At 41.6% G+C, this 550,000-nt stretch overlaps 1 protein-coding gene across 2 annotated transcripts; it reads left to right on the top strand.

Annotated features, from left to right (window-relative positions):
• The first annotated feature begins 216,299 nt into the window (after positions 1–216,299).
• SETBP1 (SET binding protein 1) lies at positions 216,300–485,382 on the top strand. Of its 2 annotated transcripts, XM_005528094.3 has the most exons (7): positions 216,300–216,413; positions 232,527–233,187; positions 267,173–267,256; positions 339,678–339,749; positions 401,691–405,192; positions 474,070–474,237; positions 479,690–485,382. In XM_005528094.3, the coding sequence occupies exons 2-7, from the start codon at positions 232,696–232,698 to the stop codon at positions 480,244–480,246; spliced, it is 4,875 nt and encodes a 1,624-aa protein (XP_005528151.2). In that variant the 5' UTR covers positions 216,300–216,413; positions 232,527–232,695; the 3' UTR covers positions 480,247–485,382. The 2 variants fall into 2 exon arrangements, with proteins under 2 accessions (XP_005528151.2, XP_014112519.2); XM_014257044.2 differs by lacking the exon at positions 267,173–267,256.
• Positions 485,383–550,000: the final 64,618 nt, after the last annotated feature.

Below are 550,000 nucleotides of genomic sequence, written 5' to 3' on the forward strand. Positions count from 1 at the left end.
AGTCATGCTGCTCAACAGTTAAAGGAAATAGCTTAGGTAACTTCTCAATCTTAACTGCTAGAGAGAATAAAATGAGCAGAATTCAACCTTTCACACTGGGATCAGTAAAGAAAGCAATGAAAACGTCTATTCTGCAATGAAAATGTCCACCTGCAAGCTATTCTTTGTGTTGGTTTTTATGTTTAAAACAGTTTGTATGGAAATCCCAAGCTTTCATGAGTGGTTATTGCTAAATGAACAAATCGGAAAATTTCAAGAAAAGGAAGAAGGTCTGTCTGACTATCAAACATGATCTGAAACTTAACAACGTGTGCAAAAGTACTTCAAGGGAAACATTGTCTTCAAGTACAAGCTTCTCAATAGGCCAGATGCCCTCACAGACTTGATTTCTGGAGAAGCTGGGCAGCTCACCTCTATCTTTAAGAAAATCTTCAGAGAATAATATCTGGTCAGCACTTTAAAAATCAGGCCCTGAAAACTGACCTAAAAATTATCATGCCAAATGATGTAGAAGTTTACTTTTTATTTAAGGAATGTCCCTTCACATTGCAGTTATATTTTTCCCTTATGGTTGGCAAAACAGACAAGACAGGATTGTCTCTGCTGATCACACATAGCTCAAGGTGGTGTGGAGCTGAGCTCAACACAAATGTCTGAGGAGTATAATACTATGGAGAGGGGACTTCTTTCTCTTTTATACTTCAGAGATTGCCCTACAGAGTCCTTTCAGATTGCCTTAACAGCTTTGCCACTGTACACCTCATTAGTTCTTGCTCTTTCTTAACGGAACAGCTGGGTAAAACATGTTTAATTTATACTCAGCTTAGGACTGAAATATATTCTCCATAAAACTTTAAAAAAGGAGAAAAATGATATAAAAAATGTTCCTTCCAGCATAACCATCACTAACAAATAATGAGCTTGTTTATCATTGCTTTTTTATGTCTGATACTTCAGGCATTTGAGAGCCCTTTCCAGACTATTATCTACTGCCCTTCAAACCCTTCATGTTGTTATCCTGTCTTTTATATCAGTAATAGGTTTTAAGACTCATAGTAATGAATGCAAATATATGACTGTTTTAGGGCAATAAAATTGTTCTATAGCTGTTAACTACGCTCTTTGCAACAGTGAAAAGCATTTTAAATTAGCAGCTGGAGAAAACTAGGACATTGGAACACAGAGACAATATAAGAGAGCAGCAATCTATTGGCTGTTACCTAATGGAAAAGTTAGTTCACTAATGCTCAAGTCAGTTGTTGATCACTAAGGGCTGCAATGTAAAGTTTGACTCCTGTCTAATGTGTTGTTGGTAGCTGAAATGGTTTTCTAGAGTTTGTGTCTAGACTTTATCACAAGTTTTAAAAAAGGAGAAGAGAAAATGTGGTAGTTGGTTGTTGCAGTTGTTTGGGTTTTTTTTTGGTTTTGTTTTGTGTCATTGAATTTTCTTCATTTCTAGAAGTTCAGCAATTTTTTCTTCTGTTTTTCTCCAGTTTTTCTTCAGTTTCCCAGGAATCCCTACCTGTAGTAACAACTTGGTGATCCATGTGGGTCCTTTCCAGCTCAGGATATTCCATGATTCCATGTCCTGGCCCCAGTTACAGCAAGAAGCTGGAAACATGCATCTCTAAACATAGATATGGGCAAGCAAGTTGAAACCAGAGGTACTCTCTATCCACCTCCTTGGAGACAAGAATCCACCCATTAGGATAATAGTGTTGAAGTCATAATGATGCCTGAACATTTTTACTGTCTTTTCATGTATTTGTTGCTTTGTAAACTGTTAATACATGGCTATACAGCTCCTGGTATTTTTCTACCCTTTCTCTTAGATTTTAGAATAGCAAGCTAACCACCTAACACATTCCTGAAATACTGTTTAGTCTTATTTTCAAGAGGACCTCCACAAAGAATTCTTTTTTCTTTTCCAAACAGAATCTGAGAGGACATAAGAAGAAATGGGACAAAGAAGCCCCTGGACCAATTCCAGTGGGGCAGTAGCTGGGCAAAATTACCAAACCGACATCTTCTCTGAGTGGACAAAATTTGTTACATTTGTGCTAAGTTGTTAAAGTTATAAAAAATGTAGAAATCCAATGTCATGTGGTCCCATAACCATAACAGAGTCACCTGGAGGTTCCAAATAAAGACCTTCTAATCTTACTATTTTAACAGTCACAAGAATTTTGTATTTTGACATTAGACAACGATAAAGCCAGTTTCAGTCTTGCTGCATTCTGGAGGACTGATGGGTGACCAGTGCAAAGATACATAAATCTACACTGTGGATACCACTGCTCCCCTAGCTCAAACCATCCTGTAGGGTGTCCATGAGAAAAAGGACCCCACAGTTCTCCACAATGTTCTGTTTCAGGGCTGGCAGCATCACACAGCACGAGGATGCTGCTGCTCCCACACTCACAAGCCCTGCTCATAAGCTGTCTGAGCTGGCTGAACCTGAGTGGTTCAGGTCTCTGTGCCATGCTTCACTTGTGTCTTATGTCCAGATCTATAGCCCCAGATCCTTGAAAGAAAAGTACTAGAAACCTACTCTAAATGTATTTAAGCTCCCTCCTGTAAATCAGGGATAATGGATGGATGACACTGTCAACTGCACAATAGAGAGGGTTAATATATTAAAACTTCAGAGCTACTAAGTTACACTGAGATTATTTAGTTCTGTTTCTCTGATAGATGGATGAACTTTAGCACATTTTTTAATTCTTTCCTTGACCATAGTCAGTGCTGTGGGAAACTCTCTCGAAACTGATCTGTCAGCCAGTGATCTGTTTCCTGGGTTATAATGATCTATAATTTTGTTAGTGGCAAGATGCACATGAAGCAGCTTTTGCTTCATTTCCTTATGAAGACACCACACTGATGGATGGCTTAATTCAAAAGCCAATGTGTTCTTGCAGAAGAACTCCACATTCAGAGTCCAAATCCTGTCATTTATGTCTGTTTAATATCTCCTAAATGTGTCTTTGTTTTTGCCTCTACCTCTACTGCTAGAACGAAATAAGACTGGTTTAGTCATCACTTCCATCGATTACTATTCTGCTCTCCTCGTTGGTTCTTCCCATCACCCTACACAAGCAATCATTCATCTTACCCATCTTACCCTGTGCTCAGACTTTGTGTAACAACACATTTATTCTGTGTGCATTTTCACTGGAAATGCTGCCTTGGGTGAAAAATGTGTTTAACCGAAGACAGAGTTGTCTATAGAAATAAAATATTTATTCTCATAATTTTATTGTAAACATAAATTGATTCCTGTTTTGTCCACAAGCTACACAAATAAGGGGTGGAGAAGAGAAGATGTAGCTTGGCTGACCAATCCCCTCTAAGTTTGCTTAGCAGTTAAATACCCAAGAAAATTAAACTTTGTAAGTTTAGGGTTTTCAATGATTGACACATACAAAAATGTCAGCAAAAGTGAAACATTATTCATGCTTTTTTTTTTTTTTTTTTTGTAAATTTCCTGACACGCTTATGGTGCAACTAACATTTTCCAGAACAAGATACACAAAGAAGATTTTAGTTCTACCACCTATTCAGAATTCAGTGTTCAGTCTTGGGCAAGTTATATGTGTGGGCAGTATCATTGTTCAAAAGTATGGAAGTAAACAGCCTCCAAAAGGTCATTCTTAAAAATGGCATTTACTGTTACTGAGATAAAGGGTATTTGCTGTGAACTGGATTTTTTTATTTATTCTTTTTTTTAATATCTGGTGTTGTTTTTCTTTTTTCTTATAAATTTAATCTGTGGATTTTTCGGTTCCCTCAAATGCTTGATTAAGATGAGGTGTAATGGCAGAGAGAGTTTCTGGAACCAGATATATTCTCTAGAAATGGAGGTAGTATTTGCATTCAGACTGTTCAGTGATGTTCTGGCATCCCTGAGAGTTCAGCTTGCACATTTTCAGCACTAAGTCATGTACAGGTAAGCCGGAAAAGTCATTATCCCAGTAAATACACAATTAGGAAAACTGGGCTGTGGTCATTTCCATCATGTTTCACAAGCCTTCAGTCCAGCTAATGAGTTTGTGGACCCTAAGAAGTGATTAGATGTGACTGTTTCTCATTCATTACACAATCTCAGTCATTTTATTCCAGACCCAAGTGATCTACTTTTTTTCTTGAGTTTCATGTAGAAAATAACATGCTAGTTATGGCTAGCTGAACTAACCATGGTATTTCTTTCTATGCAGTGAAATGGTTACAAAACTGGACCATTCAGCCCATTCAGACCTGTGTTTTATATAATAAGGACTGTCATAATATAAATAAATAACAGAGAAAATGGGGCATTAAAACATTAATGCCTCCAGATTTCAGCATATTGTCACAAAACCTGCTTCCATTAATTTTCTACAGATTCAAGAAGCAAGTGTGACTTTTCAGATGATTTGCTGTGGAAATGCATTGAGAATTACTGCTGCTTTAAAACATGGAAAGACACCCACAAGGATCTCTGCATGGAGCTAGCTCAAGCACAGCAAGGTCAGTGCTATGGTTGAGCACAAAAATGATGTTAAACCCGAGTTACTATGCTTTGTCCCTGTACCAAGCTCCCCAGGACTACTTAATTCAAGAGAAAGATGCAGAGATGCCCTGGTTCTGCATGGGGCTGGCTTGTGTCCTCCGTGCTAATTAACTTGGGCTGTGAACACCATGAGAAGAAGGCTATCTGGTCTTGAAATAGCCTTGGAAGCAGTTTTCTTTCACGTAGTGCTGTGCCAGAGCCAAAGCTCTGGTGGACCCAGCTGGCTGTCACCAGTTCTGTCAGACATGAGCTGGCTCTGAGAGTGGCATTCATCTCATTTAATGTTGGATGTCTGCACTACAGACATCTACATCTCGATTAGTCACCCTTGTCTCCCTTTATAGTCAATGGAGAGAAACAAGCATGAGTCACCCCATCCTAAAACAGACATCTCAAATGTGGATGAATCATGCCTCAACAGTGTCTGTTTTGTGCAGGCAGTGAGAGGAAATGATGGAAACACAGGAATGATGTCAGGAAGGAAATCAGAGCTTGGAATTTACTGAGTAGCAGCACTGCAGGAGTATTTGTGGGACATACAGGTAAGCAGAGACAGAAAAACCCACATAAACTACTTATTTATGGTCACATGGCAACTACTTTGAAAACCCGGGAGCCAGAGCATCATCTCTGAGTCAGGATGGTCATTTTGGTGTTGGTTTCAGATTAATAATAAAAACCACTGGGTTTCATCAATGACCTATATGCATTTGCCTCCTCTAAGGCAGATGATTATGTATGATACACCTCTCCAGTATTTGAAAACATTATTTGAAATAACAGCATTATTTGAAATAAGTGAGATACAGAGAACTTCACTGGGTTTGGTGATGAATTTTAATACCATTTGTTGTTCATTTTTTCTTTTCTTTCTGGTGATTTATCATAAAGAGTGAAGCCAAGCTGAAGCAGTGTCCCATGGCTCCTATAATCCAGGCAGGTTACTTCATCTCTTCACTTACTGCATTTACTGCCTCAAAAGGTACAATAACAATTTTTTCATTTCTGCCCAGTAACTTCCCCTTAAAAAGAAAATTTAGTATTATGTAATGCTATATCACAGCTGGACTGTCTCCCCTCTAATAGTGACAGAATGAAGTTTTTCTTCCAAACAAATGAGAAAGCTTATGCAATAAAATTTGGATGTTCACAGAATTCATAGTTTTGGACAGCCTTTGCTTCTGACTTTTTTTTGCATCGGCAAGAAGCTTGGGGGGTCCTGTGGTCTAAAATAACAAAAATCAGTGTGAAATAAAAAAAAACATCTAAACGTGACATTCTTCCACAGCTTGAAGCACGAGCAGTTAGTCAGGGGTACACAATGTGATGCCCTCATTTTCTCAAAGTGGAGCTCTTTAAAGCTTTCATCCCATGCCTTTCCTTTTGACATTCAAATTGACTTTCTGCATTTCATAATGGTAGTTCCTGACTCGCTTTTCACTTTATCTGCCAAACCCAGTGCTGGGTCTTTCTCAGACGCACAAGAGTCAGGGATAAAGCTGACAGAAAATGCATCACTTATTGCAGTCATTTCGCTAAAGTACACCCCAATACCAACAAGGTAAGACAGGAAATTATTAGAATTGGACTGCTGTCATCAACTGCTATTTCATCAATTGCTCAGTTTTCTGACAAGCCCAAACTCCTCTTAGCTTTAAGCCATTAAAAGAGTAATAATAATAATAACAATCATAATGCATCCAGAGAAAAACAAGGCAGCACTTTAGAGATAAAAGTACCGTGTTCTTGTCAGTGAAAGCTATCATCTCCATGTGAGCTACCACAGAAATGTCTCCAACCCACTCTTCCCAAGCTACTGCACTGCCAGGGTGCCTGGTCTCTAGGATTCTTGTTTCTGCAGGAGTGAAAGGACTTATCACAGGGTCTGCTCTCATAATTCCCTCCTGTCTGTTGGAGAAGGAATGAGACACTGAACAACATTTTACTTGAAATGCAGGTGATGGGGAAGAAAGTACCCTCTCAGTACTGAAGGAGCTAATTTCTGCTTTGCAGCATCTAGGAATGTTATTGCTCTGTAGAAACACTTGCTGGCAATCCAGGCCCATGCTCTGCACATCTACCAGAGAGCCCTACCACATGAGTTCTTTGGGCATGAAATATTCCCCACTGTGTAACTGGACAATGTCTAGCCTACAGTGCCCATGGCTTTACAGCAAAGAATAATTAGGCAGATTTTGGGGCAGAAACCACACATATTCTATTTTTACAGATGAACCAGGCCAAATTATCCTGTTAGCACCACCAGCCTGTACCCAAACAATCCCACTGACCTCAGCTGAGTGTAGCTGAGAGGAGAGTTCAACCTCGGCGCGTGTCTCCTACGGCTGTACCACAGTGTGTAATTATTGCTGTTTGTTATTTCTATTGCTGCAGAGCCCACAGGATCAAATAAAGATCAGGATACCAACTGTGCTGGGTGCAGTGTAAACATATAAGCAGTCATGGTGCCTGCACTGAAGAGTTTACAGCTGTGTCTCTTAGGAGAACATTTCTTCGTCTAATAGACTTCTCTATTAAGAACTGTTAATTGCTTCACTCAGCCTAATTTTTTTTTTGTGTGAGTGTGCCTAGTTTCTTCTATTTTTCCTGCCTGGCCCCCCTAGACCATCCTTAATAATTCTCCTTCCTTCACAGTATCAACAGCTTTCCACGTTGTGCTGACAATTATTATTCCCCTCTTGCTTCTTGACTTTCAGATGAGACACGTCTCCCCCAGTCACTTTCTGCTTTTCTTTTTTTTTTTTTCTTTAAAACAACTATTTGTCCTCATTCTTTTTATTGTAACAATGCTTTTGGATCATTATAATTCCAACATGGCTGAGTGACACTACCTGTGCCTTCTCTCTGAGCCATGATGTCATGTTCCCTTGAAGGACTCCCCAAAAGCACATTCACACTCTGCTATTCCCTTTTCCTGTGTTTTACTACCAGAGAAATGGCTCATTGTCACCCCACAGGTTTCCTTCACTGTTGCTACCTAAATATCACATCTTCCATTTGCCAAATGTCTGCTTCAGATTACCTCTTTACACACCTCTCTCCAGAGGCATTAGATGATTGTTTTTTTTCCACTCTTCCAGGCTGAGTCTCTTTTCACTGTTTCCTGCTCATATTTCTAAGGTCTCTTGGTCCCTTTGTATAACTTTTGCACTTTAATTCACACACAGCAATCTCAGCAGACCTTTCCTAGGGGGGGCTCTCTGTGACTTTCAGAGGCAAAGTGTTCCCACTGCAGTGCCGTTACACCTTAAAAAGATCACGGGCTTGCAGTAGAAGCTCTGACTCCCATCACTGCAACTGTGATGCTCCATGGCCAGCACTGGTTTCTACTCCACTACTGGAACAGCAAAACTCCACTTCCGAGAGGGATTTTTCAGAAATATAATGATCATGTTGCTTGTTTCTTATAAAACACATACAGTGTTGAAATAGTGGTCACATTAGTCCATGAACAATTTAACATTCTGTTAAAGTTCCCCATAAAAGTTCCTTACAAGAAAGAATATTCCTCAAATGAAACTGTGATCTGGTCTGACATTGGCTGCCAGACTAGAGCAGGGCATGGCAGAAATGGTGGGTGGTTCTCCTTATTTCTATGCATTTTTAAAGGTTGAAAATCCATCAGACAACTTTAAACTTGTCACTAATCATATCTTGTTGGACATTTCTTGCCAATTAAATTTTCAAGAGGGATACCTAAAAAAAGACCGTCACATCTGGCAATAGGTAGTTAGACACCCCAAAGGAAATCTCTTGAACCACTTTCAAGAGGAGAAAATTTTCTTGTTCTTTCACTACAAGCACTATCTCTCATCAAAAGTAATTTTCTTAACATTATATAAGATGCAGTCCCTATCTCATTTCTGTTTGAAAAGCAATCATGTAAGGATTAGGTAGACACCCTGTTTAGTCTAGAAAACTGTACTAGCTTTCAGAGATTATAGTGCCCTGACAATTTTCCCTAATGAGAAAAAAGTAGGTGACCATGTTCCCTTTGATGGTATCTGAATTTAATACAAAGGCATGTCACATCAATGATGTCATTAAGTGGGAGTTATTTTGACTAACCACTAATACCAAACCACTTTTATTACCAAAATTAATTTGCTAATTGGTCTACTGTTATCTTTTAGCTGTTTCCTTGGAACAATCAAAAACGGTGGGGAAGAATTACTTCAGGAAATGGAATCTTCAATCTCAGACTTTTGACAAAGTTGCTTCAGTTTAAGGGACCCTCATTCTGTAATTTAAACTTGTTGTCTATACCTTATATGCATGCTTTAGCATCAGTAAATTTAAAGTTCTTTAGCTGGGATTAACTCCTTCTCATACATGGTAAATCAATTTGCCACTTATTTGCTGCAGTTAAGAGTATCATCATATTCACAGAATCGCAGAATGGCTTGGGTTAGAAGGGACATTAAAGATCACCTCTTTCCAACTCCCCTGTCATGAGCAGGGACATATTCCACTAGACCAACTTGCTCAGACAATGGATTGTGGCTCAGAGGATATGTGGTAATAATTAAGATATAGTACCTTAAATATGAGTTTTGTCTCTTGGAGCTCCTTGCAAAAATATCAGAGAAAACCAAATGATGGGGAATAAGGAAGAAAATTTGTTTTGGTACATGGAAACGTCCAGATATTTTCTACTGCTCTGCAACACCACTGAAAAAACATAGAAACAGTGGCTAAATGTAAATCTCACTTTACATCTGTTCAAACATTTAAAAGTTGGCTATCTAGGTCCACTGCATTCTTCATACTCTCACTAGGGGCAATTTGCCAATTTACTCTGAGGTTACACCATTTAAAACTTTAAGCAGGTTTGAAGAAATACTTTAGTGCATGGACTTGATTTTTTTTTACTTCAAGTTAAACTAATTTCTGCTGTTGAAAGAAATGATTCCTTGGTTTTGGGGCAGGAGAAAGAAACTTCTCTGCAGAAGATTAACTAATTATGTCATAAGGCTACTTTGTAATGATCAAAATTAAACCATATTAATATTGATAGGATATCTTCTATTATCTGCAGGTTCTTGAGCAGTTTTGAACATATCACTTCAAGAAAAGAATGGCCTGGGTATTCAGAAAACGTAATTAGGGAGGGAGGGAGGTCAGAGGGGGTCTGGAAAAATGACCTAAGCATAGGTATTGAAGGGATTCAGGTTTTTTAGTCTAGAGAAGATATCCTGGGGGTGCTGCTGATAGCAGTCACACATTCTTCCTCAGTCTTCCTGAGACCACTGCTGAGGAAGAAGAAATGATGTATACATGCCATCTCTGGCAGGTAGCTCAACACATAATTTCAGCAAAAAAAAATTAAAATGAGAGTTGTATCAGTGAAGATAAAAATGCCATGGAAGAGAACAGCTTGGAAATTTTTGAGTTTCCTGTGTTAAAATCTTGGACCAGGGTAAGAAGGGCTCCAGACTGCTAAAGCCAGTGGTCTGCTCAGACCACAGGGGTGATATATGAATATCCCTACTTTTGCCAGGATGGAAGGAGACACCTGAAGTACTCAGAAGTCCTATATACACAAACTCATAAAAATCTCATTAAATCAAGACAATGCACACAGCAGTATACTGTATTGTAAAAAAAGCCTCAACTTCTGTTGCAGGGTTAACTGAACTTACCTCTAGCTTTGTGCATTGTTTCATAATCATAAATGTATTTGTCTTAATCGCTTATTCATTTAAATGCATGCGTGATAGGCCTGACCACCTTTTGCCAATGCATTTCTTTTGAGATTTCTTTTTATCTTCCTTTTCAGGTTTTGCATATCTTTTGTTTCAGTAGCTGTCACTAGATTTTGCATAAAAGGTAATGCAAAAATTAAAGCAAATACTGTGAATACATTTTTCTCCTGTCTGAATATGAAGTCCTTCTCACCCTGGCCCAGTGCTATCACACTTCCACCAGCCTGGGGGCTTTTTAGATGGAATCTGAAAGGAAGAAACAGCTAGCTGAGGAGCTGACAGAGAGCAATTGAAGCAACACATCCCCTGACAAGTTGTTTCAGCTTCAAGGTCAATTAGATATTTTTCAGTCAAATAAGATTCTGAGCCCCCGTGTATGGCCGATCAAATTGCCCAGCTTTCTTATCTTGCCTCTGCTTTAAACAGCTTGTCTATGGCTACTGCAGTGATCCTTTCTGGATGAAAACTCTGGGGAAGAGTGTCCTTCATCACTGTGTCTCAGGCTCATTTGTTTTGTCAACAAACCGCAGTGTTTTTGAAGCTGCTGTGGGAACCACAGGGAAGATGTTACAAACACAAAAATGTATTGTCTGAGGAAGCATTTACAGGTAGCAAAAGGAGTCAGATGTCACTGGAACATGTTGCTTCTTATTTCTGTGGTGAAGCTGAGCAAAAGGAAGTAATCCATGAAAGACACCCAGGTACACTCACGCTTTCACTTCCATTATTCTATTCACTGGTTGCAGCGAGAAGGGATTTAAAATAATTGTTTAAACTGTGCAAGTTCTAAAATGGCTTCCTGCTGACAGAGAGTGTCGTATTCTTGCTGTCTGTCTGCCTGCACTTCTAAAGCTTATATTTGCGTAATATCTATTTTGGCACCTGCATATTGACAGTAATGGAGAGTGATGATTATCTGCAGAGGATGTGGAGGCAGTGAAATATTCCCCATTGTCTTGCAAGCCCAGCTGGGTCAGACTTCAAACAGACTAGCCACCTCTGGGTGAAGGAAGAGAGGATACCTTTCTTTTCACTGCCTTTTCATATTTGGGCTTTTCTCTGTTCCTCCTGATTTTTAAGAAGTTGTATCTCATTAATGGGCACAGTCAGCAAAAGAATGTAGTACAAAATGCAGTTCTTTTGTGCCTTTTAGTATCTACCTGGTGTAAAATGTAGATTTTTTCAAGCAATGATGATGCTTTCTGATTTCTCCTGGGCTCTGAAAGACCTTTGTCACTTTGCTGTTGTAAAAAATTTGGAATAATGCTTCATAAAATCAGAGAAAGGCTTGGGTTGGAAGGTACCTTTGAAGCCATCTAATTCCACCCCTCTGCCATGCTTAGGGACACCTTCCACTATCCCAGGTTGCTCCAAGTCCTGCTCAACCTGGCCTGGAACACTTCCAGGGATGGGACAGCTTCTGTGGGAAACCAGAGCCAGGGCCTTACCACACTCACAGGGAAGAATTTCTTCCTGATATCCAGTCTAACCCTGCTGTCAGTTTGAAGCCATTTCCCCATTGTCCAATCACTTCATACCTCTTGTAAATTCATTCTAAGATGAAATAAGTTATTGCACTGAGTCCAGTTGTCTCAAGTTTTTTGAGTTATTCCATTTAGATCAGAACTCTCGGTGTGGGCTTGTCACAAAATATACTTGCAGTTCAATGCTCTGATCTTTACTTTCCGGATCTCTCAAGGTTTGTCCCATGTTATGGAAGAGCAGTGGTCACAACCTCTTTCCTCAATTAAATAAATAGTTAAAATAAAAATACTGACCTGAGAAAAAACAGTACCAATCAACTTTTTCTTCAAGTGTAAAGACTGCTTCTCGGATTTTTAACTAACTCTGCTCTGAAAAGGGACATGGGAATAGGCATACTTTTATGAAACAGAAATTAACAAAAAAACTACCAGATTTTTTTACCTGACATGGTGTGGATAAAACTCAGAAAAATACATAAAGTCAGTTGATGCAGGTATTACATGATGAATCAGAATAAGGTAAGACAGGACAAGACAGAACAAAAATTAGATGAATGCCCAGAAGTTTGTTTGCTTCCCACCAGCACAACCATTTCCATCTCACATTCATTAATCCTTCATGAGCCTCAAAAAACTGAGTTTATTAAACCAGATTGAAATCAAACCACCCATGGATTTTCAGCATGATTGTGATTCAGTTCCCCCTTTTCACACAGCTACGAAAAATGTAAATACCTTGCCATGTCCGTGTAGAAAATTTGTGAAGAAATAAAATTTGCCAGTGTCTGGAAAACAGAGAATTAATTTCACACAAATCAAAGGTTAGTGTTTATTTCCACCCAGGGTAATAGAAAAGATGCACTTCTATATTTTTAAAAAACAATTTAAATTAAGTTGTCTGTTTGGCCTGCAAGGGACAGAGGTGGAATTTTTATTGTTTTAATACTAAATATTAATTTGAACAAAAATTACCATTGGATTGATACTAGGTTATTGATACAATCTTTATCAATGTTAGGACACTGCAGGAGTTAGCTTTTCCTGACTTATTTATGCACTCTAAATATAGCAGTCATGCATCAAATAAGAAACACATTTATAAATAATTTATGGAAGATGAATAATGGATTGTTAGATGTCTTAATAAATGACTAATCAATCGTTATAGAATCCACAGGTCAGAGGTTACTTTTAAACATGGCTAATAAACTACATGAATAATAAGCTGTCCAGAAAGCATCATCCTTGCAACTGCATAGAAAGCCATTCATATCCATAATATGCATATAACAAGGCCTGATGAATAATACAATAAGAAACAAAATGTAAAACACACACATTTGTTGAGTATACTCCTGAAAATCATTCATCCTTCTGGTCTAGGGGTTCTAAAGTTGGTAAAAAACAATGGGAGCTTGAAAATTGTCCACGAAGATAGGTGTACCTCCTCAAAAGCATATTCTTGGTTTTCAACTGGTTTAGGGAAGGTGCAGGTATTGTGCAAATCTTTTATAAGATCAGGACGTGATTAGCATGGTGAGGGATATAGGTTATTTCTGTACTGTTGCTACTCAAGATTCTTTCAGAGATCTATCTATATTTGTAAACAGGAAGACAAGTTTCCTCATCAGCAGTTCCTTATGCTACAAAGAACTTATTCTGTAGCATATTTAGCTGGTGGATGCACAGACCTGTTACTAACGGCAAACAAGACAGACTGCAGAAAATCTAAAATTGGTAGGATACTAAAAGTTGTAGGACTGCAGCCTGACCCCAGGAGGGTCTGAGCAGTACCTTACATGTCCATCCTGTAGAACCATGTGATCTTCACTGTGCTCCTGCCCAGCACAGGAGAGGACCAATGGAACACTCTCTGGTGACCTCCAAAGCCTTGTCCCTGCGTGGCAGGTCATACATATTGCATAGCTTTGATTAACTACTCTTGAAGGCCTCAAAAGAACCCAATAATGAAAAGAAAAGCCAGATATAGGCAGCAAGCAATACAGCATTTGGGAAAATGGAAACTCAGTCTGTGGGCAGTTGATCATTTTTCCTCCTGAAAGAGTAAGAATATATACAAGAAAAAACTGCTCTCATCACATTTTTAATAAGATGGCAGAATTAATTCATGGTACAGTCATATTTTTGTTTTTCTTAAACCCTGAGCTGTTTCTGAGAGCCTTTAAAAGTCAAGAAGTCTATAAGACTGTTTCAGCATGTTAAATAATCCAAAGGAAAAACCTGAAAGACAACTGAATGTGTCAGCTAAACAGTTTAAGCTCTCCAGCTTTAGTCTCTATAGGCAGCAATTACATTTCGAAGGAAAATGTTTTACAATTGTAATTACACATAATAGGAGGAATGTATTTTTTCCCTTTATCCTACTCCCATGGTGAGTCAATTTAATTTTTAAATACAAGAGACATAATTGATTTTAGCCCTAGATTAGTACTGAAAATGATCTATATGTGCTCTCACTAATGGAACAAGAGAATTGGCATTCCTTGGGGACCTTAACCCAACCCCGTTCATGGTAACAATTATTAGACCCTGACAGGTTAGCTACTGGGAAGAGGGGGGCATAGAATACCCTGCTGATTAACAATCTAGTGAAATAATTAATGTTATGCTCTTCTCATTTAATTACGGATTATTCACAAATATATTATTATTAGAGACCACAAAGGGAAGTGGCTGTGCGGAGTTTTGACTTCATCTGTGCTGCTTTTAAGGCCTTTTGTAAAGGGTTTAGGGAAGCCTCTTGCTTTGATTTGCTTCTGAGCATATCTTAAACAAATGGGGAGCTTTTACAATTTCATTAAGGTCTGATCCAACAGCCATGGAAATAAAAAAATTCACACGGATATCAGCAGAATTATATCAGGCTTAAAAGTATTGTATCAAGAAGACGTGCTTGCTTGATATATTAGAGTAATTGGTGAACAATCAGCAACACTGCACCTTGTTCAATTTCTAATACCTTGTTTTTCCTGTGTGTCATAATAGTTTATATCAATCAGAACACGTCCTTTTACAGGCTAATACAAATAGCAAGAGTAGGCACAAGACTTTACATCTGAGTGTATATTTTTTTTCATCTGCAATAATCTCAGTAATTTTAAATGTCAAGTAGTTTTTTTTTTTAAATAAAATGAAAGTGAAGTGAATACAAAAATGTTCATGGCATCTGGTCCCTGTGGTTCACTGACCAGACAGATAATTTATGGGTAATTTGGCTCACCTATAATTTCAAGTGACATACACACACGGGCATATAGACTAAACTACCTTGCTTTGATAGGAAAAATGTGCTTTGTTCTGCTGAATATTTGTCTGTTTCCTGGAAAATAGGATCTCCCAAATCTCACATGAGTTGCAGTTCTTCTAGTTTCCAGTTGGATGAATCCTGGGTTTCAAATGTATTTTATGTTCTTCACCAAATTTGAACAAGGACATAGATATGTCAAAGATAGGGAGAAAAAAAATAAAAAACAAAAACCACAAAAAAACCCACCAAAAAAACCCAAAAAACACCCAAACAAACAAAAACAAAACAAAAGAGCTCAGACTTTCAAACATGAGTGTTGAGTTAGACTCATAGCTAATAACACTTGGTATTTGTAGTGACAACACGCTTGTGTTGTAGATCTTCAATCCTTTCCACCATCCAGAAAATAAGAACAGAAAAAGAGACTCTAAAGAAAGTGCATTGCAGATTTTTTAACTAAGCCATATGGTCAGGATGTTCTTGTCATTCTTGTTTCTTGCCACACAGAATTTTGTGTGAGGAAAGTCTTGCTGTTTCCCACTGAGTCCAGGCTAGGCAGGGCACCAACACATTCTCAGCACTAAACTTGTAAACTCTGTCCTGGCTCCTTTCTCTGGGTACTCTTTTTGTCCTTGACTTTCAGCTACTGATTGGGTTTTTTAAAATATATTGCCACTCTTATGAACATTTATTGAACAACTCAGGTAATATTACAAATCTTCACTCCTTCAGAGGGATGAGACTCATCTGGGAAGGATCACGAGAGAAAAAACTGATCAGAGCCTGGAGATGACACATGAGAACCAATGTTGAAGATGTCCCTGCTCAGTGGAGGATGGAGTAGATAACCTTTAGAGGAGCCTTCCAACCCAAACCTTTCTATGATTGCGTAATTTTATGAATGTGTCAGCAAGTGATATCAATGCCTCACTTCAGAAGCATTCTGGAATCATCAGTAAGAACATACATGCAAAGGAAGTGTGTTATACTGTTAAAGGAATAAATAAAACTGCTTTACACCAATGGCCACACTTAAGAATCCCCTAGACTTGTCCTCAAGTGAAAACTCTACAAGCACAGGACTATGTCTGTGTACAGCAAGCATCTCTTGAGGTGTATGGCAGCCCAAAGGGTTACACATGGCACTTGCATTTAGCAATATTTTGCATGTCTCCTATGACTTTACAGTTACAGCTTTGTGCTCTGTCTCATAAAGACCATTCTCAGTGTTAGCAAAACAGACATGAACAATAACATCATCTGGTCTGGCCTGGAATGGGAAAAACACTGTTTCTAGATAAAAAGAGAAAAAATACTATTCTGAAGTGTGTGCAGCAGAACTTTGGGAATGGAAATACGAACACAAAGCTAGTCCCTAGATAATGATGTAAGATATCCGCAATCAACTGTCCTTGTTGTCTCTCTAGCTTTTTTCATCACTTCAGTTTTACTGCAGGACTAGTGCAGCCTTGCTCTTGTTTTGGACTGGACCAGGATGACATCTGACCTTCTCAGAGCACAGGAAGAACACACAGATGAAAAATCCCCCCTTTAGAAAAGCCAGCAATGTAGACAGTGGACCACAGCTGTTTACCATCACTGTGTAAGGCGACACAATATTGACAAGGGATAATTCAGTGGTACAGCTTTAAATATGCTCAGCATTTTGAAGTCTGTTGAGGAAAACCAACTGCTGACCCATTATGCTCAAACTTTTTTCTCTCAACACACATTCTAACTGGAGACAAGCAGCTCCATGACAAACATAGCAGCCAACATGTTAAATTCAGCAGGAGCATATAGACACAGTAAATATTAACTGTAGTATTGTGTCAGCCATTGGTAAAATTCTGCATCATTCAGGTGTATCTTTGCCACAAAAAAAAAAGAAAAAAAAAAAAAAAAGCACAATGATGTGTGTGCAACTGGTACTTCCTGGCTTCATCTGTAATGTAAGAGAGAGGACATGGATTCAGCTAAGAGCAGAATTTTCCAAACACCCAAATATTTCCTGAAGAAATGTGGGGGTGTCCATTGTGGGAAATGTTAAGCTAGAATTTATTCTGGTAAAAGAAAAGAGAGGTTGAATGCTGGGTTTTGTTCCCTGTTTTCTCCTTTTACAGGGTTTCTCTCTTTTCTGATACATAAACAGGGAGGCAGTTTCTCCTGTGATATCATTCTGCTGACTTCCCTTCTCCGTGGTGCCCAGCAATAGGAGAGGAGGCAATGGTGGAAAATTATGTCCAGGAAGTTCCCCCTGAACATGAAGAACAACTTCTGTCCTGGAAAATGGCTGAGAACAGAACAGATTGTCCAGACAGGCTGCGGAGTCTCCCTCACTGAGGATATTCCAGACCTTTCTGGACACAGTCTTGTGCCCTGTGCTCTGGGATGATCCTGCTGGATCAGATGATTCACTGATATCCCTTCCATTCTGTGATTTCGTGATCAGCTACCCCAAATGGTCATGTTTTGAGTACTCCTCTCCTGACACTGCTTGTGATTTCATCTTGAATGGATACAAGTGGGATGCTCTGTCTGAAGCACTGCTTACTGGGGCCCCCCTTCTATCCCCATGGGACAGGAAGTATAAGCCTTACCAGATGCACTCACAGATTCAGCCCCACACCCTCACAAGCAAATTTTCACTTGAAACTGAATGTTTCATGATCATATATTTAGGGAAGAACGGGTGCTGTTTATTCCTACCTTTGCATTTGCACACAAATCCTTATTGCCTTACTTTCCAAATAAACACAAGTTTTCTGTGGCACATCAAGGACGACCAGCAGAGTGCAGCAACCATTTGAGAAGCAGGTTTTGCACGTTTCTCTTTTTAGCATGTGCCAGGACAAAGAAGAGTGCCCTGAAGGCAGATTTCAAGCCCAGATGTGCACACACACCAGTAACCAGGACTAGAAATTCCTCAGTGAAGCACTTCCAGAAGGCTGCTGTAGAAAAGAGAAAAATTGTTCTTCGTACCTAATTCTGTGTTAATCAGTCTAAGCCAGGGGGAAAAAAAAAAAAAAAAGTGAGCAGATGATCATGCAGAAACTGAGAAAAGAGACACTAAATGCACTTTTTTATATACAAGTAGCAATTAAAAGGTCTAAGTATCCTGCTGTGAGGTCCATTACATGGACATTTTTCATCCATTTATTGATGATCAGGATAATGATGGAGAGTAAGCTTTCACAGTTTGACCACATAGAGGCTCCTAGAAGGTCAGGGAGCCTCTGCTGGTGAGATGATGGCACAGGATGGCTCCTGGCTGTGGCACTCCACATTGGACAAACCAAAGCTAGAAATAAAAAAGGATGTTGAAAATGTTATCAAGCCACTGATTCCAGGCAATGCATAGTAAGCAGAAAGGTTAAAGTAGGTTAAAATTAAGTGGGCTACTGACTTCTTTTAATGTGCCTGAAAAAAGTGTGTAAATAATTCATGCAAGCTCAAAAAAGGATATATGAAGACTGACAGCGGATCACGTATATTTAATTTCTTCACAATAAAAGGTAACTGTCCTACCTTTCAAGAAAACATCTTGTTCAGTTTTTAAGATGAAGCACAAAGCAGACCCACGGCAAAGTGACTGGTTTGAAGAGTAATTCACATAAAGGCACCCAACATGATTTCTCAGAGGGGTTGGAAATATTGTGAGGAAGATGGGATTTCCTCAGCCCCATTCCACAGATTTACCTAGAGCATCCTCTGTGCTGGAGAGGACAGAAAGTACCATAGTCAGGCCATAAAATTAAAAGCATTATCTTCCCTCATGTTTGTTTAACGAACTTGATGCAAGTTTAACAACTGGAAGGAATTACAGGTGACATTTTTGGTATATTATGACAAAGCTGAAGACGTTCAGCAATTCCAAGTTCACCTTATGAATCAGTTTGTATGGAATGCTGGATAGAAGGGAGGACAACTCTTAGGGCTTCCAGCTCTTAAAATGCAGCCCTTGAAATATAGGTAAGAAAAATAACTTTTTTGTGTAAAAGATCTAGTACACATTGTGATACTCAGGATTTAACTTTCAGATGTGTGTACTTATGGAAAATGGTAATGGGTAGAGAAAAAAGATCATAAAGCAGCAGGTGTGAAAGAGTTCAAGTCTCTAGATTATTTACCTACTCCTTCTCATTAAACTAGATTGCTTCCATATACTTAGTGGTGTAAATATCAGTTTAACAACTAAATTTGTAGCTGAATTTGGTCAGAACCTTTCTGAGGTGTTTATGTTCCAAATCCAAGTACTTGAACTGATGCTTATTCTTGTCTTCCCTATCCAACCACAGGCTTGTAAGTTTTCTTCCTGGTTTCCCCTTACTAGATCCTAGCTCCACAGGAGAATGTCATAACAGATAATTCACTTTGCCCCTTCCTGAAAAGAGCTCCTGCTTCTGTAATATGCAACTGGGTACAGATAATAACTGAATGCTGGGCTGCCCTCAAGGTCAGGCCTCCAAAAGCATGCACACACTGCCAGGAGCATCCAAAGGAGATTCGCTCCCTGATTTCAGTGCTTTATATCCTTTCCTCTCACATTAAGAGATTTAGTCTTGCACTTTTTTACCAAATGCTGGAGGAGTATAATGCCACCCTCAAGCCAAAAATCTCAAAACTTGGTCCACCATGATAGCAGTTTATTGAGCACAGTCCTACAGAGGAAAACTTGTGGATAATGGGTGATGAAAAACCCACGAGCCAGCTGTGTGCACTCGGAGCCCAGAAAGCCAAATGTGTCCTGGGCTGCATCCAAAGGAGTGTGGACAGCTGGTACAAGATGATTTTCCCACTTTGCTCCTCTGACACCCCACCTGGAATATCATTTTCAGACCTGGTGCCCCCAACAGAATGGAATTGTTGGAGAAAGCCCTGCTGAGGCGGTGGAGAATTTGATAAGAGGGTGGGAGCACCTCCTCTGTGAAGACAGGATGAGGAAACTGGGGCTGTTCAGCCTGGAAAAGAGAAGGAACGTGGAGACCTCACAGCACCTTCTAGTATCTGAAGGGGGCCTACAGGGAAGCTGGACAGGGATTCTTCATCAGGAGCTGCAGTGACAGGACAAGGACTAAAGGGATTAAACTGAATGAGGAGAAATATAGCTTAAATTTTAGGAAAAAAAAATCTTTACTCTGAGGGTTCTGGCACAGGTTCCCCAGAGCTGCTGTGGCTGCTCCGTACCTAAAATTGTCCAAGGCCAGGCTGGACAGGGTTTGGAGCAGCCTGGGATAGTGGAAGGTGATCCTGCCCATGGCAGGGGGTGGGATGGGATGAGTTTTAAGGTACCTTTTAACCCAAACCATTCTGTGATTTTACCAGTCAAGACCTCCTGCTGTGAGAGAGTTTGATTTAGAGCTACCTGTTTATTTAGGATACATACCTATTTAACACTTTATATTTACTTAGGATACAAAAGCCTTTATCTGAGATTCAGTGAAGCCCTACTGAATTGTGACCCATCAAGTGACTTTCAATTATTCTCTACCTGGATCTATTGGAAATATTTTGTGGTCACATCACCCTACCTAGTGATTATCTGTTCTGTTGACTGCTAAGTAGAACTGCATTCTGTTTGCTCATTGATGATTTTTAATTATAATCTGAACTCTGTCATGGGCTCTAATCAATAACGTGCCAGGAAACCTCAGAAGCTGAAAGAGGGAGAAATAATCATTAGATGTTATTAAAGTGATGGCCAATAGAAGCACAATTCTTTGTATAATGGCCAATGTTTTAAGTGCTTATTGATTTGCTTTTATAACAATTATACTGCACTCAGGGAAGCTGGGAAGTTAGAGGAGGAAGGAGAAAAGTCAAGGAAAAAGAAAAAAAAAAGAAAAACACAAATCTGCAGCAGTTATTCATGCCTCAGAAGGCACAAGTTGGAATATGCCCACTTAGAAGATAGCCTGTTCTCCTAAAGCTTTATAAAGAAGCCATGCTTTCTGAATGTGTTTTCTTTAATTTTTCATGTCATATATTTTAATACTGCTGTTGCCTACCATGGGCCTACAAAACACAGTGCTAGCCTTACTGTAATATCCCCATTCCATGCAATGTGATAATTCTTCGGACAGCTTTAATATGAAAAAAGTGTTCCCCATGCATGATTTATAACAGCTTTATAAGGTGAAGTAATTACATTATCAGATATCCCTGATGTGTTTGAGCAATAAGGCACCTTCATAATAACAGACGACATCTTATAATTACCACAAGGCAATTGCACTCCTGGGGAAAGGAGGAGGTCAAAATACATGTCTTGCCTATACAATGCCCCCAAGGAAGTTATTATCAAGATATAAATAAATAAATACAAGGAAAAGAAGAACAAGGAGGAAGAAGCTGATACTGAATAATGTTTAGCTGTCTTATAATGTAATTCATGATTTATGGGAAAGGGCAAAAGTGTATTTTCATGCTAGGATGCAATGTGACAGTTCAGAATATCTAAATAGCAATTTTGAATGAGCAGAGCTAATCACAGAAGTTGACCCATCTCCTCGAAAATCTCCTTGGCCAATCAAAGCCATTTGGTAGATAATCAGATGGGACTCAGAAATACATGAAACATGCAACATGCTTTTACTGGTCACAAAACTCTTGCATATGTGTTTCCAGGTGATTTAGCGCAATCCTGATTCTTACATCAAGGTTTCTGCCTCCTCCCAAATGTACTTATGGGTGTGTTAATGGAATCCTAGAAACCAACCATGTCCTGAGCTGCACCCACAGGAGTGTGGGAAGCAGTTAAAGGGAGAGGATTCTGCTCCTCTGTTCCATTCTTGTGAGACTCCCATCTGAAGAGCTGCTTCCAGTACTGGGGCCCCCATAAACAGAAGGATGTGGAGCTGGTGGAGCAAGTCCAGAGGAAATCAAAAAGTTGTTCTGAGGGCTGGAGCCCCTCTGCTCTGGAGCCAGCCTGGGAGAGCTGGGGCTGCTCCCCTGCACAAGAGAAGGCTCCAGGGAGAGCTGAGAGCCCCTGGCAGGGCCTAAAGGGGCTCCAGAAGAGCTGCCCTGGGATTCTTCCCACAGCAAGGTGTTGGAATGAAATGAACTTTAAGGTCCCTTCCAGCTCAAACTTGTGATTCTGTGATCCAATAAAACTAAGTTTTATTTTCTTTTTTTTCACAGAATGCAAGAGGAGACAAAAAAAACCTTTCTGTCAGCAGAATTTTGTTTATTATTTTTAAGCTAATTGTGCTTACTTTTGTGCAAATTCTAATTAGCCAGATCTCTGGTGTGTGTTATACTCAGAGGTCCATTCCATTATTCTCCATTCACTGCTTTTAAGACATTGTTAATTTCATGGAAAGCCAAAAAAAAAAAAAAAAAATTAAGCTTGTGACTAATCTGATGGGCAACAAGATAGGCAACTTCTACATATGTTGAGAGAGGATCCAACATCTGTTGGTGGGAATTAACAAGATGATGCTCCCAAACTCTTTCCAGGAGGAGCAGATCAGAAGATAAATAGAGACTGTGGTGTGGGAAGGCAGTGCAGCACTGCAAGAGGTTACACAGACCAACTTAAATACTCAAAGGACTCGATTTATTTTCCTTTCCTCTACCATCCCACATGCTTCTAGTTGAACACAGGACATGGAAATAAATTTATGTGCCCTTTCCCACCCAAAAGTTACTTGGTGCTTTTTTTTTGGCTCAAAGGGATTACATGTCTTATGTTGATGTTTCCATTTTACAATTAAACTGAAGTGCTTAATCAAATAAAATCATGTCTCAGCAGGAAGCCAGAAGTCGGTAAATAGGCTGTAGGGGGCAGGGAGAATGCATAGTGTTACCTAGCAGTGCATGTGACTCAAACATTACCCAAATAATCAGTAAATCAAAGAAGCTTTGTCTCCTATACTGCATAGGGCAGAGCAGGCCATTAACTTACTCACAGTGACAAATGGGGATAGATGGATTTTAGTTTCAGGTTTCATTCCTGAGGTGCATTTCACGGTACTCTCCACAGCTTCACAATGTGCTTTGTTTCCCATCAGAACTCCCCTGACAACTGCTACTAAAGCTATTTATGCTTTGGGAGCTTTAAGGTGGAGGCAGTTTTGCCTGGTTCCTGCTAGCCTTAAGACCTAGCTATTGCTAGCACAATGCACAACCAACTAGAGATGTCACAGCAAATTCTTGGGAATTTGTCTGAGAATACATGAAACCTGTTTTGTACAGACAGGATGGCAATTGTAGACTTAATCCAGCCCTCATTCCTTCTATCTTCTTTTCTTTATTCTTCTGTCTCCAGTTTTTCTTTGTTCCTTTTTTTATGCCCCTTCTTTTCTTCCCCAGGTCTCCTAACTTTTTCCTTTTTTTTTTTTTTTTTTTTTAAATTTGTCCTTGTCAGAAAACATCCCTACACTTTAGCATAAACAAACACATTTCCCAAAACAAAATTCTTTCTGGAGCACATAGAGTACTCTCTAATCTGATTCTAATGACCATGTTCAGCTAGTGGTATGATTCAACCTGTTGGTTAAAATACATAAATTTAGAGACTGGCATGTAGATAACTACGTGTGGCCTCAGTGTGTGCATTGTCATTGCAGACAGGGACATGAGTCAGCAGCTTTGGCACAAAAACTGAACACTCTTTGAGATTCCTAAGGCATCTTGAATAATCTCCAGATGACCAGAAGTACCCTGTAGATCCTGAGTGATGTGTGCCATGGGCAGCTTGGAGCCCAGCACGTTTTCAGTGGCAGTCAGTGCTATGTGTAGGACAGAATCAAGCCCCAAGATGTTCAGTGGGTGCAGAGATTTAGTCATCCTGATGTAAAGAAGACAATCACCTTCATTTAGTGAGCTGAGTGTCTCCATTGACTGTACTGAAGATCTACAATGGTTACAGTGGGAGTGATGCCAGAAGCAAGTTTGTGAAAACCTATATTCACCCTTTTTGCATCCTAGTCTTTCAGTTGAATCCCAACTTGTTCACCTCCTAAAACCAGGGTTGAACTTCATGAGTTTACATGCCACAAAGAAAGATGAATGAAGTAAAGGACTTCTGCTGCTTTTGCCTGACTTTTCCAGCAAACTGGCAGATATGTACGAGCAGTAGGGATGTGCACAAGTGAAAATAGGAAATCTGGATTTGTTTCCCACCACTGATACACTTCCAGGCCTCTGTTAAGCATTTATAAATGTTTATAAAATATCTCTCAGTATTATTTTTTTATTTTTTCCTTCTTTCTTTTAACTATAACAGGGATATATGTTCTTTCTTCAAAAACAGTATCTGCTTTTCCAGCTTTCCTGGGAGGTATTGGTCTTTCATGTACACTTATATGTTATGTCCTAATTAGAAATAGAACCTTTAGAAATACATTAAGTATTTTTATTAGTTTGAGATATACTCAGCATATATTATGTTCTGGTTTAGGTTATTTTTGTTGTTGTTGTTGTTGTTGTTGTTTTGGGTTTTTTTTCCCATTTTTTTCTGTTTCCTTTGTCTTTTGCATTCTTGAAATAATGGAATCTCTGTGCCAATTCAGTAAAAAAAAAAAATCATATTTTCCTTCAGCTACCTGAAAGTTACAGCAAGAACACACATCCACAAAGAGTATAATTCAAACACTAAGCTGACTGTATCTATATTAATAGGTTTATGTGAGAAAGTATTTAGTTCTTTCAGCTGACAAACGTTGAGGGACATGGAAATAGTTGTCAAAAAACGCTGGTGGTATAACAGAAGGAAATCTGTAAGCAAGCTCATAAGAATTAAAATGTTCCATCATTAAAGAAAACAAATAAGAATTCTCACAGTACACTCACAGAGGACAGATGCTGGATTCCATATCTGGTCAAAAAGTTATTTATCAAATCAAAGCCAACATCTTAATGGGTAGAATGTTCTCATTAAACTCTAATAAAAGTCTCAACCATGAGATAAAATCCATAAGACTTTATTTTAATCCTACTAAATCCTGTCAGGAACTTTTGTTATCAGTATCACACATACTATTCCCATACTATTCCAAAAAGAGTCTGAAGTTTCTATGCTCTGCATCATTTTTTTTTCCATTAAAATTTATTCTTACTCTTATATTAGAAAAGTACTATACAAATAAAACATCCAATAAAAATCCCTTTTAAGAATGTTATGTTACTATTAAACATTGCATACATTTAATATGAATTAGATTCTATTAAATTTAATAGGTTTTGAGTTATTGAGTTTAATTCATTTTCAATAAATTTCAATTAAGCCTAATTTGTTTCAATTTTTTATTAATTCCAGTCATTATCAATTACCTTCAATTAATTTCATCTTGAGCTACATTTTCAGGTAATTCTCCATTACTTTCAATTAGGTTCTATTAATTTCAAGTGGGTTTTGTGTCTGTTAACTGATTTCATAAGAAACAAACGTCCTTCTTTAATGTGGGTCTGCACTATTACTGCTTGTCCTTGTGTCATAAATGGGTAATTCAGGGCCAAACCCTCATGTGAGGATTCTGGCATAGTCCCAGCAGTGTCAGTGTAGCATTGTTAAGCAAGAACAGTCAGAAAGTTGATGCTTCCCGAGAAATAAAGAGTGTCTGGGAGCTAAAATCGGCATGAATTTCACCTGAATCTTCCATGAGGTCTGGATTTCACCCTAATCTTTCCAATCAAGTATACGAGTTGTCCTGCTTTGCTTGTCTCATTTCCCAGTAGCACTGTGAAACAGAAACTTCATGGTCAAGAAAATGTGACTCCTTCTCATCCGAAAAGAAGATAAAATCACCTGCACTGAGGGAAGTCCTGTGATTCTGCATCTGTAAGCCATATTATCCATACTGACTGCCTGCCCTGATTACAGTAAGAATTTAAGATTTTATTTATATATTATATAATATATATATATATATATATATATATAAAATGTCTTTAATTAAGACATTTAAGTTTAGATGCAGACATTGTCAGAGCAGAAATGTGAAAGTAGGTTAGATGATCATCAATTCAAACACATATGGTTTGGTAACTGGCCTGGTTTTCATGAGGAGCTGATGAAAGATAAAGGAGTGACCTTCTGCGCTGTTTCCAGTTCAGTGCTCAGTTTAAGCTTGTGATGGCTGTAACTAAAGCTCTCAGTACCCTAAGTATATAGTTGTTTTGGGTAAAAACAATTGTTGAGATGGGAAAATTCATGTGGTAGAACAGCATATAAACATCCTTTAAGAATATGGATGAAGAGATTGATGATGGAGTTCCATAGAATAATGGAATCACAGGTGAGATTGAAAGGGGCTTTAAAGATCATTTAGTCCCCCTACAATGAACAGGGACATTTTTAACAAGATCAGGTTGTTCAGAGCCCTGTCCAAAATGGCATTCCATGTTTCTGGGGATGAGACATCCACTACCGCTCTGGGCAACCTCTGCCAGTGTTTAATCACCCTCATTGTAAAAATCTGACCTAACTCTACCCTCCTTTGGGTTGAAATCATTACCCCTTGTCCTGTTGCAACAGTCTGTCTCCACCTTTCTGTTTGTATAATTGTACTGATTTATTTACTGTCAAAGCAGAAGTTAACTCCAAACAAGCTCTGCAAAGTGAGGCAATAATCTTGCAACTGCACCAACATCACCCACAACAAACTTTTCGTTTTATTATGTCAAAATGAAGTTAAATATCCTCTTCAAAATTTCTGAGCAGCAAAATTAATGAGAGATACCAGCAGGTTTTACATGCTAGAAATGAAATTAAATCTTCACACCATTCAAAAGTGAGGGAAAACTGTAATGTAGTTTAGCTGGCATACATTTCTGGCTGCTCAGCTTAGTTGGGTCTCTTCTATCCATGAGCCACTTCTGCTGTAACATGTGCCAGACATCAAAATCTGAGGGGGAAGAGCCAAGGCTGGTTGAGATAATTAGGGGGTTCACATTTTCCTCCACTGAACTTTTGGGTAATGTCTTGAAGCACAAGCAGCCCAGAGTTTTGGTGGTGAACCCTTTGTGTTTATTTTAGTCTGATATTATACGTCCAGAAACCTGAAACTCAAAAGGTCTGCTGAAGCACAGTGTGTCTGACCAGGTTTTCCAGACTCAGTATGCAGGGAGGGCTGCCTGCTTATTCTTACCAGGAGTGCAAGTGAAACACACCTGGAGCTAGGAAGCAATTTCACTATGCAGCCACACAATTATGCAGTTTATTATAACTGACTTTATTTCTCACCTCCTCCAAAATTAGTGTGAGCTACAGATTTCTGGTGCTGGTGAACCACACCAAAACAGTTCAATTTTTTTCATTTAGCAGTAGAACCTGCAAGGGATGCAAGAATACACTCTCTTTTCAGAGGCTGAAAATGTGAGTGACAGAGCACTTTTCTGGATTAGTATATTCAACCAATATAATAACAGTTTTGCTCGTGCAGATCGGTGCTCAAAATAAGTTACTAAATTCAGACCAACCAGGTAGAAATATCTCAGCACCTCTTTTCTAAAAGCTTTTTCCTTTGGGTGGCTCCATTCCATGACTATTTCAGAATACACAGATGTCAAGGACGGAGAGAACTGAAAAATAACTACAGGTATATATTGGAAAGTTGCCTTCCCTTCCAGATTAATTTATAACATTGGACTGCTACTGAGAAATTGTAGAATGAACCTGGAATCACAGGCAAGAATTCTGCTTTTGAAAGTGTTTCTGTCAGAAACAAAATAAATCACACTAAACAAATATAGAAAGATGTTCAATAAAGATGAAATTGAAAAGAAGAAAGATAGCATGTTATCCACTGCTGTGTCAGCTGACATTCAGGAAGCTGGTGGTTTTTATTGAATATACACTGCTTTGGAAAAATATATATCCATTTGCATTATAAAAGCTCATCTACAAATGTACTTTGGGTTTAAAATCCCATATGTTGGCTGCCTTACTAATATTGGTTCAAGCAAATTATGACTTGGCTTTACTAAATGCACATATCTATTTCAGTTAGAGTGTTCTAATTTGGTAACAAATGCTGTATGATTTATTCTGTGGCACAGATCAGGTTATATAAAATTAATGGCTGAACTTCATTCATATGGACTGAATTAAAATGCGTTGGTCAGAATGGAAATGAAGGGGAGAGAGAAAAAGAAACCTGAATTTGATTATATTTATGTCTGTTCCAGTATCAGCACAGAACAATGATGAACCAGTGCTGGCTGCACTTAATACATACTAAATAAAAAAAAAAAAACAAAAAAGCACTGGCATAGGTTTTGCTTATAGAGGTTTTAATTTGCAGCATATTGGGTTTTGTAGGTACCAATGTAATTTGAATTTGTTTTAGAATGCCCAAAAATATTTATTAATGTCAAGTATCTCTAGTTTGCTTTAGTTTTTATGTATACAAGTTTCAGGCAAATGCATTCTGGATGCCCTGAATGCTGCTTCTTTCTACAAAAAAATTCTTGTGTTACCTTGTCCACATACATAGCTGAGAACCCTCCTGCAATGCTATACTAACCAGCTTTGCCCAGTAGTGACAATCCTTCCCTACAGATTCCTCATCCTGTCCCGTCCTTACCAGCATGGCAGAGAGGTAGATCCAGTCAGGACTCTGGGGGTTCTGAGGCAGATAAGAATGGCTGCAGAAACTAGTTGTGTTATGGATAAATATCTCCCTTTCCTATGGCACATCAAGGACAGAGATCCCTTATTGCAGAGCCAGGCAAGGTCTGGATTTCACTGCAGATTTTTGGAGTTAAAGATTTGCAACAGTGTTGAAAAGCATCAGACTTGACATCCATCCATCCATCCATCCATCCATCCATCCATCCATCCATCCATCCATCCATCCATCCATCCATCCATAATAATTCCATTGTCTGCCCCCCTACATGGCACAGTAGAGCTGAGGTTCTGCTGCCTTCCCTCAGATGGTGTAACACCACAACTTGCCCATGTCTCACACCTTCCTCTAACTACTCTTTGCCCTTTTCATTTGAGACTACTTCTGTGTACACTTCCCTCTGGGACCTGGTTTGAGCCTCATTCTGTCCAACTTCCCCATGAAGAGTGAAAATTCTGACATATCATGGACAAGAACTCTAGAAACAAACAAGAAGGTTTTAGCCCTGGATCACCTCATTCAAATATTGCCATTCCCAAGATATACACCAGTTTTTTTTTAGTCTTTTTTCTTCATGGTTAAAGAACAACTCAACCATTGAAGAACAACTATTTTATTTTATTTTTTTTTTGTTAGAGCTCAGTAAAGCAGGTGCAATGCTTTCTTTCATTCAAGCTTTCTGCTGTTATTCACATGTCTAAAGAGAAGGTGCTTCCACCTACTTCCTGCATGCTCTGTGGGCACCCAAAATGTCATGTCTCAGGCTCAGCCACAGTACTACTGCCCTTCATTTGGTGAGCTCTGGATGCATCTTCAAATAGTGACACACCTCCCTACCCAGCCCCACACCTCCTGCCTTTGTGGCTGCATCAGACTGAAATAGACAAGTGTCTCTTAAGCTTAAAAAAAAGATTTTTTTTTTTTTTTAAAAAATATATGTGTATATGTGCATGTGTATGTGTATATGTATATGTATATGTATATGTATATGTATATGTATATGTATATGTAATACATTCTGATAGAAAACACAGCAATCCACCTCCTGAACAAGCAACAGCTGGAAGTAAACATGTATTTGAGCTGGCACTGAAAACTTAATACAAGAAACCAAGTATTTTCTCCTCAGTTTCCAAAAATGTCGTAGTGCTTTATCCATGTTATCAGAGAGATGGCAGAGGGAAGCTTCACTCCTCACAAAATTCCAGAAGGAAACTCACAAAAGAAGGAGACAAAGGTGTTTTGGCTACTGGTGCACATTTTGAGATTTGCTTCTGGAACACATCAGTGGCTGTAAACCTCAGCAGTTTCAGAACAAAATGTAAAACATTCTTCCATTGACCTCGCTTTCCCACAAAAACACCACATAAAATAACAGAGAAAGGGAAAAAAAAATAGAGAGTGCTTTATGAGTGCACTTTAATAAATCAATAGGGGGCTTAGATACCACAGTGGTAGCTGCAGTATAAATACCCAGACAGGAAGATCCTGTCCTGGAAAATTAGAATAGGCAGTTCCTGAACCTGTTATTGTCCAGTTTTGCTTGAAGTAGGAGAAAGTGTTATTTTTTCCCCGCTGTCAGAGAAAACTCTGTTATAAATAAATATATCTCCGTGTCACTGTTGCTGGGTATAGCACCCAAGATGTTTTCTGTGTGATCCAGTCAAGGGAAAAACTATAACTTTTTTGTATATCTGGGTATAAAGAGATACAGAAAAAGCACAGCAGAGATGAAATTAGCTTTCATGTCTGCATGTAAATAATAAAAACAGAAGAAAAAAAGCAAATGGTGTGCAAGATAGCCGTGTATTATTTCTGCGTTTCAGAAAAACACTCAGAGATATTTTACACTCTTGATGATTTCCCTTGTTTTACTGATGCTTTCAACATGTTGCATTATCCTCTTCTGAGACAATACTGTGTATTAAGCTAAATTAACTGGTTTTAGTCTGAGACCTAAGGACTGACTATCACACAAATTTTCCAAAATGCAGCACAGCGAACACACTGCATTTCATTACAGTAAAATGTTCTCTTTTAGCTTTGAAAAGAAGACGTGGAATGGATGCCATCTATGGAGACAAAGAAAAAAATAGCCTTGATTAAGCTGAAAAGCAGGAATTCCAAGAAGGCAATATTTTAAGGAAAACAGCTGAAGAGAAGGAAATGCAGAACATGAAAGCTGGAGGAGATCAGGCTTAGAAACAGGCAGGGCAGAGTGTTATGGGAAGGTCAAAAGCCAATTAAGAGCATGATGGAGCAAGGGCCATGCTTCTTGCAACAAAGTGGGTGATAATGTCAGGAAGGTGCAAGGAGGATCCCAGCAGACAGCAGAAGAGCAATAATAGTATATTGCTGTGAAAGGAAGCTGTGAAGAATTGAATGTAATTGGGAGTAGAAATAAGGCTGCAATGGATGAAAGGAGGAAAGAGAAATGAAAATTAGATAGAAGATCCCTAGGAATGGATTAGCCAAGGTCCATCTTTGCAGGCTGAAAGATGAAAGAACAGGAAAAGCTAGTCTGGGGCTTAATTGCTGCTGTCATAGCTAATGAATTATTAACAAGTAAATGATGAAATTGAATAAATTCTTCCTCTGTCTCAGCCAGCTTGCACTTCTGACAGTCACCAGTGAAATGCAAAGCTCTTTTTACAATTCCTTTCCGTTCTCTCATGCTATGGATGACAGCACAGTCATTGGATGGTTTCCTTCAGAGCTGTTGGAGCCTCTCCCTTGGCTCTTTTGAGTGGAATTCTCCCACCACAGGCCTCCACAACACGATGAGTTCTTGATAAAACTCTGTTAATGACATCTCTACAGAAGTTGCTCCATTACTTCTATGGGTTATCCCAGACTTAAAGGCCATCATCATTACCATGAATTTATTTGAAATCAGTGCAGTAAGCCAAGCTTAGTGAAGTAAAGAAATGTGTAAAACCACAGACCACAATGCTAGATTTAGTTTTCTTGGTCAGAGAACTTCCTGTCCAGAATATACTGGAACAAGCAAGGGACAGGTAGTTAGGAGCCCTCTTTTAAAATGTCCACCATGATTTAATTTATAATTGACAAAGAAAAAATTAAGAGATAAGTTATTACAATATCATTGAAACAAAACTAGCCACAGCAGTTTTCTAATCTTGGGTACAGGCATCATACAGGTCTCTGTCTTTTGGGTGATGCTTCTGCATCCTTTTCCAACTAGAGGAGGCAACCAGAATTTTGTCATGCCTCAAAAAAGGGATATAAATAGCTACCTGCCAGGGTTTGAGGACAGAAGAGGTGAGGTGACAACAGCTTCATCCTCCACCAGTTCTAATGAAGTTATAAGTCCTAAACCTTAGAAATCCTGTTCCATCCTCTATATCTCCAGACAAAATTTAGCTATTTGTGCTTAAGGACTTAAGGAAATATATAATTATTTTTATTTTCCTAAACAGAGGAGAAATAAAAAGAGGGAAATGACACAATCTCCCAACCATGATTTTTCAGAAATTTCAAAGAAGGTAGCTGTTTAACCTAAACACAGAAAATGCTCAACCAAAGCTTACATCTTCTGTCTACAGTAGATTCTGCTAATTTTAGTCAAAACAACTTTTCATTGGTGAGTTTTTTTGCAACTAACATTTACTGACTATTTTTGGCTTAGCTGTAGGGTTGTACGTGCCTGCTGCCATAAGCCTGGTGTAGACATTAAACGTGCTTGCAAAATGAGAAAATGCACAAATGTCACTTAACTGGTCCTTGAGGTGATGCAGGCAGAGAAGAGAATTCTGCAGCACCTTCTATGCAAAGGCAACCAGAACAGGCCAAGGAAAATAAGCACAGCCAGATTTAGAGAAGACATTAAACATGAGGAGCTTCTGGTAGATACAAAAATATGGGCATCATTAACCCAGAGTAAGATCTGCACTTGTGGATCAGCAGCCACCAAAGGGAGGGATCAGAACATCTTCTGCTGTTCTGTTTAGCTTGCTGGGATGTGTTGCAGCTCACAAATTCTCTGTTTCCTTCAAAAAGGGACAACACAGCATGAAGCAGTCACTATCTGGTGATGCTGACCAGAAACAAAGCCTTGCTGTTTTCAGCTCCAACAGTTTTGTATTTTATTTTTCTCCTTGCCAGCTCAGTGAGCAGCTGTTTGCTCTCCTCCCTGGTGCAAACCACGAGTAGCTTCAGCCAACATGGTGCTGTTTCTCTGTTCATCATGTGGTAAAGATCTAATACATTCTTCCTTCTGGAAGAGCAAAATGCTGCTAAAGATCTGTGTTGTCCTTCTTTGCCTTGCTCTTACATCAGCATGCAACTGTTACCATAAGAGACTGGGTTTGTTTGTTTTGGGGTTTGTTTTTTTGGGGGGAGGGAGGGTGTTGGTTTGGTTTGGTTTGGTTTGGTTTGGTTTGGTTTTTTTTAATGAGAAACAATATCCATCTAGATGAAAATCAGGAGGAATCAGCCCTATGTGGTCCACCTTTTTTAAGTACAATAACATGAAAGCAGTGCAAGGAATAGAGTGGGGAGTTGTATTGAGGTGAAGACATCTGTGCCCAAAGCCAGGCAGAGCTGATCATGTTCTCAAGTACTCCTGCAAATGGGATAATCAGTGGGATCTCCCCACAGCCAACTCAAATTCCCACATCCTTCAGCACAGTTTCAGCTTTCTCAGAAAACTGCTAGTAGCCTGAAGATCTGGTACAAAAGGAGTACCATATTAAACACTTCTACTTACTGCCACAATGTGTGAAGATGTGTTTTCTGGCTTGTAAGACTTGAGAAATTTGAGGCTTGAAAGTGGTCCTCACATAAGTTGATTTCATGCCAAGGTGTCAAATCCACCCTGACCTTTATCAGTTGAAAACCAGCACAACTTCAGAAACTTAACAGGGGCAACAAACTTCTGTCCAGTGTCAATACCCAGTTACATTTGGGTTTGAGAGGGATTCTCTCATGCATTAGCAAGTCCATGTAAATAAACAAGTGGTAAGGCCATGGGATGAAAAGGCAGCTGTTGACAAACTTGGCTAACCTCAGCTGAGGGCAGCAGAAGTCATGGAATGATAGGATCACAGAATCATTTGGGTTGGAAAAGATCTCTAAGGTTGTCCAGCCCACCCATTCCTCAGCACTGCTGAGTCTGCCACTAAACCATGCCCCCAAATGTAAGACTGACACATTTTTGAAATCCCTCTAGGAGAGGTTTAGAGTGGAAATTAGGAAAAATGTCTGCAACAGGAAGATTTTCCAGCCCTGGCACAGTCTGTGCAGGGCAGTGGTGGAGTACATTATAATAGGCTGAAAATTTCTCCTCTTAGGAGTGTCTAAGAGATAAGGAAAAAAAGTAGTGGGAGCACATAATTTAGTTTTCCAGTGGGGAGAATTTAGCAGATGGTATCCCCATGAGCCACACACTGTGCCCACTGCTCTTCACAGTATCCACATGTAATCTGAGAAAGGAACAGCACTTGCAGGTGTTAAAAGTTATACAGGGCAGTCAAATCTAATACAGACTGCAAAGAGTCACAGAATTATCTTGAGGTACAGTCTAACTGGGTAATAAAATGGTAGAGTAAATTTAATTTCTACAAATGCAAAGTAACGTGCATGTGGAAAAATAACCCTAACTATACATATTCACTGATGGCTCCAAATAAGATTTGTATTGCTGCATTTAATTTATGTATTCTGAATGGGATATGCTATCACATTGTCTTGCAAAGGATATAGTAGAACTGGAAGACATAGAGAGAAGGTGACAAAGACAATTAAAGGCATAAAACACCCACTACAAAATTAAAATAAACTGTTATGGTGGATATAACAGAGATCTGTAGAATGAGGAATGGTGTGAAGAAAGTAAGGAGGGGAAATAATTCACTTTTTCACATTACAATATCTTCAACACTCCAAAGGAAATGGTTAGACAGAAAATTTAAAAAGTGGGCTTTCTTTTTGTTTCTTTTGGTTTGCTTTTGTTTTTCTTTCTTTTTTTTTTTTTTTTGGTTGTTTGTTTTTCTTGTTTTGGTTTTGGTTTCATTTGGGGTTTTTTTCCCAAGCTGCACATTGAATTGTGAAGCTTTGCCACAGAATTTTCCAGAAAATAAAGAATTATCCAGAGGTTCAAAGAGGAGAATTGACATCTATGGAAGTCCACATATCAAGCTGCTATTAAACACAGCAGCCCATCTGTGGCCTCCAGTTCAGCACTCCCTGTAATACTTTCTGCTGGAAAGTTGTCCCAGGGGGATCACAATGCCCTTTTCACACACCCCAGGCTTTTTTTTTACACTCTTCTGGGCATCTGTTGTAGCTACTATGGAAACAACATCCTAATAAATATCTGTCCAGATCCAGTATCTTACATCTCTCCATTGTGAGGGGAAAAACCCATGAAAACCCTGACTAGATTAGTAAGATTAGTGTATTAATTTAACCTGCATCCTGCTGTTTTGCTTCTCACAGAAATCATCTGAGCCCACAAAAATTCTGTGACCAATTGTAAATACAATTTGCATAAATGATCATGCTCATTTGCATATAGTTGCTTCCTTTGCTTCCTTCCCTCAGGGACTGACAATCTGTTCCCTCTTCAGTGAGTTTGGGATTGCCTTGCACCTCTGAATTATATAATTTTACTTCCTTTTCTTTCCCTCTTATTCCTTACATTATATCATACTTCTTTTCAGTCTCAGCTGAGTCCTCAGCTTACCATAGCTCTGCATTGCCTTGTGACTTTTCACTCTTTTCCAAGAAAATTCACTGTTCTTTTTGGTGGTATATGAACAGTCCCGACAATGTGTAAATAAATCAAAAGAAAATATTACGAACTTTTTATCTTTTTGATGTACATTCAGCTGGCTCTAATTCAAAACTGCAAAATACGTACAGACAATGTGCAAAACTGTTTGGTATAAGGCAAATATACTCTTATTTACTGCACCCCTCCATTTCCTAAATTGTGCTAAAATGGCCCAAATTGTAACTTTCAGGAGAATGAGATTGACAGGCACTTCAGGCAATTTAAGTCACCTTTCTCCCTAGAAAATCAAACCTCCTAATTCAAGCAGAAAAATGTTCAAAGCAGGTCCTATTTTCTTTCCTTTTAGTGAGAAAATTTTAAAAATAAAGGGTCTTTCTGAACAACTTAGCCCCTTTATTCCAGTTTTTAATCCAACTCTCACATACAGCAAGATGAAGAATATTTTTATTATGAATAAACAGACCTTTACTGCTCTGCTGCTCACTGCCCATAGATGACTGAGGAGGCTCAGAGTTCAAACCTGTCCTTTTTCCATCAAGGTGTGCCTGGTCTTTCCTCTATGACTGCTTTTGTCTTCTGCTCAGCATTATTTTAGATCTGCAATAATAAGACCATACAAGTTGTCCCAAAAATCTCATAAAATACCATAAAAAGCTGAGTTTCAGACTGGAAAGTTTTAAAATTAAAGCCGCCAATGTTTTCTTGCTCCACAGCACTCTTAAGAAGAATTCACAAGGTTATAGGGACACAAAACCACCTGAAGATTAAAACCTCCTGTCAGACAAGACTGCTCTGGATCATTGCAGCTGTTTTCCGGTCATCAAACACCCATCATAGAGGAGATAAAATAATTTATAGGGTGAATACAGTTAAGGGACACTTCAACCATCGGAACACAACTTTCCCAGCCTCTTTGCTAATGAGAAATTACACCATTCTTGTGATTTTCATACACTGCTAAAATTTGAGGGATACTATGTGAGGCTGTAATTGAGGGAGGGACTTGTATTAAAGGATTGTTCTGGTGTTCCCATTCCAGGGGTACCAGATGTGGGGCTGTTGGGCTGAGTTTTCATTGTTTCACAGGATGTGCAGATGTCTCCTGTGGGGCAATGAATGAGCACCTCATGGAGTACCCACCCAGAATTTCCCTGCCACAAGCAGGTGTTCAAATATCAGTACTGGGATGTGTGCTGGGGTCCCTGGTAAAACACAAGCAACAGAATAAGATGGGATCCACTTCACAGGCAGCACATGTGAGGCATGGAGCCACTGGTCCCACAAGTCTATGCAAATGTGTGGAGCAAATCCGATTTGGCTAATAGCCAGCTGTATATTTTAACCACCAGGCAGCCCTTTCTCTCCCATTAGAGGCTACAGTCATCACCTCTGCAAAGCTAGAGTATCACTAAGAAGAGACCAGCTGAGCTTCCCTTCTGTTTCCTCGAGATGTGTGATGCTGTGAAAATACTACAGGCAGTGAGAGCTGGTACATGAACAGTGCCGTGGATTAAAGTGCAGCATTCTTTTCAGCTCTTGTGCTGGGAGCCATTGCACAGAGAGGAAACCAACAATGATAAATGGGCTCACTCTGCATAAATCACTGCAGTAGAGGGAGGGAATATTAAAATGTGGTGGCACTTTGGGACAGCATGGTCCAAATGGGACAATCTCTGGTCAGGTATGGTACCAGCAGTGTGAACCGCTGTCTCATTTCCAGGCCATCTCCAAGCTGTGCTGCATATCTTCTATGGGCTGTTATTAGTTCATGATAATCACACTCTCTGCAGTTCTTTTACTGCTATTATAAAAATGCTTTTATGTTGGGTAGATGTGTTATTTATTACGTGCTAGGAGGAAATGAAGTTGGTAGTTCTGAATGTTGAACAGCAGTTGGAGCTGAGCTGCACAGTTCCCGGTCCCAAAGAACCCTGTCTCCCATTTCATAATAATAATAGTGATTTATCCCCTGTGTTATTAAGCCATTTGAATGACTCCATGCAGATCTCGAGGCCAGCATTTTATTTTTGTCATCTAAGATGAAGCTGTAATAGCAAGGACTAACTTTTCTTTTTCTTTCTTTCTTTCTTTTTCCTTTTTTCTTTTTTCTTTCTTTCTTTTTTCTTTCTTTTCTTTTTTATTTTTTCTCTTTTATCTTTTTTTTTTCTTTTATCTTTTTCTCTTATCCTTCCTTACTTCCTCCCTTCCCTCCTTCCACACTTCCTTCCCACTGTCCCTCTCACATTCCTCTCATAAAACTTCCTTCAGGGAAATGTCCATAGCTGGGCAGATGATACAGTTCAACTTTTTTTTGGCTCATACCTCTGTCATTAGGACTGTTTTGAAATTGGTATTATTACCCACTAAATGAAAATTTGTTTTAAACTTCATTTAAAATTCTATTTTAAATTAGGAAAAAAAAAAGATGTAAATTTATGCTTTTTTTTTGGCAGGACACTGATGCAACTCCAGTGAAATGGGACATCCTTCTCAATGACAAAGAATTTTTTTAGACCAAGCTTTTTGAACACCTATTGCCCCATATGTTGTCTGAGTATTGAAAGCTTTGGATGAGGTCAATGGGTTTACAAAAAAAATCCAAGCAAAGAAAAATCTCAAAATAAAACAAAAGATTGCTTTTCTCTTGCTCCATGATATAAACTACCTGTAAAAAACAATGATCAATCCCTTGTGCACTGTGCAGGCTTCAGCCCACCTAAATTTTACTTTTAAATTTTAATTTAAGAAGTAGGACTCAGTTCACTGATTTAAAGATCTAAGCAAATCAGTATCTATGTACATAAATAAGTTCATTTTCCAGCTAGCACAGGTTTCATTTGGTTCCCCAGACTCCATGAGAAGGATCCCACAGTGATGTCTGGAGATGGAGGTGGGACAGTTTCCCCTTTTGTAAAGATTATTTTCTCCATAGCAGAGGAATAGAGATTACTTCATTCTTTCAATGTATATGCCACCAACTGTGCAATGAAATTCCTTAAATTATGATGAAATTGCTCATTTCCTGAAGTGAACACAACAAACTAACAGGCACAGTAATTTTTAGTAGATTTGGATTCAATTCAATTTTCCAGATGTTCGCCTGCAATCAGCCTAGGAACTAAAATCTCAGAACGGTGCTATTCACACAACAGCTGTTGCAAATTTTTCTTTTGAATCACACCAATCTAAGTGTGGATTTGTTTACAGGCAGCCTCAGTCTTACATGAGGAACTGACTGATTACATAAAAAAAAAAATTTCAAAGATTTCTTCTGAACGTTTACGCAGTTTCACTATTATTACATTACGGTTCCTTTTTAAAGTAATTTTTCTCGTGAATTAGTAAATTTAGTTTTCTTCATCAGTCAGTGAATTTTGTTGGTGACTTTGGTTTTTTTTGAAAAATACTTTTTTTTTTTTATTAGAGTCAGCTTCCTATCAGGAATGTGTTAGAAGGAAATAGCAGGTTAGAAGGAAATAGCAGTCACTGAAGACTTATTTGGAGTCCATTGTCATCAGTATTTGCACAAGCTAACCTGCTCCAAGGAGTGTAATTAACAGATGCTCAGTCTGCAAAGATTAACAGTACCTTTAGTCAGACCTTGAATAGTTCACACCTTAAAATATCACCCTCTACAGAACTCAGCGTCCTTTTTATGATTTACAGGGGGAAAAAAATTTATCCAGCACTTCTCTTGATGATTTATTCTGATGGTCAGCTATTTTAACAGTGTCCACCTTTGTATTTGACTTCTGGCATACTGTAAACACAGGTTTTTTTATTATGCCTGGAATTGTTTTATTGAAGCAGCCATTTAACCTTTTCTAGCTCATCCACTTGTAGCTGGAGAGCAAAATGATTCATGCATGATTACTATTGTGCACACAATTTATGCCCAACTTTTGCTGCCTAAGTGTGGTTCATCTGGACCTACAGTCAATGTAGGCAAAAATGAGATGACATTTCTCATATTTAAATCTGCCCCTTGGTTCCTTTGGATCCGTCTGCCCGTGTCCCCTGGCCACAAGAGACAAAAATCAGACAACCACATATGGATGATGTTATTTTTCGCTTGGTTTTGTATGACAAGAACTTGAATCTTCTGCCTCTCCAATTCCTGCCCCAGCCAGAAAAGAGCACCCCCAGATTTCCAAATCCAGTCTTTATTTTATGGGGGGAGGTAGATCCTGGATGCAGCATATAGGAATGCTGCCATGCTGCACAAATACTTGACAGAGGCTGTTTGAAGGTGGCTTGTAAAAAACAGGGAGAAAAACATTTACATAGGCAGATGGTGATAGAACTGGAGGAAGTGGTTTTAAAACAAAACATATCTTTTTACTAAGAGGGTCATGGGGCCCTGGCACAGGGTGCCCAGAGCAGCTGTGGCCGCCTCTGGATCCCTGGAAGTGTCCAAGGCCAGGGTGGATGGAGTTTATGGGGTTTGGAGCACCCTGGGACAGTGGAAGTTGTCCCTGCCCATGGCAAGGAGTTAAAAAAGGATGAACTTTAAGGTACCTTCCATCCCAAACCATTCTGTCATTGTTTGAAATATCATGGATGGAAACCTGGAGATGGCTGTACTTGAGGGATTGATGTATTTGTGACCAAGCTCTCATTAACAGGCATCTCACCAATGAGGATTTACAATTAAAAAGCTAACTAAATGGCTAGCTAAATTATGGTAAGCTCTTTTATTTTTTATTTTTATTTTTATTTTTTTTTATGTAAGGGAGAGCAATGTTAAGTTTTTTGTATTTGCAAGGAAATTGTCACTGTTAGTCATGTAATCCAAGCAATTAACACTGCAAATTGTTAGGGACTAACAATGTTATGGATGTTATGGACTAGGTAATAAAGGAGATTTAGTGTCAAGAGTTCTTATAAGAAATTAATGAACCTGGGGTACCTTTTTTCAAGCTGCCTACAAAGTTGGTGTTTGACAACACGGTGTGTCTGGTGATATTCTAGGGCAAGTGTCATACTGATTGATAGACAAAAGTAATTTGACCAGGGGGTTTATTGTACAGGGTTACCTACAGAGAGAAAAGCTCAAGTTACATGAGTTACACAGTATCTTTAATTCATAGCTCTACTGAGCCAAAGGTGTAGGGAATATGGTATTCACATTTTATTCACATTTTCTGAAGTCCTTAATGTTTATACTGCTATACTTCCTTATTAAGACTCTGCAGTGTCTTAATAAGGAAGATGAAATCTGAGGGTTTTTTCCTTTTTCGTTGTTGCTTCTTCTAGTATCTTTCCAAATTTTTGTGTGACTGTTTAGAAGTGTGAATTAAACAGTGGGTATTTAATTGACTCGTTCCATCTACTTATACAAGACCACTCTTTTCTGCATTTTAAGGCAATGGATACTGTGCTCTTCTAATACATCTAAAGAGAATAACACATTTTCTTTAAAGTCAGTGGAATGATTTATTTTTTTCAGAATATTTCCCTGTTTGACAATCTGTATTATGAAAGAATTTATCTGTTACACACTTCCTTCTGCTATGTGGAACTACCTAGACTTTTCTATACCTTTTATAATGTTCTTTCCTTCAGATCTGCTATGGATTTAGACAACAATGTTCTGTTCTGTAATATCAGAGACCCAGAAATCTGCTAAAGTAAAAAGACCTGCTTTTTGAGTGGATGCTCCTGAATGCTTCTTCCAAATAGGATGATGTATACAAATATGAATGCTTATGTGAGAAAACTTTACAGAATAAATCTGCAGCAGTTAACATTCCCCAGTTTCCTCACAAGGGAATTGAGACTAGAGAAGAAATACATGGCAATGAAATAAACCAGATTAATTTTCACATGAAGAAGTTTTCACCACTGAGGATTTTGGTTTCTGTTGTTATTGTTTTAATTTTTAACACATGTATGTGCATAGAAATAGCTAGAGCCTGCTTTTAAAACCACTGGGGTAATTAAATGAAATTAACTTGATGAATGCTATCGTGTGCATCCTGATTGCTGAGTACTGAAGTTCTGTCTGCCTTTAATAACTTGGTGAGATAAAGTGATTTTAAACTGAATGTGATGTATTCAATTCAGCAGGCAGCAACTGGAGAAATCCAGACTCATCCAACAGATAAAGAAAGCTGTGTGGCTTGTGAAATACACATGTTGAATCACATCACACTCTCTTCGTTCAAAAAAAGTTGTCTGAGACACCATCAGTGAAATGACTTTGTTTCATTCAGATGTGATGTAGATGACACACATACCCAGTTGTGGTTACTGGAGAAGACTAATTGCAGCTGCTAGGATGGACAAAAGCCTCTCAAGAAGAGGAAAGATTTCTATTTTCTACTCTTTTTCCTTTTTCTCCCCTTCTTCTTTTAACTCTTGTTTTCTTCCTCTTGTCTAAATGTCTTCCTACACTTCTATCAATTTTCCTCACTTTTTCTTACCCTTTAAATGAATCAGTTTCTCTTTTCCTCCCATGTATTATCTCAGACTAACACCCTTCCTAGAGAAGGTTCCCACATTTTCATTCTTTCCTTGCAACCCAAGCCTTTGGGTTCTCTTCCCATATCCTGACATTGTTCATGTCCCCTCTGTGTTTTATATTTCCTTTTTTTTTGCTGCAGAATGACCATTCCAGTAAAACAGAGTATTATTTTCTCAAATGATATGTTTCTTAGGTAATTAATATAGCTAAGTACCTCACATTGTTATTAGAGTCAGTGTCTCCCCTTCTCCTGACTGATGGTTGAAAATCAGTGGAGCTTCCAAAGCATCCAAAAACATGTAAATGTGGCAACCGGGGACATGGTTTAGTGGTGAACTTGACAGAGCTGAGCTAATGACTGGACTCAATAAACTTGGAGGGCTTTTCTAATCTAAAGGATCTTATGATTTTATAATTTTTTGCCTAAATATAGCTTTATTAAAGCCACTGTGATTCAAGCTGCTTTGGCTCGAAGATTTTGGGTTTGGCAGACTTTTTCTGTATCCCACATACTGCTCTAGGCAAACTCCTTGTGGAGAAAAACAAAAACAGGAATCCTGAGTCCTGGTACACTTTATCCTCTGACTGATCTGCTGAACATGGCCTGAAACCCTGAAGGGTCTTCAGCTGTAAGTTTCTAATTATGAGATTGAGTCATCAATTAAGTAGGAAGAAATACTTCTCTCTGGAGGTGGTGAGGCCCTAGCACAGAGAAGCTGTGACCACCACCCCTGGAAGTGTCCAAGACCAGGCTGGACAGGGCTTGGAGCAACCTGGGATAGTGGAAGATGTCCCTACCCATGGCAGAGCGTTGGGCTTGATGATACCAAATGTCCTTTTTAGCTAAAACTCTGATTCTATTCTAAAGGTTCTATTCTAAGGCTGCAAGCCCTGGACAGTTCCCTTAAAGGCACATCAACATCTAAAACTCACTTTGGGCCATGTTCAAAATCCAAATCGCCAAAATTTACCTCAGCATGGAAACCTTGCTAGTTCAGGTGTACCCACTTTTAATTTGATTTGTACTACGTGCACAAAATGATTATTTTGTCCATATGGTTGATGTTGGCAGTTACCATTAGCAGCAGCCACTGAATGGCTAGTGGGTGTAATTTAAGGGCTGAACTGAAAAATCTTAGACATGAATGAAAAACAAACTCTGTTATATGTCAGCAGGTTTGAGGTTTTTTTTAAATCAAATTAATATCCTGTTCATTCATTAAAAAAGGCGGTAATATTTTCAGGGTTCCTCAGTGCAGAAGTTCACTTGAAAATCAGACAGGGTGGAGGTGTTTAATGAGAAGTTGAAAATTTCAGTCTCCCTCTCATCTTTGAATAACCATTAAATAATTCAATGTCTGACTCTCCCCTTATGAAACAGGGATAACTGCACTTCCCTTACTAGTAGGGAGAATGGAAGTTCATAGAATAAATAATATTTCTTGCATGTTATGCAGGCATTTTGAGCCAGCCAAAACTCTGTCATCAACTGTGAGGTCTAACCCTTCCTTGTTAAGTGTTACCAACCTTTTATTCAGGGATTTTTATTTTTTTTTCAAATGGGACACTATTCCTTTGCACAAAATGACCATCACAAAAACCTTAGCAAATTATGATTTTCAAAACTAGTAGTAAAAATTAGAAATTAACCATAATGGTGTTCCAGAATATCCTATTTTGTTTTTATAGGCGTATCTTCCAGGAGAAGTCAGAGCAGAAGGGAGACATGCATAATATATTTCTCAGTATTAATAAGTTCTTCTGCTTGCACATAACAAAAGAGATTTTAATCACCATGGTTATCTCTCTCTTTGAAGTGAATATCACATATTAATCTTTAGACAAAATTGGAGCAAATGAAGGTAAAAATCTAGAATATAAAAGGACCCTTGGAATTCTTATCGAAAACAACAACGACCCTTATTGAAACCATCATATTAAAGTATCCAGTTGTTTATTATTTTTTTCATTTTTTTTTCCACAGGAGCACCTTATTTTCTGCTCTTGAATAGTATTTCCCTAAATAAAACTGCACCACACAAAGTGCCATTATGATTTCCAGCATTCATTTCCAGAGGGGCTCCTGTAGTCCGTAGCTATAACTATGATGAAAAGGGGCTGTGGACAGCCTGTTGCAGTAATGCTAACTCCCCATCTATCAACCCAGCAGATTATATGAGTAGCATGTCCTTAGAATAGAAACTAGGAGATGTAATAATCAATGAGATCTGGCATGCTGAGTGCCTACACGAATCCATTGCTATAAAGGATGCCAAATTATTAGTGCTTCACAAAAATCTATGGAATTGTAGTCAGCGGGGCTGAAACCAGGAATAAAAGCTTTCGGGATTGATTGAATATTTCAGTGATGGTCTCTGTTTTTACAGTATTATATGCCATTATAGTGTATGTTTTGGAAATTCTGCTTTTTCATGTTGTGATTTCAGGATGCAGGAGCCTTAGTGGCCAAAACAGGGTCAGAAGTGACTGTGTCCTTTCCACATTACTTTCTCCTCCCCTGGCATAACCTGGTTATGGACAGCATCTGTGTGTGAGATGGATCAGGAAGCTGACCTTTCTCCCTCTGGTTCTGAAGGCAAATATCTTGCTTTTGTGTTATTGTAGTTCAAAGTATTGAAGATTTTAACACAGACATGTTTCTTCCTGCAATGCGAATGTAGGAAGAAGCAATCAAAGGCAGAAAGGAGCAGCTGTAACTCCTTAGTCTGATATTCCCTCCAGATATCTCTGATCAAAACCTTACAGAATGCAGAATCTGGTCATCAACCCAAGGTCTGATTTGCACTCTGTAGGCTCATTCACTCTTCAGTGACACCACAAGACCAAAGACAAGCAGTAGCTTAATTTAGAAATAGCTGCTGAGGGCCTCAGTGGAGTGAGATGAGAAAAATCTTACCATTAATGGCTTATATTAGAGCTTTTCTAGCTTTTCCAGCTGCCCAGATTCTGGAAACAGGATCATGAGGATTGGACAGATCCAGGTTAATCAGCAGTATAAGAAAGATAAGAACTTTCACACACCTGAAATTTGTATTCTCTTCAACTGATGACATTGCTTCATGGACAGTTACCTGCATAGTATGTAAGTTATAATTATCAAATTACTACAAGTACAAGCTCAGGTCTTCATACTCCTGTGGCATGCTCACTGTTAGAGGTATTTTGTCCCCAGTGTTCCTGAAATATAGAGATCTTCATGAGCTATCTAGACAGAGTGAGAGATTACACAGCTGTACCCAAGAGAAATAAGTTCTGCTTTACCAGTTCTCTTACAGATGAACTGCACTGTTGACCTTTCTTGTATTTGAAACTATACACAAAAAACACCTTCAAGCACATGAAATATTAACATTATAACATTAGAAGCAAATTGGGCAGTGATCCAAGATTCAGCCCTACCCCAACACTTTAATTTGCCTTAAGATGCTATTGGTGTTTACTAGAGAAGGGGGGACTGAGGAAACACCTCATTGTGGTCTACAGCTTTGTCATGATGGGAAAGGGAGAGGCAGGCACGTGTCCCTCCTCTCTGAGGAGTAATGACGGGGGGCAATGGCCTGAAGCTGTGTCAGGGGAGGTTTATCTTGGCTATCAGGAAAAGGTTCTTCACCCAGAGGGGTGACTGGGCACTGGAACAGTGTCCCCAGAGAATGGTCACAGCACCCAGCCTCACAGAATCCAAGGAGAGGTTTGCCTGCGCTCTCAGGCACATGGTGTGACTTGGAGTGCCCTGTGCAGGTTCAGGGGATGTACTAAATGATTCTCATGGGTTCCTTACAGCTCAGGACAGGACACTCTATGATTTTATAAAATTTTCTGAATGGATTGAGCCAGCCCTCTGTTTCAGCAGGACCTGCAGCAAACATCCCACTGTGCTGCCCACCACTGCTGAGGGTTGTAGCAATTGGCATAAGCGTGGCACCCACTGCCCTCAGAGGCTGAGCACGACCTGCAGTGCATTGTCTGCAAAGCTCTTTTCAGACCAATAGCTCCTTCACTGACCCACATTGCCTTTCATAAGGAGCAAAATATTAGGAGGTGTCTCATTCCAACAATTTAACATTAGATGAGAATATTTAAAATTCCTAGGAAAGGCTTTTGTTCGTAGTCTGAGGCTGGGTTTTGAAGTCTTTACAGACTCTCTCTCCAGGGAGGCTGTGTGGAGAAAGCCATCCTTTCAGCTCACCCTTGAATGCACTTTGAACAAGCAGCTGCTCTTACTGTAAGCATGTTATTAATGGTCTCTTCTCAAAAGCAGATATAGTACCCTGGAAAACGTTCTATTGATTTTTTCCCTTTCCCTGTCCCTGTTTCAATCACACTCGTTTGAATGGTTTTCATTTTTAGCAACAACAAGCGATTTCTTCGAAGAAAAGTGGTGTCTAGGTGTAGGCTTAAATAAAATCACTGCTCAATTTAAGCTCTGAAAAATTCTATTGATATTTTAATAGAAGATTGGAGAACCAATTGCTGGTTCAATACAAGCTACAAGGAGTTTATACATAGAAAACATGCACGAGGATGATTTTATTTATTTTGCTCTACGTGTTAACAGAAAACAGCAGCCTAAATCTTGACTCACTGGATTATTACATGTCAAGGATCTCAGGAACATGGAAATATTTCATTCCAATTTTCTAAAGTGGAAGTGTGCACTGAGATATCTGTGTGCAGAGTGCAGAAGACAGGAATGCAAATAATATTGCACCATATATTTCTACATAATATATAACAAATATAATAAAGATAAATATATATATATCAATATAATATATATAATATATAATACATATTATATATTTAATACGTATTTAAAATATAATAAAACTCATGCAGAGGAATATTATGTAATAAATTGTGCACAACTGGAGACATGATTTTGCTTTTGGCTTTGATTAACATTATTAATTGCTTATATTGCATAGAGTCAAACAAATTTTTTCTTAACTTTTTTTTGCTGGGGACCAGAGGATAAATCACAACAACTGTTTTGGAAACCTCTAAACTGAGGACATGAAACCCACATGGAATTCTGTGCTACATTAACACCTAGGGAGAGACTGGTGATGCCAATTGCCATGAGTACATCTCAGAGTGGCTGATATTTATTCCTCATCCCTGGAAGTGTCGAAGGCCAGGCTGGATGGGGCTTGGAGCAACCTGGTCTAATAGAAGGTGTCCCTGCCCATGGCAGGGGGTTAAAAACAGATGAGCTCTAAGATCCAAACCACTCTATGATTCTGTAACTGAGCTCCTGGAAATATGAGATGATGTGAGTGGTCCTGCAGGAAGGACAGGAATGGGGCCATGGGTAGAAAGACAAGGCAAGGCAAGATAATCTTGCTTTTGGGGAAAGAATCTTGAGGATATATCATAAATGAACTTATTCTTTAATTCCAAAATCTATATAAAATAATATGTTTATATAAATAAACAGATAATATATATAAACACAATTTGAATATATAAAAAATAAAGATGTATCATCAAAGAAAGAATCCATATAGAAGCCACCCATATGAGGACCAGCAGAGGGAGATGGGATTGTTTAGCCTTGAGAAAAGAAGGCTCAGGAGTGACCTTATTACTCTCTTACTCCCTGACTGGAGGGTGGGGCCAGGTGGGGGTCAGTCCCTTTTCACAGGCAACAAGTGATGGGAAAAGGGGAAAGTCCCTCAGGCTGTGCCAGGGGAGGTCCAGCTTGGACATCAGGAAGAATTTATTCATGGAAAGGGTGGTTAAACATTAGAATGGGCTGCCCAGGGAGCTTTGGAGTGCCCATCCCTGGAGGGATGTTCAAGGAAGGCCTGGAAGTGGCACTCAGAGCCCTGGGCTGGGGACAAGGGGGGCATCAGGAACAGGGTGCACTCCATGGTCTTGGAGGTCTTTTCCAACCCAAATGATTCTACCATTCTAAGACCAGATATTTTCATCAGACTCCAGTCTTCCAAGGACTTTTATAATGCTGGTAACTGAAAAATTCTACCTTTATGTACCTTTTCAGACACAGTGAGTAGAGAAAATAACTCTCATGAATATTAGAAGCTGTTGGGTATGAGCCAGTAGTCTAACTTCTACTTACCGATCAAGATGCACAATTATGTTGTGCATAAAATTTACTCAACTTTGCTCATAAATCCATTTGACAATTATTTTTGTTTCCTGAGATCAGTTGTGTTTTTCACTTAACACTGAAAATTAAAGTTCTTCTTTAAAACCAAGACACACATTTGAGTATGGGTAATTGCTTTAAAATTCAGGCTTGACTATCTAAACTGTTTTCAACCAAGATTATTGATTTGTCCTTCCACATGTAGAAAAAGCAGCAACCAACTGAAAAAAAAAATAAACCCTCCATGAAGGGCTGTCTTTGTACTCTCAACCCTTTGCCCATAAAGACTTAGATGTTTATCTGATGGCTGCTTGCCTTCTTTAACAGACTGTGGTTACCAGTGTGAGCTTCCACAGGAGAGCTGTTACATTTTTATTTTAACACTATGTCCTACATAAATTTGGCAATAAGAGAAAGTACTCTATAGGATATGACTCCCCCACGGACTCTTCCTTCACAGGCTGACATTTTTTACATGTCAACAATGCTTGAGTGAAGATATCTTATTTAAAAAAAGACAAAGAGGAAGGGAAAAGAGGGTGGGTGAAGAAAAATAAAATAAGCTCAGGGATCTTCTGGTCATGAAAATAATCCAGATGTTTCTTTTTAGTTAAAACTAACAGATGAGTTCATGAGAAATTGATACAGATGTAGAAGAGTGTGTGAATTAGGCAGCCTGATGCAGATATGAAAATTTGGTTCCTCAGCAACATTAACTGTTCAGATCTCCTTTCCTTTGCCTTGACTGCGTTCTTTCCAATGGAACCACACCTCAAATTTGGTCTCTGGCTCCACTCACTCTCACATGAATGTTTATATATGTAGCTGTGGACAGCCTCTGCTCTCTCCTGCTTGCTGTCTTTTACAAACTTGGTGTTAAAGTCCATAGTTTATGTTATCAGCTTTTAATTAGATGTGTTTTCTGTTGGAATATGATCTTGATCAGGTCTTCACAAATATTCCCTTTAGGTTCTGCTTCTATCTTGCAATATAGTGTTGGTAAATCCAAGAAGTTGTATTCTTTGTTCCTTACCTTAATACAATGATTGTTCTCCAAAACAATGCAAAATCATTATATTATATTTAGCTTGTGGTCCTTAATGCTGTCCTACAGAGCGTCTATCAAGCCTATGATTTCCATCTTAAACCTGATTATGCCTCCCAAAATATGTTGCCAGTAATTTTCTTCACTGAATTTCAATCTAGATAAGTTTTAAAACATTTTCCTAATAAATATGAGTCAATTTGAATAAAATTTCTTACCATCAAAATTCATCAAAATTTTCCCACCTGTCTTCAGATCCAAGAAGAAGTGGATATTTCACCATATCATCACATCACTGATAACAGGAATTTAAAGGTAAAATTGAACATTCCATTCCCTTCCATTGACTGAGAACTGTTGATAAATCCTATACATGATTCTTTTAAATTTTGTTTCTATTAACTAACTTCTATTGTAAAAAAATGCTCATTTAGGTTTCTTAGCAGAGATGGATATGTGATGTAGTTATAAATCTTGCTTATTTTCTGTCATGTTTTCAGTTGATTAGCTAAAATCCAAATAAGCAGAGCAATTATTTTCTCATTCTGCAAATGAGAATATTTTGCATTAGATCACAATAAGTAGCACCACTGAATCAACATGGTGTAAGCTGATTTAAACTACAGTACAAAATTTTGTCATTGCTGTACTCCCTCAATTTTCCCTAGTTTATTACCTTATAGTATGTTAACTGCTCTGATGACTCTTTCATGTGCTCTTTGTTTTTTAACTATCCTTCCTATTAATACAAATTAAAAAAAAAAAAAGTCTCTTTAATTTCCTCCTCTGCTTGTACACTGTTCTTGGTATTATTTTTTGCTCTATTTTACCATTTGTGTTCTTCTTTATCCTGGGTGCTATACTAAACACTGCTTAGTTATGAATAAAATTGCTGCATTTTTGATCATGTGGTCCATAAATTCCACCATGGGAGGCTCATCACATTTGTATCTTAAGATTTCCTTTCATCTGATTAGTTCACCAAGTGGCTTCTTGAGATCTATTGTTCTCTCTGGTCTGAAAAATACCCAACTCAACAAAACAACAAAAAACACCACTGAAAAAATAACTTTCAGAAAGTGTCAAAAATTTCTATTAAAAGTAATTACATGATCAGTTATAGAATAATCCATGAACTATGAATGGAGAAGCCATTCAACCCTACCTGGAGACAAAGGAAAAACAGCTTTTTTTACACATACAGGAGCTGTTCACATTTCTTTCTGCTTCCCTGAAGAGGTTGTCTCTCTGATAATTTGCAGTTCATTATTCTCTTCCCCACTGAATTAAAAGATTCACTATTTCCTAAAGTTAAAAAGATAGAAAGAAGGAAAGTGTCATCTATTAGTAGAGTCCATATGCTGAAAAAAAAAAAAAAATTGTTAACATCTGTGAACACACTGTAAGTAACAGTTTTTACATTATGAGCTAGATAAGGGAATGGAAGATTTAAACTGAAAAAGGAGATTTAGGTCAGATGTTAGGAGAAAATTCTTTATGCAAAATGGTAGCAAGTCACTGGCACAAGTTTCCCAGAGCAGCTGTGACTGTCCCATTCCTGGCAGTGCCCAAGGCCAGGCTGGACAGGACTTGAACCAACCTGGGACAGTGGAAGCTGTCCCTGCCCATGGCAGGGGGTGGGACTGAATGAGCTTTAAGGGTCCCTTCCAAAGTAAACCTTTCTGTGATTCTTTCTTCATTAATTATATTATCAGCACTAATCTCTCAATAAGGCCAACAAGTCAGCATTATGAAACAGTCATGGAGAGGGTGAATATTGGAGTTTTTGGGAATGGCCTGATGAGGTTGTAATGTCTTGAGTGAAATCCCAGACCAGAGATAATGTTCTGGTAGAAAGGCTTCTTTCACTTTTTTTAATCTCGTTGCCAATTTAATAATCCAAAGCCAAATTCTGGGCTATACAGATTACTTAATTTCCTGTACTATACTGCACTTCATTTCCTCTGTTCTTTAAATCATGTTTAGTTGTTTCAAGAAGATATGACAGGAACTGTCCTGTCTCCTGAGAAAGCAGTGAATCAACACACAGCACAGAGACACCCGCTGAACCATTCAGAACATATTTTTAAACTCTCAAGTAAGGATGGCAAGTCACAGCTGCAAGGATCAACTTGAGAACTGGTGTCACCAAGTGCCAAGTCTGTAGAGAGCTGGTGTCACTCTCTGTAGAACTCAAGACTACTATTTAGACAGTATTTTACAGTATAATAACTTCTTCCATGCTTCTGCCCAGACCCCTTTTTTCCTGCTTTCGAATGGCAAGTCTTGTTTACCAGGACTATTCCCTTCACCCTGCAATTTCTTCCATTTCATACGGTCTGTCTGCTGAAAACAGTGCCCAACTCTTCAGAAAACCAGGCTTTTTTTTTCTTTTCATGTTTTTCTGCATCTTCTAAGAGAAACCTTTGATTGATTTGTTCCTGCTTAGATTTCATTCACCTACATTTTACAGGTGATATGACTGACCATCAAATGATCAGTATAAATGTATAGTCAGTGAACAGACTAATCTGAACTTGAGTGGCTATATTGACAATCCTTTTTTGCTTCACCTGAGCATCCACCTGAATATCTCAAGTCAATAGTGTTACAATGATTTTTATTTTTTTTTAGCTGTGGTATGTATCACCCGAGCACAATATTCCACAGCTGTCTCAAATTCATGATTACACACCTTCTTTAGCATGAATTCCCTCTGTTCTCCAAGTTCCTTAAGTTGGCTCATATCTGTTCTCTTGTATTTTTCAAACACTAAAACATGAATTCTCATTCAAGCTGGCAAAAAAGGTAGTGGAATCCCTTTGAATAAAGACTTTTTTTAATTCCAGTAATTAGCATGGCACTTTTGAACCTGTGTACTATTCTTTTTCACTCCATATTCTTTGTAAACTCCCTTCATGTGTCTAAAAATACATAAATGAGATACCAGTTTTCTAATGATAGGCACTGTTAGTGTGTGCTGCTGAACTCCTTCAAGTGTGATAACCTAGGAATGGTGGGCTGCTGAACATGTGATGATTCTTGGTTGGAGTTACACAACACTAACAGTGAGTCCACAAATATCAGGGAAATAGAATCACAGGCTTAGAGAATGGTTGGTTTGAAAAGAGCCTTAAAGTTCATCTCATTCCAACCCCCTGCCATGGGCAGGGACCACCTTCCACTAGACCAGAGCTCTGAGCCTCACTCAAGCTGGCTTTGAAAATTTCCAGGCTTGTGGCAGCCCATCTTCTCTGTGCTTGGCCTTGCAGCCAAGAATTTATCTCTAATATCTAATCTAACCCTTCCCCTGTCCTATCATTTCATCCCCATGTGAAAAGTCCTTCTACAGCCACTGGTATCCACTCTTTCAGCCAATTCCTTATTCCCCACGTGGTCCATCTGCCAAATCTTGTCTCTACAATGACTGTGGTGTGGGACAATGTCAAATGCTTTGTACAGATCCAACTAGATGGCATCAGGTACTCTTCAATCCTGTAATTTTGTGACTGCTTTTTGCTGCAAGTTGCCAGGGACCTAAGGGCAATAAGAGGCCTTAATTCCTCTGACCAGGCTCCCAGGGTCCCTCATGTGCCCTGGGCCTTCAATCATTCCTTCTCAGTAGATCTCAGAACTTCACTGCTCTTAGCTCCTCTCCTGTATGAGCCTACAAGAGATACACTCTGGCTTGCTCCAGCCTTCTCCTCTGTGCTGTTAAAACATTGAAAATTCTTCAGGTCAAACAGAAATCCTAAACCTTGTAATTTCCATTGACCTCAAGAAATTCCTCCACATCTTTGCACAAAAAGGCTATCACCCAGTGAAAGGTGTCTTGTAGTCCCAAAATGTAAAATCTACCCCCTTGAAAATATTTAAAGGTTTTTTTTGGGTTTTGTTTTGTTTTGTTTTGTTTTGTTTTTCTCCAGAGGCTGGAAAACTAGCTCAGTCCATCTACAATACAAGAGCCACTGTCCCCAGGGGGAAGCACCTCACTGCCAGATGAGGGGAGGTTGCAGGAATGGCTCCTGAAGGCAGACCTTGTTTTTTTTAACTATGCAAGGAGTTGGAATAAAGGACAAAACCACTCTTTAGAGAGATGTGGCAATTTCTGATCTCTGAGAAACATCTAATACTCTGCCGATTGGAAAGTTACAGCTATGTCAAAGGGGTGAAATGAGAAGTCACAGGAGCTGCTGAGGACCTGACACTGCACAAATAATGAAAAAAGAGTAGGAAAGAATATGAAAGAATATATTGCTCACTTTGTAAGTCTCTAGTGAAAGATCTTTCATGTCAAAAGCAAATAGCATCAGTCACCACTGATAGTGATATGTCTTTTCATGTGTTTGGCATATTTAATTGCTGATGGATGGTCAGGCTCACAGCCATTGGGACAAAACTTTCCCTCATTTACGTCAGCTGAAAACTGAAGAAAGCCCACCAGAGTCAATTTAAATTCCTTCAAGTTTACAAGAAATATCTGTGAGGCATGTTTGGCTCACAAACACAGTAACGGGGGAGGACCAGAATCGCTTTGTTTTCACATGTGTTTGCATCCTGAATGAATAAAGAAATGAAACCTTAAAATGTTTCATGGAATGAAAATTTATTAAAAATTATATAGGTAGTGAAATCATTAATTCCTGGTAGTTTTGATATTTGCTTTCATCTCTCCAAGCAGTTCTGTGCTTCATGGGAATTGTACACCAACAGCTGAACATCTCGAACACTTGACTATGGGATCCTTACCTGCACTGTGCCTTCTTTAGGTAGGCTCCCATTTGTACACACAATTAAAGCTGAACAAGAGCAGGTCTGAGGATAAAAACCAATAGTAACCACAATTACTTACCTTCACTGGACTTTTATTCTATTTATGCTGAATTACATTGTGGCTGGAGGAATTTGTCAATGGGGAAGAAGTTTTCTCTGGAGTAGGAGTAATACCAGTTGGGATCAAAAGTCAGCTTTATTCCCTTTCTCCTTTCTCTTTTAACCCCTGTGAAGGGTGCATTAATCACTCTGTGGTTAAATAGGATAGATAATAACAAGGACAGCTGGTAGGATGAAACTGAAGAGCTACAATATGGACAAATGACACCCCAAAACTGCAGTCTGAGTGGAGCTTATCAGCTCATTCTAGAGAAAATTTCATTTAATTGGGTGGGTGAGAGCAGTCTCAAAGTATTATACATTTAATACTGGATGAAGGAAAAGCCTTTAATAATGGAAATTACAGCACTTACTAGCTTAGCACATTACATGAAGAGCAAGCTGAGTGGTAATTCCTACCCATCATTTTACACTGTTTAATCCTCCCATGTGCAACCCAGAAATGCTGAGCTGAGATCAGGCTGGTTTCCAGGATGTCTGGTCCATTAAAGATCACCTTTGGAAGGATATTTCAAGCCTATCAAGGAAAAAGAGTGGTCAACTACTTTTGTGGGAAAAATTCTATGTCTCCAGTTGGTAACAAAACACACTGTAATTTCAGCCAAGGCAGGATTCCACCTGCTAGTTTTTAAATCTTTAGACATCAATTTTGTTTCTGTACCTACATGCCCTATCAACACCAACAGTGAGCCTAGCTTTTGGCAACCAGGGAGCTGTTCATTTCCTTCAGCCACTCCTACCTGTTGCCAATGCTTTCCAGAATGACAAAAAAACAGGGAACTTGTATTTTGCTTCTTTCCTGTCTCAATGGGAAAAAAAAAATTAAAAAATTGATCTTATAATTTTCTGTTTTTATATTCATGTGCAACAATATCGAGTTTGATTTGTTTTGCTCACTGACACATGTTACTGCCTTGGAAGTAACTCCTCTCTCTGCCTTTTGCACATTCTCCAGGTATAAGATCCAAGGAACATCTTATCTACATGGCACCACACCACTTTGACTTACACCTCTGAAATGACTTCTGCATTTGTGAGAAGAAAATGCACAGGCAAATACTCTTCTCCAAAGCCCATGTAAATAAACACCTTCTAACTGCACTAAGGCAAACAAAAATTTAGGATCTAAGCTGTTAGAAGCCTGAAAACGAACAGTGTTATTGATTCAGACTCTGTGACAGCTTCATGGGATGTATAGGTAAATCTGGTTCCCCAAAACAACAATTAAAAGAAAGCTAATTTGTGCTATCTGGCATTTTGATTTCAGTGATAATGGTAATATATGTATTTCTTCAGCTCAATTTCTTCAGTGTCAGTAGAAGGTGGTAAAGAAAAAAGCAAAGCATCTAAAGGTGATTTTTTTTTTTCCTTTCAAGAGTCATTCATTTAGGCAGCACAGATTGGTTGGCCTTGGAGACAATAAATTACTACACATCATTTTATAAATCAAGGTCAAGAGCAGATTTCTTAAAACAAGGGAAAAAATTACTTTAAGCCAGAATTTTGCCTGAACAACAGAAAACCCTGATCCATGGTCATCATTAGACAGGGAAAGAAAAAATACAGAAACCTGTGATCTCTTGGCAAATGTTGCTCACTTTTTTTTAGCTGCATTTCCCTTAAGGGAAAAATTTCCCTTAAGTCAATGTAACTCTGGGAAATTATATATATTATATGTGAATGAAATTATCAACTCTATTAGTGAGAGTATCCAAGACTAACTGCTGAGGTAAAGCAGAAAATGAAAAATTGTGCATGTGGAAGATACATTTTTTACAATAGAGATCATTGTGGGTTTAGTACAGCCAAAAACTTATCCCTTCCCAATAAGAATAACCAATGTGGCAATCATTTGGTCCCTCCAGATTTTAGAAAGGTGAGAAACTGTATTGGTGAAACATCAATTTTTTTTCCCCAAAAGGAGGACCTGGACTGCAGCTGACCATGAATGCGTGGGACTAATCTTCTCTTATACTGAAAGCCTGAAACCAAGGTTTGTGGGAAGACCAAGGAATTTCATATATGAAAGTTGTCCTCAGTATATACTCATATATTCATATATATATCTATATATCTATATCTCTATCTATCTATCTATCTATCTATATCTATATCTATATCTATATCTATATCTATATCTATATCTATATCTATATCTATATCTATATCTATATCTATATCTATATCTATATCTATATCTATCTATCTCTCTATCTATCTATCTGTCTATCTATATATGAAATATATATGAAAGTAGTCCTCAGTAGAGTACCCATACTACCGGAGCAACATCAAAAAGCCTGAAGCATAGCCCAATTAAAATTATTTATCTTCATTCAAGTCTGTCCTACAAATGTATTACTTGAATGCAGAAATACTGTTTAACATCACAGGAACTTGCTTTGGATCAAAAGCAAAAGTGGTCAGTTCCCATTTCACCACTGCAAAACTTCAAATTAAAAAAAAAAAAAAAACAAAAAATACAAAAAAAACCAAAAAAAACCCCAAAAAAACCAAGCAAACAAAAAATAAACCAGATTTAACTTTAATAATGGTGCTATTACTTAGGGGATTTCTCTTGCTGTATTGGAGGTGTTTAATAGGGAACTAACTGTATATATATATGTGTGTGTGTGTGTGTGTGTGTATGTGTGTGTATACATATATATGTATGTGTATATATATATATGTATGTGTGTACATAGTTATATATGTATTTATGTATATGTATAATGGTTTTGAGGTACTCTACCTTAACATTTTTTTGAGTACTCTACATCTGAAGCATCCAGTTTGGCCTCAGTTCAGTGCTGCCATATGCACATATACTTTCCTAGAAGTTTTTTTATTTCACAGCTTGTCTACATGAAGAAGTTAGATTAGAGTATGAATTTACAACACTCTAGATACTGCATATGGTTGAAGCACAAGCTACCCTGAACCACATGAACTCCAAGTTTCTTTTCACCTTTGTGGAGGCCAGGAGAAGCTAAAAAGTAACAAATACAAGAAAACCACCCCGTTTTATGTTTGGTCTTGCTCAAGACTAATCTATTAAGTGGGTATGGAAGACAGCTTGAGTTCATATTGAGATGAGAGAACTTAAGTTGCAATTACCAATTTCTGCCAAGGATTTAAGATTTTCAGATGATGTTGAGGAGAGTGAAGAAAGCAGAGGCTCTTCCCATTTTTCATTCATGGAAAAGGTGATGATGGTTGCATTGTTCTGGGGACTGTGCTGCCTACATGAAAACTACATGTGGAAACTACATGGGAATTGCTGCAAAGGTTCAGCAGTGGCATTTACAGAAAGGATGATGTGCCAGGATTATGCATTGGCACCACTGTATCTTCCACCAACACACGTGGAGATACATCTGAATTTAGTGTTGCTAACATCAGCAAAAGGGCCAGTAGGCAGACCACACATACCTAGATAAAACATTTTTTAATTTCCAGTCATTCTTCTACATATATGGAAATGACTATATGGCCCACACAATAATTGTGAAAATTACCAAACACCCAGTACCTGAAAGGAACCCAGAAATGAAAAGGGGAGAGGCTGTGGTAGTGATAGGACAAGAGGGGACTGAAAGAGAATAGATTTATATTTTATATTAGAATTAAACTCTTTACTGTGAAGGTATTGAGGCCCTGGCACAGATTGCCCAGAGAAGCTGTGGCTGCCCCATTTCTGGAATTGTTATTCAAGGCCAGGTTGGATGGGGCTTGCAGCAAACCTGGGACAGTGGAAGGTGTCCCTGCCCATGGCAGGGGATGGAATGAGATGAGCTTTCAGGTCCATTTCAACCCAAGTTTTTCTGTGATTCTGTGAAGAATCAGACGTTCATTTAAGAGACTAAAATAATGAAAACATAAATTTAATAATTTTTAGCAGATTTCCATTTTCCCAGATAATTCAAAAGCCTTTTTTAATCCTATTTATTCTACAGCCACCTATAAAATCTAAGTAACCATGATTGCAAAATTAGGACAATGAGACAATGAGTCTATAATTGTGCTCTGGTTCCATTTCCTAACCGTGGTAAAACCATGGAAATGAGAAGATTCAAGCCTCTCTTTGGTACAAATGACAGAAAAAGAACATTTCTGAAAAATCTTATTCTACAAAGTTCCAGGCTAGATGCATAGAGGTAACTTGAGTAAAGTTAAATTAATTTAAAAAAAAAAAAAAAAAAATCTATGTAAATGGTCTTGCTACATGCAAACTTCTCAATTTTGCATTTCAGTTATCACAAGCTGTCTGCCTGTTGAACTAGTGGTGTGATTTCAAGCAGTCATTGGTTTTCAGGCAAGGATTGAAAACAGATGGTCTCTGTACCTTTTTCATTATAACTTCCCTAAGTTTTCAGAAATTTGTAGCTTTGTCTCCAGGTCTTTCACCTCTTCAGCCTTTGACTTCCAATCACTAATGAAAAAAAATGTCAATATCCCTTAAAACAGCTGGGGTGCCTTATATATTCCAGGAACTGGCAAACCTTCTTATGCTTCGGAGGTGAAGTAATCGACAGCTAGAAGAAACTAAATGGTTTCTGACAAGGAAAAAAAAAAAAAAAAAAAAAAAAAAAAAGTAAGTACGTCTGTACCAGAAAATGTTTATTAAGAAAAAAGAAAAGAACTCCCAAGGTGGGTTCTGTAAAACACACAATACCATGTCTGTGGTTTAGTGGCTTCAGGCCAGGCAAAGAAAATAGATGAGGGATGGGTTAACTTTGCTGCTGCAGATGGTAAAGCAGTGGGATGTGTATTGTCTGCCCCAGTAGTGAAGTCTCCCAGACACTCAATTCCTAGAGAAATATCAGTGATAGCCACTGAAAAGTTTACTGTATCAAATCTGTTCAGACTCCAGAGCCCTCGCCAGCAGCTGAAGGACATTACAGCCAATTGATTTCTCCAGTGTAGACAACACTTGAAAATAACCTTGGCTGTCTGGAGTGAGTGGTTCTGTGTTTGTTAGTTTTGTCTTTAGTTACTGCCTCTTTTATATGCCTTTTGTGGATTGTTCACCTGGAAGTTGAGTACTTTCTTGCTTACTCTGTCAGCTTTTGTTTTTTCAACGCATTACAGGGTCACCTAAGAAAAACTTTGAAGGTTTGACTCACAGTCATGCAACAAAATTTGTTTCAGGTGGTAATGTTTCCCAGTAGGGAAGTGTTTGGATTGTTGGAAAAGTAGTTTTTTATGAGAATATAAAACCATTTTCCAGGATGAACATGTGAAATTTTTTGTTCCTTTGCAGTGCAGAGTTAGCAAGCAATAGCCTGAGGGAGTCAACTCTAAATCAGGCTGGATAATTCCTTGCTTTTATTTTGATATTGTTTTGCCTCCATCCAGCCCTGGTCTTCAAAATTATTTTCTTTTTTGTATGTCTAGCTGGGGTTTGGTAAAATTATGATCAATATTGCAAGTGTGTGGGTAACCAAGTGATATGGACTCAATTCCCATGGCTGTGTGTGATAAATATGATATCTAGGCTGCCTCCTTTATACTGGGCACCATGACACCTTTAGAGATACGGGTTCTGTGAGAAGCATTTGCCAACCTGTGCAAAAGGCTAATGTTAATATTTTGTTATATTTAATGTTAATGTTATATATGTTATATATAATTTTAATGTTAATGTTCTGTTTTTACAGGTACATAGTGAAACTGGAGCCATGCAGAGGTAACTGTTAGTTTATTCTCTTCTTCTTTGGAATTTCACTTGCTTTATTCTTTCACTTGCTTTATTCTTTCACCCTTGCCTGAAATGGTAACTCAGTGAGCCTCTTTATCTTTGAAACTTACCAACATCTAGCTCTGCTTGTCAGGGGAGATTGAGCACAGCTCAGATCAAACATATGCTGTAATAATAGTTACTACATCTCTGTGGGCAAACAATACACTGAGAGGCACCTGTGCACATTCACTCATAACACACTTGCCTTCAAAGGTCAGGATTTAATCTCTTCAAGCCCTTGGGATTAAGTGACTGTGCAACTAGGCAAAAATTTATTTAAAATCAATAGAATTTATTTTAGAATTGATACATTCAATGAGCTAGCCTGTGTCTCTGGAACTGGTGCCTGAAATAGACTAATTGCATCACTAACTTGAATCTTTAGGATGGATTTCTTCAGTGGTTGCAAACCCAGTGAAAGACTCCAATTCCAGTTCAACCAAAGTGTAAATGTCTGAAAAAGACACTGTTGAGAGAAGCATCACGAGCAGGATGGATCAGGACATGGATTTCAATGACATATAGCACAGTGCATTATCAACTAATAACTCTCAGCAAGAAGTTGGTGTTGTGTCTGCCTGCATATAGCCTTAAAACAAATCTACATGTGTTACTGTAAGCAAATTACATCTGAATATAAAACGATTGGATGGAAGGAATCTTACTGAATTTAAAACACATAAAATCTAGGAATATGGCATTAGCAAGTTTACTTGGTTCCTTTTATCACTGGAAGGTGTGCTGAGTGCTCCCTCAGAGAATCTAAATGGAGGAAGAAAACACCTCTGTAGTACCATGTCAAAAGATGAAACACTGAAGCTGGGCACAGATTTAGTGTCCATGAGACTGCACAGAGAGATGTGTTATGGGCCAACACAGAGGATTGAAGAAAGGAAGGCCATGGGATCCCAAAATCTTTTTTTTTTTGAAGCTTCTTCTGTCAGGCCCCATTCTTTAGTGAAAGAAGACTGATTCCTGTTATAATGGGCAATTTAGAAGGAGGGTGAAGCACCTTACTTGTATTCATTTTTGATCTCTTCCTGGCATGCTAGGAGAATATAGTTGGCCTCATTCCTGTTTAAACCCATTAAGTATACCAAAAAAACAGAGCACTTTCAAAGATAATTTTATAGTATATACTTCACACTTCTCACCTCAACTGAAAATGGAAATTATGGTAAAGAGCGCAAAATCCAGATTGTTACTATCAGATCACCTGCTATGTGTATGAGCATAATAAGGATACATTTTAAAGATACACACATATAAAGTATAAATTGACATAATCTCTTGGCATCAGTTCTGCTCCTGAACTAACCTATGAAGGGTACTGGTGCTAACCTCATAATTCATTATAGTTCTGTGCCACAGCATGTGGACTACCAGTTCTGGTGGATGCTAATACAGACTTTAGTAATCTCTACTGTACCATTTAGACTTGACATTTTGAAGTGTGTGCACCAGCAGATTCATTAGAGGCCAAGCCTGTGTTTGTTGGTACTCTGGGGAGATGCAGCTGTAATATCTTTTGTGGAACATCATTGGATTTCTAGTGTAATATCTCTAGAACATGATCCATCTAAAACTTCTTGAGCTTTGCTCATCATTTCAAGGGGGAAATACTAATTAAATCTGTCAGCATTTGCATATAGAGTCTAGCAATTAGATGAAAGATTTAGCTCTGTAATTCTAGAGGGCAATAGCACAAATTATTAAAGAAATTTGAGAGCTACCTGGAGAAAACAGTCATCAGGATAAACAGCATCACTAGCACTCACAATTTTAATTTGCATACATAGACGGCTATAAAGTAACTTCTCATGAAAATCGGAGATCTAAATTAGGAAGCCTTTTATTCTGGTCCTGAGCCAAATTTTATGGTAATTAGTGCATTTTTTATATTGACTACAATGAGGTCTGAATCAGGTTATAATAAAAATTTTCTCTGTAAGTGAATATAGTGAATGAAAATGGTGAGGGCCCATCAAAATCCAGAACCAGAAGGGCTTCAATATTCACACATCTGACAGCCAAAGAGAATTTTTCACTACTGCTTTTCCTCTAAACATTTTGTCAGGAGGTGATTAAAGAAAGGCTGACAACCAATTTCTGACAAAATCATTTCACAGTTTCATGCTGGCTTGGGACCCTACTCCTTACAAATAAGCTTACTGATGACAAACCTGAAGAATCAGTGTATGGATCTCTGCTGTCCTCTGTGGAAGAAGAATAATACAACTACAGAGAGACTACATGTCTACAATTTTTACTTTGAAATCCCCAAAGGCATTAGGAATTCTCTAAAGATCTAGGACTGTCCAATCAGCAACTCTATTTAGCAAAGAATTTACCAAACTATTGTCTTTCCTCTTCATAAACAGTTTGATTAAATGTTCAGTATCCTGCAAGTGCCTTTCCAGAACTGGTCTTAAAAATTATAGAATCTAAATCATGGAAAATATACAGAATGTGAACAACAAAAGATCCCGGTCTGACCAGTTTAAGATGTTGCTTAGGCAGAAACCAGTTGCAACAGGAGACAGTAATAAATGCAGAAACAAAATGCCTAGAAAGACGGTAATGAACTATCTTCCATTAGGGGGAAGTTCTGTTTAGGAGTTCCTTAGTTGGGTAAATAATCCCCACCATGATTTTATTGTGAATTCTTGGCCTGTTTTCCAAAAATTTGTCTGTTCTGATTTTGTCCCTCACAACATCCTACCTTACTCAATTGCTAAGCACATTTGCATCCTGTATGAAAAACCAAGCATCCCCAAACATCCCCAAAACAAAACCAAACCAGCAACAAAGCAGCAACAAAAAAATATTTTTTTTTCCTTGCTTTACACTTACTGGTATTTCAACATGTTTTTATCCTATAATAAACAACAGAAACTCATCCAGTTGATGGCTTTGCTCCATTTGACAACAGTAAATGCTGTTTAAGATTTTTTTTGAGATCCCCTCATATATCTCCTTTTGAAGAAAATTCCTGACCTATTTATTCTCTCATTTAGAAGCTGTCACAATCATCCACATTACCCTTCTTGACAAAGACAGTGCAGTTGTGTGTTTATGAGCATTTAGAGATTTTTCATTCAGGCTAAGGTCTTTTTACCCCCAACGTGACATTTTGCTTCCTCTTTTTGTAATAAAGCATTCTTTGGTTTATTCCTCATCCAAATGGTTACAAGTGAAAGTATGAACTGCTGCAGGTACCCATTATTAGTTATTTAGTTTATACAGGTTTTCAAGACATGGGCAGTCCAGTGATGTTCATTACTTTCTGGAGATAGTTCTTGCTGCTACTATAAACCTTCCCTGCAGGCAAAGTAGTGGAGGTTGTCTTGAGAATGACTGTTCAGTGAAAAGCAATGAGCACTGAAGGATGAAAAAATGAAAGTTAGTATACCTTTGTTCACTGTGATTCATCATATTAGGTGAATGGTCAACAATATCATCAGTTACTACACAGAATATGTACTGTAGTCTTCCAAAGATGTATGTACAGCATCTTCCTTTAGAGAATAAGAGATACTAGGTATTCATTAACTCATGGACTCCCTCCACCTGACAATGCAGAATTATTCTCTCAAGTAAATTTCTGAGAGACCTGCTATGTACCTGCACAGACATGACATTCTGGTCAAAACTCAGGCATAATTTTATATGATATGTGGTTAGTTTTACAAGGCCTGGAAATTTAAAATGTCGTTACTTTCTCTTGAATTTTTGGCCAGTAATTTTCCTGATTATTTTGCATTACTTTGAAAATGTAAGTTTGCACTGTTCAGTCTGTACAAGACACTGGCCTGAGTTTTTGTGGTTATAAATGAAAATGACTGCACAAGTGTAGAATAATAAAAATAACAATATTTTCTATATTTTCATAAATAATGATGACAATATATTTTGAAAGACCATCACTTCAGGCTGTAAAGATACCCTACTGCTGCTCTAGGAATGCAAGTTGAAATCAATCTTATAAAAGATAAATATGGCCCACCATGTCAGTTTCTAGCTAGACAATATTGCAGACTCAATGAGATGAAGTCCTTGTATCAGAGATAAAATTCATGGGAACATGTGGAAATTTAGTTGTGAAGAGACCTGTGTTATTCACTTTGTACAATCCTGCCTAAATCCAGGCTAAATTCAATAAAAGACCTGGTTACTCATCCAGTCAAGAGTGTTGCAAATGCCTTTGTGGACAGGATCTCAAATTTCTCCCTGGGCTTCTGTCCCTGTTGTGAACCACTGTGTTGGGAAGCATTTTTTAATACTCAGTGGAAATGTCCTCTGTTGCAACTGGAATTTGGTGTTCCTCTCTTTCACTGTGTGTGAATCTCTGGCAGGATCTTTTCTACAGCTCTTCTTGTCAGAGGATGAAGGACTTTGAAAAGGTTTTTCCAGAGGTACAATCAATCTTAAAATGAATCTTTTGCATATGTTCAAGTTTCTTGATCTTCACTGTCATTTGTTGTAAGGTAAGCACAGACTAACTGTATCAGTGGTGGACAGATGCACTGCAGGTATCTTAAACTGCACAAAATTTGCCTCTGCCAAAGATGATTTGGCTAATGTATCCTTAAGTTCTCACTGTGTGACAAAATGCTGTGAAAATTTACTTTGATTGCTGTTTTTATTTATTCACTGAATAGAATCTCCCCCAAAAAAACATGAAGTTCCTGGAATCAACAAAACTTTTCAGGCCAAATTTCTTTTAGCTGATGGGCAGAGCTGCATGGCACTTGAGCAGATTGCACAAGTGATGATAGTGAATTTAGGAAAAGAAAGAAAAAGCCAACCAAAAAACCAAAACCCTACACTTCATAGTTTTATAGAACTGCCCTTTACTAAATTAATTGTGATCCCTGAAACCACTAGACTGATAATAGTCTGTGCATTGAAGTAAAGTACCTAGAAAATGTACAGCTCTCTGCCAAATAAGTATCCTGGAATTACTGGGATAATCAGCATGGCTAGCTTTTTCCAGGAGCAGTTGGATGGATGTTTTCCTTGGAATTAATCTTGGAAAATGGGCTACCAAGAAGGGTGTATCTTTAATGCTTATGGTAACTCTGTCACCAATGTATAAGTGTTAGAGATGCTCTGAGCTGTCAGTGCCCGGTCATGCAAGGATGGGATAAGCAGTTCAGATGCCCTAAGAACAAGATTTTTTTGACAGTGGATCTAAAGAATCCTTTTTTTTCCTATTTGACCCTGCTGTGGAAGCACGATTGGCTGCTGAAATACTAAAAGTTTTGCTCTTGATTTTTGCTTCACTTTTTTTATCTCCATAACAATATATGCCACTACAACAATCACACCATGAGTTACACAGCCAGGGAACAGGGAAATGAGCATTTTTGAGTGTGCTAGTACTGGAGTGAAAAAAAAATATCAAACTCTTTTAAATGAACCCAAATGTTTTGGAATTCATATACTTGCTGTAGTGTTAATCATGCAAATTTTAGGATCAGTGCTCTAGTGTAAGTTATCTACATGTTAATCACCCTCTGCCATCAAGGAACAGACACACCCAGAGATGAACTCATCATGCTACATTGGTCTCAGAGGTCTGTATCTACACTGTCTCTTCACCAGTGATGAAGAGGAGCTTATACCACGTACTTAACATTTAAATGGCACACTGAAGAATCTTTTAAAAAAAATATATATAATTGAGTTTTACTCCCCATTATTGTGATTTTTTTTTCCTTATTTCTCAACTGCAGTTTCATCAATTATCTCATAATCCTGCAATTAACTGGAACACAAAGCAAAATACTTAGTTTCCTTGTGTCAAAAGAGTAATTAAAATATGACAAATTTCCATTTGTCTTTACTGCTTTTTAGGTGACTACTTTCTTTACTTTTAGCTAAACAGTTAGACAGAGCCTTTCTTAAAATAAGTATTATCACCAAACCTGTTTCCCTGGCAGTGCCTGTATGATGCTCCTCCTGGTGTCCAGGGTTGTCTGAAGCTTCAGAAGAAGCTTTGTGTTGTCATAGGCACATGGCAACCACGTACAAGAGCCACCTCATCAACAGAATTTAGAAAAATCTGATTATTGTCCCACCTTGGATTCACCTTTTATGACAATTTTGCTGGACACGTTGAAGAACTTTTATTTCACCTCCAGCTTTAATTGCATGGAGAAAAGTTTCTTTCGTCAAGGTTATTGCTCACCATGCTCCTGTAGAACCATAACAAAACACTACTCTGCCACAAATTTCTCAAAGGACAGGAATATATCTATGGTTAGCAGTGAGTACAGATGATGTTTAACTTGTTATAAATTAACACTGAACCTCTCATGCTCCATATTGAAAGGCATATTCCAGAGGCTGCCTCACTTCCACTTCCAGTGGAAGATGTCCCTGACTATGGCAGGAGGGTCGGAATGATCTTGAAAGTTCCTTCCAGCACAAACCATTCCATGATTCTAATACAGCTGGTAAAAAATTTGGAATAAATATTTCACAGGACACTCAAAGACTGGTTTTATCCTAGGTCATGATGGAACCTCACAGGGACTGATCATGGGTGCAATTTTCCTAATCTTTTCCTTTGTTCCCTGACAGTCAGTTTAGCAGCAGTGCATTAGTGGAGCCTCATAACAGAACATAGGAGATTCCATCTAATTTTGCTGCTAAACTCACTTTGGAAAAATGCCTGGGCTATACTGAACAAAGGGGAATGGCTTCAACAGACAGATGTCAGGGTTAGAGGTGACATTGGGAAGAAATTCTTCTCTGTGAGGGTGATGAGGCCCTGGCACAAGTTTCCCAGAGAAGCTGTGGCTGCCCCATCCCTGGAAGTGTCCAAGGCCAGGCTGGGCAAAGCTTGGAATAATGATGGTGAAGGTGTCCCTACCCATGGCAAGGGATTGGAAAGAGATGAGGTTTAAGGTCCCTTCCAACCCAAATCATCCCTTGATTTTATAGTTCTACAAATAAAAATGTATGAAATTAATAGAAAAAGAAAAAATTCTGTCACATTCCATAGGGAATATTTACTGAGAGCTTTGGCAAAATCAAATTCCTCATAAAAATTACACCAGACCTGCATAAATTTAGGAAAGTAAGACTGAGAAATAAAAACAGAAAAATCCTATTACAGCTGTCAATACAGGAAGCAAGACTGCTCACGTCTATCACCTGTAGACACAGCAAGGCTTTGGCAGGGCTGAGGAGAGGTAGCCTGTGCTGCTCATCACCTTCTCAAACTCAAAGATAATAGGCACGATTTGTCTGCTTTTACTTAAGCTGCTACAAGTTAAGTGTTTAGAGTCAGTGAGTAGATCCCTCAGGTCCATTTACATTCAGTGGAGGAAAATAGTCATGTTCAGAAAGTGATTCATTGCATCTTAGGAGATGAAGCATGAATCACCTGCTGGGTATGCCAATTTCTCTCTATTCACTTCAAACCCAGCCTGGGGCATCTGGCTCAGGCTTGTATTTCTAATATTCAGACAATCAAATTGAGGTGAGGAGAACCCTACCAAGACACCAACAGTGTCTGAGTTAAGCACCCTCAGCAAACAGCATGGATTGAGCCTACATTCCCTAAAAATGTTGCCCATATCTGAGAATTTTTTTGATGTGCCTCAACATCTTAAGTTATTAACAGTCACAGATTTTGAAAAAATCAGAGTACCTTAAACATAAATTTTTACTTCAACACTGTTTGGTTCTAGGTTTTTTTGCAGGTTTTATTTTCACATTCCACAGTTAACACATGAATCTCTGTAGGTTTCCTAAGTTTATTTTAAGAGTACTTTCCTGAAGGTGGATTCCTAAAAAGAACCCTCAAAAAAAAAACCAAAAAAAACCCCCAAAAAAAACCAAAAAAAAAACCAAAAACAAAAAACCCCTTGCATTTCATATGGAATTTCATATTGAATAGTACAAATCAGCAACAAAAAAACCCTCTACTTTTAATATGCATGAAAATTTCTGTTTCCTAATCACTTGTTTTATGTGTATGTGTCACTATATAAATCATCAAAGAATCGAGAATTTCATATTCAAAGGGGGATTTTTCAGGAAAAATATGAGCTTAAGGAAAACAAACAAACAAATGAAAGCAGTTGGGTTTTGGTAAGGGTTATTTCTTTTGTCTGTAGACCTTAACGATTAATGAAGATCGAGTCAATGTTTACTTAGACACTCCAGTTACTAGAATGTATCTAATATCTGCAAATTTTGCTTTTAGAATATGATTACTGTGTTTTAATGTAATTATGAGTGTTTTAGAAGCAGAGCATTTTCACTGCCTCTTCATCTCTCTGATCACATAAGTGTATTTTGGGATGCCTGTCAAGAAAATTTGAGCAATGCATTTTAACAGCAATAACCTTTTGAGCAAAAAAGCACTTATGAAAAGGCCCATAAAACCCTGAGTTTTTAGGTACTCAAAGATGATTAAAGAATTATGCTGAAGGAGCCTGACTTGAGAGTTTGAATAAAGCCTGCTATTTCGAGGAACCTTTTATTTCTCAGAATTTTTTCTATAGGAGTAAAATCTTGGATTAAAATTTTACATAATGAGAGAAGAATTGCAATTATTCTTAAGAGATGTTCAAACAAGATGCTGCCTGTTTCAGTTTTCAGAGCATTCATTCTGAAGATCAGGCATTATCTTGGTGGCTGCTTAAATTTATCTCATGGCCTTGGTGTGAAGAGGTAAATGTATCCATTTGTGGTATGTACCTGGTAAATGTATGTAGAGGTGTGATGGGACTCAAGTGGAAAGGGCACAAATATTGCATCGGAAAGCAGCTAATAAACAATCCTCAAGAGCTCCACCTTGACTTCTTATCATCTGTAGAACTCATATTGATAATTTTTTTCATTTGTTTGTTGATTTCACCATATCTGATTTCTGCTTCCATGCAAGTTTAGCTCAGTTTGACAGGATTTATTGGCTGTGTTGGTGCCATCCTTCTGTCCCTGGATAAACTCTTTCATAAGAAGTGGAATTCAGGTACAGAATCAGAAAACAAAGTTCTGGTGTCTAGCTATAAAAATAGCTACATCTCACTTACGCATTGTACTCCTAAGTAAGAAGTGATTCAATTGATTAAATCCAGGTCCTAATTACTTTTTTAGATGTCTTATTGTGTGCTAGATATCTGCAAGACATTGCTCTATATTTCAAATGACATTCATACACCCAGGGCCTCCTAGAATGCTGTTTGGTGGTGGTGCAGGACATCCTAGAGCTTCTGAAAGAGCTTCTGAAAGTTGCATAAGCAACTCACATGGTCTCTGGAGATCTGTGGGGCCAATGGACTAATGACCAGCCTGCTAGGGACAAGAATAATGCCCAAGCATTTGTGTCCAGTGTCATCTGAATCATTCTCTCATTTAACTGACTTTATTGGATAGGTCTCCAGCAGCTCTGGTTGTTCAGGGCGGATATTTGCAGCCTTTCAGTATCTGAAGGGAGCCTGCAAGGGAGATGGAGAGGGACAATTTACAAGAGCAGTGACAGGACAAGGGGGAATGGCTTCACATTGAGAGAGAAGAGGTTTAAACTGGATATAAAGAAAAAATTCTTCCCTCTGAGAGCGGTGAGGCACAGGTTGCCCAAAGAAGCTGTGGCTGGCCCATCCCTGGGGGTATTTCAGACCAGGCTGGATGGGGCTTGGAGCAACCTGAGACAGTGTAAGGTGTCCCTGTCCATGGCAGGGTGATTAGAATGAATTTCCCTTCCAAAACAAGCTTTTCCATGATTCTATGAACTCTAAGTGATCAGGCCCACTAACCATATGTCACACAAGTTTTAATCACCTAAATTTACCTAAATCTGGTGTGGAAACCTGCTCCATGAGTCTCTCCTGTTCCTCCTGGATTGCTCACCCAATGCAGTCATGGGTTTGTCCTCCTGTGTGCAGCTCATCCCTGTGAAAGCAGCTGGGCACCTTCTGAATCTGGGAAAGCTGGAAAGCAAGACAAGAGTCTTCACACAGCCGTGTACCTCAGCAAAAATCCCCAGTCCTACCCTGTGGGGACTGACAAAAAAGAGATTTTTAGGCTTCAGGCACTAGCTTGAACCTGTGGGAAAGTCAAGTACACAGCTTCCTCACTCTGGCCTGGGAAATCATAAGGAGGAATCCAAGCAGTCCTTAGAAAAGGAAAACAACCTTTGCAGGAGTTGTTTGTCACCTTGTTTTTTTGCAAGAAATGGTCAAGGGGTGTTTTTCCCAACTGTCCAATGATGGTGATGTGCTGGTTTCATGACCAATGAGAGTTTTGCCTTTTTGGACCTGCTCAGAACTGTCTGAAAAAGAAGATATAGAAGAATAAAACTTGCTCTCTTTTGCAACTAAAGCTAGAGAGTCTGTATCATCACTTCTCCGTTCCTAACAGAGTGCAACATTACCCCATCTTCCCAAAGCCATCTCAGTTCCTGCTGTTATGGTCTGACAAAACCAACCAGGAGGTTCTTTTGAGGCTTTTAAAAGGTGGGTGTAGGAGTGTCAGACGTAATGGCCCTTCATACTGGAGTTTCTGTACCCATGTTTCTCTCTAACCCCTGCCCTGTACATGCATTTTTCCTTACCTGCTTGTATGAGTCTGGATGGATGGCTCAAGTACCAGTAGCAGGGTCATATTATTAATGAGAAGAAAGAAAACAGAGGACAGGAGTGACAAAAGGAGACAGATGGAGACTCAGAAAACTGTTTATAAAAGCTAGCAATTTTATTTTTTTTCCCCCCAGAAATGTAGGCCCAGGAACAAACATCAATTTTCTTTTATATTGCATTTATTTATTTTTTTTCTGGAAGTACCTGGAAATAAAATCGTGTATATATACATTTTTCCTAAAATAAGATTAGAATCGTTGTTTTTAAAGAATGTTTTATACCTTCCAACACTAGGCAAGTAAGAGCCATGCTTCCCTCCATGATTCACAGTTAATAGCATACTTCCCTTAGACACCTTTATTTATCCTACAATAACATGAAAAATATGCCTGAACTGGCTTTATTTTTAGCCAGTTTTATGTTGGCATTCCTTTAATGGCACATAGAGGGAGGGGTGCAGGGGGAGTCAATAAAGAAGAATGTGAAAATGTGTCCTTCTGTAAAAACCAAGCCCGAAGTAGCAGTTGGACTTTGGCATATGTGTGGCCTATTGGTGCCTTCTGTCGTAATAAGCCTTCTGGCAGAGCAATAACACCAAGGTGTTGTTTATACACTATAAAATGTTAAAATGGCATTGTAAAGATTAGCTGGATGGTGAGGATTGTTTCGAGGGCTTGGTTGTTTTGTTTTTGTTTTCCTTTTATTTTCTGTTCTTGAGACCAAGAAACACGCCCCACAAAAACAGCCTTCTTCAATAGTTTCAACGACTTCTTTAATGGGAAAAAATGCTACCTGCAGAGAGGCAGTATGGCCCATGGCTTAAAGGGACCAAGAAGAAAAAGACTTTGTTTGAATCCTCAGTTCTGCCACAAATATACTCTGTGACCCAGGTTCACATCCCCTCAGTGTGCCTCTTACCTCAACCAACATTTGATGCAGCTGATGGCTCAGGCACTGAGAGTCCCAAGAGAATTATTAAATCCCTGAACCACAAAACAGTTAAAGGAAAGGAAAGTATCTAAATTATGGGTTTTCCATTCTGACATGTTTTTACTTAAGTTTCAGAAACATAGGCCATCAAGTAGCATCATCAGAATAATCAGTTTAAATTTCTTAAACAGAATGAGTTCAGTGCTTTTGAGTAGCTCTTCCCGTTTTGTATGTGAGCTTTCCAGAAGGGATTCCTTACAACAAATCTGAGAGGGATTCCTTACAGCAAATTATCATAAAGAGAACTACCATGAGAGCTTCCCTGTACTAACAGACGTCCTCATGATTACAGGGACAAGAAAATCATTAGACAGGAACATGGAAGAGATATTTACCCTGGGCTCAGGCCAGCTGTCCACTGAACAAGTGATTCTACAATACCACGTGAAATAATTTAGGGAGAACAACAGTGTAGAGCCCACAGACATGGTGCAGAAACAATCACCCTCTTAATGTGACAGCTGGAGGACAACCAGAATACAGACACAAAATAATATAAAGTTAAGCCTCTATGAGTGAAGTTTCATGTTTCTAGACCAGCATTTCACACACAAATGTAGCTGTCACTGCCATCAAAAAGATTTTCTGGGATGAAGAGATTGAGCCCATTTCAAACCCAGTTTTAAAGGCTTTAAATTGATGGGTTGGAGGGGTTGAAGTACATCTTCCAGGATGCTTTCTCAAAATCCAGAACTCTGTGGAAGAAATAGAATTGAAAATCATAATTTTCAATTTTTAAACATTGAGTACCATTTTCCCAGCTCTCCTCAATATTTTGACTCCTCTGTAAAAAAAATTCCTGTTACCCAGCTGGTTTCTGAAGAGTGGAAGAGGGAATGGGAATGTATTTAAAATCTTGATGTCAAAATGAAAACCTTTCCTGAAGAAGAAATCAGGGGGATAATCAGGGATAACTATATAAGCTCATGGGAACACAACCTCCCCACCCCCCACCATTTTATTTATTCATATTAATTGTTGCTATTGCATTATTTTGTGTAGGACATATCAGATGTTATTTAGCACTGATTCCAAACTCTGTGGGCTTCCCCTGTCTCTAAAAGTCCCTAAGCAGCAACCTGCTGAGAGCTGGGAAGATATGCCAGTCAAGCAACCACTCAGCACTTGTTGTGTTTCTTATATTCTCTCCCAAAACATCTGTTACTGGTCACTGTCAGATGCAGGATACTGCACTAAAACGAGGGTTTTTTTCTGCCCCAGAGATTATGTCATTGTGTAACAAATATTTCCATGACAAAAAGTGCATGTTTTGGTTCCTACCACCTTCTGATGATGAAGTTTGGAATTTGGGTGGATCCAGGGGAAAGTCATGGGTTGGAAGAAGTCTACAGGAGTTATAGAGTTTGGTCCAATTATTTCCATACCAGCTTGGCAGCTATTTTGCTAATCAGTTTGCAACAGTCCTGAGCAAAGAAGACCCACAGATTCCATGGAGTTCATTGCCTTAACTGGAAATGCTTTCCTCATGTCCAAATTATATCCCCTTTCCTACAAATAAAGATAAATCTGATTCTCATCCTCATTAAACACGGGAAATAGCTTATTCTTACTTTATTTTCAATTTTTTTTTCCACACATTTTAAGGGTTTTACAATTCTTTCCTGCAATTTCCTTTCAGTGCCAGCATCCTCATCTGCATGGTTGTTGCATAATCGTAAAATCTCTTACAACTAAATCTATTCCATGATTCTATGATTAATCTTTTCTGAGAGCTCATGGTTTTTGTCTGAGAACATTCCTATAGCACTCTTCTTCATTTTTTCCTGTTTTACTCCTTATTCGAAATCTAAGACCCCAAACTGGTGACAATATAATGGCTAAAGGTTTATGGCATTTAAAATTGGCAGGGGAAGAGATCACTCTTTGTGTCAAGAAATCACTCTTCCTCCTCTCGGGTAGGTCTGACTACGTCACTAATTCCCTATGGACTCTTTCCTTCAGCAAAATCAACCCAAAGTAAGATTTCAGGTCCCAAATAAACAAAAAAGAAAAAATAACTAGATCAAAGAAATAGATTCTAAAACAAAACATCAAAGAAATTATCAGACATCGTTTGCTTTATTATCACCATCAAAACAAGGCAACAGATTTCACTTCACACTTCCTTCTTGCAAAAGGTGAATTATGTTTTGTAGTTTACAAGTAGTCCAACCAGCAAGCACCAAGAGAGACGGCAGCATTTTAATTAAAATTGATAAAGGCTCTCTGAAAATTAGTCTGGGGAAAACACATCTTGTAGAATACAGAGCTGCCAAGTTTTGGCTGGAGGCTGAAGCAGGGTTTGCAGGAACTGGAAAGAACCTGTACTGGGCCAGTGGGAGACTAAGAACAAAATCACACTGGTACAATCACTTCTGCTGAATTAAAAAGTGCTCAAGGAAAGAAAACAACTTTAATTACCAAAATGCCATCATGTGCAAACAAAAAGGAATTGAGAGCTGATCTCCCCTGTCATCTCCAGAATGTTCAAAAATCCCCAGCTCATTTTGCATACAGTTGATGATGGAAGATACCTTGGCTTCCTGTGCCTTCTCACTTCTGAATTCTGAATAGTATCTTCTCTAGAGAAGGAAGAATTCCCTAACAATTATTTTCCCCTAATTCTGTAGTACTCCCTATGTAATATTAATGTGGCCTAAACTCTAACCTCTATGTACCTACCCAGTGTTCTAATACCAACCCATGAGGTTTGAAACTAGTGGAGAGTAATGAGGGGGAGACATGTGCCTGCTACTGCAAGATAATTTTGGGCTAGGGTTTTAATACAAAAGTTATATAGGAAGGTTTATGCCATGGGTTAATTCACCCAGTCCTGCACATGTCACCATAGCCTAGAGTTTTTTCCAGCCCTGTGACTGTCTTTTCTCACCCTCAATATCAGCTGTCCTGAAGATATTCCTCTGTCCTAAACAGCCCCTAAATTTACATCTGACCGGTGGGAAATGACACTTTTGTTATCTCATGGATGTGGAATGCCAAAAGGCAGGAAGGGATCTGTAGCTCTATATGTAGTTCCACCTGATGATGTTCATCAAAGCTGGTTGTGGTATGCAGCAGGAGATGTGCAGGGGCTGGGGAGAGAAGCAAGAGGAGAATTGTTTTGCCATCCCTACTGCATCTCTACATCCACTTATGTCAAACATCCCCTTGGCAGAAGCTCACCATCGCTGTGCAGGAGCATAAAGCAGGAGCTGTGTGCAGGAGGCAGAAGATTGGCAGGCCAGAAGCATCAGCTGTGCTATAAAAATTATGCTAATGTGCTAAAATGGAGTTTATTTGGAAATAACCACTTTGTGTTATGGAGGACTGGGTTTCTTGGATTCTTAGGGGGTTTTTTCTGTGTGCCTCTTTCTCCTGCTCACCTTCATCTGGACTTGGTTCCTCCAGCCTTCTTCCACAGAAATGTGGGACAAAGTGTAGAAGGTGGGTTTTGTGTTAGCAGCAGCCACCAGTTGGCAGGAATAAACCACCTACACAATTAAAAGCCTGTCACCTCTGCTGTCAGCTTTACAGAAACTTTAAATCCCAGTAAAATGAAACACTAACAGCTGCCCGTTATTACATATTGTGTCCTGTATTATTCCGTCTGTGGTGCAGTGAAGTTTAGTGGGGGAAGGATAAATATATATATGTATATGTATATGTATATCACACTTTCCCCCTTGCCAGAAGCAACATGTGCATCTGGAGAAATGCTTCCAGTGAGCAAAAATTGGATACAAAACCATATTTTGAGGAGACTGCATTTTATCTTGTGTTTCCCATTCTGCATGAGCAGTTATTTGTGTGGATATATGATTTCTTCAGCCTGTGTGTGCCCATGTCTTTGACTGTTGGCGACTTCAGAGCAGTGTTAATTTTGTTCAGAATTTAACTGTTGACAGAGACTCCACATAAATAAATAAAAAATAAATAAATAAAAATACATTCACCCAGAAAAACTACACCATCACCGAGCAAAAAGCCCCTTTTTTCATTGCATATGCAGTAGCTCTGCAGAGAATAGCCTGTTCTTTGTTTCCATCCAAAGAGACATTATTTTATTTGACACCCATGGAGCTGCACAAATGAGAGTCAGCAGGCATCAAGCCGTCCTCTTGGAAAAAGAGTTGGCATCTCCCTCCCTGGCACATCTGGTGAGTTTGAATGGTATTCACTGGCATGGCTTTGCAAAATTAATTACATTCCAAAGCCTTGTCACAAACAATAAACCCTTGTGCCAAACGCTGATCTTTTGTTTTCTGCCAGATGTAATGCATCTGCTTCTCTTTATCAGGTTTAATCCTATTTGGCTTTTGCTGTGCAGTAAACAAGGCTGTGGAAGCTGAAAATGAAAAGTGGAAGAATGTGGAAAGGCACTGAGCAGAAGAAGAGACAGAGATGTCACGTGGCTAAAACACTTGATGTGGAACAGCTGGATAATGTGTTGTCATGAGGCACAGCCATGGTGAGAAGAGCCTTTCCTCCTTAGTGAGATTGCATCGAGCAGCAGTGTGAGGATAGATCCTCAGTGAGCTGTCAGAAATCCTACTGAATGGGCTTGGTGCTGTGTGTCTTATTTTGCATGTCTAATTTTTCTCAGTGATTGCACCATATAATCTGGTGCAGGAAGATCTTTCTCAATGCTGTCTCTGAAACTCAAGGAAAGCTCCATCCAAAAGGATAAATAAGGTACAATTAAACACAATTAAAAAAAAACCAAAAACAATTAAAATCTTTATTTTTCACTGCATCAGAGCTTAATTATTTGTTAATCATAAGAGAGAACTGCATGGGTTCAAAACAAAATTTAATCTGCCTGCTGCTACCACCAGGCATGGTCTTGAAAAGATCTGTGATTCTACAATGTAGAAGGCCTTGGTTTTGTTATTCCTTCCTGCTCAGCCAGCCTCATGTTCTTCATTATATAGAAATACCCATGTCCTTCTGCTGCTGTGCTAAATATATTTTCAGTGGTGCATGTAGCTGGAAGCCTGTGACCCCCTTCAGTCCTTACACTCCATCTCCTGCTGTCTTTAATTTTGCTGACGTACAACAGGGATCTGAATTGTACAGCTCAGTTTCTCTTAAATTACTTAAATTAAACAAGCAGTGGTATGGTTGCCACTACTGGGAGCTCCAACCTTGTCTGGGTTGTGACAGAGGACCAAAACGAAGCAGCCTGAAGTCACCTCTTGGTGAGATTGGTCATCTCTAGGGATGCCTTTGTCACACAGACTTTTCCTTTTTAAATGCCTTTTTCAAGAGGAATAATTTCTAACTAGTTCAAGGTTAGGAGTTTCTGACATGTGAATTGGAAATAAACCAGAACAGTTTCAGTCACAGATGAGCTGGAACTGAAGTAAAATTTACTGGTTCAATGGTCTTCCCTCCAGGTGTATTGAAATCAAACCTGTATGACTGAAAAAAGCAGAAAGGACAATGAATGAGGGAGCAGGAGACTGGATTTCAATTTGACTGCCTAGTTTGTAATGTTTCCTCTATTTCACTTCAAGAGCATTAATAGTCTTAACTGCCTGATGTATTTAGAGCTCTTTCCTGTCTGGCTCAAAACTTTCTGTAGAATTTTAAAGTAGAGACATCAGTTTGGACTCATAACTTCTATTCATCACCAAAACTTTAAGTTTTACCAATAGTGGGGGATTTAGGAATGAGATCTCATTCCCTGACATCTTTCTCTCTTCCTCTGTGTGAGTTTCAGGCATCAGCCACACCTTGGGTGTTTACAATAGTTATTGTTGGTGAAACAATCCAGATCTCACACCGGAAACAGCCAAAGGGAAGAAATAGGGCTGAATGAAACATCACTGAGAGATGATGAGATGATGAGTCCTCCATTGGACTGGGCAAGTTTGACATCAAGTCAAGAGAGAGTAGGAATTTGAAAGCCAGGTTCCAAGAAGCTATCAAGAGGACTTCACTGGAAACAGGATTGGAACCTGTTGGCTAGGGAAGTGATGGATTCATCATGGCTGAAAATGTTAAAAAAAAAAATTCAATGTGGCTCTTGTGAATAGGATGCAGTGGTCAACATAGTGTTCCCAGGATATCAGATGGATTCTAGGATTTTAGTGATCTTTTCCACCTTAAAGATTCTATAATTCTAAGTCTCCAAAAGTTGCAAAAAACAATTTGTTTTGTTCTAAGCATTTTTTAAAAGAACATGAAATGGACTTTCACTTTTCAAAAGTTAATTTTGGACGATAGCTGAAAGCTTGTCAGTGTTTTTTGCAATTTAACTTCTGTCCTTGTTGTACACAATTCAGTGCCACCTGAGTTCCCTTGAGAAGTTCATTTCGGAATTAGAGAGGTGGTAGTCATCTGTGGGACACAGTTTGACTACAGGGTCAGCCAGACTTCACCCTTAGCAAGCTGAGACACCTTCAAGGCCTGGAAAACATTGTTTATATTCAGGGGAAGCCTGAAAACTCCTCCCAGGAGCCTTTTGGAGCTGTTATGTTAATTAGCCCAAGTTCTACTCCCCTGCTGGTTACTTGTGTTCCATATATTGTGTTGTTTCTAGAATGTTCCACCCACAAGACTATATACTTCTCCCTTGTTTCTGGTCCTTGGACCTTGTCCCTGTACTGCACTTGGTTTCTGGGCATTGTCCTAATTTTCATTTCTCATTAAAGTAATTTTCTTTTTCGGGCACTCCATCATTCCAGCTCCTTTTTTCTTACTTTGTGCTGCATTCACCCTGAAGTCAAGGGACCCAAAGTTTTGTCACAGCCAGCCTCACTGTGACAGTCACCATGGCTCATCCTGAGGCTCCCGAGATCTGATCACAGCTACCACCACTGTGACAGAGTCAGCCAGGACAAGTCATTTCATTCCTGTTTTCGTGTCAGTTTTTCCCCGTCTGAAACATGTGAATTGTAATAATGGGCTCACCAGCAAATTGCTCTGAGATCTACAGCTGAGAATGTGTCATGTGGCAGTGGCAATGTATGGAAAACTTGCTTGTGGCACCTACAGCAGTCATGGTCATGACCTCTGAGGGTTATCCATCTGTGGGTGTGTGAAAACTCTACAACACATACAGAAATCACAGAGCCCAGATGTCTCAGAATTCCTTTATTACAAATCACTACAAAACAATATCAATAAAACCATATATACATATATATATATATATATATATATATATATATATATATATACACTCACAAAAACATATAAAATTGTAGCCTCATAGAACTCTTAAGCTTGAAAAGGACATCTAAAAGCACCATGTACAACCATCAATCCACCATCACCACCATGCTCACCATGAGACTCTGTCCTGAAGTGCAGTATCCATATATTTTTTTAACACATGGACAGTGACTCCAAAACTTACCTGGGCATCCTGTGCCAATGCTGCACAACCCTTCCCGTGGAAATAATTTTCCTAATATCTAATCTAAACCTCCCCTGGTGCAACTTGAGACTATTTTATCTCATTCTGTCACTTATTACCTGGGAGGAGAGACTGATATCCACCTCCATACAAGCTCCCTTCTGGTAAATGTAGAGAGCAAGAAGGACCCCCCTTCAATATATAGGATATATATTGCAAGATATTACAGAATTTCAACCAGTGAAGTAAATATATGCTTACAAACCTTTGTCCATGTCAGGGCTAAAAATATATATATGTGAAGTGTTGCAGGCACAGATTGCACCATACCATTCCCAGAATTTGGAATTTAAAAATAAAAAATTTTAACTTCAAAAATGACCTGCCTTGTGGGGTCTGGAGTAAGCCAGGTGTCCCCATCGAGGGTCTAGTCTGTCTGGGACATCTTATACGGGGAAGATCTTGCAGAGAAGTTAATTTTGTGTAGGTGTTAAGTAACTTTTCATACTTTTTTTGGGTTAGGCACACATGAAGATGAAGTTGTGTCAAGGGATGTTTGGGTTGAATATTGGGAAAAAAATTTTCACCCAGAGAGTGGCTGGGCACTAAAACAGGATGCCCAGGGAACAGGTCACAGCACCAAGCCTGACAGAGCTCAAGGAGTGTTTGGGCAATGCTCCCAGGTACGTGGTGTAAGGTGCATGGTGTTTTCCCATCAGAGCTGGACTTCCATGATCCTTTCAACTCAAAAGGGATTATTCTATTCTATTCTATTCTATTCTATTCTATTCTATTCTATTCTATTCTATTCTATTCTATTCTATTCTATTCTATTCTATTCTATTCTATTCTATTCTATTCTATTCTATTCTATTCTAGTCTAGTCTAGTCTAGTCTAGTCTAGTCTGGTCTAGTCTAGTCTAGTCTAGTCTATTACATTCTATTCTAATCTATATTCTATTCTATTTTATATCACTGAAGCTGATAAACTCTATGGTAATATCCATAATAATAACAATAAAGAGTACAACTTCAAACTGAATTCCCCACCATCTTAAATTCTACTAACGATGTTATTAAGCAGGCATATGAGGAAGATGCAGCCTACCTGATTTGTGGTAACATCTGTATGCAATTGCCATCATCAGTTTTAACGTGTGGAGTAACTCACAGCAGGTCATCCTAGAACTTTGGGGTCATATCAGACCCAGAGACACACATCTGCTTCCAGAGGGAGAAAGTGAAACATCTTCTGCATTGCTGGAGGCATTGTAATCCCAGTTCTTCACATTTCAACTTTTCTTTGCAGAATCTGTTCCTCTTAAAGATTTTTAAATAATTGCATCTGTACCCAACTCAACTGTGGTGTTTTCCTCCACATTAAATATTCTCTGGAACTGTCCAGCATGAGATAACTAAGAAAGTCAACAGAATATAATTAAAAGTAACTAATATATTCTGTTAGTGACTTCATTCTCCCTTTCATTCCTTTCATAGCCTCAGTTTACTGTCTATTTCTCTTTTTTTATCTATCTGCATATCTAGAAGGTATTCTCCTGGAAAGCCTTGTTACAATTGTTAGCTTTACAAGTTAGTGAAGAACAAAATATTCTTTCTCTTTTCCAATTTTGTTACCTTTCAATTATATCAAAGATACATTCCTTTTGCATTAGAAAGGGTTTTGATTCATTCTAGATACGTATATCCAAATTACTCCCTTTCCATCATTTAGGTTTTGATTCAAAATCCATTGAAGAGCACGGTGATTTACTAATCACCGATTTAGTAAATAAAAGGCCAGCCATTCATGCTCTGTAAGCTGCAGTTTGCAGTGACCTGTACAGCTCAGTGTATCAGTACTTGATTTCCCTGTTGTCACTTCCAGACCTCCGTATTTCACTCAGCATTGTAGGCTACACAATTTTCTTGCAATAACTGAATACCTTCAGGAGTTCCATGGCATGCCGCTTACAAAGTTTAAATATTTCCTCTTCCACTGCAGAAAAGTTAATTGCACTGGGGCTGTGCTTTGCCAGCACCAATTAACACAGAAGCTGAAATTGCACTTTAACATTCTGGTCATGTGCACGGGTCTGATCTGTGACACCTCAAGTACCTGCCCTCCCACACCCTTTGTTCCTTTCTGAGGCCTTGTAGGGGTTCTTGCCATAATTTTCAAAGATCAGAGTTCTGTTTAATTGGTATGAAGTAAAAGCATTGCAAGTAGAAGAAGGTTTTTAGAGTTTTCATAGACGTTTAGAGTTGAAGAATGTCCACCTAGTTCAATTATGCTTGAGCAGCATAATAGCCCAACCCCAATTTCCCAGCCTCCATGATCCTGCAGGTATCCATTGCTCTGCCTTGCTGAAAACAAGTCAGAATTTTGGCATTTGCATCTATATAATTAAAAAAAGATTAAAGAAAATCTTACATTTTTCTATTATTTTAGGAAAGTTTCTAAACCAGAGCCTGAAGTAAGTGACAGAAAGGATAATGGAAGAGCGTGTAGATCTCTTAGGTTTGGCAGGTAAAGTGGAATTATTGGGTATTCAGCTCTGAAACAAAGAATTCCTTGAAACAAAGAGCATGAAAAAACCCAACACCATCATAGTTGACTTGGGCCCATATCAGAATCCCATGTTAGTGGCATGGCCTGACTAGGAGAAGAAATGGACAATGAAATAGGATACCTGTGTCTCTATTTGTTTACCAGAACATACCTTCTGCTTTTTCTGAGTACAGTTGAAATCATTTGAGCATTTTTGTACCCAGAGAATGAAGTTAATTTCAGTCAACACCTGTATCTTTGCCTTCAAAACACCTTGGAGAGACTTCAACAATATTTGCCCTACACTAGGTGCAGGGAACTGTTATGTAAAGAAAACTAGGTTTAGATTTACAAGGAAGGCTTAGGTTTCATCACTGTAATAACTAATTTTAAGCCACCCTTAAGCTGTTTTTTCCATCTGCAGGAACAGAAGTTCACTGAATTAATCTAGCTCAACATTTTATCGAGGTAGGATGCTAGGCAGCTACATACAGGAACTGTACTCTCCTACACTCCATGCTGGTATATTAGCCCTTATGCCTTGATCCTTCTGTGTTTTCACTTCTTCTGGAAAATACAAAAAACGTGCCTGGGTTTTTAAAAAGAATCTACATTATCTGACAAAAATAAAGACTTGTGTGTTTATGTTCTTACTACTCTTATTACTGTTACTTATGCACTAACTGTACCTAGCAATCACAGCAGCTATAGTCCCAGCCCCAAAAACAAATATTAGCACTATCACACTACTTGCCTTTGTGGGAGTTTCACAGATTTAAGCCTTTCAACCTTTTCTTATTTTTTAACTCACATATTCCAAAGTCCAATATTTATTAAATACTCTCCACAGTCATCTTTGGTTATACTGGTTTAACTCCTAAAATGTCTAACTCCTTAACTTCTTTAACTCCTTATGTTCCCATTTTTATATATCTCATTTTCTTTGTATTCATCATACAAAATTGCAACCAGCTGTACCTCATCTCACCAGTAAACTAAGAAAGTGTCATATTTTTCTGAGGAATAGGCTAATGATGTACCCTGCTTCCTGGAGAAAATTAAGATGGCATGAAAAAGAAGGAAATTTGACTACAAATTACAAAACTTTGCTTAACCCATGAGACCATTCTTTGGGAAAACGTGTGCAAAGAGAATCACCTCTGTGAAATAAAAGCTTAACCTAAAATGACTGTAGTTGATAAGTAATTAGGAAAATGCAGGACATTTAAAGGACAACTCAACACCCAACTGTTAGTAGAATTCAATGGAATAAAGTGCCTAACTCTCCCTAAATATTAAGAACATATTCCCCAAAACTGCTGTCTAAACAGCAGCATGTTGGGGTAGCTTGGACACACAGGGAATTTCAGGATAATGTCAAATGGGCAGTGGCAGAGCTTCAGGGGCATAAACCTGAGGCAAAATATAGAACCAGATCTTCTGAGCTCATGACAAGATGCAGTATCACTGTTTCCACTGAAAAAGTCATAGTGTCTCCATTCACATCTAAAAAGGTTAAAGAAGAAAAAAAGAAGGCTGTAGAAATAAAATAATTCTGTGGACAGAGGAGGCATATGGGCTATTGAGAGCTCCTTCATAATGAACAACTACTTTGGACACAGCCAGAACCTGAAATGACCAGACTGACCAGCGTCCAGTGACAGACCATATAATTATACTGAGCTACAGAGCATAAAAACAACTGACTGCTTCCAATTATGATGTGAAAGGGCAACTTCACAGTTGTGCCACTTCGTAGTGCTGGGGAAAGGCAAAGGAAAATGTGTTAAAGGCCTAATGAGGTGTGTGGGTGGAAGTTACTGCCACAGTTTACGGCGGCTCAAGATGTTAGTTCCTACCATGTGTCACTATCCAAGGGAAAGAGGGAATGTGAGGGAGGAAGAGATGGGAGCAGAGTGTGGGAAGGCATTTTCTCAGTGGGATAACTACAAGCAAAGCTTTCCTTTCTCTTACTTCTTCCTGAACAGATCAGACATTACATTTTAAAAGTGCCATTTTAAGATTCCCAGACAGTTTCAGTAATTGATTCAGCATTTTTGCAATCCAGGAGACACATTTGCTTATTTTAGACAGTCTGGGGATTTGTTCCCTCAAATTCCTTGAAAACCACAGCAGGGAAGAAAGAGGTAGGGGTCTTTGTACAGGAACAGAGCACAGGGGGACCACCATGTAAAATGCTAGGTGAAACAATAACCCAAGTGAGAACCTCTAAGGATACTCTCAGCCCACATAAACTTCTCTTGAAAAGCCCACTGCATCCTCCACTACCTCACACCATCTTGTCACTTAGAGCTGGCACAGGCAACTGAGATGGCAGAGAGTCAACCACAGTATCTAACTCATCTGACAGTCTTTAATTTAAAAGATAAATCACTTCTGAGTAAATTAAGTGAGTTTTCCAAGGGGTATCTACAGCCTATCCTTTTGGCAATGGCATTTTCAGCACTGCCTTTCCACCTTCCCTCAAGGGGTAAAGAGGTCAGCAGACTTGCTTTGTGCAAAGGGGCTGCATAATCTGTAGAGAAATACATATAAATAGTTATTTGGTAGTTTGTGGTGACACCACAGGATTAGCTCTTTGAGATAATCATTTAGGCTGTTGATCCCTACATGGTCCTTCGAGGCCTGACAAACTGGGGAGATTAATAACTGAATTCTTAATAACTGAATTATTAAGAAGTGAGTGAGGCATTAAGAAACTGAAAAATGAATGAGGCATTAAAGGGAACAGCAGAAAGAAAAGGGCACAAAGAGACATTGTTGTTATTTTCCTACTTTTCCAAAAATTAGGAGTCCTGAAACACCCTGGAAACCCATAACTGTATGTTGGATGAGAAACTGTGTCTTGATATTATTGTTGGGCAAGATCATTCCAGAATTTCTACCTTGACCTAATACTTTGGGTTGCTTCTGGTTTGAACTCAAATTTTTGGAGTTTCTGCAAGATGAGCCAAGAAAAGAAGTAATCAGCCTGCAAAGAATTTAGGTGACATTTAAACAAAATAACAATTCAAATATTCCTCTCACAGCTGATCAACTCCTTGTCCTATCAATCATTACAACCCCTGCTGACCACAAAGGAATCACTCACAGGGTTTTTTAAGGGAAATTCAGGTGTTGGACTTTCCCTTCTCCCATACCACCAAACAGGATCCAGAGGCATTTTTTAGGCGTTTTTTAATCAGCACAATGTAGGTGAGAACAGCAGTATTGTCACTCCAGCTCCCCCAGCAGACCCAGGCATACTTCCACCACTTTACACCCAAGTTTCTCCAAAACATGGTTACAGTGGGAAAACTCTGGGTCTCCTGCTCCTCACAACACAGAGAAAGTCACAAAACTCTCTGGGTCCCAGGTGACTTAAAGAGGTGTCATTCAGGGAGTCTCCAGGGCCAGCACCTGCTTCAAGAATACACATTTCATTTTATTATGGGAATATTAAAATTACAAAGCATTAAAAATTACAAAATACAAAAAGCCTGTTTAATCAACCAACTCCAAATCCTTGCCTTGAGCTGTAGCAGGAATTGTTGTATAATAGAGGGTTCAGGGGTCCACCAAAGATGCTCAGCCAGGATCTGCCAGGTCCTCTGCTGTGCCTCCTCATCAGTCAGTTACTTTTATTTTCCTTCAACACAATAAACAGACATTTCCCTAACTAGTACACAAGCTATGTATTATTTTTCTTGTTCAGGGTGTCACTGTTTAATTCCTACGCAAATGGGATTTTTTTTTTTATCTTGAAAAATGAGATTTTTCAGTCAACAACAAGCATGTTAGCACAAGTCTTTCCCGCTTCTATTAGTACACGTCATGCCATAGCACATCATTTTGCACACTACTGCTATCAGCAGTGACACCATGAGCAGCACTGGAGCTGTTGTTTATCTACCAAGAAATTATGTCAAAACAAACCAAAACAACAAACAAGCCAACAAAATTCAAGTGAAAAAGCAAATTACAGTGAATTTTAAAAGTTCTTCCTCTAGAAAAAAGTTTTTCCTCATGGAAAACTCTTTTTCCATGGGGACTAGGTGAAATATTTTTGTTCTTATTTGATAAAATAACTGTGTTTGACAGAAAGCTGACAGGAAAAGAATGATCTGAGTTTCTCTTAGCATAAAAACTGCATCTCAGCAGAAAGGGGGAATTAGTCCTGGGCAAGGAGCAGAAACCTCTGTAATCTCTGGGAGTTAGCTTACAGCTGAAAAGAGCAAGAATAAGGATTCATCAACAGTTTCTAAGTATAATCCAGAGAAGCAAATGATCTTAGGGAAATATTTCTTCACAGAGTAAATTTTTCATATAAAAGTAAACATGGGTTGTTTGTAGACCCCGATGAAAAGTAGTCTGAGACATTTGTTTCTCTTGGCTCTGGTGGCAGGGGTTAGCTACACACTTCCGCTTGTCGTGACAAGAGTCTGGGAAATATTAGCTTCTTCTCCTGATGAGAAGGTGCTTTGGAAACAATGGTAAATCTCAGTTTAAATTAAAGCAACCATGTAAATATTTCTTTTTCTTTTTCTTTTTTCTTTTTCCATTTTCTTTTTCTTTCTTTTTTCTTTTATCTTTTCCATTTTCTTTTTATTTTTCTTTAGTTTTTTCTTTTTCTTTTTTCTCTTTCTCTTTTTCTTTTTCAATTTTTTCTTTTTCTTTTTTCTTTTCTTCTTTTTCCTTTTTCTTTTTCTGGTTTGACTGACCTCCACAAAGTGGATGCATTGTGACATGGCATTGTGGTTCCTCACACGGCAGCTGGAGAAATTCTGCCATGCCACACACTTGTGGAAATAATGTTCAAATTACCTGCACATACTTTCTGAGATGAGACAGGGGCTTCTCAGTTGTCTGAAAGTCCTGAAGAAGCACGTGTCCTATTTTGCAAAGTTTTGTATGCAGGCAAGAGTTTTGAGATAAAGCACTGTAAAGGCAAAAATCCATTACAGCTGCAAAGGAATTATTTTGTCAGAGACTCAAATCACACAGAGATGCTGTGTAAGTCAATCTTTCCTCAGTCTATTTTCTTTTTAAGTGTTGTAATCCCAGAAGTGGGCTAGTACAGGAATTGGAGGTGGCTCTGCTGTCATGAAAACTGTTTTACTGGATAAAGGAAACTTTTCATAAAGTGTCTTCAAGAGAAATTCTTCAGACCCTTTGAATTACACCAAGCCACTATATTTTATTTTTCCACAGGGAAAGAAAGCAGCTGAATGTAGGACTATGTCTGGAGTGACTTTTGCTTCCACAGGAAGCTCTCCTGTTGAATGCTTGAAAGGTCTTGTACGTGGCAGTTCTCCACACCAGTACTTCACAAAAGAATAAAAATACTTTCCAAAAATCAAGCTTAAAGATGGCCAGCCATTTTTTTCCCCTTTTTTGTACTCTCTTAAAAAAAAAATTTCTGAAAGCTCACTCTTACCACCCAGGAATTTACCACAATTTACAAATACTAGCTAGTTTTTTTTCCTTTCATTAGCTACTATAGTAATCTTTGACATTTCCACATGAACAAAACACTCACCACAGCTTTCATGGGCTAATAAAATGGCATCATACTGAAATTGAATTTATGCCATAGTTATGGATGTGGAGCACAGACTGTCCTCGACCATGAGTCAGAACAGGAACTGTGGCTTGAAATTTAAATCAAGTCCTGAGTGTCAAGTTAGGGAAAATATTGCATATTTAAGTCTGTTTATCTTCCTCTTGCAGATTAAAATTGTATGGGTGCCTTAGAGACAGGCTATTATCTTATCTGCTTTAAGCCACAGAAAATAATTTTGTCTAAAATGTACATGTACAAACTCTGCTCTAGTATTAATTCTTTTTAACTCAGAGATATGGCACATTCTTCCCAAAAACAAAAGGCATTTTCTTCGTGAGGTATCCACACATCTCTTGCCTTCAACACATATTGCAGCAAGAATCAGATATTTTGGCCCCAGTGTGCCAGGGAAATCTCTGCCAGTCTTGCAGAATAGATAAATTAACTTTGCCACTTTCTACATATTCCTGTATCTAAGATGAAGCAAAAGACTCCCAAGTGTTTTTTGAGAAATATTTTTTTCTAACATAGACTAAAGTGAATTTGTACCTATTTTCTGTTTGTCTTTGGCACAAGGACTTGAATATTTCTTTCTTGATCTGTGTAAAGCACTGGGCAATCTCAGCCACAGATTATGAGCTCTTTAGCTTATTCCCCTTTAATAAATAAATCTAAGCACTGGCTTCTTATCAATCCTGTGTGCGCAGGGGAAGTGGTAGATTCTGTTCATAATGTATACTTAGACAGGAGGGATTGTAATGTCACCTTTTCCTCTTATATGCAATGTCTCCTAATGGCTGTCAGGAAGCCTTGGTCTAAAAAATGTGTGTATCTGGGCTTATTACTACTTAGAAATGAAGCATTGACTAGTTAACATTTAATTATTTTGGTGAGCTGCACTTTTAATTTCATATATGACATAAATTTGAGACCAGGAAAAGCTTCACTGGACTATTCAGGCACCCTTTTATTGCAAGAAGGAAAAGAAAGGAACCTAAACAAACTACGTGAAGTTTCCACGGGAAGAAAAGAACAATCCAAAAGGCAGCAAGCCAGACAGAAAACACTCAAAACATTTGAAACAAAACAAAGATAAAACAAAAGGCAAAAATTCCTTTAAAGACAAGTGCACCAATTAATGTCTGAGCTGTTTTGCATTCTCCTGAAGCACACCAGCAACTTGATTGAAAGGAATGGCAAACACAAACCTCTGCACTGTAGGTGGTCTTAGACAAAATTTACAGAAGTACTGCTTATGTCAAATAATATGGAAAACAGACCCAAACCCATGCATTTATTTTTAATAATAAGCTTAGAAATGAACACATAGGGAAAACAAAGGAGGATAGTCTTGAATGTATTAGGTTTAGACTTGGGAAAACTATCCTGTTCCCATCTCTGTCAAATAGTCTCGAGCTTGTGGATGAAGAAATAACCCTCACTATGCCTCAGTTTTCCATTTTGCAAGCAGATATTATTTGTTTTGACATCTTTTTTAAAAATTTTTATTTTTTTTTAAATATGATCACTGAGATATTTGGAGTGATGTTTTTTTATGTGGCAGCTGTAAAGTGCCACAGACACCATGGAATTTGATCATCATTACTGCATGTATACACCACAAAAATAAAAACAAAATGTATGTTCAAATTTTTTCTGTCCAAATCTCCACTATCAATACAGACCTTTCTGCTCCCCAAGGCAGTGTATCACTTTTACAGTTATCAAGACATTGCACATGAGCTATCACCTGCAGGAGAAAATAGGGCCTCTGCAGAGTATTAGACTTGCCAGCAATTTTTTAATTTTTTTTTTCAGATTTCAACTGAGATCAGGAGTACTATCAGCAATTCTGCAAAGCTTCAGCAAGTCTGAAAAAGAACAGTTAAAATAAAACTGTTAAAACTTCTGAAGCTGATTAATTTAAAGTAACGACATCACATACTTGTTCTAAATAGACTTTGTTTCCCACAGCTCTTCAACAATTAGCATTATGCAAGGTGTCTGCATGTTTGCATAGATGATAATTCCCAACATTTCCTAATAAGAGACACCAATAAGCACTTACCTGATCCTCTGGCAAGGTGCAGTTTCTAATGGATACACACATTCTGCTTCCAGTTTCAGGCACAAATCTATCTCCTTCTAAACACTGGGCTCCTTTTTTCAGGGGTGTTTGTTTTTTGTTTTTTTTTTTTTGTTTTCCATGCGTTCTCCTTTCCAAGAGCATATTAGAAAATTAGAAAATATTAACAGGAAACACAGCAAATTTGTGCATGCACTCACTTGTTTTTGAGTTCCTCCTCTCCTTCCAGGTCATCAATTTCTAGTATCATAGAACCACAGAACCACAGAATCATAGAGTCATTGAGTCATAAAACAATGGGATTATGGAATGGTTTGGGTTGGAAAGAATCAAAAAGATCATTTTGCTGCAACTCTCCTGCCATGGGCAAGGATCCTACTCACTATCCTGGGTTGCTTAGGGCCCATCCAGCCTGGCCTTGGACACTCCAGGGATGGGGCAACCACAACTTCTCTGGGCAGCCTGTGCCAGGGCCTGCCCACCCTCACAGTAACCAATTTCTTCATAACCTAAACCTGCCCTCTTTCAGTTCAAAAGTGTTGTCTTGTCCCATCATGATCTGCCCATGTAAAAAGTCCCTCTCTGTCCTTCTCACAAGCCCCCTTTAGAGGAGGGGGTCTCCTCAGAGCATTGTCTCCTCCAGGCTGAACCATGCTAACTCTCAGCCTGTCTCCATAGCAGATGTGCTCCAGCCCTCACAGAATCTTCATGGTCCTTCATGTCCTTCCTTGCAGTTTCAGCAAGGTGTCAGTGTCTGCCTCCTGCCCCCTCAGACAGCACCACAAGCCTTATAGCTCATTCTCTTGAGGTAAAGAGCTGACAGCCTCTCTCTCTGAGTACACAGATATAAAATTGTGATGTTTTCCTGTCTTGGTGACCTTTGACATCAATATCCAAGAGAGCAGTTTGCATTACTTTCTCTAGGAGTCCTGTTTTAAAATCACAGAATCACATAAGGGTGATGATGATGATGATGATGATGATGATGATGATGATGATGATGATGATGATGATGATGATGATATGGGACATTTTCCACTAGACTAGCTTGCTTCCAAGCCTGTCCAATCTGGCCTTGAACAAAGAGAATCCTCATCTTCACTCAGGTGAAGACATATAAATGCCCACCCTTGAGAAATGAGCTCTGAAAACAGAGCAGAGGGACAGGTCACCTGCCAGCTGGAATCTGGCACCTGTGACCTGCTCCTGGCCCAGTACTGGCACCAAGGGGAGCCTGCTTCTCTTTTCCTACGTGCAGCCACTGTACTGAAGGACCTAATTCTACCATGAACTCTGTGGGTGACTCTTGGCTGTGATACAAATGCTCTGTGTGACAACCATCAGGCTGCACAATGCAGATCACATTAGCTTAAAATCCGTATATTGGACCTCTCCTTCAGTGAATCTGTACAGTAGCTACACTGGTCAAATTGCAGATTTTGAACATTTCTCCAGGTGTCCAGGGGATAAAACCTGAGCTTTGAGCATCATCAAGTGTCTAATTCCACAAAATGGGAATTTGCCACCTAAAATGCTGCAACTTTTTTTTTAAAGTGTTCATTTTGCCTTTTGGTTTATACACAAGATCTCTTTACAAATCCTGGCAAGGTACTTGCACTTGAATTATGTTCTGCTTCACGGGTTGTGTCATTTGAGTTGCCTAAGCTGTGCGGCTTTTGAAAAAAATAAATCTTTTTTATTGAAATGAAGATAACAACCAGATCATGAAATAGGAAGAGAGACTCTAACGATGCTTAAAATGTGATCTATTGCTAATGGTATGAGCTGCATAAACTTTTACAGAAGTGCTTTCACTCAGACCTGAATTATTGATACCTACTCTGTGCTAGGTTAAAAAACCAGATGCGGTAAACAAAGGAACAACTGTGACAAAGAAGCGTTTTATTGTTTGCTATTTTATTATTATTTTCCCATTTATAAAGATGAGGGAGACAGAGCAATCCTTGTCACTGAACTTCAGTAGAAATCAATCTAAGAAATAATTAAAAGAATTTAATCTTTGCAATGTTTACTGAAGCAATCTGAAGGAAATTGAGCTGAAACTGGGCCTCTGCAACCTATATATCTCCATGCACTTCTTTTCTAAATTGAATAGATATCCTTTGGGCATGAATCAGGAGGATGAAGTGATAATTAAAATGTAGAAACCTGAATTAGGACCAAGGCTGTATTTTTTCTGAACATTCTGCAAAAATGTAAGATAGAATTTAGGTCTTTGCCTTTGCCTGCCTATTCACTCGACTTCCTTCTTTAATATGAGAACAAGGGAATATCCACCATAGGCGTAATTAGAACCTAAAATATGTTAAAGAATGTGTATTGCCATATCATGCTCTGAAATTAGTGGCAATAATTCCCTACTCTGTTATTAAAACCAAGACTTTCAGAGGATTACAAAGGGTCTGGCACATACTTAGATAAAATAGTCAGAGTTCTGGAAGGGTCAAAGCTCTTGTGCTTCTTGGTGTGTACTAACTTTTAGCTACTGTGACTCAAAAAAGAAACTTTTCTGCCCTTCTGAGCAGACTTTGCCTTAAATGCAAGGTCTCTGGCCTTTCAGAACAGGTGGCTCTAGCCCTCTCTGGATGATCATACAGCTGCTGCTTCTGCTGTTCCATAGTTTTATTGTCCTTGGAGAAGAAATTGTTTCTTGATGAGATTCAGCCTTTTAGAGTTGTGCATATAAAAATGCTTGGCTATAATATGTTCTTCTTTACTGCAGGAATTACACAGGCAAATAGTCAGCTGGAGCTGAGGTATTTGCATGCATAATTAGATCACTTGTATGCACAGTTCTACATGCTATGAAGCTGAGGCTATGAAGAGCCAGGTAATATCCTTTTGGTTGAGTTCCCCAGGACTGGTATCAGCCCATCCCTGTTTCTGTAGATAAGGTCAGTACCTCCACATTTCCTAATATGTAAAGATCAATAAAAGCACGAAAACATATCCAAGCTGACTTCCAGCTACAGCCCTGTATCTGTCTGATGGGGAAACTCTTAAATGAGAGACATTAATTAAACCTTTGAATTCTTAGATGTGCCCCTATTCTCCTCTGGCTAAGCCCGAGGGTTACAGTGGACTTTAAACGGCCTGACCATGACCCTTTAAAGTATAACCTTTAGTGTAACACTCTGGTACAGACTGAACATATCTAGTGGACACACACAATCCCCAGAAAAGATTTGCTGAGCATAGGGAAGCTTGCACTTTGCTGCAGTGTTGGGTTTTTCCAGTCTGTCCCACAGGGAACGGGCCCTTTACATTTGGAAACAGACTTTTAGCTGCTGCCTTGCAAACAGCTACAGTGTCTGCCCTGTTTATTTATTCTAGTCTCTCCTTATATTTGCTTCCCATCATTTTCTCCTTCTGATTTCTTAAGAAATGGCACACGTTTTCTGGGGGAAGCAGCACAGCCTACACGATTGGACACTGGCTGGATGAAAAGGAAATCTTGATTTTCTTCCAGGGCTTCTGTGCTTTGTGAGTCACTTCACTTCCCCGTGCCTCTATTTCTAGCAGAGGAACAGATGATGTTATATCATTTTTAAAGCCCTTTTGAGATATCTTGATGAAAAGTGCTCTGTCAAAATTAGGCAATACCTTGCATCTGCAAGTCCTTAGTGTTGTGGGATGCAAGAACTGTGTGCTGTGTTGGGCAAAAGCCAATCTCAGCAGTTCTCTCTCCTTTTGCATTAGGAAAACAATTAAAACTATTAACCTCCCTTCCTGATCTGAACTATCCTAATATCTAATTTCTTTTTAAATGGACACCGTACTCATAGGTCTAAGAATTAGTTTTGAAACTTTAGAGACCTGATGCCAAATTGCCAAATATGTTGAGACTAGCAAAAAGATTCCAAAGATTTCAGTAGGGTGTGGACAAACCCCTCTTTTCCCTTCCTTCCTTCCTTCCCCCACTTCCTTCCTTCCTTCCGCCACTTCCTTCCTTCCACCACTTCCTTCCTTCCTTCCTTCCGCCACTTCCTTCCTTCCTTCCCTTATTTGAAAACATTTTAAGAGATTTATGTATCTCCTCTTATAGTTTAACAGACTGCAAAGGAGGAAATAAGAAAAGTCTCTTTCTGTATATAACATGGGATGCCTATCAGGAAAATTGTATAAATAGCACACAGTATATCTTTTCCTAAAAAAAAAAAGTGTTCAAAGTAATTTAAAATGTTTAAATTTCTTCTCTTTTCTTAATTTTGAATTTTCTTTAAAATAATTAATCCAGTCACCTCACACCCAAGTGTCTCCAAATATTCCCTAAAATTAACAATTTCTTTGCAGTTTAGCTACAAATGTAATTTAATTGAAGTCAAAACTAAATTTTCATTTGCAGTGAAAAAAGTTTTATTTTTTTTAATAAAATTTATTAATGTATTGGGGGATTAAGTCACATCAATTTATTTTTTTTCCCCAATATCCCAAACTAATATCCCAGAGCCATGGTGGCTGAAACATACATAACTATATGTGTGAGAATAAAAACATCAGTAACTTATTCTTTCTCCTTAGCTTTTTCCATAAAAAACTTGTCCATTGTTCTCCTCATTGGAATTTGGCTTACTGACTTGTTTAATCTGTATTAAATTTAGTATTGTTTCTAATTTACATTCCTCTCTGTGTGTCTTATCTTGATTATAGTTTGGTTCTACCTGAACATTCATCACATCAGATGCTCACATGCAAATAATGTTTTATATGTGTTGATATTTTTTTTTAATGCCTGTTCAGTATCATCAGGTCTTTCATCGGTGAACAAACTGTAAAAAATCAAGTAAGCTTGGCCACATCATTATGATTTGTGTGCAAATTCCTTCAAGTCACACAATATCCATCAGTGGGAGTGTTCTGGGTGTAGCTGTTTTGAAGAGCAGACATGGTGTAACATCTTCTGGGAACTCAGCTGATCTTCTCAACTCCTTCATGCATTGCTCCTGAAATCTTTATTTCTCAACATGCACGTGTGTGTCTGTGTGTGTGCACACTCTCTTTGGCCATTTTGTAAACTGAATTTGTTTTATAAATAAGTGAAACTATGTCTAAAAAAATATTCACTACTTTAAAATATTTGCTACCACATCATATTTGATATTTCACAACGTTTGAATTTTACTTGCATTTGAGAATGTTTATCTTTGAATATTTTGCATTTGTTTGGCCTCCATGTTTCTCTTTGAAAAATTGTATTTGTTCTGACTATACTATACATTTGTTAAAATAGATTTTTTTAGAATTTTAATCAAAAAGAGAAGATAAATGTATAAACATACATATATATACATACACACATATCTATACATACATACATACATATACATACATATATACACACATATATATATATTTTCCACTTGGGGGAATCTGATCTAAAATCTGATCTTTGAGATTAGGGATTTCACACTCTGAATAGTTGCATGGTCCATTTAACTATTCTGAACACAATACAAATCTCAAAAGTTTCTTTGCTTTTAACATTCTCATGAGAATCTGACACTTCCTAATTTCAAATATTTTCAAGGAGTGCAGTACTGTTTAAATATGTTTGAGACGCATAGCATTTTACACTTCCTCATGTAGTTATTGGTTACTAAATGCATCCAGTCCTTTAGCCCAGGGACAGCAAAAAATGAATTTGGAACCTTAAGCCAGACTTTATAGCTATCAATATTAACAATCAACTGAGCTAACCAGTTCAGGATGGGAAAGCTATGACAAAAATAGGAAGATGTTTTTGAAAGAAGATATTTCCCTGAACACTACTGCTTTACATGGACTTACTTTTGATGCAATTTTTCTGCAGAAAACTGGGATTTCATCAGGTCTGTATGGAGCATTTGCATGCTATATTTGTAGAGTCAAAGCCTCTTGAACCACTGAAACTCTGCAAACACTTCAGACTGCTGTCTGAGGGGTTTGTCTTTCATGCAGAAATCCTTTTAGGTAAGCAAAACACCCTACAAGATGCAGAGGCTCTCCTCAGCATGGAAAATAAAGATGCCTTTGCTACAACTCCTAAAGAATTTACTGAGAGTTCGTAAATAGATCCACAAGTAGATCTGGAGATAAAGACACTCCATTCTATTGCCACTGAAGGGTTGTTTGGAATATTTTTTTCTATCAGTAAAATCACCAGCCTACAAAACAAAGCTTTGATCCCTTGTTCTTCTGACAGACTGTAGAGTTTGTTTGTTTAGACTTCATTCATTCATTCTTGTGAATTTTGCAAGCTTAAAATCACAGTTTTATGCAGGAAAAAAAAAAAAAAAAAGGTTTTCCTTGATATTTACAAATGAGCTGCTGTTCAGCTAGAAATAACATACCTCTTGTCATTATTTTGGTTTCATAGATAAAACCTTATCAATTTATATAATTGGTCTTTTTACACCAATACCAATATTGGTGTATTTTACACCAATACCAATACCAATACCAATCTCTTCTTAGTAAAAGTACCAGATATGTATCCCATTCCAGGTTCTGGTATGAAATCCCTCCATTAACTTGGATAATCCTGAATCTATAATATTTTTTTCTTCTGAGAAGTCTTTTGCAAACCTACAATCATTAATGTCTGTTTTGTGTCTAGGTAATGCAAGAATTAGAACAGCATAATACTAATGGAGACATTAGCCTTCTTAAAAAATTTCAAAGCTTTCTAGAAAATGTATGTTTACCTTGGATTAAAATAAACTCTTCTCTTCCTCTCCTGTTGGAAGGCCTATGTTTTAGAGAAATAAATAATACTTGTTGATCCAAAATGTTTCTGCAGTCAGGAGGAATTCCCTGGCAAAAGGGAAAGCAGGAACCTGGGTTTCCTGCACCATGACAAACTTCTGACCATTTTGCAGGGTGCTTAATCCACCTTTACAATCAGGTTAATCAGGACATGTAGACTTTGAGCTGAGAACTCTGTAGGGCTCCACTGAGCACTGAAATTTGGTCCCATGCCAGCCTACATGAACTTGAAGATAGCCTTCAGGTGATAAGTTGCTAGAGGCAACTAATTCCCATGGCACAGGGAGTCCTGACCATTAGCAGAAAATTTAATGCTATTGACTGGTATTGTATTTCCAAAATTATATTTGCATTACAAGATTAGTTATTGTAAATCATTTGAAACAGACATATAAATACAACTGGAGTGGTATGCTCTGGAAATCTAATCAATATGGTGTCACATGAAACAGCGAGGAACAGAGGAGTAAAGCAAAAGATAAATAATTCCATGTAACCATTGGGATCATGGGGTGGATGTCAGATAAAACAAAAGAAAAAGTATGATTTTTTTATTTGTTTTTCTTGGCTGTCAAGAGGCTGGGCTGGTCACGTACCTGACCTTATTTTCAACCTTATGTTTGGCTGCCAACTTGTTGGCTGTGTAGCCTACCACTGGTCCTTTTCTACAAACTTTTTTAGATTTATCAGGGGACATGTATGAGGCCTGTGACTATTTTAGCTGCCTTTCATCCTGCATCTCACTACAAGCTGCAAGTTCTCTAAATGTTGGTTTGTCCTGTACAACCATTGACTCCAGAAAGAATCAGTTTGTGGTTAGTAAAATCTAGCAGGGGTTTAAGTCAGCTGAACTCGGGTTGTGCTCAACTGTTGTGTAAGTTTACAATGTGGATCTTTTTGGGGAGTGTGGAGGGGAACTAATCAGAGACACTGCTGCACTTCTGTCCCTCCAGGGGGTACTTACAAAACCATGTTATGGAAGTGTAGCAAAAAGGAAGCCCTGAATCCCCTTTGGTCATAGAATCATAGAACTATTTAGTTTGGAAAAGCCCTCCAAGACAATCAAGTCCTACCATTAACCTACCACTGCCCAGCCCATCTCTAACTCTGGTCCCCAAGTGCCACATCCACACGGTTTTTAAATTCCCCCAGCAATGGGGACTTCACCAGTGCCTGGGCAGCTGTGCCAAGGCTGGACAACCTTTTCCATGAAGAAATTTTCCCTGATATCCAGTCCAAACTTCACTTGACACAACCTGAAGTCATTCCCTCTCCTCCTGTCCCTGTTCCCTGGCAGCACAGCCCGACCCCCCCGGCTGTCCCCTCCTGCCAGGGACTTGTGCAGAGCCACAAGGGCCCCCTGAGCCTCCTTTTCTCCAGGCTGAGCCCCTTTCCCAGCTCCCTCAGCCGCTCCTGGGGCTCCAGTCCCTTCCCCAGCTCCGTTCCATGCCACACATTTCCTGACCTCCACAACTACTAATCTATCAGATGAAATATTTCTTGATAGTTTAATTCTTCCCACCTACACATTAATTCCCCAGCAGTGTAATTTTAATGAGCTCCACAGCTTTTAAACACTAATTTGGTAGGGTCTGTTTATCTGATTACCATGGAATCATGGTTAGGACCATGGTCTCCCCCCTGCCATGGATGAGATAGAATGAGTGACAGCCCATCAGGAATCTGGAGCCCTAAACTTATAGAAGAACCAGACAGTTCCATATGAGTTTAATATGAGTTTAACATGAATCCATTACCTCACATACCCATTTGCTTGCTTCTTGGACCTGTGCTTCCACCAGGATCTTCACCTTCTTTCTGAAGCTCATTTTTCCTTTTTTTTTTTTCTTTTTTTTAACTATATTTTTCTTTATTTCTCTTTTAATTTTTGGTGCCACCTGTTCTACCCAAATACACAGTCCCCAGTTTTCCAGTCTGTGTGGAGAAGCACATCACATGAACAGGGATCTGCCTCTTGTCTCCTTATACATTGGAGTATTCAAGAAGTGCCGCTTCTGTTTTGTCTAGGAGTTATCAAAATTTACAACCAGCCTGTACCAGGCACAGCTAGAAACTGCCTGTGAATTCAAAAGCTGATTTTGGGTATTAATGCCCAGATATGCATGAATGTGTGTGTTTATGTGTGTATATATACTCATTTTTTGATCACCTGTATTCACAGTGCAAGACCCTGATTTTTCACCTATAAAAACTGCCAAGAGAAAATTATCAGAATTTCATATCACAGAGGAAAAAGTGGACTTCCAAAGAACATTGGAAGTTTATCCCTTTAAGAAAGATTGAAAGTATAGATATAAACATAAAGCAAGATTAGTAGAAATTTGAGATTACAAAGGTTTAGTTTTCCACTCTGGACCAAATAATGAAGACAAGGTACAAACATTATTCATTATAAGGTACAAACAGAACATTGCAAGAAACAAATGGGCCATTTTAAATACCTTTAAAGAAAAACAACAAAGAGACATGATTTGTTAGCTCATACAGATGGCTCCTAGGCTCTGGCTTGAGCCATATCATCCATAGCATAACATTGCAAGCTAGACCCAGATCTGCAAAGGTGCTGTGTCACCAGCAGCATCCTTGGGTGCTAATAAGACCATGTGCTAGTGCAGAGACAGGAATATGTGCATACTCACAGATTTGGAGCCATATGCTCAAGTTCTTTTTGTTTTGTTCTGTTTTCCCCAAAAGAGCACAATTTTCCCCTCTCTTCTACTTAGCCATTTTTACTGACATAAGTGGCTTATTGTCTGTTCTGATCTCTCCTTCCAGTTTCAGAGCCTTTCTTCTTGAGATGTCACAGAAATGCAAAGGTTAAGTACCCTCCCTGAGCAGAGAGGCACTAGAGGTACTTCAAAACTGTCAGCAATTTCAATAGGAATCTTCTTTTCACAGTGAAGGACCCTGCATGTCAAAGCAAGCTGTTCAGCAGCTTGGATTCAGCCTACTTGATCCAGTCTATTTACCTCTTAGGATCCTTTGCAGGGCAGCTGTTTGCTCTGCACTTAGTGTTGACCTGCACTTAAAATGCTTCCAGGTAGTGCAGGTGTGCAATTCACCCCATTGTTACACTAATGATCACACCAAAATGCTCACTGAAAGTGTGATTCTCTCAGATGAAAAAGCCCTGCTTCTCAACATGGATTATTTTGATTTCCATACCAGCAAAAATATTTCCACTCCCACTAAGTGGTAGTACAGTTATTATGGAAAACACTGCACTGTCTAGCATAAAGATGATAGACTTTTCCTTTTTTTTACTCTCATATTCTATTCAAAGGGTTTTAGACCCTGATCTGCCACAAGAATATTACTCAAATGTATGAATTTCTGTGTTCCATTTTGGGAACTCAAAGCATAAATATTTTCTTGGGTAATAATCCCCAAGAAGATGCACACCACAGTCTGTTCCATTATAAGATTTTTTTTAATCAGGTATTATTTCTCCAACAATAAGAAATTACTTACAAAAGTAGCCTAACACGATAAATTAATTCTTCCATTTAAGTATTGCATTTTGAGTTTCTACAAAACAATATTCCTTAAATTTTAATTATGTTATCCACCATGCCTTGTCATTGTTATATTAGCATTTTAACTACCTTATTTATTATGATCTTAAGATAAAATTGTAAAATCATAGAATGATTTGGGTTGGAAGGGACCTTTAAAGGCCATCTACACCAAACTGCTGCCATGAAAATGGACACCCTCAAGTGGATCAGTTTGCTCAGAGCCCAATCCAAACCAACCTTGAATGTTTCAAGGGGTGGATGGATCATCCACCACCTCTCTGAGCAACCTGTGCCAATGCTTCCCCACCTTCACCAAAGGAAAATGTCTTATGCCTGCTCTGATAACATCAGCCAATTAAACAGTATGAGTTTTAATTAACTCATTTTTGCAACAGGTGGTGGCAAGGCAGGAACCTTCCTTTCTAATGCTTTACATCACTTGTGAATGCAGTTTAGCTCCTGTCGGGCCACATGCTTTCCCTGTTTCTTGGTCAAGTCAGCTGAGTTTGCATTTAGATCCATATTAAACATCAAATATAATATCTAACACATTTGCCACATGTGACCTAGGAAATGGACGCCATTACTGTCAGCATAGATGACCTGAAACTCAACTCATTTGCCTGCTTTGTCCAGAACCATTTTAGATAACTTAAAAGTATCTGCCTGAGATGTTTTCATGGATTTGGTAGATGTTGCACAGGTCCTAGGGGACTAAGCTTTCCTGCAATCATTCCTTAGCAACAACACAGAAGTTGTGATCCTCTCCTCATCTCCACCCATAATCCCATCCCTGGAAGAGTTCAAGTCCTGGCTGGGCAGGACTTGGAGCAACCTGGTCTAGTGGAAGGGGATTGGAACTAGATTGTCTTGGAGGTCCACCCCTCCCACCCAAGCCATTCTAGGATTCCAGTAATGTATTTCATCTGTGCTCTTAAAGTAAAACCTCTTTAATAATTGTGGGTAATTACATGGTTACTATTAGTATAATACAATACTTGTTTCTCTTCATCACAGCACCAGGAGATAATATTAGAAGGGAACAATGAAAGGCAAATTGCCCTTCCATTGCCTCTTGTCCTCCTCCTGCCTCTGAATATTACAGTGTCTGATTTAATTTTCTGCAGACCAAGATTTATATCATCAAATAAGGTCCCAGCGTTCAATGCACTGGGAAGAAGGAGAGGTAAGACACTTTAGAAAGAGATTTTAAGTCAGACAGCAAGATGAACAAAGAGTAGCCAAGAATTTCCCGATGGTGTTTGTACACATTGAGCAGGCAACACATCTCAATCTCTCTCAGACGTTTTCCTCTGTATTTGAAGAGACACTTCTGCTCACAGGGAAGCTGCAGTTCACAGTGTTCTTCTGCAGGGAGATGCCTGTGATCTCTCCTTCAAGCATTTGAACAAGATATGTGTCTCCCCTTTCAAAGCAGGTAGGGGAGAAGGGAACAGAACAGCTCTTGAGTTAGAGACTCTCAAAGTGAGCAGGGGGAAATCCCAGACCCCGTCCCCCTTCTGCCCACATCCAGCCTGCTCTTGGAAATTGATATTGATGTCCCTGCCATCCACTCTCTGTTCTGGGCAGAGGTGTATTTCCACCCAAGAAAATAGAAACTCTTGACCCAGAAGAAGCCTAAAGGTTAAGGCATTCTCCTTTGAGAGAAGAGAAGATTTTCTGTCTTATTAAAAAAAAAAAAACAAACCAAAAAAAAAAAAAAAAAAACCCAAAAACACCAACCTATAATGGTCATGGAATAAAGAAACACATTTAAGACGTTAGTGCTACAAGGAGATTGTCAGATTTATCAACCCATAAAACACTTTAGAATGGGAAGTATCCTTGCTGGGATTAAAGAATTGTCTACCTAGAAGAGCTCTAGATTAATAATTAAGAGACTTGGATCTCTCTCTAGCTCAGGAGCCTTGGTAAAATGAGTTGATGGTGATTTTGCTGCTTCAACATTGTTCTGAAGAGAACCACAAACTTAAACCAAGCCACAGTGAGTAAAAAATCATAAATTCACATACTCAGTCCAGTGTTCTGACTGAGAAATTGCTAGAATAGAGCACAAGGAAGGCTCAATTCTCTATGCAAGCAGTCTCAGTATCATTTCAGACTGCTCTACTTCCTAGAAATGTATTTTCTGAAGAGGAATGAGAGATGACTCAAGGCACACTCCTAACCTCATACCAGAGCTACCTCAAACAGAATATTTAGAATATTAAGTATATTCAGTCCCAGTGAGTATAGTGATTTTTTTATTGCAGTACATAGCACCCTTCCTTCTGCCTAGAAACAGAATTCCTTGCTTGTGTTATATGCTCTATACTGATAACAGATGGTGGTAATTTTTTCTGTTGAATAGTCTCATTTTTTTGGAGAAAAAGTTTTGTAGTGTTATTTCTGCAAACCACAAAGTTGTGAAGTTTTGTTGGTTCTTTTCTTTTTTCTTTTTCTTTTTTTTTTTTTTTTTGTTTTCCCAAGATGAAAGTAAGATGTAATTTTTCTGCCTAGGAAATTCTACACTATTTTAATGCAGAACTCAAGAAACCATTACTGACAGCTATAATGATTATTTTTTAACTTAAGCCATCATTTATTAACTGAATATATCTGGCCAGCTTAAATGGCATTCTTTAGATATTTTTACATGTATTCCAGTCTCTTTTTTAATATGCATTCTAGGAGATAATGGAAATCTGTAAGATTTTTCAAAAGTCAAATCACGTTGAACATCACATGGGATACGTTTGTGGTGGATGGCATGACAGAAAATGAACCTTGTTAGAGCATCCAGTCACTACAGTTTGAAAGATGTAGGGTACTATTTCTCATAGATGATTAACCCACCTTTAAGGGGTGATAGGTGTTATTAATTGACCTATTCACTGAACTCTAGGTTTTTGGGAATGTGCATATACCACAAATTATGATGCCACATTGTTAATCATCCATGTCTCCTTTATGACTCAGTAGAAATAGAAATCAAAAGGCAAAAGCCTAGATGACTTATTTTTTTTACAGACCCCCAGATATACTACAATAATTATGTTTTTTCAGGGTGCAGTTAGAAAAAGAAGTGACCTCTCTCTGTCTCTCCTGTTAGATTTAACCATTTCTGCCTTCCCACCTCTGTTTTCTCCCCTGGAGCTGCAGTCTCACACATTGTTTGCTCTCTTCACCAACATCCTGTCTCTCCATTTCAGGTCTCCCATTCCTTTAACCCTTTTAACCCTTTTTTTGTATTAAGTTTTGCTTTCCTTCCACCCTTAGCATACACCACACAAAGCTCTTTGTGTGGACAGTTCTTGGAGTGAAAAGCAGGATGGGGAAAGGGCAGAAGAGCCAAGAGAGTACATGCACAGAGAGGTGGGCAGAAGTCTCCCTCAGCTCAAGAAGCTTGGTTAAGCTTGCCCATGTGCTCTCCCGTGCACCTTCACCTTGTTAATGCAAATCTTTCCATGTGCACTTCCAGAAGCAAAGTGTAACTGCTCAAATGTATAATAGATAAGGGAAAGACAGCAGACTGAGACTAATTGAGCTATTCCTCCAACAGAAATGCAAGAGAAGGAGCTATTAATATTCTTCCTAGAGGCTTTGGATGTGCTCCAGTATGTGATGAGAGATCTGAACCTGTATCCTTTATGAATATTTAAGGATACCTTATTGTGGTGTCAGGACACAGACTTTTGTACTGTTTGTTCTGCTAATGGGATTTATCTTCATCAAGTAATGTTCAGCATGAGTTCTCCTAAAAGATGCCTGTATGGTTAAACTATGGTAACTCAAATGATGAGTTAAAGACTTGACTGAACACCGAGTCTTGCTTATGAAATAATCATGACTTTGAGATGATGGATAGACTTGATTCCCTGAATTTCCAGCTGAGATTTTCAGCAGGAGCTTCATTAGACAGACATGAGTTGAGACTGTTGTAATCCAAATACAAATGAATTTGAAAAACAGTTCTAACTTAAAACTTTCAGATCTGAATAATTTAGATTGCCTGATTGCTCCCCAAACTAACATCTTCATTCCTGTTTTGAAGGCAGAAAGGAGTGGAAGAGTCATATTGTTGTACTGAGTTTAAATAATTTCAAGAAACTTTCCCATCTAAGGAAGGAAAATCAAATTCAGATGTTTTGAAGATGAACAAAACTCAGTAATTGTGCTTGGGGAAAATGAGCTAGTCTGAAGACTGATTCTTTTCTCCAAACATAGCACAGGGGACTGATTTATGTAGACAGAATGTAAAAGAAGAAAAGATTTCTGAATCATCTGAATTTTTACAATACACTGAAAGCATGCAGAGGAGCCTAACATCATTTTCCTGGCTTTAGATGATAATTCTGAATGTAGGGGAACACAAATGAAAGAACCTCTGAAGGATCTGAATCTCAAATATTTTTTAGAATATTGATAGTGCTTAAGGTAGTATTCTGCATATCCTGAATCCTATTAGCCTTGTCCCCAAAGACCTCAGAATTTAGAAGGCAGCATTTAGATGGTGCACAGCCTTGCCAGCTCCTCTCCCCTTCACACACCACTGAGACAAATGATAAAGATTTACAGGTCTCTTAACTAGCAGAGGCTAGCATTTCACCATTTACAGCTTAAAGATTCTGCTCCCTGTCCCCCCTGCATCCTCCTTACTTAAAATAATTGGAAATTTCTTATTCTTTGACCTACTCACAACAGCCCAGAAAAGCTAATTTAAAAACCCAGGGAGTGGGGAAGGGTTTAGAGAGTAAGTCTGATGAGGAGTGGCTGAGGGAGCTGGGAAAGGGGCTCAGCCTGGAGAAAAGGAGGCTCAGGGGGAATTTGTGGCTCTGCACAACTCCCTGCCAGGAGGGGACAGCTGGGGAGGGTTCAGGTTCTCCTGACAGTGAACAAGGGACAGGAAGAGAGGACACACTCTGAAGCTATGGCAGGGGAGGTTCAAGATGGATATCAGGATAAACACGCTGACAGAAATGGTTGCTAAGGATTGGAATGGGCTTCCCAGGGAGGTGGTGGAACCACCATCCCTGAAGGTGCTCAAGAAACAGCTGGATCTAGCATTCAGTGTCATAGTCTGGTTGGTCAAAAGTGGCACTCAGTGGTCTTGGAGATCTTTTCCAACCCTAAGGATTCTATGGTTCCATGATTAGAGCTGGAAGACAGATTTTCTAAAATTCTCAGGGCTCTTCTCAGTAATAAAAAAGGATTTAAAAGTCATTCTGGGGCCTCCTCAGGCAATGTACTCCTCATCCTCAGCACAGGGAAGAGCTCAGGCATGATGCAAACCCTGTTGAGTTTCAGCATTTCAAGCTGAAAACCCAAGGGAGGAAACCTCCAAATTTTCCTTAGCCCAGCTCCAGTGCCACTGCAGTGACTGCCTCACTGCCTGGGCTAAAACCATTGTTTAACTCTCCCTGAGCCTGCTCTGGGTCAGCCATAGAACCCTGGAGCCCAGGAGAGTAAATCCTGCTGAAATATGGTCCAACTCCACAAGATTTTCACTAGAGTAATTAATATAATCAAGAAAAAATGAGTTTGTAGGCACACAGATCTTCTTTCAGAGCTTTCCAGAGCCCTCTTCAGGGTCAGTGATTACTCTTGTTAATTCCTAGGCTATCTGTCTGAATTCATTCCTAAAACTCAAAATCCTAAAATGGAATCTTTCTGAACTAGTGTGGTTTCATCTCAATATGTTCTCACAGCCCAGCATATCACAATTCCTTGCTTATTTCAGCACAGATAATACTATGTATTTTGAAACTAATCTCTTTGGTTTGAATCTAAACAAATTATCTTCAAAAGGAAAAAAAAAAAAAAGGTATGTTATGAGTAGTAGCTGAAATTATGAGTGTCTTATACAGGTCAAAAAAATTTGAGCAAAGGCAATGAAATTTTGTTTGTTCTGCTACTCACAAAGTATTATGTTTACTACTAATTTGAGCTGCCTCATTTAAAAAAAAAATACTTTCAGGTGAGCAAAAAAAAGAAGCAGTTGGTAATTCTATATAAACACTGAAGTTCTTGTGCATTTTTTATGCATAAACAGCTGTAAAATATAGGTGTTAACACATAATTTAGAAAGAAAAGCAGAATCTACTATTACAGGAGACTTGTGTGGTGCATTTAAATGATTAGTACCAAAACAGACTTCTCAGAGCAATTAAGCAGAAGAATATTTAAGAGCTGTCAGTGCATAAAATGCCAGTGAAATCCATATACTTGAATGAGGGGATCCCTTTGTTAAACCAGAGCTAGAAACAACCCAGCTCTTGCACCTGGGATATTCAGATGTGTTGTGATCTTGCAAGTCACTGGAGATGTCTGTCATTTCTCCTGGTGATGCACCAAAATGCCTTGCCTTGATTTTTCCTTGGGCAAAATCTAAAGAAAGAGGAATATGTTTGTATTATACCAAAAGAAGTGGCAAATCAGGAGACTAAATGAATGAAAGTAGTAAAGCAGAAAAACCCCCAAACCCTTTTAGCTATGATACAGATTATTAACTCCCTTACTTAATAGCAGAGCATAATTAGGATTGGTAGCACAGACATCAGGGAAGTTTTGTTTCCAGGCTTCCATGTGCCACACATTATTACACTGCTCTTTACTACTCCTTAAAACTCAGGCCATAAATCTTAAGTAAACCACTGCTCTCCTCTGACTCTGGAACTTGTTCTGCCCCAGGACATTGGGTTGTGTTGCAAATGTCATCTCATATTGTTAAACTCTGCTGAGCATACTGAAAAACACCAACCAGAACAGTCTAATAAATCCTGAGTCTGTGTCCTCACATCTTAGGTGGAGTAGTGGGTCCTTCACATGCACCTGACAGTGTCAGGGTGACAAGTACAGAGATATAAGTATCTCTGCAAGAAAAGAAGTAAAAGCAATTCCAGTTAAGGATATCATAGGAAAAGAAAGGAAGAATGGACTTTCCTGCCATCACAATTAGATTTCCAAAATGTAGCTTTACCATTCTAAGAGGATTAATGACATAAATATGCTCCCCAAAAACCAAACTTCAAGATATGCTCTAAAAAGCAACAGCATACTGCCTGCTGAAAATGTTTTTCTGAGTAAATGCAACAATTTTTGCAAATTTATGATGATTTCATTTACATTCCTATTGAAGTATATTTTATTATGTTTTGATTGGATTTTGGTGACAACAATTAAAATAAATATTTACATCTGACAGGAAGAAGGGTTAGGGTGGAAGATACTACATGAACAAAATGTTCCTTTTCAGTAGTCTTGATTTTTGTTTTGCTCAGAATTCTCAGGGCTTCCCATGAGATAACAGTTTGGTTTATTGAAATTGTGCAGTGGGGTAAAAATATGAAAATTGTATTTTATTGAGCTATCTCAATACAAAATATAGTGCTTGATATCTAAATATGGACCATTACTGCACTCTGAAAGGTATTGATCAGTGTTAGACACTAAACAAGGCTAAGAGGGATTAAAGAAGACATATCCTTCCCATTTTGAAAGACTCTAATTTCTTTTCTAAGTGCTGCATGGCCTTGTACCGAACCTATATTTATTCTCATTATAAACCAATGCTGATATCTCTACAACAGGATTCAAAATACTTGGTATCAGAAGCACGTTTATCATAGAAACCAACAGCCATGGCCATTTCTAATAAGATATAAAATACTTTGCTTTTCAGGAAAGGGACACACTCAAATGCACATTCATATACATGTTCTCCATATTAAATGCATGGGCCTTTGAAGTGAAAGAATGATTAAAAATTGAGTGTTCAGATACCCAGCCTGCAAATTATTTTCTCAGCTAGCTTGTTCTCCCTTTTTAACATATCCCCTGAACAGCAAGATTTTAGGAGTGATGCATAAGAGGAAAGGGAGGAAATAGAATAAAGCAGTATTTTCTGTGCTGAAACAGCTGACTTTTTGGAGGATTTGCTTTTGTTTAGGGATTTTGTGCACTCAGCTGTGTCCAGCCCTCTCCCTGGATCACCCTGTTCTGCACTCCCACATTCCAATCCATGTGTTTGTGGTGGACATAATCAATCTGTCTGAAGATTTTGCTAATTTACTGTGTGCTTGTGCATGTCTGGATCTGAGGAAGCTTTTGTGCTGGAGACAATTCCCCACCCATCAGTTGTGCTGTGGTGTGTTGAGAGATACCCAGAAGGTGATGCAGTACCCATCCCAAAACTGTGGAGCAATCATTTTCCCTTGAGTGGGGACCCTCACCTCGTTTCCACCCAGCCTGTGAAAGGAGGAAGGGCAGTGTCTGATGCCAAGACCTGCTTACACAGAACTGGCACCACCAAAATCACTGCCAAATTTCTCAATAATTTGTTGTTACAAATTATCTCCAAGTGCAACAGAAGTCTGTTCACATTGCTAATCAATCTTAAAAGATAAGAGGCTTCAATAAATAAAAAGAGACTATAAGAACCTCCTTATAGAGACCTTATCATTTCCTAATTTTGATGTCCTTGGCACTTGTTCTGCTCTGCCACTAATCAATGATTAAAATGGAGGTGTGTGGAGGCCCCAGTAACCATTTGACCTCTTCTTATCAACTTTCCCCCCTCATGCAACTGCTCACTTCCCTGTGATTTGTGTGGGTCAATACAGCAGAAAGGTCACAAAAGCACTAAACAGAGATGCCAATCAGAAAGATGTCAAAAGAAAAAGAAAGTTTGACAACATCAGGATCAATCACGGGCTGCTCAGGAGAACTTGTCAGCAGTGATTAATGGCACACTGTGCAGTTGCTGTCATTTGGAAAATGCTTTAGAAGTTTTGAGATCGCTGTGTGGAGAAACTGAGTTGAAGCTCTTTTGTCATATTGAAATTTAGGAGTTACAGGGTCCTGACTGAGACAGGCAAACTTTTTCTTTGCAAACAAAAGGCTGGTGGTGTCATGGACGAGTAAAACTCCCCTGTGTTTGGGTAATGATGGGATCCACTTCACACAGCTCTGAGGGAACTCTGCTCTTCTCCTCTCTCATGCTACACTTAGCTGGGTGACCAAAAAAAGTGACAATTACAAAGGAATTCTCTGAAACACTGTGAAATGGGGATGTGGCACTTCACAAGAAGTCCAACAGCTGCTCCCTTCCTTCACTGGGTATTTCCAAAGCCCAAAACCCACAGAAGATTTTGGAGCTGTGACAGGGCCCCCTGCAACTTCCAATACCCTCAGAGGAGCTCCTCAAGCACAGGTGAGGGTCATGGGAAGAGCTGAATGACTGTAAGTTGGACTGTCCATAAATCATATGGTGTGTCACAGGACAGGCAGTTTTTACCCCTGGTAACATCTCTCAAACTGGAAGGTGGTTCTGTTGTAAAAGTCAAGGAGAGATGTATTGCCAAGCAGAGAGAGAGAATGAGAAGAACTGTGTCACATTATCAAAGCTTTTTCTGTGCTTCTCTAGTCTTCTAACTTTTTATTTTGGTCTAGGGAAGGAAGTACCTGGATTTTGTGCATGGAGAGTCTATGCTATGGTTGTCAGTAGAGACAGACTGAAACTATCCACTGGCACCATCCCAGTGAACATGTCTCCCCACTACTTATTCAGCAGTCATGATTCATATCCCATTGCAACTGTAAAAAAAAAATGCCAGGAAAACTCAGATCAACTTCTCAGGCTGCAGTAAATTATGGGTTTTAACTGAAAGAATTAAAAGCTGAATTTTCTATATCAATCTGGAAAAACACTTCTGCAATGCTCTCTAACCTATGCATGGGGGTAAAACAATGTTAGGTAAGTGGTGTTTGTAACCAGACATTCCTACTCTCATGTCTTCCAGTAGTTTTCCTGGTGCTGAGACATGTAGGTAGGTTTTATGGGTCCCAAGACAATCTGATCTAGAGGAAGCTGTCCCTGACTATGGCAGAGAGGTTGGACCGAGATGTTCTTTAAGGTCCTTTTCAACTGAAACCCTTCTATGACTTCTTTGTTAGTGTAGTGACACTGAATTTCTACCTGATACAGAGTAGACAGAGAAATCCTGAAGAGATGCTGAAGTTTACAGAGTGATCTATATCCAGATGGTATTCACATGATCTGTAGTCCATAACAGCTGTAGTAACTCTCATCCAAGATTTTTTCCAGCATATTTCAAAAGTTTATTTCAAGGTGACTTACAGCAAGTGATAACATAATCATCCTTAAGTAGGGAAAAAAAAAATCATGTTAACCCTACAGGATAATTGCATTAAAAGTAACCCGTTCTTTCCCTTAGGCCACATCCCTCATCAGCTAAAGGTCTTTCCAAACTGTATCTCAATGTCCAGCACTACCTGCCTAATGCTTCAATATGGTTCTCTAAAACTCAATTTTTTCACAGCACAAATCAGACTAATCCAGTTATAGAAATTAGTTCTTTTTTGGCTTGTGGTTGTCAGTTTATTTTAGTGCTACTTTGAATAACTTCCATGATGGCTTAAATTTCCATTAATTAAGCCATATAATTTGGCAAGTGTAGTTGTATACAGCGAAATCTCTTTGCTGCATTGCACAGAAACACTTCAGGCAACCTGCTGTAGACTCAGATCTCCAGAGGTGGAGTTTTCCATAGCTGTGCCCTTCCTTCTCAATAAATCTGTGCTTTGAGGCTGGAGTATGTAGCCTCAGATCCAAGCAGAAAATGTCAAAGACCCACAGCAGATCCACATCAGAATCCCTCAGCTGATCATCCTGAATACAACCACAGCACCCAAATCCATGCCTGTGTGTGTAGAGTGTAAGAATTCTGATAACGCCTTGTCTAAAATACACATTGTTTCCTGCACTTCAAGTATAACAAAATTGAGATTCTGGTGAAGATGTGGGTGGCAGTATATCAGGTGCATGAGATAAATGTCAGATTAGCTGACAGTTGCATGCAGTTAAACACATTTAATACACTAATTTGGATTTAATGTGCATATCAGAGCACTCTATAATATTGGCACAGGAAATTGTCAGAAGAAGATGTACAGGACTAACTAGCCACTGATTAAAGAGGCATCAAAGGGTTGTTTTGAAAAAGAAAGGATTACTGATGGTTTGATATTTTGTCTGACATTAACTTTTCCATTTTTGGCTAATATTTTATTTTTTTTCACTGGTGCTGTACAGTTGTAAAGCAAAACAAAAAGACCAAAAGTGCCTCACAGGTTTGTGAATTACATCCTTGCTGGTAGGTGAGTTCAAGCTGTGCCACATTAGTGCACTCCACTTGAGAAAACTGTGATGGGACCTTTGCCTCATCCTCCTGTCAGCAGTTACTTGTCAGCAATTAGCAGTTATTTGTCAGAAAATAATCTAAGGCTGGTAGTTTCAGCAGAAATCTGAAAGTAGAATCTGTGAGAAAGAAATAAAATGGTGATTGTATTATTATTATTATTACTATTATTATTTTATTTTCTGTTATTTGTCAATTTCCTTTGACATCTTAGTACCTTTCCCCATTCTCCATCTCATCAAACTCTCCTAGCTGTTGCACACAAGCTGTTCCTCCCTTTTTGACCATGCAGAACTAGATGATCTTTAATCTCCCTTTAAACCCAAACCATTCTGTGATTCTACAATACTATCCTCTGGTCAACACAATTTAATGATGCTCATCTTTACATCATCTCATGACGCTTGCTGCTGGGCCTGATCTCCAGTATTTCAATGAAGAGAACAATGGGACTTGACAGGAAAATGGATGTTTCAGGGGGTGTCAAAATTGGCATCCTACAATGGAACAGAAGTGCCTTTGCCTGCTGCAACTTCTGTTCCCAGATGTCCTCCAAAAATCTTCCTTGCTCAAGTGTCCTCACCTTCCAAGAGGAGGTCTCAAGTCCCCACAGGGGAACTGTTAAAAGCTCCACCACGGAATACTGACCACCAGTTCTTATCAGCCTCCTGATTTCAGCTGTCAGTCAACGTTGGGGTTACGATTCTCTCCTGTGAGTCCCAAGGAAGGTGTGCTGCAGGCAGTTGTCCCAGTAGGCTATCATCATCTTTTGAGATGAGTCACTGAACATTTACATTTTCTTGTGCCCAGAACAGGAAAATTAACCTTGAGTTTGTCATAACATTTCAGACGCTGACTGTTGTTTTGGGCATGGACATCCTTTGTTTACAGATTACCCAAATATCTCCTGTAAGACTTTGCCTTTGGGAAAAAACGTTTCTTGAACAAAACTCCTCAAACAAAGTACCACTAAACAGATAATTTGAAGTATAGTTGTAAAGCTATCTCAGGATCACACAGCAGAGCTGTACTAGGACTTGTAAAAATCCAGCGGACTCAAATGTTCTATCCTTTATTAGGCTGTTCTGACTCAAAAATTTCCCCCTTCATCAGGCTCCTTAATTGTCACTTCTAACCTAGGGGCTTAGTCAAAATCAGCTTCCAAAGTCATTTTGATTTAATGAAAAGCTGATAGGAACATCATCAGCCTTCTAATTGAGTGAAACCTCTCCATTAAATAGCAGAGGGATTTGTGCTGAGTTCTGAAAGTGACAATAAAACACAAAAAACCACCATTAAAACATCAACTCCTTTTTCACATCTTCTTCCCAGCTTTGGCAGTTTCTCAGCTTTCTTCATCAGCATTGCTCTGTCAAACCTACTCTACTTTCCTCTGAGGGGAAACTCATATTTCTTCACTCTGTAAGAGCACATGTGCACTCCCTGGGACAGGGGCTGCATTATTTTGCCCCTTTCTCTACTTTAGTGTAAGGTTTCATAGGTTTCTGCTCGTTGAGTTGGATCCACAGCAGGTGTAAACTCGATTCATGTTACTGAATCCGTGATGGCTTGTGCCAAGTGGAGATAAGGTTTCAGTCAGATTGGTGAGTGGATTTTTCCAAGTAGGGAAAGAAATGTTGAAAATAAAATGAGCAAAACACTGCTTGTCTTTTTTTTTTTTTTGGCATTGGCCGTGCTTGGTTTTGTTTCATTTTATAAAGTCTTTCAGACCTAAATGTCATCAGCTGTAGTGAAAATGTCCTCCAGAAAACACGATGACAAATTGTTAAAACAGAGCTAAGAGCCATCTCTGCAACTGTGGCTACTCTTGAATTTAACTCAATTTCAACCCGACTAACAGATATACAAATTAGAACAATGCAGATACAGAAAGGAAAATGTGACAAATTGATTAGTCTGTGCACTTTTCTTGGTGATGTGTAACTCTGGGAAGTTAGAGCACTTGTGCATGGAGACTTCAGTGGTCAAATCAGTGATTTGTCATGTAAGTAGGACACTGTACTCCCAAAATTGAATTTTCATCCCATGTCGGGCTTCAGGCTGTTCTGTCACCTAAACAGTGAAAAATCACAAATGTCTTTGCTCCTTGGGTTTTTCCTGTCCACTTCCTTCTGTTTTGTATGTTTAGACTGGAAAATGAGGAATTCTTTCTTGCAAGGTATATCTGATGCTCTAATATTATTTCAGGGTCAGAAAAGAAAATGGTTCCTAAATAAAATTTCCTAAATCCACTGTGACTCTTCTAATCTGCCTTTATTTCTTTTTCCCTACATGCTGGTATAGTTATTTCTTTTGCTGCTCACTGCTTTGCCTACACATCTCAGAGCAGCTCTGCTGATGCCTTTCCTGACTGACTTAATCTTTGGTCCCACTTCTCTGCAGCTTTCTTCTATTTTAAGTCAGGGAATGGAGGCGAAGTGGGGGAGGGACAGGAAAATCATACAGTCTAACTTCTATAATTTTATGTTTTTACTGCTTGGAATGTATGATTCATGCACTTCCACATTTTGTTTTTTTTTTTTTTTTCTTTTTTTTTTTTTTTTTTTTCCTAGAGGGACTGGCTTTAATGATCATAAATGACTGCAGCTAGGGAGGGAACACAGCCTTGCCAGCTCTCAGCATTCCCAGCCAAGCCTCCCTGCAATTGTTTAGATTTCTTTTTAACTGCATGAAGTTCCTAGGTAGGGTGGAGAGAGGAAAACAGAGGCCCTCTGGCCCAGGTTCCTACAGCAGTCTGAGGGAAGCTTTTTTCTTAGGTAAAATTGCCTTTCCAACAGTTTGCCTTGCCACCATCTATCATTAGACTGGTTTTATAGAACAGGAGAGTAAAACTGTATTCCAACCATCTACAAAAACTCCTGTCTGGACCAACTGAGCTTTGCTCGAAATGAAGTAAATTCTGTGAGTGACAGCTGCTTTTTGGGGGATCTCCAACTTTGGCAATTCACAAAAAAATAGGGAGTTCCAAACCATCCTGAGATTTCAATGAATCTCACTTTAGGATTCAGCTTTCTTCATTTATCAAAGAGGAAGCTTCATCCTGGACGTTCAAGCACCTTGTTACCCAGGTTATGGACTTAATGAGACCCAAATGTCTCCACAGTCATTTTAAACAGCCTGAACTGACCTGATACATGAACAGAAATGCTTGTTGGTACCTCTTTTCAGAAGGGATACTCGTGGTGACCCCTCTCTGCTTGTCTTTTGTTTGGAATTGCTCTTTTGTGGGGACCGAAGAGTCAATACGGTGCCTCTGGATTCAATAAGGACAGAATCTCATCTATTCCTCTGAGTCTGCTGTTTCCTGGAAATTCTTCTAAATATGTCTTAGAAACTCCCATGAACAATTCCAGTTACCTGCAATTCTTCTTTGTGCCCTTCCTCAAAAGGACAGGAGTCTTGCAAGGGTTCTGACATGCAACACAAAAAAAAAAACCAAAACAACCCAATAAAACAGAGGAAGAAAAGACTGAGTGCCCTTTCTCTCTGAACTTCTTTTATCCTCCTGCACCCACTTTCCAAAGGGACATATGCTTTTATTTTCCTCAGGAAATGTAGTTTATAATCACTTGCTAAGATTCATTCTTCCTACGTTCCTTAAGATGTATTTTGCACTAAAATAATTAGAATTTGACTCTGTGGAGTTCTTGCTTAATATTAACTGTGAAATATTTGTTACCCAAAAAAAGTCACCTGGTTTTAAATTCTCTCTCTCCTGCCCTTCATGCCCATGAAAATTCTTTCTCCTTCTATAGCTGCTCTGTGGACCCCCAGCCTGAAGGGGGATGGACCTGCAGTGCATCTGGGTACACATTGTATGGTGTTTTGACCTAATTCCACTTGGGTCTTGCCAGGTGCATTCCCCTACTTTCCACTCTAGCTGACCCTTTAAATTCCTCCAGTGTGCCAGATGTTCCCAAAATTGTGTTCTCCCTGGGTGGATTTTGAGGCAGAGCTCTCCTTCCTCCCAGCCTCAGCCACAGCTGTGAGCTGATGGAGCTGCCTCTCCCCACTGCTGTGAACTTTAATCGGGTTCTAAAGTTTCATTATCACAGTGATCCATTCTGGAAGATATTTCACATTCCCCAAGCCCCAGGCAAGTCCTAACAATCTTGTTTAATATTCCTTTAGTTTTTTCTTTCCTCTTTTTTTCTGCCTTTCTCTTTGATGCTGTTCTGCAGGTGCTGGAGAAATACAAGGCTCCAAGGTCTGCCTCTCCCAAGACTGCTGCAGTTTTTAGCTCTCAGCCACCATTCCAGGAGCCACTCTCCTCTTCATGGCCGACAGCTGGTCTTTTTCAGGAATCACTGGCTCACAGTCAGGGAACTCTGATCATATGCCTTGTAAGATTCTTAGTGGCTGACATAATTTGCCAAATGCCAGCTTTCCTTCACAGATTTTTCTGGTCTTTCCAGCTCCACAGCTACTTGGCTGCCAGGTATAACTCCCCATCATTAAAATATAATTTTGGCCTCCCTCATCACACAAGTGGGTGCATGAGGATGTAGATGGAGAGTGAAAAATATTTTAATTTTTGTTTCTGTGCAGGATTTGTGTGCTGGTCATCCTCCTGAGATCTCCAGTTCATCATATGTGTTATGCCAGTGGCTGGGAACATTAATGAATGCATGCTAGCTAGTGAAAATGCAGTGATGAGAACTGTAACTGACCCTATCACTGCAATTATTGTCCATAATAATTAGTTTACTGTTACAGTAATACATTAGGAAGAGCGACTGCTATTACATTTGTTTCAGAGCATGGAAGAGCACCATAATACTGTATGGATTCTAAGAACATTACCAAAGGACACAAGTCAATGGTTATTTCCTAAATAACTCTGATGACCCTGTATTAGGCAAGAAGTTAAGGTCCCTGTCCTTCCCCTTTGAATCAGTACTCTTTTAGGTAGAAACAGAGGCCATTTAGCGTAGGCAGTGAAGAGTCATTACTTCAAAGATATCCTAAATTTAGTCCTTGCTGCTGTGATGACTCACCCAGGCATATTGCACTGCAGGAAGTAATGAGAAAGCATCAGAATAATGCAAAGTAATTCACTGCTCCCGTAACATCTCTCTGATTATGTTTTCCCTAGCTCCTTGGCCTAGAGACTCCAACCTTGGTTTCCTTATGTTTTTGTTGGGTTTTTTACTTGTACCAAAATATTCAAGATGGTCTTAGTACCTTCCAAATGAATCATCGTGGTCTAAGCACACAGTGAAGCACAAGAATTCAGTATACACAACACACTGCACAAGAGGTGGGAAAGGGTTCATGCTCACTCTGAGGGGCTTAAAGTCTAAAAAGGGGACATCATCTTGTCATGGTTGAATCCAAATCAGCACTGACCAGAGGAGGGGGCTTTCCATGGCTTCAGATGAGCAGCTGCTTCTTTGCACAGTTTGCTGTGAACAAAATCCATCTGAAGTAAACACAGTGAACAAAATTCCTCTGATGATCTTAAGAATGTTTAAGTCATTAATCATTTCAGTCTCTCACAGCAAGGAATTCATTCTATAAAACTAAAATTTTGGTATTTTGTTTGGTGAAATCAAAGTGCTGAAAATCTTGTAATTTTCCAAATCATTGTGTTAGAGCTAAAGGAGGAAGAAACCTTCAGGATGTAATTTGCCTCATGTAACTGGGCCAGTCCAGGACCTGCTGGTACCACTCAAGATTCAGCTGAGGGGAAACCTGAGGCCTCCACTCTCACATGCTTTGGCTGGGGAATGTCCTTTATCAAATGTTTATTATGTAACTTCATTTCCTGACTTGGTAACCAGAGTTGCCCATGTAAACAGTGACCATTCTGAAAGTCCATTTAGAACCATGGAATCTAAGAGAATCATAGAATCATGGAATCTAGAGAGTCATAGAATGGCTTGGGCTGGAAGGCACCTCTCATTCCAAATCCCTGCCATGGCCAGGGACACCTTCCACTGTCCCAGGTTGCTCCAAGCCCCATCCAGCCTGGCCTTGGACACTACAAGGGATCCAGGGGCAGCCACAGCTCCTATGTGCCAGGGCCTCTCTCCTCTTCAACTTAAGGATTTCTTCAAAACATATAAGTACTGGAAGACCATAATGAGGTCTCCCTTGAGCCGTCTCTTCTCCAGGCTGAACTCCACTTCTGTTCAGTAAAACACAAAAATATGCACCAATTTATTTTAGTAACAATCTGTGAAGGATGAACAATGGCTCAGAAAATGTTCTTCACAATAATTACAAATGTAATTGCAACAAGTACAGGAATAATTGTTCTTGAGAACAAAAGAGTGACTCTTTAGAGCGAATCTTTAACCATACACAAGAAAGGACTATTCACTGTTAAAGCTTCAGAATATTCCATTCAAATATCTAAAAATAACATCCCTTTCCTGAAAGAGAACTATGAACCCTGTGCATACGAGACCAGTTCTCACCTAAATATTGCTGAAGACCCCTTAAAACGAGACTTCTGTAACAAAAGGAAAATTAAGAGTAGCAAATTCAATCCTAACAATTCTGACATTAAATCTTCTGCTCTGTTGTCACTAGCAGTCAAACTCATTACAATGTCCCTTGTTACACTTTGAGCTGAAGTAGCTGACCAGCTTTAAATGGTATGTTATTGGCTAGGAAATGTTTATTTCCTGAACAAGACAGATTGGTGTTAGTCAAAATTACTTGTTTTTTCCCAATGAAAAAATTCATAAGATATTTTAGGTTATACAGAACTTCATGAGACATCTAGTCCAACTTCAAGGTAGGGTCAACATTTAAATCAACCCAGCTCCTTGGGGCTTATTCCAGTTTGATGTTAAAAAATTTCCAAGGACCAAGATTTCACAAACACTTTGAGGCACTTCCAATGTTTCCCTGTCCTTTTATGAAAAGTATTTTATTTCTTTCAAGTCAGAACTTTGCCTGCTTAGCTTATGGTCATTGCCTGAAATGCACACACCATGGATCTTCAGGAAGAATACCATCCTGGTAAATTCCTATATGGTTTTGGAGCAGAGAGCTCAGTGTGGAAAATGGTACACTTCCACATAAAGTGTTTCAAAACAAAATGTTTTCATACTTAAAAATGGCATATTGTCACTAAAGAGATGGGGGAAAAAATGGAAATTATACAGTTTGGGTCATGTGAAACATTTAATTTAGACCAAAACCGAGTGCTTTGTTTTGCTGTTTTTCTCTTGGGCACTAAATTGAAAAAGTAGGTACTCACAAACCTCTGGATAAGCTCTCTGTTTATGCTGATTTATGAACTGCTGGTGGAAAATCGGTTGAAGTTATTTTCTGTTAGCTAAATAGAAAAATACAACCTTCAATCTAAAACTATGAAGAGCTGTAATTTGGAAAACACAACATGTGATAGAAATGGATTATGGTGCTATTCCATTCAGATGCATGACTTCACTGTTTCTCTAAGCTGTGTCTTTTTAATGTGGATTTAACAACATCAGGCACCAGAAGGAACCAGGTCCTTTCCAAATTGAAGAATACATGATGTTTCCATAACTGAGCCTCTTAATTGCTGAACAAGGAGCAAAGCCCTTTTCTGCTTGGGATTGGAAAGTGTTTTCATTTTATGTGTGAAATGACAGAATGTATAGACTTTGTGTCTGGGTGTAGGGATGGAAAGTAAATTCTGACAAACTTTGAAGTTTATTATAGTGGCACTGCTGAGGTTCTTCCTGTAACACTGCAAAACTGCTTCCATTTCCTCATGCTCCTTCCAGGATAAAGAGATAATAGCTCTTTTCCTACAAATACATGTTTGGATTATAAAGTGGTTCATAAATGGCTTATTTTTCAAAACTGGGATTCTTTACCTTAGAAAATCTGAGAGCAATGACGTCCTGGCAAGTTCCACAGTCATACAGACAATAATGTCATAGGGAACACAGCAGCCATTGACTGGAAAGGGGTGAAGCAAATGATAATGTCTGTGTTTTCAGGAAGTTCTTAGAAAGTACAAATGTTTGCCCCACTTTGCATGTTTCACTCAGGGTTAATACTGGTGGGACCCACAGACAACAAAGTGGAAGAAACAAAGTGTCTAAATTGATTGAACTCAAAACAGCAGCAGCTGCTGAACAACATCAACAAATGATCTTCAGTCTGGATGTACTCACTCACACAGAGGAGCAGTGGAAGGAAAAGACATTGTTTCCAAAATGGTGTGGTGCCATGGACAGACAGACATTTGGATAAGTGGGAATCACATGTGTTGTGGATTCAGAATAGTTTTCCAGCAATATTTTTTACCCAGTTCCTACTATGGTTGTTGGAGCCTAAGACTGATTTATAGTAGTCCAAAATTAGATCTCAGATGACACAAGGAAAGATCACTGTAGAAAGTCTCTGGGGGGCACACTGCTTTTTATTCTTTTACTTATCATTTACCACCACCAAGTGTTACAGTAAGGGGACCAGTAACAAGAGACCTTTGACTTAACTCAGTGTGACCATTATGATTTGCTTCCTCTTTATTCCCTCTTGTCTCAAAAGTGCCACACCATTCTTGTGTGCTGTGCAGTTTACAGGCTGTGTGACTGCTCTGTTGGTTAGCAGGAAAGAAGAAGGGGTATGTTTGACAACTTACATCATTGGGGCACAACCCCACCCTGCAAAATCAGTAGAATAAAGTGGATTTACATGTAATGTTCAAGCTCTGGAGTCCTAAGTGGGTGTTATTTAAGTAGCACAGAAAACAGGGTGTTTCCAAATACAGAAAGTGCCCAAAACATCACTGTGTGGGGGCAGCTGGCAGGACTATTATCCTGGCCAGATTTCTGTCTCCACTGACACTGCTCCAGCAGGGGAGATTCTGAGGCAGATCAGTACCTTCTGCACAGCTGCTCTACAGGACTAGCATTTCCTCCTGCCTACTGCCTGCAGCAGCCTGAAGTGACTCAGAAACTCCGGAAAAGGGAGCATTTTAATTGCTGTTGCAAAGTTCAAGGGGACATGAGCATTTTACCCCATGTTTGGGTAAGAGGGAAAAATTCTACTCAAGTGTTTCTCACACTTGCAAGATTTCCAACGACTCAGCTCAGCAACACAGATTTTCTTCCGCGTTCAGTCAGCTCTCTAATACTTCTCCAGAATTTTAGAAGTCAGTGCTCCACATAGAACTCAGAAGCTGGTTTCTTCACTCACTGTGAAGAGATTTGAAGTGCCCTTTAACTCTCCCATCACCCTTTAGTGTGGTATGTAGCTGTGTGCTACAAAAGCTACTCTCTTTCTTTGTCTCCAGCCCATCACCTCATCAGCTTCCAACCCACGAAACACTTAGGCACATCCTCCCTCTATAAAAAAGAACTTTGGTTCCAGACAACTACAAAAATAAAAAATAAACAAACAAACCAAACAGCCAAACACCAATCCCTTTACCAGATCTGAGCTGTTCACTTTGGGTAAATGAAGTTTTTATTGAACAGCAGAGGGCCTGTGGCACTGATTCCACAGGGGGGGTTAGTCTTGGTGAGATGAAGGTGATATATCCATCAGACCAGTGCAGCAGAATAAGCAGGAAAAGGTGGAGGAAGGATGTATGAATATCAGGAGTACTGCTAGGATAATGTTGCAGACAAAATCTAGTTCATAGATTTTTCCTTCTTTCCATGGCCAGCTGATGGAGTGAGGCATTCCATTCACCCTCTTGAATTTTGGCACTTCTGTTGTGGTTATTTAATCACGTAGGTTTTCCCTTTGTGCAATAAGGAGACAAGAGGATGCAGAGAATAAGCTATCCTATGCATAATAAATAAATAAGTACATTAGATCAGCTCATGGAGATTTCCTGATTCCACTGGCCACAGAAGATCAGTGATGGTTTAGTCAGTTCAACTCACTTTTGGGTGGACGAAATTAAAACCAGCAGGTATTCCCATCATCCTCTTGCCAACTGCTCAGAAAGTGAGATTATCACAGAGTAGAAGTGAAGGAATAAGCATTAAAAATTAAGATAGGTGTGTAGGTAAGGTCTTACTGATGTGGAAAAAACCCACCATACCTCACCAAGGCTGGTCTGTGGAGCAGGATACAGCACAAATACTGCTACTCACACTTGCTCTTTAGGCTAAGTGTACTGCTTGGTCTTTCTTGTTTAAACGTTACAAGCCACAAAACTAGCTAATAAATTTCTGTCTGACAAGCCTGACAGAGCAATAAGTAAAAACAGGAAGGCATCTATTACATATTACCCTGAATTTATCAGCTTTGCCTTCGAAAGGGGAAATAACACAAAGCAAATTGTGGGAAGTTTTTTTATCTGCTAGAAAAATATGCCCTGTGCCCCAGTCAAAAAACAAGCTGTTGTGAAGTAACCATATTATTTAAAGATACAAGTCAAACAGGAAGAGGAAAACCAAACAAGCATGGCTTGAAAATTTCCCACCAGTGAGTTCTTACAGTCAGAATGCAGTGATGGAATTGCTGACAGATCCTGAGCTGCAGGGTAACCATCAGGTTTTCCAGGGCCAGAAGGCTAGAAAAGGAGTATGGAAGGGATTCTCTTCTCATTTGAATATTTGTCTCTGGCTATACATTTGTGATACTTGCCTTATTACTGTTTTTAAACCCAAATCAATCTCAGCAACTGAGATTTAATCTTTTTGTTCAAGGTGAGGTCACTTCTAAACACCAAGATGTGTCTGAAATACCACAAGTTACTGATGCAAGAAATCACAGGCATGGAACCATGGATATTTAGCTACATTCCTTTGAAGCACTTCAGTTCATGCATAAATTTAGGCAAACAGGAATTGAAAATGAAGACTGTGTGGAACTAATGGATATTTAAGGTTGGATGGATATTTTGGGTTTAGGATTGCTGTGAGCCTGAGATCTGGTGAAATGAGTTATATGGAAAACCTGTTGGCTGGAGCCATCAAGGCACATAATATGAACCTGCTGTCTGAGAAATAACAGTGGTGGAAAAGGTGTCTGTGTAGCTCAGCCTGCCCCACCTTTCACTTCACAGTCTGTTTTCAACCTGACAACAGAGCTCATGCTTGAAGTCACACTCCTTATTGCAGTGCCAAGGGGATTTTTTTGGGTTTTGGTTTTGTGTTTTTTTGTTTGGTTTTGTTGGTTTTTTTTTCTTTTCATCTTCAAAACCCAGTCCTCAGAATAGAAACATTTATAAGCAGCAAGCACTAGCACTCTGGATTATTGTTTGCTTTATCTTACCCACACCACTTCACAAATCCCCAAGATTTGCAAACGGTCCCTGATGAATCATCTCTATTCAAAAGAATGAGATGTTAAAAGCATTTTCCTCAGCAGCAGAGTTGCCAGTTCACTTGCTACATATTTTCCTATATACAGAAGCCTGTTCAAGGCATATATTCCAGCACATCTTATGTAAAGTAAATTAAAACAATAACACTGAATTTATAAATTACTATTTTAGGCTAAAAAGGCTATTGTAATCATCAGGATAAACCTATGGCATACACTTACCCAACTATGTAGTTTTCTATAACATTCAAATGTACTCTATAACATCCTATTCTATAATATTCTATACTATATTATATTCTATAATATTGTAATACACATAATATTATAGAACATATAATATTCTATAATATTACCCAGAGATTCCTGGATTAGACAAAATAATTTCTTCTCAGGTGTTTTGGAAAAAACAAAAAAAATTGGTAATTTGTCAGTACGGTATATCTTACATAAAAGAACCAGTTTGATTTTATAGAGTGAAGTGGAAGGACATGAACTAATCTTTGGCAAATGACACTGGTTCAATAATTTAGACTAATCTCAATTCCAAACTAAATGTCAGATTCCAGTCCAAATTCTATTTCTTATTCACACATGATATTATCATAATTTCAATTTCCAGTGTACTGTGCCTTTCTGTGCTGTCCTAGGCTATCACAACATCTATATATTAATTTTAAAAGTATTTTCAAATTACTAAGAGGAACACATTCCCCCAAAGTACACATCCCAGCTCTGTCATACAATGAATCTATGTCAAAAATGTGAACAGGTATTTGGCCCAGGAATCAAAGTCTATGCATTAATATGAGTACTAGATTATATTTTGTAAAGGCCGCTGGAAACCTGAGTTTATTTTAGAGCTGACATTGCCAAGAAGTTATTTTATAAATGTAATCCTTTCTAGAGAGCCTTCCCATGCTCCTAAACAGAAGTAAAGCCATGCAACACAGAACAAAAGGTCATAAATAACATTACTGACAATTTTCTTAGTCTATGTTTTCACATTTGTAGGGATGCTCTGACAAGATGTATAGTCATGTAGAACCAAATTAATACACAGGGAGGTTTTGTCATTAAAGAAATGCAAGCTGATTTCTTTCATTATGACCATCAGGAGAGCTGCATTTGCTGTGCAAACAGCTACAGTGTTCTCTGAGCTAATATTGCTGTGGCACATGGCAAACCCATAGCAACCTGAATCCTGAAACTGGGGCAAAGCCTTCGTTGAAATCCTCAGGGAAGAAACTGCTTCAGATCCAGGTGCTTAATGGCAGAACCATGTGTAAACTGAAATGCATAACACACATCCATCCTGCTATTAACGCAGTACATTAAAAGGAAAAGAATGAGGAAAGAAAGTCATAAGAAACCTCAAGAATTTTCATCTTACTAACAATTCAAATATTGTGCCTGATGTTACATGTGACCAGATTTTTACCCTCGAATCAAAGCTGACATAAAAACATTTATTGGAGAAGAAACTAAAGTCAGATCCTGATGTTAAGGAGTCAGTATAAAACAAACAATTTGGTCCAGTACCTCTGCTCTGACCCTGGCTCAGGAAGAGATGTAAACACATGCCTGGGTACAGGAAGTGCCCTTGCTGCATATTTTCCTGCCAGCTGCTGTACAGAAACACACAGGCAGAAAGTCAGAAACCACAGAATAATATGCCCAGAGCAGGGCTAGATTCCCTGAAATCCCATGGGAAGAAAGTTGGTGAATTCACAACTAAACCCTGTAAAACTGCAAGGTACATGAGAAAGACCCGAACCAAGGAGTGCTGGAATTCTGATTAATCCCAGCCTTCTGAGACTTGCCAAATTTTTCAGCAGCAGTGGAGAAGCGCACAAGAATTTATAGAGTTGTTAATGCAGTTTGAATCCCAGTCTCAGTGATTCAGATGGGATGAGCTCCTTTATTTAGAGGGTATCTTTGGTACAGAAACTTGGGAGAAAAACCACAGAGACAGATTTGATAACTAGAGTTTAGCTTAAATAAAGCCTCTGCAGATTCTGATTAGTGGTGAAGAAGTGTTCAGATGAAGAACATCTCTAGTTACTTTTTCACTGATTTAATTCCTTCCTCCTTCTGAGGGAGAAAAAACAAGACAAAAATATTTTTTTCATGGTATTTTGGCACTTCTGTTTCCTGTTGTGGACAGAACCTAGAAGCCAAGAAACCTCTGACTGAAACAATTGAAGTAGTACTGGAAAATTCAAACAGGAAGAAAGATGTAATTTTTTTTTAACAGTGAGGGTAATTAATCACAGGAACAGCTTTGCCAATGGATGTGGTGGATTTACCACTCATGCCAGTCCTTAAATCGAGTCTGTCTTTCCTTCTAAGTGTGATTACTCTAATTTAGGGCATTGGTTTTAACACAGGAAATGCTGGGTAAAATATTCTGCTTTAACAAGGTTAAACCAGACTGTAACAAGGTTGTTACAAAGATCCCCCTGGTCTTAAGACTAAGAAAACATTTACAAGACAGATTTTTGAACACATTCTTTCACAGACAGCATGAATTCGGAGGACAGGGAGAAGAGATGGATACATCCCAGACTTGGACTATCTTCATAAATAGGACACTTCACTGAGAGAAAGACCAAAAGATTCCAGGCTTTGTTTCAGGTCAGGTACAGGCAGGGACTGAAACAAATTCAATTTCTAAAGGAGCTTCCTCGTCTATGCTTAATTTACTAGGCTTAAGGGCAGTCCAGGTGTGCAGTGTGGCACTTTGACTTTCGGAGAGGCTCATGTTAGAAAAAGCTGAATAAACTTTATTTTCAGCTCCACAGTTAGAAGCCTGGCTAGTTACCTGTCCTTAAGTGCAGTTTTAACTCATCTCCTGCATTCATTGTGGCTATTTTAGGAATCTCATTGCTAGTGGCCACAGAAACTTACAATTAACCATCATAGAGCAGATTGGGTTGGAAGGGACCTTAATGACCACCTACATCCACCCCTCTGCCACGAGCAGGGACTCTTTCCACTAGACCAGGTTGCTTCAAGTTCCATCCAACCTGGCCTTGAACACTTCTAGGGACGGGAAATCTTTCTTCAGAACCTTTTTGCAGAGTCCTGAGTTTCCAAGTCATGGCTGGATGTTTCACAAAGCACAGAGCCTTGGATAACTGTTGTTCTTTTGAACTCCTAAGTCAAAAAATCACTAAAAATACCCTTTTGCAGGTATTTAAAAGCCAGTTACTTTAATAGAAGTTAGGTCTAGACACCTTTAACACTCTGACTTAGAAACCATAAAAATGCACCTGTTGGCCTACAAAACACTGAGTTTTTTATCTTGTGATAATCTGGTATTTGTGGGGAGCAATCTGTTCAAGCTAAATATCTTCAAATGCACATAAGAGTTTGCATGAACTGAATAACTGGTTCATTGTGAATCAAAGCTATGTTTGGACAGAAATCCTTCCCACATCATAAAGATAGTTCCAGTAAAGAAATGTTCATCTGTGTAAAAGCACCCTCAAACAGAGTAATAGAGGAAGTAAAGACTTTCAGTTTCACTAGAAACAGATTTGCCTGTTTCTCCTGTCAGAGTGAGGGGAAAAAAAATAAAAAAATAAAATTGATCTACTTTATGGAAACATCTGGATAAAAGAGAACAGGAGGTGTCAACAGAAGTCTAAATAACAACTCGTATCACATGGTTTGATGTGAATGTTTTTGACACACTTATAGTTGCCATTCTGGAGGAGGAGGGTTAGATGCATGCCAGGTAAAAAAAGAAACAGTGAGAGACCTCTCTTTTTAGAAGGAGACAGCCTCACTTAAGGAATCTAAATTGCATTTCTGAGCATTACAAATCCGCTGTAAATGCAATTTTACGGTTGTTCTAGGGAGAAAATGTGGGTGGAGCAGACAGTAAGAAGAGAGAAAATAGGCAAATTGAGAAATAAAGACACAGACTAGTTGTAACAAGCTCTGGAGTACTCTAAAGTAAAAGTTTCCTCTGATCTCATTAATCTTGTATAAAAGGCACAGCATTTATTTTCCACCAAGACTGTGTGGCTGAATACATTTTTTTCTTCTACCATCTTTGAAGCCAAACATTTTTGTGAGCACTCAAACCAAAAAAAAAAAATGAGCCAAATACTTGCACAAGCTCAGTTGTTTTTTTTTAAAGTCTTTGCATACAAGGCTACATAGCACTTATATCCACAGTACCTAAACAGCTGCCTAAAAGCAGAAATAACTTTATGTTGGTGATATATGGGGAAGGAGGTGTTTTCCCACTTATGATGATGACCAGTGAAGAGTATTGTAACCAAGTGACGTTCATCTGTACAATCTGTATTTTAAAATCCATTATATTCACTCTAGAATGACCCTGCTTGTGCAAGGAGGTTGAGGAGGTTGAACCAGAAAATGTTCCTTCTAAACTTACCCATTCTGTGATTCTCCATCCTTAACATCCGACTTGAATAAAAGCCACAGGGCCCACCTTTGAAGTGAAATAAATCAAAAAGAGAGTGTAAGAACTAAAGCCATCAAATTGGTAACTCTGTTTTGACTCAGCCTTGGACCATGGTGATGAACTAACTCCAAGACAATTTTGCAAGTTTGATCTCTCCAAGCAGCAGTGGATGTGAGCCACTGTCATAAGTGCTGGGCCAGGAACTGATCCTTGACTTCTTCTGTTCTGAGGTACAGAAGAATCAATGACTCACTCAGGTGTGAATGGCCCTCAGCCATCTCTTCCTTAATTTTCTCACACACTTTTCTTCTATTTAGAAAAAACAGAAAAACGTCTTTACATTAGAAGGAAGGAAAATTAATTTCTGTGAGAAATGTCTGAGCAAACTAAAGGTTACCACAATATAAAGGCTTTGGCAGGAGACTCCCTGAAAGGGAGGCACAACAGTACAAGGCAGAGGGCTGAGTGGAGGAGTGCAGTGTAAGAGACGGAGATGAGGACAGAGGGTTACATAAAAGAACATAGCAGAAAAAAGAATCACACCTCTGACTCTGGAAACTATTTATCAATGGGTTTTTCTTGGGAGTGTAACAAGGCCAGCATTTCATTCAGCATGTCTATATATTTTCCATCGGGGTGCCATTCTACAAAGAGTGGGATTTATTATAATTTCACTTCTTTAGAGTTCATTTACTTCATTACTACAGTAACCAATGAAGAGCTATATTTTCCTTCTGATCAAAGAAGAGGTTTGACTCTTGTTTCTTTCAAGTCCTTCCGTAAAAATATACTTCCCTTTTACCGTAAGTTCTCTGTTTTGGTTCATTCTACTAAAACAAAACAAAACAAAAAAAACCCAAACAAATAAAAAAACCAAAAAAGAAAAAACCAATAAAATTTGGAAGCAGAATTTATTTGTTTTCCTTTGTTGCTATTTTAAGTTTTATTTAAAAGCATGTAGTTTAAATAAAAATCATGACAAAGAGTTCTACTTAGCAAAAAATTAATTTGGGATCTCTTTGCCAAATTCCTCTCTCAGTTGTCTACACTGTAGGTGTTCACATCTCCATCAGTCACCCCAGAGATGTGGATCATGCAGTCCATTGGGCTCACCATGTCTTTCATGTGACAAATAATTACTTCATTGACCATAATAACAAATCTTCTTCTAAGAATCTATGCAACCTATGTAGGGTTAAACCCAAGTGCAAAAAAATACCTAAAGTTGGCTTAGGCATCTGTACTAAACCAGTCTGACCTCTCTTTTTCAAAGGCTTCCCTCACTGGTGTAGGGGGAATTTGGATATTTGGAGTCCTCTAATTTGATTTGAAGTTGCCTGTCTCTTTTACTCTATGTTTGGAGGTCCTGCAGTGACTATTCTAAGGGCTTTGGAGCTATAAATGGTTCCACTTTCCACAGTGGTAGAAAGCATTTCTGGGAGGAAATCTGCAGTAGCTGCAGAATCATGGAGTCATGGAATCATTAAGCATGGAAAGGCCCTCTAACATCACCGAGTCCAACAACTAACCCAGCACTGCCAACACATCTCCAAACTATGTCCCCAAGTGTCACATCTACTGGTGTTTTCAATACTTCCAGCGGACAGTGATTCTTCCACTGCCATGAACAGCCTGTTCCAGGACTTAACAACCTTTTCCATAAAGAAAGTTACCCTAACTTTTTTTTTTTAGTCAAATCTAAACTTTCTGTGGTGGAACAAGGATGTTTCCTCTTGTCCCATATCTTCTTACTTGGGAAAAAAGCCTGACTCCCACCTGGCTGTACCATCCTGCTGGAGATTTGTAGGGAACAATTGTTCAGAGTGGGACTAAGAGCATATTTATTCCTTTGACAAGTGCAGATCAAGAGCCTTGATTCACTTTGTTAAAGCATATTAGACATCCTAGCAGAGAGAAACATGTGTTTTTGAAATAGGCATGGTGTAAGCATTTGAGGGCCTAAGGAATCGTGCACACCAGAGAAAAATGTGTCCACCAGTGTTTGAAATGCTCTCCTGAAGCCCACGTACAGGATTGTCACATGAAGACTACAGCTTGTGTAGCATGTTATAGAAAAACACCCCATACAGAAAAAAAAAAAATAACTGCAGAAATAAGAAATAAAACTCTCAGACAACCCCATCTTCATAAAAGATAAGGAAACAAAGAGTCATATTTCAACTTTCTGACTTCCGGAGTGATGGTGCCTCTGTGTATCTGAGATGTAATCCAGCAAAAAACAGAAGGAAAAAAAATGCTGTAAAACAATAAAAAAGGTGTCTTAGAAGTATTATTCATTAAGTAAACAGCAGCAAGAATTGCATTTTGCTAGAGAAGGAAATGAAGTCCCACCAGTAGTTACTTAGTTCCCAAGGTCACCATTTGTTCTGTAAGAAGTGTCCATGCCTGGTTCTATATGTGTGTGCATATAAATAACATGTTTATTAAATTAAATTAAAAGGCTATATGAACACATACTGTGCATATAATGACAAAATATAAATACAGTATTATCATATGATTGCTATACAATCAAAACCAGGTGGAATGGGGCCCTCATGGTCTAGTGGGAGGTGTTCCCGTCCATGGAAGACTTTGGAACCAGTTGATCCTTAGGGTCCCTTTCAACCCAAAACAATCTAAGATTTTATGTTCAGTATATAATATTAATAGTATATTAATATATTTCAAAATATATTAAAATATTTTAGCAATAAGCACCTATTTTAAAGTCAAGGTTGTATTACCAAAAGAAAATGGACAAACAAGGCCAAACACAACTAAAAGTACTGAAAGACATAACATTCCTTCTCCTTATGATATTTGGGATGCTTTTGACCTTGCTTGCAATCAAGAGAGCAGAAAAGAAACAGTCTCCTGACATTTGTTTGCAAAAGAAGTCAAGGTTGTGTTTGCCAGTGAAAGAAATGTAGAATAAAATACAAATTGAATTTATAAATTAACAAGAGGTCACAGAACTGGAGTCTAGAGATACCTATTGCATCTCACAATGCAATGCAAGTCTATTTTCTGTGCCCATTCCTCTGTCAATTGAATCTTTGTATTGCTGTGGCCACCCTCCCTAAACTCAGGGCGGTATCTGCACTTTATCTCAAAAACTTCCTTAGCTCTCAACAGAACAGAGCAGACAACAGACTTTAGGCAGACATAAGACTTACTTATTTAATAAAAATCTACTTATTTACTGAATTCAACACTTAAAAGTGTTATTCAATGAATTATATATAACTAAGTCAACCCAAGAGAAGAAGATATGCCCAAATGGAATAGTGTCTGTGAGATCAGTACTTCTGCAATTCAACACCCAAATCTCTTAAGTGTTTAAGTTGGGTATTAGGGAAAATTTCTTCACTGAAAGGGTTGTTAAGGCCTGGAACAACTGCCCAGGGCAGTGGTGGAGTCTCCATCCCTGAAGGGATTTAAAATCTGTGAGGATGTGGCACCTGGGAACACGGGTTAGTGGTAGCCTTGGCAGTACTGTGGAAATGGTTGGACTGGATCATAGAATCATGGAATTTTTAAGGTTTAAAAAAGACCAAGTCCAACCATGATTCTAAGATTCTTGCTTAAAATAATTACATATAGGTCAGCTTTATCTTTTCAAAGTGTAGGTGCCAAGCAAATCAGCTTCCAGCTGGCTTTCTAAGATATTCAAACCATTTTAAACAGGACTACACACTGCTGTGTACATGACCTTCCTGGGCCTAAATTACTGAGGAAAATTATTTAATGCTAGGGAATTTTGTGGAATGTTTTTGTTCATGACAGCTTGATCTATTCCCCTCTGTAATGTTAAGTTGTAACCCCCCTGAGCAGTTCCTCTTTCCTAAGACCTACCCCTTGTGGGTTCCAGAATGGTTTGTTCTTTTCTCCCCCCATGCTCTTGGTTTAGTCCGAATTGCAGCTATCCCCTAAGCTGTCAATCTCTCTCTGTCCCTGCCTTTAGTTCTTGAACCTTCCGTGTCATTTTTGTATTCCTCGAGGCTCCATTGGATGATGTTCACTGTTCCCTCCCCCTCTATTTTCCCATTGGTTTCTGTACTGTGACCCTTGTCTTAAGTTCCTCCCCTGTATTCTCCTGATTGGTTGAAGTTCTGTGCCCTCCCCCTGAGCTGCCCTCATATATAAAAAAACCTCGTAGAGTGGGTTTATCTGTGTTTTGTTCCTGGGCTTATCCTCAGGATGCGGTGTTTGGAAGTCTGTACAGAAGGCTTGTCTGATCTGTGTTGATCTGTAGTGACTGGTTTGGGATTCCAGGGCCCTGCGGGAGTGTCGCCCCTCATTAGTGAGCATGGTAGAGAGTGCTGCGCTGTGACAAGCGAATAAAGGTAAACATAAATTCCTTTCAAGAAAAATAAGAGCTGTTTTCATGCTACAAGTATTAGCTTTGTGGCAACGGATGAGGAAGAATGTTGACTAAGAAAGAAACGGAGTGGGATACTATATAGTTAGAGAGCAAAATACATTTATTTTTTTTTTTAACTTCCAAAATTCGTAGATGCACCAATGAAAGTCCTTTCTAAGGAGACACCCAGACATGCAGGGATTAACGTCCCTTCTGCCCACCTGACTTTACAGCTGAAAACTTAGGAATTCGTACATATTTTATGCATGCAACAAAGACAAAGCTTGCACTGTAATCTCCTCAGAGACAGCCAAGTGGGAAAGACAAATTTAGCAGTGTACTTCTAGCTTTTTTACATAGCATAATGCCATTAAACTCGGCATCATGTCGACAGCGGATGTTACAACAAAATACTGGTGCTGTTCATTAGCTGTTTATTTTTTTTTTTTTTAATTTTTTTTTTTTTTAAGAGGAAGCACATGTCACATTTGTTTCAGACAACCGCATTGGGGTCTCACAGTTCTGATTAAATATGTATCATTTGTTCAGCTGCATGAGAGTCAGTTTTGGTCTACATAGACATTTCGTTAATATTTTAAATAGGGAAAAACAACAAAGAGAGGAGAAATTAACAGTTGCTGAACTTCTCCAATTACCACTAATCACATTTACACCCTGGGGTTTGCAGAATTAGAAATCAATTGGTGGCTTCCTCTTCCTACAGCAGGCAGTAAATGTGACAATTTAGGGAAAGGACTAGAAGACAACTCAATAACCTGAATACCCTTGTAAGTGCCACCCAATTCATTTATTGCTTTGTTGTTTGATGTGACACAAAGATTATTTGGCATCATATGCTAAAATGATAAATCATTGTGTGTGATTGATACTGAAAAAATGTGGCACCATTCCTTTTTATACAATTTTCTTTTTTACCTTTCAAATATTTTGAAATTGCATCCCAAGCAAAACTCTTTGGTGAAGTCTTCCTGGACCGTTTGATGGTAGTTCACTTTTTCAAGACTGTGAAAAATTACTTCTGAAAAAGAGCTGCTCCAAATGTGGTTCTTTCTGGGATTGTTTTTTTTTTTCCCCTTTTATGAAGAGGACATTTCCCAGCATCTAGTGTTGATTTAGCTGCACCATATTGGTTAGAGGGTTACTGTCACTGTCACTTAGTGTGATCTTTAATCGAAGAGCTTCTTCTTAAGTGTTCAGATAAAGTCAAATTGGCCATGTACGTGTTTTTGAACATCATAAACGATGAGCCAGCAGAGTCAAGTGGTCCAAAGCTGCTTATGATTCCTTAATCTGGGAAAAGCCTTAGCGGCTGGCTGTCAAGGCACATTTTGCAGTGAACGTGTGTAAATGCACATGTGCTCATAAAGACATTGCTGCAGAGCTAAACTCATATCCGCTATTCATAACTAGAGATGGAAAGAGAGGAGATTATCTGGGCAAAAATCAGTATCTGGGGGGAAGAAAACAACCCTGTGGATAGTTCCTTCTACAGACAAGCCCAAGGTAGAATAATAAGTCTGGCAAAAGACACTGATACGGAGCAAAATCCTCATCTAGCTGAGCTTCTTTGATTTTTCAAAATAGGGATGAAAATCTTGTTTTCTAAGAGAATATGCAGCCTGAAAAGCTTTTAGAGTATTTGCCTATACATGTGTTTATATTCTTTCCTGCAACATAGCAGCAGAGTGAAATGAAAAATAATGGTGAGGTGAGGAGGAAGGATGAGTCAACCAAATCTTTTAAAACTTGAAATTCACTCCGTGGACCTCTTTTGATAAACAAAACAAACACAACACCATGCATCACCCCCCACTGCCCCCCAAAACCAAACAAAGCCAAGCCAAAAATCAGACAAGTTCTCTGTTCATTTGAACTATTTTGAACTATTTAACCTACTGTTCTAAAAAGCACTTTGATATAGAGCTTTACTTAAGCTATTCCATGAATAAACCCACTGATGAAATTCAAGAGATTTGATCTAAAAATTATGCCATTAAATGTTTAGCCAGTTAAATAATCCTCATTATATTTGTCAAAAAGTCACTCAAGAAGCAATAATGATGTCTCCAGTAAAGTCAGTTGTACAACAGATACTGCTCTGCAGTTCAAGCAGTACTTAACAAGATTGTTGTTATTTGAAAGGCTAATATTTCATGTGATTAGTTTAAAAAATACACAACTGACCTTTGGAAATGCAGAGAATCTGAGTGCCAATTTCAGATAAGCAAAATTTTTATCATCAGACCTATTTCTTTGAATCAGTCAACGCTTTTTTCCTTAGATATTACACAAACTGTTAGAAATGGCCAGGAGACAGACTCCTGTTCGACACCTTTATTAGGACAGCTTTAGGCAGGGAACCCGAGGGGCCATGCACACCAGCAATGCTTCTGGGAATGACGCATAGGAGGAGGTGAGCAGCTTTGCTGTATTGCAGAGCTGGGGCTTCTACCCTTGCAAGAGTCTGCAGGAAAGCCTGTTTAGCTGGTGTCATTCTGCTTCAGTTCTGTTCAGATTATGGTGACACTATTTATAGGTCATGGTTCAGGAGGTGTAGGAAGCTGGTCTTCCTTCTTGACCTACTGGGATATGTCTTTTTGGTCTCCTATATCCATGTTGGCTCGTTGTCCTTAGGGATTTTTATCTCTTAGCAGTACTCAATGCCTCTTCATTTGCATATTAGTCTTTCACCCATTCTCATGAGCCATTTTGGGGAGCAGTGGAGGCGATACCCAACACGAAGGGGATACAATATAGGGAGAAAGTGACCAAGGGTAAAGACAAAAAGAACTTTGACAACCAAACAACAGCAACAACAAACAAATATCGACTCTGAGCAACAGTGAACAACTTCAGTTAAACAACAAACTATATGTAAGTATTTTTCATACAAACTAGCACTTTCTTGAGCCTCTGGACCAGGATAAGATGAAAAAGAATTTGTCACTTCTACTTTCTAGTAACAACTCATTAAACTGTCATTGAGTGCTCTGAGTACTCCTTATTTTTAAGACTATATTCTGGATCCAGGATAACATCTTAATAGTATACACAGTTACATGAATTTTTTAATCATGTGCGAAGGATAAAATACATGTCAGAGAAACTGCTGAATGATTTAAAGTTAATTATGTGATTGAAAGTTCAGAGGTTTACTCATATCTAAGACAGATCTTATTTTCCCTTCTTAAAAAGTCATTTCTGTATGTCTCTTTCCATATTGTCTGTGAGTTAGATGCACCATCTAAAATTAAGGTGTGAAGCAAGCTAAAGATACCAGAATTAGAACAACCAAAAAGAATAGTTGTAACTTACTTCTGTAACAAAATGATGAGAAAATATGGATGCTTTGCAAAGCAAATTTGTAAGTCATCCCACACTAGCTGTATCCATTACTTTTGTTCTCAAAAGAGGTGGCATATTCTACCTAAAAATTTGAGCTGAGCTCTGCAAATGTTTTCCCTTATATTTATCAAAATGTTCATGAACATTTTTTAATCTCTCAGCCTAATCTTACCACAGAGCTTACTGTCTGGGATTGGACAGGGGGTGGGGGCATGATTGTGCAGACCAAGTTTTTTGACATTTTTTCATGCTTAGATAGAGTTCTGGTTCCATGATACGATACAACACACCTAGGATGATCATCAAGAGCCTTTCTCTTGCTATTTCAAGTAACAGCTAGACACCTAAATTGAGTGCTTTGGAAAAGAAATATATATGGAAGATCAGGACGTGTAGGGCAAACTTCTGATTGCATCCCAGTAGCTATGTAACATATTCTTTAGAGATCAGGATTCATCTCGCCAAACTTTGGAGTCAGTATCTATTTGTCTAATCCAGAGTTTGACATCTCAGCTTCCTGTGCTGTCACGGAGGAAAAACATCAAAACTCACTCTGGCATATCTTCCTGGGGTGTAATAAACTGCTTTATAAATGTCTCATTTTTATATAGGATTTTTTTTCCCCCTTTTTTTTTTTTTTTCTGCTATTAGTATTGTGCCTGGAAGCATATCCTGCATCATGCCTAACAGCAGTGAGATTTTTGGCCTTTCTTACCTAGGAAGTGAAGCACTGGAACCAGCAGCCAATTGTCTAGGCGAGTCCTTTGAACTCATGGGTTTGATCCTGGAAACTGGCAGAAATCTGAATGAGCTCACAACCCCTGTGGGAGGAACACTCTTTTACAAAGCTTGGGCTGATGCCATTGAGGACCATAGATGTGATGACTGTGCTTTGTTAATGACCCTACTATTCTCTTAGGAGCAATATTACTGAGTATTATGAGTCAATGCTTTCTAGTAGTAGTCTTAATATTTATATTTGGAATTATAGAAATTAAATGGTAAAAACTTTAAAATCCAGCTAAGAAAATAGAAAGCTGGGAGGAAAAGTTTTTAACCTAAAGTAAACTTTTCTTCTAATATTGTTTGTTTCAATACAAGGTGATGAGTTATTCACAATGTGTGTGTCTCCAATACTCTGTTTTCAGTTTATGATGTTGTGTCCCTGACTAGAGGTGACGCTTTGGCAGGATTCTTGTGATTTTTTTTGCAGTAAGTTACAGAATGGCCAATAAAAAAAAAAAAAAAAAAAAAAAAAACAAAAAAAAAACTCAAGAGGTATTAAACTGGCAGGTTTTACAGGCAGTAACTTCACAGACAAGCAGGACTAGGTCAGTGCATGGAGTAACAGGAACCCCTCTTTTCAAATAATTTCAGCCAAGTTTCCATGACCGTGGTATATAGAAACCTCTCTTGTCACGTTTTCAGTTTTTCTGGTACAACCTACCTTGAGAGAGTGGATGGAGATACAGAGGGCATATGCACACAATTCTCCGGAATAAAATTCAGATACCTTCACACCAATGCCAACCTCAGAAATCACATACTTGGTGGTAAATAACTCTAGTTGTCCCAGGACTGTGTAACTGAGTGATTACAGGTATGTTTTAGAATTTTCAATATAAACACAGACAATTTCTGTGTTGGCTCTGCTCTGAATTAGTTGGCACGTTTAAAGGTACAATCCATATCCTAGTAATCTCATAGTACAAACAGACAGGTTAGACACAGGATACAGTACCTTGCCCTCTTCATCCAGTCAACCTCCATTCCCCTGGAATGAAACTGAAAACAGGTTTCTTACCTAATTAGCTCTTAACTGCCTTCTACCATCACTTCAAGCTTACCCCTTAAATATTTTAAGCATGTTTGTGAGATAATGAGTACAGATTTCAGATTCTCTGTGTTTTCCAGGTGTAAGAACTGAGACAGAGAAATATTGTGGTTATGCCTTATCTTGTTCTAAAAGTCTCAGAGTTGGACCCTCCTGGGTAATTTCAGACCACCTTTACAGTCATAAAGCTGCTGCAGAAAGCAATTATTCAACCCACCTTACGGTGACATGCATTGTACCCTCACTTTTATTAATTATAAAATCTATTTTCATTAGATTGTAAACACACCTGTACTGTAGGTAAATAAAAGTGTCATCAAAACAAGTGTGTGACTGAAGTGATAGCTTATATTCATGGACAATATTTCAAAGTAGGCAGTTCATCATCCAAAGTCTTTCTGTTAAGTTCTATCTATCGTTGTTGTTTGGGTACAAAAATGTACTCCTGAAATACATCTTGAAGTGGGTGTATCTGCCTGGATTAAGCCAAGTCAAGTTATAAAGTAGGTGGGATAGCTTTAGAAGTTGTTGGTTGACACAGTTCACCAGAAAACACCGGCACCGAGCTAGGTGTGGGGAACTGCCTTGGGGAATCAGCAAAAGCAGAACCTTTTGAGCCACTTGCTCAACGGCACAGGATGATACCAACGTCAGGAATCGGGTGAAGGAGAGGAAGGAGGCTGTCTGAGGTTCCAGCAGGGAAGCGTTCGTTGACACTGCAGGGGTCAGGGGCAGAAGAGCCCTGAGCACTTCCGTGCATGGGATTAAATACAGGGAGGTTTCAGGGGATGAATACAAACAGTCAAGCGATAGGGGAAAGGCTGGGGAGGAGCACAAGGCAGGACTACATAATATATAAACCAATGGGGAGGACAAGGGGAGGAGAGTGGGCCACATGGGCCAATGGGGCCTTGAGGGTTAAGGGATTTGCAAAGGGGAGATATGGCAAGGGGCTGGGCTAAAAGGGGATAGACAGGGAAGGGTCCAGGGCAAGGGGCAAGTCTTCAAATGATGGAGGGCAAGTATCCAAATGATGGATAACATTAGGGGAGGGTACGGTACATCTTAGGGGTAAACCAACTTCAGGGGGAAACATAGGGGAACATAGAATGAACCATACAAACATGGATCAACAAACTATAAAAATAAGCCCGTGCCACAGCAGTTGGTTTTTTGTTATTAGCCATTGGAAAGGACCATTAGAAAGGAATTGTTGGCAGTTGCCTTGTAGAAGACATGGGAAAAGCCAAGTGCTTCTGTGGAGACATTGCACTATAAATAACAACACAATAAATATCACACAGAATCACCACATTGGAAGAGACCTGCAAGATCATTGAGTCCACCCCATGCCCTAACGCCTGATCTAAACCATGGCACTGATTGCCACATCCAGTAATTTTTTAAACACATCGAGGTGTGGAGGCTCAGTAGCCAAGGGCAGTGATGGTGTGGAAAGAAGTCTCCGACGTGTAAAGTGGAAGTATAAAAGAAAAGGCTTTCCCACCTTTTTCCCACATGTGAAAATATAAGGAAAAAGTCTTCCCCTATAGTTCTTTGCACAGCCATTTTAATGTGCCCTGGTTCTATACACCCTGTTGGCCTGTTAGGCATCCCTCCTTTTTTTACCTTTTATGTCTTATTCCTAGAAAGTTCTCCCTTCCCTGTTCCCCCATTGGCTCCAGTTTTGCGCAGTGTTCTCCCCCTGTTACCCCACTGGTTCTCCCTCTCCCTAACCCCTCCTATGCACCACTTTACCCTATCCCTGTTGGACCCTGACCCTCTGATCCACTCCCTGGGACCAAGGTATAACCCTGGATCCTAGTTTTTTCCCTGGATTTGGTCACTGGTTTCCCCTGGAGTGGTGGTGAATAAACCCGCTCTGGACAACCAGTTTTACTGCTGTGAGCTCATTGTGCTGGTTCTTGTGTGAGTGTCTCCTGCCTGGCTGAGCAGCTCCTTGCTGGAGACGCCTTTCACAAGGTAGCACCATCTCCATTCACAACGCTACAAGTGCTGCCCAAACAGGGACCTCTGCCAAGAGATTCTTGAAAGTGTCTCCAGCGATCAGCTGTCAGTGGACACAAGCCACTTCAGAGTGACCACTTCTCCAAGGGAGACTCCTGAGATTTTGCAGGATGATCCTGAGGCAACCCTCCTGGGACAGAGGATCAATCATGGCAGCAGACCTGCTGCTGGAGAATGAGATTGTGGTAGTATGGGTCTTCCGTTCCGCTTTCAAGTTTTGGGGTTCCATGGATGGAAAATACTGCAGGATGGGAGCAAAATTCATCATCCTGCAGCAGGAGGTTTATGTCCAAGTTCTGAACACCCTTGTCGCTGGGAGAAAAATTTTCAAGGGGACATCTTAAACATTTTTTTCCTTGGTTGTTTCAGTGTTTTCCTGATACTACTTGCAATTTTATTATGTCACTTTCATTTTGGAATTCTGTGGGGAAAAAGTCCTTTGTTTTACAGTCGCAGAGGGATTTTAAAGTTGGGAGCTTTCACCCCATTTTTACTGCAATTTATGGTTCAGTTGAGTGGATTGTTAAGGGATCAGGAAGTTTGTTGGGCTCTAAGTCCCAAGTTTTACCTTCCCCATGTTGTCTACCCAATCCCTCTTCCCCTCAGAGGAGTTCAGGAGACAGAGCCTGCCAAAAGGCACAGGACAGCCACCTGCCTTCTGTTGTCTCCTGTCCTCTTCTGGCCCCTCTGCAGGGCAGCACTGAGCATGCTGTTCTGGATCCTAACCTTTCCCTTCTCCCTGCACCCATGTACCTGGTTACTTCATCCCCTGTTGTTTCACCCTCAAAGGCATAAGATGGCACCAACCTCGTGAGAGGTTCTCCAAGTTCTCCCTTTCGTGCCCTTTTTTTAATTGTTTTTTCTTTTTTTTTTTTATTCTTGCGCAATTCTTTTGCACTTTTTTTCACTCCTGGATTTCTCAGTCTCTTCTGGGCTGAGCTCTTTTGGGATACTCCCTCATGGGGAGTCCCACTTATTTCGGTACTTCAGGTCTGAAGAAAACTCTAAAGCTCATTAGGATCTTGTTTCTCGTGTTTATTAAGATGTTATTACAAATCTTGGCAGGTCTCTCCAGACTTTCTGCACAAGTTTAATTCACTACAGCTTGGCTCATTTTTGTTCTGATGGTACAAAAATGTCCTCAAACTACACGGCAGCCTCATCTTTATATCTGTTTTTACACTATTAACTATGGACATGTGTATTGTTTTTATATTTTAACAAATAAGTTTTCTATATCTAATTACGTAACTAAAACTGTGACTAACTTTCAGCTAATCACTTTTTGTGCCCTTAAAAACTGCAAAATCATGGAGAAGAAGGAAGAAGGAGAGTTAAAAACCACACTTTTTTTCCTCTGTCTTTATTCCTTTTATTGAACCTTCTAAAATCTGTATTTTTCAGATGCCACTTCAGTGGCATACTAAATATTCTACTACTTTCTACTTAATTTTTTTTGTAAATCCTGGTTTACTCAGGGATATTTGGAAGCTTTTCTCTCAGTGACAAATAGGATTAATACCTTTTTGAGAATAGGACAAACAGAAATGTTTCTCTATTTCTGGATTCTTACATCTCCCCCCTCTCTTTGCTAAAAAGACCTACTTTCCATGATTACTCTTCAAGAATGGCTTCTTTGACTATGAATGAGTCAGGCATCTGATGTTTAGACTTGACACATTGGTCAAAGCTCTCTAGACTTTTTTCTTGATTGACTCATGGGTAAAACTGCGTTGCTGAAGTCCACTAATGAAAAGATAAAGCACAAACACAATGGCTAGTTGATCTTGTTTAGCGACCCTATCTCTTGAAAAAATTATTAAATTTCTGAATTAAACAACCCTCCCTCATAGAGTCTTCAGTCTATTAATTCTTGCATGCAGATTGTTTGATGTTTAAGATGTTGAATGCTGTTTTCTTGTTGAATCACATTGTTTCTTGATCTCTGGGGTCTCTGTCCGCTTGCTTCTCTGTTTGATATGGTTTCATGTGCTTTGCCGAAACTCACTTTGTAGACACACAAGCATACTCTTTTCCTCAGGTTATTAACTGAAATGGACTTTCAATCTGTCTTGACTAAATTTTTGATCAAAACTAAATGTGTCTCTTAGTTTTGCTTGGGTACTATTTGGGATGTGTCTGATAACTGGTGGAGTAGGTTCTGCAGAAGAGTTACTCAGAAAATTTAAAACATATAGAGCTTTATTCAATCATATCTGAGGTGTAGCTTCTGCTTCTCTTTTGCTTATCTAAAATAGATTTTAAGGTATGGTGTGTTCTTTTAATAGTTGCCTGACACGTTGAAGAATGGGGGATGCCAGTAGTGTGGCAAACACCCCATTTCTTTAGGAATTTGTCGAGGGTGCAATTCTTGTAAGTTGGCTTATTATTTAACTTCTTTAGATACACCTAATGATGCAAATGCTTGCAAAAAATGTTTATGTGCATGTTTCGCTGTTTCACCTGTGTGAAGAGAGGCAAAAACCACACCTGAGAAAGTGTCTACGGACACATGGACATTGTTAAATCTTCCAAAAGGTGCATATTTCATGATACTGGTTTGCCATAATTGTAAACTTTCTAATCTTCTTGGGTTCACTGTTCCCGTAGATACAGGAGGCTGTACTAACTGATAGTCTGGGCAAGTACTTATAATGGCTTTTGCTTGCTTTTTTTGAAATGCAAAAAAATACACATTAATGATTGAGCATTCTGATGAAAGAATGCATGCATGACTCAGTTTTTCTTGCTTAAAAATATTTGGCAGGGTGTCTGAAATAACTAAAGTCAACTTACCTGCTCGGGCATTTCTTTCTGCTAAGAACTCTGGAAGAGAAGAATGTGCTCTGATATGTGAAACAAAATACTGATTTTCTTTTTGTTCTATCAATTGCTACATATTTACAAGATAATGATACAGATTTTCATTATCAACTTCTTCTAGAAGAGATCCTTCTATTCTTTTGACAGTATTTGCTACATAGGCTGAATTTGTGATCAAATTGAAGGACTCTTGAAATAACTGAAATGCTTTGACCACTGCTACTAACTCCACAATTTGGGGTGAACTTCATACTATTCGAATGTCTGATTCTCACTTCTTCATGGTTGCATTCTGCCACGTTACAACTGCTTTATGTATTTTTTCTGAACCATCGGTAAATAGTGTTACCGCATCCAACGATGCTGCACTTAATTTTGGCTTCTCCTTATAACTTAATTTTGACTGCAGCAGTTTATGGCTTGGAAAATGATTTGAGCAAACACTTGAAAAATTTAGCAATGCAATTTGCAAATCATCTGATTTTTGTAATGTCTAATTTAAATAATTTTTCTTCAGAGACAGGTAGATCGTAGTAAAATCTTTGCTTGTCATTGTCAACAATCTGGTTCTGGCCCTGATAATTATCTGGGCTGCTATTTCTAATGGAGTATAAATTATCTTAGGAAATTTGTAGGGTAAGAAGAAGAAGATCATGTGGGGAAATGGGACATCTCAAGGTGAAGTGCCACCAGGAGTTTACAAGTTGCCATCCCTCCAATGCCTGTCCTCCCAGTATTTGCATAAACTGCAAAGACCATTATAAAAACTGTCCCCAATTCCAGTACCACCAACAGGTCTAACATCCCCACACACACACACACCCCTTACCAGTGACGTTTGGGAACCTACCAGCTGATGGTAGGACAGCCCTGCTTGATGACATCAAATGCCAGGCTGTCCTGTTCCTCACTCCCCACCATTCCAGAGAGTCAGGCCACAGAAGCCGTGTTTACAACACCACCTGCTACAAGGAAGAGTGACGACTCTTGCAGGCTTTCCAGCAAGTCCAAGTGGAGACCTGATGCTCGCTGGTAAACGCTTTATCCATTTAATTTCATGATGAGAGCATTTATAGCATCCCCACTGGGAAATATGGACCATTGGACTGGTATTTTAATTTTTGGGGACTTTTCTACTGGATTGGACAATTTTCATGTCATCCCAGAGGTCCAGACAGTTGGACCAAAAGATGAACTGTTAAAGTAATGTGTCTGGATCCTCTGTCCTTTTTATCTAAAGGGGTTGTGGTAGTACAAGCCTTTCTTTTACCAGACAGGACTTAATGAGCACTGGAAAACCTAGTGTTCTGGGCAGAGGTTACGGGCCAGAACAAACCTCTCTTTGAGTGTGCCCTAACAAAGACAACAGGTTTTATCTTCCAGTCATGGTGGACACCAGGACAGATGTCAGCTGCCTTATGCGAGGCAGACACCCTGGTTCAGGAACGGCACGGTGGCCAAGCCCAGGCCACTTGGTCCAATTCGCACACAACACCAGTATGATGGATGGCAGAAATGGCGTTTATTGTTGAAGAATTTGACACTTTATAACCTAGGTTCACCGTGCCACTCCCATCTGCTTTCATCACAGCGAGGTGCTATTGGCTAATTACGGGGCAATTACCATACACTATGGAGGAGGGGGGTGACTATATTTCCATTACATCCCGATACCTTCCAAGCACTGGGCCCTAGCTTCCCACAGCCGTCCCCATTGTTGCCTGCTCTGAGTGTCCCTGAGAATGGCAGTTGGTGCCAGTCAGTGAGGTTGTCTCTGGGATTGGACGAGCCACAACATCTATGAGGAGTAAACATTGCATCTTAATCAAGGGTCCTGAGGGTCAGGTTTCCACAGTAAGACCTTACGTGGTAAGGGCACCCATTACTTTATGGGGGAGGGATCAACTGTCTCAATGGGGGACAAGGCTAGAAAGTCCCTCTCCACTGCAGAATTTCTAGTTGGGGCCACTGTGGAGCACATCAGCCCACCACTCACCTGGAAGACTAAAGAGGCAGTGTGGGTAGATCAGTGTCCCTTCTTGAGTCCCTTGTGCAGGAGCAGTTGTCCAAGGGCCACACTATACCATCCATCAGCCTTTTGAATACCCCTGTTTTTGTCATCAAAAACCCAGCAAAGAGAGGTGGCAGCTCCTGCAAGAACTCCATAAGATCAATGATGTCATTGAGGACATGGGTCCCCTCCAGCCTGGCCTGCCCTCACCCTCAGTGCTCCTGAGGAATTGCAAGTTAGCAGTAACCAAGGACTGTGTCTTCTACATCCTTTTCCATCCCAGAGATGCTCCCAAATTTGCATGCTCAGTACCATCCCTGTATAGGCAGGCCCCCTAAGGAGGTATCAGTGGCAAGTTCTCCCACAAGGGATAAAAAATCCACCAGCCATTTGCCAGATGTTCAGGGCCCACATTCTCTCACCCATCAGAGAGAAGTTTCCAGATGTTGTCATCCATTATATGGATGATAATTTAGTTTGTACTCAGACAGACACTTACTTAGACACAGTTCTTAACAAGAGTATTCAAGCCATTGATGGAGCAGGGTTTGAGATTGTCAGTGATAAGATCCAAGCCTGTGGACTTACCTTGGACTCAAGATCAGCAAGCAGACTATCGTACCTCAGCAGCTCACCATCAAGGATAACCTGAGGACCCTGAGAGAGATCTACATCAGCTTTGCGGTTCCATCAGCTGGATCTGTCTGCTGCTGGGGATCACGACGGAGGACCTCGTAATGCTCTTCAGTCTTCTGCGAGACTCTGATGATCTTAAGTTGCCATGGACCATGACACCAGAGGCCAAGGTAGCCATTCAAAAGGTCACAGAAGCCATGTCCACAAGGCAGGCCCACCGCATTGATCTGACCCTGCCCTTTCAGCTTGTTGTTTTGGGTAAGTCACCCAAATTCATGGCTTGATCTTTCAATGAGACCCCACTCTAAAAGACCAACTCTTTATTATATGATGCAGGGCCTGGGCTGAATTGCCAGCTAGCCCTACCCAGACTGTGCCAAGAGTGGCCTCCTTCAGGCTATAAATAGCCTAAGTAGAGGTAAAGCAGGGCTGCTCAGCTCAGTGGCAGCAAGTCTGCATTCCAAGGCATGCTGTGGTTTGCGTTGAGGGTTGAGGTAAAGACCAGGGAAGGGTCTTTTGTATAGGTTTCCAAAGAGGTTTGTTCTAGGCAAGTGTCCAGGGACAAAAGACAAAGAAACTGGGTGTACATGGACTTACATACAGGGAAGTCTCAGGGGTGGATGCAGATCTTTTAACCAATAGGGGAAGGAGCAGGGAGGAGTGTAAGGTGGGGTTTACAATATTATAACCTATGGGGAAGCATAGAGGGAAGGAACAGTATACATAAGCCAGTAGGGTATCAAACCATGGGAGATTGGCAGGAAAGGTTTGGGAACGAAGGGCAGGGTTTTCAAGATTGATAGGGAATGTATTCGAAAAAGGCTTGGGATACAGTGATGGACAGTGTAGGGAAGGAGAGAACTTTGGGTTAAACGAACAAAGCAGGGCACGGTAACACAAGAAACTACTATACACAGAACTTCAAACTTAGTGAAAGAAAACATACAACAACATCTGCCCTATTTTGTTTAGTTTAGAAAGGAAGGTTGGGGGAGAGAACTAAATACCTTCTATACTTTGGTTTCGGTCTTTTCCCACCATTCTTCTGTTTTGGTGGCAATGGCAACCGAAACACTTGAAGCTTTAATTAAAATTATTTTTAAAGTACCAAAAGCAAGAGAAATCAAAAAAATAACAAGGATAACCCATAAAATGTCCTTGATAATAGAAGATACCCATCCTGACAATCTCCAGTTCTTAAAAATTATTCCAGGCCAATCCTCCACTTCTTGCTGGACTTTTCCGGTGAGGCTCTTCATTTCTCTGAAAAAGGCATGGATGTTTTGGCTTTTACTCAATAGATTAAAGCAACATAATCCTTGCAAGTCCTCACAGCCTTGCCCATGCCCTAGTAAAAAAAAAGTCAGTGGCTGCCCTATTCTGCAAATCACCTCCCTGGTTATTTTCTCATCTTCTAAGAGGTTACTGATGGTGGTTGAGGTAAGATTTGCCTGCTTTGTCACCCAACACACTAGGTGGCCCAATTCACCTAGAGGTTTGGATGCTGCCACCCAGGGAACAAAAACCTAGACAGCAACTCTTTTGGATCTGGCCCAATGGAAAACTTCAGTGTCACACTATTCATCTAACTCAATTGCACCCCATTTCTGAATTTTCAGTTTGTTTTGTTCGTCCAGATTGAGATTTTGTGTCATGTTGGGTGTAGGCAGGGACAACCGACCAAGGGTGCATGGACTTCCAGGAAGGCGAGAGGGGATGCCAGCGTAAACAGTCACTGCAAATTAAGAACACTCCTTTACCTAACTTTAGGGTGTAGGAATCTTCAGTGATAGGGGCTTGAATTTTTGGGAGGATCTGGCACCAACTGAAGGCAGTAAGTGTTTTTTATACATAAAACTGAGGTATACAATTCTTCTGGATAATAAGGACGGAGATCAAATGAAACACACATAAAGGAGGGGAAGAACTTGGAAGTTCAAATTATTGGTGCTCATTATCTGCCTGTGGCAAGGTTTTAACACACTCTTGCCACAGGGACGGGGGTCAGTGACCAATAGCTGGATTTTGACCTGCATACACAGCCCGTCTTGGGTTACCCTAGAGATGGTGCAGTAGGGGGACCGAAAATTGTTAAATTGTTGTTTGAATTCATTGAGGCTGGGTGGAAATTCAAATCCTTGAATGGGATCCCCACCAGGCAAGTCAAAAAACAAATGGTCTTGTTTTAGTACAAGGGCAGGGGTCCACCCACATGTTCTTCCTCGGCTGTGGGACTATCCACACCTCCATGGAGCAGGAAGAGGATGGGCATCAGCTCATCTTGGCATTCAGGAGGGTATCTTGTAAAGAAACAATGAGACAAATGAGAAAACGGTACTTAAAACTCGTCAAAAGTTTTAAAAACTTTTAAAAACTCAGAATTGGGGGTAGGAGAGGATTTGGGTTTTCTGCTTTCTTTGCGCCAGCGTTGGGATGAGGCAATGGTGTCATTTCTTGGTAGGTCTTGTAAATGGGGGGTGACCTTCAAGGTTCATTTTTTCTTTCTGGGGATGAAATGGCTTAACCCATTTCTGAGGGATCCATCTTAGACCTGAGGGTGTGGATACGCATGCATATGCACATCCCCAGGTGATGAGTGTGAAAGGTGATTTTACTTAACCTGACTTGGGGTCCTTCACCAGAACTGGCGCCCACTCCCCCAGTTATAGTTGAAGGCTTTGGTTGAAGTGCCACACCACTGGAGGATTTAGGATTTCAAATGAACAGGTGAGGAAGTTCATGGTGAAAAGAGCCTTGCAAAGATTATGTGGTGCATTGACCCGGATGTCACTCCTTTGCTACTCCAGGGTCTTCTTTAGAGTCTGATGAGTTCTTTCTGCTACTGCCTGACTTGACCAGTGGAGGAGTACGGGATCCCCTTTTGATGTTCAACCCCCCACTGCTGCAGGAAACTACTGAACATCTTGGAGGTGTATGCTGGACTGTTGTCTGTTTTGATTACTTTGGGGATCCCCAGCGTGGAGAAGGCCTGCACAAGGTGTTTTTCTGCATCAGTGGCCTTCTACCCTGTGTGGGCTGAGGCATACACCATGCTGGAGAAGGTATCAACCAACACATGTACAGATTTGAATCTCTCAGACTAGGGAATGTGTGTAACATCGGTCTGCCACACTTTGCAACCGCCAAGTCCTCTCGGGTTCACACACAATCCTAACGATGGCAACAAGGACCTTTGGCAGTTTGGGCATGTTGCCACAATTGCCTTGGCTTGATCACACCTTAGATGTTGGATGAAATTGACGGATCAGCCCCAGGATGACGCAGTTGCGCTGGAGCCCAGGCTAGCTCAAAGAAACACACCAGCAGCAGCTGTGCCAGGTGTGGGGAGCTACCTTGGCTTAATTGGTGCTGAAGGCAGAACCTTTTAGTCTTGTGCTCAACAGGCAGGATTGTCAGCCACAGTCAAGGAGCGGGTAAAGGAGGAGGAGGAGGCTCTCAGTGTGAGGTTCCAGCAGAGAAAGGTTTATTGCTGGAGGGGAGTCTGGGACCATAGAGCCCTGAGTACAGCCATGCTCTGGATTTTAAATGGCAGCAACACAATGGGAGGGTACAAACAAGCAGCCAGTGGGGAACCCAGGAGGGAGTAGCAAAGGGAGGGGGTTACAATGCAGGGACCAGCAGGGATGACGGGAAGGAGAGGACTAGTCACGAAGGCCAATGGGGCCTCGAGGGTTAGGGGATTGACAGGGAAGGATCCAGAACAAAGGGCAGGGTTTACAATGATGGACAAGGGGTAAGGAGGAGCAGGGTTGTGGTGACAGGCAGGGAAGAATTGGGAATCAGAGGCAGGTTTTTCAATGAAGGGCAGTTCAAGGGAGGATACAACTCTTCAGCGCAAACCCACTTGGGAGGAATGGGGGGAGCACAAGAATGATCCATATAACGGACAGACTTAAAACCACGAATAAACAATTGCTGCAACACCAGGACATTTTGATGAAATTGCTAATGGCTAATTTTGGCCTGTTTGAAGATGTTAGGCAGGCCAACGAGCTGTACTGGAGCGGCTAGGGCATCTGCTCTGTGGTTTCCTTCCATGGTAAAACCTGGAAGTTCAGTGTGTGACCTCACATGCATGATGTAGTAATGTTGTTCTCGGTGGGAAAGCTGGACTTAATAGCTTTGAGAGCAAGCTGAAGATGTTTGGGTTTGAGACTTCTTTAAGAAGAAGTTTTTCTCTGCTCTGTATGCTACCCCAGAAACATATGCTGAATCAGTGACAATATTTGTTGGTTCCAAAAATCTTTCAAGAGCCCTAACGACAGTGGCCAACTCATCAACTTGAGGGCAACCCTCTACAGTTTCAACATCTGTCTCCCACTGCTGAGTCTGAAGGTCTTTGGAAGTCGTCACTGACTTGTGAAACCTTCCGGATGTGTCAGGAGAAATGGTCAAAGCTTTGAGAGCTTTAGGGCTGTTTTTCTTTTAGAATCAAATTAAATTCAAAGTTGAATAATATATGGCCAGGACAATGAATCAGATTTTTTCCTGATTAACTATCCAGAGCAAACTGTAACATTTCATTCCCATGGATCAACTGCTCCAGAGTCTCATTCATTAACCTTCCAGTCGACAGTTTTATTGGCACATGAATGCACGTGAAATCACACCCCGCCAGCAGTTGCATTCGAACAGTAGCCTTGTTGATCAGCTGGGCCATCAGCTCCTGTGGCCTGGTGACACTTTTGGACAACTGGTGACCTAGGAACATCCACTCTATGATTAAGAGGGGATCTTCCTGGTCATTGTCACACTGGAAGATGAGCCCATGCAAGTGTGGCAGCCTTCCCAGAATAATAAAGTGGACAGGGAGATCATATCTCAACCATGGGCCTGCCTGTTAGACTGTGCTGATTTTACCTTCTCCAGAGTGTGCTGCACCATCTGAGTCAGGGGCATCAGAGAATCAAGCTCCTCTCTCTGCCTGAATAAATTGAAGAGTGGGGCCAGATTCTCCATGGTAATCCCCAGCCAGGGCCTAACCCAGTTCAAGGAGCCACACAGCTGATGGAGATCCCTCAAAGCCTTAGGTCTATCACTGATTGCCAACTTCTCGGGTGTAATAGTTTGGTTGGCAATCTCAAGACCTAAGTTACCTGCAAGACGGCAGCATCTGCACTTTGTCATGTTGCAGTTCAAATCCCACAGCTGTCAAACCTGTAATAACATTATCCAGCACACTGGTAATGTTATAAACAGGAAAAAAAACCCAAAAAGTTGGCTAGTGACTTTTAAAAACTGTGAGCCTGATTATTAAAAACTTAGAACAACTGGGGATGAGACCGCAAGATAAGCTTAAGGCCTGTGCGGCAAGTCACAGTAACAGTAACTGCTACACAGGGTCCTTCTTTGAACACAGGTTCCACAGAAAGACCCAAGTGCTGGGCACCTGTGGGTTTTAAAGTTTCTTAAACCTGCCAGATTGGTGTGCTTTCAATCCTCTCATTGATTGGTCCTTTTTTCTCGGTGCTGGCTAGTCCATATTGTGACACATTCCTGACCAGTCATTCTGGTCATCTCAGTCAATCTGATCATACTCTGATCTTATCGGCTAGCTCATTCTCTAATCACAGTCCAAATTGCTGTCATCGCTCCACAAAGTAACTTTCTAGAAGGTTCCTCCTGTTAGTTAACTATGTTCTCACCACCACCCTCTAGTAATTACCTGCACTCATTCAAAAGTACATTTAACTGAGGAGCTTAACTGCTTCATCACTTATTACATTATGTATCACAACTCATTATGTTAACACTGTGTAACAGCTCATATTAATTAACAATTGATAACCCCACTTATGAAAGTCAACTTTATTAATAACAGGTAAGTATGTTGCTGTCGGGGGCACACACAAAGCACATCATCCATATAGTGAAGGATGATGGCTTTCCCTGCTTTGGCATGCAATGGAGAGAGGATATTTGGCAAGTGGTGGGATTGTTTTTCATTCCTTGTGGAAGAACTCGCAAGTGGTAATGTTTCATAGCTTCTCTGTTGATGGAAGGAATAGAGAATGCAAACTGCGGGGCATTGGCTAGGTCTAGGGGAATTTGAAAGAAACAATCTTACATGTTGATAACAGCCAATTGCCAGTTTTGGGGGAGCATTTAAGGGGACGGCATACCTGGTTGAAGAGACCTCCTGGTTGAAGAGACCTCATGTCCTCAATGACTCCATTGATTTTATGTAAATCGTGGAGGAGGCGCCACTTGTTCCTCCCAGGCTTTTTGATGAAAAACACTAAGGAGTTCCAAGGGCTGTTTGTTTCTATGATGTTACCTTTAGCCAATCGTTCCTTCACGAGTTCAATGAGCACCTTTCATTTTTGCTTATTCAGCAGCCACTGATCTATCCATACTGGAGAAATAAGAGAGTCAATTCGACTTCTGGATAGGGCACCCTTCACTGGCCTCATTCAAGAATCCTGAGGGATTTTCAGGATCTTTAATCTGACTCCTCATTGGGACATGGCTGCGGAGGCACAGCAGGTGCTGCTGGGACCACCGTCTTCCCAAGAGTGTTCTCTGGAGGAAGGGGCAGTTCATAGCACCGTGAACTCATGTAACCCTGATAGCAAACTGACACTGATGAAGAGACAGTAGGGGTTCTTTGTACGAAATTCCAGTGTGGTTTGTTAAGCCACACACTGAAGGGATCCAGGGACAAAGAACCAAGAACAAAGGAGGGTCCAGGGCTTTATACAGCCAGGGAAGGGTGGAGCATCACCACTGAGGGCAAAGGGTAACAATCAGCCAGGGTCCAGGGATGGAGTGACAGGGAACAGGAACCAACTGGGAAGACAGGAGTGCAGAACATTCTGGAACTGGGGTGAAGAACAGGGGGACAACATAACTCAGGGGCAGGAACAAAAGGGTGACATAACATAGATGAGGTAATTACAAACTGTGGTACATAAACTTGTAAGAGACAATAGGAAAACTTTTCCTAAACAGATGTCACATCTGTGTTAAAAACGGGCAAAAACAATGATAATAAAAAGGAAGGAAATGAGGCAGGTGACTTAAAAGATAAGCCTGTTTATTAAATACAACAAAACAACTGAGGCTGAGTCCCCAGGGTAACCCAGAGCCTACTAGGTAAGTCAGTTACATGTAAAAAGTTGTGTACCACACACAGGGTGTTTCCTTGGACACAGGTTCTTTGGCAAGACCTGGGTGCTCGGCACCCCGAGGGTTTTTAAGTCTCTCACAGTGTCAGACTGGTACATTTTTGAATCCGCAGTTTTATATGTCTAAATACAGTCTTTTGATTGGTCTTTAAGATCATGCAACCTCCACCAATCATTTCCAAAACTCTGTGCTCCATTGGTGCATTCCTACAGCCGGTGAGGATCTGCAGCGTCATCTGGGGTTGTGAGTTCATTGTCCTAGAAAGTTCCATTGTGCTCTGCCTTCATTACCCTCATACCCCTCCTCTATTGTTCAAAACCGGCTACCACATGTATACCTGTACAACAAACAAACAAACCTCATTATAACTTTAACTTTCTAAACCAATTAGGGAATTGCATTATTTATAACATCTGTGAGGAAAAAGACACAATCTTGGGGGTTCAGATAAAGCTAGGGTGTTTATTAAAGAGAAAAAAAAAGAACAAAACAAGGCGGGAGTAAGGGATAACAGGAGGAAGAGTAAGTAAGGAAGGAAAGGAAAAAAAAGAAACCCCGGGTCTGAGGATTGAGGAATCCTCTGGCCGAACCGGCGTTTGGCCCCAATGTAAGAACCCAACAGCACTGCAGTGAATGCAGGTAATCTGCACTCAAATTTATATAAATGTCTCCAAAAGAGTTGTAGACCGAAGCCTGCAGTATTGGGTCCTCTGCTGCAGCTAGCCTACAGCCAGAAAGACAGTTCTTCAAGTCACATTGCTCCTTTTATACTCTTGGTCCCCTCAGCTTGTTGCTGGCAGTTCCACCCCTATAGTTTCTGTTGATTGATGCCAGTAGATAATGAGGTAAGACCTTTTACTCTAATAGTTTGCTGTTGCTGGAGTGCAATAATGTCATTGAGGTTTTCAGCAGGCAGAGTTCCTTATTGGTATGCATAGTCGCTGTGGTGTAAAGTTGTAAGTCTCTTGGAGCAGGTTAAAAATCAGTTGTAAAGTGCTGCATGCTGCTGGTGAGGGGATTTGCCCTAGGGCCTTTGAAAGTGAGACACTTAAAAGGGATTATTAAACTTAAAATTACGTATTAATAGCAACTAACAAATGAGCAAGGTATCATAAAAATAGGGATAATGCTTATTAAAATTGTTAACTTCCTTAACAGAATAAACATTCAATTAGATCATAAAGATCAGCCAGTACAATTCTATAATGATTATGTGTAACTTGTGAAAACTCTTTATACCAAACTTGTACATCAATACTACTTTGCAACATCTACTCCATTAACGTGGATATCTCTAATTGTTCTAAATAGTAATTTTAAATAATAATACATGCAAAAGCCAATCAAGGGACTTTATAAATGACAATTTCCCCCTTTTTCTCTTATTTCAGCCATTGGCTTTTGCATTCATACAAATGTGGATAATTCTTCATTGTAAGTATTTAGTTGTTTAAACTTGATGTAAACTTGCTGGGCCCTTTTATTCTTTCTCTCTTTCTTTTTGGATTGGTGGAGATTCATGGTTTTCTGGGCAGTCAAGGTAGATGGTTGGTTTACTTGAAGGTTATGAATAGTGGGCATACTTTGTACATCTGAAGTAATTAAATGAATAAAACATGGAATTAAGCAGGGGAGAAGCAAACTATTAACTAGGGAAATTCCAAGAATAATTAAGGCTTTCTTCCAGCACTCTCCAGAGAATGTATTTTTCCACTGTTCAGATATAGTGAGAGGTTACCATTTTTGGACTGGGACATGTGTAAGCTTTCTGATGTTTTAGGTAATTATGATAATAGCTTCTCCATGGTTATCAATATGCAGGCAACAGTCTGATGTACTGAACTTGCCACATCGGCCACAGTCTTCAGCTAGTAGATAATCCAGGGCTAAATGATTTTTATACACAGGTGGCGCTGCTCTGCATCAGAGCTCTGCCTAGCTCTACGTTGTTTTTTCACACTCTGGCACAGGTGAGTGCCAGGAGTGGGGAATCACTGGGGATTTAGCTTCTCCCACAGTGAAACCTTCAGAGACTTGGGGTGCCCCAAGCTCTGTGGTGCATGGTTTCAGGGGTGGAGGTAATAAAGCCGAGGGGTCTCTCTGGATTGAAGTTTCCAGCAACAGTTTATTGAGGATGATGAAATGAGGGATCCGCTCTGGAACGGGTCAGGTCCTGGAGAGCCCCAAGCGCTGTTGTGCAAGGGGTTAAATACAGCCTGATCTTCAGAGGAGGGTACAAACAATGGACCAATAGGGAATCCCAAGAGGAGGAGTAAGGGGAGGGGATCACAAGTTCAGAGCCAAAAGGGATATGCAGAGGAAGGGAGCAAGATAAAATAACCAGTGGGGCCTCCAGGGACAAATGATTGTCAAGGAAGGATGGAAGATGGGGTGGGGTTTACAAGATGGACACCCCTGTAGGGTGGACTGTAGGGGCTGGACTGGGGTGACAGAGAAGGAACTTTTGAGAAGAAAGGGAGGGGTTTGCTTTGATGGATAGGATATGGGAGGGATAAAAACAGGGAGAAACCAATATATTTAACCTAGGGGGAAAAGGAACATACCAACAAACAGCTCAAACCTATCAACTTTGACAAAATTAAATAAATATACTGCAACATCTCCCCCTTTCATTTTTAGAAAGAGGAGGAGAGTGCAGGGTCTGGGGGAGCAGAGGGCACAGAGTTTTTGAGGAACCAGGAGTTGGAGGGAGGAACATTGACATCAATGCTTGGGGTGGGGAGGATAAAAGATTAGAAATACTCTGAGCTAAACACTTGCATAGAATGACAAGCATAAACAAAATTAGAAAAATAACAAGCACAACCCATAAAATTGATTTTGAAGAAAGCCATCCTGAGAGTCCCCAGGTGGAAAACAGGTTAGCAACCCTATCCTCCAACTCTTGTTTTATCTGGTGGATCATGCCCTTCATCTCACTGATGGTCTTGTGGATGGTTGGGCTTTGAGTCATGAGGTTCAGGCAGCATAGGCCCTCAAATTCCCTGCACTCGTGATTGTGCAGGAGCAACAGGAAATCAATGGCTGTGCAATTTTGAAGTGTGGCCTGCCTAGTAATCTCATCTTCTAGGAGGTTGCTTAGAGCAGTTGACATCAAATTCACCTGTTTTACCACCCAACATTCCAATTGGCCTAATTCTCCAAGTGCTTTAGCAGTGGCCACCCAGGGCAAAAACGGTACTGCAGCTTGTTTTAGTTTGCTCCAATGAAAAATTCCTGAATCACAGTTAGGGCCTAAATCATCAGTACTGTGCTTCTGTATAGCTGAATTATTTTTGGAGATCAAATTATCAATTTGAGTCTTGTTGGGGGAAAACAGGGACAGCCGGGCCAATGTACAGGGCCCTCTTAGGAAGTGAAAGGGGATGCCTGCCCAAGCTTGGTCTCCACAAATTAAAAATAGGCCTTTTTCCAATTTTCAGGGGACAGAGTCTGGGGTGGATGACATTTTAACATGATTGGTCTTTTTACACCAATTAGGGGCTTGGAATTGTTTGTTAACTTGCCTGACCTGGGAATAAAGGGTAGGGTCTGAGGGGTGGTAATGAAAATGAAAACACAAAATGAGGAAGGGGAGGAATTCAATAAATCAAATTCCTGTGGCTCAACAGTTGCCTCGGCCAATTCCTTTTGCCAGTCTCTCCATAATAGGAGAGGATTTCTTACTGGCCGCTTTATTTCATATGCCACAACCTGGTCGGCAACTCAATGAGCAGGCTTCCCTTTACTGGCTTCCTGAAACAAGGAGACCAAGCTAGATGGAAATTCATTGGACTTTAATCCCCACTAAGCAGGTGGCCATAGGGTTTTATTTTATATGCCACAAACGACCGGGAAACTCGATGATCAGGCTTCCCTTTATTGGCTTCCTGAAACAAGGAGACCAAGCTAGGTGGAAATTCAATGGGCTTTAATCCCCACTAAGTAGGTGGCCATAGGGTTTCCTGATGCTTCGGTGGGTAGGCTCAAATCATCTCAGTGCAGGGCTTTTGCAAGTGCCACCCACACATTTTTCTTGGGCTGGGGCACAATCCATGCTGTCTGAGGGGTCACCATGTTAATCAAGCAGATGTAGAATGGGGTCCACATCTTAGGGATGGTCTTTTTCTGTGGAGGGGAAAACACAAGTTAATAATAATCAACAGACATATTTAAGAAAGGAAAATCAGGATAAAACGGGGACTTGGGATTTCCTCCTCCTTGTAAATTAACACCCTTTTCTTCACGACACCTCTTCTTCCGCCTTTATCTGGTGGCCTGCCTGGATGTTTGGGAACATCAGGTTTCACCCACCTCTGTGCAATCCACCTTAGTCCCTGGGGTGTAGAAACACAGGCACAACCTCGCCGCCAGCTCACCAGTTTGAAGGGTTCGATCTTCTTTTGAGATTCTGGGTCTTGCACCAGCACAGGCAGATGTTATTGTTGACAATAGCTGCCTGTGGACTGGAAGTGCCACCGGAGGGTTCAGGTTGTCGAAAGAGCAGTTTAAAAAACTGATGGTAAACAAGGCTTTACACAGCTGATTTTGAGGCATGCAGCCCTTCATCCTCTCACTTTGATGGGCTAAGGACTAGTTTGAACAATTGGTGGGCTTACTCAACAATGGCTTGGCCTGTGGGGAATGGGGGATGCCTTTCTTGCGTTCTACTCCACACTCTTCCAGGAACTCCTCAAATTTCCTGGAAATATATGCGGGGCCATTGTCCATTTTTATTTCTCTGGGAACCCCCAACACAGAGAAAGCCTGCTTGAGATGTTTACAAACATACTCAGCTTTTTCTCCTGTGTGGGTAGAGGTGTAGATAGCACCAGAAAAGGTATCAATGGAGAGGTGCACATATTTTAGCCTACGAAACTCTGGGGTGTGGGTAGCATCCATATGCCACACCTCGCAACTTCCTAGGCCCCGAGGGTTAACCCGCAAGCCTAGTGATGGCATCACCATGGATTGACACTGGGGACATGTGGCCACAATGGCCTTGGCCTGATCTCACCTCAGATGGAACTGGCAGATCAGACCAGGCACATTCTGATATAATTTCTGATGGCTCAGCTTAGCCTGCTGGAACACATCAGGAAGCCTAACCATTTCCATGGGGACAGCGAGGGAATCTGCTCTTTGATTTCCCTTCCGCTATCGGGCCAGGTAAATCTGTATGCGATCTCACATGCATTATGAAGAATTGTTGCTTTTGGTGGGAAACAGCATAGATCAATTTCCAAAACAACTCAAAGAGCTCTGGATTAGAGACCTCCTTGAGAACTGCATTCTCGGCTCTTGCTACGACCCCTGCTATGTACACTGGCTCAGTCACCAAACAGAATGGTTCAGGAAACCTTTCAAAAGCCCTGACAACTGCGGCCAGCTCAGCTACCTGTGGAGACCCTTCCACATACTTAACATCTGTTTCCCACAGATGAGTTTGAGGATCCTTCCAAGTCCTCAGTGACTTCTGGGATGCTCTGGATGAATCAGTGAAGACTGTCAGGTGGTTTCCTGCTCTGAATCTCTTTTGGGATCAAATTAAATAACTTGTGTGCAGGGGTGTGGACTGAAATCTGTCCTCTGTAGCTATCAAAGGCAATCTGGAGGATCTCATTCTTCTGCAGCAGTTGATCAAACATTTCTTTGGTTAGTTTGTCTGGAGAAGCCTTATCCTGAGAAAAACCAACTGGCATTCATATGTATGTAAAATCACATCCAGCCAGCTCTCAAAGCCATGCCCTGGCTTTCCTGATGAGCTGAGCCATCAGCTCCTGTGGCCTTGTGATGCTTTTGGACCTTTGATGACTCAGGGAAACCCACTCTATGATCAAGAGTGGGTCCCTTAGGCTCTGGTCCCACTGATAAATCAATCCAAAAAGATGTAGCAGTCTCCCCAGAATAACACATTCAAAAGGCAGCTTTGGCTCAAAACTATGAGCCTGCCTCTCCACCATCACCTCTTGTACCTTTTCTAGCACTTCCTGTGCCTCCAGGGTCAGGGACCTGGGAGAACTAAGCTCCTTCTCACTCTTCAGTAAACAGAAGAGGGGGGGGCTAGGTCCTCAGTAGCGAGGCCCAGCAAAGGCCTGACCTGGTTTGAAGTCCCACACCAGAAGGGGAGGTCTGGCAGATTTTTTGGATCACTGTTAATGGCAAATTTCTGAGGAACATTGGTCCTCTCAGCAATCTGCAGACCCTGGTATTTCCAGGGTGGCATACTTTGACCCTTATCCTCCAGGAGTTGAAATACTGCAGAGGTCAGAACTCTAACCACCAGGTCAAGAGCATGCTGTAGCATATTGTCATGGGGGGCTCGCACCAGGACATCATCCATGTAATGATGGGTGATGGCCTCCCCCACATTGGCATGGATGGGAGACAGCAATGAAGAAACATACCACTGGCAAATGGTGGGCGAGTTCTTCATGTCCTAGGGCAACACTCACCAGTGGAATCTCCTCACTGGGGCTTCTCAGTTAAGGAGGCACCGAGAAAGCAAACTGTGGCGCATTGTCAGGATGTAGGGGAATTTGGAAAAAACAGTCCTTGATGTCTAGGACAGCAAACTGCCAGTTTCGTGGGAGCATCGTTGGGGTAGGTATCCCTGGTTGGAGAGTCCCATGTCCACAATGATTTTATTTATTTCATGAAGATGATGGAGGATCCGCCACTTGTCTTTCCCTGGTTTACATATGACAAACACCAGGGAATTTCAAGGACTAGTTGTTTCCACAACATTACTTTTTGCCAGTTGCTCCTCCATGAGCTCGTTGAGCACCCTCAATTCATCCTTTCTTAGTGGCCACTGATCTATCCTAACCACTGAATCTGTGGTTCAATCAAGTTTTTGGACAGGGCGCTCCACAGTGACCGCCTCTAAAAATCCCGAGGGGTTTTCCAGATCTCTGTTTTTACCCCCTACTGGGACATGAGATCCCTCCCCTACAGAGGAACCTGATAATCAGCAACAAATGGGTGCAAGTTAACCAATGGCCCATCTGGCCCTGCAATTTGCACCACACTCTTTGATACATGTGCCAGTTGAGTACCCCCTATACCCTGGATCTTGCCAGTCACAGGTCGCAACTCCCAATGTGACGGCCATCTCCTTTCGGGGATGATTGTCACATCTGCTCCCGTGTCAAGCAGACCCTTCCTGTTTAGTGTCTCTGCACCCTGCTTGATGCTGCAATTAATGATGGGTTTGTCCTCACTCATAGCCTCTGCCCAGTAGATGCATGGTGCATGGTCATCTATGGGAATATCTTCTGGGATAGGAATGACCTGGGTGATGATCTGGCCCTTTGCCAAAAAGAAAAGTGGGCGAGTGCAGCGCACCAAGAGAATGAGCTTCTCTGGACCACCTGGGAAGGTGATTGGAGAAATCTCAATCTCTGGGGGTGTGTGTTTGGTGTCCCTGATGACAATATACTTACAAGCCTGTCCTGAGTCCATCAAAGTCCCATCCAGTGGGTCCACAGCACTTACTGCCCAGTGCTGGGACTGGAAAAAGATGTCTTTTACCATGAGTAGGTGTCATGTCCAGTTAAGTGGTCAGACTCTGTTAATTAGTGTCCCCCTCCCCTGCAAGACCTGTCCCATTTATATTCTCGCATGGGACAGGTTTGTGCTGTGCTCCTAGTTTTTTTTATTGTTGGCCAGGTCTTTTTTCCCCCCTGGTGTCCCTAGGAGGAATCCCCCCTCCCATGCTGGTTCCCACACACCCTGGGCAAGGGTTTGGAGCTGGACACTTCCTTGCCAGGTGACCTAGTTGTCCACAGCAGAGTCACGTGAGGTGACTTATTGGTGTCTGCTGTGGATGCTGCATCACAGCTGCCACTGGTGTCCTTCTTGGCATTGATGTTACTCTGTTCGCCTCCACCATTGGGACTTACTCTGTGCATGCTTCCATAATTGTCTCCAAGATGGGAGGCGGGTGGAGAGGAAGACTGAGGATCATTGAGGGCAGACCTCATTTGCATTGCTCTTTGCCACTTCCAACAGGATGTTTTCTTGCAATTCTGCTTTCTTGACCTGTCTCTCTATTTGTGCCTGCAGCCTGTCAATGAATCTTACAAATGGTTTGTTAGGGAGCTGTTCAATGGATAAGGAACTCGCTTGGGGTTCCTCGATAGGCAGTAAATTGAATGCCCTCTTGGTGGCCTCCATGATCTAACTGAGGACAGGCCTGGGTATTCCCCGGGTCTGTTCCTGAGGCTTAGCCCAATCCCCTTCACTGCACAGATGTCCAAGGGTGAGGAGATTTTCATCTGCATCAACTGCAGTCTCCTCACTGTGCAAGAGCTCAGGAAGGATGGCCTCCAATGTCTTCCCCCCCTGTTTCCACAGCTTGTATTCAGCTGGGGAAAGGAGGCAGGAAGAGAACTCCTTTGGATCAGAGGGATCTAAATGAATGATCAAATCATTTGAGGAGAAGGTAGCTTTTAATAAACTGTTAAAATATTTACTCCTTGTCCTGAATTCCTTTTGAGCCTTGCACAGTTCCGGTTTTTTTTTTTTGGTAGAAGAAGGGTTTCCATTCACGGGTTCTCCTTCCCCTACCATGATAACTAACCGATGTGATGTAGGGAATGGCTTCCCATTCTGGGTTCTGTTTCCCCAGCCTGTCATTTCCAGTTTCCAGAGCGTGGGAGCTGGAAGGAGGGGCATGGGAACCGGAAACAAGAAGGGGCAGTGCCTCTGGAGGACCAGCCGAGTGGGAGTAAACTTGGGAGGAGCAGCAGGAGGAAGGGGTGAGACCTAGGGGTGTGAGGATAATAGGGCATGCCCTGGAGGAGGAAACTTCCAAAGGGAACAAGTGGGAGGGGCCAGGGGACTGGAAAGGGTTGGAGGATGAGGAAAGGAAGGAATTCTGGGAAGGAGAAGCACAAGGGAGGGGCCCAGCCATGCGCTCCCCACCATCTTGTGCTCTCCAAGGGCCGTCTTGGGGAGCAAAGGAAGGACAAGGGACTTGAGGAGAACGAGGGATCTGGGGCGAAGACTGGGAACTTTTAACATCACTAACTTTGGGATCATCGACTGGGGACTCTGGCAGCTTGCACTGGTCTGCCAGGGCTGGGGAGCTGAGGGAGACACGGAGGGCCAGTGAGACGCCAGTCCTTGCTGCTGCCCTGTGTATCACGAGTTGCCCCGCATGTCTATCCCAGCACAGGGACAGAGGGAGAAGGAGTCTGTGGTAGGGAAACTGGGGACAACTTTGATGACTGTTCCTCCACTCCCCTTTTTTCAATTAAGGATGGTTGAATCAGAACAAGAAGAGGAATTAACTTAAAACACTGTTTTATTCCCCTGATTCGCCAAAATGGTCAACTTTGCCCCAACAGCATCCCAGAAACTAACAGAACTCAATTTTCAGGAGATACCTGGGGGTAGTGAAGGAACAGCCGTATAACCAACCTTTTAACTAAACCCTTTGGAAACTTTTTCCTTCTCCCCTCAAGGATTCCCACAACTTGAAGATCCTCTTTGCTGAGTCAACAGCCTCATGCCCATCTCAACCTTCTGATGTTAAAATGTTGAGTTGGCACAATTTACTGCCCCTTCAGCAAAACAGAAACGTAAAAGAACAGAAAAATAAAGGTCTGGATTGCAAAAGGAGGGAATACCACATCACTTGGTATTCCTCCTGACATACACAGTATTTCCTCCCCCCCAGGAAACTCAGCACACCAGACTCCAGACAAGGATGCTGCGAGAGACGTTCTCCACCCAGAGGCAATCCTCGGAGCAGTCGAGGGTTGCTGCTTCTCTCCTTGGGAGTGCTGCCGGACAAAAGTCGACTTGCTGCAACTGAGGTAGGTGCCGCCCAAAAAGTCTTGTAGCAGTCCCTTTGGCACGACCAGACGGTCTGCTCGACTCCTTCATGAGGTCTCACCCTGGAGGCCTCACGCTGGGTGCCAAGAGTGGCCTCCCTCAGCCTAAGTGGAGGTAAAGCAGGGCTGCTCAGCTCAGTGGCAGCAAGTCTGCTTTCCAAGGCATGCTTTGGTTTGTGTCGAGCGTTGGGGTAAAGACCAGGGTCTTTTGTATAGGTTTCCAAAGAAGTTTATTCTAGGGAAGGATCCGGGGACAAAAGGCAAAGAGACTGAGTGTACGTGGACTTATATATAGGGAGGTCTCAGGGGAGGATACAAATCTTTTAACCAATAGGGGAAGGAGCAGGGAGGAGTGTAAGGTGGGGTTTACAATATAATAACCTATGGGGAAGCATAGAGGGAAGGAACAGTATACATAAGCCAGTAGGGTATCAAACCTTGGGAGATTGGCAGGAAAGGTTCGGGAACGAAGGGCAGGGTTTACAAGATTGATGGGGAAGGTACTGGAAAAAGGCTTGGGATACAGTGATGGACAGTGTAGGGGAGATAACTTTGAGTTAAACAAAGCGGGGCAGGGGGGAGTAACAGAACAAACTACTATATGAATAACTTTAAACTTATTAAAAGAAGGCTTACCACAAGTTATAGAGTGGGTGTTCCAATCACACCAACCCACTAAACAATTACTACCCCACAGGAGCAGATGGCTCAGCTCATTATGAAAGCCAGAGCACACCTCCAGACCCTTGTGGGGTGTGTCTTTACATGCATTTACTTTCCTTTACAGTGTCTGGACCATTTGCTCCAGACCAATGAGTACCTCCAGTTCTCATTGAGTACCAGTCCTAGACAGGTCAAATTTCAATTCATCTATCTAAATACAAACTATTTAATTTGGTTTTCCATTTGGCCCCAAAATCTTTTAAAACTCAAACCCCTCTCAAAGCTCTGACCATCTTCACCAGTGTCTCAGGAGGATTCCAGAAGTGAGTTATGACTTGAAAAAATCCAGAGACTCAGGAGTGGGAGTCTGATACCAAAATTGTTCAGGGATCCTTGCAGATCGATGAATTAGTGGCCATTGTCAGAGCCTTTGAGAGGTTCAAAGGACCCCTGAATTAGATCACAAATTTGACTTACGTTGCTGGTGTATGCTGAGAGGGCTGAACATTTTTTGTTAAAAGACATCTCAAATCCAAATCTGTATGGTTTGCTCTCAAGGCTAGTCTCTCCTCTGCCACCTAGAGCAAGCTTATAATATAATGCATGTAAGGTCACGCACCAATCTACCAGGACCCATCACCGAGGGTAATCGGAGAGCTGATGCTCTGGCCATGGCTGTCCAGACCACATTGCTGAGCATCTTCAACCAAGCCAAACTGAGCTATCAATTGTTTCATCAGAACATTACAGCACTAGTCTGTAATTCTGTTCAAAATTACATAAAACCAAGCTAGAGCAATTGTGGGCTACTGCCCTAATTGCCAGAGTTTCTCTATGCCATCCATGGGATCTGGGGTTGATCCCCGGGGTCTAGAAAGTTTCCAGCTTTGGGAAACCAATTATGCTCCCTTTGGGAGATTAAAGTATATCCATGTGTTTATAGACACATTCTCTGGAGCTGTGTTTGCCTTGGCTCATGCAGGAGAAAAGGCAAAAGATGTCATTCGCCATTTCCTTCTTGCATTCTCCACCTTGGGCATTCCTAAACACATTAAAATGAATAGTGGCTCTGGCTACACCTCCCACAAACTCAAAGAATTTCTAGATCAGTTGGAGTGGGGCATGGCACTGGCATACCTCACCTTCCCACTGCACAGTCAGTTGTGGAAAGGGCCCATCACACCATCAAACGGCTCCTTGACCAGCAAAGAGGGGGGACAGAGACCATACCTCCCACTGAGAGGCTCTCTAAGGCAAATTATGTTTTTAACTTTTTAAATACTTCATTCATAGAGCCAGACCCCCTGCTGTCCAGTATTTCTCAAATTATACCTGAGCTAAACTCGAAGAGAAACCGCCGGTGCTGGTCAAGGACTTAGAATCTAAACAGATTGATCTTTCCCACTCATCACCTGGTAGAGAGGTTATGCCTGTGCCTCCATAGGGTCAGGCCCAGGGTGGATCCCTGGCCATAACATCAAACCATACACTGAGCCAGCAAACACTACAGTATCCAGAGAACTTCCTCCAAATACCCCTGAGCAAGACAAAGAAGACCAACAGGATGCAATTAATGCAGCATGGAGGCAAAGGAGGAAAAAACAGAATGGGCATGCACTAACTGATCGTCCAGCTGCCTAAGACAATATGACCTATGCTGTAGACTTTCTCACTGGATTGGCCTTCAATGGTCAAGTTGTACCCCAATTTTTAATGCTGTCCTGTCCAAAATGGTTATTTTGTTATCCTTTCCACATCTTTAAGCCAACTTTTCCCCCATTTAAGTTATAATGCAATGTTACCACTCTTTCCCCTTCTCACCCTGCCATATCTCTCTTGTTCTGTTTTCAATAAAAAGAAAAGGGGGGAGTAGGAGGAGAAGATGTTGAAGTTCAGTTCACCAAGTTATCAAGAGTTACAAGTTTCGAGTTTTAAGTATTTTATTAATTATTTTGTAAAATTACACATTTATTTCAAGCCCATTCCTGATTTCTCCTGGAAACAGCATGGAAAGAGCCTGGCTGCTGCTGTTGTTGCCAGCCATTGCAGGATGGATTGTTCCCTAACTCAAGAAAACATCTGGGTTATTCTAGCAAAGACCCTCCAACAGGATAACCTCTGCATGGCCACAGAGGAGTTTGGGAAACCCCCTGTCATCATGCCTGGTGGGGATCCCACTGACAGGAAGAGACTATCCCTGTGTGAGTGAGAAACTCAATCCCATGGACACCTGGGATGATTGGTAAGGATTTTACCACGTGCAGAAGAGGAGCCCCAAGAACTGGATTTTTTGGGGTCCTCCAGGGCCCAATTTTGTATCCAGTTTTACTGTAGGTTATCATATCAGCCTCTTCCAAAATTCGAATACATATGTTGTTTCTATCAGGACAATGTAAACCCAAGTTGAAAAATTTACTCTGTTGACCGGTGCAATTACACCAGTGAAACACTATCCCTGTCCACTTACAATCGTAGAGTACTCCCCTGGGGGTATTTCTTATTTTCAGAGATAGAGCTTGGGCAGGAATCCCTTGTGTCTCTCAGGAAGGCCCTGTACTCTTGGCCAGCTTACCACCCTCACCCCAAATATCACATTAATTCAGGACTGGAAAAACAAACAAACAAACAAAAAAAACTCAATTGGCCTGCCAAAAAGGATTTTATGCTGAATTTGACAAAATTAATGATTCCCAGAGTAGTAATTGGAATGAAGGCGAGAGAGTCACAGTCTCCATTTTCCTACCATGGTTGGCTGTTGCAAAGACCCTTGGTGAGATTTCTCACCTGGAGTGTTGGCTTGGTAAGCAGGCCAATGCAACACCTGCAGCCCTCAGTGTCTTTCTGGAAAACAAGGAGATCACCAGGCATGCAACCCTTCAAAACAGGGCCATTGACTTTTTACTGCTCGCCCATGGCCATGGATGCGGGGATTATGAAGGCATGTGTTACTTCAGCTTAACATCACGAAGCAAATCTACCAACCACAGCATCCAGCACCTCTGGGACCAAGTTGAAGACCTCAAAGTAGAAACTGGAAGCCAGTCAGGCAGGGACAGTGATACCAGCTGGTTCTGAGAACTGTTAAAGAAACTAGGACTGAGGGGTTGTGCTGAGAACATTTTTACTGGCATTTTGTGGATTTTACTTACTATTTCTATTGTTTTGATAATATTTTCATGTCTTTTAAAATTTGTGCAAAGATTTATGGGGCAAGCCTTTTTTATTAATAAAAAAGGGGAGTTGTGGAGGCTCTGTAGCCAAAGATGGTGATAGCATGGAAGGAAGTCTCCAACATGTAGAGTGAAAGTATAAAAGGCTTTCCCCTTGTATGAAAATGTAAGGCAAAGGTTTTTCCCCAGAGTTCTTTGCACAGCCAGTTCTATATACCCTGTTGGCCTGGTGGCAGTCCCTCCCTTTCTCCCTTTTATTTCTTTCCCCTAGAAAGTTGTCCCTTCTCTGTTTCCCCATAGACTCCAGTTTGATACAGTGTTCTGCCCCATTGTTTGGTGCTGTGTTACCTCTGTGTCCCTAACCCGTCCTATGCAACACTTTACCCTGTCCCTGTTGCACTCTGACCCTCTGATCCACCCCCTGGGACCCATATGTAACCCTGGGCCCTTGTTTGTTCCCTGCCCTTGGTCCCTGTTTGTTTCCCCTGGAGTGGTGGCAAATGAACCCCCTCTGGACAACCATTCCAAAGCCCCTTTCATTTTTACTGCTGTGAGCTGAGTGTGTTGGAGTGTGTGGGAGTGTCTGCTGCCTGCCTGAGCAGCTCCTCACTGGAGACACCTTTCACAAGGTAGCATCACCCCACCATCCACACGTGACTCTACATCCAGGGATGGAGACTCCACCACCTCCCTGGGCAGACAGTTGCATTTCTTCATCACTCTTTCAGTAAAAACCTTTTCCCTAACATCCAACGTAAATTTCTCTTGGCACAATATAAGACTGGGACATCCTGTAGAAGAAGATAAAGTACACTCATGACCACACTCTGGCAAGGATGAAGGATGTCACAAAGGGTCTACACATGTGCTCTTTTACCCCCCAATCTAGAGAGACCACCGGCTCACTTTTTAGTAGTGCCCAGTAATATATAAATTCCCAGATTTCTCAGAGGAAATGGCAGTGACCAACACCTACTCATGGAAAATTCTAGGAGCATGCCAATATAGATTTCCTGTGATTTATTCTGAATTTATTCTCGTATTTATGAGAAATCAAAGTTAAAATGGAAGCAGGATTTTCAAAGAATTTGTATTATATAAGTAAGTTATTCCTGTATCTTTTCACTATCCACTTAAATTTTTAAACTACATCTCCAACACAGTATTATTGTCAGTGGTATATTTCTTGGAGATGAGGAACTTACCATAATGATAAGATACAATAAAATTTAGAATCAAAATCATACCACTTTCAACACAAAATATATTTTTAATCAAACTGCTTTCTTTAAATTTATTATCAGAACCAGAAATTAGTCATGCTTGAGGGACAGTATGATGCTGACTGCTGGTCCAGTAATACATAAAGCAAAAGGAAATAAGGGAACAAAAATACGTGAACTGGAGAACTGGTTACTGGAAGGGAACAGAGTGTGATTGTCCAAAAGGTAGGTAGGTAGGTAGATACATGGGTACATAGATACATAGATAGATAAATCTGAGAAAGTAACTGATTCAATTTAAAAGATTAGGGATTTTAGGTGAAGAAACAAGTGATGAAACACCACTATAAGTAGATATAGACATCCTCAGGGTTATCCAAATTCCCCTGGGAAAAGAGACTAGAGGCAAATAAATAACATCACTGAGGGAAAAGATTAAAAAGAAAATGGGGGGAAAAGTATGTGGAAAATCATAGAAACAATTAGTTCAGAAAATACCTCTGAGATCATTGAGTCTAACCTATTACCAAACACCATTTTGTCAGCTGGACCCGAGCAGTGACTGCCACATCCAGGCTTTTCTTAAACACCTCCAGGGATGATGATTCCACCTCCCTGGGCAGCCTGTTCCAAAATCTGATCACTCCTGTGAAGAAATTCTTCCTAAACTAAATGACCCCTAGTGCAGCTTGAGACTATCCTGCTGTGTTTTTGCTAGTTGTTAGAAGCCACTGACTGTAATCCTTGATGACAATATTACCTGAAAATGAGACATCAGGTTTAAGTAGAATACTTTATATATTAATGACATCAGTTTTCTACTTATGTTAACTGGGAAAAAATGCTTTCTAAAATAATATCTTTGAAGTAAAAAATGTAAAATATTCACACCTCACTAAGAGGACTTTTCCAAGAGACGCTGTCTTTGTCAAGAAAATACAGACAAAAAAAGTCGCAACATTTTATATGTCAATAAGCACTGTGTCATATGCTAGAGACACATAATAAAGCACTGCTTCTCTGAAGATCTTAGAAATTCAATAAAATGTCTGTGTGTCTTAATCCATTTATTTCCTTTACTCCAGAAAGTTTTGGAATAGATCCTGGATCAAATAATTTGACCCCCTTTCTAAATAATTAATGAAAAAGAAATGAGATGCAATTCATGAAATCACTTGTTAAAATTATTCATACAAACCTACTTAAAATCTCTTAAGACTCTCTTGAATCAATGCTAGAAGTGTTTGAGACCTGAATTTCGATGGCTTCCAAGTTCCTCTAATGTTCAGCTTCAGTAGAAAGCAGGAATAAAAATTAAAATGAACTGTTGATGAAAACTCCTATTTTTTTCCCCCCTCAGTACACTTCTCTGTTGTATAATAAAAGAACTAAAATGGAGTTGGGAAATGCTTTGTTGAACATGAAACAGAGAAGAAAACCTTGCGTGAGATCTTCAAAGATGGAAATGACCAGAAAGGATCTGCATCTGGAAAGTTTAGCAAAATTTAGATACAGGCGAAGATTTGAGATACAGAGGAGGAAATTCCTGACCTAATGCACAGGAGAGAGGGAAAATGAGAGACCAGTGGAATGAGAGGAAATAGCCTCGAGTTGTGCCAGGGAAGATTGAGATTGGATGTTAGGAAAAAATTCGTCACTGAAGTGGTAGTCAAGCATTGTAACAGGTTGCCCAGGAGAGTGGTGGAGTCAATATCCCTGCAGGTGTTGAAAAAACATGTAGGTGTGGATTTGGGGATGTGATTGGTTAGTGATTGGACTCAAAGACCTTAGACACCTTTTTAAATCTTAATGATCCTATGATTCTATGTCACTGTGGAAAAAAAAAGCAACAAACAAACAAAAAATCCAAAACAAACAAAACCCAAAAAACACCCACAAAACCAAAAAAACCCCAAAACAAACAAAACAAATAATTTTTAAAAACTCTCAAAAAACCAACAGTAACTGAAATTTCTACCCTAAAAATATTAAAAACTTTAGAATTAATCTTCCCTCAAGTCAATTCAAATAAGAAATAACCTGCATGTGGACTGCAAAGAGTAGAAGTTTATAAACCAGGTCCTTGGAGTCTTTATTCCAGCAACATATTTTCTATACTTGAATATTTTGTAAAGAGAGAGAAAGCGAATGGTACTCACTGGCTGCTGCCTTCCTGGAAATGGCTTTGAGGCAACTGTAAAAGTTTCCTTAAAAATTTATATTGGAGCTTCCAGCTCCCATAGCTCCTTTCTGATCCCCTGTTCAAGTACTATGCCAGAAAACCCACTGCAGTGTCCCCTTCAGAAGCAGGTGCAGCAGCCGGACAATAATCCAATAAAAATCCTATTAGCTACGTCTCCATGACACTCCTGGTATCCATGGGACCCACAATATCTTTAATGCAGACAATAAATCTAGACCATTTCCTCCTTCAATTGCTCCCAATATGGCTCCACTTCTAGCACTGTTCAGCTAACCTTTTTTTGCCACATTTTCTCATGAATGCTGAATCACTCTCTAATCTTTACAGCAAAGCCAGTGGAGTCCCCACTAAATGAAACACATCACTCGGGTTTAGTTATCCAAGCACAATTGCATCCAGGTGCATTCCTGTGGATTATGACCAGCAGAGATTCAGTGCTGACAGTAAAAATACCAGTTCCGTGTCTGCAAAGTTTGGGGAAGGCTTTGAGGCAATTATTGCCTGACCAAAACACCACCACTTGACCCTTTGTTGGCTAAATCGGGGGAAACATCACTAGGTTAAAAAGGTGTCAATGTATGGGTATGATGCCTAGAGTCAATTAATGCAAAATTAAGGCTGCCAGGACAACAGCTCAGCCAAAATTTTAAATAAAACCAAAGTAAGGACAAGTACGTGAAAGAGAGGAATTGCCAATGATTTGTCTCCTTGGACCCCTTCAGAGCAATGGATGCTCACACAAGTTTTTCAGACTTACTCTTTTGGTAGCCACGGTAGCTCAATCTGACACATCAGTTAACTCTTTGTGAGTGGATCTGGAGCCCCAGGAGCAGCTGAGGGAGCTGGGAAAGGGGCTCAGCCTGGAGAAAAGGAGGCTCAGGGGGCCCTTGTGGCTCTGCACAACTCCCTGGCAGGAGGGGACAGCCGGGGGGGTCGGGCTGTGCTGCCAGGGAACAGGGACAGGAGGAGAGGGAACGGCCTCAGGCTGGGCCAGGGGACTTTTAGATTGGATATTACGCAGAAATTTTCCACAGAAAGGTCTGTCAAGCATTGGAACAGGAAGCCTGGGTAAGTGGTGGAGCCCCCATCCCTGGAGGAACTTAAAAGCCATGTGGATGTGTCACTTGTGTTAGTGGTGACCTTGGCAGTGCTGGGTTAATGGTTGGACTTGATGACCTTAGAAGGGCTTTTCTAACCTCAATTATTCTGTGATTCTATGAGGCTGTGTGACATTGCTAAATGAGAGGGAAATTTATCATTTGAGCATAACCCTGCTGGTAGTCCAGCTGCCATGTGCACATCACTGTGGCAGGTCTTGAGGTAAAACTCATCCTTTTTGAGAACAGAAAACCCCAGCAGGCAGTTTCCATGCACACCAAAAAGTTCCAAACACCACTGTCTGTCTGCATTACAAAGTCCACAGGTTTTCTACATGTAATCTGTATGGTCAGGTAGAGGATGGGAAGCAGAGCCTGGAGGACTTAGAAATTGTTTCAGAAACTGTTCTTTCACAGCAGGAAATTATTACCCTTCATCCCTGCAGATCCCAAAGACTCTGTGCCTGGCAATGTATCTGTTGGGATGGAAAGTCAAGCTGCAGCTTGGTTATTTGCAGACTGCTCCCATCCAGAAGTTTAAACCAAAAAGCTTTGGGAGAATGGACTGATCTCTGTTTGTGTGAAGGCTTATTTTTTAGAAGAGATAGGTTTTAATGTGTAGTTAAAATAATCAACAAGTTGATTGCAAATGACTTAGCTGGAGGACAGGAATACATTTAGACAGACTATTTAAAATTCTGTGCACTTTATTGTGATTTAGATGTCCCCTTTAATTACTTTTTATAGCTGGCTGCTTAGAATTGCACATTGTTTATGGACCTATTTCCATACATATGATCCCATTTTGAGGGGAGCTAAAAAACTTTTGTGCCTCTTCTTCTAGCAGATACTCAGCAGCAGCAGCTCAGTGTGACAACAACCACCTGTGAAGGAAGAGGTAGTAGAGAATCTCCTCCTGGGGTAGAGGTATATTCCCCTAGGAACCCCCTGCATTTCATAATACTCATTATGTATGGTCAGTGAAGTTGTCTCTGAGTGCAGGCACATGAGCAGTGAGTATGTGAGCAGTGAGGCTGCCTGGTGCTGCTCCCTGTGCTCCCATCATCTAAGCCAGAAAGAAGAATCTTCAACAGGAGTGCTCCTTGAAAAGGAGGGAGTTCAGGGCTGATCTCCTATTCTCTATTTGAACACAAATGTGTACACAAAGAAGATACAAATTTCAGCTTAGTGCAGGAAACCAGATTTCCCCCCTTCAGAAAAGAAATGTTATCTGCATCTTCCAAGTCCCTGTATAAAACAGAGCAATTGACTGGTTTAGTGAATTCAATTAAAACAAAAGGAAAAAAAAAAAAAGCAAAGTATGAGGACTTATAATTTAAAACTTGCAAATCATTTGCACAAGAGATCAGAGTAATTCATATGCAAGGTTTTCATGCTAATTTTTTACTGAGTTCAGTGGATTCAGTATTCATTGCAGAATTGACTGCAGTCAGTTAATGTAGTACTTAAAGCAAGAGTAACTGGCTGGAGTCACAGAAGGTGCTGGCTGAATATCTAGGGAAACAATTTCAAATCCAAAGACCTCTGTAAGCTGGGATGGTTGGAGGGACAGAGGAGGAAGAGATGCCAGCAGTGAAATTGGTGTAAGTTAGGTGTACAGTGCTCACATTGTTGAAGGGACAAAAGATGTGCTGTGGTGTGCATCAGAAGACCAGACCAGACATTCTTGGTCATGAAGCAAATGATTTTCATAATGCCAGCCGTCATCTCAGCAAGAGAGTGTTGGAGTCCCATCCTTCTCCTGTTAGAAGGCACTGCTAAACTCTTTCTCTTATCTGTTGTTCCCATTGTTTCCATTTAAAATTTATTTGCAGTCAGTCCATACTCATTCCCTGAGTGACTGCTGTCCTTAAAGTTCTCCTTCTTTGCTTCCAAGAGACTGCAGTAATTTCCCTGCCCTCTTTGTCTTCACTGGGATGAGCAATCCCCTGTAAGATTTCATTTAATTCAGTAGTTCCTTTTCCTGATGAGAGCTCCTCTGGTCCCTCTGCTTGTCCTGAAGGCCTCCTCTGCTTCACTTTTGTACTTGAATGACCTCCTTTGGCCACAGATGAGGAGAAACACACACCGCTTCAGTCCAGGCCACATAGGCGTCTTGCATTTAGTGCAAATTGTAGTTACTCTGGCATTTGTCTCAACTTTCTATGAAGTGGTTTCCACCAACCTCTACCTGCAGTATGTGCTCTGTACATCACAGAGGCAAGAAGAAAATGAAGGAATTTATATGGAAAGATAGGCCAATGGAATGTCAAAAGTAGTTCCACATTTCAGAGTCTTTTCAGATAATGCAATTATCTTTAACTAGATAAAATCTTTACACGTTAAAATGTACCCATGAAGACAAGGAGAGGATTAGAGGGATGGTGCTTCTCTACTGTGAGGAAAGGTTGAGAATAGTGAGGAAGAAGGAGAGATACAGGTAACCAAATATTTTTAACTTGTTTAATATTAACTAATTTAATATTTTTAGCTGAGTAAAAAGAGTATGACATAAACCAGTCAGAGCAGGCCAGATGTTTAAATTATCTTGACTTGTGAGGGAAGTTCAGACTCTCTAAAATTTATAGTTAGAATATTTGGATACTCAATAAAATTACTAACAAAATTATTTCAGATTGAGTGGTACTGAAAGAGGGTGGACATATTTATTCAAAGTGTCATAGAATCATTTAGGTTGTCAAAGCCCTCCAAGATTGTCAAGTCCAACCATTCCTCCTGCACTGCCAAGGCCACCACTGACCCATGTCCCCAGGTGCCACATCCACATGGCTTTTAAATCCCTCCAGGGATGAGGACTGGCCTTCTTAGCCATCCTGCTTGTCCAGAATATCTCCAGAGAAGCGATTTACCTTCTAAAACAGATTAAAGCTCAGTTTAAGAGCTTGCTTTAGATTGGTAAAAATGAACCATTTGGTGCATTTTGTCTTCTCTGATTCTGTATATTAAAGCACACAGAAATAATGAAAATAAGTCCTGAGAGAATTCTCCCTTTTATTTGCTCTGTGTGTTCCTACTGAGCCTCTTCCTCAGTCAAATATATTTCTGTCACTTTAACCACTGTATTATGATCATTCCTGTGCAACATCTAAAAACACACACATATATAAGAATACAATATGAAATGTAAGGATAAATGTTCATATCACAGGCTTATTTAGCCTGTTATCTGGACTAGCATTGATGGCAGATGCTTAGGAAAATAACTTAGATCTGAGTAATGAGGTAATAGAATAGCACCCTGCTCTTGGTATAACCTCACTTTTCCACCATCTTATGAACTTTCCAAGCAGCAGCTTGTTTCTCAGTGACTAAATTTAATAATTAATGTCTGACCTCCACAATATGTTCTGGCATCAAGTTAATAGTTTAACCATGCATTTCATTACAAAGTAATTCATCATCAGATTTGCATTTAAAGTTCTGCCTGAAAATTTCATCCAGTGCCCTCTGATAATTATTTCTTAACTGTGAAAACACTAATTATTATTTCCTATGTACTTTCCCCATAAAACATTAATGAGTTTCTGGACATCATCGACAAGCCTGGTTGTCTAATAATGAAGCTGTTACAACCACAGCCTTGCACCTCCTCGTGGAATTCAGTTTTCACCATTGTACTTCTTGTATTATTTTCCCATCCTTCCTGAGAATAATTGCAAATGTAGACAGTCCATGGACCTATAAAAGTACTGATATTTCTAGTTTCCTTTTTAGTTTGATTTTCCCTGATTATTTCTAGAATTTTATTCACATTTTTTCACCATTTTTGAACACAGAATATTAATTATGCTTAACACACACTTGAAGATGCTTTTCCTGAGTGTTACTTTAAATTTGTTTTTTTTAGTATGCTCTATTTTTTTCCCTCCATATGCATATAGTTGGAATTTATCAACCAATTCAGTGGTTCAGTTTGGCACAGGACACTTTGAGTGTGGGAAGGACACCTAGCCAAAATACTTTCCAGTGACCAGAAATATTTCCACAGCTGAGCACAATATTACTCCATGTCCTCTGCTGCATAATTAGACAAAATGTAAACCCAAAATATAAACCCTATGGAATATTTTGCATGTCAGTGTATTCAATATGTTGTTCTTATTAGCTTTTTTTTTTCCCCAAGGTTGTTAAAATATTGTGATGTGGAGGAAATGTCCAACAGGACCAGAATTCTCGTCTTCATCCCATTGTTGAAACAGCACCATACAACCATCTCTCTCTCTTTTAGGACAAAGACCAAAATCTGTGATGACTTATTTGATTAAGTCTTTATGATTGCTGCTCATTAGGAAAAAATTTCAAGGTCACTTTCAGACCTGCTATGAGCTTCAGCTTGATTCTATCTGTTCAAATTTTCTGTGGAAGATGCAGAAACTATCCAATCCCTTGGAGATCTGCTTATTAATTTCATTAAAACAGTGGTTACCATCAGAGCCCTGAAGTATTCTGTTTCCTCCTGTCTCTTTCACATTCCTTAGAAGTCCAGCTGGAAGTTCTAAACCATTTATTTACTGGACCCACAGGTACTCTACACAACCAGAACTGCTTTTGACTTTTGAGAACAGTTAGGTAACAATTTCTGAGCTGCATCCTTAAACAGAGTTTTAAATGAAACACCACTCCAAAAAGATGAGATAATCACAATAGAAAAGTTATCTGAAGAAAATGGACTGAATGTTAAAATGAATACAGTTAGATTCTCTGGTGTGTTCTGCTTTGTTTTGTTTTGTTTTGTTTTGTTTTTAAATATACAAGCTGCAGAATTATGCAACATGGATAATTTCCTCCTTTCTTCCAGAGTGTGAGCTGGACAGAGAAATTCAAGCCTTCATTACTGATGGATTGGGTTATTTTCCTTGCACTCTGAATGAACCCAGATTTACATTGCATTTACACTGATCACTATACACATCACAGGAAAACACAGGCAGTTAAAAGCTGTGGTGAGATTCCTACACCACGACTGAAGACATCTGTGTATCAACATATACCTGTAAAATCTATCTGGGTTCCCAGTAAGGGTGAGTGAAATCGGAGAGTATTATCAACATTAATTATTATCAAGGTAAATTTTTCTCATAAATTAGGCATAATTTCTGGTGAGGTGAATCCCATCCTCAAGTTCATGTTGCTTCCAGATTAGACACACGTGCAACGTAGACCTTTTAAGACAGGTGGCAGAAACTGCAACCCTGTTGTCCAAGAGCAGGCTCACCTCTTGGAAACTCATGGGATTCTGAAGATGGAAGAGTGGAAAGTCATCATGCCGTGAAGATGTGACAGAGGAAGTGGTAGAGAGAGACGATAATGAGGTTGATCTCCTTCTGTCACCATGGCAAACAGCATTTAACCGGCCCAGTAACAAGGAAATCAATTGCCATCTCCACTGTTAAAAAATAGGCCAAATTGAAACAATCCATTCTCACTGTGGGTTTAATGTGTTGATAAATACAGACAGATGTTCTCTAAGGAGCTGAGAATGCCCTTTGAGGAAGCCCTGATTTCCTAAATTTGGTTATAGAAAGGTTTATTTAAACTACCAACCAGCAGTGCTAATAGTTTAACATATTTGGACCTGTATGAGTATTTATAGGATTCCTGTAACAAATATAAACTATTGTATGCTTTATACAACAAGTGGAAGTAGCCAGATGTATATTTCATCTGTTTATCCAATTTTCTCAGTGTTCCCTGAAATGTGTTTCTTTCTAAGAACACATTATTTTAAAAACCCTATTCTTTTCCCTCTTCCCATGTGCCCCATTACTAACAAACAATGAGATTGTAATACTTTAATTAATAACTTCTGGTAAGTCATTTAACATAACATTAAATAGCATGAAGAGCTAATTAAGCTGCTCAGTGAAGTTCCACTCCAACAGATGCCTACCTGTTCATACAAAAATCACACAGATTCTTGAACATCTTGAACATCTTCTCTTAAACAGCAGTTTTGTTCTGGTGTGGGTTTGTTTTTTGTTATCATAGGCAACTCTGCAGTCATAAATAAAGCCCAATGAGCTCAAGAGAAAGCAACTGCTGAGAAAATTAACTTTTATGGAATGAAAATACGGTTCAAGATTTTATTTTAAAATGTCTCAGCTTTGACTCCTGTTTTCTTTCAACAGGAAGTAAAATTTATCGGCATCCTAATTAATATTCTATTCAAAGTAACGTCAATTTTTGAGCAGTTTGAGAGCCAGAATCTCATAGCTTCAGTTTTATTAATGTGCTTCTTTATCTCCTTTTGTTTTGACCTCCATTTTTTTTTTTTTATTTTTTCCTTAAATTCAAAACCAACATACTCAGAAGGGAATCCCATGCAATTCTCCCTATTACCATACCAAAGCAATCCTTCCTGCCTCATGGCTTAAACTGATCTTTTAAGTACTTGAAGTTGAGGAGGAAATAGTCCTCAGGGCTACTGCTGCCAGAACTACTGAATGCTACTACCATGTTCTCCCTGTCTTTGAAATTATATCACCTTGGTCGCTGTGAAGACAAGAGGAGGAAAGGAGCAAACATTATGTTCTCCAGAATTCTTTATCTTTCTAGAGAACAAGAAACTAATTTTGTCTATAATTAATTTAATTGTATCTGAATGTTCAAGTTAGTGGTAGAAACTATAATTTTTAAGGGGGATAAAATGAAAAAAGTACAGCAACTGCAGGGGTTTCACACCTTAGCCACATTATGATTTTTCTGTAAGGACTTTCCCATTTCCGTCTTGAGTCAACCCACAAGTAAATTTTGCCCACATACCAACAATGTTCAAGTTATACAGGCTGGAAAATCCTGAATCAAATCTAGGCACTGAAAATGGAATAAATCACCTAATTTCATGCATCTGCATTTCCCATGGTCTCGCTTTCTCCCTGGAACAGGAGAAACTGGTATAGGTTTACACAGTCCATAATGAGGAAGATTTTATTTTGGCCTTTTAGTACATAAAGGGGACCTGTAAGAAAGAGGACAAACATTTTAGTAGGTTACAATGGCACCTAACAAACCTCAGTGATAGGGAGTGGTTCAAGGCTCAAGCTCAGGAATAACGTGCAAATTAAGGTGATTCAAGGGAAAAAGCCTGACTGTTCTATTCGTTGCTTCAGTAGAGATTTGGTTTATCTGATCTGATCAAGGCGTCCTTTGAGCTGAAGATTTGAGTTCCAGAGGTTCCTCCAAACTGTATTAACCTGTGATTCCTGTCTACCATTAACTGCATGCACTGATAATTTTGCTGTTCATAAGACACATATTGTAGAAAGCATTACAGTTGATGACACATAATTTTTCATTGGATTTATTAATTAGCTTAAGAAGCTCAAAAAGACCCCTCTATACCTGCATTGAAGTATGAAAGACAGCTTCTTAAAGCAGGAATTATTACTTTTTAAGTCGAAAAATGATACTTGATTTCTTTCCTCTATCATCTCTATGACTAAATGTGTCTATATATAAAATATTATACACAGCAATTTATAGGGAAATAATAATTTGTTATTTCTCATTTTCAGTTCAAGGTCATTTTGCTCTTGCTCACAACTGGAAAAAAGATGCAACAGCAGTTACTTAGATAGGTTAAACAACCTAGTGAAAGATATTCACTGCCTTTGCAATAACTCCTCCAATATCCAGGGAACTCCTTGTTTTGTCCAGAACTTCCCCCAATATTTAGGTGAAGCCAGTGTCACAGTCAGCTTAAGAACACATCACTCCCCCTCTCATACAATTGTCAGCATTAATAGCATAAAGAAAAAGGAATACTTGTATTTAGAAATTCTCCCATGGAGTACAGGGGGGACACCCACAGCTAGGTCACTCAACACAAATAATTTCACTTGTTCTTTACACAAGTGGGTTTTGGGTCATCTACCCACAGTATGTGAAACAAGCACCCACAATGCCTCAGCTCTGCAAGAAGGGTGAATAAAGAGGTAGAACTTGATTTTTTTATTTTGATGTGAGGTGCAAAAGCAAATGGAGCCCCTCCACAAGCTCTTACCATGCTTGTATTAGGACAAGGAATGACCTCATGCCAGTTCCACTTAACAGATCTTCTGCAGTCTTCTGTGATGCATAACAAGGATCAGACTGTTGCCCTGTTTCTGGTGGTTAGATATACATGAGTGTGGTCCAAAACCACAAATTCTGTACCTGTAAATTTCAGCTCAGTGAAAAAATTGCATATTCTTTTTTTCACACCTTTGCTGTCCTCCCTCATTTTTAAAAACATAACAAGGAGAAAAGGGAAATTAAACTACTATTTCTACTTTGAAAAAGTTGGATGATACATAGATTTGCTACATAGGAGGTTGAAAAAGCAGATAGTTTAAGGTCTATTTCTGGTCTTAAAATCTGTTGTTTTCTGGTTCTGTCAGAACTGTAAATGAAAACTTGGATTCATTCTTACATTTTTATGACTATTCAATTAACGCAGAATCTATTTTTTTTTCTGCATAGCATACTAAATCTCTAAAGTTTGGTTATTATTCTTTGTTACTACTACAATATTGTTTAATAATACTGGCAGAATTACTATGCAGTCAAAAGATACTATGAAAGCAGCCAGGCCTGAGACCTTTATTTTCCTTTAGTCCTCATATCTTTCATATATCCAATTGCACTTTAAGACATCAAAAACATGCAAAGTCTCTTGTCACAACCCTTAGAAAAATAACTTCATGGTAGAGCTCAGAAAAGGGGTGGAGGAAGCAGGGCCAGAGAGTGGCAGGAACACCAACCTTGGGAAAAGATACATCAGTCTGATTGAAAACAGACTTTTGAAAATTCTTCATGGACAGCTTCCCCACCACCACCACCCCTTTTTTTTTTTTTTTTTTTTTTCCCCACCTTGGTGTGTGTGATCAAATGAGTTGAGTACAGAAGATAAAAGTAAAAGAGAAAATTCCCATTGCCCTTCCCATGGGGCGAGTTCCCAAATGCATTGCACACTTGACAGCCAAACTTGCACGCTCAGTGGTGCTTGTCATCGCCCACCCTCAGAACTAGCCGGAAAACACTCTGTTTTGTCTGGAGCCTGCTTGATCCCTCCACACTTGCAAAGGCTGTGCCCCACTTCCTGGCACTGCCAGACAGGTTGCAAATCTTCACCGCAGTAATTAGTGACCAGGTTTCTGGCTGTTCAGCACACTAGAGGGAGGAGGAGTCAGGTATGACCCAAGAGAAGGAGTGTGAGGGACAAAGAGAGCAGAGGTGAGGCCAGAAGGGGGCTTGGAGCAGAATATGTCTGAGGGGAGACCTCTTTGTGGTCTGCAGCTTCCTCTGTTCTCTCAGGTGACCAGTGAGAGGAGCCAAGGGTCTGAAGCTGTGGCAGAGGAGGTTTAGGTTGGTTATTTGGCAAAGACTCTTCACCCAGAGGGTGTTTGGGCTCTGGAACAGGCTCCCCAGGAGTGGTCACAGCACCAAGGCTGACAGAGCTCAAGAATGTTTGGACAACATTCTCAGGCACAGGGTGTGATCCTTATGTGTCCTTTCAGCTCAGGGTATTCTGTGATGATGGGACTGCAATCTGTTACTGAGCAAATGCTAAATTTAGCCTCACTGTATTATTACAACACATTTGCTGCACTAGAGAGAAGCACATTTTCATTTTAATTCTTTTAAGGGTTAGGGAAATGCAACAGGTCTTTGTGGGAATGACCTTCAACTCCTTCAGTAGGGCTGTCTGCAGCAATAGAATCTGTTTAGATTCTGCCCATCATCTAAATACACAGAGGAAAAGTCTCTTTTGTGCCTTCTAATCTCTGCAGCAAGAGGTGAGGGAGCCTCCCTGCTCTTTCTGCGTGCCCAAACATAGGAAATCATGCTCCATCTCACAGTGTTTTTATTTCTGTTGTGATTATTACAGGTTCAGAACACGCTGGCGGTGGCTGGCCTTTCTGCTCTAATCACCCTGCACACACACGGCTGCCCGTGCTCTGCAGAATAAAGAGCACTTTGTTCAGCAGACCCTCCACCCTTCCTTCCCCTGCTGCCTGCCACCAGCTCAGGGAATCTCCTCCATTCCTCTTTGTCATTTGCCTGGGTGTTCCTCACCCAAGGTGGTGTGTTCACGCTCCAAAAAGACTGAAAAATATTCCGTGCAGGTTAATTTTTGGGCTTGATGGTCTTGCGGGGTTTTTTTAAAACTTAAATGATTCTATGATTCTGTATCCCACCTTCCCTTTTTCTTATCTAAAGAAAAGAAGTAGGGACCAGACTGGAAGCCAAAAGTCCAGCAAGAAGTGGGGGAAAAAAAAAATCCTTATCTGAAGGGGAGGTAATTGATAATTAGAAGATCAATTAGAAGATTTTAGCTCAGGGATGAGATTGGTTTAATTTTGTTTCATTTCTCTCCCAAGAACAAAGAAGTCTATTTTAAGAAGGAGTGCTGAAAGGTTACTGGGTGTTTCTAGGAGCTATCAGTGTCTATTTACAATGGTGATCTGCATCACTGAGCTCACAGACCAGAGATAGCTCCACAAACCCCCTCTCCCAGCTGTTCTCCCATACCACCAATGGCTAAACCCAACCCTCTCCCCCTCACCACCCCAAACACAGAAGCTGCTTTCAGGCGGATTTTTTATCCTTTTTTTTCAAGGTAGCATCCTATCTGCAGTGGGAGACAAAAAGCAGAGTCACACAGACCCACTTGGGTTTACAGAATGGCCTCAGAGATTCCTGAAAGATTGTTATTACCATATTTCACAGCACTTGGTGTCACTGTGACCGAGAAGCTCAGATATTCACCTTTGACCCAGGCCTGATAAGAGGCATAGACAGCATTCCTCTGATAGTTAAGGTGGAAGAGTTATGATGGTGCACTGAGAGCAAAAGAAAGGGTGGCCCCACCGTGATTTAGGATTTGTAAGCTCCTTATGATGAGTAGAATTCACAATGAAAGATGTTTTGTCATTGGGAGCTAAATCTTCCTGACAATGCCAGCTTTGTGCAGCAGTGAAATGGGCTTCCTCAAGAATAAACCTTGCAGGATGTGTCCCCTTGGGATCCTGGGAAGAAAAATCAATGGTTAACACAAGAGCTCTTAATTTACACACCACGCAAGGGCCAGCAGCTGGAACAAGAAAGATGATCTAAATATTGAGTTGCCTTTGTTTAACTGAAAAATATGGTGTGCCCCCATCTAGCTGAATTAGGGCAATGTTTCTGGTTGGGATTCTTCATCCATGCCAGTGGGGTGACACACGGAGGGCTAATTTTAAATAACGGGAAGGATGCCTATAGAGAAAGTAAACCCAGGGTAATTAAAATGATACGTCACACACAGACAGATTGGTGTGTGCTGTTGAGATCCAGCCCTCTGTAAACAAGCAGCTGTACTGAACCTCCTCTCACCAAAATGCAGAAAACACTCCTTACCCCTGCAAAGTCACAAACCTTTCAAACACCTTGATGAAACTCTATCTACCTTCTTAATATCCTTTACTGCTAGGCTAGGAACCAGTGGCATTTTCAATTACCTGTGCTTCAGTTTCCCTCCCGGTACAACTAAAGTGGTATTTTGTGTTTGAGATTTGAATCATGGCTCTGGGGACAGGAGGAGAGCAGTGGGTGTTGCACACCTTGACTCCAGCAAAGATTTTGACACAGTTTGCTGTAATGCACCATAGCAAATTTGCCAGTTTATAAACTGAATAAACATTCTGGCATGTGATGAGTGTGGAAAATCAGCTGGACTGCAGAAAATTAATCATACCTCCTGGGTTTTAGGGTGGTGGACAGTGATACAAGGTCCAGCCTGTAGCCAGAGTCTGTGCTCTTTATTAAGACACTGAAAGAGGGCACAAGGTCTCTTCTCACCAGGTTTGTAGATCACACCACATTGGACTGGGAGGTTGACATACTGGAAGGAAAAGTTCCTATTCAGCTGGATTTACATAGCCTGGAGAAATTGTCTGGCAGAAACTCTCACTAAATGCAGTATCTGGGAAAGACTAACCCCATGAAACAGGGTTGAACAGCTTTTTACGCAGGCACTTAGTGATAGGAAAAGGGGGAACAGCATTAAACTAAAAGAGGAGAGACTGAGATTAGATGCTGGGAAGAAACTCTTCCCTGTGAGCACCCTGCAGGCCCTGGCACAAGGTGCTCAGAGGAGCTGGGGCTGCCCCTGGATCCCTGCAGTGTCCAAGGCCAGGCTGGACAGGGCTTGGAGCAGCCTGGGACAGTGGAAGGTGTCCCTGCCCATGGCAGGGGATGGAATGGTCTTTTGGGTTCCTTCCCACCCAAATCATGCTACAATTCAAGGAACAGGTTGGGGCTAGATGTCCCTCAGCAGTCCATTTTAACTGAATTATTCTGTGACCCAACTTACAGGTGGCCTTTAAGCCTCTTGAGAATAGCAAGTAAGAAGAATCTGTCCAAGACAACCTGATCCCCCATCCAGATTGCTAGCTTTTATTTTACCAGTTCAGCTACCTGAATGGTTTCTGCTCTTTCAGAACATACAATATGAGAACAGCTATCCCCAGGTACCACACAGCTACAAGTAATAACAATTAGAGTGGATAAAGGGCTTTGCTTTGAGTCCCAGGCAGGGTTTTCTCTGTGAGCTCAGTGTACGGTGCGTCACGAAACCTCTGTGTTCTATCAGGGGACAGATTGTATCTGTACAGTGATTCTTGTAACTGATGGGTGGCAATACACATTGCACTGGAATTTAGCAGTATTGTTGGAGTAATTACAGCTGTGACAACCTCCTGTCACGAGCATAAGCCTTGCTGCCTTCGACGTGCAGCGTGCCACACTCTGTGATATGGGTGGTTACAGCTGGGGGGTGACACCTGAGCTTGCTGGGGCTCATGCAGCCAGCCTGTCTCAAAAAAAAAAACCCATATATTATATTCATAATATAAAATACAACATTTCTGAGTACAGCACCTTCCCCAGCTCAATGGGCAAAGCCTCAACCCAACCCTGTTTTTTTCTGTCACAAAAGGCACAGTGTGTGCTGCCACGTGGCCCTGGAGACAAGTGATGTCTGTTTTATACTCAATATGAGCACCACTTGTGTCTTTTCTGTTCCCAGAGGCTTAAATCCTTCAGCCAGGCCATAGATTGGATCACAAAGTTCTTGCAGGAGAGCTGGGACTCCCTGTCCAAAGTCAGGCTGCAGCAAAACCAGGAGCTGGAGAGCATCCTGCTCTGTCCAGGTCACTTCTCCTCTGCCAGGCTCCTGCAGGGCCATCACAAACATGGGTGTGGAGGTGAGGCAGAATGAAAGGAAGAGCATTTAAAGACACAAATAATCCCCATATAGCTCTAATATTGTAAAAACTTCTTTCTTTTCTCTCTTCTGAATCACCAAACAAAAACAAAAACAAAACGAAACAAAAAACCTAAAAACAGGACTTCAAAAAATCTTAGGACCCTGGAGAATTAGGAGTTGTGTGTTTGACTTCTATATAGAAAATGTAAGAATATAATATATACCTATATATTTATATGTGTGTGTGTACACTTGGTGAGATACTATTGCCATAATATTCTGCTTAAAAAAATTAACTGCTAAAAAAAAATAATAATAATTTATTTAAGAAGTCAAAAATCTATTTAGGATGAAAAGTCAGAGGAAAATCTTCTTTACGTCTTGAAATGAAAAATTTTACCAGACAGCAGCAACTTCAACTGATGCCTTTCAAATTTGCCTGCTAAAAATTGGTTGGATATTCCAACCTCTGATTTTTATTTATTTTTTTTTTTTTTATTTATTCACTTATTATGGAATTGTATTTTCCAGGAAACATCATTTAGTTGAGAAATTAATTTGAAACAGAAAAAAAACAAGAGGCAAGGAAATGGTGGTGAAAAGGAAGGATGAATATCTGTATTTTTCTTGGAATGGAGGCCTTTTCTGCACTTCTTAGTCCTACGGATTTAATTAGATCTCTGTAGGTTAGTGGCTGTGTTTGTGACATCAGCAGCTCCTTCCACTGACTTCTCAGTGGGGTAAAATTGTCCTTTGGTTCACTCAAAAGTAGAACTTCTGAGTTCCAGACGTGCAGACAAGCAGCTCACAGGCCCATGGAAATGTTCCTGCAACTCTTCAAGGCAGATCAGTCATTCCTCAGCATGAATGAATAATAGAACATGATTTTATTCATGGGTTATTTAATTAGAATCAATTTTTTTTTCTTTATTAAAAAATTATCTTTGACAAAGATGCCCATGCATAAATATCCGTGTAATTCAAGTACTTGCATTGCTTATACCCACTAAATAAAAAAGAGACTGAGCTAAGAGCTGATAATTATTATTTGCTATAATTTTCCTACTGGATTGGTGGGAAGTATTTTTTAAAGTGAACATAATGTCATTATAAAGAGGCACCTGAGCCACAAACCTCAACTATCACAGCAAATCTGAGTCCCATAATTTATAAAGTCTGGTGTTTTTAGATTTTATATTTATAGTTTAAGTCCAGCATTGTCTATTCTTCTGAATTTCTTCTGAGTTCACAACGGAGGAGATTTTTATAATCTAATAAGTAATTCTAATATCTAGAAGAGACTAGGTGACATTTTTAAGTGTGAAGTATTTCTTTAATGTCAGTTCACTTTTTAAAGTGCCAGTGACTATTGGAAAGCACTTGATACAGAATATGAAATACAAAATTTCTTTAAAAATCATAGAATAAGAGGAAGGCAGAGAGGTCTTCTTAGACCTGTCCACATATCACAGTTTTGAGGCTGCCCCTGATCCCTATGAAAACAGGAATACCCTCTTCACATTTGGTTATTAGTACCAGCTTTACCATTACAAAGGAAGAGAGGTTTTGCAGAAAAAAAACCAAAAAAACCCCAACCAAACAAGAAAAAAGCCCAAACAAACAAAAACAAGAAAAAAACCCTAAAAAACCAAAACACAAACAAACAAACAAACAAAAAAAATGCCCTACTGATTTCCTTACCAGACTGCCAGGAGGAGAATTAACCTCATCAGCTGCAGACACTCATCAGAAACATTTGGCCATCCTGCAGATATAGAGCAGCCATCTGGTGTCAATGGAATTGCTGCAACAGTGCTTTGGGATAAAGTACATTTCTGTACCAATCCAGGAGTTCTATTTACCCTCTCAACCTGTGACCTGTACTCAAAGTGTTCCTATGGAAAAGACAGGTTTAAACTTCCTTCAGAGTATTGCTTTAATAATACTCTACCTCAGTACCCATCAGTTAACTTCAGGAATTTAAGAAAAAATAAAAAAAAATAAAATATAAATATATATATATATATATATATATATGTATTTTTTATATAGATGCACATATATGTGTGTGTGTACCTAAATACCTATAAGTGTACTTATATATATATATATATATATATGTGTGTGTGTGTGTGTGTGTGTGTTTGTATGTGTGTATGTCTGTGTATGTGCAGAGCTAACAAAGCAACAAAAAAGCTAAAGACTAAAAAACAGAAAAACTTCATTAATCTTTGTCACAGATTGTGGAAGAGGTTTTGTTAATACTGTTATTTTTGTGGGCATTCTATTAATGACTGTTTAAAAAAAAAAGAAAAGGGGTATTACAGTCAATCACAAACAGAGTTAATCAGCTTTCAACAAGAGATGTCATGAACTGAAAAATTAAATTAAGCTAAAATAGTCCAAAATTACCTGTGTCAGTTCCCTGCTCACCTGCATTAAATTACTTGTAAACCCAAGAACTTGCAAGATCACAGTTTTATAGCAAATAAAGCCAGCTGGAGCCTGGAGGAATTGTCCTGTCCTCCGTTTCTCAGGCTACAGTGTATGGATTGCTGAATGTCTGCAAGGTGTCAGAATGGGGCCTGTGAAATGACTGACAAAATCCTTGAAAGATCACACAGGAGTGAATTCCCAGGAAAGTGGTGGGGGTTGGTTGGGGGGGGGGGGTGTGGGGGGGAAATAGCAAAATGCAAAACAAACCAAACAAACAGAAGACCTAAAAACAAAATTAAAATGAACAGACACAAAACCCCAAACAAACAAACTGAGAGACCTCATGAGAATTCAAAACACAAACAAACAAATAGCAATTAAAAGAAGGAAAAAGGTTGAGTACACAATGTCAAACCCTCTTCCTTAAAAGTTTCTGTCTAAATAGAGTCTGTTTCAGCAATGCTGCACAAGATTATCCTTATGACTTTTTCGTTTAATTTTGGTGTTTTGTCCAAAAAGATTACTTTATCTGGATTTTTGAAGCTTGGGAAGTATTGGTCTCTCCTGTCATCAGACCAGTTTGTCTAATTATGTGACCCCACTCAAAGCCCTTTTTTCACCCCATTATCCATGATCCAACAATGCTTCCGGTCTTTCCTCCTACTTGTTCTCATCAGGGTATCCTCAAAATAAAGTTTCATTTCTCTTTTATGAACTTCGCCCCAAAATTATACCAGCTTGATAAAAAAATAAAAAATAAAAAAAAATACTGATTGGTTGGGATTTTTTTACCCTTTATAAATTAGAGGAAGCATGAAAATTATGATCCTTCACTAGGAAGCTTCAGAATAGCTGTAACCACGTAATTACTACCGTGAATGAAATGGAAACTACCAAATTCAGCAACTGATTTGTGATGCAAAATAAGTGCTTCCTGCTTTTCTCCCAAACTTAGTGCCCATGAAGAAGTGAGATACTGTAGCTGCAGGCATGAAAGCTACCCAAAATAAATTCTGTGAGTGGTGTGTGATGGGAAACATATTTTCTTTGCATTTTTGCTATCTTCCAAAATGCCTTTGGAAGAGGAGAGATGATTCTAAAATAATGAGAGACTTTCCTGGCAAAACCATGCCTTAAATAAGTTATTAGATGCCAGTAAGGAAACATCACTTCACAGCCAGTAAATCAAAGCCCTTTTGATTCAGGCTTCATCGAGGAAGGTCATGTTATGTTAAAAACAGTAACTATGAGTATCTAATAAAAGCCACTGGTGTCTTGTTGGTTGACTTGCCAGCTGTGGAAGCAGGGTGACCTTTCAGCAGAAGGTGAGAGCACGAGGTTGCACCCCACAAAGCCTCAGCCATAGGTATGTTTGTCCCCATGAATGTTTCGTTGTGGACTCAGCAGCATTACTCACAGGAGCAACGCTACTCATGTGCTTAATAGTGGCTGAAGAATCATATTTTGGTAAACTCACCCAAACCTTAAACCAGCTCCTCAGCCTGCAAAACTTCCACCCTTCATTTTGTTCTGCTTTCCAAAAAAACCAGAAAAGTACTAGTATCAACTGAGTTAATAAAAGTACTAGTATTAACTGAAGAAACTCCAGACACCAGAGCCAGATTTAAATGGACAATTCATTACCAACCAGTAGGACTGTGAGCATTTCAGAATGTGAATGCCTAACCAACCTTAATGCAAAATTTGAAATGATGCCATGGAAAGCCAAAGGGCTCTCTAAGCACCTGTCAGGTTGGAAGCTGCAAAAAGAGAGGCTACAATCCTGGATGTGTCTGTGCTGCTACTTTCTCCACATCAGGAGTGCTGGGTAATTGGTCAAGTTTAGTGTCGTCAGTGGTGAGAAGTATTGTGAAAACAGTCACAGCCTGGTGGCCAGCAGTGATTTCCTACCAAATGAAGTTGCTTGAGGTAGTATCTGCCCCCTCAGTCTATAAAGCAGCTCAAAAACAGTGCTGAAATTATTGGGAAAATCCATGTTGGTTTTCCTTGACTTTGGAGCAGGCTGTCAAAATGCCCCAGGGCTCAGAACAAGACTGTCAGGTGATGTATTTCCAGCAGGTGCCATTACAAGAAAGCAAATATTGGTTGTTTCTAAGAGCCAGCACAAATCTTCCCATTGAGCTTACCAGGCTTCAGATCAAAACCTCTTTGCAGTGTTTTCCATTTCATCTGCAGGGAGGTGCTACACACACTCAAGTCTTGTCTTGAGAGGTGTGGAGTAGCTGTTTCTTTCCACCAGCACAGATAAGACAATGAAACTTTGCTCCCCTCCTTCCTCTCAATAGCAAAATTACATGGAATGGTGGGAAAATGACATTATGAGAGACACCACTTTTCCCAGTATAAAGCAATGTAATTCTTTTGGCTTCAATAGAAAATTGCAAGTTTACACCAAACATGCTGTTATTCAAGCCTACCTAAGTGAAACAGCTTTTGCATTCAAAAAAAACCACCAAAAAAACCAAACCAAAACAAAACAAAAAAAAAACAAACCAAAGCAAAAAAAACCCTAAAAGCAAACAAAAAAAAAAAATGCAATTGCAAACACACCAACAAAAGTCTCAACACCTGAAAATGAAAATGTTAAACCCAAATTCTTGTGCTGGTGGGTATATTTCTGTCAGCCTTCCTCCATTTTGCATACAGATATGCACTTAGTGTAAGCTGTTCTTTTCCCCATGATGTCTTGTGCACAGAAAATGCAAAGCTCAGGCATTAACAATAATCATAAAAACACCAAACCAAGCAATAATAATAATTATGGTACTGATTCGACATAATAACAGTGATAACTGGTTTTGATACCCTGTGAATGTAAAAGTCTTGTTTGCTTTATGAGCCTACACATAGTAGGTTCATAGGCTCTTAAAAGTAAGAAATGTGCTTTCCAGCTCAGATTTCATGAAAAAAAAAAAAAAAATTACATCTTTAATTAAGATTTATGGCATTCAATAGGACTCGGCAAGGATAGAAAAAACTGCTCAAGAGTGTAAAAAAGAAAATAGCAGTTAAAAATGGGGAAATATGATTAAGTGTCTTTAATTCCTACTACCTCCTTCATGGGGTTTCCGATGGCCTCAGGCAGAAATAGGCACTTATTGTCTTTAAAACGGCATTATTCTTGGCATAAAATGTTTATGGATCAAGATGAAACTCGTTTTGAGAAATAATAACACTGGCATGAATTGAAAGGACCTTGCCTTTGGAGGAGAAAAAAAAAATTAAGCATATATTTAGTTTAATGGAAAAATGTACTTAAAGGGAAACACTTTTAGAAAAAGAGAGAGAGGTTTTCATGATGAAAAATATGATTTAGACATATAATACTTATGATTTGCAAGGTGATTTGCATCTCAATAATGTAAAGTTATATTTAAATCTCAGTTCAGCCTTAAAATGGAGATAATGATGACCCTTAAAGGAGAATGGGGCTTTGCAAGGAGCACCATTAACTATTTCTAGGCAAGTGTGTTGCCTTGGGCAATGACAAGCTAGGAAAGGTAGAATCTGTTTAGAGCTCAGGCTCCTAAGCACTTGGCATATATTTCTGGAGATTTAGCTGCAAGAAGCAGTAAATACTAATAGTCAAACCTGCTCTGAGTTTTTGCAATCATATTCTTGTTGGCACTGCAAGCCAAAGCCAAGAATGATCTGAAATGCATGGTATTAAATTCATGACCCTCTCAATAAACCTTTCCCAGATCCAGGAGCCAATTTGAGGCAGAGACCTGCCTGATCTCAGGTGGTTCTGCTGCCTGGAGGTGAATTTTACATAAACCCACTTTTGCCAAAGTTTGGAGCTGTCTAAGGCTTTATAAGTCGGGCTTCCAGTGTGGCTTTGTCTCCTTTGAAGTGGGAAGAGTGACAAAAACCAAGAGTATTCTTGCTGGACCCTTGATCCTGCAGTTTGTATTATCAGCTTGCATCACCAAGGGCTGGTGCACACTTGAGCGTGGTTGCCCACACAGCTGCATGCCGAGAGATCTGAACCCAAAACCTGCATTAAAATACAAATAACTACAGCCAGAAAACAAGGTTCAACATGATTGAACCTGGAGGACTGATGAGGTGCTAACAAATTCCTTTTGATCTTGCTAACTGTTTGAAATGCAAGTGGTGTTAAGGGATCCTCTAACATTCTGCCTTGTTTGAGAAACATGGTTAGACCCCTTCAGCTCAGGAAATATTGCTGGGGTAAGATGGCAACCTCATTGCAGTTGAGTGTGGAGACTGGGTTATGGCTGTTATATAAAAGGAGCCTGAGGGAAATGCAGAAAAATAAAATAGCAGCAAGCAGCATATATTTTCTCCCATCTGGCAAAAGCTTGTTCCATTAAAAAGTGTTTCATGCAAGTAGTTAACATCTAAACTTCATTGAAACAACATCCTAAGGAACAGACTTCTATCACCTCTTTTCCTAACCAATAAAGGTGAAAAACACTGGGTGCTGTTTTAGTTGCCCCAGGAAAGAGGCAGCCTGGACACTTCTTTCTAGCCTGGGAATAAGATATAAAAGACAGGAAGGCTCAGCTGAGACCTCAGAGAGGTTTCCACATCTCTGATCATCAAGATTCCAACAAACCATTTAACACTATCAGGGCTTCTCAAGAAGGATTTCCTGAATGTGTTTCATCAAAGACATTATCTGTACTGAGCCTCACAGAAAAGTTCAGGGGTGAGTAGCCTCTGAAATTGCAGGTCACATTTAATTAAAAGCTGCATAACTGTGGAGAAAAAAAAAATCAAAGAAATTATATAAAAGAAATAAAATCATTTACATTGACAGGATGACTGTTAGAACAGTCACAGGGAAAAGGGAAAGATACAGATCTCAAAATAATATTAGTGCTTTGCACAGAGTAATATTACGATTTTGGTTTTATGGATTTAAAATTAAAATGTCTACAGCAATCAGCTGCCTAATAAATAAAAGTTCTGACAGGTAGAGAAAAAAAAAAAAGTGAGTTTTTCAAAGCAAGTATAACTCATCTGAAGGGTGATACACACAAGGGTCATTCAAACCCCACTACCAGCATCACAGAGCAGGAGTATTGATTTATTACTGCCTTTTAGTGACAAGCAAGTCAATGTTTTACCTGACTTTCCATCTTATCTATTTAGGTGTCCAAATAGTGACTGTAGCTGCAAAATTACTGAGGTTTGTGCTGAAACTAATTTTCCTATAGTCTCTGTGGGACTGTGCTGCTCAGTACCCAGCCCTTAATAAGGTGATAATCAAACTTTACATGCTTACTAAGAGGCTTTTATTTCTAGGGAAGAGAGGTCTGAAAAAGAAGGAAGAAAGAAGGCATATTTTCTTTGGTTCTGTAGCATTTGCCCAGTCTCCAAACTGAGCCTCCCATACCAAGAGCAGATGTGATCCTGAGTGCTGCATGATGAAGTTGAATCTCACAAAGAGGTTTGGAAATTCCAGAACTTCAACAACACAGCCCTAAAGATGCCTTCAAACACTGATCCAAGTGTTTTATGGGCCTAGGAGCTGCAAATGGAAGGTTAATCCAAGATATTTTACATCATTGTAGTTTGGGTGGACACCTTCCACTGTCCCAGACTGCTCCAAGCCCTGTCCAGCCTGGCCTTGGACACTGCAGGGATCCAGGGGCAGCCCCAGCTGCTCTGGGCACCCTGTGCCAGGGCCTGCCCACCCTCCCAGCCAGCAATTCCTTCCCAATATCCCAGCTGGGCCTGCCCTCTGGCACTGGGAAGCCATTGCCTGTGTGCTGTCCCTGCAGGCCTTGTCCCCAGTCCCTGGGCAGCTCTCCCCTATCCTTCGGCTTCTTCTTTGGCTTCATCTTTCTAATATGAATGATACGAATTTACATCACTTCGTTGTGACACAAAATCATATTTATGTGTGCAGGATATTCAGCTAAAACCATGGATAATTTATGAGTTCATGTTTGTGTGAAAAGGGAAGTTTTGAGACATTTCCAAAATATGACTTTATTTTGGGATATTTTAGCTAACATATGGTTACATCCAAACTTCGAAATACTAAATAATTCATTACCAATTTCCTTTAAATTAACCTTTTTGAGCAAGTTACATTGTATTCATCAAAATCTACTACTTAATTTCTTTTTCAACTTTTTATTATAGTCACGTATACTTTTTCAAAGTGATCATTATCCTTAACATCTTCTAAGGAGACATAAAATTGTTTATGAGGAGAAACCGTAAGTATGTTTCATAAAGACTACCATCATTTCATGAAGGCCTCTGCTGCTAGGTTCACTCTCTAAACTTGCCTTTATATACTAAATGCTGAAACAAAAAATTAGTGAGTGGAAGGATGCCTTGCATCTTCATCTAATTTCTAAATTATTGGTTTTTGTCCAGAACATATTTTAAAGTATTTGTTTTTATTGAGTAACCCAAATATTCTAATTTTTCTAGGATTTTTTTTTTCTTCCATTAAGAAATACAAAAACTTTTTAGCCCTTTTGACTAGGTCGAAAAGTTGAATTTTGATTCAACTGATTTTCAAATGTTGGGAGAAAAAAAAAAAAAAAAGAAAAGGAAATAATTTAGAGGTGTCCAAAAAGAAATTTATTTTCCAGGCTCTAAATGGGAAAATAGTTTTCTAGAATCCATAGTACGTGCAAAATTGAAGACATTCCTTTTTTTAGTAATAACTTCTCTCTCTTACACTTCCAACAGCACAACTCTCTTATAGATGAATTTTATTTTTTTTCTCTTGCCTTTCTTGACATTCCTATTTAATAAATCAAACCAAAACAGTTCTACTTTGAAAAAAAAAAAAAATACTTTCCAGAAATAGCCTCTATTTCCTGTATCTCCTTTTGTTTCTAGCTTGTAAGATTCTCATGCCTTTTTTTTTTTTTTTTACTTAGACAAACATGTTCCACTAATGCACAAACAGAGATAAAAAATATACAAAATTTAGATTGATACTTACAGGTTGGTATATTCCCAGATGATGCTGTGAATAACGTTATCTCTGCAGTGCTTAGTCACTGGATGCTGTTTACACATGCAAACACCTAAAGATACAGAGGAGAAAAAAAAGTCCATCACTTTAGAGGTATTGAAATTAAATTATTCTAAAAACATGTTCTTATCTAAGGAAAATCTTGGATTTGTATGTCACAGGTTAAAGGACTTTTCATCAGAACCAAAGTGGAAAACTCAAATCTAAATTTGATTTTGCTAAAATAGAAGCTAAAATGGAAAAGAGGAAAATGGAAACCAAGAACTGAGTAGATAACACAAGGAGGAATAGTGAGAGGTGAGAAGGTCTTCACAGAGACCTGAAGGTGTTTTTCCCAGAGCAGCCCTGACGACAGTGTCAGCAGAGCTCTGGATTTCCCTCTGAGGGGAATTGTGCTGGACACAGAACCCAGGGACAGTCTGGGAGAGAAACCTCTCTTGATCTACAGACACTTTCCCATGGTTTTGTGACTCGAAGTAGAAAATCTCTCTCTCATCCCAGCCCAGTCTTGCTGCCTCCCTCTGTGCAGACGGACAGCTCCCTTTTCTACTGCCTACTTTTCCTCCAGAAAAGGAAAGGGAAGTCCTTTTTTGATGTCATATGGCTCAGAAAGTGTTCTGCAGGTATTCAGATAAATGAAGTTCAGTTTCTCACCTGGAAAGGTGTTTTATGTCACAGAGGAGCCAAGCAGGAAGAGAGTCTCTTCCTTGTTTCTGCACTCACTTTTGTGAAGGTTTAGCCTGTAGAAAAGCAAACCTGAAAGATAAAGTCACAAGTATTCCCTGAAGGAAAAATGACATCCATAGAAGAGGTTATTCATAGCACAGCCCCTCTCCTGGAACTGACTTGTTTATCTAGGACTGGATTCAAGTCTTCTGAGGCACCAAAAATCCCTGAAAGCAGCCATCAACCCACATATGTATATATGTGAATACATATGCAGTACTTCAAATTCATATTCTGTTGCCTAATTAATTGAGTAATGCCATCAGGAAGCAGCAAGACAAGCAGGTGACTAGTGTAAATAATAGAATGTGTGTTTTGGAGCTTCAGCAGTGAGTGTCCTCCCCAGCCTAGTGTGAGCTATTCATTACTTTGTAGGTTGTTTGCAATAACAAATAGATGTGAGAATGTTGTGATTGGCTCATCAACATTTCATGAACCCAAAAAGAGCAACCCACAACCAAATAAACCTTCCAGCTTAAATGATTCACTCTGATCTGTTATTTTATATGAACAGCTTTAGGGAGCTGAGATCACACCTCTTTTGTATAAATAAATATCTTAGTGCATGGCTACTTGGTTTGATTTATTTTAATAATAAAGAAAACTGGGGAGAAAATTAGATAAAATAGGGAGATAAAGGAAAATGCATTGGGTGATTTAGAGTAACTGAAATTACATGACTCTGCTCAACCAATATCCATATATCCAGTGCAATATGCTTCCCAAGCTCACTCCTAACACCACGTTGAGGAGTCTCTGGCACACTGTGCTTCTCAGCCTGGATGTAGTGCCCCAGTAAATGATGCCTGACATTTACACAGCACCTTTCACCTCCAAATCCCAAAGCACCTGACAGACTGTTCAAACTGATTACAGGCTCAGGGCCAGGTTCTGCTCTCTGATGCGTTAAGGTAGAGGGAAGGACCCTGCCTTGGTAGTCTGGCTGCAACCTCAGTTATATTACTGCAATTCCACTGACTTTGGCCAGTTTTATTAAAGGGTCATTTTACCAGGCTGTGAAACTCCACCAAGAGCAATACTTTTTGGTTCTGCACTGTGAGCACGCAGATTTCAAACAGACCACCCACATTTGTGGATAGCTTGTGGCAAAGGGGCAGTGATGGCTGTACCTCTGCAAGGATTCCCAGTAAACAGTATTGATCTCAAAAACAAACCCAGCCTCAAGGCTATAAAAACACTTGGTTTATGACTCAATTTACAATACATGGGCCCAGTTTAATCTCAAATGATAGCAGCCCATAAGCCTAAAATCTGACCTGTGTCAATACTCCCACAGTCGCCAGTGGTTGTCAGGATCTTGTTCAGCTGTGTTTTGTTGGTTTTTTTTTGTTGAGATGAAGCTGTGAGCATTGCAAAACACAAAGCATTCATACCTGCCTCTCTGAACTCTTAGATTTATGTGGTGCAGTCTTGCACACCACCTAATTTAGTCTTTCATTCTGCAGAAGAAGAGAACTTGCTCGGTATAACTTAACAGGTTTCCTTAAATTATACCTTACACATTACCTGGAAACACTAGGAATAAGGTTGTGTCAGGCCACCTGATAGAAACACGAATCCAGGCACAGCAAGACTGGGAGTAGGGTGTGTTCACTGTGTATTCACTGTGTGAGTGAGGGTACAATCATTTGCATGTTAGCACTAGCTAAATTTCCCATCCTTCAAGTCACATGTAGCAGCAGCCCACCCAGATGCCAGAGAGGGATCTACCTTCCTCAGCTGTGTTCTTCCACTTAAATGACATCTAGGTGAAAAACGTGGTGTGGAGGAAGGTGTCCCTGCCTATGGCAGGGGTTTGGAATCAGAAGATCTATCAGGTCACCTCCAACCCAAATCATTTTACCAGCCTATGATTCTGTGGAAACACACCTGATTGTTTGCACAGGACAAAACATATGCCATAAGCGGGTAGTGAATTAGACTTAAAGCCACGTTTCTAACTAGTCCAGCACAATGAGTCCTACAGGGTAGCATTCTTCCAGGCTCATTCTCGAGAGGAGTATTTATCATTCACTGCAAGTCCTCATCAGGGTTTTATGTGTAAATACTTCCCTGCTAATATTCAACACACATATGAGCTACTGCTAACCACCACTGCTCTGCATGTGACAGCAATTGCTGCCTTAGTTACCCTGATCACCACGAGGTGAGCAGTGCATCTGTATCCACACTTCCTCTCAACTGCTGAGTGTCTTCAAACAGCCCTGGGGATGGGGCTGAATTGCACCATATTGCACGCAAATCTCTTCTAAAGATTTAAAAAACAACAAAAAAAAACAACAAACAACCCACTGAATAATAATAATTAAAAAACAAAACAAACAAACAAAACCAAAAACAACCCAAAAAGAAGTCCAAGGGATCAATTCCAAAGGTCAAACGAACCTTAGCAGGTAAGGCCAGATGGCACTTAAGCCTCTTTACATGGTTGCCTGTTTACACTCAGATGCTGTCACTTAATAACATTGACGGAGGAATAGTTAACAGAGGCAGGTGATTAATTAGTAGGTCAAAGGCTATTTCCACTTGGCTCCTTTTATTTACCTGAGACAAGATTAAATCAAATAAGAGCTCATAGAAGGAGACTTCCAAGGGAAGCTGCTAATCACGGCTCATGTACTTGGTATTCCCACAGCGCACTCCAACTCTGGGGAAACAAAAAGTTTGGCTGAAAGGATTGCAACAAGCCAAGCAATCCATTGTAAAAAAACAGGGGCTCCTGGCTCGCTTTCCTGGGAGCTTTTATTCCTTGAATTGGAGAGACCTTATTGAGGCTAATGTCCCACAGGTCTAGCACATGAAACAAAACAGATGCTGCCAGAATCTTATGTATTACATTTGACAAAGAGGAAAGTTAGCCCAATTTCACGTGGACATGTACCCAGGAGTAAATTGATTCACAGCAGTTGCAGCAGAGAGTATCCTCTGTTCTATCAGCATGTTCCACCCTCTTAAAAGAATATTGGATTTATATGTTCCTGTTCTCAACTTTGAAACAGAGTGTCTTATAACCTTGAAAATATTAGCAAACCTGCCTGTAATATAGAAGCATGTTTTCTCCTTAAGAATATTATGTCCTTTTTTTGTTATTTTTTTTCCTTAAGATATCTTAACTCAGAGTATAGAGGAGCCTCATTCCTGTTAGTGCTCTTGTAACCCCATTGCAATTACAGCCATTAGTGGAATATTGGAATGTCAGTGTTAGTACTAGATGCAGAAATGGATGTACCCATGAAAGCCAAACCTCTCTTGAATGACTGGAAATTGCCTGTTTTCCCAATGTACATTTCTACAGTGACTTCATGCCTGTGGAATGCCAAATAATAGAAGTCCTGGACTCAGGCGTGCTTGGAAATGTGAATCTTGATCCAAAACCAAGTTATGTGGTTTGGGACCACCTGTAGGTTTTACAAGATGTGGGCACTGAAGGCACCCACTGCCAGAGTTAACACAGGAGGCGTGGGAAGCAGCTGGGAAGGAGAGCAGAAGCCAGGTTCCCTCGGTCTGGGCTGCAAATCCAGCTCAGGACCAGGGTCACTGGGGACCTGGACAGGGTCCATGCTGGGCTGGTGGACAGTTCCACATGATGTGGCTGTGCAAGAACTGTGAAGGGTGTTCAGTCCTGAAGCTCCAACCCAGAACCAGAGGCACTGAAAAATTGAGTTCAATCTCAGAGTGAATCTCAGAAGGAGCAAGTGCTGACCCTGCCCTGGGAGAAATCAGGGCAATGCTGTTTCATTCATAAAGAGAGGCAGCTTTTTTGCCTGTACTGCTTGAACTGCTTGAACCTTCAAAATACTGGACTGAGCACAGAAAAATGAATTACAGATGAGAAGAAGGCCTCTGTGGGCCAGGTAAGCTTCAGGCTTATTTTCTGTCTCTCTCACAGATTTGCTATCGGATATGGGTAAATCCAATGGAGATTACATAGCTCTCTGTGCCTCCATGTTTCATCTGGAAATAATACAGTTATCTGCATCTGTTTAAATATAAAAGCCAACGTGCTCAGGTATTGCCATCAGAGAGCACAGAGAAGTCCCTCAGGCTTTGAGATGTGATGGCAAGTTTGGGCCACATGCTTTTCCAAACTTCAAGAGACTTATGTCCCATCACAATTATGTGGAGAAAACCACTCAGATTAACTTCCACTGAGAGATCTCACATACTTCTGGTCCCCAAAAGCCTTCGTTAATAGCTTGGAATTCTCTTTTTATTGGATTTTTTTTTTCCTCCTTCCTTTGTTGTTTTTCTCTCTCACAAATCACTCGGTAAATTAAGTCTAAAATGTTTCTGGTTTAGAGATTAGCAATATAACAAACTAAATCTCCTGTAGGCTAACTATGTTGAACCAGATCCTCAGCATAATCAAGCTGTCCTAAGATGAGGTGTGCCATGACAAACATGGTTTGAAATGTAACCTGGACCACCAGTCAGGAACTATGACCCTGAAGAAAAAGTCTGTGAGCCTTTCTTTCATTTTTCCTGCTTATCCCCCATGCCTTTCCTATATTTCTGCCTGGCTCCAGGCTAATAAAGGTTTTTCTGCTGAGGAAGATTTGAACCATTTAGCACCCACTCTCTTGGCAGTGACAGCACCAAGGAAGCTACCACTGCTTCATGGCCTCGTGCTTTTCAGTGCCTCAAGAGGACTGGAAGTAATTCTAAAGGACAGCAAGCAAAAGTTTAATCAGATAATAGTGATAATGTTATCAGTCTCTAATTGGCTCCATAGAAGAAAATGTAATTATCCCACTGGCTGGTGATAGGCTGAGATTTCTAAGAAGCCTGAGTGTTTGAGACAACCTTGTCAGAGGGGTGTTTGTGTTTTACACACAGATATATCTGTCATTAGGCAGAGGGTAAGGAAATGGAGAGGCTGGTGAGATGTCTGAGGGAAGCACAACAGCAGGACCCACAGCTCACTGAACTCTTCTGGCTATCCCTTCACCCCAGTGTGAGCAGGAGAACTGGGCCCCCTTTTAGCGTAGCAAATGAGCTTGGTTTGGCAGAAAAAGAGGTGCAGAACTGGTGTCAGTTCTAGAAATTTCAGGTAAATTGCACTATTACAGTTGTGCTAAACTGGTCCACATTGAACATTTGAGCTTAGAAGGAAAGAGCAGAGTGGAAGAGAGTGAAGAAGAGAGGGAGAGGGAGAGGGAGAGGGAAAGGGAAAGGGAAAGGGAAAGGGAAAGGGAAAGGGAAAGGGAAAGGGAAAGGGAAAAGGAAAGGGAAAAGGAAAGGGAAAAGGAAAGGGAAAAGGAAAGGAAAAAGGAGAGACAAGGGGAGAGGGAGAGGGAAAGGGAAACAGGAGATGGAAGGGGAGAGGGAAAGGGAGAGAATATTTTGAGTGTGGGATGCTGAAGTCCAGCCATCTGAGAGCATGTGTATCAGGAGATGTTTTCTAGGGTAGAGAAATGAGGCCATGGGAAGAACAGTCTATGCTTCAGTCTCATTTTTTACCTTGAAAGGTCATGTTTGACTGATAATGTCATTTTTTATCCTTTCAAAGCAAATGTAGGCTGGAAATGACATCATCTTGCCTGAGGGAGCTTTATAACACCTCCTTGGTTTTGTGGCACTCAGCAGTGCATATTGTGGAAACTGAATCAGATGAGCACTTACCCATCATCAACAAAACAGCAGATCTTCCAGACCCACAAGGTGGGACCTGTGTTTTCCACATTTTTCTCGCCCTGCTTCCACAGCAGAGGCTAGTGGAAACCATGGGAAAAGAAGACAAGATGCCACTCAGACCAAGGAATGCTTTCCTACATAGTGCCCTTTGCATGCAAAAACACACTTGGGACTGAGCTCTCCTCTCCCAGGGAGGTTCTTTGCCTGCCACAGTGGTGCTGAGGGTGCTACAGCTCTGCTTTTTTCATGACTTTCGGGTTCGGCAGATCTCCAAATTGTATGTTTTGCCTGCAGCTGTAGCAGTGCTTTGCAACACAGCAGCTCTGACTCCAAGTGATCACAGCTGGCACATCTCTTTGAGCTAAATTGGTGAAAGACAGAGTAAATGACAGGTTACTTCAATGCAGCTCTTAGCAGGAACTTATGGAGATTATTATGAAGGAGCTGGAAAGTCATCAGTGGAATCTGCTTGAGCTGACAACTGAGAGATAGCTTTCTTTGATAACTTTTAATCACTGTGTTTTCTACTTATGCAAATTGCAATAATTCCCTTGATGCTCTGGATTTCTATAGCGTTCAGGCTTGTGGCAATGACATGACAATTCAGAGTTGGATGTTCATCCTGCTCTAGCTTGTGTCTGCTTCAAAAATGTATTACATTTGGTGTTGACATACACTGATTCATGTAGTACATGTGTCACCAGAACATGCGTTCAGAAAGAAACATCCCACAAAACGCCACTTTGGGAGACTTCGTCTCAGTTTCATCTTTGCTTAGGGTTTGCTTGCACGGCTAATTGCAAGTAAGCTGCCTTTGTGTGCCAAAAACAAGAAGAAAAATAAGATACAAAGCAGCCTAATTTATCCTGTACCAAGTTTTTTCCTAGTCCTTCATTCCAGGGAACAGGCAGAGCAAGACTGAAATACTCCAGCCACATGTGAACTAGGTGGACATTCCAAACCCAAGTACTTTTTAAGGAGGGAGCCTAATAAAATTCATTCTCACTAGGTGATACAATGGGCTTTGTATCCCTAAATTGCCATCCTGGTTTTCAAAATAAAATAATGACTCCTAAGTCACTCAGGCAGTTTTTAAAAGTGCTCCCAAGTATCTTTGCACAGACACAGGTCTTGGTGGATATCATGATCTGGTACAATACCTTCTCATGAGTGACATGGAAATTGCCTATTTATTCCACTCTGGCTCCATCATGGGATTAGTCTTTATATTACAGCTACTGGTGGTTTGCCCAGTTCAGCTTTCCATGGGTTTCTTTGAAAGATGATTTAATAGGCCATGGGACCATAATGCTGTCAGGAGATGTGGTGCTATTAGATCATACTGACGCTAATTGAGACTTAATACACCCTCTTGCCTAAAAGAATGCATTGTGGGTAATTTTATCTCGATACTCAATCTAAACTTTCCATCTCATTACTCCCAGCCTTACCTACTTCAGCCACCCTAAATGATCACTCTGCCTGCTTCCACCAATGATAAAGATGTGGACAGTTATCATATTCCAACCCCTGCTCCTCTGGATGTAATTAGGCCAAGGTGTAAAGTGAGCTGGGTCGCCCAAGGTCACAGCTTGGCCTAAAGGAGGAGGTCAAATGGGGGAAGGGGAGCTCTATGAAGGCAGTGCTGTTGATGAGCTCGACTGAACAAAAGTGAGCCCAGCATCTGTAGCCCAGTTTATTTTAATTTCCTCTGTTCTTTTTCTTAATGTCCCTTTTTTTTTTTTTTTTTTTTTTTTTTTCCTGCCGGGAAAAAAAAAAGAGGCACATTAACATTTTTCCTGCTAGGAAAAAAAAAAGAGGCATATTTTTACCTCCTAGGGTGTGCACGTTCAACATTGGGGATACCTGTCTGGCCCAGGTTTCGCAAAGTTTTGGAAAACATGGTGTAAATTGAATTTTTCTGGTGTGACACAAGAGCTGTCAGTGTTATAGCGGTGTTACAAGGATAAACTTGTCAAGTTTAAGCCAAGTTTCACTCAGACATACACTCTGAGATTCACACTAAGCACTCAGGTGGCCTTCTTAGGTTTCCATCCAGGTTAGGAAACACAGGCATGCAGGAAGTTTAGTGGGCTCTCTCTCTTAGCCCACTCTAATTGTACTGAAATCACCACATTGCCAACAGCAGGTAAGATTCATTAGATCAGACTTCAGCATAAAGGCAGAGAGACAGGAATGAGCTCACAGAACCCCAAATTAAGATCTGCACAACTTCAGAACTCAGTCTGTTACTCATACACAGGTGTTTGTTGGCAGCTGAGATGTCCTGGAGTATTCCACAAAATTTTTATGTGCTGTTCCAGAAAGGCAGAATGTTCCTTCAGGCCCCTGGAGGTATGGCACATAGACCTTGACTTATCAAGAGTATTAGAAATCCATTCAGGTGGGTAACTGAATTGAGATAACTGCTATCTTCCTTTTACAATAGTAAAAGTACAGCATGAACTTCATGCAAATTCTTTTATTTGGGAATTTTTAATGTGTATGGAATGGGATTATTTTAATCACACTTTTCATTCCATGGGAAATTCTGAAAAGATATTTTTATGTAAGGTCAATTCTGAATCAGAACAAATTTGAAAAAAAAAAAAATAATAAAACTTGGTTAATTTCTTCCTGGACAGAATATGGTTGTAAAATCCTTTTATCAGCTCAATTGAGTATAAAGCTACTGATGGATATAGGAAACAATGTACTTGGCTCAAGAAAAACAGCCAAAGTTCCAGAGTGAAAATGTCAGACTAGATTAAAGGATTTTGTTGTGGGTTTATATACCACAGGTGCTCCTGTGATGAAAGGAGAAAGACGAGCCAGAGACAGAATCCAGAATTCCAACCAGAGGATGCAGGGCTCACGGGGATCCTCAGGATCACAGAAATGGCAAATTTTGGCTCTGGCACTGGTTATTTTCTGCTTCTCAAGAAGCTGCATCCCTTCCTCAGCCTGGGAATATGTTGGTGTGACCAGCACAGTGTCACTCCTGAAAGGCTGCAGACACCATGGTTTGTCAATAGTTCTGGCAAAACATTTGTGTTTTATGCAGTAGACACTTTCCATCCCCAACAAAAGAGCTCTGGCACTGTCCATGTGTTGAAAGATGATGCCCAAAGCAGATCAGACAAAGCCCAGGAGAAGGTACAGGCTTAGCAGCATCATGGCTCACACAGCTGAAATGCGACAGGCAACCCAGGGCTCTTCTCATCTCACAGCCAATGCAGCAGGGGCAAAACCAAATTCAGCAGGGCTTTTCCCAGATGTGAGTTTAGCATCAAGATGTCATTAAACTCCCAGGGTAACTGCATGTCTCTGCCTATGCATGTGCAGCAACAAACCCACAGCTACTTCAATTCCCACAGCAGTGCTCACAAGCAGGATCTCAGAGCTGGTGGACACCACAAACCCTTTCTGCTCCAAATGTCTCAGACTCCAGTGTTGTAAAGGGGTGTGAGGAAGGAGAGGAAAGATTGGCACATGGCAAGGAAACCACACAGTTTGTCTGGACAATTAATATCTGTTGAAGAATCCTAGCAAACAGTTTTGGTTTGTTGTTTTTTTTTTTTTTTTTTTTTCCTTTTTCTCTGTAGAACCACAAAATTATTCATGTTGGAAGGGGCTTTACAGCTCATTTAGCCCAATTACACCTGCATGGTCTGGGACATCTTCCACCAGACCAGTCTGCTCCAAGCTCTGTCCAACCTGGCCCTGAGCACTTGCATTCACAGTTATGGATAAATCATATAGGATGTGAAATAACCTTCAGGCTGGACTGTCCAATACTCACCAGATGAGGGAATAATAATATTCCATCTGCCTTTGTAACCTTAATCCTGCCCTTAAGAGGATAGCTGCCATTCCAGCACCTTTCATCAAACAAGTACACATTTTCATTGTAAATCCTTTCATAGGATTATTTTTATTTTAAAGGTCAGAGTTTATTCTGACTGATACAGGATTGTGAGAAACGAGGGTACAAATAACAGATTAACTTAATACCTAATCAGTAAATTAAGGGAGAAAAACCCCCAATCTTTATTCTTTGTTTATGTGGGAATTATTATTTCCACATTCCAAATCCACCATGGTCCTTATGGAACCGAAAGAGAAATACTCACAATAAAGTAGAAATTACTAGAGGAGACTGATGAAATGGTGTAAAGCCCTGAAATTGTGATCCATTTGTCACTAACACAGGACAGCCAGGAAAAGACTCCAGGCTTAAAAAAAGTACTTTTTCTTGAGGCATCTGCACCCATAGGAAATTCCACCCTTCCTCCCACAGGATCAGGCCACACGGTATCATATGTTTGTCACTTCCAGGATGGATTACTGCAGCTCCTGGCATTTGGTGACGAATGAGAAAACAATGTAGAGAGTGCAGCTGATGTAAACCACTTCTCCCCACTTCCTGCTGGGGTGAAGAAGCCCTGAACACAGAAAACCCACGTACCAGACCTTCCACCCTACTTTTCAACACCGGTTTAATATCTTCATCCTTATAAGATCACGGTGACACTTTGCAAAGTAGTGTGTGCTTCCTCCTCATAAACCCCTAAAGCACCCCCTCAGATTAAGGTCTGTGGAAACAATGTGTGAATACATATTTCATTCATTTAATTGCTTTGTTTGATTTGGTCAGAAAAGGTTTATGTCTTGAAGTCAAAATACCTTATTTTCGCGTTCTGTAGTTCCCGTAATTATCTAAAATTAGGAATTTATAACAAAAAGAAACACATTGAATTCAACATATTTCCCCTTCCCACCTTGCCCAGTCTACAATTTCAGTGCAAAAAAGAACAAGGAAAAGAACCCTACCTGAATAACCTCAAAAAAACATTCATGTTATTTTGAGAGCTTTAACTCAAGAAGTTGATTACTCACCGAGCTGCAATCCAAATGTGGAACACAAACAGTTCATAAAAACCAGATAACTCAAAGACAAATTCACAAGTTTTTAACTTTTTGCAGTTTGTTTCCTTATAAAGGTCTATTTAAAAAAAAAAAAAAAAAGTCATACTTTTCTTCTTGCTACCTCTGAACTTTAAAATGCCTCTTACAAAGTGTGAAGGCAAAACCTGTTATAAAATAAGAGATCTGCTTACTTCATTGTGGCTTCAACTGCTCAGCAGATGACAAAAAAAACCTCACTCTTGGGCTATGCACTTTGATTACCTCCCTTTTAGCTGCTGAATTCCCACTGTCAACCAATTCAAGGAAAGGAGACAACTGGAATTCAGGTTGTTATAACCCTACCTTTAATCCAAGGAAAATATATTTGCACATCTAGGATGAGTTCACTTCTCCTCATTCCCAGTCTCCCTTTGGATCTGTATCTTGTGTGGATTGTCCTGGAGATGACTGAGCTCATAGGTGATAAATACTTCCTCCCTTCCCTTGTAACACCCCGTATTCTTGTGAGGATCATTGCCACAGGTGAGGGTCATGTGTGATGGTTGAGCATCCTGACAAAGGAACTGGCAGCAGTTTCTGCAACCTGCTAGGGAGACTTTGGGAGAACTGACCCCTAGAAAGGAAAAATAGATTGAGGACTGCTGAAGCAACCCCAGCAAAATCAGCTTTAAGTTTGAGCTTAAAGAAAGCTGAGGATTTAATTTCGCCATGCCTGGAGGCCATCCTCTGCTGAATGCCCACATGCTCTTTTCTTGCCATATTATAGCAAGAAAGGTCTTTTTGTTTGTTCCTCTTGGTCCTGCTTGTCCCACAGGTTTCAAATCTGTCCTGTTGACTCTGGTGTTTTCCCCATAGTCCATGTCAGAGTGCTGGAGGCTCTGCTGGTGACCACTTCTCCTCCTCCTGAGCCTCTGAGCCTCTCTCCCTCTTTCCCTGTAACTCCAACATGCTTCACACTGGGCTCAGATGGAAACTGCTCCAGAGACACACCGATGCTGGGAGCATCTGCTGCCTTATTAAGCAGTTTGTCGTGTCAGGAGTGTGACCCCGCAACGCTGGAAACATCCCCAGCTGCCAGCAGCCTTTGCAGAGGTGTGGCTGTACACATCCCCATCCTCAGGAAGGCTGAGACCAGCCTTTTTTCCCCCCCTGGGTGCTCTCTTTCTCCTGGTGAATCTGCCTGATGAGCTCTCCTCCTGTGCTCCCTTCACACCAAGAGCAGGTCTGCCACACCCAGCTAGAAGCTCTTGGCACCAGTTTTAACAGGTCATGCTCTTCACTCCAGAGTTTGCTGGTGAAATTGCTTGTGCTTTAGCCAGGATGGTGCCTGACATAAGAATGCCCTGGCTCTCCACAGCCAAGGCACACAAAAACAAAATTCAAAGAGGAGTGCTGAAGGCTTCCCAGCCCATGGTAGACCAAATGATCGATTTTCATAAATTGCTGCAAAAACTCCCAGCATCACCAGCGGTTTCTGAGCTTTCTGAGAATTGTGAGTTTATTTGTTGCTGGGATGTGCCCCTGAAAATGATTTCTAGTGCTGACTGCTGAGTTGGTTAGATTTATTTAGTTTCTGGTTTTGTTGTTTTTTTTGGTTTTTTCTCTGCGGAAAAGATTTTCAGTGTTGCTGGGGAGGATGTTTCTTGAAAGGATTGTTGTAGCAAGAAATGGATGCAGCTGGAGTTAGAGCACCTAAAAATAACTATAATAGGAATAAACAAATACTATCATTCTAGCTGCATGACAAGGTTTAGGATAAAGGATCCAAGGATGTAACCTTCAGCTCCCCTCCTGAGCTTACACAGAGCACTGACCAAAGTCATGGACTTTGCATGGGACATCATGATTCTCTTGGAGCTCCTCGACCTCTCCCCACCAAAAGTTCTAAGAACTGAATGCTGAGCCAGCCAGAACTGCCTGTGTTTGAGAGACTCCACCAGGACCCCGTGTTTGCACACACTCTGATGAATTAGCACTTTACTGCTCCTTTGGTCTCAGTGGGAATTTTGTGAAAACCTTTTCTGTGATGCATCCCCTGGCCCCATCCACATACCTGATTAGACAAGCAGAGAGCACTTCAGATTCTTTAAGAGACATCCACAGAATATATGAAAGCCCAAAAGCTCTTTGGAGACTGTACAGACCTTAATATTGAGTTTCATGGGCCAAGTTCTCATCTTTCTGACATATCTGGCCCTTCTCTTAATACCCTTTGCCAAAAATCATTATTCATCTAAAATACCTTTGTCTCCACAAGGTTGTATAATCAATATTGCCAGGTGCTGGAAGGGCTATTAGTGGTTAATAGCTTCTGGTTCTGTATTAAAGTCCAAGGAGTCTGATTTGGTACAAACGAGGGCTCTGCCCTGGATTCACCAGATTTGCTGAGATGAAACTTGTGATGTCCATGTACAGTTGCTTTATGTGATCTCTGGATCGTATTTAACACAGATCACTTGTCATGTGAACTTGCTGAAGGCATAAGACACCTCACAGAGGCCAAGGAGTCAATGCCACATGCCTCACCAAACAACAAAACCTGTGTTTTGTCACCCACGGAATTAACTCTTCCTATTCTCCTCCATTGGCGATGCTGACAAAAGACGCGGATCTCCAGGGAATGAGCTCTCCTCCTTGCCTGACCTAAGTGACAATCACAGCACTCAGAATCTGTCTTACAGCTGTATCCTGACAAATTGAATCCAACTTGCAACTGAAGGTTGGAAGAAATCAGTCATGAAGGACTGGAGTGAAAGATTCCTTCTGGCAGATCAAAAATGAGCAACATCCCCCCTCCTGGAAAAGACCTCGTGCATTCATGAGCACACACAGGTATCTCTCTGCTGCACACCAGAAGCATGAAAATCTGTATCACATGAAATGCTGTAATTTTGTCAGCCACCCCCATACCTTGCTAAACACTTCATGTAGGAAACCAACTTTACACTGCAAGAAGCTCCACCCATCCAGATGATGTTGTCATTTCCATGGTAACTAAAGTACCTCAAAGGCAAAAGAACAGATGGAGACTGGAGTAAAAAAAAAAATAATCTAAGGACCAAAAGTGAACATATGTGGTGCAAGAAAAAATATTAAGTTGTGGGCAGCTATTAGGTTTATTATCACTTGCAAAAGGAGACCTTGATAAACTCAGTCACGGCTCTGCAGTTAGGAGTGGCACAATCACATCAGTTGTGTGACAATACCGATCTCACAGCAGCCCCTGTTCTCACTCCCTTTCCCCTACACAAATTTCAAAGAATAATTGTCCTTGCTTCCTTAATGACTTGTTTTGGTTTGAGGACAAGAGCAGCCAAAACAAGCAGAAAGAATGTAATCTTGCATTGTATGCTTGGCTGCCCACTGCGTGTCTTCAGCATCAAAGTCTCCAGGAGGGAGTGAGGGGTTGTCCCTCCTCAGCAAGGCTGAGGCAGACAAGGGAGCACAGCTGCACACGTGCAACCCATAGCTCATTGCATCCCCCTCACCTGTGTTCTGTCTGGCTCCTGTGCTTCAAATTTACGTGAGCCATCACATGAAGGATGTGCTGGCAACTCCACTGCAATTTGGAACATCTTTATAATTGGGTTAATAGTTATGACACAGTCATTGCTTGACTTCCTCTGGAATTAATCCATCTTTGTGGATTGCTGTCAATCAGAAGGGAAACTTGCAATTTACATAGGACAATTTGTTCTGTGTCAACTTTCTAAGACTGAGCAAGGCAAGTGTAATTTGGGAACAGGAGCTGTGATGGAGAGAAAAAAAAAAAAAAAAGAAAAAAAAATCTTATATTTTTAGCTTGCTCTCAGTAGAAGTTTCCTGCTCTATATTATATAATTTATTTAAGATGCAGAGTTTCATCAAAGTGAAAAAAGTTAAAAATGTATCCTGTTTCCTAAACTTTTCACAGGTTAAACTGGACAAAGTTGGTGCAAACTTCAGACGTGGAAAGTTCATGTATGGACTAGAAAAGTGTGAGAAATATGAATTCAAGCCCTCCTGCCCAAGGCTCCCTTTGCAGCCCAATCTAAATAATTTTCTTTTTTTGTTTTATGCCTCGCCTCCTTGTTGGTAAAATAGGAGCATGGAGTCCCCCTCAAGTCCTGCAGATTGTGAGGATAAATGTTTTTTCTAGGAGACTGCGAACTGCTCAAGCCCTGCTGTAAGCAAGGGATAAATTAGCACCAAAGGTATCTGCATTCTCTAACAATTTTTGTATTGGCTGTGACTTTTTGACGTTCATGATTTTAGTCTGTGTTTCACTCCTAATGAACAGCCTCATGATTTTCTCTCTCAAACGCTCATGCTGCTGCATGAGCACAATGCTGTGCAGCTGGAGCAAGAAATGCTTCGTCAGTTGATATTTTAAAACATGACCAAAATTATTAAAAAAAAAAACCCAAAACACAATCCAAGACATAAAAGTGTATTTGTGTTTTAAATTCTAAGGACACAGGTGATCCTTTTGGATCCTTTTGGTGCTGATGCCTTTTTTTTTTTCTTTTTCTTTTTTTTTTTCTTTTTTTTTTTTTTTTTTTTCCCTTGGCTTTGCCCTCTTCGTTTTCCAAAATTTAAGTAACTTTATATAAAATGCTTGAGATATTAATCCTCTGCCAAGCCCGGGCGCTGAAGGAGCCGCTCGCAGCCAGGTGTGCGACCTGCCGGCAGAGGGCAATGCTTCATGGCTATTCAACCAAAACCACCCAAAACTTCGCAGATGACACAGGCTGGCGCGGAAAAGGGCAAGAAAATCAAGCAAGGCAGTGCTGTAGCCGTGAGGCAGATCCCACCCGCCTCAGCCCCACGCACACGTGTAGGTTTCGTTTTGTTTATTGTTTTTTTTCAGGTTTTGTGGTTTTTGTTGTTGTTGTTGTGTTTTTTGTTTGTTTCTGCTTGGTTGGTTTGTTGTTTTTTGGGGTTTTTTTTTTTCAAAATTTACCTCACTGGTAAAGAAACTGTGATAAGAAAAGATTGATAAATTACCAAAGTGCGAGCTAAAAAGTTGTGCTGGACTTTCCCTGGAACACGGGGAATCAGCTGCTGGTTTTGCAGACTTGGAATTCCTTGCCTGTGTTTCCCTTGGGAGGGAGAGCCAGGTCACTCGGGATGCTCCCACTGAATCAGGGCACCTCTGTGTCACCCAACGCCGAGGCTGGTGTCACCCTGGGAATGTCAGGAAATGCTAATGGACAAGGAGAAGGGTGAAAAAGCAGAATTAGGTATCCCGAGGCTCTGCTGCAGACCTGGAATTGATAAACATAATCTGCTTCCTAGGCAATGTGCTACAGCTCGCCATGGTAAGGGCTCAGACATCCCCTGGTGCACTGACCAACCTGATGCCTGCCCTGCCTGGCTGGGAACAGTGCTGTCCCTGAGATCAGATCCAGCACAGCTGACAGAGGCTTAATACCAGCAGTTTTTCTTGTCTGATATTGCTCCCTGGCCTCGTGGGATCTTGTTCCTGCTGGGCACAGGCTGGCAGGGGCTGGGCCAGGCACATGGTGCCAAACACCCTGAAGAATGTTTGCAAACTGCTGTTCAGATGGAGCTCCACGCTGAAATGAGATCCACCTCGTTCCTCATGTTTCCATCTTCAAAAGTTTCAGATGTCCCACAACAATGATAAATAATTTAAGCATATAAAGCATCCATGTGTCAAGTTTTGCAAAGTCCTGGGAGGGAAGGAAAGGCTAAGATGATTTAAATTTTAGATAAAAAAGGTGCACAGGTATTGAGAACATGTTATTCCCCACATATGTATGTATATTATCTCTGGATGGATATCCATATGGATATTATCCATTGCCATCTGAAGGATTTTGCACATTACGAATAGCATGTGAACATGACATTACTTTTTATTCCTCCAAATAATTTTTGAGACCAGCCTCATCTCACCCTCTTACTGCTGATTTTATCTTGTGGTCTGTGTCTCCTGCTGTGTGAGTGGCCCAAGAAAATCATACAAAGATAGAAGACATTTTCCTATTCTTTTAATATTGTTGGTGTGGGCTTTGTTAGGGAGGATGAGGTACACATATTTTAATAAAGCCAAGGCCATTCCGTGCTATTTCATGAGTAATAAAAACTATTATCCTCTCCATGGGACTGAGAACATACTTGGACAAGATAAATCAATAATTTCTGATTCAATTAATGTTGTCCATGCCTAAAAGAACAGCCTAATAAAGCACAGTGGCAGACCCACCCAAGAACAGCCAGCTGTGTCATTCTTGGGCCAGTGGCCTGGAAGACAAGGTTTAGGTATCTGCTCTGATTTAACAGGTTGTAAATGAAATCACACATCACCAGTGGGATCTAACCATGAAGGCAAGGCTGTGTCCCTTTCCATACCAAGAAATCCATCTTGGGTTGGAGAAATTTTCTGAGCCAAATTTTCTGAGCCAATTTTCAGAGCCAAAGCAAAACCCTCCAGTTTCAGGGGTTCAGCAATTTCTTAGGAAAAGTCATGATTTGATCTAACCTTATGGCAGTGTTTCTTCTGTCACTGGATTGCTATTTTCACCTTGAAGTAGTAAGTTTTTGCTTGCTGCTACATGGAAACTCCCATGAGAAATTCACTGTATGCACATTTCTGTCAGGCAAAGTTCAAGAGACATTTACTCAATTCTTCTGAAAATTCATTTCTGCCAAGCCAGAAAGGGCCATGCAGGCCACCTAGGCTGTCTCCAGCCTGTCAGGGTGGTCAGGGATTCAGCTTGGCTTAGGCTAAAGGATAGTTCTATTTTATTCAGTTAAACTTTATTTACAGAGAGGAATCTCAGATCAAATCCAGAATTGCACCTGGGCAATGTAACCCTCAGCCCCAAAGTGAACCCCAAATGTCTGAGTGACGTCTTCCAATTGCAGTGTGTTGACAGAGATAGAAATTATTTGAATTTACAGTGTGTAGAAGTCAATTGAACTGTTATTTACGAAATGTTGGGTAGAAGAATGGTTCCAGGCCTCTTCCTTGAGAGTTTAAGTACCTAGGTCTGGTCCCTTGTTATAATTTAATTTTCCCATGTACAAACTTCTTTCCATCTGTAATCAAATATATTTCTGATGGCTGAACACAGTTCTTCAACCCTTGCCCTCAAATATTTTTTTCCATTTTCCACAAGTATTTTTTCCTTTGTTGCTTTTTTCTATACTCTCTCCAGTTTTGTCACCATATGTCTTAAAATATGGCTGTGAGAGCCATAGACAGCCTCTAAAATTCAACCCAAGACTCATACCAGCACTTTCAGGTTTGAGGGTCCAACTCAAAGCTGGCAGTGCCAGTCTTGTCCAGGATTTTGTTCTGGGTTTTAAGAAGCATCTTAGTACAATAAAACACATTTGCTGAAGCCAGGCAGTGTTTGCTGTATCAGGCCACCCTGGACTCTCATTCTTTGCTATTTCAGTGACCGTAATGTCATCTACAAATGTCATCAGGAGTAGTTTTATATTTACTTCCATATCACTGATGAATAGCATAAGAGGAAACCCTAGTAACACTCTTCTTTGGCCATAATTCTGCATTGACAATTGCTTTCAGAGATCTGTCAGTTAGGCAGTTCTTAACTCATTTCATGTCTGCTCCTGTCCTGAACCCAATTACTTTTGCTTGGCTAAAACATATCTTCTCAGAAGCCATCCACTCTCCAAGCTGAAAATGTCATGAGATGGTGATTTTTACCCATCCTCCTATTAAGCTTCTGGAGTGATTAATTGCTATGAACCTCGTATATCTTCATTTCAATGTGATATTTTCTCTGAATTCAACTTCTAGTTATCAATTCCTTTTATGACTTCCCCAACTAGATTAAACAATTCTTTATAGCCAAAATTCCCAAACAGATCCAGTTTTTTCCATTTGCTCCCTATCCTAAATTATATAGCTTTCAATTACATCCTGCCTGTCCTGTGCTTCATTGACTGATGTTACATTTCTGCTGATGCTTTGAGCTTTTATTCATGTTGCTGCTCCTCTGCTTTTTAAACCTTAGATACACATAGTAAGTACATGTATTGAGGGGTGTGTGTACATACAGGTGCAAGATTGTAATCTGTATGAAAACTGCGATGGAATTCCACACCATGGTAAGGCAACGGTGCACATGAGAATCCAGGATGGATTTTGATGCTTATTAATGATTGGTTTCCTTGAAGGTGTTTTTATGAGGGGAAATAATATAATGCACTTATGAGATGAGAGTCACTCATTTGCTTGGGGAAGACTGAGAAACATCAACACACAGTAGGAGCAGTGGCAAGCTGATGGATGCTGAAAGAGCAGATATTCAGAGGGCTCCAAAAGGACACGAGTGTCTGAGCAAAGGGCAGGACCTGGTGCTTTGCTGGTGTGTCAGCAAGTGCTGCATCACTGAGCATTACAACTTCTGTGTGCAGAGAAATGTTTAGACACCACCTCCACAGGGGTAAGAAAGGATGTGGAAAGAGGAGATAGATAAGAAAGCCTGGGTTTGAACCTGAGCATCACATGTGGTTGTCTTCCTGGTTGTTAAACTACCAAAGTTTTCTCCTAATTGTCCTAGCTGAGGAGCTGGAGACAAAATCCTCTTGGTTTTGGATGATAACCAACGTGACACAGCCTTTGTCAGTGTCATGAAGATGCTGAGACAAGGGTGTCAGTTCTGAGTTATCAAAATAATGTACAAGGGAAATGGTCTGGGGGAGCTGTGCATTTAAATGCCCTAAAACCATGGAGAAACAACCAAAACAGGGGAGTTATGTCTTCCAAAATTAGGTTTGCACTTGGTTTCCAACCCCTTGGCCCTGAATTTTGATTCTTGCCTGTCATTGTTCACACAACAATACCAGATGTCAGAAAGATTTATAAAATAAAAGGGTAACTTTAAAAATCACTGTTATTCCTAATTTGTCCAAACAGTTGAATTACCTTTTTTGATGGAAAAAAAAAAAAAAAAAAAGAGGATTGAAATATGTTTACATTTCTCCCCTGTTTTCATTTGTCTTGAAAATATGATTGCAGTGGGATACAAGGAGTTGGAAACTGTATCTGAAATTTTGGTTGTGTATAAATAAATAGATAAATTATCATAATATGATGATGATGATGATGATAGATGATAGATAGATAGACAGATAGATAGATAGATAATCAACATAAATCTCAGAAATGTGCTAGATATCTGATAAGCCAAAGCACACAAGGGAACTATTTGTTTTAAGCAATTTAATAGTTAATATATACTTTTGATGATCTGATTGCATTTTTGTAACCCATAAAGTTACCACTTTTTTTGTTTTATTGGGGGCCTCTCAATATCTTTTCATCTTCCTTTTTTTTTTTTTTCTGTAGCTTTCACATTGACTTACAAATCACCCAATAATTCTGCATAATTTTAATTCATACCTTGAACATAGGGAGAATTATATAGGTATTTAACTCAATATGCTATTTATACAAAAATAACAGGCTCATGACCTTCACCACAAAACATCTGTCCCATGCAGTCAAGGCTGTGTATAGACTGTTAGGCAGAAATAAGAAACTCATCTCAGGTCTTTGCTGCAGAACCAAACCAACTTTATGAACGCAATCATATTTTTATTTTTTTTTTTTTTAAGTGAAAAGAACAAAGAGGAGAAAACTTCATCCTTGAGATTATCCACTTAGATTGAACTCCTTGACACACAGCAGAGACAGAGGGGAGAGGCTGTTTAAATGAGGGAAAATTTTCTAGATCTAGAAGACAAAACCACGGGTCAGAAAACCTTTGATGTCAGCAGTGATTCACAATGATTTACACACACGTGTCCTGCATGGTGACCACTCAAAGGAATGGGTCTTTTTCTGTTTATGAAATTTACCCTGAGAGAGTTTGATGTCTACAAGTAAAAATAACCAGGTGCAATTTTTTTTTTTTTCTTTCAATTATACATATGACAAGCCTAAAAATAACTTTGGGTGAATCACAAACTTCCTTTACTAGGTCTGAATCTTTCTTATTTTTGTTTCTTTAAACTCTGCCATGTTTTCAAAGTGAGCATGAAATAAGCCATTATCTCTATTGCTTTCTAAATTGAACTTACTTTGAAATTATTTTTTGTGTGGCTGCTTAAACACATTTACTTATGTATATGTATACTCTCCAGAAGAAAATAAATACAAGATAAAAAGAGAAAAGGCTCACAAAACAGTTTTTATCCTAAATTTATTGACTATGATCAAAATATTATTTTCTAGCAAAGAGGGAGCAAACGTGATTTTTTTTGGTTTTTTCTCTCCTTTTTTTTTTTTTTTTTTTTTTTAATTTGATTTCATAATTTGTTTTTCTGTGTTAATTTAATCAAGCCAATTATTTCATTGGCTGTGTGTCAGCTTATTCCAAGGAGGAAGGTGATGGTCAGTGGAGCTCTTTGACACAGAGTTCACCTGCCAAAAGTTTTCATTTCAAATCCCGAATTCTTCCCAGGAAATGTCACCACCGGTTCTGCCAAGAAATGCTGAAACTGTTTCTTTTTTTTTTTTTTCTTTTGTTTAGATACAAAATGACAAAATGTAGCTCCAGTTGGGTGATTGAATTCAAACAAACAAGCCTCCCTTCCATGTCAAAGAGCTGATTGGAAATGACAATCCCTGTTTGGTTTCAATCAGAAACGTCAACAATTTCAGTGTGACATTTCCGATTCGAAAGTTTGTGAGCTGCGTGTTTGTTTGGGATGGAGATGGGGTTGATCTGTTGGTCGTCATTTGGGAGGCTTCTTGTGTATTTTATTGATTTATTTTGTTTTCTCCTGTTGGAGAGAGGCGTGAGGAAAAGGCCAGGAGGGGAGGACAGACGAAGCTGGCTGCCCCTCAGTTCGGGCGTGTGGGATGTGCAGGTACCTTGGCAGATGTCAGTCACGCGGGGAGATCCAAAGGGAAGAGATGTTTTGGAGTGGTTTTTACCCAGGAATTTTTCCCAGAACACTGTGGCTGAGGGCACACACTCACTCAGGTGGTTGAGTCTGCAGAGGGCTGTGCTGGCGCCTCGTGGGCCCACAAACCTCTTTTACCCATTTGGTGTTAGACTGGAACCTGTGTTGTAGATCTGTTGCTTCTCCTAAAGGGACAGGGTGAGAGAGCTGCAGTTTTCCAGTCTAGAGAGGAGAAAGCCTTTCTAAGGGAGATCTTAGAGCCCTTTCCAGGGCCTAAAGGTGCTCCAAGAGAGCTGGAGAAGAACTTTTACATGGGCCTGGAGTAATGGGGCAGTGGTGAATGGCTTCAGACTGAAAGGAGGCAGGTTTAGATTGAATGTTAGGAAGAAATTCTTGGCTGTGAGGGTGGTGAGGCCCTCACACAGTTGCCCCAGAGAAGCTGTGGCTGCCCCATCCTTGGAAGTGCCCAAGTCCAGGTGGGATGGGAGTTTGGAGAAGCCTGGGATAGTGGAAGGTGTCCCTACCCATGGCAGGGGGTGGGACTGGATCTTTATGTCCCTTCCAAGCCACATACTTCTTGGATTGTATGATGTAAGGGACAATGGCAGGTGAATAAGACTCCATGGCAGGTGGGGGGGAACCCATCAGCTGCACACTGAATTCAGGTCACTCAGGATGATGGCCTGAAGCTACCATCTGCCCCGGGGCAAAGGAGAGAGACTTGGTGTGCTTTGAGCCTCCACAGCACTCCGGGACAGGGAGCCCTGTGACACCATCTTTGCAAGGAATCAAACAAGAGGAGGAACACAGTGGGGTACTCCCTGCATTCTCCCTCCTGCCCCTGGAATGTTATATTCATCTGTGAGTACAATTCCACAGCTCCATTCCACAAGCCTTCCCTCTTCTGGAGGTTCCTCTTCAGCATCTCTGGGATTACTCAGGCAAGCCAGCAATTTACTCCTGTGAGTAAAGGTTTGCCCAGCAGGCAGCCCAAAAGGCAGCATCATTCAGACTGCTGGCAGAGCAAGGGTGGGAAAGGAAAAGCCCAACGATTTGGATTTTGCACAGCTCTGCTGCCCTGCAGCTGAGTTTGCGTTGTATTTTGTGCGCTGTTAGTGGTCCGTTCTGAAAGGTGTGTACGTGGGGAGGGGGTGAATTTAGTCTTTAAATTAGGGGTTGGGAGCCCTTGCTTATCTCCCCCAGCCCCAGAGAGGGAATTCTCAGTGTGGCCTCAACAGCAGTCACTGTACCCCAAAAATGTCTCAGACAGGTCACAAGCCCGCTGGGGGGCTGGCGGGGAGGGGGGAGCTGGTGGGAGGGCGTGGGAGAGACTGAGCCTGGAATGGGATAAATGGGATAAATGGGATAAATAGCCCTGCCCTGAATCTCACCTCCTCTGCCTTTTCTCCCCTGCCCCCATCAGTGCTGCAGTTGTGTCAGGTAGTGGCACTGTTGAGTACATTAACCCAGAGCTGAGCATTGCAGCCACACCGAGAGCGTGTCTGCGTGTGAGCGTGTGTGAGTGAGTGTGTGTGTGTGCCTGATCATTACCATTTATTCCCCACACTTCGCCCCCTCCCCCGCCCCCGGTGCTGCAGGACTCCGGCAGCGAGCGGTAGAAACAGAGGAAAGAGAGAGACATCAGCCCCCCAGATCTGCTTAACCAAATCGCCGCCCCTTGCAGGGAGGGAGAGAGGGAGTGCGGGGGGGAGAGAACCAGACCAAAAAGACAAAATAAAAGACAGAGAAAGGAAAAATCCAGCGCGGGAGCAAAAAGCCGCCCCCAGGCGCACCCTTTCTCAGCGGGGAAGGGGATGCGGGTGTGTGTGTGTGTTGTGTGAGTGTGCGAGCACCGACTCCGGCCCCATCAGGAGAAGGGGGTGTTTTCCCTCCGCCTTCCCTTCGCCCTCCCCCGGCCCGGCGCGGGGCGGCGCGGGGGGAGCGGAGCGGAGCGGGGCGGGCGGCCGCAGCCCCGCAGCCCGCCGGAGCTCCGGCACCCGCTCCGGAGCCCAGGGAGAGCAGGGATAAAGGGAAGCTTTCTCGCCGCCGCCAAGCAGCCCTTTTCTCCTGGCGGGGCTTTGCTCATTTTCTTTATTTTATATCCCCCCCCCCCCTTTTTTTTTTTTTTTTTTCCTTTTTCTTCCTTTTTTTTTTGTTTCTTTTTTTTTTTTTTTTTTTTGTTTCTTTTTAATATTTTTGAAACTCCTCGCCGGGAAAAGCAAAACCGAAAACGCTTCCCCGCAACCTCGCCCCCCTGCAAAAGGCTCCCAACCAACCAACAGCAACAAGCAGAGAGCAAAAGAGTCCCCCCCTCTCCAAAAAAATTTTTAAAAGAAGGAAAAGAAAAGAAAAAGCGAGAGAGCTGGAGACCAGCTCCATCGATTTCAAATCCAGGATTTTACTCAGTGCATTGAGGGGCTTTTTTTTTTTTTTTTTTTTTCGGTCTCCTTTTTTTTTTTTTTTTTCCCTTCTTACCCCCTCCTCCTTTCTTTCACCCCCCGCCCCCCTATCCCCCCCTTCTCCTCCTACTCACCCCCCTTTTTTTCCTTTTCATTTTATTTTGGATCCTGCTAAAATTAGCCGGGACTGCTCTGGGTGTTGCGTGTTAATTTGATTTACTCCGGGATTCCGGCTTTTCAAGACGCCATTTTCCCCCCTTTCTCGCTCTATCTCGTTCTATTTATCCCTCTCTATCTATCTTTTATCTCTCGAGCTATCTCTCCGTCTGTCTGTCCGTCCATCTCCCTCTCCCCGGTGCCTTCCTCCTCCCCCCGCCCTCCTCCCCCTGCGCTCTGCGTGCGCTGCGCGGCCGGGCGCTCCCCTCATCCCCATCTGACAGATGAACACCGCCATGGGTTTGCCGCAACACAAGCAAAAGCACCTTTGGGGGCTGTGGCGAGGGATTGGAACCGGGATCTAAAAGAGAAGAGACAAGAAGAGGGGAAATCCGAGGAGAAGGAGGAGGAGGAGGAGGAGGAGGAGGAGGAGGAGGAGGAGGAAGAAAGAAGAAGAAGAAGAAGAAGAAGAAGAAGAAGAAGAAGAAGAAGAAGAAGAAGAAGAAGAAGAAGAAGAAGAGGAAGCTACTAAGCCCCCGCTGCCGTTTTGGGGATATGGGTTAGTAAATGCGGGGGGGAAAAAAAAAAAGAGGGAACAAAAATTCTGAGGCATCGAGGAATGGTCTGCCTCGATGATCGGAATTACAGGAGGATCGTACGCCTCTCTTCTTTTCCTTCTCCCCCCTTTTTTTTTTTTTTAATTTTTCCCCCTCCGCATGCAAAAGTTAATGCCGTCCCTTTTTTTTGTTGTTTTTTTCTTTTTTTCTCTTTTTTTTTTCTTTTCTTTTTTTCTCTTTTTTTCACTGTTGTGACTTTGCAATGGCGCGGAAAAGGGCTTTATTTATTTTTTGGGAGGGGGGTATATTTCTCCTCTATGCACTGCATGCGAATCCTCCTCCCCATCCCCTCCGACCCCTTCCCTCCCCATGCTTTGTGCCTGTTTAGGGGCATGTGTGTGTGTGCCTGTGTGTGGTTGCCGTGGGGTGGGGGGTACCGGTGGTGTGTGTAAGACCGTGCTGGTGGGAAGGGGTTGGATTTTTTTTTTTTTTAGGAGTTTGAATAATGTATTTATTCCCCCACACCCCCCGCTACACCCCCGCCTTATACCCCCTCTCCCGGCCCCCGCTTTGGTAGCCTATATGTGTTTATACGTGTAGGTGGCAGCTATGTGTGTGCCCGTGGAAAATGGGGGGTGGGACACGACCCCCCCCCAATCCCCCCAAAATCCCCCCCGCTTGGTAAATTGCAGGTTAAGTGGAGCTAGAGAGCAGCCGTGTAACCTTACGGGGATCTGTGTGTGTGCGGGTGTGAGTGTGAGCTGTGTGTGCGCGGGGCTCCGCCGCTGCCCCGGGGTGGCCCCGCCGTCTTTTGACATTGAAAAGGACACGCAGCCCCCAAAAGCTGCGATTTTGGGGAACAACGAAGCGGGAGGAAGGGGGTGGGTAGTAATTAGCGAAGCGGGACACCCCCCCCCCACACACACCCGCCGCCACCCCCACCACGCTCGGTGGCTGCATAATGGTTCTTAATAAGCCGGTGATTGCCGCCCCCGGGACCCTGGTGGCCCCTTGTGCCCCCACCACGGGTGGAAGCGGAGTCCAGCCATGGACAGGCTGAACACGGCCGATATCATCGGGCTGGGGGGTGCTTTGGGGAAGAGGGGTAACACGCAGCCCCGCAGCCGCGGGCGGCTATTGTCAACCCCAGCCCTGGCGCAAGGCTCCTGCCCAGCGCCGGGCACTCGCCCTCGCACTCGCACCCCTTCCTCGCCGGGTTTCCCCGGAGGGCAGCTGGAAATGGGGTCCCCCGCACCCTTCGTTGCCCCGGGTGTGAGCGTGTGTCGGTGTGAACGAGTGTGTGTGCCAGCGTGAGCGTGTCCGTGTGTTTGCATCCCAACATCCCACCGCCCCAGCGGGCACGGCGCTCCCCGCGCTGCCCCTGCCTGCTGTATTTATGTCTCCAAAAGGCAGTTGAGAGAAGGATTTCCGATTCGTTTCCGCTTCAAATAAACGGCCCCGATAATCCCGGGCCTGACGCCTGATGCTCAAAGGGCACTTGGCCGCCGGGAGCCCAACCCGGGGAGGCAGGGGGGGGAGACGGGGCACACCCGACCCGGACACCCCGGTGGGCACGGTCCCCTGGCCTCGGGAGGGGTGATGAGAGGGGCTTCGTGCCTGGGGGATGCGCACGGGGGATGCGAGGGGAGTACCCACCCATTCCGGTGCCGTGGGGTGGCGGTGTCCCCGCGGCTGCCGTGAGCCGGGCTAACCCAGCCGGGCTCTGGGAGGAGCGGGAGGATGGAGGGAGGAGGGCAGGGGAGCCTGGCAGGCTGTTCCCCCGGTACACAGAGGTGTTCCATTAGCCACCGGCCCGCGGTGGCCCCGCTCTGGGGCGGGGGGACCCTCCGTGTGTCCTCCTATATGCGTCTGTCACACAGCAAAGGATGCAGAGGAGCAGGGAGAGGAGAGCACAGAACCGGTCAGTGCTCCGCTGTCAGGGAGAGCATCTGAGCCTCCTGGTATGGGTGGAATTGCTCCAGGAGGAAAGGGATGCTGACAAATCCAGTCCTGTGTGGAATATTGTGGGCCAAAATGGGAACGATTACTGGTTTGAAAGCCCCTGAGTGCAGGACTCACTTGGTGCAGGCTACAGAAATGGTATTATCAGGTGTCTAGAGACAGGTAGTGACAGCATAAACCTGAGGAAACAAGTGGCCCCTTTATTGTGGACAGTAAAAAAAAAAAAAAAAAATTCCTTTCAGGGAATCATAAAATCATAGAATGATTTGTTTGAAAGGGATGTTAAAGCTCATCTCCTTCCAGCCCCATTTTCCCTCAAGGCAGGGGCACCTTCTCCTAGACCAGGTTGCTCCAAGCCCCATCCAGCCTGTCCTTGAACTCTTCCAGGGGCTGGATACGTTCATGGGAAAATGTGGAAGTGTCTGTTTCATGCACAGCTTTCCTCCTCAGCCTGTGCTGACATTACACCTCTCATCAGAAGCTCCTTCCACTCAAAGGAGAAACTTTTTTCATCTCCATTTGTTTTTTAGCTGAAAGGAGAAAAAAAAAACACAAAACCCGTCCACACAATGGACTTGTACTTTAATCTGTGCTCTTAGCTCAGAAGGGTTATGTAAAAATAGGGGGAAAAAAAACCCAAAAGCAGAAACACTCAGTGAATGGAGACTTCTCCTCCATCTCTTATTGGCTTCAACTTTTTTTTTTTTTAAACTTCTCAGACTCAAAATTTTAATTGAAACCAGAAGTCTATTGAGAAGTAACTGAGCCAAGAAAACCTCTGTTTTCTCTGCAGCTAGGGATGGGGAATAAATAATTTTTAGCTGATGTTATTTCAAGTTGTTTGAGCTTTTTGGTTCCTGCCAAAAAAGCCCAGCATAGATTATTAACACATTATCATTTTAGGAGGATGCACTTTTTGAAATGCTATAAAATGGTGTGTTAGGTTTGTGCAGAGCCATAAACTATGCTGATTGTTGGCAAACAAAAGAAACAGTGGCCATGATTTATTATTAATAATGATCATAACTGAGCTATTTAGCTTGATTTGATATATACTGGTTCCTCTACTGAGGTTGCTCTGTATTGTTTTCAATAATGTACTTTGATTAAGTTGGGAACTGTTCTTGTTTAACAACTGCTATAGCCATGTGCTTAATTAACTTAAGGAATTAAATGCTCAAAAAAGTCCAACCGTATTTTTTTTTTTTTGCTTCAGATGCTGCTTTATCTCCTCTTCTACTCTTTTTTGACCCATCCTTTGAGTTCCTTTCCCTCACCACACACATCTCTTAGGTGCAAGTGCCAATTTACCAACAGGACTCTTGTTTTCCATTACCAGATTTGCCTAATCCCAGTTTCAGTGACTTTTTTTCCCTCTCAGTAGGGCTCAATTGCTCACACATAATCTTTCCCTTCTGTTTTCTTTCCCCTTTGGACAACATCCTCCAGGACTGAGAAACTCTTGCCTTGTGCCCTGAGACTTGCAATTTTGACTCTTGACCCAACTAGTAGCAAGAAAGGCTATTGTCTAATGAACCACGTAAAAACAGTTCTGGGGCCCAACAGATTGCTGTGATGGAAATGAAAGATGTCCCAGTGAACTGATGACTGATTTGTTTAACCATATGCCTAGGCAGTTTTCCTTGCTCTCCATTAAGTACCCATCTCTGGAGTATCTGTGATCTGTGGGTCTGCGATGATGTTGAAATGCAGAATTAATAACTGCCAAAATGTGTTCCATGAAGCACAGAGGGACAGATCTCAAGCTGTGTTCAGGAAATCCAGCACCATTTTTTGCCAGCCATAGCATGTAGGTATGCAGGGTTTTAAATTTGTAGGTGCTGTGTTTAAGTATGCTTCTGGTGATGAGAGGAGGGCAGCAAATGCATGTGTAAAAATCAGAGAATCAGAGTGATTTGTGTTAAAAGAGACTTTAAACATCACCTTGTTCCACCCCCTGCCATGGGCAGGGACACCTTCCACTGTCCCAGGCTGCTCCAAGCCCTGTCCAACCTGGCCTTGAACTCCCCCAGGGATGGGGCAGCCACAGCTGCTCTGGGCAACTTGTGCTAAGGCCTCCCCTCCTTCACAGGGAGGAATATTTGTCTGATATAGGTGACCTATAAAATAGTAAAGTAGTCAGAGGAAATCCATGGTAAAGTCTAGCCTCGTTTCTGGGAAGCCCAGGCAACCTTAGGGCAGCACAAATCCAAAGTTTAGAGCTAGTCCAAAGTGGGAAAGGTGGGACTCTGTGGGAGAACCTTAGCGGAGAAGGTTCCCGGTGTTTTGCTGCAGGGCTTGTGGTTTCTACCGGGACTGGTTTTGCTGCTATTGTAAGTTCTGTTCTCATTCCTTTCTCTGTTTCCAGCTTGACAGAAAAGTTTCCTTTCCCATTACTCTTGCTGAGGAAATAAAATGACTTGCGCTTTTAGGAAATTGTCACCTTGATTAAAGATGGACTTCAAAATCCCTCAATTCAGTGCTTGAGCCTGGGGGGACTGTCAGATCTGAAAGCGATTTGCCAAACATTCAATACTGGGACTCCTTCTTCCTTCTGATACAGATGTGAAAGTTTGCAGGTGTGTGTGGTTAGCAACACTTGGAGATTGTTTCTTTCTCCTCCCAATGAGAAGGCTTTCACCTGATGTGCCTTCAAAAGTTCATTGCATTTTTGGACCTGTTTAGAGGTCTGCTGGATGCTGGGACCAAGTACAGCCCTGCAACAGGCATCTGGATTCTGAATTCGCATTTGACTGGTTATGGAGAATACAAAGTTAAGGGAATAAACATCTGGGGGAATAGAGGAAGACAAAATAATTTCTTAAATTGAATAAAAGCAGTCAGAGAACAATACAGCTTATCTTTCAGAGCTGAGGAAATGAGTGAAGGAAGTAGCTAATTTCTATTTATCAGCCCTAAAGAGAGAGCAGATTTAGGAGCTATTTTGCACTTTTGGAACTGGATTTACTTTGGAAGACAGATTATCTAAATGCAATGATGAGCTTTCAGTTTGGGATGACTGGGTATGAAAAGAAATCTTCTGACACTATTTGATTTAGGGTTTTGCTGTCTTTTATGCCTTTCCAAAAGACCAAGTAGAAACTTTGAAGCAGAACAGGTGACCGAAGAGGAAAATGACCAGGGAAATACTCTGGGAATACAGATCCTGGTGCTGCTCACACATCCCCAGGTCAGGTTTACTCTTGCTCATGAGTAGACAGTGGAGGGGCTTGTGTACTTGTCCATCCAGCACAGGGTTTTTCAGGGAATATAGGAGTTGTGCAGGTGGTGAGGATGAGCCTGAGTTACCTTTCCTGCGCAGGGCTGTTGAGTCTGATGAGCCCTTTTGAAAGTGAGCACAATGTGTGGAAAAGCCATGCAAGAGGAGGCCAATTCCCACACAAACGTGCGGTCATAAGGTGGTGACAAGGCTCTGACCTGCCCTGGTGAGCACCAGAGCACGAGGTGGCCCAAGGCTTGGCTCTGCAATATATTGTGAGGAGCTGGGATCATGGCTAAATACTGTTGTGGGGTGGCTTATTCCTCTTCTCAGTGCCTCTGAAAGAGTGAATTCCTGATTCTGTAAGGGTTGCTGGGTTGCTCTGCAGTCCTGGGCAGACAAGGGCTCTGTGAGGATGGCAGAAATGAGAGCAAAGTTTCCTCTACTGTGGTGTGGTATAATTTGTAACAGTGCTTGGGAAATCTTTTTCAGAAGAATGTGTGGTAGGCAAGCATAGGGTAACCCAGGACTCACTCAAAATACCTCAAAATTAGAGATGGGTTAAAGATCGGAAGCCTGAGGTTTTAAGTTACTTTGAAATTTTTGTTAGCCTTAACCTTTAAAACTGAGATATATATGTATACAATGAATTACACTCTTTCTCTCCTGGCATTTCAGCAGATGGAAAAGCCAGTTTTAAGATGGAAGGGAGAAAATGATGATACTCAAACCAGAGGTCAAGCTGCAAGGCATTACAGGCACGTCTTCCCTCCATATGAATCCACATATCCTGAATGTCCTACTGATGTGATTTCTAAGACTTGGACACTGGCCTAACTTCCCTCCATGCTTCCAGACTCAGCATACTCGGGAGTGATGCTGTGATCCATGTCTACCTCTCCTCAAGACTTCCTAAATACTTGACTTGGAGAATACAGTGGGGTTTCCACTGAAACTCCTCTGAAATCCTATTAGTTCTCTAGACAAGGAAACCCCTCCTGTAGTTTTCCATTTTTTCACTTTTATTTTGGTTTTTTTTTCTTTTTTTTTTTTTTTTTCTCTAGAGCCTTCCTATGGAGCTCTATAGTGGAAATTCAATAGAATTCTGTACTGGGAATAATTCTCTGCTGAATTCCTCAGTTCTTTTTCAGAAGGGATCAGAGACACAAGGCTTAACTGGGGGAGTTCAGTAAGTGTTCAAACAGGACTGTACACATGTAAAGTGTTGTAGCAGGCGTCTGGGCAAAGTGATACTCTACAGGTCCATTTGCAAATCAGTTTAAAATATTAACCCATATATTCACATCCTTGGAATTTCCATAAATCTTCAACTAATGGGCTGAAAAATTGCATACTTTCTCTCTGTTTCATGACAATTTTCTTCCTGAAAAATTGAATAAGCCTCTTCAGCTACCAGTTTTGTTTTCAATTTATTGAGAAAAATTGAGAGTGGAAAAAGGAAACACTTTCCCTTTTTAAATTCTTCTAACTGCATGCTTTTAAAGAGGACAGCAGCCTCTGTCTCATGGATATAGGGCTCCTTCATGGCCTCTGTCATCTTCTGGTGTTTAAGTGAGACAAAAACTGGAGGCCATGGTTTCTGACTCCATGACAGATTAGAGTGTAGACATCCTGAAGTCAGTGGTATTCTTGTAGTCTGTTGGCTTAAAGAGAAGGGCACTGGCCCAACAATCCTGCTGGACAGGAGTCATAAACGGCATTTTTTCATAGGTGTTGGTTACATTAGAGTTCTCTGTCATAGGAGGCACTCACAGGAGGATGAGTCCCGCTCCTCCACATCTATCACCACACTGAAGAGACATCTGCTCTTAAAACATGCTGTCTTCTAGGTGTGTCTTTTAGGACAGAACATTTTCTTCACCTCAAGCTCAGCAAACAGACCTCCCAAGGCCCTTAAGGAAAACCTTTGAAAAAAAAGTAGCGTGATTAAAATTTAAAATGGCAATAAGTTGCAGCATGCTTCTAGGAAGGAACTGAGAACTTATTCAAACCCACAGCCATCTGCAGATGGGGAGCAGCAGCACAGACACCTTAGCTCAGGGTTCTCTTGACCCATCAGAGCCCACAGACCAAACTTTGCTTGGCTGGGAGCTAAGTGAAGGATTCATATTTAGAGGCAGCAATCATTGATGAAGAAAGGTGGCACCCATGGCTGACCTGACATTGGATTCCCCCCTCAAGGGTTGATCCCATCCCAACCTCTAACATCTTCACGACACCAGTGGTGTTAGGAGTATTACAAGTGACAGAATGAGAGGAAATGGCCTCAAGTTGCTCCAGGGGAGGTTTAGATTAGATAACAGGAATAAATTGTTTCCTGGAGGGCTGGTCAGGCATTGGAACAGGCTGCCCAAGGAAGTGTTAGAATCACCAGGCTTGAAGTGTTCAAAAAAACGTGTGGATGTGGCACTTGGGGACATGGGGTGGCCTTGGCAGTGCTGAGGGAATGTTTGGAGTTCATGATCTTAGAGGGCTTTTCCAGCCTTAATGATTCTATGAGTCTAAGGGAGTAATAATCCAGAGTGCTGGTCCTGCTTCAACAGGGATTTGAGTGGTGAATCAATCTGGGGCTGCTGACCCTCTGTGCTGCCTCGGAGGGAGCCTGATGTGTGCAAAGAGCACAGTAAAGTAATTGAGCTGGAGAGGCCTTTCAGGCCTGCGGATACTCAGCAGGCTTTTATCTCCTTCAGACTCAACTTCACCCAGCACTTCTGTAACCACTTCCTCTTCAGCCTAATTAGAGGCAAAGGTGCTACTTCCCTTTGCCCACAGCAGCTGTCAGTTGTCTTGCCTTTATTCCTGGCCTCAGGTCTCCCCATCAGCGTGCTCCCAGCTAATGTTTTTGGGCCTCTTAATATCACTGTCCCAGCGCTGTGGGCTGATTTTTGTCCCGTGTGCATCCAGCTGCATCCACTTGTGTTCTGTGCTGCTTTTGCCTTCTGGTTTTTCTTCTTCTATCTATGAGGCTTTAAGGGAATTTCTTGTACTTCTGGCCCTGACACTTTCTTTCCTCAAGAGCCTGATGTACTCTTGCAGGACAAAGCAGTCCCGATGCTTTCCTTTAAATACCTCAAATTATTTCTACTTGTATGTCCTTTAGACACCCCGTTTTCTCACAGTCCCCTCCTGATGTTAGGGATGCATTATACAGCACCAGGCAAGACACCACTCAGCATCAAAACACAGATTGCAGTGTCCTGTATGGACAAAATCCAACCTTTCTTACTCCCAGCATTATTTGAAGCATGCAGAACAAAATAATATGGGATGTGTTGTTTGTACAGACTGGGCACGGGATAGACCTTGGACAGAAGCCTTTTAGGTCCTCCTTGTGCCATCACTTATGGCTCTGAGGAATGGATGCTGAGCCAAGATGTGATGCATTCCCTATCAGATGTGTTGTTAGGTTTTATTTAGTTCTTTGTTTTTCCCGAAGGAAGAGGAAGCTGGTCTATTTGGCACTTGTGCAAGCAAAAATGAAATAAGGAGAAGGGAAATTGAGAAAAGGAAAAAAAAAAAAAGGTGAAAGAACGAGTCCTGTGGCAGCAGCAGTAAATACAAACAAATCTCTCATTAATGATTTATTCAGAGAAATAATTTTCCACACATTTTGAGGTGCAGAGGGAAATGTCTGATCAGAGGGAGAAGAAGAGATTATTGCCCTGCCATGACAGTGTTAGAAGGAGGCTACTGTGTATGATGGCAGCTCTCCAAGAGCAGAGTCAATCTAGGAAAGTTTGGTAACACAGATGATGGAATTGTACAGGGTTTTGCTTTCTGTGGCTGATCTCTGTGCCAATAACCTTTCCCTAAATACCCATAAAACTTTCCATTTGTAGCCTGGAGTAGCTGCCACTACCTCCAGGATGGTGTGCTTGGCAAGAGCTGGCTGGAGCGTAGTAAGTATTTAAGTCCCCTTCTGTCCACATTGACACTTCCTCCCAAAGAGTTTTATAGCTGTTGTTAATGGAATAAGTTTTATCCTTGCAGTGGCACACTGCTGCTTCCAGCAGAGTGCTCAGGGTGGTCTCTTAGGTCATCCCAGGAGTCACCTCTGATTGTACATCACGAGGAGAGTGATGGTCTGAGAGCTCAGCAACCTGGTGCTGACCTGACTTAGGCAAATCTACCAGCTTGACTTTTCGTTTTGTAATGAGCTGAGGCACAGCTGGCATCTCTTTCTGCTTTTCAGTGTCCTGGAGGCCTGATGCACACAAGAAAAATGGGCAGAAACCGCATGCCAGCTCTTGATGTCATTAGGATCAAACCCTGCACCTTGCTTTCCTAGAGAAATTGTAAATGCATGGAAGTGTTCCAGGCCAGGCTGGACTTGGGGTTGGAGCAACCTGCTCTAGTGGAAAGTGTCCCTGCCCATGGCTTGGGGTTGGTACAAGATAGTTGTTAAGGTCCCTTCCAATACAAACCAAATTTTTGTTGCTTACCTCAGAGGGAACAAGTGGGAGGAGTTTAATAATTTTAGACACCAGAAGCCTCTGTGAGAAGGTGTTCACAGATCTGATGACCACACTCCCTTTTTGAACACTGATACAGCTTTAGGTTATGAGTGAGAAGATTTACAAAACCTTGGTGGAGTTCTCAGGCAAGAGGTTGTAAAAGTCCTTGGGCAGCAATATGGGCATCTCTCCTCCTGCAGATGAGTGCTTTGCTGCACTGGTGGTTGTCACAGCTGTACCTTGGGCAGTATTGCTTTTATTGTCCTTGTGATTTATGGCTGTGTCAGTTGTTCAATCATTCAGTTGGCCCTCCTGAAAGCCCTGTATGATAGTTAGTTACTTACATAGAAAGGTGACTATCTGATCTAATTATAAAGTCTCATACCTAATTATGGAGTCAGATATGATTCCATAATCTACTCTAAATGTATCTATGTTGAGAAGACAGATACATGTGTGTGTGTGTAATGTGCACACTCACATGCCTCTGTAATTACAGATGTGCTTGGATTTTCATTTATTTCTGCCTCTTTGTCTTGGGCAGGATGCTTGCAGCTTCACCTGGCTATCACAGATGTTTGGTTTACACGTCTTTTTCCCTCCAGTGTGACTTTTCCTGGCTCCCTTTGCCAGACTTGGGCACACCAAGGTGCAGTCATCAGTTAGTGCTGCTCAGGGGGTACAGAAGGATGGTAGCTCTTAGACTCAGTACAATCTGAAGGAAACAAGTAAAGATTATATTTCTGGAAACTGCCATTAACTCTTGCTCCTTGTTTTCATGTGCATAACACACATCTGGGACAGCTTGAATCCTGTCCCTTTGTAGAAAGTCCTCGCATAATCCAAGCAAAATCAGAGTCAGAGTAAGAAGGATTTGAACAAAGCAGAGCTGGAGGCAGAGGGACCATGTGAATAGGAGTCACATTTCTTCTAATTGACCCTATTAATGAATTACATACCTTAGTTGGATGGACACAAGGCAAGTGACAGGGAGAGGGTGTTTCTTATGTGATCCATAATGTGGACAGAAAATTACTGCCACAGTCATTAGTTGAGCTCCCTGCCAAAGTTGGGTTGTTCTTTCAGAGGATCATGGCCTCAGGAAGTATGAGAGGCTGTGGTCCAAAGCTGCCATAAATCTAGCCCCAGGGCTCTGAGCTGGATTAAATACAGTTCTGGTACATGATACTGATCCAGTATAAACTCACACTGGTTCAAATCTGCTAAAAAAAAAAAAAGAAATTCCAGTGATTTAATTTTATCCCAGAAGACTTTGTATTGTATCATGTTATGTCACTTGTCTGCACCATGCTGGCTTTATGGCTTACAAGTTTTCCCATCCTCTGGAACTGCCTTTAAGTCATCACGAAGAAAATTTTAAGCCTCATATTGTGTGCTTGTCCATTCCACAGAAGTGTGATCAGATGCCTGTTCCTGATCAGCATCAAAGTCATGCTGCTGGCTATCTGGCAGTGAATGGACAGAGACCACAACCAAGCATGAAATTCCAATTTCTTTTTGCAAAACAATAAGGAAGGAAGAGGCTGATTCGTTTTTGTACTCCAATATGGGTTAACTGAATTCAGTGCAGCTTGTGTCATGCCAGGATGTTGGGTTTTCAAGACCCATGACAAATCCTGAAGTTTCACAGACACTGCTCATAAAAGCAGGTTCCTGACCGAAACTTGCCCTTGGCTGTAGCATGAGGCACCTGCATTTCCATGGTGTCCTGCACCACCATGGAAGCAACCAGGAGCCTTGGGAGGGAAAGGTGAAATCTCATCTTTAAACACTGTTGCACAGTCTCCAGTGCTTTGTGGTGAATGGTTTTTAGAAGGATGGAATGTAATGAGGGTTCTGGGATTCCTGATATTTTGCAGAGACTAGGGATTTAACTCAATGTCCCATGGGAGAATGGAAGATCCAAAGGCAACCTGATAGACACAGATTTTGAAAAGTTGTTACCTCCACTTTGCATCTCCTATGAGCCTCAGACTTGTGCCTTAGTTTCCCCTCACCTGAACCTGTTCAATAGACTTTTTTTTTTCTTTTTCATCCATTCATTTTGGATTCTATGAATGAAATTAAAGCAGTCTCAGTAGTTAGAGTGGTATTAGTGTAGAAGGGGTTAGGGCAGCACCTCTTAATATCACTCCCAACTCCCTGCTGATGTTCCTAGTGCTTGAGCAGTTCAGTGGAACTGCAGAAACACTGGGCAGCTGAGCCTGCCTTACTTGCATGTACCAAAACAGTGTTTGCTTGCTCCTAATGTCGTTGCTGTCACACTTAGAATCACAAAACCACTAAGGCTGGAAAAGACCTCCAGGATCTTTGAGTCCAAGCTTAAGGCAAAAGCTATGCCAAGTATTATGTCCACATCCATTTCATGGAAAATCCCAAGCAGGTGGATTTCTCCTCCCTCCTATTGGCTCTCACCTCTGTTTTTGTCCTCTGCAAGTTTTCACTTTTATCACTTTATAGCTGTGGCATCTGAATACTCAGATGGTTGCCTGAGGCAGAAGAAGGCAGAATATTCAGAACTCTTAACAGGAGACATCCAGTATGACCCAAAAGGAGGTCTTGTACTTGAAGACTTTTGCCTCCAGAAGTGTTTGAGGTGTCCAGAGGAGCTGATAAGAAACATGAGCCCTGGTAACAAGGCTGAGCAAGCAGGCATTTGATTATTTCTCAGTACTTATCAGAGGAAGTGTGAATCTCTCCCTAATTAAGAGCTAATGCCAACTTCTGTGAAATTTATTGTCATTCACCTGTGAATTATCCTCCTCAAATTTAACTTGACTGCAGGAAGCCTGATAGCAGTAACACTTTTCTCGGTGAGCTTAATTTGGATGGCAAAATGCCTCTGTAGCTGCTTATTGAACGGGACTTGATGTGGGTGAGCACTGGAGGCCTGAAGGGCAGCCTGGGTCAGCACCTAGAAATTTAAACATACCTTATGTCCTGGGTACTTAAAATAGAAACAGAGCTCTTCCAGCAACAGGACAATGATGAATGGCTTTAAACCAACAGAGAGTTGGCTTAAATTTGATATGGGGAAAAAATTCTTCCCTGTGAGGGTGGTGAGGCCCTGGTACAGGCTGCCCTGAGAAGCTGTCACTGCTCCATCCCTGGAAGTGTTCCAGGACAGGTTGAATGGGCCTTGGAGCAACCTGGGATAGTGGAGGGCGTCCCTGTCCATGGCAAAGGGGTGGAACTGGATGAGCTTTAGCATCCCTTCCAACACAAACCTTTCTATGATTCTGTGATTCTGCTTGCAGGCACTCTGCAGAGGGGAGGTTTCCAGTAGAGGTTACATGTTCAGAGGCCTGAAGTGGGATTTCTAATTAGTCAAAGCACAGGTAGCCTGCCCAAACTAGAAAGACGAGTATGATGTCCCTGCACCCAAGTAATTTAACTATTAACCCTGAAGGAGAGTAAGGAGATATCTAAAACAATGACCCAGTTAATTCTGGGTGCAGCATTTGAGTGCAGGGTTATTTGTTGCTACCTGTGGGTCTGGTGATATCATCTGCAGACTCTTGGCAGAACGGGAGGCCAATATTTTTTAGTTGGGTTTTAAGGTGGATTTGGCATGAATTCATCTGACACGGGTGTAACGCTATGACTTTATTTATCTGCTGCTTGTTTATGCTGAGCTGGAGGCACACAGCCAAGCAATATTTGGACATTACGACCCAGCTTTTGGGTCCCCCACAACCAGATTTTGGGGCAGAAACCTGGTTTTTTATTCACCATCCATAAAACATTACCCAGTGGCAGAAAACCTGAGTGACTCCTCCCGTCCTGGAGCCACCAGCTCCCGTCTGAGGGTCCCAAGAGGGTTGGGCTCCACATGGCAGTGGCAGTCGTCCCTTCCTTGCACCCTTGGTGGCCGTGGGCTCATCCTGCCGAGCTGCTCCAGAGCCTGCTCTTTGCAGCCAGCAGTGAGAGAGGTTAAAAGCCTGTGGGCGGAGGCCAGCACAGAGTGCCCATTGTACATGCGTGCATACCAGAGCGGTAACTCCCTGGAATGCTGCACCACCGAGCTTTTACCACCTTGTGTTTGTGTTGCAGCCCAGGTGAGTGTGTACATTGTGTCCCTCTCCACGTAGATTAACAATGTAAAATGGCAGATAAATAAGAGGACCTTTTTTTTATTATTTTTTTATTTTATTTAATTTTTTTTTTCTGTCCTGATTGGGCTGGTTGGAAGAGGAAGGCGTCTCTGGCTCCCATCACCTCCACAGGCACAAGGAGAGGCAAGGTGCAAAGTCGGTCAATTAGGTGGAGGAGCTCCTCGAAACTGGGTGGCTTTCATGTACTAATTGTGCTAGTAATTAGCATCTACCACATAGTTTGGGTTCAAAACTATGTAAGGGCAATAACTAACCCACTCTGCAATGGGTTGGAAGGATGTTAAGCGCGATCCTTGTTTCCCAGAGGTGAATTGGAGAGGCTTGCTGACCACAGGGTGAGTCAGGGCAGGCATGCATGAGACCTTGGATCTGTTAGCTCCTCAAGATCATCTCAAACGAGACCAGTGACACCAGCTCTCCTCTATTGCCAGGAGGTGTGCAACTTAAGTGTTTTTGTGGTGTATTTCTATCTCCTGTGAGCTACAGACACCATCCCTAAGGCCAGATGGCAACTCCAAATTCTCTCTTTTTAATTTTTTTTCCTTTTTTTTTTTTGTCTTTCTGCTTGGGTTGTCAGCTTGTGCTATTTATAGGAGCTTTATTTGAATTTGTGTCTGCTGGGACCTGGGTGGAGGTCCCCTAGTGATTTAATGGAGCTCTAGGATGCTTAGGATTTTGCACTAGTAGCCATACATGCCCAGATGAGACAAGTGGCACACGGCCACACTCCACTGTAAATGTGGATCTATAACTAACAAAACACACTTTTTATTACTTGTTGGATTTCAAGCTCCTGCAAGGTACCTTGAAAAATCAAAAAATAATCCAGTGGTACAAGGATATGTGTTTCTTCTGTGTGAGCTGTGCTTTACAGTAGTGTACACTGGCACTGTTGTTCTGATTTGTTTTTGATAAGTAACAAGATAATTTTTGGTTTTTTCTCTGTGGCATATCGCTGCCAAGAATGACCTGGGAAATCCCTGGCTGTGCTCAGATCTTGATGGCAGCTGGTCAAGTGTAGCTGTGCTAATCTAACAGGGAGCTACTCCTGAAAGAGCCAGTCTGCACCCCCAGCACCTTCTCCTGGCAGTGCCTTCCTGTTTCCTTCTCCATTTGCCAGAAGTGTGACTCCTCTGATCGACTGGGGAGTTGTTTCCCCTAAAGCTGTGGAAAATATATTTATTTCTCTCTACAAATTTTGTAGACTTACACTTTTGTGGATTCTTCTGCTAATTTTGTGGCCGAAATTGCCTTGCCAATAGGGGTGTGTTGCAGGGTGGCAATAGGGGAGTTTTAGGGAGGGTGTGTGAAAGCACCTCAATACCTTTTGAAACACCCCATAGGTATTACTTTTAACAAGACGTCCTTGGGTGATGCAACTTCTGCCTCAGCTGAACATTCTCAGCTTTTGCCTTTAACTGCGGCTTTGTGAGGTATCAAGCAGGAGTTTTTCCCATCTCATAGGTTTCCACCTCTGATCTTCTAAAGAAAGATGAAATTTACAAGGTTGAGAGCACAGTCTGTGCATTACCCAGCCCAAGGCTTTTCCACAGAACAGTGGTACCTAACGGCATGAAGAACTTTGGAAAACCTTGAGTTTAGCTTTCCTCCAAGCACCTCAGTGCTTGGGACACTGGCATGCCCTGAAAGAAGCCCAGGTGGATTCTCCTGCAATTCTAGTGTCCCATAGAGCATCTCAGGCTGCAGTTGTTCCTAAGGAATTATTCATCCAAAGCAGGATTCCCCTCAGAACAGCTGGCAGCAAAGGGCATGTCTGTCTCTCACTTGGGAAGTGAGGAAACAGAGTTTGAAACTCTGCTGCTGACTCAGAGGGCAGCACCATGTTTTCTGTGCCCTGAACACTGGGTTATTGTTTAACCCAAGGCAAGTGTCTGAGCTTACTTTTGTCCCCCGCTGGAAACCCTGTGACAGTGAGCACGTCCAGGTAATGAAGAGGTTCATGGGTGTGGAGAGCTGGCTGCCCCCTCATTCATTGCATAAGTTGAGGTGAAAGGGTTTCCATTTAGACAACAATTTGGGTGTTTGTTTATTTTGGATTTTTTTAAATATGTATTCATTGTCATCAAATTAACAATACAGATGGCTGTTGTTCATTGCTTTGTGATGTCAGGTCCAGCCTTCAGAAATGCTGGTGAGCCTTGGTTCCCATTTTGATATCCCAATTGCTTCAAGGAAAGCCCTTGAGATGCTGCAGGTGAAGCCTGAGTGTGCCCCGTGCCCTGCTTCATTCATCTCCACACCCATTTGATATATGTGTGTATGTGCTAACTTCCTCTTTTTTTCTCTCTTCTCTTTTGACAGTGGCACATTTGGTCTCTTCTGAGCATCTTGCAGCCTCTGGGTGACCGGGACATTGAATTTGGTGGACAGTTGCCATTCGCTCCCTGGGATCACATCTGCCCTTGCTTCCCTCATCCCCTCCCATACTCCCCTTCCCTCTGACCGACCTCCAGGGCGTTGTGGTATTGCCATGGAGCCCAGAGAGACTTTGAGCAGCTCCCGGCAAAGGGGAGGCGAGGCAGACTTTCTGCCAGCTGCTGTCACCTCTACGAAGCCTTCGCCTGTCTCAGGCTGTGCAGGGGAGACGATGCTGTCTTCGTCAGGCGCGGGGAAGGGGATCCCGGTGAGCAGCGAGAGGCTGGAGCCCGAGGAAGAAGATGAGCTGGGTTCTGGAAGAGACGTGGATTCCACTTCCAACGCGGACAGCGAGAAATGGGTGGCGGGAGATGGCCTGGAGGAGCAGGAGTTTTCCATCAAGGAGGCTAACTTCACGGAGGGGAGTTTAAAACTAAAGATCCAGACCACCAAGAGAGCAAAGAAGCCCCCAAAGAACTTGGAGAACTATATTTGCCCTCCCGAGATCAAAATCACCATCAAGCAGCCTGGGGAGCAGAAACTTTCCAGAACTGGGAAAAATAGCAAAACAGCTAAAGAGGAGGACAGATCACACTCCAAAAAGAAGGTAGGTCCCATTCTTTTACATATTTCCAGTTTCTCCCAGAAGCAGAGGGAAAGGGGAGGAACGAATCTTCTCAAACAATTTGTGTCCAAGGCACAGACTTTGCAAGATTTGGCCTTGGAGCAGCACAGGGCAAGTATCATCCTGTACTGCCACATATGCATTGGGAATGATCTTGAACTATCCTTCAGATGAACCAATTCAGAAGAGATCAAAAGTTCAACCAGGCCTCTTCTATTTTTGTGTGTAATTGAGTTTTGAGATTAATGATTACATGAGTGAGAAATGAAGGAGCCCACTTCTAAACTGCTTTCTGCCTGAGCACTAATGCTCAAGCCTTTTGGCAGTTAAATCATTCAACTGCATTTTTAAAATAGAGGTATGTGCATGGTGAACAATTGAATTCATTCCTGTATTCTGGGTGATGGGCTCCATTATTCTTGATTACAGCATTGTGTGAGTAGCACTATAGTTATGCTACAGAAAATACTTCCATTATAAGTCTCATTTTCTTCCAGATGCATATAATTTTCTTGAAATACCCTTCTGCAGAGAAATTTTTGGTACTTTAAGTCTGGGTAAAAATTGAACATTTTTTATTCTTTCAGTTATTCAAGGATGTGAAAAGAAAGAAAATAATTTCTTCATATGAGCTTGTTTTCAGGAGCACTCTTTTGATTTACTGTTGGCTTGATTTTTCTGTAGTGTCACCTACACTTAGTACATAAATCAAATTTAGTTTGAGTGTATTAAGCAGCACTTCTGAGGACACAAATTTTTTGGATTACTGGTATTTTCCGTCCTAAGCATTAGCCATGTATGTTTGGTCAGGTCATAGTAAATATGCTTCACCTCCTCCTCCTTAGTAACACATGGGCTTCACGGTGATTTCAGACAGAGCCCAGGTTTGAAAAAAGATGCACAAGTGCCTCCAAAACCTGGACAAATTGATCTGGGATTTAGACACCCACAGATTAGGACGTGGATTAAGGCTTGGTTTTCCTGCTCATGCAGCTTTGATCCTTCTCCCATACCTTACACACATGATGGGTGCTCAAAGGGCTACATGAAGCCTCGAGGAGGATAACTGTGATACCACCTCTTACTGAAGAAATCCTCCTTGGCAGACTGACTTAGACCGAAATTTTGATGACTCAAAATCACCTTTTTAAGCATGATCATTTCCCACTGACTCAAGGCAGAGCCCAGGGAGATTAATGTCACTCATTTTTGGAGTATTTTTATTACAAGCTGAACTTGAAAACAAACCCAAAAAAAACAGTTCAAGGGGATTTTTTTTTCTCATAATCTTTTAAATGATATAGTGCATGGGCATGAAAGAGGAAGCTCTTTTAAACACAGCAGAGGTTTGGCCCTATAACACTTTGGGAAGAGATTTTCCCACCTATTGAAAAGGATGGGCTGCCTTCTCAGCACCAAGCAATGTCTAATATCCACTTTCCTGTCCTCCCTGAATGCTTGTAGAGGTCTCAGGGGAAGCAGCAGTTTTATGAGACTATGCTCAGTGACAGCAAAGGTGTCACAAGAAATTCTTCCATAGCCATGTAGAGGGAAAAAAAGAACTGCAAACACCTACCTACCATGCATTGACTGCAGAGAGTACGACTGCACAAAATCAGAGCCTTCATTTCTATTTATCACCCAGTCTGATGGCCATGGAAGGTGTGTTCTTTTCTGTGTGGTCATCCAAAAGGTTGAATAAATAAAGCTAAGCATAAGGAAGTTATGGGAAAAAAAATCCCCAAACAAAAACCAAACAAACCCAGTGGGAACAATAGCCTAAATAAAATACCTTGTAGCATGGTTATGCTCAGGGTGATGACTTTAATTGCAGGAGGATAAGGAGTTTGAAAGAAGCAGATCACAGCTCAGACACGGCTGCATCCAGCTTGCACCTGTGTTGCAAGGTCCGAGCTGGCTGGGGCTGTGTTCACACACACCCTGTTCTCAAGCTGGGAGCTCTTTGGGTCAACACTGGTCTAATCTGGCCATTTAAACAAACAAAAAAATCTCAGCACCCAGCAGGTGGGTGCTGTGAGCAGATGGGGAGAAGGCTGCTGCCCTGGTGAACCATTAGCATAACACCCAAGGTCTGGCGTGCAGCAGCTGCTGAGCCGCAGCTGCTGCAGAGATGTCCCCAGCAGGGGTCTGGAAGACCCCAGTGCTGTGATCTCAAGGGGTGTGTGATGCCTGGAGACCTACAGACTGCATCTCCAGGATGGGGAATAACCTGCGTCCCTGCAGCCAGGGGGGATCCCACACACGCCTGCGCCTCGGCTTGCGGGGTTCCAGGATCAGGCTGTGAACAGCTCGCATCAAGGGGTGATCAAAGGCACTGCAGAAAGGGAGGCTGGCAGTGAGTGGGGAAAAAGTTCCAGTACTGGCAGAGTGATTTCTTCTGTGCACAACGTCTGTCTGTACCGTGTGTTATGTTTATGTGCACCGTGGTGGGTACAGATGTTTTTGGGGGGAAGATAACTAGGAGGAAACAGCAAGCTGAAACTTGCATGGAGATGTAGCTCTCTGGTCTATCTGTGTGTTCCCCTGGAAGAGCAGAGCTTGCAGGAGCCCTCTGCATTTACTTGCAGAACCACTGAGAGCTGCAGTAGTGGTTGTGGAAAAAATAAAAAAGCGATTTGTCACATTTAAATGGTTTTGGCGGTTTTGAAATTTCAGTGTTAGGCTGTTTTGATTGCCTGTTGCTTTAATCAGCACAAGCTCCAGAAAAGCAGCTCCTGGCAGCAGAAGGAGGGAACAACACATTCAAAGAGTGGGACAGACCTTCAGCTGGCATCAATCCACTGTCTTTTATGGATTTTTGCCAGGAGAGTTTGGCCCAATGTACACATTTCCCTTGCACATGGGAGCATTATTTGGGTTTACCACCTTGCTCGTGGATGCAGAGAATATACAGACTGAGCTGCAAGTGCCATTCTTGTGCCTCTGGTGGGTGGGAGTGGTTGTCCTGCACGTCATGGAGTAGCACCCAAATTTATTTTTCCCCTGAGGAAATGCAAACTCTATCAGGACTTGAAAAATCCCCTTAGCTTGTTGCATAATATTTCCAGCTACATCTCCAGCAGTCCCCAGTGCTTTGAAATACCACTTCAGCAATCTTGCAGGAGTTTCAATGCACACAGCACAGAGAGCAAGTAATGAAAACATGGAAGCAATTTAAGTAACAGCATGTGGGTACACAAAGGACTGGTAATGCCAGCAATGTAAAAAGGGACTGTGAACTGGGGATATAGCATTTATTCAGTGGCCACTTAGGGAGGAAGAAGATATGCCTGTTCCTAAGCTTTACACTGCTCTGCTAATTAGGCAATAGGGGTTAGTGCCTGATTTCTAAAGCTGTGGTCCAGAGAGCAGCGGTGATTAGACGGGGACTCTGTGGAGAGCCACGATGCTCATGTGCTGAGGCCCGGGGTTTTTGCCTTTGATTCCAGCTGCTACACTATATTAAAAGACATAAACATGCATTAAATACTTTCCTCATGTTGCTTTTCCGTGTGAGCAATCGCCCCAGGGATGTTATGCGATCCTGAATGGGAGGGGAGGGAATTCAGGAGAGGATCTTGCTGGGTGCAGTTGCTGATGCCCCGGAGTGGGGAGGGAGGCAGGGAATGAGAGAGCACCAGCATTGGGAACCTCTGCTCTGCTGGCTTGAATGCCTGGCTGCAACCCAACAACTTTTGGGGTTTCTTTTAAGTCCAGACCATGCCAAGTTTCACATAGGCTTCCCTTATTTGAACAAAAGAGTAAGGGTAGTTTCCTAACCCTTTTCCCGGGGCTGCTCAGAAGTTGAATCATAGCTTGGGCTGTTTCTCTGGCTGCTTGTGTGGCAACTGGAAAGTGCACAAATGTTCTGTAAGAGTTTTCTCTTGTTTCAACCCTTTGGCACCTGGGGATGGAGTGGGCTGAACCGTTGCCACTTCTAAACCCACAAATAGCTCCATTTCATTTAGTCTGATTGGAGAGGGAGGGAAGAAAAAAGCCAAGAGCCCAGAGGATGTCCTGCTGGCATGCTGGCAAAGCCCTGCAGCTGCAGCTCTCTCACCTGCAGTAGGGTTGTTCGAGTCAAGAACCTCAGCAACACTAAAAGTGCTTTTTCCTTCAGATAAGGAAACGTTATCAGTCTGGAAGAACACTGAGACTGTGGCATCAAATGCAGTGAAGCAACCTATCAGCATTCCCTGCCTGTCATGTAGCATTTAACAAGTCCCAGATGAACAGTTATTTCTCTGGTTTTGTTTTCTTTCCTTTTTTTTTCCCCTTCCCTGAATTTGTTTTTTGGTTTTTTGTGGATTTTTTTCCTATTCTCTTATGTCTGTAAACACTTAATTTTCCACCCCTTCTTTCTTTAGGCACAGCTTGACAAAGGCTCTTTGCAGCTTTCATCATATGCATAACGTCCTTCAGAGGATGTAAGCTTGTGGTTTTGTAATTATTGCTGCACTAGGGTTTTTTGAGAGCTTGGGATGGGTGAATGCATTTTATTGCTGAGAGATAAGCACAGCAGCAAGTCAATTGGAAGTAAAGCTTCCTTGTGTGTAGTCAGAGGAAACTATCTCTGGATTTTCTAGCTATGTTTTGTTTTTTTTTCTTTGAGTTTCTGTAGGTGTTTGCCATTTCCCTGCAGGAAACATTTCTAACACTTTCCCCCTTGAAATTCAATTCACAGTCTTCCTTTTCACTGCCCCACATATGCAACTTCTTCTGGTGATTCACCTTTCCTTGAAGACTCATTCACGTGCTTACACCATTGCTGATGCAAAATTGATTTTGGCCTTTTTTTCTTTTATATTCTTTTTATTACATTTCTGTATTCCTTACACATACATTTTTAGCTATGTAGCCTATCTTAATATTTGCAGCTAGTATTTTACCTACTCTGTTAGACAGAAAGACAAAGTAAGTTCCCTAGTGGCTCCAAGCTGGGGGTCCAAGGTTAAATTCTTGGGGAAGCCAAGGTTGAAACTAGCTGTCCAAAGCACATTTTCATAAACAAAGTTTAGTTCTTATCTGAAAGAGGAGGGATTCAAAGAAGGTTGGACTGGGAAGGAAATACCTCACCACTATTGTCTCTAACTGGGGATTTTTGTCAGATATGCTAAGTTGCTAAACATACAAAATTTGTGTATGTGTTATGCTACGGGTCCAACTTCTCTGTTTTCCACCTGGCAAATTGTGCACCTAAGGATCCTGGTAAAGGTAACCCCTTTTTATCACCTAACTGTGTCTGGCTCATGATTTTGGGAGCAGTGAAAAGGCATCATTGCATGCCTCCTTTTCCCACAGAAAATCACAAGTTCTTCCCCTCCTCTCCTTCCCCCATTTTTTTTATTGTTGACTGCACATTGCACTTTCCCTCCAGGTTCTGGTGTGCATGCGCAACTCTTGCTGGATTACCCCCGTGCCAGACTCATCTCCCCGGTGATTTGTGTGCATGATCATCCAATTGCTCACCATGCATGCTTATCCCTCTTTGCTAGGGGCATCCCTGTGCAAGATGTCATCTGAGTCAGCTCTTCCTGTTACCATCCCAAATGTGGCCCAGGAGGTTGACATAAGTGCTTGCTCCCTGTGGCCTGGGGAGGAAAAGAAGGCATTTGCATGTTAGTTGTACCTGCTTGAAGTGGTAGGGTTTGATTCGCAGCTTCTTTTTCTTCCCCTCTCCAAAGGATGGAACATGCACAGTCCCTTCAGCTTGGACTTGCCTGTGTGCTGATTTAGACCCTGTGCTTTCCTAGAAAGGCCTTGAGGCAGCTCTGTGTGGTTCTTGTGGTGGGTACGTGGTGCTCGCACCAGCAGAGTCGAGCTCAGCTGCTTCCCAGCTTATGGTAGAGCCCCAGAAGTGCCAACACAGTGGAGGAGTGTTCTTCTAGCTGCCTCCAAGGTGAAACTGGCTCTTGAGCAGCTGAGAGATCAATGCAGAGCTGCTCCTACAGGCACGAGGCTCCTGGCATTTTCAGTCTTTCTACACAAGCGCATGGGTGCAAAGCTACACAGACTCAGCTGCTCTTTGATAGTCATCCCAGGTTCCCTTCAGGCTAGCTTTTCTTTCTACAGCATTGTCGGAGGCACAAATGAAACAGCTGGAGTTTGGTGGTCTCCCACCTCAGGTATCTTAGGCTCATGGCAGAAAAAGAACAAGAATTAATGTTTTTGTTTTGGTTTTTTTGTTGTTTGTTTTTGTTTGTTTGTTTTTCTGAAGAAATTAATTTCTTCACTTAATAAATCAGTTTTTCTGGGAGCTGAGAGCCACTTAGGTTCATCTTGGTCCTTGAAGGCACCCTAGGTGCTCAGACGGGGAGCTGAGTCATCTTGATCCCCCACATAGCCATCTGGAGGAGGCTGGTCCCACCTGCTTGTGGTTCAAAGCCTCTCCCTGAGAGAGAGCTGGAGGGCTAGAGCCTAGCTTTTAACCCTTCCTTGTCCTCCAAGACTTGCTGGTGAAGTGTCTGCTTGCATCATGTCCTGGATATCTGGATATCTTGTGACAGGAATAAAGCAGAGTGTCTTTTCCAGCCCAGTGCTCTGGCTGAGCCAGCTGATGCCCATTCTTCAGTTCTATCTGCTCCCAAAAAAATGTGATTTTTTTTTTCTTTTTTTTTTTTTCCCCCATCTAGTCAAGTGGGTGCTAAGGGAGAAAACATCTGTCAGTGAAGGGATGGGCTGAGAAAATGTAAGCAGGCTTTTTCTGCTGAACACAGAGTGCCAAACAAGGAAGACTTGGTGTACTTGATTAGCTGCCATGACCTGGGCTTGGGGAGGTTGTCTGTGTTGAGGACAGGTTTTGTTTTGCAGCAGTCTCTCCCTCCCACAGCTGAGTTTCGATGGCCTTCTGTGACATTTCCTTGTTTACTTCTGCTGTGTCTTTCTCTTCAAACCATGGCAAAATACCCACAGACCTGGTGTTGGGATTGAGGAGATGCTGCAAGGAAGCAGCTGGGACAAGTGGGGGTAGCTGGGTGTCCGGGTGGAGGTCCTCAGACCCAACACCAAAGTGCAGGAGGAGAGGGTGCAAACCCTTGGCCAAGTCAGTGCATGCGTGTTGTTTCGAAAGCACTGTGGCCTCCAGGCTAACAGAGATGGAGATGTGGTGTGCTGGCATCTACACCAGGGCTGCAAACTGGCTGTGCTTTCATTTGCAGAGGTTTTGGGGTGTCAGTCCTTCATGTGCATGATCATGCTCTTCCAGCAACACCTTTTGCCTGCAGTTTTTCCTTTTCTCCCCTTCCAGGCATGCCTGACCACAGATACCTTCTGATTTACCTACAGACTTTTCATCTTAACTTCGCTTTTCACACAAACACACACACACAACACACACAGCTAGGTCAGGTCTAATTCTTCCCATGGGCATCTTGCTGGCCCCATTCTTCTGCCCAGCCAGTGGGACTGAGTGATGGACCCATCTTAGTCCATCTGAGTGGAAAGTGTGCCTTTAGCTGGTGCCTTCAGCTTGTTTTCTCTTTTGCTTTTTCTCAGAGAACACAGACTCATAAGAGTTGATTTCTGGCCGCTTTCCTCCTATGTGACTTCTCTGGTGTCTAGTGATGAATGAACTTTTCTGCCAAGTCCTTTTTGGGAACCTCTCAGGGCTCCCTTTCTTCTGGCCAGAGAACAATTAGAACAAAACATATTAAGAGTATTACATCCCAAAGGTTGTAATTTTGCATCACATTTCATCAAAACTGGACAAAATATTCAAAAAATACTGAGGAGAGAGGACTGTGCAGGCAGGCAAGGACTTTGTGTGTGCATTCACATTCACACAAACATAGTGTGACCATGTTAGCCTTGTTTCCTTAGGAAACTGGTCTAAAAATATGCAGAATAAACATGAATTGTTTTGTTTTTTAATGCTGAGACTTTTCTGACTCTTGGACCTTAAAATGATTCCATTTCAGATGTGACCCTCCAGGACAAGTCCAGTTAGCTGTGTTTTTATAAGAACATTGTTTTCCATTTCTTGCCATGACCTCTAACATGAGTTAGGCCAGAGACTGTTGGCTTCTTCATTTCAGGACATAAAGTGCTATTTCTACATGGTGGTTATATTTGGACTCTGAGCTGCAGGTGGTTGCTATGAGGAAATGATTCTCAAGCCATGGCGTGTGTAGCAGTAGCATGACACTGCTTGTAGGATGGACAGCAAACTGTATTTCTTCAGACTGGACAGAGCAGTAGCAGTCCCAACATCTTGTGATTATTTTCTTTTTTATTCTTTGGGCTGTGGGCTAGCAGTGCAAATGTGTCTTACTACATGTTGCAAGTGGGACTGTATACCTGAGATCCACCTTGGACTGTGGCCAAGATGGGTTAGCTGAAGATGAGGCCATGGTCAGTCAAGATAGACAGTCAACCACAGCTGTGTTTGCAGAACCAAATGGGGATTTAAGGTTCTGTGCCATGCTGCTGTTGTGCTTGCATGTCTGCTGTTGGCAGGTCCTGTGCAAAGGAAGGCATCAGGAGAGCCTGTCCTCCTGCAAGAATTTCACAAGTTCTGCAGAGAGGAGGATAAGTGAAACCATCTTGTCTCTTAGTACAGAATGTGAAACAGAGCAATGAGATTAAGTGACTCACTCAAGGAACTGTCACAGGCCAGGTTAATGCTCAAACCTTTTTCTCTGAACTGTGGTTGCTTAACCATGACACAGTTGAGTCTCCCAGGGGTGGCCTGATCTCCAAGCATTGAGTGCAGAGCCCTTCTGGAAACCAGTCCTCTTCTAGCTGTCATTTAAACAGATCAGTTTGCTTCAAAATGGTTAACTCTCTGCATCTTCACTGCTCACTTAAAAACAAAACCTCTCAGGGAAGAGCTAGGGCTGGATGCAAAAATAAGGGGGTGGAGTTTTGTGGCCAGCATGCAATCAGTTGACCTAGATGACCTTAATAATCCCTTCAGGTCCATAAACTCTAAAATGTGGTAAGAGTTGAATGAGGAACATCTACAGGAGGACTCGTTATCTTCTCATCAGTTTCTCATGGCTCTCTCTCACCTGGGTGGCAAGGTTTGCAGAGAGAGATGGTATCTTTTTATTGTGTGTTACAAAAACTCTACCACTATAAACTTGGGTGGTTCATTGAGGAATTTCAGTACTTTGCAGCATCCCAGCTCCATGTGAGCAGCTCTCCCTCCACATGGCTGAAAGATGAGAATCAGCCCTGAGGGGATTCGTGGGTATTTCTGACTTGCCCAATGCTCTCACTTTTGGAAGGAATGTGGTGGCACAAGCAAATGAGCCAGAGGACATGGTCCCCTCTCTCCATGCTGAGGAATCTGACAAGGAGAGGGCTGAGCACTGGACTTCAGTGAGTCACCAGGATCACACCCTTGCCTCACAGGGCAAGTCACTGCTTTCCCAGCTGGAGCTTCTGTGAGAAGGCACTTCTGTTGGCAAACATTTCCCAGGAGGATATGTAGGAAACAGTTTCCTCATACCTACGAGGTAGAGCTTACACTGGGATTACTAAATAGACTTTTATCAGTAGTATCCCCTGCTCCTCAGAACATTGTGCCAGTCTGGGTAGCTTCACCAAAATTTTACCTGCTGTATTCCCAGGTGAGTGATTTGACAAAAGGTCACCCTTAAGACTAGGAAAAGTAGACCTGAGGCAGATATTTTTTTTCTGCTGGGGAGAGCAGCACTAACAAGGTCTTGATCAGCCCTCATTTCTGCCTCCCACCAAAGTCTATTCAGCTGCAGGGACAGTCCCTCCATTAGTCACCTGCCTAATCTGCATTAACAGGGCGCTTGAAGGCACTTCTTTATTGCATCTTCCACTGGGAGCTGGTGCTGTTGGATTGACAAGGTGTTCTGGTTCTTATATCCGGGGTTGTGTGCAGGTTAGATGGGGATAATTAATTTGTCCTGTCCATTTTCTGATGCTGTGTCCACCAGCACACAGCTGGTGAAGTTCTCTTTCCAAAGAGAGCCTCTTGCTTTCCATGGGATACTTTTCTTCAGTAATTTATGCAATCAGCAGGACAAATACCCTCCAGCCTTTTTTCTCTCTGGTCTTAGTTCCACTGCACCACTTGTAATTATATTCCTGATTGGGGGTGGGGGTGGGAAAGCCCATTTGCTTCTGTGACTACAGCACAGCCATCACAGGAGGAAACAGGGAGAGGGTGATGGGGAGGGACTGATCTGTCCTTAGGGGTTCAGCTCTGGACATGGGCAGGAGCTGCTCTCAGTCACCGGGGGACAGCGACTGCCAGCGTGCTCCTTGGGAACTGGTGAAGGTCAGGGCAGCTCTCCGGGGGAACAGCACATCCTCTGCTGCTCCCTGTGCCTTGGCTGGCAGCTGTGCTGCATAACCAAGCCATGCTTCATCTGCCTTGGGTCCTTGGGATGTGCAGCTCTGGGCTGTAGTTGGGGTGATCTTGAAGAGAGTGGGAATTTGGCTGTTCATGTAATCTAGAGGATGTTTTAGAGAAAAAGGAGGGCAGCTTGTGATACACGGCCAGATGCTCAACCTGAGGCATTTGGGTGTGACAGAAAGGCTGGCAGTGATTTACCCTTGGCTTTCTGCACTTGCTGGAGTTCATATCACTGATATATACATATGCAAAACTTTGGTAAAGTAGGACTGTTGTAAATTACTTTCTAAATAAGTCTTTTACTATATACATGTTAATTTGGCCATTCAATTTCACTTCGACCTGCTTAGATGTTGATGTTGAGGGTTGTTCTAAGGTGTTGAAAAGGTGTGAGATAGAAACCCTGTGTCTTCTCAGTCTATCTAACCTCACTTAATCTAATATACTCAGCACAAACCTGTGGGGTACAGCAGCTGTGTGCTGGAGATAGAAGTCGACTCAGTCCATCTTGGCCACATGGTTTAATAGGCCTATGAAATCCCCAGGTCAAAGGCCAGCCACCATGCCCATCTTTGTCACATCTCAGTGATGTGTATCCTGGCAGGTTTTCCTTTTTGTTCCTCCCCGGCTTGGAAAGAACCATCTGCCGGGTTGGCTTTCAGAAGAATTTTGAAAAATACCAATTTCCCTTTGTTGAGTGGGGTGTGTGTGAGGGGGTGGGGACACACAGGACAGAAGGAGGAAGGAGAGCCTGACCTAAAACCAAGCCAGTATTTTCAGGGATTTTAGAATAGCTTGTATTGTGTTTCCTACTCCCCAAGGAAGGGTTGTCCTCTTTCTTCTTTTCTCTTTGATTTGATTCCCTGCCACTCTGCAAGCAAGTCAGAAGCTGCAGCTGCTGCTGTCAGCTGGGAAGGGAGTCCCCTTGTTTAAAAACCATGTGTTAATCCCTGGCTAGAAAAAGTAGCATTGCTTTATGCTCCCCTCATAGCCCCCTTTTCTCTCTGCATCTTGACTGCCTGCCTGCAGACTTTACACGTGTGTGAAAATAGATGCAGGTTGACACCAAAGAGACTCAACAAGGACCACAGGTAGCATGAAGGTCTGTAAATAAATAAGCCTAAAGCCTGGGCAAAGTGACCAAATACAGTTTTGAGAGTAGGGTGGTAGTCAGAAAGGACAAGTGTCTTGTGAGGTCTGTGGAAAAACTGTGGAGACCTTTATGAGTAAGGGGAGCTGTTTTTGTCATTGCTATTGGACACAGATGGGTAGAAGTGTTTGCTCACGGGGCCTGTGCTTTGTTCCCGAGGAAAAGCCAGCAGCCCAGTGGGAGAGGAATTTAAACAGTGAGGTAAGGAGAAAGGAGGATTTGGGCTCTGCCAGATGGAGACAACCATGCAGGCAGTGCTGGAGAGGGTCTGATGGGTAAATAAGAGGCCCAAGGGGCTCAGCTTACTATCAGGTGTGATACCACAGCATTGATGGGTGAATGCAAAAGGTGGCCTGAGGCTGAAACAGGAGAGAAAGAAAGGGTTTTGATTTTAACCATCAAAAAACACCTTTCTATTTCTTCTAGTAGCACTAGAAAATGAATCACCACAAAGACAGGGAAAAAGGACTTAGATGATGGATGGTACTTAGAGAAAATTGAAGGCAGTGCCTTGTAACGTTATAGATCATAGAACAATTTGGGTTGGAAACCCTTGCCATGGGCAGAGACAACTTTAGACCCTGTCACCTCTGAATGCTACAAAAGAACACAGTTTCTCAGCTCTCTCTGAAGGTTTTGAAGCAGAAAATTGAGGCAGACAGAGGTGTCTCACCCGGGCCCACTGGAGAAGGCAACCCACCACCCACTGCAAGGACCCTTGTTCCCATGGCTTGGTTGGACTGGTCATTCTCCCACCATGCCCCAGATCTCCCTGTCCACAGGCTGCAGGAAACAGCAGGGCTCCCTGTGGGCTTTTCCTGCCACCCTTTCCCAGATGAGCCGGAGCGGGCAGACCAGCCATGCCCGCCCACCATGGGTGGCAGGGAGGCCACAGCTCTCACGCTTGGGCTCCTTCCCAGCAGATTTCTCTTGACCTCTGCTCCCCAGTTGGGGTGACAGGAAGGAGCCACGTTCTGTACCCCACGCTGCTGCCTTGCCTTCCCTGCCGTGGCCCCTCGTTAATAAAAGGTGTAATTGGGAGCCCTCCCTCCATCCCGTCTGGTGTGAGGCCATTTGTGTGCCGCAGGAGGAGGGGCAGCGGGGGAGAGAGGGAGGGAAATCTCCTTTGTTTGTTCAAGTAATTTAGGCCTCAGATGTTTTTTTGAGAGAGAAAAGCAAAAGAAAGGTTGATCAGCGCTGGAAAAGGTGTGCTCCTGGTGCATAAAGGCACCTCGAGAGCAGCGGGAACAAAGTGCACCAAAGAAGTGTGGATTTAAGCGTTTTGCGTTTGCTTCTTAAGTTTGCCAGGCGAGATGTGAGTCTTGGAAGAAGCCCAACAATAACAAAAAACAAACAAACAAAAAAACTAACCAACTGAACAAAAAAAAAGAGAAAAATACAGGAAAGAAGTTTGGTCTGCTTAGCTGGGCTGAAAGGAAGCATAGGAGAGTTGCTGGGTTTTGCAGCCAATTAATTTTGTTTCTGTTTTGCATGTGCTAGCACATTGCTTTTAGAGTCAAGATTTTCTACTTCATGTGCACTAACACACTGCCTTTGGTGTTAAGATTGCAGCTCTCTGATGCATCCCCATTTCCCATCAATCCCATTAGACATCTCTTTTTTATAATAAGAATAGAAAAGCAAACAAAACAAGTGACAAATATTCTTCTGTTCATTTTAGGTTGAAATAAAACTCACATTTAAGCCTTATTGAAAGGCCTAAACTAAGTTGAAAATGTCTGTGATGTGAAGGGTGGGCTTTGCCATTGATACCCTTGTGTTTCATCTGTGTGAAAGTTGCAGAAAAATGCACATGGGATATGCAGAATTGAATTTTTTTTTTTTTTTTGTCAAGTTAGAGAATAGGGTAGTGGGGTGAAAGAAAGAATTAGTTATGGCAAATCTTATTAGTGTCCATTGTAAGCAGAGAAGCGGAGACATATGGGACCTCTTGCAAAATTATTTCTTGTTTATTCAACTTCGTAACCAAAGCAAATTTTTTTGCATAGTGTTATTTATTTGGCAGCTGGAGGGGTGTGGAAGGTGTGTGTCTAGGAAGCAAAAGAGGGGGAAGAGGGAACACAGTATTGGTATTCCATTAAAACTGATGTTCAGTGCTTTGTTTGTCAGGTTTTGGCAATGCTTTTTGCTTTGAAAGCCATTCAAAGAGGATCGAAGCAGATGGCAGGGAGATCCTGTTTGTGTTATTTTTGGACATTCCCATTGAAAGTCTCAGATTGTTGTCCTTTTTCCCCCTTCCCCCACTTGTGCATGTTTTTCTTTCTTCCTTCCTTTCCCCTTTCCTTCTTGAGAACATTTTTATTTTTTTAAGGCATATATTATTAATCATACAACATCACCTAAAAGCTGGGTGTGTTTCTGATGAACCAAAGCTGTGGCTAGTTTATATTTTTGTCTGTCTAAAATCAGACAAAGTGGTGGGGGTACTGTCTCCTGGAGCACTACAAGCAGAGTTAGGAGAGTGAGCTGGGAAGCCAGACTGCCATTTTGTGGGGTTCAGCTCCACAGCAGCACATTTCCCTGGCAGACCAGAAGCTGTATTGAGCCCAGGCAGCAAGTTTAGATTGAAGGTCTTTGATAAAACAACTTTAGTGACCCCATCCTTTCTAAGCCCCCGTGGAGGAGAGGACCAGCTGTAGATGGACTGGAAAACTGAACCCTGGCTCTTTGTGGTGATCTTCCCATGTCAGTGGTGGGATTTGTTGGACTCAGGCAGCCTGGAAAGCTTTTGTTCTGCCATCATCAGTGCCCAGATTGTGGTAGGAAGAGAGAACTTCATTGTCTCACATTGCTGGTATAAACAGCTTCCCTGAGCAGTAATTTAGTTTCAAATAACACCGCTGGAAATATCTGCAGTGCTTTTCATGTGGAAGTTTTCACAGAAGCCCTTCACAAGCTTTGTGCAGGCAATCCAGCAAAGCTGAGCCTGTTCCAATCAGTTAAAGCACTTGGCTAGCCTGGGTCTATCAGCGAGGATGTGCACACACAAGGAGGATGGGAGGTCTTGGCTGCAGTCGGTATCTAAAAGTTCAGGTGATTCACCCGAAGCTCCTCCAGATGATTAAATCTCTTAAGCTAAGCTGGAAATCTCGAGGAAACAAGCATTATCATGCTCATTCTGTCATGGTTATTCCCTGATAGAAGCAGATATTTAAATCCTCCAATATTTGCATCAGGTGATATTAGCAGTACTTTGGCACAGGAAAATGGTTTACAAGGACATAAAACTTTGGCCCAGAAAAATAAGCAAATTAACTTTACGGGTTTCACTTTTACTACTGTAACACTGAAAGACAGTTCAGTGCAGGTCGTGTTTGAGTTCAAGGTGATGATTCATCTTGGTTTTTAGATTGGTTGAACCTGTATACCCACATCCTCAATCATATTTTTTTTTTTTTTTTTTTGCAACTGGTGCACTGAGGGAACCCACTTCAGAAACTCTCATTTCATTCTTAATTGAATGAATGCTCAGAAGTCTTTATTGTGCATTGCAGCACCTGAGTTTCAGCGCTGTAGTTGTAAGGTGGTATGGGTGACCCATTATGTGTGAAGTGATGTCTCTTGAGGTGCTTTTTGTTGGCTGCAATAAGCTCTGGAGGGGAAAAAACAAACCAAACCAAACCAATCTTCACCTTCCTCTCGCTGTTATGTCTTGCTTGATGATGAACATCCCCTTGGCAGTGTTTTTCCTCTGCAGTGCTGATTTTTATGACTGCCTTATTAAAGTTTGGCAACTCTTTCTTGTTACCTACTGGACGAGCCTTGTGCTCAGGGGACCTTCCCCTGCACCTGGGGTGGCACGGCTGCTCTGCCCAGTGAGGATTTCCCTTCAACAGCTTCCAGGGATAAGGGCTTTCCTGGTCTGGTGCTTTGAGAAAGGAGCCAAGCAACAGTCTCAGCCTAGACAAAAGGCAAACTCGACCTACTATTTATGTAGTTACTTAAACATGATTTAACCTAAATAATGCACACTGTGACTTGGCCGGGGGAGAGGGGGAAGGGGAGGAGAGGAGCTTGTTTCTAATGAGCCGGGAGACAGCACAATTAATTACATATGAAGGACAGATAACTGACAGCAAACTGTCTACAGTAGAGAGAAACAAAATACCGATGTGAACAATTAAAGCGTCCATGTGACGGAAGGGTCAGCGATTTCTCATAGAGCAGGCGGCTGGGCATGGCCCCTGGAGAGCCACAGGGGATGCTCGGCTGAGCGGGAGGCCAGGTGGGCAGAGATTTTGGGGTCCTCCATCATCAAAGCTGAGCAAGCATTTCTGAGAGGCTGACAGGCAGCGCTCTGGGCATTATTTTCATCACATGCACTTTTGACAGCGGAACTGTTAGCTACTGATCTCAGCAACACGTGAGGCGGGGAGGAGAGTGAGTGAGCCAGCAGAGCAAAGGCTCCACGGGCAATTAGGTACCTGCCTCAGGATGCTGCCAGCCACATGAAGGAGAGCTGAGATGATGGAGGTTTTCCTTCCCTTTTCTTTTTCTTAAAAATTGTTAATTTTCCTCACCGTCACCCAGACGTGGAAGTGCAAATCTCAGCTGCTGGCAGCTGAATTCTTTGAGGAGCATGGTCAAAAATTTTCATCCTCTCTGCTCACCCTCCCTTAACTGCAATGAAATCTGGCATAACTTATCACTCACAACACCCCTTTCATCCTCCCCTCTCTGCCAGCCCATCCTGCGGTCAGCCCCTGGCTGTAAAGATTTGAAGGTAAAGGCCGGTGGATTAACCTAGGGAAGGGCCAAAGGTTAAATGAGCAGGGCTAGCAGCATGCAAAGGGCTACGATTGAAATATTTGCTGAACGCTGACAGGCAGCAGAATAGAGGCAGACAAGTGGCAAATTCCTGTTTTCTCCTCTAATTGAGAAAATATTTTGGGTGGTATTCAGGCAGGCTGCAGATCGAGACAGGGAAAGTCAGCCAGCCAGGGAGGGAAGGATGGGAGGACTCTAATAAAAACACTATTCTCACTAAACCTGTTTCCAAAACCTTTGTATTTATTCTTGAGGAAATCCCTGGAGCCTGGGGCTTACCTTTTGCTTGGTCATTTTCCCCATGATGCAGAGCCAAAATGCTGCCCCTCTGAACTTAACATGACTCACTAGCAGAATTTGCCCAATTCTTGATGTTTTTGTAGCTGCAGAAGTCTTTTTTTCATTGAATCATAGAAAGGTTTTGGTTGGAAGGAACCATCAAGATTGTCTTTTTCCAAGCCCCTGCCATGGTCAGGAACATCTTCCACATGACCAGGTTGCTCCAAGCCCTGTAAAACTTTTCTTTGCAAGTCTAGCTTATAGCATGGAGGCACTACCCTGAAAAATCCAGATGTTGCGAGGATCCATCTCTCATCTGCTGGACAGGAGATTAGTGAGATTTGATGGTGCATTGATAAAACATGACAACTACTCAACCCTTCATTTTATTTGCTTGTAACATTCATAACACTCAGCTGTGTCTCAAGCCTGTGTGTAATACACGGTGTCTTTGTGCCTGGACAGGGCTGTTACATGCATTGTGGAAGTGAAGAGAGAGAAATTGTGTTTGTTTGTTGCATCACAGGTCGGCTGCACTGATTTCTGCCTTGGGACAGCCCTCTGGCAGTCCTTGCTTGGTCTTGCATGTGGGTGGGAAGCTCTGGTGGCACTTGTGAGAAGGAAATTCCAGATTGATGTGACCAAAAGTGGTTTGCTGGCCTTTCACACCCTGACATCTTCTTCCAAGGGGTCATTTAATCCTGCAAATACCCTCTGCCTTAAACCTTCTGCTTTCCCCTTCCCCAAGTGCTCCTTCAAAAGCTGATAATATACTGAGAAGGTTTCAATTAACACAATCTCCTTCTTTCTTAGAAATATGGTCTTAGTTAAGGAGTCCGTGAGTAGGGCAAGAAGATGTAAAAAGAAACCTCTCCTCAAGCCAAAAAGTAGCATGAGGGTCAGCAAAGTTTGTGTTCCCTTCTAAATGCTCTTGTCATAAAGCTGGGAGGCCGACTTTTAAAATGTTTTCTGGAGCATGCCATAGCTGCAGCAGAGAAAGGTTTTGGCAGGAGTGTACCCAGTTTGTGGCCAGCAAGTTGTGTTGCATTTGGGCTCTTGGAATCTCATGTGCTCCTTAAAGATGCTCAAGAGGCAGTCAAGAGATTCCTAATAGTCAGTATGAGCTTGGTTAAAGCTTTAGCATTTATCAACCCCTCCAAAACTTTGTTGTTGAGCAGAAGGAAGGAAAGTTTGCCTGGCTTTTTGGATCAGCTTGCAGTGAGGCATGCTGAGGGCTGCCAGGGTTCCATTCTGCTGGCCTCTCACCACAGTTGCTCCTGGAAAGCAGTTGACAGGGTTGGGGCAATATTCCTGCTGCTGGAGCAAGGCAGGGGATGATTCTTTTCCTGCCTGTGGCTATGAAGCAGCTGGTATGTTGGTTGCTCAGCATGGCAGATTTCTGCCTTGATTCAGGAGGCCTGTGATGGGAATAAAGCAGCACAGTCAACAACACAGTGGGAAAACTGAGGCACTACTAGAGAATACGTACAGAGAAGGGAATGGAGCTGGGGAAGGGGCTGGAGCCCCAGGAGCGGCTGAGGGAGCTGGGAAAGGGGCTCAGCCTGGAGAAAAGGAGGCTCAGGGGGCCCTTGTGGCTCTGCACAAGTCCCTGGCAGGAGGGGACAAGCCGGGGGGGTCGGGCTGTGCTGCCAGGGAACAGGGACAGGAGGAGAGGGAACGGCCTCAGGCTGGGCCAGGGGAGGTTTAGATTAAATATTAAAAATTTTCTTCACCAAAGGGCTACATCAACACCCCATAAGAGATTTAAAAGCTGTGTGGATGTGGCACTTGAGGACATGGGTCAGTGGTGGCCTTGGCAGTGCTGGGGGAATTGTTGGACTCCATGATCTTGGAGGTCTTTTCCAATCTAAAAGATTCCATTATTCTGTGCCTCCCTCTGCATAATGCTCTGTGTCAGCATGAGCTGAAAGTGAAGCCCCTGACTCATTCAGTCATCAAGCCATCCTCCTGCCTTTAAATCACAGGTCTGTCTTGACCTTCCCTTACCCCCTCAGTCTGTGCCTGGGTTGCACAAGGGAGAACAAAGTGACACTTGTTTGCCTCGTCCAAAGAGCTCACTCAAGCAGGTGATTGTCTTGCCTCCTTTTGCAGTCCCAAAACAAAGTGTTGAAGTGTTGTTCTGGGATGTAAAACATCCCATATATTCCCCTGGGACTGGATTTCTGCTTTCTGGCTGCAAGTGGCACTGAAAGGAAAAGAGGTCAAAATTGCAGGATAAGGGAAATAATTCCCAGGTGCTGAAATTAGGAGAAAGATGTGAGCACTCATCCTCTGCACTCCTCACAGTGCAGGGAGCAAGGGAGCTTTAACAGCTTCAGCTGCAGTCTCTAAAGAGCTGATCCTTCATTTGTAACCCTGACAGAAAAAAGAAAAAAAAAAAAAAAAAAGAAAAACAAGAAGAGGATGAGAAGTCAATCAAATTCAGTTAAAATCTTGTCAATGTTTGTTTGTGTTGGGGATCCTAACAGACCAGTGCATCTGAGACAAATGCAAAACTATGTCTTGCAACAAAACAGTTTCTTGCAGGAAGGACCCTTGGTTCTCAGCCACAAGCCCTTGTTCACCTCCAAAAGGGAAGTTTATCCCTTCTGTGTTGAGCAAGGGAGGTTTGGTTTTATTTAATCATGAATATTTTCAGCACATGTGCTGCTTCTTGTTCGCATGAAGGTTTGGGGTTCAGATTCCAAAGAGTTTTGGACCTCAAAAACCAGGTGTATCTAGCATGCAAGCCAAGGAATTGGAAACATGGGTTTTGTGCTTAAAATGAAAGTTAAACTTCCTCTGTTTTGATCTCCCTCCTTTCGAATAAAGGATATGACAGCACACGCCATCCTCTGTGAGAAAAAAGTTAGATCTACAAAGCACTTTGAACCCCAGAGTGATATCATTCATTTTATTTGGTCTGTTCTGGTTTCTAGTCAAAATGAGAGAAACACAAAAAGATCTTGAGTCAGCGCTGCTTCTGGCTTTTTGTTTAAATCTGAAACCTAAAAATGAAAGGGCAACAAGACAGGAAATATAAACTGAAACTAAAAAGGAGACTTGAAGAAGCCCAAGAGAAATGTAAAATCTAAACTTTGCTGGGGTGTCTTCAGCTGTAATGACCTGAATGCTGAGCTCACCCCAGAGTGGGAAATTGTACTTTTTCATTCAACAAAAAGAGAAGAGCTTCTCTTAGGGGACTGATGAGTCTAGTAATTTCAAAAGTTCTAATTTCTAAACTAATTCCCATAATACCAACCTCTCACTACAGAAGGGTGTTTTGTTATTGTTGTTGTTGTTTTGGTTTTCTTTTCTTTTCTTTTCTTTTCTTTTCTTTTCTTTTCTTTTCTTTTCTTTTCTTTTCTTTTCTTTTCTTTTCTTTTCTTTTCTTTTCTTTTCTTTTCTTTTTTTTCCTTTTCTTTTCTTTCTGTTTTTTTTCTTGTGTTTGTTTGTGGGGTTTTTTTGGTTTGGTATGGTTTGTTTTTTTTTGTTTTTGTTTGTTTGTTTGTTTTTGTAGGGAGAACCAGACCACTTTGGATACCAGTATTCAGGGGAAACTGAGGCTTATAGCTGTAACCTGAGTTGCCACATGTTATTCATACATGATATTGCTATTCCAAAAGGCTTATATTTCACAATTTCCATGCTAGTGCTTTATCTTCTAGGCCATAATATTTCTACAGAGTTGTCTTCTCAGTTGGTCAGGATTTTATATCAAAAAGAACCAGTTTCTGACCAGAAGTTCAGAAATTTGTCTTCTTTACAAAATAAATGTATTTCTTGGTTTCTTTTTGTCGCTGTGTGTGGCTTCTAGTTTCAGCAACTCATTTCTCTGAAAGAAGTTAAAGGAGCCTCCTACAAGCCCCACAACACAGAGTTTCAGTGAAGTAGGGACCAAAAACAACTGTGTCTGAGTAAAAGTCGTTTGGGTGTTTGTAATCTGACTCAGCAGCCCAGACCTTGATTTTTATCTTCTCAGAGGATTGGGTGGGAGGAATGGGTAATAACAGTTCAAAGCAATGCAGTTCCTAACATCTGGGGTTAAAGGGAGGGATGGTATTTTGCAGTAAGGGCTATCAAAATCTTGATGTCATTGTTCAGTTTATGCCCTGTTGTTGTAACACTTTACAACCAGAAAAGAAGCTCAGATCATCCATGCTTCCTACAAGACTGCTTGTTTGGAGTATTTTAGGAATTACAAATATACTTCACCCTTCCCTCACTGATTTGGCTTTTAACACCTCAAGAAAATACAACAAGCAAGCTTGGGTGAAAGTGAACACCAAATGCTAGAAAGATGGTGAAGTAACTTGTGTGGGAGCTGATAAATTTGATAAGTTTGGTTGGAAAAGGTCTCCCTCAGACTTCAAATGAAAACAAAGCAGTCCTTGCCCTCCCCCAAAAAATGTAATTTTTCTGTCAAAGAATGAAAATGCTCAGGAACTGGAGTTCAGGCATTCTCAGAAAAACCTACATTGCCTTTAGGGTATTTAAATGAAAATAAACATGGGGGTTTTTTTTGGCCACATTTGGCTAGATAAGAGAGGTCATTGAGAATTAATTAATTCACTAACTAACTAAACTTATTTATTTATTTATTTATTCATTTACTGACACCATTGTTAAAACAAGTCCAAACTGAGCATTTGAGTTCCTCCTGCTGTTTTGATTTAGGCTTTTGAAGCTCCAGGCAGGCCAGGGAGGAGGCTGGAGCTGTGTCTGCCAGAACTCTGCTGCTCTGCCTGGGCTGTCCCCAGCCTCTGCCGGGAATGAAAGAGGTTTTTTGGTTGTGTTTTGTCTCCTTTGAGGCAGAGCAGCCTGCCTGGCCAGCAGCTGGCTATCTCCCCATGCTTGCCACTGATTTGCATGTGACCATTCTGTTTCCTGTAGTTTTAGATCCAGCTCTAGCAGCAGCAGAAAAGTGTAGGTTTAGGTCCAGACTCACACAGTGGATTTGTGGCCCACTGTGACTCAGAGCCTTGGGGTTTTTTTGAACTTCCAACACAAATACTGAGATAGCTGATACAGGAAGTTGGGGATGGCAGATGGCCCTAAAGCACCCCTAAAGGTGAGCATTTGATGAGACCCACTAGTTAAGGCAAGCCTGGCAACCTTGCACTAACACCCGTAGGTTTCATGGCAGGGAGATATGGGATTGTCAGGATAAAGAGACTCAGGTGTCCACACAATCACAGAATATCCTGAAATGGAAGGGATCCGCAAGGATCATTGAGTCCAGCCCCTAGCCCTGCACAGGACACCCCTAAAAATCACACCACGTGCCTGAGAGCATTGTCAAAATACTTCTTGAACTCTGCCAGGCTGGAGCTGTGACCACTGCCCTGGGGAGCCTGTTCCAGAGCCCAGCCACAATCTGGGGGAATAACCTTTTCCTGATATCCAACCTAAACCTCCCCTGATACAACTTCCTTTGATTCTCTGGGGTCCTGTCACCAGAGAGGCTTCAGATTCCTCTCATATTTTTGACCCTTCATACTGGTGATGTGGTTGGGCTTCCTTGGCCAGTGAGTGGCCAAGGAAGCCCAAGAAATAGTCCCTGAGCATGTTGCCCTTTTTGTTCTCATGTTTAGGCATGATATGGCACTGAGAAAGCTCCTCTTTAAAGGTGACAATTGTCCTTTGGTCCCTGTGAGGCCAGGATCAGTGAACACAGTCCCTTAAATTTCACTACTAGTGGTCTTGTATCTGCTGAAGGTGAATTATCCAAGTCTAGGAGGATTTAATATGCTTGTATCAATCCAATGTTTGGATGGGAGGGCTTTGACTGTGTTCAGTTCTCTTGTACAAATCAAGGAGTCACAGTTGAACACCTCAGGTATGGTAGATTAGAGATGAACCTACTACTGCTTTGAAAAAACTACTCTCAGGCCCTCCTGTAATGGAAAGATTTATTGTCATTAAGCATGGGAGAAGGGAAGGAGTCAGAGACAGTGAAAGTGGTTTTTAAAATACAAAAACCTCTCAGAGGGAAGGCAAGTCAAGGACCCCAAAATTTCCCAGTGTCACTCCAATAGCATAGACATGAGAGGACAACATCTTCCCTTATCACAACATACAGATGGAGAGTATTTTGGAACCTTGTTACAGAGTGTAAATGTGAAATTTTGTTCTTCTGGGATGGTTTCATATTCAGAAGCTCCAGTTAGAGAGGTGAAAGTTGGTACTTGCTGCTCCTTGACCTGCCACAAGTGGCATCCTGTGAGTGGGCACATTAGAGGATCTTCTGGGGCTTTCCCTGTGGGCTACAAAATGTTCAGTGTCCCCATTCCCTTCACAGGATGGATTGGTTGGTTTTGTGGAAAACTGTGACCTCAAAGGGGATGCATTAGCTCAGTGTGGATTGCTCCCAACTCCCATATCTCAAAACAAAAGTACAAGAAAAAATAACACCCCCCCTTCCCAGTTTTCCATGCTGCACCTCCTTCCCACTGATTTCATTGCAGTTTATTGTTGTCCCTAATGAGAGAATTCTGATTTAATGGAGTATTGGACAGATTGTAGTCAGCATAATTCCTCTTTCCTTCCACCTTATTTCTGTAGAATAATGTAATATGATCTTTAGCAAGTCCCTGTTTGTTTAAAGGAACATCCAAATGGAGGAATTAGATTGATTGCCATCTTCGTTTTCCTTTCTGTTCTCTGGAACACCTTCCTGCAGTAGTAACATCAAATGTAAAGACTGAGGAACTTGACCTGGCAGGTGCCAGCCCCTGGGAATACAAATGTTCAGCTGTAGGAAATATCTTTGTTGCAGCAGCACTGTGGAAGTAATTAGGCAGAGGATAATGGATGGGCTGCGGTAAGATAGGAGGGAATGCCTCCACAGAGGAGCTTCGTGGTGAGATCATAAACTACAACAGTGGAACAAGGATGAGCTGGTGATGTCAGCCAAAACCTGGGGTGAAATTCGTCTCCTCACAGAGGACTTCTCCCTGGCTGTTCCTGCTTGTATTGGTTCCCAAATATGGAGTCCCCTCTGCAGGGTGACTGTAGCAGTGTTAAAGATGGAAATGCTGCCATGTGCCAGTTTTAGGTGAACTTCTGGTTTGTTTCCACTGTCATGAAGTGTTTTGCATTCACAAAGCATTTCCTCCTTTCTGATGACTGCAAGTGGGCAGTGTGGGTGGGGAAAGATTTGTTCTCTGGTACCAGGCACAGGGTGTGAATCTTGGGGTGAATCTCGTGGTCGCTTGCGAAGGGCCAGGAGTTGGACTTGATGATCCTTGTGGTTGGTCCCTTCCAACTCAGAACGTTTTCTATGATTTTCTGATTCCCTATTAGGGACCACAGTACCAACAGCTGGAAAACACAATGTAACCTTTCCTTTGGGGCAACCCTTACCACACTGTGCATGTTGCTCCCCTACAGGTACAGATGCAGGTGTAGATAAATGGGGATCCTAAGGCAGATAACACTCATGTGGATCAGTGGTTGCAAGCAGAGGAATGATCACGAGTGACAACATTTAATTTCTTCAGTTTTGTTCTGTTGTTGAGTCAGGCTGCAATGGAAAAACACAACCTTGAATCAGAAGGTACTTGCCTTCAGAAGGATCATCTCCTCTGCTCTGTGTTTGGGAAGGACTCAGATGTAGGCACATGGCCAATGGAAATGGTCCTTCCCTAGCAGTCTGTGCAACACCTTTCCTTCTGGGCAGCATCTGTACCCAAACACAACCTGTGGAAGGAGAAGGAGGTCTGCTCTTCCTCCTCAGCTGCCTCTCCCTGCAGGGGATTTCCCTGCATGATGCCATGCAGCTCTAGTGGCAATTGTCATCATCTCATGGCTCAGTGGTGTTTGCCCCCAGAGGGATCCACCATATGGCTTTTGATACCTAACTGCACAGGTATGCAATATCTCTTTGCAAGTTAAAAAAAAATGAAGAAAAAAAAAAACAGTAAAAAGTGTTGAAAAAAGTAGTTTTCTTTCTCCCTTTTTTTACTCTGCTGTTTAAACAGCTTTGTAGTTGACTGGTTTAAAAAACTAGTTTTCAGGTTAATCTATCTTTTTTTGACGTTGAAGTTTTCATTTCAGCATGAAAAACAAACATAACTTCTGTTATACCCACAGACTTGCTCCCACCCTGCCACAAATGTTTAGTGATGGTGAGCCATGCAGCTCCTTCAGCCAGCCTCTTTTCTTTTTCCCTTTTCAAAAAAACCCAAAATAACAACAACAACAACAACAATCTCTGTTGTCTGCACTTTCCAGGGATTAATTTTTTTTAAAGATGCAGTGTGGAAATAATGGTGTATTTTAGGAAAACTTTATTTTTTTTTTTTTCTCTTCTGATGTCTTTATTCTTTCTTTCTTTCTTTCTTTCTTTCTTTCTTTCTTTCTTTCTTTCTTTCTTTCTTTCTTTCTTTCTTTCTTTCTTTCTTTCTTTCCTTCTTTCCTTCTTTCCTTCTTTCCTTCTTTCTTTCTTTTCTTATTCTTATTCTTATTCTTATTCTTATTCTTATTCTTATTCTTATTCTTATTCTTATTCTTATTCTTATTCTTATTCTTATTCTTATTCTTATTCTTATTCTTATTCTTATTCTTATTCTTTTCCCCTGGTTTTGCAGGGTCAGGAGCTTGGGAAGTTAGGGTGCATCAAAATCCAATACAAATTTGCCCCCCTCACAGTCACACCTCTCTTTGGTCTAGCTGGTGCTACTGTAGGAAAAAATAAGGTAATTTGGAGAGTTAAAGAAAATCTTAGCCCAGCATCACAATCATCATGTCCTGAAGAATCTGCCAGCCCGGTTCAGGAGATGAGAATCTCCCTTTTCCTCCTCTGGCTGGAAGTCTCTCAGTGGGAATCTTCTTGCTGGAGTGTGGTTCCTCCTTGCCAGGGGAGCAGCACATGGGTTGATCTCTGTGAACAGGTTAAATAAACAGGACTATGTTTGGGTTAATTGTCACTGGTTCTACTGCTCTCCATTGCTGATCTATCTGGGAGCCTGGCCAAGGAGCAGATGCGAGAGACAGCATCATCACCTCCCTCATCGTCTTCATTGTGTCTGGATTTATCCTTTTTCTTTTCCTTATCCCCCCCACCCTTTTTTCTTTTCTTTTATTTTCTTTTCTTCTTTTTTCCTTTTTTTTATTTTTTTTTTTTTTTTTTTTTACTATTTGTGTTTTTCTCTTTGGCTGAGCAAATAGGCCAGATGGCAGTGAGGGGAACAGACAACAAGTGAGCCATGGCATATGGACAGCCTGTTTAATTTCAACTCCTGTTGGGAAGTGGCTTGCAGGGAGATAAGTTACAAAAGCAGAAGAGGAGGAGGAGTGTGTGTTGGAGGGGAGGGGCAGGAGGAAGGGAAGACCCTTTTTGAGATGAAACAGCCCAGCTGAGAGGAGTCTGGGGCACAGGGGACTGAAACCTTGGCTACATTCCTGACACAAAGCAGTAAATTAGCTGTTTCCGTGTCAGTTGGTGCAGGAAGTCTTGTTGGCTGCACATGGGAAGGAGAGATGGGGATGTCTGCCTCAAACAAGGAGGAGGAGGAGGACATGTCTCCAATTTCCATCTCACTCCCCCTGTCCCAGGAAAGCTCCAGCCAGGTTTAGGACCTGGCATGTGGAGGTTTTTGCCCAGCTGCAGAAGAGGAGTCATGCTGCCCTAGATGACTTTTTCCTTTACAAATAGGATTGTGTATGTTTTGTTCCTAAGTGTTGTGTATTTTGCTCACCATCAAAGTGAGATCACCCACTAAACAGTCCTTTGAGGCAAAAGGCATGACTTTTTAAGTTTTGAAACAAAACAAAGTAAAAAGTTGACACAAAACAAAATTAAAGGCAGCTTAATAACAATGTAGTTGACAGTGATTCCCCTTTCCCCTTCCCTTCTGTTTTGGCCTTCATTTTTCTCTGTTTCAATTTGCTTTTTGGATTCAATATGTGAGCTATCAGCTTCTGGCTATCTATTCACATCGTTCATGCATTTTGGATTTTGCTGACTGAGTCCAAAGGGAGTCTTGCCTTAAATGTGTCTCAATGATTTAGGAAGAAAATTAGAATGAATTGAATTTCACTAAATTATAGATACGTGAGGCTTCCTGGCTTCGTTTTTATATACTCAGACTTTGGAAGAGAGTGAAGAGAAGTAGGTGTGTTTTTCTTACTTTTTTGTAAATGTGTTGCTTTTGAAAAAGCTTCATTGAAATGTAGTTTAAAATGGCTACACAATTTAGGTCTTATTCCTGCTGAGGCCCAGTGGGCATGGTGTTCCTTGGTACAGGCTCTCAACACCTTAATCCTAGAGGCTTTCTTGAAAATCACCCATTTTGGCCAACAACATCATAATTTTGTTCTATTTGCTCCTCTTTGATGGGAACAAGCATGGGATCCCAGTGCAATCATCAGACACATGGACCATTTGGAGCTCTGTGCATGTTATCAGCATCCTGACTGGTGGATGGGACTCCATCTCCATGGGCCCATGTCTGAGATTCAGCTGTGAGCTCCTTGCTTGTGCTTCCCAGGGTGGGAAAACTCTACACACCAATTAGCTCTGGAAACCCTGATCCTGCTGGCAGGATACAGATCATCCTGGGCCTCAGTTGCACTCTAAGCCTGCACAGAGAACTTTTTATATGGCATTAATTCTGCAGAGAAATTTTTATTCTTTAGAGATTCTGCAGAGACATGATTATGCATCACTGGCTTGGTGGAGCAGAATTTTAACTTACAGCTCAGGCACTCCTCCACTGATTAGTTTTAACATGAAATAGAAACACAAGCCTGTGATTTATTGGTGAAATATTTAAGATAGATTGCTAAATTATTTATATAGCAGAGTTTAAAGCAGGCGAGATAAAACAAAACAAAACAAACCAAAAAAGGCAGTTCATCCAAATAAGAGCTCAGTTTTCCTGAATTTGAAAACTGTACTTTTAGACTCACAAGTTATCTGAAAAAAAGTTTCCACTTTATGACCCTCACGAAAAAACCTAATCTTGAATGTTTTTCTATTTGATCCCTGCAGACTCTGTTTCATCTGCAGTGCTAGGAATTGTTTCAGTCTCCATCATTTCCAGTCACTCATCTAGCACGTATTTGGGCACTCACCCAGACTGGATGCAGATTTCTTCTTTCTATGAATGCTAATGGAGAGGTTTTTTGACTTTCTGTTGATAAACCAGGTGAGGCCTGCTCCAGCCTTCTTGCCTGGGGTTTGGATGTCACCTTTTCTAGTCTTGGCCTTGGAGGTGACCTTCCATCCTAGCCTGTTTGCATCTGCTACACTTGCCTTTGCCCAGTTGCCCTCTGGCATCTGTATGATATTACTACAAAGTAAAATTAGAAAAATCTTCTCAGAGGAGGAGAAAGAGATCATGCTCACGGTCTTTAAGGACTCCAGAGTAGTCGCAATAACGGTGTAGACTCTTGATAGTGTGAATAAAGAGTGAATAAGCATAAAGATTTTTTTGTGGACCCTTAACATTCATTTCAAAGAATCACAGAACAACTGAGGTTGGAAGGGAGCTTAAAGATCATCTGATTTCAACCTCCTGTCATGGGCAGGGACACCTTCCAATAGAATGGGTTGCTCAAAGACCCATCCAACCTGGCCTTGAACACTTCCAGGAATGGAGCCTGCATATTTTTTCTCATTTTTTTTCCCTAATTTTGAGATAAAATACATGTGACTTACTGAATCCTAAGGATCCTTTAATGTTTTCAGTTTCTGTTTGCCTAAGATTCTCCGAATTTGAGAGAGCTTGCTCGCTTCCTTAGCCATGTCTGTTCTGAATATCAGATCAGTGTGACACATGAAAAGCAAAGGCGAGTAGGCTTTGACATGTCTTCAGTAAAAACTCATGGGAAATGTGCATCAAGACCCATAGACAGCTTTGAAAATTTTATTCCTTTCTCTTCATCTGCTCACATTTCAGCACAAAAAAAAATTATATTTATTTTTCAAGGCTGACCTCCTCTAGCACGCCCTTTGTCTTGGGCTATGCATCTGAGAAGGAGAAAACTTTCAAGGCTTGATTCTTTCAAACGTGGCAGCTGAAAAGAAGATAATTGGGACAGGCAAATTCAAACAGTACTTTTGGAAATGGTATTTATCTTCTTTTTTTTTTTTCCCCTGTGTATGTCTATATTATACTTTTCCACCTGCCTTCAAAGGGAAGCTGATAAAAAGGATTTGCTTGGCCTTTTTGTTGCTGAAGGGGGAAGGGTGCCATTTTTGTGTAGTGCTGCAAGACAGATTCTGCAAGTGAAACTACCCCAGCAGGGGCAATCCTGCCCGGAGGGGACAACTCCAGGGACTGAAGCAGTTGGGTTTTTTTGGTGTTTGTTTTTTTTTTTTTTTTTCCCTCTGCTCTCCTTTGTGGATTTGTTGTGCTGTGAGACCAGATCCTTTATGGCATGTAAGAGTGGGGTTTATGGAGCAATCAACTCCATCAGCAGTAAGGGCAATCGCATAATGCTTTGGTCTTTTGTAATAGATTTTGTGTGAGTGAGCTGAAAGTATGGCCAGGAGGGAAGGGGATGTAAAGTGCTGTCTTTTTTTTTTTTTTTTTTTTTTTTAAAGTTGGAAAGAGTCTGTCTGAGTTCCTTTATGCTTTTCAGGCTCAGGGATGAGAGAGAGCGTGTGTACATGTGCGTGTCTGTGCCCATACAGTCGCTCAAGTGGGAAAAAACCCCGTTTGCGGTTCACACAGGAGGAATTTCTGATGGAGACAACAGTGCTAAGCAGAAAGGCACATCCTGATCTCTAGCAAGTGAGGGGCACGCTGGCGGACACACGCACACAACACATACTCTCCGGGCGCTCTGCATAATACGTGCAAAGCGCTGCCCTTTAATGAACGTAACCTATGGTGGCTGGGATGCAGCCGGCCAGACCTCACCATTAATAAACTGGGAACATTCTTCTCCTTTTTAGTCCCTTTCAATGCCAGCCCTGCGTTTTGATCTCCCTTGAATGCTGCTCCCCCTCATTTGGGGCTCCAATTCTGAGAAGATTTGGCGCATTGTTTGAGGTCGCAGGATGTCGGATTGATTTCGGAGCTTTTGTATTGACTCCGGGCTCCTGAATGAAGCTGTCATGTGTGTCTGTGGTTGGCTAGCAGGCTGTCCGGCTGCAAGCTGTGCCTTCCTTTGTTGTTTAGGCCTCATTGAGCTGAGGGAAGAGGCTCATTTCAGGGTGATTTACCACCACCCAAACACCAGCTGTCTGTTGTACTGCTGCTTGCCTCCACCTTGGATTCAGTTCTTGTTTCCCTTCCTTTCCCCCCTTCTCTCCCACTCTACCGCTGTAGGCACTTGGGTACTGGTTCTTCAAAATGTGTGTATCACCCTGACAGAACAGCAAAAAAAAAACAACATAACAAACACTAAATGTGTTGTTCTTCCTAATGGCGCTTATGCAGCCATGGGGATTTTCAGAGTTTGCTGTTGCAGTGCTACACATAGACTCGAAGAATGATATCCCATGTTGGAAGGGACTCACAAGGATCATCGAGTCCAGCTCCTGGCCCTGCACAGGACAGCCCCAAGGATCACACTGTGTGCCTAAGAACCTTGTCCAAATGCTTTTTGGACTCTAGCAGGCTTGAAGCCTTCTCTGGGGTGGTTCCAGTGTCCAACCACCCCCTGAGTGGTTGTGCCAGCTCCCCGGGGAAAAAGCTGCTTCCAGTATTTTCAACTGCTGTTGCTCCGAAGAGAGAAAATGAAAACCAAGCAGGTTAGAGCCCAGCTGGAATTGTCCACTTCCACAAGGTGCATGGCACAGTGCTAAGCCAAGCCCACCTCTGGATCTGAGCTTTCCAGCCACAGACTTGGAAGACAGGATCCTACCATTAATCCCAGCCAGCAGCTCCAGAGCACAGAGCCTGGCAGCTCCCTGGAGGCCGGCCTGTGCCATGTGCCTCCTGTCTGACTCCTTTAAACGGGGCTGGCAGCTCCACACGGGATTGCTCTGGGCAGCGCCGCAGGGATTTCTGTGTGCCCTGCGCCTCCCCTGGAGCTGCTGGCGTGAAGCGAGTTGTGACCGACCCTCATTTGACTTCTGGGTGATGCAGTTCGGCGTTTCTCGACCACAGGCTGTTAAAACTGGCAACTGCTCAGCTCCTGTCACCCGTGCAGCTGAGATAATTAAGCCTGTTACTATTATTACGGTTTTTCTTATTTTTCTGCAAACTTTGGCCAACTGCTGGAGCCCGTGGTGCAAGGAGGTGGGTGAGGCCAGCCAGATTCCCTGTAAGAGGTGGGATAATAGTACATATGTCAAGGAGCCTTCTTGCTCTTTTTCCTTGGGAAGGGTGATGTCTGGCATGGATGTGAGCCAGCAGAAGGCAAAGCCATCTTCCCTGTTGGAAGTGCCTACCTGCTTCTAAACAGTAGCACCTCATGTTATGAAAAGGCCAGGAAACATAGAAATTATTCTCCATTAATTAAGACCAAACATCTATACCCAGTCAGATGAATCTCCTTTTTTTGTGGTGTCCTCTCCTTCCTGCTCCCTGTGAGCATCAAGCACTGCTGGAGGAAGGAAGGAGGGGAATATTAGGAGGCAACAACCACAGCAGGATAGCCCCAGTGAGGTGTTTTAAATTTCTTAACAAACTCCTTGGGCACTAGAAACTGTAAAGTAACATACAGATAAACAAACAAAAACTCACTAACCCTTAGCACCCTGGAGGGCTCTGTTTCAGATTGCTGAATAAAAGCTGAAGTTGCACATGCATGTTTAATGTAACACAAGGCGTGTGCTGTGGAAAAGCGTGCTTTCCTCTAATCTGGTTCCAGACAGAAGCATCCAAACAGAAGCCCCTTTCCCTATCCCCACTGAACTGCTTGGTGTATGTGAGGAAACCCCTGAATGACAAGGCCTCCATCTGCTCTGGAACAGAGTTGCGACTGGCTGCAAATGTTGTCCATATGCTTTTTTTTTTCCCTTTTGCCTTTCAACTTAGCTGCCTAATGTTAGACACCTATCTGCAAATTAAGCATCTGCTCATAAGGATCTTTCCTAAAATAAGATGGAGGTAGTAGCTGATTCATCCAATGCACATTTAGAGAGGTGCATCAGCAGCTGGAGGAGGAGGTGGGATTATTTATCCAGTGCATTGCTTTCATTTGGGTTTTCTTAGGGGATTGAAGAGCCCCTTCATTTTTGTGCTGACAGAGAAAAAGAAGGAAACTCTCAAGTTTTGAATTCATATTTCCCTTGTATTCTTGATTTTCTGGGTGGTTATGGGCAACATCTTGTGATTTCTCTCTGTTAAATAAAACTGGTTGTGCTTCCATTTGGACAGGAGAACATGGCCATGGTTTACCATGAGCCCAGGTGGCATTAGAGCCACAGAAAGAGTCTGAAAATGGGAGGTTTCTTCCTTGGCTTGTGGTTAAAAAAGGGCTGGATTATCTTCTTTAATGTAACAACTTTGCAGCAGACAGTGGGACAAGCTGAGCATCGATGAGACATATGTGGATATAGTTTCCTAACCACAAGTGTATGTTAATGCTATAGCCACTCCAAGTGGCCTTTTGGGAAATGTGTGAGTCTCTCCTAGGTAATTTTAGAGCTCCAAGTCGTCTCTTTTGCTGTGGGGTATCTAGAAGGTGATCTGTGGTTAGACAAAAGGGTCTCTCCCTCTGCCTCAGTTTCCTCTCTCTAACACAGTATTTTAATACACTTGCTTTAACTTATAATTTAATCACTTCTTTCTGAGAAAAAAAAAAAAAAAAAAAAGACTTTAATAGATTACAGACCAGTTGTTGAAGGATTGTATTAATGGGGCAAGAGTGAAACACCTTTGACAGATGGGAGCCACAGGCAGAGGAGGCTGAAGTAGTCCCCTGAAAACCTTTTCATTGTCTTAGTTTTTTTTCCCAGCTTCTCTTTTGGAAGGAGAGAAAAAGATCATTTCTGCGCATTATCTGACCTTGCTGGGATTTGTGAGATGGTGAGCTCGCCACATAAGAGACATTCCCACACCTGGCAGGTTGCAGGCTCTCCCAAGGTGTCCAAAAGTTTATCTGCCTGTTTTTAATTCCTGCCACCAAGGGTCAACTCTCTGCTGTGCCCTGACACTGAGCAATGGCTGCAATTCCCTTTAATCGTGCCCTTTCCCTTCCTCATCATTTAGGGCAGAGCACTTCCATTTGGCTAAACTCACTGAGTTGGGATCTCCTTTTCTACGTGAATTAATCCATCTGCAATCTCATGACTGTTCCTGGCTGCACACAAACAGATTCTCCCTCTGTTCCCCAGCAGATGCCAGGACTGTGGACAGCAAAAATCTGAAAGTATGCAATGTCTTTGTGTGCATGCCTATGGAAAAACAAATAATTGTGATATGTTTGTCGGGACTCCACTGTCTCTTTTTCACTCCAAGTAGTTTAAATTCAAGGAGCATTTTGACCAAGTCTGGAATCCCAACTCCTTCCTACCATTGTGATTTATGAAGATGTCCAGGTTTGATAAGCAACAGAAATGCTTTGGCGAAAAACAAAAGTGAGTCAAATAACCCTCAGAAAAGAACCCTGTCAACATGAGGAACCTTGCTGCTTGGATCACAGTCAGTCTGATGGGTTTCCAACAAAAATAAAGGTGTCTGAGCTCAGCTCCTCTCTCAGGCTGTTGGTTACGGGTAAAAGGAGAGTGAGTGGACTCAGTTTCTTTGCAAATCTCTGTTGGTTTGAACATCAGTCCCTGAAAGTGTCCAAGGTCAGGTTAGATGGGGCTTGGAGCAGCTTGGTCTAGAGGAATATGTCCCTGTCCAGGGCAGGGTGTGGAACTGGGTGATCTCTAAGGTCTCTTCCAACACAAACATTCTATGAGTCTATGTCACAGACATAGCAGAGTCTGTACCAGCAGTGTTGGGTGAGAGTGTGCTCTTGGATTCCTGGCCTGGGTTTAGCAGGGGTGATGTGGACCCATTGTTCTACTGAAAGCAAGTCTCTCCTGAAGACTTGGTTTCACCAAATCTGGGCACACTGGAAGCAAGTAGGCATTAACTTGGTAAAGGTGGACAGAAAAAGTAGTGTATGAGTTTTTCCTCAAGTCACCACAGTTTGGTATTTGTACTGATACTGATATTTGATATTTGAGCATGCTAGACATGTTCCTGGTCATGCAAGTGTATGAAAGACAAGGGTTAAAATAACTTGTTTCTTTTCAGCTTTGCCTTCCCCCTGCCTTTTCCCACACACCTTGCTTTCCTTCTGCCTCTGTGTGACTTCCCTGATGTTGAGATATTATCCTTTGGGGAAGTTTTCTTGGCAGTTTTGGATCTCCCCCTCTGTGAAATAGAACCTCCAGCAACACAGGAAGATTCCACAGGCTTCCCTAATGCCCTTTCTTCCACTGCTCCTGATCACAAATACAAGCCTCTTGATCTTCAGTGGTTGAGATTGTGCTGATGTTTTTCCTTCCTTATCTCTTATAGGGAAAAGTCATTGGAGATGCAAAACTGCTTATGAGTTGTGGTTGCAGAAAAGGGAAAAGTTCTCAAGTGAAAGACTCAGATCAGGTCAGTCAATATGTACCTTAACTGGTGAAACCTAAGAATGTCTTAACATCTGGTGGATTTGATCTATGTTGTTGCATATCAGAGTTCCTGGACACAAACAGAGTCCTTGGTATGATTGACAGTGGTACAACATTACTGTTTGCATGTTTGTTTTTTGTAGAAAAACCCTCAAGCAAGATCAGGGATTCATTGCACTAGATGTTAATTCCCTTGCCTGGCTTATTCCCATCTGGCTTATTTATTCATGAATTCTGTTTCTGTAAAAAAATCCACTCCAGGCAATGCACTTTCTTAAAGAATATTGCATTTCCTTGCTGGCTAAATGCATGCAACCTTTGGGCTCCTCCTGTAGCTGCCTGGATGGGTGGTAGTTCATTACATGCTTTTGTTCTGGAGTGACACCATCACAAGGACATTCTTTATTGGGGTTCCTCATGACAGACATGTAAAAACTTGTTCACAAACCAATGGCCAGTTTTCAATATTCATTACTTGGAATGAATGGCTCCTTATTCTAAAACTGGTCAAATTGACATTGGTGGGATCACTGGTAGGGTTCAGTAATTGCAAGTGAGTTGGACTGTGCTTGGAATAACAGCCAGCTGGTGGTCTCTTCCTCCCCCCTACCACTTGGCACTTATTCAGACTAGCCAAGTTCATCCCTGACAATTTTTTTTTTAGTTCTTATGGCCCTCCTGTCTTTGTAGCTAAAGATAAGCTTGAATCTGGAGGTCATTCTTTCCAAAGAAGAAACAAAATTTGATTTGAGCATAAACTTTTTATAAAGTCAGGTCATGTGTTACATAAAGTTACATGTGGCAGAGTGAAGCAGTTGGTCTCAATTACCAAATAACTTTCCTCTCTAATATATCTTGTGGACAACCTGTGACAGGGTTTAGACCTGAGGCAGATTCAAACTGTGTCCATGAAGCTCCAGAAACTCCAGATAGCTTCCTGGAGGGAAAAGAGATGAAATTGCAGGAAGAAAAGTGATTTTCACCTTCAACATGCATGTTAATCAACTTTAATTACTAACAACGTCTCTAAGCCTTGTTTTGCTAATGTTTGAGATCTGAGAAGATAGATATGGAGGATAGAGATATATATGATATAGATTTATTTTATCTGTAAACCTATCCATCCATCCATCTAGCTGTCCTGCAGTATTTTCTGTTGTGAGCAATGTTGGTCACATTTAAAATTTTTTTCTAGAATTGAGTCTTTCCTTGATTTGCTTTTTTTTGCTTGGGTACTTTTTTTAGAATTTTCAAATTAACAAATTAATTATCATGAGCTATATTGTCAGTTTACCATCAAGATAAGGATTCATATTACTTTTCTTTAAAAGACTAACTTCCCATTCTCTCAAATGCAAGCTTAATATTCTCATTTTGAGGTTTTAACACATCAGGAGAAAATTAATTTAGAAATAAACACTCTTACTAATCTTAGTCTTTTGTATTTTGAAGTACTCTGGTTGAATCACTTTTAGTTTATATGAACACCATTAAAACACTGGTATCATAGATTAGAAATAAAGCTGGAACATCTTGATTGCAGAGAGGTTTTACAAAGCACTATCTCTAACAAAACCTGGGAAGTAGACCTCAAACTTGCAAATGGCAATATTTCAATTAGAGTGTAAGCAACAGTCTTCAGAGGGGAAAAAAAATATCCCATTCTCTTTGATGTTTTCTGGAAGAGTGATAAAATATTTTTTGCATTCAGTTACTTCCTGAAATCTAATTTTTGATGCCTAATGATGTGTTGACCATATCAGTACCTCTTTATTTGCTGTATCAACACAAACTATTGGGCAAGTGCTTGCTTCAGAGGCTGTAAAGTTCATTTGTCATGCCCCTGGCAGGGTCCTGTCTATATTTCAGGGGAAGGGAGGTAGATGGGGAGGAAACTAGTACAGGAGGGTGGGTGGCAGTGTGGAATATTTGTCTGTGACTGCAGGACCTGAGCTCAGCTTATAAATTGTCCCCTGGGCCTTGTAGATAAACACAGATTTCTGTGGTGACATTGGCTGGGAAAGGCAAACACTTGCCGATGGTTGTAGGCTAATCCTCCAGGACACTACTTGCCAGAAAGCCAAGGAAGCATTATTTTAGGAAAAGCTTGTTTCACTTTGTTAAGGGGAAAAACAGTGCACTGAGTTTAGTTTTGTTTGCAGAGCTCTACCCCCACCTCTTGCTCCCTGTCTCAGATTTTAAAGATTTACCTTCATTATTGTTATTGTTGTTGGGGCCTTTTTCTTTTTTTTTCTTTTTTTTTCCCCTACCTTGCTTTGTGTTTCACTCTGGTGCCTCTGTAAAGTTTTGTGAAAATGCAACTTAGTTTTCATTTGCATGAATGTATACACAAATAGGTATGTGGTTTTTATACCATTAGCTATTTAAAGGTTTGGGCTTAAAGTCACCAACTACTTTTCATCTGACAGTTTTGTGAAAGGTGATGCTTTGCAAAGAGTTTATTTTTCTGTCATTCCTTAAAGTCAATTTGGAGACTGGCAAAAAATCCTGAGCACACTGCCCCACTAGGAAAAATCCCCAGCTGAATCAAATCATAACCTCATTGCCAAGGATTTAATTTACCAATATTTCTTACTTCAGCCTGGAGGAGATTGAGGGGAGACTTCATTGCAGTTACAATTTCCTTGTGAGGGGAAGAGGAGGGGCAGACACTGATCTCTTCACTCCAGTGAGCAGACAGGACTTGAGGAAACACCATGAAACTGAATCAGAGGAGGGTTAGGTTGGATATCAGGGCAAGGTTCTTCCCCCAGAGGGTGTTGGGGCACTGCCCAGGCTCCCCAGGGAATGAGCACATCCCCAAGGCTGCCAGAGCTCCAGGAGGGTTTGGACAGCACTCCAGGGATTCCCAGGGTGGGATTGTTGGGGTTCCTGTGCAGGGCTAAAAGTTTCACTGGTGGATCTTAGTGGTTCCCTTCCAATGTAGAATATTCTGTGATCCTGTGATTCTCCAGGACACCTCTAGAAGCAGTGGCATTTCCTTGACCTGAGTCCTGCTTCCCTGAGTTTGGCAGTCAAAGACACCAACTATCTGCATGGTATTTTCCATTGTGCGAGTCACCAGTGTGTAAAATCTGGACCTGTCAAGGGCAGAAGTCCAAACAGGCTTACACAGAGCTGGGATTTCACAACAGGGACAAGGACCCCAACCTTCCTGTTGGGTTTGCACCAGACCAGGAGAGGGACTAGTGGTCTGTGTTCTGTGGCATTCCAGTCCAAATCAAACCCTGCATCATGACATGGGAGGGTTAAACAGTGAAGTATAAATCCCGCAAAAGCTTTGAAAACCCCAAAGGGAAAAGAGCTGAGTGCACTGAAGAACTGGAGTAGCATCCCCTGTGGATGGTCTCGAGGAAGCTTTGGGTCAGTGAAGCAGGATGACTGAGAGGATTCTCCAGAAAAAGCCATCTCTTGCCAGCAAAACCCCCATGTCCTTGTCTGCCTTTGGCACCGTTTCTTGTTGTTTATGTGCTTTGTGGGAGTAAAATTTATCCATGCTCTGAGGCCTGAGAACCGAGTCTCTGCACCACAAGAATCCTGCTGTAATTGTAAGGTTCATATATGTCCTTTGGAGTGCTTATTAGACTCACATTAGTTTATGCTTCCCCATAATGTTATAAGGTTATAACGTTGCTTATTATTTGAGGTGCATTGTTGTTTAAGAATGACAGTCCTGGACGAGGATTTCCTTGTGCCAAGTAGCATACTAACACAAAGAAGGAAAGATGTTTCCCAGGGAGAAATTTCATTTGTGTGCTTTCTGAGGAAAACAAAAATGTAATTTAAGAACAGGAGGGAAATGTGTGGGTGGGCAAATAATGTGCATATTAGAGTTATGCATAAGGTTAAGAGCCAGAAGTAGCAGAGTGCTCCATATCCTCAGCACGCGCAGCTCTGCCTTCTGAGGGTTTAGTTTTATTTGCTTTCCATTGCTTCTCCCAAAAGGTGGGTGATTCATCTGTGTTTAACTGCTCTTATCCTTTGATTTTCAGTAGTTGTTGTTGTAGGATTTTTTTTTTATTTTTATTTTTTCCTCTTTGCTTAACTTTTCTGGTGGTTCCTGTGAGTTCAAGTGTTACTGAGAAGTCAGATCCCCTTTTCCTTCCGTGTGTTTGGTCTTGGTTTTAATATGACAAACGTATGCCTCCTCTGGAAATGGTATCCATGCTGCAGAGTAATTATTTAGTGAATGGTGGATCCAGTTCATGTTGGCAAGGATCAGATTAATCATTATTAATCATGACCCCTCTGACAGTAACCTCATCCTTCGCCTAAGTGCTGCTCTTTATTAAGAAGTAAAAGCTATTAGAGAATGGCCGAGACACTGCTTTCGTTGCACCAGCACAGGGCTCAGGACTTCTGGCAGAAGGCAGAGGGACTCAGTTCAAAGCTAAAAATAGATGCACATGGCCCATGTTCCAGAAATGAAATAGGCAGCTTCCCCTGTGGGCTGCTTCAGCCTCATCTGAGTGTCCTCCTTTCCCCTGAAGCCTCATGAGATTTTGACTCTTTCCAAAGGTTGAACTCAGTGTTAGGGATTAAATAATCTCTCTCAGACTTTTTTTGTTTGTCTGCTCATTTGTTTTTCTTTTCAAACTGAAGAAGATTCCAGTATAATCTAATGCATGTGCAGTCCTTGCAAGGACAGGATTTTAAGATCCATTTTCAGATCCTGGTTGCAGCAGGATTCAGCAGCTGGTGGGACTAACCAGGAGTTTGGCTCCCTGGGACTTCAGGTGCACCAAGCAGAGCCTAAATCAAGCACCCTTTTTGAGGATTTATGGATTCCTTGAAGAAAACACTGTGCTGTTGAGGTGAGGCATGCAGTGATGTTCATCTTGTGCAGAACTGTTGTGAGAAGTCAAATTTCTCTCTCAACATCACTGGACTGGGCTTTTCAGACTTACACGTGTACATATATACATCAGAACAGAGCTTTCTGCCACCAGAGATCTTTGAGATCTCTGACCTCTGAGATGCTGACAGCAAACACTAGTTTAATTCATAATTATTCTGGTTTCCCTAGCAGCTACAGTTTCTTTTTAAAAAGATGAGGCAGTGGTATCCATTGATGTTGTCATCATTTCAGCAAAAGCACAATGACTTAAGTACTGGACTGAAACCAATCTCCACAACCTTCCCACCCCACAAAGTCCACCTTAATTAGTTTTTTAAATGTTTTCACTGACTGTGTGGAATTTCAGGACAAAATACTTTAGGACAGAAAAGGAAAGAAAAACATCTTTGGTCTCCATCTAGCTCTTCATTACCTGGCTGGTAGCAGTAAAAAAAGCAGGAGCAAACCTTCCACTCTGTTTTGATCTTTGCCAAAGTTGTTGTGGGAATTACACTGTTTCATGGTTGAAGGAATTTGTAGAAGAAGAAAAGTAACAGCAAAGCTGAAGGGACCTTCAAATTGTCTGGTAAGCTGGTGTCAAATTTTACGTGTTCAAGGCTACTGATAATTTTCCATCTTAAAACAACAGGGTGAGAGTTTGTAAGGGAGGAGGGAAAAAAGTGTAAAAATAAACCCACCTCTTTAAATATCTAGCTGGCCTGGGCTGAACTGTGTCAAATCTAAGTTCTTTTGAACTGTGATATCTGCCAAGGGTGTAGCAGAGGACTGAAACCAAATTTTGGAGGATCTGCCTTAGCCTTGCTGGCTCTCCCTTGCATTCTTCCACTTGCATTTCTTCCAAGGAATTCACTGAGGCATGAAATGAAGGAGTGCAAAGGCTCCTGTACCTCATCTGAGCAAATCTGGATCACACCCCCTCAGTTAATGTTTCTCTCTGCTAAAAGAAATAAGAGTAATAAAAATAAGTGAAAGCGTTGGCTAACTTGGAATTACATGGGTGGAATGAAGCAGGAGGAGAGAATTGTAGGAGTGAGGGCATGTTTTCCACCATATCCTGTGCCCACGTTTATGGCAGAGTTTGAATCTCTGCTTGAAAAAATCATTGGATTCTCCACAGGTTATAAAGACCTAAAACAAGAAATAAAATTCAGAGAGAGAGGCTGTTAAGTGTCTGAGGTATCTGGGCAGTAAAGGGCTCTTAAAAACACTTTGCTGATTTAATAAAGCAGGGTAGAAGATCATACAAAGAACTTGGAACTGTAGGAGAATGTTCCAGTCATTGAGAATTCATAGAAGTGTTATATATAGCACCACTGATAAACACATCCCTTTTGACTCTGGGGCCTGTTAAAAGCAATCCTTATACCTCTGTCATTACACTTATCTAGACAATTACATTTTTAATGTTCAAAATACTCACGTAATACTTGTGCATCTTGTTCTTCCTGCTACATCAGAGTGTTTCCCCCTTCCATGATACAGGTGTTGTACTTAGCAAGATGGATCATCTTTGCTTGTCCATCACTTGCTGCCGGTGGTGCTCCAAGGGGAAAGAAGCTTCACTTGGTGAACCAAAATGCTGCAGAAAATTTAATCTCAGAAATGTTTTACAAAAGCTGAAATCCTCTCAGGGGTATCTGTCTGGGGAAAAGAGGTGTTTGAACAATAGATTCCCCAGATGCCTTTTCTCAGGACCCCCCAATTTCATACAGCAGTTGTGTCCAGGTAATTGCTGGATCTGCTGCTGAGCATCTGCATTCTTGGTGATTGGGAAAATCTTTTAGTTTCACTCATCTGTTGGGAGGAATTGAAGCAGCTGTGAAGTGGAAGCTGGGTTAGTCCCCATTCCTTGTATTTGTGTAAGTTTTGGAGTGATAATGTTATGAAAGAAATTTCCTAAATGTAAACTTCTGAACAAAAGAGATTGAGGTTATGGGTGTCCTCTGCAAGTTCAGCTATGGCAGGTTTGTCTTGCAGCAGGTTACACCTCCCTTCACACAAAGCCATTTGTAAGCTGACATTTCTAATGACCTTTTATAATCACCTATTTCCTTTTCTCACTCATTTTATGAATAGTCTTGTACTTCAAGAGTTTTCCACCTTGTGGTCTCCTCTTACTGTTCATATTAATTCCAGAGTGGGTTGGGCTTCCTGTAAAGTGTAGCACAGTGTAGACTGAAGTTCAATAGAACCTTTCCTTTCTACAGGGAAAGGGAGACCAAAAAACTCATACTGCCCTTTCTTTTTGTTGCAGCAAAAGCTTCAGAAGTGCAGTCAGCAAATTGCCTTTTTTTCTTTTTCTTTTGAGGCACTTCTGAATGTGTGCATTAACACAGTGCCCTGCCCCTGTTCAAGACGTAAAGACTGGGGCTCTGACCTTTTCTAGTGAGTGATGATCCCATGGCACTTTCCCTCCTGAGTTGGAGCTGGTGATGATGTTTTGTCCAGGCTCTCATTCAGGATATGCTTTCTGCCAACTTTACTTGACCCTCTGCCATCAGTGGGACATATAATTCTTGACTTCCTGCCCTAAATTCTGTGTACTGCCACCTTGCATTGATGGGACCTTTGTTCCACCTTGGGGGCAGCTTCATTTTGGTGCTGGATGAAGGGAAGCCATACTGTTTCAAAAAGCAATTTGAGAGCCCTCTGAATGAAAAGTGTTGCTCACATGAAAAATATTATTGTTATCAATTGTCATCCCCAGCCTCAAATGCTGAATTTGAAAGAGTCATTTATAGTCCACAAAGGCAAACTTGTACCAGTGTGTTAAAAGAGAGCTAAAGCAGCTGAAGAAAATGCTGTGTTGTGGAACTTAGGCTTTGAACTACCAGGGAGAATTAGTAACTATTTTGTTGTTTTCACTGATAATTCTGTGTGGATTGTGAGGGAAAGAGTGATCCCATACCCTCTGTCTTAGCAGCTTTACCTGCTGTCAGGAGACTCAGCCAAGGCAGGAACAACATGCAGGTGGATGAGGAAAAGGTCTGAGTGAAGATATGGACTTGTTGATTTGATAATGATATAGGAAGGAGAATTTTCCTCATTATTCTCTGGTATTCTGACTGTCTCTCATGAAATCACAGAATCATAGGATGTTAAGGGGTTGAAATGGATCTTAGAGACCGTCCAGTCCCAGCCCTTCCCTGCCATGGACAGGAACACCTCCCACCAGACCAGGTTGCTCAAGTCCTTATCTATCTTTGAGAACTACCAGGATTGGGGCATCCACAACCTCCCTGGGCAACCTGTGCCAGTGTCTCACCACCCTCACAAGTAAAAATTTTCTTCCTGATATCAAACTTAAATTTCTCCTTTTACAACTTGCAACATCTGCTCCTTGTCCTGTCACTGGAGCTCCTGATGCAGAGCCCCTGTCCAGCCTCCCTCTGGGCCCCCCTCACATCCTGGAATGTTGCTGTGAGGTCTCCACACAACTTTCTCTTCTCCAGGCTGAACAGCCCCACCTCTGCTGCCTTTCTCTGTCCTGTTCCTACTTCCCCTTAGCAGATGGCAGCATGTGAAGACACCACAGCAGGGTCAGCCTCAGCCAGACACCTTTTAGATGACAGATGCCACGTGAACCCAGATCGCATCTCCTCCGAGGTTCATGCAAAGCGAGCGGCCTGCTCAGAGCTCCTGAGAGCTGTGAGGTGCAAGGGAAGTGCAAAGGCATTGTGGAGGGTGGCAGATGGAGAGCAGGACCTGCCTTGTTGGTTGGAGTGTCGTGCTTGAAGCTTTGTGGAGCACTTCACGCCTGTCTCAGTCAGCATGGGCGCAAAATGCAAGCCAAGCAGAATGGTGGCAGGTTGCACCCTCCTTTTACTGACTTTGTACCAGAGTCAATGTCAAGACGATGAAATTCAGGTCCTGTATTTCAGCAGGTCATCTGTCTGGAATTGTACCCAATATGTTTGCTCTGCATTCAGCAAATATTTGGTTCTGACACTGGTTATACATGGAAAATGTATTCAGTTAAATTTTCCATCAGATCTGGCTCTTGGGGAGCTTGGTTCCGCTGTTGGGTTGACCATGGTGACAGGGACATTTTGCATGGCTCCATCCAGATAAGCCTGTGTTCCTTATGTTCTTTTACTCGCTGCTGTATCCCACTTCATGGGTTTCTTCTTCTTTGTCACGAGTCTGGTTTGGTAAGTGACAGTAGATACATGTATACCTTGGGTTTAAAGCCTCCTTATATAGGCCAAATCAGTTTTTAAAACATTACCTCCTGGAAACCACTCAGAAACTCTGCCAGATAGAACTGTAGCAAAAGTGGTCTTTGTAGAAGAAAAAAAAAAATCCCTCATGCAGGGGAGAAATCATTCAAGCTGTGGTTCGAAAGTCTTTAAAGCAGGTGGAAAAAGAAGAGATTCAGTGCCTGTGGAGTCAGCTCACCCTTCAGAGATGCTCAGTCTGTCACAGGTTTCCCACACAACCAGTCGTGATTTAATTCCTGCAAAACCTCATCTCTCTTATAAAGAGAGCAGTGAAAGCAGCACTGATATCCTTCATGTTAAAGACTGGGGAGTACTTGGATATTGGCGTGGGGTAGGGATTGCCTGAGGTAGGTTAACTCTAGCTTGGAATATAGTACAGCTCCTACTAGCCTCATGACAGAGGGATGTTTTATTCTTTTTCTTTTTATGTTGTATCTTAAAAAGAAACAGACAAAATTGTGATCTAAAGTAGCTGGAAAAGAATAGGGAAAAAAAAAAAAACCAAAAAACAACCAAAAAAGCCATATGATTCGGTGCAGGAATAAATCCCCTTGGTAACTGGTCCCAGCCTGGAGAATATATTCACAGATGGGTTATAAACCCTCAGAACCAGCCAACATAACCTTAACTAACACAACATTACTAAGGCACTGCTGTAATAAGATCATTCTGCTATGGCTCCTGGGCATGTTTTAAGTGTCATCAATTTAGTCTACAACTGGAGGCTGTTAAGTGCAAAACCATTTTAGCAACCGCGTCTTACATGCAGGAATGATTGAATATTAATGGGTTTTCTTTTGTTGAGGAAAAACACAGAGAGGAAAGTGAAAATCCATGGGAAACCTCACTGTCTGTCCCTGAGTAGTGAAGTTCGCTTTTAGAAGACAAGCAGGATCACTCTAACAGCTGAGTATTGTTGTAGGAGGCCAGGAAATTGACTCTCATTCTCCAGCACTGATCTCCTGTACAAACTCAGCCAGGTTATTTCATCTTAGTTTTCCTCCTCAGCCTTATCTCTCTAAGGAGGTGAATTATTTGACAGAGTAGTTATTTCACCCCCTTTTTGGAAGGAGTTAGTCTCCACCTGCACAACATTGAGACCAAACAGGAAAAAGCTATGGGGGATGTGGCCCAGTGTTTTGTCCCACCAAAGATGCCCATCTTAGCTATTTTGGTAGCAGATGTTAAGCACTTTATAAAGAAATGTTTTGCAACTGAGTGGGAAATGTGTTTGCCTCACCTCAAAGCTGGGGTCAGAATAGAAGATAAAATTAACTTTGCCAACCCTGTGTGCTCCTCAGTACTCCCTGAGCTGCTCGATCTTTTACCATGTCCTTTGTTGGTCAGGGGAAAATAAGTTTCCATTTGGATATCTGTGTTGTCTATAGTGCTGTGGGGCAAGACTTGTGTGAGTATCCTGAGGCTGCCTGAAATCTTTGTGCACAAGATGACAAGGAGGTGGTAACCACTTTCCACCAATTTTGAGTTACCCAGTGCTGCAAGGTTGGAGCTGTTGCAGGATTTTTGCAGGCCACTCCTGTGGCTGGACTTTAGATGTCTGGCTGAATGAGGTGCTGTCGAGGCACCCATGTCTCCCTGCACTGACATTTTTGGGAATGGAGGCTCTGAGTTGAACAATGGCTATCCTCATACGGAAGTTAATTGAAATCTCTCTCTCAACACCCTCCCAGAAGGTCAGTGGTTGTGCTTAGAAAACAAGGGAATGAATGAATATCATAATACATGATGCAAAAGCTTTTATGTTCTCTTTTTATCATTATCAAATCGTGCTGAAGAGGCTGCAAGGTGAAGAAACTCCCAAGCTGCATTTCCAAGAAGCTGCTAGGATGAAGACAGGGCATTTCAAAATCAATGCAGAAGCTTGCGTTCCAAAGAGCAAAAGGGAGAGTCATTCTAAGCTGCTTTACTTCTCATCTCTAATTCCCCATATTCATAACTTAAGCCCTGTCATTTGGATTTATCCTCTGTGGCCTGCAGTGACACCAGGAAAAGTCCTTCTTTTTAATTCTGTGGCAAAAAAAATAGCAACGCTGCAGGGTAAGATCATATCCCTCCAGAAGTTTAGGGCTTAAATGTTTCATGTTGGGCACCAGATTTTGCCATCTTCTGCCCCTCCCAATAGTCCCCCTCCTCCTTCCTCTGCTGTTATACATCAATCATCCTCTTTCCTAAAGGCTAGGATACAAACAGTGTAATCCCAGAGAGAAGGGATACTGATACAGCCAATCCTGCACATGACTGTTCCTCCGTCCTTGGAGATGCCATCGCTAAATCTAATGACAGGATTTTGCTGATGGGAGTGTTTCAGCTGGGCTGGAGAAGGCAATTAAGAGCAAAGAATCTAAGAACCCATCTTTGTCATTGCTGGGAGAGCAGCTCTATCTCCGTCCACTTCTCTTTATTAAGTGGCTTTCTAAACTTCTCTTTCACTTTATTACCTCTTAGTTTGTCTTATCTTGGCACTTATAGCATCATAAACATTTTCCCTGTGGGTAATATTTTTAATTATGACCTGGAAATCAACCTTAGACCTGACTCAGCCAATCCAACTGAACAATTCGTAACACATAAAGGTTTGGTGTTAATTAAGTAATTATTTTTAAATAATTAGGATTCCTATATATGTTGTTGTTGTTTGGACAAAACACTGCAACCTCGAATGCTGTTCTTTTAAGAGGCCTTCAGAAGGGGTGCTGGGGTTTATTGGGGTTTTCTTTGGTTTGGATCTCAGAAATGTGTTTAGAGGAGGCAATGTTACTTGCCTCTGGAAAAATCCCAACACGAATATTCAGGAACTGAACCATGGCTGACTTCTGCAAAGTCCAGGCAGTCAGTGACAGCAGCACAGTCTTCCTGCTCCTGTGTCTGCTGAACCAGACTTGAGATCACATTATATTCTGCTGGCAAATTTGGGAACAGCCTTTGGTGGGAACCCAGCGCTTTGTCTCATGTGCTAAGCCCTTAATAAACCCCACTATTACTTTTTCTAACTCCCCTCTGGACTTTGAATTACACTGCAGTGAACATAACACACGTGAGTAAGAGCTTAAGGTCTTTCTCACTTGGGTGGTCCCATTAAAAAGACCAGGTTTGCTGTCTTGGCTTCAGAGCCATTCCAAACACCACTGCTATTTTTCTTCCCCCAGCATTTCTTTCACCTGCCTTTTTTTCTTCTTCTTTTCCTTTTTCTTTCCATGCCAAATCTATTAATATGTGTTTTAACCAGTTAACTTTGGAACCAGAATATTAACTGTATAAGAGGCAGATTTATAAAATATGTATTGGAGCAGGGAATATAAAATGCTCCCAATTTTGTAGCAGAAAAAAAAAAAAAATGTATAAAGTGCTGAGTGAAAATTGAGAAGGACCCAACTTAAATCTTTGAAAATCACTGCCAGTTCCTACGTGCTGTATTTATTTTGACTTGGAAGGCTCAATCCAGTCCAGATGAGGTCATTTGGTTGGGAGTACACGTGTCCATGCAGAGCCAGGAGGCAAGGAACCCTGCAGGATGCTCTGGCTCCAAGGTGTTGAACTGCCAGGGTGCAGCGGTGGGAGCAGGGCGGGCAGACCATCTGTGTGTTGATCCTGGCATCAGAGCACGGCTCTGGGATGGAGGAGTTGTAATGTTCGAGTTGATTTCTTTTTAAGGCAGGCGGGACAGTGTCGCTTTTGTGCCCTCAGCTGTTTGCTGGATGGAGTGAATAGAGGCAAAGCTTGATGTGCTCTAATAACCTGGGGACAGGGGAGTATATTTAGGTAGGGGTGTTCTTTGGTTACTTGTTCATATGACTTCATGCAACAGAGAACCTGTTATTTTATTTGCCCAGCTCTTATCTTTGAGCTTGTCATGTTTAACCCTTGCCCTCTCAGCACCTGATACCTGCTCAGCACCATTTTACTTTCTCCTCCTTCTGCTCCTTCGTCTTTCCTTACTCCTCACCAACCAAGTTCGGTATCTGGGCCATTTGTGTATAAGAAATGTCCCTTTTTTCTCTTGGAGTTCCATCTCTGCTGCTCAGTGCTCCATCGCAGCAGGTGGGGAATGTCCTGTGTGCTCCCCAAGAAGCCTTGTCTGTCTCGCTGCCCCTCTCCCCACCTCCCTGCCAGCAGCTTGTTTGCCAACACTTTGCACGAGGAAGCTGCCTCTATAAAAATAAACCGTGCTGAAATCTGAGAGAGAAACCACGCCAACCTCACACTTCATTATTGGTAATGTCAGCCTATTTGATTTCCATTTGCAAACAGTAGCCTGCATATGTTCCTCACCATGTACCCCTGTCTCCCTGTGCCTTACTCTTTGAAAATCCAGGTTCCCCATGCACATTGCTAAGTCTTCTTTGTGGTTTGCTTGCTCTGGGCCACAGACACCCCTGCTTCACAATTAAAGTGTGGAAAAAGCCTGTTAAGTCCCTGATTTAATTGCCTGGTTACTCAGGACTAACACAAGGTTGCCATCTGCAACAGGCTTGATCCTCTTCTCCCACCTCCTTTACCTTTATAAGATTTTACTCCTCGCAGATGGCTTTTATTGCTGATTTACAGCAGAAAAAGCCAGCAGAGACAGACCTGTATTTCCTGTTTCTAACCCCAATGTGCATTGCCATATGGGCATTGCCTGGGGAGGGCTGGACATGCAGACAGCACTCCTCTGCACCTCCAACATTGCCTGGCTGTTACGTTGTCTGCCTGGGCTGAGGACTTATGACGAAACTTGATTTTCCAGGAGAGGTCTCTATTAAAAAAAAACAAAACAGAAAAAGGGAAAATGGTGAAGGAAGACAAACCAAGCTTTACATCAGTAGGGTAAACACTGCATTGCTGCCCTCAAAACCCCAACCCCTGAGCTGCAGGTCCATGTCTCCATTTCACACAGGGATGACTCCTCAGATGAGTCCTACAAGTGCTGGCAGCAACAAGGGGCCCGCCAGGAAGGCTCAGGGAGGGGGCATGTACCCAGAGCTTGAGGAGGAGCTGCCTGTATTGACTTTCACTCGATTTACTGAAGCAATTGAGTTTGTCAGTGAAATGTGAGAGGGGCTCAATCAGCTGTCACACTGAGACACTCCTGTCACTACTGTCAATAGCTTCGAGTTTCTGATCCTTTCTCAGATTAGCTCTGTGCCAGAACATCAAATGAAAAGCTGTTTGGGGCATGGGGAGGGGAGAAACTCTAAGCAGTTATCTAGGAATCAGTTTACAGACTTCAAAGCACTGCCAGGTTTATTCTGATGGCCTATAGCAATGTGCTGGGATCCTTAATGCATTTGGAGTGTAATGTAGACTCTCCTCTCCAGCCCCATGTTCACCCATGGACTGGGAGGCAGGAATGGAAGAAAAAGGAAGGTGTCTCTCCCAGTGACCCAAATGGCATGCAAATGGCCTGCCTCCTCTGGAAGAGCTGCTCCTTCTCTTGATGGAATAAGTTGCTTTTCTTACTTTTCATCCTGGAGGACTCCTCTGTGCTTCTCTCAGCACTAAAAGGAGACTTTTTCTGGTAGAGCTGGGTTATGTAAAGGCATCACCTCCAACAACAGGACAGGAGTGAAAATAAGTGGGACATTTTTACCATGCAGAAAGAAGGGAAAGCGAGGGAGGTTTAGCTAGCCCATTCGAGCAGTTTTTTTAGAAGTGTTGGACCTCAAGTGTGTGCCTTTCTGTTTCTATAACATGGCAAAACTTTGTAGTTCATGAAGTTCTTCCAAGACCTTTTCCTTGAAGTTTCACTGGTTGGATCTGAGACAGCCTTTATTGAGAATCTTCCCATCATGAGATAAGTCAATATGAATGAATGAATGAATGAATGAATGAATGAATGAATGAATGAATGAATAAATGAATAAATGAATGAATGAATATGTATCTTTTTGTAGGAAGAATAGGCCATCAGGAGACTTCTTAAAAAAAAAATACTTCAAGGATTTCAAAACTCTCTTTTCTCTGTTCACACTAAAACAGCTTATGGCAAGGTGAACTCACCCATTTGCACAGAAGCCAAGAGGGTAATGTTAATCCTGTTAGAAAAATAATCTACCACCAAAAAAATAATAATAGTAGGGATGGAGAAGGAGTCCTTTTTAGGCCAATTCACTGAGTAATTCCTGTGAATTTAATCTTTTCTTCTTAGGGTTGCAATGTTAAACATTTTGCTATCAATACATGAATTATAAAGATTACTATTTTCCTTTCACATTCCTAAAGACGTTGAAGAAGAGAAAAGCTACATTCTAACATTATAGATAGAGGGTTTTGTCCTTTAGAGAATTCTTCTGTTTTTTTGATAATGTTGTCTCAGAGTGAGGCAGTGTCCATAGAGAAGTTTATCCATGTGCAGAACCAACCTAGAATTTTTCCTTGAATGTAATTTTAAAAATTCCATTTTTCCCCCCTTGTTACTCAAATCCATTAGCTGGTTTCTTTTGACTTCAAAACATAAAAAAAAAAAAAAAAAAAAAAAAAAAAATTAATCTGTTCCTCATTCAAGATCACCACTATCCATCCCAAGCAGAAACCGCAGCTACATTCCACTGCTTAAAATTCAAGCAACTCTCTGTCCAGAGCAAGTTTTACCTTCTCTCCTTCTCGAAAAAAAACTCAAACCCAGCCCAGTCCAGAGTGTGATCTTTAATACCAGAGGGAACCCTGCTTGATTCTCTTGGTTTCATGAATGTGAAAAGGCCATGGAGAAGTATGGGAAAGGTATTAGGAAGGGGGGAAAAAAAACAACCCCTCACCACATTCTCCTTATAGAGTATTTCAAAACGAATGCTGGATACATACCTTTCCGTGACCTTTTCCTTAGATTAGTGCTATAGGCAGCTGTTGTGCTTGTATTACACATTCCAGTGCAGGGACTGAATCTCCAGTAGGGTAGAGGGGGGGTTGGTGTGTGTGTGTGTGTGTGTGTACACGTGTGTTTTTTACTCAACCTGTTAGCCAAAGGTCTTCCATGTTGGTTTTAGCTCTCTCTGGTTTTTTCAGTTTCCAAGGGGAGGTGTGGCTGTTTGTGCACTTTGTTTATGTTCACAGGGTGACAGGAAACCTAAGAGCTTTTAGTGAATTCAGATATACTCTGGGAGAGGTGTGAATCTCCAGCCATTTGGGTTTAAAAGCTTTCATTAAGTCTGAGAATAGAGGAAGAAAATAAACATCTCTGTGCTTTTTAGCTGCAAAGGGATGAAAGGTTCTCAGCCTGTGGGCCCCCAGGATGGATGCCTACAAAGGGAGGAATTAGAGGAGAGATAAAAAAGGCTGGAATTGCAGGGGGAAAAAAAAATAATAATCTTACAGCTACTGCTCAGGTTGTATTTGGTCTTCATTTTACCGAGTCCCCATTGAGCAGCTGGCCTTGGTAAAACCCTGATGGAGCAGAGCGAGCCCATCATGCTCAGAATGGGCTCCACGGGAGGAGAGATGTGTCTAACAAAGACATGAAGGCGGCTCTAACAAAGGCATGAGGGCGGCTCTGGCGACTCGGGCTAATTGCACCCACCCCCGCAGAAAGGGACAGAGAGGATGCGCTCACCCCTCCGTGCTTGACCTGGCTGGCCTGGGGAGGCAGATGGGCGATAGCCACGGCGGGCAGATGGGATTCAGTGTCACCCAGGCGAGGTCTGGCCAGTGCAGCTGGCTGTCCCATGGCACGGAGTGAGAGGGGTTTATCATCATCCGGTGTAAAGCTTCCCCTGCCTCTGCCCATCCCCGGGCTCCTTGGGGCAGGTACTTCCCCCAGATCGCGTGTTTGTGCAGTGCCTAATTGCAGATGCGAGGGTAATATAAATAATAAGGTTAAAAGTCACTCTTCTTGAGGGGAGGTGAAAAGGGAGCGGAAATGGGGCTGCTACTCAGCTTCCCGGCTTTTCCTGGAGTCAAAAAGAGAGTGCAAAGGGTATTGTAGGATATGTCGGAGTATTTAGTCTTGAATCATTTGCCATCCTGTTTTTATTCCCTTGCAGATATATTTCAAAGAAAGTGTTTAGATGGAGCTGATGACCTCTCTTATAGCTGAGGTTGCCTGTCACTTCCTATGATAAGTCCCTGATTTGATTGTTTGGGCTGTGGCAGCCCCCAGTGTTTGAGCTGAAGCTTCCCCTCCTGCACGCCAGACTCCCTCCGAGTTCATTTCAGAGGGGTATCTTCAGTGCACTGCTAAAACCCTGCTGGCTTTTATCATTTGGGAAGAGGATTCCTACTTTTTCATCTTTAAATCTTTAAAAAGCTCATTCCAGGTGTCCTTGAAAGTGAGGGTAAGCTGTGAGATGAAGTGGTCCCACATGCTGGGCACTACCCAGGGTGCTGCCTCCACTCCTCCCCAGCACAAAGTTTCCCCGAGAAGCAGAGGCAGTCCAGCTGTCCTTATCCTGGAGAAAAGAAGGATCAGGGGACAGCTCATTGCTCTCAGCCTGAAAGGAAGTGGTAGTCAGGTGGGGGTCAGGTTCTTCTCCCAGGGAACAAGTGACAATGCAAGAAGAAATGGCCTCAAGTTGCAGCAAGAGAGGTTTAGGTCAGATATTGGAAAAAAAATTCTTCAGTAAAATCTTTGCCCTGCCCACACAGGCTGCCCAGGGCTGTGGAGGGATTTGAAAAGTATGTAGATGTGGCACTTGAGGACATGGATTAGTGGTGGCCTTGCCAGGGCTGGATTTACAGTTGGGTTCAATGATCTGAGAGATCTTTTCCAAATGAAATGATTCTATGACTCCCTCTGTATTATGGGCTGTGTCAGCATGAGCTGAAAGTAAAGCCCAATCTTAATCATTCTATGATCATTCCAGCAACAGCCATATGATGGAAAAACCCAAATTGTTAGGGGAAGTAGCAATGAAGTTGCAATTTTAGGACATCAGAGGACTTGAAGACTTTGTGTGTTGAACTGCTGGCAGACACAATCACAGGTCATAGTGATGTTTTTCCAGGAGCCTGTTTAGGTTTTCCCTCATGTTCCAGTGATATCAAGTGATGCTAAAAGCATCGTTGTGAAAGAATTTTCTGGAAGAGTAAGTTATCCATTGTCTGCCTGTTTTTTTTTAATTTTTTCTGGTATGTTTATTTGTTGGTTTTTAACGTGTGTAAGATTACATGAAAGTTCTTGTGCTTTGTTCAGTACTCACACTGTTACTGTTGATTCATTATAGACCAATTGCCAGAAGAGAAAGTCCCTGGCTCCATGGATAGGTACAGCAATTCCAGAAATTATCAGAAATTATCAGAAATTATTAGAAATTATCTGAACAGCAGTTTGAATGTGGCCATTACTCAGGTTTTGATGGCAGTAGTGGTGTTGTCTCTGATTCTGATCCTGTGCAAACACCATCTGGGTGTTACAGAAGTTACACTTTGTTGTGGGGCATTACAAGTAAATAGTAATTTACTCAAAATAGTAATGACTATTTCTATTTTTCAGTTCCTCCAAGTGTCTCAACCTGCATTTCTCCAGATCTTGGCATCTGAGTAGAACAAGGGCTCTTACTGTTCTTCTGTAAGAATAAGGTTATTTGTTCCTTACTCATTTTCACTTTTCCTTATCTACCCAAGATGATGAGCCAAATTGTTTCCTGCTTAAATCTTTGCTGTACCACTGAAAATCATTTTGAACTCTATTTCTCTGCAGCCTTGCTGAGTCATCCTGGAGCTTGGCTCTGAGTTCCTAATCTGATAAGAGGCAGTAGAGGAACTTCCTAATCTCAGAGACTGGTGCCAGGAGTAATCCATTAGCAATCATGATAAGAGATTCCAGTTATTCCAACAACTCAGGCCTTATAGCTATTGAAAACAAAACTTGCATTAGCATATCTATGTACATAAGTGATTTTGTCTATGAGATTTAAGGCTAAAAGTGAATGAACTTAAATTTTTCTCAATGTAGTTGTCCAGTGAGTGTTAGAATTTCCCTTCACCAGTGTTTTGCTTACTGCTGTGGAATGGATACTCACAGAGCAGAGCTTAAATGAAGATGGTCTCTTGTACTGAAGAATCCATTTAGCTTTATTTTCAGCTGTCCCCTACTGGAGATGTGGACCTCTCTTACCCTCTCACTTCCCTCCTTCTCTTCATCTCCAATGACACTGGCATATTTTCCTTTTGCACCCACCAACATTCAACCAGTAATGAGAAAGGTGGTGGAACACAGTTTACATTTAGGTTCCACACTTAATATGTACCAATGAAAATCTTCCCATTCTTGCTCTGCCAAAGTTCCTAATTTTCCCTAATCATTTCAGTTTGCCCAAGAATTAATATTTGAATACTTATATCCTACATATGTTATCCACTTAACACTCAGCGGGATCCAGAGGTGGAAGAACAATTGATTTGCATGGGCTGAGTTCTTGTTTGGAACCTCCATAGCCAACTCTTGTGATTTTTAAAGAATATTATGATATGAAGTATGCAGCAGTTTGTATTTTTCTCCCCCCTGCCTTTTTTTTTTTTTTTTATTTTATAAATTCTGCATCAGTATCAGTGAGTGATGAGGCTTAACTTATAAAGTCCCTGAAACTCAGAAGGCACATAAATAGAATCTAATTTGCCTGATTTTAATTCAGTTTTCAAGGAGCCTGATCCACAATTCTCAAACATTTTGAATTTAGCAGTATTAGAAACTCTGTTTATAATGCTGCTGTTAGTGGCTCACATATCGTTATGATTTTTTAATCCTAAATCATGTATGATCCCTTACCAAATAACTCTCTCTTCCATGTCAGCAGCTGCAAGACACACTCCTTTTAAAAGCTGAGTCCTCTTCCTAAATCTGCGTTACATACCTTGACCCATTTCTCTGCTTCCTTCCAACACTCCCAAGACCAAATGTTTAAAAACTAAACTTTCTTAGTGGTTCTGATGACCCCACCTGATCTTTCGTATTACATACAAATAGGGGGTTTGCTCCATGTAGCTGTCTGTTCCCACAGAAAGAGAAAATTACATTTTCCATTCTCACATTCTAAAATAGCTATAAAAAAATCCGAACCTCAGTCTCTAAGACACTATTTGAAGTAAGAGTGACCTCAGATTTTTAAATTTTTTTCATCCAGTAGCTCCAAATGTATTTCTCTGGTTTGAAAATTGTGCTGACATTTGAATTGAGGTAAGCACAAAAAGGTCTTCCAATTTTCCTGCAGGATTCTGAAATAGTAGAAAGTACTGGAGTTGCATTTTAAAGATCTTATCATCAGCAGTGAGGCTGACAAATCATTGCCTGATGCAGGCAAGGCGGCTGTAGATGCAATAAATTGAAAATTGATGGGAAACCAGTTACATTTGTGAGAACTAGCAGCAGTTCATATGATTTCTTAAAAAAAAAATAAAAATCCCTGCCTGCTGAGCAGGCATCAGCCCCGCCAAGCGCGATGGAGCAGCCTCCAGCCAGGTGCTGATAAGAATTTCCTGATCTCCCTGTGACCCCCATTGCGGGAGGCGAGCTGGTAGGAGGAATTAGCAGGGATGTGGGGGGATGAGAAGATGGTTTGTTTATTTCTTCTTGCTTGCAAAATGTGTGTGGCTGTCAGGGCCGATGTGTTTTTGTGACACTCGAGCTGCCTCTCCGGCGCTGCTCCTTGTGGGCTACACACTCATCTTTTATCAGGAGGACGGTGGCGTGGTGAGAGACATCCTCTTCACAGAAAGTCAGCTCAGCACTGCTGCACAGGCATTTGGAGGGCCTTTTATTCCTCCTCTCTGAAGAACCCTTTGCCCAAATTTTCCTTTTTTTTTCCCCCCTTCTTTTCTAAAGACTGAGAAATGCCTCAGGAATGCACTTGCTCTCTCTCCTTTCCCAGACTGGCTCTCCCAGTGATGTATTAATTAGCTGGAGCACTGCACACTAACGAGCAACTGCAGGCTGATCTCGTTAAACATTAATGCTTAACTAGAAAAGCAAGAGCTGTTAAAGATACGCCACTCAATGTCATCCATGTCCAAATGTAAAAGAAGTCAGCGGCTGAGCTGCTGGCGCTTGTGTTTCCAGAGGGAGTGAGAAGGGACAAGTGGCAAACTTGTCTTTTCCAGGGCCAGATGGGAGCACCTGGACAACAGAGGAGTTTCCATTCTTCTCTGACTAACTTTGACACAGAATCCAGCCCTCTGCCAGGGAACAGCTCTCTCTCAGGGAGTTAGATGGGCAAGTTCTTGTGCCCACATTGCTTTTTCAGCCTTTTCCATAACTTATTTTTAGTGGTCAGGTCCTAAAACCAGCACAGGTCTGATCCTTACCCATTATTTAACCACAAGCAAATGGTTCAGGCCCATGTTTTCAAACATGAAAGTTTCATGTCAGGTAGTTACGCCTCAATGGAGTAATCCAAATTAGTGGTTTTCTTCATTATTATTGACTTTGCTGGGTATTTTAAGCAACACCACTGGAAAATATTGACCTTATCACCACTTAGTTTCAGTTTACCCTTGGAGGAACTTGTTAGGGCAGCTCTTGATAATGTGAGTCTTTGACTTTTCTCAGGGAAAATATCTTGACTACCCCATGAGGAGCTTTCAGAGTGTTTATTTGTTCATTAAACAACTGGAAATACTGCTGATTAAAGTGGATCAAGCCTGAGCCTCCTGCCCAAGGAGCCCTGCTCTCCTCCAGGCACGTGCCATTACAGCCAGCTGTGCACGAGTAGCTGCCATCGGTGGCTCTGCCCTTCCATTTGCATAGCCAAAAATGGGACTTTTTTATGCACCATCTTAATGGCTGCTACATGCAAATCAAACACGGAGTTTTGCATGGGTATCTAAGCTCAATTTACCATGGAGTTACCTGGCATAGCCCGAGTACAAGATATGTTTCAGGATCTGTAGCAGGTGTAGCAGCCTCCTAATTTATTCTCTGCTTTCACCTTCTCTCCAATATAACAAAGACACAGCAGCCAGTATTTTTCCTTAACATCCAGCTCTTTGCATCAAGCAATTTGATTGCAATTGATAATTCATTAATCATTTCTTATCGTAGTTAATATTTACCCAGCTTGCTACTGTGCAGCAAGGGTGATGGGAGGGGCAGGAGCAGGAAAGTGAAAGATATAGTCAGGGAAGTACAAAATGTGTGGGCACACAAAGTCTTGAGAAACAGACCTTCCCTTCCCTTCCCTTCCCTTCCCTTCCCTTCCCTTCCCTTCCCTTCCCTTCCCTTCCCTTCCCTTCCCTTCCCTTCCCTTCCCTTCCCTTCCCTTCCCTTCCCTTCCCTTCCCTTCCCTTCCCTTCCCTTCCCTTCCCTTCCCTTCCCTTCCCTTCCCTTCCCTTCCCTTCCCTTCCCTTCCCTTCCCTTCCCTTCCCTTCCCTTCCCTTCCCTTCCCTTCCCTTCCCTTCCCTTCCCTTCCCTTCCCTTCCCTTCCCTTCCCTTCCCTTCCCTTCCCTTCCCTTCCCTTCCCTTCCCTTCCCTTCCCTTCCCTTCCCTTCCCTTCCCTTCCCGCACCTTCCCTTCCCGCACCTTCCCTTCCCGCACCTTCCCTTCCCGCACCTTCCCTTCCCTTCCCTTCCCTTCCCTTCCCTTCCCTTCCCTTCCCTTCCCTTCCCTTCCCTTCCCTTCCCTTCCCTTCCCTTCCCTTCCCTTCCCTTCCCTTCCCTTCCCTTCCCTTCCCTTCCCTTCCCTTCCCTTCCCTTCCCTTCCCTTCCCTTCCCTTCCCTTCCCTTCCCTTCCCTTCCCTTCCCTTCCCTTCCCTTCCCTTCCCTTCCCTTCCCTTCCCTTCCCTTCCCTTCCCGCACCTTCCCTTCCCGCACCTTCCCTTCCCTTCCCTTCCCTTCCCTTCCCTTCCCGCACCTTCCCTTCCCGCACCTTCCCTTCCCGCACCTTCCCTTCCCGCACCTTCCCTTCCCTTCCCGCACCTTCCCTTCCCGCACCTTCCCTTCCCGCACCTTCCCTTCCCGCACCTTCCCGCACCTTCCCGCACCTTCCCTTCCCTTCCCGCACCTTCCCTTCCCTTCCCTTCCCTTCCCGCACCTTCCCGCACCTTCCCGCACCTTCCCGCACCTTCCCTTCCCGCACCTTCCCGCACCTTCCCGCACCTTCCCTTCCCTTCCCGCACCTTCCCTTCCCGCACCTTCCCTTCCCGCACCTTCCCTTCCCGCACCTTCCCTTCCCGCACCTTCCCTTCCCGCACCTTCCCTTCCCTTCCCTTCCCTTCCCGCACCTTCCCTTCCCGCACCTTCCCTTCCCTTCCCTTCCCTTCCCTTCCCTTCCCTTCCCTTCCCTTCCCTTCCCTTCCCTTCCCTTCCCTTCCCTTCCCTTCCCTTCCCTTCCCTTCCCTTCCCTTCCCTTCCCTTCCCTTCCCTTCCCTTCCCTTCCCTTCCCTTCCCTTCCCTTCCCTTCCCTTCCCTTCCCTTCCCTTCCCTTCCCTTCCCTTCCCGCACCTTCCCGCACCTTCCCGCACCTTCCCGCACCTTCCCGCACCTTCCCGCACCTTCCCGCACCTTCCCTTCCCGCACCTTCCCTTCCCTTCCCGCACCTTCCCTTCCCGCACCTTCCCTTCCCTTCCCTTCCCTTCCCTTCCCTTCCCTTCCCTTCCCGCCCCTTCCCGCACCTTCCCGCACCTTCCCGCACCTTCCCGCACCTTCCCGCACCTTCCCGCACCTTCCCGCACCTTCCCGCACCTTCCCACACCTTCCCCTGGCATCAGCAGTTTCCTAAAGGGTTCCATCTCCATTTTCCCAAGGCAAACCCTCCTCAGACCATCATCACAGCAGCTGCAGCCATATGGAAATGGTTTTTTTGTGACTCTCAAAGCAATGCCTTTTTCTCCCTGAGGAAGTTAAAGGGTTACTGCAGCCCTGTTGGGGCTTTGCTGTTGGGGATATTAATTTTTTTTTTCCAGTCTCCTAGCATGATGCTCCCTCAGACTGTGCTTAAAAGCCACTGTACTTGATTTCCTCTCTAATGGTGTTAGGACTGGAACTGGAGCTGCCTCTGCTGCCTGGTCCTCCTCCTGCCCACGTCTTCAGACGTTATGTCACAGCTCCTGGGGTTGCTCGCTGACTCCAGCCGGCCTCCCCAGGGGATGGAAGGCAGGTTCCCTTCCCCGTGGCAGCAGCAGTGCCCACATTTAAGAAGCTGTAGTGCTGAGCCGTGACTTCATTAGTTCTGCTACATTAGAATAGCAGCAAAGAGCTTAATTTAATTCGCTGGCCTGTGTACCGACACCTGAGGGCCACTAATTCACTGTCACGTATTCTCAGTGAAACCAGGCTCTTTAGTGTTCACATTTTTTTTTTTTTACTAGAGGAGAGCCTTGCAAGGCAAATGCTCATTTTCTAGGGCTGGAGAGAAATATCTCCTTCCAAGGATCATGGCAGGTCAGGATGACTCACTTTTGCCTGTGTCCACAAGGGATGGAAGATCACACATCTCTTTTTTTTATTTCTCTTTTCCTTTGAATTGTATAAATTGATCCCAGTTCTGTCATTTTATGGTTAGCAGCATCCATTAAAAAGTTGATTCACGCTGATATATGAGTGGCCCTAAAACATTTATTCACCACAGTCTGTATTTGGACATTATTCAAGGGTTTTGAGCCTATTAGACTCTTCAGCCCTCTCTGTCTTCTCCAGTGATAGCATCAAGTCCTGGAGTATCATTTGCTATGCAGTAACTTCCAAGAATCAAGCCTTGCCTGTGTTGTTTGCGCATGAAGACCCATTAGGCTAAATTAATCCCTAGGGTAAATGTACAGACTTCAACAGAATGTTATCAGGGATAAATTAGGCCTATTGATTTTTAATGAGGTTCTTACCTGAATAAAGAAAATAGAGTTTCTCTTCTGTTCTGGTCTATTGTTCTGCTGCAAGCATCACCAGAAGCACTTGCTTTGATCCTGAATTTTTAAACCTGGAAATTTTACATTTCTAAAAGGATTAGAAAACATTTTTCTTTCTCCCTGCTAAATGTGAGCAATGCCATTGTGCAGTGGAATACATTTCCCAGCATTTACACATCTCCAAGTATCATGTTCTGAAAACCAAGTGAATAGATTGCCAGAAAAATTGCAGGCTTCCCCTCCTTTAATGCTGACCTCCTTCTTCAGAGAGCACCCTCATCATAAGGGGTTTAGTCCATGCTAATGAATTTCTGGAGGAAGAATTTTGTGAAGTACAAAGTGATATTTTTTTTTTTCTTTAGCTGATCTGGCTGAGATAATTCATGTCTTGCTGTTTGATGCCAAGGATTTCTGATGTCACCCCACTGTCCGAGCTCTCAGGTGGGCAATCTGGGTGTCAGTGCACATCACCAGTGGACACACACCCACTGACCTCCTGGGTAGCAGCATGGCTCTTGAGAATAGAAGGGTTATTACAAATCCCACGCTGTTTTCTGGGAGGGTGGTACACAGTTGATCCCAGGTAAGGAGATTCATATAAGGAGATTCAGGTATCTGTCCTGGCAGGTGGCTTCTCTCTGTCGTTGTCATCAGCGCCTCTGCTCTCCATGGGAGGACAGAGAAAGCAGATTCTTTATGATTAAGTCTCTGTGCCCAGAGGTTTGAAAAGAAACCATTCTGTGATTCTGAAAAATGACTCTTCAATCAGGTTGTGGTTGATTTTAGTACAAGTGATTTTAGTACGAAGCTGCTGCCCCCGCTGAGATCTGGGTCTGCAGAGATGGGACCATTTCTGTTCATCAATGGCATCCAAAAACAAGTAGGGCCTGTGTCATCACAGCCCTGTGGTGTCATGCATGGCTGCAGGGAGCACATGTGAGTATCCAGGTGCCCTTTTAGGTGTTAATTCACTGTAGGTCCCATGTGACCAGAGATGATTTTTTGGTTTTTTTAATATTCTTTAATATTTTTTAATATTCTGCACTGCATGGTTAAGGAAACTTTTCCATTACACCCAAATCTCTCTGGAGGCACAAAAATACTGGTTAATTTGCATCCTTTATAATGTTTAATTTAAACTTTTTTAGCTTTCAAAATGAAGAAGGATTTGTTCACTTCCTAAAACTATTAGCTATCTGTTGGGAATAGACTTTGTTTAATAAACGGTTGGCTTGGCTTTAACAGCTGATCTAAATGGCAACATGTCTGCAGACTCTCAAGTCATCAGTTTGTATTCCCAAATGTGCCTTGCTAATGGAAGAAATATTTATATTTACTCAGAAATGCCAACAGAGGTTGCCTGTGCCCTTCTAGCACGCATGATGAAGGCCAATGGCTTGAACACTGGCAGTACTACCTTTGGGTCAAGAAGTTGTGCTTCTTGAAATTTTTAACTTTTTAATGTATTTTCACTATATACATCATGTAGCAGGGTATATGGGTCTTTTGTAGAGGCTATTTATTCATATTTAAATATGAAATTTCTCCCCCTTCCCATTTGTGATATCAGGTATGTACCTTTAACTTTTCTTTGACTTGGTAATCCTCATAATTCCTGCACTTTCCTGGGCTGTGGAAGAGAGCTGCAATTCTCTAGTGCTTTGCATTGCAATTCCTTCTGTAGCATTTCACAGCAAAAGTAAAAGGAAACCCAAAATGTTTAAACTGGAATTTTCTTTTGGAAAAGCAATCATTCAGGAATATTCATGCACTGCCTGGCTCAGGCCCTTATTGAAGTAACACAAAACACCAGATGTAAACTTCTTACAGGCTTAAGTGCGGGATTTAGAAAGCGATTCTTCTTTCTCATGAGCACATCTTCCTTCCCAGAAAACACCACAAAACCCTTCACCAAACCCGTCATCAGCAGCAGAGATAAGGAATGCTCCAATGCAGAAACATACCCTAAAAAGGGAAAGGCCAATATTGACTTGCAGCGAAGCTTAAGCCCTATAAAGTCGCACCCTGGACAAGGAGAATCAATGTCTCTTGTAAAAAAAAAAATAAAAAAATCGCTGCTACTGTTACAGAGCAGGCTGTTAAACTATGCTAACAGCCCTATATTTTCTGCTCAAAGCTGTACCACTGTGTGTATAAACATGGGAAGGTTTTGTTGCTGTATATGTCCAGATTTTTGACATGCGTAGGTGGAGCCACCGCAGGAAAGCCTATTCAGGAGTTGGGAGCAGCTGCCCTAATGGAATATTATTGACTTTAGTTACATCAGGGGCTAAATATAGATCGGGCAGCAGCGTACACAGGGCTGTGTCTGACAGCCAGGACAGAATGTGCTGCTCGACGGACAGACAGATGGACATTGCTCCTGCGTAGATGCGCCTTTTAGGTCAGGGAGTTCTCCTGGGCTCTTTCTCCCAGTGCCACAACTCCCGTGGGCATCCTGCCACTGGCCAGCCAGGGCTGTGGATCTGGCTTCAAGGGGAGATGTGGTCTGAGTCTGGATTTGGATACATCTCCTGTAGGCATCTCTTGGCAGGGCTCCGCCAAGTCAGTGGGGATGTGTTGATTAATGTGTGGTAAAGGGCTGACACCAGCAGCTAAAAAAACTACAAGGAATAGTTATATCTTTTAAAATATACAAATATATTAAAAATATAAATATTTTGCCCTGGCCTTCCTCTATTTTCATCCTTAATCCCTCTGCTCCACCCTCTCTCCCATTCAGTTGCGCTTTTGTGCTGTTCAAAATTTGTGATGTGATCCCCCTTCTGAGCTCCCTGGAGTTTTGCTTTTGAAGGCAAAACCTGCATATCCAGCATACATTCCTCAAAAGCCCTTTCCCAGCCTGGACTGAAAAGAAATGATCCACGTGTGCCACATCTGTGCACTCAACAAGAGAGTCTGTCCCTCTGCTAACATTCACGGAGAAGGAGGCTGGAGAGATCATCTGTGACATTTCATCTTGATTCTTTGGGGCTGGAAAAGCTAGAAAGAAGACTGTTCTTCCTCTTGCTTGAACGAGGATGAAGCCTTTCTAGCATATTGGGTTTTAATATTTTTTTTCTCCCTGCCTCCAACCCTTTACTGCTATTTTTAAGCTGGGAGAGCACTGGCATTGAAAGGGGTGTGCTTATCCTGACAGGCTTTATAGAGCATCACAGGGCTGCAGCTCAGTGCAGGGGTGTTAAAGAACTCTGAAGACCTGGCAAGCCACGGGGATGCTGAAGGCAATGCCCAAAGTACCCAGAAGTTCAGACAGTCTTCTGTATTTTCCTTTCTGGGAGGGAAAGCCCAAGGCTCTTGTATCATAGGAAGTGACAGTTCTGAAGTGAAGAGGGCTTGATAGTCCAAAGGCACCAGATTTGTGATTCTTTGGGAGAAAAGGAGCGTGCACTTTTCCCTCACTGCTGTTTGATCCTGCAGATTTAAATCCAGCTAATGTGCACAGACAGGGCCTGTGTGGTGTCCCAGGTGGTTTATGGCTGCACAAAACATTAAGGCCTGAGCTAGAGAGAATCATCTGCTCATATGTGTGTGCTACATGAGCCAGTATTTTTTATGAGAAACCATTTAAAGGCTTTGGGGTTGTAAGAAACTCTACAGCAACATGAGGCAGGGATTGATCCAATTTATCAGACTATTTGCCTTCTTTATAATCTGTAAGAGATCTAGAATATTGTACCTTTGTTTTCTGTTTTATCTCTAGTCCTTCCAAATTCACTGAAAATACACACAACCCAGCAAGCCCAGGCTATGTGGGAAAGGACTGCACATATTATTCTAATTGGTAAACTCTTATTGGAGCCCCTTTTTAATGCTCTGATCATTACAGACTGTGCATTTTTGATACCTGCTTTTGATAGCCTGTGGAGTAAAACTGCACACTCCCCTCCCCTTCAGTCTTTGGACAATATTTTTTGTTTAGAGTATGAGGAGGGAAGGAGAGTGAGTACATTGTCCTGTTAGATTTATAGTCCAGGAGAAAGGTCACAACCCTTAGCCACTTTAAAAATGATCTATACTTCCGAGGCCTGGGGGACAAACATGGAATATATATTGTATTACGCCTTGAGCCACCCTGGGCTGTGAAGGTAGTGATGATCTGAGTCAGTCATTGAGCAATGGCATCTCTCTGTAGGCTGGTTAGAGCATGAACAGCAGGGTTGTCATCTCTGGGAGGCTGATGCTGCTCCAGCACCAGGGACTGATAGTTCCAAGTCCCTGGGGCACTGCTGATGCCTTCTGCAGCACCTCTCCTCGATACAGAGGCTTCTGCAAGGGTAAGGAGACACCTCTGGTTCTGTGTGTCTCCTGCAGCAGTGTTGCTACCAGCTAATGTGATTTCAGTGTCATGGAGAGGGACTAGGAGCTTCACCCATGCAGGATGCTGTCCATCCTTGGCTGTGGCCACAGCAGAACATCCCTGCCAGCCCCACCGCCGTGGCTGGCCCACAGCTAAGCCTCACAAATAAAGCCACTTCACTCCTTAACTTAATATTTTAATTTTTTTTTTTTTTATCTGCACAGTCAGCTGCGGTCAGGCACACTTTGAAACGTCAAAAGTGGAGTTGCAGCCATTCAGTTCAGAGGAACAAATCCACCTTTCCTCTTCCTGCTCTGCCTCCAAACGCTGAAATCAGGCGTGGGGCAGCCCTGCTTCTCTGTACTCTGATATCCAGGAGGGAGTGCTACGACAGGGAGGTGCCCTTGGGTGCACGTCCAGTGCCCTGGGGATTGAGAGCATCCACCATGCTGAACGTGGAATATCCAGAATTGTCTGCTCCTGATGAAATATTTGGCTCTTGCAAGCATCAAGCCCTGTCAGGACTGACTATTGCATGTCCCAGCCCAGCACATTGTGGGACCACACAGATAATCTCTGGATCAGTTTAGTTTCTTCATTTTGGAAGCAAGGAGAACACCAGTTAAAGCTGAAAAAAGAGATTAAATTTTGGATTTTTTTACTAGAAATTGTTTGTTCCTCCTGTCAAAAGCCCTGAGACATGAGAAAATATTACCAAGAGTCCTTTCCTTGCTGAAGCTGTGCTTATCTTGTGATCTGTATTTCTTTCCCTATCTCTCTTATATTGCTCTTATCATCTTTTTATCAAAGGGCTTCAAAAAAGACCAGCACAGCTCAGCTCTCATATCCCCTTGAATGCCAGTGGAAGGATTACATTTGGTTTTCTAGGAATGACAGAAAAGATTTAAGACAAAAATAAATCTCTATGGATTTTTTTTTTTTTTTCTGGTCTCCTAAGCTCTTTTTTTTTTTTTTCTGTATGCAGGGGGTGAGATTATTTGAAGGGCCCAGTATTGTATTTCACTGCTGAAGAATGTGGTGAAGTAGCCATCTTTCCTGGTAGTGGGCATGGATTTATGCAGGGATGAATAAACTCCCAAATATCCCATTGTCATCTTCCTGCTTCAAAGCCCAACCCTTAGGTGAGATTATCTAATAGAGATTTCTTAACTTGCATCAACAGACTTCACCACAACAATGATTTGTAAGTCTCAAAGTTACACACTCCATACACAACATACACACATACTTTTTCTCCTTTCCTCTTCCATATCCATTCACACTGACTCCCCTAGCCCCAAGCCATGGCAGAAGACAGAAGAGCTGGTGTTGTCATCAGCATCCATCACCTCATCCTCTCTTTGTCTTCATCCCCCACCTCCTCAGATGACCCCACTGTTAAACTAGGCTGAATGGGACCAAGATGTCAGGGAGAAACAATATCTACAGCTACCATCATGTTCTTTCTGCTCTATGCTCCATGTCACTCCCACCTTGTGCTTGCTCCAGGCATTTGGAGCTCACACTCTGCAAGATGCCCGGCAAGTTTTTATTGCACCTTGCTCAGAAGGACATTTTATTGACTTTAGGCACTCATGTCATAAGCAAAGCATTTGTGAAAATTAAGATATGATCTTGCTGCTGTGTTGTGGGTTACTCCACTTCACTTTGAAGATTATGTGCTGAAAATCATTCCCTGACAGTCACAAAACTGGTGCAGCTTGCAAGGGCTTCCCCAGTCTTAAACACTGGACGTTGTGCTGGAACAGAGCTAAAGCTGGAATGAATTGAAGTGTGCCCATTGTATTGAAATCTCTGTGGCCTGTGGCCTGATGCAATACTAATTTTGAGATGTTCCAGATGCCCTTTAATGGTTAGAGCACTCTTAATGCACTGCAGCTGCTGTATTTTGGAATAACTCTTGTTGCCAAATTCCTTCATGTGTAAAAGCAAGGGTGCTTATCTTGTGTAATGGGAAAAAAAAAATACTGCAACTGAAAGTATGAACTGAAAGGTTTTATGAATCACCATCTACTTTTACTTAAAGCTTGATCATTATCTTTTTCCTCTCTGTGTCTATAGACAGTTCTCTCTGCACCATCTCTCTCAAGCAATCCATGCTCACATTCCTGCAACACACAGAATTAAATAAAAGCAGCTGACACCTTTAAAAGCTCCACAACTGGACAGTCTCACTTTTAAATGTGTGGGCAGCCTTTGTGCCAGTTTGCCATCATTTCCACTTTCCATCACATTTGGCTTGCTTCAGAGAAAAAGTCTGCTGCCAGGATTTCTGCTGGCTGAAACAAGGGTGAAGTTCTGGCCTGATTAAAATCAATGGCAAAGCTCCCAGCAACGAGTAGGAGAGCAGACTGTGATTTGGAGTACTTGGAGGGCGTACACAAAGCAATCACACATAGCAATATAATTGCGGCCATTTGATGGATGCTAAAGTTAGAGATCAACAACCAGCAGATAAAAATAGCATTAATTTCTGCTGATTCCTAGTCCTGTTATTTTAACTACTGTTGAAAATCAATTCCTTTCCTGCCTTTCAGGATGGGTAAAAGCACATCACTTCCCATAGTAAAACTTGAGAATTTTGTTGTCTTGGAATAAATACTACCCTCCTAACCACGCTGCTGCGTTGGCATCCTTAATATTTTCCACACGTACATGCAAAACCTGTTAACATGTTAATGGATTTGTTTGCTTGTCAGGGAAAATTTTGGCCCCCTGCAATGACAGCTTCAAACTCACACTGCAAAAGGGCAGGGCAAGCAGTCACTCAGTGGACAAGCACAACACAGCTCTCCCGGCAATAAAGGCTTTGGATTCGAGACGGGTGCCTTGCCACTCTGATCTGCAGCGCTGGTTTAATCATGTTAATGTGCTGTCTAATTATGGTAAACACTGCATATTATTCAAATTAAAAATGTATATTGCTGTTCACGTAGTCAGCCTGCAGATGTTTTCACGCATTAGTGTTTTCTAAGCTGAATGCCCTTTGGTCAGCTGCAGAGGCTGTGTGTTAGCATTAGTTAAAAAGGGAGGTGGGTGATCAAATGTAGAGGCCAGATGACTTGGACCATGTTTTTCGTGGCGTGCACTTGGGAGTGAAACAGTTCCTCTGAAGCAAAGTTGTCACTGAAAAATCCTGTGTGAGGTGTAAGTCTGAAATCAGCCTTGCAGCCTCTCTCATCAATATGAAACCATGCCCAGTGTGGTCTTGGATGCATGAGTTTGCCTGCCTTGGGTTACACCCACCTTGAGAAAAGAGATTTTCAGAGTCCAAAGCTTTGAGGATTCAGGCTCTGTTTCCTCCCCTTATAATGAACACCAACTCTTGCTTTCCCAAAAGTTCATCTTGCTTGGTGGGCATCACTGGTAGGTGCCAAACACATAAATGGGTTTCATCAGAAGCAATTGTCTCTCATTGCAGTGAAGAGCATTCTCAGTCCTGGTGACTGGTCTGGCAAGAATGCAATTATATATCCAAGATATCTCATTAGACACAGAAGTTTCTGAGAAGGTGAAACTAAATCGAGATCTGCAATTCCTCTTTGTCTGAGATTGTTGGGATCATGTCATGGTATTCTGTGTCTAATGAAAGCATCCATAAATAAACTTGTGATTTAGTGATCTTGTTAATGATAGGAAAGGAATTTCACACTAATAATAATAACAATAGTCATAACAATCCCACTCATACTTCTATTGCTATTCTTAATACTATTAGTAATAATGTCATGTTGGCTCTTGCTGCTATCAGATATCCAATGTGGCTTCTCTTGAGGAGTATCATTCAAATTATTTCACATGACTGTGCACTGTAAAATGTTTACTTAGATATTTCAGTGTTTACCACATTTTTATACCACAGTTGTGGGTTACAGAGGAAGCTGCTGAGCACAGTGAAAACAAAAGAGTACTTGGTAGAACTGCTTAACAAGCAGGCAATCCAGAAAAGCTTGGACAATGTAATATATATATCTGTAAAGATAAGTGCTTTCCTGGCAGATATTTTTTTTTTTTTCTGTTCAGAAATGGGAACTGTGCCTGCACTTACAGTTATGCAATTAGACCTATAAAATTATTTTTCCGTGTATTAGGTGTTTATATTTTCTTTTGCGGAGATTTCTTCCATTTTTATTTTTTTTTTTTGTGAGATGTGAGTGTGGATGCTTAGATTTGTATGCTTAGCATGTCTTTTATTCTATTGACTGCCTCCCCATTCTTTGTTCACCAAGGTTCAAGATGGAAAATTGCAGTGGAAAGAACTTCTGTGCCTTGGAATTTAATTATTTTTGGCGACAGAAAGAGTTCCTTGAGACAAATTGTATTATGATTCAACTGTCCCAGGTCATTTCTTTGTTTATTTTCCCTGTTTGATTTGTTTCAGTTTGTGGCAATTGTTCCCAGTCATCAATGTCTTGTAGAGCTAAAATAGATAGGAGGAGCTGGAGAAAGATAGACTTTGAGGTTGTGAATGCCACATTCCTGGAAGTTTTTTGGACAACTTGGTCTAATGGAAGGTGTCCCTACCCATGTCAGGGGGTGGAATTGGGTCATCTGTAGGGTCCCTTCCAGCCCAGGATGTTCTATTGTTCCATGGGTCTTGGTACTAATGAATTCTCTGTCAAATAAATACCTCAGTAATTATCCTCTACTGATTTCAAAATGACTTGAACTGAGCAGTTTGTGTAGGTGAATATGACAAAATGACTCCTCTTGGGTTTATATGTTGGGAACTCTGCCAGCAGTGGTGTGCAAGTAGTGATGCCTTGGCTGGATGAGGATACAGGTTTGTATAAAAAGAGCTTCAGGAAAAGAAACTCTCTAGGTCCTTTTACATGATGGCTTGTTACAGAAAATCCTCATCAGACCACATACCTCTCAAGAAGCCTGTTGGTTGCTATGTTTACGTTCTTGAATTTTAAGGATACTGATATTTATAAATTTATTATTTGATCAAAATTTACAAATATGTTTCAATTGATTTGGCCACATGTAGTGGAGGCAAAATTTAGGATTAAATGGCACAAGAAGAGAGATGGATGGTGTTCTGATCTTCAGACAAGAAGACAAAATTTGCTGCCTAAGCAAATGAATTAAAGAGCTGTGATGAAATAATTTCATGATGGATTTAGCTTTTGTGCAGAGCAGAGGGAAGAAATTGTTGGAGGCACTTTGCAGAACAAGTGAGATGCAGCATCCTAGTGGATGTATGGTAAAGAGAGGGGAAGAGCATCAGCTCATCTGCTCCAGCCCTGGGCTGTACAGGGCTCATCCCTTTGCTGTATTTCCCCAGGGAAAGAAAAAAGGGGCAGAGATCCTACCATGTGTCTCATGCACCTTGTTTCAGCCCCACTCCAAATCACTGCATCCAGATCACTAGAATTTTAGAAAAAAACATGAGTTCAGAGGGCATTTTTATCCTTCCCGCTTTTGATCATCGTCTTGGCAGGTGTCAACAAAATAATCACTGAAGAGAAGCTTAAGGGAGGCCAGCAGGATCACCCAGAATCACCCACTAAATGCCTCCTGCTAGATCTGGTTGCTCCAGGTCCCACCCAATCCGACACTGATGCCTCTCTCCATCACTCTGGTGGTCTCTGTCTCCATGCTCCCTTCCCCATCCCTCCTCATGCTCACTGTCAGATCTGTGGTTGAACTGCTGCTGTGTGGCTCAAGGGACTGTGCTGGGCTGTGTTCTGCCCAGAATCCTCTGGCCAGGGATCAGGGCAGAAAGTAACAGGTGCCCTGTGCTCCAGGAAGGAGCAGCTGCCTTTTTTTCCAAGGTCCCCAGCTGTGGAAGGGGAGGACAGGCTGTAAATTTGACCCATCTCCTGGAGCAGGAGGCTGGATGCTTGGCCACACTGGAGTGCCTGGTGGAGTGCCAAGGCCCTGTTTGACCATGGACCACTTTTTACACTGGACATAGCTGAGGTTTCTATTACCACATAAAGAGGGCTCGTGGGAGTTGGGTCTTCTCTTTTCCCCCACCTCTGACCCAAGGTGTGGGGCCAGCTGGCTTAGTCCACCCCAGGGGCCAGAGGACTGAGGACACCAGTGCTGCAAGGGCCACCTGAACATGAGCAAAAACCAAAGCTGATTTCAGGTGCTATCAGTTTCCATCACATTTCTGAAATTCCAGGGTGGCTCGAGGTACTTGTTGGGCCCCATCTGTGACCTGAGATCCTATGGCTATGGCCCCTCCATGTCCAAGGGGGAAAAGGTGATGGATTCATTCACCAAAGGCCTCAGCTGGCCCCCAGCAGCAGAGACTGTAGCTGGCTGCACCCACTTGAATAATTGCTACACTTGAGGATTTTATAATACTTAAAAAATCCCTAAGTCCCAGATCACGACCCGATTGAGAAGATACATCTGTAGGAGGGCTCTCACCCTTGGCATGACATTTTTCCTTCCCTGCATGCAAATTTTTGGAAAGCAAAAGGAGAAGTGGGAACTAGAAGGTGCCAATCATGGTAGCTAAGCTTTGCTTCTTTCAGGAGTCTGTTTAGGATTGATCGTGTGCCTTTTTGGAAGAAAACCCATTAATACGGAGACACTGAGCAATGGGGATGGTGTGATGGGTTGGTACACACCATGGCCTGTGGGCTTGAAAACTAAGGGGGAAAATTCATCTGTAGAGATGAACCTTGAGTGTGGTCCAAACACAGGACACAGAGAATGTGGGTAAAACCACTTGTCCTGCTTTGGCCCTGTCCCAGACACCAACATTGCAGCTAAAGTTTTCATTCCATCATGAGTATAGTGTTGGGTAAAACAAGCAAACATACAAACAAAGAAAACCAAAAAAAGCCTGAAATATGAACTTTGTGATGGTGGAAACTGATAGCATCTTACAGTGATGGAAGGGGGAGAAGGACAAGGTCAGTGCAAACTTGCTCTGGTCAGATTTCTGGGTGAACCACTAGTTCACCACCTCCTTGGTGTCTTTCTTAGAGAAAACTATCTCAGTGGGGAGATTTTATTATCTCATCTTTGCAGGGATGTGAATGGTTTGATCTGGTTTCCAGAGTTGGTGTCCTTGCTGCTTTTTGATTATTTTATCTATATAAACCAGCCTGATTGGTCTTGCAGCCTCCAAGAGTTTCTTCAGCACACTTTGTAAGAAAATTTCCCTTGCTCTGTTTACTGCTGCCAGTTTGTTCAGGAAAGAAAAAAGGAAAAAAAAAAAAAATCAGAAAACAAATCACTAGTATGGTGGGAAAAAAAGGAGAAAAAACAACCAAAATAAGATCATTAAGAATTAGGGAGAAAAAGCAATGACCAAAGACCAACCAGGGACATGAGGCAAGGACAAACAAATCTAGAAGAGACAGTGGGTTCAGAGAGGGCAGGAGTGAGAACCTGGGCATGTTTTGCATCCCAATACACAGATGCAGGCAGAAGTGAAGACTGCAGCTGGATCCACAAAGCACCCTGGCAGCAGCCTGCAAGGGCTGGAGGACTCAGTGGGGACCCCAGGGCAGGAGCTGGAGGGGTCCAAGCACCCCAATTGCCCTCTCTAAGGTTTTGCTCTCAGTCTGGGCCCCGTGTGTGGGGGGAGAGCGAAGCCTCTCCGTACGAGACAGCCCCTGCAGACGCTGCCTGGGTCTCTGGAATAATAGATGGTGTTTTTACAACCTCTCAGAGGCCTGTTCCTGGGTAGACAGTGAAAGGCAATACCTCAGGACCACTGGGTTACGGGAGGTTGTAAAACGGCTCCTCCCCATATATATTTTTTTTGACAATGCTTTCACTGAGGAGTGTTTCCTCTTTTTTATTTTTTTTTTAATTTTATTTTTATTTTATTGCTGTGGCTATCAGTCAGTATTTTTTTTTTTTTCCCCCCTCTTCCCCCCTCTCATCCTCCCTTTTTCACTTTGACCTATCAAACTGTAAGTCTTATTTCAAGCTGACACGGAGGCATTAAATGAGTGACTGGGCCACCAATTTAAGGGAATTGATGATCTTTGGGGCTTACACTCTCACGGGTCAAATGATAATGTTGCCCTTCAGGTTAAATTCATGTGTTACATAGGGAAAACCAGGAGCTTAAACTCTACCCAGGACCCGAAGGATGGAGACAAAGTTTGGTCCTAAACCCTCATTTGAAAGCTGGTTTTGAAGAAGACAATGCAGGGATGTATAATTTTTCATTTGTTTCTTTTTGCTGTGTGTTTTTCTGCCCTAAATTTCTGTTCTACCCTGCAGGCAGCCATTCTCTGTGTTCTGTAAAGTTGTAAGTAAAAATGTTTGTCCTACAGTAGACAAAGATAGATATGGAGCTAGAGATCCAGGTGGAGTGAGAGATAGAAATACAGATAAAGACTGGTATAGGCATAGTTACAGATAAGATTATAAATAATAGAGATACAGATAAATACACAATTGCATATATAGCTAAAGATACTTATATCCATTTAATTGTGTCCCAGACTGTGAGTACAACCAGAAGCCAAAGGCATGAGGTTCACAAGGCTTAGAGTGTGATTTATTGGCACACCAGAGCAAGGCCTACAGCTGATGTCATTATACTAATTATTAATTAGATTTGCTGCCTTCCCTGTTTATTATAGACTCTTTTCTGCCTCATCACGTTCTCTCTATGTAAATCTTTCCAATCCATTGCTATCTTCTATTCTCTTTGCCTCATAGTCCCGCTGCCACATACCAATGACCAATTACATTTTGCTCAAAATCAAGTACCTAAAGCCACTGAATAAGAGGGAAGAAATTACCAGCCTATTCCATTTTTTTTTTTTTTTTTTTTTTTTGTTCTGTTTTGCATTCTCTGTGGAATCATAAAAAAATCATTGGCAATGGACATTTATTCTCCTCTGCACCCATGACAAATGAGATTGACGTTTTGGGTCCTTAGCTGCTAATGGTTGCAAAATGGTTTAAAACCTACTGGGTCCATTCAGAACAAACCCTTAAGTTGCTTCTATGGTCATAGATTTTGAAAAATACATTATTTTCTTTGGAGGAGATTCTAGCAATACCACAGACTTAAAAAAAACAAAACAAAATAAACAAAAACCACATGAAATTTTGGCTCATTGATGTAAATAGGAATTGTCTGTTGTGTGAGAGAGGAGAGGGAAGAGAATTGATAGCAATGTGTTTACATTCACTTCTCCTCTTCATCCTCTAGCAGGTCAGAGGAACACTGGGCTGCTGTCTCAGGGCAGTGAAACGTGGCTCCTGCACACACCAGAGCAATGCCAGGGGGATTTTGGGTTGATCCTTGCTGCTGTTTTTATGGGGCAAGGATGAGGTGCATAGGGGAGATGGTGTTAGAGAGAGTTTAGCTGATCTCCAGTGGTATTTTAGGTGAATTGACACCTAAATCTAAGTTAAAGATGGGGACTTAGCTTTGTGCTTGGTCACAGATAAAGGGGACAACTCTCACCTCAGTGCAAAGTGCTCAAGTCATGTCTCTCATCCAAGAAAACATTGAATTGCTTGGGCATTATTGCAGGGATAGTACTGAGATAGATACTTAACAGGTAGTATTCACATGGGAAAAAAAAGACATCTGTGGAAACTATAAACCCATATTGCTTTCAAATATGTGTCTTGACATCATTTGCAGCGGCCACACTGCAAGAGGTCTGGAAAGAGGATACCAGATAAGCATTGCTGCCCCAGAGAGGCCGGGGAAGTTTTGTCTCTCAGCACAAAGTGTGTGCCTCTCATTTATCAGCCCTCCATTCAGGACCCAGCAGGGACAAATTCCTCACGCTGGCACCCCTGGGATCTCCTGTTCCTGAAGCTGAGGTGCCTGGAGGGGATGAGACTTCAGCTCTGGGCTGGACTTCCAGGGTTTCCTAGTGACACCTCTCACTGGGAAGGTTTCATCAGGCAGTGGGCAGCAAACGGCTGCATCTCACTTTTCATATCTAGAACTTTGCAATATTTAAACTGAAAAGGCCATACTATAAATGCAGGGGTAGGTGAAGCAAAAGAAAAGTTAAAATAATTGATGGATGAGACCACACAATGTTTTAAGCCAGGACATGAGCGGTTCTGTCTATGACATTTTGGGGAACTTGAATATAATTTCTTCCTCCCAGGCTTCTGAGTCATCTTTGAAGAGTTCAGAAATCAAGAGCTAACTATTTTCTCTGAAAACAATTCAGTTTCCTAGTCTTTACATGTTCAGGCTGCAGATACCAATGAATTATTTGTGAAGGTCATGTTGAATTTGTAGGACACCGTTAACAGTTGCCTTCAAGGGAAGCAAGCCTTCTGTCAGGAAATTTCTTTGAGAAATGGATTATTACTGCTATTATTTTTGTGGGATGTGTCACTGGGTGATGCTGGGTGAGTGCTGGGTTGGTAGGTTGGATGTTTGTGTTGGGTATTTCACCTTTGGTAATTACCAGCTTTGCATTAGGAGACCTTCAGTGCAGACACATCTGACAAGGAAATACATCTGATATTTCCCAGCAGCACTTTACAGTTGTTTCAGATAAATAAATGAGGGCTTCTCTTGCCCAGATCCTGTTGAGGTAGTCAGCAGCTTGCAGCAGGTAGATAGATTGCTACCTACACAGAAATGACAAGTATCCTCCAGGCCCAGGAGAGGGAGATCACTTACAGCAAGGACGCTGAGAGTTTACGAGGTACCAAGGAATAAATATTCAACACTGAGTTCTCCCAGATGTAACTGACACAAGGGGTTTTTGCCTCAATTTAAAAATAAGGAAAGAAAACCAAAACATCTTGCTGATTATTATGTTTTGTTTTCTGTCTTATTAAGGTTTCAGTGTAACTTCTTCTAAACACCAGTGAGTTGTTTATTTAACTTTGAATTATCATGTCACAGAAACTTACCTTTCATTTTTAGGCAAAAGCCTCAAAACTCAGAACCTTGATTAATAAAATATGAAGAGTTTATGCTATCTGTTTCTCCTGGTTTGAAGGAACAATTTTTCTGCTTCTGAGAAGACAGGTAGCATACTAAGAAAAATAGATTTTTTTTTTCCTCTCTCTCTTTGCTCAGGCATTGGACTAGGGAATGAAATATGGGGGCAGAAATCTCAGCTCTGCCAGAGACTTTCTGGGTGATGTTGGCTGGATTAAAAAGGCATAACTTTCCACATCCTGGAATCATATCATATTTGAGAGAGTCACTCAAGGGCTTTCTAAGAGAATTCTGGGGATGCTGGTTGGTTCTCTAATGATGGAATCTGGAATCAGCTGACACTTGGACGTCTAAGGTAGATAAAACAAACCCTTCTCTTCATCCTTCTCTTCATAATTTGGTCCATCTCCAGATTCCACCAGTTAAATGGGCATAACAATCTTTCCTTTTTACCCATGCTTCTGGAACTGCCTCAGGGTTTTGTTGTCTCAGCAAATGCTGCCCAGTGCAATGACATTCTGGTATAGACCAGGAGTTCTCACTTGCATTTCAGATGATGATGATGATGATGATGATGATGATGATGATGATGATAATTATTATATATCAACAACAAAAACAAAAGTAATTATAATAAAAATTATAATTTTTTAAAGTCATTAATGGGAGTCTGCTTCATGTAATAGGTGTGTAACAACCTCATCCATGGCAGGGAGAGGTGAGGGGAATGAGATGATCTTTAAGGTCCATTTCAAACCAAGCCTTTCTGTGATTCTGTATTTTACATCTCTGTTAAACATGTGCTATGTACAGTGCTAAAATAACACAGCCTGAACATCAGTTTTGACGAGTTCCATGCCTGAAATGTGAGTTATAAAGTGAATGTGGACATCAAATCAAAATCTAGATATTAGCAAGGCATCCTGTGGTATTTGAGAACTATGAAGACAGGATGCCTGCATGGATGTACAAACATAAGGCACAGTGGCATGACACATAAAAATTAAGTATGTTTTTTGATTCTGACGTATTAGGTGCTATCTCAGAGGTTATACAAACCTCCTTCTGCTGTTGGAAAGAAAAACACAGTTTTGTTTTTACATGGAGTTCAAAATCTTCAAGCAAATGAAAGGCTCCAGAAAGTGTGAATTTAAGGCAACAAACTCATTCATAATGACAATAATAACAAGAATAACAAAAAGCTAGAAGTTCTGCACAAACCTAAAGTTTGGGCCTGAAAATGCAAAACAACACAAAGAAGAAAGCTTTCCACTCACTTTTCCGTGGCAAACAGAGAATAGGGGACATGCAAAGCATTTGTTTTTAATTTGTTTGTTTGTTTTGGACTCCTCCTAATCAAGGGCTTTTCCTAGCTTTCCCCTTCCTCCCCCGCCTCCCCAGACCTTCCAGACTCCCTTGTGTTTCTCTCCTCTTTCCTTTTATTTATTGAATTTTTGAAAAGAACTGAAGGGGGTCCCCAACACCCCATCACCTTGGAGAGCATGTTTCCCTACAGGGCTGCAGATGCTGGGCAGAAAGGGCTGAAACAGGCAGCAGAGAGGCCAGGAGAGTGTTATCAATCATTCAACATGTTAAAAGACAAGAAGAAGCAAGAAAAAGAGGGAGAGAGAAGGCGGGAAGCGGGGTGGGGGGAAAAGCGCCTGGGCTGAATTGGAGGAATTTCCTCCCCCCTGTTGCTGAAGGGAGGTTTTTTGGACATCTGCCCAGACACATGCCGAGTCAAAGAAGCGGGATAAATTCTGGAAGAATGAATGGAGGGAGAGGAGGGGTCAGGAGGACAGAGGGGAGTGTGGGCTACGGGGGGCAATGGCAGCTACAGGGACAAAGGAGGTCTGTGGGGGAAGACTGCAACAACAGCTTGTGTGTGTGTGTGTGTGTGTGTGTGTGTGTGTGTGTGTCTTATTTTTTCCTTCTTATGCCTGCTGGATATGTTTCAAACATTCATTTCTTCTAGGACAGTGCATACAGCAGCGAGACCTTTTGGTTTTATGGTAAGAGGCAGCTTGTTGTTTCTTGGATCTTCTTCTGTATTGCCTGGGACAGACCAGGTGCAGGAACAAATAGAATCTATAACCAGTCAGGCTGCATCAGGGCTGGTAAACACATTTTGAAGAGCAAGGGCAATATGATTGTTTGAGCAGAACTTGTGGTAGGCTCTCTCCATCTTCTGATAGCTCCAGGCAAGGTGGTGTAACCTGAAGGATGCTCTGAGCCAGTCAATTTCTGACTGTGATTCAGGGCATAGATGGGCAAATTGAGTGGTCAGCTTGGACAACTCAGGTGAAAGGTCAGATAAATCATTCTCTGTAGCAGACCTGGGATGTGTAGGCTGTGCTCTGGGCAGTTTGTTCCAATGTGTTCACCATCCCCAAGGTTTCAGGAGGTCACTCCCTTGGCTCTCTCACTTTAGCTCTTCATCCAAAGGAACTCTGGACTTGTTAGAGAGCGGATGTGGGTTAGGACCTGCTCAGATGGCTCAGATGGAGAGACAGCCAACAAAACTGGCCTGGCAGCAATCCCTGTCCAGAAGAGCCAGCTGGACATGGATTGGTAGCAGTAATTCCTTCCTCATGTCTGATTCAGCCAAAAAAAGTTTGTCTGTCCAGCCTCTCAGGCCTCTGCTGGACTTAAGAACTATGGATCTGAGAATGACTCTGAATTTTCTGGAGTCTGTGTGACATCTTATGTACCCCAGGTAGACAGTCATCAGGTATTTCTATGAATGTTTTCCAGTCAATGGCTCTGGTTATCAGCCAGTTTCATGAATCCAAAAGAGAATTACAGCCTTGTGTTCTTGAAGCAGCTTCTTGCTGTGGTTGAATCTTACTCTGATGGTGCCACTCTTTTCTTGTGTTATTTTGATAAATTCCTGATTTTTTGTTTAAAACTATGAAGTTTAACTTACTCTATTGTACTCATCTAGGGTGAACAAATCTTATCTAGAGCTTGCATTTTCTGGGCCACCTAAACAACTGAGGGGTAAAGCCTCTCTGTCAGCTCTGAGCCTGCGCCTATAAAGCTGCTTTGTTTCAGCTGATGATGAAAAATTTGCTACTCATGTGAGACAGGATTTCATGTTTGAGTCGGGTCACTTTTCCATCATAACAGTTATGCAACAGTAATTGAAGCCTCCCAACTTGAAGAACACATAGAATCATAAAAACATAGAATATCCTGAGTGAAGGAGACCCACAATGATCATTGAGGTCCAATTCCTGGCCTTGCACAGACCCCCCAGAGTCACAACCACTTGTGAATGCAATGTCCAAATGCTTCTTGAACTCTTTTAAGGCTTGGGGCTGTGGCCACTGCCCTGGGGAAGCTGTTCCAGGGCCAGACCATCCTCTGGGAGAGGATGCCCAGCCTAAACCTCACCTGACAAAAGTTCATGCCATTTTCTTGGGCCCTTTCACTGGTAACCAGGGAGAAGAGAGTCTGCCCCTCCTCTTCCTCTTGTGAGGAAGATGCAGACTGACTGAATAGGCCTGGCAACTCACCTCAGTTAACTACTGGCTTTACAGAACAGAATCACAGAATCACAGAACAGTTTGGGTTGGAAAGGACCTTAAAAATCATCCAGTTTCAGCCTTTGCATTGTAGTTTGGGATGCCACCCGCTAGGTCAAATTGCTCAAGGCCCCCAGAGGTAAAAGCGTATTTTCTCTAGCATCACACCACTGTGACACAATAACAGTGACATTTACTTGTGCCAGTGCAATACACAAATTTCTAAAACTATGAGTCTTTGGTAAATGAATGGACTAATTAACACACTGAAAATCCAAACTACCTGGAAGCTGCTTTTGATCACATCCCAAACTGAAGGTTGATGTGCTGTGATGGCTTTGGTCAGCATTTTGTCACCCATATGTTCATCACATTGTCTTCTCTCTTTTGCTCCAAAAAGTGCTCTGATCATCTGCTAGCAAGGCTTTTCTCGAGGCAGCAGCCACTACAAGGCTTTTTAAAATAAAAATTCTCTCCTGATATTTTAACCCGTAGAAGACTCAAAAGTAAGATTGATCCACTTGTTACAATCATTGCCATTGCCACCCTCTTGCTGTAACTGAAAATGTTTATGTTGGTACGAAATGTAGGTAAGTTAGCTTGGTAGAAATTATGCTTCTGACCACCTCAAGAAGCAAATAAACAGAGAGGTATCCCCAGAGCGGTTTCAAATTTTCATTTTGATCACTCACACAGAACAAACATTGGTATAATTTGTTCCTGGGTTAGTTGTTCTAGCCCCTAAGATAATCACAAAGGACATAAGCATGGAAAGGAAACATGAACAAACAGGGCTTATGTATAGAATAATCATTATAATATTTTTGTATTGGGGTGCAGTGGCTTTAAAAGGAGCAGTGGATGGCAATACTTACATTACACTGCACTTAGACTATGTTGAAGCTTGCACAAGTATAATAATTCAGTTGTTTCATTAATCTTTAGTGTAACAACCCATTCTTACTTACAAAATATCCAATTAATCCTTATTTTGCATAACTGAAGTGCTGTTGACCTTCAAATAGAAAATCAGCTTACAAAGAGTCTCCAGCTCTGTTGCCATTGGAATTTTGAGGATCCAGACAAGCTTTTTTTCACTTCATTACTTTTGTGAGTAAAGTCATGTTGGTGAGGGACAATTTGTATTAGAACATGGTCAGGGATAGCACCAACTAAGCAACCTGGTGTAGTGGAAGGTGTCCCTGTCCATGGCAGAGTGAGGTTCCAAGATGAGCTTTAAGGTTCCCTTCCATCCTAAGCCATCCTAGGATTCTATGACTTGTATGTCAGTGTTGGTGGTGGAGCATTCCTCCTTGGTGTTGTGTTTGTTGTTCTGCTTTGCACCCAGAGCCTGATTCCTCCTGCTGCCACAGTCCCAGTGAGCACGATTTTAAAATCTAGGTTTATTTCTATTTTGAGTGGAACGAGAGGAGGTTTGGTCCCTTGCTGTTGGAGTTGCTCAGGTTGAAAGTAAGGAAGCACCCTGTGGCTTGCACAGCTGTGCTGTACCACCTGTTGCAACCTGAGAGAGGATTTCATCCTCCAGACTTGCAAACTAAGCTTCATATTCACTTCAGTATGATAGTTAGAAATAAAAGAGAAAATAGAGAAGGGCATTCAGAAAAGTCAGCTTAGCTTTAAATAAATCACTTACATTGGCTACCAGTCTTCAAAATTTTGCTTAGAACATGCACTACAATGTTTTTCACATGCAACACTTGAAGGGCTGGTCTGTATAACCCAGTACAGATTTTATGCCAAGACAACACCCAATGTTTTATCAGTGTAATATAACAATAGTAAGTCATATGACACCTCAATTACACACAGTTCTGAGAATTCGGATGCCTTTAGAGATGATTTTTTCCCCTTATTCTTACATAACTGCAGTCTAGAAGCATTGTTACTTCAGTATAATATTATCCACGTAATAAAAGCAGTGTGAATTCTTCATGATAACTATTCCTTATCTGTGTAAGTTTAAGACAGAGATGACCAACTGCTGTCCCGAGGCTATGCTAGGACAACTGTGTTTTGTTTATCTGGTACCAAAGAGTTTTGGTGATCAGTGAATATATCCACCAAGAATATTGTGGGAGAGGTGTGTGTGTGTGTGTGTAAGGCACATGTGTAACTATAGATCCAGATTGCATTTGCTTAAGGTTTACTGTTTCATCACAGATTGATGTATACTAATCTGGGGATTAAAATGACCCCTAACAAAACAAAATTCGTCACCCTATCCAAGCATTGTCCCAGTGTATCTTCTCTGTGCAGTCCTTGAGTACTGGTCCTTGAGTGGAGCTCAGTGTTTCCAGACCAAAATGATGCTATAATCATAAATGAGGGTGTATTTTATTTTTTCTTGGTATTTTCATACTGGCAAGTTTTGTCTCACAAAGTCAGTATCCAGCTCTATCTAAATAAATGGATATGACATTATGGATCACTCCCACAGTGGATCAAATCATACACACAATCGTGCTGACCCTTTTTCTGTTGGTGTTTGGCTCAATGACTGAGACCCCAGCCCATGTTTACCAGCTACCACTGATATTTAGCTCAGATATAGGCACTTGGTGTAAAGAACAGTCTGTCTTCTTCACCCAGCCAGGAGATTGACCTGTCAGCCCAGAGATTGAGGTTGACAGTGCCCTTTGTTGAGCTCTGATTACAACAGTGCTGGCAAAGCCACCGTTGTGTTTGGCACTTGTTGGTCTCTGATTTGCTCCACAGAGCTGTACACTGAAATGAAAAACATCTGGTCAGCTCACACGCTCTATTTAGACTGGTTACACAAATGCATGAGATTATGCAACCCAGACCTGCGATCCTCTTTCTCCCTCTTCTGAAGCATTTCATATTTTGTCTCTAACCACACTGGACAGCCAGCTGGCTGGTTTCCAGGTGGCCTTTCTCAGATGGCGAGCCTCGCTGCGTGACCATCAGCGCAGGTCAGCCTGCCACCACCTCACAGTTTGCAAGGATGCCTTGTGTCTTCCCTGCTTCCCTTCCCAAGCACTGGGAACTCCTGCCAACAGACCAGCTGTGGAAGCTGGTGGAGCTCTTGAAGTGCAAGCAGTTTGTTCAGGCACTCTGTTGAGCTCCTTGGGCTCCTCCTGTCTGACAGTGTGCAGGGCAGAGCTGATAACCCTGGTCCCCAGCTCCAGGAAAGGCTGCCTGCTCCCTGACACCGGCAGGAGATGATGCACCTGGGGGAAGGAGTACTGTGAATCACAACAGAAGGAGTTCAAAACAGGATTTCTGATGGCTTTGCTCTTATCATCCCCTTCAACAATAAATGGCTCAAACATGTGTTTCACCAGGCTGCCTCTTTAGCTCCTGAGTGAGGAGGTTTCCTGTGCAGAGTGTTTATGGAAAGCTCAACACTGGAAAATGGCAGTGCTGTCCAACTGGCTTCCCACCAGGCTCATGGCAGCTGAAAATCAAGTTTAGTAGCTCAAGCTCAGTAAGTTCAGCTTTTAATTAAAATACAAAATTTAATGTTAGAGACCTCATTCTCCAAGAAGGACACAATTATAAATGCCCACATCCCACCCGGACTGCTGAAAATTGGCATAATGCCTCCATTACGTTAGAGATAGCAAACCCAATCTGGCTTTATCACTGTAACCATTTGCCAAGCAGGCAGAGGCTCTGTCTTCATCCCAGATACAAAAATATGAACAAATGGTCATCGGAGTTGACTTATTTTCCATGTAAGGTGACCAGCATCCCAGTGTGACCACAGGGATTCTGAGGATTCTGAGCCCCCACATCGAATCATGGCCAGGCTGCCTGCAAAGGGCTGAGTGGGGATGGTGCTCAGCAGGCTGTCCCAAACTCTGCCTCTAGAGCCTCCCCCAAACTGCTGTCACTGCCAATGGCATCTGATCAGGATTTCTCCTTCTTTGTATATGTGTATTTCTATGTTTGCACATAAATAAAAAGCAGTTAAATGAGCAGAAAATAATTAGTGTCCTTATCTCAGGAGCCCACACTGGTTTTTTACACTGCCCAGTTCATGCCTCCTTTGTAAGTGCTTCCTCTTCATCCTGCAGTAGACTTTGCTATAATCCTGGGCTTCACCAGCTGAGATTGAGGAATGGCTTCTTTAATTTGCTTGGAAGTGATCCAGTCTTTGGAGTCTGGATAGCTCTGGTTCATATCTTAATAATTTTCATGCCTCCGCATGAATTTTTAAAATAGGAAATACCCTGGTGAGCCCCTGGATCTTACTCTCTTGGCTGGCAGCTTCCCGTCTCCATTAAGGCAGCCAAAGAAATCTCATTCTCCAAAACCACAAGAACCTCCTCTTGCACACAGGGAGAGGAGCCCGAGTTTTAGCTGGGAGGTGCGTGCACAGACGTGTGTGCAGACGTGCAGGCACGCACTGCTTGATTCACTATTCCTCTCATCCCCCTTTCACCTATTAGTGTCCTCTGAAGGATCAGGTTACCTTGCCAGTGGAAATATATGAGCTCCTTGTGTGATATAGCATAACTGCAACAGCAGATCATATAATTTTCCCCCGAAGGCTTGTTGCAGACTATGTCGAGTCATTTGTATTTATGACAGCTGGGGGGTGATTTAGTACGACCTCACTTTGATAAAAGCCATTTAGAGCTCATAAATATGGGTGACACACTGCCTTCTCGGCTGGGATTTTAAATGGAGAGCTGCATTTGCATTCCCATTGAGCTTTTATTTTTTAGGGGGTAAGGATGGGAACAGACGAGGTGAAACAGGAAACAGAATGAGTGTGCAAAAAGCAAAAGGGCCCTTGAGGAACGAAGGATGCTGCTCTGCTTAGAGTACCCCTAGACTGAAGTACCCATGCTGACCTTTCCTCCCCACATCTCCTTCTGGGCATGGGGCAATTTGATGTTCTGCTCATCCCAAACTGGTCCATAGGTGGGAGAATGAGATTCTTAGGCTTTGGGGCAACATGGATTTAGCATTGAGTTCTCATAATAAATGAAAAGGTCTTCTGTGTGCCAGCAGGTTTTTTTTTTTTAGCTTGGTTCTTGTTGTGTGCTGTAATTTTTACTTAATTTCAAGGAGCCATTTACCAACTATATTTATATTCTGTGCCCAGATTTATAACAAAGTTGACAATTTATGGCCAACAATAAAAGATACTTAAGCCAAACATAGAGTTGTCAGATTTTATGCACTGTGCTTAAATTCATCATTGATGGAAGCAAGTGGGAAGATTGCTCTTGAAAAATTATTTTTTTTTTTCCTGTAATTTGTGATGCCCAAAGGAATCTAAGCATCACAATCCACTAAATTTCACACAGAGATGAAGGTCTTATTTTGTAAGAGAGGCTTCAAAAGATGAAGCAGTTTTCATCTTTGTAGTCACTGGCAGAGGCAGGACCTCGGCAGAGGTGTGTATCTTGACCATCAGGTCACCAAGCAATTCGCTCCCTGAAGCCATAAATTGTCCTGTTCTCTGTTTTTCCCTTCTGCAGTGGAGGTCAGTAGGAATACTGGAACCTGTTCTTGGTGGCTGGAGACTTATCTAACACTTTATTGGTTAGTCCTTAATGGTGTGGTTACTCACTGGAGGTAGATGAAAACCACGATACTCAATTTGATCTGTAAAACTATGTTCATGGGCTTGATGTTTAGGGCTGAGGCTTACTGAATTAAACTAACCCAAATCTCTTCAGGAGTAGCCTATACATGCATCTTTTCAGATGTATGTATATGTTTATATGTGTAAACAGTTTAGATTTTGGTTTAAAAGCCTAAGTGATGTCATTCTGAAGATTATCTCTGAAATTTATTTTAGCATATACCTGTACATTTGAAATATATCAGAAAGATTTAAGATGCTCAATTTCTAAGCTGTTTTTAAACTTTTTGGAGTGTTCTTTATGAATTACAGGGATTTTTTTGAACATTATTTTTATTTTTGATGTTTTACAGGATAAAGCTGTCACAAAAGCAAAATAAATCTTGCCTGCCTTTCAAATCATTCTTATGGTGCAATATATCATTAGAATGATGTACCCAATTATTTAATTCTATCCATAAACTAATCAATTAACCACGTTGAAATTATTGTTGTCCTCTGGGTTGGATAATGTTTACAGATTGCACCTGCCAGTTCAGTTTGACATTTACAGCAGCAAACCCAATGTTTCCCTTAAACCCCTTTATTACTAAAAAATATTTGTGTCACAGACTTATTATATATTTAGGCTTAAGGAGTCTTCAGAACTGCTTGTGGATGGTGGTGGACCAAGACCCCCCAGGCACAGATTCAGAGGTGGGGCTGAATACAAAGAAAGGTGCTGAGGCTGCAGCCTGGTTCTGCTTTAGCCTCTGCTGGTCCATGGGCATGAGCCTCACGTCTGTACCCCGCTGCTCCCATCACTGGGGGCTCCCACCTGAAACCTAGGCAACAGAATCCAGAGGAATTAAAAGGCAGTGTGCTTTTCATTAAGCAAATGAAAAGAAAATCACAGTCCCTGCCCTGAAGATTGTACACTGTAATCAATGGCAGCATTAATGTGGAACTTCAGTGCACTCTGAGGAACAGTAAAACGTGCATGATGGGACCCTGAAGATGAGACAACCAGTAAACTACTTACTCTGCTTCAGCTTCATTAGCCATTAAAGCAGGATAATGGCACTTACCTTACCTCGACAGAGATTAGTTAGTTGTCACTGGCACAAAGTTATGGAGGGAAAAAAAGGGAAAAATTGGGGAAAAAAAAAAAAGAGAACATCCCTCAACTTTTTGCCTTAGTGATGCTGGCAGCAGGTGAGTCCCAGGTTGTGCCACACGGTTCTGGTGGCCAGGCAGGTTCTGGAGGGCAGGGATGCTCATGCATGGGCTCTTGATCTGCAAGAGCAGCATTCTTGGGCATGTGCAAGCCATGGGCTGCACCAGCACATGCCTTCAGTTGTGCTTTAAGATCCTTTTGTGTCCCTCCAGTGCAGGATATGCCACGATTCTATGATTCTCCACAGGAGGGAAAGGAAAGGGTTGACTTGGCCAGCTTGACCTTTCACATTTGAGGTTCAAATGTGGAGCAGCTCCCAAGTGAGCCTGCTCAGAGACCTCTGACAGCCACCCCACAGACATTTGGCTGCTCTGTCTAGAGCCCCACATGGCTGAACCTCCCCTTGTCAATCTGTGCCATGGGAACTCTCCATGCATGATGGAGCATAGGCAAGGAGAAGTGACACTGCTGTGTGGGCAGGGCTGTGCAACACCTGCCCACACCATGCCTGGTGTGAGCCACTGCCATTTATCTTTATAAACATTTTTATTAAAAGTAGGTCCTAGAGCAAGGAGACCTCACAGTGTGGCTTTTTCCATTAAATGAGCTTGATTTGGTCTCTGCTGACTCAAAAAGCCAATCAACAAGCCCCCTGAATCTTTGATCCATTTCTCTACTTTGTTGTTCTCTAAAGACTCAATTTCCTCTCCTGTCATGCATTTGAGAGAGGGGAAATACAGACTAGTCCCCCAGTTATAATACAATTATTTAGTGCAAGGGATTTTTTTTTTTTAACTTGAATAAATTAGTTGTTAATTAAAGCTTTTTGATGTAGTGCGAAAGGAGTTATATTTGATACCAACAGCTGTATGCTGTTTGATTTATAGTCCTTTGGGGTGTTGGTTACAGAGATCCATTTCTCCCCCTTCCCCCACAAAACACACACACACACTCACTTCAAAGACCATTAAGTGGTACTGTGTTTTCAATTAGAAGGAGAATATTTTTGCTGTTGTTTCCACATTTCTCTGTATCACTTGAAAACAAGGAAGCAATGTTTCATCACCTTGGCCATTTTCCCCAGCCTACAGTCCTGTGGCAGTGGCAGCAAAGACAGTTGTGACACTGCCAGGGTAAAGACTCTGGTTGAGCTGATGGGTTGACCCTGAATGTGGTTCCCTAGCTTAGCACATTACCACTGCAAATAGGAGACACTGGCAGAGGATTTCCTCTGATTCCCACTTCAAGCAGGTTAAATTCCCACTGTGGGAAATGAGCCAAGCTTCCAGGTAGTGCAGGGAGTGTTTGGAAGCTGTAAAATGTCTCTGGGTTGAAGTATCACTGCAGTCTTCAGTCTGTGCAGAATTAGGGACCTGGGTGAATTTAAGCAGTTTGGGTTTGATTTCCTAAAGGGAAATTAGAGAATGCAATGGAAAATGTTGGCAAAGGTTCTGGGTGAGATAAAATTTCTTCTAATCCTCTCCAAAGAGTAGATTAATCCAGTGTACATTTGGTGTTCTCACTTAGTTGATCAATTTACCTGTCTTTAATTTCTCAGAAATTACTCAGCACTCAACACATAGCCTACCTATGACTATTTCACACCAGCAGGGACCATATGCCAGGGGTGTTTCCAGGAGCATGTGGCATCTCAGAGGGTTATCCCAAAATCCCCTGTCTCCCCTTCATCCCCAGTGAGGTGAAGAATAACCTCAGTAAAAGACTGGTGGTTTTTGTCAGTGTAGCATGGCAGTCACACACAGGTTAAAGAGATTTTCCGTACATGGTGCTGTTTTCACTCAATTCCCAGCACTTTATCCCCAGTGGAAGTGGCTGAGCAGAAATTCTTCATGCTGCTTCGTGTTTGGACTTCTGTGTCTGGGAAATGGCAGTGGCACTTCCCAGATTTGTAGGATAGCACTAAGGGTACCTTTTAGAGATGACCCAAGCTCAGCTGAGCAAAGTAATAGGATCAGCTTCCTGTGCACACAGAGAGAGAAAGCCCTGCTTCTCCAAGAATCCCTATCCCAGGCAAAGTTGTCCTACTGCTGCCATTTAATTTGCTTTAATCCGATGGAGGGGGAGAATGGGTCTTAATTAATTGCCTTCTACTCCAGGCTCAAGAGGAAAACCTGCTTTGGAACAATTTAATGCAATCAAAATCTGCAGGTTGTGAGGCTGCTGGCAGAGTTCCCTGTTTGTGAGTAAATGAGTGCACATTTCCAGCTCTCAGGGATGGGTGAGGCTTTTCTCAAAGAGAGTCGTGTGGACTTTTGGTGAACATGAAGGACTTGAAAGAAGAGTGGCTTTGTCCCATTTCCTGCTTTTCCCAGGGGATCATGACTGTCACTGTGGCCTTGAATCTTTTCCATGACTGTTGAGAGTGAATCAAATTTGAAGGAACCAGAGGATGGTGAAGAATATTAGTTTTGAAAAGAGGGTGGTTGGAGAGGAGCAGAGATGTCATGTCATCTCCCTCTCTCCCTCTCTCTCTGAAAACTAGAATCACTTTTCTCTTCCTGCTCCCTCTTCAGTAGTGATGGAAGCAGCAATTCGTGCCTACTTAACCCAATTTCTGGACTCCCACATGCATTACATAGTTATTAATACTTTTCTGGTATGCTCATGTGAAGCTTTGTACACTTGCACATTGTGGAGCTTCCAGGAGGGGTTCTGGGCCACTGAGATTGGCAGCAGACTTGGGAAATGCCCTTTCCTTTGGATGTGATGGTGATTACTTTCCATTTTTGCTATTACGTTACTTGCTCCAATTACCTGCCCTGGGAAGAACTTATTTATCTAAGGATCAATTTGATATTATAATTCTCAGGGCTGCAAAAAATGTGTTTTTCTAAGTTGCTGAGACTTTCTATATGTTCTACAACGTGTTGCTTTAGTAGGACCCACAAAAATACACTACTTCAAATGCTTAAATTAGCCTGATAGTGGAGGACAAAAGGGAAAAATTGTTCATGAGGAGTTTGATTTATCTGCCAGTTATTTCACAACTTTTGTCTATGTTCTGCTTTGCCTATTTGAGTTTAGTTGAAGAGTGAGCAAAGAGTGAGTACTGAATGAGGAAATTAAGATTTTGAATAAATATGGAAGAAAAAACTTGTTTTCAGTTGTGTACATGTCACCCTGCTGGAAACCAGGATAGATATCTTATATCTATCTTAGAGATATCTGAGTTAGTCTTATTTTTACATTAGTAATTGAGGACTTTGAGCAAAAAATATCTGGCTTTAAGTTAATGAAAAGCAGTGCTCAAGAACTGGAATAACATCTCTGTCGAGCATACAGGTTTGTGTAGTGATCAAATGTTAAACAAGTTTAAAAGGGTAAAAAAACCCAAAAAAACAGCATGAGAGGAGGGTGTAAAAGTCAGCAAGAAAGGCAACTTTAGCCCAAGGCAAGTGCCAGAGAGGACTTGGCCATTAAGGGTCACCAAGGTGAAAAAAAGTCAGTGTGGTGGGGGCGGGGGGGATCAAGGAGAGGGCCAGGGAGGAGCAAACAGGGATGGGGAAGAGAAACCCTACGGTCAGAAGGAGGATAAACTGTTTGCAGCCATATCTGCATAAATGGTTGGATGGATTTACCTGAGGAGAATAATTTTCCAGCACAGGAAGGGTATGGACCTGCTGGAGCAAGTCCAGAGGAGGCCAAGATCATGACAGGGATGGAGCAACTCCACTATGAGGGAAAATGGGGATTGTTCAGCCTCAGAAATGAGAAGGCTTTGGGTTGACCTAATTGTGACCTTCAGGTACCTGAAGGGAGCCCACAAGAAAGATGGAGAGACTATTTACAAGGGCCTGGAGTGACAAGTAAAGGGTGAATGACTTTGCACTGGCTGGGAATAGGTTTGGACTGAATATTAGGAAGACATTCCTGGCTGTGAGGGTGGGGAGGGCCAGGCACAGGTTGCCCAGAGAAGTTGTGGCCACCCCACCCCTGCGAGTGTCCAAGTTCAGGTTGCATGGGGCTCAGAGCAACCTGGTGTCCTGAAAGGTGCTCACGGCAGGGGTGGAACTCAATGATTTTTAATTTAAGGCCACTTTGTGGTTTCCCCTTTCCTGAATAAACAGCGGGAGCAGTTGGTAGGAGGAGAGTGACAGGGAGGTGTCAGTAACTCTGCATTTGGGGTAAATTAATACCCCCCACGGGAATGTGATTTCATAAATTTTGGAGAACACTTTGTTTTCTTATCTATGAAGACCATTAGTTTTACACTCCTAATGTTTTTGATAAACTTTATCGTAGGTTTTTTATTTCTCTGGATTTCTTGGTTTTTAAAAAACAAGCCGTAACATATCTATTGTTTGAAAAATTACCTTTGAATTTTGGCAGGGACAAAAGCCCTGCAGCCGAAGATATGCCTTTCCCTGCTCCCATGAACCTCCCCTCTGTTCTGGCTGAGTTATGAGCTGTGTAAGATCCACATTCCCCATTTCTGCCTTGTATTTCTCAGGAAAATTTTGGCAGCGGGTCAGAATCATAACTGAGCACGAATCTTCTGCAGACCTGGGCCCAGAGCGCTGCCAAAGCAAAAATAGCAACAAGAGAAATCCCTCGGGGCTGGTGGGGAAGGTGGAGTTGGTGCATCATCCCCTGCAATTTCCCACTAGCCGCGGTTGTGGCAAATCTTGCCAACCCAAGAGAGCACCTCCAGGGAACCTCGGGGAAGGGAAGGATGGGTCTGGTTTTGGACAGAGGAAGTGTTGTCTTCATCCCCGTGGGTCCAGAGATGATGCTGGCTGGGGCACACACGTGTTAACCCCTTGGTGACCTGTCCTCCCTGCCATGTGCGAGGGAGCCGCTCTCGCTGCCGGACAGGTGCCCGCTCCAGCAGGAAATAGATTCACACAAATAGCTATGAAAGTTGTTAAATTCCTCTTTTCTTTGATACTCTCAGGGTAAACATATTTCTTGTTGCAGTGGCCAGTGTAGTAAACACAGAGAAATTGTGTACATCCATGCACATGTGTGTGCACAGGTCGGATGACAGACATCTGGATGGCTGTGCAAGCATCACCAGATGGGATGTATTCGTGTTTAGACTTAGAAAAATATGAAAAAAAAAAATAAAAATTGTTTTGCAGCAGTACAGTGCAGATCAGCAGCAGAATCCCAGCCTTTTTATTATTTTACATTTTTTTTTTTAAGAGGGGAACCCTAATGAAAATGCATATTTGCTGACAAACACGCAAGAAAACTCCACATTTGCATACACACACACGAGGTGCCGGCGCATTGGTGACGCTTGTCAAGCCGAGGCGGCTGCACGCATCTGCATTTGCTCCCATACAACAGTTTTTATTTCCTTTTGAATAACGGGGGGCTTTCCCCGCCTCCCCGCCCCTTCCCCGGAGCTGTGTGCTCCCTTCCTGACAATGCCCGGCTGCCTGGCCTGTTGGAGTGCCTGTCATTAAGCAATGCACTGATTATTCTGGCAGCTCCGCTACTCAAGTCCCCATGGACGAAGTCAGACATGGAGAGAATTGAATTTCGCCAAGGATGGGGCTAAAGGTCGTTCCATGCAGTGGACAGCTGTGTCTAGTCAAATCGAAACTATTGCTCCAAGTGTTACCAACAGAATAGCTGATAGCTCTGTTGTCAGTTCATTTACACTTGCATCCTGTTACAAATTATACTGAAATTGTGGCGCGCTGAAGGAGCAGAAAGTCGGTTTTCTGCCAAGTGACAATTCCTTATATCACCAATTTCCAAGTACAGCCGCTATAGATCATTGCTAAGGGTTTTTGTGATTTCCAGAGATGAAGATTTAGGATTCTGATTTTCTGCCATGGGCAAAATTCCCATTAGCACCTGCTCTCATCTTCTAATCCCATAGGTTGAAAAGGAAATGCAAAGCTCTGGTAACTGGCCTCTTTTCTCAGCTCTGTTCACAAAGAATACCCTAAAATACAGAATTGTTTCGTGACTTTTCCCATTTTCCAAGCTTGTTTTCTTTTTCTTTTTTTCTTTTTCTTTTCCTCTTTTTCTTTTTTTCTCTTTCTTTTTCTTTTCTGCTTCTTTTTATTCCTTCTCTTTTCTTCTTTTTTCATTTTCTTTCTCCTCTTCTTTTTCTTCTTTTCTTTTTTTTAAATTTTCTTCTTGCTATTCCTCTGTTTTCTTTTCACTTTTCCTTTTTTCCTCTTTTCCTCTTTTTTCCCTATTTTTTTTTTTTTTCACAACTAGGATATTTTAATTCAGACACAATGCAAACTGTGAAATACTATAATTCTGCCACAAACTCTCCTGCACTGAGGCAGGGAGTAGCAGTGAGAGCAGCTTAAAAGCACTGCTCTTATGACAATATTCATCTCAGCACAGCCCAACGTCTTCCCCAGAAACACTCCTAAATCTCTCCATCACCAAGACACAAAAATGCCTTCTGGGCAGAAACACAGCCTCTCCCAGGATCCTCAATGGGTCCTAGCAACCAAGCTGAAAGCCTGGGACTTGACCACATTTGGAATAAACTTGCCCAAAAACATCAATGCTAATTAGCTCGTGTTATGAATGGATTAAGTGAGACACCAGCTGCAGTGGGGCATTTTGATTTGGGTTGTGGCTGGGTAATTAGATGCACATAAGCTGGCTGGGGAGCTGTCAGTCAGCAAGCAGCAGCTCTCTTTGCTGTGCTAGGAAGAGCTTTTCTGTGTCCCATCATCTGTTTTGCTGTGAGCCTTTTGGGTGATGTACCAGCCATCAAGCACAGCGCTGAGCATGAACTGAAACCCTCCCCTGAGCCACAGCCATGCAGCTCAGTGGCTTCAGAAACTCACTCCTCCTGCAGCTGAGCAGCACTATTTTATTTATAATGCAAAATGCCCCTCCTGTGGTGGCTGTTAGTGGGATTGCCATCCTTCCCTTTGATTTGTGCCTGCTTTCCCCCGGATTTCTAAATTGTCATCGGTGTTTGGAACACAGTTTGGGGGGAAAATATGATTTATATTTTCATGAAACGACCTAGAACAATAGTGACTATAAAAAAGTATGCAAAATTGAATTTATAGATGAATGAATACATGCAAATCATAGAATCACAGAATGGCCTGGGTTGGAAGGGACATTAAAGGTCATCTTGTTTCAAACCCCCTGCCATGGGCAGGAGCATATCTTCCACTGTCCCAGGCTGCTCCAAGCCTCGTCCAGCCTGGCCTTGGACACTTCCAGGGATCCAAGGGCAGCCACAGCTGCTCTGGGCAACCTATGGCATGGCCTCAGCACCCTCACAGTAAAGATTTTTTTTTTCAATATCTAATTTTAACCTACTCTCTGGTAGTGTGAGTATCTGGGCTGTTCTGACTCTCTTTATGGTGCTGTGGTCTGTGCTGTAGCTGGGTTAGTGGTTCTGGGGTCCCTTTCTAACTGATGAAGAGAAATAGGTAACTCCAGGGAGATACACCTATTTCAGACCTTATGTGTGTTTGAGGGAGAGGTTTTATGATCAGGAATCCCCAATGATTTGTTTAGATAAAGTTGTTTGGTTTTCAGTCCTCTATTTTTAATGGATGAAACAGGAGGAAAATCCTCTTTTTCCTCCCAAATCTGGAGCTTTCATGAAAATAAAATATCCAGACAACAACTTTCTTAAATGTGAAGGAAGGCAGGAAGTAAAAATGTGGCTTGATGCTCCTGACATAGAGCCCTTATCAGCTCCATAAATAAAGGACATATGAACGTGATGGCTGACTGCATCTCAGATTGCAATACCGATGTTTTAAAAGCCTGCTGACAGAGCATCTGCTTATTTCATTACTCCTCCAATGTCTTTGCAGGTAAGTCATGCATTATACAGTATCATCTCTAGCAATGCATGAACAGAGGGGACAGACTGGAGAAATTCTGGATGGTCCATCACTTTCCCTTACCTTCCAGGTGAGGGGAACATAAGGAACGACATATTCAGTTTATAGGCAGAATTAGCTAAATAAGACTCTATTTTTAGTGAACATTTGCACATTTTTTTTTTAAAAAAGAACTCCATCATGTTACTTTTTGAGTTGTCTGCATGCAGAGCAGAACAAAGATAATTTTCAGTAAACTCCTGCTCAGAAAACATACTGAGGGGATCAGTATTAGGTGAAAAAGGAAGTGTCATGCTTGACTGGAAAACCTGCAGTGGTGAGTTTCAAGAGCTTTGACACTGCTAGACTATTCTGAGGAGCACAGGTACAGATTCAGCCTGGCCCTGACTGTAACCTAATCTGTCCTGTGTTATCACCAATAGTGTGTCAGAGAGTTAGTAGTCTCACTCTGTTAATGCTTCCCTTTAGAAGAAAAATTTGGTCCAGGCTTTGTAAAATGTGACTAATGGGCAAAGAACAAATACCTCCTCAGACAGGTTTTTCAGTCTGCAAGTTCATGTTACTCTTGTGCTGTGTCCCACTGCTGCATATCCCAAATACCTCCTCTGGAAGCATTAGCTGTTGACTAAAAAATTTAGTTGTTGGCTAAAAATGTTGTATCTCAATGCCTGTTTTTTTAGTAAGAGGTGATTTTCTCAGCCATGAATGCCCACTTGCCTTCATGGCACTGTCTTGGCTCAGCTGAGTCCATAGTCCACCATTCCCAAGCACCCAGGCATGTAAACCTGAGGGCATCCACTGCCTTTCCTTCCAAATCTGCCTCCCTCCCTGGACATGTGCTTTTCAGCCAATGTCCACACGAGTCTATGTTTATTTGGGTACCTACTGGGTTGTTTACAGGAAAAAACCCAATCCAAAAGCAATTTTGTCACTGAAGGAGGAGGCCTGAAAGGAGGATCCATAGTGCCATGTAATGCTGTGTGGCACATGGCTGGTCAATAAGATATATTGGCCAATCAACATATATCTTCACATCTTCTGTTGGTGTTTGTTTTTTTTTGTTTTTTTTTTTTTTTTTGTTTTTGTTTTTTGTTTGTTTTGTTTTTGTTTTTTGTTTTTTGGCGTTTTTTTGATCCAGCAGAGTAATGGATGAAGGTGACAAAGAGAGCCATGGAAGTGTCTTTACCTTCTGGAATATGTGAGAATGTAGGCAGCAAAATAGTTTTAGCTTTATAGGCTTTCTTAATAAGCATCCATCACTGAGGAAATGCCATAAGACATTTTCCACAAGTATTCATTAGCTTTGGGGTTTTTATAAGCTTGGTTAGACTTTGTAAACTTTCTCCCACCATCCTGTCATGTTTGCTCTTGACAAATATTCCAGCAAACATGTTTGCACGCGGTACTGTTTGTGGAGGCTGCAAATACTGGAGAATATTCCTGAATGGTGCCTTTAATAATCCCACTGAAAACCTTCTCCCAGAGATTGTACTGTCCCTCTGCTCAGGAAACAAACACTGCCGTGTCATGCAGACATTTAACAGCCCGTGAACTGGGAAAAGATCAAGAAGGGTTTTTAGAAAAGAATTTCAAATACGTATTCTTAGGCAAACAGCAATCTGCCAGTAGTTCACAAATCAACACAGTGGATATGTCAAATGCCTGCCTGTTCCCATTCCTGGGATTTAAGGTCATGAACAAATTTTGAAAAGAAACCCAAATATTTCATTTGCTATACCCCTCAGTTTCAATCTGTGGAAGAAAAGACATGCTTAAGAAAAAAACCCAAAAAATTTGTTCCCTTTAAAATAGCTTCCATAACATAGTTTCTTATTGACTGATCTCTAAATAAGAGACTCTTGCTCTTGACTCCTGTTTAGATGAATTACTTCTAAGGCTTTTCTTTTTGTGACAGCGATGAATTGGTCAATGTTTGTATTAAGCTTCTCTAAGTGCACTATTAAACAGGAAAAACTTCAACAATAAACAGGCTGACTGACTCAATGATAAATTGGAAAGAGGGGAAGGTGTGTATTTTTAGACAGAAGAATCATTATGGAAATTGTACAACTGCCATGCATTTGGAGAAGGGCCACGTGGAAAAAGCTTCAAATAGGTACCAGACATTAGCTGCTGTTCAATAAATGAGACTGTGCTTTGGAAAAAAACCAAAAAAAATACCAAACTCATCTCACTCATGTGTGCTAAGGCTTTCCTAGGATCTAAATATTCCTGGTAGTGTTGGAAGTAAAACCTTCAGGCTTCCTTCAAAAATCCTTTATGTTCCCCCTGTCAGCATGACTGGAAATCAAGCTTGGATATTTTACCTTACCCTTATGTGAGAAAAATATATGGGCAATGAAGAACAAAGGGAAAGAACCCTCCTGGACTTTTTTAGTGCTTTGGGGCCAGTGTTGTTATTAAAAACTGAATTAGGACAAATCAAATCCCAGGTTTTTTCCCCTGTTTGCCACGTCAGAGGATCATAAGTGTGAAGGGCTGTTTTAGGAGAGGACAGATGGCATTTTCATGGTGCTCCTCCAAATGGGTCTTAAGTTCTCTCTATGGGTGGAAGTTCAATCCTCTGTGTTTTCAGTCTGACAGACATCAGGGCGCACTGGCAGCTCCAGGAGATAATTACAAGCTCCTGAATTTGCCAGGCACATCCCCACATCCACAGAAAACCTTGTGATATGGAGCTGAAGGTGAGGCTAAGGGGCTGCAGTGGTTTCCTCTGGTGCTGGCTGGCTCCAGCCCTCAGCAAACCTGCACTCCTCCGAGCTGTGCAAATGAGATAGCAGTATCTGTCTCACAGGGGGTGTTAAGAAGCTTAATTCATTAGTGTTTACAAAGTGTTTTAGATCCTCAGATGTAAGGCTCTATAAACAGGCAAAGTATTACTAATTGCCAGCTTATACTGAATTGTAAAGTGAAAATAAAGATGGTTGGAGGAAAGAGGTGCTGAATTTTCTGGTGAGCTGAATCGGTCTAGTGGCTGCAGGTTAAACAGTTTAAAGCTTGATTTTACATTATTATCATCTGAGAAATCTCCATTTATTTATATTGGTGTAATATTTGACCTCTTGTTTACTTTGGGGAAAACAGGAGTCTGCAAGTGGGGCCTCCTATGGTAAAGAATAAATCAAAGGCTTAATTCAAATAATCACATCTGCATATGTACCATGAGGTTGCATTGCTTTAAATGGAATGAGTCTTGCTTTTCAGAATGTGATTTCAATTGTGCTGCTCAATTTAAACCAAAATATGTCAGAAAAACTACCTTGCACCACTTTATGGCCAAGAACACCACGGTTCCAAAGTTTAGAGCATGTCAAAGCACATGGGTGGATATTTTTGGTTTGTATGGTTTAATTTCATGGGGGGTTTTTAGCCCTCTTCATACATCCCTGGTAAGAAAAACAGACCATTTTATTTAGTTCTTCCAACTTTCTGAATTTCCTGCAATGCATGGCACAGCATTGCAGGATCATGCACAGCAATATCATGCTTGGGTTTCCACTTAACTTTTTGTTGGCATTTTGGAAGGTATCAGGAATAGGACTAAGTTGGCTAACTTCTGCTGTTTGTACTTATAAGTTGAGTTATTTATATGCATTTTTCTGAAAACCCTGCATTTTTAGTACCATTCCCTCTGAAAGGTTCCTTCAAAAATTATTCACTGTAATAGAAAGAAACTTACTCAGTGCTCTTTTACTCCTTAAGAAACACCACATTTTATGTTTTTTCTGCCTCAAACCACACTGTTAAAAAAGTAGTGGACAGACATTTCCCACTTGGCTTTCAAAGGGTGAAATCCTCATCTGGTATAAATTGGCATTGCTCTATTCAAATCAGAACAGCTACATTAATTCATTCCAGCTGAGGCTCCAGCCCTTAAAATGCCAGCAAGGAGAGCGAGTTTTGCACAGGACGGATTTTCGGGCTGGTGGAAGGTTTTTTCTGTGTAACTTAGCAATGTATCTAGGCTCAGGGCTGTGGGAAACTGTCTGTTTGACATCTGCAGCATACACAGCAAATGCTTTGGCAGTTTGAGTTAATGCCTTTTGAATTCACAGGTTGTTTACTTTCAGCTTGAATGTGGATTTGCTTTCAGCCTCAGTGGGAAATCTAACACAAGAAGTAATAGGACAAGCCATCTGTCCAAAAAGCCATGAGAATTCCTGGTTTTGAACCAATAATGGAGATCAGGGACAAGTTCACCCTGTGCGTAATCTCTGCCAAATTATTGGCATGTTCCTTGGATTTCCGGCCTTGGACCCGGTCCCTCTGCTGCAGTGTGAGCACACACAGACTTAGGGGAGTAAACCTGCAAAATGAGCCTGGTCAACATCCCTTTCCAATGTCTGCTCCTGCAAACAAGCATTTTTCCAGCCCTTTCTTCCTCTGCTCTGATTTACAGCCCATTTTGGTGAATAAACCGTGCACCTGTGAAGCGGCCGCTCCATCGTCGCTGCTGCCCGTGCTCCTCAGGGAGCAGTAAACAGCACGAGTCAGTGGGAACCCCCAACTCTTGCCAACACTTCCTGCAAGTAAATATCAATCCATGTGTTAGTCACAGGCCAGAGAATGGTGTAATATCTGGATTGATTGGGTCACTTTTTCGGAAAAAAGCTCAGGGCCAGATTTCAGCACTCTTAAAAGAGTCCAGATTTTTTACTTTCAAGCCAAAAAGCCATGTCTCTCTCCCACTGTGTAAACTAAGAAGCTGCACGAGAGCCAAGTTTTGGGAAAAAAAAAAAAAAATCAGCATCCTGCAGCATTCAGCAGGACACAGTGGGCAGATTTGACTGAGAGCACAGCATGTGACAGGTAATGGAGCTGCTCCTCATTCACAGATGGGAACATGAATGAGAACTTGGGCCTCCTGCACCTGTCTTGTCTTGGTCACCCACAAGAAGTGCCACCACCTTCAGTGAGAAAATACTTAGCCTCTATGTACTGTGCTGTCTAGAAGTCTGTGTCTTTCTTTTGGAAGCCTCTGTGGTTTTAAATCTTGGTCACAGCTTTTCCTCTGACTTTGTCCACTGCTTCTGTTGACCTAGGTTAAGTTATCCTTACTTAGACCAGCTAGAAACGTTTGGTCTCCAAACGACTTGGGTGAGCTGGAGATCATTGTTTGTGTATTTAATAAATAATAGGAAAGGCAGAGAAAAAGACAACAAGAAGTAATTTGGAAAGAACATCATCTGGTCTCTAGCAGTAAAACCTTCACTGCATTGTGAAGTGAATCTGTGTGCTTTAAACCTTCATGAGGTGAGTGACAGAGGATAACAGGATACCTGGCAACATCCTCAGAAGCACAGTAGTCTGATTTCGACTTGGCCTTCACACTGAGCAGCATTAACTCAGATACCCTGGTGTAAATCCAGCCAGAGGTCAAACCCAGCCCTGCAGCAGCACTGTTTGTCCAGAGGACTCCATCAAAACAGCAACATTCAGCATTTATTCCAACAGCACCAGGCTAATTTACCACCTTTACACCTGGGTTTCTGAAAACTGGAGAGCACTGGATCATGTTCAGACTGTTTTCTTTCATTCTTCTCTGTCGAATCAGGGCTACTGCAGAATGAGTGGGGAAATAAGAGTCTCTTCAGAGTTCTTTTATTTTGTTGTTTATTGATTCAATAGTATTTCATGACTAATAACCACCCTAGACTAACAGGCTCATTTGAGCCAAGAATGCTGTGATCTCTTATGCCATTTAATGGCAGAATAGCCATTTTACAGATAAGTAGTCTACTTATCAACTCAAGAACTCAGGGCTTGTTGTCTTTTCTTAGGGAAACTAGCTTCTTTTTCTAGTGATTTTTAGGGATCCATCTCTGAAAGTTTTCCATAGACTCACAGAAGCTTTTTTCTTTATTTCCCTTGTACATGTGCAATCATGAGAACAAGGATGGCTTGAAATTAAAGTAGCACAGCTCAGCCTTCAAATTAAAAACTTTTTTATTAGGTTTTTTTATTGGAACCAGAGGCAGATGAGCCAAAACACTGCATAACAGAAGAAGAAAGCAAGCTGGTTTTGTTGTATTTTTGGCACGGACAATGGCTTTCAGAGATACTGGAAGTCATGCAAGAAGAGTGCGTTCTTAAAAGACTTCTAGCCCTGCTCTGAGGACTGAGGGCTTTAGATAAGCGTCTGCATGTGGGGATCTTTATCCAAAACAAACCACCCAAACTTTTGTAGTTCACCCGTCACTAATACTGATTTCCTCCTCTGCATCTCCCTGTGCTGTTGCTCACACACACAAGTTCTTCAGGGCATCCTAAAAGATTTTCTTTGCCTGTAACAATTTAATTGCTTCTCGGCCAAGATTTTCTCCTCTGTGAAGAAAAAGAACGTGATCAAAGTGCCCTGTGCTGCCCAAAGGATTTCCTCTCCTCAGCCTCACTGCACACACCGGGATTGTTTTCCTCCCCCTCTCCTTTGCCACATCTCTGCATTCTGCACAATTGTTTCCTTTTTTCTTTTTTTTTTTTTTTCCTCCTGCCTGGAAAAATCCAGCGTCTCCTCCCCTTCCCCTGGCAGCATGGGTGACAGAGACAGAGAAATCAGCACAGTGTCAGCAAGAGTTTAGCCCCGCAGCTGGGACCTGAACTTTCAGTGGCAGAGCACAGCGCTGGGTCACTGCACTAAAGCAAGCCAGATTGATACAAAGCGCTTGCTCACCCTGGGAAGGGAAGGGAAGCATCAGAAGCCAGCTGATAAAAATGTTTAGGCACCCTCTGTTGTGAGCTTATAGAGACAAAGGCTGTTTTTCCTGGGAAAGGTGACCCTGGAGTGTGTGTTCGGTGTCATGACCCCCAAAGTGATGCAATATTTGGGTGCTCTCTGCACATAGGGGGTGATACTGCATTGGGGCAGCGTGGATTCTAGAGCTGTTGAAAATGGAAATGGAGCGTGTGGACTCAAGGTGCTGCACAGGGTGTGAAGTTTTCAGCTGTAAAGATCTGAACGATCACGTCTGCCAAGAGTTAATGTGCTCAGAAAAAGGATGCTAAAATATTCCTTCCCACTCCAGTTTGCAACTGAGAACTTGCTAGCCTGTAATATCTTTTATTTATAGCACCTTTTGACTCAAAGGCTCTGAAAGTGCCTCTCTCTGGGAGTCACTTCAATGATACCTGCAGGCAGGGATGTTTCTCTGCAGATGACTCCAGCTGAGGTGTCAGGGCCTTCTTTGCCATGGACACATGTAAGGGACCCCCTGTGCCCTGCCAAATGCCAGCACTTAGGAATAAGGGAAGGGCAGAAATCTGCCTCAAGCCTCAAGGATAGAAAACAAAGAAAACAGACATAGACCATATGGGAGAGAGCACTGAGATGGTCACTAGCTGGCTTTGGAAGCAGATACTGGGAGGAAGTATGGCCAATGCTGGATGATATCCTTAAGCAAACAGCTTGGGACAGAAATACCACAGCTCAGAAGAGGACATTTGGTGGCCCTACCTGGATAACACTCCAGCCAACCTGACCAGGTCCAGCTGTTCTGAGGTGGCCTGGAGGAACTCCAACAGGGACCCTACATAGGGTATGCATCCCAGTGACAGAGGTGCTCCTAGGTTTAAATCCTCAAACCCACAAATCCCTTAGTGACCACAGTCATGCCAGGGCATCCTGCTTGTTTTAAGTCCACTTCAGCCCCTGCCCACTAGCTGCTCCCCACTCAGCAGCTGGCAGTGGCCAGAGGACCAGCTCCTCCCCGTGGCTCCTGGCAGCTCCAGAGCTGTCACCCTGCCCTCCGCTCCCCTCCTGTGCTATCCCTGCGGGCTGGGCAGGCAAAAGTCAGGACTAGCTGATGGGTTTACAAATCCAGCCCACGATTTCTGCTTCATCCACAGCCAGGAGAGATTTTGCCAAGATACATATGAGGCAGCTGCTCAGGACACTGCTGTTTTGTCTGTACCACCCCGAGCATGCTGTCTGCCTGCCAGCCTGCCTCCCGCTCTGCCTCTGCGACCCTCAATATCAAGCTGGTTGTTTTGCTATTCCCTGAGGTGGCCAGAACACGTTCAGCAAGAAGCAGCCTTTTTTTGGCGCTTCTGCTGGGTCTCCTGAGGGACTTGCCACAGGGAAGGAGTGCCCATCTGTTTCAGCATCCTCTAAGTCCTGTGTTTTCTAAGGAGTCCTGATGTTTCTCAGTGGAAAAAGACATCCAGGCAGTCTCGTGAAAAGCTCCAGGGACATCAGTGGCTGCTTATGGGGCTCTCCCCTGCCCTGGGTCTCCAGCCAGGTTTTCAGATTAATACACTCATGCCTCCATGATAAAATCCTCAACACATCTCTCTTCCCTCCATGTCCTTCCCCAGCCATCCCCAAAATCAGCATTATTATATTTTTTTTCTCCAAATCTCTTTCCTCCAGGCACCAGACAAGGTGCATTTGATAGCACTTTATCTCTGTCATGCATATGTCAGTGTCTGAAACTCTGGTTTAATAGGAGTCACATCACTGGCTGGAAGTTGGCTCTCTCAGGTCCTTTCCATGGAGAACATGCATTTTGCCTCAGTCTTTCTCTATTTTCCAACAAAAATTGTTTCCTCCCTCCTTTGAGGAGGGGGCTGGGGTTAGCACATCCTGGCATGCCCAAGGGTTGGGTTGCCTGCTTTTAAGGCATCTCACTCTCTCGTCCTCTTCCTCAGAGAATATTCTTCCTGTGTGTACATATGAGGTTGTTTTTGGTTTTTTTTTCCTCTTCCTGGTCCATTGGGTATTACATCATGTGTCGCTTCCTTTGGTGTCTCTTCCACATGTGCTGCTTCGGATTTGGGGGTGAGAATAGTTCCCTGAATCATGGAATCATAGAATATTCAGAGTTGGTAGGGACTCACAGGGTTCATAGAATCCAGTACCAAGAATCCCACCATGCACCTGAGAGTGTTGTCCAGGTGCTCCGGCAGCCTTGGTGCCTTGCATGCCTCAGGGTGCCTGTTCCAGTGCCTGACCACCCTCTGGGGAAGGAAACCTCCAAATATCCAGCCTATACCTTCCCTGACAGAGCTTCACACTGCTCCCTCAGGTTCTGTCACCAGAGGGAAGGGGGCAAGCATATGGACAAGCCTTGTCTCTATGGAAAAGCTAAGAGGGAAACAGGAAGAAAAACCCAACAACAAAAACCAAAAATCAAAAATAAAAAAAAAAAGAAACAAAAAAACCCCAAAACCAAAACAGAAAACAAAACCAAAACAAACAAACAAACAAAAAAAACAACAACAAAAAAGAAAGCACACAAAAAAAAACAACTTAGAGGACAAAAAAATAAAAAGGAATAAATATCTGGGAGGAGGGCGTTTAAGAGGAAAGAAAAACAAATCAAAGCTGGTGCCAGGCTGGAACCAACAGCTGGTTGCCAGCACAGCAGGCTGAGAAGTTGTTGGTGGAAGCGCTCAGTGCCATGTTTGGGTTGCTTAAAAAATTACAGTGTCCCTCCCTTGTTATTCTGCCTCTGCTTTCCTCCCGGCCCCACAAGCAGGAGGAGGGACTCGGCTGCCAGACTCAGGCTGGTGTTTGCAGCGATGCCAAGGGATGCGGAGCATGTCCTGCCCTGCCACGCGTGTGTGTGCGCGCACCTCGGCGCTCCCCACTGCACACATCCCACATCCCACATCCCTGGGATGCCAGGGCATCGGCAGCCACGGCACGATCCTTTCTGCCCATGGGGGAGGAGGAGGTGGGAGGGCCGGGGATGGAGGAGAAAGGGAGGGTGGAAGGTTGTAACGCTTGGCTGGAAAAATTTAGAGGAGTACAAAGGAGAGCGCGATGAAAAGGGGTGGCGGCGGAGCGGGGGAAGGAAGGAGGCTGTGAGCTGGCTGCCGGGGAAGGAGGTGGAAGGAGGATGATGTTCTCCGAGCGGCTCGGCTGGGAGCGGGGTGCCGCAGGCAGGGCTGGGGATGCTGCGGGGAGTCTGACAGCCCCGGCAGCGAAACAGCGGGGCTTTATTTTCCTCCTTTCTTTCCTCCTCCCTCCACTGGGCGCTCGGAGGAGAAGGCAAGACAAAAAGCTGAACCCGTGCCAAGAAGGAGCTGCAGCGACTCGAAAATGGCACTCTGCGCCGCACTAATATTTCGAAGCTGGGCTGTGCTGGAGAGCAGGGAAACGTGTCAGGAATGAGAATGGCTGAGACCGTGGGGCCACTGGCCGGGCTCAGGAGTGTCCTCCCTCCCCCCTGCTTCCCCTTCGCCTTTTAAATGTGATCCTTTTCTCCTCCAGCTTCCCCCCCACCCCCGGCCCCACCTCCAGTGATATTTAGAAGCTCTGGGAAAGAGCTTGGAGTGTAAAGGGGTTCATCCCCTCCTTCCCTCTCTATGTCGGGGAGGTATTTTTATTTTTTTTTATATTTTTTCTTTCCCCTAAGGAGGAAAAGAAGACTCTCAGGGAGTTTTTGGACTGTCTTCCTCTTGCCCTTCCCTTCCTAGTCGCTGTCCTCCTCCTCCTCCTCATTGTGCCCGTACGGCTGCTGCCGAGGCTCTGTATCTTGATGCAAGGTTACTTGTAGGACACAGGAGTCTCTGCTGCAAGGTGCAGCATCGCCTGCGCCGGTGTTTCCCCCCGTTTCTCATTTGCTGGGAGATGAGGCAACTTCCAAGCGGCTCCACAGCTCGGCTCAGCTCCGCGTTGGTGCAGTGGCGCTGTTTGGGCTGCAAAAGCCCCTTCCTGCGAAAACCTGTCTGGATAAAACAAGCAAACAAACGAACACACATGTAGGGCTGAAACTGCATCATTTTGCTATGTTAGTTAATTTGCAAGAAGCTGGAGTTTGCAAGGGCTGTGGTGATTTCCATCTGAGGGGGAAGATTTTATTCTGTATTGATCCCTTTTTCATTCCATTCACAGGCAAGGATAAAACCAAACCAAACCAAACCAAACCAAACCAAACCACCTCTTTTCTAACAGAATTTTGATTTTTTTATATATATATATTTTAACATTTTAAAAATTATTACTTTGTAATACTTGTAAATATTACTTTGTAAAATTACTTTGTTGCGCAGTAAAGTGCAAAGATATTTCCCCCTTCCCTTTTCAGGAAGTTTTGGGTTGTCATTGCAGAAACTGGAGACAGGAGGAAGGTAAAACCCCAGTCTCTGGTTTTGAAAACAGGTCTAGATGCTGTTAGAGCAGCAGTTTTAGCCCTCACATAGTCAGCAGGTCAAGTTCAAGGAGACCTTTCTAAAGCACGGGCAGAGCCTCATTAGCTTGCTGCATCTCAGAAGCTTGTGGATTATTGGGTTGTTAGCTTGGCCCATTTTGTAGTCTCAGGCATGGGATGATCCCCATGACCTCTTTCTCACCTGAAAACCATGCCCTAGTACACATTCAAACCACTTCAAACCTCACCTTTGGTCTCAGACATGTAGACCTGGTTTGGGAGGACCTACCCCTGCCCAGGAAAGGCTTTTGGAAATGCTGTGATAAATAAGGGGGAGTTCAGGCAGACTTAAAGGTGTTGTCTAGCATGCTCCCCTCATCCTCTTCTTCTCACAGTTCCCTACAGATCAATAGTCCTTCCTCTATGGAGGATCAAATGTTCTGTCTCAAATTAACGCTGTTGGGAGTGGCACTCATTTCTAAGTTGATGCCAGCATATTTTGAATGGAGTAGGATGAAAAAAGCAGCTGATCCCTTGCTCTTCCTCACCTCTCAGCTGTGCTTTGTACTCTGTATTTGCTGCAGTTCAGCTTGGGCTGGTGCAGAGAAGGTGCTGCCATTTCTTCTTGCTCTTTTCCTTTGTTGCGACTGCAGCGTGTGCGGTGCTTGACCCAGGGAACCTTGGTTTCTTCACCATGGAAATATCAACAAGAGGGTTGCCCAAAGAACCTGGAGTGTGTTCTTGTACCTTCCGCCCGATCCTACATGTTTTCTCTGAATAAAGGACATGCATAAAACACATTGGTTTTCTGTAAAGACATGTGCATGCTGTTTGGTTTTCAGTTGTCTCACTGGATGTCATGAGTTTAGCTGTTTGAAACACCATCCCCACCCAGGGCTCACACCATGCAGACCTTGCCTGAATTTCGTAGAATCACAGAATCCTTAAATGGTTTGTGTTGGAATGAACCTTAAAGCTGACGCAGTTCCACCCCTTGCCGTGGCAGGGACACCTCCCACTACACCAGACTGCTCCAAGCCCCGTCCAGCCTTGGAACATTTCCATGGATGGGGCAGCCACAGCTGCTCTGGGTACCCTGTGCTAGGGCTTCTCCACCCCACAGCCAAGAATTCCTTCCCAATACCCTATCTATCCCTGCCCTCTGGCAGTGGGAAGCCATTCCCTGCATCTTGTCACTTCATATCCTTGTCCCAAGTTCTTCTCCAGCTCTCCTGGAGCCTTTTGAGGTATGGGCAAATGCTCAAGATCTCCATGGAATCCTCTCTCCTCCAGTCTTTCCTTATAGGTGAGATATTCTGGAATTTTCCAGATGTTCCAGAATTTTCCAGATTTTCTTGCTGACACTTTTGGCTGCAGCTACACTTGTTCCTCTGGCCAGAACCTCCTCTTCTTAACCTGAGATCTCTGAGGATGGGAATCTCAGGGATCTGTGGGATCCTAACCTGCAAGAGAAAGTGGAGGTTAAAGCCTATCAACATGTCCAGAGGAGATCCTGGTTCTTGTCCTGACCCACTACACACTGTACAGACCACTGCTCAAGCTTTTAGACCTGTGGCCAGCTGGTGTTTACTACTGATTTTAACTTCTTCAGTTTTCAAATTCTTCAGTTGTCAAATAACAACTCCCAACAGATTTATAGAGAGGATCCCAAAGACATGGACAGATATTAATGTGGAGTGACAGCATCCGTGTGTGCACAGCAGCAAAATAGTATTTGTTATTCAAGAAGAAGAACTGGGAGCAACAAATGAAGAGATCTTCAGAAACCTTGTTATTTCAGTAGGCAGACCTCTTTCATTTCTTGATATCTTGACCATAGGGGAGGTTGTGGAATGTGTTTTGTCCATCTTGGGGCAGAAATGCGACTCTTTTTCTTTCCAAGTGACCAAGTCAGCCATCTGGGCAGCTTGGTCATGCTTCTGAAGGAGGGAAGGCTTTGACAAGGCAGCTGTAGGTTTTTTGTCTTCATATTTCCCTTTTTAAAAGCAATGTCATTGCATGTGTTCTCCAGAAACATGATGCCTAATGTGTCTCAAGTTGCTTCCTTCAAATCCTTCATCCTTTTTAGTACTTTATAATGAGAGACACTGTCTACTTGGAGTTGTTATGAGGTGACTTGTGTCAGGAAGGGTTAATCTAAAGGGCTCTTCTGAGGCTGTCTTCCACTCCTTCTCCCCACACTTTCCCCACTCCCAGTCTTATTTTTTTGGACCTGTAACCTCACATTTCTGTAATCTAAATGTGCAAATGCTTTGCAGTCATGGTCCAGTAGCTGGGTTAATCTCAGACCCCTGGAGTGGCAGATGGCTGATTTGTTGCTGATTCCAGTTATAGAGAATTGTGTCACCTATTATCTTTGCACAGACTGATGCTTAAAAGGATGCCTTTGGCAAAATCAGTGAAAAGCAAAGAAAAGCAAAGCAAACACTCTCTGATCTGCATCACCACAGGTGAAAATGTGAAATATTTCACCTTTGTGTGAAGGGCTGGAGAGGTAGACAAAGAGGAGAGGAGGTGGGAGGGGAGGAAGGGGAGAGGAAGACCTCATTTTCATACCAGAAGTACCAAAGCACAATGCAGAGCAGGTTTGCTGTAGTCACGCTGTTGAATCACGAGCACTTACCCTGTTTTAAATGGTTTTGCAATGTTGTAATCCTTGGCTTCAGCTCCCTACTTTAACTCTTATACAAACCAGGCGGGTTGGCTTCTTGGGACATCCTCCTGCCCTCTTCCCAGGCTGTTCTAGCACAGGTTGTCAGAGGAATCCACGGCGTCACTCCCTGAGATCAGGGCTCATTGTGTGCCCCAGGGCTGCTGGGGAAAGCTGTGCTGGCTCTGTCATGCCAACATGCTTACAGGGGACACTTGTGGGGGAAGCTTACACACCTGTGTCAGCTTGGGGGGCCTTACAGACCACTGCAGGGCCGAGGGTGGGCCCCACCACTGGGTGCTCACAGCCGGTAAGTGGTGGTGGTGGTCATACTGAAACGTGCAAGGAAATCAAAAGGGCAGAGCAAAAAAAAACTCAGGGTGTTTGTGACCATTTTCTACACACTCATCCCTACAATCAAGTTTTTTTGTTTTTTTTTTTTTTCTCTTTGCTCTGGGAAACTCCACAGGGTCAGATGAAGAATTTGGGAAGAGAGTGTGGGTTCCCTGTGCAGAGTCCAGTGACAAAATCTGTGAACAAGGTAAGAACAAGGGGATATGGCTGTGGTGACTTTTGTTTTCTGCTTTTCCCTTTCCAACGCTGGACACAAAATTTAGGTACATGTATCACAGAAATTGAAAATCCAAGCACTAAGCAAATGAGTCTAAAATGTTAATTTGTGTTTCTTTTAATGCATTCCATTATGATGGTTTGGGTTTTAGAACAGTTTGTATCGTATCCAAACGATCTATGTGTGAATAATTGTTACCAACCTCCTGACACCAGGACCTAATTAGGAAGTAAGAGCCTTAAATAGGCCATTTGTGTAGTGAGCTTCCATATGTCTCCTTGCACAATTTATTTGCTCCACTCCATTGAGATATAATGAGAATGAAACTCTTAAAGCAGCTTTTGACTCTGAGGCTCTTCTCTTCATGTCCTATGCAGTTATAGACCCTATTGAGATAATATCTGCTTCCCTGCTTTCGGAAAGAAAAAGCTGTTTTTAGTCCAGATTGCCCAAACTTCTCTGTTTCCAAGTCTCCAATTAAAATGGAGTGAAAAAATGCCCAAAACAACATGCAGACTAAGAAAAATGAAATGCCATCAAAGAAAGCAGAAAGGTCAGGACAGGATGATCTTAAGGGAATACAACCTATCCTGTCTACCTCAACCCTGCTGAAAGCTGATGCCATTGTATTTCAGTTAATGTATAGATTCAAAGCAAGGATGTCTATGGATAGGACCAATTTGAAGAGATTTGTATTGGTTCTGTTTTGTTTTCTTCCTGCTAGGATTTGAGGAAGGGGGAAAGGTTGATGCAAGGTGGATTGTTTTTTTTTCTTAGTTTTGCATGTTTATCTCAGTCTGAATCAACATCCTCTCTGGGACTCCTCGTACATGTTTAAATGCATGTATGTTCTTCAAGCATACTTCCAGAACACATCCTTTATTTCCAAACGCCTCGTGCATGCATGACTTCATCTTACACTTCATGTGTCCCACTTGATTCTTTTAGCCCCATCATTCTGCAGTCAGCCAAACTTAAATATATTATTAAGTGTCATTTTCTATCAGGATAAACTTTAATAAATTCTTAAGGCTTGGGTTTGTTTTTTTTTTTTTCACCCCCAAAGCTGGATCTTGTTTAGTTTCCCAGTGAAAGACAACTCTACTTGCAATGATTTTGTTTATAATAATTCACTTGCATGTTCCCTTCCAGGAATTGTCATTGCCTTCCAGAAGGGAGGTTAGTGCTAGTCCCCTCGCAGTGATAATTATAATCAGACCTGTCAGCCTTCACACAGTCTACGCTTATCACTTGCATTTAGAAGGATTTTTCCTGAAGCCTATTACCAGTTCTGCTTCTTAGGGAAAAATAGTCATGATTTTTTTTTTTTTTCCTCCTAATCTTTGATGGCTCTCAGCTTTGAAAGCATGGAGAGGAGCAAAATGACTGCCAGCTGCAGTTAAAGAAACTGCCTGTTGGTCCTGGTATAGCACTCTGGGAAGCCAAAGAGTGGGTGGATAGTCTGGGAAATGCTGGAGGGGCTTAATTCGTTTGTGACAACACTTCAGGTGTGCTGGAAACACAAATCAATTTCCCAGTGGTGTTGCTCACAGGATGTACCTCTGCAGACCCGCTAGGCTGCAGGTGGCAGGTGGCTCTTGGCAGTGGTGCCCTCTCCCCCTGCTCCTTTGGGCAGCAATCCCTGCCCATGTTGAGAGGCTTGGAAGCAGGATGGCCAGAGAAGTGCCTGGAGTTGCTGCTGGAGGCAATGACTGGAATCACAAGGACCAGTTGCCACCAGCTTGGCCAAGCCATGGTATTGAGTAAGATGTGGTTCAGTATTTTGTTCACCCCAGGATGAACATTGAAAATTGTCCCCCCTGGTGTTATTCCCTGAGAAACACATTGACCCATTTATTAGATTTCTCCCCACTTTCACTCCATTATTGCTACTGATGTGCCAATAACCACCCTTTCCTACCTTTCTAGTTTTCACTAGCATGAAGACAAAAAGGTGAAAGTTTTACCATTTCATTAGACTAAATGAATTATGTATCTTCAAGTCCTTCCTCTGTTACTACCATGCCTTTTGTAATTTACTCAGAGATCTGGGCTCCCTAGATTTTGGCACTGTCTGAGGGTGGTCAGTACTTTTTAGCTTTTTTATCAAAGGAGATGGTGGAAGCCTTATGTTATGTGCAGTTTTATATTTACAGTGCACAGGTATATGATTTGCCTTTGTTTTATTTAAATTCACTGGGAACTAGAGATTTATTTATCAGGTGCCATTCCCTGAAGGATGAATAATGCCATAAAGAGAAGACTTCATCTATTATACAAACAGATTTGAAGGCTTTGCTATTATGTTCCTCTGCCTGTTGAATGGAGTAAAAATGCCTTTGGCTGAACAGAGACAGAGTGATACTTAGCAGCAGCATCTTATGACCTTTTGATCAGCTGAGATCTCAAGCCATATTAGTGGACAGATTATGATGTGATGGAAAGAATGCCAGGAATAGCCTTTTCATCATGAGATCTTTTCTGTGAATATCCTTCTTGGGTGTATTCAGGTGGTTAATCACTGGGGCCAGGGCAATCATTTGGAAGCAGGGGAATGAAAAGCTGGTATAGGCAATCCAAATACACTCAGGTTTGCCAAATGCAGCTGGATATTAAAGCTAATAGTTTCTTCCTAATATTCTCCTACCCTCCTGTTTCTATCAAGGCTGTGGGTGACCTTGCGATTTTTTTCTGTCTCTAATAACCCCATTTTGGCAGAAAGAGCTACACAAAATGAACCTTGAGTCCTTGGACCACAGGGGAGCTGCAGTCCCTGAATCAAAGGAATGCACATGGTGAATATGGATATCAGGCTGTGAAAGGAAACTCACATGAAAATGTCTCTGTCATTTTAGAGATAATAACAGTAGTGCTTAAATCTGTGTCAGTCCTTCCAAGGAGAAAAGAAATAATGCAGGTTTCAAAAAATGCACAGCCCTAATAGTATTTCTCATTTTACAGGGCCAAACAGAGAAAAGATCAACTTTTACTTTATCTTACCTGCCTGTGCAAATTACCCCTTAAACTTTGCTCTAGCTTTGGATTAGCCTCCTTTTCATGTTAATGGCCAAGACGAATCTGCAGCCTCCTTGAAAATCAAACATGAAAAATTGCTCAGTCACTGCTGACTCTGCACATCAATAGCAGCTGTGCCAAAGCTTGACCCAGGTGCTGTTGCCACTTTTGGAAGGAAAAGGGGCAGACACATGGGTGTGGAATGCCTGAGCATGATTATATGCCCAGGCAGCCCATGCTGGTTGTGGGCTGGGCAGCCTCATCCTGCACATTGGTAGCACAGGGGGTGTCTGAGTTGCATACATTTTTATTTTTCTTTCCTCCTGAAGCCAAACAAACTGCTAATTTCAGTGTCAGGAAGAGGAAGGGCTGGCAGTGTGAGAATCCCAAACTGTCAGTGTAGTGGGGACGAGGACACACCAGGTGTGGAGAACAATAGCTACCGCAGCCCTGTGGAAACTCTTTGAAAATAAGGAGGTTATGGAGGTGGGAGAAATGCACAGCAGGACACCATCTCCTCTTATCTCCCCCCAGCCTCTTCAATCAGGTGCCTGCTGGGCTTCCCACTCCTCCTGCCTTTTGCACTAGATCACAGGATCATAAGGCATTAGATTCTGCTGGCATGAAGGAATCTGCCATGCTCCTGGCGTTACTGCTCCCTGAGTCAGGAAGGCACTGTGAAACATCGAGGTTGTGAGCCCACATGGTGCCTGCTTCTTCCAGGCCACAAAGGTGTCCAAACAGGAGCTGGGAGGTGGCACCAACCTGTGACACAGTTCTGCATCATCTTTTCCTTGTGAAAAGCAGGCAAAACTGCAAAAGGTGTATGGCAGCCCTGGTGCTGTCCACAAAGAAAGTGCCATTGCTGAAATACAGCCAACTCACCAGGATAAGGAGTTCCCTCACAAGCTCTGCAAACCATGAGTATGTTGCTGCACAGGTGATTGTCAGAACTGTCATGAGCTAAACCATTCAAAGGGGTGGGTTCCTCTGAACAGCTCCCATATCAGAGTAAGAGTTTCTGATGGCAGCTTTGAAACCTTTTCCCTGGGAAGGCTTTGTGGTGTCTGTGTGGTGAAGGTGTAGGCATGAACTATTTCCTCTGCCTTCCTGCTCTACCTTGAGTCCCTGTGGGATGTAGGAGGGTGCCAAGATTTGGATGATGCAGTACCAAGATCTACCCTCTTGGTTTGGGATTGCATTAGTCCTGCTCTATCTTCTGCCAGATGGCCTTGCCTTGATAAAATCAACTCTTCTCAAAGTAAAGAGCTTGCATTCAGCTTCTTGTAGCTGAGAGAAATCCCTGAAAACAGACTTGCTCTGCCTTTTGGAGATCAGGATGGAAAGTTGGTATGGGACATCTGATGGTATCCCAGATGTCATGGTTTAACCCCAGCAGGCCCCTCATAGTCCCTCACTCACTCCCCCATTAGCAGGATCAGGGAGAGAATTGGAAGGGTAAAAGCTGGAAAACACATGGGTTGGTATAAAGACAGTTTAATAGGGAAAATAAAAGCCTTGCACACAAGCAGAGGTAAAAAGGGAATTAATTCCCTGCTTGCCATGGGCAGGCAGGTGTTCAGTCACCTCCAGAGAGCCAGAACCCATCACATGTAACAGTGACTTGGGAAGGCAAACACCATCACTCCAAACATCCCCCTCCCTCCTTCTTCCCCTTTACTTTATACACTGAGCATGATGTCACATGGTCTGGAACATCCCTTTGGTCACCTGGGGTCATCACCTGTCCTGGCTGTGTCTCCTCCCAGCCTCCCAATCACCCCCATCCCCTCCCCAGCCTGGCAGTGCAGGAAGCAGCAAAGGCTTTGGCTCTGTGCAAGCCCTGCTCAGCAAGAACAAAAACATCTCTGTGTCATCAACCAGCACAAACCCAAAACACAGCCCCACACCAGCCACTGGGAAGAAAATTAACCCTGCCCCAGCCAAAACCAGCACACCAATGTAGCACAGTTAGAGCATATGGCAAATATTTGAGGTGGGATGCTTTTTTGGGGGTAAGCAATTTAAGGTAGCAAACTTTGAATATGCAGTATCAGACAGATGTGCAATGGGATAAAGGGGACAGTGATTTGCTTATGAAGTTCATCTCTCCATGCATAACATTTTTTTCACTTTAAACACACCACATCTGCTTCCTTGCAAAGATTCTTAGATTACAGGCAGCAGGAAACATGCATCCTATTGAATAAGAGTGATTTCATGAACCAGCAGAAGGATTATTGTCATAACCAAATTTGCAGCCATGCAATTCCCTTCTTCTGGCTGGAAAGAAATAATCTTGATCAGGAAAAGAAATATGTCATAGCAATAACTTAAGCAAGTTAAACAGTGTCTGGGAATATTCACAGGGATGTAACTGGGTATACTCAAAGTACTAAACCAGTTCTTAGCACACTTTTGGTCCAACTAGCAAGCTCCTAAATCATCCTTAAGCATGGATCAGGGTTCATCCCTGCGAGCTGTTTGCATTTAGCTGCTGTACTAGGAATGTTAAGACACGGCTGTGAGCAGAGGTACAAACCTCTCTGTGCCAGTTGGCCTCCAAGCCTGGGAATATTTCTGGGCACATTTAATTACTGCTGGCTGAAGAGGCTCAGGCCCAGCTGAGAAACTGGACTCCTTCACTCTAAACTCCATTTGTCAGCAGTGGGAGAGGGGAGCCACCACCTGAAGCTGACCCAGCCTCCCTTGATCCTGACCTGTCCAAATTGTAGACAGTTGCAAAGGCAGCTAAGCTTGCAGGGTTTAACATGCTGATAGCAGACAAAAGGCTATATTATCCCCCAAAAGGCAATGTACATTTCCTGTGTATTTACTAGTCACCTCCCCAACCTCTTCAAGCTCGTGAAAAAAGATTATTAAGCCATTGAGGTGCTCTTTCCTGCAACAGGGAATGTCACCCATTATTTTAATTTTTTTTTTTTTCTCCCTTACCATGAGGGACTTCCTTCTTCACTAAGTTTCAGCCATAAGATAGGTGTTTTATATAATTTGCTTTCAACACTTTAGTCCTTGATAGTTAAATGTACCCCTAGGAGACAACTGTAGATTATATATAATAAAGAAACTCATGGAAGCATACTGCATTATGTCTTTCAAATGCAAGTGAATCCTTCATTTGATATAGAAAATTTTATTTTGAATTCACCCTATCAAAATATATTTACACACATATATAGATATAGGTATCTATTTTTTCTCCCTGAGTTAAAAACCTCATTGAAAAGAAATATCTCTGGCTCAGCTCCTGCAGCCACAGTGTGATGTTTCATTATCTTTTTTTTTCATTGAAATCTTCTCATGAACAGGGTGATCTGACTTAATACTTGTTTAAACATATCAAACAAAAGATTTTCCCTTCAAGAATACCTCAAGTGTTTGGTCACAGTGGGGATGAAATTATTGATTGTATTTGGCACATATTTGGAAAAATGACCTCAATCTGCAGGTTTCAGGGGGAAAAGGTACTTTCCCCAGGTATGGCAGTAAGTCAGATAAGTAAATTATACTTTTGACGTGCTAAAGATGTTCCATTTTAGACAAAGGAATTGATATCCCAGTTGTGTCTGAAACTCAGTGTCCTGTGTTGCTTGTTAACAGCTGCACATTTGTTGTTTCAGTGTCCCAGTTTGCTCTCAAGTATAAATGAACTGCTACATACCAAATAATCAATAGCTTTGCCAGCTCTGGAAATACAAGATTGCTATTAATATTGATCCACACAACAGAAATCAAGGCATCAAACTTTGCAGGCAGTTCTTGCCAGCATCCTGCATTTTACCTGCAGAGTAACTGCTATTCCCCAGGGAATAATGTTTTATGCTCACCCTCATTCCCTGTGTCATAATGAGCACAAATATAAACACAAGGGAATTGGGGCCAGCAGATAGGGTGCACTGTAGATTTATTTCAGCCTTCTGTGGTTTCTGGGTGCAGCAAACCAGATGCAAAGAGCACCAGTGTAAACAATCTGCATCAACCCTAGTGTCCATCTCTAAGGGCACAGCAGACAGCTTGGCTGGCTAAAATAATCAGTGTCCTGGACCTTAGAACCCTTTCTAGTGCCTAAAGGGGCTCCAGGAGAGCTGCCCAGGGACTGGGGACAAGGCCTGCAGGGACAGCACACAGGCAATGGCTTCCCAGTGCCAGAGGGCAGGCCCAGCTGGGATATTGGGAAGGAATTGCTGGCTGGGAGGGTGGGCAGGCCCTGGCACAGGGTGCCCAGAGCAGCTGGGGCTGCCCCTGGATCCCTGCAGTGTCCAAGGCCAGGCTGGATGGGACTCTGAGCACCCTGGGATAATGAAAGTTGTCACTGTCCATGGCAGAGGGGCTGGATTAAATGATCTTTAAGGCCCCTTTCAACTCAAACCATTCTGTGGTGCTATGGGAAGGGTGAGATGGTTTGTGGATGGGTGGCCTGAGGCCTCTGCCAGCCCTTTCCATGCACTGGGAGCACCATCAGTAGTGAAAGCTCATACAGTTTCCTTGCAGAGGTGATTTCAGATTCAAGTTCTCAGGTGGGGGAAGAAAAAAATGTCCTGCAACGCTGAGTATTGCTGGCAGCATCAAGAGCATCTGTTCCTTGCTCTCCTGTCCCCTATGAGCAGCCAGGTTGCCTTGGGAGGGAGAAAATGTAGTGCTCCCCATTCTCACAAGTGTGTTCACACAAACCTCTGTGAATTTGGTGGGTTTTGTCATATCTGTAATGATTTTGCAATGAAGCTGTGAATGGAAGTTTGGCAGACTGGTTTTACAATTGTCAGCCTTACCAGAAGCAGCCCAGAATTTCATTAACTGACATATAGGCATGATTTCATATAAGCTCTGTTCAGATTTTACTAGATCCAGATAAATTAAATCAGTATTTTATCTATGTGCCACCAGAATTAGTTGTCACTGATCTCCTCATAAAAGAATACTGTAGTTCTGGTCCCTTATGTTTGAGCAGCAGCTGCACTAGATGATGCTCCCATTTTTTAATAAGTTCCTGTAGTTCAATAAGAACAATGGGAAATAAGAAACCTGGATATGAGTAAAGCATAATCTTGGTGAGGATAAGTGGGTGAAGTAGAAAATTTGAGAGGGAATGGTCACACCATGATACTGTGGCTCGGTAAAGGTGCGGGACGTTGGTGGAAGTGTAAAAGCAGGAGCCTCAGACAGCTGGAAGGAGTCCATGAGAAGCCCTGACAGGGTAAGGGAGGGAAAAAGAAATCTTTCCCTTCACATGACTTAGGACTGGTGCATCAGAAGAAATTGTACCCTCTGCAATGCCTTGCTCCTCTCCTTGAGATGGTGGCCTGATCATGATTCAGTGTCACCATGACCTGCTGTGCTACCAGCTTAGTTCTCTCTCCTAGGTGACCTTTACCACATCCTCTCCTGGCTCCCAAGGAGCAAATTTATCAGCCTTATCCTTCATCAGAGAACTTCAGCTTATCTCCTGCATGAAAAGCCATTTAGCACCTGTGAGATGAAGCTCAAGACAACATCTTGGGAAGTCTATGTGAGGAATGAGATTTGTATTATCTCTTACTGGGAGCAATCAAGGTCAGGATTGAAGAGCAGTCACAGTTGCAGGGAAAATGAATGCAAGGTTCTTTATCTACTGGCAATTCCAAAGACCTGACTTCATATCAAAGATTACATTTGTGCACTCTTTCTGAGGCAAGAAACTAAAACTCAGACACTCAGCCAGGAGCAGGTATGACTTAGGGTTGCTTCTTTGGAAGAACATGGAGGTAGGGCCGAAGTTGCCATCAGCTGTAGCTGTGTAGTGTCAGCAAAAAGAGGTGGTGCCATGGTTGCAAGCTTTCAAAACATTTCTCCCCCACACCAGTATCACCTCTTCTCTGTACAGCCTCAGCAGTTTACTTCAGCTGTGACTGAAACCACAAGTTATGTCATTATATTTTTCGCTCCCATTGGATGGTGAATGTATGGCCATTTCTGCCCTTATCTCTTCTTTAAGATAAAATGCCCCAAAATGCCGTCCTTGAGGTTCAGAGGTCATTGGTGACTTTCAAATCCTCTCCAGCCACCTTGGATTAAACCCAAATGAAATAAAAATCCATGAGAGAGTCAAAGCGTCAAGACACCAAAATAATATGTCCATGGCAAGCAGCTTGCTGGTTTCAGAGTGTTTCAGGCAGCCATCTGCTCGTTTGAATTTGAGGATGTGATGCTTCTAGAAGTCAGAGAAAAAAACACACACTCAGACCCACAGTCTTCAGATATTTTACTTGATAACAGGATTCTCTTTTTTGTGCCTGTTTTCTTGCAGCATCAAGAATGTCCTGTTTTGCAATCATACTGTCAGCAGGTGTCTGTAGTGCCGAAATACCAGGATGTATAATTCTCCAACTAAAAAAAAGTAAAAATATTTCTGAAGCCTTAAAACATTTTCTATTCACTCCTCTTCCTGAATGAGCAACAGAAAGGACTGTGTTACTAAAATGTGATAGTGGCTCATTTATTTACATGGTTAATGATTGTCCCTTTTTAGCTAAAAAGATACAGTTTTTATCATTCTACTCCTGTTTCAAGTCTGTGGTCTCAGCCTTGTCCTGTGTAACAAAGAAAATGATCCTTTTATGGATGGTGTTAACTGAGACACCAGTGACAAAACCACATTTAAGAGCTAAATTCCCCTTTTATTCTCAAAGGTGATCAGGATCAAAGCACCAAGAGTCCAAAGCTGAAGAGAGAAACTTGAACTCATGGTGTATCCTTCCTGTGAACAAATAAAGACATTATAGATTCCCTTGTGCCAGGGTGACCCTTTTAATCAGCAGTATGGCCACAGTTATGAAGATGATATTGTGGCAGTCCATAAAATCCCTGTCATGACGAGAGCATCATAAAGCAAATATATTATTGTTCTTGGCCCAAAGTGTGTGTGACAATAAAAGGTGAAGATAGGAGTTGAAAAACCCCACAGAGTCAGGCAGGAGTGGGAACTGGCTCTGCAGAACCTATTGGTACAGCCAGCTGTGGCCAGCTGTTGCTAGGGCTGGGTGCATCTCACTGGGAGAGGTTTGCAACAGCACTGTGGGCAAGGCTGGTGTAATAAGAGCTTTTTCTTTGCAGGAGTGACAGCCTTGGGGAGGAGATGAAGGTGTAAGAGCAGAAGATGTTTACTCTCTTACTTGGCACTTGCTTAGGGAAAACATTCTTTTTCAATTCAAAAAAAAAAAAACAAACAAAAAAAACCAACAACCCAAAACTAAAATGAATGAGGTATTCATAAACTAATGAAAGCTTCATTTTCATCTGTTATAATGGACTTCATTAAATTCTGGACATTCACCACATCACAATGTTTATCTGCAAAAGCAGTATTTCCCCATGCCTGATGAAAAGGAACAGCAGGAGTACCTCAGCAAATTCAACCTACTTCTGGCATCTGGTGTCAGGATTTTAATGGCACACACATTACTTTGTTTCTTTTTTGTGCACCTTCATTTTGGTTTAAGTGGCAATACTTAGTTCTGATGCCATGCTTTTCACACATAAATTTCAGTGTCTTTGTAAGCAGGGCATAATGTTACTCCTATTTCAGAAAACAGGAAAAAGAAACCAAAACTGAGTTATTTAGTTGTGGCCACAGAACAGAATAGACCTTTATTTTCTAAATCCCAGGAGTACATTGCATCTCTCACAGGAAGACTTACCCATGAGCAGCGTATGTCATGTGGGATGCAAACCAAAGGCTTGCACCAAACTTTGATGAAGAGAATGGACATGTCTCCTTTGGCTTCTTGTGGTGCTGGATTGCTCGTCTCCAGACTCTTTTTCAGAGTCAAGGATTCTGAAGCAGTAACCAGAAAGGAAAATATTCAGGTTGGTAGATAAAGAAAATAACATGAGGCTGCCTGTGTTTTCCCTCCATTTTTGTCACTGGACATTGTCAGTCAGCCCTTTCTAGTGGGATTTTCTGTAAGTCCTGTTTGTCATAGAGGTGAAGAGAGCTGACTTCCTCTGTGTTTCCTGTTTGCTTCCTTCTGGTCTCAAATTTGCTTTGAAGGCAGCTTGGGTTCAGTCTTCTTCTGAGGCTCTGTAGGACTCACTAGGTCCTGTGCTGGACCTCCAACAGCAACAGCAGCACAGTCATGCGGACAGAACTGGAAATCCTTGCAAAATCTAACTGTGACACTAGGTCACACATAGTTAGCCATTTTTTGCAGGGGGGAAGAGCATTTGCTTTTTTAAAATGGTCCAGTTCTTCAACCCTGTGCTTCTGGGGAGCTCCTGAAATTCCTGGGTGCGGATTTAATCCTGAAGCCATCCCTCTGGGTTCTGAGTTGGGAACCCATGGCACTTTCAAGTTGTTTTGCTCTATTACAGGTGGCCTTACTGAAGGTTTTGAGGAGCCACCCTTTGGTACAGCCACATTTGCTGCTGAAGGGCCACTGTGCCCCTTCAAACACTCTGGCTTGTTCTTTGCTATCACATGCTATGTCCTTTTGATGCAAAAGTTCTTTTCTTTTCAAGAAAAATGGGAAGATTGATGTGAAGCAGCACCAGAAATCTCTGGGAGCCATGCTGCCAAATGTCCTCTCCTTTTGGCACTGGGAGTCCCCCAGCATGGCACTATTTTTGATTTATAATGAGAGGAGATGTGACAAATGAGCTTCTCTGGCCCCCTTCCTCCTTGGGAAAGAGCTGTGAACCTAAATAGGTTATATCCTAGTGAAATCAGCTGGTGAATGAATCAGTCAAGTGAGTTCAGAAATATTCCCTCTGCTTCCAGGGAGAGCTCAGAAATGACTCCCTGGTAGCTGAGGAGCCATCCCTCCACACGGCTGCAGAGCCACTGCCATCATGCCATTTCCCACAAAGGCAGCCTGGGGTCGTGCAGCTCTCAACACACTCAGAGATAAAAGGAGGGAAGTGGACAATGACATCCTCCCTCCACAGCCTTGTCCACCCTACAGACACATTTTCTAGCCAAGAAAAGAGCCTGTTATTCCTAGTCTTGGTTGTCCACTAAAGGGCAGATCAATCGGCCACGGTTAGGCCTGGGGAGTGGAGGAATCTGTGACTCAGCACCAGGCCAAGCTGATTTTTCCTCATGAAAGTTTAAAAACGCACCATTCCCCAGTTTCACATACTTTGAGATCCTGGCTGCTGCCTACAGGTTAATGATTTTGTGAGACTTCTGTAAAACACTGGGAAAAATTAGGATGCCTCTGGCTGAAATTTCCCTGTCCATGCAGGCCTGAGCTGCAGGGAAGAGTTAGTTTGCTTGACAGTGGTTCATAGGATGAGGACAGCTTGGCAAGAGATCTAGAAGGTTGAGGGAGAAGAGCTTTCTGAGCACAGACACTCAGCCATTATTAACATTTTACTGCCATCCCTGGCACTGTTCAAGGCCAGGGTGGGTGGTGCTCTGACCAGCCTGATCCAGTGGAAGGTGCCCCTGCCCATGACAGGAGGGTAGAAATGAGATGGTCTTGAAGGTTCCTTCCAACCAAAACCGTGCTATGATTCCATGAAATGGTGTGATTAGTAGGCCAGAGGGAGCTCACAGGAGCATTTCTATGTGACAGAGAAAGCAAGTTCACCTATGTTATCACTAAAGCACCAAACCCACCCTTTGCTGGCATCAACTCATGCAGCTTTTACCCCTGCATTTAACTCACAGTATCTTAGGTGCTACAAGCACAGGACTATTTGGCAATGCCAGAGCTGAACTTAAAAAGAACTGGGGTAACAGAGAGATTGAAATTATTTAGGTGAAATACGTTCTTTTCCATGCTTCCCTTGTCTTGCTTGGTTTGTGCAAAACTTAATTCCCTGTCTCACAGCTGACAGACAGAGCTAGAGAGGCACATACAAAAGTTTCTGTCTGCAGATACAGGCCTGATACACTCCAGAAGGACAAAAAGAGCAATCATCTAGATGTGAACTGAGACAGTTAAATGTCTGAGCAGTGTTTTGAAAGTGAACATGGGTGGCATCAGAAATTTTCCATCAGCTGTAATAATGTCAATTACTTTGCCAGTTGCTGATTCCACTGTGATTTGTTTAGTGCAGTCATGTTTTATCTTCTTGCCTGGGCTGATACACTTTGTTTATGCTGACTGTTCATTTGCAGAGTTTTTCTCTCTTTTTTCCCCTGGTGTTTTCTCTTTTCCTTGGGCCCATCTCACAGAACAGAATAATCCTCTTCCCTCTGCCCCTGCATGGGACAGAGTATCCTAAAATGGTGACAAGTTTCTCAGGAGCAAGAGATGCTGCTGTTGTTCCCAACAACTTTGTAGATGCAGAGATCATCCTCTTCTTCGCTTTCTGGCAATGAGTTTGGAAAGCAAAACACCCTCCAAAGAAGCCAAGGAGCTTCTCAAGGAGTGGGCTGTTGGGATGGGATGGTGATGGTGGTGATGATACCCTCAGGGGTAAGAAGAGGGACCTTGTGCCTCTCCTTGTGACAAAGACACAGAGTGACATGTGCACACTCACAGTGAGTCTCCCTGGAAAGTCAGGTGGAGTTTTTCATCAGTGTTCACTTTCAAGTCCATGGAAATTACTGGGTGTCCCCACAGGACTTTGCACAAGAGCTGTGATTCTTGCTAATTGGAGAAGAGAGTTAATCATGGGCATTACAGGAATGCATCTGCCTGACTGGCAACTGAACATAAAGTGCTTCAATATCTTACAGGGATTTTAAAAGCTGGTTTAATTCCCTTTTCAGTCAGATCCAGTCTGGGGAGGGTGGGATGATATTTCCTCTGTTCTCCTTCAAGAAATTCCAGAAGGTGGCTTGACCTCCAAGGTGAGTAATGTCTTTACCTCCTTTTCACCCTCCCACAGCAGCTATTGCCATCTCCAGAGCCCTACTGGTGGTGCATTTTGCACATACCAGCCTTGCAGCCATCTTTCCTGAACCTGCCCTGAGCCCCATGAGCACATTTTCAGAAGGATCCAGCAGGACGTTTTTCTATCCATCCCTGGGGCAAGCCAAGGAGTCCCTAGAAACATGATCTGCCACGTGAAGTATCAGCTAGAGATGTGGCTATCAGCTCTATTCATACCCTGCTATCAGTTTCAGCTTCGCAGCTGACTAATATATGTGACACACTTTGCTGCTCACAGGCCTCCTTGTCACCAGGAATTGTAAAAGATCCCCTGGACGTGTCACAGTTCATACCATCCACAAAGAGACACAAAACAGACAAGCTGCTGGCTTGTGTCAGAGAAATGTGGCAAAGGGAGTTTGCAGGGGAAATGTTTAGTAACCCTAAACTGAGAAAATTAAGGTAGACTTTGGCTCTAGGGGACATACACACTGGGATATGGTTTCTTTTTCCAGCAGTGTCACTGTGATGGACCTCATGCCCAGTTGTCTGACCATTTACAAAAACTGCAGTCAACAAAACCAGCAAAATGTGAGTGAGGCCAAAGTGTCCCCTTACACAGTCCAGAATTAAAATTTCTTGTCCACTCTGCATTCACAGCAGCACAGCTGCCATGGACTTCAGCTGCAAGACTTGCTTTCTTTGTGGGAAACTGAGACACAATGAAAAATAACTTTTCCAAGTCACAAACCTAGTTTAAGAAATAGTTTAAAATACATGACAGCACCTCCTACCTCCTCTCTCATCTGCAGGACAGCCTTGCATTCAAAGATAGTTTCTGTGTGAATGTTTGTGGAGCAGCACATAACACAGTAGTCACCAAGGCCTTACCATATCCAGTTCAACAATTATACAGGAGAATGATGGTTGGAAAAGACCTTCAAGATCATCAAGTACAACCTTTGATTGAATACCACCATGTCAACTAAACCATGGTCCCACTACCAGTTATTTCTTGACCTCCAGGGATGGTGACTCTATCATCTCCTTGGGTAGCCCCTTCCAATGTTTAGCAACACTTTCTGTGGAGAAATTTTTCCTGATGTCCAGCCTGGACTTCCCCTGGTGTAGCTTGGGGCCATTTCCTCTTGTCCTACAGCTGCCTGAGACAAGAAACCAGCCCCCACCTGGCTACAACCTCCTTCCAGGTAATTTTAGAGCTCAAGAAGACCTAAAAAAATCAGATAATCTTTCATATTTTGAAAGTACCCAAATATTTTCTTCTTCAGAATATAGACAAATCAAGTTCACTTAAGACTGAAAAGCCACTAACCTTTCTCTTTATTTTTCCCAGTCCTCTGTATTCTTACAGAATACTGTTGTAGGGTCATGACATACTTATTGTGTATGTGTTGCAATATAATAACTCAGTGAAGGGATTATAAAACTAGAGGCTGCTCTGTTGGTATGGCTGGTTGGTGTTTATTTTAGGGAAGGATCTATTATCTCACTGTGTTGGAGAGCTGCCCTCAGAGCACCAACAATTCCTACCCTTCATTTGAGGTCAAAGGCACCTGGTGTTTAATCTGACTTTTTTATGGGATCATCTCCTGGGTTTTAGCAATATTTAGTAAAAGAAATAAAGCCTAATTTGTCATCAGCCTCATTAGGGAAACTTCACTGTTGAGTTATTAAATAAAATCCGGTGGGGTCCCACTGGATATGTTTTCTATCACAGTACAGGGTATTTAATGCCACCCTTATGGCGAGTACATCAGATTTTGGTTATGTTAAGCCCTTGGAGACTTTGGAGTGATTTCTTCTTAGGCCCAAACCAGCAGAATATAATTTTGCTCAAAAAGAAAGGGAGAATAACAGCTGATATGACAGGAGAGAGCACAAGGTAGAGAACAGGTTGCAAGAAGATGTGCTGTCTAAATCCAGCTAAATTCTCATTGACAAGTCTGCATGTGTATATCCCTGTCCATAAAATGGGAAGATTAGTAATTCTCTATCTTGCAGAGAGCTAAGAAGCTAAATTAATTACTGTTTGTGGAGCTAATTGAGATTCCCAGATGAGTACTGTTTGGAACATTTTAATTCTTATTATTATTATTTCCACTGAGGTTTGCCTCCATGTAATTAGTTTGCTGTATCTGCAAACAGGTATGTTCTCTTGAGCTCTTTGGGGGCATTCCTCATGGGAGTGGCCCAAGCTGTATGGCATGAGGAAGCACTGGCAATCAAGGCTGAGCTGTCTTCCAGCTCTTCTACCTCACCCCAAACCCATGGCCTCCTCCTTGTATGGCTGTGCTCTTTAGAAAGTCACAGTTCCTCAAGAAACAGCTTAAGAAGACTAGCCTGACTACAAATTTATGCACCATTATGAATTACTTTGGTAAATTATACTTGTGTGTGTGTGTGTGTGCAGTGGAATCAAGCCTGGAAGTGGTTTATGTCCATTCCAGGGAGGAAAAACACTTTCCAACAGTATTAAATCATGTCTAGGTTTGGCCATCAGTTTCTTTCAGGATGAAAAATAAATAAATTCTCACACAATGTGTACCAGTCACCTATTGTTTTAGTTTACATTCACAAGTGCTGTTTACTTCAGTAATTCTGAGTTAGCTCAATATTTTCAGAAAAGTCAATAAAAGCTGCAGTTGCCATCACTGAAGATTCACTTGTCAAACACCTCTGCTACTTAAAAGTAGCACAAGAATAGTAGAACAAAAAGACATACTAAAATGGTGCCAGATTTAAAACACAACAACCCCTTAAGATTATGTAAGAGCTATAGGAAGTATGTTGTTTTATTTATGAATGTGGAACTTTGTCTATTCATTATTTCGTGTGTCTGGGCCGGTGTGTTTTCCTTTTCCTTTCCTTTCATAAATAAGCAATAATTGACATTGAGACACACAAAGGAGTGAGTTTTAAGGATCTTGAAACACAAGGAGCAGTTTTACCAGAGGTTTCATCTGAGAGAAGTTAAGTCAGTATGAACTGGAAAGCTTGGGGATGTAGACAAAAATAATCAAGTCAACATGTCAAAAAAGGCTGTTCAACTTAGACTGGAGCTGTGCTTGTTTACCTTTCTTGTGCATAAAGCTTAGAGGAGACAGTCTCCGTGCTGGGAAAATGGTTTTAAGCCAACTGAAGTACTTTGTGGTGTTCACATCTCTCTTACAATGGGAACATAGAGGCACAGGCATTTCTATTTACTTACCAAGTCAGTGAAACCCTCAGTCTGATACTCTGTCCAATATAATCAATTTTAGTGTTGTGATTTTTGTGTTCCTGTAATCCTGGGGCAGTCCTTCAAAATCCGTATTTGCCAAGGCAAATATATTTGGCCTAAAGGGAACTGGGAGATTCCTTTATTTTTAAATCCCTGAATGAATAACAGGCTATGCTCCATTTTTAAGGATGTGTTCATGGACTCTGAGACACCTGAATGTTTTCAGAGATCTTCCACTACCTCTGAAAAACCGAAATAATCATTGCCATTGGTGTCTCCTTTGGCAGGAAACCTGTGGTTAGAGGGAGAGAGTTTATATAATAATTAGTTGTTTAATCTTCTCTGTGTCCAGCCTGAACTTGCAAATAATACAAACACAGCCAAGGTGCTTTTGCTGAGTGTTTCACTGTCTTTCCCCATATTATCTGTTGCAACACTGGAAAGAAGTGAAATTTTAGACCTCCATTTGCAGGATTCCCCAGTGTTGCTATCAGCAACCTCCAAAAGGATCCATTCAGTTGGTCCTTTGATGTGCAATTAAACCCAGGAAGAAATAGCTTTGTGTAATGTATAAATAGAAGAGAGGAGAGATAAGGGTGGTGTTGAAGTTGCTGGCTGACAGCTTGGCATCCTAACCTTAAAGGTGAATGCCACTACCACTGCTTAAGAAAAATGCCTGCTCCTTCTCAAATTCCAGCCCCCTGAAACTTAGCACTTTATTTACCTTGTAGCTACTTTGGTCAGTTGGAAAGAAGAAGAAAACAAAACAAAGACACCAAAAAAACCCACAAAAAAACCTTTATAAAAAATCCAAAGCCAACATAAGGTCTTTGAGGCCAGCTTAATTTTTCTTATTAGCAAAAGTAAATTTTTTGTTAAAAATAAATGTCTACTTTCAAGGGCAGTTTGTTCATTAGATATTTTTTCTCTTTATCTCCATAAAAACAACATTTTTGCAGGAAGCCTTTAAGTTTACCCATTCTAATTGATGAATAATTGGCATTTGAAATACAGACCTCCTGCATGCTGCAAAAGTTGTGAGGACATAGGCTGGTCTTGAAGGGATAAGGCATCCAGGCACATTTTGACTAAACTGACAAAAGCATGAGAAAATCTAGGTGGAAGTGAGAGAATCTGAATGAACTTCAGCAAGAAACTCAATTTCACTTTCCAAAAGAACCAAAAATAGCTGCTGCCAGTGAATGAAGAAAGCCATTCAAATTCAGGACAGTGAGGAAGAGTATATGGAGAAAACAAGGATGTCAAGGGAAATGATTATTACCCAACCATTACCTGTCTGAACCATCTAGTCTCAGATGGATTTCCAGGCTGAAAGTATCTCTGTCTCACAAGTCAAGTGAGGATCTTTTGAGGATCTCTTTGAGGATCCTGGTGGCCATCTGCTGCATGACTTCCAGATGGTTGTTCTTCATCCTGCTGAACTGCTAAAAAATGTTTGGAAACTCAAAGCATCCTCCCCGATAATGTCAAAACAAAATCATAGAATAATCTGTTCTAAAAAGGCCTACTCTCCTGTTTTTTGTTTTTGTTTTGTTTTTGTTATCTTGGGCTTTTTCGAGTAAATTATTTTTTTGCGATGATTTTTTTAAGGAGATTTTGCTGTGCATGGTTTTGTGGCTGCCAGAGAAAAAACGTCAGACAACAACTGCTTGTTTAGTTTTGTCAAATGTAGATAAAAAAGTAGGTGTCACCTTTGCAACAATAACTTGAGAGGAGGAGGTTGTGACAGAGAATGGTGTGGGTCAGGGCTTGGGGCAGAGATCATTTCTAGATGCATATGCAAAGCAGTAATAAATGAGCTACAGTTTAGTATGGAGAGAGCAGCAGATCTTCCAGCTGCTCCATTAGGACTTCAGACCAGGCTATTTAATGATGCCCTGGCCTCCTCCTTTAAGCAGATTATCACAGTGACACACTGACTGCTGTGCCCTTGGGCTTTGCTCCTGCTCCTCTGCTCATGGTGACTCTGCTGTCCACAAAGAGAGGAGGCTGGGGCTGAGAGGAGGTTTTGCTGTGGGCCAGGGGTATCCCTGGACTTTCCATGAGATAAATAATAAGCAGCAGCAACAAAAGAAGCATTTATGAGAATTTTTAGAATTATTATTAAGAGTATTATTATTACTTAGCAACCTTCTCAGGTTGTCTTTGCTGGGTGCAGCTCTTTGAGCAAAAAAAATATTCCCCTTGCTGCAGAAAAGCCTTGGTCCATGCTGCTGGAGGTGAGCCATCTCCCCAGGGCTATCTCTCCAGAGTGTTTATTTTGTCCCACTACAAGCTCTCTGGTTCCCTGTTGAAGTGAATTTCACTTTTTTCTACATTCTGAGAGGGGATAATAGTCCTTACAGGGCTCTGAAGTGCATGTAAGTGTTGGGGTCATGGATAATAATACAACTGTAACAAGGACAAAGGCAGTGAGAGTGCTAGAAAGGCATGGGTATATGCTTTCCTAGTGAGAACTGGTGATTTTTATCTAGGATTTTTGTATTCTTACCACTAAATCTGTGAAAAAAATAAAATAAAATAGAGAGTTTCCCAAATAAATGGTCCCACGCTGGGACTAAATTCATTCAACAATTTTGGCTCCAAAATTAGAGAGTGGAATGATGAAAAAAAAATAAAATAAATAAATAAGTTTTCTTATTGAAAGGCATACATTGAGACAGATGGAGAGGAAAAGAAGGATGAAAGAGAGGAAATATCAGTGAGAAGATAAAAAGAATTGTATGTTTGTTTTTTTTTCTCCCAGAACATGAAACGCACTTCCTGAGGTATTTTATGTAGATTTCACCCCCACAAAAATATACTGTTCCTTCAGTTCTTTCCCTAGATTCTGTCATTAGATCCAGTCTGGAATTGCTGTGACCTGCAGCAAGTAACAACTTCTGTGTGAGTTGGCTCACCCTTCTGCAAACCTGGGGGTTTAATGGGTTTTGTTCATTAAACCTGCCCAGCTCCTCTCTAAGCCGGAGGTGAGAGTGCCACTATGTACATGCCACGTCTGGATAGAAGCTGTCAGTCCTGTCTGCTCTAATGAGACTTTTCTCCTAAAGACATCAGTGTGTAACCCATCTGCTACTGTCATGTACACACAGCTTGCCATATATGCTGAAAAATATTCCTGGACGTGCGTTCCTTCACTCAACTCTTTTTGCCAGCAGTCCTCTGAAGATAGCAGAGTTGTGTTCCCCTAATGAAAGTTGATGGTGAAATAACTCAAGGATTTTGGAAAATAGAAGACAGTTTATTTGCATCAATGACAGGTGTCCAATTCATGCTCCTGACTATTACATGATGCTCCAGCCAGGCAAGAAGGGAAGTCATTGCCCCCACAGAATGAGCAAGACGAGATGGGCTGTTTGGGTATGAAATAGGTGCTGGAGTTTATCACAGCAATGGAAAGCAGCAGTCATACATCACAGTATGACATAATTTTTCATCATCCTCTGCCAGCTGAGCTGTGATTAACGTGTTAGCAGGTTTGTCAATTGTCAGATCATAAAACTGATCATTGGAGCTGCACTAAAATGTACAAGCCTTTGAAAACAGGCCAGGCTTTCAGGCTGATCCAGCACTGAATTTGCCTGCAAGTTTCAGTTCCTTCAGATGGAAGGGAGATGAAGCAGCACCCTTGTTCCCTACATGCCCTTACTGTGTCCATGCTGTGTCCACATTAACATCAAGGTGTCCTGTGTGCTCCTCTTCATCCAGACACCCTTCAGCTGAGGCCTCTGATGGCATCTTATCTCAACATGGACAGAGATAGATGCACTTTGGGCTGTTCAGGTTTCCCAACCCGTTTCTCAGTGTTGTTACTTTAGCACAAAGCACAATGACAACGGCTATGTGTAATAGGATTAGATAACTAACCACTGACAAAACAATGGTTACTTGAACTAACAAGCATGACAAAAAGAAAGAGAGCTGAGGAGTGTGACCTAGAACGGGAGAGGAGTGAATAAAAGATGCCTTTGCACAGCATTTTGCTGCTGCTCGTAGTGAAAGAACACTCAGACATTTGGAGAGTGAGCCAAGACTTGCTCTGGTCAATGGAGCCCCAAGGTGTTTGATTTACAAACAGCTAAAAATGCTGCAAAACTTTGAAAGTGTATTTACAGCCTTTTTTTCACCCTGTCTGCTTGCTGGCACATATGGAATTACGAGGGAATGGTTTGGGTTGTTACTGTGGTTTTACTCTTTTACAGTTGTTCCATGCACCATTTTTTCTCCATTTTACGGGTCCCTAAAGATCCACAGGCCACCCCTTGAGAACCAACAGCCTGGAAAGACAAGGTGGAAAATTTGTGCTTTGGAGTACATTCATTAGAGTTCCCCAGTTCTGCAGGAAAGCCAGGAAGAGAAAAATCACGGACTTTGGGTTCATTTCAATAAGAGCTGTGACAACGAAGGCTTTTCTTGAAACAAAAGTAGACAAGTCTGAAGCTGTTGTGCAGTGAGTTTGCTGTGCTCACAGGGCAGAGTGTCCTGTGCTGCAAATGCACCCAGTGCCCTTCAAGGCAGAGGCTGTGCAGCCAACAGGCTCAGTCCAACCCTCCCAACCAGTCCTATAGACTTGTCCATCATTCCCCAGTATCCCCCCAGGGAATGGGAAGCAACAAGGTGCAAGGATGCAGCATTAGCAAGGACACCCTTCCCCTGGCTTTTTCTTTTTTGTTTTCCAGAAGAACAGATTCATTGAAGGGAACAAACATGTTGTTAAAACCATCCTGCTTGGCACCAACCACCCATTGCTTCTGGCGAAGCTTGGTTCTCTGCACACTTTTGTGTCTACTGTGCCATGTTATCCCTGCACTTTCCATGAAAAAGTCGATCCTTGAGCCACATGAGGCAAGGTGTTTTTGGTGAGGCTGAGTTACATGGTGACCACACAGCTGAGGAATGCAGGTATTTGGGACTCCTCTGGAAAGACCCCGCTGAAAGATCTCCAGGGTGTACTGTACTAAGCAAAAGCCTACCACCCCCAGGGTTTGGAAGAGAGCAAATTCCTTCCAGGATTATAGGATTAAGAAGTTGAAAAGTGATTCAAATTCTTCATTAAACAGGAAAAAAAAAAATAAAAAGAGAGAGAGACATGAGGGGAAGCTCTTCAATGCATGCATCACTCGATGTGTTTTCCTTGTAATTAAAGGAAGTTATTGAAAAATATTTGAGGGGATTAAATGCTCAGAGTATATGTGCCGATCAAATAACACAAGAGTCTGCATTCTTCTGAGTAATCAATGGAGTGACTTCAATGGGGAGGTTCAAAAGAGCACAGTTATTGTTAAAGTGCCATTGTTGTAGTATTCACCATACTGTATGGCAGATGGACAGGCCCAAGGGTTTCCCAGCAGGGAAACCTTGCTATAGTTGAAAAAAGCAAGAGTCTAGAACTCATATGTGGGTATTTCCACAGCTGTTGTTAAAATTCCAGGCAGGTTTTTCTTCCTGAACACAGAAACAGATACTTCTAATTTCCTAATTTCCCAGTCTGAGGAAGGCTTCTTTTGGACTGAAACTATGTTTCACTTTTATTCAAGGAAACAAGACACATGTCCACAGACTATGTGGACAAGAAACGTGTTTAAGGACTGATCACAAGACATAAATGGGAGGTGCTCCCGTGGCAAACAAGGAATTGTACTTACCATTATTCTTTCTTCTGTCGTCTGACAGCTTGATTGTTAGTGGTCATTATTTAGCCATTAATTGAGGTCATTATGTCCCAGACACCTGGTGTCTAGAATAGCCAACGTGTTCTGCAGTTCATACACAGCACCACGACCACTGTGGTGTTCTGTGAGTGTTTGCCCACATGTGTGACAGAAATGTTTCTCTATCCAGAGATCTTTGCTTTATTCTGACTTTTCCTTTGGGTGGTTCAGTGCTGAAATGGGCACAAACAGTAGTGGGATAGAGGAGAGATTCAAAGGGTATTTGAAGACTGTGAGGCTGTAAGATCCTTTGTCCTGTTACAGCAGAATGCTAGTAATCAAATTTCCCTGAATTACCAGTGTTCTGTTTCCAATGTTTTTGAAGGAAGAAGAACCCTGACTTTAGAAAGAATTTGGCCCCAAGTTTGTACTTCCACCTTTGCTCCTGCTCTGCCATTACAGCCTGTGGACAAAACACCTCACCTTTAGATCTTCCTTTGGGTTTTATAAATGACCATATTAATGGCATCCCCTTCAACTCCCGGATTTAATTAAAAGTGCTTTGAGATCTTGATATGAAAGATGCCATAAAACTGTACAGACAAGACATTTATTCCGCTTTCATTGTCTCTTTATAAAGTGGTCCTCTCCTCTCCTCTCCTCTCCTCTCCTCTCCTCTCCTCTCCTCTCCTCTCCTCTCCTCTCCTCTCCTCTCCTCTCCTCTCCTCTCCTCTCCTCTCCTCTCCTCTCCTCTCCTCTCCTCTCCTCTCCTCTCCTCTCCTCTCCTCTCCTCTCCTCTCCTCTCCTCTCCTCTCCTCTCCTCTCCTCTCCTCTCCTCTCCTCTCCTCTCCTCTCCTCTCCTCTCCTCTCCTCTCCTCTCCTCTCCTCTCCTCTCCTCTCCTCTCCTCTCCTCTCCTCTCCTCTCCTCTCCTCTCCTTGAGTCTCCTCTCCTTGAGTCTCCTCTCCTTGAGTCTCCTCTCCTCTCCTTGAGTCTCCTCTCCTCTCCTTGAGTCTCCTCTCCTCTCCTCTCCTTGAGTCTCCTCTCCTCTCCTTGAGTCTCCTCTCCTCTCCTCTCCTCTTCCCTCCTTTCCTCTCCTCTCCTCTCCTCTCCTCTCCTCTCCTCTCCTCTCCTCTCCTCTCCTCTCCTCTCCTCTCCTCTCCTCTCCTCTCCTCTCCTCGAGTCTCCTCTCCTCGAGTCTCCTCTCCTCGAGTCCCCCATCTCAATATGCTTTCTCTCTGAAAATGTTCATGACAGAATTCTTGCCAGGCCAGGCTCAGGATGTCATTGAATCCACCCTCCTTAAGGCAGGGCCACCTCTACCCCAAACTCTTTTTTCTGATTTGCTCCTATGCAGGTCCAGCAATGCTGACTCCTTCAGCATCCTGCACCCCCATGCAGCTCTCCTTACCTTTTACTTCTTTCCTTAAATGTCTCATCTATACTTCCTCCACCTCAGTTTAATTACATAATTTCTTGTGCTACCCACAGCCAACACTCCCACATGAGCTCCTTTCTCCATGCTTTGGCCACTTATATTAAATCAGTCTGGAACTTCATCCAGTCAGGAAATGAATCCATTTCAGACATCCCATTATCCTCATGCTTTTGCCCTGCCAGAAATGTCCAAATCTGGATGATTGCTTCTTAGCCAGTCACTTCAATCCTTTTTAGGCACTCGAAAGTAAACTTTCTTAGAGAGAGACTTAACACACTGAGTACCCGAATTGAAGTTAATGGATGCTCCTGAGAGAAAGTCCTGTTTATTTTGGCATCTCTCTGTACAAATAAAAGTCTGATTATAGGTATCTGCATAAGAAAGTGAAGACAGAAGGACTGCAAGTTTTTTCTTTTTTCAGATATTTTTCTTTTATTTTAAGCTACTTGGGAAAATCAACCATACGTCTTCTGACTTCCTCCATCTAAAAGCTAACCAGACAGCATATGTCAGCATCAAAACTTCCTACTGGTGGTTTGCTTATCATTCAGCCACCTTGAGCATGTAGTGGAAAGTTTGAGCTGACCCTTGGGTATGGTATTTTTTAATAACCAAAATCATGATTTGACCAAGCTGCTATTTAAAAAACTTGCAGTGCAGTTGACTTTGAGTGATGTCACACAGAATCAGTAGGTTCTGAAATTCAGCAGAACTGGGTATGAAATGGGCTTTGGAATCCTGTGTCTCATGACCTAGGGGCTAATGGAGTTGGTATTTTTCTAACCTTACAATGTGGTTAATAAAATAATGGAATGAGTGAAATAAGGGGTTTTTTTAAATTTTTTATTTATTTTCTTTTGGCTCCACAGATGTGCTTAAGCAAACACAATCTCCTGATCCCACAAACAGCAGTTCCCTTGGCAAAATGGTTTGGGAAGGCTTTGGATAACTTCAGTTAAAAAACACACTTGCAAAAAAATAAGCTGTCAGAGTAAATATTTAACTTTTCCATTTGTTTTCTTCTTTTCATGGAGTGTACATGACAAACCTTATTCATAGCTGCTAATGTTGCAGTTAATGTCAACAGAGTTGTAGTTGGAAAGGAAATTACCCGGACTGTCATGATTTCACATCCTTATGTAATTCCTTCTATGGACAAATTGGTTGTTCATGACGACAGACACCGAAAAATATTAATCTGCCAGCCAGATCATAGTGACACACAATAAAATGCAAGTTCTGGAGTTCTTTGTAGGAAAAATTACCCATGGAAAGTACCCACCACCATGAAAAAACTAGAACAAACCTACTGACCAGAAGCTAAAAGCAGCACAAGTTACAGTAAAGAGGCACAGGTTTAACAGATTGAAGCAAGATGGTTCCTCAAGACTTGGGACAATCTTTGTCTGATAGGAGATTTTTGGAGAATATGTGACTTATTTAAACTTTACTAGACTTGAATGAAGTTGTTCTGCTCCTGTGCCCCTGTGCTCAGGTGAGACCCCACCTGCAGAGCTGCCCCAGCCCTGGGCAACAACAGCACAAGGACGTGGAGCTGCTGGAGCCAGCCCAGAGGAGGCCACGGAGATGATCAGAGGGATGGAGCAGCTCTGCCTTGGGGAAGGGCTGAGAGAATTGGGATTGTTCAGCCTGCAAAAAAGAAGGTTTTGGAGTGGTCCAGTTTCAGCCTTCCAGTACCTGGAGGAAGACAACAAGAAAGAGAGGGACAATTTACAGGAGTCTGGAGTGACAAGACAGTGTCTTTCACACTGACAGAAAATAGGTTTAGATTAGACACAAGATAAAAATTCTTGGATGTGAGAGTGGTAAGGAACTCACATGGTTTGCTCAGAAAAGCTGTAGCTGCCCCATCCCTGGAAGTGTCCAAGGCCAGGCTGAATGGGGTTTGAAGTAACATGGGCTAGTGGAAGGTGTCCCTGCCCATGGCGGGGGATTGAGCTGGATGAACTTTAATGTTCCTCCAACCCAAACTGTTCTGTCACTTTATGATTCTATGATTCTGTGATGCAGGGCTACTGTGGTGTGTAATCCACAGGTGGTAAGGATAGATGAAGTCTCTCTCACTTTTAAGATCTGTGTTTCACAGATACTCATTTAAGTGTTCTCTCAGCCTCAGCTGGGCCCACACAAACTGGGGTCCTGGTGGACATGGCCCTACATCTTGCAAGCATGGATGCTGCAGAAAATGCATTTCTATATTTGCAAGCAAGGTATTTCTTTTTCACTGTTTTTGCACTGGGGTGAGGCAGTGTTGAATAAAGCCAGGTGTAAAGTGTATGTGAAAACCGTTAGGCAAAGGCTGCTTTTAACAATGAGACTTATCATGATAATAAGTGTTAGACTTGGTAGTCAGCAATAACAGGGTCAGCGCCTTGGAGAGCAGCTCATTGCAGAGCGTCAAGAAAAGGGAAAGTGATTAGCTTATGTTTCCAAGGGAAAATGAGCAGTCCACAAGCTCAGTGCTAGATTGTCTGTAGTCATGCTAAGAGTTTTTTCTCTCTTCCCTCCAGCAGTGGGATCAAACTCTCTGCTTGGGGATGTGCTTTCCCTGTTGCTAAATCCATTTACACTGGTATTTGCTGGAACATAGAGGAAACTCCATGATCTGAGCAGGCAAGAAACCCAGGATGTCCTGAGTTCTCGTGCTAAGGCTTGGCAAAAAAATTGGCTCCTGCCATTTCCTCTTCTCCCTGCAAAGAGCTTAATTCAGTAATTATTCTAAGAAACAAGATCTCTGCATGCTTGGCGAGAGGCCAGAGATTCATCCAAACTTGTGGGCTTGCTTCACTGATGTTCAGGCCAATTGGTGCACTCAGGCTGCACAATGAGTTGCAGATGTAGTGATCTCATGTACTTCATTGGTGAAAAGCACCGAAGTGTTTACCCTGTAGTCGAATGTAAATGTAAAAAGATGGTTGCCTGAGACTGCAATCTGAACATCCCAAAAACGGCATCACACCAACCCTCCCCCAGTTTAATCCCTTTCTTTGTTGCCTCATCTCTCCCATCTGTGAAATGGAAACAATTCCACTTCACTTTGTCCTGCTTTGCCCTGAGGAACTGGAACGAGCTAGACCTTTCAAAAGGACTTTGAAGACAGATGATTATTTTTCATTACTGTGTGTAACACTTCTCACCATGAAGTGATATTTCAGAATAAAGGTACAATTCTGCTCTACCAAGAAAGTAATCCTAACCTTCCACCAAAAACATCGCTGCTTTGTTAGATGAAAATCTGTGTTTGACACAGTGATTTGTAAACTTTGCCAGTGCTGTGTGGTTCTGCATGACCAGCCTGGGCCTGGTGTATTTTAGTTTTTTTCCCTACTTTCTGTTGGGGAGGACTATGTGCTGTGACTTTGACCTGGGACATTTCCTTTCTTCAGGATTAAGCTTCAGCTGTTTTTCTGCTAGCAGTGAGTATCATATGCACACTAAGAAATATGATTTCCTTCTTTTAAAATGGGTCAGACCCTTTTGGTGTTTTAACCACAAACAATGGAGTTCAGAGAAAAATCCAGAGGCATACAGACTCGGGAGCCTTTGTGGCTTCAGATGTGAAACAGGCCTGTCTAATGCGTTCAGTTCCTTGTCAGTTGTGAAAGAAATGTCTAAAGTTTCGTAATATCATATCAGATGTGCAAACAGCTTGTCCTTTTAAAGTAGGTGCTTAAATCTGCACTTTGTTTTAGTAAAGCTTAGTCTACTTTTATGCCTGAAGAAGTTTCATTTTCCAGGTGGAAGGAAGGTAAAGAATTAATTTAAGGGGTTTGTTTTTAGATAGGAACCACGTAACTCCATTTCAGATGTCTGTGTCTCATTCAGGGCAATTAAGGATTTCATGTCATTTGATATTCTCTTTGAGAAGCACAGGAATTGGTTACGAGTTTCTACCCTTGTTAGATTTAAACTCTATTTCATTTTAACCCTGGGGAATTAGTCTGGGTTGAAGTGCATGCATGCATGAATCAAATCACAGCAACATTGCTGTGTCTCTTTTTAGCGCAGAGCTCTCAAAGCTCTTAATCAAGTGCTCATTTCTCAGACCTGCCCTGTGATATGGGTACAGTAGCTGTATCATTTCCAGAACTGCAGAATCCAATGTAGTAAATATTGCAATGCCATAAAACACACCTCTTCCTTTCTTCTGCAAGGGCTTGAGCGGGCTTCTACCTCCAGTGTGCAGCCTCCAGCTTGATGTGCTTTGTTTACAGCTCGAGCAGAGGGGTGTGAGTGAGGCTGTTGCCTAATAAAGTAGGTTTTTAGCTGGTTGAGCAGGAGTAATTCCTGTTTAAATGCTTACGATCCCTTTGACTTAATCTGGCACGGTTTCAGCAGGCTAGACGGGTGGATGTCTGCTGCTCAGAGTCATCAGTGGCCGTAGGGCTTTCTCCAGTGAGGTGTGAGATGTGGATTTGAGAGACAAAGAGCTTCAACTCTGGTTCATCTCTGCTACCCAGCCTTGTGTAAGAGGTGAGGTTTGCAAGGGGACAGGCCTGTGTTTGTAAAGGGGACAACCTTGCTCAGTTCTCCACATGAAAGGCTGAGATCCTCATGCTCAGGCTGCCTCCAGCCTGAGCAGTGCAGCTTTTCATCAGCTATTTTTTATAACACCTTCACATGCTGCAGGCACAACAAAAAGCACAAAAACAACCTAGGAGAGGGTGAGTGACTCTGCAGAGCTCAGAATTGAAATGAATTGACATCACTCTCCCGTTGCTGGTAAGGGCCTTGTGGGCCAGCTCAAGTCCCTCAGCAAAAGCTGCAGCCCATTACACGACAGAGCTGGCTGCTAAAATCCAGAGAGATGAACAGCATGACAGCCATGGTAGGTCACCTCCTGCAGAAAGGATAACAAAATATTTGTGTGTCTTAGGCAGATGGAGGGATGAGCAGCAGAAGCACATGGGGAAGCAGGTACATTTGTAATTACCCGGAGAGGCAGCTCACCTTCACAGACCAGCAGAGCTGGCTTAATGTGGCAACAGCAGCTATTGCACCAGTTGAAGGAACAGCAAAGCTGCCATGGCAACATCTTCTCCTCAGGGGATCACAGGCGGAATTCTGGCCAAGCCAGACCAAATTTCTCCTGTGCTTTCCACTGGAAAAGTGCCCCTCCAGCTGGTTATGGAAGACAAAATCCAGCCCATAAACTGAAATAGAGTAAATATTATTTAAACAGTTACAGCTCTCCAGTTCTTACAAGCAGTAGGATCAGCTGTCAAGTTGGGAGACAGCTCCTCCAGTGCATGGCATAGCCCAGCCACAGTGTGTCAAGGATGCTGCTGATGGGACTGGCTGAAACACAGCCTCAGGGAGTGGCTCAGGTGATCCAGTCCAAAATCACTTCCCACTCAGGTGACTCAGAGATGAGAAGAGCCACAGGGCACCATAGATAGACAATTTTGCTTCAGGTTTCTGCCTCATGAAGGCCTTTTCTCCCATGTAGTCCATGGAACACCATAGGAAATTGTTCAGCAACTTCCTTGGTGGAAGAACAAAGAGTACAGAAAAAGGCTTTGGGCTGGTTTTCCCCCCGAAGTTGGTGCTCAGACTTCTTCTTTTTAATGAAGTCATCATGTACTGTTCAGTTTCATGGGTTCCCCCCTTTCTCTAAAAAAGCTATGTCTGTTTTCATTAATCATTAATTGCTTTGGCTGGAGCACAGACCTTCGATGTGGACACTCATAGCAGAACACAGCAGAAAAAGGAAGCAATCTTTTCTCTTGTTTAATGCTGCCTCTCAAGGAACTGCAGGTATTGATTGATGCTTCTCATGTTTCAGATATTCTCTGTGATGGGAAAAATAGTCATATTCCCCTAAAGTGTCAGTTGTATTACATATCAGAAAATATATCTCTTTAATGAACTCAGAACCACCTTTTTTTTTTTTTTTCTGTAAGTGTCTCTTTCTATGTTGTCATGTAAAAATAGATAGATGATATGCATCACGTATTTTTTTTTTCTCCTAATGTGATTGAGTTATGGCAGTAAAAATTTTCCTTTCCCCCCTCTCAATTCACACAATAAAATATATCACAGCTGCAGACACAGGATTGCTCTACCTTACATGATTGTTTCTCATGTATCCATAAACATGAATAAATATGGTAGTCATGGTTGTCAATGATCCTTTGTTTCAACAAGTTGGCCATAACTAAGCATTCTATAAACATAATTGTGAAAATGGATGTCTCTGAATATTCCTGGCAGTTTTAAATCCTTCAAATTGCAATTACTTAGCTCATGGCTAATTTTATAAGAGACATAAAAGAGAGATATGAGTATCTTATATGGATCTTAATCTTCAAAACAGGATCTCCAAAGATCAGTCTGCTTTTTTAAAAAATTTGGTAATAAGTTACTAATGACTTTGCTAATCAATATGCAGTGTAAAGCACCACTCATTCCTTGAATAAAATAAAATATATGTTTGAAAGTTTTAATCGTGTAGATTTTAGGTCAGGAATTGGAGAAATTTTATTAATCTTTTCCAAGGAAAACTAGCTCTAAACCAAGACAAAAATGGGATATAAGTATTTGGTAAATATTTTAAAGAATGATTGATTTAAGGAACCTGGGCAACAACTGGAAAAAAAAGAACAGACAGTACTTCTGGGAATTCTGGGAGTCTATATGAGTTCAAAAGGGAAGCTTGTGCTGTGTCAGCACTGATTTCTTTATTTACCTTCAGGAACCACTTTTTCTTTTTTTTTTTCTTTTTTTTTTAAGTTGTAGAGACAAATGACCCCATACCTCAGATGTCTCATTTGAGTAATGGGTGTAAAGACACTTTTGTACTTTGTGATGTCCTTTGAGATTCTTTGGAAAATGTGCTACATGAAGACTAAATATTCTTCTAGCACTTATAGATATATATATTTGTGTGGGGGAATAGGGAATGGATGCCCACATTGCTGTGGAGCTGAAAGGAGAGGAATAATTTATCAAAGGGAGAAAAAAAAAATAAAAGAGATCCAGAATTCTGGGCAAAAAGTCATTGGATGTGATGGATGAAGGTTTATCTGCTCTTTATAGTGACAGATAAGTAATGAGGTTGAACTGCTGCGATATTGTCTGGAAATAGAATAGATGACATTTTTAATAGGCTCAAATTGACTCTTAATAGATCAGACCATCTGCTGAAACTGTGGAATAATAAAACTAGTACTTTTATTATGACCTTCTAAAGCACTAAATACTCTGGGAAAGCATGTGGACATTTCTAAATCTGTGTTTTGGTTGGACAGTTTGGATAAAAGTATTTTGCAGTGGGTTTGAGGGTCAGGCTCAAACTGTGCTTGCAGGTGCTTAACAATTTCACCATCCATGTAAACCAGGTCCTTAAAAGCTAAATGTGCTAAAGTGCATATAAGAAAAAATGCAGTATTAATACTGATGATGATGATAATGGCATTAATAATAGTAATAATAATAACAACAATAATAACAACAACAACAACAACAACAACAATAATAATAATAATATAATAATAATAATAATAATAATAATAATAATAATAATAATAATAATAATAATAATAATAAATGTTATTACAAGTAGTAGTGGTAGTAATATTTGGTAGAATATGGCTCTGATCAGAGTTCTCAGATCAATGTATTATCCAAATGATGGGTGAAGACCGTTTATAAGAGTGCAGTCTGCTCTAGAAAGACACAGTGGTAAGAAAATCTGTTAGAGGCCAAGTTCTTCAGGAGGAATATTCTGTTTGAAGCAGGAAAAACAGTGCACACACATTGCAATAAATATGAGTTGAAGAGACTTCTTTAAGACAGAGGCAACAGAACTGAAGACAAGCAGAAATGTTTATACTTTGGGATATCTTCTGTTCGTGAAATAGCTTAAAATTGGCAGGAACCTTGTTGTTACTAGGTGTATTTGGAAGCTGATCATAGAAACATAATCATCCTGATATGATTAGCTTTATCTAGCATCTATTTATAGCTGTGGGGGCTTTTTATATGGAGATATTTTCAATGATATTATTTCACTTTGGCTGTCTTAGATGGAGCTCATGAAAATAAAAACCTGGGCTACCCTTTCTGTTATTGTCCAGTGCAATGTGCAAAAGGCTCCTCATCCATGAAAGCATAAATAATGGCACCTGAATAAAGAGAATTAACACTTGTTGCCAAATTACTATTTCTGGCATGTTTAGTGTTCACACAACCCCTTTTATTTATTTTTTATTATTATTATTTTTGGTGATTTGAGTAACTTCCCTCCTCACTGTCCAGTTTCTATCTGGAAATGCAGGGATTTGTCTGAGATTTGGTGTGGTGACTAATTCAGAGGTAAATTTGAGTGAACACCATCCAAAACTATTTCAGATGATGACTGAAACTTGTTGGCAATATATATTGTTATTTATGTTAAAATATATATTGTAACACCATGGAGCCCACGCCAGACGCCTTTTCTTTTGGAGGTGTTATAAAAAGTACAAAAAGGTCCTTCTTAGATATTGGAAATCAAGCACTGAGGAAAAAAAATTCACCAGTACATTCATGTCCTCTTGCAGTAGAAGAGAAACAAGGTGTGACTAGAGGTGTCAAAGTGTTAATTGAAATCCACTGCTTAAAAGACATTGTTATAATTCAGGTAAGAGGACATCTGCTCCCACTTGCTCTCCAGACCTGAGTCAGTTACTTGCCTTCTCTGTCCCCTAGTTTCTCTGCTGCTGAAGTGTTTGTGGCAATATTTATTTTAAAAGATAAAATAGACAATTGACAATAAATTGAGACAATTTTTTATTAATATTTTCAGTCTCCTTTCAGGTCCCTGGAAAGTTGGGGCATGCAAAGACATTGGTTTTATTAAAGGATGTCCTAGTAAGTATAGAGATGAATCAATGGTTCTTCTAGGTGGATGGAAGCTTGTACAAAGGTCTTAAATTTTGAAAGGGAAAGAAGGCTGAATCAGTCAGCCTTCAGACTTGGCAATCTGAAACTGCATCTGTACTTCCAGAGAGAAAATACAGCAATCTCTTCAAGATAGCAAAGGGAATCAAAATATTAACCAAGGGCAAATTGGAACCAGTAATGTTTTTTCCAGTGATAGTGGTTGATCACTGAAAGAAGGGGACAGTGTAAGTGAAGAATTCTTCATCTTTTTATGTCTTCAAGATTGAAGGCCTCTCTAGAGGAAATATTTTAGACAAAATTATTTGGCTCAACAAAAGAGAAGCTGGGTAAAAATTAAAATTCTATGACATATAAAAGATAGATGATCTACTAGTGTCTCTACACGTGTGATCCATTTCACACAGCTTTAGATGTCTGAAGTTAGATGCCTAAGTTTGAACTGGTCACCCTGGGCTCCTTTTTAGTAACCGTAAGAAACAGGTATCTCCAGGGTTCAATCCATTTGACCTGCCTTGGATGCCTCTTTGAGTGTGATGCAAATTGTCCTCTGGGGTACCAGTTCCTCCTCACTGACTATCAAGGAAGCCTATGGTGATTTGTTCACACCCCAGCATCTCAATTTCAGATGCCCAAGGAAAGATGTGTCTCTCTGTGGGACACCTAGGAGCTGTGGAACAGCAGCCCTTAATTTATAGGGCAGAGGTCTGGTTTGGTTCTTGCCTTGCATCCTTCATCAGTCAGTTGCTGGGTGAGTCGTATTCCTGTGTTGTTGAAGCATTCAGTGTTTTGAAAGGAGAACCTAAGAACATCCCTCTCATTTCTTCAGGGGCACAGATGTAGGTAAGGGAGGGCCAAATGCTGTTGTTACTCTGGTATAAAGTCCCAGCAGTCTCACAGATTTTAGTGTAATTACCATGCTTTGCATCTTAAGAATAAAAGCAGAAATTAGCCATTTAGAAAGGATTAATCCAATCGCCACAGCAATTTGGTTCTCTCTGTTCATCAGGTGATAAAGGACAGCTCTGGACAGAATACTATATATCACAGAACATTTTTAAAGCAAAGAGTCTTGGGAAAATCCTTGTTGAGCATGTGGAGACAGTGTTAAAAACACTTTCATCTTTCATTTCTTCCTGTCCTGTAGCCTTCCTGGCGCCGCTCCAAATTCACTTCATCACTTGGTGTTACTAGGTTTAGACCTGTGCCTCTTGAGTATCCCGCTAATAGTGGATTCCTGTGTAGTGTATCCAAATTCCTCAAGTCTAGCCCTGTCACTCAGGATGATGAACCTGTCATCACGCTGGAGGTGTGCTCCAAGCTGCTCTGAGCTATGCTCAGCCCACATCTGAGGAGAGCAACTGTGGCTCAGCATAGGGGCTTAGCCCTCCTAAACACCCTCCTTTATCAAGGGAAGGAGGGAGTGCCCCTGGCAGGCTCCACAGCACAGGGAATCTGTTCTCTTTATGTGGACCACAGAGAGGAGATGTGTCCTAGATACTCCAGCCATGTCTGAAATGCAAGAAGGCTTCAGCTGTTGGTGTTGGCTGATCTCGGATCACGTATTATCTAGGAAGATTTGCAGTGTATCAGTGAGTAGACAGAGGATTCCCGAGGCAGAGGATTTTATCACTCTTTTTATAATTACAGAGAAGTCAGGTATGGCCATACAGAGTCTTGGTCCCTGCCAGTTGTCCCTGTCACCAGTCAGGTCTGTTTTCCTGGTCTGTTTTCTTCCTCGGTAGTTACTCTTAAGTGTCCACCAGCTGCTGCTGCCTGCCTAAGCACTGGCAGAGCGAGCCTCGCATATCTCAGTGGCTTGGATTGATGTGTGTTTCAGCAGCTCTGTGAAACAGAGGGGCTGTGTGGAAATGTGTGGCTGCAGACACCGGTCTGGGTCTCTGCACCACCCCAAAGAGGGCAGCATGCTGCCTCTGCTACTGTGCATGCACTGCCTGATGTGCAGAGCAGACGTGGTGCAACCAGATGGCACAAGAAGGATCAGCACTGTCATCATCAGGCAGCTCTGGTTTTTGATTCCTCTCCCGTGTGATCTGTAGGTTCCCAAGATGCTGTTCCACAGGCTGTCCAGCCATTCCCATGCCGCAGAGAAATCCGACCCCTTCCAATTATGGGGGACGTGACACTCTTGCCACGTCCAGCTATTTCTGACATCGTGGTATGTGTGCTGCCTCAGCCCCTGGTGAGTTTTCTGCCAGCTGCAGCAGCACTCCCAGGGTGCCTGTGTTAACAGGGTGGTTGAGGTGAGGGTTAACCTGCTGCTTCCCCCACAGGCACAGACCTCGTGGTGAGGGATTTCCTGTGCGAAGGTTGCCTGGGGGAAATTCGCTGTACACTGACCTCAGCCTTGGATGCAGAGGAAACTTTGCACTTTTGGAGCTCATGCATGTTTTCAGCTTGCAAGAATTCACTATCTCATTAAGAAGAGACCCCTTAAAATGCAGTTTTCTCTCCCATGTGACACACTCCTGCTGATGCCAACAGGAGCTTCACTGTCACCACAGGTACACAGAGCCTAGGGAGTCTCTCCAGCAGGAAATAAACAAATATAGCTCTTAGCATGACCTGTGAAACCTTGGTTCTGAAGAAGCATGTATTTTTCCCACTTTGCCAGTTTTCCTTGTGGTCTGATAGATTGTGGGCAGTGCACAAATCTCTTTTTTAACTGAAAATGCTAAAATGTAAATGCTTGTTTGATTTGCATTTTTTTCCTGAAAAGTCTTTTTTTGTTGTTTTTGTTGTTTTGGTTTTTTGGTTTTTGTTTGTTTGTGTTTGTTTGTTTGTTTTTAAGCTGGGATCATTCATGTTTCTAATTACTGAGATTGTACCCTTCTCCCAGCAAAAGGGAAAATTGAAAAAAGTTGATGAGGTCCATTAGCTGGCTTGAGGATATTAAAAAATCAATACATTCAAGGAGCAGTTCAAGAAGTTGATGTCTCTGAATTACAGAATCACTGCAGTGTTTAGGCTGACCCTTAAGATCATTGAGTTCAACCACAAACCTGACACTGCCAGGTCCCTGAGACCCACATCTGCACAAACATCCTCATGGAGATCCACCACCACTCAGACTTCCTCACCACTTCAGATGCTCTCTAATTACTCCCTGCTTCTCTGACTCGGGAGCATCATCCCTACTTTGGGGAACCTCCTCTAAGAGGTAATAACAGCCTTTCTCCCATGATGCTGTGTTTGTGAGCAGCAGAGACATCTCAGGAGATACAGAACGCTTTCCATAGTCTTGGAGATGCTTCGCACTGTCTCAAAGTTCTCAGCTGACTGGCTTTTGTCCAGGGTCTCTGCTGCATCTGGGAGACAGAGCTGGGGCAGTGTCAGAGAATTTTATTTCACCACTACATGAATGGGCTCGTACTCAGAAAGTTAATGTTTATTATAAGCATGCGAGGACCTAAACCTTTTTGTGTTATTGACGATGAGAGCACGAATGCCATAAGAACTGGCCTTCATTCACTCAGGAAAACTTCCTAGATACTAATACTTAGTAAATCAGCTGTTGTTTTTTAACTCTTGAGGTTTATTAAACATTAGATCATAGGAACTGTTACACCAGTCAAAGTATTATTATTGTCTTATTACACTTAAAGTCAGTCTCCAATTACTGACTTTAGCCAACACCAGATGCTTCAAAGGAGCATGCAAGAAACCATGTAGGAGACAATAATAATACACATAATTTGATCATAAGGAAAATAGTTTTAATCCACTTTTGTCTGTTCTCAGTGTTTGGCTTGTACCCTGAGTTTATATTTTATTTATACATACATATTTTAAAATAACAGCAGTTTTCAAAAGAAGGGAGGTCTGAATGAGATTTCAGCATTATCCCCTCACAGGAAGGTTGACACAAACCAAATTATGTCATCATTTTCATAATTTCCAAGAGAACCTCCAAGAGAACTTTCCACAGCTAAACACCACCAAAGACCTTAACACTTATGAGGTTCCTGAGATCTAGGAACTAACACTGTTACAAAAGGGCAAGGGAAGTTTACATGAAAAATCAGATTTGTATCTTAAATAGGAACAATTAAAAGAAGTGATTATGATAGAGAGAAGTTAAACCACCGCAAGGGAACACAATGTGCTGTTGTCTTTTTTGGATTGTGTACTCCAGGCACTTGGCAGTGCTCGTGTGTGAACTGATGGGTGTGCAATCAATTTGGCTGTTTTCCCCATGCAGTCCCTTCAGTGAAAACCCTCCACTTATTTGCATGGTCCCTTCAGTCAGCACAGAGAGATGTGCACTAAAAACAGAAAGACAAAATTTCCCCAGGCAGCCACTTCAGATCATACCATTCTCTGTTATTATTTTAAAAAGAGGAACGCAGAAGTACAAACAGAAACTCCTTGTTCTGTTCATCTTCCTGCAGACGAGTCAAGAAGCTCCTTTTGTCCTTCCTTTGCAAAGAGCGAGTTAGGAAATGAATGACATCTGAAGGCAAGAGCTGGGTTGCTCACCCCAGATTTTGTCTGAAGGTCACCTTGCAATTCTCTGTGGTTCAGAGATGTTTTTATTATTCCTCTTTTAACCTTGGGATTTTTAATTTTTATTTTTTCTTTCTTCTCCCCCCTTTTTTCCTCCCCCTTCCTCCCTTCCCTTCCCCCCCACTTAAGCTAAATGACAAGTTTTGAAACTTTGTGGTTTTCTTGCTCTTAATGTGAGTATTGAAAAATGATAATCTGCCGAGCGCATGTGACGGAGCGCTCCCTCCTCCCGCTCCCAGCTCCCTCCCTATCAGCTGCTGTGGCTCTTCATCGTCTTTAACCGCTCCCAGCTTTCAGAATATATTGGTTTCCGTTCTCAGACCTTCTTTGTCTCCTCTTGCAGCTGTTTGCTTCGCAGTGTGGTCAGTGTTTGTGGGGGAGATCAAACCCCACTTCTCAACTCTCATCTCCCCTCTTCCCCGAGACTCTGCAAAGGTCTCGGAGCTGCCAGGGGTTCTGTGCTCACACGGGGAGGTTCCAGCAGGGAGAAAGGGAAACCTTTAATAAAGGGAGAGTGGAGCAAGCTGCAGAGTGTCAGCGGGCTCCAGTGCTGAGCCCAGTCAGAGGGCAGGAGATTCAAAGTGAGCCTTGAGGATCTTCTGGTGTGTATTTAGGGAGGTGGCGGATAAACGGTGTGACATGATCAAAAGCACTCATTCAAAACTGGAAGGCACCGAGCAAGGCTTCAAGCCACTCTTTTTGGTTTGGGGGGGTCTTTTGCCTGACTTTAATGAGCAGGTATCCAGTCTGAGGGGAAAAAACCAGTCTTTCCATAAAGCCTGTAGTATCAGACTTCTGCTGTGAATCAGCACTCAGGTACCATGTGTGAGGGGATACCCACAGTCTTCTGTGGTACCACCAGAAAGGTAATATTTGTCTGTATATCACAGAATCATTTAGGTAGGAAGAAAACCATTGCAAGATCATTGAATTCAACCTTCAAATCCTATTCTAGGCAAGGAAATGCAAGTTCAAAGTACAAATAAACTTCTGTGAAGTAAGATTTTGCATGACAATAGTCATAGCTGGTCAAAAACAAGTTTAAGAACCTAGGCGAAGCACAAAGTGTAGGCAAGCCTTAATTTAGAGTTTCCCAGATTAGATTTCTTCCCACTCCTGCATAGTGTGTGCACCTAGAGAAAGGACATGACACAGCAGCTGCCAGGGTAATATCAAACACAAAATGCTTCTGTGCCAGCACGCCTTGAACGTAGTTTCCCTCGGAATATTCCATTGTAAATCCACCAGCCCCTACAGAATACACTGGTGGAGAGTTAAATATCTGTTTCCTATACACTTTTGTTTCTGCATGAAACACAAGTGAATGTACAGTTTTATTTTTTTCTTCCTTTCCTATGGAAACTCCTGTGTGGGAGAGGGCCTTGTGCACTGCATTTCAGGTGAGAAACGTGCTCCTAGTCCTCCTCTGAAATTGCAGTTAGTAAATATTTCATATAATTATTTAATATAATATTTAATCCAAAGTATTGCTGGAGTGTTCTTCCATTTTAAGAATGGTTTCTAACTTGTGTCTAGCAGTGCACACTCTAAGACAGGAAATTTATATATGGAACAAAGCAGTAAGTGCTTCTTGTAGTTTATAAGGTGCTACAAACTCTAATAAAAATAGAAGAGAAATGTTAAATATTCATTATACTATTACAACCCTCCTGGGAGATGGCAAAAGGCACCAAAATTATTTCTTTCAGTGGTGTTTTGGATTTATGCATGCACTCTATTGTTTCAACAGTGTCAGAAGCTGTGTAGCAATTGTGGTTCATCTGCAGTAGTAATTCAATATTATAAATCTTTACAGGAAAGAAAGAAAGAAATATAAGTCCATATATGTTCATTTCAGGCCCTTGTAGGATCTAAAAAAAAATAATAAAATAAAAGGAAGAAAGCAAATAGAAGTTAAGAGGGGGAATAACACCATAGGTATTTATAAAATACTGCCTCTCTTGGCCTTGGTCTATAGTTTCCACTTTCAGGCAGTACTGCTCCCTTCTGAATGTTTTATATTCTACATGATCTACAATAAGGAGTTGTGCCATCAAAAAACATGACAAGTGTGCATGTCAAAAGACCAGGAACTCCCGTAAGTGTGACAGCAAAAGACAGCAAAAGTGAAATATGGGCATCTGATGAACTGGCTAAACTCCTTGGATATTCCTAAAGAAACAAACAAAGAGAAAACAAAGTTCCCTCCCCCACCCCTAAATAAAACTAAAATCTCTATCAGTTGTCCTGGGAAGATAAAGTCTTGTCCTAAAAACAGCTCCCACTGTAACCCAGTCCATGAATCACAGCACTTAAGCCTGAAGAGTCACATTCCATGTTGACACAGACCTTCAGTAGTCCCATTAAATGTAATTGGGTTGCACAAGATGTAAATCACTGTAAAATATGAACCCTGATCTAATTTCTTTCTCTGAGATGAATTACTTCAAAGCCATTGTTTCTTATTTCCTCCTCTAAAAATCCTAAAGCAACAGAATTTTTGAGGGGAAATTATTTTAACTATCAGTACTCTTGAAAGAAAAGCTGCTGTTGGCTCTGTGGTGCGCTTTGAAGTTTTGCTTTAAAACACAGGAAGAGACTTTTGGTTTGAGACTTTGTGTCAGCTGTGGGGTTTATTGGACAACACACTCGTGGCTGGGGTTGCTCTGGCAGTGAACTAAACAGGCAAGTACAATTTATGTGTCCATATATTGGAGCATACTGGGAAATAATGTATGTGCTGTGGTGAAGACCCAGTGGTCCGTTGCATTATTTCCATGGTAATTAGGAGGCAAATGACCCTTCTGATGACAAAATTGAATTATGCTTGTGAATATTTAGTAGGGACCATGGTACCTATTGCAAAAGGGGGACTTGAACAGCCTGAAAGGTTTCTCCAAATGTAGTATTTATGAGTTGGTGAGTGGTAGATTTCAAGCCACTATCAACAAAGCATAGCACCAATAGTAGGAACAACCTGTACACATCTCTGTATGAAAAAAGAAATTAAATACAGTAAATCTCCTTGTCTTTGCCTTCTCATCTGCTTCATCTACTGTTCCTAGGGAGACATCCTTCTACCCAATACCAAACATCAAAAAAAGAAAACAAACAAACCAAACTTTAGATCTCAACCATCTCATTTGTACATTGCAATGAGTAGCATTCTGGCTTGTGATTAGGAGGGTTTTTTTCAACCATATTACACTGTGACAGAGCTTATCTTTTTAAATTAATCACAAATGGGTTTTGCAACATCACTTAAAGGGTGTTAAACATAAACCACAAAGTGTTTCTAAAGTGTTTTTAAAGGTATTATGGTAGGGTTTTTTCCATGCAGAATGTTGCCCTAGGTCACCACTTGAAGGCATTCAATGTTGGACCATCACATTTTTCCTTACTGAGACCCTCAATAAGTGACCACATGGAAACTGAGGCACATGATATTATGGGTCAGATATCCCTGCACTACTCAAAAAACTCTAAATGTCCTTAGAACTTTTTAGAACTATCCCAAAATAGTTCATCTGTAACAGAGGTTGATAATCAGAATATGGGTGGTGGGTGGTGATGGCTTACAGATTTCATCAGTATGTATTTGGGATGACTTGCATAACTGATTCATGGCCTCATCACCCATGATTAATGTGCTATAAAATTACAGGAATTAAAACCTTTCACTGGCACTTGGTGAAGCTAGGGCCATGCAGAAAAGAGCAGCCAGTATGTGAGCATGTAATTAAAGCCTGTACCATTAATCTATTTGCAGAAATGGACTGAGTTGAGGCCACGCTCACAAACTCATCAAGTCATGAGACCTTTCAGGTTCTTGTCTTTGCCATGTGCAATGCTTTTATGACAGGCTTTTAAGTCATTTATTATATATACTTATTATAATGTTCTGTAAACCAGTGTGATTACTTAGAAGTTCACATGCATAAAAATGTGGGGAAATAATGATAGGTAATGCTCAGTTCCTCCTGCACGCTGGTTTTCTCTTCTTATATAACTGATACTACTTCAGCTACCTTTAGAATGTTATTGACCTTTCTTTTTGTCCTTGGATGCAAGGGGTTAAATCAGTTAATTCAGTAAAATATGTGTACCTCTGCTGTATTCAGTCGGAAAAGGCCTGGATTAAACCTCATCCCTATTGTGGTGGGCACCGTGAGAGACAGGTCCTGCTCCTCAGAGCTTACAGGCTAAAGGAAAAGCAGAGGTGTGCAGCAAGAGAGGGGAAGGATTATTATTTCTGTCCTTTTTGGACAGAAGGCCACAGAATTTGGGACAACATTCTGCAAAGCTTTATCTTCCTTGAAGAACAGATTTTATTCTTGTAGTCCAGCTATTGCCCATGGACATCTAGAGCAAAAATTAGATTTTACGTTGGCCTACTCATCACCATAAGTCTCTTTTTCTCTCTTACCAACCACTGAAATGCCTCTGGACAACCATTGACTGTATACCTGGATCAGGCATCTTGACTAGGGAGTGAGCCCAGCTCCTATTAAATCCATTCCTAAATGCCTAAGTAGATGATCTCTTCTGGTGTTTTGGCTGGTAACGATAAAGTTCCCTGCTCAAAGTCAAAGAGGGTACAAGAGAATAAGAGGAAACAAGAGATTTTCTAAATACCTATCCAGTATCTTAATCACACAATCTTCTTTCCTCTGAATAAGCTTTTCCTTATCCTTTGGGCTTGATTTTCCAGTAGGTTAAATAAGCTCCTTTATCAATACTTAAACAGGGCTTTCCAGTAGTAGATCCACTCTGGCAGAGAGCAACAGTTCACTTATTTTTAATGGAGATTCCTTCATTTTCCCTTGGCAGGGTGGGTGATAGCTGACGTGCAACTGTTTTTAACTTTTAAGCATTTAAAGCATTGCAAGCACATGAGAGTAGGTGGGGAGGGGACAATGGCAGTGAGAAGAAAGCCATGCGCTGGCTCACAGGCAAGAGCCCCTTCTCTGATTTCAGATAGATCCAGAGGACTGTCCTGCCATAGCCAGAAGAAAGGCTAATCCCTGGGATCATTATATTCACAATCCTGCCTTGTGATCTTTATAAATCTCCCTCTGAACACAGAGGATGAGCATCCTAGTGGGATTGTCAAAACGCTTTTTTGTATGAATGCTGGGTTCAAAAGGAAAAAGCGCACTGTGAAGTGCCCGTGAAGAAGCAACCATCTGAAGATTTGCCTTATGAAAGATTAATTTGCATCCCACAGTTTGGGTTTTGTTTTGGTTTTTATTTTGTTCCCCTCACAAAGGCTGTTTTAATGGTTCATGTTTTAAATGCACACTGTTTAATTATTTATGCATCTTGAGCTGTGTTCCCTGTGTTTGGAACTTTTGCCGTGGCACTAACCTTTTCATTTCACACCAGTGAAAGCTCATGCTGCACACTATACAAAACAGCCTCTAAAGGTCCCCAGGAGAATGCACACAGCAAGTGTGCAAGGATTGTTTAAGCACGTGTGTGAGGTGGGTTATTTGCTTGATTGCTTTCACTGGTGAGGCAGGGAGTGTGGCAAACCCAGCAGCATCCCTGAAAAGTGGTTTCAGATCCCAAAATTAAACTTTACCCTGTGATATTTTTTAATTATGCCATCAAAGGAAATATATACAGATGGGTTTGCCAGTGCCCATGTCCCAAAAACTATGCACGGATTGGAGTGATTTTAAAAGCACTTGAAGTTAAATAAGAGACTAAGGAGAGAAGAATCACATGGGTGTCCCGCCCATGGATGTGTTCAAGGCCAGGCTGGATAGGGCTAGCAACCTGGTCCAGTGGAATGTGTCTCTGCCCATGGCAGGGGATTGGAAATAGATGAGCTTTAAGGTCTCTTCCACCCCAAACTAGTCTGTGATTCTCTTAATCTTTGATTCTTGCTACAGGCTTGATAATGCAAACATATATAATGTCCTGGAGTAATGTTCCTACATTTCTAATGCAAGGAAGTTCAGGAATGAGACTCTTATAAGTGTTTACCTCTGCCTGAGACTTTGTAAATGTGAACTCATGCACACACTGAAGTGCAGCTCAGTGCACTTTCTGAAAATCACCCTTGCCCAGCATCCTTGGTTTTGGCCATTCTTACCATGACAGATTTCTCAAACCTGTGTCAGAGTAGCCTTGTTTCCACTGTATACAGCAAAATTCTGCAATGGGATAAAAATTAAATTCTCCAGGAATACTGTTGAAACATGGGAGGGAAGAATGGGAGACATGTAGATAGATAGCATGTATGTCTCTCTTCCTATTATTACACAATTGCTCTCTCTTCTCCGTTATCTAATAATTTTTCTAGTCTTAACTGTTCAAAAAGTGGGTTTCCTGTTGCATTTGTGGGCTGCCCTATAACTTAATATGTCTTGCTGTCAGCAGGTTCTAATATTAAGTGTGAACTTCCTTTCGTTTCATCCCTTTTCTCCTATTTGTGTTGTGAAGAGTCAGCCATCCTTCAGACGTTGATAGCACAGACCTGGGACTGAGAAGGATTTTGCTCAGTCTTTTGGCATTCAGTGGGCTCTGTTTTTCTCTGGAGATTGCACTGATGTTATTGATTGCACCTGCACTTGAATATAAAGATTAGCTTAAAGAAGGATAGATGCCTTTGGAGTTCAGTGTTGGCCTCCTGGGGAGGGAAAATTTCTAGATCAAGCCAAAATTGACTTTATCTGAGAGTGTATTGCAATCAGACATTGTCCCTTTTCCATCTGCAAAGCAATCTGCAGAATCTGGGCAAGTTTTCTCCAAGGGAGAAGTCATGGCCTATTGCGAAATAACTCTTCATTTTCCAAAACACTCTTGTAGCTCAATCTTTTCCCATACATGGAGTCTCCTCTCTACAGCACACAGCAGTAATGATACCCATGCTGTATATAGTGTTTGTGGGAGATTTTTAAGGGTTTTTTTTTTTTCATTTTGTTTTGGTTTCTTTTTTTTAAAAAAAGCAACAACAACTTCTTTTACAAGAAAATGGGATCAGGCACTTTGAAAGCCCTGGTGTTTATTCCAGGAGAAATCCATCCAAGACAAGTGAACCGTCAACACCTACTCCTCAATAAACAACTGTCAGGGTTTTGAGTAAATGAGGTCTGTGTGTGTGGGTGTGTGTGTCTGCTGGTTATTTAATTGCTCCATGAGTCTCCCCGTATCCCTAGTAACCTTCATGTTTTCATTTGAGTTACACCAAAGCTCTGCAGCGATATTCCCCAAACCGCTGCTGCCCCCGAGACAGGATTGTTAGAAAGCAGCCTGGCTTTGTTTGCCGCTCGTGTTACTGTAGCGTGGGCAGAAAATCTAAACAGGTACCTATGACCCTTCCTGTGTGCAGCAGAAAGGATTTTGTGCTGCTCTGATGCCTCTGAGGCTCCCTCACTAACACCTGTGTTAAGCCTTGCTCTCCTGAATGGGCCACACTTTAAATCTTTGCTATCGGGATAAATCGGTTGGAAGGGGAAAAAAAAAATCAGCTTTTTTCTTCAGCTCACTAACAAAAAAAGGCACTGTTGTGTTACTCTTGCTGCTTGCCCAACAATTAAGCTGGAATAGCAAACACTTCAGGTAATCTTTACATCTTGCCTACTGCTTACCTAACCTGCCAGTGGGGGAGAGATTTTCCGTCTGTGTCCTGAAGTTGCTGCCCTAATAGGAGTGGAAATCAGATCACTGGAGCTTAAACTAGGTGACCTGCTCACCTTACTTCATGGGAAATGTGTTGGGTTGTTTTTTTTAGCAGTTAAGGTCTTTGGAGAAGGTGGTGATCTAAGATGGTCAAAATTTAATGAGTTTCATCCAAAGTTTTGTTCTTTCAGTGTTTTCCAGTCTGTTTTCATTTGAGGAATTGTGCAGATATCTTCACTTCAGCAGAGTCTCCTCTAGAGTGAGAAAACACACTCTCTGAAATATCTTCTTTATAAAATCATGACTTATATAGTGTTAGCAGAAGCCTGTGCCAAATTTGTGATTCAGTGTTGCCCAATAATCACACAGAGGAAAACTCCCTGGGCTCATCAAAGACCAGGGAATGCTGGAGTCAAAGGCACATGCAAGAGCACAACAATGATCTCCAAAATCCTACATCAGTTAGACCATTTTGACTACCACAGTCCTGAGAATTTTTCCTGATATAATAAAGAAGTGAGAAGAATGATAAATCAGTGAAAGAATGAAGGGGGTGTGTTGATCCTCTAAAGGATGCCCAAGCAAAGGCCAAGACTTGGTCCAGCATCAGTGTGGTCAAAATCCACTGACCACATGTGTGGGGGGTCTCCTGCTCCCCATGCCCAGATGTCTGACATCAGGCACTGCACTCTTTCTAGAACTTTTCATAGTGATAAGTTGTTTTTTCCACCTCTGCTGAGCCCTTAAGCCTGAGGAAGAGGGACCAAGAGTCAAAAATGTCTACAGCAGACAATGCCTCAAACCACATTTGATCTCAGTAGAGGAGAGCTTTTCTAATCTCACAGCCCTCATCTACACTTGTCTTAGAGGACTGAGTAATTAACTGCTCATTAGAGGTGTGGTGATGGGATGAGACCTCTCTGGAAGCACCACAAATAGGTCAGAGATGTTCTTGTGAGTAATAACTACTGAAGAAGCAGGAGGAAAGGGTTCCCAGAGGCACGTGATGGTGCTGCTCTGTGGGCAGGAGGGAGCTGTTTGAGTCACATTCTTCCTGTGGTCAGCTGTCCTACCCTGTGGTTAACAGAATATCCATAACTCGATATTTTACTGATGAGTTCACCTCAAAACACCAAGTGAACGTTTGAGCAGGAAGACAGAAGTGAGGTCATCTGATCAGCATGACCTGCTTGAATCCTGGTAATAGATTTGGTCTGCTTCTAAATGCCTGTTTGTACAATGTGGGATTTTCAGATGGACCACAAGGAAATGTGACATCTTGCAAAAAAAGACTGGGTTTAAATTCAGTTGTGAGCATAACTTTGTTCTTTGGATTAGTTTTCAAAAGTCTTCCTTGTCTGGTACCAGTGAAGAAAGGCACAGAGGCTGAGCTGTATCCAGTATTATCTCTGCTCTTCCATGGTTTGTCTCAAGAAGAGGAGAAGACTAATTCATATTAAGACTTTGTGCTATGAGTTGATGGTGAGGAATGAAAAATTCTCTGTTTCAGGTAGGAGGGATGAAATTAGACAAGCCCATAATAAACCACAATTTTGATCTAAATGTGTTTTCAAAAAACTTCAAGGATTTCTATGCCAAATTTAAAAAATAAAAAATAAAAATAAATTGAAAACTTCAATCTTTTGCCATAAACAGGCTGGGCCTCAGTACAATTTATAATTCCTAAAGATTTTTTAAAGGCATAGTTCTGCCCACTTGAGTCTGACAAAGAGCAGCAGGAAAGGGATTAAAAATTTACAGCAAGACACTGAGGTCAGTTAGGCTCTCTGCATCCTACCCCCCATTGGATGTCTGGTTTGGGTGCCTGGACTAGCTTCTCAGGTGATCTAGATAGCCAGCAGAGTGACTTAGCATGCCTGGTGTCCTCTCTGGAGACCTCATGGGCTGTAGAGGGAAGCCAAGCTCCAGACCAGGTGTTGGTGGCAGTTTGGTGGCAGAGCAACACTCTGAGAATTCCCTGTTCCAGCTGATGATCTGCACCAAGATTTTCTGCAGACAGGGCTGGAGGGCCAATTCCTGAAACATTTTAACAGGTGCCATTCCAAACCTGACCACAGTCAAGTATCATTCCATTCCGGACCATGGTGCTCCAAATTACATCTTGGTTACAAAAACAACCTGGTCACAGGGAGAAAACTCAGATTTCAACACCAACCTGAATTTCTTATTTTTCCTCCAACTCTAGGATTCACTTTCTGTCGTTCCTGAGTTTAAACTCTGTTTCTGGAGGGGAGGAGCCCCCAAAGCATTAAATCTTTGCTTTAATCGCAGACTTTCCTCTATCTTGCCCAAAGCAAAGCCCTGGTGAGCAGCAGACAGCCCTGCTGAGCTGAAGCCTCTCTCTGAAGTGACCCCTCCTTTTCAGACAGAGATGCACAACAAGCCTGCAAGGGAAAAAAATCTAATTATATTGCACATGTTCTAATTCAAGTTGCTGTACATTGCTGGGAGTTTGAGCATAAGAAACACAAGGTCACTTTTTGCCTGCCACAGTATCTTCTGCTTGGTGAGAAGATGATAGACCTGAAAGCTTTTCCTGGTGTAATTACCTGAAGGGTGGGTGACTGGGGATCTTCCCCAGGTTTCATTCTGTGAGACTAAAACCCATTCTTTAAAATTAAATGCCCACCAACACACTCATTCACATGCACACACCACGGCAGGTAGAGAACTGCAGGTGTGCTGGAACAGCAGGTGCATGGATAATCCATTTCACTATCTCCACAAAGATAAAAGTCTTTAAAAAGAACACTCTCATGGGCTTGCAGCATAGAAATCATAGTCCTGTAGGTATGGGACTTCCTGGAATCCCAGCTGACAGGCTGTGAAAAGGTGCTGCTGTGCTGAAACACAGATCCACGCTATTCCTCCTCTGGCAAACAGGGATTCCAGCTGTGTCTGTAATAGGCACTTTAGATGGCGTGTTCAGACTCATACAGCAAGGTATCAGTTTGTTTGCACACCAGCCAGATATTCATTTATTCAGTCATGTTCATCTAGATTGTAGAATGACTTGCAAACATGAACTTGTGGCCTTGGTCATGGGAATCTTCATGGTCTTCAGCAAAAATGATTATGAGGAATACTCACTAAATTCTCCCTTTTGCACTGGTCAAGGAATATGAAATACCTGGGGCAAATCTCTGAGCCTTAGTATTTCCATCTGTAGTGGGATAATGACTGCTACTTCTTTCATGAAGTGCTTTGAAAATTATTTAAGATTGATTTTAGGTACCAACAGGAATTTTTATTTTGTGTGAATGATGCAGAGATTTAATAAAATTCTGTTACTTGTTTTCTCATTGGTTTGTAGCACTCTTCTCCACATGAGCATACTAGAACACTGATAATGCTCACTGAAGTAATATTTTTACAATATGTAGATCCATGGTTCTGTATTGAGGATGGCTTGCAAATCAATAGAAAAAAAAAATGTATGTTCTGGATATATTTGGTAGTAGATACCACCAGATGGGAATATAGATGACGAGGAAACTAGAGACTTAGTTTTTAATATTTGCTGCTGCAGTCCATCCACCTGAGTGTTTGTCAGTCAGTTTTGGGATTTTTTTTTGCCATATCTCTTGCACCAAAACCTAGCACAACCCTCCCTTCTCTTTAAATATTCCCTTTTTTAGTAAAAGTAAATGCAAAATATGTTACATGTGGGGAAAGGAGTGTCTGGAAGCTCTATTTCTCTTCTCCATCTCTGGAGATATTATACATGCAAGAAAGCTGGCACCCTCAACTGTGTCGTACCTTTTCCAGAAGAAAAAAAAAAAAAAAAAAAAAAAAGAAGGGGGCAAAAATTATTTGCTGTAATAAATCTCATGACCTCTAGTCAGGGAAAAAGAGAATTCTCAGATATCCATAACAAGCTGAGCAGTCTGCAGCAGCAGCAATTACAAGTGCTGCACACTGAACTAAATTCTCTGGCACTTTAAAGTGCATATTTCCCAGCTTTGCCCTTTCCACAGTATTCCACAGGGGCCACCCATAGCAACTGCTGATAAGGTCGTGTGCAGGATGGGTGATGAATCTGCCCTGATTTCACAAGGTTGTTGTGTCTGGTACCAGAAAATAGATATCCATGTATCCTTGAGAGAAATCCTTAAAGGAGGATTATGCAGAACTGTGTGTATTGTCTAGTGGAAATAAAACAAAGGGAGGAAAAACACAGAGAAAAAAGATAATAACTACTGAGTATTAGGTAAATACTTAGAATAAAATAGATTTTTTTCCTAAGGATGTTTAAAGCAGTCACTGAGTACTTTTTTGCAACAGTGTCTTCAACACTTGCATCCCTTTTGTACAATGGTTTGGGATTCAGCTTTTGCTCTTTTTTCTCTCCCCACACCCAAAAAACCTCCCCAAAACACCCTTCAGAACACCAACTGTGACATTTGGATTGAGGCAGAGGTGCCCAACTGTTCAGAACTCTGAATTTGGGCTCATGTTTTGAGACTGTGATGCAGCATACAGAACAGCAGAGAAATTTAAACCAGGAAAGACCAAATCAATATGTTCTTCTATATTTAAAACTGGGGGGGAAAAAAGGGAAAAAAACACCCCCAAAACAAAGAAAAATAGCAGCTAACGTCTAAAACTGATTCCAGGGTTCTTCACTCTTCAAATCCAGGATGTTTTGGTTTTGCAGTGTTTTATAGATATCTTTGAGGCTTAGATACAGATCAGGTGATACTTAGTGCCTCCTTTTAAAGCTCAGAGCCAAATCTCAGCTGTTTGGCAAGGACAGAGTCAGTCTGGAGGAATATGCCCAAAAGTCCATGCTCAGCCAGGCTAGAGGAATGGCAACAGAAATCACAGTAGCTTTCCCTGTGCCAGGTTGGTAGCCTGTGTTGAACTGGTGGATTTTGGCATCTCTCATCCTTGAAGGACCCGGTGTGGTACAACACTGCCCAGCTTTTCTTCCAGAGGGGACCACATCTCACTGGGTTTGCCAAGACAGAAAGGCCCTTCCCAGTAAATCAACTCTGTCTTACCCATGGGACATACTGCTTTACAGCAGCAGGGAATATGGCAAGTGAAATGAATTGTTTAAAAATGTGAGATATTCTTTTTGGTCCAAGGATGAGGAGGAATTGTTGGGATGAATCCAGAACTGAGGTATGTCTAGGGATGGAAATGGTTCCAGGGGAAGGGAGAAGAGACTCTGAACAGTGAGATTTATTGTGCCGGGATATAGACTCCCAGAAGAAGGGGCTGAAGACACGTTGCTGGAATTGCTTAACACCAGTTTGGACAAAACACTGGAGGATTTAGAGAGGTTATATAGTCACAGATTTTAAGGCTAGAAAGAACCACTTAGTCAAATCTCCTGCATGACTCATACCAGGGGATTTGCCTAAATATATTCCTGTTCCTAGTCCAACAGCTGTCAGAAAAACACCCAGCCTAATTTTAAAAGAAGCTCCCAGTTCAAGAGAACCCACTGATTTCTGTGATAAGGTGTTCTCATGATTATTTACACACCCTCTTAAAGTGGGAGCCATGTTTCTCATGTGAGTTTTCCTAACTTCAAATCCTGTGTATCTGCTAAACTAAGGACCTTCTGTGGCAGTGGCACTGCTGCCCCCATGTATTTTTATTCAGTTTGATGTGTATGAAAGAGGTGAACACCAGATTCACCTCTACTTTAGCTAATCTCCCTCTCTCCTCAACCAACTGTTGCAAACACTTATATTCTGCCAACCTTTCCAATACCAATCCTTCAAAATAAGTACATTTTGAAAAGAAAGAGGCATAGATTCCCTTTCTTAGCAATGGGCAAATGCACTTTGATATCTAAAATGAGTCCTGCTGCTTGTGATTTACCCTGTTTGCCAAGCTCCTTGGACAGGAGACTGTACCTTCAGTGCCAGTGTTTTTATAGACTTTCTCAACTTGAGCACGCAGTCAGCATCTAAGAGGAAGCAATAGCAAGGCTGGGAATGGTTTTGCTTCGTCAACATGTGCAGAGAAATGTACTTAAGTGAATTACTACAACAAAGGCAATTAAAAGGGCGATGCTCTGAGGTGCTGGTGGAACCACACCGTGGCTCTGCCTGGCCTGACCCCAATCCCAAGCAGAGTGTGTGCACAGAAATCACTGCATTGCTGCACAGGTTCAGGACTCTGAGGGTTTCTCCAGAGCAGATCCTCAGCATGGGATGGGCCACTTCTTACCTAGATGCTCTCCTGATGCCAATTCTTCTCTGGATGCTAATCCTAGGCCTGAATTTATATTAAAGCACTACATACTCAGTCTCATGGGCATGAGACTCAGGGCTCCATTTTACACCTGATTTGTCGGGTGAGAAGCTAGAGAAGTTTGGAAGGTCGTTTAAAGTTTAGACACTAAACTATGCTCAGGGTATTTTGCAATCTTCCTTTTCACACCACAGCTCCCTGCCCTTTCTTTTTCTGGTCTGTGCTGCTGCAGATTTATATGTGTAGAAGACAAAGCTAAACTTGGTCAGGGCCTTAAAGTGATGCTGTTGTACTTTAATAAAACTGTATTTAGCCTGGTGATATTGTGAAAACTCTTGAAAATATCTTGAAAGTATAAAAGCAAAGGACAATTAAATCTTGGGATCAGCTCCCAGATGGATTTGCACTGGAGATTCACACTTAATAAAATACAGAAAATTGCATTTTATTTTGGTACATAAATACTGGTCGTGGGGGACTGTGGCATTTAGAAGAGAGAACCACTCCACCAGAAAACTCACTTCAGCAAATGATGCAGTCCAGTTGAGCCCTTTTTATGATCTGAGAAATGACTGTTTTTATAGCACACTAAATAAAACCTGCTATTTGAGCTGGAGGTTTATTAGTAAAGGTGATTTTGTCATAGCTGGGGAGGGAGGGGAGGAAGAAATGAGGGATGAACATCAAAGCAGAGACAGGTGTCATTCAGGAAAAGCACAGCAACGTGCAAAAATGCAGTGCCTGTCATCATCACCTCACCTAGCACCACCAGAGAGACATTTTATGTCACCATTTTGCTGTTTTTGTTACTCCAGTACCTTATTACAAGCCTGATTAAATTTCCCCCACTGGGAAAGACTTGGCTATGGGTGTGGTGAGGAACCTGCAAAAACATCTGTGTGGAAGAGTTATCTGCAAGGAGCCAAATCCAGGGGATGGTAAAATTGGTTCTTATAGGAGAGCAGTCAGATTTAGCCAGGGCAGCTTGTGATTTTGCAGCTGCCCAAAATCTCCCCTTCTGTGGTCTTGAAAGAGGACATGCAGCTGAGCATTTTTATTCCAACAGTACATGTCCATGCTCCAGGAGTCCAAGTGCAGTGCTGGGTATCCTCCTCCAAACCTATCTTCCATCATTCCTTAAAGATCCTGTGGATTTAAAATCCCCTGATTGAACACAGAAATCTTCAACACCTGTGTCACAAGGGCATTGTCTCTAGTCCAAAACCAGAGATGTTTTCCATGCCTCTTCAAGGTGTGCAAGGAAATTTCCTCAGCTATCACTTCCTGGGGTTTCTACTGGTTCTAGGGAAAAAGGGAGAGGGATCACATTTTATATTATAAAAATGGTAAAAATAGTCATGTGTTATGGGGAAACTGGGGCATAAATCTCCTGAACTCCCCCCCCCCCCCCATCCTTTTGCCTTTTGCAAATGGAATAGGTTCCACTGCATGTCTGCTTGGACTGTTATAAGGCCTGCAGTCAGTGTGCGAGGGAAAATGAGAGTGTTCCTATTCCCTTCTGTCAGAAAAGTATGATTTTACTGCTGAAAACAAAGCAGAATCCCACTTTTCAGTCTGATCTGAGATCAGCTTCTCGGGAGAGTCCAGACCACATCCTTTCTAAATTTTATGATTTAAATTATAAATTTAAAATTTTACTCCCCACAGCACCCACTGGCTTTGCACAAAATGCAGTGGCCCTTTGGTGTGTACCCAACAGAGCCAAAAATTCACCAGATTTTGCAAAGGGAACAAACCTCCCACGTTTTGGTTCAGGTCACTGGAGCTCATCTTTTCACAGTGAGTTTGCTGAAGGCACAAGCAGTGCTCTCACTGAATTCATAGGACAGGACTCAGGTCTTCATCCAGGGAAGTCGGAAGATTGTAAATTTAACCTGTCCTGCAGATTTTCAAAGGGTTTAAAATCCAGCTGTGCCTGATAGATGTTCTGGCAGATTTCTGGACTTCTTGCTAATGCTGCTGCACATTTAATACTTCATGCTAGACCGTAGCTGCAATCAGAATGCTTTGGAAGAATTAATCTGGCGGTCAGTAACTGCTAAATGAAGTGCATGCTAAAAGAATGATGAGCTAACTGACTGCAGCTCACAGCTTTTATGAGCTTCCCTAAATGCCTGTTTTCAGGTGAATTCAGCATCTCCTTGACATTTAAGGACTCAATTTATAATCAAATTATTTAACTCTAGTGGAAAGAATCACTGGCCTCAATGGAAAAGCCATTTATATTTCTCCCATCCCCTGGAAGAAAAAAAAAGTAGTATTCAAGGTAATGCTGCAATTCCTGTATTAAATGAAGGATAAAGAAACCTTTCAATGCAAATTAAGAACTGCAGGCTTTTAAAAATTATAGCAGAAACTTAAAGTGCACAGCTGTTCACATCCTTATTTCTAGTTTAGCAATCTCAGTCATGCTGAGGGCACCCAAGATGGTGAAGGATCTGGAGGGGAAGCCACACAGGGATCAGCTGAGGTCACTTGGTCTGTTTAGCTGGAGAAGGGGAGACTGAGGTCAGACCCCGTTGCAGTCACAGCTTCCTCACAAAGGGAAGAGGAGGGGCAGGCACTGATCTCTGCTCTGTGGTGATCACTGATAGGACCTGAGGGAATGGTCTGAAGCTGAGTCAGGGGAGATTTAGGCTGGATATCAGGAGAAGGTTCTTCAGCCAGAGGTTGTTTGGGCACTGGAACAGGCTCCAAAGGGAATGGACACAGCACCAGACCTGACAGACCTCAAGAAGAGTTTTGAAAATGCTCTCAGGCACAGGGGAGGATTATTGGAGTGTCCTGTGTGGGGGCAGGAGCCGGATTCAATGATTCTTGTGGGTCCCTTCCAAATCACCCTGCCCTGTTGTTCTGAGATTCTGGGATTAACACCCTAGAAAACACCACAAGTCTTTCAGAGATTAACTGCTCCCATTTCTGCATGTCCCAGTCTGCCTTGGGACCCTTCTGCTGTTTTATTTTGGCTGAGCCACTGTACACATGTGGATTGCCCCTCTTCAGCTTGAAATTAGAGGAAATTAGAGGACAGTGGAAGAGCAATATGAGGTAGAAATTTGGACAAGTGATGTCATAGTAACACACTGGTAAGACCAGGTTGAGATCTGCAGAATTAACGATTCCTGAAGGGTTGGAAGTATGTTTTATATATGAATATTAAAGCCTCAATATCACTCCTGGAGTTAAGTTCATTGTCAAGGGTTTTGAACAAATGAAAGCACTCAGCAAAGGCTCCTTGCTCTGCGAGCTTTGTCTTTGTGGATGCAATGTCTGAAACATTTGCCTAAAAATCCTTGCACTGGCTTGAGGCCAAACAAGGACCAAACCAGGTTTATCCCAGCAGCTGAATGGGGAAAATTGTATGAGTCCCATTGTAGTCCACCTTAGCTGGTGCCCAATTGTTCCCTCCCAGCTGCCTAAACCAAGGCAGCAAACAGTGTTATGGTTAAACACGATATTTAAACTGCATTGTTATGTCGGTGATGATGGGTTCTTTGTTGGAGATGACAGAAAAATCCCGTTGTTTAGAGTTTTCCCAGACTCGGTGCTTAATACAAAGCTCTGAAAAGAACAGGGTTGTTTAAACATTTGATAAAGAAAATATGTGCATTGATGGGTCTGTTCCATCAGCAAGGAGCAGATCAGCCTGCAGCGCCAAATCCTACTTTTATAAATTCAACATGTTGTTGCAATTTGACGAAATAAAATCCTCAATCCCTCTATGTGGAAAATAGAAGTGTCTGAAAAGCAGAAGAAGATTGAAACAGTGTGCAAATTATTCAGTTTAAAGCTGGTAGCAAAATGAATTTGGAATAACTCTGAAATTTCTGAATTATTTAGAAAATCAAGATGCTTTACCAGGAATGCATGAAAAATTACAATTCACAACCATGTGAGCATCTTTGGACTGTTCTGTAATCTCTGCATTGATTTGTCTTTTCCTTGGATAAGTGCTTTAGACAAGGTATTCTCAAGACAATCATCATGCCAAAGCCTGAACTTCAGCTTCTCTGTATTGACACAATCACACAAACACACTCCACGGTCTGGGATGTTTTGTTTGGTGAATGGACACAAAGAGGTTGCTTGGCTTTTAATTAACCCACTCCCACCCCATGCTGTGTTGTGCTCTCATGGGCATTTTGGCCTTAATTCCTGCCTCTCTTTGTGCGTCAAATGAATGTTTAGGGTTGGGAACTAGTTTATCTTCAAGGTCCCTTCTAACCCAAGCCATTCTATGATTCTGTGAGCCACACTCCTGTGAGTGTGATGGATGTCTGGGCTTTGTGCTCGTTGAGACCCAGGGAGCTGTAGAACGAATAAATTCTGGGAGCGATAAATTTGCAGCAGTACTCTGGAAAATCCCCTATTTTGGAACCATAGCAATGAATTTTATGTTAGTGTTGCTGGTGTGTTTTTATTGGTGTTTCACTTTTAATTAAAGCCCCTGCATCAGTTTTGGACTGGATTTAGTGGTGTTTCTCAGAAGAAACCACTGTTTGTACTTTCAGCAAGTGGTGTTTTCTGGTTTGTATCCCTCATCCATGGCTAGAGTCACTGAGAACCTGAAGAAGTTCCTAAAACCATTTCAGAGACTTGCAATTATGAACTGACTTGACTTGATCACAGGCTCCTCTCACCTCATGTCCATGACTGCTCAACCTATAAGTCATCAGGCCAAATTTATATTGGCCTGAGCCTGCTGTCTCCTCCACTTGGCATCTTTTATTTACAGAGTAATTCTACCCTGGGAAAGCTCAGTACACTCACCAAAAAACATGAAATATCTCCAACCTGTAGCTCTGATTAGAGCCTGCAAGTGAGCAGTTTACAGCCATCCCATTGGGACAGAAGAGGAAATGCTCAATTTTGAGCAAAAGTATGATCTGAGACAGGATTATTTATTCATGCACTGGAGCTAGAAATCTCATTTTTTCTCTTTCTTTCAAAGGGGTTTTTTTCCTTAGTAACATGTGTTCATGCATGTCTGGGAAGCAGAAACTAAAGAGAAAGCTTTTTCAAGGGGAACAAATAACTTGGAGATTCTCCAGTTTTTAGGAACTCAGGACAAGAACAGAGACTGATTTTTCAGAAGGCAGGTGCCCATTGCATTTTCAGTCAGTGCCTGCAGATTTATTCATTCAGCCTGGACCATCTCAGGCTGGCAGCTTGCTGGACACCACAGGATATTAGGATATAAGGATTGTATGCAGTGCTTTTGGGTATAAACCCAAGTTAAGCAGGTCTGAATTCAGGCCTGCCTTCCCTCTGAGTTGGCTGGGTACAGGGAATTTTCCCTCTGCATGAAGTGTCCCTGCCACAGCAGACTGCTGTGCCTGAGCTAATGCCCTCCTCTGCATGGCTAGGACACAGCACCTGGGATCCACCACCTTGCCAGCTCAGGAGGCAAAGCAGAGCACTTGCCCACACACATCACAGCTTCACCCCACGGATTTCTAGTGAGATGCCAGCTCCCCAGTGGCAAAATTGCTACCAAAAATGGCTTACCAGTTCCTAGACCACACAGAGGTTTTATATGGTGTTTTGATGAGATTTGCTCTTGCTGGAGAGGCATGGATGGCCCTGAGATAAAAGCAAGCACTTCCCAGTACTCTGAATTTAAGTGACATTATACATTTAGGACTCTTTTTCTTTTCTTTCTTTTTTTTTTTTTTTCCCTTTTCTTTTAAATTTTGTTTCTTTCTTCTATGAAGAAGATAACAAAGAATGGTATGTCCCCAGAGCACACTGATGTGTCACTGTGGGTGCCAATCCCCACAGACACTCCTGATGTTATTAATTTTTAAAACAAACTTGCTGATTGAGGTTCTGACTGCCTTTAAATTGTCTCTACAAGGAGACTGTGTACTAATTAACCCACAGAAACAATCAATGATGTACCTTTTTCAAATTTCAGGGTGATTAGAATATGAAAATGAAGAGCACAATGGTGCAGATGTTTTAAAATCACAGCAGACAGCAATTAGTGACATGGGAACCAGCTGCTTATCTCTCCAGATAAAGCCTCTTAATAGGGAATTACACTTGAGGAGCCATTACACAGATGGATCTGCGAATGATTTAAAGAGGGGGCGTTGTAGTATTAACTTTGATTTGCAAGCCAGATTCTTGACAGGCTTTATGTGTGTTACCTCCTCAAAAAGGTGTATTTGGAGCAGGGGGAGACCATCCTTTTAAGCGCTCAGATTTTTTTATTTTATTTTTTTTTCAGGTGTTGGGTTTCTCTAAATGTATATTTTATCATAATTAGCATTTTTTTTTAAAAGCATTATTTTCTTTTAATTCGGAATTTTTTTACAATCACTGTTATAATTTTACTTGGCCATTGGTTTTATTGCTGTCATCTCCTCCCAGTTTTTGCTTTTGGGTTGGAAGCAGCATGTGGGTTTAGATGGAAGCTGAGTCAAGGGAATGAGCATGCAGACTGAAGCATCCTAACAGAGTCCCTGAGGGATGGATTCTGCTGCTGGGTGCTACTTGCAGGGTAGGGTGCTGCTCTTCCTGGGACAGGTAGAGTATCATCTCCTCAGCTGCAAGGGCTGCATACCAGAATAAAACTGTTTTTAGGAGTAATCATGTCTGCAGGTGCAGGGCTGCACAGGGCCAGAGGGAACAGGCATAAACACACAGAATAAAACCTCTTCTTGTCTATGACCAGTGACCACCAGAGTATGGGATCCATCCTGGTCACAGGTCCACCCACCACTGCCAAAGCTGAGGCCTGAAGCTCATGAGCTTGTCATCCAAATCTTATTCTGCTAATAAGAGGATTCTAATCTCATTCTTATAGTCTAAGGTTTAGCATGTTCTGGAGCAGGTTGCTCAAGCCTTTTTTCAGTTACAAAAGCTATTCATCTTCCTTATGTTTATTTTATTTTCTTTAAAGGAGAGTTGGGATTATTTAACCTACTAAAAACATCCAGTAAACTGTATATGAAGAGAAATATTGACCAAGTGTGCTGAGCTGTAGTAAAATTATGTGAGTTAATTTACACTTCTACTTCCACGAAATAAGAAGGAGCAGACTCTCAGCGCAGATTAGTTGGCTGTGGAAGAAAATCCCATTTAATGAAAGGGCAAATGACAAGCAGAGTCTGGCACTGAAGTTTGAAGCATTTTTAGGGTTTCATAAACCAAAAAGTAAATAAAGATAAATCCTTCTGTTTTCATGAAAAAAAGCCCACTATTCTTGCTGGTCTTGACTGGCTGCCATAGGAACTCTATTCAAGTCAACAGCCCCATGGAGCTGGAGTATATTACATACTTACTGACAAATAAAGAATTTAGGTGAAAGGCACCAAGATATAGGTTTCTTAAGATTCCGTCACCCTCCTGACAGATCTGACATCTGTCAGCTTAGCAGAGTCTTGGTTTAGCTGAGCTAGGCCTCATTGGCTTTTTGGGACAGTGCTCACACAGCAGTGAAAATTGAAGCCTAAACATTGGGGATCAAACAGCAGCCCAGATGAATACAAGGGGAATAAAATATGCTTGGCCCCATTACTGCTGATTTAGCAGTGCTTTTAGGTAAACAGTCCCCACATATCCATTGCAGACACTGAAACCCAACCTACTGCAGCCAAATTGTCTCTAGTCACTGTGCTGCAGAAAAATTATTTTTGGGTAGTATGGATGTGTCTAGCAAGGTAGAGACAATAAATGTTACACTGGAAGAAGTTTCATGAGGAAACCCAGCAGACTGTAATGTGCTTGGGCAGATATATAGTTCTGACACCCTGCTCAGGGAATGGAGTCCCCTGATCCTGCAGACCGGTCATTTTTTGAAGTCCTGGTGAAATTGGAGTGCTTATCTGCATGATTAAATGCCTCCAGAGTTGGCACCTTTGATGACATAGGCATATCTTTCTCATGAATTTTAAGATTGATGTGGTGGTGGCCTGTGCTGCTGGAGCAATGACAGGGCTATCATTAGGGATGTGCTGGGAGTTGCATCATCACTATATAATGTACAGGCCAAGGAAATGAGGCTGGAGGAGCCAAGCCATATATCAGCATTCATCGCTGATCTATAGCTGGCCTCTCCATTCTGAGCCCTTATTAACTGCCTTAAAATATAGATCAGAGATTATTTGTCCTTCCATACCATGGGTCTCCATGTGTGTGATAGATATGGAGGGACTAGGGTGTTGCTAGAGTGTGATGTTTTTGTTCCCTGCTGTAACCCTCCTTCTTATTTTTATCTTTTTTTTTTTTCTCTTCCAAATGAAAGGTTTCAGGTCATTTAGTTTCACGGCTCAGCACTTGGAAGTAATGTGGGTGTAAGAAGCTGGTTTGGCAGCAGCCTGCAGTTTGGGATCTGTTCAGAAACAGCCTGGCCCTGCCTCAGTGTGGGTGCTGGGACCTGAGAAAGGCATTTCCAGGGCTTCTTCACATCACAAATTGGGATACCTCAGGAAGAAGAATTTTTATGTGATGATGGAGTGAAGCACAGCCACCTCCCCCTGGCCCATCACCAAGGGATGGCCTGCCCATCTCCTTGTGCCAGAACACCCAGCCTAATGTCTGGGCAGCACGAGAAGCCCAAATGGCCCAGACAAAATGGATCTCAGGAGCTTTGAGATCAGTTTAAAATAGTTAAAATAAAACAAGCTGTAAAACTCCAGTGCTGGTGCTGCTGGTTTCCCCTCCCTGGACCCATCCCAAGATATGGCTGTGGATGGGCCCTCTTTTCTGAAGGAGGGCATCGGTGTGGGTTGTGTCCCCTGTGTGCTCCAGGGCTTGTGTGTGGGAGGCCACTGTGAGGAAGAGGAGGAGAAGGATTTATTCCCCAAGGGCTGTTTATGCTTTCAGCTCTTTTCTCAGGCTGAGGAAACCGGGTGTCGCTCACCCACGACATCTGCAGCTCCACCACAGCTGCATGCTTTCGTTCTCTCACTCCACAATTCCTGGAAATCTCTGTTTTCCCTAAGCATAGCTGGTCCATGTGCATGACAGCTGAACTATCCACAGGATTTAAGAGTCCCTGATTGCTGCTCAGACAATGGACTAGAACAACTTCATCATTATTGCCTATTCCAGGAAAGCCACATGTCTATATTGATACGGGGATGAAATATAGCTCAGCATCAATTTGTCAATAACATGCATGTTTAGTGGCCAATTAATAATGTGCCATGGGCTTCTCTAGTCCTTTTCCAACTTCTCTGAAGTTTCACAGAACTAGGGACACCTCATTTCCCAATTCAGAGCCCTCCTATCCCCTTTTTGCCTCCTTGCCCCAAAATTTCTGTTTCAAACACCCCAAAGGAAGATCACATGGGCTACCGATATAAATTTAATTGTAACAGGGTGTTTGCAGGAACACAAGACACACAGCAATTATTATCTACTTTTCTTTCCTTGATTATGTTTTTATTTTTAATCTCATCATTTATTTGAAAATCACAACAGTGTCTGTAGTTTGTACACCTAGTACTGCTTGCAGTTGGACTGATCCAGAGCTTTATAAAACAAAAGCTGCAAGATGAAAAATAAAACCAAAAAACACACAACAGATCAACCAAAGAAAGTAAAAAACAAATAGACAGATACTTTTGCTTTAAAAGGAAAAAGTTACAGCTGTAGTAAACAATTTTTTTTTTTTTTAGCTGGAGGGCCACCAGGAGAAATACAGTGGAGTTTCTTTTGCTCTGTAAGAGTCTTCAGCATAATTCTGCCCTTGCTGTAACCTCTGCGGCTTGAAGAGCTCCTGTCAGAGTAGAAATCATGTTGAAAATATCTCTCACCAACATTGCAAATAGCAGAGTTTTAAAATGGAAAGGGAGTAATGCAAATCTTGAACCTGCCAAGCGTGCCTCACACACTTGACGCTATGCATATGATTTTAAGCACTAAGTATGCAGGGATGGCTTCCATGTGGAAATTCAAGTAAATCTTTGCAGAATCTGCCTTCATAGGGAAGTGAACCCATGGGTTTTCCTCTTGTTTGTTACAACTTCCAAGATAATTTTTCAGTTTTTGTGTTTACAATAATGACTTTAATTGCTGCTGTTGAGCCTCAAGTTCTGTGAGCGATTATTTGTCAGGAAAAAAAGGCATTCTCACCAGGAGGCTGAGTTTCACCATTCATCCATTGAAAGGGAATATTTCACTTGTGTTTTAAATTAAAAATCAATAGAATATGTTCCCTTAGCAATTTTACATTTATAGAAATATTTCCACTGCTTTTAGAGTAAGGAAACCAAACAAAACTTGTTTACTGTGCATGAAATCTAAATGCAAATTTGGCTCAAGTATAGGAAGATTTTATAAAGGTTCCTAACTCTTACAAAGGCGTTGTTATTCACTGCGTAAATAAAGAGTTGCAACCAGTGGTTATGAATGAACTGCTAAACTAACTTTTTTTTCCTTGTTTATTTTCTGCTCCCTCCCAGGTTTATGACAGGCCACAAAAACATTCTGCTCTGCACTATGATCCAGGCCTCCAACAAGACTTCACCAGTGACACCTTAAAATCAAAGCACCAGCAAAAAAGTAGCAACCAGCACCACATTGACTGGTCAGCGAGCTCCGACACTGGACCCGCTTCTCAGAGTTGCTTCATCAACACAGAGCCCAGTAGAGAAGCAATTAGTGCCACCAAGGTCTCTGCTCTGGAGCCAGGAGTTTCCTACAGCAAATCCCAGGCCAAGAAGTCCTGCAGCAGCAGCAGCAGCAGCAGCAGCAGCAGCAGCAGCAGCAGCAGCACGTGGGGGCAGCTGTCGGTCAGCAGTAAAGAGCTGGCGATTTGCAGCGCAGTTCCGTCACCCAACAGCATCAGCACGGCTGCCCAGCCGAGCAGTGCCTCCGAGTGCAATGGGCTTCTGCCTCTTGGAGACCAGGAGGGAGGTGTGCAGCTGGAGGCCCCCGATCAGCCTGCTGGAAGTACTAAGAAGAAGTCCAGCAAAAAGGACTTGATAAGCCAAACCATCCAAACCACAGACATCGAGTGGGTAAAGAGCGCTCAGAAAGCATTTGACAGCAAATCCCATGACAGCATGGAAGGGAAAAAGGAGTCTTATTCAATGGACAGCATGTTGGATACATCACCCTCAAAGCAGAATCCCATTTCTGCCAGCACTTGTGAAAGTGACACCAATCACGTACGAATTACTATCCCAATAAAGTCTCCGACAACAGATGCATCTGGCCACAAAAGGAAAAAGAGGCAATCCATTAAATCCTCCATAGAGAAAACTATCCAGGAGAAAAGCCTGCCTTCTGTGCTTGCTTTGAGCAGTGAAATGGCAAACAGGACCAGCTCTCAACCAGAGGGGAGTAAAAAAGATCTTCGAGCCACAAAGCCAGGGAAAGTGATTGAAAATGAGTCCCCCTTAGTAGCTATTGACAGTGGTGTGTTCACGGACAAAGCATCCCCCAACAGTGCCGCCCGAGTCAGAAAACCTCTACCTGTGACATCCACTCTCCTACCCACCAATCTTTCCACAGCTGGCAAATTACCTGATGTCCAGCACCCCAAACATGCAGCTAAGCGTCGGTGGACCTGCAGCAAACCTAAATCTATTCTTCGGGAGACCTCCCTGACGACTTCTGAGAAGCTGATGGTGGAGCCTCCTTCAGCCTATCCCATCACACCATCCAGCCCTCTGTATACCAATACAGACAGTCTTACTGTGATCACACCTGTCAAGAAAAAAAGAGGACGACCAAAGAAACAGCCTCTGCTCACTGTTGAAACCATTCATGAGGGGACTTCCACCAGCCCAGTGAGTCCAATCAATCGTGAGTTTCCAGGAACAAAGAAAAGGAAGAGGAGAAGGAATCTGGCCAAGTTTGCCCAGATGGTTCCAGGAGAGGACAAGTCCATGAGCGAACTCAAATTTCACAAAAAGGTCGGGAAACTTGGGGTCTTGGATAAGAAGACCATCAAGACCATTAATAAAATGAAAACCCTCAAGAGGAAGAACATTCTCAATCAGATCTTGTCCTCCTGCTCCAGCAGCATTGCTCTGAAGGCAAAGGTCCAGCCACCATCTAGTGCTGGGCCAACCACCATTGATGCCAGACTAGGGAAGCAGATCAATGTCAGCAAGAGGGGGACTATCTACATTGGTAAAAAAAGGGGCAGAAAGCCAAGGGCAGAGCTGCAGCCTCAGCCAGAAGAACCTAAGACAGCCATCAAGCACTCAAGGCCTGTTTCCAGCCAGCCAGAAAACCCAGCAGTGCCTTCCAACTTGCAGTCACTTGTGGCATCGTCACCAGCAGCTATTCATCCGCTTTCTACACAATTAGTGGGGATCAACGGCAACCTCAGCCCTGCAAGCACTGAAACTAATTTTTCAGAGTTAAAAACTATGCCAAATCTTCAACCTATCAGTGCTCTTCCTACAAAAACCCAGAAAGGAATGCACAGTGGAACTTGGAAGCTGTCTCCGCCCAGGCTAATGGCTAATTCACCTTCTCACCTCTGTGAAATAGGTTCTCTGAAAGAAGTCACGCTGTCGCCAGTGAGCGAGTCTCACAGCGAGGAAACAATACCGAGCGACAGTGGGATAGGTACAGACAACAACAGCACCTCTGACCAAGCCGAGAAAAGCTCAGAATCCCGCCGGAGATACTCCTTTGATTTCTGCACCCTGGACAATCCAGAGGCTATCCCATCTGACACCAGCACAAAGAACAGGCATGGTCACCGGCAGAAGCATCTCATTGTGGATAACTTTCTTTCTCATGAAAGTATTAAAAAGCCAAAGCACAAGAGGAAAAGGAAAAGCCTGCAGAACAGAGATGACCTCCAGTTTCTGGCAGACCTTGAGGAACTCATCAATAAGTTTCAAGTGTTCAGGATTTCCCATAGAAGTTATACATTTTATCATGAAAATCCATATCCCAGCATCTTCAGGATTAATTTTGATCATTATTACCCTGTGCCATATATCCAGTATGACCCATTGCTCTATCTTCGCAGGACCTCTGATATGAAGTCTAAGAAGAAGCGTGGTAGACCTGCCAAAACCAATGACACCATGACAAAGGTGCCTTTTTTACAAGGGTTCGGTTACCCTATTCCCAGTGGGAGTTACTATGCACCCTATGGAATGCCTTACACATCAATGCCTATGATGAATCTTGGTTACTACGGTCAGTATCCAGCTCCTTTGTACCTGTCTCACACGCTTGGAGCGGCTTCCCCATTTATGAGACCTACCGTGCCCCCACCCCAATTCCATGCAAGCTCTCATATGAAGATGTCCACCACTGCCAAACACAAAGCAAAACACGGAGTGCACCTACAAACCCCTGTGGGAATGGGCCTTGGAGACATGCAGTCCTCATTGGCTCCTCCGAAGGTTGGAGGAACAAGCCTTTCAAGTGGCCGACTTCACAAAAGGAAACACAAACATAAGCACAAGCATAAGGATGAGCGGATTTTGGGGACTCATGAAGATCTGAGTGGTCTCTTTGCTAGCAAGTCCACTGGCTTCTCCAGCCACGCCATCAACGAGAGGCTGAGTGGCTCAGACAAAGACCTGTCCTTGCTCAATGAGAAGAGCAAGCATAAGGAGAAGCAGAAGCACCAGCATTGTGAAACCGGGCACAAAGGCTCAAAGAGTAATTTTGAAGTGGATACGCTGTCTACGCTATCACTTTCTGATGCCCAGCAGTGGTCACAGAGTAAAGATAAAAGTGACTCAAGCAGTGATCCCATTGACTCTTGCACAAAGAGATACTCTGGTAATACTGAGAGTAATGGAAGGTCAGAGTCCCTGGACATGTTTGGTGAAATAAATTCCTCAAGTGAGAAGCGGGACAATGATGCGAGTGGGAATAAAAGAAGAAGCTTTGAAGGCTTTGGAACTTACAGGGAAAAGGACATTCAGCCCTTCAAGACAAGTAGGAAGGACAGAAGTACTTTTGATTCTTCAGCCTCTTCAGGTAAGCTTTGTTTTATTCTATTTTACTTTTACTATTTACTGCAATTAAATTTCAATGCTGAACAAAGAGGGACTCATCATTTACAACAAATAACTTTAGAGAGTTAATAACTTCTCTTTTGCAAAATAACTTTTGCAACTGAATGTCATTCTTCATCCAATCTCCATCTTAGGGGAGATCAACAAGAAAGTTGGCCACATCTTAAGCCCAAAGTTTTAAAAGCCTTTGAGCTGTTACACAGCACTTTTATAAATGTTTATCTGTCCTTCACTTATCTCCCATGACTTGTTGCTAAACTTTTTTAGGACTTTTTCCTAAAATCTGACCACTGCATTCTGCAACAGCGGCAATTTTAATACCTGTTGGCAAGGTGGTCATCCCTCTAATCAGTGTCTAACATCACAGACCAAAGTCACTGTCTAGCCTCTGGGAGAAGAGCAGAGTCTCTGCTCTGGCTCATAAAGTTACCAAAACCCGTTTGTTGATGACCAGACGGGTGGGAAGGTGTGAAGCTGTGTCCCTATCCCATTAACGTGTTCTACTGCTGATCCAGAGGCATCCACCATGTTGATGGCTGGGCTGAATATTTGGAGATCCTAGGTACAGTCCTAATGTAAATCTGTCAGTTCCAGTCCACAGGTGTCATGTAAAATAATTGTCCTGAGTATCGTGTGGCTATGGGAGGGGACAAGGATCATGGAAACAAACCCTCGCCAATTGACTCTGAAGAGTTTTAGGTCTCATGACTTGGAAATATAAGCTGGGTAGATGAAGAGGGAGGAAGCTCCTTTTGGCTGCTAAGGACATCTGTTCCTCTCCTGCCGAGTGAGGAAAAAGGGAATCAGAATCTTGCCTGAGAGACTGAATTTTATTTTACAATAGGGAGCTGCTTTTGTGATGACACAGAGGCAGGTGTTTTGGTGCACTATAAATTAATTTCACTTGGGAGCCAGCCCAGTGCTTCTACACCATCAGATATTTATCACAAAGCAGATTTCACACTTAGCTCTGGAAAGGGTGAGCTTTGCTGAACCAAACAGTGGTGGATGAGATTCTGATGTGCTAAAAAAGAGCTTCAAAGAAAAGCAGCTGATAGCCTTCAAAATTAAAAGAAAATTAACTGAGAACACAGGAGTGGAGAATCTGTATAACTTGGCAATGCAAGGCTCTAAAGTTTTTACTGACTTGTAACTGATCGAGTTCCAAAGACTGCTCATGCTTAAGCCACCTAAACATTTCCAATTCCTTCACAGAAACCAGTAATGAAAAGCGGTCTGAAGTGACAGATTACCCCATGAAAACATTCCCATTCATGATATCATATTATATTAGACCAGTTGTGACATCAAAAAGTGATACATCCAAAAATATAGGAAAAGAGACTGAAACAAATCTCTCAACATCAGAGTTGCAATATGCCTGAAAAGGAACAAAGGTATTATCCACCAGGTACTGCAGTGGCTATTTCATTAAGGAAGTTGTGTCCTGACACATAGGATCTAAAGGATTCAAAGTGTTCAACAAGTTTATTTTTCTTTTTTTTTTTTAATGAATGTTCACAGTTTTCAGATAACAGCCTTTACATTTGTAGCCTTTTTGCTCTTTGAACAGAAAATGTTTGCTAAATCTGTAATTTTCAATATATTTCACTAAGGCATAAGAAACTGTCAAGATTCCCAACAGTGTTGAACTCAAATTAGTTTCCAAAGTAGGGGCATGATCCCCACCAGGCTGACTTGAAGATGGAATTAGTAAAGAAAAAGTGGATTTCATGTTATTTTCTTTCAGTTTATTCCCCATGATGATAAAAGTATAAGATGGAGGGCTAGAACTTGTCATGGGAGTGCCATTAGATTTCCAGTTTCAACTTTTGAAACTATATCTTGTTTAAACTGAAATTGTTATTTTTATTTATTTTTGCTCTTCATGATTGTAGCCTCACAGCATTCCCTATGACCTAATCCATCAACTCTCAGATTAAAAATTTATTTCTTCATTGTCATGCAATTATTTAGATGGAAAAATCAGCAGCAGTTAGGTAAGCTGAGCCAGATAACCAGAGCCATACCTTGCACTACAAGGAAAAATACTAAAACTAAACAGCTCTGCCAAGAAAGGCCTGGAGCCAAGACTGATCATTAAAGCCTAGGAACATCTGTCTGCTTATGACTGCCTAAGATCTCAGTGCAGCTTTTTTTCCTCTCTGCCTTTGACCTTCACTGGGATTCCCAGCAGAGGTCTGCACTTGAGTCTAGCCATAACTATTTAACCAGTTCCCACAGAGGGAGGATTACTCTCTTCCATGATAACCTTCACCTTCTTCTTCCTAGCACACCTTGCATTTCCCTGAGGAGTTTAAACAGGGATTGACTAATCAGAAAAATGAAAGGTAAAGGAAAAAAAAAAAAAAAAAACCAAAAAAAAAAAGCCCTGCTGTGTGGACATACATGTCTGGAGGTAACGTCCATGGTCTGATTGCTCTTTCCTCTCGGTATTTGTCATTTTTCACAAGTTAAAAATAATATATATCAGAGATAAGAGGAAACATCCTGAATATTCTGATGAAAGCTGAAATTAGGTTTATATCACAATTTCAGTGTTATCTCTACTGTATTGGCATTTTGGTGTGCTCAGTACTGCCATTTGCCACTTCATTGCATTCTTCTAGAGATAAAATATGTAGCAAAACCTACCCACACTCAGGGGGTATATCTGTGATGAAAACATGAGAGAACCATTTATTATTCTTTGGTGATTTAGGCACTGCAATTTGTTTCAGTGTGGTGTGCAGCCACAGGTACCATAGTATTGTTGTTAATTTATGTTTTTCTCTATGTTGTGAGAGCACTTAGCCATTTCTGAGACATTTGGTGTTCCTTGGTGATAGGTAGTGCTCCTGCTTATGGTGGAAAACCATCCTGTTGTGCAATCTTGAAGCATAGGTATGATTTTACTATCTAGAAAGATAAGGACCATAAAGGGAAGAGTTGTCTTTCTTACCTTTTGGAGAAGTTGGTTGCAGTCCTGGGGCAAGAAGAGTGCCTGGCACAGGTTGCCAGAGAAATTATGGATGCCCCATTCCTGGAATTGTTCATGGACTGGGTTGAGGTTTGAGTATGTGGGCTAGTGGAAGGTGTCCCAGCTCAGCCCAGGAGATTTGGAAATAGATGGCCTGTAAAGGTGCCTTCCAACCAAATTATTCCATGATTCTGTGATTTGATGTAGAAATCTGTGCCTGAAGTGAACAGACCCATGGAGGGAGTGTCACCAGTTTCTTTGGCTGGTCACAACAAAAGGCCATTTCTAGTCCTGCACCAACCTGGACTATCACTGGACATTCTTTATTGGAGACCTTGTGAGCTTTGAGTCAATGTACATCTTTTGGGACCACTTTGGGTTAAATGTGGAGTGTTTGTGCATATGGCTAATTTCCCAGTGGCCTGACTGTTTCCACATCATTTTTCTGAAGAAGCTGGTGTTCCTTCCATAATGAGAAGTTAATAACTCTTTCCACCCACTCCTCATGACCTGTTGCATCCTGATGCCTGTTTCTGAAATTATCTTTACTAAATTTCTTGTGCTCATCTAACCCTCCTGCATTTACAGAGACTAATTAATCAAAACTAATTTAACTAATTTAACAGGTCTATTCAGCTGAAGACTATTCCAGTGGCATTAGCCTGGCCTACAGGCAAGAGTATGGCAGAAAGAGTTTCAGATCCTGCCTTGCCACAGACACTTGGACACATCCTAGACTGAGCTGTCAGGTTGTGTGCACCAAGCATTGGCTCAGTTGACTCCTTCCTCCCCACAGTCAGAGGAACACCTGAACACGCCTGCAGAGCAGTCTTGGAGTCCCTCTGGCTGTGTGACCTGAGGCACTGTGCACAGCTGTATGGCTGAGCCTTTCATCTGCCTTCCAGGAGTTACTAAAGCCCCAGGTTGGGGACCCAGGGAGAGGTCACAGATTGGTGCTGCAGCTGGGCTGGGGAGACTGAGAGTAGAGCTGTTTTAAAGAGGCCCTCGTGGCAAACTCCACATCTCCTTGTGTCTGCCTGTTTCATGATGCTGGAGAAGAGATTCCACTGCTAATGAGCAGTCTCAATGCCATAGCTTGTGCCACAGGGAAAAAAAAAAAAAAAAAAAAGAAAAAAAGAGCAAGATTGTTTGCCTCTTATATTTTCCTTAGGTGGAATAATGAGGAAAAGCACATTTAACCTTATAAGATGCCTAGATGAGATGGCAATTTTCATGTGCAGCCTGTCAGAGTATGTGCTATTTACAGTCTCTGAAGGCCAGCTGGAGGTGAAGCAGAGGTTGAGAGTTGCTATGTGCAGGGCTACATTTCTGCTTTCCTTTGTAGTGACACTAATCAAAGTCTGTGCTACCTTACTGTCACACTATTTCTGACTCCTGGGTTTTTTTTTGAAACAATGATTATATGAACAAAGATTGCCTTGCTTGCGTGTTGGATATCATGGCTCAAAGATCAGCTAGGAAGTACATTGGTTTTATCAGATACAGCACAGACACCACACATAGTGTATTTACAGGAATATAAAGTTAATCATATGCAGTTATTAGGAAAGCAGTAATCATCAGCCTCTGAATGCTGGATAGCTAGCATGACAAACGTGCTTTATAAATTAATGCTTAACTTACCTACAAGCCTCCCAGGCCTTCGCCCCTCAATGTTCAGCAGTGCTACAAGCTGAATTTCTTCAGACTTGAATTTCTGACTCGACCTTTCCTCCCCACTTGTTTTGTACAGTGCTGGTTTTACTCTTGAAGGAATCAGCTTTAGCCCTGATCAGTCACAGTTTTACACTGAGAAGGGATCAGTATCTCAGTAGTGGATAAGCATATCTGTTCTAAATGTATGTGGCAGATGTAGGTAAATAGTATCAGCCAATTGCCTTATTAATTAAACTTTGCTAATTTTTCATATAATAATACATTCCACAAATTTATAGTTTATTATTTTGTATAGGTCTGGAATCACAATGTTGGTTCATTGTTCTTCAGTGAGCACAGTATTTTAGTTACAGGAGGACCACACAGTTTGACCCATTGTTTTGGGTCCCTTATGGCAAGAAGGATGTTGAGGTACTGGAGTATGTCCAGAGAAAGACAACAGACCTGGAGAAATGTCTGGAGCACAAGTCTGATGAGGAGGGGCTGAGAGAGCTGGGAAAGGGGCTCAGCCTGGAGCAAAGGAGGCTCAGGGGGAATTTGTGGCTCTGCACAAGTCCCTGCCAGGAGGGGACAGCCGGGGGGGGGGGGTCGTTCTCCTCTCAAGTAACAAAAAACAGGAAAAGAAGAAATGGCCTCAAGGTGCTCAAGAGGATGTTTAGATTAGATATTAGGAAAGACTTCTTCACTGAAAATGTTATTAAGAATTGGACCAGGCTGCCCACTGTAGTGGTGGAGTCATTGTCCCTGGAAGTATCCAAAAACATGTAAAAGTGGTAATTTAGTGATGGGCCTTGTCAGTGTTGGGGGAATGATTTGGTGATCTTAGGGGCCTTCTCCAGCTTTAATGCTTCTGTGTTTCTATCAACATCATATATGATGAACGTTATCTCTATCTCATCTGACCAGCTTAAAGACATAAAATGAATGCTTCTTTCTGGCTGGGTATTGCATGTATACTTGTGGATGAATCTTTGCACACTGAAACAAGAGACAAGAAGTGAATATTGGGTGATGCATGGAGTTGAATAGATACCCAGCAAAACACATAAATAAAGCACCTGGCTTTCTTCAATAGCAAAGATCTGACTCAACAGGACCTATGTTTTTTATGGCACTGTGTGGATAAATTCAGAGACAGACTGGTGTATGGTCTAGGATTTGCGGGCCTATCTTCCATATCTTAGTTTTCTCATGTAACTGCAGAAAAATCATCCTAATTGCAGTGAGCTTCGGTGTTTGAGTGGGTAAAGGGGATAAAAGCAGTTTCCTGGCACACAGTGAGCTCTGATACTCACCAATGCCCAGTGAATGCAGCGTTAGACCCATGGCAGTGCTTGAACTGGGTGGGAGAAGAGCCAGGTAAGAACTTCACTGACTGAGGATGTATGGGCTATTACTCACCCTCCCTTTCCCCAGCTCTGCCACTGCTGGGGCTTCCTTGGTCACCCCAGGCTCTTACAGCAGCTTTCCAGCAGCTGCAAAGGTTTTCCAAGCCCCAGTTTTAGTAGGGGTTTGTTCCCTCCCACTGTGTCCCGTGGTGCGGGAGAAGCACTGTCCAGCTACAGGGTGAGTGTTTGTGCCATCTGGCCCATAAAAGTTACCATCAGACCTTAAAAAAAACCATTATTTGTAAATACAGTTACATTCATCAGAATAGCTGTTTAGGACCCTGAATGCTTAGGAAACCAAACAAACCAAATAAACCCAAACTACTGAAACTACTTCCAAAAGCATTATCTGCCCCCTTTAGAATAAACATCCTTCTTGTTTTCCACTAAATTTTCTATCAGTCCCGTGGAGAGGAGACCAAGCCAACATGACTGTTGCCCTTTCTGCCCATGGTGCATCCTAAAGGGACACACTGCTGATGGGGAAAGTGAAGCAAAGCTTTCCTTGAAAGTGTTTTGACAAGGGCAATTTAAATACAGTGAGTTTTGTCATTGTTGTTGTTGTTTTAAGGCTACCTCTTGATTTAATGTGTTGATTCCAATGTCCACACTGACCAAGGAGAGAAGAAGCAGGAGGGAGTGGGAAAGGAAGTAGGACTATTTATCATCCAACCTAACTTTTATTTCCTCTCCTAATGATTGTATGTTTATTGCACTGCCTGAGGCTCAGTACAAAGTCTTTTAGACCAGCAACGAATTAATCAAATTAAATTCTGTGACCCTTTTGTTTTTTGGGAGTGTTACAAGCCTCCCAGCACCCTGCCTTATTTCTGCTTCTTACTTTGCTCTCTGTCCAACAGCCAAGCAGTTCTTCCTTCACAACTTGGCGTCTCCAAGCTATTTATCTTCACTCTCTCTGGCCAATGCCAGAATGTCTTGTTTGGAGTTTTTATTCAGACCACTGCTAGTTTATGAAGTTGTTCAGATTCCACGTTGGGTGTGCAGCTGCTTCACGTCAGACACAATTGGCCTCTGCTGGGCTCTTGGCTTTAAAAGGCGATAAAGAATCAAGGCCAGATTCCCATCTCGGCCCGGCATAAATCAAGAGTCTCCCCATTGAAATTAGCGAGGTTGACTTCAGGAGTGAAGTATCTCCCGAGGCAAAAGGATGGTGTGGGCCTGGAAAGTTCCTTCCATGGCTTCAGTGGCACACTGAAGCAGGACACTTGGTGTGCCAGGGTCATTCTGTCTGTGTTTCCAGGTGCTGAAAACAGCCTTGATTCAACATTTATGATATTTTCTTAGCTTAGAGGGAGTGGGTCTGTTACACTTTGATGGTGCCAGCCTTGGTATGTGTGTGAGTGTCAGTTTAAGAAGAGTTAGAGGGAAGAGTGTTTGCTTTAGCTCTGGGCTGTACACAATACTGTTTCTTGGCACTGATAATGGAGGTACAAGGCAAGAGCTTTGTTTGGATGCGTGGAGGAGATAGAACAATGGCTGCACCTTCACTACAAACCTGGTGATCAGTGTGACTCAAAGCTGGGCATAGGAAAATCTGAATTTAGGGCATCTGTCAGTGAGAGGGATCCTGATGCACTCAGAGCAACCTGCATCCTGTCGTTTTGCATCCTGCAAAAGTGAGAGCTGGGGTCTGACCTCCAGAGCATGATCCGAGGCTGCTTCTCCATTCCCACTGCCTTCCAGGAGTTTTATATCCATGTCTCACAGCAAGAGAAAACTTAAAAGCCTCAGCCTGCCTGATTGCAATAATGATGTTGAATAACAAAAGGAAAAAGAATATCCTGTTTTAAGGTCTCCACAAAAAGGAAGTCAGAATAATTCCCTTGTAGATCATAGGCTGAAGGGAGTGGTGGGAAAGGGAAGCCTTGACCGTCCATGGAGGAGTCTTTACACAACCTCAACTTGAAAAGACCCAAGGACTCATAATAAGAATTTTTAGTGATTTGTCATTGAAAACATGCACCTGGACATAGATCCCCTAGGCTTTTGCAGCTGCACTGAGTCTGGCCGAGCTTTCTCATGGCGCAGTGCAGTCTTCAAGAGGCTTCAGGACTGTGTGCAATGCAGAGTTAACTGTCAAGCAAGGGCACGACTGCATGGCTCGAAGGGATTTGCTAATGAGCTATCAAGCTGTGGGTCACTGGTTGAAATTTAATCTGTAAGAACAGTGACAGAAAATCAAATCAAAGTGCTGACGTCAGAGTGATGCTGGAGCAGCGGCGAAAGCGTTGCTGGTGCCCTATGCAGCACATAGAGGCAGCTTAAATAAACCGGCAGAAAACTGTGAGGAGGTTTTTGGGATCCCAACTGCAAAATACAGCTCAGCCAATTTGTGTTACACCCGTCAGTAACTCACTTGTCTCAGTGCAGTTGTTTGTGAATGAGAACAGACTATCTCCTCAGAGAATCTGGCCCAAATTCAGCCTCACACAGAACAGAAAACACACTTGTGGAGACACCTGGGTAGAGTTTGCTCAGCAAAGACTGTCACAGAATGTGAATCAGCAATGTACCACAAAGCTCAGTAGCTGGTGGTGCTGCTGATGGAGTTTTTATTGTGATTAGGACCTACAGCGAGGTCAGCAGCAATAATATTCCCACCTCCATCTCACAAGGAAGCTTGGTGCTTTCACCATAGCTTTCTCAGGGTTGGGGAGGACCCACATTACTGCAGGCTATTAAACCAGCTCTTGTGGTTTTCTTGGTTACCAGAGGGAAGGCTGAGGAAGGAAGGGACAGGGCACCAGATACCCTCAGCAGTGGTAATGGCACTGGATATGTGGGTCAGCACATTGGCTCAGGAATACTTATTCTGCTGCTTTTTACCCCTCTGGTGTTGTCTTCTTCAGTGGTTTTTTGAGGTAATTTGGTGGTCCTTCCTGTGGCTCCAAGCAGCTGAGCTGAGGATACAGAATTTCTCCAGATGGCTCAAGCTTGCCATTACAGCTCTGTGTCTCTGTCCTTCCCTGCCTCCACTGTAGGCAGCAAAGGGAGCAATAGTCAGCATTGTTTTTTGTGCCAGCTATGATTAGTTGGCATAAAGAGCACTTAAGCAAGTTGACACAGCCTCTGAGTTGCTTTGTTTGCTAAAAAAAATGGAAGGAAAAAAAAATAAAAATCCCTGGACTATTCCAGGGTGTCTTTGCTGACTGAAGTCTCATCTGCACCAGTAAAACCTAGGGATGAGGTCAGATGCAGAAAGTTTGTCATCCAAATATTTATTTAATTTTTTATTAAAAAAAAAGAAAAAAAAAGTCCTGGAGAGCAACAAGTAAAATAACAAAGAATAGTTAAACTCCAGATTCATGCAGGTTTCCTGTTTTGCTTCTTAACAAAACCTCAAAACCACTTTGAACAAGTTTCCCACCTCAGCTGAGGGTGGAGCTGTGTACACCCTACAAGTGAGCTCCAGAAGCACGCAGGGAGGGCAGCACACCTCCTGTGGCCGAGTGTACTGCTCTCAGGGCAGCCAATATGTGTACCTGTGCTTGGCTGCCCACAGGAGCTTCTGGCTCAGCCATTTACTCTGGGAAACTTCAACTTTCCTATTTCCAGCAGGACAGACAGAACGGTAGAGATGTGTCGGGCAAAAACTGGAAGCAGTTGATAAAGGAATGCCTCCCCAAGATACTAGGCAGATATCAGCTGCTGTCAGTGCACTGCTGTAATTTCATTGATTTGATCTACTGAGACAACACCTCGGTAAATAAGAAGAGGAGGGAAATATATTGCTCTGAAATTAATGGTTTGCTGCCTGATCTCCTCTTAAATGAATTCATTGCAATCTGAAGCAATGTGTGTGTTTTGCAAACCCAGCGTTCCTTGGCTCCTACACTGCATCATGACATTACTTTAGGCGGTGAGGAAGATTTTATTTGTGATATAGTAGTGTAGCCTGGGAACTCTGGATGGAGTTATGGCATTTGGGTGTGTAATTCTAAGTAACAATAAGCAGTGCTTAACATTTCCTCCCACATGAGAAACGCACCCATTAAAAGTTTAGCCAAGTCAGCTGTGCAAGTTCTTGCACAAAAAGACAAACTGCTAAAGAGCTAATAGGAGCCACTCTTATGTTAAAGAGTGGGTAGAGCATGCATTAACCCAAATTCCCCTTTTCTGCTGCAAATCAGTGAAGAGTCTCGCTGAGATCAAAGAAACCCCTAGCAGGTAAAAATGGTAATAAATCAAGCCCAGGTTTAGAACTCATGAGTCGTTTTCTCAGCTCTCTTCCCAAGACACTGCATAGCTTGAAGAAGTCAGTGAATGTGATTTAGACCATTCATGAGTCAACTTAAGTCCCTGTGAGAATGAACTAGATGTGTCTTAGTCCCAGGGAATGGCTGTTTCATGCAAAGAGGAACTTTCCTCCCAGAGAAACTGTGTCACATGTAAATCTGGATAGTGTGCTTTAGAGCTAAAAGGAATAAACACATATGCATATGGTTTCATTTGTGTCCAGTGACTGACAGCCTGTGACAGTCCATCACGACTCATAAGTGGGTAAGAGGCTGCTAATCTCTCCCAAGGTGTTGAAAAGCACCCACCTCATCAAGCCACAGTTTGACCAAACCCACCACTTTCAGCTGATATTGAGGTAGCACAGAACACTTCAGAAGGAGAAATCTGGATCATGGTCATACTCTTTATGTGGTCCAAAGCAGAAAGACTGTCTATGACACTGAAATGCTTGATGCAGGCTGGTTTGTGTCCACCCAGCTGGGAGCTGCTAGCAGCTGGAGTGGGTAGATCATCCACACTGCACAACACTTGAGCCTCATCTCCTCTGGACAACATCTCCCGGTAGATCTGGTGCAAAATTCTAAGTATCTCTGGGTTTTTAGGTTTGGGTGTTTGTATTTTGTTTGGTTTTTTGTTTCCTAATACAGATGCCAAAATGTTTGGTTTTTTTGTTTGTTTATTTGTTTTTACTGCATCCATGTGCTTCTTGTGTGTTCTGGGGAGTGACAGGAGGGTTATTGGGGTTTGAGACTTCAGGCTAGCACTGCAGTATTGCACCAGGTGAAGAGACAAAACTGTGTGATGCTTGTGTGGGCTGGGACAGAACCTGCAGCACACAGGTTAGCTTTGCCATGCCCATGCCCAGCTTTCCTCTCAGATGGAACAATTGGCTCCCTAATGGCCAGCTGATAACTGCAGAGTGTGAAGAACCTGGGTACCAGGATACAGGAGACATGCCAGACATGTCAGTCTAGCAGTGTGGAAGCACCCAGGCATTCCTAAGTGGCAGCTAAATCTGGGTCACCAGGGAAGATCTGTTCCCCAGCCTAACTCAATTAATGCCATTTATCTGATACAGCTCTCTGCAATAGAAGATTTACAAGCAAAAGGCCTCTGAGTTTATCTCTCTAGTTTCTGCGTCCCACACTGCTGATTTTTGAGTTGTTGACCTCAGTGCCTCCATTCCAGCCTTACCTATCTCCTGGAATAGTTGGGACAGTGGGAGGTGCTGGGGCCAGACCCCCTTGGCCTGGTCAGCCTAGATCTCTGTGTTTCTATTTTCAGGATAAGTGCTCAAATCATTGATATCTTGTGCTTCCTCCCACTTATCCCACAACCCAGGTGCTTGCCCTTCAGAGGGGAATTTGTATTTTGATTCCCACATAAGCAGGTTTGCACACTGTTGAGCCTTGAATTAAGCAATTACCCAGCCACACTTGTGAGAATAATACTTCCTAGTGCTTATGCCTGGAGTGGCTGCATGTAACCACATTAAATCATCCCATGAAGGGCCTACAGCTCTCCATTCTGTTGATGGAGAAATGTGTGAACATCACTTGGGTCCTACTTCAGAGGCATCTGTCACTGCCTTGCCTGCCTGGTTTGCATAGGCACCTGCCCTAAGAGATCTGAATCATTCTGCTGGAGCCAAGCACCCATTTTATTTTAGATGTTGCAATGAATAAATTGAATGCCTAAAGCAGACAGTCTCATAACCATAACATCTGGCCTCCAGGGTCTCCATGTTCACTGGCTGATAGAATGAGATAATTGTCCTTGCCCAACTCATAGAGCTGTGGCAAGGTTTTAATTAATTAATGCTGGTAAGGCTTTGAAACATAGGGAATGAAAACCAACAAACCAACTGTCTTACTATTACTTGATGGCACTTTCTACTTCACTTTTACACTGTACCTGAGCAAAGCACAGGATGACTGCATCCCCTGATTCATCATGAATCATGAAGAACAATACTTAAAATGTGGATGGTATTGATGTATTCACACTAGACAAAATGCTACAGGGAAGAGGGATTAATTCTCACTCCAAGAATGCTGTCCAAAGTGCTGGCAGCTCTTCCCTTTTTATTAACTCCTAGTATTAAACCATCTCTAGTGGAGTCCTCTTGTACTCGGTGTTTAAGCACGATGTGCCAGAGCGTAGCTGGAGATGTGAGACTCCTACTAGGATTTGCAGAGGACCTAATTACTCCCCAGTGACGATGTTGGCTAGCACAGGTTCTCATTCTCAGCACTGTAGTTCCCCAGGTAGCTTTTGGTCTTCCGTTTCTCTGGCGTGATTGATGTTAATTATAGCCATGCAGTTGCAACGTGGGCAAGACACCCAGGAAAAGCTGATATCCCTGGAGTCTTCCTTGTGCTCAGCATCAGATTAGCACACAAAACTCCTTGGGCTAAGTCCCTTGGCGGGTCACACCATTTCATCAGATCACAAAGTAGCTCATTAGATTCCCAGTCATATTTCGCCTGTGTGTAAATTGTTAATGGAAAAAATATTATAACCTTACCAAGCACTTTGCCTCCACTGCTATATGAGACACAGGTAAAGGCTACAGGGTAAAGACAGGAGAGGGAGCATCTGGAACTAAACTGTATAACTGCAGGTGATGCCACTCCACTGGTCACCAGGAAGAAATGGCCTCAGGAGGAGGTGGTTGAAGGGCCCTGCAGGGGGCTGGAGTGATCCTATCAGTAGATCTGCACCAAGAACACCTCTTTTCTTGTGCATTGCATGGTTTTGACAGATTTTTTTTGCTCTTGATAGCATGCAAGAGGAATCTCAGCATTGCATTTGTCCTGGCAGTGTTCTGTCCATCAAACTGGACTAAATAGAAGACACTTTTGTATTGACTCTTCACACAGATACTGATTTTTTTCCAACATCTTTTTGTAACTAGAAAGCATCATTCTTTCTGTTATTATCCCAGAGAAGCTGTGGGTGCCCCTGAATCCCTGGAAGTGTTCAAGGCTGGGCTGGGCAGGTCTTGGAGGTGCCTGGGGTAGTGGAAGGTGTCCCTACCCATGGTAAGGGGTGGAACTGGGTGGTCTTTAACGTTCCTTCCAACAAAAGTCATTCTATGATTCTGTGATTTTCATCCTTTTGTCTTATGTCATTCTCAAAGTGGAACTTACATTTGCCCCCAGGCAAATTCAGGGAATAAGAGATGTCCTGAAAACCAAATAAAATTATAAATTCTCTGTCAGTCAGTGGAGTCCCAGGCAAAATGACCACTTCTATTCAAGTTCAGACAGGAGTGAATGTCACAAGAGTGCATCTCCCAGTGAGAATTTACAAGCCAGTGGAGTTTGTGCTCTTGTTACATATGCTATTAAACATCCTGCCTAATTTGTAGGTAGGTGCATTTCAGCAGTAAATCTCAGACTAGTTTTACAAGAGAGGTCAGTATCTCTCCCCTCATTTCACGGGCAGATAAACCAAGGTGCAGGGAGGTCTAATGCCAGAAGTTTGGTGTCAGAGCAAGAAACAGCTAATTGCAACAGACTTAAATGTATCATTGTCCGTGAGTGTCATCATTCTTACTTATAATAATTCTTATTGCTCCATCAACCACAGAGCTCTGCAAGCATAACAAAGGGATAGAACAGTACTGACCTCTTTTCTACAGATAAAGATATGCTCTCCAGAGAATTTATTTTTTTGCCTACAGAAATGATAAATGACTTAAAGAAGAGCAGGTGCCATTTCTCCACCTGGGTGATTATGCCCAGAGACAATAAAATTTTTAGGAAATGGTTCTCTTTACATCAAGCCAATAGAAATACTTATTTTAACACAATTGACAAGAGACTTTATTTTTAGATCTCATCCACATAGTATCATTCTGAAATTCTTGCTTTGCTCAAAGAAAGTGAAGACATTTCAATGGGAACATGAAATTTGCTGGAAGAATTATGGCTCCCTCACAAATATATATTGATAGCATAAGAAGACAGTGATCCTTTCTTTCCCATAATGAGAAATGGTTCAAATCTATAAAGCATCCCTAATATTTTACTTTAAAAGATAAAATCACAAGTTGGGTTACCTTTCAGTAGGAAGTTTATAGGTTTTCTAGCTCTTAAGGGACTCCTTTGGGAGTCTTATTTCATCCAAATGATATTGTTCTCTTGATGACTATCACATTCCTACAGGAAAATTTGTCAGTGGGGCATAATATTGGTTTAAAAGGTCCCAGAAAACAACACAAAATTGAATAGGAATAAAAAAAAAAAAAGAAGAAGAAAAGAAATGAAGGCGGAAGATACAGTTGGTGGAATCCACACAAATAAGAAAAATCCAGTTGCCATGAGGACTGGTCAGCCACATGTATTTCTATAAGCATATGTCATCTTGGTGTGCTTCACTTCTCTGTTTTATTCAGTTACCATCTTTTAGATGAACCTAATAATTGCTGTACGGAATTTACCTCATAGGGAATCCCACCCAAAGAATATGGAAGAGAAAACATGCAGAAATAAAAGATGGCATGACGTGTCCTCCTTCCCCTGAATAACAGATTGGTTTTTGTCCTTGTGAATCACTTTTTATATCTCTTTTGTTTCTCTCCCAGTGTAATAATAAATACTCTTGCTACCTACACTTTGGAAATTCATGGGGTATTTTGTGTCTTCATAATACTTTTGCAAAATCCTTCCTCAGGAAGCAGAAGTTGAAATGTGACCATTCTATTAGGAACAAAAACATTAAAGGAGAGAGTCCTCATGGAAACCAGTTTGAGAATAATAGCAAAGATTGATGAAGTATGAGACTTAGCAGAGAAAAACCATGAGCAGGGCTGAGATTGTAATAAGGATCCATCTTATTTTATACAAAGTAAAACCTTGAGAAAAGTACCTTTATATTTCCTGAATGCCTTCAGCACTGGGTATTGCCAAGGGAGATGAAGTTTACAAACAAAATTAATTTATTCATTAATGGGCAGACACATCTCAGGAAGACAGTGACAGTTGTATAGTTCTTATGTGCCACACACATTTTAGGGTTTGGAAGACTATGCCTAGTACAAGAACAGATATCTGGAATTGCTCTGTTGGGCTTTTTTTTTTTTTTTCTTCCCTAATTTGTGTTGTTCTAACTAGGATTATATATATATATTTATACTGAAGAAATAGATTTTCCGGACTGCCTGCCAAGACACCCATAAGAACCATCTAACAATGTGCAACTTATGACTGCCTTTTTTCTTGTCAAGAAGTGATAGTTTTTTGGGCTAAGGAATGACATCCCTTGGGATTTCATGTGCTGCTTTTTAAAATTTTTTTTTTTTTTTTGTCTTTTTGGCAGAGCTATTTTATTGCACAATGATAGTATATTTACTGGGACTTTTAATTTGCAGCCTTAGAACAGGCCTTTGGTAGCTGGGGGAAGTCATGACAATGAAAAAGATTTCCCTCTGAGAAACAATATCCCATTTGTAACCATAACATCTGGCCAAAATTTGAATGATATCTAAGGCTCTATCATGAAGAGATTTATGGATCACCTACTAAGGACCAGCACTAAGGTAGTTTTGATAATTTAGGAATCCGGAAGAAATCCTGTTGGACAAGCTTATGATGTCAATAGTGTCATAAATCTTCATTTTAAATTTCATCAGTTAATATTTGTGGAGATCAAGACACCCTTCCCTTAGCCATGCTACCAGGTTTGAGCACATAAATTAACAACACACCATTGACTCCACTTGATTTTCAACTGTCTCTTGGTTTTGTCACACTCCTTACTTCCAGTGTCCCTTTATTCTACACCTCCTCCTCTGAACTAGGAAATTGTTTGGTTTAAAAGGAGAAGAAAGCAGGACACGTCTTCATGTTACAGCCCCATTCTTCATGAGAATTTTTTGGTGTCACAAAAAGCTGTGTGTATCCACAGAGCTTTACACAACCTAATTAATGACCAGTTGACACTGTGCCTCTAATTGTCCACAACTGGAAGCAAAAATGCAGCCTGTGAGCCAAAGCTGATTAATGCTATTCGTTGATGAATTTATTTTTTTTTTTTAAAAGGAGCCAAGGGAGAGCCACAACAGCCTTGAACTTTCACAAGGAACTGCCTCTGCTTTAGGGGAATTTTGATCTTGCCTGCTGTTTTGTTTGTTTAAAAAGATGGTGATGTCTAATCTTCAGGAACGTACCTCATCATCCAACCCACAAACTGTTGGCAAAATAATAAACCTACACAGAATGTACTGTTAGATCCTTTTTTTTTTTAAACTTCTTCCTTTCAGAGGTATAAATCACAGCTTTTTGCTTTTGCAAATTAAAGTATAGGCTTTGCACTGGGTAGCTGGCACTGTTTTTTTCTGGCCAAATGTTCCATGCTGGCTCCAAAGAAACTGTGGACATTGAGTTGGCTATAGTTTGTCTTTGAACTCATTTGCAAGAATTCAGTCTTCAGAGGCCTCCAAAAAAATAATACATAGTTGATTTATCAAACTGCTGTTTAACTCTTTTGTGTTCTAAATTACAGGTGTTAATTTGACTACAGGTTTTGATTTTTTAAAAATGTGTCCAGCTGAGTTTCAAGCACTATTTCTAGTTTATATAAATGCTATCATCCTGTCACTTATGTCCAAAAAGCCTGTAACCTTTTCGATTATCTTACACAGTCTGGCAAAGATCCTGAAAATCAAACATTTCTTTCACTAGCTGGTTGCAAAACTAAGTTTCAAATAACTCAATTAGTATTTGCTAAATATACATTATATTTCCAGAAGTCTTCTCAGCTATGTATTTGCCTTTATGTCTTTGTAATGTAGTGAAGAAACAGGATTATTGCTGCATCTTTTTCTTTAAAGTTGCCCACAATATATTTCTAAATAATTTTGAATGGAATACTAAATTCTAAATAGTGTGCAATAAGAGTGCACCATGGTCTCTCTCCTTGGAGCAGTTTATGGTTTTGTCTGTCAAATACAGTTTGAAGTTTTAATCAGCTGGATGTTCAGCAAGAAATAAGTGATAGTTATTGGTGTGTAAAACATTGCAGGTCTTGTGTTAATCTTGGACTTTTCCCTATAGCATCCTTGAACCGCTTCCTTCTGCAATGCTTCCCTTCCATTGATGCGATGCCATCTTTGGTACTCTAACAAAGGGCTATATAAATGTTTGGAACCCAGAACAGATGTTTTTGGGCAGCTTTCATTCAGTTTGCCAAGTTCAGGCATAAAACAAGATCCTGACCACTTGTGGTTACTGTAGATGGGATGATTTTTTCAAAGGAAGAGTAAGCGTGCTGGGCTCAATGACTTCCTGTCTTCTGGCATCCTACCACATGTCTTCTTTACTATACCATAATGTTTCCCAAGTTTGCTTTTGTTTCATTCTCATAATTGGCTTTGTATATCCACTGACTGATCTGATTTTCCTATCAAGACAAGGCTGTTCACTCCAGATTTTCACTAGTGTAACTGAGAGGAAAATTTGGTCCGTATGCTCTGTAATAAGATATATCATCACTGTCAATATTTTTCTTCTTCCCATCACTCCCCTGCCATATGGCAACTTCACAGGAAAGAACTGAACTGCATATGTTCTAAGTAGAACTTCTTCATTCCCTGCAAAGTAGAGGTTGGTTTTAATATCATTCAGATTAAAAAATGGAGGAAGTCCTTTATCCTTTAGCATGGGATTTTCACTAAATTCTAGCCACCCAAAATCCAGGCAACCTGTGGAAACTTGTCAGCTGAGCTCCTCCTACAGTCACTGGAGGGAGGAAGCAACTTTGAGAGGGTGACTCATCACATCCTAGGAGTTGGGGGAAAATTTTATTTTCATAAACGTGAGTGCAAATCTCTCGAATGCCCAGTGGTCTTAATGGTGTTGAACTGAGGAATTGAGTTGCAGACCCAAAGGCATCTACCCATCTGTGCTTGAAAAGGGGACAGGGAGTGGTTTTCCTGAGCTGATCAGGTGTGTTTTGGCTTGTGGCTGGCAACTCTCTGCAAGTAACACCTAAGCATGACTCAGTGGGCAGCGAGAGCCAGGGATGGTTTTCAGTCAGCAAGACACAGATGAGGTGATCATGTTTCAGGCAGGAATTTTAATCCTAGTAAAACAAACCATTCCATTTGTTTTCAGGGGCAGTGTGTTGATGTAGATTTATTTACTGATGTAGATATAGCCCAAGGGGTATAGGCAGTGGAAAAAAAAAATACAGGAAAATGAAAGATGAACCTGAGAGTTTCTCATTGTCTGAAACTGAGACTTGTGTGCAAGTAGCAGTCCAAGAGAAAGGAGCCACTGTTAGTGAGTCTTTTCTTATTTTAAAATTTCAAAAGCTCTTCTTGGTGTTGCTGCTAGAAAGTGACTGACAGTGACTATGGAAAATAGTATTTGTAAGGACTTCCAGGACCCACTGTACCTAAATGACTTTCTAAAACCAGTCGCCTTCCAGACCACCCCTTGAAGCTGTCTTTTGGAAACTGATGTCCAGAGAGTCTGTGCCTGTGTCACACAAGTGTTTCTGAAAAATTTCTGAGATTTGCCTGCTGGATTTCAAGACTTGGGACAACTCTGCCTTAAACACTCTCACTGTTCACCACAGAGAGCCCAGATGGAGCAACAAGCAGTGCAAAAAGTTTCAGCCACTTTCAACCACTGCTGTGTTACCCAGGGACCATGAGATAAATTCAGATGAATAACCCTAAGTTTATTCCAGGGAGTGTGTGGGCGTTGCAGACATTTAGCTGCCAGGCTATTCATTTTTCTGCACTAATAGTTTCCATACTAGCTGGCTGACCAATCTCCCTGACGTGTCACATCAGTTTTCTTATTAAATATGAAAATAATGAATGTTAGGAATGAGCCTCGAAAGCTCCTCATCTCCCAGATTGGGTCTTGGTGCCAAGTGTCTGGCTGGCATCGTCTCCAGGATTCTGCAAACAACATCTGCATGAGCGTGAGGGTTGTGTAACTCGTGAAGTCAACCTAAGTGACTGCCATGATCTGCTGAGCTGTTCTGATCAGGGCTGCTCTGCCAAGGGGAGGCTCTGCAGCCTGTGGGATACATTCCCAGGAGAGAAAAAGGGTGCCATCATTTACAGGAGTGACCCCGGGAAGATTTCCTTTTCCTCGCCAGGATTTCTTTGGCCCCCGGAGTGATTAATGGCACATCTCTGCTGAAATGATCACTGGTGTGATGAGGTGAATATGACTGATCTGGAGGCACTGACCCACCCCAGTAGCTGCCTTGTGGGGTGACCTGGAGGGGGAAAATGTACTGGAGTCGGGAGATTTTGGAGGATGCGTAGGAGGCCCCAACTGCTGACTGACAGTACATTTTGTTTCTGATCTGCTCAGACTCTGAGAAGTCCAGTAACATCCCTGCTAATGAAAGAAAGGTGCAAGGTGCCCCTCCTGCAGCCCATGAAGTCTGATGTGGTGCTGGACAGGAAGGCTACAGTAGACTGTAGCCTCATGATTCAAGTGCCATTAGATCTCTGGAGCATCATGTCACTGCCTAGGAGGAAAAACTTCAATGTTAGAGTTGTAAAGAGAATTACACTTTGCTTCCTTCCCCCTGGCAGTAAGTATATGCTATCAACTATTTTAGCAGAGGCTAGACCCACTTTTCCTATCCTTCACTCCAGTTTAGTGCAGTCAATATAAAAATAAAAAGCAGCACATGAAAGGATTTTTTGTAAAAAACCTGGGGTTTTTTTTGTTTGTCATGCCAACACCTGCTTAAGTTAATTTTTAAAATTACTATCAGAATCAGTGCAAAACCCATCAGTAGGCTGCTTCTAGACAGGTACTAGGACTATCATTGCTTGTTGTTTTTGTTAACCTTGGGCTAAAGGTTGGCTCTTTTTCAATATCTGAAACTTTCCAAATGAAACAGTCAACAATGTGCAAATAAATAAACCACACCTGTGAAAATGACTGAAATATCACGTGATTGGTCAAACTTTAGTTGGGTTAAGTCAGGCATTAGAGTAATCCTTCTTTACCCCTCTTAAATATCATGTAGGTAAGTTGTGACAGCTCACTCAATGCCAGGAAAAGCTTGCATTATCCTCAAGGATGAATTCAGGACCTCAGGAAGCTACCAAGTCAAATGAAAAACAGAGACAACAGGCAATGGCTTAGCAGCTTAAGCCATATGCCACAGCTCAGTCTAGCCATAATTTCAAATGCCAGAAGGATCATTACCAGGCTAATGCAGATCTATTGAGTGCTTGGCCATTTACTACAGGCAGAACAAGTCCTCTGAGTTAAATCCTGAGAAATTAGATCCTTTGGGGTTTTAATGGCTATTAAAAATCTCAGGATATTTTCCAAAGGGGCAGAGTTTAACAGTCTTAAGACCTTAACCAAATTAGCCCTTTTCTCCCACAAATACACTTGCAGTTCCTCATTGCAAAAGGAAGATGGGAGAGGAAGAGAGGCTGAAACTCTCCAGTGACGTGCTCTCTCTTGCAAGAGCCGTACTCCTGTCATCACTGGAACTCAAAGGCACTGTGGATGTTTGCAGTGAAAACCTCAGAATGCTGTTCCTGGAGTTCCTGTTCCAGTGGCTGGGCTACAACCCTGAATTCTTGTTCTGCATTTAGGACTAAGCACAGGTCACCTCTTGCAAATTCAATTCTCTGTGTGTCCCAGGCGTTTGGCATCCCACTCCAGCAGTGTCTGTAATGGGAAAGCTGGGCTGACCTGGCTCTCACAGAAGTTTTGCCAACCAGGGACGACTTATGAGCATCAACACTCGCTTGTAGGCACTGGGGTTTGTATTAACATTATCATTGGCCCACAAGAACAAGGGCTGGTCAGGAATCAAACCCCTCTGTAATTATAAAACAAAAGAAAAAAGGCAAAAGTTGGTGCAGGAGCAATAGGACTGTACGGGTGATTTTGACAGGAAAGCCAGTGGTGTGACTTGAAAAGGGTTTGTAGGTACCACTACAGAAACAAAGAATTAGAATGCAGGTGGTGGGATAACCGTGGGTAATTAGAGGAAACCTCATTAGAGTGCAAAAAATGCCATGGGAGACAGTGCAAGAAGTGTTTAATTTGAGAATTATGTGTCAGGCTGGTGGAAAACAGACAGATTAATCACAGACACCCACCACTGACATAGAGAGTGGGGGATGTTACCCTGCTGGAGGCTGAGAGAATTGGGTTTGTTCACCCTGGAGAAGAGGTGGCTTTGGGGTGACCTGGTCGTGGCCTTCCAGTACCTGAAGGGAGCCTACAATAAAGATGGAGAGAGACTATTTACAGGGGTCTGGAATGACAGGACAAGGGGGAATGGCTTCAAATTGACACAGGGCAGGGTTAAAGTAGATGTTAGAAAGAAATTATTAACTGTGAGGGTGGTGTGGCACAGATTTCTCAGGGAAGCTGTGGCTGTCCCATCCCTGGAAGTGTCCAGGTTGGTCAGGGTTTGGAGCAACCTAGGATAGGTGGAAGATGTCCCTGCCCATGGCAGGAGATGGGTCTGGGTGATATTTAATGTCCTTTCCAAAGCAAACCATTTCATCATTCTGTGATTTTTTTATTCTATAATGGGATGCAGCAAATGTGAAGAGAAGGATTTGGGTTCAGGTCCAGGCACAGACACCTGAATATGGGCAAACTGTAAGGAAAGCCAGGATAATAATGAAGGTATGACTGTGGTTACCACTGTGTGGATGCTTCACTTCTGAGATTGCAGGTCAAGACTGCCTGGTGTTGTGTATTCATAGACAAACCTCTTGGCTTGATGGAAAGATACTCAGTGAAATATGATCCCTATACTTAAAATCCGAGCATCCCTGCACTATGATTTATTGCTGTTCTGTATTTCCATCTGTCATGAGTAGTCCTTCAGCATTTCCAATGAGTGAGAGCTGCTGATGCTGGGAAACAGGCACTGGTCCAGGCTACAGTTCTTCAACATCCTTCTATGAAACTCTGGCAAGATTCAGAGATGTTAAGCATCTTTCCCAAACTTGGATTACATCTAGCAATAGGAGCCAGATCTCCTAAATCACTGTTCTTTAGAAATCAGCTGATAACATTCTTATGGCTTTGTTTTAATGAGCTGTTATTTAAAATGGAATGATGTCGGAAAATTTTCAGAATACTTGAAAACAGCAAATGAAGTTACATTTAACGGATCATATATTTTTAATTCATTTTCTATTTTAGATTTTCATTGAGACAGCTCACCCCAGTAAGGAAAAATTGAATTTTGCATTGTTCTTTCAGCTTAAACTTGTGGCAAGGAACACAATGTTTAAATTCTTAGTTTAGAATAACTCTGCCTGAACAAATAATAAAACAGAAGAACAGATTTATCTGTCAGATAAAGACCTTGGAGCATTTTATGAAGAATATTTGAAAGATCAAAACATTACAGATTTCCCACCAACTCTGGGAATTGAAAAGTAAACAGAATTACCTAGAGATCTGACTGAAAGAAAATAAATTCTAAGGAAAAAAAAAATCCTCCTAAATACATTGTCCTTTCTCCAGTGTTATATTAGACCAAAAAATTACACTGGTAATTTTTACTGAACAAGTAATTTATACTAGTGCAAAACCAAATAGTTTCAACAAAGATGAAGGAGAGCTTTTTATGTTTAAAGAACCATTACCTGCAAAAGGCTTCAGAGAATTCTCCATTTCATTTTTAATTACTTCAGCAGCATGCAGAGCAACAAAATACAAGTTGGAACTATCTTGCATGGGTTCTAAAATGTCAAAACCTGATAACTGATATAATAGATGGCGCCTACATAGCTGAAAAGCCTAAGGAAGCAATCCTTTATTCCAGAGATTTCAGATTAAATCCCATCCAGCTTGAAACTCGGTGAAAATTGCAATGTAATGGATTTTCAGCCTGAAATGAGTTGGTTTGAAGTGAAGATCCTCTTGGAGATACAACCAAAGATTTGAATCAACATGACAGTTTCCTGTCCTTATGGAGCAGACTAGATGACTGGTTAAGATTAGATATATAACTTTTAGGTGGCTGGAATATGAGATAAATCCCACCCTCCCTTGCCTCTTTTTCCATCTCCTGCACTGAGCACCATCCATCTTTACTACAGCACCATTGGAGGTACCCAGTGCAGAAATACTTTTTAGGCTCAGCTGGCAGAGAAGTGGAGGGAAACTTCCACCTTTACTAAAACATCGGCTGGTGTTAAATGTTCTGTTAGAGTTTGATTTTCTCTTTCAGCCACCCCACAAGCCTTTTATCCTCATTGATTTTTATGTTTTCCCTTGTCTAGGGAAACCCAGACTGAATTTGGACTTACGAGGGTTTGGCTCCTCAGTATTCCCACCTGGAGGAAAAAATAGTTTTCAGGACTAGGTTAAATTATGATAATGTGGGAGAGGAGCATGGGATGATGGGGTTTATTTGATCATTCACATTAGCTGTACTGGCTTTTCAGAATGCCTTCAGCATGCAGGTACATTTTATCAGGTAGGAAGGCAAAATATTGTGTTGATCTCGTGCTCTGGCATGTCTTAACCAGCAAATTAGCTGGAATTTGGTGTTTCCATTACTCAGCATTTGAGACTTTCTCCATTTGTGGCAGCATGGGTGGGAAACTAAGCTTTAAATAATGAGGGGCTATGAATCAAGACCCCCCCCTAGCACACAAACATAACCTGTCATGGTGCTCCCCCATGGGAGAAGAGGTCAAGCAATATTTTGCTGCGGAGGAAGGTGGAGAAAACACTTCTGTGGGAGGATCAGACCCATCTGCCCTTGATCCAGTATCCTTATACATCTGGGCTTGCACAATCTCTGCAGCCTCCCAAGTGAGTTGCAGCCTTGTACTCACTTTAGAGCCATCTATTACTCCCCACTGTGTATGTTCCTGCCTAAAAATCCATAACTGGTCTTGCATCGAATCAATGCTCCCAGTCAACTTGTATCTAAACAAATTGAATGAAGCTGAGAGCTCTGTAGATGCTCTTATTTATCCCATGACAAGCAGAGAGACTCCCAGTTCTTCTGCTCCTGACAACTTTGTCAATAAAATCTGTAGATTGCACAATATAAAGTTGCTTTATAATTCATCTCTTTGACAATAATAGAACCTTTGAACAGGAATGCTTTATGTGGTGATCACAAGAACAGTGCTCAAACAGAGGAACTTTACAATCATTAAAGTGCAAAAATAGATATATTTTTTTTCCTCTTGTACTGTCACATTTCAAGCATTTTTTTTCTTTTTTTATGTAGTGAAAAAAAGATCAGATTTTATTTTAGAGAAGAGTTTCTATTTGACTGGCAATTATATCATAAGTAGCAATCATAGGACTTATTAGATCATATATTCCACTCCCCTTCCATTACAGGATTGTTTTTCAGGCCTGAGGTCTAATTTCATTATTTCAAAAGGACAAAATATCAGACTTACAGAAAGTAATGTAATTGCTGCAGTATTTCCCTTCAAAGGCCATTTTTAGGCAGTACCCACAAAACTGCTGTCAAATAAACTGCAAGTGGAAATATGGCAAGTAGATTTCTGTTTGATTGAATTTGAGGTGAAATCAGCTCACCCATCTGCCCTAATTTATGAGGATGTAGTAGGAGATGTTTTAAAAGTTATGCTGTTTGAGTCTGTTGTGTAAATACTTAGCCAGGGCTTAAAAGAAAAGATATAATTTTCAAAGTCAAGTGAAACACTACATTTGAAATTTCATTCATTTTAGTAGAAGGGTGTATGTCAAAATCCTGGCCTTAGGATTTAGGTGAGTAGATTACATGTTTAAGCAGTGACCTCAATCTAAAAGTAAGAACCCAAAGTTGAATTAGATATACATTCTTAGTATTCAGTTTGTTTGTCTCTGAGAAGAATTCAATTGATTCAATTTGAACTTTAATTCTTAACATGAGAAAACTGAAAGAAAACTGACTATGAAGGAACCATTTTCAGGACAATTTTAAGTGACAGGACAGAGTCCTCCATCTCCAGATAAACAGTTGGCTAAAGGTTCAGGAAAATGAAAAAATCCCTGGCAGTTAATGGTTCTGACACTCACAGAGCGACATGATAGTTTTCATGTCAGTGCTCTTCAGGCAAGGACATTATGAGGTTTTACCAAAAATAAACAAAGAGAAATAATGTTTCCTTATTTTACACATATGTGAGGAACTCTTAGAAGTATCAGGTGACTTGACTGGATTTTATGACTGCTTTTAAAAGATGGAAAAAATTATTTATTCACTTACAATTTCTCTGGGTTTTTTTTAAGTATATCTGCCTTAATGGAGGTGCTGAGATCCATAGATTATTTGGACCCTGTCAGTGCAGCAGAGCAGTTTGCACATGCTATAAAATACACAGCAGAGTCACTGTGCCCTGGTGAGGTTTGTGTTTTGGTGGGACCAGCCTGTGCTTCAGATGTGTCATTATTCCTCTCAAGGAAGTTTCGTTTTACTCTTGAATCAGCTCACATTGTTAACGTGCTCATCAGCCAACTCAGGATATACAGACAGCTGCAAGGAATCTAATTAACATTTGACTACAGAAGAAGAAATTGCAATCTACTGTACTATTTAATCTGTCAGTGAGGGTCTGGATTAGAAATGGCTTCAGAATTTCTCTGTAGCTTTTCCTCTGTTTTAATATAACAGAATCATGGCTAATAGAGGTGGAGAAAAAACATTAATTTAGCTTGGCCATCTAACATTGCTGCTACTTTTACCCTTTGGATGACCCTAAGAAAACCTCTTCTTCTCTATTTGTTCCCATCAAACACCTGCAGATTGTTATCCCCTCTACATTTAGTCATCATTCACTTAGGCTTCAGTAATTCATGTAGTATTTCCCAGCAAGTCAAAACTTCCATCATTTTTCCACTGCTAGTTAGTCCTTAGACAAAAAACAGCATTCCAGCATTATCTCCATCATACTACGCAGTGCTCTTACCATCTAGAAGAGGTATCTGTGTCTTATATTAAAATCTACCTGCTATTTAGTTTAAGATCATGATTAGTGTATTAGTGAAAGAACGATTCAAAGACACTCCATGATATTTTATTTTTTGTGAGAGAATAATAATGTGATTTCTGTGTGATAACTGTTCTCTAATGGATAGAAGATAGGGCTAAAGTAGTATGAAGCACATAGTAGTTGAAAACGAGAAGCTTTTTCAAATTAATTGGAATGTTTAGAGGATTTTTCTTTCTAAACAAATAGAAACAACAAATTGTTTGGATCAGGGAGAGTGATTGTGTTGACAGCAGACATATGAATGATACTGTTTTTACAGATGGACTGGTGAGAATCAAATTGAAGCTATTGATCTGTATTTGTGTAGGATCCTGCTAAACAGAAAGCTTTGAGGGCTTTGCCATTAGCAGCATAGGTCATTTTACCAACTTGGAAAGGCAACACTCTCTGTTTCTATCATACACATTCCACTGCTAGCACAACAGAAGATGCCTAGACTTCAAAAATGTCAAGAGCCCTTCTGCAGAGATGGGGAAAATACTTTACCGATATAATTAAAAGCCTTTTCCCTCAACTGGCGCAGGCAGAAAAGATAACTCTTCTGAGGCAATACATCAGCAGTCTGGAAAAACTCTAAGTTAACTTTTAAACTTCAGTAGCCTTGCATCTTCTTAGTGGAGATTGAATAGAGGCTGAAAAAAAGTAGAATGTAAGTCCTACAGTCCAACAGTAAGTCCTCGGGTCTCAAATTGATTAGTGCTTTTGGAAGAGAGTAGAAAGAAGCACAGATCTTTCTTAAGCAGGGCAATTTTGGGTCTTCTCTCCCTAGAGCCTGTGTTGCAAGTTCTCATTAGTGCCCAATCTCCTTGGGAATCTGAGCTGGTGGAAGCAAGGAAAAAGCTTATTTATCATGATGGCTGCTGGTGGGACTGGGACCACCAGCACCTGATCAGCTGGGAGCATGTAATTGTAGCCAGTGGGCAGTAGGAGACTGCAGCAAGTGTGAAAAGAAATACTTAGAGACTCTCCCTCTCTCTTTATTTATTTATTTCTTTTAAGTATATGATTCATGAAATTAATTTGTTGTTACAAGAAATATGGTTTTATCAGCTGAAACATATTTCTTTCTTGTTTGCTTTGATATTATCAGACCTAAGTAGAAGGATCATGTTTCAATATGACATCCATGGTCTGATGCTAGATAAGGGCAAAGTATTTGAACATTCATAATCAGATTCCCCCATATGCAGAGTAACATTTCCCTTATTGAGGAATGGAAAAGTAATTGAGGCATCTGATTTCAAAACTTGCAAATATATCCCATCTGCCTCCAAGACACTAGGAAGAAGAATGTGTTAACCTTAAACAAACTTTAGATCAAATTATTTCATCCCTGTGCTTACATTCTATAATGTTCTCATCTAGGAATGCTATAATTTGCACTTAAGCAGTTACATCTTCATGTGTAGGTTATTCTTATTAATTTTTGCTGTTTAAGTGAGAAAAAAAAAAAGCCTACACCAGTAATATGCCCTCATATATTGCAAAATAAAATCAATAGGAAATTAATTCACTTAGACAAAATAGAGGGAAATCCAAACTCATCTACTTTTTTGTTAATGGAAAAAAAAAGTCATAAAATTTCAGTCTAGAAAAATATTAATTTCAGGAAGACAGCAACAGTCTATTGTAGTTGCATTCCTAGCTCTCTGCTGTTGTCAACAGAGTTGCACTGCCAGAAAGGTTGGCAAAACACAGAGGAGCACGTGCCCATACTTCTGAGTTTTTTCCACAGTTCTGAGAGATGGGAGATCACCTTCTCTTGCCATCTGAGCTCAGCCATGGAAAAGACAACTTTTAGCACTGATATTTGGTGCAAATGACAGCTGCAGTGGAGTTGCCAGTATAAAAATTTGCTGAAGCTCAGCACAGATTTAGCTGTTGCTGAAAACAATGGTAAATCTATATTAGAGAGTGGATATGAAAAGGTTTTCATAATTCATTCACACGTATTATTTAATGACTGTGACTTAAAAATGCCCAGATTCTTGTTAATTAGTTTATCACCAGTGATAGGGTGTAATGGTGTTTTAAATAAAGTCTGTGTAATTGACAGGCTTGAACCTACAGACCTTAATGCAATAAGTCATCCTAGAGCAACTTATAGTATGAAATGGCCTTAAATTAGGAATGAAATAGATTTCAAGCCTTTTTAAACTGTAAAAGAGATGTAATGAGGACATAATGTGGGTCAGAGCTGGTTCAAGAGCAGATAGAGATAGCCAAAACACTGTTTGTGGTTGTTTCAGATACCACAGGAGAGCTCTCAACAGCCATAAACAATTTTTGATTCAGAACTGGATGGAGCTTGTATGAGACCACACTTCCACACATTTTACTGCAAATTGTTTTTAAAAAGCAAACAGCCCTTAACTACTGCAGAACTCCATTAGAATGCCTTTTTAGCAAGGTTATGAATTTTCAGTAATTGCTGTGGTAATCCATATTTAGCATCTGCAGGATTACTTTTAATCAGCTTTGAGGATATGATTTGACACCGTTCTCTTTATGCTTCACCATTTTACTGGTTAGGCTGTGAAAAAATTCCATCATTTGCTGACTTAATTTAAAGCCAATAACAGTAAAACTGGGGGTAAGAGGGAGGAGGGAGATTTGGTTACCAGCAAAAGATGAGGAAAATGGCCATGTGTTGTTCTTAAAAAAACATTCATTGGATCAATAATTGTCATAATAAAAAATTGTTTTTTCTGCTGTAGAAATTTTCCTCCATGGATCTCAAGCCCTTTGTGCATTAAGAGTCAAGAGTAGCATGCATTCTGCATATTTCTACATATTTTTATGTAGTTCTTAAAAGCACCACCTCTGCACATGTGTGTGTTGTAAATATTATTTCATTGCAGCTGCCTTCCTCCTAAATTACTTATTGTTTCTAATTATGCATTAGGACCAAATGAGGACATTCTTTGGCTGATGCTTTTATCAGAGATACTTTCTCCAGGGGACATTTTAGGGGTTTGCCTAGGCAATGGTTGCATGGTTTATTGGTGGGCCTAGCAGGGGTGGGTTAATGATTGGACTCAACCTTAGGAGACCTTTCCAACCTTAATGATTCCATCATTCTGTGATCAGAGAGCTCCCAGCCGAGTCATCCTTGCCTTGTGCCTTGGTGGGTGGGTTTCACTCTGTTCCCTGAGCAGTGGAAAGTTGCCAGTGTGACGTGGTCACAGCGGTGAAGTGAGTCCTCAAGGCTTGTTAAACACAAGGTCAACAAATCCCAATTAAAATTGGTGAGAAACAGACTACTTTCATGGTGTTCAGGTTTTTTTTAGAATTACAGCGTTTGGTAAAATATAAATAGTGCTTTAATCTATTTACAAATCTACCCAAGATGAATTGCTAAGCACAAATTCAAATGGCCCCCTCCAAGGCTCTCCTGTGTGTTTTGTGAGAAGATAATTGAGCTTAATGATTACAAGAAAAGTACTGGATGCAATATTGTCAGAAAAAATGTCTTTCCTTCTCTTTAGCAAGGACAGTAAACCCATAACAGAGGAAACATCCACACTGTTCTGCAGCCAGCCTTCCTCGACCCTTACATCAAGGTCTGAGAAAGCAGTTCAAAGAATTAGTGCCTGTTTCATGCTGTTCCTGTAACAGGATCATCTCCACTAGCAACAGGAATGGCAATATTCTCATTTTACAGAGGCTGCTTTGTAGCCATTGGATGGGAACAACTTTATGATAACTGCAGCAGCCTGGGAGGGAGAATGTGAAGCTAATTTTTAGCTTAAGGCATTGAGTCCAGCAAGATATCCACATGCAGTGCTCTGTGAATTGAAAATGTGTAAGTTTTGAGGCAGACTCTGATTTTAGTTCACAGTCTCTGATTTTTATTAATGTTGTCAGTCTGTCAATTGGAGAAGTACAAATGATTTGAAAGAAACATATTCAAGGAGTTCTTCAATGTGACCTTATCTAAATTTCTTATAAGGTTTAGGAAATGTCCTCCAAATTTGAATGTTTCCTTTAATCCCCATTGTTCCTGAGGCTTTTTTCTTCCCCACCAGCCTATAAATGAAAAACACAGAATGTCTTTCCTCTTCTACTTCTTAATGTTGGTCAATTGACTGAATAAAAATTAACAAGTAGAGGACTCCAATGCCTCTCAGATGCTCCTGTGCTAGTACCAGGTCCTGGGTAAATGCATAGACCTGGTTTTGCTTCAGGTGAAATGAATAATGCAGCAGCCATTAATTTCACTCACAGTCAGATTATGCTTCAAACCAGACAATAAAAGGCTTCTAACTTGGCAAAACCCATTGAGATAAATAAAATCTGGTTGTTCTGTAGCCAGGACGAGAAGACAATTTAATGGGAATTGAAAACATGCTGGATCTCACCTGTGAGGATGTCAAAGGCAGGGAGCCCTGCTGCTACCTCCCATTGTGCCTGTGCCGTGTTCTCCTTGAGGGAACATCGACTGCTACCCTGCTACTACTGCTGCCCTGAGCAGGACTTGCCCAGGAATATCATCACATGTGGAACCACGCCAGGGTCTATAATTCTGTCAGGCCTGGGGCTGTGACCACTTCCCTGGGAAGCCTCTGTCTGTGCATGATCACCCTCTGGGTGAAAAACCTTTTCCTAATACACAATTTAAACCCCCACTGACTCAGCTGCAAGCAATTCCCTTGGCTAGAATTCTTCCTTAGAGAGAAGAATTTAGTGCTGCCACTCATCTTCCCCTCACAGGGAAGTTGCAGGCGGCTACAAGGTCTCCCCTCAGTTTTCCCTTCTCCAGGCTGAACAGAACAAGTGCCCTCAGCTGTTCCTTGTGTGGTTTCCCTTCAAGGCCCCTCAAATTTTCATCTCTTACAGTGCTCTCTCCTTGCAAGACCTTGAGGCTTGAGTGAGGGAATGGGGGTCAGGGCACAGGGGTGTGCAGGGTGAGAGCTGAAAGCTGGTGAATTTTTGCAACAGGTCAGAGGATGGCTGGCAGTCCTCAGCTCCACAGTGAAGCAAAGAAAGGTTTCTGAGGATGCTTGCAAGGCAAAGAGCAAGAGCCAGTTGTGCCTGGGGAGTCCCAGAGATGGGAGAGGTTAAAATATGTGAGTCTGCAGGCAGAGGGGTGAGCCAGAGGGAACATGTAGAAGAGGTAAAACCTGAAAGACTGCAGAATCACAGAATGGTTTGTGCTGGAAGAAACTTTAAAGAGCATTTCATTCCACTTCCCCTGCCTTGGGTAGTGACACCTTCCACCTGACCACATTGCTCCAAGCCCCATCCAGCCTGGCCTCGGACACTTCCAGGGAAAGGACATCCCTGCAGTTCTGTATCATTTAAGAATGGGTCATCTGGGGAAAACATTGTTCAAATGGGAGATGATGGTACAAGAAAAAGTACAGCAAGAAATAGAGCTGACATTTTCCAAATGGGTCCTCAAAGACATGTGAATTCTGGTGTCAGCCAGCAATGCAGTGCCACCAAGGCTGTGTCTGGTTAGAGGGTGCTGAGGGGGCTTGAGAGGAAGAGTGGAGCTATTAATATAGAGAGGAGGGAAGGAATGGGTTAAAGTGAAGGTAAAAGTAGTGAACAGCATTCAAGGCAAAAAAATAAACCTTTTAGAGGCCTTCAGGCTTCAGCAAGCAACCTTAAGAACAAACTCAGCTTCAAGAATGCAAGTGGCATCAGTAAAGTCTGCAGGCTGAGTTCCCACTTCCAGCAAGCCCTGTTTTGGTGGGTTTGGAAGGCCAAAATCCTAATAGGGAAAAATGCCACTTTTATAATTTAAAAGAGGACTTTTTGTAGGTAAGAAGTCCAAGCAAACTTGGTCTGTGCTGCTGGATTGGAGTTTTCAGTGCAGGCTGGTCACAAAAAACGTCTGCTGCTCAGATTCCAGTGCTCACTTTTCTCCAGGAAAGCTGTGTATTACTTTTCATGCACAAGCCTGCATCTTCGTTTAGCAGCACTGCAGGGCTATGCTGAGCTATCTGCATTGATCTGGTAAATAAAAGGCCCCTTGCTGGCAGCCAAGCACAATCTCCCTGAGCCCTGAAGCAAATTGGAACAAGACAACTCAGACAAGCAGTGGCAGTGCCGTGTTATATGTGCAGTTGTATGTTTATAACATAGATGTGTATGTCTGTAAAAGCACTTGGTCAGAAAACTTCCAATATCTACAGTCTCCCAGCTTCAAGGTATTTTGGGTGAATTATTTTTTTTTTTTTAATTTCTAATGTTTTCAAAACCAGAAAATTGGAGGTATTACAGACCAAATGTATGCTTGCTTATGTATGTATAAAAATGTAACCTTCAGAAACCCTGAGAAGTGAATGACATCCTTAAACATAGACCAGTGGCCAAGAAAAATGTTTGTGTATGGGGCTACGAAGGGTGCAGAATAAAGTTTTTCATCAAATCATGGAAATCAGAGATAAAAAAGACTTATTAGATCATCCTGGCACTGAGATACAGGAGAGCAGGAAAAGAAACAAACAAAAAAAGCATTAAAACTATGAAATGTCTGCTACGAAATGTCTATTCCTTTCAGAAATCACAGTGCAAACAGAAGTCCTGCGACAGCCACTTCACATTATGTTGTTTGAGACCCGTCAAAACTGATCTAAAGAAAGAAAAAATACTTTGGAGCTTTCTTGAAAATGCCTTGGGCTTTTCTTTTCTCACATAACAAGTTTTCCATAAACCATAATGTTGAGACTTTTTAATCTTGTTTCCAATGTTGAGTGATTTAAAAAAAGAAAAAAAAGGCAAAAAAGGGAGATATTTACCATGACACTGACACAGCACTTTATGTATTAGAGAATCCTGTGGTTCTTACAAAGACCTTGGCAGGGGTATGTAAATCTGTGTTGATGAGTGCTTTGCCAGCGCCAATAGATTGACCAAAGAGACTTGCAGTGCCCATGAGGAAGATGAAGCAGAAGTGAATATGAAGGCCAGCTGGTGGGTCAGTGGACAAACCAGGGTATAATTCAGGAGTTCTGTCCAGGTTTTTTTGGTGTTCCAGAGTTGGACTCTTTCCCACCTAGCTCTGAAGGGAGTAACTGAAGACACCAGCTCTTTGTAACCACTGAGGCAGAGCAATTCTGTGGGCTGGGTACACCTGCACTGGCTGCTGAAATCACTGCAGTCTTCCCTAATTAAGATTGGCACAGCTCTTGCTGCTGGTAATATATCCTTGTAATGGATATAGCACTGAACATTTTGAAGTGGCAGCTGAAAAGGTTTTAACAGTGTCCACTTTGGATTAAGGGTCTACATTTTCTTGAAGGTCTTTTATTTCTTAGCCAGTTTGAGTTACTGGGTTTTTTGTTTGTTTGCTTTTTTTTTTTTTTTTTCCTTCTTTTTAATTGTTGGCTGTGCAACTATTGACTTTTAGAAAGAAGGATGAGGATTTTTTTGGTAACTGTAATGATTTTATCCCATTTGCCTTCATTTAATTTGGAAATGGAAAGCATATCTTTAATGCTAATTAGGCAGCACATTGCTTAGTCTTCCTGTCCTCATGTAAATAACAATTAGCAATAATTTAGCAGTTGTACACTCTGGCATCTTCTAAACCATACCATTGTATACCATTCCAAATTTCTTTGCATTAATTAGGATCATAAGCCAATCAGCACTAATTAAGAAGAAAATAAGTATAATAACGAAACAACACTAGTGATTTGTATCTGCTCAGTAGTTCTCTGCAGTTTATCAAATAGTTGTAATGTGTAGGAACTTCTTCTAATTGATACTAATTATGAGGTTTCCCCTGCTACTTTGAGCCTCATGTTCAAATCCCACAAAGCTCATTAAATAAGTAACAAAGCTGGAATCTTTAGCGCATATTGTAACTTGGTTCACGTTAATTAGCACCACGTTTTGGAGGCAGTAAGAGGCCATTCAGCACCAAATGCTACCTGAAGGGACATTAGATAAGGATTTTTGCAGACCTAAGAGGCTGCACACAGAACTGAGCCAGGTATTATCAGATTCAGCTGAAATCACACACACACACACACTTACACACAAGCCTCAAGACTGTATGCTAAATATGGTATTTTGCAATTCAGCCCATTTTGACCTTGTCTTAATGCCTGTTATTTGGAGCAAGCATCTGGGGAAATGTAGGCACTTAAATATTACAATCATTACCTCTGAAGGTCACTCCTGTCTATTGTTGACTGTGTCACACAACAGCGCAGGTTTTCCACACCTTTTTTTGGGTGTCATTAGCACCATTTCACTTTCAGAAAAAGGAAGCAATCTCCATGCCAGCATCTTTGCCAATCCCAGGCCTGTTTAACAGACTGAAATTGCTACATAATGTTTATGCATTAATGACGCTAAAAATATGATGGTAGGTAGAACCTCTGTGAGAAACGAAGCCCACTCCCTTTAGACTGTTAAGAGTTTTAATAAATGATAATAAAGGATAATGTATAAAGCCGAAGATACAGGTGCCTGGGTGCCTGGCAAAGCCAGTACACACCCACCTCTTCAGGCCATGGTCCTTCCTACTGTTACAGTTGCATTACTTTCTCAGATGACATTACAAATTTATTTTGAGCTCATTAACCACAACCTTGCTTCAGATTTTCTGTAACATTGCATAATTCAGTAATTGCAGATGTCAGCAGTCTAGGGGGGGTCTTCTGATGACACTTTTAGCTTGGTGCTCTTCCTCTTATGGTCCTCCACTCTGCACTTATGTCATTTTGAATGTGCATTTCGCAATATCAAACATATCTTAATATACACCTTAAGCATGCCCGCTTGTACCATGTGGAAGCCTTGCATCTCCTTTTAAGCTACTTAGAAGCAATTACAAATTTTGTTATGCTTAAAAAGCAGTTTAAAAATTACAATAATTATTTGCAAACACAATTTTATAATTAAAACAAATAAATTGTAGTGAAAGCCAACTACTACGTAGCTGCTTATAACAGTCTCCATTCAGATGCATGTAGTAATTTTAAGGCAGGCAGGCAGTGAGCATTGAATACAGTGAAAGAAATGCACAGACCTCTGGTTTTGTGTCTTTTCACTACAAATCCACCTCATCTTAAGCAGCTTTCAGTACAATCTTACAAGAGAGAGTCACACGCTGCTCTTACAAGAGATTGCTGCCTTGCTGCTGTGCTGCCGCTCTCCATCTTCATGGACGAAGACACGCATGACCTGATCTTATTGGAAAATCTCATATGCCCTGAAACCAAACTGAATTGGAACAAATCATGGTCTAGTTTGTGCTTACACAATGTCCCTTTCTAGCTGACACTGTTTTGAGATCACTAATTAATTTACTAATTAATTAAAGTACCCTAAAATCGACACAGTAACTCTGACATCTTGGATTCTTTGTTGGACCCTCTGGCTTTTCAGCTGTGTGTGTGTGCAGATTGTCAAGAGATCTCTGACTCCCCCACCATCCCCTACCTGCTTTCCATGGGGCTGTGAGCCTGGCCCAAAGCCAGGCTCAGGTACAGGACTGCCATCCTTATTGCCCAGGCTTTGTTCCTGCCTGACAAGATCATACCTGGGAGCTTTAGAGTTGAGGTTCAGGTCCCATGGGAACTGAAAATGAGAAATGGATCCCATTTTGGACAAAACAAAATATGTCTTCAAAGTGCCAGTGCCTTTTCCTCCTCCTCCTGCATTTCCAAACAAGCTGTTTCATTGAATGATTATAATAATTTGAGGTAGTATTTAAATGAGGAGTGAGAAAAAGACCACAAGTGCTCACTGCAATCTTCTCAGATGAAAAAAATGGCCATATATAGGTTACAAAACTCTGAAAAAAAGGGTGTGATCCAGGAATATTTAAAACCAAACTGTTCAAGCACATCTTCATGAAGCTGAATCCAGTGATGGCAACATCCCTTTGTCCTGCTCTGTGTGAGAGCCAAGTAGGGCATGAGCATTGATTTGTTTGTCTGACATGATCAGCGAGTCCCCTGAAAAGTCAAAGCATCAGTTGCACCAGGGCAGGTTTAGATTGGATTTTAGGAACAATTTCTGCACTGAAATGTTGGTCAAGCATCACAACAGGCTGCCCAGGGAAGTGGTGGAGTCACCATTCCTGGAAGTGTGACTTGTAGCTGTGGCCCCTGGGGACATGAGTTAGTGGTGGGCTTGGCAGTGCTGGGTTAATGATTGGCCTCAGTGATCTTAGGGGATCTTCTCCAACCTAAATGATTCTGTGATTCCATCTTGAGTAAAAAGCCTTTGGTGATCTCCTGAATGTTGGAGAAGCAATGTGGTGGGAAGAGTCTCCAAGGTGTCTCCAGGGTTGAAAACTCATCTCCTCCTAATGTCATCCTCCAAAACACAAAGGGAGTACGGCTGATGTTGTACTTCTGGGTGTTTTCAAGGGAGAAACAGAATAAAACATCTTCAGCTGCCCATGTTTGCTTTTCCCTTTCAAGGACCTGGGGAGTTTATACAGAGGAAATTGTCTGCAGCTAGCTCTCCGTGTCCCCACCGAGGAAACTGAAGTCTTCAGGTTACATCAAAATTAATATAAACTACTCTATTTCTTGTGACACACCTTTGAAGAAAGAAAACAGGCCATGGTTTTCTTAGGAATATATCAAAACAGCCTAGTAACTGAAGCAGCTGGTCCTTCAGGCAACCTCCTAGAGCCTGCTGCTGGTCTGAGTAATGTTCTGCATATAAGGTTTCTTTATCTGGAGTGCTTTCCAATAAAAAATGTAAAAAAAAAACAAAAACAAAAAAAAAACCACCAAAAACAAACAAACAAAATAAACAAATAAAAAGACAAGCAAAACCACCCCAAAGCTTGATCTGGTGTTTCCGATAGCAAGCATGTAGGATTAAAATGGAGTAATTGAAGTAATAAACTAAGTTTAAAGAAAAATGTAATATGTACAAGATGTAAAATGTAATACTAATTGCATTCACAGTATAGTGGCTTAACTGAAGGTGCACCTGAAAGAACCTGAAGGAACAGGTAAAGGAAATTAGAGGAATCTGGGCTGTACAGTCCTTGTGTTGTGGAAAGCAGGCAAAACAGGAGTGATCCACGGCATTTTTTCTTCTTATAGGATTGTTTCTCTACACACCTTTCAATAATTCCAAATTTTGATCTGTTAAGAAGTGTCTGAAACAACTGGGCAATGCTGATACTTAAGCCTCTTTCAGAGGTACTTTGAGATTTGACTCATTAAAATCCTTAAGCTGTTTTTCAGTCTTTGTCTGAGAAACATAAAATTACAAAAAAAAGGAAGTGATTTGCCACACCTGTCTTCTGTGGCAGCGACCCAGGTGGAAAGGTCTGCTAATGTTAAAATCACTGAGGAAAAACCTGGCACATCACTAAGGCAGTTTTGGTATCTGCTTTCATCTGAGCTGGAAGGGGTTAAAATTACAGGCAGTCTTACCTCTAGAAATGGAGAGGGAGAAAAAGAGAAAGAAAAGTAAAATAATGTACAAAAAAGGGGCTTTTTTTTTTTTTTTTTCTTCTTTTGTGGAAGGGATTGGCTGCTGATTTCAATTACTTCTGAGTTGTAAACATTTTCAGGGACAAGGAATTCCTTTGCATACACATATTGCTATTTGCAAAAACCAGGCCCAGTCCAATGGAATTTTGTTTTTGTCTCAGCAGAGTCATTTTATTCATCTGCGAGATTTTATTTAATACCCTGGTATTAATGACAGCAAGAAATTAAACAGTTATTTCACTCATTTTTCTTCTTTTCAGTGTGTGTCTCTTCCCACCACCCCTCTCTACCCCCATATCTTTATAATTATGTTTTAAGACCATAAATGTTTCCAAAGGTAGTGCCAGATTTAAAATACTGGTTGTTATTACAATGTGTGGGTGGCTTTACCCTCTCTATTTGCAGCCTCCAGCTTTTATCTGCCTTGCTTCAATCCTCCTGCTATAAGAGAGGCATCAAAAAAAAAATTTAAAAAAAATCAACTCATTTAGGGGAAAAACAACTTGACTCCTTTTATGATTATGATTATTTTAGACTGGAGTGACTACCCTTTAGCAGGTAAAACAAAAACAAAAACAAAAAAAAAAACAAAAAAAAGAGAGAAAAATTAAGGCAAAAGCTTTGAAAGCTTAAATTTTGATGCAATAAATCAATCAAGCATTCAGTCCTTGTCTCCCAGGCTCGTTTTCATCTGACCCCCCTGGTTGCAAGGATGTTACTCCCTGGTGGTGATGAGAATCAGGTCGTCTTTCTGCACCGAGCACGTTTAAAGAAGAAAGATATTTTTGAAGCTTGTTGTGGCATATCCCACACCTTTTCTGCTGCCTACAGGGAGTGTGAGGCACAAACCACACATTTAACAGGCTCAGGGTAGGGGAAGGGGATAACAGAGACTGTCTCCTCATCCCTGTTTTACCTTTGTAGCTGGCATGGGTGAGAGCTGTGCACAGGTGAAAGGGTGTAGCATTCTGGATAATTCATTTGCATGACACATTTCTGGTGATGAGCTGCAGCACCTAAAACTCAGCACTGTGCAAGTGGACCCAAACCCAAACCCACTGGCCAAATCAGCCCTGCATGGGCTGAGAATGGTGGATGAGAAAGGAATCAGTGCAGCAGTGAGCACCCACTTGAGATTAGGCTGATTTTCCCCTTAAACTCTGTTGGCTGTAATGGCTAGTTCCTGCTGCTGATAGACTTGCTCAGATATCAGTGTTTCCACTAAACTGTGTTCAGTCTGATGAGCTCCATTTCCTGGGAGCAGGCAACAAGAGATGTTTCCAAGGTCTGTCTTTCCCTGGGTGATAAATGAGTTGTGTTGGCAGGCTGCTCACCACAGCACTACTTTCTGAGCTGGTCCCCCTCAGGCTGCCTTTGAGTGCTGGCAGTGTTCTGAGACTGTCCTGGGACTGTCCTCACTCTCTCACCCAGAGAGTGAGGATGGGTTAAACTCACATTTCCCATTTTCTGGGTAAATGCTGTAATACCAGGAATAGGCTTCCTGTGTGTTCATAGGAGAATGTGGACTGACCTGATAAGGACCAAACAGGCTTTGAAATGGGCAGAGTTGGAGGATGAGTCAAAATGGACTTTTTTCCTCCCATTTTCTCCTGGCTAATGAGTACTGGTGAGGGTGGGGCCAAGTCTTGAGGATTTTTTTCTTGGCACACAACCACATAACTCAGAGGGACCAGTGTGGGAGCACCAATTCCCACACAGCATCTGAGGGCTGGGATCAGTGTCACCATCTCAACACAGCTTTCCTGACCCATCCTCAGGGGTTTTCCTGGAGAAAGATCCTGTAAAAGAAGCCAAACATCACTAAAACATTGCCCTTCTTGCAGAAGGGAAATCAAGGGACAGGGAAAGAGTGATTTGCTCCAAGAGCATGGATATTCCAGGGCCTCAGCAAAAACTCTGGAGCAGCTAGGGACTCCCTATTCTTCTCCTGAGCCATTAATGTGATTCTTTGTAGTCATTGCAGTTTCCCCTATATCTGAGTGAAGAGTGCCATAAAAGTTTAGCGTTATCTGTCTGCCTGCTCTCCTGATTATCTGTGCTCCTATATGACCACTATTTACTCATTATTGGCTTGGCACTGATCTGAACTTTGAGTTTATTGTGCTGTGGGAACACAGTAGCTATCCAATAATGCAGTTATTTCAGCAGGCACCCTTTCTTCTGTAAGATAAGAAGACGGTTGTATCTGTTTAGTGCTATCATAAAGCTGTGCTGCTTTCTCAATAAAAAGGAGTCTCTACTTGCTGTTAAATGGAGAGAGAGCACCATAGCTTTGAATCCAGGGTTTGGATGAACCCAGTTTCTGTTTAATGAACCACTGGCTTGCACTTTGGATGTATCTGTTGATCCTTTAATCAGCAAAACTTTACTGAAATCAGGAGGCTTGCTCATACATTACAAATTCTGAAAGCAAGTCAACTGCAAGGTTGTAATCTCAGGTCCTTTTCTTCGCCCTCCCATCATCTGTAGGGCAACAAAGTGCTTGTGTTGCTTCAATCCTTATTGTTTCAAAGCTCTGTGAAATATGGCAATATGGTTTGAACTCAGAGTTACATAGTCAAAGTCTGTCTTTGGCATTTTATCTTCAGCTGTTTGTGATCCGACTAATCTCCAACTAATATCATGCTGGACTGGGAATAATATATTAGATATAACTCTTTCCTTGTGCTGTAGTAGGTGGCAATTCTGCATCAGTGACTTGGAAGTGCAAGAGCTGTTTCTATCAACTTTTTTTGTGGAAGCAAATATTTAAGCTAAAGACACTTGATTTTTGCTACTATGTGTTATGGTTCATTTTGATTACATTTTCTGTCTCAAAAGCTATCAGTATATTTTAAACACATGTAAGTAAATGCTCAAATGAGAGCACAAGTGTCTGGGAAAGCCTGTGTGCCCCCCAGACCAGAGGTTACAGGCTGGAAAGAAATTATGTGAAAGAAAAAAATTAAAAAAAAGAAACAGACCAAGGAATCCATATTGTATCATTTAAGTCCTTTATACACAAAATAGTCCGGCATCCTGCTGAGATCCCTGACTTGGGTTTGGGCTCTGAACCCCCTACTAGTCTATTAAAAAGAAGGGATATTTGCAAAGACTAGGCAAAAGCATACAGCTGTGCTAATGTTTAGAGATTCTCATAACTCAGGTTCTGGCTTAGCAGCATCTGTAAAATTAACAGCTTCAAGTTTGGTTCATCCATAGGAACAGGGAGTCTGCTGAACACATGGGGTCTTAGCATAATCTTAACACTTGTTTGTGGAGAGATCACACAGAGAGCTGCATATGGTTGGGTTTAAGCTGCTCCTGGGGTGCTGAGGGCATTTCTGATGAGCAGGGGTTGGTATTAAGATCAGTGTGGCTCAGGATATGGAGATGCTGTGAACTTTTTGGAGTGCCACAGCCTGTTTGTTCGGCTGGTTTTGAGATCCTGGGGGACCTGGCCATCTGCAGCAGCCTCAGGCATTCTTCTGGTGCTGGTCTGTTTCTTTGTAGGTCTCCCATCAGCAGAAATCATATGGCTGGGGAGAAAAAAAAAAAAAAAAAAAAGGCTTCAGCATTTTATGATTTCCAGAGAATAACTTTGCCAGCTGCCTATGTGCTCATCATTGCAGATTCTGCCCTACATTTGTGGTGGGAAATGGGAGACTTGTTTGAATTCCCCAGGATGAACTTGTGGAGGAGGGCAAAGCCACCCTTGTGACTTTTTATTTCTAGCTTGGGACCAGAGGGAAGCATTTGTTGCTCTCTCTCCCTGCCCATTTATCTACCTGCCTGTTCCCACATCCACACCTCTCCCATTGTCTGCTCACTGCGGTCATGGTGGCCCATTTTTGATCTATTTAAATCACAACAATATCACAGCCACAGGCTGTGTCACGTTATTGTCAGCTCAATGGAGTATTATCTCTGTTTACTAGAAGGCAGTAAAAAAGCTTCAGTGCTCCACAGCTCCAGGAACTCAAATCCTACTTGTTTAGGGGGGAGTTACCATTTGTCCTCTCCCTCTGAGGCTTTGCAGTGAATGCTATTTTTCATGCCACTTCAGTGAATCCCTAATGGATAAAGGAGGATAGAAAAACACTTAATTTGCACCTTACAACCTATTTTTTCCCCTATTGCACAAGGGCCAAGGACAATGTTTCTCTTCTGCCTTTCCCTTGTAGTTCATGCATGTCTCGATCTTTCTCAAAACCACACGAACTTTGGAAGAAAAAAGGAAGAGAGAAAGACTGACAAAGAGACCTAAACTAAATTTCCAGGGATGATTTCATGCTTTTTTCCTCTGATTAGTTTCCCAGAAAATTTTCAAAGGGAAGGTGGCAGACCCATCCTTAGCCCAGACAATTTAGGACTTCTGTGAGCAGGTGCAGAGCCAACGTGGCCACCACCAACATGCATGCATTGCCTTTGGCAAGTTTTTGTTGACCAGGCCAGCTGGAAGAACGATTAACCATGCTGGATGAATGAATCATGGACTTTGACCCTCAGTGCCATGAAATATGTTGGGATCCTGTGCATGTGTTATCTCTCCAATTCCCTCTTCCTTCTCAGCCTACACTCAGCCTCAGTGTCTTAATTAAAAAACTTAGTGGCAGCACATTTATGACCAAAGACTTTCCTCTATCCCTGCCTTTACTGGAGGACAATAACATTTATTTGGTGAGAAAAGCTTTTTTAAAATATTAATTATTGTTTTGGCCACAGCATAAATTAGCTGCTTAGTTGGTAGGTAGGAAGAGGCAAATTTTTAGAGAGAAGGTAGCACATAAGACCAAGGTCAGATAAAAAATGGAGCTGAACTCCCAGTTCTTTTGTCAAGGCAAGTAAGAGAAATTAGAACCCTGATTCTTAAAGCCAGAAAAGCCAGTGTTGAAGAGAGCCACAGAGACTGAAAAGAGGTCAGTGAGTAATCCGTGTTGGATCCAGGACAAGGGAGTAACAGCACCAAGTGCTTGCAGAGAAAGACAAACAGTGGTAATGTGGGCAATACTGCTGAGCTGGCTTCAGCACAAACCACCCTAAAAGGCTGTCACTCTGAATGGGGCTGTGCCAGAGCCAGACCATTCCTCCTGCTTCTTCCAGCATCTTCCCACCCAGAGGAGCATGTCTGCTGTCACGGCAGCGAGCGCCGCGCAGCCCAGGGAGGAGTTTGTGCCATTTTTATTAAAGACCTTATTCTCATACACGAAGCAGGGTTAGATGATCTAGGTTAACACATATGCACAGCCTGGAAGGGTGCTGATCACAGCTGTGAAGAGCTCTTTCCACAGCTAAGCCATTCTGCATAAAAAGCTGTGTAACATATTTACTTACAGCAAGGGTCATGTTCCATTCTACTTAAGGCACTCGTTTATCTGTCCCCAGAGGCAGCCACAAGCCTGTGGCAGAAGGACCAGCGAGATGACCCCTCAGAAAGCTTGCAGAAAAAAGATTTCAGATAAGGTCTGACCTGACACCAGCTTTTAATAACTCTTGATTTTTGTATTATATACATGTATATATATTCACACGTTTATCCATCTATCTATGCAAAAACAACCTTTTAAAAGTAACTAGTGCTTCACTCGGCCAGTTGAGGGTCCTTTAAAACCCATTTCTGCAGATGCTTGGAAGCTTGAAAGATCTTTTAAATTAAGCACCCACAGCACTGTCCTTCCTGCATCAGAAGAGGGTTTTTAAGCTCTCCCCTTCAGTATCCAAAACTAAATTAATCTGACATCAGGAAAGGCTTGTAGAAGGAAAACCTATCAGACTTTGAAACAGTGTTCCCCAGGGAAGCTGGGGAAGCCCAGTCATTTAAGGATGAATGAATTGACCTATTCTGGGACAGCTGGAAGGATGGGCTAGCTGAGCTAATATGGCTTTTCCATTTCTAATATATCTGACCTAAACTTGGACAGTGGAGACCCACCAACGCAGGCAGACGTGCTTTCAAGGAACACACCAGAAAACGAGGAACAGCATTTTTAGTAGGCAGACAAGTCATAACCGCAGGATCCCTGGACATTCAGTTGTGGCTTTTTGTCTTCTTCCCTCTCCAACTTTTGTGCTAAGTCACTTTGCTCTCCAAAAGCAGAAAAGACTCAGGACTCCTGCTCCTGAGCTGATGTAATCTAGTTTAGGAACTTGGGAAACAGTTAAAGGAAGAAGGAGATTATGGAAGGAGCACTGAAGGAAAAAATATCCTGGAAGATCAATGAATGCCTTGTTATGGCTTGGGTTTTAAGTAAATTACAAATATCACTCCAAGAAGGAAAAATAAATTAATATGTCTGGAAACACATATATTAATGTTCAGATATAACTTGGTTTTTTCCTCCTACATGCCATGACCTACGGAGTCTAAGTAAATAAAGTATTGCTTAAATTTCATAGTAATTGTTGAGGATATGCATGATTATAAGAGGGGGTACATATGTGTACATATATCTATATATCTATATAGGTATATCTGTGTACAGAGAGAGAGAGAGATACTAGTTGGGCTTGGAAATTAAACTAAATACACACATTTTGTTAGGTTAACTACTGGAATGAGATGGGATTCTTTCAGGGGGAAAAAATAAGTGCTGTAGGATTACTGCAACAGGCAATTACAGAGACATTCCCCCATCAAAAGCTGCATCTTGAGCAGAGATCCAGTGTCAGAGATTTGGCATAATAACCCTTCAATACAAGCAGTCAGTGATTGAAGGAATGATAAGGAGTGAGAAAGATGTTCTTAGGGGAAAGGTACTTTTTGTAGGCTGGAACCTGATTTATCCTTAGCAATGTGTAATGCTGGTCACAGCCTGTATTCTCTACCTCATTTCCTATAGGGCAAAAGAGCAAGGGGATGTGAAATGTGGGAAATGAACTGAAAGTCTCAATAATTGCTCCCCTTGGAGACAAACGAAGACCAGTCAGTCCTGGAGTGTGGTTTTACTCTAAGAAACAAAATCCAGGCTGAAGGAAAAGGATAGCCCCTGGAAAGTCCTTAGGGGAAAATAGTAAGATGTTAATCTAAAAGTTTTTAAACTATGTTTTGGTTCAAGGGGGTTATATTTGTCACACAGGACAAGACTGACCTACACATCACTCAAAATCTGCAGAAGTCCATTTTTTGAGTTGCTGGGCTCAAAAATCATTGTGTACCTGCCTTCTCTGTAACCAAATGTTTGGGCCTGTCAAAACCCCATAAATATAAAACTTCAGCATTGATTAACTTCAGCCCTGATTGCTTCCACAGCCTCCTAGTAAAACATTCACTGAGTCATCCTCTTTCTCCTGAATTACCATCTGGAGACATGATCCCGATGTTCCAACAATACTGTAACACCCCAAAAAATTCTAATGCTGTCAGACATCAGCAATTTGGAGAATGACTCAATTTTTTTCAATATTTACAAATGTGAATAGTTTCCATTGTGTTCAACTTGTTATTTCATATATTTGCAGGGAGCAGTAAGGAATTTTTTCTCATCCCCAACAGAAGATGGCTTCATCCTGCCTTTTTTTGTGTGTTTTCTTGGGGTATTTTTTATTTTTTTTTAAAGACATCTGACATGCACTCGTCACTCATTTTGTGAAGTTTCCACTTTTAAGAAAAATATGCTGCAATGAAATTACAAGCTGTTATGGCTGCAGTAGCTGGCAGGATTTGTCTGTGTGTCTTGTCTCTTCCCATAGTCTTTCTGCATGCTGGTCAGAACAGGATGCTCAGATTACCACCCGGACTTCCCTTGCAGTCTTTGTCCAGTTGTTTTTAATACAGTGAGATTCAGACAAAAAAGGAAATTCCCTCATGGCTCTCGCTTTGCATGTAGGCACAGCTCCTCTGCTTTAGACTGTGTTGTTTATTATTCTTGTGAGCTTGCTGAATGCCTCTTTCAGGGGAAAGTAAGGGCAACCATTTTCTACCGCAAACCTTCCACGGATCTGCTGGGAGATATTCAACAGTTAGGAAGTTCAGCTCCCTAATCAGCAATTAATATCTCCCTAGCTTATGAGGTGCTGTCCTTCAGGGCTCACCTGTTAGCTCTTCTACACAAATCTCACAACCCCAGGTTGTTTTTCTTTTTTTTCCCCAGTATGTGTGTGTGTGAGTGTGTGATGTGTTTAATTTGTCATATGCTTAATAAAGTGAAGCCCCACCATAACTTGGAAGAAATGCCACGAGGGAATGAGGGTTTTGACTCGTGTTGTGAGAGATTCAGTGGATCCTGCATCTTCCCCAGAGGCCGTGCCAGGTCAGGGCTCTGGGTGGCTGGGATGACTCACACCAAGAATAATGCACCATCTTCCATCAGGGTCTCACTCAGTGGTAGAGATTAAGGACTTTTTCATCTGGGCTGAGAGAGGGCAGTGACAAGTGAAGAGGTCAGTAATTATAGTCTGTGGAGAGAAGTCAATGGAATCTCCATCCTCAGATACGTATCTCCAAGCCGAGTCGAAAGCTCTGACCGTGCCCATCAGGCATTTTCAATTAGTTGATATCAATCTATCTGAATGTACCAGTGAAAACACAAATCCTTTCTGCTTAGACTAGATGAGTTGCTGCCTTGACTGGGAGGGAGTGCAGTCACCAGCTTTATCCCTGCCCATCACAGACTATACCACCTTCTCCACAAAAAAAAGGTATTGTTTTGGTGTGGGATTGGCAGTGCTGGTTAATGGTTGGATTTGAGGAACTCAGAGGGCTTTTCCAACCCTAATGATTCCCTGATTCTGTGCTACGATCACAGACCATCCCAAACATCTGGTGAAGAGGTGTGGTGCCCAAGTTACTAACATAATAAAGTGATCTAAATAATTCCAACTTTTTTTGAAGGAGGCAACAGAAATGCAGGTTTTTGCTGTGGTGATGAAGATCTGAAATATGGTTCAAGAGCATTTGCTTTTCCAGTCTCATTTTTTAAGGTCCCTCCCTGTCTTCCCTGCAGCCCATAAAGCAGATTTGTTTGTGGCAAACATAAAGTAATGTGCTTATAGAGAACACAGAGGCTTAAGCAGCTTTCCTTGATGGCCTTTGATTCACTGAAATTTGCCCTGGGAAACACTGCCGTGGTGGTTGATCTCCTCCATTCCCTCCTCCCAGTGCTGTATATTTCCCATATCATATTCCTCAATATTCCTCCTGGCAGATGTGCCAAAAGGGCGGCAATAAAAGCCCATTTGTGCGGCCAAGAGTTCATCGCCTCTCCTCTGGAACGGCGAAAAACCAACATTCAATAATTCTGCTTTGCAAGCCGTTGTTATTTTGATAACACTTCAAGCGAGCAGCAGAAATACCGAGCAGCCCCCGGGCAGGGGGGGGAATTAGCCAGGACAGTGCCTTTCCTGCAACTGGAGGTCTCTGGAAAACAAGGGCGGGTTTGAAGCTGGATGCCTTGGGAATCAATAGATGATTGTTTGCATGTGGGGGCCACAAAGTGCTGTGGCAGTTGAGGGTCAGTTGGTCTTGCAGCTACAAACTGCATTTTTCGGAGGCCTGCCACATGCCTGCTTCTATTTGCAGGCGGCAAATAACGCGCCACACAAGTGGTCTGCGAGCTCCTTGTTTTTCCTTAAAGGAAAATATATGTGCTTGGGGGAGAGGGAATTAGCAGGGAGCTGGCACTGCATTTCAAGGCCCGTGCTTTTACTTTTAAACTGTGTTCGCTGGGGTCCTGCTTAGCCTTAATAAATACGTTTCTCCAGCCAGATCTTTGAAGCCAGGCCTGGAGATTTAGCTTCACAACCCTCGCTCCACTTAGTGGAAATCTTTCAACTACATACACATTCATCAAATTGACAAAATAGATGTTTTCATTATATTATATTATATTGCATTATGTTATTTTATTCTGTGTTTGGACCAATCCAAGGCACACTGCAGTCAATAGAAATCCAGGCAAGGCTTTAGTGGACACATGGTATCATGCTATCATGAAAAATGTCTTTATTAAACACATTCCAGTAGTCAGATGGGCTAATATTTAGACAACATTTCCTTACCTACCCTGAATTATTCCCTGTCAACACAAGCAAGAACTTGTACCCTGTGTTTTGGGTTGAAGGATATTTTTTTTGTTGGTTTTTTTTTTTTTGTTGGGTGTTTTTTTTTTGGTTGTGATTTTTTTCTATTATTTTTTAGTTTTTTGTTGTTTGGGGTTTTGGGAGGGAGGGGTTTGGGGTTTTCTTTTTTTTGTCTTTTTTGGTTTGTTTTTTGGGTTTTTTTTTCAATATTATTTTTACAAAATAAAACTGTTGAGGTACATGTTCTGATGTGAAAAAACCATGTAGCAACCCAGACACTTTCAGGAGCCCACTAGGTAGTCAGAATATGCAGGTGGGGATAACAGATACAGGAAATAGAGAGCTGCAGACTATAAATGCCCTGTGTGGGAAGGGTAAAGGACCTCTCTCTTCCCTCTTTTCACTATATTTTATTTCGTATACCTGAGGATCGGACCATTAAAATAAAGGAAATAATATCAATGACTGTTCCTTTTACTATGTAGAATGAACTTTAGAGATGCTGAAGGCCCTGAGTGTTATCCTCCATGGATCAAACCCCTAATTTATTACACAGTCCCTGTGATTCCACCTTGTGCCTGTGTCCCCCTGCTATGTTGGTCATGTTCCCCTAAGACCTCTGGAGAGGACCTCCAGTTGCTGTTTGTGTCTCCAAATTTACTAATTGGAAAAAGAAAGATTATGTAGGGAATTAAATATTCTGTTTTCATCCCAGAAGAGGGACTGGGATAATACAGAAACTCTGCCTTTAAGACACAGTGTTTGCCTCCTCATTAAAACTCAAGAGAAACCAAGATACAAAATCAATGGGATTGCTTAGTCTCACCCACTAGAAATAGGGATCATGTTTCTCACCTCCAGGGGATCTGGGTAACCACATCTGTTAATATATATTAAAAAAAACCTTTGCACTGCTGTAGCAAATGGCATTATGAGACACATGCAAAGCTGCCATTAACCTCTGGGATTTAGATCAAACAGGAGCTCAATCTGAGCCACCACTGGATGCTGTTTCCCAAAACCAAACCCAGAGAGGGGAAGTTTAGCAAAGCAAACCACAGCCCCATCTCTCACCTCCCTCTCTGTGCTGGGGCCCTTTGGCAGAAGGAGCTCCCCAGGTGGGCTTGGGGGAGCTGTGCTGAGCTGTTCTCAGCCACAAGCCACCCCCTCATCCCTTTAATGCAGCCTGCTTCCATCATTGCCCCTGCAAGCTTTCCCTCTGCAGCTAAACACATCAAACAGGCAGGGAGAGACCCGAGAAAGCCCATCAGCCTTTCAGTGGCACCAAGGGGACACACATTGAGGGCCTTTGCTGCTGCACCACGCCTGCACTGCCCTCCTCCCTGCTCTCCCTGCCTTAGCTATTCCATCTTTATTATCATTTGAAGAAATTCCTTCATCAAAGTTGCTCCTATCTCCCAAGCCTGTTCTCGTCCTTTGTGATAAAATTGCTTCCTCTGCAACTTACAGACTCCAGAAAGTCTTTGAAAAAGAGCATTTGGATTTAATGGCATGCAAATAAAACACACGTAGAAGGAGCGAGGAAAGCTAGGGCTTTCTAATAAATCTAATAAATAAGACTATATATAAGCTAATCTAATAAATAAGACTATTATTGTTTATCTGTCAGATCCAAAAACCAGTAAACAGCCTTTGCATATTTTCATTTTAGAGACATCATAACCTCTCTAGAGCAAACAACTTTATTTCATCTTCATGTAGCATACTATTTTTTGTCAGCCCTGTGGCCAAGATAAGGTGTTTTCTGGTTCTTTTGCAGACAGAGGCAGAAGAGAGTAGGCCAATTTGCCAAAGTGTCTGTACAACATTTGTCATCAGAATGCCATGTTTTATCCACCTGGGTTGCCAAGGTTGCTGCTACTGGCTGCTCCCAAGCATTGACCAGAAAACACGGGCAAACGTTTGGCATCCCCAAAAATCAGGCTGCTAGCCTAGTCTCGGGTATAAGTGATGTATGAAATTGCTCTGCTTGATTTCTCAAGGCTCCTTACAAGCAGTGATGTCTCTGTCCTGAATTCCCTTCCCTTGTTCAGCCTCTGAGCACCATCCAAAGCTTGAAGAAAGCAATGATATTTTTAATTTGCATTCATTAGTGCTACTAATAATTGACTAGGAAGATGTGATGAATTGAAAACGTGGACTTGAAGCTGAAAAGAGTCATGCTAGCCCCTGTGCTCCTCAGAGTTCTCTTTGTCCCAACTCCAGAGTACACCACAGCCTTGCAAGCCCATCCTTTCCCTCCCACCCTGCTGCCAAGACATGGGACCCTCCTCTGAACAGCATCATTTTGGGAACAGCCCCACACTGTCTGAACAAGAAGGTTCATGTTGGACTTTGGAGGACTATTCAATCACCCCCTGTTTTTGCAACTCACTTCCTTAAAAAATTCTGTTCAAAAAAAAGAAAAAAAAAAAAAATCAATACTTAGGTTTCCTAATTTTAAGCTGATTACTGTTTTGAGAAATCAGTGGTGATATAAATCTATATCTATGTTATCTATGTGCTGTTTCTGATAGTTTCCCCGTGGGAGCAGCTTGGAGCCTGCTCTGCCAGCACTTTTTTCTCACAGAATTGAAACCTGCAGGGTATTGCATGTTCTCTAAGTGCTGAAGTAAAACAATACTGAGGGTGCTAAGGACCTGCCTGTAGCCCTTCAGCACCTGGCAAGATCAATCTACAAGTCATGCCTCTCCCCTCCTAACAAAAATGGCTTTTTCAGAGGGAAAAAAAAAATCCTCCCCAAAATATGCTATCTTTGAAAAGCCAATCTGCCTTTGCAAGACAGGCTGTAATTGAATCCCAGCTGAATGCAGCTGCAAGTGGGGTGAGGTGCCAATGCCATGAACAGCATCTGGAAAACCACAGAGGGCCGCAGAGCAGAGTTGAATAAGCTGAGGAGCTCTTTAAAATATATGCATGAATCTGTGTGTGTGTGTGTGTGTGTGCGTGCACACAGGGGTATAAAAAAAAAAAAACAGAAAAAAACAAACAGAGGGTTTGAGGCCAGCACAGCAGCCTCTCAGTCACAGAAAATGGCGACTGAGTGATCCCTCAGCCTCCCAAACCCTTTGGCTCCTCGAGCATCCTGCGGCGCCCTGCGACCCTGACCCTCCCGCATCTTTGTTCCTCGCCGTGCCCCGCTCCTGAGCGCCAGCCTGAGACTGTTTACTCCTTCCCTCCATCTCTCCGAGGGATATGATTCACACGTTTTCAGATTTATTTGAGCAAAATGCAATAAATATGCCGCTTCAATTTTAGCTGCTGGAATGTAGCCAGGGTTTTTAATGAACCTGGCCTGTGCGATTGAAGTGGTCCAGGATCTCAAAAGCTCTGGGCACTGTTAGATTATACACACAGACATCCACGCACACATATCTCCCCCCCACCTCCCCTTCCCTTGGGGCTCTGTGAGTCACATGTGACTGCAGGTTTTTCAGATTCAGCTCTGGTTAAAATTAGCAAAAGCCTTTATTATTCAAGAAGAGGAAGGATTCCTATCACAGCTGCCGAGAACTGCCATATTTTTCTTGTATTTGCTGCATCGACCTATTAAAATTTAGCTTTATCTGTTATTCTTTGTTTCCCTAAAATATAGTAGCAGGGCTTGGTCCTGTCAACACTGAATTTTAGTTATAAGTTCATGAAGATCACTGCATTAATCTGTAGCTGGACCATCATGGATTTTGTTTCTGTGCAACTGGCATCTCTACAGTTTCAATCATTTATAGTGATGTTTTACAACAAGGTCTGCTCTGAGCAAGGCACTAGTTTTGCAAGCTTCAACAAAAGAAGTGCTTCAAACAGCTGTAAACACCTTGTTTTAGTTATCAGAGCGGGTGACAAAGGGCTTTCACACCAAAATCTGAAGGCACACGTGCGAATGTATAAAGTCAACTACCAGACTCACTCGATTCACGACCTGCATCCATTTAAAAGGAAAACAAAACAAGGAAAATGAGTTATGATATAGTAAATACGGCCCATGTCAACTCAGCAGGAAGGTTTTGGCGAGATCCCAGGAGACACAGGACCAAAATTGCCATGACCCGTGGGAAAAGGCCTGCTCTGGTAGAAATACAGTGTCACTGCTGGAGCTCCGCCATCCCCAGTGGGCCCAAACCGAAGCGGAGGCGCATTGCCAGGGCCACATGGAAAAATCAGAGGATGTCAATTCTCCTGTGCCTCCCATCTGTGGATAATTGGTTGAGCACTAAAATTCACAAGGAAAATTTTGTTTTAGAAAGATGATAAAGAGAACAAACAAAAGACAGGAAATTAAAATTTATGTAAACATAGTGGTTCCCAGAGCAACCATAAATGAGCCACATTGCATATATAGATGAAGGCATAAAAGTTAATACCATGTGCAGCAATACCATACACTACGTAGGCACCCCTGGGACCCTGTTACACTAGCTACGGGACCCATCATTTTGAATGGTTTGACTTTTACGCTTTTAAAGCCTCAAACACAACGTTGCAGCAGTGCCAGGTGGGAATAGGGCATTTGCTGTTTATTTGTTTATTTGCGTGGAAAGAGAAAGGACTGTTTGAACAGAATGAGAGACAAGCCGTAATTTTTCTCCCTTTGCATACCAGAGGCAAAGGCTGCAGGCTTTGATCTCAGAGATATCTGAGCAGTTTTGCTGGGGTATTCCTTCTCACTGATTTAGTACTCAAAAAGTGAGAGGGCAGGAGCAGAGAACAGTTCTCCTGTCGAGACAGGGCAGCGTCTGCTCAAACAATGTATTATAACATAGCATAAAGCACAAGGCTTTTCCCTAAGTAAGTGTGGGAGTGCAAAATAGCCATGTAAAGTGTCAGTCCTGAAATGCCTAGACTGCTTGGAAACATGCCTTCAGCTTGCTCTTCTATTTTTTGCAAGTGGTTATCCTGAGTTTGATTCTCTGCTCCCTCATGCAGTTGTTGACATCAGTAACATGGGTGTAAAATGTCACCCGATCAGAAGGCAGCCGGCATTCACCTTGCATTTGTATTCATGACTATACAAGGAAGAGGGCAGCACCAGGTCAGGCCCACTGAGATCCACAGAGATTACTTTGTCAATGTGGGATGTTTATGTTCTGATGGGGTGTTTTATAATCGACTCTTAAAACTCTGCCGCAGCCTATTTGTTCTGGTTTCACGGCAGGGCAGATCAGAACATAGGAACTGTTGTGGTTTTCCACCGTCACCGTTTTTGGGTTTTTTTTCATTTTTTTAGTTTTTTTTTCTTAAAGCAAAGCATTGAATCTCTCACCTCTTCATCATTTTGCTCAAAATTTCCAAAATGTAAAGCGTTTGTTCTAGGATCAGACTTGGGCTGCTCGCCCACTGGTGCAGGCGCTAGTGTTTTCCCATGTCACACAGAAATCGTGCCTGGGGGCAAATGCCTCTCCTTTCTGTCCCACACCAGTGCCAGCTTCTTGCCACGCTGAGACACCCACGTACATCCATTACAAGACCTCCTAAGGGCACCTCCTCCCTGTCCCCATCTCTGGTGGGTTGGCTTTGGTCATCTGCCTTGCACCTACTCAGCTGCCCTGTCACTCCCACTTTTCAACAGGACAGGGGGATTAAAACAATTTTAAAAAAAAGTGAAAAAACTTGTAAAGTTGGAAAAAGTTAAAAGTCAAAATTTGCACTGGACATTGTCCATCTGTGAAGGTGACGTGATGAATGTGTAAGATCTCCAGAGAAAATGTGAGCTGCAGGAGGGAACAAAGACAGTGCGTGATCTAGGTGCACCTCTGCAGTGAAACCTGGGCTTGCACCCCTTGGCCATCAGCACCACCTACTGACACCTCCATCTGCTGGGTACCTCTGTCCTGCTCTACCCTGACAGTGCAAGCTGTGTGGTGCCACCTGGAGATCTGGGTCATCTGTGTCTCCATCCCTGTGCTCCAGAGGAGAGACACTGCTTGCACCCATCTTAGCAATAACCCTGAGATGGAGTCTGAGTTAGGGTGGGGAACAGGAATGTCACACATAAAATCCAGAATAATTTAGGTGGAAAAGCCCTCCAAGACCATGAGTTCCCCCAGCACTGCCCAGACCACCACTGACCCATGTCCCCAGGTGCCACATTCGCATGGCTTTTAAATCCCTCCAGGGATGGGGTCTGCACCACTGCCCTGGGCAGCTGTGCCTGGTCACCAGGTCTTGACAGCCCTTTCAATGGAGACATTTTTCCCAACACCCAGTCTAAATCTCCCATGGAGCTTGAGGAACTCTTGTTCTATCACCAAGCTGCATGTCTTGCTGACTTGCAAGGTGGTGAGAGTGTTTGCCTGTCACTCATGTGTTGACTTCTGAAAGTTTGTGTGGTTTGAACCAGCCAGTGTGGGTAACTCAGGGGCAGTGAACTGTACTCAAGCACAGGCATCTAGATCAAGTGGCATGACTCGACCTCTGGAGATGTCTCCTCTCTGTTGATCATCTGAAATGCTAAAATGACTTAGCTTAGACACCACTTAGTCATATGAAAACATTTTGTGTGTTTCTGTTTCCTATTCCAATTTTTCGTTCTTAACTCATTTTCATCCTTTCTCTGTCTACTGATGTGGCTCATTTCTCATTTAGTATGTCTGTGTTACTTGCACAGTTGGGACCCCAGCCTTCATTGAAGCCAAACGTTTCATCTAATTAATAATAATAAAAAAAGAGAGTGATATACTCTTTGTACAAAAATTTAATTTTTTTTCTAATTCCTGTTCAGTCGAAACAGCTCATTTCTCTTGAAACACAATTTAAATGCCATTAGTATTTTCATTAGCATGATGACTGATGATACAAGGCAGGCAAGTAGATTTTGGGCCTAGGCTGATAAATGTTCATGACGTTATTGTAAGTCTGTGCTAAACACTTCAGAAGTCACATGCCAAGTGGTTCCAGATCATTTAAAAAAACAGAAGACTTTTTTTTCCCCCCTTTAACTCCTGGAATGAGAAACAGCCGCACAGTGATACAGAAATAGCACAGCAAGCCTTGGAAATGCCCACCAGTTGCTCAACACTTTTTTTTCTTCATTTAAACAGTTAATCTTCATCAATGAAGATATTTTATTTGTGCATCTTTGGCATTTCATGGGGGATTTTTTTCTATCTCTGAGGATTCACAGCTCTAGACTAAATGGCTCTTTTGTTTGTGGGAAGGAGAGAAATTCCTGTGGAGAAACCCAGCTTAAGACAAAACCATATCTTAGGCTGCCTTGAGAGGCATTTTTTGTTTTTGAGAGGTTGAGCTGGATTTAAGTGATACATGTGTGTAAGTCATCATGATGGTTTTGCTTCCAGAGTATTTTACCAACACTAAATGAACAAAGAAGAATGGATAAACAAGAGGGGAGAGGAAATCTTCAGCTTAGTTAGTTGTCTCATAATTCTGAGACATGTTGCCTTTTTAGCTTTGAGGTAGTTTCAAACACAGATGAAGCAAATTATGCACTTAGGAACGTTCTTCTATCAGTTGGATAGGCTATATTTGTTTCATTGATTCTTCTCTCCAGAACAGCAATTGTAGAGCTGGATCCTGTAAGTTCCTGTGTTTTTCTCTCATCTTCAATTTTGAATTGCTGATTTGACAGATAGTAGTAGAAGTAATAGTATTAGTATAAGTATTAATTTTTATGCTTTGTTTGCTGGGATAGAGAAATATATGCTTGCTTCTTTACAATGGGAAGCCAAAACCCTTGCCTTGGGGCAGGGAAAAAAAAAAAAGTTCCAGATTTTCAGCCTGGGTAACAAATCCATCCTAAAGAATCAGAGGACATTTCCATGGTTTAAATTTCCTGCCCATACACCTTGATGCCTTGCATCACAGTCATTTTACCTCCCACTCAGGGAAGAGTTGACAGGACATGTTCATGCTGCTCCTTCATAGGTGACAAGGGGATATTTACAGTGATGAGATATTTCCCTACCCACAAGACACTTTGGGACAAGCAAGAGTGAAGGCTCAGGGCTTGATTCACTTACCCACACATAGTTGTCATTTGAGATGCCTAGAATATCCTGCCTGGCCTCCAGCTGCTCTTGCAGAAGGGCAGAGGTCTTGTCTCAAGCCCTTTATCATATCTGCCAGCGTCCCTCGGATGCTTCAAATACCTCAGGGCATTTCAAATACAACCAGGTGCCTGCAGAGACTTCAGACCCCTGGCCCAGAGATGCACCATCCACATTTGAGCCTCTCCTTTTGAGTGGGAGGAATTTACACTTGAGTGGTGATTTGTCCACGGGGCTTCAGGGGGAGGAGGATGGTTGCTCTCACCCAAATCTGGATATCCACACCATACGATTGCTGCTTGAGTTAGATTTCTCAGCTTTCATTAAGGCCAGTGAAAGTTTAGCTAATGGAGCCTGGAGCATAAATAATCTTGCACTAAAGCAGGCCCCACTTTTTCATCTGAAATGCCCACTCCACTCTTCTGACTGCACTAATTTCATCTTTATAGCCTTAAATACATAGCTCTCGTGTAGAAACATGAGTTGCTGCCACCTAAAGTGAGATGAACCCACTATTCCCTCTATTATTAAAAGAAAACACTGTCAGGAGGGTGTTAAGTATAAATCCATAGATTTGTTTAAGAAGACAAAATTCAAAACACTGAATTTGATTGAGCTGTTTTCCTGGGCACCTGTCCCAGTAGGAAAAAACAAGGCCTGAGTTCCTTTTTACACCCAAACTGCTAAATAGAGTCCCTTTAGATTTCTCCTTTCCAGAATTCTATATTTTCTGCAAAACTTACAAGGCCAGCTTTTACAAACAGTTGTCTGAAACTGAAACCTCTCCTTGTGTCAATCTGTACTGGGACACAGAGTCCTGAACAAAGAGAGTACACTCTTAACCTAATTTTAGGCATAAAGGTTGGAGAGCTTGTGCTTGTCAGTTTCCTGACATTCGTTGTTTTTTCCATAGGGCTGTGACCTGACCAAAGTCTCAGCCAGGGCCAGAATTTCAGCAGATTCTGTCTCTGTTCCATCCTTGTTTTTGTACAATAAAATTCGGCCACCCCAGGAAAACAGTCATTAAAAAAAAAAAAATTAAAGAAAAAAATAAAGAAAAAAAATAGTCTTTGCTTGCATAATCTTTGCTTCATCATGATGCTCTCTCAGAGAGGATGCTTAACAGGAACATATTCCTACCCTGATCCACCAGTCTGTATTTCGTCTGTCTGGTGCTATAAAATAAGCATATAAGGCTATGGGGAGAGCCGTTCACTGCTTGGAGAACCTAAAATACTCTGTTTTGGCTTCAGTAAATGTGAAAACTAAAGACAAGCTTGCACCAAAGCCATGAAGAAAAGCTCTCTGCAAATTTAGAGTGACTCAAGCATAGATGTGCAACCTTGACGTTGCTAGCACAGCTCCAAATGTCAGTGGTTAAGAGCATTTAGGCTTTTCCATGTATGCTTTTTCTTCTGGTTCTTGTCAATCTGCTTTTCACACATGTCTGTAATATGTGATTTCCCTCCTCCAGCTTCTTTCCAATCTATTCTTTGTCTTCTATTTCCATCTATTTCCCTATTTCATTCCACTCTGCACTCTTCACCTCTTTAACCTTTTCTTCATCAGTCATATCCCTTCTTGTTTCTCTGCTCCATAGAGGCACTCTCTGACCTTATTATACGTGGTCTCTCTGCCATCCTTCTTCCACTGTTATAGGAAGCAGTCTCCAGCAAGAATTTTAATGAAAAACACTCTTAAGTATTTCCTTCAGAATTCTTTAAAATTACTTTAAAACAATGCAAAACTGAAGATTTTACACTAAGGTACATATCAGAAAAATAGCATGTCACTGGGTGTTCTTATCTGAATAAAAGCAAAAGGATGAACTTGGAGGAAAATTCTGATTTCCCTGTCTGACTGTCTTTTCTCCATTCATAGGAACACTGAGATATTTAAACAAAGCCAAACATTGTACTGTGTTTGGTAATTTTCACATATTTTAGTAGTTTTCAAATGCTGTTTAATTTATTTGTTGCTGAGTTTAATTGTCAATAATACTCATGAGCTTACCTATACATCTGTTTAAACAGATTTCAGTTTTCATAATAAAGCAAATTACTGTAGTTTTCCCCATGAAAGGTGAGAAAACACCCCTTATCTATTGATCTGAAAAAAAGAAGAAAAAAGAAGAACAATAGATGCACTCCCAGTATGCATTATTTTTCATCTCCGTTGCTGATAAAAAAAGCACTCATTTAATGATAAATCAGAATTAAAGTGGGATGAATGGACTCAGATTTTAAAACAATGCCAACATGACACCTTCTAAAAATAAAAACTCCTCTGTTGCAGTGGAGTTTTACCTCTTCTAGATTGCAAGGTCTATGGAGACTCCTATTAAGTGCTGAGATTTCACTTCAAATGCACGTCATACTCAGAGTATTTCTGATTGTATGAACTGTGGCACAGCTTATTACAGATAAAGAAGAAAAATGAAATTGCTCTGCTGCCCTGCCCAGCAGGGAAAATGCTAACTTAGAAATCAGCAGCTTTGGATGCTTTTGTCAGCCCAGTGACTTTCTGCCTATCCTCACCCCACCTGTCCCCAAATACCTTTGTGGTTTCTTAGCCACCTTCACCTGCAGCTGCTGTGAGTAGAAAGGTGTGGACCCCTTGGGGGATCAGTTCAGATATTACTGAAATAAGTTCCACAGTGCAGGTTCTCCCCTGTTTTTCTTCTCCTTTTCAGTAACCAGATGGATTTCTGGGTTCAAGCAACATCCCTGACACAATTAATTCTCTAAATAAGTCACAGGACTGCTTAAGCTGGTGTAGTGCAAGTATAACATTTATGTTTGCAAGAGAAATATATCAGCTGAATTCATGCAGTAAACATATATTTTCTTTTGCTAATACACAGAGAGTATGAAGCCATTTCTGGAGGAACACAGTGTTTCCTTAGTGAAGGTCTCAGCTGAACTTGTTCAGCAAGATTTTTGCTGATTACTTTGATAACTTCTCTTAGTTTTCATCACTTTTTGTACCATGGATGTGCCTAAAAAATGACTCGCATCATTACAGCAGCCCAGCCCTTGTGCATCATTCGTCCTCCCCCCGGCTGGCAACTTGACTCTTCTGGCTATGCTTCATGCCAGCACTCTCCTTCCAGAGCTGCCAGTGTCCCATTTAATCTGTGATAAATACAAACTGCTCCCAGCCCTGCTTGCCTAGGGGATATCAGCTCTATCTGCCACATTTAAAAATGATCATCCCTGTTGTTTAGAAAAACAACAGCTCAAAATACCACCCTTGACTTTTCTCATTACTTAAGGACTGAAATTTCCCCATCTGTCTTTCCTCAGCTGCGTTCTTGAGAAAGAAGTCCTGTCTTCTGTTTTCTTTCTCCCCAGTGAGCAGATCCTCATCCACTGTGACAGCTCATCTTGGAATGACTACTTATTCTAGGTAGTTCTTTGCTCCTACCTGGAGATCTTCTCATTTCTGCCCCTCAGTGCACCTAGTGGTTTTCCATATTTTTTTTTAAAAGAGCCCTTTGTTTCACTTTTCACCTAACCATCCTCCCTCAAACAATGCTTTTTCATTTCACCTCTTTCACAGATTTTAATTTTTGTCCTATCCCCTCTGTGAGAGAATTTAGTTCTTCATCTTCATGTATTAAATGATTCATTTGCTGAGATATTTAATGGCAAATTTAATTTCTCCAACCCTGTCAGTCTCTATCTGTCCCTCTTAATTCTGTCAGTCTCCAACAACTCTGCACTGTAATTTTTTGTTCAACTTAAAGTTTGAGTCTCCAAGTAGGAAAAACTTTTGATTCTGAACCCTTTACCTTGAAACTCTGCTCATAAGGCCTGGGAACTCAGAGCCTTTGACTCTGAATTAGTTTTTTGACCCCTTGAGTTTTCCTTTCATTAAATTTATTTATTGCTGTCACCAGCATATAAGTACTGTGTTCTTCTACTTTGATCCAACTTCCACTAAAAATCCTAATTTCACTTGTTCATTAGTTCCTGGCATTAAAAAAAAAAATAAATAAAAAAGAAGGAAATAATAATAAAAATGGTGACTTCTTCCATGATATTATGGGATCCCAGTCCCACACTGTTTGATGTCTGGGAGCCTGTGAAGGGCATACACTGGAGCTGGAGGGGACAGGGCAGGAGCACTTTTACAGTCACCTTGTGTGACTGTCCTGTGCTGCCCTGGACTGTGAACTGCTCCCCCCAGCTCCTTTAAGTGCTCATCCTGGAATTCACTAAAGACTGAGCTTCCAGACATACAGACTTCATTTACAGTGACTGGGGCTGCATTTCCATTATTCCTCAGTCTCCTGACTCACCCAGACAATACGCAGAGCAAGAAGAAGTTCTGTGATCCTTCCTGTACTGGTACAGGAAAAAGGAAATCCAGAGCAAAACCAAAAGGCAAAGAGGAGCAATACTGCATCTGCTAGGAAGTCTAATTCACCACAAATATGAAAAAGACAGGAGACTGGTTTTTAAAATTCAAGTTGCAGTTGATTGTCTTCTTAGGCTGCAGGAGCATGGGCAGCAGGCTGAAGCTGGGGATTTTCCACCTCTGCACTCCTGTGATTAGACCCCATCTGCAGTGATGTGTCCACCTCTGGAGCCCTCAACTCTAGAAAGATGTGGACCTGTTGGTAGAAGCCCAGAGGAGGCCACAAAAGGTGCTCAGAGGGCTGGAGCACGTCTGTTCTAGAGCCAGGCTGGGGGAGCTGGGGGTGTTCACCTGGGGAAGAGAAGGATCTAGGGATATCTAGACCCTTCCAGTACCTAAAGGGGCTCCAAGAGAGCTGGAGAAGGATTTTGGAAAGGGCCTGTATTGACAACACAAGGGTGAAATGGCTTCACATTGACAGAGTACAAGGCAAGGTTAGATATTAGGAAGAAATCCTTACATTTTATGGCTGAGCAATGGAATCTTGAGACTCATCCTGATGATGACGAAAATAATGCTTTCTTACCCTATTCTCCTGGGCTCTAATCCTTCCACTGATAATGCTGACAGCTACATAGTTACCAAATACTGCATGTCATTGCATGCAGCTCCACATGGCCCTGGGACCCTTGTCCCCAAAATGTGAAAGGATCTGCAGCCTCCCCAGACAATCCCACACCTGCACAGAGCCACAGCAGCTGCTCTGCTCGCTGAAGAGACACCTTGCCAAGCTCCAGGTACTGCAGCAGTTGCCACTGTGCTCCCTGTCAGGAATCACAATTATCTTCATAAAGAAGTGAAGAGGAAGACTCACACTGCATTACTAGAACACAGGCACAGAGATTCACCCAAGTAGAAAGGAATGGCAAGATGCATTTAACCTCATTAGTTTCAGTAGGGCTGACTTTGTGCAATCCATCAGTGTACAAATACATTAGGGGAACTAAACTATTTCCACATCTCATTTACATAATGGATGGGATGTGAAATGAGTCCTATGGAGGAGAAGTGCCCTGGAGGCACTAAAGTTTATCACAATATGTAAGAGTTCTTTTAGATCATTGCATTAAATTTCCACTAACAAGATAACAAATTAATTGTCTGCATTACTGTACTAACCCAAAGCGGATAAAGTGTATGATTTCAGCAGAGGAAGGCAGCTGTTTAAGACAGCTTGGTGGTTATAGAAGGAGGCAGAAGAGATTAGTGTGTCTCCCAGCATTTGTGTGCCATGATGCCAGCCCTCCTCCTGCCCCTTTAAGAAATCTTGCTCTTCTCTAATCTGATGTAGGACTTGAGCTTTATTAGTGAAGTGAGGGAGAATGAGTAAATCAACTGTATCAGATAAGCCTCAGGACATCTGGAAATTGATCATTCTGCAGAAATAAGCACTCTGTGTTTATTAGCTGGGAGTTCATCACTATCACTTCTTTTTATTCAATTCCTAAGAGATTTCAAAGCTATCATCATAGTATTAGCTCTTCTGACTGCAACTGGAGATAAAGATCAGAAGATCTATCTAATGATGGCTTTCTCAGTCTCCCTCTTTCTCTAAAGCTATTCTGATTAAAAAAAAAAAGTAGGAAAATAGCTAGACTGAAATAAAGCAGACTTCATCTCTTAAATTTTTGCCTGTTGGCAATGGGAGTAATTTTTTTATATTATTATTCCATAGGCACTTGGTTTTATTCAGGGGGACACATTCTGCAAAATATAAAATCCCTCTTAGAAAAGGTGGAATTTGAAGTTTTTAATATGGTAGTGGAAAAGGGAGGAAGATAAAAGGACTTAAAGTCATAAAGCAGTGCTTTACATTGAAAGTACAGTTATTTTAAATGATAATACACGTCAAATAGAACCCAGGGAAATGACTTCCATAAGTTAGAAAGATAATAATATTACTTTAAGAAGAATAATTACTTTCCTTAACTACATTTATCACATAGTAATTCAGTGATCCCTTCTGGAAAATGATGCAATGCCAAACTTTTGACTGATTTATTTAAAACCAGCCTTAAGAAAAGATTTACCAAGATATGAGGTTTCCTCTGGTTCTTTATTCCAAACTGAGGAGTTATCAAAGTGCAAATACTATGAGTAACTGCATGTTTAGATGTGCATTCCTGTACAGCTGCATTGCTTAGCTTCATTGTGCAAAGACACTGGGAGGAAAAAGAAAACCATCTGTAAGAGTTTTCCAATAACAATGGTCAGACACATAAACAATTTAAGTATAGCTGTGGATTTCCAGAAATCTGTGGGGAGTACAAATCCAGTCCAATGAACTCTCTAAGGAAAAAATCTTCCCTACCAGAGGCCTTCACTGAGATCAATTTTTATCAGCTGATTTTCTCCTTTTTCCAATGGCAAATTAACATTTATTATCTCTTTTGGACTGGCACTTCAAGTTCCAGCCTGGGTGCACATTGTGATAGATTCTGTACACAGATTAAAGAAGAAAAGGTGCACGTTGTCCTAGAATCTTTCTGTACAAGTACACAATGAGAGAAAACAGATGAATGCAATAAACAGGGTGATCATGATTTAATAGTAAAGCAAGGCGAGTAAATTAATCCATTTGTAAAGAGACCAGCACAATGCAGTTGGACCACATTGCTTGAAAAGTTAGCACTTAATAACAATAAAAATAATTACCAGGTCTTTAAAATTAATGTATTAATATCAGCTAGAGCTCATAAGTTGCTTAGCCAGTGAATGAGATATGGTATAAATCTTTAAGGAAAGCCAAATTTCAAGTCAGTCTTGACTTCCCTCCTATACAAGCTTTCCACCAGTTCTCCCTGACTAGAATCATGCTTCTCCTGAATTACCTTTTTATTTATGATTACAGGATTATTTCTTGATAAGCATATCATCACTGTTTTTTTGATAAACTCCTTTGTGTCTGGCTCTGCTTTTGAAGCCGTCCTTTCCCCATGCCCTTTCTCATTACATGTGTAATGATTGATTTCCTTCCTTGCTTTGCTGCCCATTGTTCACTTGCATGTGTGTGTGGTGTTGTCTGTGCTATCAGTAGGACTCAGGGGAGTCAAGGTGTGGGTCTTTCATGGGAGGAAAAGGGTTCTAATTTGGAGGAAATGTATAAAGATTAACAGATAGTTGAGAAGTAAGGTCCGAATCAGGCCACGAATGTACATCATGGAATCCTAGAATGGTTTGAATTGTAAGGGACATTAGATACCATCTTGTTTCAACACCCCTGCAATCATCAGAGGCACCTTCCACTATTCCATGTTGTTCCCAGACCCATCCATCCGAGCCTTGGACACTTCCAGGGATCCAGGTGCAGCCACAGCTTCTCTGAGCACCCTGTGCCAAGGCCTCACCGCCCTCCCAGGGAGGAATTTCTTTGTAATATCTAAAACTCCCCCCTTGGAATTTAAATTAGTTCCCCTTTCTCCTATCACTATCTGGCTGTGTAAAAGAGTCACTCTTCAGATTTTTCTGGAAGCTCCCTTCAAGTCCTAGAAGGGGCTATATGATCTCCCCAGAGCCTTCTCTTCTCCAGACAGAACAATTCTCATCTCTTCTCAGTCTGTCCCCATGGCAAAGGTGCTCCAGCCTCCACAGAATCTTCTCTCTTTCCAGGGCAGTGCCAAAGGATAAAATATACTGATTTAATGAATGAGTGTGTGAATTTTAAACTCTTACTTCCCTGTGATGGTGTTGCAAATTATTTATTTCCACCCGATTCATAGATGGGTTGAACTAGGGCCTTCTCTTACCTGAGGCCTTCTGAACAGAGTGCTCCAAATGAGAAGAAAAAGTCCAATGAGAGGTGATGACACTACACCAGCAGGGCTATCCTCTGAAGGACAGGTGTTCCACTACTGTGGTGTGCATCAAAGCCTTGTGAGAAAATTGCTTCAGCTCTGTGTGTTTCCAGCAATGCATCCAAATCTCTGTTTGCATTCTGGTATCCATGAAAGAAAACTGGTGGTTCTCCCTGACTGGCTGCTCCAGATCCATAAATTACTCTTCTTGCTCAATATAGATGAGGCTTTCAGTGAGGTGGGGGAGCTAGGCTGAAGAAACCAAGCTTGTAAAACAAGAGACAAATGTCTGAACCCATGATTCACCAGTGATGAGCTGCAATTGGGCCATGTAGACTTTGAAGTAATTCATTACATTTGTATCTCTTCTGCAGGGGGAGGACTTTCCTCAATGATTTGTATGACCTTGCTAAACCCAGATAGGTGGTAATTGAGCAGCAACTACTTCTTCAGAAGAAACAGAATAAAAATATTGAAAATATTGACTCACCCCAAAGGCAGTGAGCAGCACTTTGGTCTTTGACCTTTAAGCATCCTAGGGTAGTCAATAACCTGGCTGTTAGATGCTGTGCCTGCCACTGATTTTGATTTGGGAGTAGTTTAACCTTGAACCAAGATCTAAGTAACCACGGCAACAGGAAGTTGGCCTCTCCATCCAAGGAGTGGGGATCCATAAATCAAGGTTCCTAATGCAAACACTGTGTGCAGGTAGAGATTTGAGAGGATAAGTGGTTTGTGGGGGATTACCTTTGAAAAAATGAATGATTGTCCCTTGATATGTTGAAACACAGCTTCACAGAGTTTTTTTCTTTTTTTATCAATAGAGGTCAACAGGTTACAGCTGCATGTTTTCATACGGCTCTTTATATAGGCCCTTCAGTTTAATTAGAACCAGATGTTGAATTTATGAGGTTGTTAGCATTATTATGTACCATATGCACGTGCATATATGTGTGTGTGTATTGATACATGCACCCACATGTGCACATTTCTTGTGCACCCACTGCACACATGAATAAATATTGTTTAGGCACAAACCCAAGCACGGGGTAGTGGTGAAACCTCAGGTGTGCATACACACAGTTCCAAATGGTAATTACCTAGTCAAATACCTCACTTATTCTATGGGACACTGATTTATTCAATGTATAGTGCTCACCTAATGAACAGCTATTTGGGAGCTGGATTTTCCTTTTGCTATTCAGTGTGTGACATCATGTCTCATTTATTCCACATTTCTGAGCCTTGGTATGAATAGATGAATGTTTCATGAATGTTGATAATTTTATTTTCATAGGACTGCTCTCGAGATGAGGGGTATATTATTGTTCTCATTTGCACTAGAGAAGCCAAGCAGAGAGAGACTGAAGTTTAATGGATACAATTTGAGATGCTTAATACTAGATTTGAGGCTCTGGAAAGATGTGTGGTCTAACAGGCAGAGACTGCTCGGTTTATCTCCACCAATCTCTGACCTGTAACACTGTCTCACTTATGACTATTTCTGCCCCTTCTTGCCTCCCTTAAATCCACCAGCTGATATCAGATCACAGTTTCTTCAGGACTCCTGTGCCAAACTGGCCCATTCCATTAGCCCCATCTCTTAGACTCCTCTCACTGTAGCATTTCTGTGCCTGAATCTGATAAGGATCTCTTCCACAGCTTCTGAGACAACCCACAGATCTGCTGATATTTCTCCTTTAATGTGTTAGAAAACATAAGTTCATAGGGACTGCTCCAAATAAGAAATATAAGGAATTTTTGGTGTATGGAGCACAGTGGGACACAAAAGGGAAAAGGGAGAAAGCTGAGAGAGCTGGGGGGGCTCAGCCTGGAAAAAATGAGGCTCAGGGGGAACCTTCTCACTCTCTACAACTCCCTGACAGGAGGGTGCAGCCAGGTGGGGGCCAGACTCTACTCCCAGGGGACAAGGGACAGAACAAGAGGAAGGTTGTGCCAAGGGAGGTTTAAATTGTATATTAACAAAATTTTCTTCACATAAAGGGTTGTCCAGTTCTGATGTAGGCTGCCAGGAGCAGTGGTGCAGTTCCCATTCCCTGGAGGGATTTAAAAGCCATGAGGATGTGGCACTTGAGAACATGGGTTAGTGGTGGCCTTGGCAGAGGTGGGGGAAGTATGGGACTAGATCTTGGGCAGCTTTCCCAGGCTTGATGATTCTCTAATTGTGTCAGAGCACCTGTGGAAAGTCTTTGAGGAATCACCAGGTGCTATCCAGGTGCAGCCAGGGGTGGCAGAGGGGTTTCAGTGCTGCAGGGGATAAAGACCCCCACCTACTGACCTGACCTGCTGTGCCAGGAGGTTTGCTGACCTGGATCAGAAGTATTGTGGAGACATGCAAAACCAGATCAGAGTGGGAAGTCAAACTCAGCAAAGATGTCAGGAGATTTTCATGACTGACCAAGAAGCTCCTGAGTAATGTCAGGTACAAAAATGAAGCAAAGGAGACATGGAAGCAGGCAACCCAGAGAACTGGAGCTACAATGTTCAAGCATGCAGGGATGGGCTTAGGAAGGCAAGGTCCATCTGGAATTGAAGCTAGGGCAGCAGGTCAACAAGAAATGTTTTGACAGATACATAAAGCAGCCAAAAATAGCCTCGGGAAAGATATCAGGACCCTAGCTGAAAAAGATCAGCAGAAGACTGTTCTCTTTGCCTTGATCTCTACTGGTAAGAGTGGCCTTTGAGGATCCCAGACCTGTAAGACTGGTGTGGAAGGAAAACCTACTCTTGAAGTGGGATCTGACCAGGGAAAAGTTAAATGAACTGGATATGCATAAATCCATGGGATTTGTCAGGATCTACACAGAGGTGCTGAAGGATTTGGATGGCATCACTGTAAGGCTACTATTGGTTGTTTTTTAAAGATTGTGGTGATCAGAAGAGGTATCTGAGGACTAGAAGAGAGGAAATACAAGTCCAATAAGGTCAAGAAGAAAAAGCAAGGAGGCAGCAAGACCATTCAGTCTCACCTCAATCCCTAGAATTTGATAAAGTAATTGCTAAGAGCATTTCCAAACACATGGAGGAAAAGATGGCCTGGAGTAGTTATCACAGATCTGTGAAGGGGAAATCATATATCACCAATCTGATGTTTCTGATCTTGACTTTATCAAGAGTTCTGCCACTGAGTTCTATCAGCTTCTTGTAGATAAAATGATGAAACACAGGCAGGATAAATGCACACTGTGATGGACTGAAAACTGGCTGGTCCCAGAGGGTTGTGATGGGTAGCACAGAATCCACTTAGAGACCCGTCAGTAGGGGTGCACCCTATGAAATGGGGACTAAAATCTTTTAATATATCAATTAATGAGCAGGGTGACCGGGTAGAGAACACCCTCAGCAAATCTGGAGAATTTCAGAACTCAGAGGAGTGGCTGATATGTCAGAGGAACATGGACATATGGGAAGGAGTCTAATTGGAGGCCACAAAGATTATTAAGAATCTGGGATATCTCTCTCATGAGGAAAGGCTAAGAGTGATGGGATGTTCTGCCTGGAGAAGAGAAAGCTCAGGGGGAGTTTTCCACGTAAGGCAAATGTTTGATGGGAAAGATTAGAGAGGATGGAGCCAGATTATTCTCGGTGCTGCCCAGTGACAGGACAAGAGTCAGTGGGCACAACCTGAAACACAGGTTATTCCTGAACAGTGTAGATTTACTTGTTTTGATTTGTAGAGGGGATGAACAGGCTGTAGAGAGAGGCTGTGGATTCTCTCTCCTTGGAGATATTCTTATTTGGCCAGATGTGGTCCAGGACAGCCTTCTCTGGATGACCCTGCTTGAGCAGGGTGAAGTGGACAAGGTGTGGAGCTTTTGAACTTCAGCTGTTCTGTGATTTTTTTGAATCACTGTAAAATTTAATTGCCAAAATCTGTTGCATTTTATATGAGGCTAATGTGCAGGTTGAGATCTTCTGAAAAAAGGGGGAATTTATGAAGAATTATCTCTGATAATTGAGTATCTGCCCTAATCATGTTGAAGCCAAACATCGCAGAGACTGGGAGAGGTTTTCAAATTTCCATGTCAGAAGTTTAAATTTCACATATTTACAAGCAAACAAATGGTTACAAACTATAAGAGAATTTGAGAAATACGGTTAGTATTACAGTATCACAATAATATTGCTGTTAGTGGAGGAATTTTCCAGCTGTAAGTGCATAACTTTTATTTTTCTGGAATATTTAACTTCTTTGGCATTTTTTTACTACTCATTTATTCTGCATTGTAAACTGTAGGTAGAAAGATATATGACAAAGAACTTAAGAACTTTCTTTTTAAACTCACTTCCCTTTGATGAGCTGCAAGGCAAATTTAATTAGGAAGGGAATTCCTGAAAAATAAATGCAATGTGCTTTGGAAGGGAATTGCATATTGAGGTTGTTCCTGATGTCTGCTCCTTACTCAGATGAAACACCCACTAAGTCAGGTGTTTATAGCAGAGAAGTATGTAACAATGTGTGGAGAATGAACTACCCGGGAAATGATACATAGGCATTCCCACTAAATATAGTTATGAAGGATATCTGTCTTTATGCATGTATCAGAGTGTACATGGTTTATTTTAGAAGAAATAGTACCAATGTGGAATGTTTTGTTGGTTTACCATGGTTCATAGAGACCAGTGAGGGTATATCCTTCAGCAAAATTATCAAAAATTAATAACAATTATGACCCTTGCTAGTATCAAGACTGTATTACAGATACATCCACAAGAAAATATGGGAATATATCAATGTAGCAGGGACAGCAACTGACTTCTCTTTTTTTCAGATATATCCCCAGACATGTTACAGTACTAATACTCATCCAAATTTTGTTTCCCCAGGAATTGCAGGTCCCCACTTAAAAGCAGACCAGACTTCACTTCATGGAAAAATGGAAAGTTCTGCCTGTAATGTGATGACCAGAAGGAAACCAGCAGCTGTTGACAGTGTTGCAATGCCAAGTCCAGTATTATCCCTCCTACCTTCATCATCAGCAACATCTGAAGCAGGTAATGTCGTTTTTGCTCCACCCCCTCTGTTTCTTCCTCATCTTCTTCCTTCTGGAGCTGTACAATATGTTCACCTAATTCTCTTCCCGACTGGAGAAGCAGCTGCAAATGTGAATATCTAATGGGATAATCGGGCTGTAAAATTCCCATTGGTTTCTTACAGTGATTGTATATCTTGGCACATCAAATCTATGTTATTCACACACCACCACTTGTGCAATGAGGACACAAATAGCACCAGCCTTTATGGTCTAGCAGGACACTCTGAAGCAAGACTTCTGGGTTCCTTCCTCAGCCCCATTCTTCATTTCTTTTAAATTCTCCCATCCCTGAAGCATGAACAAACCGAATACACAGTGAATAGCTGAGGAGCAGATGAGATTTCTTACTGCATACTTGAGTGATTTTAGTGTAATATTCTGTCTTGCGAATGCAAAATTGTATGGGGCAATGAGCAGTGATTTAAAATACCAGAATAAATAAGTCAGAATAGCATGCCTTTCTATAAGCTTATATTTTGTGCTTCTATTTTGAATCAGATCAAACAGGTGATATCTTTATACTGTTGGAAATTGAGCCAAGTCATTTAGGCACAATCATGCCTTTTCTTGGGCATGGATAGAGAAGTTAATCTTGCATTTTGTCTTAATTTCCAGCGAATGGGGAATCCACAGTTCATTACCCTACATGCAGCCATTAGGAGTTCCATAGTCTTGTCAAACTTTTGATGCCGTGTACACAAAAAGCATATTTGTATCACTGATTTACAGAATTATTGCATTTTTAATCATTCAACTGAAAGTACTGTTTCAATGCATTTATTTTTATTTCCCTCTCACTTCCTGAATAAATAGTGAAAATATGGGTTTCATGCTGCAAATTAGCCTCTGTGAAGATAAATTTTTGTATTAAAAAAATCAAGATTGTCTGTTTAGTCTTTAATACTTTCCTATATATAAACCCAGGACAGATTTTTAAAGCAGCAGAGAAGGAAAGCACACAAATATTTTATGATCCGTTTCAAGATGAAAGTGTATGCTTGACTGCGCAGTTCATTCTTTCCATTTTCAGAAGTCTAATTAAATTGTTGGTTTATCTGTAGCCCAGATGTTGAAATAATTTAGCTGAAAACTGAAAGAAACTGTGTTAATGGGAAAACAGGACAGTGCTATGGGTTTCCTGTAATTAATAGGAAGCTCTTTGAAAATTCCTCCATTCAAATTAAGTCAGAAAATTGACCCCAACTTTGAGCAGCCTCCTCAGTGCCATGTTCTTGCAAGTGGCCTCAGGCACCTCCAAAGGGATGGAGAATGACAGGCAGCAAGAAGGAGTTTAGAGCTTCAGACACAACAGAGCCATCCAGAACAAACTTCTGGGGTCAATGAAGAGCATCCAGGGAGACTGATCCACCTGGGCTCACCTCCTACTTCATCATCACTGTGCTGGAGTGGGTCTTTCAGCCTCCTCTAAGATACCCTTGGAAACATATATTTTTTGGTAGGAATGTCTCTCTTTGCTTCAGAAGCTGTTTCCAGCATCGTATCATTCCTGCATGGCCTGCCAGCATGGCCTGCAGCTATTTCAATTTGTGAGGCTGAGCCTCACTGCACCTGTGAACCCTGGGGAGGGGAGAAGCACCAGACCTCCATGTGCCTTATTTCAAATGTGTAAAGCTATGGTTTAAGGCTAATATTGGCTTTTGCTTGTCTTGGGGCAGCTAGATGAGGTTGTTTGGAGAGTGGGGAAAGGAGGAAGCAAAAGTATAAAAGCTTGTGCCGCATCGTGCATTTCTAGTTTCTCTTCATTTTGGGTTGCGTTTTGCCTTCATGGAGGCAGCTTGTGGGAAGGTGAAGGGAGATCAATATGCCCAAGTAAAAAATTGTCCCCCTGTGCATCTCTGGTGCCTGGAGGCTGCCACAAGTTGCATCCCCTCCGTGGGAGCACATTTACTTTTTTATATCCCTGCATGCAGACATAAAGTTACTGTTATCCATCTCCAGTCCCTTCTAAAGAAATTCCACCAAATAGATCAAGACAAAAGTCTTCCTCCCAAACCAATATTCGCATGTGTAAACAGCAAAATATGTGCAGGAACAGGGAAAAATAAAAAAAAAGCAAACAAAAAGTTAAGACCAAAGTTAAGACCAACATAGACCAGAGAAAAATCAAAAAAACTAAGACCAACACAGATCTACTTGTGTTCAGGATTGGTCAGGATGTGTCTGGATAAAATGGAAAAGATTAATACTTAGCTTTGGCTTTCAGCAGAGCAGTATATCACATGGCAATATACGAAAATATTTTATATCAAAGATTGCTCACCAAGAGCTTCCAGATGAGTTGATAACACCTAATGGCTCTCACTTCAATAGCAGTTTACTTTGGCAGACCTCCCTGATATTTTAGCATAGGCACACCTCATCAAAGCTTCCCTCTGCAGGCCCATCAGACTCTTTCTGCATAGTCTTCCTACACCAAATGCAGAATCAGATGTCCCTGACATTCAATAATCAAAATAATGTTGGGTTTCCTAATATCTCACTTTATAAGCCTGACCTGAAAGCATATGCACTTACTCAGTACATGCATTCTGACTACTGGCAGACTGTGTAACAACTGAAATGATTTCTAGAGCCTGCAACTACAGAGTTTTGCAAGGAAGAAAGCAAAAGAATTATTAGGAGCTTCTAACAAGCTCCCTGAGAAAGCCATAAACACCCCAAAGCATTTACAAAGGAAAAAATAGCTCAGTAAGCCAGCAAAGAACAGCACAGAAGGGTTTTTTCCCTAAATGTGAAAATGCATTTCAGCACAAAAATGAACAGAATTGTGAGCTTGCAAAGTTTTATGAGGGGGGGAGAAAAGGTTTGTAAACATGAAGAAAGACACTGAAAGTGATGTTCAGCTTGTACATTTACCTGCATGAGCAGAAGCCTGCCCATAATTGCCTGCATATCAGTTAATTTTGGGGAATTGGGCAGTTTGGCAGAAGGCAGGTGATGCCTCTGCTCCACTTGGGCATTGTCTACTCAGAACCAGCCTCCACTCAGGACACCCAGCCTGAGTGAGCTCTTCAGTGCCTAAGACACTCACTGGGTTTCAGGATACAGCACTGTGTTGTTCTTATCCAGTATCAGGACATCAAAACAATGTGCAAGGTTGTCTTGAATTGCATTGAGTTCCTATTTTAGAGTTTATAAGCTGAGGTCATCCTCTACCAGCTGTAGAGACCAGGTCTCCACTGACCACGTTCAGGTGGTAACACCAATCTGCAGAAACAACTGGCTACAGATAAATCTTAGCAAAGACATAAAATCTTTTCAGGTACTTGGATAAGTCTTTATTTTTTTCCCGGTTCCCTGGCTTACTTTCTTTGCAATGAAAATTGAGAATAAAGCCAAATCTGGTATCATCATGATACCTTTGCAAGATTTCCTGTATTTCTGCTAAATTTTCCGTTGTCAATCACCAACTAAAGAATTTCAGCTTTACTTTCTGAAAAGAAAAACCAACACCCCAAACACTGGAATTAAAAAAAAAACAAACATAGGACTTGAAAATGTGCCCTGACAATAGAAATAAAAGGCAAAAGGTGGACAGCGAATTTGAAGAGTGTGCCAAATATTTGATTTTTCAGATCTTCTGACCTGAAGCTACTCTCAGGATATGGGAGGGACTCAAAGGATTTGAATGCTTAAGTCTGAAGTTATTGGGACTGCTTATGTCAATCACCAGTAATGACAGATGAGAATAATAATTTTCTGTGACAGGGACTTAACCTTTTTTGATCAAATTTCTGGGAAATAGCTTGCTGCCACTTGCCTTTAGGGATCTTGAATACACAGTTTTTAGGGATGACCTACTTGGGAGGAATTTTGTGCAAGTAATTAGCTTCTCTTGAGCAACTTGGATATTTCATTTCCTTTCTCTTTTCCTTTGGTACCAAAGTGACTGCATTCCTCTTTTCTTTTGTCCTTTGTGAACCACAAACTGTAAATGGGTTTTATTTTTCTTTTTGGTGTGGGGAGTGGGTTACATATGGAAAATGTATTTTGTTTTGTAATTAATGAAAACCAGACTTTGGGAAGTTGGCCATCCCAGGTCTTTATTTATAAGAGAGCATATGTCTGTGTTTTGTTTATGACTCACTCCTACTTCTTACATTGTAACTTGGGTTTGTTTATGCAAGCTCTTTGCTGAATCCAAGCAACATGGTGGTATAAGAGCCAATAATTTATGCTCTCCAAGAGGGGAGGCCAGTGAATGAGGTTTATATGCTGAATCTGTCACAGCCCATAGGGAGCAAGAGGAGATTCTACAACTTGACAGCTCCTGGTTATCTGCAGAAAATGCTACAATAGCAACTTTATTTAAACTACTGCGGGAAGATTAGCCTGTTAGCCATGAAGACAGAGATAACCCCCAAATGAACCTTTCTCAAAATCTTGCCTGCTCGGGAAACTTCAAGGATTTCAAACCCAAATGACTTCTTGACAGTCAGGTGTAAATTAAGTTTGCAAGTAGATGTGGGCTGAGGTTAATTTAGTGGGATGTTTTATTCTTTACCAAAAAAGAAATTCTGAGCTCCATCATTTCTTCCCCAGCAGCACAGAACGGATATGTTAGGAGTGAAAGGAAGCACCAGTTATTGCAACAGCAGAATTAAAACATTCTGCTTCCCTCACAAAGGGGTAGTTACTTCTAATCTGTGTGCAAATCCTGAACCCTGAACAGATGCCATGTTCAGGAAAGGACAATGAGACAATTTAGGCAAAACAAGCAAGGTCTCGTGTCCTAAGCAAAGGACCAGGAGCCAAGAAATTCTGGGTACTCTTCCCAGCTCTGACAATGACTCACAATGTGACCTTGGCAAGGGACTTAACTACTTTGGACTTCGTTCAGATCTAAAGTAAGTGATCTGAACCAGGAGTAAGCTTACTTTGGGGGCCATTAAAGTCAATTATATGACTGAATAGTTTCAGCTAGTATCTGAAGAGATGATAGTACAGAAACCCAGACAGGGGTAATGAAATTGCCACAGATGAAGTGACCCACACATCTTGTCTCTGCCCACTAGTTTCAGCAACAAACACTTTTCATAGTAACTGGCATTCATGACAAGAATTAAAGGCTGAATTGAAGGCATTGGGATTATATCTTTGGGATACAGAAGGTTTAATAGTAAAGTTGGGCCAATATGACAGCTATGCTAAGCTTCCTTCTCTCCTATTAAAGGTTGAAAAATGAGAATGAAGCAAACCCATGCCAAAACATTGCTGTAGCAAAAGCTTTGTTGCTTTAGAAGAGGGAGTGGGCAGGGAGAAATATCTGAAGACTACTTATATCAAAGCTGTATTTTCATCTACTCTTCATGATGCTGGGAGGGGTCAAAGAAGAGTTTCCAGTCACTGTTGTTTGACATACCTCTGTTTCTCTCCTTGTCTCCCAACAGCCAGCTCACCACTGAAGAAAAGGTTCAAGCGCCGTGAAATTGAAGCAATCCAGTGCGAGGTGCGCAAGATGTGCAACTACACCAAGATCCTGTCCACAAAGAAGAACCTGGATCACGTGAACAAGATCCTGAAAGCCAAGCGGCTGCAGAGACAATCAAAGACAGGCAATAACTTCGTGAAGAAGAGGAGGGGGCGTCCTCGGAAGCAACCCCTTTCCTTTGACGAAGACTCCAGAGACCAAATGCCCGTTCTGGAAAAATGTGTTGACCTTCCAAGCAAAAGAGGTCAGAGACCAACACTCAACCCTTTAATATTGGAGCAAGCAGCCACTCAAGATACAATCATGGCCACCATCGAGGCTGTCATACACATGGCTCGAGAGACGCCACCACTGCCGCCCCCTCTGCCTCCTCCACCCCCTCCACTCCCTCTCCCTCTACCCCGGGCACCCCGGGTTGGAAAAAGGAAAAACAAGTCTTCGCAGGAGGACGAGGAGGACGTGAAAGTGAAGCGGCACCGGAAAGGCAGAGGGAGCGAAAGCGAAGGCCTTCCCTAAGGCCAGTGCACCTCGTCAGATGCTGGGTGCCCCTCGTGGAGCGCGCCAGGACTGGGGGACAGGAGGTGCACAGTCCGCCTCACCCCTTTGGCAGCACCAGACTGACCTGTCCCTTCAGCAGCCAGAACTCATTGCAGAGAGCTGTGCCAGCTGGGGCTCGCATCTTTCCTCTTCATCGCTTTGACCCAAGCCACCCCCCCCAAGAAAAGAGGGGGGAAAGGCGCGGGAAAAGTGGGGGATACAGGGGAGGAGGATGTATGTCAAAGCTGGAAAAAGCATGAACTCTGCCGAGTTTACAAAACTAATCTGAATCTCAGCATTGCTGTTCTCATACCGTACCCAGAGGCGGGAAGTCATCCTCGCAGAGAGCTGAACGTTGTCACTAAGGGTGCATGCTCGACTCTGATTCTTTTTGGTGGGCCAGGTGAAGTTAAGAGTAACTTTACCATAGTATAAATCACTGTAAAAAAGAAAAAAAAAAAAGAAACAAAAAAAAAGAAACAAAGAAAGAAACAAAGAAAGCAACAAAGAAGAAAAAAAAAAACCAACAAAAAATAATGTAATTTTCTCAACTGTGATATTGGTTATAACCTATTTGATTTTTTTTTTTTTTTTTCCAGTTTTGTATACCTACCAGGCTTTGGGACAGCATAAGCCAAAATGCCTGGCTCCTGCTAGAACTATATATTTCTTTCTCATTTACTTGCCTAGTTACAACTAGCTGCAATATAGGCAATAGAAAATTAGAGCCTTACACGCGTGCACACTCATTCCGAGTGCTATCCCAAGAAACAATGGAATATCACAGCAGTTTAAAATAAGGTATACACGGATATTCAGTTAAAATAGCACGTTTATATGAAGCAACTTGGCAATGGCATGTGAAAAAGGGGTCATCCATCAGCCAAGTTGTTTTGATGCTCGGTACATATGAGTAGAGAACAGCAAGACACTTCTGGGGAATAGTTATAGTAAACATGGAAAAAAAAATCACCAAAAAAAAGAATATAAAAAAGATAAAAGAAAAAAATAGAACAGAAAAAAAAAAAATAGAATAAAAAACAGGGCCCAAACCTACCAAGTTTTTACCATCTGCAGTTCCCAGTGAAATTAATGGGAAAACCATAATATGAATAATTTGTATTGGGTAGCAATGCCTTGATATTATCTTTTCAAGAAAATAGATAAAGTAGATTGTTTAAAAAAAACTATAGAACAAACCCTATGGATAATAGATCCTTTCTTGGCAATTATTTCTGAAAAAAAGAAAAGAAAAGGAATAAGTGTTCTTATCTGAAAATAGAAATAAAAAATGTTCAAAGGGTATCACCACTGCAATTGTATTAATGCCACTTTGGACATGTTCTCCAAGTTGTGGTTGCCTTAATAAACTAAAAATAATTTTTTTTTTTTTGTACATAATGTAATTATAAAGCTCTCAGTCTGCATGGATGCAAACTGTGTGTGACAAATCGTCTCTTTAAATGGTCAGTTAAAATTGTACATTTCTCATTCGAGTTGTCCGTTAGCCATTGATTAAACTTGGGTAAAATACCCAAGCTCCATTTCCACAGCCCAATTAAAATGTTGAACTAAAACAAAGACTGAACAAAAAGCTGTTCCATTGCAGTGTCAATGCTTTTAAAAAAGAAAGTCAATTGTTGAAATTTGAAATAGGTACTTTCAACTTTATTTCCTTTCTTTTTAATCCTGCTGTGCACTCAACACCTAGCATGGCAAGATGGATATTAAAATAGGAACAGGGAGGGAAGGTTACACCAAGGGAGGGGGGATTGGAATTATTTCATGATTCACAAGCCAAATGCTATTCCCTTCCTCGAGAAATCTTGAATTGGTTTATTGCCAAGGAAGCTTCATATAGCACGACACTAAAAAAAAAAAAAAAAAAGAAAAATAAGAACCACAAGAAAACCCCACCAAAAAAAAAAAAAAACAAAAACAAAACAACAAACCCAACAAAAAAGTCCCCACAAGAAAAATATTGTGTTTCTATTCTGTTATTTATTTACAAAATCATATCAAGACTATGGTGTTAGAGGAACACTGTAAACATACAACTCGTTGTTTTTTAGAGACTGATTTTTCTTCTGTGATAGCACCTTAGCTTATTAAAACTGAACGCATATGGGGATAGGATTGCGTCGGGGAGCTGGAAGAGGGGATGTATTATTTTTTTTATTTTTTAAGACTGGAACAAATTTTGAGGTCCTAACTCCTTAAAACTGATAAGAGGGATCGCAGAATTTTGTTTCCAATTTGTTTTTCATCATTCATCATACCTATTTGTGCTTTTTGTTTTCCAATTAATGCAGCTTAGAAAAAAATTGGCTGGTTGCTCGTTCTGTTAAAACCAATTTTGCTTTTCAGCTCTCTTGAATTAGCAGTGTTATTGACTGAAGTTGTAGGCCTGCAGAAAATAAAAACCTAAACCTCATTGAACTCCTCTCTTCTTCCTTAAAAAACATTGGATTGAGGTTTAGTTAATTTATAAATCTTTTTCTACCAATTTCCTTTGGGCTTGAAAGTTGGTGACAGTCACTTAAAATGACAAAAAAACATTTGTCAGTGTGGTATTCCAGGTAGCAGAAATTAAGCCAGACAACAATTTATCCTTAGTTTTATCTCCAGAGATGTCTTTCATAGCATTGAAGGACATTTCAGTGTGTAGTGAGTGAAAAAAAGGTCTGAAGGCAACAAATTCTGTCATCAAACACCCATCGTGGCTTCAATAGGGTCAGAGTGCCCATAAGGACTGGATTTGGGCTGGACCTTTCTGGACACACTGGGATAAAACTGAACCAGGAAGGATAATTGAGTGGCTGCTGCCTCCCATGCTCCTAAGCTTTGGGAAAAGAATGCCCTTACCCTTCCAAAAAGTGCTATCCAAAAAGCTGCTAGAGGCACAGTGTTTAAGGAGAGCATCCACTTGGAGGGAATAACCCCACAGACCCTTAATTGGGCAAAACCATGAAGAAGTCCTATTTGTCCTAGAGAAAGTAAGTTCAGGACCTGGTAGCTAAAAGCTCTCAGCATGGGATGGGCTCTATCCAGAAGCTCAAGGTTTTTTTTTTCATGGCAAGAAGGTGCTGCCAGGTGGAGCGTGGTACTGTGGTACAGCTTTGTCTGTCTGTCCACACAACGCCCTCGTGCAGCTGGTCCTGGGCTGACAGGAAGAGTAGCTTGTTAGTGTCATAAAAAGCAGACTGAAAATACTGTTAGATGGCACTCAGAATTTGTGTTCTGCATGTTGCATAGTCTACAAAGATGATAAGCAAGTTGCTGACAGAATAATATTTTAAGGCGATGTACTACATGCAGATCATAAAGGATTTAGTTTTAGGGCTTAAGGCTAAAATCCCACTCCTGCCGTTTATTACCCAATATTCCAGTAATGAGCTTTTTGATTTTTTTCCCTTACCACAAGGAAAATTTACTGAGGAACTTTCTAGATTCTCTCCACACATTTCCAAATACTGTATAGAACTGGGGTGAAAACCCTTTTGCTTACTAAGACCAAAAAAACCTTTCAAACACCTCCACTGTGTCACAGATTAGCACACATCTGAGCATGCTTCAATAAAAACACAAAACAGCATCACGTGGCTGTGAGCCATATGAAATGAGGCCACGGGTTTGCATCCACTCTGTGGGTCTTTTATTCCTCAATCCAGTGTAAAACCAGAAATGGGGATAAATATTCAGGGAGAGAGGAAAAAAAAAAAACAAAAAAACAAAAAAAAAAACCATTACCACTTGTGTCTCCAAGACCTTCATGCTGCCAGTATCTTGAGCCCTTCAATGTTAAATTATCTGTGAAGCACCTTGCATGTTTTTGGAAAACTGTTTAAAAAAAAACAAATGAAAGAAATAAATTAAAAAGAGGTGAAAATAATCATCAGCTACCAGGGTAACCTACAGCATGGCCCATTTGGCAGAAATGTTGTGGAACATAGAATATTCTAATTGTGAATATTTGGGTAGCATCTGGTGCAGTGGGGTGCTGGCTCATTATGAGAGCTTCTGACCACTACAGTAGTGCACCAAATAAACAGAAATCATTGTTCCAAACACAAGGATTTCCCTAGCTCTTGTTTTCACAGGCCCTGATTCAGGACTGCACTTAATCAAATCTAAAGAGCATCCTGAAGAGTCTGAGGAACAACTGAAAGAATACAGGCTAAAGGGAAACAAAATTAAACAAAGCAAAACAAAAATAGGAAAAAAATCTAAAAAAAAAAAAAAAGCTGAGATGATTTTCTGAATTGAAAAAATAAACAAAAATCTTACCCTTGTAATGCCTCTTATTTCCATATCATCCAAAAACTGGGGTGCAGCAGTTCTGAGATAATTAGAAGCACATTTCAACAAAATTCACATATTGGAGATCTACTTAAGATGCCTGCCTAGGTTGCATAAAACACTACATAGAAAAAAAAAGAAAAAGAAAAAAAATATTAAAACATTAGAAGAGCTGCCAATTGGACAACATGGGGAAGCAGTTCAAACCCATGTTGGTTTGTTTTACTTTTCTTTTTCTTTATTTTTTTAAGCTATTTCTTAAATAATAAATGCACATGAAGTGTTAAATATGTATATACTGTATTTCAAAAAAATTAAAAAATCAAACGAATGGGGCACAAGATTGTTCTATAAGTCGTGCTGGCTAATTTTTAGTTTGTATTCATAAGTGGTTTTTAAAAGCCTTTTTTAAAGTGTAATTTGCATGTTCTACTTTGATTGTATGTAAACATATTTTAGAGCAAAAAAATGTATTTGTATTTTATTGAATATAGAGGCAAGAAAAAAACTTGTACATTGTTTGAAATGTTCTTTTTGTAACAGTTTTTATTCATGAAGCATTTTTGTACATTTAAAAATGGATATGGACTTGATGTTCTTTGAGGCTTAGATACATCTGGCATGCTTTAATGTCATGCTCCTTCATGATCTTAGATGTTGGTTTTTAAACATTTTTTTCTAAAACAAAGCTCAGTCTTTTCGCTACCAAATCAGGTTAGCACAGTATAGAGCACTTAACTAAAAAAAAAAAAGAAAAAAAAAAGTTAATCCTATTCATATGTTATTCATTGTGTGAAATTAAAGGAATTCAATTCAGTCTAACATGAGTTGTGAATTCTTTTGTCTTATTTTCCATCTGTTTCCCATCACTAAGGAGTTTAATAGCTTTTGGGATACTAATACCATGCATTCACAAGCCCTCTTTATGGTAATGGAGAAAAACATGCTTTGGTTCTGTTCTTTTTTTCTTTTCTTTCTTTCTTCCTCTTTATTTTTTTTTTTATTTTTTTCCCAGAATATCCTTAAAAGTTAAAAATGGACTGTGCCATGGGTCCCGTGGGCAGAAGGGAGATTCACACTTTAGTGCTGTGCATATCACTAGATGGACAGAAACATCCCTGCTCCAAATCGTGTCCTCGGGCAGCAGTAGAGTAGAACTTGCCACCCAGGTGGGATTTCCACTCCAGATGGAGCATCCCTCTCCAGATCCCTGCAGGGAAGGCAGTCCCAGGGGCTGGGCTGTAGAAAAGGGGGTGACAGGAGCCAACTCTCTCCTCACTGAGCATCAGAGAGGAAGGGCCGGAGGCCAAGGGGTATTTTCCATTCAGTGGAGCCTCATGCTGTGACAATGGCACAGGGCACTGCTTGCTGTATGGTTTTAAGTTTCCTTTCCAAGTTGCTGCTGAGAGCGGTCTTGCTGCCATTGTAGGCTGTCGGCCTCAACATCCACGAGTTCCTTCACAGCAATGCCAGATTTCATCTTTTTCCTCCTCAGAGAGAGTTCCCCACCTTTGCCAGTGGCTCAGCAACCTTGTGGCAATTAAATCTCACCTCCTGGAGAAGTGAGTGATGCCCAGGCAGGATAGATAACTCAGTGTCCTCCCTCATTCTTCGCTTCTGAAGCTTTGTGGGATGGACTGCCTTGGAGGAACCAGCTCATCCAACTGCAAAGACAGCCCCTCTGGCTGCTGTTTTGACAGCTGTTGCTTCATGTTGCTGTAGTAGATATGCTTCAAAGACCTCAAATGTGATGGAGCTTATTTTCTTTCTGTTCTCTCTCTCTCTTTAAGCTATGCATAGCCCAGCTCTTGACAACAGTTTGCAAAAGTGCTGACATTTTTGCTCAGTTTATCAGGATCTGTTATGTATAAGTTACTGGTCTCCAACTCCAACCACATTTTAGTAAAAGGCCTGTGGTAAAGCTCCTTAAGGAAGCATCCGTGAACTGTCAGGATTTGCTGCTGCAGTATCTCAGGACCATTCTCTCCTCCTGACAGCTCCTTCTTGAGGTTTACGTCCCATCACCACAGCTCTTCTGAGCTTTGGAGGTGTCACCTCACAGCCATGGGAGGCGTTGGGGGACAAAGTGGAGGATCTTGGGTTTCTGCCACTGGGTGGGGCAAGGGCACAAGGTACTTCATCTGTGAGGTGTTCACGCTTTCCTGAATCTGTGCCCTTTTTTTTCCACCAGGCTGGCACCTCGTAGTGTCAGATGACCACACTCCTCACCAGACTCCTCCTGGGCAGGGAGAATGCTCTGGTCATCACTTCAGCTGTCTAAGGGTCATACCTTTCCTAGGATCCCTACTCCAGCTCTGTCTGCTCCTAGGGATTACAGCATCTCTGAGAGAAAACTTATGAAGTCTTAGAAACAAAGCATAGGAAATTCACAAGGTCTGATAGGGTGTTTTTTTTAGGCACTTTTTGTTTAATGATATTGGAGTCTTCTTCCCTGGACACAATCCTTAGTGGAACACTCTAAGGAATCCTACTTGAGAAGGGGTTTGGACCAGATGTCCTCCAGTGATCCCTTCCAACCTTGCCCATTCTGTAGTTATTATATTGTCTCAATTTGCAAGAGTTCAATGTTTTTCAAGTTAGAATGCTTTCACAATTAATCTCTGTGCTGAAATAACTGAAAATAATTAAACATCAAGTGTGATGGAGAAATAGTGTTGTTTTCTGATAATCGTCCTCTTTCTTCTGAGCATCCTTTGCTTCTAAAAGTAATGAAGATATGATCAAACCTTCTTTGGCCATCCTCCATATTATGGGAATCTGAATTTATGAGGGAATTTCACCCTCAGGGTATGATGAGATGAATACTGCCCCTTGGGGCAAAGAATTTTAATTCACTTTTGATAGCGGAGAATGTTTGTGTGATAAGAAGCCTTTCCAAGGTGGAAACTCATCCTCCTCTGGCAGAGACAAGACAAACCTCAACCTTCACCCCTCTCATTCTTGTGGTACCATTCCCCACCAGGCTCCTGAGATGTCTCATATATTGAATTTATTTTGTGTCAAGGAAAGTCTGGTTGGTGAAGATGCCTGCAGCTTGTGTGCACGTTGTGTGAGCTCATGACAGCATTATTTGGTGTTCTGTGACACAATGCATGCACATAATTTTAGAACAATGCTACTGTTACTGAGTAGAAAAAAATGTTCCAGTGACCTTGAGGGGATCAGTGACAGGACCCTACTCAAAGCCCTTCAGCACACACCATCTGGCAAGCTCTAGAAAGCAAAGGGAAACATAGATGTCAACATAAAAAATATATGTTCGGCCTTTTATGAACAATTCATGAACCACATCACTGGTGCACTAACATAGGGGGTTAAGAGCTAATAGCAAACATTGAAATTACAATGAAGAGTGGCATATCAAACGGTCTATGCATTTTTTTTACTGGGAGCTGCAGGAAAAACTGGTGTGAAAGCACCACAGGGGTTGTAGGAGGACTTTGACAAAATGCAATCATAAGTCATTCCATTATGACAACCAACTTTCTTTGTAACACAGAGCAAGACACACTGGTTCACATTCTCAGCTTATGTAGAGCAGTGCTATCAGTTTCAAATGTGTTAAATCAGTTTTCAGGAGCAAAGGACCTGTTTTCATTTTCCTTGTGGAAACTATTCATCCCAAAGTGGCTTTGGAGTGCTCCTAGTAGAAGGACGCAATATAAACTCCTGTTGTTTGTTTCCTGTAAGAAGTGTCATATTGACAAAATGGGCCTTTGTTAAAGATTCAAGTGTTTGGAAACTGGTTCAGCAGCTTGAGTAGCCAACTCATTACAGTTTCATTAGAGCTGTGGTGGAAGGAAGAAGGTAAAAGAAGTGGAGAGTCCTTGGGAAAAAGATGAAAGAGTGTTCTATACACCAGGAAGTTAACGAAGTATCAATACCTACTTCTCATAACTCTGTTGTGATACAAAAATAATAAGAAAAAAATATTTTCATGTCCTAAAAATCATGGAGTGTCTCAGCCCTGCATGAGTCAGGCATATAGGAAGCCCAGTTTTTCTTCTGCAATGCTTGAAATAGGTGCAGCTTGTAGGGCACCTGTTTCCCCCACAGGATTGATGTGGACATCCCCCAGTCAGTGATGGAAAGCAGAGAGCAATGACCCTATTCCCTCTGTACTTTTCCAGGTTTCCTGCTGCAGAAAAAATCACAGGTATAATTGTTTTTTCCTGAGCATCTTTCATAAGGCAGGAAAATGTCTTACCTGTCTTCATCCCACTCCCATGCACAATCATATCTGGTAGTTCTCAAACTGCCCCAAAAAATATTGTTGGCAAATAAGGCGCCAATCCAACTAATATAATTTTTTTGTCATTGACTGAAGGGGAGCAAAACTCCCACCACCTCTCCCTGATTTGGCATGCCACATTAGTATGTGTGGACCCTAACAGCACTTAGTGTCTTCTACTTGCCTTGCCTGACATCCTGTTTTTATTCTCAGAGAGCACAAAATCACATCAAGCACAAAATTAGTTTAAAGGGGAGGACTGTGAAAACCTCTGCAAGGTAAAGGCAAGGAAGAGAGCCTTTTCAGGCATAGCAAGGACACAATTAGAGAAGGGATAAAAAGTGAGAGATCTCTTAAGGAAGCAAATGGTAACGTGGCAGAGCTGTAATGAAGCCAGCAGCAAAGGAGGGCACTGCTTAGCTTTCTTGAAGACAGGAAAAAATAAAACAGCATGACTTGAAGGGGAAGAAATGCATTCAGAAACACAAAAGGGCATTCACTGAAAGGAGGGAGAGGCTGGAGGATATGAAGATCTAGGTCATGGAGAGAGTATAAAAATGGATCTTGAGACAGAAGATGGAAGAGGCAGCCTGCTTGCTTACTGGGACTTTATTGCCAGTGTCTAAGCTGACACAGCACTCCTCATTTATCCTCATTAAACAGCTACCATCAGGGCATAGTTAGTGACCATTAGGCCTCAATTCTCTCTCTTTAAACTGCAGATAAATAGATAGCTACTGCAAGAAATAAAACCGTCTTTGCTTGAATTATTGATAGTTGCAGTTTCCCAAAATTCTGGTCCCGGATCAGGGAATGACAGCAAAGGTCTGACAGTAAAGACAGCAGTTGTACAGAAGCCTGCCTGCAAAGATGAGAACTCAAGGAGATGCCCCCTCTGATTAAATGGACTGAGCCTCATTTACTGCAGAGATAATATGATAATGTTTAGGTTGATCCCACAACTTCTGGTTTGGTGAAAGGTGTCCAGGGCAGGAGGTTGGAATTAAATTATCTTTATGGCCTCTTCCAAACCAAACCATTCTATGATTCTATGATTCTCATGGACAGATTGAGCACCTGCCCCAAATAACCTGGGGATCACACACCTGCATCTGTGAGTTGTCTTGTTATCTTAGCTTAACGTGTTATACACATGGGGATGGAAAGAACTTTGTCCAAGAACAACCACTACAGCATCCCATTTGTTAGAGAAGGCAAGAGAAACACTATCCATATCATCCAGATTGTACAGTGCTGTTGTGTGCTTCCATTTTAAAGTCCCACACATGCCTGTGTTTTACAAATGCCCCAAAAAGAGCCCATGGTTTTAGTGGAGCAGCTTATTAGATCCAAACTTCCTGAAACTTGTATCCTGGCGATTTTTGTGAAACCCTGAATAAAATAAAAACTGAAGAATTTGGCTGTGAGCCAGTCATTATGTTTTTGCTCAGGATGCCATGAGAAGATTTTTTGTTTTGTTTTCCTTTCAAGTGGTGTTTCACCAGAATGTCATCTCCAGAATGGCCATGGCGACCCTGAAAGTCCAGATTCCATCAGCCATTTCTTAATGAAAAAAGGGGGAGCAAAGAGGCACAACTTCTCTGGGATCTGAATCACTGTCATCTTAATTTGGAAAATCCCATTACCATGCTTATGGAAATTAAGGACGTAATATAAACAGAAATGTACATTTAAGCTTTGGTTTACTCCCACTGATATCAATGATTTAAACACTTTGAAATTAAGTAGATGATTAATTGCTCTTACAAAAGCAAACCTGGCTTCCAGTTCCAACACCTAGTCCCATCACCCAAGCTGAAATTTAATTATTTTATTGACTGGAAACAGGAATCAATAGACTTCTGTTTTAAACCATCTCACAATGCATTTCTAGCCCCAAGCCTCAGTTTACCATGAGTAGTCTTTGCATACATTGAAGGATTGTTTGCTAACATTACCAAAACACTGTGAATTCCTTGCTGGAAAGATATGAGAGAGCATCCTTATCAAGACTTCAATGACAGGGCATTGTCTCCAAGTCAGCTTCTTTCCTTACTTCTTTTAACCATGAAAAATGAGTCCATGTCACTTAAACAGCAAAGTGAAAATGAATCCTTAAACCAGGGAACAGGTTTCTTTGTCCTTCTTTACTGCAGCCATATGTTTCTGTCCATACTTCATTAACTCAAAAAAAAAAAAAATATAAAAAAAACCCCAACACCCCCATTAAATCATTTATTTTCTATAAATACTCCTCCAGACACGTCTGTTCACACTGGGTGGGTTTCTGAAGACAGAAAAACTATGCAGTTCTGGATCAGTCATCTCTTTATGTCTTCACTGATGAGGGTGTTCCAGAAATGATATCTGTCTGCTCCTGCTGCTCCAACATTCAGACCATAGACTGAGGCTGAATCACAGGAGGCGAAACATAAATGTTGTTCCATCTGCCTTGGACTCAAACACTGGAGGTGAAAAAGGGAATGAAATCTCTGACATGGCTAGAGAATCCTGAGTTCCATCTCTTTAGGTTTCTAGAGAGGTTTGTGTGGGACCTTTGAGAACTCTTACACAAACCTCAATACAAAGGCATATTGCAGGCTTAGCCAACCTGTGTTTCTGCCTCTATTTCAGGAAGTGGTAGCTTTGAAAGACCATATCAAACTAGTACATTGTGTTTCCTGCACATCCTGCTTTATTGGAGGTTAATTCCTTCTGACGCGTGCAGTCTGCTGCTGCCAATTAAGTCAAATGTATTTTACGCTTTACTTTTCTCTTGCCTTACAGGCTTTTGTTGGGGAAAAAAAAATTAATAAATAAAACTTGCCAAACACTGTTAAATGACATGGTCTGATGATTTGGAATAAACACACAGATGATTTTAATACATCAGAAGGATTGAGAGAGGGGAGGAGGAAACTCCAGAACAGCGCCCAGCTGGATGACAACTGCACAGCACCCAGCCACCAAGCACAGCATTAATCTCTGGCTGTTGTAAAAAGCAGAAAAAGGGACCCCAGGTCAAGGTGACATTGCAATGTATAATTCTTTGGTAGAGGAAGATAAAAAGCACTGGAAGAGCAGTAGAAGTACAGGACCAAATAGACCCTTCCTTTGCAGTTTCATCTCTGCCACTTCACACCATGGTGGTTTCTGGGTTTATTCCTATTTTCTGCTCCTGTCTGTGATCTCCAAGTCATCTCTTTCAGGCTTTAGAGAAACAGCTGGCAATGCTCATGCTCAAGTTATGATAAGAGAAACTATATTTACTCAGGGTCAGCTGAGACACAAAAATATGTAAAAAAACTCATCAGATCTTCTGAATTAAACAGATTGATTTATTTATTGTTCTGTTATCCAACTCAACGCTGAGGTAGTGCTGTGACAGGAGACACTCAGTGGAGCTTCTGGGTGACATTACATTCTAATTTGGAGAAGAGAGGCAGCAGCAGGTCAGAAGCAGCAGAAATACAAGCAAGGTAAAGCAGAGTCCCAGGAGTGATATACACTGTATATCAGTGACACCGTAGATCAGCTGAGATTCCAGGTTCCTGAATGGGTCAGTGGTCCTTAGTTCTCTTACATTAGTTTACTGTAAAATTCTAGAGCAACTTTCCAAAACAAAATCAAGAACAAAAGGGGGGGGGGGGGGTGGGGAGGGGGGGTGTTCAATTCCTTTTCTTTGGTAACAACAGAACAACAGAAAAACCTACCATAGAAAGCTTCCTGTAAAGAAATCTCAGTGTACTTTACCCAAAATGACACTTTTATATCTCCTGTGGGATAGATCATAAGTGTCAGAGACACTGAACCTAACTCTCAAAGCAGTTTTTATGGGAAAACAATGGTTAACAACACTCTGCTCGCAAATCCATACAAAGATCCTTCCAAGGGATGTTGAAGGCAGGCATCTTCTTGAGGAAAGGCTTGTCACTGATGAGAGAGGGATATGCAATTATGGGAAAATACCTGATGCAAGAAAAGAAAAATTCCTTATTTGTAGTCAGAGATAGGGTTGATTCTCGAATAGAACATGGCTTGGAGAAAGAGAGTACAAAGGCAACGCTTATCATACTTGAATGATGGAGTGGCAGCATCAAAACAGTTCATCAGCATCAGCTTTGGATCTCAACATTATAGTAAAATTTAATTTTAAATTTAAACAAATTCCCTGGCAGGGAAGTGCCTTCAGCTCTGATCATTACAGACTGACAGCTAATGAAGAGAGAAAGAGACAATCAGCACTCCTTTCATCCAAAAAAAGTTATTTTAAAATCTTTGCAAAAGTGCATAAGATTGGGCTGAGATAGTGCCTCAGAAAACACATCTCTCCTGTGCTTCCAAAAAGGTGAGATGACAGCATCCAACACACTATTGCTGGCAATACTGGATTTCATGGCTGTGATTAAAACAGGAGGGGGAAGATGTTTTAGGTAACAGTAAGGTTCTGCTCAGTAATTTTTGTTCTCTGTAGCTGTAGAATTTTACAAATTCTATAGATACATTTGGATTTCCTGTCATACTCAAATATATTCCATTTGGAAAATAATTGAAGGGAAAAATTGCACTTTAACAAAAGCAGCAATTCAGACTGGAGAAGAGGAGGGTGAAGAAAAGCCTCATCATGGTCTGCAGTTTCCTCACGAGGGGAATTGGAGGGTCACCACTGATCTCTCAGGTGACAAGTGACAGGACCCCAGGGAACAGCCGGAGCCATGTTTAGTTTGGGTATCAGGGCAAGGTTCTTCCCCCAGAGGATGCTGGCACTGCCCAGGCTCCCCAGGGAATGGTGACATTCCCGAGGCTGCCAGAGCTCCTGGAGCATTTTTTTCAGCGCTCCAGGGATGCCCAGGCTGGGATTGTTGAGGTGTCTGTGCAGGGCCAGGAGCTGGACTGGATGATCCTGGTGAGTTTTTTTCAACTCAGGATATTCTATGAACATGAACTATGACCAGTAGTTACTGCAGATGTTTTTTTTTAACTTGTTGACATTAACCCACTAAAAGCAGGAGTCTTTATTTCTAAATTATTTTGTAGTTGGTTCAATTTGTTGAGTGACTAGGATTGTGTGATAAAATGAAAGCCACACAGCAAAACTGTGCTTGCTCTACACAAACTCCTTGTTTTCATAGGCTGACTGAAGGGCAAATAAATCCCTGTTTTCCCCAGAGCTCTCATAGATATTTGTTAACCTCTTTTATCATCACAGTAAAGGCTCACTCTGGTAGCAAGCTCTGACTGCTAAATTTCTGAACTCTTCATTAAAAGATTCTGATTTTCAATCAGTTCCAAGTAATCCCAGTGAAATGGACAGCAGATATGTCCAACATGATCTACTTATCTGCATAAAGAGCTTGGTGAAATGACTGCAGGCTATGTATGCATCAAGAGAGCCAGCTATCAAATCAGAAACGGTGTAATTATGTATTTAATTATTTCACCTAAGGGACAGAATCATGCAGTCTGGTTGTATTGTTGTGATCTCAACTAATATCTCCACACCAAGGGGTATTTCAGTTGGCACTACCTTGGGGATTTTGTTCAATGAACATACATTTATAACTTACAAGCAGATTTAAAATCATATCTTCTCTCAATCTATCTGGAAGATTTAATTGGACTTAGAACCAGCATGACATATGCATACCTTTCTAGTGTTTCATTGTTCTCCAATACTCTTTTTTTCACTCCTTACCTCTTGCATATATTCCACATATCCACTTTTATCAATATTTCTTCCCCTCCTCATCTTTTTTACTAATTCTAATTTCTTGTTTAAACCAGTTCTCTTTAATATCAGTGTAACATGATGCAAATGAAGAGCACTTGGTTGCTCCCTCATTCCATACCATAATTTGTGCCAAATTTACTTAAAAAAATTAATTCATTTTCTATAGTTGATCCCAACTTTCTCTCATTAGGTTCTTATCTTCCATTTCTATAAGCAGGATAAATTCTTAATAACATTGTTATAGAAAAAAAGCATAATAGTTTTGGGGAAATAATTTATGTCTTTGAGAATATTTATATTTTTTTCCTTGTTTTCTGAAGGAAAAATTAGGAATATTTATGGTTTCAAGGGGACAGAGAAACAAATTCATGGCAGTTTTCTGAGACACAATGCTTTAGTTGGTCACAGAGATGATGTTGAGTCAAGCTTCAATTATCAAATCCAAGGGGTTTTTTACAAATATTTCTTTCATATAATAAATAATAATAATGTAATAGATAATAAGATAATGTACTTGACAGATAATAAAGTATCCTTTAAAAAAATGGGGAATGGTCCCTTTATATCTTAAAATATTATTATATTATTTATTGTTATTATTACTATTATTTAAATCTCAAAAATACTTTCTCATTAATCTTTGTTAACTACCTTTATTACCACATTCAGCAGTACATCCATGCCTGTCCTGTGGAGCAATACTGTGAGTTTCCACACATCAGGTGCCCTTATCACCTCCCAGAAGTGAGGCCATGAATCAGCAGAGTGGAGGTGTGATAATGGGTGGAGGGGGGAGCGGGGAGGCTCGGAATGATGGCACGGATAAATCATGAACTGCCTCCATGAGGGAACAGGGGCTGTGCTGCCCTGCCACGCCAAGCCCAGCAGACCTGGATGACATCCCAGTCAGGCAGGTACACCTGGAGACAGTGCACTAATTGATTCCCTGCAGAACCTGTTGTCTTCTGCTTCTGTGATGATGAACAGAAGCTGCAAGGAGGAATAAGAGGTTGGCAATGACCCTGAAGGTGTAAGGGGGCTGCATGCACAGGGGACCCTTTTCCTACAGGTGCAGTGCACAAACATGTTCAGAGATGCGTCATATAGGCCAAAGGAACAAACCTTTCTTTAGTTAAATGAAATTTGAGACTGTACAGCACGAGTGAACCAGGAGCCAGTTCATCAGCCTCATATGTATCCCTTCAGGAGATCTGACAACATTCATTAAATCCTGAAATTAAATAATGGTGCTGAATCTGCAATTATATTGAAACCAGTAAATTCAATTAAGGGTAAGTAGTATACTTTAGTTGAGTGGCTCATTCGGTGGCTTTTTGGTACGTGCAAGTAAGAAGATAAAGAGAAAATGCTCTTTATTTTTTTTTTTTTTCAGATTATGCTGTGTTGAATGAAGACCACACTGAGAACCTTGCACAGAATCACACAGTACAGCAGAGCTCCTGAAGAAGGAACAAGCACCCAGGACAGAGCAGGATTTTTTGCTCCAGATTCATAGTTTTTTCCATTTCTCAAGTTATTACTCATATAATTTATATTAAACCTTCCCAAAACACTTAGTGACACTCTCATTATACTGGGCAATGTATAAATACACACAGTCCTCCAAAGAGCAGTGGTAAATTGCTGTATAATCTACTGTAAGTATTTGCATTTTAGAGCAAGAAGACTGAGGAAAAAGAATGCTAGAAACCTTGGTTTCCTTCTCCATTCTTTCAAAAGACAAATTATATAAACCTGCAGAAAACTGGGGTAGTCCTGTGACTTCAGTCCCTGGCAAGGTACAACCTTCCAAGCCAGCACCTCACCCCAAATATCTAATGGATTTCTTCAGTTTTAGAAGCTCCCATTTTAAAACACTGGATTTCAGCGCATCCCCCCCACACCTGGCCAGGCTCCATCTACATTCACAGGTCAAGTCTTCCCCTCCCTTTGATTTGTTTGAGGGTGATGGTTTTATTTCACATCTGCTGGAGTAGACAACTGCCAAAGTAAGTTCTTCTTAGTGTTTACTTTCAAAGCATGGCAAAGGCCTGGATGTTCTCCGGCGTGTCAAGAAACCCGAGCGCGGGTCGGCCACTTCTCTTTGCTGGTGGAAGAGCCCAGCCAGTGAGCTAGTGCACAAACACATGGCACCAGCCACAGCTGCTGCTTCCTTCCATCGTACAGAAAACAGTTTCCTTTAGCACTGGGGCTGTGGGCTTGGGCAGTGTGTCCCTGAAGCTCCAGCTGGGATAACCAAGGCACAAAGTCTGTGGTGTTTTCTCAGTCACGCTCACCAGCCCTGAGCAGTGAAAGCTGCCGGTTCAGCAGCCAACACTGATCGTCTCTCCTCTCTGCCTTCTGCAGTCAGATCTATCTCGAGTTTCCTAGGTCTTCCCCAGCCTGCACTAGGAGTTGAGGTGCTCCCTTTGAGGTTACAGAGCTGGCTTCAGGAGGCAGATACTTTAAAAGGAGCTTTTACATTCTTAGCATCTGCTTAGCCACTTGCAGTTGCCATTTTACCGTGGGCCTTGAGGGTAGATCGGAAGGAAAAGAAAAATGGCTTTCAGGATGGATTAGTTTTGGGAAGAGTAGTGTGTGCCAAAGGCAGTGCAGAAAGAAGTAAACATTCAAGCAGACAAGGATGACATCATTTATTCAGTGGAACTGACAGGGGCAATGTGAGAAGCTGTAAAAGCAGATAAGAGGGCTGAGGTTTGAGGGCAAGGCATTAAAACTGGAGAAGGGAGAACTAAGCAGCAGAGCTCGTTTTTCTGTGCTGTTCTGTGCCTGTGTAGGCTACACGCCTCCCACTCAGAAGTTTATATCCACCCATTCACTGTGGAATATCCTCTGAACCACATTTTTCACAGGGCCTTTACTGGGTCATCTTGACACCTTCAAGGGTTTCAGAACAGGGGAACAGAAAGAAACGTTCAGTTATAAGCTTAGGAGAAAAACTGCATTGTGGTTTTGGAGCACTGAGGCGCCACTTTTTCAATTAAAATTAGAGGTGAAAAGGAGTTTGGTCAAGTGGGTTCAATAAAGACACCTGGGTTTGGTTTTGAAGGCAGAAGTGGTATTTTCAGAGTATTGTATATCTGGAGCAAAAGGAGGATAACAAAGGCTTGCCCACAGAAATAGGTTGTGATGTTCTAGGGAATAAGAACTGTTATTTTGCTACCAGCTGTAATAAGTTTCAAGTGCTAGCAAGATCAATAGGAAAAACTGGAAAGAGACCAGATGTAAGATGAGGCCCAAATATGAAAAAATGAGAGCAGGGCTAATTCTGAAGGTCATGGATAATTGCTGTCATGAGTAAAACTGATCTCTGTGCCAGATTTGATATTTTTCATGAAAATCAGCTCACTTCAATCCCCTTTGTTCCAAGTAAGAACATGATAAAAAATAGTCACTTTTGTAACACACATGTAATCCTCTATCCATTTTCTGCCTGTAAGTAATTTGTTGGTTGCACTGTGAAGGATGGAAAATGAATTAACAGAGGGACCTCCTGGACATCTTAGAGGCTTGAAGCAAACCCAATAAAGACAGCTCCCGATGTTCCTGACACAACCCTGAGAAGAGGGAACACCAGGAAATTCGTATTTCTTTGTGGAGGTTTTATCTTATTTTTCATTAGGAAAGGGTTTTTTTTCAGGTGATTGGCTTGGCCAAATTAAAAATACTTTATAAATATAGTATATAAAATGTGCCTGCCATTAGAAATGTTGACTGTGCATAAACATCTTCACTCTCACCTTGTAAGGTTCCTTCCTGGGTGTGAGGAATTTTCTTTTTTATATTTTTTAGGTTTTTTTGTTGTGAGTTTGTTTTTTTCTTTTTTTCCTTAAGCTAGTATGAGAGAGAGGATGAAACTCTGTAGGAATCATGCATTTGGTTTCATGAAAAGGTGACTCAGCAGATTCTGTTCTTGGAAGAAGTAGATTTTCCTCACAATGGAAATTGGATTTAAATATTAAAATTATCTTTGGAATACAAGCCTTCTTACCCATGACAGCAAAAGCTGTCACCTCCTGTGGAAAAGACACAGACATACACACCTGCACTCACACATCCAGTATACAAGACAGAAAACAGACAATGCATGAAAAAAAAAAAAAAAAAATATTTAGCTTCCCAAAATCTTACTGGAACATTGCACTCAAAGCCTTGTTTTATCCAGAAATACCAGTGGCTGGGTTGGACTGGCTTAAAACAGGCCATTTTGATGGTCTGTATGACGTAATTCACATTCTAGCAATTTTTGAGTGTTCTTATTATGTACTGAGTCCTGTCAGCATTTACATATAGGCTTCTAGAGGATGATTTAACAGACTTTTGTGATCTAGATGGGAAAAGAAACAAGATTCAAGGCAAACCAGGTAATTATATGGCCCAACCCCTAAGGGTTTCAGGAATGTCTTGTGAATGGAGAAGACCATAAGCTACACTTGTAACTAATGTACTTCTATTCCAATTTTAAGATTTCCATCAATGTCAGTGAGTGAAATATTTCCAGGATGGGGGTATTTTCTTACAGAGCACGTCAGGAAGAAGCTCATTATTCAGAAGGCAGTGAGGCTGTAGCCCAGGTTCTTCTCTGTGCCCAGAGCAGCTGTGGCTGCCCCTGAATCCCTGGGAGTGTCCAAGGCCAGGCTGGACAGGACTTAGAACAACCTGGGATAATGGAAGGTGTCCCTGCCCATCACAGGAGGTGGAACAAGATGGTATTTAAGATCCCTTCCAACCTAAACCATTTTATGACTCGATATGTAAAGGACCTGGAGAAATACAGGGCAAGCGTGCAGTCAGAAAAAAATTAGTCCTGGGTAGTCTCTCAGCAGACAGTGTTCATTCAGTGGGTGTTTTCTATACAATCATGCTGAGAGGAGAAAGAATTTATTTTATTATTTTATTTTATTATTTTATTTTTTTGACAAATTTGTATAATATCATTGCAGTTATTTTATTTGTTATGTTCATGCAAGATCCACTAAAAATAGAAACATACGGGGTTCAGATGTCAGTATATCTCTTATTCAATAGTATTTTCTGTTATAATTACTGGCTTACCTTGACCACCTGTGGTGGCTGGTTCAGAATCCCTTTTACCGCTGCAGTAAATATTTTTCAGTTGTGATTTAAAGAAATGGCAACAGCTTCTGTGTTTGTTTAGATTTTATGGCCCAATTATTGTTTCCCATTCTCAGAGATGAGGATAATTATTTTATAATTAATCATACATAGACAAAACAAACCATCTCTAAAAATGACTATTAAAACATTTATAATGGGAAATGTGCACATACTGAGCTGTAAATCACATACCCTGATTATTTAGTTATATTGACCATATGTTATTTTATTTGCCTGTTATTTGTTAGATGCTTTGAGGAAAGAAGAGAAAAGGTGCTCGAGGTATCAATTCAACATTGTTTTGTTCCTGTAGAAAAGGCCAGGGAAAAGAATCTGGCAACTTGCCTTGACATCAACCATCTGTAAATTCATCATTCTTTGGATCCCTAGGTAATTTAGTTTCAGCCAAAACGAGTATTCTCAATGTTGACAAATGATCTTGCTACATTTCCCCAACAAAAGTAGTTTTGTTGGAGATTTGACCTTATGGAACTCTTGTTTCCTTTGAAAAAATGAGAAGTACAAGAAAAAAACCCTTTATGATTAATTGCCACTACTGCTACTTTTTCAGCTATTAGTTCAATTAAGAATTTGGCAGTGGGTTGTTTCACTGAGCTATTATACTTCAGTAACATTCATAAACTCTAGAGAGTTTGAATCTGCATTTTATAGGAAACCTTTTTCTTTGTGATGTCTAAGTATTTTCTGACACCATTCTTGACTTTCCTATTAATGTATGCATTACTTTTCTTCCATAACCACATCACATCCCCAAAATATAGTAGGGTGACAAGCAATATGCATAAAGTCCTGGATCATATTCAGATTCTAAGATGTAGGATATCCATCTTTGATCTAATGACTCACTGAAATTGTCAACTTCCTCTCTCTTGTCAAATGCCTGGTTTTCCATTTCCATTATAATTATGGGGTTGAGAGTTAAAAAAAAAAAAGAAAAAAAAAAAAAAAAAAAGGAATATCACAGAAAGACTTTATAGGCCATTCCCATGCCTTAAACAGAACTGAATCTATTATGTCATCCATGCAGATATTTTCCTAACATCTTATTGAAGGCTTTCACAACATCCCTAGGTAATATAATGCAATAATAAATCCCCTACTGATATTAGACTATGAAAAATCCTGCTGCAATTTCAGCCCATTATTACTCATCCCACACCTAGGAAAAAGGGACAACAGCTTTTGCTTTACTTCTTCTTCCTAACACAGCATTTTTAATGTGCTTGAAAATTGTTATGATGGCTACTCCTGGTCTCTTTGTAAATTAAATAACTTCGGTTGTTTCAATTTTTCCCAGATGTTCCAGTCTCTAAACCCCAGATCATTTCTCGTTACCCTGTTCTGAATTTCCTCCAGCCTCCACTTGGTTCTAAACTTCCACCATTTTTAAGGATCAAAACTGAGCAAAGTTGTCCATTCATTGAAGTTTCAACAATGCCCATGAGACAGCCTCATTTCTTCTATTTATACATCTCAGTAAGTTAGTATATTTTATTTTTTTTTAATCACCAATAATGGTCTTGAATTTGCTCAACCTGTTATTTGCTGTGACAGATATTTTCTTTCTGCAGGGTTAGAGCAGTCATTCTCCATTGTGGAATTTTATGGATGATTTTTTTTTTCTGTACAGCTGTTCCCTATTCTTTTGCCTGAAATGTGTCCTTTCTCCTCAGTTACACCAGTTTTTATGAGATCAGCTCGAATTCTAAACCTCAGAGAAGCTTGCATCCTTGATTTCTCTTCACCTTCACATCAATTTCAATCTTAGCAGACAGATCTACTCTTTTATACTTCAATTAATTACTTAGTATTACAACACTGAACTATATCCCTGCAGAACTTCATCAACAATAAAACACTGTTAAGTTTTTAGTTACTCACATCACAGAAGTTTCTTTTGGACTTTGGATCCTCAGCTGATTTCTGAAAGGTGTCCTGTTAGTGCCAAAGGTACAATCAAACCTCATGCCTGTCACATCCCAGTGTGCCAAGGTGGTTTAGGGTAGACACAGCTGAGGTCTTACCAGCAGAATCATCCTTAGAAAGATGAAAAGCTTCAATCCATTTCACTCAAGGATTAACAGCTTTGACACAATTATAGACTGACATGGCTGTTTCAGAGGTGTCTCAAATGATTTTTACTGGAACATTTTCCTGCTCTTCTAGTGAAATGTATAGCAAAGCTGGTGTTAATTTTATGGTTTAACACATTATCTAAATGAGTTCTGAGAAAACCTTGTATTCTAAGAAATCTTTTATGTTCTTGGCCACAATCATTTCTGTTGTACATGTTCTCCAGTAGATTTTGTTTATGTGCCTCCTTCTCCAAGACGTAACTCTTGTCCTGTTCATCAGCGTGTCTTGTGTACTTTCCTTAACCACACTGCTTTGCTGACCTCATCTTATTATTTCATGTCTCCTATTTAATATTCAAAAGTAATTATTCACCATAGGGTTTGATGTTAAGTTTAATCATCTTCATATGATTTCTGCTTTTCTATCAGTAGCCTGAAGATATTAATTCATAGATGAGAAAAAGAAGCTATTTTCAGATAAATAGTCCTAATTATTTATGTGTTTTCCCAGGTTCACTGATAGCTATTGAACAAACTAATGTCAATTCCACGTCTGGCTCAAAAAGCACCTTAGGAAACAGAATGGGGGTTTTTTCCTACATTTTTTCCTTAGGCATCCGCTTGTAAGACATGTTGCAGGATAATTAGTGGTTCACTCAATATCCAAATAGACCATATGGATTTGTAAACTGCTTTTCTCAGACTGTGCATTTCTTAATATGGCACCTGTGTAGTTTCCAAAATAAACTGATTTTTTGACTTGAAATTTCTGTAGAGGATAAGTAATAAAGAACATGCAAAGGGCTCTGATTTAAAAATTAATTTTCAGTCTAAAAATGTTACCTACTAACCAACTGATTAGGATTAGGTACTTGCTCATTTGGGCTGGAGAAACAGGAGTGGCCATATCTGAATTGTCCTTTGTTTTTGAGATGCAATTAGCACAGCCATCAGACCTCATTCAAGTGTAGTAATCTAGGAAGAGATGTGGTGTAGATTCAATTCTATGCACAATAATATCAGCCATCTGATGGCAGAAAAGCTAAAAACCACTTTACTTCAGAAAGAATAGTGCAAGGTACTTTAATATTTTACAAATTCTTCACATCCTGCTTGCAAGGGGGTTTTTGGTTATTTCAGATACTTTTCTTGATTATGATATTCATTTTGTTCTGTGCTTTTCTGTTTTTGGGTTTGTTTTGGTTTTTTGTTTTGTTTTTTAATATCTTTGACTATTTGCACAATTATTTCCCTCTAGATATTTTTTAAAGCTGCTCTTAGCCCTTCTCTTCCTAATGATGACTGTGCCCAGTGTGGAACAGCAGTCATTGACAGTAGATGATGGTGTAAAGCTTCTATTTTATGTGCTGCCCTGCTCAGATATACTTTTGTGCTCACCTCTGCCTCTAAAATATTCATTTTAATGGTAAATGAAGCATATTTCTAAAACACTGCACACTAGAAGCATAGTTAATGTTGCAAATCCATTTTCATCATACACCTGGAAGAAATCAGAGCTATTAACTTCTTATTTTCCCCAAGCATTAAATTTACGCAAGGCTAAATTAACATGAAATTCCTCTTCAAAAGACTCTGTAACAAATGAATGGGAAAGTGCAGTTAAAAATTTGACTCTTATAGTATTTTCACTGCTTAAAAAGGTCAGTTTCTACCCACAGCTTTATAGGTTAATTAACCACTGGAATACCTTGCCCAGGACAGAGGAGATCTTTCTTATGATTTTGGGTATTTTGTCAAGATTTTGATAGCAGAGCTTGGTGTAGGAAATATTGAGTAATTCCACATTCTGTGGTAAGCAGGAAGAACTGAACTCCACCATTCTGCTTGGACTTAAAATTTATAATTTTAGAACAGGAAAAGGTGTGTATATATTGTCTGGTGAACCGGTGAACTTTTCCCATTTTGTTCTAAATAATTTATTATTCAGATTAAGGACTCTGAAGTGTCACAAGGAAGCACATACATTTCCATACAGGCATTTCCCCTCTGCATCATGAACCTGATAGACTTGTCTGCCTTTCTCACTCACCAGAATGTCTCCAAGCCAACTGCTACAAAGCCTTCCAGCATTAAATATATATATATATATATATATATATATATATATATATATATATATATATATCAGAGTTCTATTCTTTCTTAAAATTAATTTATAGGCTGGAGACAAGCAGACTACTCATCAGAATTCAAGGAGCCACCACTCTATGTACTTGACATGAATCTCCTCAGATACCAGACTTTCATGGACTCCAAGCTGTGACATTCAAAGGGCTCAGGCATCATAAAATCATAACTGAATTCACCAGTATTTTCAGGGCTGCATGTTATTTGGGCCATGTATGATAACATCCAATTATAAGAGACATTCTCTGAGCAACCTGGTCTAGTGGAAGATGTCCCTGCCCATGGCAAGGTGCTGGAATGGGATGCTTAATGTCACTTCCAGACCAAATTATTCTATGAACCTATGGTTCTTCTCTATTAGATGTGGGTTTAACATATTTTGACTGATTTTTCAGTCTTCTCCATGATTTAATTAAAGAGAGGTCTTAGTTATATGGAAATTCCGAAATCCAGTGCCTCATGTCCAAAGGGCACTGTGCTGTCCTTAGCCAAAGCTGCCCACTGCTCTAAAAACCTCCATTCAACATCCCAATTAGAAAGCACAATTCAGTACAAGATCAATTTAGTACAAGATCAAGGAAAAATTAATTGATCTCGAGCAGAAAAGTTAAAAGGTAGCACAAAAACACAGGATGCATTCAAGCTGTGGTAAATAACTTCATCTTACAAAAATGATATTGGATAAGAAATAAAACTTTATCTTAATTTTGTTGTTATTAAAACAACACTGTGACACCACTGTGCCAGCTGCTTTCTTGGGTTCATACAGCTCCTCAGTGATTATGGTGGAAATTCAGGATAAACACGAGCTTCCAGACAGCAAAAATCAGACCCAGGGACAGCTAAAGCATGGAAATATGTAAGCAGCTGGAGGTGTGGACACACTGGAGTTTAAACTAGCAAGTGCATTGTGAACACAGCTCAGGAAGTCCACTTAGAAACAGCCATTAATAAAACAACTAGGGGAAATAAAACATGGGAATTTGATGTGAACCATGTGCCAACCCTGGCCCGCGCCGCCTCCCCAGCACCGGAGCCAAGGCCACGGCTGCCGGACTGCATGTGGCCCTTCAGTGCTCAGCATGGGGCTCTCACTCAGGCCTCAGCAGCCAGTGTTTCACAGCCACTGCTGGCAGAAAACCTGGCAGTGTCGAGGAGAGATTCAAAGAGACAGCCTGAGACATGCAGAGGGGTGCAGGAGGGTGGCAGTGACTGATGCTGACAGGGCCAGGTGGAGTGAAGCTGGTAGCAGAATGATGATGCTCTATCTCCAGGATGACAGGAGCTGCCATCCAGACCAGTTCTTGCAGCTGCTGGACCTAAGAAACCCGTGATAAGCCGTGCTGGAAAAAGAAATGCACCAGCTTCATGCTTCACCCCCAAATATAACCAGTTTTCACACCAGTGTGCAATGAGCCCTCAGGGTACAGTGAAATCATGAGGGTCTGGAAGGATCCTTGTAAACTTCCCTGCAGGATCTGCTCTGGCCAGCACTGCTCAGCCACCCATCAGAACCAGGGGTGTGAAATGTAGCCAGCTTGTTATTCCTGGCTTGGGAAAACAGTTAACCTTGCACTTAAACTATTTTGCCCTTTAACTTGTGCTCAACTGCTCACCTACAATGTGGGCTCTGTGTATCCACTAAGATGATTAAAGGAATGCAGCAATTCTCCTATGGGGAAAGGCTGAAAGAATTTGGATCATTCAGTCTGAAGAACAGAAGGCTTCAGGGTAATTTTATTGCTACCTTCCAGCATGTAAAGGGGTTACAGGAGAGGGGCTTTGGACAGGGGCCTGGAATGACAGGAAAAGGGGGAATAGCTTCATGCTGAGTAGTGTTAGATGGGATATTAGGAAGGAATTCTTCTCTGGGAGACCCTGGCACAGGCTGTCCAAGGAATCTGTGGCTGCTCCATCCCTGCAAGTATTCAAGGCCAGGCAGGATGGGGCTTGGAGCAACCTCAGATAGAGGGAGGTGTCCCTGCCCATGGCAGGAGGTGGAACAAGATGAGCCTTAGGATCCCTTCCAGTCCAAACTGTTCTGTTATTCTGTGATCCAGAATAGCTGCGGAATTCCCCTGGCTGCCTTACTTGGAAGGGGTTGTCCTCCCCGTGGCTCCTGGACAAGCTGCACAGCTGGAGATGAGACACATTTGCAGGTTTGTGTGAGGGAAAGCTTGTTCAGTTTCTTCCCTCTGTCTTAGAGACATGGGCCTCAGCTCCCCAGAGCCACCACTCAGGCACTTTACACAGCCCTAAACGCACACTTTAAAAGGAGAAAGTGAACGATAAGGCAGGGATCAGTATTTTAGTATGTCATAAAGACCTGGGTTTTTTTACAGTAATTACTTTGCTCACATCTGTTGGTCTCACTCTTTCCCCAATTTCCGCCTCCATGGGCGGAACTTCCATCTCTGGATGTCCCTGTGAGGGTCTACAGCCCTCTGTGGTCACAGGATCTGCAGCCAGATGGTCCTGATGCTGGAGGCAATTAGATGCCACTTCTGGCACAAACGCTGCAGACAGCATCCAGCAGTGCTGATCAGCTATGTGCTCCCAAGGGTGATTTTCTGTAATATTTCTGTTTCTTCACTGTGCTCAAATAGTCTTGAAAGCATGCATTCACTGGCATGGTAGTGAGCTGCCAGAATGGAAGTGTGATTTATAAGGCAGAGAAGATTGGGATGGAGAAAGATCTCCTGGGTGGTCACTGAAGGACACAGTCCTGTGCCAGTTCAACCAAGGGGCTGAATTTTTAGGAAGAAGCTGAAAGGTTTAGCCTACACTGCCCAAATCAGCATCAACCTGGAGCATCAATACAGGCAATCACCTCAGCTACCTGATGAGAGAGACCATTTGGCACAAGATGTTTTCTGTTACCTACATGACATGTGAGTTGCCTTGTTGGCATTTCTTACAACTTTCACCTCTGGATTTCACAAATTATTCTTGAGGGAAAAGTCTAGTTTTCTTTCCTGTCTGCACTGCACATTTGAGAAGTTAAATCATTAATGAGGTGTCTCTGAGCATAAGGAACTTGGTCCACAAACAAATATAAGATGAGCACATCTGAAGTTTTCACCAATGTCTCTTTCTTTCAGTGCTATATCCAATTAAAATAGAAATCCGAATTATTTGCCTCTTTTCCCATTGAGAACCTGCAACTATACAGAGGCACAGTGAGCAAATTGCATGATTATTGCTTTTCCCAGAGAAATTGTTCTCTGTTAAGATGTGGTATTAAAGGCAGGGCCTGCTGTGCAGAAAACAGACTAAGTCAAGCCAAGCTTTTGGATGTTCCATTGTGGTTTGTACTATTTCCCAGCAATATTGTCATTCTAGCCACGATTACTAGCTGGCAGGAAATAAAAACTACCTACAAATATTTTGGTGGTAAAAGAGTTTGATTAGGTGCAAGACGAAAAGCAGAATATTATTAAGTAAAAAAAATCCCTGTGATCACTACAGTAGCTCATTATATATTTAAATTTTGTGGTGGTTTGTTCACGGGAAGTGCCAAACTGTCACCACAGCCAATTCATCCTGTGCTCTCTGAAATATATTGGCACCCCATGCACGTGGTGATGGGGAGGGACTTGCAGGGAGGTGATGGGGGTGGGAAGGCAGGAGGTTTGGGCTGGGGCTGGGGTCACACAAAGCCCCAGGCTGTCACATTGGAGCATCCTTGCCTGGTGACATGGCTGGATGAGCCATGCTGAGAGGGAAGCATGAAATGGTGATCAAAATGAGTGAGCCTCGTGCATAATTCATGAGCTGAAACAAACCTTTGTACCAGACAAGATCACCTATTGAATTTCTCTTCAATGGACCACTGCTTGCTTGCACCACGCAAGATCTATCTCACTCCACACTGCCTGAATGGGAGCAGCACCAGACTCTTACATTATCCCGAAACTATGCCCAGATCTTTCTTTTAGAGGCAAGTAGGCAATTTGGGCCACAGAGCCAATCAATCCCTACTTCTTCTTCTTCTAAAGATGCCAGCAGAGCAGCTAATTATCACCTCCTCTTTCAAGATGGGCTCATTGTCAGCTGGGGACTACAATGAGGACTCTATTCATTCCCCAATATATTACTCTCAAGGACAAACCAGACTGACAGTAGTCAGCACTGACTTTCAGAAACTCTCTAACAGGTCTGGAACCAAAGGAATGGGGGAATGGGGAGTGGAGGGGAACATCCCAACGATCCTGGGAGAGGGTGGGTACCATTAATTTTCCCAGATCCTGCTCCAAAATGAAACTTCATGTGTCTTGAAAAGGGAAGAGTGAGAAAGAAATGTCGTACAAAATGTGGACTGGAAAGAAATTCCATCATGGTATTCCAATGACTGAGTGAAAAGTCCAACTCTGATTTCTGAAATAAAATATCCCTAAATTCTTGAAGGCTTCAGTTAAGCCAAGTTTTCAATTTCATATAAAAATAAACTTATTTTCTTTTTGTCTTTTTCCCCTCAAAACAGCAACAACGAAGACCAACCCTCCCAAAATAAATTCCCCACAAATAAACAAACAAAAAAATCATACAAAAAGGCCCAAAAAAACAAGCAAAGGGAGGGAGCAGGGGCAAGAAAACTTAAAATATTCATCTTTCCTATATTTTTTTCTTCAGACCTTTGAGTCTGAGGGTCACCAGAGTCAACTGAAACCAAAGTCCAAATGATCTCATTAGAGACATCCAACAGGGAGCACAGAGCAGGGACATGAAATCCCACATACACAAAAAGAGCAGCACCAAGCTGACATACCAGAAGGAGGCACTTCAGAGGGGAAGAAGAGGAAACACAATAGGATCTTCAACCTGCCCTCCTGTGAGGAAGCTGAACCTGGGAATGAGCAGTTTCACTCATGTGAGCCAGTCTTTTTATGATGCAATCAGGTGAGGGCAGCTGGGTGTAAAGGAAAACAGCTGAGTTGTTAGTTAGCTGGATCTATTTTATTTTATTTTCCCCAGGCAAAGCAAAAGAAAATGTCTTACACTAGACCATGAACTCTACAGATTTATCAACTGTTCCTTGATTGCAACAAATTGCCATTTATCTTTCCCTTTGTGCTCTGTTTGGGGTAAGAAAAGATTTGAAATCTGCAAGCCTATGTGCACTTCCCTGTTGCTGTTGTTTTATTTTCTTTAAGGTGCCAAGGCTGAAGGGCCACGTCTCCTGCTGAGGAAAGCTCCTAGAGGTTAATGTAAATGTAGTGTAATGTAAAGTGTTGTCTCTTGTTTACACCAGCAGGGGATTTGGACCACTCCACCTGAACAGTGTATGAGGTGTAATTCTGGTTTTCAGGATCAAGCAGGAAGCTGATAAAAAAGTTCCAGCAGCCTTCAGAGGTTCATGGGGAAGTGGCAGGTGAGGGAAGCAAGGGGTTTTGTTCTATGCCGATGAAAACTGCTCCACTTGCAGCTCTGGAACCTGAAGTCCTGAATTGACCCAAATTTTCCTCAGGGCAGCAAGAAGGGCTTGAACTGAGCTTCTGCCCTGGACTTCAGGAGAGCAGACATTGGCCTCTTCAAAGACTCACTCAGTAGCATCCCATAGGGCAGAACCTTGGAGGGCACAGAGGCCCAAGAAAGTTGTTGAATTTAAAGGACACCTTCCTCCAAGCTCAGTAGCAAAGCATCCCAAAAATGAGGAAGTTGCATAAAAATGCCAGGAGACCTCCAAAGATACAGAGCTGCAAATTCAGAGAGAAAAAAGAAGCTTTCAGGAAGTGGAAACAAGGAAAAGTGTCCAGGGAGGACTACGGTGAAATTGTGTGGGAAGTTAGGGACAAGGTTAGGGAAGCCATGGCTCAATTAGGACTGAGTCTGGCCAAGGATGTAAGGAAAATAGGAATGGCTTCTAGGGATATGTTGCAAGTAAGAGAAAAATTAGGGATAATGTGGGGTCTCTCAGTAAGGAAACAGGAGATCTGGCTGCCTTGGACAAAGAGAAGGCCGAGGTTTGCAATGACTTCTGTGCCTCAGTCTTCAATGGCAAGTGCTCCAGCCAGACCACCCAGGCTGGACATGGCAAATGCAGGAACTGGGAGAATGAAGACCCTAAACCCACTGTCAGAGAGAATCAGGTCTGAGACCAACTAAGGATCCTGAAGGTGCACAGGTCCATGGGACCTGATGAGATTCATCTGTGTGTCCTGAGAGAGAAGGCAGTTGAAGTTGCTAAGCCACCATTTATCATTTTTGAAAAATTGTGACAGTCAGGTGAATTCCCTGATGACTGGAAAAAGGGAACTATAACCCCCATTTTTAAAAAGGAGAGAGCAGAAGACCCTGGGAGCTACATACTAGTCAATCTCACCTATGTGCAGGCAGATCATAGAGCAGATTTTCTTGAAAATTATACACATGGGAAACAATGAGGTGATTGCTAACAACAAAGGCAAAATCATGCCTGACAAATTTGGTGACCTTCTCTGACAGGGTTTACAGATTTGGTGTACCAATCTTTATGCTGTTTCACCTTTTGGTTAGACCAGTGGTGACAGCCTAAAAACCAAAGTTTTTGTTTCTACTAATCCCTTTTTCAAAAGTGAAGCACCTATAATGGTGGATTTTAGCATATATGGAACCTAAATTTACAGTCTCAGAAAATAACATGTTGGGGTCATTGAAAACCCAGGCTGAAGACTGCAGGGAAACTCTTCCTTATCACAGAGAGTTAGAGTACCCACACTGCCCTCTGTTCAGTTGTGTGTAAATGTTACTGGAAAGTTCTCTGTGTCCCCTGCTGTTATTGGTTTAAATTTGCTGCAGTATTTTTCATATTCCTAATCATCTTTCTCCACTGGACTCTTACCCTCAGACTCTGCCCCAGTCCTAGTCTATATAAGTTGTTTCACCCTGACCCTCACCCTTTAGGTACACCTTTCACTCTGTCCGGATTGTATGTTTGTTACGTTAAAGCTCTTTATATTTGGGTCATCAAATTGAGCTCTTCCTTCTATTATTTTACCACTTCGTCCCTGGCTGGTACAGCCTCAAGGCCCCTGTCTTCTGCCATGACTAGTGGTGCCCGAACAGGAGCCCTCACATTGAGGGACCTGGCGGGATCAGGTCAGCAGGGGAAGCTGAGTGGTAAGCGAGTCTCCTTCTGAGTGTGGAAGTTAAACGCGACTGGATACCTCAGACAAACGAATCATCTCAGGAAGACCTGTGAAAGCAGATAAGGAGGACAGGGGATTGTTCACCCATCATGCCTATAATTCATACCTTTCCTGTATTTCAAGATGGGCATGAAACCATCAGTCGTAGAGAAGGATGTTTATCATCAGTTTAAGTTAAAATTGGCATCCCAGAGGAAGAGATTTGAAAAGAAGGAGCTAAACAGTGTTAGCAAATGGGCTTTCAAAATTTTTCTTCATACTGCTGCGCCCAAAGTGGTTATGCTACTATTCTGGGACTCAGTAAGAACGAAATTGTACCATTTGGTAACAAAGAGACACCAAGTAGCCCAAGAATTACTCCCCATTCTCCACCTCATGAAAGAGAAGGTCAACCAATTCAGAAATGCCTGGGTCTGCCAACACTTCTTATCCTCCTTGTTCCTTAAGTCACTCTGGAGGTAGATATGGGGTCAAACTTGTAGATGCATATACTTGTAGTGGGTTTGGAGTAAATAACAGCTCTACTGATGGAGCCATCACCCTGTGTCCATCTCCACTTCCTCCACTTGGGGCCTAGGATGGCAATGGCCACCCTGGATCCTTCCCACTCCATCCTACCCAAATGTACACCTTCACCTTGTCCCTCTCCTCATTCTCCTCTAACACCAAGAGTAACCTTTAACACCTTTAACATCAGCTGCCAAACTGATAGTGGATAATTTTGAAACAGACAGCCATTTTAAAAGCTCTGCTAAGGATCCTCCTTCTGGTTGAATTGATGGATGGTCCAGCAATCCCTCCTCCAACTCCACCCTGTCTGTCCTGTGGTGTGCCCCTTCCACCTCAGGCCACTTCTCCATTGATGTCAATGGACACAGAGCCCACACCCCTTCTGAGGAGGCTGGAACTTTATCCACCTGGGTTCCAGAAATGCCTGCCTTTAACATGGCGGCTCCCTGGTCACCGGAACCAAGGCCTACTCCAGGTCCTACTTTAAAATTAGAGGGCTGTAAGGGCTGCAATAAAATATTTATGGTGCCTAGTGATTCCTCATCATACTCCTCTTCCTCCTCATCACTGGGGGAAGACCTTCAGCCTCCAAGTCCTAATTGGGATCCATGGGAGAAAATAAGAAGGGAGGCAGTAAAGAAAGGGGAGTGGGAGATGGTCTCTAAGTTAAAAGTGATGCTGGTCCACTTTGCAAGGGGAGGTGCTAACTAACCCCTGATGGGAGCCTCTGGCCTTTGGGGAAGTAAAAGAACTGTGTAAGAGCACAAGGGAATATGGAAGAGACTCACCATATTTCAACAATTCAAGCCACCCATTCCGCTCACGTGCTAACACCGCACAACATGCACTATTTAATGACAACTTTGTTATCCCCTACAGAGTATTCCCTATGAGAGTTAGCACGGAAGTGCATACTAAACCAGCTTTTAAGAGACTATGCAGGGGATCCAGCAAGCTGAAAACTAGGCCCGTTCTCAGTGACATCAAGGATGTGGCCAGGAAGGTGTTACTTCTAGTTCCAGAAGGTAACAAACTGAATTTGAACTTTGCTGATAGAAGACAAGGCCCAGGCAAGCCTTATATGAAATTTCTAGACAGACTCAAACTTGCTCTAGATAAAAAAGTGCTAGACCAGGTGCAGGAGGAACTGTTAAAAAGGCTAGTGGTAGCTAATACCAATCTTCAGATATAAAAGGTATTACGTGCTCTTCCACCTGAGCCTGAGCTAACCATCGCTCAGATGATAGATGCCTGCAACTGTTTAACCTCCCTTGAGCATGCCACTGTGCTGCAGGCACAGATCCTCTCTAACACTAGCCCAGGAGGATGCAAGAAAACAACAGGAACAAACCACCACCTTACAGACTCAAATTTTGACAGTGGCTCTAGCTGCCTTCAAAGATACTATCAAGAAACAGCAGAGCAAAAACCCAGGATGCTGCCACAGTTGTGGTAAGGAAGGACATTTTGCCAGGAATTGTTGCAAACCAAGGCAAAGCTTGCCTTTTAAGTCTTGTGGGTGCAGGGGGAACTACCAAAAAACTAGTCCATCTAGTCCAGGAGTGTGCCCATCATCTGTTGGGAAACTCCCAGCTGAGCACGGCAGCGTGTGATGACACAAACATCCCTGTCACCCGTGCCAGAAGTCACCAACAGCCTGCAAGCTCACAGCTGTAGCACCCCCTCCAAACCTCCCTGCCACTATGCCACCAGATACCTGCTTGGAGCTGTCAACAGCCCAACCAGTAATTCTCAGAGATTGCATTCATCATGCAATCTCTGCTGGACAATTAGGCCTGAAACAATGGCCATGAACTCTTTTCAGGCATTATTCATTGGCCAAAAAGAAGAAGAAGAAATTTAGAAGAAATTTAGAAGAAAGTTTAGCAGGGACCACTGCCCAGCCTATGAAGATTATTCTGATTTGAGTCTGTGGGACAGTGGAGTCTAAGATGCATTGATACTTATTCTGTTTCATGTTATTGTTATATCTTATGTTATTGTTAGATCAAAGTTACATGTTAAGAACTGTTTTTATTTTTAGAAAAGCAAACAGGGGGAGATGTTGGGGTCATTGAAAACCCAGGCAGATGGCCACGGGAAAACTCTTCTTTATCACAGAGAGAAGAACAGTACCCACGCTGCCCTCTGTACAATTGTACGTAAATGTTACTGGAAAGTTCTCTGTGTCCCCTACTGTTATTGGTTTAAATTTGCTGCACTATTTTACATATTCCTAATCATCTTTCCCCATTGGACCCTTACCCTCAGACTCCGCCCCAATCCTAGTCTATAGAAATTGTTGTTTCACCCTGACCCTCGCCCTTTTGGTGCACCTTCCACTCTGTCCAGATTGTATGTTTGTTGTTTTCGCCATTAATGCTCTTTATTTTTGGGTCATCAAATTGAGCTCATCCTTCTATTATTTTACCGCTTCGTCTTTGGATGGTCCAGTCTCGAGGTCATGGTCTTCTGCCATGACAATAACAGAAAAGAAACTATTAAAAATATGATCCATTAAAGAAAGTCAGGGTTTAGGGTAGAGGAGGTTATTCTTTGCTGATTACCCCTCATGTTTTTCTGTGAGGTTTCCCAAATGAAAGATCTGTAAAAATTCTCCAAAATGAAACAGGGTGAAGCAGTTCCTTAACCTTAGAAAATGTGCATGTGCATGTTTGTTTCCAGCTCACACTCTGTGGAAAAATACTGTAATACAAAGCTCAAGAAGGAGAAGTCCATGTTGGCAATAGTTCAGTAGAAGCAAATTGCAGCTTGAGGAACACAGGAAGTTTGTTGTACTTTCCTGAGAAATAAAGGAGACAAAGGATGGAGTGGCACAGAGGTGTTGCAGTCATGCTCTAAAACAACGGAACTTATGGGAATTAAGCCAAAGGAATGGGCTAGTGAACACATGTTGTTTCATTAACTCAAAAATACGTATTACCTTTTAAATCCTTGCCCACACTAATGAAGTAATATCTGCACATGCTTTCCATGTATGATTCAAGACACTCAAACTCCACCTAAACATGAAATGACAGCTGAAACTTTATCTTTTCCCCACACTCAACAATGTAAATAAAGCTGAAGAGGAAAGGGAGCTTAGAAGAGACTCCACTTTTTTATCCTGGGATGGCTGGTGGGCTATCTCCATCTCCTCTCCCATAAAGATGCCAAGTGGGTAAGCTTTATTCCCTGATAATACTATTGCTTGTGTATTCTGATACCAGTGTATGTATCAATGGCAGTTTCTGAACTTGGCTCTCTTGCACCAATCAGTAAATCTCACTATTTGTGAATCTGTCACTCTGAATGTGACCAGATTTACAGTGCTGAAACAGTACCACTTGTGAATTCGGAATCATGGAAGTTATAACATTACCAGACTTATAGTGATGTATTTGTTGCTCTAAAATAATATCTGTGGATCTGCATGGTGAGGGTCTCCCAGGGATTTGGACAGATAGATAACAGAGAAAAGGGGAAGGTCTAACTTCTCCCAGAGCTGTTAGCAATGCTGTTGACTTACCAGTGCAACATGTCTTCTTTAAGGTGACAATTGCTTTGCATCTGCTATATTTGGAGCTCTATAATACAGCTCTTTAAGACTGAAAACATTCAGGGCCAGCTCGTATCTTCAGCCTTGCTATACAAAGCTGTAACAGCCAAGATGCTGTATGGTGGTGTATAGGTACCGCACACAGCGACAGCCTGGCAAAAGCATGGGGAGAAGCTTGCATGACAGCTGGCTCTATCTAGTCACATTTGACTCATTTCATAACAACTGAAAAGCCTTATGTTGAAATATTTGTAAGCAAAATCCCTGGTCTGTTAAAGCTAGTTAAAGATAGTGGCTGCGAGCTGAAGGCGTAGATTGTGCAGTAACTCAGAAAAACTCGTTAGACTTTGAAAAGAGGCATTTTAATTGAATCAGTGAATCACAGAGGTATGAAATCATAGAATCACAATGTGATTTGGGTTGGAAGGGACCTTTTAGGACCATCTTGTCCAACATACCTGCAACAAGCACGGTTTGTGATGTATTAGGCTGTGTCTTTGCATCCATACTTCTTCCACCTGAAGGAACAAGCTGGATGTTATCCTTCCATACCTCCCTGAAGGCAGAATTATGTGAGAATGTGGCACAGCCAGTGCTGGGATCCCCCTGACAAACAGCAAGGCCACGCACACAACTGTCTCCAGCACTGAGAAAGTCTCTACGCTTTGTTTCCTTCCGTGTGTTAAATAAAACCATCACTGTCCTGACTCATTTACTTCCTGGTTATGACTAGATCATTGATGGACTTCTTACACTAACCACAGTTTGGAAAGGGTCCTATCATCTTTGGGACTTAGAGACCTGGATGTGCAATGCTGCTACAACATTGAAATGGCAGGGAAAATACCAAATTCTGCTACGTGGGACTGTGCCTTTGCAGGTCCCATTTGTAGTGGAGGTTGCCAAGGCAGGAGCCCCAAGGGTTTCTCTTTGCTTCCTTCATGCAGACAAGTGTTGAATATTTTTATAGTGCACAGAGCAGATTCCTCCTGTCATGAAAGGGACTGGAGGAAAAAACCTCACCCTTCAGCAAGTAAATAACTAAGAGAAAAAGATCACGTTACAGCCTCCTGTCAGGATGTTCTTCTTCCCATTGTTTACAAACTGCAGGCATCTTTACTGCTGTTTTTTTCCCATGAGATGACACCTGGGAACCTAGAAGTGTCAGACTAGATGTCTGGAAAATTTGCAGGCTGCTTCAGGACACTGATTTACATTCAATCCAGTTCTTTCCAAGAAATTGGTTCTTCTGAAAAGTATAAAGCTTAAGTTACCTCAACAACAGCATAAAATATCATTTTCACAAAACTAAAAGGAATGTGACTGAAGGATCCTGTCAGTCTGGAAACTTTTGATGTATTTAAAGTTTCTGTGGAGGCCCAACTAATCACTCTTTCCACCTGGCCCCACCAAAATAGGATACTATTAAACAAAAAAAAAACCCCAAAAAACCCCCAAAAAAACAAAATCTTAAAGAAGGAGCTAGCATCATCATCATATCTTCTGGTTAGAAGTCAGATGTTTTGTTTATATTTTATTTGACTAATATCTTTCAGAAATGATACAATGCCAATGGTATGGATATATTAGGAAAAAAATCTTTGCTGTGAAGCTTGATGAGGCCCTGGCTGCCCAGGAAAGTTGAGGATGTCCCATTCCTGGTTGAGTTCAAGGACAGGTTGGCTGTGGCTTGGGGCAACATGGACTAGTGGAAGATGTCCCTGCCCAGGGCAGGGGATGGAATGAAATGATCCTGCTTTCCAACACAGGCCATTCTATGATTCTGTGATTCAAATAGAAAAGGACTTTGGTCTCTGAGCCTTGAAGTCAGTATTAGAAAGAAATTATGGAAATAGAATGCCAGATTACACCCACTGGCCTGTTTTGCCTTCTTTTACCCTTGGGAGTGAGGTACAGAGAAGGCAGCAGCTTTAAATAAATTTCCATTCTATACTATGAATGTATGAAGCCATTTCCTCACCATGCAACTCCATGATGTGTTCTGGGGAAATAATTCTTTTCAGAGGCCATGCATATTTCATACTCTTATAGGTGCATCACACTTTTCTGCACTTCTTTTTGGACATGTGGAAGAGAGAGAGAAGTCATTTATGGCTCTCCAGTCAGGGCCATCAGTGTTATGTTAGATGCACCCTGGAGTCCTTTTAACCTACAGAATTGTTTCTAAGTTTCCCTGAGAAACCTTTTACTGGTAGAAGATAAAGACAAATGTATTGCTTCCAGCAGAATCTTTCCTTCCCCTTTAGCTGAAGGTAAGACCAAAGAAGTGTATCAATCATACCTTTTTCTAAATATACACACATATAGACATTTAAACTGAAAACACTTGCTTTCAGAGAATTGAAATGTCTTCTTTTCTGTCTGAACCAGTAACATAAAAATACCTTTCAATAATATATTTACCAGTCTTCAGTTTCAGCATTTCTTGCATCTCAGCTTGGTGATCAGGTAACCCAACCTGGACATAAGCACATACTGAAAACGTTTAATATATCTATTCCATCACAGCTTTGGGAGTTTCCTGTCCCTCATTTTGGGGGGAAATTATGATCATAAGGAACTTCGTTTCTCTGGACTGTGGACCTACAAGAATAGGCAGTGCAGCTGTGTTCTCCAAGAAAAGTCCTCTCCAAGGACACAGATCACAGAATGGCTGGTGCAGGAGGTGGCCTCTGGAGATCATCCAGTCCCACCTTCCCTGTGCAAAGCAAACTTATCTCGAGATCGTGTCCAGATAGGGTTTGAGTATGTCCAGAAAAGGAGGCTCCACAACTGCTCTGGCAGCCTGTTCCCATGCTTGGGACCCTCAGAGTGAAGAAGCTTTTCCGGTGGTCCAGTTTCTGCTCATTGCCCTTGTTGTGTCAATGGGCACAACAGAAATGAACCTGCTCCCTTCCCTTGCTGCTTCTTCTCCCACAACCCTCACCTCTTATCTCATCTGTACACTGGGCTCTTTTGGAAGATAAGGTATTTGTACAGTCTCAAAGCAGACAACATCTTTGAATCATCCTCACAGATACAGAAAAAGACTCTTTTTCTCTAGTCCTCAGCCATGTCCTTTGCTAAACTGCACTGGACCAGCCCAACGAGTGGCCAGGGAGAGAATATCCCTCCTTGTGGCAGACAAAAATCTCATAACCATTTAATATTGCCTTTTTTCCCAAGGAGACGGAGACCAGTCTCACCCTTCATGTTTCTTTAGGGGCAGAGCTCACCATCAGGTGTTGCCTGTTTCTTCCCTCAATCTTTAGCACCACCCTGGAGATTCCTTTTCTTGAGCACGCATCTTCTTCTACTACCGCCCTTTAAGCAATAACTTAAAATCTTCTGGGTTGTTTTGTGAGTTTTTTTTGTTTTGTTCTTCTCCATTAATAGTTCTGTGTTTGCATGCCTGTATAGATGCTTGGGATTTTATCCCCATTTATATATGTATGTATATAGATAGATAGACATAGCTAGAGGTATAGATATATAAATGCCTTTTATTCTTTCCTTTTGCTTTTCTATTATAAAGTCTCTAATGTTCTGTTCTAAAGGTGGGTGGTTTAAAAAGAGGCTGATTTCATTAGATTTTTATTGTGTTTAAAATGTGGTTCCATTTATTGGGCTGAACACTTGACAACCTTTGCCACGTCATGTCTCATGAAGGCACTTGGAAATGAGCACATACATAGAGAGCTGCATCAATTTCCTCACCCCCAAACCCTTCCCAAGCAATATAGGTTTGTTTCTTTAGCTGGCACTTAATCCTTCCAAACTTGGCCTCCTTTCTGAAGTTAACTCATCGAATAATGGACATGGTCCATTAAAATGATGAAGATAAAAACTGTGCCAGTGCCTGACTTAGTAAGAAAACCATCTCATTCACAGGCCAGAAGAACACACTTGAGCTTTGTCAAAAGGATCTGTGTAACTGAGAGCCAAGACTCTCTCTCATTTATTTCCACGAGCTGGTATTCTTTGACTGTCCACGTTTCCTTTTGTACTTGGGAAATAGGCCATGCATTTCTTGTGGAAAGATCTAAAATTAAATATAAATTGGAAAAAAAAATAAATTGTGGAAACTTCCAGAGAGATTTGCTTCATCTACCCAAAGACTTGTATGTTTTTCACATACATTTGTTGTATTAAGGCTTGAATTTACTGACAGTTGGTGCTTTGATTACAGAACCAGACAGGGAGTCAAGTGAGTCAAGTTCACGTATGTTTGGTTCCCAGCTCTGTGACTGACTTAAAGTGTGTTATGAGGTAAGAAACTTATTATTTGATTTCTGAAAAAAGAAAAAAACAAAACAAAAAAAATCCCCAAACCAACAAAAACCAACCAAACAGAAGTGGCACTTGTTCATGTCTGCTGGAAGCTGAAAGGAAGAATAACTAATACCAGTCAAGGAGCATTACTATTCATATGCTGCTGCGATAAGGTGCAAGTGTTCAACAAATCTCACATTCAATCCACATTAAAAAAAATACATTTTTTACTTAAACGAACTTTTGACCATGATGTGGATTAAAAATATTGTTTTTATATTAATCCAAAACAAGAAAGCTGGGCCAAATACCTATGTTGGAACCTTCTTCCAGAGAAGCTGTGTATTAGAGTAACAACCTAACGATCTGTGTGTTGTAGTTTGTATTCCACCCAGGAAATGTTCTGACTTTCCTCATGGACATAGAAAATTAAAACCCCTTAAAACTAAGGAGACTGTGGCTGCAGTCCAGGTTGGCAGGGAGAGCAAAGAAAGATGCTGCTCACATTACTCACTCCTTACTTCTGCCTATGATCCATAAAGGCTGAGAGCTGCAAGGACAGAAAATCCAATAATGGAAGAAAAATAAAGGCCTGTGAATTAAAATGACCCCAAATGCCAAAAGTCAGATAGAGTAGATATCTTGCTAGGCATCAACAGGCACAAGAGTGTCCTCTGGATTAATTTTATCTGGTTTTATACACTTTAAGGCCATAAAAGAGGATTATCTCATTGAGTCTGACCTCTGGCATAACAGAGGCAATAAAAAATATATTCAGTTGCTGCTGCATGGAGCCCACTAATTTGTGTTTAACTAATGGAGTTATTTCAGTAGAGCAGCCCTTCTTGGCCTTGAGGATTCAGTGCTGGTAGAGTCCACTTTTCTTCTGGGCAGACAGCAAATTGCAGCTTGGCCAATATTCAGGGTGGGAGAAGCGCTTCCTTTGCAGCTGCTCCTCCAGGCACAATCCCCGTGGTTGTGGTGGGAGTGCAGTGCCCACTATTGGTGCAGCAGCCACTGCAGGAATTTGGGAGTGATTCTCACCCTCCCGTGTCCCTGTGGCACCTCCTTCCACCTTCCAACACAAACATTGTGCAACCACACACCCGACAGGTTAAGGGAGATGATTAAAATTAAATCAGCTCAGTGCTTGGGTTTTTGTTGGCTGGACTGCGCAGCCTGAGTAGGGATAAATGATGGTAGATCTTTCAACAGCAGTGTTGGTTTGTGCCATTTCAGATTAGCATACAGGAGCCTGCTGGTTTGTGTTATCTGGTTGTTTCAAGCGATTTCAGGTCTTTTTGCAGCTGAGTGGCACAAAGAGGCTGAATCTCAAGAAGCAATACCACCCAATGTTCATATTCTATTGAAGGAAACTGCTATCACACACTGGGTATTACCTACAACATTTGGCATACCAATTAATCCATAGATAAAAGTTTCCATAAAACAAAACAGAATTCTTTTCTCTGAGTGACAGAAACACAAATCAAAAACGACAGTCTGTACACACACTGAAAATTCAGTTTTTTCATATAATTTAAAACTGAGTGTCATCCTCCCTGTCTCCCCACTTTTGGGTCTTATGCAGTAACACATTCTCAAATGTGCAGTAGTCACTCTTACCTGTTAACACTAGTCCATGCCATGAGCATGGCCTAGAAAAACACCCAACTTTCTACATCATCAAATCCTCACAAATAAACCCAGTTCTTAGCCCACCCTCTAGTGTCAGCAGAGCTGTTTCCTCCATTTCTCTCACAGAGCCCAAGGAAAAGAATATGAGCATGAAACTCTTGTGTTCTTGTGGAACTAGACACAAGGAAAGAAAGATGAAGATCAGGTAAGTTCCATGCTACTTCAGTATCCAGAAGAAAGAGAAAATCAAAATTATAACCCGTAGCAGCACAATAAAACAAAAAAGTGTGCACCATCATTTATTGCCCTTTCTATATTATTTTTAATTATGTACATATATTCTTTTGTGACTGTCACCAGAGCATTCTGTGGCATTCTACTGGCCCACCTCACAAGATAATTGACCAGAAGTATGACTCTTCTCACAGCTGTATTTAGTCATACTAAAGTGAAAGATTTAATCAGTTTTAAAGTAGGTATCCCAGTTCTTTCCTTCATGAATATAGAGAGATTTGTGGCCCTTTCCCCCAAGGTTCACCTCAGATAACTGCAACTCCTTCTGCCCCTCACTTCACCTCAGGGGATTTTTCTAAAGCTATTGGTTATAGGAGATGATTACTTAGATATCTCAGTTTAGTCACCTATCACTTACATGACTGGTCAGATTAAGCTAATAACATTTGATGATTGTAATTAATTATAAATTTTAATTGTAATTGTAAATTGTAATTGATGATTAATTGTAAGCTTAACTACAAGCAAAAAGCCTGACATACATTTCATCAATACTTTTGGCATCAGACTATCACAGCGGAGGTTTTTTTGCCTTTGACTTTTTTTCTCTTTTGAGCATAAAGGTGGTTAAAATTTCACTCATTATGAGTTTTCAATTACACGTTTCATCAGCTTTCCATGGTAGAAGAAAATTGGAATTTTTAGCAAATAAATAACCATGGGGTATGACCAACAGTGCAGGACAAAAGTTCTTAGAAATATAAAACCGGGCTTAGTCATTTGTTTGTATTTTTATACATTTAGTATCAGCTTTACCAAAATATAAGAATCAATTTATTATTACTATTGATTTTTCTTTACCTTTGTGTATGGATTTGTAGAATAGAGATTAAGCATCAGCGGCACTGCCCTACCAGAAGACAGAACTATGTTTTTCAGCCTCAAGACAAGAATCCTAATTATAGGATACAATTTAAAATCCTGTAGCACTTTTTTTTATAGGAAAAGGTATTAACCTGATGAACCTGCCAATCCCCAAATGAAGTACCTAATTTACTTTGTTCAAGAAATATTGCCTTCATAATTAAACTTGTTATTAGTTCTTCACACTCCTTTCTCCTGCCTTTAAAGTTTGATTTGGAAGGATTTCTGCTTTGGTGTTGAATTTGTAATTTTGGTTTATAGCCTATAAGAACTTCGGGAATACAGAATGAATACAATGCTTTTCCTTTGGTTTTGGTTTTCCAATGGTTTTCCTTTTTATGGAGTGATGTCTGTTGAAACATTGTGCCATGTCAACCCTCTGAACACAGCTTGGAAGAGGAATGGATTTGCCATCAGTAATTACAGGTAAAATCTGATGTTTCAGGGCATTGGAGAGGATCCAAATCGTGCCTGCATCATGCCACATTCACCCACCACTCTTTGCTAATGCAAGCTGGCAGGAGTCACCCTCAAAGGGGGTGTTCCTCCCTGTCAGTAGATTCCCAGCTCCCTCCATAACCTCTGTGTTCCCTTTCCTGCTGGGCTGTGAGCACTCAGTGCTCCTTTCATGGTGCTGGATGTGATGGGCTGTGACACCTCTTGTCTCAGTAAAGAGCAGTCAAACAATACTGGGACAGGTCACTTAGAGCCTGCCAGCTGGATGAGAAATTGGATGGCACTGATGGAAAGTCTATTTTTATCAGCCCAGCCTGACTTCATTTCTCTGAAGTGCAAGCTACCTTATGGTTCATGATGGAGGCTAAAAAAACTAATACTTTCATAGTTAGGTGTTACCCCTTTCATTCTAGTACAACTGTCTGATTTTACATGGTGCACCTTCTCACCTATTGGAACACGAAATAAAACTGTGAAGAAGAGCTCTTTTGACCACTCTAAAATGAAATGCAGTGTTCAATTGTCATATAGAAATGCAGAATCACAGAGAAAAAAAGCTTGGATTAGCCCTCTAAGATCATCAAATCCAGCTGTTCCCCTAGCACTGTCAAGACCACCACCACTAACCCAAGTCCCCAAGTGTCACATCCACACATCTTATCAATCTTTGGGGATGGAGACTGCACCACTGCCCTGGGCAGGCCCTTCCAATGCTTGACAAACTTTTCCATGAATAATAACATTCAATCCAAGCTCCCCTGGTACAACTTGAAGCCATATACTCTTGTCTTCTCACCCCTTGACTGGGTAAGGAGTCCCCCTGGCTGAAGCCTTTCCCCTCCTGGCAAGGAGTTGTGCAGAGCCACAAGGGCCCCCTGAGCCTCCTTTGCTCCAGGCTGAGCCCCTTTCCCAGCTCCCTCAGCCGCTCCTGGGGCTCCAGCCCCTTCCCCAGCTCCGTTCCCTGCCCTGGACACGCTCCAGCCCCTCGGTGTCTCTCCTGTGCTGAGGGGCCCAGAGCTGTCCCAGCACTGGAGGTGCCTCAGCAGCGCCGGCACAGGGGACGGGCCCTGCCCTGGGGCTGTGTCACACCTGGCTGGCACAGCCCAGGGGCCACTGGCATCTCGCCCACCTGGCCACCCCTGGGCTCCTGTCCAGCTGCTGGCACCAGCACCACCAGGGCCTTTTCTGACAGACAATTATCAGCTCCTCTGTCCCAGCCTGGAGTTGCAGGGAATGGTGTGACCCATCAGAACACAGCACTTGGCCTCATTGAACCTCATAAAACTAGCCTTAAACCAGACGCCATGGACCATTCCCATCCCTGCTCCTCCTGATTCAACGGTAAAGAGGTCAATCTGTTCACCACCTAATCTGATGACCTGACATACACCATCAAAGGTGTCTGCTGCCCTCCCTGACTTTGTGTATTTCTTCTTCCCTTGCATGCTTCAGCTGTTCTTCATAGCGCATTAGAGGATTGCTGTCTTTATTAGTCACCAATAACACATTAATACATTCCTTCTCCTATTACCTCGGACACTAATTCGGTGGAATTGGATACTGACAGTACATTGATGTTGTTAAGGTTAATGACCCAGAGATTTACAAGAGAAGTCACATTAGAAGTCAAATTGATTGTAATAATTGTTTCACTGAACAGTGTCAACATTAAGTACAGTATGTTGTGCTGTGCCATTCAGGGAGGCCCTGTGGTTGTTACAATCACTGCAGCGCTGTCGACAACCCCTCCTTACAAGACAATCCAAAATGAAATACATTTAGGTAAATGCAGCTCTAATAAATGGGTGCCTAAGATGTTCCAAGATATGAGACACTGTGTTTCCAGTCTCTGCACATTATTTTGCCTCCGAGCATATTTTGCACTTACATTTGATTTGGAGGAGATCATTACTTTTCTCAGGCAGAATTGAGCAGAAAGCAAAATTTGGGAGTTATTTCCTCCTTTTGGCCTTAATTGTGAGGCAGTACAGAGCACTTTTGCTGTTCAGTCCTAAATTTTTCTCAGACAGGCAACTGCTTGGCAGTTCAGATGCTCTGAAATTAAGCTGCTTTAAATATTTAAGCTTCAGTATAGTGGGTGAAATAATTTCTCTGTTTACATTGCTCTCGTACTGACAGTGGCATGCAGGAATTGCGGATAAGATGCTGTGAGAATCTCACAGAAATGTCATCCTTGACCAAAAGGCTGTGTGGTTGCCTCTGTGCAACTAATAAAACAAACAACTCATTATTTTTCACACTGTCGACCTCATTCTTTCCCCTGCCTGTTACTCTGTGCATTGCTGCTCCTTCTTTCTCTTGCATTTTTCCTATCTCACTCAGGATACTGATCCTGCAACTGAAGGAGTCCCTGCTGAGTGCTGAGAGGCACCATGAATGGTGAGATGAAAGCTGCTTGTCATGCTGGAGTCCTGTACAGTCATCCACACACCCAGAGGGTTTGACTCACCCCTGCCTGCTCTCGTCGTGTCTGCTCTGACTGCAGGGCAATCACGACACTGCTGATGGTGGTGAGTTATGACTAAAGCTAATGTCAGGAAATGAACCCCTCGTGCTTCTGACTGAAGTTTCCTTCACACGTCTCAGTTTGTTTCTCAGTCTTATTTGCAATATCTCAAGACCTCAACCAAACCCCTTTTTTTCCAAGAAAATTCTGATTTTAGCAACAGCAGCAAATGTTCCATGGAAAGAGGAAAGCGCTCAGTAAAAAACACGTGTTTGCTTTGGCTCTGATAATACACACTAAACGTATTCATCCTCCCTTCTTCCTTTCTCCCATTCTCAGTTTCTCTTCTTCCACAACTAGTTTACATGCTGTAATTATGAAATTATCTCTAAGGTCTCTTCTAATAACCCAAGCCGTTCCATAATTCTGTTTTTATGTCTGCAACATTGATATATCAGCTAGTCACCTCTGACTCCTCTTCCAACCAGTGGGAAAAATTAAACAACCTGGAATGATTAGTCTCAGCCTAAAGTGGATGAAGTGCAACCTGAAATGAAACCAATATGCTCAGTTCACAGCCTCTAAGCACATCTAAAACCCTAAGCAGAGTGAAACATAGAGGTTATTGTGATAATAATTATTGTTGTCATGGACAGAAGGGTACTCCTGTGATCAAGAATGCCAATGGCACCTGGCTTGCCACAGCACTAGAACTGACCCAGGGCAGTGCCGGTCTCCTGTGACAGCACCTCCAGTGCTGGGACAGCTCTGGGCCCCTCAGCACAGGAGAGACACTGAGGGGCTGGAGTGTGTCCAGGGCAGGGAACGGAGCTGGGGAAGGGGCTGGAGCCCCAGGAGGGGCTGAGGGAGCTGGGAAAGGGGCTCAGCCTGGAGAAAAGGAGGCTCAGGGGGCCCTTGTGGCTCTGCACAAGTCCCTGGCAGGAGGGGACAGCCGGGGGGGTCGGGCTGTGCTGCCAGGGAACAGGGACAGGAGGAGAGGGAACAGCCTCAGGCTGGGCCAGGGGAGGGTTAAATTCTATATTGGGGAAAATTTCTTCATGGAAAAGTTTGTCAAGCACTTGCACAGGCTGCCCAGGGTAGTGGTGTATTCCCCATCCCCGAAGGGATTGAAAAGCTGTGTGGATGTGGCACTTGAGGAGGTGTGTTATTAGGGATCAAGTTGGGTGCTGGGTGGATGGACTTGATGACCTCAAAGGTCTTTTGAAACCTTAATGGCTTTATGATTCTATAAAGGCAATTGCAGAGAAAATAATCTGCTTTTTGTGCATAGATTCCTAGACAAATGAGGTTTTTTTGCCTCATTATTGCCTTTATGCCTTCTGTCTGTGCCACACCTACCAAAAATGTGGTTTTCCCATATCTCTTCCCAGAAAGGCTGCACAGCTTGTCTCACACTGTGGCAGGCCGTGTTTGTTGTGTGATGGGGAAGGCCCACTGCACCATTTTTCACCAAGCAGCTGCATTGCAGGCATCTGAAGATTCATTCAACATCTGAAGAACTGGCCCATGGGTTTGGTACGTCTGTAAGTGCCACCACATGTAAGAATCAAACCCAGAAGTCGTCGCGTTTTGGATCTTAGCACTGTTTATATAACACATCAATAACACGCCAAACACTGTCTTTTTCTCTATGCAGCATGTTGTACAGCTTGCTCTCTGCACCATAGGCTTGTTTTGTGGATGATGTGTAAGCTGGGATATTACTTTTAAAATGTATTTCAGTGGCATCATGTATTCTGCAACAGGCCTGTCAAAATACAGTGTCAAGCTCTCATATGTCACATAAAAACTGTTTGATGTTCTCCTCACTTGAACTCCTACTTTGCATTATAATTAGGAGAGATCTTGACTGGGTGAACTTGTTAGCTTTTTACATGCACAAGACTAAGGACACTTTAATTAAAGTCAGAGGAAAGCTTGAAAGCACAGGCAGCAAGAAAAAATATAATAAGACTAAAAATAACCTATTCAAATCTGCTATAGAGAAGGCAAGGGACAGGACATGTCACAAGCATGGAACATTAAGAACTGGGGGAGCTGAACCGTTCCTTCCCCAGCAGTAGGACATAATAATTATAAATATAAATCATGCTGCACTTGTTGTAATATGACAGCCCTGGAAAATCAGAATGACAGCATTACTGGCCAGTAAAACTGTTTCAGAAAAAGGGTTCTTGTCTTGGGTTTTGTTTTTTTCTGGAAGACCAAAATTCTTAGTGTTAATTCTTTTAGAGAGAAAGGGAGTTTCTTTAAACAGTATTGGGGAAAAACCAAACCACAATTTCTGTTTTACATTTTGTGGAAATACTCTTCAAAAAAATTACCTGTACAGAGAGAAGGAAACATCAGAACCATCCTGAGGAAATATGTCAATTTTCAAATTTTCTAATTTTAATTCTCTTGTGGAAAATCAGTTTTACAGCAAATAGATTTTTTTTGCATAGAAAATATTACTTTTTTCCCATTAATAGATAAAAGAGTAGATAATTATGCCATGTCTTTTTTCTCATTTTTTTGCTTGATTTTTTTTCAATTCAGAGCAAGCATTTCACACTTTTCTTGATTTTTGAGCAGTCTTATTTTGTTCTTGCCTAATTACTCCTCTCTCCATCAGTGTCCATATCTCACAATTTCTTCCTAAATAAATAAATTAGCATGAATACAAATTTTATTTTCCAAAGCCCCAGCTACAGACACCTCACACATTTTCTTTATTCTCCTTTATCTCTTGTACTGTGGCTATGACTCACACATCAGTGGATTAGAAAGGTTTCCTCTTGCAAGGCTTAAGTGCTCCTCCTTGTAGAAGTCCCACTTGCACAAAAAGTCCAAGGTTCCAATAATTCTCACTATAACTAATTATTTAAGATGGGATTCAGTTCACAGATTTTCACTTTTTCAGAACAGTACAGCAAATCTCTAGCCTTTTCCTTATTCAAGACATCATTGATGCCCCCATTCTCTGACTTCTAAACTTTTTCAGAATGTAGTATTGAATTTGACAGTCCCGTTTCCGCTCTGTGCATGTACACCTCCTTTTATTTTTTTCTTTCTCACCTCCTTTTACAGCTCATTCTTGTGCACCTTATTTGCAGATTTAAGCAGGCACAGGTTGAGGTTTTTGTTTTCATCCTCAGTGCCCTGACTTGTTCGGGACTGGTCTTGGCTCTTCAGGTTCAGGATCCATTTCCATTTTCCTTATTCTAAAGCTCTCCTTCAGGGTATGTTTTAGTTCTGGTTCTCTTTGTCTTCTTTTGTCTGGGGGAGATAATGGGATATAATCTCACTAAAAAGCAGTGCTGGAGGGTCCAAGAGGCAAATGCATATTTAGCATTTATGGTGGGAGTGCTGCAAGGCTATACCCAGCGTTGCAGATTTGTCCTCCTCAAAGTTTTTGACAATGACCTCCGTGACTTTTACCTCCTTACCCTTTCCAGGGAAAACCTGGCCATACCTCTGTTCATCTCCCACAACGGGTTGGTTCCTGCTTGTTTCCACAGGAAAACAGGCAGTCAGAGCCCTGTCTGGGAGTCTCTTTGAGTCTCTAGCTCATCACTGTCTCTAGCTCAGCGCTTATGTATGTATGTAAATCCACCTACATCCATGCATAACCCACAGAGGCAGCGTGACAGAAGCTGTGGCAGGTCACAATCACAACCCCATCTGTTCCCAACAGCGAGTCACTGAATACATTTGAAATTTAATACAAACAAAATTGAGACAAGATTGCAACTGGCTGAGGTATGAGGGATTGAGCACTTCGTCTGCTCCAAGACAGAGCTTCCCAGACACCCCCAAGAATAGAATTTTTATAGCAAATACCTTCTCAGAAATGTTTTTAGTTTATTATTAGTCTTAGGATTTTTAAAGTAAGCACCTTCTAAACTCATTCAATGCCTTTGAATCCTTGTTATGTCAACATAAGTAATAATATGTCCCATAAAAGGGTTACCTGATTCACCTCAAGGATGTTTCAAAACACATCAGGGGAATCATTTGAAATGAAAACGCTTCCCTGGAAGTGTTCAAGGCCAGGTTGGATGGGACCCTGAGCAACCCAGTCTACTGGAAGGTGTGTCAGGGTGTGGAATTGGGTGAGCTTTAAGGTCTCTCCCAACCCAAACCATTCTGTAATCCCACAACATGGCTAAAAGCCATTTTCAGCATGAATTCAATATATGCTACTGAGTCTGCAGTGTCATGTGTAATGAAATGAGATGTATAAAGTTGCTTCCTCATCTAGACAACTTTACACATTGGAAATACGAAAATAAACTAACATATGAGATTCTCAGCTGAGGGAAACTAAAGAAAACATGAAAAGATATGGAAATCCTCTGCCAAGCTGGCTTGTATGTGAAAGATATTATTATTATCTACCAAGAAATACATCCAGCTGTCAATGCACTCTTCTGTTAGAGCTGACAGTCACACAGGAGAAGGCCAAGTTAACTCTCAGAAGTGCTGGAAGCATTGTGATATGTGAATAAAGGATACATAGTACCACTGCAGATGTAGTCAGTTAAATTATAACACCATGATAGAGGAAAGCTATCTTGGGAGGGTAAAACAGGGTAAAAAACAACCCTACAAAACCATTATCCTGGGTAAATATGGCCAAGGACATCAGGAACCTGGTACTTGGGTACTTGGAGAGGTACCAAGAGGTACTTGGGAAAAAGCAGAGCAGGAAAAGAAAAGAGACACCTTAAGTGCAAATCCTTGCAGAATATAATAGAAGCAAGGCAGGGAAGAGAACATTTAATTCCAAGCTATTCAAAATATACTCATACTTGAACATCCAGGAAAGAGATGACTGCTGGACATAACTACTGGAATAAGGCAAGCCAAGAAGTATTTCAGAAATCAAAGTATTCCAAGACATTTAATTTCAGACTGCAATCCTGGTTTTCTGGCAGGGACTTTTGTTAATTATATGAGAGTGTGAATTTGGTCACACCACATCTCCATACTTGAGCCATAAGCCTGACAGATCAAGTTTCTAAGTTGCTCATAAATGAGCTTGAGGAAGTCTTTGACAGAAGCCTGGTCCAAATCTCAGCATTGAATTGTAGAGGCTTTGCAATGCCTATAGCTGGAAATTTTGTCAGGAATAACTTAGCTCCCCCAGGACATGCCACATATTGTGAAGCAAGTTAAATTATTTGAACTGAAACAAACTCAACCTTCTAAGATATCATGGGCAGGAAGATTATGTCATTCAAACCTCCAATTTCTTTGTTCCCACCAAACCCAAGACAAAACAATAGGGAGTACAAATTAATAAAATGTGATCTCTCTCAAGACATGATGAGCAGGACATTTAAAGAGAAGAATTCTTTTGTGACTTTAAACTTCCTGAGAGGTCTCCAATAAGATCCCATCCAGCAGATATCTTGCTGTCACAGGAGAAATTCACACGTAACCCCACTGCAGGGTACAGTGGATGAGTCTTTGATACTGAGGAAGTTAAAAAACAGCCCTCCAAGGTCAGGATGGATGGTGCTTTGAGCAATCCGGTCTAATGGAAGGTGTCCTTGCCCATGTCAGGGGCTTGGAATGAAAATATCTTTAAGATCCCTTTCAACCCAAACCATTCTATGATTTTATGAACTTTAAGAGAGCTGTGTCTTTGATCTGAAGAGAAACTAACTCTACACAGCTTGTGAACCTAACTCTGCACAGCTTCTATAGTTCTGTAGTGGGAGTTCTATAATGGGAGCCATGGGGAGTGGCACCAGGGTTAGTTAAAGTTTGTTCCTCCTCCATAGCTACTTTCTGATGTTTGCAAATCTATAACTGCCTGCTTGTACCCAGAACATAAAATAAACACAACATAAAGTTCTGCCATTGCTGTGAGGGTAATATTTTAAAGGTGGGCTGCAGAGGTTATTTTGTCTTATATTAATAAAATCGTTCCGGATTTTATCTAGTTCAGAGGTAGTGTTCAATCTAGTCATTCCTAATGCTATTTAAAAGGTTAAAACTCTCAAATAAATCTCCAGTAGAGTTAACTGTTATGCCTAAATGATAAAAGCTCTTGATAAGGACATGTTTCATTTTTTAAGTGTACTTCAAAATGTGTTTTACTTTGTTCATTGGTTTAAAACTGCCTGTTTCTCTATTGAAAATCTATAGCCATAGAAATTTTGTTGAGAATCTATAGCCAGAAAGCTGGAAGTTTTCTAAAGAAGCATTTGGCTTCTTTTAGCACTGACTTCATTCTATTCTTTCATTCTCTTGGTGACATAAAATTTACTCCAGGACCCCATTGTAAAGGTTTTTGCATCAAACAAATCATCACCAACCACAAATCTCCAAAGGGTCTCAGGAGACAAATAAATGAATAAATAAACAGAAGGCACTCCAGCAGATAAAAGGCAGTGAGGAAGGGATCAGGCAGTGTAGGTCAGAGCATTTGCTGTGGTTTGTTCTCCCTACAGGGATGTCTGACAGTGGAGGGGGAAGAGGTAGCTGGATGCAGCAATCTGATGTGGCATGGGAAATGATGTCTGGGTGCTAGAGAGGCTGAAATACTGGGAAATCAGTTCCTCAGGAAAAACCTGAAATATTCTGTTTTCCTTAATATGTACAACTCTTCTTCACTGTCCTTATTTTCCTGCTTGTGTACTTGTGAGAAACAGATGGACTGAGCATATTATTACCCTTGCAGCCTCAAGCACTGAAATTTGGATCTTTGAGCAAAGCAAGAGGTCTTGGAGGTAAAAACATTGCCTCTGTATAATTAATTTTTACTGATATCCCTTTCTCTGGAATTTGTCCATCAAATTTTTATTATGTTATTCTTTTCAATGAAATCATCATATATCTAATGTTTTCTTATGTGTGTGTGTAAGGGAAGGGGAATCCCTGAAGGCCTGCCTGTCCATGCCAGGAAAACATGAACACTGACCCAGAATGACTACTGAAAACCCTTGACACTTCACTATTGAAATATCAGTTTAGATTTCATTTTGCATGTGGGTCAGCAGCCCTCAGGATATTCCTTCCCTGCTTTGAGTGGTTAAGAGCTCACCCTTTGAGGGTGCCTGGTAAAAAAAAGGAGGAGCAGACTCATGCTCTTCTCCCCAGACTGAGAAATCAAACATTAAATCAATATTTTATGGGTTACAGAGTTACCATACAGAGACCACCCTTGTGAACTCAGTCTGCTGCTGGTGTGGGATCCTCTATCTTGCCTTAATCGGTAGTTAAGGCCATTAAGGTAATTTTCATTACATTTTTGTTGAGTGTGGGCTAGAAGTGAACATGACAATAATAATCGCCGTGCAGCTGACCCGTGGAAAAATTTAAAATTGTGTTATGTTCCTTAAATGTCTGGGTCCTACAGTTTCACCAAGAGATACATTACTTGGCTTTACCACAGCTTTCCCATGTGACTTTAAAAGTTTGGCCCCAGTTTATAAATCATTAAAATCACTGAACCATTCTCCAGCTACAGCACAATTTTCTTTCCAGGTAAAGGATTTTTGTATCCAGAACATAAAGTATTTGGTTGCAATAGATTTTCAAGCTATGATTAAGAATATAATAAATGTGTGAAGGCCATAAACCATTTGTTTTTCTTTCCTATTTAAGATGAACTATTGTCATCAAATACAGCAAGAACACTAATTAGATTGACTTGTATTACTTCTTGTGTCTATCAGAGCGAGGCAGAGATCATCTGAGCTACTTCTCCTGGAAGTTTATGAGATAAAAAAGAATCTTAGTGTTTTTAGATAGAAGTTGCATAGAAACACTTTATAAGTGGGCTTATTGGGTTCCCACACATACGTAAAGAGAGAGCAAGACATAGAAATATTAATCATTTTGTCAGGAAATCCATAATTCTATAGCTATACTTAAAGTGAGAGCAAGTTCAGCAAGTTACAGGCTTTTATCAAAGTCAAAAAAGCTTGAGAAATGGGATCTCAGTATCAGGGCTCTGCAACAACAGAAATGGAGAGTGATTATCCTTCCCCTTCCCCCCCCTTCTTCCAAGGAAATGAAATCTTCAAGACGAAAGGATTTAACTGCAAACTACTGGTACAGAAATGGAAATTTCTTCCTGACGATGATTTGCATATTTTCCACATACACTTTATCACGTCTGGAGCTTTTTGGCACCCATGCTCAAGGCTTTGATGTGGGTCAGCAGCTGGCAGGGGCCAAAAGAGAACAGCACTGAAGACACTTTGGCTCCTTGCAAGTGCACCAGACCAACATAAATGGCAATAATCACATTAGAGTATGGTCACATTGAAACGGTCACACTTAAGTAAGTACAGGGAAGTTACTGAGCCTAAAATGTCATCAACTACTTTTATAGTCTGGATTTCTACTTTTCAGCCTTATCCTGCTGTGGGAGAGGACCTAATTTTCATGATTGATACTTACCTCGATGTCTCTTAGTTTTACCTAAAGGTTCAATTTGATTTAAACCAACAGGATGACTTTCAAAGTTTGGGGATAAATATATCAAAAAGTTTAGAAGAGAGCTCTTTTTTAGCAATGGCTACAGATATAAAACTCATTTCTGAATCTGCATCAGGTGTGGTCAGTTCTGAAATGCTTCTAAGTCTTTCCTCTTCAATATTAGCTTTCTATGGAGGAGATCTACTCCTTTGCAGCTCTCAATATTATAAATATTATAATGCTGTTGTTTAGATTATAAACCAATGCCTAGGGGTATCTTTTTCTCTCCCATTCTCTAATATGCTTGCAAAATAATTACATGGACAAAGAAGACAGGCCTAAAGTTACAGCAAGGTCACAAAACTGGGAAATTAACACCACAGATTAAGAACATCTTCTTCACCTTAACTCATCCTTAACTCATTGTCGTGGTTTTAAACCAATAACTAAGAAAATTACTTATTTCTTGCTGTGAGATATGGATTAGAACAAGAGCAAAACAGGCATAAAACTTAAAAGGGAAAAAAAAGAAAGTTTATTGACAAACTACAATAAGAACACCAGAATAAACTTCCAGAAAAACCTTTTCATCCCCTGTCTACCCACTATTCCCTTGTTCACATGACAAAAGAGACAAAACCTTTGGAACTTTGATGGTTAAACCAGTCCCAATTCTTGCTACAGTCTTTTCACCAGTCTTTATAGGGAAACAGAAGTTTCTTCCTGTTAATTTATGGAGTTTCTCACAAGAAAAACTATTTTTGTTATAGTTTTCCATTGCTCTAATGTTAGCTGCCCAGAGCTGCTGTTATTAGAGCCCACTCCTCCCATTTTTCACATCACTCTTAAGTGTATATGGGCCATGAGTCTAGGGATGGGATTTTTAAGGATAAGTTATTCAAAGGCAAAAAAAAGTCTTCTTCATCTGTTTCCGTGAGCTTCACCAGAAAACAGTTTTCTCATTGCCTCTCAAGGCTTCAAATCTTCCAGCACTTCACTGTGCCATAATTACTCTACTTTTTACTCAAAATTTACACTTTGAACACTCTATTCCTCCCTATATACTGTCATGAATTAAAGGAGTGTTTTCAAGACCTTATTGTCCATTTCCATAGTTTTAACAGAAAGATATTTCAGCTTAATTAAAGCATCTTCTTAATTCTCTACCTTTTCTTTTCTTTCCTGTCACTAGTAGTTTATAAAGACTCTTTTCATGTTGATCACTCTCTTTTCTCTGTCTGGATAAAAAGATTAATCCGCAAGTCTCGTCTGGGAAATGAAAGAGTTAAAATCTTGCCCAGGCTGTTGTAGGTAGTTCTGTGGCCTCGGCCGGTGCAGGAGCTGGAGCCGTCTGCGATGGAAAGCTCCTCATGGCTGCTCTGGAGAGTGCAGTCGCCGCGCCCAGCCCGCTGCAGGCCCAGAGCCCTTCTCCTTCTTCACTCAGCAGTCTCCAGTGAATCCAGCCACAGCAAAAAAACCTGCAGCCGAGCCAGAGATCGGCTCGGCCCGGCCCGGCCGGAGCCCGGAGAAAACCTTCCGCAGGGCCCGCATCCCCCGGCCGGGAGACGCTGGGCCCAGCCCAGTCCCCGCCCGGCCGCATGGCCTGGGCAGGGAGCGGGAAGCCTGGGGCTCTGCCGCCCTTCCCAGCCAGGAAACAAAGAGAACCAAGAAAGCTCTGGTTTTACACTTTAAGGTAGGGTTCACAAGTTGATCCCACTTTTCAATGGCCTAAACTGCTGTCAATTCTCAGCAATGACCGATAATTGGTCAGGAGAAAAGACGCCAGGCAGATCCCAGCAACTTAAACTTTCTTAAAGGTAAAGTAACTCCATGACACTCATCCCTAACTTGAGTTCACTCAGAGTGCATGCCTGCCTGAAAGTCCTGGAAGAGAATGTGTTTGTTTTCCACCACACTTGAGGGAAAAAGCAGCAAAATAATGTACACCAGAGGGGGGGAAAAGCCATTCAAGAGAAAACCTTTCATGAAAAACAAAACTAAATACCGTTGTTTCGCACAAAGGAAAATACTTCAGGTGAATTATTCTTCAATAATGTGTCATGCACAGAGGCGGTGAGAAACTGCATGAATGCTATTTGCTTCACCATTTTCATTCCAGTGAGAGATTAAAACTCAAAACCTTAAATACATTTGCAAAATTAAGTGAAAAATACATCCATTCACCCCAAGTGAAGAATTTTAAGACCTTAAAAATTTTACTTTGTCTTATATTATACAAATGTATTCAAATTTCAGCATAAAAATATAGGTTAGTAAAATTCCAAATATTTTTTTTAAGTGTCCAAAAATGGTATTTTGATAGTGTTTAAATATTTGACCAGAAAAACCCCACCTCAAATTCAAACTCACCCACTAATTCATCCCTTCACGCTCAAGGGACAGGAAATTCTGTCTGCTGAGAAGATCCCAAATTCTCACAGGTTCCCAGAGTACCAATCTCCTTATATCAAAATATTTCGATGCATCTTTTATTTCGTATTATGATTTTTTAATATGTCCCATAGAAGTTTTGTGAAATTAGTCAGACTGCAATTGATTCCATTACTGCATAAACACTTTTGTGCACCCAGCATTGTCACACACCCATGTCAAGAGCTCATGTGTTTTTAGACAACTCAAAGTGATTAACCCATCTGTAAATCAATGAATGGGAACTAACACTAGCTTAGGCCAATAAAAGCCAGACACCAATTTTTATTCTGCGAGGTAATGCCACGCTAATAACAAATGCTTTCGGTGCAGAAAAAATGCACTTGGTCCTTGGTCATATTAAGACATATAGAGAGGATGTATGGCAATTCTTGTTCAGCAATGCTAAATATTATTATTTTTCTCCAATTTTAATGTGCTGCTCAGAGTTATACTTCCCTAAATCAACTTTTAAAGTAAGCATCTCACTGAGAAACAGCAAGAGCTTTGCTTTTGCATTTTCCACCAAGTGTCCAGGGAAAATCATCAGGACATAGGACACAGTTAAGGAAAGAGCAGTTTCTTATCAGTGAACCTCTGCTCAGTTCAAGGCCTGTGCCTGTGTTGGTTGGCTGATATGGCATTGGTAGATATGCAGGTGTGAGGGAATACAGCTTCTTCCACGTCTCTCCATCAAGCCTCTCTCCTCCAAAATGAGGGAGGAAATACTTGATAAATGTCAACAGACTTGGAGGTCTATGCCATAATCTTTATCATGTGCTAAAACAGGATAAAAAATGGTGCACAAAGCCCCACTCAGCTCTACTAGCTAAATAAAAGGCTCTTGGCTATATTAACAGTGGCTTTGTATATTTCAATAAGATAATTGCCTTTTACCTTTTTGTTTTTAATCATTTCAGTGCACTACACTAAACCACTGTACCAAACCACTCTAATAACTTACTTGACTTTCTTTTTAATTAAAATGGTATGGATATGCATTTAAAGCACAACAGTGTCTTTTCCAAGGTTGTACACTGTGATTATGCACTGATTTAGGTGAGGGAAGGACACGGGACTGTCATGTATCATTTCACCACCAAAAATCTGGCAAGCAGCACTGAATTGTCAGGAAAGAGTTCAACTTAATTTCCAGATAAATACCTCAGAAAACTGTGTGCAGAAATAAACAGAACACACAGTATGCTGTTGATACTGTTTTCCACAATGCATAATATCACAGAATCACAGAAATACAGAGTCATGGAATCACTGAACAGCCTGGGTTGAAAGCTAATGGGGTGGTTTTTGTCTGGTGACCTGTCATTAATGGGATTCCATAGGGCTCCATCCGTGGCCCTGTGCTCTTCAACATCTTCATTTATGATTTGGAGGCAGGAATGGGAGGGATACTGAGCAAGTTGGCAGATGATACAAATCTAGGAGGAGTTGTTGGCTCTGTGGAGGACAGAGAGACCCTGCAGAGAGACCTGAACAAATCAGAGGTGGAATATCATCAACTGAGGTTCAATAAGGGAAATTGCCAGGTTCTGCACCTGGGATGGGGCAGCCCTGTCTGTACTGACAGACTGGGGAATGAGGTGCTGGCCAGCAGTGCCATGGAAAGGAACCTGGGGCTCCTGCTCAGTGGCAAGTTGAACTTGGGTCAGCAGTGCCCTGGCAGCCAGGAGGGACATCCCTGTCCTGGGGGCAGCAGGCACAGCATGGCCAGCCGGGCAAGGGAGGGGATTGTCCCGCTCTGCTCTGGGCTGGGGCGTCCCCACCTCGAATACTGGGAGCAGTTTGGGTGTCCCAATATAAGAGAGATCTCAGACTATTAGACAGGGTGCAGAGGAGGCCAAGGATGGTGAAGGTCCGTGAGGGGAAGCCGTGAGAGGAGTGGCTGAGGGCACTGGGTCTGCTCAGCTGGAGGAGACTGAGGGGAGAGCTCAGTGCAGCCACAGCTTCCTTGTGGGGGAAGAGCAGGGTCAGCCCTGATCTGTGCTCTGGGTGACAGGGACAGACCCCAGAGAATGGCCTGAAGCTGAGCCAGGGGAGCTTTAGGCTGGATATCAGGGAGAGGTTCCTCCCCCTGAGGGTGGCTGGGCACTGGAACAGGCTCCACAGGGAATGGGCACAGCACCAAACCTGATGGAGTTCAAAATTTTCTGGACAATGTTCTTGAGTTGGACTTAATGATTCTTTTGGTTCAATTCAGCTTATTCTATGATTCTGTGATGATATAGGAAAATATAGGAAATACATTCATATACATATATAAATATATACACATGTATATACATAAAAAATGTACATACATAGAAAATGTATATATATACACATATACATAAAAATTACATATATATATATAGACATAAAAAATGTATATATGTGTATATGTATGTAAAGCATAGGAAAATGGACTTTTTATTAAGTAACAAAAACTACAAAAGTCAGACCAAGAGACGTTAATGCTCACCTAAAATTAAAACCTAAACAATTTTCCTTTACTTTTTGTTGTTTTCAATCAGACATCTTTCTTTGCTTATTTTATAATTTGAGGAAAGTGGTTGGCAGTCAGTGCAGGAAGGTAATTTTTCACATGAGGCTTTTTTTTTTTAGTGTAAAATGTATGGCACAGGAGACAGAACTCCATACATTACCTGAAACTGGAAAAGCCTTGACAGAAAAGTTCCCAGGCTTGCAGAACACTTAGACGTCTGTTATGCATTTACAGATCAACCTCAGCAAAACATTGCAAAGTTAAGCACCTGCACAATCCTCGCAGATATAAATGTTTAGCTAAAGGATTTACAGATCTCGAATTTCAGGACATAAGACAAGCTTCTTAGGAGGGAGATATGAATCATATCTACATAACAGCACTTTCAGACACTGTAATCGTTGTTCCTAGTAGAAAAATGCTACTTAATTAGACACAGATGTTGAAAATTTTGAGTTATTTGAAAATGTCATAAGCCAAGTCTCTCAAAGAAAATAATAGGTTACTTGTTGGACTCTTATCTTTTTAGAAATAAAGAAATACAGAAATGGTAAAATTGCATTTAAAATATGTATTTCTCTTCTGTATTCAGCACTTTTTCTTCCTTTGAGCTAGGCTGAAATCCAGAGAATATGACTAAATATATTTTTTTCAAAGCTGGGAATCCTCTCCTGGAAACACTGGCCTTGTAACAAACTGAACAACTGAAACAGGAGCTCACAAAAAGAAATTTCTCTCTAATTCCTTGCTATTTCACCCCATTAAATCCCTGCCGCGTATTCTCCTTTGTAAAACCAAAAGAGTGTATATATATATATATATATATATATATATATATATATATATATATATATATATATATTTTATTTTTTTTCTCTAAATCTTTCCCATATGGTCTTTGCAGTCCTGGTTATTTCTGTTTGACTCCAGTGAAGTGCTGTTGCACCACCCCTTTGGAAGACACTGTTCTGATCTCTCTTTATTCACCAGTAAATATTTTTAACCTCTCTGTTTCCCCTCACATTTCCCCAAGGAAATAACTCTTTAGAGTTCTTTAAGTTTGCTTGCCAGAATATCAGGAAACCACTATTAGGGTCCTATTTACAGTGCAATCAAGCCATGTAATGTCAATCTCTTTGTAGCATGAAATATTTATGTGTCAGTAGCTGTGAAAAGTTGGACTAAATTTAAAGAAAGATCACAGTTTATCCCAAAGATCACATTTGAAACCCATTTTACAGAGCTGAGGTGTCATGCAGCAGTGCTTCCCACTGAAGGATCGTGTCTTCCCTTTCATCCACAGAACCATCCCTCTTTCCTGCTCCTCCCCGTCACTGGATGTGTGGCCATCTCCAATTTAAACAGAAATGACAGAACTGGGAGATTTCATTCTGTTCTTCATCAAATTTTAAGCAGAATTCTCAATGAAGTCCTGTGGCTTAGGCCTTGAAATTACAAGACCTTGTTCTTGTTGGTATTGTGTTTATTTGTTTTGTATTTTTTAACTTTATAAAAAATAAAAAAAACACTTGAAATACACAGAAATATGCAGCTGATGTTAACTGCTTAGCTGCAACTGAATTCCACCTCATAAATGGTAATTTGAGTACATTCACATGTACAAATATACCCAGAAATTTTGCAACCGATCCTGCAATCCATGACTGGCAGTCACTGGAGGCTGGGACTGACTCTCAGTGGGAACTGGACATCTAAATATGGTTACATTCAGTATTATATTCGCTTGTTCATCCTCAGAATGAGAAGGTTCTGAGGAGACCTTTGAGCATCTTCCTCTTCCACATCCAAAGGGGCCCAAAGGAGAGGGACTGGGGACAAGGCCTGCAGGGACAGCACACAGGCAATGGCTTCCCAGTGCCAGAGGGCAGGCCCAGCTGGGATATTGGGAAGGAATTGCTGGCTGGGAGGGTGGGCAGGCCCTGGCACAGGGTGCCCAGAGCAGCTGGGGCTGCCCCTGGATCCCTGCAGTGTCCAAGGCCAGGCTGGACAGGGCTTGGAGCAGCCTGGGACAGTGGAAGTTGTCCCTGCCCATGCCAGGGGGTGGAAAGAGATGGTTTTTAAGATCCCTTCCAACCCAAACGATTTTGTGACTCTATGATTGCCTGACTTATTCAGACAACAATTCCTAAAAACAGAGATGTGCTTGCTGCTTTACATCCCAGAAAATCTGAGCTGTTAATGTGTGAGAATCTTTGTTTTTCATGGCCTAGTTAAACAGAATGAGACACTCAAGACTTTCAGGTGGATGGTTTCAGATTGCTTAATGATTGATAAAGTCAGTTCCATGTCCAGGTTCTCCTGGCTTTGGGAATTGAAGTCCATTCTCACTTGGGTTTTTGAAGGCTCAGTTACTCAGTTATTTCCACTGCCTGAGGAAATTGCTATGGTATTGCCATAGGCTGACAGTTATCTGAATTAAGACTTATTTTCTTGTTGTTCAAGATTGTATTGCTTTTAAAAGAAACCTAAGTATTCGCGTTCAAGGAATATGAATAGAGAAATGCCAAAGATGGCTGTCTAAGGAGGTTTTTTTGAGGAACCACTGGGAAGATATGAGGTGGGGATAAAAGGTGGCTTTATTTTTGTAGGTAAAAAAGCACCAAAACATAAATATCAAATTAAATGTTCCTCACTGAATAGTGGAGATACATCCTGGACAATTAAGGATAATTACTGAGCAATTTTTAGCCTGGTTTCTTCAGGAAATGAGGCTTGAATGATCCTTGTGCCTGTCAGTCCCACTTAATAAGTGCTGGATCCATTCATCAGCTGCAGATCTGACAGACCAGCGATGCTGAGCTATAAGGTCCTCACAGCAACCTTGGCAAGAATCAGCTGAGTGGTGGAAAGCACTGAATTAACATTCCCCCAAAAAGAGGAAAAAATAAAACAACAAATTAAATAGTCAGAGCCAAAAAAAATATTTTAAAAAGAAAGGTAAAATCAGAAATATTTTAAAGCAAACATAGCAAAGAGGCCTTTGCTCACTCAAGGGGATTTTGTGGATTTTCTGGTGTCTAGGAAGGGATGCATTCAGTATTATGCATTACTTAACCCAGTGGACAGGAGAGAAAAAAAAAAAAATTCAGTTTGAATTCATGGGTTCTGATGCTCGAATTATTCCCCATTCATCTTAAACTCTGTGATATTTTCATAAGGATGTTACATCGTACATTACCTTTGACTGACATAGAAGCAGAGTGTCGTGTCTCAGCCACATTTCCATTCAATTCCATCTTGCTTCCATATATTACCACAAGCCATGAAAGCAAGAAAGTCAGTCCTGACAGTTTATTTATCCTACATATATTTCCCTGTCAAAAAAAGAGGATCCTTTATCATCCTCTGGGTAATAGGAAGGGGACCAATGCTTTGATTTAATGGCAGGATCCAGCACCTTCTCTTGGCAGCAGTTTTCTTACTTGAGTTCTGATACTGTCCTGGCTGTTAAATGTTACACACACGAAATGGAATCATTAAGGAGCACAGACTGGTGGGTAAAACCAACACCATGGAAAGATAGTTAGCTGATTAATGTCTTTGGCACCTGATTTTTGAGGTCTCCATTAAGTAAAATGAATTTCCTCTCCTGCAGGAACGTATGTGTTACATATTCCATCTCTCCTAGAACAGATATTGTCAGGTTTCTTCACATGGGAGTGCGAAGCATCATTTTTCACTTTTTGGAGAGCTCCATGCATGCAAATTCTTTCATGGCATTTCCCAAACACTCTTGAAAGGTTCCAGGCCAAGGGGAAAAAAAAAGGTTTTTGTGAATTCATCTTCTGGAACTTGTTCTGAGCTGGAATAGCACTACACTGAGCAAATGCAGAGCCTTATTTTTTAGGAAAAAGAATCCCCTTCCTCTCATATATTTCATTAATATCTCATTCTCAGCTCACACACACAGACATATCCACACATGTGTATGTGCTTGAGTTTTCCATGAGATAATACAGAACTTCTTAAACATACAAGATGCTTCAGGCAATTCATGCATAATTCCACAGGACCTTGCAAATAGCTTGAGTCTTAAGGGCTGAAGTTCTTCAGATTTCTTTCCTACTTTCTAAAGCATTACACAAAAAGTAGTTCTTGCAGTCTTCAAGATAATGTTGGATAAAGAGACCTGATGTTGGATAAAGATGTTTGGTGGCATGCCACCCTCTAAAAGAAAAAGGGGAAAACTATGTGTTTAAGAGTGACACTAGCAGTTAGAGGAATGATGACCCTGATGAGCACTGAGATTGCTGCTCTCCTCAGCCCTTATACCCAGCCAGCCAATGATCACACCAGACCCATTGCTGTTGAATTGTTGAAAATGTGTACATTGTGACTCCAAACTGAGTGCAAAATACTGCACTGTGTGACAATTTCTGTATCTGTAGGGGCAGAGTCTATTGACAACTCACAAGTGTCTTATTTATGTCAAGCTGCATACAAGTAGTGTTTGTTAATTGCCAGGGCACAGCAGGGACTCTTTGAGCTGGGGTATCTCCAGGATCATCTAAAGTCCCCACTTGGAGAGCTGCTGCACCAATTAGTCAAATACTTTGTTGTAAAGGGTAAGAAATCAGTCAACCAGCTTGTCCCAAGTCGTCTCAAACTAGTCCCTTGTCTCACCTGCTCAAAGATAAGCTGGAGACCCAGGCAGAGAGTTGATGGTAAAGCGTTTTTGGTGTTCTCTAAGGCACATCCCTGATTCCCTGTTGCACCCCAGTTATGACTGCATGACTTATGGCCCTATAGTTCCATGGGTTTAATTTACCACAGTGTTTGTGGTGTGTCCTGGTGGTCCCCACAAAGGTGAAGGCTAGAGCAGAAAGTACCAGCAAAGATGTTTGGAAAGCACTTAAAGCAAAAGAAACTTTGAGGGAGGTGGATGGGAGGATGCAGCTTTGTGAAAGCCCTGCATGAATTGTTCTATCTTACACTACTGGCTGAAGCCACTGTCTGTTATCTACTGTTCTACTGTATATCTAGGAAGATATATGTGGGGTTTGTTTTTTGTTTTGTTTTTGGGGTTTTTTTTAAGAGCTTTTCTTAATTCACTAAATTTACAGACTTCAGGGAGAGGAAGGTGGTGGTATGTGTTCTCCTGCACCCAAGAGACGGAGAGGAGCTGTTAAAGAAGGCCTGAATCTCAAGAGGCTGCTCAAAGAGTTTTGTGTGACACATGTATGTACTCCCTGCTGTTCTCTGAGGACTGTGAGAGCAACACAATAAATTCATTCTGAGTGCAAGAGCTATTCCAAAGGCAGTAAATAAGCATTTTTCACAGCATACACATTTAACAGCAGTTCCAAAGGAAAAACACACCTCCACTTCAGTGCTCTCTCAGCTGCTTATTTTCTTTGCCTACTGAACTGAATGATCTCACTTGAAGTGAGGAGACAGTTATGTTTCTGTTTTCCTCAGTAGCCTCTGTAGTTAGCAGACGTGGAAACAGAATGGCAAATAGGAAGAAATGTGCTTGTTCTAGCTTTCTTTGAGGTGCTGCTTCACATTTCATGAGTTGCTCTAATTGATAGCTCTTCTGCAGCTTAATGATGACAGCTGCATGTCTGCTCTTTCAGAGAGAGGAGATGCAGGCAGAGGGAAGCTGCCCTTCATATTAGCATCCACATAACCAGTGCCTGTGATACAGCAAAGGTGCCAGACACATGTCCCCTGGGGCTCTCTGCTGTAAACTGCCCATCCTTCCTCAGAGTCAAAAACAATACGGCATTCCCTGAAGACAGAACTGTTAAAATAGTCAAGAGAAGAATTTTGCTGGAAACTGAGCAGAAAATAAAACCCTGCTGGTGCCAGACTCCCAGCCGTGCAGCTGGGGTAGATACCAGAAAAATTCAGCAAAATGTGGATAGACACATTTAAATCTCAATAGGTCTTTGGTTAAAAACTGTCATTAAGCTCTTCATTTTAGGACAGGAAAAGTCCTAAAGGTTTTGTTCCTTGGAATCATCTGTTTGTGCATATGTGTTGTGCTGGTACTATGGAAGGCTAAATGCAGAGGTAAAAGCAAAAGAGATATTTTTCTGAAAAAGGCTAGGCTGGATGGGGCTTGTAGAAACCTGGATTTGTGGAAGGTGTTCCTGTTTTGTGGAAGGAGGGATGAAACTGGATGGTATTTAGGACCCCTTCCAACCCAAACTGTTCTATGACTTTAAGAAAAGCAAAATGAAATTAAACTTTTCCACAGAACTGCAGGCAGCTGAGGAAATTTAGCTCATCACCTTGTTCTAGCAAAGCCTATTCAATCACTAGACATTTCATCTGTATCAGTGTCTTATAAGGAAATAACATTCATGTTGACAGTTTAGATGGAAAAGAAAATGTTTGTTTGTTTGTTTAAACTTTGAAAAAAATAATTTTCTTGGAAAAGATTAAAAAAGTTCTTGAAAATTATTTATGGAAGGCATCATCACATCCTAAGTACACTGACACCTTTTTACCTAATATTTTCAGCTGAAAAATCACCAAGTGAAACACCAGAATGGTCCCACATGGCTGGCTCCAAGAAAAATACACTGTTTTTCTGTTACACTGAGAGGTTCTGAGTCCTTAGGGTTCATATTTCAACAGAGGATTTGGTGATGAAAGCAAAATTGCAAGGGAAGGTGAGTCAGGATGGAGCTGATCACTGTCAGACATGCAATAACTTTGTTTTCTTACATTTTGTCTACTACCTAGCTGTAAGGCTTATATTAAGGGGTGTGACACACCTTTAAGCACAGGCCAGCCAGAAAACTTGCTTGGAAAACAGCAAGATAGGTAAATAAAACTCTGCCAGGGTAAGAACAGAACAAATTGTTTAATGCAGGCTCTTCTTCTTCAAATAGCAGAATTTTAACAAGGAAAAAAAAAAAAAGAAAAAGGGATGAGCAATGAGAGATGCATGAAATATTTTCCTTGCAGGAGGAGTGACTTTGAGATGATCTCTTCTTGTTGGTCTGGTGTTGTTGGGAAGCAGGAGAAGGTATTTAATATCTCCTTGCCCTGCTGGCTGATCCCACAAAAAGTATTTGTTTCATATGGAATAAAGGAGTTTGGTTCACAGGAGGCAAAGGAGAGCCAGTGTCATCCATTTCTGAGCTGCCACTCTGCCTGGTGGTACTCCAGAAACTTGAAAAGCCTGTGACTTCTGCTTCCTGGAATCTTGTTCCCAAGCTCTTTCACAGGAACCACATTTGGCCAAGAAAAGTGTGGGAAAGAATCACAGAATCATTTAGAATAATTTAGAACCATTAGCCCAGCACCACAATGCTCACCACTAAACCATGTCCCCACATGCCAAACCCACCTGCTTTTTGAACACTTCCAGGGATGGTGACTCCAAGAGTGCCCTGGACAGCCTTTTCCAGGGCTTGACAAGAAATTTCTCCTAATACCCTTAAAATTCCCTGCCATAACTTGAGGCTGTATCCACTTGTTACCTGGCAGAATTGACCCACCCCCACCTGGCTACAGCCTCCTGCCACACTGTCCGAGAGAGCAAGAAGGTCTGCCCTCCTAGACCCTTCACCAGCATCTCAGCATCTTCCATGCAGTCAGCCCAAACATCTGTGTGTGTGTGTGTGTGTGTTTTGTTTCTTTTCTCTGCCCTCAGCTGGTCCCAACACGTGGAGCATCCCAGGGCGAGTTTTCTAACCTCGGCCAGTGTGATTCATCTCACTCAGCTTCTTTTGCTCCATCTTTATCTGCAGCTACAGACTGTGGTGGATTTGGACAAGATCAAGGTCATGTCACTCCAGTAGTTCAGAGTAGCACAAATGCACTAATCCTGAAGGATTGCTCTGAAAACTCTCCCCAAAGTCTTCTGCTCTCTGGAGCTCATCCTGCAATTTGTCATGGCTTGGTACCCTTGGCTCCTTGGTAGAACAGATCAGAGAGGAGACAGTGGGCTTTACAGACAAGAATTGAGGACTGAACTCTTGCTGATGACAATGTGGCACCTGGAGTTCCTATGATTTCCTGGAAAGCATCAAAGAGACCAGGAAGGATTTGAGCATTCTTTTCACATAGACAAGTTCTAAAGTCATGATGTTTGGGATGGACTCTGAGGAATCCCAGGCAAGTGTAAGCTCAGGAAGAAAGACTCCCTCTCTTTCTATTCCAGCAGACATTTAGACATTTCTCCATGTCTCATTTTCCCAATGTGTAAATGTGGTGACTGCCTCAGCAGTTTTTCACTCCAAAGCTCTGTAAAAGCAGCATGCAGCACTTTTCAAAAATGGTGTAAAAATGTTTTCCTTCTCATCAGTCAGGGGGGGTGATAGCAAGGTCTTGTTCATATCTCTTTACACAGTCCTTACATCAGATGCTGGAATGAGTCTGCTTTTTTTTTGTCACATGCTGGAAGAGTGACCATCACAACTCATGAGGATGATGGTGTTCAATGAAAGCTTTTCCAGAAAATGTGGAACTACGGAACACAGCTCTGCTGAAATTTATTCTTCCTTCTCTGTCCCTCCATACCAGTATTTATGACCTAGATCTTCGCTGATGTGCAATAAACAATGAATATTTTGTGTATAAAACTTACAGGTGAGATGAAAGTTCTGATTCTTTTGTTCACTATAGCAAAAGGATCAGAAGAGGTTTACAGCTTGCATTTAAGTTTGCTATATGTCTGCACTCTGCAGTCAGTTAACTTACCTGATGTAAGTTAAATTTGTGTGCAGAGTCTTGAAGGGAAGAAGGGAATAAAGACAGGTTGATTTTCAAAGGTGACAGGTGCTCTTAGGCTGACAATAAATTTCAAGGTAGGTGAAAATTCAAAGTCTGCCATAGCCAAAAATAAGCCAGCTGAAAGTCAAATTTGCAAACTTCTCAGTTGCCCCAATGTGCTAATCCACTTCAGACCTGCGGCCACATTCAAAGGATGTTGGCCTTTTCTTTATTCTCTCTTCTAAACAAGCTGCTCTTTGACTTAATTTCCTTTCTGTCTCTATTTTTAATTTCCCTATCTAAGAATACCAGACCATTCTGCCAACAAATCTTTTAAGATTTGTCTTCATACCCTAAAATGGACTGAGGTTTGCAAGTGCAGTCCTGCTGGAAGTATTCTCTCTCAGAGAAGCCCCTTCTTTCAACGGTGTCTAAATGTACATGTGTAATTACAGGATCAGATATGCATGACAACCACATGATTTCTCTTCTCAGCAGACAGTTTGTCACTGGAGATGTGGTATAGCTCACCATGTCTGCATCTCTAATAGAAATGTCACTCACTGTAACTTTTGCGGAAATGACAAACTACTGGCCATACCTCTGCTAAGTCAGTAGATACTCAAAGCTGACAGGAAATCATATGACAAATTTAAGCCTTTTTTCCTAGTTCCTTCTTTGCATAGTGCAAGTGCTCAAAACTTGAATGTTACAAAGCTGTTATGTATGTTAATACCTTTCCTTGATACTGTATTTGTTTAAATTATAGCCATGCCTACTTAAGGCTGTACTTCATCACCAATTTCCTCATGTGGTAATGAGCAAATTACCATCATTATGGAACAGAAAGATGTAATCTTACAAAGCAGATCTTGGGGGGGAAAAGTTATGGACTTTAAATGAACAATATGTTCTGTTGCTCCGTGCTTCTTTCCCTAAAGAATAATTCCTTATTCAGTTTGGGTTTATACATGATCAAATAATCTTATCACAACTCCATTGTACATTTCCTTGTTTTCTATCCTGTCCACTTCCCTTGTCACTAGTGTGAGCTTTTCCAGATGATAATCCTTTTATCACGTTCTGATACTGCTGTGCCCATTTACATCTCTGTAAAATTAAATTATAGCAAATCATCAAGTGCAAGACAACTTTACTGCAGTGTAAGCTCCTGGGAGAGTCAGTCAGTCAGAGAGACAACAACTCACAGTATCAGGAATCTTAGAAATAGTGAATAGATCCACTGAACCACCATTTCATATTTAATCTCACATTTCCACCTAACTACTGGTGAGTTTTATACTGGCAGGCTCTAGGATGCCCTATTTTTGTAGGATTTAAAATGCATTACAGAAGATTCTTGTTTCCAGCATCTGTGTTTTCCCCTCATTGAGGGATTTCTGCTTCTTCCCTCTCCTTTAGGACTGTTCTTTCTGTTACATAATTACACTCCAGAGGTAGCTTAAGGATCAATTGGTTGTATCTACAGTCACCAACCCAGCTTTCCTCTCCAAAAAGCACCCCTTCACCTGTAACATCTCCCTCATTTGCCTCTCTTCTCCCTTCCCATTCTTCATGGCTCCAGCCTCATTGCATCTCTCTGGGACAATTATCTTATCCCCCTCTGTGGTAAAAGGAAAAAATCCAGCTGACTCATACTTCCTGGTACTGCTCAAGGCTGAGGAGGTTCACTTTTATTCCCAAGCTTTCCTCCTGATGTTTGGTTTCTTGCTTTTATGTGTTTTCCCTGACTGCTTAAGTAAACTTGTTCCCTAATCCTTGCTCCTTATGTGCATTGTGGTGTGAAAGAGCAAAAGAAATAATATCCTGTAAAAGTTTATATCATTGTAATTCTTTTTTGTTTGTGTTTTGCATTTCTGCAGTTCTATTTGCATTTATGTGAAGCTTCTGACTCTGTATCTCTATCTTTGGGAAGGTCACTTGAAGGTTTATAGATTAAAAGAAAAAGAAAAAAAGAAAAAAAAAGGAGAAAAGTTACCTTACATTTGGGGAGATACAGGGTTTTGTTTCAGCTTTCCCATCTTTTGCAGAACTTTGAAGTGTGTCTTGCGTTTATCTCCAGAAACAGCTATTAGATCATCAAGTGCTCCCATCTAGCTGATTAATGTGTAGCCTTAACAAACCGGGAAATTGAAATAGGAATTCAAAGAAGGTCTTGTCATAATGATACTTCTGAGTTCTCAAAAATAATTTAAGTGCAGCTGGAATGGTTTAAGCGATCACAAAGTGTGGCACTGTGCTGGCATCTCTCATGTGTGTTCATCCTGTTGTGAAAGGTTTTTGCTATACACAAGGGACTGGAAGAAAGACATGTCCCTCAATACTAATGATCCTCTCAACAAGCCATGAAAAGCCTCCCTAGCTGCAGCTGACCCAGATCTGGAATTCTCCATCTCCTGCTTGCCTGGCATTTCTGCTAATCTCAAAGCATCTGAGGAAGTGTACTGAACTTTTCCGGGTCGGTCAGTAGTTTTGGGTTTTATTTTGTTTTGGAGAGGGGAGGTAGGAGGTTAAGACCTTTTTCTCACGCTAGGAAAGCAAGGTACATGAGCCCTTATCTCCTATCAGACATATAACCCCTCACAAACTATTCCTGAGTACACAAACTTTGTAAAATTTTAACCTCTCTGAAATTAGTTTCCTCCTTACTCACAGTAAAGAGGGGGTTTAGCATTGCCCAGATATGAACAAGGGCTGCATTCCCAGCTGGTTGGAGTCAATCCAGACTTGTGGAGTGCAGGGGGGCTGTGCTCTGCTCTGAAGGGGGCTGAAACTCTTCTCTGGCTGTAGTGGGGTA

Source organism: Pseudopodoces humilis, chromosome 4 (genome assembly GCF_049639895.1).
Source record: "Pseudopodoces humilis isolate 2021_Gansu_Grassland_sample_001 chromosome 4, ASM4963989v1, whole genome shotgun sequence".
Taxonomy (NCBI): Eukaryota; Metazoa; Chordata; class Aves; order Passeriformes; family Paridae; genus Pseudopodoces; species Pseudopodoces humilis.

Bases quoted from the DNA above. Each gene is read 5' to 3' on its own strand.
- SETBP1 (XM_005528094.3), top strand. From the start codon at position 232,696: ATGGAGCCCAGAGAGACTTTGAGCAGCTCCCGGCAAAGGGGAGGCGAG. The intron at 267,257-339,677 runs GTCAGTCAATAT...GAAACTCCACAG, and splicing joins AAGTGAAAGACTCAGATCAG to GGTCAGATGAAGAATTTGGG. The intron at 339,750-401,690 runs GTAAGAACAAGG...GCTCCCTCCCAG, and splicing joins TGACAAAATCTGTGAACAAG to GTTTATGACAGGCCACAAAA.